At 39.1% G+C, this 521842-nt stretch overlaps 7 protein-coding genes across 19 annotated transcripts in view; 3 read left to right on the forward strand and 4 right to left on the reverse strand.

The window, feature by feature from the left end:
- LOC135986062 (ATP-dependent translocase ABCB1-like) overlaps positions 1-35580 on the reverse strand; it is a 39679-nt gene extending 4099 nt beyond the window's left edge. Inside the window, exons 1-27 of one of the 3 annotated variants that reach the window (XM_065629818.1) lie at positions 35547-35580; positions 35197-35237; positions 34648-34769; positions 33834-33894; positions 31478-31625; positions 30327-30390; positions 26777-26968; positions 25865-26036; positions 24737-24861; positions 23791-23962; positions 22038-22151; positions 20949-21059; positions 18157-18282; positions 17802-18005; positions 17231-17401; positions 14642-14803; positions 13047-13229; positions 12223-12369; positions 11744-11848; positions 9737-9814; positions 8279-8362; positions 7732-7935; positions 6957-7057; positions 5051-5191; positions 2975-3131; positions 2327-2524; positions 1-154 (exon numbers count right to left, since the gene is read on the reverse strand). The exon at positions 1-154 is cut by the window's left edge and continues 53 nt beyond it. In XM_065629818.1, coding sequence (XP_065485890.1) covers positions 1-154; positions 2327-2524; positions 2975-3131; positions 5051-5191; positions 6957-7057; positions 7732-7935; positions 8279-8362; positions 9737-9814; positions 11744-11848; positions 12223-12369; positions 13047-13229; positions 14642-14803; positions 17231-17401; positions 17802-18005; positions 18157-18282; positions 20949-21059; positions 22038-22151; positions 23791-23962; positions 24737-24861; positions 25865-26036; positions 26777-26968; positions 30327-30390; positions 31478-31625; positions 33834-33894; positions 34648-34745 — 3472 coding nt within the window. In that variant the 5' untranslated portion in view covers positions 34746-34769; positions 35197-35237; positions 35547-35580. Of the gene's footprint in view, positions 155-2326; positions 2525-2974; positions 3132-5050; positions 5192-6956; positions 7058-7731; positions 7936-8278; positions 8363-9736; positions 9815-11743; positions 11849-12222; positions 12370-13046; positions 13230-14641; positions 14804-17230; positions 17402-17801; positions 18006-18156; positions 18283-20948; positions 21060-22037; positions 22152-23790; positions 23963-24736; positions 24862-25864; positions 26037-26776; positions 26969-30326; positions 30391-31477; positions 31626-33833; positions 33895-34647; positions 34787-35196; positions 35238-35546 lie in introns of those variants that run through there. The other 2 variants (XM_065629817.1, XM_065629819.1) reach the window with 2 other exon arrangements.
- Positions 35581-63756: 28176 nt separating this feature from the next.
- RUNDC3B (RUN domain containing 3B) lies at positions 63757-119066 on the forward strand. The gene is made up of 11 exons (XM_065628717.1): positions 63757-64081; positions 70882-70997; positions 79263-79396; positions 83106-83191; positions 86776-86865; positions 89838-89918; positions 91312-91480; positions 97153-97310; positions 113644-113790; positions 114146-114261; positions 116706-119066. The coding sequence occupies exons 1-11, from the start codon at positions 63978-63980 to the stop codon at positions 116849-116851; spliced, it is 1347 nt and encodes a 448-aa protein (XP_065484789.1). The 5' UTR covers positions 63757-63977; the 3' UTR covers positions 116852-119066.
- A 1695-nt stretch (positions 119067-120761) lies between these two features.
- On the reverse strand, positions 120762-142094 carry SLC25A40 (solute carrier family 25 member 40). Its single transcript, XM_065628117.1, has 11 exons — positions 142028-142094; positions 140435-140538; positions 138388-138447; positions 137165-137271; positions 135160-135227; positions 133416-133540; positions 131981-132154; positions 128410-128519; positions 128014-128095; positions 126444-126524; positions 120762-120877 (listed from the first exon to the last, which is right to left on the reverse strand). The coding sequence occupies exons 2-11, from the start codon at positions 140526-140528 to the stop codon at positions 120762-120764; spliced, it is 1017 nt and encodes a 338-aa protein (XP_065484189.1). The 5' UTR covers positions 140529-140538; positions 142028-142094.
- On the forward strand, positions 142081-158745 carry DBF4 (DBF4-CDC7 kinase regulatory subunit). 6 transcript variants are annotated; one of them, XM_065628113.1, is made up of 14 exons: positions 142081-142163; positions 142295-142388; positions 144833-145008; positions 147034-147228; positions 148459-148509; positions 149055-149124; positions 149269-149345; positions 150851-150881; positions 151147-151189; positions 153155-153286; positions 153518-153628; positions 155881-155995; positions 156330-156454; positions 157685-158745. In XM_065628113.1, exons 2-14 carry the CDS (start codon positions 142343-142345, stop codon positions 158742-158744), a joined length of 2232 nt encoding a protein of 743 aa, XP_065484185.1. In that variant the 5' UTR covers positions 142081-142163; positions 142295-142342; the 3' UTR covers position 158745. The 6 variants fall into 6 exon arrangements, with proteins under 6 accessions (XP_065484185.1, XP_065484186.1, XP_065484183.1 ...); XM_065628114.1 differs by having other exon boundaries at positions 142086-142167; XM_065628111.1 differs by adding an exon at positions 143133-143254 and having other exon boundaries at positions 142158-142388.
- A 16637-nt stretch (positions 158746-175382) lies between these two features.
- On the forward strand, positions 175383-309504 carry ADAM22 (ADAM metallopeptidase domain 22). 6 transcript variants are annotated; one of them, XM_065629810.1, is made up of 32 exons: positions 175383-175493; positions 175671-175831; positions 192537-192613; positions 235601-235667; positions 248407-248489; positions 253014-253077; positions 253730-253799; positions 257792-257862; positions 259108-259182; positions 261849-261920; positions 262934-263100; positions 265047-265131; positions 265576-265666; positions 266970-267021; positions 268796-268895; positions 272640-272711; positions 273228-273320; positions 275457-275537; positions 275781-275831; positions 276117-276180; positions 276699-276804; positions 277901-278017; positions 278708-278876; positions 279860-279968; positions 280925-281015; positions 282369-282386; positions 285235-285429; positions 288330-288430; positions 289005-289071; positions 294404-294490; positions 302291-302414; positions 303749-309504. In XM_065629810.1, the coding sequence occupies exons 1-32, from the start codon at positions 175436-175438 to the stop codon at positions 303767-303769; spliced, it is 2859 nt and encodes a 952-aa protein (XP_065485882.1). In that variant the 5' UTR covers positions 175383-175435; the 3' UTR covers positions 303770-309504. The 6 variants fall into 6 exon arrangements, with proteins under 6 accessions (XP_065485882.1, XP_065485883.1, XP_065485877.1 ...); XM_065629811.1 differs by lacking the exon at positions 294404-294490 and adding an exon at positions 292186-292296 and having other exon boundaries at positions 285235-285342; XM_065629805.1 differs by lacking the exon at positions 285235-285429 and adding an exon at positions 292186-292296.
- A 3207-nt stretch (positions 309505-312711) lies between these two features.
- Positions 312712-322615, reverse strand: SRI (sorcin). Its single transcript, XM_065629812.1, has 8 exons — positions 322407-322615; positions 321103-321186; positions 317756-317825; positions 316996-317039; positions 315840-315987; positions 315568-315681; positions 314453-314511; positions 312712-313740 (listed from the first exon to the last, which is right to left on the reverse strand). Exons 1-8 carry the CDS (start codon positions 322455-322457, stop codon positions 313714-313716), a joined length of 597 nt encoding a protein of 198 aa, XP_065485884.1. The 5' UTR covers positions 322458-322615; the 3' UTR covers positions 312712-313713.
- A 19548-nt stretch (positions 322616-342163) lies between these two features.
- On the reverse strand, positions 342164-363569 carry STEAP4 (STEAP4 metalloreductase). Its single transcript, XM_065629335.1, is given in 6 exon segments — positions 342164-342470; positions 343509-343673; positions 344268-344795; positions 346180-346635; positions 363415-363500; positions 363503-363569. Coding segments are annotated over 6 exon segments (1572 nt in total). The 3' UTR covers positions 342164-342200.
- Positions 363570-521842: the final 158273 nt, after the last annotated feature.

Genomic DNA, 521842 nt, shown 5'->3' on the forward strand with positions numbered 1-521842 from the left:
CAATTTCCTCATGCGGCACCTCCCGACTGTTATCCCCATATGCGATGTTTTCAGCAATAGTGCAGTCAAACAGCATTGGTTCTTGTGAGACGATGCCAATCTGAGCTCTCAGCCACTGGATATTTAGTGTCTTTGAATTTTTGCCATCAAGCAGCTGCGAAACCAAACATTTTACATTTCAGTCACATGGCTATATGTGTGTTTGAGACCTAACTGTAAATTCATACACAAAAGTTGTGCAATTGCAGCTCTTTCCTTAGAGATACCATATTGAAAGCTCACATAATCCCTTCCCCTCCTTCTCCTCTATGTTCCAAAATTTTCTAAGGGCTATTATGTAAAAGTGAGGATAGTCCCTTCTGCTACCTCAGTCTTTTTCTTTGCTTCAAGATTTAATCAGGTTTTTGAAGACAGTGGAAGACAGGATATGCTGAGGCAACTTCAAAGAACTCTGGGCAAAGCTCTTTAACTTCCTTCTTCCTTGGGAAAACTTTCCTGGTTTGCATGTATATTCCCACTGAAGGAACAGATTGGCAGTAGTATTCCATTAAAATAAAGAGTTGGGTTCATTCATTCACACACTTCTAAGCCCAGCCTCCAATCTTAAACTTAATTGTGATGTGATACCTGACAATGGACAAATTTACTTCTGGATTCCTTAACACATTATTTGCAGCCAATTTTCTTTGTTGGCAACTCTGTCACACTTCTGCTACGTTTGGCTACTGAGTTGCTATCATTGTTGAATAGATAAATGATAAAAGAATTTTTTTTCCAGCTAGATCAGTTTCATAATTACGCAAGTCATATCAACTTGGACACAAATATAACAAGACATTAAGAGAGCTGTTGCATCTGCACTAGAATCACCCAGTGCAGTGCTCAGGCTCTGGCTGAGTGGCTTGATCGGCTGGGTAACTGAAGAACTGCCCACTTCACAGCGTGGCTACTGGACGTGATTAATCTACTAATTCCACAGCTTGTGCTAGGACAGCCAATTCACAGCCAACATAATTGTTTTGCAAACGAAAGAGATCAAAACGAACCCAATTCAAAATGCACTGAAATCAGTGGCAGCATTTCTACATCTGCAGATGTAAAAGGGGAAAAAGAAGCAGCTAGAAAGGAGAAATTGCTTTCAACTACATAGATATTTGCCACCTCTTTTCCTTAGAATTCCAATGGATTTGCAGGCTGCTAAGGTTTCCTATTTGATGAGGAAAATCACTGATGAAGCTAGAGGACTCAGTTATTATGCATTTCGGATCCATTATACCAAATGGCACAACTCTCTTTACCAGACCCGCATAGTGCTCACTGTTGTGAACAGCTGTTCTTCTGGCAGTGCTTTTAAGTACACACTCCTTTCACTCAGCTGAGCTTGTGAATTTGTCCACTGTGTTTGTGGTTTCTATGTCAGAGATCTGTGCTTTTCAGTAAACTATTGTTGGTTATTTATGGATACAAACGTTGGTGATGACATTGCACTTGGTTAAAAATGCTTCTGGGGCACCTGTGCTGCTTCTTTCTACACATCAGTTTGCTACACTGGACTGTATGGGCATTTCCAACCTTAAAAAAATCTTGTCCATTGCACCTAGGCCTTATTTAAGCATTGCTTTATCTTTTGTGAATATCTCTGCAGAGACAAGTTCTGAAATCCTTCTTATTCTCACCTCATCCAACACAAAATATGTGGGTTCTTTTTCAAACAAAGTCACTGAGCACATTCACATCAAAGAGAAAAAGGCAATAAGCAACACCATTATGTGAAAAAAAGTATGTAAAGTTGCTGAATAAGTAGGCTTGGAAACCTTAGTAGTTTTAGTTTAAAATAAACCTAAAACTATTCACAATCTCTCACTTGGTAAGTGGGCATACTCTGAACAATGTTTCTGATAAGTCAAAATTATGATAAAAATTATTTTTGTCAATGTTTACTGTTTTAGGAAAAAACATAGCTGCCAGATTCTGTTACTACATTATACAGAAGTGGATATGTATATTTAATAACTTTTAAAGTATTCTTAACATAAAAACCTCAGGGAATTTGCTCTGAATTCAAAGCCATCATTGGGCTGTGGATCAGGCATATTTTTTACCACACAGATCTTGTTTTATTAATTCATTATAATGTGGGAAACTGGGACTTTTTCCATTCTATTATTTAATCGCATTTAAATAAAGAACCCTGATGAGACACTGATTGTCTTTAACATTAAAAATATTTTTAAAATAAAACTAAAAAAAATCCACTATATTTAACCACATAAAACCAAATAAGCACACTCTTAACATTTTCACATGTTCTTACAAAAATACTTACCATTTCTCCACTGAGTGGATCATAAAATCTCTCAAGCAGCTGAACAACCGTGCTCTTTCCACAGCCACTGCTACCAACAAGAGCCAGAGTTTGTCCCTTTTCTACATTTAGATTCAAACCTTGGAGGATTTTGACTTGTGGTCGGTTTGGGTAGTTAAATGCCACGTCTTTGATTGTTACGTTTCCCCCACATGTTTCCTATAATTGAAATAGTATCACTGTTACATCTTTAAGACAATTTGACAAATGATTCAAATAGAATTGCAGAAGTCTCTTTTTTTCCCTGCTGAAAATAGAATTTTGCATTTGCTGGAATGCTGACTTTAACTCTGTGGTCTAAATCTTTGTGAAGCTATAAAATCAAAGAACAGCACTGAACTATTTTAAAAATTGTCATAATTCTGCTGGTTGAATTCCACACAAGTTGTACCTTAGCCAGGTTTTCAAAACAAATAACCTTTAGACAATGTGGGCAAAAGCTGGACTCACAATAGAGAACTTGGTCCATGTTGCGTTTGGATAGTGTCAAGATTACGTTGAGATAAGGAAGTAATCAGAAGGAGAGGAAATAACATTTTGGAGGAATTGAGAAAAGTACTGTCCATATTGTCAATAAATAATATCAGCCATTACACATGGCTTACTTACAGGTTTCTCTCCATCCTCGCTGTAACTATCTATTGAGGGTACTCTTTCAAACAGTAGAAACAAGTGGGCTGCTGATGTCTTGGCTTTGGCATAGTCTGGAGCAAAAGAGCTGGTTTGTCCTAATGCCATTGCACCAAATACAACAGCTGAAAACACTCTATAAAAGAAATCAGGAAAAAAAAAGAGACAGTGACAAAAAGGACAATGGAAATGGCGCTGCAGTCAACTTTTTATTTTACTCGGAGAAAAAAAGTGGACCGAACTTAATAAAGTATTAACCAACTCTTATTGCTTTAATTACTTATTTAGCTCCAGGAATTTGTTTTTATCTCTTTTAATTAAGTGCGATAAACAACCCTCCAATGGTTTTGTTACTTATTAGCACTAATTTCTTTAATTATTAATACTGGTTAACTATATTAAGTCTCAGCTGGGGCTAGGAGGAAAGTGGTCAATGAATGGTAAAATAGTTACTCTAATCCTGTTCTACTGTTGTTGTAGTTCCTCTCTATGGTTCAATGACCTCTGGGAGCTAGCGATTAATTTTTAAGGCATCAATGAAAATAACAAATCAAACCTGTAACAAGGTGACAATAAAGAGCTAATTTGCCATCACAGCTCTGCCGGAAAAATTTGAAGGGTTCAGAACACCAAAAAGGTTGAAAAATACACTATTAGATTGTATGGTGAATGTACACGTGCCTTTACATAAGACTGGTGTCAGAACCTGCTGTCCTCAGCTATTAATTTCTGCCACACAGCACAGGATTACCCATCACTGCAAACTGGTAATTGACATATGAGACCTCTTAGCCTGTTTTTAAGGCAAAGTAAAATAAATTCATTTACATGAATTTTTATCTTTTCTCTTCAGACCTATATAAACTAATCTGGTTTATTCTGCATTTGAACAGCCTGGAAGATCTCACACAGTTTTAGGTCAGACAATCCCTTGCAAGTCTAACAGAGCCACTGGAAGCTCACTGCCCAGCATGCAGGCACTTCCCAACAGCTTCTGGTTAAAATGAGCTGTGTTAACTATCTTTAATCGGGTTGTCAACAAAAAATTGGTATGGTTGGCCTTTCTTAGGTGTTTAAGTCACTATTACCTATACTAGTAGAATCTCATTCTTTTCATACTGTTTTCCACAGGCCTGTATTGAGCTATTGCCTCTTAAATCAGGAATTATATTTCTTCTGAGTTTATATATGAGCTAGAAGAATGGGACTTGAATTATGATAGGGGCTCTTAGGTATTACTGTAAATGATTGGATAAACAATGATTACAAACCCAAGCCAAGGATGAGTTATAATTTCCAAACAATTCCTTTAATTTTTGTACAGTTTCTGCCCTTAAAAACTTAAAAAGTGCCCTTAGAGACAAGCATCTGTCTAAACTGAAAATAAAATGTTCCACCTGGCTATGGGTATGTACACCACTTAGTGTTCTTTCACTCATAGTTCATACTTCATTTCCCACACAAAATTCATTCATTTGAGTGAACAAGCTTCTTATCAGAATGTCATCTAAAACACTTCAGTTATCCTTCCCTTATAGTGAACAGCATCTACCTTATGGAACCCTGTTCTCCATTTATTTAACATGTATTTTAGAGAAGATTTCAAATTTCAATGAATAAACCTGACATAGAAATAATGAAGAAGATGATGATGATGATGATGACCTATTCTTAAAAAGATTTTTACTATAGTATTATGCTTCATTAAACAGGTACACGTATGGTTTTTTTAGAATATACAGAGGACCTCACAGCGACATGAACAATAAGATTGGTGAGAATAAACAAAGTGACGTAAGTAGGATACTTTTTCAACCTCTGGAAAACATAATAGTCAGAAACAGTAACAGAAATCCAAAATCAGGCCTACTTGAGCAGCTCAGACTCTGTAGTCACCTAGAGAATGCACTTTGCAGTATGCTTTCATTATCTTTAAGTACAAAAAAAGAATTTGCCATGTTTTCTTATAGCTTACCCAATGGATTTATGATATCCCTTGCAACAAACAAAGACGTTTGGACTGATTAAAAAAAAGCTTGCAAAAGAGATACTTACAAAAACACGCTTTTATAGTCCATGTATCCATTTGCCACCAGATAGGCACCAAACCGGAAACAGCCAGCATAGCTAAAGAACATCATTGCTTGTGAAAGGGCAAAACAAATTCCAAATATATGTGCCTTCTTTACAGAATTTCTGTAAGAAAGAATGCATATTTTCATAACAATGTGCAATCATACTGAAATCCTGCTATGGAAAAAACAATAAATTGACTTCAGATGATACTGTTATGAATAGGAAGTGTACTCATGCTTAAACAATATAACCCCTTGTCTCCTGTTAGACTGTGTCCTAGAGAAAGTTTGTTTTGTTTCTAGAATTTTATTTACGTTCAAGAATACGGGTGCAGAAAAAGGTGACACCTTAGCTGCTATGTATAGTTATTGTCTTACCATCTCATAGTTTGAGTGTTAAAACACTTCGCAGTTCAGTCCGTGATTACCACTTTGAAGATGTAAATAACACATTTAAAATTTTACTATTGTATCACGTAAGAGGAAAAAAACCAAGCAGAACTGTTAGCTCACCTTCAGCCAGAGACAAATTTTTGTGTCATTTTTCTTTACTTGCAATTTTATGTTAACCAAATAAAAAAGATATTAAACAGCTCGATATTAACACTTGAGAATCTGATTCTTTTAATCAGCCAAAACTCCTCTTTCAAATAAGATTAGGCCTGCATGTATGGTGCAGAAATTTGATTTTGGATAATAAAACTACACCTATAACTAAAAGCAAGGCAGAGAGAAAATTTTCTATAACTACAAATTCTACCAGAAAAAAAAAGAAAATAATTTTATTGCTGCTACTGCAAAGTCAGAACTGTGTGGTTCCTTCTAGAAAAAACACAATACAAACCAAACAAAAGCCAGATTCACAAGTGCGCTTTGTTGGATTAAGAGGCTGTTGTGACTTCTCTTTTACATGGCTGATTTGTGTATTAATCCAGTATAACAGAAGGCCTAAGCTCAATTTTTATAAAATAAAAACTTTGCCTAATCAGTGGTTTGACATCTGCTGAAACATTAACTGAAAAACACGTCCTGTCTTTTCCGAATTGCCCCACAGGGCAGTAAGTTCTTATACCAGAACAACATTAAGATGGAAGCCTTGGAGCAATCCCATCAACGTCAACCCAGAGAATGGTTGGGCATTTTCCTGCAAGATGTGAGATATGGACTCAAAACCTAGCAGCTTGAGAAAAAAGCTAAAGGAATATCTTTCACATCCTGCACTATGCTCTAAACACTCAATTATTATGGGAGAGGTATTAGTTGCACTCCTAATTGTCTGCCGTCATATCTGTGCACATATGCAATCATTTCCTTTACTTTTTTCATGGATGTCTGAGAATGAAGCATTTCATTGTAGAACAAATAAAACTTTAATTAACACTATCTTTTTATTTTTTTACTTAAAGCGTTTTAAGTTTTGCTTTAGTCCAGACAGATTCATATTCCTTTTTTTCCCCACAAACCAATGAATTAAAAAAAATTCAAATGTTTTCAATCCTATTCATACTTTCAAAAATGGTGTAATGCAATATTCAGTTCACATTAAAAAGTTTTTAATTAAGTATCTGGAACACTGAAAGTGGAATGTTAGATTAGAAGACTTCCAAAGCTGACTTAAAACTAATACTTTTCCAAACCAAGTAACATTGCAATAGAAGATACCAGTATTATCACAGGAAATTAAAGAACAAAAATGTTGGCTGGTGGCTGCATCTGTTAATTAAAAATATGCAAAATATTTATATTAATTCTGAGGTAATTAAATTGCACATTAAATCATACACAGAAACAAAATAAAATCAATGTTAGTCCAAGTAGATGTTTGTAATTTATTTTATAATTTAAATACAGATTTTTTTTTTTTAGCTTAGTTATTTTTATTATACCTGTATGGTACATGCAGATGTTCTCCATACATCAACTCAAATTTTTTTTCTCGGGTCAAACTAGCAACAGTTCTAATATTTTCTATGGCTTCTGTGGCAATCTGCAATATAAACACAAATGTTTTAATCAAAAGTTAAGATTATGTTGCAATTCCTTATTCTAAACTAATAAAAAGAGTCTGCTGTGATATATTTTGTATTTTTTATAATTCTTATAAAAATCATGGACCTTTTAATCTCAACTGATTACTTAAACAAGAGTCTAACCATCTTGCTTTTCAGCTCTCATCTTTCTCTTCCAGTCAAGAAATAAAGGAAGGGCAAACAGACTCAGAAAACAGTGGATATATACATATTATCCCTGCAAACATCAACAAGACAAAAGAGAAAAAAAGGAAAAAAGGAGCAGTGTAAGATATCTAAAAGAGATGACAAGCCAAGAAGGAATGACAGAAAAGAAAAAAGAGAATGCCAAAATGAATAGGGTTGCAAAGTAAGGAAAACAGAGATGATCAGAACAGGAGGGAGAAAAGAATATGCCTGAATAGTGATTAACACATTCTGGGGTTTATCAATTATAAAAATAAATATCGGTTAATAACATAAGCCTTCAATTATTACTGAAGAGGTGTTATGCTCTGTAGGTCTACTAGTGTTAACTACACAGAGTCTGGCCGTCTCTGGAAGTTAAATATTATGACATGCTTTGTATTTTGAAGTAGTACATCCATCAACAGTGTTTTGGTCAGAAATAGATAAACTTCTTTAGACCCACCTTTCCTGCAACTTCCAGCTCTTGTTTATCTTTTTTAGCATGCCCAGCCAACATCTTCATTTCAATCATTCCAGCCACTGCAACGATTGGCACAACAGCTAGAAGGAGTAGAGTCAGCTGCCAGCCATAAATTAATGATATAATAATTCCAGTCCCCAGGTTAGCTAGGTTTTGGGCAATAAGTGCCAGTCTGACACCGGTTGCCTGGAGGAAAAAAAAGGACATTTATTGCTAAAGCAACTGCATCTTAAATAAGGAAAGCATTTCCTATAATATTCCTGATTCTCAAAACACTATTTAGAAACTTTTAAATCAATTTTGCTGGTTTTAAAAATTGGAGTTTCTTAGATGATTTTGTAAAAAATTGTCTAGATTACATTTAATTCTTCTCTCCCCATATTCCGATTACATAAGTTTGCACTGCAATTTGTAAATTCTGCTCTTGAAGCTGAACAGACTTTAACTATACCACATATTTACACATAAGGTGCAACCTCACTACACATTAAACCAAATATGAAAAATTCCCAAACAAAATTTTACTTACTCCTTTGACTTGTGAGGCATCATTAGCAAGTCTTGTAGTTAATGCTCCAGTGCTATTTTTAGAATTATCAAACCAGCCCATGTCCTACAATGAGAAACATTTTTCTTAGGACCAGTTTTTGGACATTTCATATAAACTGCAAAGTAAAACTGAGGTCTACCTAATATAACTGAGTTCAGTGTCAGAAGACTGTGTATGTGGCAGTGCATCAGTTCTGAATATTTAGTTGAGTCTAATTCCTTCATTGCACAATGAATATTTTTAGAAAAAGTGTATGTTTGTGGATGATCTGATGTGTCACTGCTGAGAAGGAAGGAGAGCAGCCTGGGGGATTCTCAAAACCAAAATCTACCCTCCCCACTGCAGCTGAATCTGCATCTCCTTGAAGGAGATGACTCTTCATTCACATTCCTTCACAATTGCACAGCTATTTGAGGATGAATTAAGTGTAAAGCATTTTTAAGTTAAGAACTCCCAATTCATTGCTTTGTTTCTCCCCAGACTGAAGAGCCTTAAAGGCTTATTTGGAACCTATGAGAATAAACCAAACCAAACAAGCAAACAAAAAAGAAAACCAAAACAAACTGGTCTATCTGACCAAAGTCAGTTGTTGGGGTCAGGTATACATTTTACAATTTATTCACCACGTGACCCAATATTTAATTTAAACTTTCATGTGTAATATGCATTGAATGAAGACCTAGTGATTGCTCTTCCATTAAGTTTTCAGCGAGGCTGATCTAAAAATCATAGTTCTTCAGATTACAACGGTTTTCTGTCCACATTTCAAACAGTCATGTTCACATTAATCAATTCTGTGTCTACATGTAGCTTTATGTGCAAGACATAAAACCCCAGAAACATCATATTGTATGTTTTAAAATCTAAAATACTTATCCTGAAATCATGCAAGATTAAGGCCAATTTAGATAACTAGATGAATTACTTAAAAACACTACAAAATATTTACATTTTAATTCTCTCTCTCACTATTGTATTAACAAGCAACAACTATAGATTTGGGAACTCTTTGTTAAATAAATAAAACGTAATGGTAGATATTACAATTTAAATCAGACATTTGAAGTAAGAGTGGGGAAAAGAGTGGGGTTTCTTTAATGGAGGAAGGGTACCAAGAAAGCAAAGCAGGCAAATGAACACATAATGGGATACTGCTGGTGCACATCAATTTGTCAGGCTATAGTAACTTGGCTGTAAATACAAGTCCTTTCAAGGAGTACATAAAAAGCTCTTCTACTTGTACTGATTTAAGACTTTCCCTCTAAAGATATTTTGCTTAACCACATGTAATCAAATTGGTTTCTAGACTGATTTAAAGAATCTTCTCTGAAGACAAGTCATAATATGATAGAATAATGCAGAATGCAAATATTTTATAATACCCATACAACTAATTAGTTTTAAAAGCCTGGAAATCAAAATCTATATTATCTTTACCTGTCTAAGCATTGCTCTAAATGCCATGAATCGAAGCCTCATTGTAAGAATTTCTCCAGCTTTGCCGAATGCGAAACCCTATTTTAGAAAAGGTACAACATTTAGCATACTATTCCAATTTTTGTGTTTATTCAATAAATATTTTAGATACCTTGTCTACAGTGTCAAACTACAAAATATTGCAGTCTTGATTGCACAAAGCGAATGTAAAAACAGGTATAATAGTCATAAATTCTAGTAGGTTCACGGTACATTCAAATATTTATCGAAAAAATACATAGAGCATAGAAATATTTCCCAGCACGGATTCACCAGCGTGCTTCAAGGAAAAGATCACTAATCAACCACTTGACTTCATTTGTATGAGTTTACTTAAGTCAGATTTAAACAAATGGTTTTTCAGTCACTTGTTTTAAGTTAAAGACTTCATAAGGCAATCTGGGTTCATTGAAGTCAAATGTAAATTTCCCATTAACTCAAACAGAATTAAGATTTCTTCCCTGGAATCCTAACACAAACTGACATAAGTATCAGCAGTAATATGTAAGTGATGTTTCACAATGAATTGGACGTATTTTTAGTCAGATATATGAATCAATCTAACAAGATACACAAAGGAATACGCTGGTTAAATCTTTGGGAAGGTACATTCTCCCTATGTGTTAGTATGACATCAGTGTTTATGGTTTGTTTAACTCACTACCACCTTTATGTGGTTACAAATATTAATTATTTGGAATGTACCTTTGTGAAATTGAACACTCTAAAAATACAAACCACAGATACATTGTACTATGTGATAGCAAGAAAAATCATTCTGGCATGTTCCACTCAGCAAATATTTCTCAGTTGACTTTGATCATTATCTTTGCTGTTCTCCCATACTGTAGTACATTTGCACAAGTATGTGAGTTGGCAAAAATCACAAAATAACATCAGAGAATGGGCAGGATATAAAGAGATTACAAGAATAGTTAGAATTGTTTTCGTTCTCATTAATTTGGGAGTGTTACATCTCAATGAACTCTTCTCACTCACATTTGAAGCATTATCTGAACATTTATAAACTGAGCAAACCTGCTGTAGCCACCTACAGCTCAGTGTTCCATATTCAAGACCTTCTTGCGTGCATATGCAACAAGACAATTCCATAAATAAACCAGAAGGCTTTTGCAAGAGACTGTTTATGCTGCTGTCTCAAGTGTGCTTTATTATTTCACTGTGTAGTCTCACTTAATGGGTAACACTATACAAGCATATTCAGAAATTATAGACCAGACTATATATGAAAATACTTAAATGGCAAAGTTTGCACCTGTACGATTACTACCTTTTTTTTTTTTTTTTTAAGTGTGGCACTGTCGTAGAAGTTAGATAGATATAAGAATTAGGGTAAAGTTAAAATACTTTTTTTTTTAAAGTTGAGATGGCTATAGAGATCAGTGAGAGCAGGAGATGGGGTATTACTGTTCAACCACTAGTACTTAAGCAGGAGGAGACGAATATCAGCATAACGGGTGTTACTTGAGGAACTGGGCCTGGGAATCTTTGTGGGGGCTCACATAAGGAAGGGGTTAAGGGAGTAAAAAAATAGGAGAGCTAAGACAGGAGATTGGCTGATTTGCAATTACTAACAGGTTCGAATACGTGGGCTTGAGAGTGAGAACAGAGTGGTGCAGTGTAAAGGCTGGAGGGGCTGGCTATGAGATGGCAGTGGAAAAGAAGAGCGAGAGAATCCAGAGCTCCATGCTGGGATATGTTTGACTCCTGAAGAAGAAAGTAAGTTTGAAGTGAAGAGGTCAGCATAGGTTGGAAGGTTTCTAACACATGAGAAACTTTAGGTCAAAAAAGATTCAGTTCAGCACAAGGCACATCTGGAACCATAAATGTGGGTTCTGGTTTGAGTTGGAGACATGTATTAAGAAGACATAAATTTTGAGTATATTTCAGATCTGGTTTCTAAAACATGATGAACAATTATAGTAAAGCTAAAATAATAAGACATACCTGGAAAAAGAAAGTAAAAAAGGAAACAATCCCAAGTACTAAAAACATCACTGAATAAAAGTTGCTCTTTTCTCTTATAATGGTCTTGTCGATTTCTGAAAAAATCTATAAAATAATATTTAAATCAACATATTTTAAATCAACTAATAATCTAAAATACTCCCATCTTTCTCAATAACTATGTTTAGCAATCATTTGCATTCATATAAAATTCAAGCATATGTCACATATGATTATAGGTACAACAAGTGAATTTCAGGTTGTAGCGAGATTTTTAGGATTTTGTAAATTTCACATAATTCTTCAGATTTTTGTAATAGTGCTTCATCCAATCCTCCACTATACAGTGACTGTTTAAGACCTGGTTTTATTACAAATAAAATTTGTAATAAAATTTAATATTAATTATTATAAATAAATTAATATTAATATAAACAACTTTTGCTTCATAGTTTTTTGCATATTTCATATGAACTTACCCCTATAATTTCTGAAAATATTATTGCAAATGCAGGTTGTAAAGCTCCATTGATAATTGCACTTAAAGTTCCAACTACAAAGTATGGCCATTCCGTTTTGTTCAGCTTCATAATTTTGAAAAATGAAGCTGGTGGTAATTCTTCATCCTAAAAAAATGGTAATTCTGTTAGGACAAACATGTATGTATTTGGAGAAATATGCAGAAAAAGAGAGATTAAATGTCAGTTTCCTACTCCCAGAATATACTCAGGGGAAGTCAAAATGTATACTTTTTAATGTCATGAAAATTAACTGATTGTACATTTCTTTTATTATTTTAATACAAGGAAGGAAGAGCTGTTATACTATATTTACAGCTCTTGTCATCATATTTTAGTTTCTCATTTTCATTGATTGATACTTTTGGTATTGCTCAATGCTAACTAAACTATTCATTCTGGGTGTATTGCTGTGTGCAATCCATGACTAGATTAATGCAAGCAAATATGAATGCAAGTGTTGTAAGAGTTATATGTTGGGGCAAATCTTCTGTTTCTGATCCAAAAATTAATGTTTTACCTTTATAGACTATGTTGGTATGGTATGTAAATATATGTAAGTATATTTATTTTACAGCAAATTGATTTTCAAAAATAAACTCATCCTTGTTATATATTATTAAAGTCCCATTTTATTTATATAATCATTCATGGTGAGAATAACAAAATTCACCCCATCAAATGCCTCCTTCTTGTACTTTTCTAGAGCAGGAGGATTAATTTAATTTTAACATACCGTGTTGAAAGGAGTCAAAGTTCACTAACAGCTCTGCAAAAATACTTACAGGTGAACACTTTTTCTCATCAGGATCATCATTCTCTGCTCCTGGATTTTTCATGCTTCTCCGAGTTGATTGTCTTCTCAATCCTTTTGGTAAGGATTCTTGAAATTCTGGTTTAAATTCACTAGTTGTGACACTAAGTGCATTCTCATTATTTTCTGATGATGGAACTTCAGCTTCTATTGCCTAAAATAGGGAAGAACATGATGCTAAGATTAATTATGCATATATTACTTTGAACTTTCAAAATTATGAGGTGATCAAGGGAAACGTAACTTGTTTCAGTGAAAAGAGATATGAGGAAAACAATATATAATACTATAAAGCAGATATGAACATCTGTATTATACTTGAGCAGATTTCTGTCTTCAAAGCTTGATTCATATATAAAAGTATCCCACCTCTCAAGAAAATACTTACACTCAGTGGAGGGCAGGGGAAGGGAAGTACCTGCTCTTTTTTTATGAATTAACTCGTAACAGAATTTTAAATTGAGACTGAACCATTTGCACTTATCTTGGGATCTTTTTGAATGAGTTCTCAGTGGATATGCTGTTTGTTCATGAAGTGAGAAAAAGTTACTCTTTACTGCAGAACACTCTTAACAGTTCTTGACTTCAAATGGATGGAACAAGTCAGGAAGAGATTTTGACTGAAAAATCTGAACAGTCTGGAAAAGAGCCCTACTTTTGGTGGTAGTTTTGCCAGTCTCTTTGACAGAATAAGTAAATGTCTACCCACCACTGAGGTATTTAATACTGACTGGATTCAAAGTTGCCTTCAATTTGTATTTTTTTTCCCCTGATAGTTTGTATGTCTTACTGCTTTTTGTACTGCTAATAAAAATTACTGGCTTTTGCTTTCTTTCAATTTTTTGTCATTTCCCCTTATTTTTTATTTTCTTTCTGTTTTATATTTTTCCATTATCAATTTTGCTTGAATACAGAGTTACTTTGAATCTAAGGTGACCAAATGCATTCTCATAGTTATTTTATGAAGAAAATTTTTAATTGGCCTAATTCTTCACTTAATAACAAATAAGCTTCCGATATTTATATTAATTTCCAATCTTTTTGTTTCTGGCTACATAACACTAAAAGTATACTTATCTTTGCACTCAGCATAGCTGGATTATTTTTCTATTTCTTCTGTTCATCCACATGTTTTTTTTCTTTAGAAAGACATTCAGTATGAAGGATTATAACTAAACAGCTTAAAATATGCATGCTCTATTCCTCCACTATCAGCTACTGTATTTTACATTTTATTATAGGCTAAGAGCAAGCAATGGAATAGCAACTACTGTACTGAGCTGCTCTACATTAACTGCCTGAAAGAAAAACATTAAAAAAATCTTTTAAGTTCACATCCCTAGAGGATTAAAAATGTACTATCCTAGGTTTAAATAGGCTTGGTATCAAAACTAGTGGTCTTGCCTCTCAGATTACTGCTTTCCTGTCAAAGTACACTTTTTTTTGCTGTTAACAAAATATGCTGCAGAACTCCCTGTACTTCTGATAGCATACAATAACTCTGGGCATGGAATACAAAAAAAAAAAAAAAAGAAAATGAGGCAACAGCTAGTGAGAAAAAAGTACCTGCATGTTAACGAGTTTGTAGTAGATTCCCTTTCTCTCAAGCAATTCAAAATGGTTCCCTTGTTCTGTGATAACTCCATCTTCAAAAACAGCTATAAGATCTGCATTTCGGACTGTTGACAGACGATGAGCTACTACAACTGTGGTGCGTCCTTCCCTTGCCTAGAAAAAAACAATATTTCTAAGTATATTCAAAAGTTACAAAGTTACAAACCTTAAAGTTTTAAAAATGCTGAAAGTTTTTATATTTAAGCCAATAATTGTTCATTTAAACCTTAAAATCTGTGAAGGACAGTTTTTACTTAGAAGCATTAGAAAATATTTCACACAGACTTGTAAATAATGTCAGTGTTTTATACTCTTAAGTCATTTCCAACTCAAGTAGCTTCACGGGAAATAAAATTCTCTACAATTTCATGTGAAATACATTTCAACTAACTACCTGTCTTTGGATATTTATAAGCCTATCACAAATTATGTGTCAAAAGTCACAGCTTGCCATTGTAATTACCAAACTGTATTAAAATGGTCAAGAAACTTTAAATTTAAATAACCAAACTAATAATCCCAAGCAGTGGAATTTTGTTGGAACCTGGGTGGAGTTAATCTTCAGTGATGTCCCTCAAGGGTCCATACTGGGATCCACACTATTTAGTATCTTCGTCATTGACATAGATAATGGGATTGAGTGCACACCCAGCAAGTTTGCAGATGACACCAAGCTGAGTGGTGCAGTTGATTCACTTAAGGGAAGGGAGGCCATCCAGAGAGAACATGACGGACTTGAGGAGTGGGCCCATGTGAACTTCATGAAGTCCAACAAGGCCAAGTGCAAGGCCTTGCATCTGGGTCAGGGTTATCCTCAATATCAATACAAACTGGGGGATGAATCCATTGAGAGCAACCCTGCAGAGAAGGGCTTGGGAATACTGGTGGACGAAAAATTAGACATGAGCCTACAATGTGCACTTGCAACCCAGAAACTCAACCGTATCCTAGGCTGTATCAAAAGAAGTGTGGCCAAAAGGCCAAGAGAGGTCATTCTCCCCCTCTACTCTGCTCTGGTGAGACCCTGCCTAGAGTACTGTGTCTGCCTCTGGGGTCCCCAGTACAAGAAAGATGGAGCTTTTAGAGCAGGTCCTCAGGAGTGCCACAAAAATGATCAGAGGGCTAAAAGACCTCTCCAGAGAAGAAAAAGTGAGAGAGTTGGGGTTGTTCAGCCTAGAAAAGTGAGGGCTCTGGGGAGACCATATTGTGGCCTTTCAGTATATAAAGGAGACTTAGAAGTGGAGAGGGACTTTTTACCTGGGCCTGTAGTGACAGGACAAGGGACAGTGGTTTTAAACTGGAAGAAGGTAGATTTAGATTGGATCAAAGGAAGAAATTTTTTACAATGAGGGTGGTGAGACACTGGAACAGGTTGCCCAGAGAAGCTGTGGATTCTCCATCATTGGAAGTGTTCAAGTCAGGTTGGACAGGGCTTTGAGCAACCTGATCTAGTGAAAGATGTCCCTGCCCATGGCAGAGGGGTTTGACTAGAGGGCTGAGGTATTCACTGCCTTTTTTGCCTCAGTCTTTACTAGTCAGACTGGCCTTCAGAAATTCAAGGACCTGGAGCCAAGTGAAAAGGTCTGGAACAATGAACAGGCTGGAACAGACTGCCCAGGGAAGTGGTTAAGTCACCGTCCCTGGAGGTGTTTAAAAGACATATAGATGAGGTTCTTAGGGACATGGTTTAGTGCCTGAGTTAGGTTAATGGCTGGACTTGGTGATTTTGAGGGTCTCTTCTAACCAAAATGATTCTATGATCTTTAAAGGTCCCTTCCAACCCAACCATTCTATGATTCTGTGAGTCCCTAGGTTTTCTGCAAAGGTTTATGAGGATCCAACTTTATAAGATAAAGTGACCAAGAAAAGCTAGACAAATAACTTCTCTATTAAATGTATTTCCATTAATAACTCTCCTCAGACTGTCTTTCTCTATCCAACAGCAATAGGAAGCATTACAGTATTCCAGCAGAATCTGATTGAGTAAATTCAGAATACCATTTGGGGGTACAGATCCAGTAGGAAAATACAGACTACTGACTTGCACCAGGGATCAGCTGTCCCTTAGTGAGACAGCTCTACATTAAGAACAAAACAAGCACCTAGAAGTATTCATGCAAACTGATGCAAATTTTCCCTTGGAGTGTTTCCTGCCAAGTCACTGCTACAATCATTTATGACATGCTGGTAGCGCTTACCATGTGTGTCAGGCTTCCACATAAGTTAATTAGATAGGTGACTGACAACAATATGCGTGTCAGTAAGACAAATAATTGCAGGGGATGGTGTTTATACCAAGAAAATGTAGATTTAAGCTTAATAATGAAGAAAATATATTTAAATCTTCTCACTTGAAACAAGATTCCTCTCTGTAATGCCTGCAGGATCTAAAAATTCTCTGTGCAGAGAATATTTACCAAATCCAAGTTTACCTTTTGTGTTTTAAGGGTCTCTATTTCTTGCAGGTCTTTCAACAAATGTCTGGGAAAAAAGTAAATATTAGGCTCCTGCTTACCTGCTTCATTGTAGAACACTACTGACCTTGTCCAGTGCTGCCTGCACAACTGATTCACTCTCAGTATCCAAGGCTGATGTTGCCTCATCAAGCAAAAGAATTTTAGGATTGCGAACCAGAGCTCGGGCAATTGCTATTCTCTGCTTCTGGCCTCCACTCAGCTGTGCCCCTCTTTCTCCAACCATGGTTTCAAACTTCTACAAGGCAACCACACAAAACACTCAGTGGCACGGACCTTTAACCAAAGAAAGGAAGTGCAAAGAAAAGGCACATGGGCATTTGTAGCCCTGGCAGTGTCCTCTCCTTCCTCTACAACAGTACAGGATAAACATCCACTTTGTTTTACCCGCCTAACTGTTTGTGTCCGCAGAATTCTCATAGTTCTTCAAATGCTCACCAAGTCATGACCTAAAGTTGGAAAATTAACATTATGCTCCAAAGTTATGAGGCAACTCTGCACAGCTCTGCTTATTCACAGCTCCGCTTATTCACAGCTCCAGGGATAGCTTGCTCTGTTTCTGAGAATCCCTTCTTAGAACTGTTTGAGACAAGGAGGTTGAGGAGAAATTATTTCAGCAGGATGGCTGCCTTGCTTACATTGGGTAGCTTCATGATGAAGTCATAAGCATTTGCTTCCTTGGTGGCTTTTTCAATCTCTTCCATGGTGACGTCCTCACGGCCATAACGAATATTTTCTGCAATGGTAGTAGCAAAGAGCACAGGCTCCTGATTTACCACACCAATAATCTCCCGCAGATATCTTACATTTAGGGTCTTAATATCGTGCCCATCAATGGTGACCTAAACCAAAGAAAAAAGACAAAAACTGTTAGACCTAAGTGTTTTGGTGAGGGAACCTCTCCCCCCAGGTCGGAACAAGGGCAAGGAGGCCAGAACTAGACTTCCAACGACTGTGACACACAGAGCAGCCATCTCACTTGTGGTATCTTACCGTGCCTTCCTTGGGATCGTAAAATCTCTGGATGAGCTGGACAGTTGTACTTTTCCCACAGCCACTGCCACCAACCAGGGCCAATGTCTGGCCACAACTGACCTTGAGATTCAAGCCCTTCAGTATCTGTGCAAGTAAGAAAGGTAACCAAAAACATAACAGTATGTAAAAACGTCAGTGTAAACGTGAAGAAACTCTAAAGACTACAATAAAATAGCCTTTATATTTACAGCAGAATCTGGTACAAATTAAAATCTATAAACACATGAGTTTAAATTTTTGATAACTGATGACTTCAGCTTAATTTTCTTCATATTTGCATCACAACTGGTCCAATATCAATGTATTATACAACATACTTCACAATTATCCATATAATGAACCAGTTCATATGACATGATAATAATAATATGATTACTACTTGTAATTATTATATTTAAAATATAATACAGAAACAATATGGTGCAATAATTCTGTATTATGTTGCCTCACCATGCAAAATACAGGAAAACTATTGTACAGTAAAAGTCATGGTTAAAAATGAGAGAATACGCTCTATATTGTTTTGGAGGGAAAGGCATTTTAGTAACCTTGAAGTATCCTTAATTTTTCCCCTTTTGATTGGAATTGCTGATGGGGCTTTTTTACAACAGTGACATTTCACTGCACAATAAACAACCTTTTTGTACTAGTCAGCATAAAATACAGCATTTCACAACCATGGAAGATACAAAGTTTTGCCCTCCTTCGGACTCTTACAAAGGGTAAATGTAGCTCTTCAGTGCCATGTAGTTGCTCTTTCATTTTACTTTCAAGAATATAACCTCTATTGGGCTGTGTAATGGGGCTGGAGAACAGACACAGAGTTAGCATGTCCACAGCATGTGTATTTAATTTTGCCCACCTTTCTGCTTATTCTGCTCACCCGAGTAGTGAGAAGGTACAACAACAGGAAAAAAAGGAATAAAGTGGTTTTGTTTCTACTTTACTTGACCAAAGGTGTACAGGAGTCTGCACATCTTTCACTGCTTTGTACAACTTCTGTGGTTGGAAATGTATATTGAAATTGAGAAAAACATATTTTTTGCTAATTAGTTTTCTGGAAGGGCTAGGCTACAATGAACCATGCATAGCTAAATGTCAGCATCTGTATCATGGATAAGTGCATTTTTCCATTCTAAATGTACAGACATGCACCGATATGTTCTAATACTCTCCCAACATACTTCCCAATACCTTGCAGCTCTGTGTCCTTGTCACCGTCTGCTTCTTCCTAAATTTCTACCCTCAGCACTACTGTTGCCTCTTCGCCCTTAGTAACAATATTTATCTGCTTTACAAGTGAAATATATCTCACTGTTTAGGAACAAGAGGCATAGACAAATTATAACTTTTAGTATGCCTTATTTTGCTATAATATTTTTAGATCAAAACAAGAAGTCCAACATAAGTAAGAACAACTGAAAATTTATGAAGCAGCCTTATTTAATCTTCTGGCCATAATGCTATAGATAATTTAGTTTATACCTTCTATAGAACAACTAAACAAATCTAATGTAAATAAAACAGCAAATAGAAGTTGATCTAAAACTTGTACATTACCACTGATTTCAGTGGACTATTGACTTTTTCCTATAAAATCTATAATTAAATCCATTTAAGCTGTTTTTAACAACTTAAAGCAATCAGAGAACACAGAGTAAGGACAGCAAGTAAATCAGGCTAGTGAGATAGGAAGTAACTTGCAGTCTTAATCATGCCTATCTTTGCTGCACTTAATCCCATTGAAGATAAGAGTTAACTTGAAATTCAGGTAGATTAAACTTACACAGAGATGAACTACCCTGAGTTATTGGACATCCTCATTTTTCTGTTTACTATAGCTTACTATAGTTGAAAAACTCAATAAATGCTTGGTGTGGCCTTAACTTCCTATAATTATTATCTCTGAAACCATAGGAAAGAAATCCCTATTTGTATTGTACCTATATAAACTTAGAAAATAATCCACTGAGATCAATAGTTGTTTTTTAATTTATATTTCTATATGAAGTAAAATCAAGCACATTCACTTCATTCACTTTCTTGATAGAAGGAAAAGCTGTAATATTTAACATATTTATGACTAAAAATCGCTTTAAAAGAAAGCTCTGTGTCTTTCTTTTCTGCCTATCGAAAGTAAGAAAGATCCCTTTATCAAGGTCAGTGATTTTCCTTCAAGGAGGGAAGGAAATAGTTACATAGTGCAAAGACACTCTTCATGAAAACATTTTCAGAAATCATTCAAATGTCTTCCACCTCCACTGCATTAAGACTGCATTTTAAAAAGCAAACTTTTTCTCTGTCTAGACAGACATATATAGATTCTGATCTCTATTCCAAATATAACAAGTCCTTCCTGGATCTGCTTTCTTTAACTGGTTGAGGTATAGTCTTAACAGAGCTTCATTACAGGTACTTTTGAAACCCATTATCTCATTATTATTACTATACACAAACACTTGGGGTAGATGCCTAAATTCAGATTCTGGTAGCAATGAATCTTTACATTTTATTGCATAGCCACACTGACTATAGTTTTAGACAGAAAATTATTCAGAAAACTTAAGATTTAGTTAAGGTGTAAATAATTCTAGCTAAAATCACTGTGATGACAAGGTAGTCTTATACAAATTAGAGAATCAACTTGGATTTGTTATGTTTTCAACATAATTTTATAAATGTGACTTTTATTTTTTTTTCCTAACAAATGATCCACATGTTTAATATGTATACAGTTTCATTTACAGTACCTCAACATCTGGTCTGGATGGATAATTGAAGTAAACATTTTGGAATTCCACGTTCCCTTTAATGCAGTCTGGTTTGTAACCTGTTTCTGAATAACTGTCAATTTGAGGTTCCTGTGCAAAATAAAATAAATTAAAACAAACAAACTCATTTCTGAATGATTTTTTTTCATAAGGAAGTCCTAGAGTGCACCATTATTCTGCAGAGATATTAAATGTAATTTTAAAGTAATTTAGGTGAGATTTCTGAAACATGTAAACTGCGTGATGTTTTGCTGCCTCATTACTACGTTGATGATCTGCTCATGCAAGCATACTTTTCTATTTTCTCCATTTAAGCTTTTGTGTGGATTTAGTACCTTGTCTTTAAGGCTGTACCCACAGCTGGCCATAATTTGAGATTGATTTCACTGCATGATGATTAACCTCAACGAATCATCTCTAATGAGCTGTTCATACACTGTTCATTTATAGTTTTGCTCTTTCTACTGAAAGAGTTTGTGTGAGAAAGAACCAATCCACTGAACCACTAAGAAGAAACAGTGGTTTTGTTTCCATCCAGGGTGGGTCTAGAATTTGAAACATGTCTTAACATGTCTTAACAATAACCCAAAACAAGCCATTTGCATGTCATAGAGCTTTATTAGCTAGTAAAATCACAGCTTTCCTGATTTCCAGCTCTCTTGGCAACTGGAACACATATCCAGGTTCCAGGTTGTGTTTTATTGATTTGCTGACACGCTAGTGGTGGTGACACTGATACCTCAAAACCTATGCTCATATACCTACACTGGCTGTAATCTATATAGCACCATAGACATGCCCTTCATGAGAAAAACATGAGAGGATACCTCCAACACCAAGTGATTCGGAGATCCAGTACTTTTACCTTTGAAGAAAGAACTGATAACCCTAGAGGACAAACAGGAACTGACTAATAATAACACATTCTATCTGCTTTTTTGTTTCTATTTCTGGTTATTTTACACACTGTTATTTACTCTTAATAACTTCATATCCATAAATAGTGCCTGCACTTTAAAAAGAAGGGTCTCTCCGTTTTGAAATGAGGGTGGTGGCAAAGATACTTACATTGTCTATTATATTAAAGACTGCATAGGCAGCTCCTCTTGCAGTAGCAAATGCCTCTACACTTGGAGCAGTCTGTCCAATACTGAAAGCTCCAATCAATACAGAGAAAAAGACCTGAAAGAAATGTTTGTAGTGACATATATCAATTCTTATTTAAGCATAGAATTGCATTTATTTATTTACATTAGGTATCTTTGGGTCAGGAGGTTCCATGCTAATTAAGAGATGTCTAAGGAATCTAGAATTAAAGAAAAAAATGAAAGGGTCTCTCTTAAACAGAGAATAACATCAAGAAAATGGCTTTTAAGATTCAGCTGAGAGCTGAGCTCCTGCACAATGTGAGTGTTGCGAACATATTGATAAGAAGTGAAAAAGTGACTGAGACCTGCAAAACCCGTGCCAAAAAATGTGTAAGTACACTTGATGTCTCAGGGTTTATTGCACTAATTAATGCTTTGGCAAAAGATGTTCCAAAGATCAGAAAGTATATTGCATATCTTCCAATGCAACAAAGACAGATATGCAAAGCGATATCATGCTGTTTTCAAAGTGACAGTGAAATAGAAGTATACAAATTCAACTTCTCCCTCATAAAGTAATAAAATGTCCCTCTGCTGGAATGAGAGTGACTGCAAGCAAACAAGAGCAGAAAAAGAAAAAAAAATTATTTTCTCAGAGAAGCATATTTTATTATTCTCAGCTTAGTATCAAACTAAAAGTAATAAAAACGCACTGTTCAGAGACCATAATAACAGCCATAGTATATCAGAGCAAAGGTCCATCACACCCATTACTTTCCTCCAACAGTATTCATTCATAAATGTGATACCTAATAAGGCAACACTCTCCTGTTCATATCATAAAACCACCATTCTGATGAACTACAACATCCACAACAGAAATTGCAAATTCTTTGAACTGAAAAAATTACATGCAAAGGCATACATCTTACTGAGATGTTCTGTATGCCAGCCTGCATTTTAAAAATACAGTCAGGCTCAAAAGAGCCATTAACACATATCAGAGCCATTTTTCACAAACTTCAGCGATTCATAAATAAAACAAATCAGGTAGTTTTAAAAATATATAAATTTACACACATGGTCTCCTGGCTGGGCTTCATCATGGTTAACGAAGTTACTCTTCTTCCCATATTTGTTTGATATCTCATACAAAATTAGAATGGTTAAAGAGAAGAATTTAAGCTGTCACTTATACGGCTTTCTCCCTTTGGTTAGATGGCGACATATCGCCTACTCATGAGTATATTTTCCTCTCCCTTGCATTCTAAAAATATTGAGAAGTCATTCCAGGGTCTTATGGTGCAAAATATAAGAAAAATATCCATAAAATCATCTACTCGGACCACGCAACAGCTAAAAAAAAAAAAAAGTATTTGCTTCTTCATCCTGAAAATATATTTAGCCCCACAAACCTGAAAACGAATAGCAAGTAGGAAGGATACTGTACTTCAGTTTTTGACTGAACAGTTTCTATATCAGTCTGATCTTATGGAAGTCATAAAAAAATGCAGTTAAAAATAGCTTGTTTTATTTAGCTTGATGTAGATCTTGAGATACCATAGAAACAACATGTGGACTTTTGTGTTGATAATCTTTTTGTTAAGGAGATGCTATTTTGCCAATTTTGGCTCATAATTCTTATTAACCTCAAATAAGTTCCCAATATAGACTTTAATGTATTTTCTTTAGTATTTGTCACTATTGTTGGGAATTTCCTCATTAATACTTACTGTAAGAACTTTGCCAATACTGTAGTCATCATTTAAGACCAAGGTAGTACCATACCAGAATGCCAATGCATATGATGCATATATCAGTAAGAAAGCAGCACCTATAGAAATATTAGATGTAATGGCCTTTTTTATTCCCATCCGTTTAGCATCTTCTAAATTTTTATGGTATCTGGAAGGAACACAGAAGTTCAAAATAGACTCAGACTTTTAACATAGCACACAGCACGAAAAACTCTGTGGGTGAATTAGAAAAAGAACACTCATAAAGTACAAGAATATATATAAAATACATAACTCTAAGACTGTACAAAGGTAAGCCCAGTAGTCAGGCGCAGAGACTTGAAGGTAACTCCTAAAAAGGCCAACATGAGTCAAGCTGGTATACAGAAAAAAAACAAGGGCACTACAGCGCAGGGACTGGCATTCAAGTTTCTTAACCTGCAGGACAGTGAACTTTGATCATAAACCCTTCAGGACAGGTTTGGAGATTATAATTGTTAGCTTAAGATAAAAGTTAAAATATACCACAAGAATGATGTTTTACGGTATAGTGAAAATCGAGATATTGTTTACTAGTACCTTCAGAATAACTACTGAGTAATCAGATTACCAAGGATACCATTGTCTCTTCTCATGGTAGGGCCTTTTTTTTTGTCTAAAGCTCTCACTGTGTGGTACTTAGTTTGTACGCTTTCTAGAGTAGAGACAATATATCAACTTATTTTGGTATTTTCTAGAAAAATAATTAATTGTCTTTCAAAATGTAGTGAAACTTGTAACCCATAGTGAAACCTGTAACAGACCATTTTGCATTACCTAAAAATCCAGGAAGCACAAGATTTACTTGTTTGACAGACTTTCAACAGCAAAGATAAAAGAAAATTTCAAACCATTTGAAGTGAGTACTTGAAAATCAGCTGATGAGAGCAAACATTGCTCTTACCTTTTAATTTCTTTTTCCTGTCCTCCAAAAGCTATTACAGTACGGATTGCTGCCAGAACTTCCTCTGCAACGGCACCTGCTTTTGCGTATGCAGCTTGTTCTTTGTCAGTGAAACTAGAGAGAATCTAATACAGGATCACATTTTTTGACTTAAGAAAAATAGAACGAGCTCAAGCACTTCATAACAGGTTTTATCACAGTTACTTTCTTCCAGTATGAAGACTTTCGATTATATTAGGTACGAGTGCAGAATGTTCAATATCAAAATCCTTAAATACCTCATGAATCCAATCACATAATTCAACATTACCCATTCTCAACAACTAAGGGCTGGATTTTTCAGTCTGCTTTCACCCAGTGCAGAAGATTAGATAACGACTCATACCGAGCTGGTGTGGTTCTCCCCAGGCAGATCTCCTCAGCTCATTCTCATCTCTGGCTACCTTAACCGGAGGGCTCTACGGTTTATATTAATTGGCCACAGTCCATGAAGACTCTTAGCCTGTAGGCATACTTAGCACATGCTTCTCTACTCCCACCTTTTCCGCAATATACTCACTCAAGACAGAGAAGGATTATATGATCTTTGAAATGTAAGAGAAATAAAATACTACAAAAATCTGAAGGCTTTCAAACTACAAATGTAAGTCACCAATCCCATGGTAATTTAGTACTTGTCTCATCTAAGTCTGTCTAAAGTTTCTTATCAAAGCTGTTAACAACTGTGAAAAGAAATTCTATGTCTAAGACCAAGGCTTGATCTAATTTAATTTTTCAGGAGGTGCAATTATTCCTTCCAACAGAACAGGCACTCATGTGGATGAAGTTTAACAGTCACACATGTGGATTCTACTCATATATCTTGCTTCCTTTTCTATATAAAAATATGCTATATTGGCAGAAACAGCTTTAAATCAAACAAATCTGCACAATCTACAGGAATTATAATATTCAAACTACATGAAGGTACTTATATATGGTTCATCTAAGAGGTTATGTACATAGACGTTGTCTAAAGCTATAATTGTTCTAAGCAACACATTCTAAGAGTAAGAATTACAGATATGTAGATTTATTTCATTATCTCTCTTTAATATAAAACCTGGCACTGAATGTACGTTAACCTACCTTTGCCCACATGGCTGCTGAAGCTCCCAGGACAGGACTGACTGCTAGTATTACAAGGGTTAATTTCCATCCTCTTATGAGACCAACAATAAATCCAGCTATAAATGTTGTTAATGATTGAATAAGCAATCCAATTTTGTCACCTATTCCATCATTAATCTTGGAGACATCACTGAAAAACAAATTACATCCAGACAGGAAGAAAATGTAGAAAGTACAAGAAAGCTTTTCAGTTTTGTTACATGGGCATCTGTGTAGAGGACAATCTTTATTATTCAATTACTTCCAAACAACAGCCCACTTCAAGATAAGGCACTATATAGTGTGGTCAAGGAAAAATTCATATCTCTTGTGAAAATGTAATGCTATAAACCTGGTTTTGTCTGAAAAGGTTGAGATTCTGCCTGCTTTGCAAAGTTATTCTCACTTTCTTAATGTCAAATTTTTGATCTCTTTGGAAACTGTTGGATATTTGGAAAGAAAAGATAAAGCCTTTCATGTAGACAAAGGGAAAGGAATAGCTTGTCATGCAATTAAAGCTGTTCACCCTGCTGGAGTCAGTCAGGAGTTTATTCAGTCCCCAATGTGCACTGAAATTAACTATGTTTTCTCTTCATGAGGTAATCTCGTAGGCTGGGCTTCATCCATCCTCAGAGTTTAAGGGAACTTATGAAAATGCTTTTCTGATATCGTTGTGACAGTCTAGTATCAGAAGCATTAGAAGTTCAGTCTCTGAGACGCTCCATGAGAAAACTTGAAAACTTCATTTGACAATGAAATAATTCAATTTAATTTCACAGTGAAATTTCATTTCACAATGAAATAATTCAATTTACAAATAAAAACAAAAAGATGTAACTCATATGTGCTTAATAAGATAAAATAACATTGGGTAAGGTACAGCGTACTTACTCTAGAAGACGAGTGTTAAGTTCTCCTGCATCATTTACATCAAACCATCCAATTTCCTGTCTCATAATTGCATGAAAAAATTTTTGTCTGATTTTTTTTATTTGCCGGCCTGCTGCTAGAGTCCAAAATGAAGTTTGGATATAAGCAGCAAGAAGAACACAAGCTCCTATTGCAGAATAGTAGTATGCATATCTGAAAGAAAAAATTTTTTAAAAGGGCAAAATTGTCTGAAATTAGTTTTAGTTACCTCACTGGTTTGTATTTAGCTTGATGCTTGCTTATTCTGTTTTGGTCCTGAATTAGAGTTTACACTTTCCTGTAAAACTTGCCAAGTTTTCTATGAGTAGTATTATTAGACAGGAATTAGTTTTTCTTTTTGTCAATACAGTATATATTTCCTCATAAGACTACTTCAGAACTATATTTTAGACACAATACCCTTTTTACTTAAATGTGTCATTTCCAAAAATGCCATAACATTTTTGTTTTACCACATATAGACAGACCTAATCATATATGCCTATAATCACACACATTTACAGCATATGACATGGCTATCTATATAAATATATACATGCATGGATGCTGTAAATATTTCCTGAATTGAGAATACAGCACTACTATATATGCATCTATTGCAGGCAAATGTCACTAGATCAAAAATTATTTTGCTCTCCATTTTATTATTAACTCATACTTTACCTTTAAATTAATTGAGCTCTGTGCTATGAGCAGAGTGTCTAATCAAAACCAAGGGGTGCATGAGCCACTATATTTCTTAAACTGGAATTGAATTTAAGCCACAGTTTTAAACTGTTCAAACATAATCAAATCAGATATGATTTGATTCAGAATTGACATCGGAATCAGTTACAGGTGAACTTAAACCAGAACTAAACCATAAAAATATAACTGAACTGATTCTCTGTTTGTAAAACATGACCAAAACCAATGGCTAAATATTAATGGTCTATAATACATGTAATTGCAAGACTACTGAATCTATATAAAAACAAATAACTAGCAAAAAGCTTTAAAGCTCTCAGGACTTTCACTCACTCGTAGTAAGTTATTCATACTGATTCTTTAAAACTGTAGTGTGAAACTTGGCAGGAGCAAATTGCAGGAATCTGTGTGCAAATGCTCTGCTCAAAAAAGGAGAGAATGGCTTTATAGATGAAACGTCCAGTTTTAATCCAGTCTTTTTTGTGGCTAATACCATACAGTTTACCCAGGGACTTTGGAACAATACTCATTATGAAATGAACTTTATCTAAACTGTTTAATAAAAATATGTTAATACCTAACTGAATGCTGGTTAGTTGAATATTGACCTCAGTCATCTTCAGCTCCCATAAAACTCTGCATGGAAACTACTATAATAAAACCATGAACACTCTTTCTAAATTCACCAGTAATTACTTCAGACAATTACGTTATGATGTTACATCACTTCAAATAATTGTTTTATTCTTGGACTTTGTTTCATAAGAAATTGTATCAAAAGGATTGATATATTTGCCACACTGAAGAAATATATTCTGTAAATTCATGCTGAAACTTAATAGAGAGTAAATGCTCCCTGCATTGTAAAATAATGGTTCTTTTTCGCTTGAGAAATAGTTGGGTTTTAGGAAAACTGTTGTCTGAGTAACAAACATGACCAAGTCCACGTGTATAGTTCAGTATTGGAACACACCTGTGTGAGAACTTTGTCCTTGTAAACAATGTTTATTATTATATGACCTGCTGGCAGGTGTTCTTAAAGAAACACGCACTGGGTACAAACAGCTGTTTCTTCAAACCAGTGAACATCCTAACTTGAGGCACTATCTAAAAGCTTTAGAAAAAAGAATCTCTTCCTGTGCTGCCAATAAGTAACACATTCCTCATTCAACAATTTGTTTCTAAAGAGAAACTTGAGCTGCTTTTTATTTATACTTACACTTTCAGAGTTAATGTCTAAAAGACAAGGTGGCATGCATGGTGTTAATAAAAGATCTCCCTCAGACCATCTTTTAGGGTCATGAGAACAGGCAGTTCTCAATGTTTAGATGTTGATGTAGATCTATATTAACATTTACACTTTGTGTCAGTTTGTCTGTTTCCTGTAATCTTTGTTCTTTAAGCAGCAGCAAATCCTAGATAATCGCCCACTGAGAACAGCAGGAGGATTCCTATTGTTTTTAGTTGAGATGATGTGATATGAGCTCAGAGATTAGAAGAACACCAAACCATTAATCAAAAATAGTTATGATTGGTTGTTGGTCTAAAAGACTTATAAATGACACATTAAAATACACACTACTCTTATGCTACAAGGGTCGGTAATACCTTGTGTAATTCTATTACACCCTGCTTTAAAATACAGGTTAGATATGTCTAAGTAGAAAGAAAAAAAAAAAAAGAAAATATGTTGATTTGAAAGCTGTGTATTCACCCATGCACAAACTATTTTGTTGTGAAACTTTGCCATCAGATTTGCTTTCAAGTCACTGGGCACTTTTATATCCTGCTGAAGGTGCGTAAGCATTACTTGCATTCATGTCAGAGACTGACAGAAATGTTGCAGGAGCAAGAAACTTTGTATGCCTGTACTCTCTTACAAAACATAATTGCCAATTCCCTGCTAGTCCATTCTCATTACCTATGAGTTCTTCATTTCTAAGCAACAGCCTTTTCCTAACTAGCTCTTGCTCATTTATTTCAGAGTAAAGCAGAAATGACAATGCACTTCAATATAAAACATCAAGAGATAAGCAAATGCCTTATCTCTTCCTTCTCTTCAGAAAAGACAATTGCCTTGAAGACTTCAGCACTCGTGAGATGTCAGATTTTTTCCAATACCTAATGAGGAACAGACTTAAACCTGAAGAAAAGAAGCTGAAGTGGTACAAGAAAATGCACGTGAACTTTAGACATCCTGCACAAACCAAGCCCATGGACAGTGGTTAATAAAGCCCCTTAACAAAACACATCTATTGGCAACTGATGTTTCTGCTGATTTGCCCTTTTCTTCATGAAGTTTTGTAGCAAAAACACCAACTATTGTCTTCTGCTATTGCCAACTCTAGAATGCAAGATTTAAGTTTGCATATCATCTAACTCTGTCTTTTCTGTAGCCCAGATAATTTAGTTGGGCTTGATGCTTTGGCACCAAAGCAGGTACTATCTGGCAATTTTAATTCTGCCTTTTATCAGTGAATCATCATAGCTCAAGAAACCAATGGATGATAATCAACATAATTTTTTAGCATAACAACTACTCTTTATAAATTCAGAGGAAGAGAAGGAAGAAGGAAGGAAATACAGATGGCACTGGGACACATGGGGATGGGTGAGAGCAAGAGGTTACAGGGAAATTGTTGGGAATGGCTGAGGATGTTCAAGAACCCTCCCACTGCCCACAATAATTTCATGTGTGAATCTTTAGTTACATACATTATTCAAACAACCATTGCTTTTATGTTGTTTAAAGCATGCGAAACATCTGTGACTAGAAGTATGTGCCTACATTAAAAAAGAAGAGGAAATATCAATTTCTAATTACCTTGTCATGTCTTCTTCCAGTGTGGCAAAAATATCTGAGGAGGAATTCGCTGCAGAATCATTTCCTTACAAAGGAAGAAAAGAGTAAATGCTTTTAATAGAGCAAGTTTTAACACATTTTTTTTCCTGCATGCAGTTCAGCAAATTCTGAGTTGCTACATCTCCTTTTGAATCAAGTTGATTTTAATGAAAGGAGGAGTGTGATGATTCCAGGCTTCTACCTATTCAAAACCAATTATTATACTAATATAAGGTCAGTCATAACTCCATTGACTGCAAAACTACATCAATGTTTTGAGAAGACTACAGCTGCAGCATTTTGCATTTGCACCATAAAAATCTGATTGTACTTGGGAAGGAGTAAATCCTAAACTACTTGTTTTGATGAAGGCAATATGCCTGTATTTCTGTCTTACAGCAGCATAATAAGAGAAAAAAAATGGATGCAGGACAGAAGACAGTCACATCCGTTATTTTTTCTGTATCACCACAGACATTTATTAAAACGTTTAATAAGATTTTATTAGATAGTATTTCAGGCAGCAAACCTGTTCACAAGTTTAACATCTAATATGTGAGTTCAGAGGACAATGTAATCTGGTCTGTGAGTTGATACAAAAGTGACAGTGTCACTCCTACCTCCTGTATCCATCACTGCACACCTGCCCTACTTTGTCTTTGTTTTCATATTTCATAGAAAGTAAGGCTATTCAACAAAATGATCGAAGAGAAAATAAGTACTTTTATTTTTGGTAGCAAATTTTTGGTTGGTCTGCTTACTGATCTGATTCACCTTATGAACTATAATTTTCAGGCTTGATGTAAGGGAATCAACAGGAACTCATTTTGAAGAGATGGAAAACCAGCCTCTTTCTATTTATCACAGCCACAGTTAAACATGATTTGTTAAATGTGCATTCTAGTAGTTAATTTGAAAAAAAATAATTTACTAATGCAGAAACTAAAAATCCTGAGAAAAAAAAAATTCATAGTGTGTCTCTGTTACAGCAAACACAAGAGTTACTAATTTGCAAGATAGCATAGTATCAAGTTTGGTTTCTGACATCAATATCCCATGTCAAGATGTTTGAATCTACTTGGCTGTTTTTCACATATGAGTCATTGTTCTCTTCATAGAAGATAAATTCTTACCTGGCAAATTTGTGACTCCAGAAGAAACAAAGCTATCGGTCATATCACCAAAAATTATCATCATAATAGGCATACTGCTTCCATGCGCTATTGCCAGGAGACTGCCTAGTATCATTAGTAATTTATCTGAGCAACTGGAGTATCGAAACTGTGAGTGAGAAGATAAATTCATTTTGACTGTGGTATCAGAAGGCTAACACAATGTTTCGTATACAAAGGCAGGGATGTCAAGAAAAATCTATCAACTGTACACCTAGTGTCACAAAACTACAACTTTATCTGATTAGAAATTTGGTTTACAAAACAATTTAAATGCACAGGAATAAAACATTCTAATATAAGCACCTTTATACTACAAACTCTCAAAACCAGAGAAGTGTACTATTTTAATGTATCAATATCTGCAACTGGATAAAAAAGGCCACATGAAAACAAGGTGTAAGAAATTTGCCCTTTTGAAGTTTGATATTTGAAGTTCAAATTATAAGAAATTTTAATGATATTATGCTAATTGAGACAATAATTACTTTATTGTAAATTCATTATTATGCAGTCATAAAAACTGTTCCTAATGTACCATAGACACTATCAAAACTTACTGAAATCCTAAATAACTCTTGCCATTGAACTTAATAAAGTTTGAGCTCATCTATTACAAAATCATTTGCTTTATTCTGTACTGTAAAATACTAAGTTTATTGTTGTAAATTATAGCACTATGATGTAATTGTAGAAGTGCAAGCCTGTGTAACAAAGCAGAAAAATGGGGCATTGGTCAGCATCATAGGTTATAGGCTTATTTCTGTTATTTGCCATATCATTGCTGTGCATTATGCACACTAAACCTACAAAATGTAAAATATTTCAGTGTTACTAAGAGTACCTAGGATTTACTTTAATTAAATATTAACATATTGCATTATTTTAAAATAACAGAGTCACCAAGGGCAAATCGTGCTTGACAAACCTGATCGCAATGACACCAAACTGAGTAGGGAAGTGGACATTTCAGAAGGGAGAGCTGCCCTGCAGGATGACCTGGATAGGCTGGAAGTGTTGGCTAACAAGAGCCTTATGAACCTCGACTAGTGTAAGGTCTTGCACCTGGGAAAACATCATCCAGGCGTGCGCTATAGGGTGGGATCTACCCATATGGGGAGCAGCTCTGTGGAAAGGGACCTGGGGATCCTGCTAGACAACAAGCTCAACATGAGTGAACAGCGAGCTGCCAGCAGGATGCTGGGCTGCGTTAGCGAGGGCATCACCAGCAGAGACAAAGTCATTATCCTGCTCTACTCAGCACTTGTCAGGCCATACATGCAACACTGTGTTCAGTTTTGGTCCCTGCTGTGCAAAAAATATGTGGACAGGCTAGAGAGGGTCCGGAGAAGGGCCAGGAAGATGATCAAACGATTGAGAAGCTGCCATGTGAGGAAAGGCTGAGAGAACTGGGCTTGTTCAGCCTTGAGAAAAGAAGGCTTAGGGGAGACCTCATCACCATGTTCCAGTATTTAAAGGGTGGCTACAAAGAAGATGGAGACTCCCTTTTTACAAGGAGTCACATGGAAAAGACAAGGGGTAATGGGTACAAGTTATTCCTGGGGAAATTCTGATTGGACTCAAGAGGGAAATTTTTCATGATGAGAACAATTCAGCCATTGGCGTAATGTCCCCAGGGAAGTGGTGTATTCCCCAACATTGGACACTTTAAAGATTCAGCTGGACAGGGTGCTGGGCCATCTTGTCTAGACTGTGCTTTTGCCAAGAAAGGTTGGACCAGAGGATCCTTGAGGTCCCTTCCAACCTGGCATGCTACGATTCTATGATATATACAGTAAATTAAAACTTTCTGGAATTTAAAGTACTTCTTAATACGTACTTTTACACTGTAAGTATCATCAGTGCCATGGAGTTGCACTTTACTGCTGACTCAGGTGATGAAAAATGGTTAATGGGGCTGATTAGTGTGATTAGTACCCGACTCAGATAATTTAGAGGTCAAGACTACACATAATCTTAAGTATACAGGCACACTTCTCATTATATCTGAACTGACTGAACATGGAAATCCCCACATTTCTCAAATAAAAATCTAGTACAGCTGTGTTTAGCTAAGGGAAGATGGCTAAGAATCCATGTCAGTAACAAGACGGATTCTTTAATAAAACTACATCCAAAGAAGAACTGCTTGATTGCTATAATTTATCCCATGTTCTGTAGTATCGAACTATTTGGCAAAGGAAAAACAATATATGCAGTACTCTTAACATAATTTAAAACATTTTTGTGTTAACGCTTTGAAATCTGCATGCGTGTATATATATATGTACACATATATAGAGAGAAAAAATCTTACCAGTGTAAATGGGCTGACCATCTTAGGCTTTTCTGCTTTCTTCTTCTTCTTCTTCTCCTTGCTTAAAAGGTATGGTAGTTTTAGTGCATTTAAAAAGCAAAAAGATTTCACAGAAATACTAATGCAGTGTATTAATGAAGTTCAATTAAAGTATAACTATGAAATAATTTTGCAGGAAACAATTGTGTGTAAATGAATATGATTTATTGAGCATTCTTGGGATGTTTTTATTTAAGCCTGCAGGTATATAAACAGCATCAGCTCCTGCTGCTATAAATTTAATTCATCATCTTCCCAGTTCACCCCTCTCAAACGGGTGAACACCAAAAATGACTGGTGGTTCCACTATCTGATCAGGGAAGCTGTGAACTGAAGCAGTATATAGCTTTCAAAATGGGAAAATGGAAGATAACTTATAAAGTCAAATTTTTGCACATGAGGGATGGGAAATAGAGAAAATGTTCAAGGTATGCAAAATATTGATTCCTTGCCATACTAAAAATTTTTACATGCTTTTTAGCTGATGACATAATTGTATCCCAGATGTCTATTCTGACATCCTTTCTGCAATATTTTAGAATTGTTTTCAATAAACTGTAGTCAATACTGTGGACGCCTAGTCCTTAAAAGAAAATAGATAAATGGTCCTTCTGCACCAAATGAATGTGTCAATCAATGCTACTTTCAAATTGATACAAAGCTTTCTGTTATTAGACTTTCCTGATAAAATAAGCAAAATTAAAAAAATTAAATAAAATCTAAAATCTTATAAGCTTCAATATAGAACATATTTACAATGTTTAAGAATACTTACTGTTTGTCCTCAGATTCATGATCCTGATCGAAGGCAGCGATCTCATAACTATTTCTATTTGCAGTACGCATCTGCTTCTTTTCATCTTCAGAACGCATTTTAAATTTATTTAAGTTAGCTTTCTGTAAAATAATACTGCCTGAGAAATATACAACCATTAAGCCAAAGACAGTAATATCAATAAGGATTTGTTTGAAATAAAAATATAGATACTTATTAAAATCAATAAAGTTATTAATGTCATACGTTGTAAATGAATCCTCGTCATAGGCAAGTATAAAGCTGTTGAAACAAGTCCAGATATTTGGATTTTGCTTACAAACATCTACATTTTGTATTTCTATCTGTTTGATAACTGTGTGTCCTTCCTTTAATTTCATTTGAATGATATAAGCATTATATTTTCTGTAATTCAGCACAGACATACAAAATAAATGAGAAAGAAGGTGTTTATTTAAAAGGATACACAGTTATTTGGAATTTTCCCAACTTAGTTATCAATGAATTTTACAAATATCTCTGATTTAAAATAAAAATGTATTGACTTACTGTGAAGGTTGTTCTTGGTTTGTGTCTAGTTCTCTGAAAGACTGTTCAAAAATCAGATGAATTAATGTGGTTAAGGACATGCACCACGATCGGACTTTGCTCTTATGTTAAACAGAGATGATGAACAGCTTTATCTCTTTTTTTTTTTTCCTTATCCTTCCCCCCTCCCACTTCCGTTGCATGACGTACTTAGGAGGGTAAAGTGTAAGCACTTTGGAATCTGCCTCCCTTTAGCATATTTAACAAAAAAAGTTATTAAATAAACAGTCTATTCTTCCACCAGGAGAAGTTCACCGTATCTACTGTTGGCTTAATTATGTCCCTTAAAAATCCCAGGAATTCATTTTTACCTTATTAGAGATGGTGCTGAATGCTCCAAGTTACTCTTACACTTAAGGATTAATCCATTCTTGAATACACAGTGAGAAGGAAACCAAATAACAGGAAAGGAGTGCTTTATTCTTTTGCTTCTTTTCCCTTCTTCTAAGTCTCATCCAGAAGAACATGACCCATCTAACCTGAAATAAAACAGGATTTTATTACAGTGCATATAATTTTTAATTTGAGTAACTGCAGAACAGCAAGATGAGTTTCAGACTCAGTTTAGAAATGGTTTGGGAATATCTATGGTGCTCAATTAGCGTCATTCTGATTTGTGAGTGTATGCTCAGATTCGAAACTCTTCAAAATTGACCACTTATTTTATTGTGAAATATATTGTTTTTATCAGTATCTATAGGAATTACTTCAATTAAATAAAAACAAATATTTAAAACATTTAAAATAAATTAATTGCACTTCTTAACTGTTATTTCAATGCATATAGTAAACTAGATATGTTCAACACCTTTACGGTAGTAAAATTTATGAAAAGTTAAATAAAAATCCCTATCCTAGAAGACAAGTAGATTTGTATGAATTTCTCTGTATGTTTCCTGTCACTTTACTCAAACAAAACTTACTTAATCTGATAATTAACCAGAAGAGATAATTTTTGTTCCTTTTGGTCATGCTTACCTGTAATCTCAAAATGTTGATAAAACTGAGTACATTTACAGTGTTTTGGAATACAAAGAGTCTTATCAGAGTGAGGATTACTTTAGAAAGGGTAGTTTACCATTGTCTGTCAAACAAAATATAAAGGATTAATAAATATAAGTATTATCTGTTTATGAAAAGTCATCCTGAGATATTTGTTTAGACTTCTATCCACAGCAGTTAATGGGAAGACTTCTGGGTTTTAACTTCAAAAAATCACAGAATCAAAGAATGTTAGGGATTGGAAGGGACCTCAAAAGATCACCTAGTCCAATCCCTCTGCTGGAGCAGGAACACCCAGATGAGGTTACACAGGAAGGTGCCCAGGGGGGTTTTGAATGTCTCCAGAGGAGACTCCACAACCTCCCTGGGCAGCCTGTTCCAGGGCTCTGTCACCCTCACTGTGAATAAGTTTCTTCTCATATTTAAGTGGAACCTCCTGTGTTCCAGTTTGTACCCATTGCCTCTTGTCTTACTGTTGGTTATCACCGAGAAGAGCCTGGCTCCATCCTCGTGACACTCACCCTTTACATATTTATAAACATTAGTGAGGTCACCTCCCAGTCTCCTCTTCTCCAAACTAAAGAGACCCAGCTCCCTCAGCCTCTCCTCATAAGGGAGATGCTCCACTCCCTTAATCATCTTTGTTGCCCTGCGCTGGACTCTCTCCAGCAGTTCCCTGTCCTTCTTGAACTGAGGGGCCCAGAACTGGACACAATATTCCAGATGAGGTCTCACCAGGGCAGAGTAGAGGGGAAGGAGAACCTCTCTTGACCTACTAACCACCCCCCTTCTAATACATCCCAGGATGCCATTGGCCTTCTTGGCCACAAGGGCACAGTGCTGGCTCATGGTCATCCTGCTGCCCACCAGGACCCCCAGGTCCCTTTCCCCTACACTGCTCTCCAACGGGTCATTCCCCAACTTATACTGGAACCTGGGGTTGTTCCTGCCCAGACGCAAGACTCTACACTTGCCCTTGTTATATTTCATTAAATTTTTCCCTGCCCAACTCTCCAGCCTGTCCAGGTCTCCCTGGATGGCAGCACAGCCTTCTGGCGTGTCAGCCACTCCTCCCAGTTTGGTGTCATCAGCAAACTTGCTGGCAGTGCACTCTATTCCCTCATCCAAGTCATTGTTGAATATCTTGAATAGTACTGGTCCCGGTACCGACCCTTGAGGCACTCCACTAGATACAGGCCTCCAACTCGACTCTGCCCCATTGACCACGACTCTCTGGCTTCTTTCCTTCAGCCAGTTCACAGTCCACCTCACTACCCAATCATCTAGTCCACACTTCCTCAGTTTAGTAGCAAGGATGCTGTGTGAGACTGTGTCAAATGCTTTACTGACACCAAGACAGACCACATCCACTGCTTTGCCATCATCTATCCACCTGGTTATGTCCTCATAAAAGGCTATGAGGTTGGTTAGGCATGACTTCCCCTTGGTGAAGCCATGTTGATTGCCCATTATCCTTGATATGCCTTGAGATGGTGCCAAGGATAAGTTGTTCCATCACCTTTCCAGGGATGGAGGTGAGGCTGACCGGTCTATAGTTACCTGGGTCCTCCTTCTTGCCCTTTTTGAAGACTGGAGTGACATTTGCTTTCCTCCAGTCCTCAGGCACCTCTCCTGTTTCTCACGACTTTGCAAAGATGATGGAGAGTGGCCTAGCAATGACTTCAGCCAGCTCCCTCAGCACCTTCAGGTGTATCCCATCTGGACTCATGGACTTATGCATGTCCAGATTGCTTAATTGCTCCGTAACCCAGTCCTCACCAACCAAAGCAAACTCCTCCATTGCCCTGCCTTCCTCTGGGGCCTCAGGGGTACAGGGCTCCTCAGGACAGCCTCCAGCAGAGTAGACAGAGACAAAGAAGGCATTCAGTAACTCTGCCTTCTCTGTATCTTCTGTCACCATGGCACCCACCTCATTCATCAGTGGGTCTACATCGCCTTTAGCGTTAGTTTTATCTGCCATGTTTTGAAGAAGCTCTTTCTGTTGTCCTTGACCCCTCTCGCGAGGTTTAATTCTAAGGAGGCCTTAGCTTTCCTAGTTGCCTCCCTACATCCTCTGACAACAGCCTTATATTCTTCCCAAGTGGCCAGCCCCTCTTTCCATGATCTGTAAATTCTCCTCTCCCACTTGAGTTTGCCCAGCAGTTCCCTATTTAACCAAGCAGGTCCTCTGGCTCCCTTCCTTGACTTCCTATGTGTCGGGATGCTCTGATCTTGAGCTTGGCAGGAGCAGTCCCTGAATGTTAACCAACTATCTTGGGCCCCTTTACCTTCAAGTACTCTTGCCCACGGGATTTCCCCTAGCAATTGTTTGAACAGGCCAAAGTTGGCCCTACTGAAGTCCAGGGTTGTGATTCTGCTTGCTATTCTGCTCCTGCCACATGAGATCCTGAACTCCACCATCTCATGGTCGCTGCAGCCAAGACAGCCCTCAACCTTTACCGCTTCAACCAGACCCTCTTTGTTAGTGAGGATGAGATCCAGCAGCACTCCTCTCCTAGTTAGCTCATCCACCATTTGCATCAGGAATTTGTCATCAATGCACTGGAGGAACCTCCTAGACTGTGGATGGCTGGCTGAGTAGTCCTTCCAGCAAACATCAGGGTAGTTAAAACCCCCCACAACAACCAGGGCCTCTTGCCTGTAGAACTTGTATGCCTAAGTGCTTTGCTGGACTTTATCTTAATGGACTTTTTCCGCCATTCCAGATGCTGACTTACAATCAGTTTGTTCATAAAACATTAAGACATTTTCACATACAGGAGAGGATTGGATAAGTAAATTTAGATAAATAAATGCATGGAAACCATCTGGAATAATTAATAGTGAGTTAAAATACAGAATGATCTGTGTTACCTAACTTAACTGCAGTCCAAAAATTATGTTATAGTGATACAAAGTACAACTTAAAGATTTTTGTGAAGAACAGAGCTATACTGACAATATAGGTGAATGGTCTGTAAGAGCAATGATTTAGAGAAGGATTTAAGGTTTGTCATAGTTTATTGTTACAGTACAATATCTCATTGCAGTAGAGTGTCCAAGAAAGAGGATTCAAACCATGCATTTATATCAAGTAGGAGAGAGGAATCAATTAATTTCAAGGGACCTAATGGTCATCTTTTAAAAATGCAAGAAGTTCTTATGCTCAAAATTCTAAAAAGATGCGTTAATAAAATCCAGGAGCCATAAAACTATGTCAAGTAAAAGGAAATTGGCTATTACTGTAAAAGAGAGTGTTGAATAAACTTTATGAAAATTTATAAGTATTTTCATATAGAAAAGATATCTGGCAATTAAGGTCCTCATAGAAGTAATAGTATCCAAGAGATATTGTTCTGTCTTGAACTAAACAATTTCCATGAAGGGAAATGGACCATGGAAGCAGCTACCCAATAGGTGCAATGAACTTGTGAACAATTGCAATTTTTTAAGTGAAACTAGATATTTTCCTCTTGTATAGGCTTTAATTTAGACAAGGTCAACTCTCCTGATCCTGAGTCACTTTCCAGAACTTTCAGCTGGCTAAAATTTCTTAAAACATTTACCACACAACTCAATGGAGATAGCTCTTCAAGCTGCAGCTGTCATTATCTTCACCGAATACCCCTGTGGGGCAGGGCTGAGATGGACGTTTAGCAGAGGTTTGGACAATCCACGTGCATGAATCTTATCAGCCATTTTTCACTTGCTTGTACAATAAGGGATTTAAATTGTCCAACAGTTCCCATATCAGCAGATTCTTGCTTCCTCTGATCATAGGACAACAAACTGGTTTGGGAATGAATTTTGAATAGTTTATGAGCCTTAAATAGCTCAAAGGTCATAGATTGGTTGTCTGTTTAACTCCATCTTCTGTGGGAAATGTTGTGACTAGTAAGTAGGAGAAAAAGATAAGTTTTCTCTCTTCTTGGACTTTTGAGTAAACAGGACACTCTGCTTTCAAGATGTTTAGAACATCTTTACTTTGTGCTAAGTCAATGTCCATTTGATACAAGCAATGTCTACCCAAGAGTTCGTGCTTCAGGGATTCAGCCTACAGAATTAAAAAGAAATCTCTCTTGATGATGTCAAAGATTTGTTAAAGCTGGAGGTAAACTATTGATTTAACCAACTCATGTTGAAAGAATTTCATTCCACAAATCATACATTAGATGCATGTATTTTTTTTATCTGATACAGGCCAGCGAAGAGAATGACCAATTGACACGATATAGGAATAAACCACTGTCACAGAAATTTTAATTTAACTTTGACATTAAGAGTGGTAACGATGTGAAATGACAGCATGATAACTTCAATTTTTTTTAAAACAATATCAATAAAAACTAACAATTTTTTAAGCTTATCAATAAAAATAACAACAAGAAACCAAAGCAAATATTTATTTACTTGTTTATTTATCACCGAAGTTATTAAATATGACTTAATGATGCATTAATGTGTGAGGATTTTAGTTTTCATAATCATTGCTTGCAGTATAGTTGCATTTAAAATGGGATTTTTACTACAGTTTTAAAAGCAAAATGTATTTAATGGGAGTGGTATTTACATTTGTCTTAGATTTAGCAAGATCTCTTGAACTATTTAAAGCAGGATTAAAAAGTTCCATTGCTCTAGAGCATGAACGGATGTTTTCACCCTCAGCATATCTAGAAAAACAGATGCCTTTTGAATCTGGAAAAACAAGATATATTAATGCAAATAAATATAGTATAGAACATCAGGGATTTATAAGTGGTCAGGACTTTATTTCATGGTTTTCTGTATTTAATATGCTATACGAAATATCACGGCAAAACAATAATAAAAGTGACTTTTTGTGCAGGTGGAAAACAATTTTTCCCTATTGAAGTTGAATAGACCATACATTATTACAGTCACATGCAATTTTATTTTCTTGATTATCTTTCTAGCTAATGATATACCAAGGAACTTGAATGAACTTTTACCTTTCCTAACTTAGTCACTTTGATTGGACACCTTTTACCATGCACAAAGAGCCTTTGTAAGCTCAACATACACAAAAGGGTTCAGCAGTTACTGATTACTTACTACACACAAAAGATAACTTGAATTAATGAAATACTAAATGAGTGTAAGTATGCTCAGTGCCCTAAATAAGGAAAAGTCTTTGCTGGCCAGAAAGTTCTCAGTGAGGTGGAGTAAGGCTGGTTTCTACCACCCTTGGAATAGATCGTAAGGGTGACTGAACTGCCATCTTCCAAATCCCTGCTTTTCCCTTAGGGTTTTGTTCTTTTTCATTATGATGTTTTCCCTCTTGAATCCTTGAACTGCTACGTGGCTCCATCTCAAGAGTTTTACCTCTGTCTGCAGTTTTACCACTCTTGACTTGCAGAAGTCCACTCTATCAACTTTTTTGGAGTTCTTGCTCAGAATTTAGCAATTTCCTCACAAGTCTGAGAGAGGGTTATGCAGCTGTGTCTTGGATTACAGACAGCTGAACTCCTGGGGAGGAGGGGAAGGAGTTTACAAATGCAAGTATTTACATTTAAATAAATAACAGTATTAATATTATAAACTATATAGAAATCAAAGCTACTCATATTGAATTATTCCTTTCTACAACACTATTTAAAATTGTACTTTATAAATATTTCCATTCTATTCCATATAATTTGTGAAATGTCTAGATTACCCAGGAAATTATGAGAATAAAAAAATATTGCTCAGCTTCTGCCTATTAATATTGAATTCCAAAGTTTTATTTATTTCTCTGTTCTACAGTTAGAGTTCATCATATCCCTTACAAATCACAAAAATGAGAAGTGAAAGAGACCTCAGAATGTCATCCCATCCATTCTCATTCTTCCAGATCAAATCAGGTCATTCTTGACAGATGTTTCAGTTCTGTCACTCATAAAATCATAGAATGTCCTGAGTTGGAAAGGACCCACAATGATCATCGAGTCCAACTCCTGTCCCCGCATATGACAACCCCACAGTTTACACCATGTGTCTGAGGGTGCTGTCCCATCTCTTCTTGAACACTGTCAGGCTTGGAGCTGTGACACCTCCCTGGGGAGCCTGTTCCAGTGCTCCACCACCCTCTGGACGGAGAACCTTTTCCTCATGTCCAACCTAAACCTCCCCGGCCCATCTTCCTGCCAGTCCCTTGGGTTCTGTCATTGGTCACCCGAGAGGAGAGATCAGTGCTTGCCCCTTCTCTTCCCCTTGTGAGGAAGCTGTAGACCGTGATGAGGTCTCTTCTTAGTCTCCTCCAGGCTGAACAAACCAAGTGACTTTAGCCGCTCCTTATATGGCTTCCTCTCCACCAACCTTGCAGCCCTCTTCTGGACACTCTCTAGTAGCTTAATACCTTTTTTATCCTGTGGCACCCAGAACTGCACACAGTGCTCCAGGTGAGGCCGCACCAGTGCAGAGCAGAGTGGGACAATCACCTCCCTCGCCTGGCTGGCGATGCTGTGCTTGATGCACCCAGGACACGGTTGCACCTCTTGGCTGCCAGGGCACTGTTGGCTCATGTTCAACTTGCCATCAACCACAACCCCCAGATCCCTCTCCGTGGAGCTGCTCTTGAGCATCTCATCCCCCAGTCTGTATGTACAGCCAGGGTTGCTGTGTCCCAGGTGCAAAATCTGGCACTTTTCCTTGTTGAACTTCATGTGGTTGGTGATTGCCTAGTTTTCCAATTTGTCCAGATCCCTCTGCAGGGCCTCTCTGCCCTCGAGAGTGTCGACAGCTTCTCCCAATTTTGCATCATCAGCAAACTTACTAAGCAATCTCTCAAGTCCTGAGTCTAAGTCATTTACAAAGACATTGAAGAGTGCTGGCCCCAAGGTGGGTCCCTGCAGAACCCCGCTAGTGACTGGTCGCTTTTGATAGCTGATCTGCTTTATCCGATATGTTTCATGCTTTTTAAAGGAGAGAAAAGTTGTCTTCTCAAGGCAGTAAAACATTCTATCTCATTGACAACTCTGCTATGTAAAAATCTAAATGAGTGCCAGTCCTAGAAAAACTCCTAAAGAACATTTCTTAACTGTCTTATCTTCACAGCAACTACTGCATATATTTATTAAGCAGCCACTGTAGGGTACAGTATTATAGTGCTTGATATAATTTTGTTAATATCTATACCACAATAATATTATTATTTTACTGAAATTTATACTAGCATTCTAAACTAAAACTAATTTCTCTCCTATTCAAAATACCATTTTGCTCTTTTCTTTCTTTTCTGTTGAAACTCACTCCAGTCCTGACAAGCCAGTACCTCATAAGATCATTAAAATATATTCTGATTCCAAAAAGGTTTTTTGCCCTACTCCCACATACTATCCATATCAAGGGCAAAACAACCTTTTCCCATACATTTCCCACTGAAACTTGAATTTATTAGACTTCTGCCTCAAACATCTAAATTTCATGTTTTTTCTTGTTTATTTCTTACTCATTTCTAAGCATAAACCTTGTATAAAAGTGACATAACATATTAAACAGCAACACGATCAAAAAAGTGTAAGAAGTGTTAAGCACGGCCAAACTCGGAGTAATATTAGTAGAGACCTTCTTGCCCAACAAACAGTAAAAATAATCAATACAAAGTATTTCACTAATCAGCAAACCATGGGGGTCTTCCCCAATGCTCCCTTCCCTGCATGGACTGTGAAATCACATTTCTTGTCTACATTCCAGACACAATGGGAGATGCAGGCTGTAGGTCAGAGCCACATGGACTCAGAAGTGGCTCCACAAAATGTTGATATTCACAGAACCCTTGATCCATGAGGCTTGGGACAGTGTTTCAGCACCACCAGAGATAACTGTTTACATTCCAATTTCCTCACCGTTTGAACTCTGGACTTCCTGCTTTCTGACTCAATGCTGAGTCACTACCTTTGCCCAGTTTACATTCTGCTTGCCTAAATTGACATATGGCATGTGCAAGGGTCATGACACTAAAAAGAATTACTTCATTTCTTTTTGTATTGAGCAACAAATAGTGAATGACTAACAACTTATCCTGACTGAATAAAGCGTTCAGAGCAGCCCTGTTTTCCACATCACCATTCACTGTGAACAAGTGAGTTTGTCAGTATGGAACAATGTTCAAGGAAGCAAGTCTCAGAACCTCATTTGAGCACTTAGTCAAACTGAGATACCTGCTACTGTAAGAAAAGGCCTATATCGTCTATTCAGTGTCTGCACCTAGCACACTAGGAGTGCTGTTCCTGCAGAAATAAGATATCCTAAGGCCCACATCCTGAGGATCTACAGGTCTCCCTGTGGGCAAGGTATGCTTAGTAAATACTACAGGGATTCCTCAATGAGAGCATCCTCTGAGGTTCCCTGTATGGTCAATACTATGAAGCAGAGCTGAATTTAGAGAATGGATCTATTTTAAACTACCTCTGGTAAGTATCTTGGGACTTTGTGACATACAAAAAAAGCCTTATATCTATCCATGATATGGTAGCAATTCCATGTAATGAGCCATTTGCAGAAGATACTCTAGCATTTTCCATAGTGTCTTGGGAGAGATATATTGCTAGGTTATCCCACATCCTAAAGACGACAGATGATTTCTCCAGTGATTACTCATGGTTGGCAATCAGCTCATGAAGAGGTCCATTGAATTGGAAGTTATAAGAATGTATAACCAGAACAAGGCCAAATTTTATAACCAAAACTGGTTCTAAATTGTATGGTGCCCATGAAGAAGATGAATCTATTGGCCTAGGTTATTTATGGAACATTTTGGCAACACATTAGCAAAGTAAGATGCCTATTACTGTATGTGACATGACCAGAAATAATTCTCATACACCATTGGATAGTGCAAATCTAACGTGTATATGAAATTACATGTTTACAAGAAAAAAAAATTCTTTGAAATGTGGTACTTCATCTTGTCTCAAACATATCTGTGACAAATACTCCTTCTGAATACTAGTGTGGTGGGTCACATCACAGGACACAATTACCACCTGCTTTCCAAACTGATTTCCACCTATATTCATATTTCTAGTAGACTGAACTATTTAAGAGTGGTAGGTCACTCAAGAAAAGTATATGTGCTTGCTTTTGTAAGGCCTAAAAATGAAGATAAGTCTATAGCATCATGAGGGCATGTATGGTTTTTTCATGGATGATTGGATGATCACAATTTGTTACTGAGTTTACCTTCTTCCAGTGAACCCCGACAATTTCCTCTGGTTCACAAGAGGGTGAAGAGAGGCAGAATAATGCTTACTCCAAGATTTCATAGTAAGATGTTCCCCATAAACATTTTAACCCCAAGAAGAGATAAACGTTATTATCCTGTTTATGTGCCACTGCTAGGATAGGGAAAAAACATCCTTCGTGCTAGCACAATATTAATACTGATGGCTTATTCTGATAATGGTGAACTGATCTCCTCCCAACAGATCATGTGGATCCAGATAAGGACTTGATTGACATGCCATATCACATGAGTCATATATTACTGTTAAACTGTGACAGGAAATAGAGGAGAGCAATAATGACATTGTTCACCTACGAAAATCCCCTTATCTTCTTCACGTGTATTTGTATGACTATATATGGGAAAAGAAAGGGGTAAGCAACAGAAAAAAATAGATATGTATATATATCTTCTATACCAGCAAAATATGAGTGGGAACAATGGCAAGTGTTACCAAAACCCTCTGTTGTGCATCAACTTTGATCTAGATGATGATAAAAAGTCAGATTTTTGTCTCTCTCTTGATCTGGGTATATAATACTAGTCTAATGGTTTTTAAGAGTAGGTCCTCTGTTTCCAGTTGCTAGGTTTACCTTATAGTTTTTGCAGTGAACCATTTACTAACTTGAAGACAGATCCTGAAAGCTACTATTCTGTAGAGACAGATGTCTGCACACTCAAAGAGCCCTTTTACTTCAATAGCAGTCACCCAGGACAAAACTGTCAACTATACATAATGAATTTGTTAATATTTTTCTATCCAGAATAAAACAGGGATATATAGGAAACTCAGTCCTCAACTAACCTGAAAATTCATGATAATTTGAGAGCAAAATAGGCTTCTATGATCCAGTTGCAGGGATACAACCAAAACAGTGGTAAAAACAGAACACAGCACTGGCTACTCCTGATTGGTTGTGTTGCTCCTAAAACTTGGGAGATGATAACAAAAATAACTGACCTGACTGCAGAGCAAGCAAGAGAAACTGCTTAAACCTTGAGGCCACTGAATTCAGAAACTTGTAAAATCAGGCTTGCAAGCCTTGAGGATTAGCTTTCCTTAACTAGTAAAGATTGCACAGCCCTTAAAAACCCAGCCTCAGAGTGGAGTACGGTTATTAGCTACAATGCAAGAAGAACCTCCTGTAAAAAATTTAGTAGGTAGATGTCTCAGAACAGTTATCTGAGCACTGAAAGAAGATTTGGCTGGCAGGTTATTCCACTAAAAGAATGTGATAAGAATATAAAATCATATTAATCCTGGGAAAATTGTTGGAATTGGCATCCAGATATGGATTTGTTTGAGTTAATAGAACCACAGTGCCTTTAAAGTAGTCTCGGTACGAGGGTTAAGCCAGCAAGGGTAATTCTGGGACCTGTGAATCAAGCAGAAATACAATGGGAGGAGCTGCAAATTCAGCTTCAACAGATGAGCAAGGTAATGAAGGTAAGAAGGCATGCAAGGAAATCTCAGTCCTGTGGATCTGACAGGCCTGCACATACTGTAATTTTCAGAAATATAGTCATAAAGGACGCACAGTCTCCATTTAAAAATCAAGATCAAAAGGAACAGAAAAGGGAAAACAGTCCCCAGTGTGGATTTAGCTCATTGTATAAAAAGAGGTGGTAACAGTAACTGCAAAAGATCCTTGGAGAACATGATAAAAACTTCCTCTATGGAACACCAATAGGGCTGCAAGAAAGCAAATTTGAGAAAAAGAGGCAAATATATGAGAAAATGGGATAGCATCTGTAATTCCCCTACTGGCTTCTTTTGTCAAGCTAATGAAAAAAGATGAGGAGGAGGAGGAACAAAAACTACAGAACATGGCAGGTCCTCCTCAGTGAAGCCCTCAGGTACCATCTTTCCCTCTCAAAAATAAAGACTAGGGACACTCTGCTGCCTACCTGCCTCTGCTCTAGTGGTAAAATTACAACATAACCAGTGCAAATGGCCAATAACAATATTAGCGCTGAGCGGTCAGGTAAAGAACATTAACTATCACTAGTGCTAAGATGTTAATTGGTACCACAGTGTCCATAAACACTCTTCAATGACTATTCGTTCAGCTCGAACTCAAGAAACTGGAAAAATGCTAAAACTTGTATTATATGCATGAAAGGATGTTCTAGAACATGTATTAATATCTCTGCCTGCAGTTAAATAGCTGCCAAGTTCAGGAGTTCCTTCTGAGTGTAGGAATGGGAGGATCCCTCTTATAAACAGCAGGGAATTATTGGCATAGCCTTGCTGAAACAAAATGGATTAGCTGCAGATTTTGCTACGGATGTTTGTGGAATTGGGACTGACCAGTAGGAGGGTGAGGGTGGAGTGATTCCTGCAAGTCATTGATGCTTTGTTACTAAGAATCCGGAGGAAGTAAAAACAGTGTATATTTGGGTAACACAATTTCCTCAAGTTTTGTGTGTCTGTAAGTTAAAATGTGGAAAAATAGAAGTTGTGTAAGGTCAAGATCCTCCTTCCCAAAAAAAACAATACCAACAACCGCAAGAAGCAGAGGAAGGTCTCCAACCTGCCGTCAACAAGTTTACTGGAAAGCAAGGTCCTAGTACAGAGACCTATAATTTTAATATCCCATTTTTCCAGGGTTAAAAGCAAAGGAAAAAGTGGATTTTTAACATTTCAAGACGGCAATCACCTCTCAGGTTGTTCGTTCTGGAAAGATGCCTGCAATTCTTGTAGCACTAAGTAGAACATCTCATTGATTTTTTTTGGTATTGACTTAGCCAATGCTTTCTTTGCAATTCCACTAGCAGAGAAAAGCTAGTAAAAACAAGTATTTGCCTATGAAGGAAAGCAATATTGTTTTATCCCTGTACCTCAAGACTTTCAGATCAATTGTATCACATGTGGATGAAATTATCATCAAAATGTGTTATATCATATATGGAAGATGTGTCGATACATGGCAAAACTGAACTGAAAGTTCAGGAATATACCCAAGAAATCACAGAATCACAGAATGTTAGGGATTGGAAGGGACCTCAAAAGATCATCTAGTCCAATTCCCCTGCCGGAGCAGGAACACCCAGATGAGGTTACACAGGAAGGTGTCCAGGGGGGTTTTGAATGTCTCCAGAGAAGGAGACTCCACAACCTCCCTGGGCAGCCTGTTCCAGGGCTCTGTCACCCTCACTGAGAAGAAGTTTCTTCTCAAATTTAAGTGGAACCTCCTGTGTTCCAGTTTGTACCCATTACCCCTTGTCTGTTGGTTGTTACTGAGAAGAGCCTGGCTCTATCCTTGTGACACTCACCCTTTACATATTTATAAACATTAATGAGGTCACCCCTCAGTCTCCTCTTCTCCAAACTAAAGAGACCCAGCTCCCTCAGCCTCTCCTCATAAGGGAGATGCTCCACTCCCTTAATCATCTTTGCTGCTCTGCGCTGGACTCTCTCAAGCAGTTCCCTTTCCTTCTTGAACTGAGGGGCCGAGAACTGGACACAATATTCCAGATGCGGTCTCACCAGGGCAGAGTAGAGAGGAAGGAGAACCTCTCTTGACCTACCAACCACACCCCTTCTAATACACCCCAGGATGCCATTGGCCTTCTTGGCCACAAGGACCCAGTGCTGGCTCATGGTCATCCTGCTGTCCATCAGGACCCCCAGGTCCCTTTCCCCTACACTGCTCTCCAACGAGTCATTCCCCAACTTATACTGGAACCTGGGGTTGTTCCTGCCCAGACGCAAGACTCTACACTTGCCCTTGTTATATTTCATTAAATTTTTCCCCGCCCAACTCTCCAGTCTGTCCAGATCTATAATAATAATCAGAATTACTCGAAACACGGGCTTTAAAGCTAGTAATGACAAAATTCAGTCAGTACAATCTGAAGTGAAATATTCAGGAATAGTTTTAGGTCAGAAAGGAAAAGTGATACTGGGATCATCAAAAGGTAGAACTGACTATGAGAGTCCATGCCCCTACAGTAATAATTGTATTAGAATCACTTTTGAAATTGCTTACATTTCTGTGAGAATATCCTTACATTTGCAGAAATCAGTAAAGCACTAATCCAATAAGTGAAGAAATCTCAAACAGGAAGAGAAAGAACAGAGAGAACAGAAAGAAAGGAGGCAAAACTGCACTAGCTCAAACTCCAGCCATCAGATGCCCAGATTCCTAAAAGCTGTATCATGATCAGCTGGCTGCTACTCATCTAGGCCTTTGGACTCTGCTGTTTCAAGAGCACAGAAATAAGATGAAAGTCACAGCCTTTGCTTTGAGACTTTCAAGATCAGTGGGAAAGAACTCTACTCCATATTGAAACCCAGGTTTAGCATTAGCATAGGCAATGAGCTTTGGTAGTATCACTACAGGCTGTTTTGCAGTAGTACATGTCACACATACTCCAAAGTACATGATCAATGGAAAAGTACTAACTGCATATTTATCAAACCCTGTGTTAGCTGCATGACATCAGCGTTCACAAACTAACAGCTTTATGCAGAAGACAAGCAGATTTTAACACCAGCCCTATATGGTTTGTAACCCCAAGAAGAGAACAAAAGTGCCCTTTACCTGTTTCTGTGCCTCTCGACAGATAAAAGCTCTGTTGCTGACTTTGTGCCACAGGATATTCAGTGTGGTTCACAGATGGGTCCAGTTTTACTCAAAAGGCTGGAAAATCCTCTATTAGATACGCTGCAACGCCTGGGAAAAATAAAAAGAGCTGCCTGCCTTCGCTCTGCACAAGCCACACAGCTACAAGCTCTGCTAACAAAGTTAAAAGAGGAACCTGAAGGAAATGATTGGGTTTTGTACATAGTTTCAGACCGGATATATCAAGCTGTAACTATTTGGTTACCGACACAGATTAAAGATGACCTGCCAACACAGAATGGAAATCTGGGAGCCAGTTGATCATGGAAAGGAAATCCTGAACATAGTTGAAAAAAGCAGAGAGGTAAAAAAATGCATGTCATGTAAAAGCACAGCAAAAGGAAAAAGTAGGAAAAGCAGCAGTACTGGAATAATCAAGCAAATGACCTTGCCACGGTTGTGGTGGTCCCAGTAGACTTAACATTTGAAGACACACCCAGTTGGAAAACAAAGAAAATCATCCAAAGCAAGGTATCAAAGACCACGCCACATTATAACATGGAAATGAGGAAATGGAGGGGCCATTACTGTACAACCTGAATATCACCACTAAGAGAAAAAGAACTTAAAACATTAGAGAATTCATGAACCACAGGCCAAGTTAAAAATAGACTCCACTAAACCACATGTAGTCCCACCTTAATCCCACCTACCACACAAAGTGGGATTAAGCATTGTTTGCCAATAGTAGATCAACTGACAAAATGGGTTGAGGTAGTTCCAGTAAAGAAAGTCTACTGCAGTGCAGGCATCTAATGTTGGGTTTCCAGATGATTCATATGGAGCAAGGAATATATTTTGCAGGGCAAATCACCAAAGAAATATGTCGAGGCCTGAGAAGAAAAGAAAGGTTCCACATTGCTGGGAACTCCCAGTTCAAGGTAAATTGAATGACCCAATGGGACTATAAAAATAGAACTAGGCAAAATGGTGAAAAGTTACAGAAAAGTTTGGGATATCTCATCATCTTGTCATTTGAATGACCTGTGAGACACAGCAGCTTCTCACAAGACCACGTGATTTAGACCTACACCTGAGAGAAAAAAGGCTGCCTCATGCTTTAACTGAAGAACGGACCCTACCTAAACACTAGAAAGAGATTAATGCTGTTACACATCTCAAATCGGAAAAAATGCTCAGTGCATGGGTAAGCATACAGACCAAACCACTGCTCTGCAGAATGGCAAGGAGGATGGAAAGTAATGTTCCGTATTTCCCACGCAAGTATACAATCTAAACCGTAAATGGGATGGACTAGCTCCAATATTTATATAAAGCCAGACCTTACACATATCAAGTAAACCTCCAGAATGGAAAAATGCCTAAGTGGTTCTAGTTTCAATGTTAGTTAGGGGAAGGTAAATAAGTTAACAAAAAGCAAGAATGTTATGCTATAGAAGTTGCTATTAAAATTTAACAGTAAGGTATACGGGAAGTCTCATCAGAATCATCACCAGCAGAAAGGTTATGAAAAGAAGCAGCATTAACTAATTGTGAGGCTTTGTCTGAATGAGGTTTGCATGGGTTTATTTTTATCAATAATTGTATATTAATAATCACATTAGGTTCAAAATTGTGAATATTTTTTGTGTTACAAGGGAGTAGCAAGCTCCCTGCTTTTTGTTGGTAACAGGCCCTACCTCTAGTGGCAATGGAAAGCTCTTTTCTACCAAAGACCACAAAAACAATGGATACATGTCTCCACCACCTTAAAACCACGGGAGACAAACGTGAAGGTGGAAGAACAGCACCGGTGTTCCATGATGCCAAAAATAATCTTGTGATTTTAACCACTGTCTCTGGTTTTAAGGGAATGTGTTAGAGGGGCTTGTAGCAACATACAAATTTAATTGGATATTTTATTTCTACTTACTTGGCTAAAATTCAAAACAACCTACAACCATTGTGATGGAACCTGAACAACCTCAACAACGGAAATAGGAGCGGAAAACATCAGAGACGGTTAAACCAAGTATGAAAGACAGAAGGGAACTAGAAACTGAAACACAAACAAAAGGTCAAAAGTTTAGTTCACAGAGCTTTGCTGTTGCTGTTATTTAACTTTTTAAACCAAAGATTCCAGTTGAGAGACAATTCACAGTTTTGGGAATACAAGACACTGCTCATTGGCAGCAAATTGATGGAGCGCCTATTACTGTGAACGAGGCATTGACTTATTTTTCCAAGGCAGAACAGACATACACCTTCTATTAAAGAGACCTTTGTAGCATTGGCCCAGAAATAGATTCCATGTGATTGAGTACAACATAGCAAGAAGGTTTAAGGAAACCATTTTAGAGGGAACAGAAGTTGCAACTGGAATTTTGGACGATTGATGTAGAAATGTTGACTAGTAAGTTATCAAAATTGGGGCATATTATATGAAGAGTAGTCAACATTGATTCACCAGGGGAAATCATGTTTGACCAACCTCGTAGCCTTCTATGATGGTATGACTGGCTGGGTAGATGTGGGGAGAGCAGTGAATGTTGTCTACCTTGACTTCAGCAAGGCTTTTGATACCATCTCTCACAACATCCTCACAGATAAGCTCAAGAAGTGTGGGCTGGATGAGTGGACAGTGAGATGGATCAAGAACTGGATGGATGGCAGAGCTCAGAGTGTTGTGATCAATGGTGCAGTGTCTGGTTGGAGGCCTGTAGTTAGTAGGGTTCCCCAGGGGTTGGTATTAGGTCCAGTACTGTTCAACCTGTGAATCAATGGATGAAGAGACCGAGTGCACCCTCAGCAAGTTTGCTGACGATACCAAACTGGAAGGGTTGACACACTAGAAGGCTGTGCTGCCATTCAGTGAGACATGGACAGGCTGGAGGACTGGGCAGAGAAAAACCTGACAAAATTAAACAAAGGCGAGTGTAGGGTCCTGCACCTGGGGAGCAATAACTCTAGGCACCAGTACAGGCTAGGGGTTGACCTGCTGGAAGGCAGCTTTGCTGAGACAGACCTGGGAGTCCTGGTGGACAACAGGCTGACCATGAACTAGCAATGTTCTTGTGGCCAAGGCGGCCAATGGTGTCCTAGGGTGCATGAGAAAAAGTGCATCCAGCATGTCAAGGGAGGTTCTCCTCTCCCTCTATTCTGTCCTGGTGAGGCTGTACCTGGAGTGAACTGGCTCCCCAGTTTAAGAATGATAAGGAATTACTGGAAGCAGTCCAGTGGAGGGCTACAAAGATGATTAGGGGTCTGAAGCATCTTTCTTAAGAGGAGAGACTGAGAGAGTTGTGTCTGTTCAGCCTGGAGAAGGCTGAGAGGGGATCTTATCAATGCTTATAAATATCTCAAGGGTGGATGTCAAAAGAATGGAACCAAAGTCTTTTCAGTGGTGCCCAACAACAGGATGAGGGGAACAGGCACAGACTGAAGCACAGGAGGTTCCATCTGAATATGAGGAGAAACTTCTTTACTTCAAGGGTGCCAGAGCACTGGAACAGGCTGCCCAGAGAGGCGGCTGAGTCTCCTTCTCTGAAGACATTCAAAACCCGCCTGGACGCATTCCTGTGCAATCTGCTCTGAGTGAACCTGCTTTAGCAGGTGGGTTGGGCTAGATGATCTCCAGAGGTCCCTTCCAACCCCAACCATTCTGTGATTCCATGATATGCAACATTCAAAAGCCACGAAGTAAATATATGTATATAAATACACCTTTGAATGTCATTTACATAAGATTTCACAATGTCATATGGGAATTAAAATGTGGATAGAAGTAGCAAAATTATTCGTTTCATAGAAAGAAAAGTACTGGAACTGGAAAACGGTGTTAAAATTGTTAAACTACTAATAGCACAGGAGATTTTGTGAGCAATAAACACCAACACACATGTTATGGGCCAGTCCATGTGTAGGACGGCCTAAGTTTCAACTGCTGAAATGGGATAGAACTGTGATTTTAGGAGAAATGAAGGCAAAGATATTATGCAGGAGGCATAGATATGACTGTAAAACAGCACTTGCACATCCTGCATTTCTATTGCCTGAAGAGATCTATCAGTCACTGCACAGAAGCTAAGCAGCATTACTGATGGTACATTAACAGATTTGGAAAGGCACTGTAAGAAATGGGGTTACAGCCACTGGGGCCTGTCCCACTGGAATAGTGTCTGAAGAAGCCCTCACAATGGCAACAGGATATTGCTCCAACAATAGCAGTAAGTACTTGTACGTGGAGCCAATTAATAGTTAATGATTCTAGGATCTATGACACCAGACATTGATACGTTATTGTTTCTCTGCATCTGTTTCAGCAGAAATTGTCAGAAAACTGTGTTCTGTGTAGAGAAATAAGCGTGCAACATTTCTCATCTATGTAATATAGGGTAAGCATGTGCAATGTTCACCCGTATCACCAGAATTATAATACCCAGAACACCACGAACCTGCAGCTAATTTGGAATCTTCATTAAAAACAAAAACAAACAAACAAACAGTTAAGAAATCACAGCAAAAGTACCTAAAAAATAATGAATAGGCACCAAACAGTGAAAGAAAATACCACTTTAGAGAATCAACAGCCACTAAGGTCAGGAACGGATGCAGAAACCCTGATTCTACCATAATAATTTTAGAGGACAGTCAATTACTGGTATGAGAACTTTGTGTTATTTTAGCCATTAATCATTACCTATGTATTAACTAGTTGTCTTTCTGTTACAGCTTGCAGTATACCTTGCAGTTTGTGACAGAAGATCCTGGAGCTATCTGGAGCCGTACAACTACGAAAGAACTACATGGACTTTGCAAGAAAACCATGAGACGACTGGAGCAGGGTGACACTCCACCTTCTTGCTCTGAGGCAGTACCTAGCCTTGAACCAGCAGTGCTTGACACTGTGGGTTCAGAATCAAGGAACAGGGAACTGAGCTTCCATCCTGTCACTAACTGGACACATGCCAAGGCAGAAGACCTCTATGAGTAAAAGTATACTAAACACAATATAAGCAATGTTTGCTTGCCTTGAACCTGGACATAAATACACTAAAATAGCACAGCCAGCCATAACATACAAGGATTTTGTAACTCAGCTAATTATACAAATAATATGGAAACACAAAGGGACAGAGACTTGAGATATAATTTCACAAAAAGGATACAGAAAATCATCTGCAAGTAATAAAATCTGGAAAATACAAACTAAGGATAAGCAAGAAAGAAGCCTGGTAAAATCAGTACTAGTCCTAAAAAAAGTTAAACTATGTTGGTAGCAGATGAGATCCTCTGCTTGTTTTCATTGGGAAGGGGTGAGGAACATTAAAACATCAAGGATGAGCAAGGAAGAATGGGGAGAAAAGTCATCCACTTCAGTTCTATCGTTACTGAAGAGCTCTCAAGTCTGACCACCTCAACATGAGCAATTCAGGGCCTCAAGAACAACAGCAAACAACACAGCATACACACATTCAGTTACAAAAAGGGATACACTGTTCCCGTATGTACAGGAAGACTATATATCAAGGTTTGAATTGCACACCTACGAAGAAAAAGGATCTTAACTTATGTTTTTATTATCTATTACCAGGTCAAATGAGGCCACCAAGTGGCAATGTAAATATTTAAAGTCAAAAAACAGTGTAATACCTTTTAATAACATAACTTTAGAATATGCAGAAAGAATATTCAAGAGAAATGAACATGGACTAAATTTTATTTTATGTGCCCTGACATAAAGTAGTAGTTTCATTTATGGTTACAGCTTTTAAAGGTTGTATTCCACCATTTAAGTCACAATGCCTTCAAATATGGCTTTCCTACTAATTTCAGGCAAGTAACCTTAAACTGACTTAAAAGCTTTAAAACTCATAGACTGAAATTTACATCCTTCTTGTCCTAAATCAAAAACACACTTCATATCTCAGTGTCTACTTTTTCTTGGCCAATTCTACTATGATGATGTCATTTAGTAGAACTCAGGTCTTGTTCTTATTCTCCTTCTATTCATGACTGTCACCCAAGTATGCTCTAAAAAGGTATATGGTACTCTGCTTTCCTCAATTCCTTTCACTCCTTCCACGGAATTAAGTATCATCAGGATGCCAGAAAAAGAAGGTGGGTGGAATTCCATCTTCTAAACATCCTCAAATCTTTCTTTTAAAGAATCCTGTATGAATTTGTCAGACATAAGGACAAACAGTAATGCTGAAGTGCAAGGTCTGCAAATAATCTGACAAATTTACTTATTCTGAGAATTCACATAAGAAAGACTGGTTTACAGGAATGCAACTAGAACTCCAAATGGTACCTAGTGGGTTTCAGTACAAAGATATTGGTAATGCTGACAAAAGAAAAAAAAAGAAAAAAAAAGGCACAACAAAACAAAACAAGCCAAACCCCCTTAAAATCACTGACTTCTACAATAGCAAGCATGAATGCCTCCTACATATACACAAAGCTAAGCAACTGACTGAAATCCAGATGTGCTCCAAACTATCAGTACACTTAAAACTATCTGAAAAATCAACAGTAAAATATGTCACATCTCATACCAAATGCACCATAACCAGTTTGCATTTTGCTCCTAACCAAGGAAGCCTTAGGTGATACCAAGTGAATTTTCTCCTACTGCAAATCACAATATGGTGTCAACTTCTTGCAGGTTAACCCCTGCCAGCAGCTAAGCCCCATACAGCCACTCGTTCCTGCCAGCTGCATGGGAGAGAGAAGTGAAAGGGCAAAAGTGAGAAAAATTGTGAGCTGAGATAAAGACAGTTAACTAAGTGAAGCCAAGCAGTGCACGCAAACAAAGCAAATGAAGGAACATGTTCACTACTTTGCATCAACAGGCAGATGTTTAGCCATGTCCAGGAAAGCAGAGCTTCATTATTTGTAACAGTTGCCTGAGAAGACAAATGCCGTAATCTCAAATGGTTTCGCTTCCTCCTTCTCTCCCTGAGCGTCTGCTGCTGAGCAAGGCGTCATATGAGAAAAACCCCTTTGGTCAGTTGGGGTCAGCTGTCCCGGCTGCATCTCCTTCCAGCTTCTGGTGCACCCCCGGCGTACTTGCTAGCAGGGCAGCGTGAGAAACAGAAAGCCTTGACGCTGTATAAACACTGTTCGGCAACAGTTAAACTATTGGTATGTTACCAGGACTGTTTTGGTATGAAATCCAAACCACAGCACTGTAGTGGCTGCTGTGAATAAAACTCCATCCCTGCTAGATTCAGTACACAACTTGTATGGTAAGTTTGTTCAAGTGGAACTAAACCCTGTAAATATTTAAATTGTTCACTAGTGAAGTTTTGAAGTTGCAAACTGTGCTGAGACAGACTCACTGAGAACAGAATAAAAAGTATGACTTTTAGATGTCATCATCCGATGTGCTTATTCCTTCAGAAAGTAATTCAAGTGAATGAATTCTGTCAAATTTGAAAGGGGGGCACATGTCACAGCTTTTTTAATTAAGAATATGCTTAATGGAGATTTTGCCACTTAAGTTATGCAAACAATCTGTTTAAAAGGCCTCTTCTTATTGACCAAAAGCCAGTAAATCTGGAGAAACACTTCTGAGTCTTTTTTTCTTTGAGATGTAGCGATTTTCATAAAGGCATTGCTATCCATAAATTTTAATTCATTTTAACCAATTAATATCCTTCATTGCTGCTATACGAGTCATAGCTGCTGTGCTACTTCGTATACCAACACTTCAAATTCCTACTTCAGTAATATTGTTTCTGAATATTCTAAGTAATGTATTTCGGCTTCCTATGGTTGAAACCAAACAGGAGTGAGCTCCCAGCAAATTTGGTTTTGGTTGAGTATTTTTGTGTACTGTTTTAGAATTGCTCATTATTCATGCCAATGCTTTACAGAGAGTGACTTCTAAGCGAAGTCATACAATCTGACACACGCATGTATTGGTATCTTATTAGGGTTTTAAAGTTAACAACACTGTTAGAGGGAACCCAGTTGAAGTCTGTGCATCAACTCACACAGATGCAGTGTTGTCATTAATACAGTGCATTCATAGGATGCATTGTGTATCCAGAAACTTTAGAGCTGAAAGTACTTTTTCTCATAAAATTTATTATAGGAATAACTCCATGATAGAACTATCAGGTGTGAATCAGAACAGTTTAGGCAGAAAGCGAACAATAGAAGTCATTTTTTGACCTGTTCAAAGCAGGGCCAAATTAGAAGTAAGGTCAGGGCATTCTGATTCTTCATCTGGTTATGTTTGTAGTATCTCTGAGACAAACATTCTACAGGTTCTCTGAGCAATCCTTTCCAATGTTTCAACATCTTAGCTGTCAATAAATTTTCCTAACATCTGCCCCTTCTTGCAGCTTATGACAATTGCCCCTTGTCCATTTGCTATGCATTCCTCAGAAGAGTCTGACTGTTCCCTCTATCCTCCCATTAGGAAGTTGGTAGTATCACTAGAGGCTGTTTTGCAGTAGTACGTGTCACACATATTCCAAAGTACATGATCACTGGAAAAGTACTAACTGCATATTTATCAAACCCTGTGTTAGCTGCATGACATTAGCGTTCACAAACTAACAGCTTTATGCAGAAGACAAGCAGATTTTAACACCAGCCCTATATGGTTTGTAACCCCAAGAAGAAAACAAAAGTGCCCTTTACCTGTTTCTGTGCCTCTCAACAGATAAAAGCTCTGTTGCTGACTTTGTGCCACAGGATATTCAGTGTGGTTCACAGATGGGTCCAGTTTTACTCAAAAGGCTGGAAAATCCTCTATTAGATAGGCTGCAACCCCTGGGAAAAATAAAAAGAGCTGCCTGCCTTCGCTCTGCACAAGCCACACAGCTACAAGCTCTGCTAACAAAGTTAAAAGAGGAACCTGAAGGAAATGATTGGGTTTTGTACATAGTTTCAGACCGGATATATCAAGCTGTAACTATTTGGCTACCGACACAGAATAAGATGACCTGCCAACACAGAATGGAAATCTGGGAGCCTGTTGATCACGGAAAGGAAATCCTGAACATAGTTGAAAAAAGCAGAGAGGTAAAAAAATGCATGTCATGTAAAAGCACAGCAAAAGGAAAAAGTAGGAAAAGCAGCAGTACTGGAATAATCAAGCAAATGACCTTGCCACGGTTGTGGTGGTCCCAGTAGACTTAACATTTGAAGACACACCCAGTTGGAAAACAAAGAAAATCATCCAAAGCAAGGTATCAAAGACCACGCCACATTATAACATGGAAATGAGGAAATGGAGGGGCCATTACTGTACAACCTGAATATCACCACTAAGAGAAAAAGAACTTAAAACATTAGAGAATTCATGAACCACAGGCCAAGTTAAAAATAGACTCCACTAAACCACATGTAGTCCCACCTTAATCCCACCTACCACACAAAGTGGGATTAAGCATTGTTTGCCAATAGTAGATCAACTGACAAAATGGGTTGAGGTAGTTCCAGTAAAGAAAGTCTACTGCAGTGCAGGCATCTAATGTTGGGTTTCCAGATGATTCATATGGAGCAAGGAATATATTTTGCAGGGCAAATCACCAAAGAAATATGTCGAGGCCTGAGAAGAAAAGAAAGGTTCCACATTGCTGGGAACTCCCAGTTCAAGGTAAATTGAATGACCCAATGGGACTATAAAAATAGAACTAGGCAAAATGGTGAAAAGTTACAGAAAAGTTTGGGATATCTCATCATCTTGTCATTTGAATGACCTGTGAGACACAGCAGCTTCTCACAAGACCACGTGATTTAGACCTACACCTGAGAGAAAAAAGGCTGCCTCATGCTTTAACTGAAGAACGGACCCTACCTAAACACTAGAAAGAGATTAATGCTGTTACACATCTCAAATCGGAAAAAATGCTCAGTGCATGGGTAAGCATACAGACCAAACCACTGCTCTGCAGAATGGCAAGGAGGATGGAAAGTAATGTTCCGTATTTCCCACGCAAGTATACAATCTAAACCGTAAATGGGATGGACTAGCTCCAATATTTATATAAAGCCAGACCTTACACATATCAAGTAAACCTCCAGAATGGAAAAATGCCTAAGTGGTTCTAGTTTCAATGTTAGTTAGGGGAAGGTAAATAAGTTAACAAAAAGCAAGAATGTTATGCTATAGAAGTTGCTATTAAAATTTAACAGTAAGGTATACGGGAAGTCTCATCAGAATCATCACCAGCAGAAAGGTTATGAAAAGAAGCAGCATTAACTAATTGTGAGGCTTTGTCTGAATGAGGTTTGCATGGGTTTATTTTTATCAATAATTGTATATTAATAATCACATTAGGTTCAAAATTGTGAATATTTTTTGTGTTACAAGGGAGTAGCAAGCTCCCTGCTTTTTGTTGGTAACAGGCCCTACCTCTAGTGGCAATGGAAAGCTCTTTTCTACCAAAGACCACAAAAACAATGGATACATGTCTCCACCACCTTAAAACCACGGGAGACAAACGTGAAGGTGGAAGAACAGCACCGGTGTTCCATGATGCCAAAAATAATCTTGTGATTTTAACCACTGTCTCTGGTTTTAAGGGAATGTGTTAGAGGGGCTTGTAGCAACATACAAATTTAATTGGATATTTTATTTCTACTTACTTGGCTAAAATTCAAAACAACCTACAACCATTGTGATGGAACCTGAACAACCTCAACAACGGAAATAGGAGCGGAAAACATCAGAGACGGTTAAACCAAGTATGAAAGACAGAAGGGAACTAGAAACTGAAACACAAACAAAAGGTCAAAAGTTTAGTTCACAGAGCTTTGCTGTTGCTGTTATTTAACTTTTTAAACCAAAGATTCCAGTTGAGAGACAATTCACAGTTTTGGGAATACAAGACACTGCTCATTGGCAGCAAATTGATGGAGCGCCTATTACTGTGAACGAGGCATTGACTTACTTTTCCAAGGCAGAACAGACATACACCTTCTATTAAAGAGACCTTTGTAGCATTGGCCCAGAAATAGATTCCATGTGATTGAGTACAACATAGCAAGAAGGTTTAAGGAAACCATTTTAGAGGGAGCAGAAGTTGCAACTGGAATTTTGGACGATTGATGTAGAAATGTTGACTAGTAAGTTATCAAAATTGGGGCATATTATGCAGCATTCAAAACGCATTAAGTAAATACACCTTCGAATGTTATTTGCCTAAGATTTCACAATGTCATATGGGAATTTGAATGTGCATAGAAGTAGCAAACCTATTAGTGTTATAGAAAGAAAAGTACTGGAACTGGGAAGTGGTATTAAAATTGTTAAACTACTAATAGCACAGGAGATTTTATGAGCAATAAACACCAATACACCTCAGAAGAACCGGACTCTTCCCTTTATCCTCCCACTAGGAATTTGAAGACAGATTTTTCCCTTGGGCTGTTTTCTTACAGAGGCATTAAAAATGCAAGAGTTACCACAGTAAATTTCCTGATAGAGTTTTTTTAAGTCTCAGACAGCTAATGATAATCACGCTTGGGTTTTTTTGTTTGTTTAATTATTTTGAAGCCTTCTGGAGCTTTTTTACAGTTCCTACTTTTATAAGGCAGTAGTAGAAGATAAATTATATTTGATAGAAAGCAATGATGTTTGAGAAAATTCATTTACTTAAGGACTAAACCTACCAATATTGAACATAAAGCTTGATCCAACAGAGAAGCCTGTTTTCATCTTGTATCTCTTTGAAGTATAAAAATAAAGAGTTGTACTTTCTGGAAACAAAGCAGAGGAAAAGAACAGAGAAGGTGCTTTTGAGATATGAAGAAAAGCTGTCCTGTTTATTTGTTGTTGTTTGTTTTTGTAAAATATTGGTAATTATCCAATATATTTATCAGAAGTTCAAGACCTTGCAATTGAAATTGTCCATTTGCAGAGTAATCAAAAGATTACTCAAGCTGCACGAATCTCTTAATAGAAGACACAGAGACAATGGGCCTTAACAAAGACTCTGAGATGCAGAAAGAAACTTGAAGGCAGGTTCTTGAGAGTCAACCAGTAATGCATTCAACATTTTCCTTTGATTGTCTGAAAGAATGAGTAATAACAATAGCTTGTTTCAATCTTTTTCTAGTAGAGTCATTTCATCCAAAAAAATTTATTACTTCTGCTTTCAGATTAGATAGTATATCCCCCCTCATGTTTACCCATAGCCCCACTTTTTATGCTGTTTCTGGAGAGGGGAGGAAGAGAGGTAGGAAACAGAACGATGAACTACCTCATAATTTGAACTATAATTTGTTTGGGAAAAAATCCACCCAAGCAAAGATGAAGCTTTACCTCAGGGAAAGCAGAATAATTTACTTACCATTTGATATAAAAATTAATGAAGATAAATATTACTTGAAACTTACACAGCTACATGCTGAGTGGGGTGAGAATACAGCATAACAAATAATATATGATGACTGTGGAAGCTTTTTTAAATGGTAACAACACTTGAAACAATCTATGAAATATCTTCTGATTAAAAAATAAGAGACATTTGTATGTCACTACATATAAAAACATGGCCATCTATTCGGAAACCTACTTTTAAAAGTTCCTACTTCAACACAATTCGTCTTCAGATAATGTAATTGGCAGTTAGTAACCGGACACACTTGTCTGCTTGATAGCATCTCTAAGAAACAGCTTCATATCAACAAGTTATAGTCTCTGAGGAAACTATAGTGCAGTAGGGATTGGCATGTCAGTAAGTAGAAATGTTTGTATTTCATGAATAGGAATGGATGGCTTAGAATTTAACAGCCAGATTTAGGAATTACATATGCATAACTCAGTAGAATAAAGAGTTGTGCCACTGTTTATGTCACCATTCATGCTTGTTGCACACAAAGTTATTTTCTTAAGCAGAAAAGGAACTTCTTACCAGAAAGGAAGGAAAACAAATTAATCCATACAGCTTCACATCTCAACTATCCAGACAAATACACTTATTCACACCCCACAAAACACAAGTTTTCTTCAGAAGTGTTGAATCAACACACTTTCCAGTAGCTTGAACTTCACTTCATCCTGTGCCTCTTGTACAGCTTCACACCAAGGCAAAGCCCTTCACCCCGAGCTCTTCTAAGCATGCTCAAAAATCAGGCCTTTTTTTAGCGCAAGGACAGACGACCGTACTTTGGTTGCAGAGATTTCATCCGCCTGTTCCCACAACTATGACCTCTAAACCTTACATATGCTGTAAAGCTGCGCCTAATGCTTCAGAGCAGCTTTAACTCTAAGCCTAGCACCACCGCAGCAGCCTACAGCGAGGTCACATCCTAGACGGCAACTGCTAAGAGAGAGAACCGGTACCAAAAGAAGCCCACAATTTCACAGATGCTTTGAGTTACACGACTTGCTCGAGGGTCCTGAACCGCACAAACACGTACTAACTGATAGGACACGAGGGCGAATAAGGAGAACGGAGCACTTGGCAAAAAGGAGAGCGCAGAAAACGTCCAGCAAACGCCCTGCCCTCCTCCGCACCTAGTGGAGCGCTCCCCAGGCGGGAAGGGCGCGACGCCCCCGTCCCGCTGCCTGAGGTACCGGCGCCCCGCCCGTCTCGCGGCCGCTTACCGTTAGCTGCGCGCGTGCCTCTGAAGCGCCGGCCCTTGGCGGCGCCGGCGCCGCGCCCCTCCCGCGCGCTGATTGGCTGGCGGCGCCGGCGCTCTGCGGCGCTGATTCCGCGGCGCTGTGGCTGCCCGGCTGCCGGTACCAGCGCGGGGGGGCCGAGCCGCCCCCGCCGCGGGGATCTCGGCGCTTCCTCGCCCGACCTGCCGCCCGCCTCGGGGCGCTCCTCCCGCGCGGGCCGGGCGGCGGGAGGAGGAGCGGGGAGGGCACGGGGGCCTCCTCCTTCGCGTGCGGCGGCGGGCGCAGCATCCTCGAGCCTGGGAGGCCGGGAACAAAGGCTCCGCGCCGGCCCCGGCGGCTCCACCTGCGCCCAGCGGAGATGGCGTCCCTCGGCTTAGGGGGGCTCAACGTCTCCGCCCGCAGGAAGAGCGTCCCCTCTCGCAACGCCGCGGTGGAAAGGCGGAACTTGATCACGGTCTGCAGGTGAGCCCCCGGGCCCTGCCCTGCCCGAGGGGACCGTGCCTCTCGCTCTCCCGCCGCTCCGGCCGCGGGCAGCCCTGCCCGAGGGGACCGACCGCGCCGCCAACCCCGCCCCGCGCAGGTGACTCGCGGCGGCCGCTCGGGGGCGGGAGCGCGGGCGGCATCCCCGCCGAGGCCGGGGGTCGCCCTGCCGGGGGTCGCCCTGCCGGGGGTGGGGGCCGGCGGTGCCGGCCCCGGGGACACGGAGTGGCGGGAGCGGGCAGCGTCCTCCGTCCTGACTCAGCTTCTTCGGCAGCGTTTTCCCCAGGGGTGTTCGTCCGGGGGCCGAGGGGCAGGGGCACAACCTGAGTGGTGTTTTTGAGAGGGGAGAGGTTTGTTTTCGGCCCCTTGATTGTGCTCCCGGGCGCAAGGCGTGTGCCGGAGCCGGGCAGGGCAGCCTAAACTCTCTGCAATATTGAACTGAGGTTTTCATCATATATACAAACAGAAGGGTGTAGCGTCGATTTCTCTTAAATTGAAGCGGTATGGCCGCTTCTAAAATTTAGACTTAATATATACTGGATGTGAAACGAAAGCGGAGACTGTTCTTCCAGGCTGCTGTGGAATCGCTACCCGTGTGCTCTTGCTAACGCGCTGGTGCCGCAAGAGCAGCCCCGAGGAGGCTGCGTTCCGGGGATATTTTTATCTCCAAAATCTAGATCAGGAGATCCGCAGTATAGGCTACATCCAGTGTATACAATTTTTTTTTTTTTAGTATCTTACTGCTGAGCCTGTATAAGCTTAATACTACTTCCTGTGGCTTTCTGTGTAAGCGGTTCCACTGCTGTCGTTGTTGAATTCATGCAGCATTTCCAAGTGTGCAGTACTGACCCATTACATCATGGCAAACTTTTAAATACGTGAACATGCTGGCAGCAATGACTCCGTTAGTTTGGTTCTTTCAGTTGCTCAATTTTTAAGTTAGCAAACTAATTTGAATATTATCTAGAGAAGGTCTTCAACAGATTCATGTAAGTTATGTCATTTTAATTCTCACAAAGTTTAATAATCTACCAGGACAACTATTAGATAATTTTGTACCCTCACTATTTAATACTGCAGCAGTATTTTTAAAAACAGTTTAGGACCCCATATTCTTCCTTTGCTTTTATTGTACGTTGTTAATGTGTTCTACAAAGTGTAACTGTATCATCTGCCTACTGAAAGGAATTTGCCTCAATATTCCTTCAAGTCCTAGTGTCTGGGTTTCAGAGCAGCAGGGATACTATTCTGTCTTTTCCCAGGCTTTTATGCTTACTTCCGCTCTTAACCTGTGAAAAAGATGCGCAACCATAACATTGAAAAAGGTTTTCATCAAACTTGCTGAAGCAAATCAAATAGAAGAAGCAGAAGTTTTCAGTTTCACTGTTGTTATGGATACAAATATTGCCAGTCTGCAGGCTTGGGAAAACACCAGTTTTATCAATTAATGGCATAATTGTGCAGGACATAAACAGTTCTTGTTAAAAGAGTATCCTGTATTCTATAGAGCTTGCTATTTTTTTCTGTCTCCACATTTGAGAGGAACTCTTCTGTATTCTGTGCTGGTATGTTTTCTTTTTTGTTTTGTTTATTTCATGTCCTTGTCCTGCAGTTGAAGTGATGTTGTAACATATTAAAACATGCTTAGAAATTTCAGAGAAGTCAATCAAATACATATGAAACAAAGAGCTACTGCAGAAACTACATGAAGTGGGCGTATTTTAATTATTTTGAGTAGAACAATTTGATTTTACTGTATCTGCACAAAACCTAAAGTTCCTAGTTTGTGAGTGCATCTTAAAATTTGGAAAGGATGATGAAGAGAAAGGATTTGCGTTATTATAATGTGCAAATATTTATTTATATTTTCATTCTACTGCCAGTGTAAATGTTTAAAATATTTCTGTGCTTTACAGTAGTTATTCTGCATTTTCAATTACTGTCAAGTGTTATTTGTTTGGAATAGCCAAATTAGTATCAAAACTAGTAAGATACTAGTCCTTTCCAATCAAAATCTTAAAAGAATGCAAAATATTTCTGGTAAAATTAGCTCAAATAAATTCATTTGATTAAATGTGGATGATATGGCTTGCTACCCAGTGAAGGTGGGAGATCACAAGGAAGATATTCTTCTGAATTACTATCTGTTAACAGTCTCTGATAATTTAATGAACTATTTTTGTCAAACCTTCAATTTAGAAGATTTTTACTTAATAGTCAAACTAGGGTTTGGGTTTTTAGTCTTTTCTTACAGTGATGATATCCAACTCCTTATGCAGATGCGGATAGTTTTTTCTGTTTACAGCTTTGGAAGGAGCAGTTTGTTTCCAGTAAAATGTTGAGTGGCACTGTAGCCATGGGAAGTAACATAGTTACTAAAGTTTCATAAACCAATTGTATGTGAAAATACATGGTTATGTTTGTCTAACTGCACAGCTGTGATTTAAATTGCAATAATTTTTAGGATTTTTTTTTTTTGCTTGAATAAGTAATATGTGTTCTAAGCTCTGTCTCTCTCCCCACCTTTTTCCCCTAAAGCCTGATGTCTTCCATTTTCCAACAAGTGGTGCTGGGATATTGAGGTTGTTCTAGGTTGTTCACCTTGTTTTAATCTAGTCTTTCCTAAGATTCACAGACCAAAGATACAGAACCACCAAAAAAACTAGAGACAGGCCTTGGAAGTGAGAGTCATAGCTTAAATACAGAATGTTTACACAAAATTAAACAACTGTCAGGAAATGTATCAGAGCTTTTGCAATAACATTGACCCTTAGCTGAAGTGTCTGGTTTTGTGCCCAAGCTGTGTTCTCTAGCATAAGGGATATTGGTTTATAATCTTGGGGATTGTTCTATATTAATAGACTACATTCTTTAAAATGGCATTTTAATGACATTTCCCAAATTGCAAGCTAAATAAATTTGACAGAATCCTTCCATTCATTTGAAATCTGAGAGAAGGAGAATCTGATAATGAAAAGTGACATTCCCATAGCAGTCAAATTTTCTGCTTATTTACTACTTGATTAGAGACTTGTTGCCATTTTGGAAATAAGCCTGTAGACCTGAGGTATATTCACAAAAGGTTTGGCTTTGGTGTGGAGTTATTCAAGAAGTTTTGGAGACCTTCTTGTGCATCTTGCAAAATAGTAGAAGGACGTACTTCAAAAGATTGCTATGAATCTTTCTTATTACAGAATATTTCTTTCTTACATAATTCAGAAAGTCTTTTTAAGGCTGGAGAATGCTACTGTTTCTACATCTTTTCTTGGCTCAAGCAAGACTAGATTCATGACAGAGAAGAATATGTCAGAGTCTGAAAACATCAGAGTTCAGAAGGGTTGTTTAGAAACACTAATATTGGAATCTCTGCAATGACAGTTACTGTATGAAGAAAACCAACCAAAACCAAACAAAAAAAAGTGAGAGAGAGACACACACACACACACACACACACACACACACAGAGAAAGCCAGCCCTATTGTTGCAGTGACACAATGGGAAATGATTGGATAAAAGACTGTATTGGGGTTTTTTTGTTTTTGTTTGGGTTTTTTTGTTTGGTTGGTTTGGTGGTGGTGGTGTTGTTTTGGCTTTGTTTTGTTTTTGTTTTCTGGTTTTTTAAGAGTCTTGAAGCAAAAGGTATTGGAACTACATTACTCCTCTGCTTCTATAGTCCACCAAAAAGCTCATCTTGGAAAATTTTAAGTTTGTTTTGAAGCCACTCTTTTCTCATGGCCTTTTGTTACAATTTCTCTGTTAACCTCAGATGCGTAGCTGGACTGCGGCTCTGGAGTGCAGTGCTGCCATAGCAGCCCAGTGGAGAGATGAAGTTGGGAACAACAAATGGAAACAAGAAAGCTGCTTTAACTCTACCCACCTGGACACTTTTTCTTCATAACTCTTGTGTACTTTAGACTTAACCTTTTCTTTCTGACTTTCAGTCCCCAAGTGGTTCCATATATCTGCACAAGAACATGGGCTTTCTTTTCTGGGGGGCTGTACACTGGAAACAACATTTTGCTTACTCAATGCTTGCTTACACTGTAACTTTTTTCAAAGGCATCACTTCTACATACCTTAAATCCCTTTTCCAATCTGTGCAGTAAGCATGGTGAAGTGTGAATATCTAACATGCAAAATGTGTTTGTGACTTCTAAGTTACATTTAGAGATATGTTTGCCTCTCTGTAGTACTGGAGGAAAAAAAGAAAGAAAAAAATCAACACAGAAGTATTTGCCTAAGAATTTTTTTAACTTTCAAAAAAAAAAAAAGTTCTGGTCAAATTTTGCCTGGTAGAACTGTTATGTTTTTGGTGGAAATAAAGTGTACCTACACTCCCTGTCAATTCTCCTAAAAGCCATGGCTTTTAAATAGCTTTTAAATTTGACATAGCTATGAAGGTTGTTTAGGTTTTTGGTGACAGTCTAGAGAGAGGGAAATTAATATTTCTATGGAGAGTAGGGTGGCAGTAATATGAGTACTTAAAAAGATCACCATTAATGATGATGAGCTGTTAGACCTTAAGGATTTTTAAATTGTTTTCTCCTTAAAAAACAGATATTTTTTCTTCAATTGAATTGCAGAATGCTTTAAAATAAAAAAACCCAACCAAACAAAAACAACAAAAAAACCCTCAAAACCAACTTATCTGTGATTTTTAGAAGTGTATGTGAATTGCTCTTAAGTGTTTTTTTTTCTTGAATATATCTCTATTTCTGAATAAGTATCCCATACGATGTTAACCAGTGAACTTTGAAGTAGGACACTGAATAGAGGAAAAGTAGGCATAGCTACATATTATACTCTGCTTTGTTTTGCAGTTTATGGATGATCCTGTCACAATTGTGTCTCTGAGTTTTAAGATTATATTCCTATATATAGTCCAGTACATTACACTGCCTAACTCACTGTCTCTCTTGTCTCTGTACCCATGATATGCTGCACCTTCTCTTTTTCAGACCTGCACCATGTGGGAGGAGTCTTCTTGTTACAGTTAATACTGACTTAGTCATGGCACTGCTATATGCATTTGTTTTTCAAAATTAAGAATTTTTTTTAATAGATAATTTCACAGCTCTGGTATATGTTTGAGGGAACAATCATTACTGCCATTAGTCAATAGCAATCATACTGACTAGGTAGGAATTGACTGGTGGGCATGCATGTCTCTCACTCAAAATTGGTTAAAAATGTGGAGGAGTTCAAAACTGAGTCATAACTTGGCACTGCAGAAGCAGCTTCCTCCCCCACCCTTCTCACTCCTAATTCCTGTCCTGCCAAAAACACAATAGAAGCCTGCAGGAAAAGTAGGATGGAAAGTCTTTATTCAGAAGTTTACTTAGTATAACATAATTGAGTTGAAACTCTTAAAATACATATATTTCAGTTCAGTTTGAGCATAGTTAGTTCCATTTAGTAAATGAGTATCAGGAGGCTGTGTTTACTGACTCCTGTAAGGATGTAGTTAAATTACTTTTACAGTGCAGAGCATTTGAAAATAGTACTGCTGGTTTGAGTCGTCTCACCCTGCCCATGCCTATATAGTATGCTGCTTCTGCAGCTGTGCTGTAGAGCTGTTTGTGTTGAGATGCTGTGAAGCGTATTTATTAAAAATGTATTCATATTAAAAAGTCACTTCACCCCTCCTCTCAAATGCTGAAAATCTAGATCCAGTTCATAGTGAGCCCACTGAGGGAGCAGAGTGCTCATTTGTGAGGTCTGGGATGAGCAGACAGAGCAAGAACTTCCTAAGCTGGTACTGTTGAAGTTTGGATGTTGTGAAAACTATTGCCTCAGGCTCTAGTATGGCTCCATTAATACAAATAAGGATTTGGGGGGAAAAAAAAAAAGCCTAAAAATAAATGTTTCTTTCAATGTTGTGGACATATGAAACTTGCCTTGAGACTGAAAACTGAAGAACAAAGAACAAAAAGGAAAAGAAGAATGGATTATGATTAAAATGGCACAGGCAAGAGAAAAATCTATTTTTCTCTTGTTTCTTGAGGTCTAAAGTATCTTCTGAGTAAGAATGAAATTGTGTCAGTGCAGGCATAACTAAACACAGCTAACTGGCTAATTGACTAGTTACATCTTGTCCGCTTTTTACAGTGGCATAATTCTGCCTTTCCAGTTTCAAATGTTAGATCATTTAAATTGATAGATTTTCTAGCCTAATAATGAAGTAATATGGTGCTGAATAGGGATTATTGCTATTCGCAGGGAAATCAGCCTGTCCAAATTAATGCACGAGGTTCACAGTGCATAACATTCATTGTTTTATAATATGTATGGATTATTCTTGCATTAGGATGAAATTACAGTGTTCTTGTAATAGGATAAAGTTTATGCTTCTGATTCTTGGGCATGGATTTTGAGAATAAAAGGAGCATTGATGAAATATCAAGCAAAAATCATGACCTTTAGGTTTACAAAGAGAAATTGATGTGGGATGCTTTTGAGTGCTTGTTTTTCTACAGCTTTATTAGAATAGTTTAGAGAAGATGAAAATAATTATAAAATAATTAGCTCACTTCTGCATAGAAAGTGTGGGGATTTTTGTTTTCTTTTTGTTTTAAGGCTTTATGTGTAAGAGCAACAATGATGATTGTAATTCCAGGCTATTTCTTGATGTGGTATGTGTTTGTGTTGCTCTGACTGAACTTGAAATCATCAAGGTGGTTTTCTGATTCTTAACTCTTTTGGTTTATACAAACTACTGTCCTGCTAGAGAGGACCAATAGCTGTCCATATAATTTATGACTGTCCTGTACTTTTGCTCTAGGTTTTCAGTCAAGACTCTGATTGACCGTTCATGTTTTGAGACTATAGATGATACTTCCCCTGAATTCAATAATTTTGCAGCCATTCTGGAACAGATTCTAAGTCATCGACTGAAAGGTACGTTAATTAACTTCCTTACCGGTGATGTTTTTCTGTGAGAATTTGTTTAAATGAAACCAGCGTACATATGTAGATACTCCTCGATGCTGAATGAAAGTGTTGGCTTTCCTCATGTGTCTGTCCCTTCACTGTTGCCTTCCCGATTTTTTGCATTACTATGGAAAAGTGAAGGAAAGGGTTTTTGTGAAACACGTTTCCAATGTTCTTGTTGGAAGCCTTCTTGGCTGATAATTAAGCAAGTGGATGTTGCCATGGTGCTGAGCTCTGTCTGCTTTTCTGCTTTATGATAAGGCTGTGTCCTAAGAGTCTGAGTCTGAAAGACAATTGTAGCATTTTCTGCTTTAACAGAAGCTATAGAAAGCATTATCTGTGGTGCTGCTCCCTTTTCTTTCTCCCTTCCCTGCTTTCGTTGCCTTCTTTTCCAGACACTGTGTTTAGATGCTTTAATTCCTGTCCTGTTTCTCCCCCAGTGAAGCTCATTTTTGCTACTGGAATGCAGTGGATCTGGATTACATTGCTTTTGAGAAAAGTCAGTTGTGTATCTTCCTCTTGTATCAGAGTCAAATGTTCTAATTCAAGAAAATGTCTGTTTGTGATTTCTGATTGTTCTAGAGGAAGCTGCTTTGCTAAAAGAACAGAACATGCCTTAACAGTAACAGTCACTAGAAAAAGACTTTGGAAGCTTCTTCTCATTTCTCAGTTCTGTGTACAGTTTCTGAAATTATTTTAGGATTATGAAGAACATCATAATCATCTAAATATAGATGTGTAATATGACAATCTACTCCTTTTCATACTTTTACTTTTTAGTATTCATAACTAAGCTTTGTGAACAATATTGTGTGTAGGATGACATTTCAGTAGCACAATTACTACCTGCTGTCATTCTGTCAGAGAAGGAAAAAAAAATCACACAATGGGGTAGGAACATAGTGTTTGTCACATTGTGATAAAGAATATTGGAATGATTACGGGTACTTAGCAACTTGGCACTGCAGGGAAATTGCCCTGTTTTCTACTTCTCCCCCAGCTTCACTGATGTTTAAGCAAAAATCATTATGAATATTATTATTTTTTTTTCCCAATGTTCTTTTACTTCAGTCTACTATTCAGGACAGGCAGTACAGAGAAGAAGCCTTGACAGGTTGGCATATGGGTTACAGGCAAATGGAATTTGCAAGTAGAAAAAATATTTCAAATAAGAGATAGAGAAAATAAAAAAGGTGAATTGTTGTTTCAGTCTTCCCCTTGTAATTACCATTATGATTTTCTAATTTTGCAGAGTTAAGTGAAAATACAAAAAAAGGCAGCAACTTGTGCATTGTATTGCAAATGGAGAATATTTTGATAAGCTAGGTGACTGCGATTAATTGTTTTATTCTTTAAAAACTTGAAAGGGAAATCGAGATAAGAAGTGTGCCATTATAATTCAAATTTCAAGAGGGTATATATTATACAACACAAGGCTTGAAAGAAATTGCATTTTGTTGATGGAAATGATTAATATATTCTGAATGCATGCTTCCTGTCAGTAGGAGCACACTAAAAGCAGACTGGTGATTGCAGTGGGTTGTGTAAAACATTTTAAAGCAGGCAGAACATACATGATCTGTTTGTCTCTGTTAAGATAAATGGCTTCATTGCATTAAAGTTGTCAGGGTAACCCCATGGCAGTGTAGTTAAACAGATGTTCCAGATTTGAGAGTTTGAGTATATAGACCTTTACTTTCTTAAGGCTATGGCAAATAACAATTCTTAATCTTTAACTTCCTTCAGAAGTACTGGGTGAGGAAGGAAAAAAAATTAAAAGTGTTTAATTTTAATTGTAAAGGACTAAGTTTACTTTCATTAGAATACTTTTACTGGCAACTGTCTTTTCTGACACTAAGTATAACATACTTTTAAGGAGCAAAGCATAGTCTTGGTGGAATATAGTGACTGTTGCTATTTATTGGTTTCATGTTCGGATAGGATCCAGACAAAACAAAATGGGAGGAAGGATAGCCATTTTAAGGGGAAAAGATGTTCTACTGCAGGGATTAGAATTCTATGCTTTTCCTGAAAACATTGCAATTAAGTATTCTGGAATAATAGTTCTCCAGTCCTCATCCTCCTGGCTATTCTGCTAAAAATGCCAATTATAGCAATATGAGCACCATTTTTAAACTGATTTTTGATAGGTGACTGATCGGATGTTGCCAGCTCTGAATAGCAAGAGGGTCATGAAACAACATTCATAGTGGTTTGAGTGGTTTTGTTTGTTTGCTTTTTCTTTTCAGAATTATTGAAGAATTATTTTGGAAAGCATCTGTCTCAGGTGGCTCACAACATTTTCCTGTTAGGCACTGAAAACTCCCATGACATTTCTTAAATTCAGTGCCATTTGCAACAGAAGTTTATTTCCATACACTCCCCCACCCTCCCGTCCTCCTGCTTTGCTTGCCTTTCCCTGATAATTGGCCATGGTTCTCACTGGATGCTGTGGTGAGCCATACCAGGAAATCAGACAGGCAGAAAACTAATGACTTTCCCTGTGAATGCGCTTCTTTTAACCCAGCTGCTCATTTTCTTAAGAGTGGTTTAGATGTGGGTGTTTGTTTAGTGATAAAATGAGGTCAGCATAAACATATCAGCTCATAGAGCAGAGAGCTGTGAATGCTGCTTGAATGCAGGTACCTGTTCATGTGCTGCAGAAGACTTACCACATATGGCACCAAAATGGTTCCAAAAAAGGCAACATAATATGCCATGGCCAAAAGGCCACATCTGTGCTACTTTACAGTTACACGTACAGCAATGACTTCTGTAATTTTTGCGTGTCATGGTTTATTGTGAATGTACTTGTCATAGAATCATTTTGGTTGGAAGAGATCCTTAAAGTCATTGAGTCCAACCATAACCTAACTCTAGCAGTAAACCATGTCCCTAGGAACCTCATCTATGTGTCTTTTAAATACCTCCAGGGATGGTGACTCCACCACTTCTCTGGGCAGCCTGTTCCACTGCTTTACAACTCTTTCTTCATAGAATTTTTTCCTAATATCCAATCTAAACCTCCCCTGGTGCAACTTGAGGCCATTTCCTCTTGTCCTATCACTTCCTACTTGGGAGAAGAGACCAACACCCTCCATGCTACAACCTCCTTTCACGTAGTTGTAGACAGCGATAAGGTCTCCCCTCAGCCTCCTTTTCTTTGGGATAAACAGCCCCAGTTCTGTCAACCACTTCTCATCAGACTTGTGCTCCAGACCCCTCACCAGCTTCATCACCCTTCTCTGCACTCTCTCCAGCACCTCAATGTCTGTCTTGAAGTGAGGGGCCCAAAACTGAACACAGGGTTCAAGTTGGGGCCTCACCAGTGCCAACTACAGGGGGACAATCACTTCTCTAGTCCTGCTGGCCATACTCTTCCTGGTACAAGCCAGGAAGCTGTTGGCCTTTTTGGCCACCTGGGCACACTGCTGGCTCATATTCAGACGGCTGTCAATCAACACCCCCAGATCCCTCTCTGCCAGGCAGCTTTCCAGCCACTCTTCTCCGAGCCTGTAGCGCTGCCTGAGGTTGTTGTGACCCAAGTGCAGGACCCGGCACTTGGCCTTGTTAAACCTCATATAATTGGCCTCAGCCCATCGATCCAGCCGGTCCAGATCCCTCTGTATGGCCGTCCTACCCTCCAGCAGATCAACACTCCCATCCAATTTGGTGTTGTCTGCAAACTTACTGAGGGCACACTCGATCACCTCATTCAGATCATGTATATGCTTATTTACATTTACCATCATAATGACACAATATAGTATGCTGCATGCTATGCTATTCTGACACTTTCACAACTGTGTGCATTTTTTCTTGTACATGGAAGCTGCTTGTCTCTATTGGATCTGTTATTCCTAATTTTTAGTGACTGGAGTTAGTTTGCTTGCTTTTTTTCGTTTGGTAAGCTTACTATTGAGTAGTAAGCTTATAGGGCGATCAGTGCTGCTTGAGTGGAAAGATAAATATAATAATTACCTTCTTTTTCTCATTCTATGAAATGTTCTAGTTTCATGCATCATCAATAGTCTGGTGGTAGTAATGGTAAATGGCTGTACTAGTGATGTCACTGGTAAACATTCAGTTTTTGCATTTCTTCATAGTAATGTGAAATATTAAATAATTCATTTCTGAAGCAGTGAAAGACTTTTCTTACATCTGCAGTGTACTCTTTATCCTTTCCCATATGTTTTTTATTTTATTTCTTTTTAGGAGGGAAAAAAGCAATTACTACTACCTGCTATTTCATTGGAGTCTCTTTTTAAGCAATGAATATTAATATAATTTTTATTAATCAAAATCCCCTGAATTCTAATTAGTCAGGCATAAACAGTGGTTACAAAAGGAAAGGGTATGAATTATGTCTGCAGAAGACAATTTGCGCTTGTAGGTCTAAGTCACAGTTGAGGAGCCAGGGTTCTTTGGGTGAGTAAGATGCAGCTTGTAATGCGACTCTTCTTGAGAGAAACAAGGCTGCTGGATAAAATAGTCAAGGTAATGGAGATAAAATGGGGGTGGAAAAGGTAGGTTAAGGAAATAAGAGCTGAAGGCACTGCTGCCATGAAAAAGTCTAAGCATATAGCTTAGTACAATAATGCTATTAGCAGAACAGCTTTTATTACTAGATTTAATATTTATACACACATAGTGACCCTGTTACTGGTTTTGGCTAAAGAGAAATAGTAGGGCTCTTGCGTAATTCATGGTTTAGCTCATTCTCCTTTCTCCTGTATGGAGAAAAATATTAAATGAATTTATAATTATCTTGAAGGACTGGATTTATGAACTACTATAAATTTTTAATTTTTAATGATATATTCTGTAGGTCCAAAATAAAAGTGTAGGTATCACAGAAATTCCTTAAAGGACTAGCATGCCAGTTTATTACCAACAAGTTGTATTAAAACTTTTTTTTTTGCAGGATAGAGAAATTTGCTGAAAACTACATAATACAGGGAAGTCTGGTGAAAACCTCCTTGTACCTTAGAGCATCTTTGTTAATACTACTTTGCAACTATGGAACTTTGTAGATATGAAATTGGACTGTGAGTAAGAATCAAACTGTTTAATGTCTTATTTGTGACAAATTCCTTAGGCATGAAAAAAGATCTGCAACAGTTAGTGTTGCGAATCTTTGTATGTAGTTGTCAGACTGGAGCAGAAATGGGTTGATACAAATAGATTTGTAGCAGTATTCAAAAATGTGATGAAATAAAAAAAATTCACAATATTGCTCTGCTATTTGCTTTGCAGTTCTGTCAAGAGGAATTAAATAACTTGAACAATGTTTAATATTAAACATGCAGCTTCCATGCTTAGCTAACAATTTTGTTTGGCTGACAAAAGCAGTATAGCTGTCAGCTTCTGTGTCTTCTGATGACAAATAAACTTCATGGCAAGGACCACATACTCTTTGTCCTTTGGACCTCTCAGGAAACTTACTCTTTCCATAAGAAGTACTTTGACAGAATATAAGTTGTATACTAAAATTAGCTTCCAAGCTTATTAGGACCCTTTAACATTTAGATATGATTTTAGAATCATAGAACAGCCCAGGTTGGAAGGAACCTCAAAAGATCATCTGGTTCAACCATTTGTGGGAAAGGGAGCCTAGATGAGATTATCCAGCACACTGTCCAATCACATCTTGAAAACCTCCAGCGATGGGGACTCTACCATATCGCTGGGGAGATTGTTCCAGTGAATTATTGTTCTTACTGTAAAAAAAATTATTTCTTATGTTCAAATGAAACCCCTCCCAGTGCATCTCGTACCTGTTGCCCATTGTCTTCTCCATATGGCTTCTTGTGAAGAGTTGTAGCCACCCTTTAAGTACTGGAATACTGTGATGAGTTCCCCTCTGAGCTTTTTCTCCCATAGGGAGAAGAGATCTAACACCTTCAGTCTTTCCTTGTGGGACAGGTTCTTCAGCCCTTTGAACATCTTTGTGGCCTTCCTTTGGACCCTCTCCAATCTGTCAGTGTTCTTCTTGAATTGTGAGGACCAGAACTGGACACAGTACTCCAGGCGCAGTCTGATGAGCGCTGAGTAGTGGGAGCTATTTCATTCCTCATTCTTGAGTCTTCTCATGGCTGTGTACATTGAATGCATTGAGGGGCCAAATAGACTTTCATATGCTGAAAGCTTTTAAAATTTTAGAGATTATACAGCTTAATATCTCATTTACTAGTTCTTAAAATACATTCTCACTATTCTTAGACAGTCTTTTCCAATATTTTTCTGTCAATAGAATGATTAAAGAAGTTTTTCTTCAAATGCCATTATATTATAGAATGTGGGCAAGGTTTAAAGTTGTAGGGAGAGAATAATGATATCTAGAAGTCCTTGGTTCACAAAAGGTCCTGACCCAGCTGTGAGTTTCAAGTGAAGGCCAATTCCTACTAAAGTCTGAAACCCATCATACCCTCTCACAGAGCTGACTGCGAGATGAGAGCCCACTGTTATGTCAGAGTATATTGTCATTACGGCCAGCTTGCTTTGTAAGGAAACTGTCCATTTTTTTGCAGGATATATTCTGTCCTTAAGACAGTTTGAAAAAGCCACAAAAGTTATTGTATGATATGCTTGCCTTTGTTAGTTGTCACTGGCATTGCTGACACAAAGTCATCTTCACACTTAAGTTGTACTCAGTTTTGCAAGCAAAATCCCCAGGGCAGAAATATTTCTGATATGGTAAAGAATATAAAAAACATCTGTAGTTTTTCATGTTGTTAAGTGCCATTGAATTTTTGTTGCTGTCTGCTACGCTTGACATTTCAACAAAAACAGTTTGTAAGAGTGCTTACCTCGTGGAAATTCTTTTCTTTTAGTCGTAGAGCTGAAAAGACCTCAATCTACAGTAACTGAAGCACCTTGGGATTTTGTTTTTCCTTTGGCATATTGAGTGGTATATATTAATTCTTCCTTTTTTTTCTTTTTTCTTTTTTTTTTTAATAAGTCTTATCAAGCTTTGAATTTAATAAATAAACCCATGTGGCAAAGTAAGCAGACGTACCATAAAGTCAAGTTACATGCACCCTCTAGGGGAAAAAAAACAACCACCATTTGAATTTCTTAAGATCATAGGGGGACAGATCTTTGACACTGCTCTGGCTATGCTTGGAGCTAAGGTAAGTCATGTTAGATAAAAATATCCTTGTCATCCTATTCTGGCGTTTTTGTTTTCAGTATGTATTATTTGCAGTATAAGTCTAATATATTCTTCCTTGAAATCTGAGCTTTCTAACAGCAAAAGACTTAGAAGTCTTTCTGATAAATTAGTAAAGCTTCAGAAGTACAACTCAAGGCTTGAAATAAGATAAAGTTAGCTTAAAAATAAGATCTCATCTTATACGGAGAAAAGGGTTTGCAGGTACGTAATAATGGTGGTCTCCAGAGGGCAATGTTCATCTTACTTTTTGCATACCTTTTCGCAGTTGTATGCTATTCCGTCTGAACTGTTGCATCTGTGATGAAATTTACTTTGTGTGAAGTGGTTGCAAGTAGTGTGCAATTCTGCCTTTCATTTTCTAACTGTGATACATTGCAAGTGGGGGGAAAAATATGAAGGATTTTGGTTAAAGCTCCAGAAGAGATATTGATTTGCTCAATTCATTTGGTCAGCTCCCACAGGCGTGTTCTGGGTGTGCTGAAAATAAATTGTGACTGCAAAACTTTATCATGCATCAATTTCTCCTTCACTTAAAGCACATTTTGAAGAATTCCAATCTGCTCCTAAAATAAAGATAACACTACCACAACAAACAGTGGTCTTTATATATATAACAATTTTTTTTTTAAAGAACAAAACTCTCTTTACTTGACTGTATTAGTGAAACATGCAGTACTACCTAAAAATAAATAACAGAAATATTTCTTGGATCGTATTTTATGTCACAACAGTGTATGCTCTATTATGATTTAAGAGTCCTGTGAAGAACTCTTGAGTATATAGAATACTAACAAGGGAAAAAAACCCAACAACAACAAAATACACAAATGTACACAAAAGCCCCAAACTTCTCTTTGTGCATCAGTTTCAAATCAGAGTGACCTGGATAATGCCAGTTTTTCTACACCTGTAAGCCAGTTTTCAGAAGGATTTTTATGGACTTGGTAGTAAAAAATCTTGCCAGTGCAAGCAACCTATAGGCAATGTGTTTATGTTTATCCCAAATAAGCAGAGAGGGAGGTTCATAAATCTTTACATATCTTGTATTTTGATTTAAGGTCAGATCACCTGGTTCGGCTATGAAAGTCCTCGTAGTTTCTGGGACTACATTCGAGTAGCTTGTCGAAAAGTATCTCACAATTGCATCTGCAGTATTGAGAACATGGAGAATGTCGGTTCTTCTAGAGCTAAGGTAGGGAAGAGAAAGGTCAAATTTACTTTTTTTTTTAAATTACATTATTCTGTGTAAAATATAGCTGACATTTCTGTATCTAGAAGAAAAACATATTACTAAGCTTGCCCTGTAAAATGTTTCATTGTTTGAAATAATTATTTTTATATGTACCTAGTAAATATTTACTTTTATAAATCCCACTGTTAAATCTGAGTGTGTTTCCTTTTAAGTTTATGTTCATTCGGTAGAATAAATCTCTAATTCTCTGTTCAGTGAGTATGTTTTATTAATATAATGAAGTGATTGCCTTCACATTTTCAAACTTGCATAATTTTTTGAAAATGCAGTATGTCGAGGGAAATTAAGTTCATGAGGGCATGCCTAACAAATATTATTCTAAAATTGTAATAGTGTGAGGTTTTTTCCTAAGTATCATTTTATTTTGCAAATAATTTATGCAGTAATATAAAAAGTGTGATCGACTCTTGAGTTTGGTGTGATTGCACAAGAAGCCTTTAAAAGATTTATTTGCTAATAAACATGCATAATTTAAAAGGATCAATATAGAAATGACATCACAATTTCTGATTGTAGGTACAATAGAAATATTAAGGAAGTGACAATTTACTGTGTTTATATGCATATCAACTGAATAAGCTTTAAACTGACCTGTCATTAAATCTCAATAGTGTGAGATAGTGTAGATCAACATCTTTTAAAAAAAGAAAAAAACAAACAAAAAACCCCAAGTGTTGGACAGAGATTATGAGTTCTTTTTACCAGATTGGAGTGTTTTTCAATAGCTTACATTTCTGTATAAAGCAGCCATGATTGATGACTAAGAACCTTCTGACTTGAAAGTATAAGTAGTATAAAAAGATGCACAAATTAATGTGCAGTTGTTTGAACAAGTATCCAAACTGTGTTCTATGGCTATTTTAAACATCTTGTAGTCCCAGTTTTTTATTATACTCAAGATTATTCACAGTTGGTATCTTTGGTGAGGTGGAAATATTTAGTTTGTAATATACAAAAACTTCAGAGCTTTATTTTTCACGGGCATGATGTGGTTAGTACAATTTAAATGACAGGTATTTACAGAACCAGTTTTCTTCAACAAAGGATGATGCTTAGATCAAGCAGCAGTAGATCTTTGAGCAGCCTTTCAGATGATCCATGGTATTGCATAGTATTGCAGAACAGCCACTGTTGTTCCTTTCCTCATGTGTACAGACTCAGTTTTAAATTTTTCATAGTAAACATATCTGTAATTTGCTTGAAAGCTTTGAAACACTTGAAATTCTATGACAAACAGCTATTGATTGGTTTTCCTATCCAGAATATCACATGCGCTTCCTAGCACTCAATGTACTGGAGTAGTAGACTGATAATTTAAGTGATGCAGCTTTTCTTCTTGCTTATGTTGAGATCTAGACATTCAGATAATTTGGTATTTCCAAATACTTTCTGGAGAAACTCATGTTCTGGAATCTGATGGTTGTAGTGCTTCTATTCAAGATTTATTTTAAAGGTATTTCAGAATTCCAGTATTTTAATAGACATGAATATTTAAATTCAGTTGTTGATAAGATGCAAAGCTATTTTATGAAATACTCTTAGAAAAAAGTTAAAATTTTCTTTTACTCTGTTTACTATTTCGCATGGAGTTCTTCACAAAAAAGCTAATTTATGCAGCAAGTGTGGAGAACGCTATTGAATTTTTTAAAGTGCATGTGGGAATATTTTGGATGTCCGTATCTGAAAAGGTTGGAGGCATGGCGACACAAATACCTTTGGTGTGCATCATCAAATCATAGAATGTCTTGAGTTGGAAGGGACCCACAAAGATTATCGAGTCTAACTCCTGTCCCTGCATATGGCAACCCCACAGTTCACACCGTGTGTCTGAGGTTGTCCAGTCTCTTCTTGAACACTGTCAGGCTTGGAGCTGTGACACCTCCCTGGGGAGCCTGTTCCAGTGCTCCACCACCCTCTGGATGAAGAACCTTTTCCTAATGTCCAACCTAAATCTCCCCTGGCCCATCTTCCTGCCATTCCCTTGGGTTCTGCTGTTGGTCGCCAAAGAGAAGAGTTCAGCACCTGCCCTTCCTCCTCCCCTTCTGAGGAAGCTGAAGACCACAATGAGGTCTCCCCTCAGTCTCCTCTTCTCCAGGCTGAACAAACCCAGTGACCTTAGCCCCTCCTCATATGGCTAACCCTTCAAACCCTTTACCAACCTTGTAGCCCTCTTCTGGACACTCTCTAGTAGCTTAATACCTTTTTTATCCTGTGGCACCCAGAACTGCACACAGTGCTCCAGGTGAGGCCACACCAGTGCAGAGCAGAGTGGGACAATCACCTCCCTCGCCCGGCTGGCGATGCTGTGCTTGATGCACCCAGGACACGGTTGCACCTCTTGGCTGCCAGGGCACTGTTGGCTCATGTTCAACTTGCCGTCAACCACAACCCCCAGATCCTTCTCTGCGGAGCTGCTCTCCAGCATCTCGTCCCCCAGTCTGTATGTACAGCCAGGGTTGCTGTGTCACAGGTGCAAAACCTGGCACTTTTCCTTGTTGAACTTCATGTGGTTGGTGATTGCCCAGTTCTCCAATTTGTCCAGATCCCTCTGCAGGGCCTCTCTCCCCTTGAGAGTGTTGACAGCTCCCCCCACTTCTGCATCAGCAAACTTACTAAGTATTCCCTCAAGTCCTGAGTCTAAGTCATTTATAAAGACATTGAAGAGTGCTGGCCCTAAGATGGATCCCTGCGGAACCCCGCTAGTGACTGGTCGCCAGCCCAACATAGCCCCCTTTACTAGAACCCTTTGAACCTGGCCCGTCAGCCAGTTGCTCACCCACTGCACTGTGTGTTTATCCAGCTGTATGCATCAGTTTTACTGGTGGCCCAAAAGGGTGTCTGCTTCAGCCTGAAGCTCTTAGTAAGGGATTGCCAGTGGTAGTTAGCCCTGCTTTCACTGGAGCTGCATGGGCTTTAGTCGTTAGCTAAGCAGCATCATAACTGCAATGTAAAGGCATCTATCCAGCCTTTTAGTTTTAGTGCACTCTTGGTTAAAGTATTTTCTATGTGGTTGGTGTTTATGAAGTGAATTTTCTTGTTATTTACCATCTGCCTATCTTATTGTAAATTTAGTTTGATCTAGGTCTATATAAATTAAAAGTAGGACTATAATATACTACAGGTGGTTTTGGTAGAATGTCTGTAGTGATATTCAGCTAGATGTCAATAAGCACCAAATATATTAAGCAAAACAACATCTTACTAGTTATATAACTAATTGTAAGTTTATATGGGTTACAAGAAATGTTCCTGGTGTTCTCAAACTGACAGTCATAACTATGGCAGCCATTTAAAATGTCTCTTTCTTGTAGATTACAGTCCTGTGCACTAGACCTGTAAACACAGTGCAACATACATTCCTAAAAGTTATTTTTGAAACTATTGCTGTTGTTTATAGAACTGTTTGAATGAAGTTTTGGTTTTTTCCTTTCAAATTTTGGAGAACTTTGATTCACAATAAGGTTTATTTGTAAGAATGTATTTTCTGTTTTCCTTGTTACTATAAGTACATTTTAGCAAAATTTTCTGTTTAGTGATAATTTTGTTAACCAGTTCATTTCACTCAGGTAAATCAACTGTATTTGTTGCGAGACGAAAAATTGTTTTGCTCTGTAATACTTAAATATTTAGTATCTATTTCTTCTTGCAGGGTCGAGCCTGGATCAGAGTAGCACTTATGGAAAAGCATTTGTCTGAATATATTTCCACAGCTCTGAGAGACTTCAAAACAACCAGGTCTCTAAGACTTTTATTTTTGCAGTATTTTAGCAAACGTTGCTTAAATGAGGGACTTGCATTTGGAAGTGAATGTTCCACTTGATTTGTAAAGGAAAATCACTAGTAAAAGAGCTGTAACCTAGTAAAAGACATCTGGAGGCCGTATCAATTGATTGGATTTTAGCACAGGTAAAACCACAAAATTGAAAATCCCTTTGTGATGTTCAAATTGTGGAAGTAGGTCTGGAATTCTTGAAAGGTCAAAAGAGAAGAAAACATCTCTAAAGAAGGAACTAATTCTGAAATTGTAGCTTGATAAGGATAAAAGATGTAATGTTCCTTTCAAAACTAGGAATGGTTGACAGAAAGCCCTAGAGACTCAGTAAAAAATAATTTTTATAGGAACTTTTCTTGATGAAAGGAAGAGAATTGTAGGAACCTTTTGAGAAATATAGAACAGAGTTAGTGATCAGGCATAGCTTGGATTCTTGATGTAATATGAAAAATGCGTAACAGATTTTTCTTGTACCTTCTAATGGTAAAAGCTGTTACGGACGAAAATACGCTTTGTAGTAGAAAATACTCTGGCACTTTTGGACTGGTTCTAGATAATGTGATTACTATTTAATGCTCTGGCCTGTAACAAGTGTGTCTTGTAGATTTATGATGAAGTCATCTAAATATGAGTGAGTCTGTAATGTTGTGGTACCTTATGTTGAACTCAAAGTTTTAGACATACTGAATGGACTGTTTAAACAATAAGAATTTTTTCTGTAAGGACTTGTGTTCATTTAGAATATTATTTGTTTGTAATACTATTTTTCCACAGATCTCCGTATATTTTGCCCATATTAAGGTGACTTTGAAACACAATTATGTAAACATCCCATTTTATTGAACTTTCCAGACCTGTTGTTTTTACATTTTACCCAGATTTGCTTGCATTTACAGTAGAGAAGTTCAAAACCAAAGATTTCTGGAAAAGATTTACTCATGTTACCTCAAACTTAAAAGTCACTTGGAGTTTTGAGGGGGAGATGAGGAGGAAAAAGGAGGGTCACAAACTATGTAGTGAAGTAGTACGTTCTTTGTCCCTGTTTGGTAGTGTTTGTTTGCTAGTGGATAACAGTAGTATTTTATTAGAATTTTCAAATTCATGTATTTGAATATGTTTGTGTTTAATGTATTTGAATGTTCTTTCAGCGGTATAGATTTTGGAAGCAACCTCTCTTGCATTCCAAACATACTAAGTGCAAAGTTTATTTTGAAGTAATATTTTAAATACATCTAATGGAAATAAAAGTTACAGTTTCAGATCTTGGTAGTGCAGATTTCAAATCAACTAGTAATTATGTACACATTATCTTTTCCCATTTTTGGATGCCTAATAAGTGGCCTGACTTTTTTGGTGATGTTTTGCACCATTTATTTAGCATTTTAAATTATGTATTGAGCTATATGTATATTTAATAATTATTTATATACATTCTAAATATCATATGTTACACATGTGTGTATGTAGAATATGAGATTCATTTATTGTACTGCTAGCCCTTTTAACCTTTGCTGTTGTATTTAGGTGCCTGATCTTAGGGCAAGTCCTTTAATAAAGCAGCACATTATTAGTGCTGGATCTGCATGTTAAGCTTGGAAAGGGCTTTGATTAAGCACGGGCACGCAATCATTTTTCTAACAAATTGGTCAGCACAGACTCTTACGTGAAAGTAGTCTGTTCTGTTGTGAGATGTCAACAGCACAGCACTGAAAGTAGATCTATGAGTTTTCCAAGGGAGTGTTGTTTTGGCTGGATTACTGTAGCTGATTTGAGAAATACGGTACTGTCTGGCTAACATCTGCATCTCACTGTTACAAGTATGCCCTGTCTTTTTTTTGTCTGATTACTTCCTAGGCCTGATTTTCACAAGATAAACTGAACACAGTACAGATGGGTACCTGGCAGTGCTTTACAAATTCCAGTGAAATGCTTTGTCATCAGCTTGTGCTGGGAGCATTGCTGTCAGTTCACAAGTAAGAGTAACTGTACTCAATCAGACTGTAAAGTCCATCCAGCTCAGTATTGTGTCTCCAGCAGTGGCCAGTTTGGCCTCCTGGTGCCCTTCTTGAATCAGAGTATAGAGAGGGGAGTCTGTACATCGTAGTCTCAGTGTCAGGACTATGATCTCTGTCTTCCCAGAGGAAGTCTTCCAGATTTCTTGCCTCTATTGAGAACATGCAAGCCTTTGGACAACATGTTTCCTTACAGCTAATTGATGTCTGTTATGAAACTGCAAAAGTGGGACTTCTGACAGTGTGCATGATAACACAATTCAGTCTTTGCAGCTGTGCCCCAAAATGTGTGTTTTCTGGATGTTTGCCATGCAGCCAATTTGAGCTCTCACTGAGCTGTCCCAATGCTTTCATGTAATTCTTAAAACAGATGGAACTTCTGGTAGGGCAGTGTTGCTGGTGTTCGCCTGAAAGGTGGGTTGCATTAAATAAGCTGGCACCTTTTTGCATCATACATTGCTAGAAGGTGTAGGTGGACTGTGCATCTTGGTTTCTGGTAAGTGACCTTGCAACCTTGCCTCTGATACTGAACAGCTTTTGGTTTCCTCCTTTCCACATGTAACACTCAGGTGAATTCTGGTGACCTTTCTGCCTCTGCTGCTGCCAAGACTAACACAGAAATTAATGTTGTGTGCTACTTTGCTGAACAGATCAAATGCCTTTTTTACAAGGCCATGCGTGTAAATGGTGGGTCCTGTTTGCCTGCCCTGTGTATGGAATGTTTCTGTCTAGAAGTAGCTTCTGTGGTAGCTGAGAGGAGAAAATTAGAACAAATGGGAGAGAATGGGGAGGTGGTGAGGGAATACAGATTTAAAAATTGTTGCTTTATTGGTCACTGTTCTCAAGCAGCCTTCACATGTCTGCACATACCAGAGTATGTGAAGTGTATTTTGAGACCAAGCCATGGAGTTTTAAAATTTGGTCAGTAGGTCTTTTACAATAAAAAATGGTACTAAGAAAACACACCTCCTTCAAATAATGAAAATTTAAAATCTCAGAATAAGTGGATGCAGCATGTATCTTCCCAGCATGCAGTATTTTAAGAAAAAGTATGCTACCTGAAAAATAGCTGTTTTGTGGAAATATTTTTAAAAAATTGTCAACTACGAAGAATGAAGAGTAAGTGTTGAACTTCAAAAGAGCCTGCAAATACAATTGTGAGAGAGAACTTTTTTTCATACAGTGGAATAGTGGTTTGATTTTTTTTATGTGCGTGACGCCAGTTCTTCCTTTCAGTAGTAAAATATTTCTTGGTTATTTTCTTTGCATTTTGTCCATCCCATTTTACTATTTCTTAGGGCTAGTATTGTATCTTCCTTTTGCTTCTAAATTTTTATATGCTCTAGGATTGTGGTGTTTTGTGCTGTGCAGTCTATTGGTTTGCTTGATTTGAAATGAAATATGAATGCCCCTGGGGTTCACATGAATTGCTTTTATTTAAACTGGATTTCTTCAGTTTGCTGTTAACTATGGAAAACATTGTTATTATTTGAGAGAAAATGGTATTAACTGAACTAATTTCTTTTTTATTGAAGGAGATTTTATGAGGATGGAGCAATTGTTCTTGGTGAAGAAGCAAATATGCTTGCTGGTATGCTGTTGGGACTCAATGCAATTGATTTCAGGTATTTTATATGCATACATCCTAACAAAGTGCTCAGAGAAGGTATAAATTGATGCATTATGGGAAAACATTGTTAGATTCCCTTGATAGTTTGAGAGAGAAATCTCAAATGACTCTTCTAGATCAGAACAATGTTATGCCTTAGTTTATATAGCTGCATGATTACATGGTCCTTCTTTCAGATATCAAAAATCCTAAAAGCAACCACAAGTATAATTACAGAAGATGTATCAAACCCATTAAAGCTTACAGACAACTGGATCTTTTGAAGTTATTTTTAAACTGTAAGGAAAACTGTCTGATTAAGTACATGATGATGCCCTGGTACTCAATGACAGCATTGTAACTGCATATGTAGAAAGCGTAGGTATCTTTAGCACTTCTAAATTTTGAAAGCTTAACCCACAAATGACCATTTAATATTAATTTGTATTATAATTAACTGCAGCTGACCTGCGAAGTGTCATCAGATTACATGAATTTACCTTTACAATCTCTAGCTAGACTTTTGTCTGCTTTGTTATATGATTAATTCCGTGTTTTGGGGTAATGAAAGTGTAAGCACGCCATAGATAATATAAAAAACATCTTGGCATGTGTATGTATATATACATATGTAAACATCAGCAAGGTATAAAGACTACAGTGTCAATGAAAAGATGAAGCCTGGCTGGTCTAAGGTCCTGTTAATATGTGGCTGTTCGGACCCACTTAGCCTCATACAGGGCCCCTGGGGAAGGGTTTTGTATACAGCATAGGAAAAAGGACAATGATAGTGCTTTTCTCCAGTCTCCTGGCAGTACACTGTTAATATTTACTCTCTGGCAGCATTAGTGCTTGTCACAAACCAGTTAGGAGATAAACTGCCAGAAAAAAGCACATAGTCTCACCAGATGACCTAAGTGATTGACTGTTGCCAAAAGGCCTTTGGAGATTTACTCCTGTTTATGTACCCTTATACCAGTTTGGGGGCTTGTTGGACCCTCTGTGAGCCAACTTAACTTGTTAAAGAGTGAAAAAACCATACCCAGTAAGAAGACAGGATAGTTCTTTTGTTGGTAGCATCCTATTAGTGGCATAGATGATGTGACCATAAGGCTTAGAGAAGGAATAAAAAGGATTGAGTAATGTCTTTTCTTTCTGGTGGCGGTGAGCATTTAGTTCAGCTGCCTATGGGACTGCAACTGGATGCTAAAGGGGAAAAAAAACTAGATTCAGGACTTTATGGCTGAACTAGCTCATTATGGAGTCAGATAAGTGCCAATACTACCATAAGGAGGGGAAACGAATGTGGGGAGGAAGAGGTTGAAAACGCAGGATAGTAAAAGAATTGCCAGCATTTAGCCATTAAATTGGCTTAAACTGCATCCTCAACGTATGTTCTAGGGGAACAGGAGTGTGCTGCAGGATGATAAAAGAGCTAGTCTTGTGTACAGAAAATGAAAATCTTAACAGATTTTATTAGTTTAAGCTTTACCTATGTGAAATAAAACTGCTTCTGTATTAGCACTGTACTTGGAAGGACTGTAGCTACACATGAATAAGAAGCATAGCAAGAGTAGGTCTGCTCTATGTAAATGCTACCATAAATAATCATCAAGTGACTGTGTTTGTCTTGCAAAAGCCTTAGTGGTACATACTACCGGTATGAGAGGTTAGTTGTATGAGTGTGCTTGTTCTTCCTTTGTCCTCTGATTTCTTATAAGCATATACAGGTTAACAATACTCAGATTAATGATTGTTCCTCATTGGAGACATTTTAGTTTTTGTCAGTGCAGTTTTTAAGAGCCTAGAAATTTTCTGGGCAAAACAGGAACATAGTACAAGAGCAGCATTTTTATTGTGCCGCATATAAGTCATAGTATTATGGTTTGAATAGCTGAGAAGCTGTAGCCATTCTTTTTATGTTATATTTGAGATAATTTTTTTCAGTTCAAACAGTTTCTTACAAATGTTGACTGGCTTATTTGTGTGGAGCTGTGAGTAAGACTTTGGGATGGAGATGGGGGAACCTAGGTGAGAACAGATTCTAAATATTTTCTTTTTCCCTTCGCAGTAGTATGGAATTATGTATCTGCCTAAAATAATTGAGGTTTTGCAGGGCTGTTTTTTGTTATTTTCTTATCCTAGGGAAAGAAAAAAAACATACCTTCAGATGTACTTCTCAAGTACCACTTAAGTGGATTGCATTGTCAAAAATGGAACTTTGTAATCAAGCTAGCAAAAGCTGTGTCTTCCTAGAATCTGGTTTATGATGACAGAGATAATAGGAGTTAGGAATATGAGCCTCGTGCAAGTATAATTAATTTTGTCACTTCGGTAATAATTAAACATGATTCAAATACAATCTTTTCTATCCAGTACCAAAACAGAATGTAGATGAGAGCTTTGTAAAGCTATTGCAATTTAAGAAAATTTTCTGAAAGTTAGTTTCATTAATGTTCCTCATCTTCCTGCAGCCCAACACCAGAAAGTATCTGAAAGGAGAAAGACTCTGAAATATTTTTGAGAACTCATTTTTTACTTAAAATTAGTAGGATGGTTACATAAGCACTCTGCAAACACTTTAAATGAGCTTAAGCTTAAATACTGAAGATTCTAAGATCATACTTAGCTTTTTCTGTTTCTCTTGATTCAGCTAACTTTCATTTTCCTGTTATTCCATTGTAATCTGTATTTTCAGAATAAAAGTGAATATTTACAAAATAGGGTTTATATCATTTGCTCATATCTATTCCCTGATTACGTGGGATTTCTGGGTTTTGGGGTTCTCATTATCCTATAATATGCTTAGTGACTCCCATTTAATATTAAGCAGTCTAGCTTGGCCAGGTTGGATTTCGGTTTTAAATGCTCTAGGCCTTTCTTATTACCAAAAAATTAAGAAAAATCAAATTTTACATTGGTAAGATTCAACTATCTGTCTTTTAATTTTCTTGTTATAATCTTATAATTGTTTCTCTGTTTTATCAGTTTTTGTCTGAAGGGTGAGGGATTGGATGGTAGCTTTCCAGCCGTCATAGATTACACACCGTACTTGAAGTTCACCCAAAGGTACTTTTTATATTTATGCTGCTTTTAAAATTTTATTTAATTGACAAAATTTTACTTAATATTGGGCCTTTTACCTTTCATTTCACATTTGAAATAACATCCATATCTGAATACAAACCTGTACACTCAGATACCTTGCTCTTTCAGACTGGTGGAATTATTACATGACTCATCAGAGTGACTCATGCTATCTTTGTTTACTTGGATTAGAATCACAGTTCGGCAAGAAACAATTTTTTTTACTTCCTTTGAAGATCACCAGACCAAGTTGTCCTTTCTCTTGGGCCTTTTCTGTGTAGCCATAAACTTAAAAGTATTTTGTAAATAAAAATTATATATGCCCTGGTAAATGGTAAAATGTGCCAAGTAAGCAGTGTGAGCTGTTAGCACATAATAAAAAATCATGACTAGCTGTGTACATAATCTGACCTTCCACCTACATCTTGCTCCTCTGATCAGCCATACGATTAATAATAAAAAGAAGGATCACTGTCTAATAGAACAGATAGCAATTTGGCATCTCCAAAAAGCATGGAAATTAATGGATATGTTCTATTGTTGCGCTTGCCAAAATGAAGGAAGCAGTTGGGAGATAGGAGTAGTCTTGAAGATGTACAACTGAACATTAAACATCCTAGATATTCTCTTAAAGTTCTTCCTAGCTTACATGTTAAAGACAAATTGTGTGGTTCAGTTAAAGCAGAATTTGCATCACGGCAGAATTGAGTCGGAGGAATTGCTTACTTAACAAACTAGTAAATGCTGTTAATGTAGTGGAAAGCATAGTTGTAAGGCAAGATTTCAAATGGGTATCGGGATAAATTAAAATTCTTGTCTTTGAGACAATGCCTGAATTCTTTGGCATGTATTGATTCCGGATGTTAAGGAGATACGTTAACAATGAATCTGTGTGTTACTTAGGGAGATACTTATGGTCCATGAAATAACAGGCACATGGTCTTCACTATAATGATAACCATACATTCTCATTTAAATTTATTATGACTTCATGTAACAACAGTCAGTTTTTTATTTTTCTACTTTTTTAGAAACAAAATCTCTTTTCAGATACTGCTCTTTGCCCTGAATTTATGAAGTAAAGGTGGTCACCAGTTCCTTAGATAGCGTATTGTAATGCATTGGCCCCTTGTATTCCAGGAGAGAATCCCACATGCACTTGTCTAACCTGACTAAGGTCACAAGCAAACTTTGCCCTTTCTTTAGGTGGCTATACAAATAAAAGCTTGAAACAGTTTGGTGATCTACACCGTCCCAACATTTTGATTCTTTTTGGTTTACAGAGATTTAGATATCTGTGGTGCTTTAATTTCAAGGGGAATTTGCATTTTAGCAAACATAGGTTTTCACTTGGCTAATAAATATGATCCTTCAGTTCTGACAGCATCAGCAGTGATGAAGAAGAGCTAAGAACACTGGGCAGTAGTGGCAGTGAAGGCAGTACTCCAGAGAACATTGGTCCTCCTTTCATCACGGATGAAAACAGTTGGTACAACAAATGCAAAAGGGTAGAACAGAAGTACCGGCTTGCATTGGAACAGAAGGTAAAAGATTAGTTTTTTGTGGGGGTGGTGGAGCCAAAGCTCATCACCAGCCAACTGGTGACATATCCATTTCAATAAAGACAGAAAAATAGATTAAATATTATTTAGCATCATGTAAGTGGTCTTAAATTTTATGATCCTCAACCTATCTAATTATCTTTGCTCATTGATTTGAAGGAAAAGAGGTTTGGGGAGGGGGAGAAGAGAATACTAATTATGATAATAGAGGGATAAGATTTCACAGTCTAATGTAGAAGCTTTGGCTCTTTTTTCCAATCTCAGGGTTACAGGCAGTGTATCTCTGGAGCTGTTAGGTTGTGACCTTGAAGCGAACACAACTGTCCACTGATTTTCCTCTTTGTTAGAGGCCATAGAATTTTATTGATGTAGATAGACTGCCTGCTGAAGTCTTCTATAATGATAGCAATGTTAAACTTTAACACTTAGTCTTACAGTAAACACAAATGATTGGCAAAGTAATCTGTCTAGGAATGAAAAGCAAGCTATCTTCTCAGCGATCCTGAGATGAGTTTTAGAAAATACACAGTTTTAAGATCTGCTTCAAGCTAAATGGCAAAAAAAAGTGTGTACTTGGATTTGATTGTAATAATTTAGGTGGCATATTGAATGTTATAATAGAAACCAAAGGTAGGTTCTCCCTCTACCACTGAAAATACTGTGAGTTAAAGGTGAAGTAAATTATATATCCAAACTTTCTGGTATTTTTAAAAGCAAAGTGATCGTTTTTTCATAAGAGCATGTTACAAGTACAGAGACAGCAATGCGTATTCGCTAGTGGCAGAAAGAAGGGGGAAGATTGTTTATAGAGACTGAAGAAATAGTCACAGAAAAAGAAAGGCAAGGTCAGAAAAAATGAAAGGGAAGAAAAAAGAAAGACAAATGGTTAATGTTTTTAAAGAACTTTATTAGTATTTTTAGTAACCTTTTTTTCCTAATGTCAGAATTTGATTTTGGTGGAACTGAACACAGTAAGCCATGTGAAAGGCTGGAACTACATAAGAGTGCTTGGGGGTGTAAATATTTCCCTTAGTTTAGAGCATTAGAATCACAAGATAATCTCTCTGACTTTCTAGCTTCTACCATACTGAGGGGGGGGGGGAAAAAGAGAAGGGCAGATGGGATCTAGAATGGATATTCTGCCAGGTGGGACTCAGTACATACACTGTGGCCTGGGCCCTGGTACCGACTCAGTTACATACATATTTAAACTGTAAGAATGATTGTTGGTGTGATTTTTGGCCTGGGACAAGTAGAACTGTCCTAGATTATTTCAGGTCACATTTTGTGAATTAGTGTTTGTCAGTAATCATTCCAAATAACCAGTATGACTTCAGGCATGGTCCTTCGGAACTTGAGTTTTAGTATAGATATCGCCAGACTGAAAGAATATACCTGAGAAGGAGTCCTGGCTATGTTCAGTTCATTAGGGTAAATGTAACTATGGATTGCTAAATGTCAGTCTTATTAATACAGAATGGGTAGAATCAAAGTTGGTTTACTTTAATGCCTGTGAGAGAACTTAGTTTTTCTAAGTAACAGTGAAAAAGTCAGGCTTACAGTGGGATGATAGATGTGAGAGGTATTTTTTTTAAAATATGCATGCAATTATTTATTTTCTATTTTGTGTCCCTTGTTTTTGAAATATGACCTTAAATGTTGGCATCCAGGTTACTGGTACAATCTTCTCAGCCAGCATGGTGTCACTTTCCATATGGAAAGAACTTGTGTTCCTTGGAATTCTCTCTGATACAGAGGACATTTTTCCCTGCTTTTGTAAACCAAAATGTGTCATTCTAAAGGAATCTCTTCAAATACAATAAACAAAATTAAAACCTTTCCCTCCCCACCCCAACAGCCCTTGAAGCACAGGAACGTATTCAAGACAGCATTTCATCCTGTGTCCAGACAAAAACAGATGATCAGTTTGAATTCCGCTTTTCTCCAACCTTATGAAGATCGTAAAGTATTTTTGAGTTTAATGAGGAAAATGTCATCAGCTCTGGAGAAGCACTGAAAAGAATAAAATAGGTGGATGGTTGATTTTTTTTCTTGGTACATCCAGGTGGTTCATTTCCAAGGATACCCTGTGAAGGATACCCCATCAAAGTTGCGACAGACATCTGTAGAAACAATATTGGAACATGGTGTCCAAACCCACTAACCAGAATCACTAGGAAGCTTTACAGCTGCAAAAGCACGAAGATCTTCAGTGGCTGTAGCAGCAAATGGAGGTTTTGGTTTATTCATGAGTCTAAGATCCAGAAATGTTTCTGTGGGAAGTTATTCACTAATCTGAAACTGAGTATTTTGCGTTTTTGAGCATTACTATTTTAGTGAGTCACATTATTCCTTGTAGCGTTCTCTTAATGAACTGACAACTTCTGTAGTCAACTAACGTAGGGGTGAATTTAAGTTGGTTTTATGATAACTCTTTGAAAACTTCGGTGCATTTAATACAATTTTCAAAATCATAGCTACTCTGACAGCTGTTGACACTTTCCTAATTATCCTCTTTTAGGATGCTTACTTGATAGTTGCAGCAGCAAAATAACTTTTTATTCCCACAGACAGAAAATTTTCTATTGTCTAATTTTCATTTGGGATGTACCTGCCAAATTTTTATATAATTCACGTCAACCATGCTATGTCTATTCTATTCCAACTTGAACAAATGACCATTAAGAGGTTAGATGGACTATGGAATAGAGCTCCTTTCCTGAGTGTTTCTCTCCTTCCCTTTTCAGGACCTTTGTTGTGACACATGGTGCAGTAGGTACCAGTTAATCAGAGACAGTGTTTTCTTTCAACCAAAGGGGTTTCTGACATTCTGTGTGTTGGAAAACTGATGACTGGGACAAGAAGACCAAATTGAAAAGAATGCTTTTTTAGTAACTGATATAGTGAGTCTGATAGATCCACCTTTTGCTCTATTGTCATTCAATGATAAATTCCTTTTGTGCCTCCTAAGTATGTGTACTGCAGTCATTAATAGCACAGGTGAATGATGTTTACCAGGGTCACGATATGACAAGCAGTTAGATTGCAGCTAAGATACAGATACCTTTATCTTCTGAGTTTGAATGGTGGGATAGGATCAGGTATTATTTCAGCAAGGTAAATCCTAGCATTGCTTTATTGGATCAGCAATGTTATGCTGGTTTAGACCAAGAATCCTTGGTTATCCTACTATCCCATCTTGGATACTTGCCCAAAGTAGCTGCGGAGGGAAGAATAAAAACAAAGCAAATGTATATGCACTGTTTTTCCTGTAATACTTTCTTGGCCAATGCATATCAGCTGAAGGACTTCCTGAAGCTGATAAGGTTTTTCTGTTTAGCAACCCGTGATGAATCTCTCCTCCAAATAACTTGTCAAATATTCCCTTGACCCCCTGTAAATTTTTAACATCCAAACAGTTTTCTTGGCAAAGCATTCTGTGTATCTACCATCTGTTATGTGAAAAGCCACCTGCTTTTCTGTCTTTTGAATCTGGCTCATAACAACTTGATTTCATGGTGCCTAGCTCTTGTATTTTAAAAAATAACGAACAGTCCCTTCCTGCCCTCTCCAGGCCACTCTGGAAATATAAGTTTGCCTTTTCCAGGTTGTCTTTCGTCCAAATTAATGAGTCATGGTTTACGCATTTGTTACTTATGTTGAAGTTATCTCTTCCCCTTTTGGAATTGTATAAGCTGTTCACTTTTGTGTAGTAAACTCCTAAATTCTTCATGTGCTGTTTATACTGGATTTTTATATGCTTTCACTGGTGGGATGACGCATCTGTGTGTCATTGTAGATAGAGGTATTTACTGTTCATAGTGTTCTGTTTCAAATACTGATGCTTCGTATCTAAAATCTTTTCGTAAAATGTTTGTTTGATGTTCCTGGGAGGCAGGAAACTTGTCTATCTCCTAATGCATCAGTTAGTACTTTCAAAGTGCTACTTAGAGTTCCAAGGCGTAACTCAGCAGTTAAGATAACAGTTACATTTGATGGGGCAGAACTAGACATACTGAAAAGCTCTCAAGATTCCTTGGAACTTGTACTGAGACTGAAATAAATTCCTGTCAAATATAAATCTATCCAGTGGATAGAACCATATGTAATCATAGAATCACGGAGTAGTTGTGGTCAGCTGGCACCTCTGGAGATTGTCTAGTCCAGCTGTCCTGCTCAGCAAAAGGTAGACTAGAGCAGGTTGGTCAGGGCCTTTTTCAGTCAGGCTGTGAATATCTCAAGGATGCAGACTCCTCAGCCTGTCTGTACAATGCATTCCAGTGTTCATTTACAAATTAAAAAAAATATATTAAAAAGAAAAGGTTTTTCCTACATTTAAATAGTTTCCTGTATTTCAGTCTGTGCCTGTTGCCTCTTTTCACTGGATACCACTGGGAAGTCTGACTCCATCCTCTTTACACCTTCCCATCAAATATCGATACACATTGATATGATTCCCTTCCTCTTCCCTCCTCCCCAAACCCGGACTGAGCAATCCTCTTTCTGCCTCCACTAATATAAGAGGTCCTCCAACCTCTTAATAGTCTTTGTGGTGAATTATATTAATAGCATTTTACTACTAGTTAATGTAAAAACATTTTTCTGCTCAACAGGACTACACCATTGTGTGTCTATGAAAACTACGGGGTTTTTTGTTTGGTTGTTTTTTTGTTGTTTGTTTGTTTGTTTTTTTCTGAATGTGGGTGCCTATGAAAGAATTGCAAATTTTTCCACAGGCTTCAAAGATTGTGCAAAATTTTCTGCTTTATAGACTTATTCTATCCAGCTTTAACTAAGAACTGATAAGAAGTTACTAGAATCTGACAAGCTGTGACTTTGCTTGAGGAAGAAAAAGCAATAGCTGCTTAGTATTGTAACCAGATGGGTAACTTGTGAACATACTTTGTGATCAGCCTGCCATCGCAGCTGCTATTAAAGACTCACATTGTGGATTTTTTTAATTTACTAGGTAGTTGGAGTGTGATTAAGACTGCCCCATATCTTGTATAGTACCAGCAGAAAAAATGATGACATAAATGCACACGTACGACGTGACCTTCACCATTTGTCCTACCTTATGCTTTGCTGTAGATGAATATTTATTTCAACAACTTCCTTTGTCATTTTAATGTGTGATGTGGTATTGCAGTTTTCAAAGAAACTTTTAAATATTGTTGGCTTTTTAAATAATAATTCTGGATCCCTTTCATTAACTGTGTAGATCCATATAGATACATTCTACTTTTGTCCTTCTTGCGCAATATCTAACATCCTGCATCTGTTAAGTTGTAGAGTTCTGATGTTTTTCTTGTACTAGTGACTGTTCTGTGTTCTTTTTGAAAAACGAATTAGTGTTTCATGCTGGTGGCATTTCTGTCTCATTGCTTTATCCATTATTCTATTCCTTCACAGGAATATAAACAAGTATATGATTTTCTTGGTACCTATTAGGAAACATCATACTAATCAGAAGTCAGTTTACTAGTCTGTTTAAAAAATTTTAAAAACCCAGCAACAGCAAAATCCAAAAAAAAACCCCTACAACAAAACCGAAGTAGAACTGTATACATCTTAAACCAGAAAAATGTCAACATACATAAATAAGTTTTTTTGATAGTGTGTTCAATAAAGCTTTCTAACACTTCTATTTCCAGGGTTACCTCGAAGAATTGGTACGACTCAGAGAAAACCAGCTATCTGAATCTGTCTCACAGAATAAACTGCTGTTACAAAGAATTGAAGATATGGATCTAGCCCATAAAATGGAGAAGGAACAGCTGGAATTTATCATTGTGGAACTGCAAGACCAGTTGTAAGTTAGTAAAATGGAGAAACATTCTTACAGTGGTATTACTGAAATGACTTAACTATATAATATGAAGAACTTCTGGTCCTGTGGAAATGAATCAAACTTCATAAAGAAATCAATGTATTTTAGTTTGGTGTGGGGTTTTTTTGGTTGTTGTTGGTGGTGGTTTTGTTTTTTGTGTTTGTTTGTTTTTTCCCCGACAAGTCTTATATGCAGAAATAGCTGCCCTGAAAACTGCAGTAGTATAAGAAACAATAATTCTGAGATTTTTTTTTTTTTTTTAGTTCTGAAATAGCTTACAGTAAACTTGTTTAAATTTTAAACACATTTTTATAAAATGTTCTTTATATTTTATAGCGTCTAGATTTTTTACCCTTAAAAATACTGGAAGCAGCTTTCTTTTGAACACTACTTTTAAAATGTTAGGCAGGAGAGGATAAAGAAATACTTATTTTCTTTGTATAGGTTCTATTTTATTTGCGTGTGGCTCAGATACAGTAGAAGTTCATTTGGTAGTCCTAAAAATATTCGAACTGATGAAACAGTTTTCTATTCACCCTTTCTTCAATGCAAGGCAAAATGCTAAAACAGCAGGAGAAGGTTTAATTTCTTAATAGCATATGTGACTCCTAATGTGATAAATATTCAAATGTCATATGATCCTTACACAGTTTATCCTCCCAGCCCTGTCTGTCAGGCAGGGAGGTATTGTCCTTGTTGCAGAGACACTCCCTGGTAACGTTTAAAGACCCAGAGAGACGGAATACTTGCTGTGTGGTGATAAACTGCCACGAGGCTGCTAGAGTACGCATCTGTTCATAACAAATACAAGATAAATGATTTTACCTTATATCTGGAGTAATTTGTATGTGTCTGAGCCCTGAAGTAAAATGGAAGTCATCTGTGGCCTTTATATTCATTCTCTCCATCCTGGATTTGTTTCAAAGATGGCTTTGGGGTACCTTAGTTCCCGCTGCGCAGTGTCTTACAGAGACACCACCCAGAAGGGTCTTTTCCGTGCAGTAAAAAGTATTTCTAGCTTGTAAACAAAGCTTTGAGTTGTTTTCTTCCCCGCTCTGCCTTGTGGTAGATCATTCTTTTTGCCAGCGCTTGAAATGGATTTTATGAAAATCCTCAGAAATGCAGCATTTGCCTTTTATTTATTCCAATTTCAGAGTTGAGGAAGAAGAAAAGATGTTTTTCCAAGTATTTTTTTTCTTCTTTTGATTGCCTGTAAGCCTTTGAGAGATACCTGTTCCTGAGTTCTTTTCTGAACTTACCGATACAGCTAATGATTCATGTTATACCTGTTTGGCCTCCCTGATTATTTGGGGTAGGTGAGGGGAGGGTGTGAGCTCACTTGAACTGATTCTGATACTTGGAAATTTTGAACATTCAGTCCTGCTGTTATTTTTAGCTGAGCTATATGCAATCAGACTGTTCTAAAGATCTCAGGCCTTGGGGTTTGATTTTGTTTGCTGGCTTTCTTATGTAAAGGCTCAAATTGTGGAGCAGTTTCTGTTGTATCTTGACAGTGTCTTGTATATCTGCTTGTGAGACACTGCAGTCAGGAGCCTGGACTACACTATTTGGTATAAATATCTAGTAGTGGAGGTATAAATTTGCATTGTTATTGCTGTAAGTGTAGCATGCCTGTCAGATGAACTCTTCTTAAAGTGTGTTAGGAACTCATAGTTCCTTGTTGAGGAGCGAGAAGGGGAGAAATATTCCTAACAGGTTTATGATGGCCAGCAGTCATAATTAACATCATTTAATCATTCTTTCATACTTGGTTTTTTCCTATTTTTTTTTTTCTTTTATTCTAACCAAGGGTTATCTGGTAGCAGAATATGTTGTATCACTAATGTGTCTGTAATGTGGCATGAGTTCTGGCCAATTGCTTTTTATGGTCCAGCTGTTTTGAATGGTGTTCACATAATTCCAAATCTTAGTGTTTCGGTCCTCTATCATTTTGAAGTAGTGAATGTATGCTGTAGTCTTTTTTTAATTCTTTATCAGCAGGTAATAGCAAGTTTGGGATTGTAATACTGCCCAGGGCATACTACGTAACTGTTTGTAAAACACTTTGAGATCTGATTTAGGATCATTTGCTGTGTAATGGAAACTATTATAAATAAATATTCTATATTTTATTTTTAATGATGGTTTTCTGTTCCACTGGCTGTTGTTAAGTTAGAAAGTTCTACCACTTCAAACTTCTGTTGTGTATTTGTTGATGTTTCCAAAATGGCATTTCACAGGCATGCAAGTCAAAATGTTTTATGTGTATTCTCAATGGATTTGGGTAGAATCTGAGTCTATGTCTAGGTCTCCCTCCTCTCCTCACCACTCCCTCAAAAAAAAAAAAAAAAAAAAAAAAAGTAAGTAGGGGATGGGGAATAGAGATCTGACTTTCTTGGCAGTATAGGTTGTTCTTGTTGCTGACTTGGAAACCAGATAGCACTAATGATCAACAAGGCTTTCAGGTTATAAATTAGATTACCTATGGAGAAACTTCCCCATATTCACATTTAATAAGGCAGTTTCCTATAAAGCATGAAATAAATATGGAGATAGGAGACTGAAGAAGCCTGGAAGTAATTTTTGTTTTACAGCTGCTATGCAAAACTTAATTCTACAATGTTGAGTATTCTTAACTTTGCCTCACACGCTTCAGTATCCAAACTACAATGAACAACACAGTTTCAATTTAGTTAAAAGCCATTTCATGGGTCTCATGAATACAAATATCTGGAAAATAGTGAAGCTGAAAATGTATCAAATTAGTTATTCACAAAAGAGTAACTTTTTTTGTGCCTCTCAACTTAATAGGATTTCTTTATAATATCCCCACCCATCTGGGGACTAGATGTCTCACCTTGCTGACAGGTGTCTGATAGCAAATCAAGTTAGAAAAATGAATCACAGAATCACAGAATGTTAGGGATTGGAAGGGACCTCAAAAGATCATCCAGTCCAATCCCCCTGCCAGAGCAGGAACACCCAGATGAGGTTACACAGGAAGGCGTCCAGGCGGGTTTTGAATGTCTCCAGAGAAGGAGAATCCACAACCCCGCTGGGCAGCCTGTTCCAGTGTTCCATCACCCTCACTGAGAAGAAGTTTCTTCTCATATTTAAGTGGAACCTCTTGTGTTCCAGCTTGAACCCATTACCCCTTGTCTTACTGTTGGTTGTCACCGAGAAGAGCCTGGCTCCATCTTCGTGACACCCACCCTTCATATATTTATAAACATTAATGAGGTCAGTGTTTATAAATGAAACTGCAATAAACCACCTGGTCACCTGTGGACATGTTTAAACTAATGCACAGCTGATCAAGAAAAGAAGAATGTTCAGACTAGATATTAGAGAACATTTCTGTACAGAGAGGGTTGTCAAACACTGGAACAGGCTTCCTAGAGAAGTGATCAATGCCCCAAGCTTGTCAGTGTTTAAGACGCACTTGAATAATGCCCTTAATTATACACTTCAACTTTTGATCGGCCCTGAAGTGGTCAGGCAGTTGGACTAGATCATAGATTTAAATCTCTTTCAACTGGAACTATTCTGTTCTATTCTCAGAGCAGCTTGCTCTTCTACCACGCTTTGAGCATCTCTAGATGAAGTAATTGCCCAGTGATATATGTCAATTGTAATAATAATGAGGCATATTCTGTCTTTCATTTGCTTTCTTCAGAAGTGTTTCCCATCACTGGGACATTTTTTCCTAGGACTAGTTGTAGTTGATCATTAGAGAACAGTGCTTTTGGCTTCACTCTTCTATATAAATAGTATATTTTTACAGTAAGTGTGAGGCAGTTCTTAAGGCCTTAAAGTGCTTAAAATTAACAGCTTTTAAGTGCTTACAAATAACAGCTAACAGGAGGACAGCCAAGAGAAACCTGTGATCCATGGCGTGTCTGACTGAAGATAACAGTTGAATTCTAGAACATTCAAAATGTGATGGGAGAGGAGTCCCAAATCATCAAGAAACTGTGTCCTGGAATATTCGAAACTCACAGTGGCAGCCATTTATTCCTCCTCTAAGATTCCCCAAAGAAGTGTTGAATGTCTCTTGGAAAAGAGAGGCATTTAATTGCACACCCCATCAGTAAAAAAATTCTGAGCATACCCCCTAATATAGGTATGCTTATTTATTTATTAATTATATACATGTACTACTGTACTAATATATTATGTACATTATAAAATATACACAAAAATAGCAATGAAAGAGGATGATATAAGGATGGAATAAACACTATTTTGTTGTTGTTGTTGTTTATTAACAGTACCATAAGTATTTTCTTCCCATACACCAACGGACTGTCTTATGTGCCCCACTTTGGAGACCACGTCCTTGAAGGACTAGTTAGTTCAGTCAAAGAAATGACTGGACAAAATCTGGAACTGCAGTAAAACTCTTTATCTCAGCTTAAACAGGCTTTATTTCCCCTTAGGGTGATTCTTAGTCTTTCTTTTGGCTTACACACTACCAGCATCTAAGGCAAACTCTACAGATCTTTGTTCCTTTGAAGTTCAGATTCTGCATCTGAAATTGATATTTATATACGTTAAATATTGATGTATGATCACAAGAGAGATTCCATCAATTTCCTGGATAGTGACTCATCTCCTGCATAGTGACTCGTATTATAAAAGCTAATCACTTTAACAAAAAAGTCTTTTTAAATAAAATGATAAGGGAAAAGGAAAGCATTGTATACAGAGGTAAAAAACGCTCAAGTTAACATGCTTTAATTTTCTTTTTTCTTCTGCCATGGTTCTTGTTGAAATGACAATAGTGATTTGCATAATGTTTACCAACATGGTTTCCTCCTAAGGTATTTGTCAGGTTGGTGTGCCAGGGATAGGATGATACAGCCTCTTTGTCCCAGCTGCTGCATTTTTTTTTTTCTTTTATTTATCACTTGTATTGAAAATGTATTTCTTAGATTCAGTGGTTCGGCTATATTTTTATTTCCCTCTGCTGTTTCTTCCTATATCCTTGTCTTGTTCTGGTGTTTTGTGGAGGGAAGGAAAGTCAAGAAAACTCTCCTGTGTTTGGAATTTTGTCTTTGGTTGTGCCACAAATAAGACTGAAATTAAATTGTAATTGTAGGGACACTCACATCTTACGTTGTATTAAGCTTTTCTGTATAATTAAGATTCTTTTGTATGTTTTATCACATCTTAAAGCTAGCTTTTTTAATTCATCTGGCTGCTACTTCAGAATCAGTCAGCCTTTTCAAGGCCCAAACACTGCTTGTACTCCATTCTTAATATTTTAATATAGCTGTCTGAGAGATCCAGCAGTACTGCAGTTCCGATCTGGATAACACCAATGTCTTTGTAAAGACAGGAAACAACGGTTTAGTTGCAACCCCGAGAGAGCGTTTGTTTCAGTGACACTCTTTAAGCACAGTAAATGCTCTGTGTGTGTCTCCATCAGAGCTGCACACAGCATGTCAACGCTTCACTCTCTTCCCGGCATCGACTGTTGGAGTAGAGTGTCCATACGCCTGTTTTTCCCTGTGTTAGCTCTGCTCTGAGCTCATGCTAAAGCATCCGGTCTTTCAGCGAAGTCCACCAGCTGGTTCTCAGCACCACCTGAACGCAGATACCGTAGTTCTGCAAGAGCAGCGTGCCAGAGTAAATCCAGACATGTTTAGGTTCAGGCAAAAGGAGCTTCTCTGTTTCAAATACACCATGTCCTGCCAGGTGTATTATGGAGTACTTAAAGGAAGATTTACTGTATTCTTTGCAGCAAAGATGATTCCTTTCCAAAGACTGATCATGCCCCGTGTGTTTAAGAAACCTGCTTATGAAAATAGTATCTGTGCTTTTCCTTGCTTTGTCAAGATTCTGGTTGTAAATGCTCCAGAGCTGTCAGTGCTGTCACAGAGACTCTGCCTGAGAGGGCGAGGAGGGTCAGAGAGGAAGGCACAGAGTTGCAGAGGATGTAGGAAATTGAATGTAGAAATGGAATTCCTCTACTGCATAAGTACAGTAAATCCAATTTATTGTAGCTGCTTTATTTTCTCACTAGAAAGAACTAGGACATTAAAATTTAATGTTTGATCTTCTTGGTGATTTTCTTTCCTAGAATGTCAAAACTGAGAATGGTAATCCTTCTTTCCTTTTAAAGCTTTCATGGATCCTTGATATCAAACCATAATTCACATTAGCCATGCTTTTATTTTTAATGCTTCCTGTATGTCCTCTGACTCCCTCAAGTTTGCAGAAGCAGTTTTAAATCCTTGGGATTACAGTCTGGTTGTCTGGTTTGTTTTCAGCACCTTCTTTTCTCAACTTGTCTGTCTTTTTTTTTTTTTTTAAACAGTGTTGTTTATGCAGTGTTTTGGATTTTATTTTTGTGGAATTCTTTCTTTTTTTTCAGTTTGCCACGATGTTGTACGCCTGTTCTGTTTTACAAAGGTGTGAATAGGCACCAAGAAGGAAAGTTCTGTTTTCAGTGAGGTGGAAACCTGTGAAAGCAATGGGAGGGTTTTTTTTGTTTAAAAGTGTAACTAGGAAAAGTTCAGCTGGGCATCATACATGGACAGACAGACTCCCGCAATTCAGAGTGGAGCATACAGAGTGAGGCGCGGCAAAGAAATACACATAATTGAAAAAAATTGCAGCCAAGCCTCCAACATGATGGAGGACCTGCTATTCTTAGAATCCAGAGGGATTGCATGGATTTATTGCACAGCAGGAAACCAAAAGTTTCTGGATTCTTCAATCAGCTTGAAGAAAAGAACTTAGTCCTTATGATGCAGTAGATAGGGAATTATTGTTAAACCCTCATATTTTAGTTTCTCATTCTGAACTTTTAAAAAGAGGGTTTTAAAGGTTTATATTAAAATAAATCTTAAATTTCAAAATGTTGAAAGCTCTTGAAGTTTTGGTGTCTTCAAGGACAAGATGTGTTGGTATATTTACAACAAAATGCTGGCTGACTACAAAGAGAAAGGTACTTATTTTTGTAATGAATCCACCCTCTCCCCCCTATCCTCCCTCTCCTTCTATTTTTACTTTTTTTTTTCTTGCTTTCTCTCCTTAGTGGGTTAGACAATCACGAGGACTTTCCTCTGACCATTTTCCATACTTAATGACACTAGTGTGGCAATGAGTCCCCTTCTCTGAGTCTCTAGTGTGTAATAGTAAAATCTGTTTTTATAGTGGCATTCTCTCTCTTTTCTCCCATAGCTACACTTCTATGGGTAAAGGCATCGCATAAAAGTAGCAAGTAAGAAAGCCTGAAGTTACTTGCTCATTAGCACCATGTGCATCCAAATTCCAGAATTTTTATCCAGTGATGACTTAGAAGGTTGGGAGCAGGGGGAAGTAAGGCCTTTCAAGACAATAATGCAAGTATTCGACCCTTGAGGGCCTCAGTACCATGCAGTTGTGAATAATGTGCATTCCCAGTAGGAAATCATATTGTATGCATAATGGAGTTTCTTCCTTGGTTAATATTACCTGAACTTACCTGAACTGCGGCAGAAAAAGAATAGTTGCTTAGACATAATAATGTTAAACAACCTATACAACAAATACTAAGGTTTTCCTCTTTTAATTCCATGAAGACAATTATCATGTCTAGAATAGGTCAACCTGAGGCTTTGATTTCATAAAAAGGTTTGATTAACTTAATACTCACTGCAAATGGAGGGGATGGAGAATATCAGCTAAAAATAGGATAAGTCGATCATGATGCATAATCATTAGCTCCTGGAGTACAATAATAGGTACTGAATTTGATCTATTTGTGCTTTACCCAGTTAGATAAATAATCTTGCATTACCATTTGCTTCTGAGAGCCCCAATTTTTCTTGCTTCATTTCTTAACCCTCATGTACATTTACTGTAGATTTGCTTCTATGTTCTTAAAAAATAGTGAAGGGAAAAGCTAGTACTCGATAGTGTGTATACATAAATGAGAAGAGTTCAGCAAAAGTTACTTTTACATTCTTCTAATATATTTAATGCAAGTTACATGAAGTTCAATGCCAAACTAAATGAACTTTAAATGGCAAATAGTAAAGCTATAACCAATTTTTGTGAGAGTGGAAGAATGCGGTCAGGTTAGAATGGTGAGGAGAGGCTAATTCTGTATTTGCAGAGATATTACATTATCATTGATATACTGCATCAATATAAGAGTCTTAGACAGAAGACACTGATATTTAAATTATCCTAAATTTCGGTTTTATTTGGCTATATGTATTGTTTTAAATCAGATTGAGAATTACATTTCATTCAGTAAAAAGGAATAGAAAAATCCATTTTATACTTTCAAAACAAAACTAAAATTTTGTCTAAAATAGTTTGACCAAAAGAAACAGGTTGTTATAGGTTGGTGTGCATACACAGTCACAGAAATATTTATGAGTATTTTTGGTGTGTTTGATCATGGTGGTGTTATTTGTTTGTTTTTCATTATGGATGATATTGGTAAATTTAGGATACCATTTGTTTCTCTTTCTTCAAAATCCAGTTTTAATGCTTTAACTTTCTGTCTTGGATTTTCTCAATGTTTTGTTACAACACAATTTAAATTATTTCTGCAAAGGCTTAAAAATAGAGAAAAGTTGAATGTCTGAAGTTATAACCAAGAAAATACAGTAAAGTATGTTACCTGATTTCTTGAGCAAGAATTTTATTAGCTGCCTTTCTATTTGGAGAGCAAGTGGTTGAGATTTAGATCGGTGCTTTTTCTGTTTGTCATTGAGATATTATTACGCAAAGTAAGTCAACATTCCCTTATTAACTTTTTCATCATTAGAAATGTGTCATGCTAAGGGAGTTTATATGCTAGTTTTGGCAAATACTTGTCTATATGGAAGTTTCATCTTGCAGTTATAACGTTGGATATTTCTGCTGAAATTCTTGCTGCCTTAATCTGACAGTGGAAGTTTAAAAAAGTGTAAAATGACAAAAAAATATTGAGAAGACCACTACCTTTAGTGAAGTTTTTCCTGATCTGTTCTGAAGGAAGATTTGTATTTACCTGACTGACATGGACAAAAAAAAATCATTGAATGATGAGCTCTCTTTGAGAGGATATTTACTGAAGGCAACTTTGTCAAAAAGAGCTGTTTTCTAAGACTCCTCCGTTTTCCAGCAGGAAGGATCTGATGGTTGAAGAACACAATTAAAAGCTGCTTTTTACTTTTTAAAATTTGGTTGCTAGTCAAGTTCAGTGTTTTTCTTGTTTTAAGTCGGGACCTACTATCTGGGGAAACGGGCTGTGTTGTGCCTGTCGTCCTTCTCCAAAGGAATCGGGCCTAGTTGTGAGCGTCAGTCACGCGCTGCACTGGTATTTTAATGAGCACATGCAAAGTTACCATATTGCTGTGTGTTTTGATCCATTTTGAATGTCCGTATTCTGAAATAAAATCTCCAGTGTAATTAGACTAGAACTCAAGAGTCAAGCTACTGGTATTTCTGCCAATATAAGCTTATCAAAGTTACTCTAAAGGTCAAGGAGATCAAAGGCTGTGTAAAATTGAGACAGTAATTTTATGACTGGAGGATATATTTCAAGATCTCTAGGAAGTAATATAGGAGGACCAAACAGGTTGCTGAAGAAACTTCAAGGAGATCTGTTCTGTGGCACAACTAGAACCGTTGCTGTTACACACGAAGATCTGTTGGCCAGTCAGAAAGAGTGAGAAAATGTGGTGCGGTGGGACACACCTGCTTTTTTTCACTGCGGCGGCCGCCATTAGAAAGTCTGCTGGGAACTAACTGCTCTGGCATCTAATTTGGGGACGGGGCACAAACCTGAGTGGGGTGATATATCGCAGCATCAAAATCTACTGGTAAGTAACTCATTTTCATACCTGCTGATCTAATTTCTCAAAGTCCAATGACATACCAGTCCAGACAGCTCACTGTCTTGCTACAGTACTGACAATTTGAGAGTTCCCTTTTATTTTAGAGTTGCTTTTACAGATTTTAGTTATATTCATGTGTGCTATCAATTTGAGTTTGCATTCCATATTTGCTGTCCTAAAAAAAGGTTTTTAAAACTTGTTCTTATTCAAATGTTTTATTTTTTTTAAGCTTTTATTTTCACTTTTACTTTTCACTACTCAGGTAGTTCTTGAACTGGAGCACTCATCTGATATAATTCCCTTTCTTAGGGAATTAGTCTGTTTGGTTTATTTCCTGTCTTCATCTGCTGGTAGGAGGGCAAATTGCCAACTGGACTGGCATTTTCTGGATTTGGAGAAATTAAACTTGCAGGTAAGAAATTACTGGTTTTTCATAGGTATAATTGGAAACAGAACTGACTTTTTGTTTATTAAACAAAAAAACCACACCTGTGTAAATGGGTCTTTCAGAACAGGCTTCCAGTGAACCTGGATTTGATCCAGGGGAAATTGGAAATCCAATCTAGCTGAAACAACACCAGAAATTTTATGTGGCTACCAAGATAAGGCTTTTCTACATTAGCTTGGACTAAACTTGAGACTATTTTTTATTTAGTTATTTATTTTTAAATTCCCAGAGGTAATATAGTTACAGTATATTAAGTGACCCAAGATAATAACTTTTTAATATCATTTCTGTTTTATGTGCAGGAACCCCACATACAGGCTGTCTTTTGTCCCTATCCCCCCACTGTAAATGAGCAAATCAAGTTAGGTCACAGTTGCAAGATGCAGAAGTTTTAGAAGTGATAATTCAAAGAAGTAATTTCTTATCATTTTGTGAGGTAGCTGAGCTGCCAAAAGTGATGCTCGTGCAAACAGAACTGGTAGGAATTAAATATGTATTTTTTAAAGGCTTCTTTAAAAAAAAAAAACCAAAACCAAAAACATTTTGATGATCCATTTTCAGAATGGCTCCTATATGATTGTACTAGACAGCTGAAAGGGCAGCACACTGTGGAGCAGGGATGGAAATGAGTACTAGTTTATTATTCATGTGTACCATAAATAGTGATATTCTGCTTGTGCTTAATAAACAATCTCAAAAGAATAAACCATGAAATAAACATCTGAAATAAAATGAATTAATAAAAGTTGAGGAAATCGGGAAATCAGCAAGTAAATATTCTGGAGGGTACCTGACAAAGACTGGGCCAGTGAACGCTAATGGAGAAGGACGTTTATCAGAAGATGTCACTAATCTTGCTTTTCCCTACCACTTCGATACACAATTAGAGGAGTAAAAGTCAAAAGCATGCAGAGGCATTTCTGGGAATAGCTGTACAAACCTTATGTTACTACTCTGGCTGTTGCTGTTATTCTTGAATAAATGTAAATAAATTTACAGGCCTGGAGGGAGCGTATGTATCTGCACTTCAAGCAGACACTTATTCCTAACTTGGGAGTATGTTTGTATTGATAAGTTGATGAATCATTAGTATTCTTTTGTAATAGGCAGAAATTCATTAGCAGGATGTTTTTACTGAATATTTTTCTTTGTTTTTATTTAAATAGCAGTTTGTGCTGTAAAGAACAAAAACTATAAATGTAAGCCAAATATTTATTAGTATTTAATGATGTATTCTAGTATTAAGATGATGTTCTCATCTCTTTTGCTGCTTGTTTTTCCTAACAAGGTACTAGTTGTAGTAGTACTTTGAATTTGTATGGAGTTTTTGGTTTTTTAGACATTAAGAAAACCCCATCACATTTAAATGTCATAAATTAAAGAGGGTATCCTGGGCTCACATGGTGAGACCGTGTATATTATACTTCTGTTATATATGTGCATTATGGAAAAATCTATGCCATGAAGTAATACAAAGGCTATTTGATCATTTTACAAACAACTTTTTGAGAATGCATTCTGTCTCCAGCATCACTAGTGCCTCTCTCCTGTAATAAATCTCAAGAAGTATTTTGCTGAGTTTGTCCCGTTTACCATTTTTCAGTATGAAAATAGCAATTCAGCAATTGCTTCCAAAGGAATTAGAAATATTCTCTCTGCCTTGCATTTCTTCAGTATTTCTTGATTTTTTGTAATGTTTTTCAGAACTATAAACACAATATGAAGTTACCTAATAAAAATATTTTCTAGGGTCAGGACTGCTCAGGGCACAAATGTTGAGAGCAGGATAAAAATAATTCCTTTCTTTCTGCAGATCACAAAAGAGAGCTGCTGCTACTTTTTGCCAACATGATTTTAAAGGGATGGAAATTAGTGTAGGTAGAGAAGATACCAGTGATTGGGCAGGAGGAAGAAGTTCACAGGCTTTCAGACAACCAAGAATTTTTTCATGCCTAGATTAGGTGATGTACCATAAATCTGTTTAACCCCCCTGCTCTCATAGTAAATTGTTACATATTCTCCCTACTCTACACAGAACTTTCGACAGTCCACAGTCTCACTGTGTTAGTCCAGGATTCCCCGTTCAGCCATATCTCACACGCTGCCTTTCTTTCATTCCAAAAATAATCATACAATCTCGTATTAAGCTCCACTGTATTCTCCATGTACCAACTACATTCCTGGGATTGTTACCTTTAGAAGCCATTGTTCTTATCTTCTTTTTGGCTTTCAACTTTTCTATTTCCAGCCTGAAGAAAATGAGTTAACAGCTTGTTGTATATGCTCATTTGCACTTTTTCACTCAAATTTGATTGTATTTCGTGCTTTTTTATCTTCATAGTAAACCCTTTTGTCTCTCTTTTCCTCTTCTGTTTTTTGGAATGTCCTTACTTTTACTCATGTATTAAATGACTTAACATATTGTCTACAAACCTTATCTTGCATCATCCTTAAATCATCACAGGTACAAAAAAGTCAATAAAATATCGTTCTATTGAATTTTATTTAAAAACACAACTGCATACTTGTGATCTTCAGTGTTATGATGTATTATGGATTTTGTTCCATATAACTTATACTTTTAAGTTATGAGGCAATATCCTCCATAAAATCTAGGCTCATTCAGGTCACTCTGTTTTTCAGTTGGTGTTTCTCACCAGCGGTTCATTCTTGGGAACAGAAGCAATAGAATAAAATCTGTTTGTACGTAGGCTGTTCCAGTTCAGTGTGTTCTACTACAGACCAGCATTTTATATGGAAGATTATATATTACAATGCATTGTTAGCATTACAATGCTAAGTTTGAAATGCTTCCCTGTCAAGGCCCAAAGAGTTCACTAGTTCCTTTTAATGTGTGTATAAATAACAGAAATACTAATTTTACATTTTATTCTTGAATATTTTGTGAAACTTATAAATTTCACAAATATCCCTATTTGCCATCCAATTCTTCATTTCTTAATTTTGCTCTGTGAACACTTTATTCAATTTTTCCTCTGAAAGCTTTTATATGCCAAACTGGTTTTGCTACACACTAGCAGATAAATAAGTTTTAATAGTAATATTCTTCTTTCAGTTAAACAGCTTGACAGTAAACACACAGAGGAAAGCTCCTAATCTTCATTGCACTCATGGTGATCATTAGGAAAAGTCCTACTTCAGACCATGCAGTGTCACAGCCTGGAGTTGGCCAGCACTACTTACAGTGTTTGCATTCTGAGGAACAAGAGAGCTACTGTAGAAATACCATCTGCATTGGATAAAATCAATTGTTGTCTTCTGAGAGCTCTTAACTCCTGGAAAGAGCTCTTCTTGTCTGACCCAGAGTAGGACAGCACTCAGTAGTTTTGTGCAGTATTTTTTCACATTGAGTGTATGTTTTTTTCATTAAAACCTGGTCATATTTCATGCCGCCTTAACTCCTTTCCATGGTAAATGCTTTTGTTGCCATTTCTTTTCATCTTCCTGTTTTTGAATATTTGTAGCAGGATCATTTTTGCCTCATGGTGATGAAGAGTTTAAGGATGATGTGTGCTCTGTAGATATGGCACTTAGGGACATGGTTTAGTGGTGGGCTTGGCAGTGTTAGGTTTACGGTTGGACTTGATGATCTTCAGAGTCTTTTCCAACCTAAATAATTCTGTGATTCTGTGCAGTTTAATACTTTGACTCTTAAAATAAGTCTGTTTGATATGCATCAATTGATACTGCCTTTGATTATCTTGAGAGAATTGCTGTTTGCAAGCAGTGCCTTTACTAAGTCTTTGCTGCAATGGGATCTCATGATACTTTACAAATGACTGCAAGAGAGCAAACAGCTCAGTTATCTACAAGGCTGAAAAAATAGGTGGTAACTACCAGCACCCTCTGTGAATATTTTGTCTAACTTCTTATTTTCTATACTTCTATTTATATATACTGAACACCATGTTTGGACTGAATTTATATATTCTAAGTTATTTTTACAGATCTTTAAAAATTCAAACTAAAAGCATAGAAGTTTTAAGAGGAGAATCGTTACTTCTGTATCCTACTTGATGTCAAGTTTCTTCCTGAGCATGGTGAAGTTAAGTAGTGATCTACTGGAACTGTCTTTAAATGCCGTTATGCTAAAATCCCTGGAGCAGCTTGGTTAGGCTTTGTTTCAGAATTTTTGTCTAGATAGGTTGAATTTTCAGGTTACTATAGCATAAAGATTTATGGAAAAAGCCCCAGTATAGAAACCTACGTAAAATGCCAAAGTTCCACTACTAGCAACACGTCTGTAGATGTGTGGTTTTGTCATCTTTGCTCAGCATTTTTATTTCATAATAACACTGTTGCTGAGTTGTGCGGTGGTAACGTACAGGAGTTGTCCAAACAGGAATTTACATGTACGTATTAACATGAGGATGAATTTGCATTTGGTTACTGCATGCATAGTTGCTAATATAAACTGCATCCTGTAATGAAGCTTCTATGGAGGCATGCAAGGAGTGCTTCTGAATAAGGAGGTGATGTAGCGTAACTGGCTAAACTTGTGAGGACTTGCTAGGCCACTGTCTCAGCTTCCTCAAATCAACAAGCATTTAACACACCTGTTTAATATCCAATGTACCCCGTGGGATTAGAGGAATTACATAGGGAAGTGAATACCATACAAGATATTTGAAAATATTGAGAGCTTTGAGTTTTCAAAATGGTTATTCCTATAGACCCCTTAGAGGGAAGGCCAAGAGGAGAGATCCCAGGGTAGAAAATTTGTTTGCTTGTATGAATGCTGGAGGAATTCATCATCGTGAGAAGAGTTTCTTGAAAGTAGTTTTGTTCACTGTGGTGCTTCACCACCTCTTCTTGCAAAATTGCTGTGTGCCTGTCTCCTCTCTCAAACTCAGCTACTAAAGGTTCCTTACTGAACTCACTATTGTCTTACCTTGTTTGGGGGGAAATTTTGGCTCTTTGAGTGCTGTTATGTGCTGTTACTGAGGTTCTGGTCTAAACAGTTCAGATGCCACCAAAATAAAAACTGCATTGTAAAAACAGACCTGTTGACAGTGTTATTTGTGAATTTACATAAATGTATGTGTGCCATGAATAGTTATTTAATTTGCTGTGCAGTTTGGCATTTCAGATAACAACATGGCATTTGGCTTTGAACTCCTGAGTACCTTTGATATGGAGATACGTAACATTAGCTATTCTGTTTAGGCCACAGATAGTCAAACTTGTTGTAAAGCAGCATTTTACTATTGCCTAGTGTTTCACGGATTTATGGGTTAACAAGCAATATTGCTTCTGTTTCTAGAGCTATTTACAGCAGTACCAGGGTAGGTTGGAGGTTGCCTTGTACTATTGAAAAAGGCTGGTCTTGTCTTGAAACCTGAAGAACCATGTACTTTCCTCATTTCTGTGTGACTTTTGTGATATAATGATGTCCTTGTTTCCAGAACTTCAGAAAACTGGTCTGCTTCATGGGACAATGAGGCAAAACTAATTTTAACAGATAAGGTTCTCAGGTGACACATTTTCTGTAATTTAAAAACACAAATTACTAGAAACTGCAAGGTGGTAGAAAATAGAATAACTCTGTGTTATATTTTACCTAGAATCATATAATGGAGTTAACATGTCTGGTTTTTAATCCATTCTGGAACAGTATTGGGGGTGTGTGTTCAAACTAAAAAAAAAAAAAAAAAAAAAAAAATTGGCTGCGGTGGGGGTGGAAAGGACATCACATTCCTATAATTAGTTTGCAAAATAGTTGGACTGTTAATGACAATCATGCTGGCAGAATGAATCTTTGGAATGCAGTTGCTTTTTTATTGGTTTTGGAGAAAGATTGTAATTTTAACTTTTTTTCTGTTCCTGAACACTTCTCAATAGTTTTCTAAGTTGCTTCCTCTAGGAAAAAACAACAGTTTAACATGCTCTTTGAAAACTATTAATTGTTGGTCGCTTGAAGTAGAACCTCAACTTGGTCAGGACAATTTGTCCTCTTGTTTCTGTCTGTATCTTAAGGAATTACATTTAATAGACTGAGATTTACTGCTTTTTGTATTCACAGGACTGTGCTAAAGAACAATGACTTGAGATCAAGACAAGAATTAACTACTCACCTCACCAATCAGTGGCCTTCCCCAGGAGCTCTGGATGTCAATGCTGTTGCCTTGGACACTCTGCTCTATAGAAAGCATAATCAACAATGGGATGAGTAAGTTGAATATTTATTTTGATTCACCTTCAGAGGAACAAGGAAACTCAAAATTATACGTTTCCCTGAGCATACTCTTAAATGTACCCTATTGGAATTACCTGTTACGATGTACAAAGATCAGCTGGCAGAAACAAAAAAAAATCAGTCTGTCTTGCTTACCGTAAAAAACTTCATTCCTTTGGGTCTATTAAAAAAAATTGCTTTAGGAAAAAACAGTGTTTTGGGAAACAAACAGTGTTTAAGAGAAGGAAGATTAACTGCCTAGGTTTCATTAGAAACCTTGTTATGGAGAATAGAAGATACCTAGTTAGGTTTTTTAATGTGTTACTGTTAAATATTACTTGCTTTACAGGAAAAGTTTTCAAAGTCTGGACCAGCTTTCAGCAGAAGTTAGTCTTTCTCAGTCCTCTCTGGATCCAGGTCACTCACAGGATGGGAAGCAAGATAGAATGAACTTGTTAAACGAAGGTACAGAGCCAGCCGAGTGGCTTCAGTTTATTTTGTTCTTCATAGGGATCTTTGGTCCCTGTGAATTTTCAGTGTGAAAAGAATATGCATGGAACAGCATATTTTTTCATCAATATGCAAATTGTTTCAGTTTCCCTAAGGACTATGCTTCAAATAAGTTTGGATTTATGAAGATGCCCACCTCCCCAGTAATTATAAGACTACGTGCTATATTTAAAGCTAAGCTTCAAGATATATTCCTTCTCCATCACAGAAACAGGGACAGCTCAGCTACAAGGATGATCTTCTGTCATCTTTCTGCGATAACTACCTCAAATCATTTGAGTTCTTTAAGTTTTCTTTTTCGTTTCTTAGACATTAAAGGCACTGGATTTGCAACTACCACTGTCATGTTTACCTCTTGCCTTCAGCATTTATCTGTGGAGATGCAGCCTGATGGTGGTTTGTTAAAACAGAGGAACATGATGTGAACCATGCTAGTATAGAAATGTAATATATACAGACACCCCCTTTCAAAATCTGTACTTACCAGCACTGAGCTGCTCCATCTTGTGGGCAAATGTGAAAAACAGAAAAATGCTGGAAGACTTCTGAAATAGCATTTTGGGTACAGAATATAAGTTGCTATTAAAAAAATCCTTTTTATATCTCATCAAATGTTAACTTTAAATAGATTTGACAATACAGTAGTTTGTAACTATAAAATTTCTTGGTTTTAAAATATCAAGGATGTTAAATTTAGAACTGTTTAAAAAACTAAACAGTCTTAAAATCTAAATTATTTCAAGTTAGCTTAGAGAAAGTGAAATAGAATTCATATGGCTATTAATAAGAGAGTTTCTGTAGAGATCTGCTTTCAACTGGCTTTTTCAATATTAATCATTTAAAGTTATACTTTGTTTTATATTCTGTAAATTAAGATGTGGCAAAACCACTGATAATAATAGTTTAGGTTTTGATTTCAAGACTCTGTCTTTAAGGTTAGTATAACATCTCACTTCTAAATTATTGAGGTTCATCAGTACCTAAGTTTTAATAAAATTTTGTAAGACACAGCTGTTCAAATACCTCTGGTCTAACTTTCAGTATGGTGGTTTTAATTAAAAGATTAGAGGTACTAAACTTTCACTTTACTATTAAGCCCACTCATGTAGTCAGATTTTTAGCTTCACACTTGTTGAAATCAAGGGCTATGCCCAGTGTTCACTGCTCTTTGTCTGGTTTATGTCCTCAAATTGAATGTAGTCTTTCAAGGATAGCTTTTATGGGAATAAAGATTTTTTTTTTTTAAAGTCAAGACTCTCTATAACAGCTAATCTAGTTCATTTGTTAGGGAAAGCTATTCAGTCACTTGAAAAAAAAAAAAACAAACCACAAAACTCAGAGGTGAGGCCTAAAATCTGGTGGAAACTTCTAGTAAGATCTGTAAGCGATGCAAGAGAACTACATCTCACTTTTTTTTTTTTTTTAATAATGAATTGTTGGGCAGGGTGAGGTTTGGATTGTTTTGATTTTTTTCTTTCATCCTTCTCATGAGATTAAAACTATTCTGTCAGGAAGAAGAGACACAATTTTAAGAAATTCTACTTTATAGATGTGTTTTTTAAAATTCTATTAGACTGGCTTATCAAGAAAATCTTGTGCCTGTGACTGTTTTAATTTTATTTTAATATCTAGTTTAAAGTTATTTTTTTCTATTCTGCAGGTAAGCCAGGAGGAAGAAATAGGGAGATGCTGGTAGATCAAATTCTTTATAATGTAATTTATTAGTGGAGTTGGCACAAAATAACTTGAACAGATGTTCTGAGAAGGGAACACATAAAATAAATTGAAAAATTGTCAAATGCAGTCTTATACCTATAGGTATGTTCCACGTTAACTGTCAAGTGTATTCGGATGACAGGGCAGATACTTGCGCTGCCACTGTTGCGCTGTAGGGCTTTTTCTGGTGGTCGGAGCCTAATGTACTTCAAATTACCGAAGTTTAACACACCGTGTTTATTTTTAAAGAAATGTATCCTGATTCCAGTTAATTCTGCTTCTTTCTGAGGGATTCGAAATCACATCTCTGGTGGATTCAAAATTACACCTCTGGTACTGGCCTTGTATTAGTAACCTCAATTTCATTTATACATAATTACTCAACTAAAACTGGTGCTTGAATTAAGGACTTCTGTTCTCCATGGAGTCAGTGGAGCCTCGGAGTCTCCGTCTGGAGGGGGCTGATGACGGCCCCGCCTGCACTGCCCAGGCAGGGACCGGGAAGGTGTGGCATTAATTACCTGTCTTCCTAATTGCATTTATGAAGTATGCGTGTGCTGAAGCGGTGATATGTAATTCATAATAGTGTAGATGAAACAGTTTTTCTGTTCCATCATTTTTTTGGGGATCAAGTCATCTTGTGCTGTAAAAATGATTAGCTTAATTCTTGTTTTTCTCAACAGGGAAGGAAGACACTCCATCGTTGCTTGGTCTTTGTGGCTCTCTCACTTCAGTAGCAAGCTACAAATCGCTCACAAGTCTGAAATCAAGTGAATATCTTGCAAGTCCCACAACAGAGATGACAAGTCCAGGCTTAACACCATCTTGAGATATGCACAAGAAGAAAGAACTTTGTGTTGTATGCATTTGGTTTATGTTCCATAAAATGACTTGCAATGAAGATTGCTAGTACTAAGTTAAAAAATAAGCTGCTTTATTTTTTCTTTTCATGGTTACCTGTTTAATTCATGAAGTCTGTCAGTTTTCATTCACTTTTTTCCCCCCAGAGGACTTTTCCAATTTTCTGGTTTAGTCTTGAATTATTTAAAGCTCTTGGTCAGGTAAAGGACATATAATCCAATATTTAGTGACTGATTTTTAAAATGAAACAGTTGAAAATCAGTCCCCTTCTTAACTGCCATGACCTTTGTTTCTCCTTGCGATGGCCTGGCCCTACTGTAGCCACGGTTCTTCTCTGCAGTGCTTTAAACATCTACCAACTCTTGCAGAATAGACAGGGAGTCCTTAACGCCAGCCTTTGTAGGCAAGTAAATATTTTACCTAAACCCCAGCTTTTCATCTGTGTATGTTGCATACGGCCTCAAATAGCGTATTTAACCTATCAACAGCTCAAGTTGACTCAGCGTTAGACTTTACATTCCTGTCAGCATCACGGCACTTAGGAGATGTCCAAATCGCACTGAAGAATCACACTGAATCACACTTACTAATTCTTGAAGTTGCATGTGACTAACAAATGTAAGTTGATCATTTAAATCAAGCATACTTAGCAATTTGTAAATGTTGAGGAAACTCACTAAATGCCTTTGAGTGACCTGAGTTATAGATAACAAAACATTATATGAGAAATTTCTTGGTTTATTGGCCTTGCTAGAAAGATGGGACTAAGGATGGTGGGGTTGGCACCTTGGGAAGTGTGGATTGTGTCTTGATTGGCAAGATCCCAAGGAGAGTGAAAAAGGGGAAACAAAGACAATGCAATGACAGGGTTCTCATGTTAAAGATTTTTCTCATTACTGTAGTAGTGCAATAGGTATTTTTCTTGATTAGGTAACACGGCAGAACTTATTTAAGTCAGTCTTCTCAAATTACTTGCCATTGATTTAAATACTGATAGAAAAAAAAAGATACTTTTAAAAGTGAAATTAACTTTCCAGATTACCCTACGAAGTTTGCAAATTGATTTTTGAATTGCAAACTGTATTCTTAATTCTTTGTAAGATACAATGGATCCTTTATCTATGAATTTTGCTAATCAAGGTAATGCTTATCAGTATGATTAGTAACTTTTTAAACAAGACTTAAATGCATGTAAGTACATTGTATTTATAAATGCTAGGGAAAATGCTTTTTTGTGCCAAAGAAGTTTCATAAATTGTTTACATGAGTAGCTGCAATACAACAGATTTCTAATTATTGCTTACTCTTAGATGTTTACAGTATGTCACTACACTCTGTATGGTTTTAGTTGATTTGCCTCTTGTAATGGTACCTTGGCACTACTACTATGATCTGCTCATTTTAGGGTGGGCTTGAAAGAAAGGATCTGCTCTTACCGTTAATAAAACTATGGGAAATGTTGAGCCTTTTAAAGTATGAGGCTGTGCATCTCTGGAACTCAAGGCACTGTTGGATTTAGCTGGAGGAGGTTCAAGATACATCTCCTCAGCTCTCTAGTTCACAGTGCATCCATGGCAGGTAAACAACTACTGGTGCCATTTTAATGCAGATTTTAAAGCAGCTTAGCAAAATCTGCCACACCTTCTCTTTCAAGCCCTCATCTACCCACCCAGTTAATTTCTCTGTAATAAACTCTGACCATTAAATCCTTTCATACACTGTCAGAATGTCCATTACTTCATGTAACTCTTAGATTTTGTTATCTCATGAAGCAGCTCTTCTCTCATGACAGTTGAGTAACATTATTAAGTACTGATTTGTAAACTAGAGAAGCATTTTTACTACGAATACAATGAGAGAATCTGGATTCTGCAAGTTGACATTCTACATCAAGGTACAGTGATTTAATCAGTCTTGTTTGCTGTAACCACTTCTCCCACTACATCAGTGTTTTGGAGGGGGCTGTAATCATGATCCTCAGTCATGTTTGCTGATGGCTCATTTTTTGGAGCTACCGGTGTGAAATCCACGTGTCATTTAACTGAAGTCTTTTACGTAGTCTGACACCACTGAGTTTCTGGGTGTCATTTTGTGCATGGGAATCAGTTGTGTGTGTCTTTGTCAGTTCTAAACATTAATTTTTCAAAAAAATTGAAAAAATGCCAAACCTGTATGTTTTGTTGCCTCGATGTTCCATAGATGCTGCATGTAAATTAAACATTTTGTATCATCATTAATTACTCATTTTTGCCTCTTTTTTAATTGTACAGGATAAAATAAGACCATTCAGCAAATCACAGTATTGCTGACCTGATAGCAAATTATTTTCTTGCCAAACAGTGAGACTTCGGTTTCATTGCTGCATTTCATTCAATGTAGTCCAAAATCTGCTGTTACTACTTTCTTTCTCTTAGGCCTTATTTTGAACTTCTAGTGTAAAATTACGCTGAAAAATCACATTGGTGTAACAGTGTCAAATATCTCCTACAGCAGTAGATCTTGCCTGGGCCGTATACTGTAACTTTGTACCTAACGTCTTTACAACTAGACCATTTTTTTAGTGTGTGATGAATTTTCACCAAGGCCAAACCCATGCTGGGATAGATACCTTCTTCATCATAAACTAGGACTGAAGTCCAGTTCTTATGTAAAGCACAACTGAAAAATGGTGCCCTAATGGACCTGACTACTGAGCTCCTTTTGTACCAGCCCACCCCCTCATTAAAATATGCAAAAAATAAAATTCAACCACTTTATTGAAAATGCATTAAAGACAGGATGTAGTGAGGGTAGTTGAAAATAATTTATAAAATAATGATCATGCAGAAGCAACTCTGATACAGTAAGTCAAGTGCCTGTGGGAAGGGAGCTGCTGCAAGCGTTCGTACCAGGGTGTGCAGCGCGCCCCGCAGCAGAGCATGGCTGCGTCTGTACTCAGAACTGAACATGCTCTTCCCTTCAGGTGACACGGCTGAGTCAGACTGGCACGGAACCACCTGTGACAAACCTGGCCTTCACACCCGGGTGATCGCACACCAACTGTGTGTGGGGGATGCTCCCAGTGGGGAGCTTTGTGACAGTGACAGCTTGCACCTCCCAAAACCAGGCAAGGGGGTGTTCTTCCAGAACACCTGTACAGACAGTTGTCTTCAGTGCCTGCATGTGCTTTACTTTCTTGGAGTATTACCGTAGGCTAAAAAGCCCCTGCAGCACCTACTGATGTATTCACCGTGCTCTCTGGGTTTCTAATGACCATGAGGTACTTTTTTTCCTGTTTGAACTAAAGCATATTTCATTCGAAATAAACCTGAGAAGAAGCTGAAGAATTTCACAATATGCGTTTACACAAAATATAGAGTTGCAAATAACAAATATGCACAAAATTGTAGTAAGCAAGAATAAATGTTTGAGTTTATTCTGTATCGATCTCCTTATGGAGGAATAATCATAAAATTGGAAGCCCCAAACCTCTTCTAACATCATTTTAAATACCCAACAAAAATATTTAGTCAGACTGAAAATGAACACAGTGGCAGTGGTTATTCTTCATTGCTCTGTCCAGCCTCATTTTTTCACGTTTTACTCATCACTGAAGAACAGTCAGCACCTTTGTTTTTCTTCCTTCTCCTTTCTTTTTTCTCTCTAGCTGCAAGAGAAGTCACAAAATCTTCAATGATAGTTTAAGGGTCATGTGTATTTTCTTAGTCTTAAGAAAAAAAGAATTTATCCTTTGTGAAACAGTTCAAAATGAAGTTGTACTTAGTTACCAAATGTAATGGCAGAATTTCACTGGGAATTCTAGAAAACATCATGACAGATTCAAATTTGGCACAACTTTCACGATGTATTTTGACTTCATACAATCAGATGAAGGAGAATTAAGGACGTTGGTTCATTTTTTCATTTAAATGACAAAAGAAAGACTTTCCGTATTCATATGAGCTGATCATTATGGCACACGCAGGAGCAACTTTAGACAGCCGTGGAATAATACCTGCCCAGGAGAGAAAGGAAAGTGTTCATTATCATTTCTTTTCAGACCAAAGTGCTGTAGTACCATTTGGCGGTCATAATATCTTGATGTCATAGTCTATCAGTGTAGAACTGAGGTTCTACCTGTCCAAAATACTAGAATTACTGGCTGTATTACCACTGTAATAATCCTACGTGCTCATCCTGTGTGGCCCTGCCTGCCCCAAGTCCTCTGTATCTCTGCTGAGATGAGGCGGCCTTGGGGGCAGAATGTGCCCTCACCAAAGTGTCAGTGCAAACCTGCTGCTCATGTGGGACAAGCAGAGGCTTGTGACCTCTCAGGTGGAACAAGAAGAGGTGCAAGAAGCCCTGAATGCTGAAATGGATCAAGGCAGGGAGGAAAGGGCTCAAGCACCGTGCTGAGCTGTGCCCTCTGCCGTAAGTATGTGTCTCAGCCCTTCAAGCCAGTTGCCAAATAAAACGTGTGAGTCCCCTGCCACTCTCTGCTAAGGCCTACAGCATGTTTATTAAAATGGAAGGATCCTGGTCACATGTAGAAACAATAGAATTTAGGTGTTAAATGTCTCCCGTTACAATCCACTGTGATCTTCTCAGCATTTGGAAAGTGATTGAGCTTACCTAGAGGTAGGAAAATAAGGCTGAATCCTCTTGTCTACACATAGCCATCTACTTCCACTTGAAATGCAGAGATCTGCATGGAGCTAGCACATATGATGCATGACCTATGGAAAACTTGTGTCCTTGTGCAACAGCAGCAAGAACCAGGCAGAATAGCCCCAAGTCATCTCACCTACCTGCGCACGACTGAACCAAGATAAAGGCTGATCAAGAGAATGTCTCTACACTCTGTTACTTGCATGTCACGACCTAAATGTAGGTAACCTAATCTATGAAGCAAATTCCACCCAAAATGTCTAATAATATTGATACTTAGTGGTGTCTTGAATTCTGCTGGCATCAGTGCTCTGAATTACGCAAATCCTGTTACCCAGCTACATTATCACTGTACAGCAAGTAAAGCAATTTAATCTCTGCAGCGAACACAAGTCTTGCAAGTCTTCAGCCAGCTGTGTAGCCATTCACACAAGGAACCTCAATGAACCAACGTGGCGTTGTCAAGACTGGTAAGTATCCTGGGTTTGCAATGTCTCTTGCATTGTTCAGGTAAGTATGAGCTACTGTAGGTTTTTATCCCAATGCCATTTTAATCTCAATATGTTGTGTTTTCCTCCTTAGGCTTCCAGAGACACATGTGACAACACGTGTCATGACCAAGGGCTTCTGTGCATGGCCACAACAGAGTATTGCCCCAGCCATTCAACAAACCAGGGCAAGAGCAGCCTCACCCACCAGGCAGGCTTGCTGACGACAGAAAGACACAGGAATCTCCCTACAGCCGGGGAGAAGGGCGCGGCAGCTGAACAGGTACCAGGGAAATAAGAAAGCTGAGGGAGATGGATATCCTGAGGGGGGCACACAGGAAGTCAAGAGCACTTTGTGACTATGAGCATTTTATAAACATTCAAGGTTGAATTTTCAATGTCCAGTTGCCATGCACAGAAAGGACGATATTCAAAAGCAGAACGCTTTAAAAACAGTTTAGTTAAGATGTGATACTGTTTTAGTCTGGTGATACTTGGGCTAGTAAATTATCGATAGAACTACCTGAATGTACGTATTCAACAAAAGCAAAGTTCCACCCCCAGGTAAATACTTGCTTTTGTTTAATGAATGATAGCACTTCTTCACAAAAAGATATGAACCAGTAATTAGAATTCCTGAGGATGTGCAAGCAGCTTGAAGATTCACACTGTGAATATCCATTTGCACTGTCATGTGAGACTGGAGACTCTGATTACCTCAGCTCCTGTCACATGTGGTGGCAACACCAGACCGCCTTGGTGTGTACTCAGGTACAGAGTAGGAAATGCCTGGCACTGCCTGAGTTTCCTCTTAATTCCCACTCAGCCACAATAAATGAAAGGGAGAGAAGGTAGACAGTGAGTGCACTTGTGGATGGCAGGTCTCAAACAATTCCATTAACTGATAATCACAGCACAATATACATGTGCACTCCCAAACTGTAACACAGTAGTAACCTCGGTATTCATATTTACTTGGATGTGAATCATGGATGGAGCAGTGTGAAGCAAAACTTAAAAGCCTTCACCATGAAATGCATTTCTTTGAAGCGCAGAATAATGTTTAGTTACAGGTAGGCTGGAGGAACTAGGAACCTCATAGCAAACCATCATCCAGGAAAAAATACTCTATTTCATCTTATACGGGCTGAAATGACTGCAGGCATCTTGCTAAGCACTCTGATGTTTTTCAAGACAAATGTGATAATGGCGATGAACCACAGTGAAGCACAAGTATTTTGGAAGGTGAGAAATAAAATACGAATTTCTGTAAGGTACAATAATAAACATCAAGAAGAGCCAAACAAACATAGCAGCATCTTTCTCAAATGGCTCTGTAGTCACCATTCTACTGCTCTTGAACCCACGGATGAAAACTTTTGGCCTCCCCCATTCAAACTGTGCCCTGACACCTCCATTCCTCAATGAAATAATGAGGCATAGACAAATCTACTGTAAAAATGCCCTCCATTCAGAGCACCAGCATTTCCACTTGAAGTAGCCTCTCAGAGAAAGAATAACGTATTGAGAGATTGAAAAGGGACAAACCATATGATGTAGAGTTCTTTGTGTCTCAAGCACTTAACTGCTGTGATGCTTAGTTAAGTTGTAAGGATCTACTCTAATGTAAAAGAGAAAGAAATTAGGAGAAAGAGGGAATCGCGACCATCAGAAGAATAAGAGGCACCTTCGGGATTGCTGACAGAAAGCTCACAGCTCCATGGAAGAGATAATAACAGCTGTAGTCTGATACTCTCACTGCTTTAGGCAGAAGTTTGAGAATGGTCTGGTATAAGGCTCTGCTTTGCTACTGAGCTGCAATATTGTATTTCTTGAGGGACAGTCAATATAATACCAAATGTTCTAAAAATTCTACAAAAACTTTCAGAATTGAAGACAATACATTTTTCATTTCAAGAATGTTCTTACAGAAAAGCAGTTTTTCTACTAAAACCTGAATTCCTGAGGCATACTGAGCTTTCCTGCCAAGAAGACCTTCCCATTATGACAGAAATGCATGTTCCAGCTCCATCTTGCAGGTTGTCCTAAAAACTAGTCGGGCCCACAGTAGTTCACCACAAAGTTCTCCTGGGTACAGAGACATTCAGTCTAGTTATTGAAGAAGTTCCTCTCCATGTGGGGTAAAGAGTATCTGGTAGTTGCAGAGAGGAAATGAGGGTGGGGAGAGCAGCATACAGCTAAACCATCAAAGCACTTTTGTGTTTCCTTAGGAGATTGGCAAGTAGAAACACAAATTGCATTCTATGGCTACTTAGGACACAATGGATGAGAATGCAAGAATGCCAATTCCAGGGAAATCCAGGGTTTGGGGTTTTTTTCTTCCTGTTTTGCTTGACAGAGCATGCCAATTAGAAATCTCTGGCATAAGGCTAGCAGGATCCATGATAGCTGCTACCAAATATCTACAAATTTGTGAAAAAATTTCCATGTCATTCTCCAAGAGAATATTCTGGGATCTGGCTAAATCCACCACAAGTTACTGAAAAGACTGGTGATTATCTCAGAAGGGAGTCAATCCTTTCTGGTAACTACAGAAATGGAACATTTCCTGAGAGATCTAATGTATTAAAAGAAATCCTCAGTTTCAGGATGATGTCATTTTTCTTGTCTCATGTCACACTTGCCAGCTCACAAAGCCAGTTATGCAGTGGCAAAGATGCTCATAAGTCTCGTGAGGTCTCTATGAGCACTCCTTGATGCCAGAAAGTCCTCTTACAATTGAGCCATAATGATGAAAATAAGGAGGAATACTACTTCCTCCTAGACCTCTTGGAAAAATGACCAGCTTTGTTGCTGGAGGTTTTGAGTTAGTACCGCGAATTACATCATATGATTAGGCAGGGCTCACTGGTTTCAAAGAGTTGCCAGGATTTGAAAAAGACACCAAAAGGTACTCCTGGGGATTTCTCTTCCGTTCTATAAATCTGCAGCGTTTAAATGGCCAAGCTGTCTTATGATGGTCAGGAATACATCTGTGCTGCTCAGCAGTAGAAATAGCTACTGCATATGGTTCACGGACAAAAAGTGATCTTTGCCAAAACTATCCAAAAGACTGTCTTTAAGACAGTCCATGCAATAAGAGAAATAAAACACATCAAGGAAGTGCACAGCTAAATGAAGTCTTATCAGTGACATTCTGTCTTACTGAATGGTTCACAGGAACTGAAACACCACCAGCTACACACTAAACTATGTACTGATGTGCTGAACACTGGACACAGCTGGGCAGCAATGGTCCCTCCGTAGGTGCAGTGAGGGTAAGGAAGTCACGTAAGATGTGTGCACTCAGGTGAGTACACTTGAGATAACATATAAGTAAAAAACTCTCTGACTCATTCAGAACCATTAAATTGTCAAGACTGCATTTCTCCATTTGTTTAAACATAAAAATTTAACAAATATTCTAAATAACATTTCTAGTATAATAGAAAATGTAAGGAAAAAATTCTTGGGGAATAGCTGTTGCATGACCTTGAATGTCTCAAATATTATATACAGTATTTGACAAAATTACTCCCACCTAGCAAACAAACAAATACTAGTAGAATTGCCATATCTTCCAGTCCTCTGTAAAAAAACTGCATTGAAGTCCAACTTAAAATGACTGTATCATAGGGTAGATGGGATCTATCCTGGGCCCAGTATCCCACAGGCCACTAACAGTATTTTATTATGTGAATTCTACTTCAAAAAATCTACTCCATATTCAGAATTCTTGGGTTCTCAATAACACATCTTCTTCAAAGACTAAGAAGGGAGACAGAAAAATACCACTGAAGCTTAAGCTCTGTTTCTGAGACAGAAAGAACAAAAAAAGTTGACATAGAAACGAGTATGAGATGAAGAACAAAAATTAGGATGGCTATTCCTAAATATAGGTGCTACAACAGTACTGATGGTTTGGAAAGTTTAGCATGGGACTAAAGCTGCATCTAAGAAACCTTCTCAGTCTAGAAAAACCTCCATACTGCAGCTTCCAAACCTACAATCCATTTAATTTCCTTTGTATCAATTCTTCCTGAAAAACCCAAGCATTACGGTTTAAGAAATCAACAAATTATTTAAATTTGAAAACAACTATTTCCTGAAATGAACCTTTTCCCACCATTTTTAATTGCCAATACAACTGTATCTGTCAAGCCCAATCCCTCTATTTTTTGAATAAATCATGTGTATCTGGGACAGGTGTAGCTTAGTAATTTGTGAAGAGATCACCAACATTCTCTCTGGATGGATGCATGTCTGTTGCTTTATATAATATATGCAAACTATTCTATAACTGAGTGTTCACAGAGATGGAAATATTATATAATTTATGCATACTAACATCTATAATAATTTGTTACTGATTAAAAAACTTTCTCTCTGGTCTGAGTTTTTTTAGAAAGCTATCAAAAGATTTACCAGCATATAATCCAGTAATCCCATTTTGAGCGACAATTTTCCTTGTAACTGCCCAGGCTGATGGACGGCCCCCCTGTGGAACTCAAGATAGTACAAGAAAACAGTGAATTAAGGAACATATACAATGCCACGAAAAATATTTTTAGAAATTAGAGACAGTTACTTTAGATATAATTATTAGGTTTAATTAATTTTATGTTAATTTTATCCATACTATTTATACCGGATGTTAAATTCATACAGTATGCAAATTCATACAATACTCAAGTTAAAATAGCATGATACAGAAAAACTTGTAGTAGCACCTGGAGTAAGAGGTATAAATAGAGACAATATTCCTTACTAGAGTAACTGAAATAATTTTAAAAAGGCACCTAGCTGTCAAATGTGCCAGTCCCTCTCCATGTCACTTTATACATGTAGCTAAAAGATTGTCACAATTCAGATTTTTAAACAAGAACTGCCCTTTATGGTAAACTAAATCTAAAAGTAAGTTGTGAGAATGGATATCATAAGAATGAATATAACAATTAAGCTAGGACACTACACCTTACATCTAAGTTTACAAAAATCAAATCCTCCCAAAATTTAGAAGTTTGTTTAGGAAAGTATAGGTCTATGAGGTATGGATCACAGTCCCTTGTAGAGCTAAATCAGATACCACAAGCAATCCAGCTGCAGCAGCATCAAGAAGCGATCTGCGTTGCAGCCATGTGCGACTGTTTTAAATGGAGGAATTTTTTTGTGCTATTTCACTCCACACATGTGGTTTTCATTGATCTGTAATATGAAAGTGATTAAGAATTTTTTTTCTAAACTGAAGCTGAAACAGTTTCATAGAATACATTCAGCAGGAACATCCTACAGCATCTGGAAGCTGCAAAATACTTTTGCAGCCACAGAGATACAATATGTAGATGCAGACTCAGTGTCCAACTCTAACAGCAACTGGATTTGGAAAAGAATTAAACTAGTACAAATTACAGATAACCATAATGAAATTTTAAATACAAATTAATCTAGTTAATGTCAACCTAATAAATATATGGCGCTACTTGTGATTCTAACTGGTGTTGGCAATGAATTCTTACATTCATCAGCACAAGGGAAGAATTAAAACACAAACTATTTAAAGATTTTTTGATCTCTGTCTGTTCCGCAATGAAACACAAATTTTTGGGGGGAATTATACCAGAAAAAAATAGTTTACCTGAGAGAACGAAACCTCACGCCATGCACTAAGTTTTCATAACATCTTTCTGAACTAGGGCCTTCAAATTAGTTTCTAAGTAGGAACTGTTCAGGTGCTCAGCTTTTTTACCAGTCTGTAATCTTAAAGACATGATCTAACATTTATTTAACAAAAGTCCCTCAGTGGTCCAGGTCCCAAGCAATGGAAAAAAAAGTTTTTAGACACAACAGAAAAGAAGCCTTAGTGATATAATTGTTAGATAAAACTTTAGAAGAAGAGACAAATATTTAAAATTCCTACCAAAAGTCTATATACTCAAACACTAGGTTTTAATTTTACAAACATTATGGGGTTTTTTTCTCCTTACTAGCAACTTACTTTCTGAGGTCTTACGCGTCCAAAGTTCAGTCTGCCTATGTGTTTTCACTACATCGAATGGCTGAGTTATGACAGCTGCAATCTATCAGGAAAAGAAATCATTTTTAACGTTAGAGCACAAACAATTAAAATTTAATTTAAAAAAAATTAAAGTGCACGCAATTTGAAACTAGATTTGATATTCCAAGCGCCTGATATTATTAAAAGTCTTGTATTTCAGAACATTATAATTTACTTAGATACATCTAATCAGCTTGAATGCTAGGCCATATGTATTTAAATTAGATGCACCTCAAAACATACAACATTTCTGAGAGAATAATATTATACTTCTTTTAAATAGTTTATTAGTGATAATAATGAAGAGTAGTACTAGAAACAAAAATAGATACTTACAGAGCCAGATGCAACTCCTGAAGTAAAAGCAATAAAAAATGTTGGTTCATGTACACCAACTTCTTTGCACAACATCTTCTTGAAACGTTCATAATTATGCCAGTACAATGCTATGGTTATAAAAAAATAAACTTGCATTACACTTGTATATCGAATGCAGAAATTCTTTTATCAAGTACAGATGTAAGAATTCTACTGTGGCAACAGGAGCAAAACCAAACAAGAGCTGAAAGCAAAATAGAAGTGTTCTCTGTGATGATCCATGGACAGACTGCCTTGTTCCCTGTATCTCCATATTCCAAATTTCTTCACACGATACAAATTGGCCTAATAATTTTGTCATTCCCGTAAAGTAACTCCTTCCATAATACAATCTAACCCAAGCACTACAAAACTCACATAACCGATTTTTTAAAATTCAGTTTAAAAGAAATCAAAATGTAGGCTTCTAATTATTGGCTATATTTTCAGGCATATTTCACAGATTTCACAGATTTTGCTAATTCTAAAAATGTTTCATACAAAATGAAAGGTTGCTCAGGACTGACTCATACTCTTCTGGGGGACAGAGTATAAAATTTAATTCTGAGAGAGCCAAGAAATCCAATTGTGCTCTCTGAAATTACTAAGGGGGGAATCCCTCTGTGAGGACTGTCAAAGGCAAGCCTGGCGAACAACTTTTAGGAATAACACTGGTTTCTGTTTTCATCTGCGAAACTAAACTGTGCTCTTTCTGCACTCTCAAACACTTCAAACTGTATGCTATAGGCTGAACTATAGAGTGATTCCTTGTGGCAGCTAGCCAAATAAATACTGCAAATAACAGCTGCATATCCTGGAAGATAACTGTGCCTCATTCAGCACCAAGTTCTGGAGGCTGTGCCAGCAGAGAAATATCAAAGGATTTTCTTGCCATGAAGATTGCCAGCACATATATCTGGCCTCCAACATTTTGCAAATGTAAATGTAGGCAGTATCTCAGAAGGCGTTCTCAGGGTTTGAGGAAAATCTACTATTGAAATGTACAAAACCCTAATTTAATATAAATTACCTAAATCCAAAACTTAGCTTAAGCACCTGCATGACTCCCTTCCCTGTATACCTTTTACATTTATATTCTCTGCAAAACTACTTAATGAATTATTCAAGTAGTATTGTTAACCCAATCCTTGTGCTTATAAACATTAACAGTTTCAGTTTTATTCAGTCTAGCTAAACTGCCATGGAATATGCTTGAAGCACATCATTCATACTTGGGCTAGTAATGGGATTCTAATCACCCTGTGCTGCTTGAGTTATGCTGTGCTGCTTGACTCTTTTCACAGAGGAGCCGCTTTCTCAATACAAATTGTTACACTGATTTTAATTCCTCTTGAAAGAGCTAACTTGAGCAAACTGCAGCAAAGGTGCAGACTGTGCTGTGAGAATACCAGAAACCATGATGCCATTGGGGCATCATTCAAACAGAACAGCTAAGATTGAAGGTATTAAGGGAGCACATCTTAACTTCATGGAGTATTTATAAGGAGAAAATAATCAGAAAGCACATTTGGAAAATGTATTAAGCAGCATTAAACGCCCTCAGATTTATATAATCTGAGTTTCGTGTCATTTCATTTTGATTCTTTTTTTTAAAATTCATTTTCCTTTACTCATGCATCTAATTGCCTGCTCACTTCTGGCTCTTCAACAATAGTCCTTAACCTATAAGGCAGTAGCTGCGTGGCAACCTGTGCCTCTACCTTTCCAGCACCCCATGATGCCTACGGACTGCTGGGCACAGACAAGTGCCTGACAGCTGTGAAGTGAATGCCAGAGCAGTGTAGAGACTGAATTAAAACCAACAAAGATGTTTAGGACCAGTGGAGTAACAGCAAGCAATCTGAAAAGGGCTATGAAGAACATACAGATACCACCTTAGCGCCCTCTTCCTTGTGCCCCCACTCCACAGCCTTCCACAGATCCTCCCACGCTGTGACAAGCAGCAGAGGGAAGGAAGATCACTAGCTCCTGCCACACTGCTGCAGACAAAAAATCAGTAAGAGAACAAGAGTTGCTACTTGAAGTCAGACAATGGGAATTAGATGAAGACTTTTAGAGCTCCCTTATAAAGCTTAGAACAGCCTAAGAGAAAGATGCATTTGGCAGAGAAGAAAAATAAGGAAATTTAAAAAAGAATATTGAACAGGAAGCACTTTGGGCAAAACGTTCAGATGAATTCTGACAGTCATCTTTAGGCTTAGAGAAGGCAGGTTTCCATCGGTTCAGAAGGCTTGCCTATCACAGAAGGCTAAATTAATTCTCATCAAGTAACAGGATCCTTAAGCAGGAAATACAATCCAACCACAATCTTCAAACATCTACCAGGAACAAAGTGAAAGAAAACAGAGTATTATTCATTCTGAAAAGAAAACAGCTGAAATAACTTAGTTCTGTTAACTCACTTAACTGCCAAGTGCAACTTTTAACTAAATATTGTAATCATCCCCACTTATCAGGCATTGGTTTGGTTCACAGCCAATTTAAAATTTATTCCAGGTACACATCTAAATGTGCTCAAATCCCATAAGAGTTCAAACCAACGATTGGTTCACTAGACTGCTGGGAACCACAAATTAAATTGCATGACAGATTATCTTAAGAATTGAGTAGGAGAACAAAGATAGCAGGTCAAATACTTCAAGGGTTCTCTGCCCCCCAAAATAGGTTGAAGCATTTTTCTGGCCAGCACAAGGTGTTCAAAGGTGCTACTCCTGGTACTATCTAAAGGACAGAAACTGCTTCAAGGACAATTGATGCCTGATGATCCACAAGTGCTCTGACAAGAGAACGGAGCTCTCACCACTGGCATTAACACAAAAACAGTCCTTTAGCTGTCTCATCCAATTATCTCTGCAGCTTACAACACAGCAGAGGTGTAACAAGAAAGGAGAAAGTGTGATCTCCTCTCTTTGTTATCTTAAAGAATAGTCCCCAGGACAAGCTATGCTTTGTATAAGACTTTTCTTCTAGTTTCAGCTTCGGAGTTTTGCTAACAAGTGGTGCTCCAGCTTCATTCATCTGGCTAAAAAAAATTCCCAAAGACACTACTGTGTCACTCTCTCTTTGTACATGTTTTCAAAATTAAGCATCAGACACTTAGATATAGCATGCTTCTCTATAAGGAAATAGCCACTACACCTATCAAAGAGACAATTTTCTACTCAAAGTCTTCAAAAAACAGTCGCTGCATAAGCTAATTTTTTGCCAAGAAAGGCTGGACCGGATGATCTTTGAAGTCACTTCCAACCTGGTGTTCTACAACTCTATAGATGAGAAGCAACAGTCTAAGTATAGAGTAAGGGAATGCAACAATGAACCCTAGCTGGTATCCAGAAACAAAAAAGGGGGAAAAAAACAGATCCTCAAAGATTTTATAAATAAAAACACTCAAAAAACTCCAAGTAAATCTCAGTCATTCTTAGAGCTAACCATTAAAATTACCTAAAACCACAGAAAAAAAAGTCTGAAAGAGTTATGCATAAACAGATCTTCTGACATAATACAAACTTGCACAGAAAATAAAACCTACCTGAGAAAGGTACATCTCTCAGAACAGTAGAACTCCAGCCCCTCCACAGGGAAAACCATCCATCTACAGCCACTTCACTACTGATGCATGTGTACAGCTGCTTGTAGGACAACCTGCGATACTGCATTCTGGTTCTGATAAGCTCCAAGGGGCTCACTACAGTAACTGAACCAACTGCAAACGAGAAAAATGTGGGCTTTTTAAAAAATCAGCATTTAATAGTAATATTTCCTGAACATTAAAGCCAGATCTCACCTTGCTTTATATATTGGATTCCTTTCAACTCTCCCATTTTCCTTGAAATAATTCCCAAAATTAGTTTCCTTTCCAGATAAGAATACCATATCTGTTCACAGTACCTAAATTTTCTGGGCACACAAGCTATCTACCTTTTTTCAATACTGGCATGTTGTAATCCATGTAACATGTTAAGAATCCTCATTTTTAGATTTATTACATAAATAGGCTGATAATTTCAAGTACTTATAAAGATTACTTTTCAATAATTACCATTTTAAGTGTAACTTGAAGAAACCGGGCCTGAGGTTTGTGTGGGTTTTTTGTTAAGGACGAAAAATATGGTTAGAGGTTAAGCTTTTATTGATTTCTAAGCATCTTTGCTATTCTTATTTCAAAACATCAAGAATATTTAGCAGGCAATCTGTATCTGATAAATCTCTTGCATCTCGTTGAAATATCAGTGAGTCACCAGTCACTAACAAGCTCCCATCACACGTTCAACGGATTCTAACCATTTCACTTTTCTCCTGTTGCTGGTAGAAGGTTTCTTTGTCATGTGAATTTTAAATCTGGAGCAGCCTAATAAGAACAATTTGCCACATCACCACAGAATAACAGTTATTTTTCTACTAGTCTTCCTCGTCACAGTTGTCACAAGTAGAGTATGGAACTACAGTCTCAGCCTTCCAAGGAAGCCCCAAAATATATGACCTCACCCACTCCTACAAAACTAGATGAGGAGAAGGATAAACAAAAGTAAGAAAGTATAAAAAGAAATTCAGTCCCTTTATACCATACAGCCATAAAACCAGTACAAGTTCAATTTTCATCTTCCTTGTAATTACCTGTGTAGCTTCCATTATAGAAAATAATTATGTTTATTATTAGAATCATCACAGAACAGACTTAAATGGAAGTAAAAGTATAGAACTATAAAATTTTGAACAAATTACAAACGTATTGAAAGTGTAACAGCAAAAATAAATCACATTATTTGAGCTTAGAGTGTTATGTTGCCCGTGAAATACTGGGTAATTACAGTGTTCCTTCCTATGACTGGCTCCATGTAATACTATCCCACATTTAAAGCCACGGCAAATTTACTTTAAAACCAAAACAAATCAACAAAACAAGGCCAAGAAAGCAGCATGCAGGTATTTTATTTCAGTTTGTATTTAAACAGATGACAACTTACCTCTGCTTAAGGAACCTGCAAGAACTGGAATATGTTCATTATCCTTTCCTAGTCTAGATTTTAGAGCTTCACTCAGTTGGTCATAGCAGGTAAAATAGATCACTGTGGCAGGAAGTGCCATTATTCTAAAATATAAGAGAGGGAATCTGAATTAATAAAAGGAAAACAGGAGTCAACCATGTTGAATGCATGTTTTGGTTAAATAAGGAAAAGTTAAATCTCCATCTGTGTGTAGTTATGGATGAAGAAAAAGTATTAATCCCATAGCTTTGATTCATTGCCTCTAGTTCAGAGTTTCAAATTCACTGATTTCCCAGTTTTCTAGTTTTTAATTTCATTAGGAAAAACTGTAAGCAAAATGATGGTGGATTATCTTACTCAAAACGTATTTCATATCAGCTTCAGAACTGTTTTGATAAAGGAATGGAATTGAAAGACCTGAATATGAAGCAAGCAAGCAAGCAAAACATTATGGAAGCAGCTACAATTGGAGAGTATTTCCTCTATCTTAATCAACACTTATGATTCTTATTACTTAAAAGACAATATGGAAGGAGTAAATACAAGCCTTTTCCATTCCAGCATAATACAGACTATAAGAAAACCAGCAAGATCTGTAATCAGTCTAGGAGTCATGTCTGTGCCAATATAGCACATACCACTGTTACCAAAAAACAGTGAAGATTGTCACGGCTGGAAAACCAACAAGTTGTAGTTTAGATCTTCTTTTTAAACCTGTGTACCTCTCTCCAGTCAAGAAGCTGGTTCTTCTCTGCAGCAGTACAGAACATAAGTTGAAGAAAATCTCTCTGTCATGGCTGAAACACAGATCTCTTGGTGCACTTAGATCCTCAAGGTTTATATTTTGCTGCAGCTTAAATAACAAGGCCTGAGCTCCACCATGCTTTGCTTTTTTATACCTATTACACTGAGCACTGTGTGCAAATCAAAAGTGTGCCAAGGCTTTCCCACTGGGCTCTTTGACTTGGAACAAGAGAACTGTAACAGAACACTTCATGTCTTACAAGATACAGCTTTAATATACATGCTAGATTTGACCACTTTCTCAGATTGCTTATGGAGGAGGACATAGGTTAGTATGAATAACAAGATAAAACAGATTGGTGTTGTTTAGCCTTAAGAGGAATCCAGGAAGGGATTTGATAACAGTGTTTAAATATGTAAATTGCTGTTGTGGAGAGAGAAGGAATGATCTGTTTTCCATGACAAAATTGTATACGATAAAAAACAATACTTTTTTTGGAATAAAGAAGATTCTAGTTAGATATTAAAACAAAAAAATTAAGTCATGATAATGAGGTGCAAAACTACAGTGTCTGTAGAAACAGCTGTGTTGCTTATTGAAAGTCACTAGTAACAACTTAGGATAGCAAATATCAATCAGAGAGTAGCATTCACGTTCAACCCTGTGATTCGATGATACTGTCAAAGAGAGGGTTACAGTAAGGTTACCACATCTAAAAGGCATAATGAAGTCTGATATTCCTGCTTAACTACCGAGAATGTGTCAAACAAGTTGCAAGGAGAAATCTCAAGATCTGGCAGAAATTATATTGCCTCTAGATGTTTCTGATCTAACCGATTACATCATTATCTGTAACTTCAGAATTTACCATTTTTTAAATAACTTAGAAAAAAAAATACTAATTTGTGTAAATAATGGAGTAAATTTTTAAACAGTAATTAATAACACGTTATCAAGAAAAAAGAACAATCAGCTTACAGTGTTGGGGGAAGTCCACTCCACAGAGATCTAATTCCTTCTATTTGAATAATTTTCACAAATGCATCCTAAAAATGCATTCAGGCAAAGAGCAATAATTAGCTACAAAGCTTTTGTACTCAGTGATATATTTTAGCTGGCAGAATACAAAATTAATGTATTAAAACAGTATGTTTCTAAAATGGCTTATCATTCTAAGATCCCAATTTTGTAATTGCTAACACCACCTATCATGCAAATAGTTCCACTGAGCTGGACAGAAAAATTTGTGTGTTTGAAATTAAGAATTTCCTTCCATTTTTAAAAGGACCCAAGCAGTAAGTTTTTATCAGTAACTGACAGCTCTATGATAAGTTATTTTCAGCAGAGGAGCAACTTGTGGAAATGTATTAAAATATTTTTAATACATAACAAAAATTCTAGGCATGAAACAGCAATTAACTCTCAATGATTCTTCAATACTTGCATTCTCTGACAACAATATGACAACATATGTGCAATGTATATACACTATACTATATATTTGGAAGCTTACAATTAATATCACAGCTGTCCCATATATTCCCAGACCACCGACAGCAGGGGAACATTAAACCTTGAAGATCATTCAACTGAAATCACAACCAAAAAGACAAACTCTCTAATATTAGGATACCTACTTTTCTTAAACATTTTGGGGAAAGGTTGAGATTTGATGGATGAGAATATGCTTAAGACCAGACGTTATCTCAGCGCCTCAAAAGATATAGAATCTGACAGATCAGAAAAAGGATTCACAGTAAGAAAAAGGCAAATAGCTCCAGAGGAGACAGCCTCGATGGACAGATCCACTGAGGTAAAAAGTTGCATGGTGAAAACAAAGACACAATTTATTAAAATAAGCCTAACTTGAAAAATGGAGCTCTGAGGGGGAGTCAAGAAACCCTAAAAGGTCCTGCCATGATTTGACAAAAAAGACACTGAAGAAGAAAAAAAAAAAAAAAAAAAAAGACAGAAAATGCCACACTAGTATTTTACGTTTTCTCCATATACACAGTGCATTTCCAACGAATTTCCAATACAGAAAGGTATATGTAAAAGGTTGGAGAAAGGATGTAACTAAATCCAGTGACTGAGCAGCATATTTATATACCTTACTAACTATAAGGGCAAATACTGCGAACATTTGTACAGTCCTATCACTGGAAACCTACAATGTCCACTACAATGTTCTTTACTGCACAGTTGTCCGGCACTGTTTTGTTTTGTTTTAAGGAAAGGAGATCCAATTACATGCTAATCATTCTTCTTTACCAATCACGTTTTCACAGCAAAAATGGGCATAAAATCATCACAATTAGAAAACTGACTTTCTAAAAATTGTATGTTGAAGTTAATGGAAAAATTCAAACTTATGACATTATTTTTTCTAAACAACAGTATAAAACTGCTCAAGAAACCTTTTGTATGAACATGTCATTCTTCTCAGATATTCAATTCTGAAAAATCCTTGATCATAAGTGTAATTTAATGGCAGAATCAAACAAAATCTTGATAAATGAAGCAGCACCACAGTGTCCAATAGCAAGACTGCTTCAAGTGTTGGGGTAAAATGCCAGTCCTACAAGTTTCAATGGATCCAGAACTTGACACATGAACTTAACTTTAAAATATTGTCTGCATTGTTAGTTCAGCTCAGGAGCATACTGGGAGATCTGTGGACAGAAGAGCTGTAAGCAGGTACAGAAAATCAGTACCAGCAATATAGCTCAGGTGGGGAAAATAACATCATAGAACCATTATCCTGTGAGGAGAGATGCACAGCTGTCCCCTTGTTCATCCTAAGGAAATAATACCTATTTTATTGTAGAAAGGAGAAAGTATAATTAATAAACTACAGTGTAACCACACAAACGCCCTTTCAAATTATAACAGATTCTACTAGAACTTGGAAAAAAACCAATAAAGTATGCTACTTAAAAATGTTTTCAATATACAGTTTTCTGTAAATGGAAAATGTTCTTACCAACATCCCTTTGAAATGCCCAGGTTTTTTATACCAAGCTTTGCTGTCCCCATTCTCACAAACACATATATGATCCATAAGGCCACTGGAGTATACAAAACACTTCCCTAATAAAATGGTGTATAAGAATAGCGTTAATGCTTGTAAGATTGTTCTTACTCAGCAGCAATTTCAAATTGGGTATAACAGCAACACAGATTTATCTCTGTTTAGACACAGAGCGGTAAAATAATGTTGGAAACTCAATGACAAATTACGTAACAGGAAAGAGGGAACAAATGTTTTCCTCAAAATGCCTAAGTGAGATTGCCTTCACAGGCTCCAGGAGACATATTTACATTACACTACCATCTGCTAAAGGCTAAAAGCTATATAAAACCTGAATGTCACTATTGTATGTAACTACATGAACATATTCCAGACTTTTACATCTTTTATTAAGTAGCCTCAGCATCCACATTGCAAGTGGAAGTATTATATCTTACGTTAGACTGTATTTATACTAGATCATCCTATCTACTTGTTTTTTATTTCCTCTATATCACATACTTTGAACCTGTTCGATAAAACATTATCGCCATTAGAAAAACATACTCCATGCTTCACATTTTCAGATTTCTGAAGGGTTTAGAATTTACTGAAAAAACAGGCTAGAAAGTACGAGTATTTTTCCTGATTTACAGCAAGTGTGACTGCAAAATTTAATCTCCATATACAAAACGGAACACCAGTCATCTCCTTTCCTTTTTCATTTATTAATTAAAACTAAATAGTAGGAAACATTGGTGTATCTTTGAATGTGCAATGTCTCAATCTATTTAGAACCCAAGTGAGAAGTGACTTACTGCTCTTTTACAAAAGATTCTGGAGAAGATTAACTTTGATATAGCATCCTGATCACATAAACCCTCTGATGAAATATTTGGTTTTTTATTAATAGTGGGGGTTTTTTTTAACTCAACTCAGTAATAGCTGTATTTTCTGCCACAATGAAAATACTAAGACAGACAGAAAAAAAGCCTGTTTAAAATGGTACGCATTTATGTTTGTTTTGATTTTTTTCCACTGTACATGTTCACTGGCACATTCTTTCGCTAGTAATTTCAGTATATATTGCTGGGTTCCTTTTTTTCCCCACACTTACACTGAAGAAACAAACACAACTGTTGTGAAACAAGCAAAAAGCAAACTGTGTCCTCCATTACACTTACACATTTATTTACCTTTGGAGAATGGATTGCTTTGGGCTTGCAGTCGAGTTTTGATAACATCAAGAGGAGTTACTAAAATGAAACAGAAGTAATTTAGAAACACCCTGCATGCCCTGAAAATGTAGAACTGTACAGACACCTTACCCTGAACTTGTACAACTCTTTTTTTTTTCCCCAGAGAGGAAAAAACAGACCCATTTTATAATGTTATCAAACAAAGGAAAAAGGGAGAACTACAAATCCTGTATGGTTTGCAAGTGACCATGTTATCTTTTCTAATTCCTAACAGTTGCACAGACAACAAATATTAGAGATACACAAACCTCATGCAAAAACCATTGTGTGATCTTGTCTGAAAGTGCTGGAACTTGTGCTATTTTGCCCTGCTGCCAACCTTTTATAAGTGGCATACCACAAGACATATGAGATCAGATTTTGTGCTCAAGCATGTAAAACATTACAGTATTTTTCATGTGTTTATTCTTTTTCAATAAACTGACTGTTATAGCTCTGTCCATAGGCAAGATCTAAAACTTTAGAGTTCTTGAAAAGTACATGAAGGTTTAAGTGAACATTTTATTGCTTCCACTCCAGCCCATACAGTTATTACAGGCCTAGACATCCTGAACACTACAGTGGCTGGTCAGCTGCACCAGCCTCTCTGGATTATATTGACTGAAGGTTTGATTCAGCTGCCTGCTTATAAGCTGCTAGTGCCACCTGAGTCTCTAAGGTATCCAAAACACCTATGCACTTTACAAAAATTACACAGGACCTACAACCTCGCTTACTAAGCAGCAGCTAGAGGCCAAGCCAAACACTCCAGCACGTGTCTCATTGAGCCCATTCCTACGCACTGGCAACTGGCTCACGCCTGAGCTCTCTGTTGATGCCAAGGTTGAAATACTTGGCTCATATCTCCCTAGCCAAACGCAGGGATCTCATTGCAACTCCTTCAGCTCAATTCAGTTGCTTAAAATCTGGCAACTAGTAGCATTTTAGCTGCTCACACATATTCTGCCTCGTCTCCCAGCTGCCACTTCAGAAAGGAGCCAGTCTCCTATACCTCTTGAGGTCTTGAATACCAACACCTGACAATGTACTAGAATCCTATGTACACGCAGTTGGAATCCATCTTAGGAATTCCACGGGTCTGATGTAGCTTTGCTTGCTACTTTACTTAACATCACAGGACACACATTATGAAGACATACTAAAATCACTATGGATTTGACAGGTTCCTGGTAAGATCCTATTTTGTAAAAATTTGGAAATTTTGTGGGGGAAAAAACAGTGCACAGAAAATCACACACTTCCCTGCAGCATAATCAGTGTTAAAAGTCAGAACCAAAAGGTAGTTTAAGCCAAAAAGTAACTGAAATATCAAGTATAAACTAATGAGCTTGGAGAGCTCCAAACGATACGAAGTGCTGAATCTAACCAACCAATTTGGGTATGCATGCGGAAGGAGGTCCTGAGCAAGATGACTGGATATGAAGCAGAAGATGAATTCCATAGACTATTCAGAAGTTTAAAAGCCTAACAAAAAGCTATCCTTAAAAGCAGCGTTTAGGGATGCACCCCTGCCCCCCAATAAAAGGCTTTGACGGTGTAAGACATCACAGCAGAATAAATTAATGTTACTACTGAAGTGGCCAGTCTTTCAGGATTTGTGCCTTGTACTCTAAAGCAAACTTTTATTTAAAATCTATTTATAAGCAGCAGGAAGTATGAAAATAATTTTTATTATTAATTTTGTTTCTTGCAGAAAGCAAGCAATTAATTACTACACCAAGAGGAAAAATACATAGAAATGAAAAGTTAATAAAAATTATTCTTATTTTTAGAAATGTTTAAAGATTATCAGGGACAGAAAAGATTGCAATCAACTACATTTGTTTAAATACAAAAAAAATGAGAAAACAATTAAAAAACATTCTTGTTGAAATACTAGTGGAAATTTATAAACCATATATACGCAGACATCATGCTGAGTCAAACTGAAGAGTAATCATTTTGGAAAGATTCTCTCTGTGGCAAGCTTGACAATTTGCCTTACCACATAATGATGTAATTATAGCTCCACAACAAGAGGCTATTGCTTGCTGAGTAACGGTGATTCCTTTTAAGTTGCTATCACCCATTTCAGCCATGGCTTTATTCCTGGAGAAGAAAAACGTGTCAAGGAACAGAAAAACATATTGCAACATTATGTTCAAAACTTGCAGAAAAATCAAAGGGAAAAATATTTTAAAATTTCATTAATACATTATGTATAAGCAGCAATAATGTAAATATTAGTTTTCTGCTTGTATACAAGCATCTCTGTATTTTTTTTGAAATTAGAATATTTCCACCATGTTTTATAAATAGTATAAGCTTTCTAAATGGCAATAAATCTTCCAAAACCTTCTTACATGAATTACAATGCTTATAGTTTTTGTAAGCCACATTAAATATTTAGTATGTATTACCTCTTGCTGCAACAGAGGGTTTAGGAACACCTAAATAATCTGTACAAATTCCCAGCCTGCGGCCCATAAACTGTAGTACAGCAGAATACTTCATCTAGCCCTCTTCTCGCTTCCATCACTCCTGTCAGAAAATCCAGAGGTCTCCAGGTTGATCCAACAGTCACGGCCCAGTAGTCATGACTATACACTGGCAAGCTCCTCATGTAATGAAAAGTGACTAACTGCTATTAATGCTACCATTAAATATTAATTCCTTGAACAAATCCTGCTGTATGGCTGCACAGGCAAGGTTACGATACCTTAGGAATGTACTCACAGTATCTAAAAATAAGGAGCTTAGATATTCCCAGTATCTGCAACTACCCAGGACAGGAGAAAATAATAAAAAAACTCCAGAACATAAAATCCCTAAATAAAGGCATATATTTCAAAATGCACATTGTGCATAAGTGCAGTTGTAATTTTATTAGGTTACACTGATGTAAGCCTTTTATTTGCTCTACGGGAACATTATGTTTCGCTGTTTCCACTGCTTTAAAAAAAAGAAAGATCAGCTGCATTAAGACAACACTCACCTCTCAGGTACTAACTACTAATTCGGGTGGTGGGGGTTTTTTTAATATATTTTTAAACAAAATTGCTTTCCAGAATAGCATATATAACCCGTTTATAAGCCGCGACCGAGTTGCGATGGCAGGAGGCCAAGCCCTCCGCAATAAAGACGTGGAGCATCCTCGGCCAGGCCCCTCAGCCGCCTGTCCCAGCACCGCCGCGGGCGGTCAGGCCGCGCCCCAGCCCGCCATCCCACCTGCCCTCGAACGGGGAACGCCCGGGGCAGGGCGGCTGGAGCGGGCGGTTGCTCCTCGAAGGCCTCCCCGACACCTTGCCGGGGCCGGGCGGAGAGACCCTCCCCCGGGCTTTCTGCTGAAGGGGGCGCCCAGCGGCCTGACCAGCCCCTGAGGCGCGGTGAGGGAGGGGGCTGTCGCCCCTCTCCCCGCCTCCCGCAGTAACGGCCGCTGATCGCCCGCCTGCCCCGGGACTCCTTTCGCTTCCGCCCTCCCCTGCACGGACCAGTCCCGTCTGCACGGACCAGCCCCGTCTGCCCGCGTCTCTCCCCGCCCCACAGCACCTCCCGCCGCGCTCGGCCCCCGCCCTTCGCGCGCCTGCCCGTGCCTTACCGCGTGCGCGCGGCGGGGCCGGCTGTTGGTGCAGCGCGGCCGTTGGTGGAGCGCGGCCCGCGGCGGCTCCGGGCGCCGCTCTGCGGCAGGAGGAGCGGGGCCCCGCGGCGGGCTGGGGCTGGCGGAGGCGGGAAAGGCGGGTGAGGAGACCCGCGCCGGCCCCAGCGGCTGCAGCGGAGAGCGCTGGGCGCCCGCGGGGGGGCGGGTGGCCGGGCTGCGGCTCGAAGCCGCTGGGGAAGTGGGGCTGGAGCTGCCGAACCCCTGCAGGTCTGCCGGCGGGAGGAGAGTGGGAGGAGGATGTGACTCCGCGGGAAGATGAAACCGAGCGCTGCGGAGGCCGCCGAGGAAGGAGCGCGTCCCCGTAAGCGGCGGGTGGCTGGGGGCGGCCCGGGGGCAGCTGGGGCTCGGGGGTTCGAGCGTTTCGTCCCGCCGGCGGAGCCGCTCTTTGCCGCGGCCCTGTCGCCGTGAGACCCCGCAGTCAGCCTGGCGCCCCGTGTGGGCTTCTTGCTTCGATCGGACCGCGGCTGAGCACGCCTGGGGCTGGCTTTGGTGGCGGTGGGCGGCTGAAATAGCCTTTGCGTGGTTTGGGGAGGTAAACGTACAGGTATGTAACCGAAAAGGTAGCTGGATAACTCGTTCTGCGTTACAAGATGCCCGCGATGCGCAGGAGCTGGTGGCTGTGTTGAGATTCACTAGGCCGCTCCGTGCAGACTGCTGCCCCCGGGCAGCCCTTTGCTGGCACCAGGAGCAGGCGCGGAGGGGCCACCGCAGCTCCCAGGCCCAGGGGATTGAAATGCTGTTGCTTTACAAGAGGGGCTCCTCGGTGTTACTGCAGTACTGCTGACTCACTCCGAGCTTTTTATTATCCTTAAGAAGTTTAATATGTGTTTTCCAATATTAATTCAAGTATTTTATGTGTTAATTTTTGAACTGCCTTGGCCATCACGTGTGTGCTGGGTCTAACACTGTATTTGATCCGTGGCCATCTGCAGAATTTCACTTACACGCCTGCTTATCATCCATCTTTTCTGTTAAGATTCCAAATCAGCTACACTGTCCTAAACCTCTGCATTTTCCTATTTCTCTAATTCTTTTGGTCTCCTAGATTCTACAAAGCTGACTGCTGTTCCTGCTTCTCTTACGTGTGTTCATAGCCATTACTTACAGAATCTTGCAGTATGAGTGGTGGTTCTGTGCCTTCTCCCATCCAAGACCACTTCAGGGAGGGTGAGAATACATAACATAGGGACTGTTTTGCATGTTGAATTTTTGTCTACAGAAGAAGCCTGCTCTCTTCCTGCAGTAGCTCTCATTGTTTTGAGAAGAGAAACAACTTCTCTTCTCCAGAAGAGAAACAACTAGGAGTAGGTTGTTAGTGAGGGAGAAAACAGAATGGGAAACTAACAATATTGCAAATTTTTGATGGTTCTGTCTCTGTCATTGGTTGTAAATGGATTCCTGTGGAAGTATGTGAGAACATAGAAGGTATAATTCCCTTCAGCTATGAATATTATTCTAGTTTCTAGCTACACCTAACTACAGGGACTTCATTAGTTGCATGTCACTTCCGTGCATTTAGGATCCCTCACAGTATTTGTCTTCCTTGTACTTGTCCAGGTTCTCCTAGAAACTGCGTCTTAGTATGGGTAACATTCTTTGGCAGAAAGCTGTGCAGGCTTGCCCTGTTGCACAGAGAATAAATGATTGTTTTTCTTTTTATACCTGACTCCTAGTTTTGTTTGGTGCCCCATAGCTCTTCTACTGGCTAGGCTGTTCAGCCATTCTCTTTATGTCCATCTTGATTTTGCATCTCTCTATTCTTTTTCCCCTAAATTATTTACTTTACAGACTGACGAAGTTTTAATCTACAAGGTTGTTCTTCATGCCGTTGGTCATTCTCGTTACTCTTTCAGAGGCTATATTTAAGAGGTAGCTGAGTCCTGCATTTATAAAATGACATAATAAAAATATCCATTTTCTTTTCTGTTTCTTAGCAATTTCTGATTTTTTTCCTTTTTTTATTACTAGTCAGTGTTGAGCTGATGCTCTCGTAGAACTCTACCACACTCCAAGATTTCTCTTGAGAAATGAGGCTTATTTTTCACCCAGACTGATTTTTTTTTTTTAATTTGGTTATTTAATCTAACACTTAGACCTAGGTGTATAGCTCCGTGCCGAGCATTGGGAAGGTTCGTCAGCAAAGTTTAATTGCTGTATGTCGTTCCTTAGTTTTAGAGTAAAGTTCACTGAGACATAAAGAGTGGTCGTAACTAGAATGGTTCTGAGCTTCAAACTTAGTTCTCCGGCATCTCAGGTGGGTGCTCAAAATGTAGATAAATAGTAGGGTCTAGGTAATTTATTTTTTGGTGTTTCCGCTACTTTTGACCACTTTTTGTTCTAATGAGTCTTTATGAATCCTTTTGGTTTCAGATGAATAAGAGAGAGACGGATTCTGTTCTCAAATGGTGTTCTTGTGATTATCAGTGACTGTGCAAGTGGTGTGTATATACTGTGATACAGTGATAGCAAACACTTGCCAAACTGGGGGAGAAAATTTATGGCCTTGTATAGCAACTGAAGTAAAAAGTTTCTTTTAGGATATTATTTTTAGAAACTTTAAAGAGCTGTATGTGGTATTACTATTAATGTCTCGGTTTTGACATTTTAAACATACAGGTATTTTTAAAAAAACTCATAAATTGTGCGGAAGTGACTTATCGATTTTCATAATTTAGGAATTTTTCTTTTTGAAAAGAAAAAAATCAATTCATAAAACACAGTCTTGTTTAAATTCCCTTTTTGCAGCGGATGGAATGCAAGCAAAACCAGAAAAGATAAGATCTCTGAAGAATGTGAAAACAGATACAGGAAAACCAGAGAGACTTAAATATAAGCCACTCACTGGGAAGGTGTTTTACCTCGATATTCCATCAAATGTGATCTCTGAAAAAATAGGAAAGGACCTCAAAGATCTAGGAGGGGTAAGTTAAGGAGCAGAAGCCTTTATGAAAGTAGAAGAAAATCTGTGCATGTGCAATTCCTTTTCTCTGTTATTTGTGTCAGTAACTTCAGTAAGTACTTTCTGCACAGAGTATGTTAATGAATATTTTTAATACTCTTATTTAAATAACAAATTTTGTGAGCATCTTAATACTTTTTTTTCCCCTTAATTCTTTCTTCTGTATGGAAGAAACACTTTGATACAAGCAAGTACAGGGTATTATAGTAACACACAAGCAATGCAATTACTTAGTCTGCTTCAAAGTTGAATGTTTAGAATTGGGTAGAGGAATCTTGGCAGTTAAAGTATTAAACACTCTTTAACCACAGAAGCAAAAAGGATCTGCTTAAATTGGTAGCTATTCTGAACGTTGCTTTGGCAATACTTTTCTGACCTCAGAGGAGTACTGAGCAGTTTTATGAAACTGATGCTTATAAATCAAGATGCTATCTGAAAATATAGTAGAGGCAAGAAGCAGCAGTAATATGGTTTCAAGTTAAATGTATCTCTTATATTTACCATTAAATGAGTGCAGGCTATCTTTTGTCTTTCTCTCTAAACCAGAATTTTAGAAATTCATATATGAAAGCTAAGCTTGCAAATCCAAGACTGAATGAAGTTTTTCTGTTTTATTCTGAGGAGTAGATGCCTAAATCTGTGGTGCCCACTGCCCTCCAGGTCAACTACTGTTCTCCTATGAGGACAGGCTGAGAGAGTTGGGGTTGTTCAGGCTGGAGGAGAGAAGGCTCCGGGGAGACCTTATTGTGGCCTTTCAGGACTTCAAAGAAAGTTTACTTACTAAGAAAGATGGAGACAGAATTTTTGAGCAGGGCCTGTTAAAACAGGACAAGGGGTGATGGTTTTAAGCTAAGGGAGGGGAGATTCAGGCTAGACATGAGGAAGACATTTTTTGCAATGAGGGTGGTGAAACACTGGCACAGGTTGCCCAGAGAGGTGGTAGATGCCCCATCCCTGGAGACATTCAAGGCCAGGCTGGATGGGGCTCTGAGCAACCTGATCGAGTTGAAGATGTCCCAGCTTATGGCGGGGGGTTGGAGTAGATGACCTTTGGAGGTCCCTTCCAACCCAAACTATTCTATCATTCTATTCTACCACATGTGTTTCTTCGTTACTTGTGTGGAGTGGACTCAAAAGTTCCTCTCTCTGAATGTCCCAATTCTGTAAAAGGTACATAGAGCAGAATTGGAAGGCACAGCTTCAAGCTCGTTGCCTGTGTGATTTTGTGCTTTCCATATTGATTAGTGGAGAAGAGGAAAATATTTTAAGCTATATAAACTGGCAAGAAGTAATCAGGCAAATAGAGTTAGTAGTCACATAGCAGTTGTTTACGAAAGGCTGAAGGAGCAAAACGGTAGAAAATAAGTATAGGGAAAACATAGTTTTTGTCTTGCTGAGTATGAAAATATTATGAATCTACTAAAGTCTTCTACGTTTTTGAGAAGTGTTATTCATAAACAGAGGTGTGAAACATTGTAAATATCCTGAAACTTTATTTTTTCTGCTGATTCTCAAATAACTCGGTGAATTTGTAGCTCCTTGAAAACTGTAAATTCCATTTGCGTACACTACCTTTAAGTTTAGCTGAACACTTCTATGAAGTTTGTGTTACACAAAATTATAAAAACTGTGGGGTTTTTAAATTATTCTGTTATTTCTCAGTGCAGTGTTTGTATTCTTCTATTTAGAAAGTATTACAGCTGGGTAGTTCAAAGAATGATAATAACAAAAACAAAGCAGAACTCTTCATTTCGCAGAGATTACAAAATTGAGAAATTGAAATTAGACTTTGTGACTGGTGAGATGCTACTACAGCTCAATTGTAATTGTCATCCAGATCTTTAGAAAATATCTGTTCATTAATTAAATGGTTTTGAATTTAATTATTATAGAAGTTTTTTCACTTTTCTTTAAAATATGCAATGTAAAATTGGGCTACTGATTTATTGTCCTGAAATAATTACTTACTTTATATTTTTATGTTTAGAGAGTGGAGAGTTTTCTTAGTAAAGATATCAGCTATCTGGTGTCTAATAAAAAGGAGGCAAAATTTGCACCATCTCTTGGTCAGATTTCTCCTGTTCCTAGCCCAGAATCTGCACGTAATGGAGGAAATAGTTCAGCTCATCCTAGCAACCAAAAAGATCGACATGATGGAAGTTCATTTAAGATTGTAGATACAGTAAGTTTCTTAGTAATAATACTGCGAATTTGGTATAATTGATGTGTTATGCTCTTAAAATTTTTCGCCTACTTCATTTCCTAAATATAGCAACAGTTCCTTGGGTGATTAAGGGTTTATTTTTAATGTGTATGTGGGGTTTTTATTGATGTTTTGTTGGTTTTGGGTTTTTTTTATACAGATCAAAAATACTTTTGAACTAGTTCAGGCTAACTTGTTAACAAACTTAGACTAATTAAGCAAAGTTTAAAAGACTAATTTAAAAAAGGAGCCTTTTCTGCAAATAAGCTAACTACACTAAAATCTAGTCTAATATAGTATGCCTCACTTATAATTTAATGTTGACATCGTTATGTTTTACAGCTTGATCAATATGGATAGGCTTGTGATGGAGTCTACTCGTTCTTGTGCCTTTAGCAACACAGTCTATTAATATCTGGCTGCTTTGATGTTAATGCAGACATCTATGGGTATCGGCATTAACATCACTCTTTGGTAGTATGTCAAGGAAATAATTAAATTCAAACATTATGAATAGTAAGTTTTTTTGAGCTCTTTCTTAGGCGATCACATTAATTACAACAGTATCTGAATTTGTGCAGATTGGTGTGACATTTCTTACATGGGCAAGACTTGCGTCCTTTCAAAATACAGTCGGCAGCAATTAGCCGTACTATATACATGGTACTTATTTAGAAACCTGACTGCGAGCAGTCTGTGGGCTGCTTTTTGCATTGCATAGGTGACATGACCTCATTTTGTGCATAACCTAGATAGGTAAAGGCATGTTCATTACTAACAAACAGCATGCAGTACAAGAGGAGATGCACTGGTGGTAGAAAAGATGGGGCTAAGGCAGAGGCTGTGATTATATTCATGACTATTAGCTTAATTTGGCACAAGTGGAGCTGATGAAACCTCATCTTTGGGCATGTGCCACTGGCTGCTTATTGCCACCATCTATGTTGTTCGAGCTCTAACGTTGCTTCAGCCATGCAGTGACCTGCTTTGACTGAAAACAACTACTTTTTTGGTTTTGTGGTTTGGTTTTTTCCCCTCAGACTGTATCAACTCTAACCTTGTGGGGAAGATGTGAATTATGAAAAATAGACGTGTGGTAAACAAAAGGAGATTATCATAAAACATGTATTTGTTAGCAACAGTGTAAATTGCCTTACTTTTTTAAAAATGAGTTCTAAACTTACTACAAACGTTTGTGTTTTAATATAGGTACGTATGAGCAGAGGAAAATCCTTAGTTGAAAAAGCAATCAAAGAGCAGGTAAGCAAAGTAGTCAACGAACTTGTGCTTGAAAAGCTTGAGTCTTACACTTTTCTAGAAAACAAACAGTAGTAAGAATGTTCTTAGTGGTTTAAGAGAGGAGTCCCTTGTGGAATGCTCAGGAAGAAGTTGAGGGATTGTTCTAAGTAAAACTGTCGGGTCACACTTTCTGGGTATTTCCTGAAGAATTAAAAGTCTGTACATTCTAGTGACCAGTATTATAATTTATCAGGATTGCTAATATAGCTAGCATTTGAGAGGTGCTTATGAAGTTAAAGCAAATGTATAAATTCACTGTTTTCAAATCTTAGTTACTATAAAATGTGACAATAGAGAACAGTTTTGGATTTATGAAAGGTAAAATACCATCTTTTGATGGTGACGTGCTGTGACACAGAGATGGAAAAGTTGAGGAAAGTGATAGTCTTTTGGCAAAGCATCTGCACTTTGATCTCAGCTTTCATATTCCATGTTTTAATATATTTGTAATTATATAATCTACCGTATATTGCTTTAAAATTATTAATAAAATTTATTGTTTGCAGGACTTAATCCCCTCTGGTAGTATACTATCCAATGCTTTGAGTTGGGGAGTGAAAATACTTCATATTGATGGTAAATATTTTTGTTTGATGAAGCCTAACTTGAACTTATAATATTCATTTGATTATTCTTTTGTTCAAAATACTGAAAGCAAACAATTACTTCAAACATACAAAAATAAACTCAGCTGAGTATAATTCTCCCTTTTTTTGACAGATGTTAAGAATTACATTGAACAAAAGAAAAGGGAGCTCTACCTAATCAAAAGAGCAGGCAGTTCTATTAAAGATGGGGTAAGTGGCTCTTTGCTGTTTGTGAAAATTATTTCATTAACCGAGAAAACACAAGTGTACTAAATGCTGCCTAATGTGAAGCTTACAGATTTTTTTTAATAGTCTTGCTCATATTCAGTTTTTCAGACCTGTATGTTTTATGAATTGATTTTAAAACCATCTTTGAAAAAGAGAAAGTATTAGCTGTATATTACAGCATTATTAAAAAATCAATTCTGTAGTAGCATTGATTAAATAATGTTTAGACCTCTGCTCTTGCGAAGAATATCTAGGAATTGTAAGTAATGAACTGTCTCAAATTTCCATTCTGCCTGCCTCAAAAATAGTAAATATAGTTTGGTTTTAGTATGACGTAGATTGTGGTTAAATTGCCTCGTATAATTTTCCCCATGACACAGTGATTAGGAACTGTTTCTTTTTGATGGACCATTTTGAAGAATCACAGTTACGTTTCCTGAAGAAGCTGTCTCTAGGGAATCAGTGTCAGTTGCTCAAGTCTGCATCTTTTCCATCTGAGTCTTTTAAAGAACTATCATAAAGCATCTTTGAGCTATTGGGCCAATAATGTGCAGTTGGCATGTGAAAATCCCTAATTCTCTGGATTTTTGTGTGTGATCCAGTTAGACATTGAAACTGTTTCAGCTGCTTGTGTGCTCTGTCTGCAGCTGCTCTGTAATTTAAATTAAATGTGAAGTTGTACAATTATCTAGTCTAGGCAGGGGTCTGTGATAAGTACATGAAAACATGCTATTTAGTACATGTTATGTTGTTTTGGAATGCAACATTGGCTAATTATTGAGACTACATGAAATCCTCTGCTAAATCATCGGTTTTAAAATACATAGTGTGAGTATCAGTGTTCATGGCTAGCAGGGTGGTGGGTTTTTGCAGGAAACATGAAGTGTGAGTTTGTACCCTTATCAGAATCAATTACAGCTAATAGCTGATGCTTGAATGTAGGGTTTACTCTTTTCTGAAGAGAAAATACTTGTATTAATTATAATCTTCATTGCTAAAACAAAACCAAAAATGCCTGTATAAATAAATTCAAATGAGAATAATTCTTTTGATTGGAGAACACTGCTGTCCGCAAATTTGGGTGGCATTTTACAGCTTGTGGTTAGTTAACGTTTATAAAGTGTTGTAAAAATAATATCTGTATTTTAGAATCAACTTTCAACCATGGCAAGGTATTTTAGGGGAGGAGAGAAAGTGAATAAATTTACCTGTGTGGGTTTTTGTTTTGGTTTTTGGAAAAATAAATTGAAAAATCTCAAGGAAAACATTTCCTTTGCAGTGTAGAATTAAATGTTTCTTTGGGAAACGTATTGCCATATTTCTGAAGTACTAATGAACTTAGTGTCTTACAAAATTTATTATGACTGTATATGAAGGCATGATTAACACAGGGAGACCCTCATAACTTAAAATTAGCTACAGCTGAATCTTAAAAGTAAAATGCAGAATGATACAGGGATTTTATATGTCCTCTTTTCTTTCAATAGGGAAAAGAAGTTACTGCTCAAAAGTCAAGAAGTAAGTGTTTCAACATTTGTAGAGGTTTTTGTTTTGCCTATGAATGCTTAAAAATGTGCTACAGTTCTCATCTGGTCAAGTGTGCTGCTATATGCTAATTTGGGTGTCTAAGAAAAGCATAGAAAAACTTCATGGAAGTCAAGGGTTTGTCAGTACATGTGCATAATGAGTTATAATGTCAACTTATTTACTCAGCTACTGGAGTAACTTGCTGAATGAAGAAAATTATTTCTCTCTTAATTTCCTTTTTATTCCCCTTGAGCAGGTAAACTGAAAAATCCATTTCTCAAGGTGGAAGATAGAAGTCGGTAAGTGTTCTCTTCATGCATTCAATAATGTGGTTTTCAAACTGAGTAGTTCAGAAACATTTAGTATGTCTTGAGGAAATGACCTTCAGATTTCAAGGTCCTTCAGCTTCCTGACTTTAGGTGCCAGGCATACTGTCCTCTTAAAATAAGATACAAAATTTTAATTTTTGTATGCTCTGAGTGGGTATCTGTGTTTAGTGGCTGAATGAGATTGAGCAGGTAATAGCAGAGTAGGGAATAGGTAGACAATAGATAATGGCAGTGGCAAGTTACTAGGTAGCTCCAGTTTGTAGATCCTGAGAGTGAGTTCTTTGGGTTACTTTCTGCCAAGGGCCATATGAATGAAAAGGAAACCTGGAGGCTCTGAACCTTGACATCCTGCAGCTCTGTGGCAAGGGACCTGGGGGTTTTGGTGGACAACAAGCTCAACATGAGTGAACAGTGAGCTGCCAACAGGATGCTGGGCTGCGTTAGCGAGGACATCACCAGCAGAGACAAAGTCATTATCCTGCTCTACTCAGCACTTGTCAGGTCATACCTGCAATACTGTGTTCAGTTTTGGTCCCTACTACGCAAAAAATATGTGGACAGGCTGGAGAGGGTCCAGAGAAGGGCCAGGAAGATGATCAAAGCATTGAGAAGCTGCCATGTGAGGAAAGGCTGAGAGAACTGGGCTTGTTCAGCCTTGAGAAAAGAAGGCTTAGGGGAGACCTCATCACCATGTTTCAGTATTTAAAGGGTGGCTACAAAGAAGATGGAGACTCTCTGGGGAGATTCCAATTAGACTCAAGAGGGAAATTTTTCTCTATGAGAACAATTCAGCCATTGGCATAATGTCCCCAGGGAAGTGAGGGATTCCCCAATATTAGACACTTTTAAGATTCAGCTGGGCAGGGTACTGGTCTGTCTTGTCTAGACTGTGCTTTTGCCACAGAAGGTTGGACCAGATCACCCTTCAAGTCCTTTCCAACCTGGTGTTCTATGACTCTATGATTGATTTTATGATCTTAAGTCCATATCCAATAGCCTAAAAGGCCAATAAAACTTTGTATACCAAATTCCAGTCCTGTAGTTCCAATTCAATAATATTCATCTTCTGGAGAGACCGTTTAGATGTAAGGAAATAAGTTGTTATAGAATTGTCATAGAATCATTTAGGTTGGAAAAGACTTTTAAGATCATAGAATCCAACTCTAAACGTAACACTGCCAGTCATCCCTTGAAATGAGGTTTAATTTCCTGTCCAATCATTTCTTTTTTTTAAAAAAAAAGCTATTAATCTGATTTCAGTATCCAGAGTAGCATGAAATCTGATACTTTCAGCCTCGAAAACTTTCACATATTTCTGGTCCTGTAATTGGTCAGACCTGGTTGTTTAAGGAAATACCAGTTTCCCAGAAGTTGAGAGAGCAATGAATTACAAAAAAGCACAGACCTGCGCAGTATGTTTTGTACGCTCCAAATTCTTTCACCTGATTTCTTTGACACTCCTGAATTTAAAAAAAAAAAAAAAAAAAAAAAAATCAAAATCTGGTCTTGCACTGTTATGTGACATGAGAATAGTGGGGAGAATTGGACAAACACAGTTCTAAGTATAAGAAATTTTCTAAGTATAAGAAATTCATATATAAATAATTTGACTTCTGAATGTAGCTTTTTACTAAACACCTAAAACACTTTTTAATGTATAACTTAATGTTCTTGAATGTGTAACTGTTTATGCAACATAAGTAGCAGTTCAGAAGCAGAATAAGATACTTATCTGTCCCTATTATGTTTTCCAGACTTGCTCTTTTTCTTCTGCCTGGGTAGCTTATAATTCTGGGATATTTATCTGCTTAGCATTCCGTATATGTTACATGTAAAAGAGAAATACTTCAATATTTTTACTTGACTGTAATTTGTGCTATAAGCTCCTTTTTTCCGTTTCTGATGGTTCTAATGCACTTCTTTTGTCTAAAACAGTCACTACCGACCATTTTATCTGCAGTTACCCAGTTTTCCAGTTCTGAACTACTGTGTTCCAAAACCGTATAGTCCCTTTGAGGTGGATAAGAAGTATCCTTCTGGTCAAAAGCAAGCTCAGCCTAAGCAAAGGTTTGTTAAAAACTTGTTATTGAGGTGTGGCTAGAGGACAGGGCAGTTCTCTAAAATAATTCTAACATAATTGTTTTCTAAAATAGTTGCTCTACTTCTAATTTTGTGTGATTTATAATACTAATAGCCATGTCTGATACGATGTGTTTGCTGCTCTGTAACTGTTGGTGTCTGTCTATCTTTCTGTACTGTCTTTATTCTGTCTTTAGTCCTTTTTTTTTGGACATACAGATGCATACATCCAAAAATGCAGCCTTCTCCTATCACTGTGGGTCAGCATAAGATATTTTTTTTCCTTTCTGCCACTGGTTTCTTCTTTGTCCTCCTCTTGGATGCCATCCAGTAAGTATTTTACAGGAAGTGGATTTCTTAAGGCTTCTTTGATATTTGTCAATATAATGCTAAAGTAGTCAGTTTAAAACGGTGCTACTCAGTCACAGTGCAAAATCATTGTTGGTAAAGAGTGCCCATTGTTGATAAAGTCTAATTTATAGAAATTAGACTCTGCAAATACTGCTTCAGCTCTTCAGTGATGGAAAGTGGATGATAACTGCCCAGCAGAATTGCAGCAAGTGTTTATATGATACGTTGTGTCATTCAGGCTCTATTTGAGTATTCCAGATGCAGTTAGGACTTTTGGCAAATCATTTTTATGATTTGAAATTACTTAGGAGTCTTAATTATCTGGGTTTTTTTGGTGAATCAAACTATTGTGTTGAATTTGTTCAGCCTAGCATATCTGGAGTATTAATGATTCTTTCATTGACTTCTAAAATTGATTCGCATAAATATCTTTAATCTCTCATATGAAAGGTAGCTTTGCTATGTGTGGGACTTTCTGTATCTAGTAACTTTGGCTGCTTCTCTGTCTGTGGGGTCTAAGACTTATTTAGATGTGATCCTTATTTTCTTTATAAACTAACTTCTCCACTGTTCAGGTTCTGTCCAGTCTTCACCATTATTATAGTGCTGGAGGTTTTCAGCTGATACTGCCATGATGAATTTTATATACATATATATATTTTTTTAATTGCAATGAAGGAAGCACTATGAAAAAGCAAAGCAAATATAATACAGCAGTAACCCTTGCAATAATAAGGCAATTTCTGATGGTTTGTCTTCAGAGGGGGCTAGAAAGGCCCATTTTTTTTAAAGCATTTAAAAAAAAAAAGGTAATATTATCTTCATTTATATGGATTAAGGAATATGATATATTAAAAATTTCAGGAGTTATGTTTGAATTAGTATTCCTATATAATCTTTCAGGTTGGCACATGCCAAAGAGCTGTTTAGGTGGGAGATTATTTCATACTTGCAGGTAAATGTGAGGAATGGTAGTTTCAGGAGAGAGAAAGGGGAGTGCTCCCTTATCTTTATCTGGGAGAAACGCTTGTTGAAGCTGAGCTGTTAATTCTGCTTGCTCCTGCATCAGGCAAGACCTGCAGACATGATTCCATCTTCAGATGATAAATGCTGTTGCTTATATCTGGCTTGAATGGTTCTCTGTGATATTTACAGTTTTAAAGAGGGAAGGTAAAAAAAAGCTTGTGTAATAGTAAAGTACAGTTAGGTGGGGCTTGTCCTGTGGAACCCAACAAATGCTGGGGCAGGCAATTTAGACTTGTTGATTAAAAGCAGTTGTTGAAAGCAGTGTACATGTATGGTGCTGGGCAACACATTGCTATGCTTTGTAAGTTAGAGATTTTTCAAGACAAGTTTTTTGATATAAAATCCTGAGCTTAGATCCATGCAGATACTTGGTAAAGTCTGTCAGAATGATTTGTGGCTGGACAGGGAGGTGGCACTGTTCCCCTGAAGTAAAAGGGAAGTGGATATGGATGGTTTTACTTTACCACTAGCATATCATCCTTAGGTAGTTTGATAGTGAATTGCAGCAAACAGTAGCTCTTCCCAGATGAGGACTCTGAAGGTCATGGGGCAGCTATTAAAAACCTCTTTGTGTTTTAATATCCATGAAGAACCTGAGGTTCATTTCCTTGGCTTTCCATTTAGCCTGTACCTAGAGAAACGATTGCATTTGATCAGCATATTCAAAAGCTATGTACAACCAACAAATAGGACTATTCTTTTACCAAAGAATGAGAGGTCATCTCTTAGACCAAGTGGTTTTGCTGCATGTTTTGTTGGCATCAAAAATACTGATAGTCGTTGAGATGTTAAAAGACTTCTTTTTTCTAGTTTTGATTTTATCAAACCTCCTTTTCTTTTATCAGCTCTGCACAGAGCTGGTATGTCCTTTGATTTGTCGAGTGAGATTTTTTTGTTTAGCAATTTTGCACTGTTTATTCTGAGTCAGTGATGGTAGTACCCCTGTACTAACCTGGACATTTTATGCTTACATATAGTTCTACTGGGTCTGCCTGTCTTGTTGCAGTAAATATTTTTTTTTAATTAATGAATAATTTTTCTCTTAGTTTTTCGCAAGTATTGAATAACAATGTAAATAGTTTGAGGGGAAAAAAACATATTTTTTCTTTTTCAATTAAGTGAATAAGAATGAACATGCTCTGAAAAACAAGTATAGAGCTCAGGTCCGTATTTGGCACTCATTAATATATCTTTTCTGTTAACAGAAACAAAATAAATATGGACAAGGATGGTGGAACTCCTGTTCAACTCCCTCAGAAGGACAAAAAAAAGAGAGGATATTGCGAATGTTGTGGGAAGAAATATGAAGATCTACAAACAGTATGTGAAATGTCAAGTATATAGTTTGATACAGTCATATTTCTTAAGTATGGTATCAACAATCATTTTTCCATGTTAATTTAATGTATTTTTTATCTTAAAAATTTTTTTAATATATCCCTAAAAAGCAGCAAGTGAGTATTTTTTTCCCTTACAGGTTTTAATTCTTGATTCCTGCCTCTATATATGATAAGCTGAAGGCACTAATAGTTCATGTGTCAGAGACACTGGTAATAAATCAACAATATTTACTTACTGCTTCATATCATACTGTTGACTTGTGTATTCGTATCTGTAGTATTAGATTTGTTTCATGTTTTTTCTTTAATTCCAGCATCTTGAAAGTGAACAGCACCGAAATTTTGCACAAAGCACACAGTATCAAGTTGTCGATGATATAATCTCCAAGTTTGTTTATGAGTTTGTTGAATATAAGGATGATGCAAAAAAAAAAAAAAGGTAAGTTACGTGTTCTAAATTTTAAAGACTCTGTGAGTTAAGACATAAAACATAAAGATACTTAGTTCTGAAATTCTGGATCTGGTACAGAATAAATTCATATTTTTCAGTCTGAAATAAATCACGCAAATCTGCAATGTAGTTGTAACCAGCAAACCAGTTCTATAAAGCAGAAATTAAAAACAAAAACAAAAACCCCAAACATTAAAAGTGTAGATGGCATCCCAGGAAAATGAGACTGAAAGGAATTACCAGAAGTTGTCCTCCTCATCCTTCAGCTTCAGAAAGCAAGATCTGCTGTACTAAAATATTGCTGACAGAAGGACGGCAACGTCTGGTCATCTTGCTCTAAAAACTTGCTGGCATTCTTAGTAAGAACAGCAAATGATATCTTCCGCAGTCAATCTGATCCCCTTACCAGTGGAAAAACTTCTTGTAGTCTAATCTAGATCGTCCTGTCTCTACTCTAAGCCTCCTGGCTTCTGTCCCACCTGTGCTGGACAGGGAAAGTAGATTTTCCTTTCTTGTTCATAGCTCAAAAGCTTAACTGAGAGAGAAGGACTTGTTTCATGTCTTGGACTGTAGGCACCAGCATCTTCATTACTTGGAACAGTAACTCAATTCAGGATTGCTGTGATTTATTTGTAAATAAGTCAGGAGATAAGGAATGAATTTCTCATTTATTTTTAAAAGAAGAAAGTATTGAAGAAATAAAGGTACTCCTAGTGAAACTGAAAGAAATTCAAATAGAGTCGAACAACTGGTAGCCTAGTGAAGGCAAGCCTTTATTCCTTTTGTGATTTCAAAATACTCAGTGGTTAGGTTCGAAATACTATGTCAAGAAAAGCATATATAATTATGCTAATTTTGTGTGTATGTAGCATAGAACATTGGTAAGTATTTATAGTCACTGCTTTGTATTCATTAACTACTTTTGTTCTTAATACCACTGTGAATTGCGATTTACTGAAATACTAGACTGCTTACTTCATGTATTTTTAAAATTTTATGAGCTGTAGAAATCAATAAGGAAACATCAACTTCAAATGTAAGGCACTCTGTTCCTATAGAAATAGTGTGTTTCTACCCTAAATATACCTTTGCTTTAAATGTAAAAACAAAACCCGCTTTGTCACTTTGATTGCTTTTCTAGAATCAATTGTATATAGAGTTATGTTACCCATGTCTCTTTCAAGCATTTGTTAATCATTTTAAACAATTCCATTGTAGGACAAAATGTAGTACAGGATGTTTTTCTCCTATTATTGGAAAGATAACTAGACCAGATGAGCTGAAAGAACGACTGAAAAAGCAACGCATTTCATTGAAAAGTTACTCGTGGAAGGACACCGCAATGCAGGCACTCAAACTGGATCTCCATCCTGCAGAAGTACAACCAAATTCTGTGCCAATACCTACCCCTGTTTATGGATCTGTCTGTTCAGGTCTTTGTCACCTCTCACAACCTTCAGAACTAAAAAGTAAGTTCAGAAATAATGATGAAAATTTAAAAACTGATTGCTCTTGTGTTGCAAACTTAAGAGAAACTGTTGTATCATCAAATTTCATACAACCACTCCCTCAGAAAGATGACAAAGCATACACAGAGAACTTGTCTCGACCTTATCAGCCATTCACTAAAGAAATACTGGAACCAGAAGTAAATAAAAAGAATCTACAGTGTTTTCAAGAAGGCATGTGTGCTTTATATTCACATACTCAGGTTACAGATTTTAGTGAAAAATACAAAAAGCCATCACAGACAAAACGAAAATTAAATAATGCAGTAGTTCTACCAGCAAAGTGTTTGAAAAAAACAGATACCAATCCTACATTAGTCAAGAAACATCGCGATTTATGTGATAATCATCAACAGATGCAGCACAATGTAGTTCTGGAGGCTGAGGGATCTGATACTGCTGTAAACAAAGAACTTAATGAATTGGCTGCCAGCAGCGCACACAGTTCACCATCTGGAAAGCTGCACAGAAAAGTGAAGGTTTACTTGGGAAGAAATAAAAGAGAAACCTGGAAACAGAGTATGGAGTTATGTGCAAAGTATACAGATGGACTGTCTGTTCCTGAAGAGAGAAGTTCTTGTAGCTCACCAGTGCAGGCCCTACTGGAATTACTTCAGACAAGTGACATAAACTCAGAATTTGGAGGTTTTTTGGGTTCCACTGAGATCAAAGGTTCAACTGGTGTAAAAGATATATGGGAAGGGCAGAATAGAAATGTTATGTGGTCATTGTTTTCCTCTTCATCCTCCTCCCCATTTTTTGGATTTTAATGCTGCTTTATTTAATTTAATGATTTTCAAATAAACTTGCAAATTTAAAATTTCATTCATGAAAACTTTTAATTGCTGTATTATATGTACAGGTGGTTTGATTTTCAAGTTTTTTAATGCAGTGCACTTGACAAAATAAGCTAATACTGTCTGTGCTTTCATTCTTGTTGCTTTGCTGTATGAACTGCTCAACATATTTCTGTGTTTCCTTTAAAACAGATCTCTTCATATCTACTCTATTCCAGCTTCTCCTCCTTATATTAATCTACACAAATGACAGCACACAAGCAAAAAACATAAGTATCCTTCCTTTTGCTATATTTTGGTTGCACATACTCACTTGCTTGTCTTCTGCAACTGAGACAAAATCAAATGAGAAAAGCCAAGTAAAGCTGAGGGACTGCTTCCAAGTCACAAACATCTTATGAACAAAGATACTTAGATCAACTGCAGAAAAAAAAAAAGCCAAAAAAAACCAAACAAAAAAACCCCACCAACAAAAACACACAAAAATCAGAGACAGAAAATAAGCCAAGATCTTGAGTTTATTTCTACAAGAAGATATGATCCTTTGATTAAAAAAAAAAATATTTGATATAAAAAGAAAACTTAGATTACCAGAACAAATCCAGATAGCTAACCTGGAACCAAGGAGCTGTGTGAACTACTGAACTCTCCAAGGGCCTGCACACAAACTGAAGTCTCTCTCCTCCGCTACGGCCTATTAGTAGTATTTGCCTTTGCAATACATAGATATGCTTCATGCTTCAGAACTTTCACAAATGATTTTCCAAATTAAAATAAACTTACCCCTCACACCGGGGACCTTTCTAGCACCGCCCCCCCGCAAGGATTTTGTATTCATAGTAGAAAGATTTCCTTGCTTGACACTTCAGACAGATTCAACATGTCTAAGGCATAACATTCTTCTGGTTCACTTTCACCCGAATAGAAAGAAAAGCATTAGAAAGTAAACAGAGGCTGCTCCATATGTTACGATGAATGACATTAAACTATCCCATGAAAGAAGGCTGCTGCCACTGGCAGCAGGGTCCAGGAGATGAAGCATTTCCTGAGGCAACTCAGGAAATGGAGAGTGACAAAATCTTGCACAAATCTCCTTCAATAGAACAACAAATGAGGTCTAGGATTCAAGAGCAATATACAAATGTAAAGCAGGCAAAGAAAACATCTGTAACATGAAACAAGAAAGTTCTCTATACCTTGTTCAGTAGGTATTTACTCTTCCGCAAAGCTACACAGGCACACAGGAACCAACAATCTCCCCAAATTTCGTGTTTCACTTCTACATCCTGCAGGCAATGTGGGGTTCCCCAGCACAGGTGGGATTCCATCCTCAGCAATACCTGGAAGAAACTGAGAATTCTACTCTGAGCTGGAGAAGGAGAGAGGCTTAATGGTCACCTGAACAGCTCTGAGAGACTGAGGGAAACAAAACCTGGGTCTGTTTTGATGAGGAGTATGACAGAGGAACTGTCAGAGAAATTGTTGATCTTCACATGGTGGCTCCTGGAATAATGGCAAAGGTCACGTTTTCGGTCCACTACAGCTAAACTTGTCACAACACTTAGTTTGACAGTCAATAAGGCATCCATGTAAATGGAAGATGCTTACCAGGGTCACATACATTCTCCTACAAAGTAAAATGTGCTAAAACAGAGGCCTGGGATTCCAAAAGCTGGTCGCGGTTCCTGGTCTTGTCTACGCTGCTGCGGCTGGCAGCGGGGTCCAGGAGATGCAGCACCAACTGTAGCGACTCAGGAAGTGGAAAGTCACAAAATCTTGCACAAACCTCCTTCAATAGAACAAAGAAAAAGGAAAGACATTTGTGCAGAAAACATCATTCTCCATCTTTCCCAGGAAAACGAAACACAACAAAAAACGTAATCTCATTGAAGGCGCAAAGAGCAGATCTTGGAGTCCTGAAGACCAACACCACCGATGGTCCATTTAAAAATTTTTCTTTTCAATATGTTCAATATTTTCAACATTCAGTACTTCAATATTTTCAATACTGTAATTTATTCCATGCATCTACACAACTAGAAAGGACTAATTCTATATTTCTGTTAATTTCTACTTTTATGAAAAAGCACTACAGAGGCCTGAGTTTATTATCAGTTTATCCTAGTTCAGCCCAGGCTAAGGTGATGGTGAAGTCCAAATTCATTTAAAGCCAGAAAATGCAAATCCAGTAACAGCATATAAGTCCCCATCCACACATGGGTGTAAACAGATTTTTTTGGTGAAAAATATTCTGAATTTCCCCTCTTCCTGTTCTACATAGATCCCTATGGCAGGGCTAAAATTTGCCCCAAAGTATGCAACAGATTCTCTCTCACAGTTCCTTAAGCTGAGCCTCTTCTGAATGTTTCACTTATTTTTCACACTAGTCCTGTATCCCGGTGATCCATCAGCTCAGAGATGCTTCCCAGGAGCTCAGTGAGAGGCACAGAGCTACCCACACATTGAAAACAATGTGGCACAGAGTCTATGAACCTGTGCTCTGCAATACCCAACGATGATTTGCCCTCAGGTTCCTGAGGCCAAACAACACAGACGGAAAAAGGCATGTTCGCAAAGGAGACAGAGGAGTAAAGGAGGAAAACTTTATTCAAATAAAGGGAGAGTCCACTGGGGGTGTGACTCCACAAGACAGGTTCCCATGGGATCTCTCAAAAGGTGGGGGGAGACAGTCCCCATTTTTATCCTAGTTCCGTGGCCGCAAGCAGTCCCTTGTCCTTTCCCCATTGCCTAAGGTACTCAGAGGGCACAGACTTTCCAACACCCCTACTATATATCTCCCTACCGATACATCTCGTTAGCTGATCGGTCAATCGCAGTTCACTGGTACACTGCAGCCAATAGCACATGCTCACAGTTTTCCCACCACAAGATGTCAATTTTCCTGTCACCACCACTTGGTACCTGCGGCTCTTTGTGTGCACACTTTAGGCAGCCAGGAGGAGTCCCATCGCATCCCTCCCCTGCTCCTGGGCAGATGAGCTATTATCCCTGTCACAATGGATCAGGGTAGGTACTACTGCCCTTTAGCCAACAGATGAAAAGCAATATCTTTAACAAGGCTAATGCCCTAAAACCAGTTAACAGCAAACCAATTAACAATATGAACATGGCATCACATTTTTGCATTTTCATAAAGACATGATAGTTGTTCCTAACAGAAGCAAACATGGGACAGCAAAAGGACAGAACAGAACCAGTCGTAGCTGCCATCTACAGCTTGGCTTTCATTAGTCAATCTTAAAGTTCTTTTGAAAAGTGAACACCAGGGTTGATCTGGCCTAGGGAGATAAAGCAAACTCCTGGGAGTCAGAGACAAGCTATGAACAGATCTAGGAACAGAAGTTGAAGTTCCCAAGTCCCATTCCAGTACTTTGTCTCTGCAACCTCAACAGCTCATCAGTCTTCAGTTCCCAACAACAGAGATGATATAGGAGGCAAAACCCTATCTTGTTTATTGAAAATGCATGTGAGCAAAGTTCTCTTTTCCTGAAATGAACAGAAACACAGAATGGGAACTTTCTTTGCTTACATTTTCTAGTTCTGTGTTCATTCTAGTTCTGTGCTCTAAGCAACACTCTTCCTCTCTCAGGGCTTGCCTGGACATACTATGTCTGTGTCATCCTCTTCCCACAGAGAAATTCTGATGCCACCAACCAATTAACAGCTCCTGTTATGAAGCTCTTAAAGACTCAGGGTGCAGGGCAGGAAGGAACAGCCAAGTTGAGAAATCCAAATTAGTGTCTCCAGTAAAAAAAACCAACCAAACAAACAAAAAACAACAAACAGCCGAACAAAAACCCACCAACAACCAACCAAACAAAAAGACTGCTTAGCAATAGCCTGCTCTGTTTAGCTTGACATCAGGCCAGGCAGCAAGCACACGCTACCACACCAAGTAATACAAGAACAGCATGGAACCAGTCAGTGTTTTCTAACACACACTGAGCCTGTCTCTGCAATAGGAAAAAAAAAAAAAAGTGCCTTGGTATTAAGGTGTAAGAGATGACACACACCCTGGGCAGAGGTGTACCAGGAACCCTTTCCAGCCCTGGCACACCACATTCATCTTCTGTTTGCTTCAGACCTTTCTGAAGATGCTGTTCTTTCCCTGTCCTCTGCAGCTGTTACATTTGCTTCCCACTCCTATGGCCTGAAACCTTCATCACAAAAGGAGATTTCTTCATCTCTTTAAAACATCCAAACCTAACATCTCTTCTCTGTACTGGTAAGCTCTTGCAATAGTACTTGTGGCAGAGAGTGAGCGAGAGTTCTGTGAAAGAGCTACTGCTTACGTATACTGAAAATATTAAAACAAGGAGTATTGAATTCCTCTAAAACAGCTTCCTTGTAAACTTCAGCCTAAGCTTTTCTGAAATAATTTTGCCTCATTGTACTTCAGCATGCCCACAGCTTTCACCTAGCAGTAGGAAAACACACTGCCCACAGTGTCCAAAAGGCCAGGCTCAGACTAAGCCTCTTGTTGGACCCAGCCTTACTCAGCAGGACTCAGATTTACCCTCTAGAAAGGTTTAGGAGAGCAGACAACAGGCAAGAGGACATGGTCACTGCAAAAGCAGCAAGACCACTCACACAGGATACACTGCAACACTGTGAGGCAAAGCATGCAGGAAAGACAGGGGACCTTGCTAGTAATGGAGTAGCCCCATATGGCTGAGAAGGCTTTATGTCAAAATAACTAATCGTGGTAACAAGAACACAGATTTAGGACTGAATAATTTAATCCAAGTGGAGTACAATGCCAGATCTATACAGTAAAGATGTAGTATTAGATCCATCATCGGGCTTCCCCATGGCTGAAGCGAGATGACAACACTCTACGACACTGAGCAGAGAAGCTGCCAGGGCGAGAAACTGCACAGAAAATGGAGATTTCGCCACCCCCACCACGCAGGGTGGGCAGACACCACGCTGTGCCGCAACGCAGAGGCCGAGTCTTTACAAACTGCAGTGGCTGCTTCAAGCAGCAACCACTTGGGGACCTCAGAGCAAAGCTGCTGCTCTTGCAGTACGGGGGGCACCAAGCAACCTCCATAGGGAACTGTCTTCATGGATCTATTTTTATTATATAATAACGCTTTCGGTTTCTCATTGCTCTAGAGCACAGCAACATGTGGGTTCCGTAAAACATTAAGCTAGAAGACAACAGGGTTACAGAGTGTAAATTAATAATCAATGACACACTCACCAAGCCTGACCACTCAGATTTTTAAGATGGGTTTAATAAAATAAATCTAAAAAAAAAAAAAAAAAGTGTTCTATTTTTGTGGGGTATTTTTGTTGTTTCGGGGTTTTTAAATTATTAATTTTTGTTTTGGTTTTGTTTTCTTCTGAATAGGTGCTGCTTTGTCATAACTAGTGAAAGGCTCTAACCCCAGATTTGGGGTTAATTGCTATGCAAAACCAATAAGCATGATGTGGTGACATTTGGATAGAATAATTTTCTAAAATCATTATGGTACATTCTAAATAACCACACTATAAATAACTGGATGTTCCATTGTAAATAAGGCAGTCCATTACTTACAGACTACTGCTGTTTTGTGGAGATTTGGTTGTTTCCCTTCCTATACCTTCTGCTACAGCTTATTAGAGAATGCAAAAAAAAAAAAAAAAAAAAGTCACTTGTTTACCCAATATTTCTTCTGCTGAAATTGACTCAGGGAACCTATGTAGTCACAAAGAGATAGGATTAGGAAAGCATCTATTATATTTTTTGGCTACTCTGACATAATTCGTTTTTAGACTAAAACTGCCTGTATTGTGTATTTCGGCCAATAGGAAAGCAGTAGATGTATACTTTATTTTTCTTTAAAAACAAACAAACAGACAAACAAAACCAACCAGCCAAAAAACCAAAACCAAAACGCCAAAACCAATCAAGCAAACAAAAGGTTTCTGATTGACTTGGGTCATTTGTTTGATTTTTCTCTCAGAGCAGCCAGCCTGTCCGACCGGCTTCCTCAGAGGCAGAGTGAAGATGCAAGTGAGAATCGGGAAGACTTTTTAAATACTTCAGATCTTTACCAGAGCTGATCTCTATCAGAATTTCCAGATCTGTAAATCAGTGCAGGGTATGAGTATGAAATTGCAGTGGGGGGGTAATTGCAAACCTTTATTAATAAATGTAAGTGGCCTAAGGTCATATCAGAGATCTAAACCAGCAGAAATTACTCTCACTAATTTTTGCATAAATTACTAGATTGCATTTTTTGTCTCTTGCCCGCTTAATATTCTCAAACTTATTCTTGTCAGTTTTCTTATGGTTAAAGTACTTTCAGTCATTGCATACTGTTGTCTGTCTTTTATAGGATATTTTCTGTGAGGAGTAGTTAAAGCTGCTTGGTGTACAGCAATGGGTGTGGAAAATGACATAAAATTACTTTCCTTTAAAGAGTGTATGAATTGTAAACTTAATGATGAAAGTAGCTGCTTAGGGCATTACTGTCACCTTAAAGGTGACATTCCTTATTCCACTATTCATATAATTGCCTGTACAGTCTGGTAAGAACTGCTTGTGCTCTCTCCATCATCCTGGTTACTTCCTTCTGATCTGGATTCACATCAAGAAAATTATATATAATTACAGAAAATTAATATATAATAAACATTATAAATCTAATTACAGAAATGAGCAAAATTAACATTTTAAAAAAGAGTTGATCTTGAATATGTATGTCTGTATATATTTTGCCTGTAATTTACCAATATATGGTGGTTTAGGACTGGAATTCTAAAGAAGAGTCACTGCTACTGGTTGCAAAAAGCACTTTTAGTCGTGATGCAGATTTTGTGTGCAGATGACCAGTCATTTTAGTGCATGCTAAGAATCCCCTTTGTATGTAGTATGTTGAGATAGTGTCACAGTAAGCCTAGTGACTATTTCTAAACCTGATTTATTCAGCATGTTATGTGTAATTTTCATGCATTTACTATCTTTCAAGCTTGTTTTTTCTTCTTAAATGGTTTTAACAAACATTTTAAAAGAATTATATTACTCTTTGAAAAAGTAATTGAATGTGGTAGGCTAGTTATTAGACCATTTATCCCCCTCTCTGACTTCCTCCTGGATAAGAAAACACTTCAGACAAACGCTACCACAAGTACCTCTGCAGTCACTGGAATAAAGGTTTAGCATTAGAAGTGCATTTTATCAGTAAGTACATCGTTATGATAATTACACATTCTATAAATACGGTTTGACCACTTTCATCATAATTACACAAATTTCTTCTAATGCATTTCATTTTTTAATTGTCTTGCTTTCTGTGAATTTGATAAGCTGCTGTAGGTAATTTTTATATTCTATTCAAAAACAGTTGTTAGTATACTAATTGTTGCTTCATTTTTGTCGTGGCACTATATTTCCGTACTGTCTGCAGCGTACACCTCTACACAGTGTGGGGTTCAAAATTTTGATGAAGCGCCCGAATCCTTATTGTTAAAAAACGTGAAAGCTTTAACATTTGTGTAGAATGGACACTACTTCAGTTTAAACTCCGACTGAAAAAAAAAAAAAATCCCTAGACTTCTACATTATAAAAGCACTCTTATTTCGCTGAGCAAGCACACACATTCTGGGGATGTGAAATATTTTAGCATAATCTTTAAAATGTTCAACTAGAAGGCAGGTGCATGCACACACAAATACCATTACTGAAAGCCTGTGCAGACACTACTGGTTTGGCACTTTAGTTTGAGTTGTGACTGATCTATTCAGACCTACTTTGTTTCACTACCATGGGAGAGAGCAAAATGATTTTCAGTAAAGATTTTTAAAATGGAAGCTGTAGCTACACAGTACAAAATTAGGATGGAGGTAACAACATCAAAAGAAATACAGGTGTTGAAATTTGGGTTTAGAAATAAAGTATCAGAAGAAGTTGTGTTTTACTTTGGTTACACCTACACCAAGTTTGGTTTGGTATCTTTGCAGTGGATGCCCAACCACTGTGTATGAGTTTGCTCTATGGTATATGTTTATCTGGAACAGAAATGCTGTTTCTCTTCAGGTAAATCTGTATTGTGGCTGAGAGGATAGAGTTCCCAAGGGTGGGGAATGCTTCTGTGTGTGCATGCATGTGCATATGTATATACATATAGATACTCATATGGGTATATGATGATAGTGGGGACTAGTGACTCCAAAACCACACACACGCATGGAAGTTCTGCAATAGTTTCTGAGCTTCATGCACGCAGCAGCAGGGTCCTCAAGCAGTAATCTCTCTTGCTCAACATCTGACTACAGGCCAAGTGAAACAAAGTGCTGGGTAGGTGACTGAAAATCCAGCCCTCCCCTTTGGAGCTGAGGGAAAGGTAGTTACAGCCTGAGAAGCACTGAGCATGTTAATGTCTGTTCTGTCCTACAGGGGTTGCGACTGTGCATCAAGGTGAACAAATCCATGTTCCACCTCATTTATCCCTTCATGATACCATTGTTCTGTGTTATCTCCTGGCCTATATGACTGCAAGGCATATAACTCCTTAGATACACCTATGGGGTGCATGTGTGCACCTTCATCCTGCGTTCTGAAGAGCCTCTGCTAATGTATCTGGTGATGGTATCTATGAAGCTCTTGTGCAGTCTCTGAGGGCGGGAATGATGAAAAAATGGTAGCTGCCCTAACTGATGTAGTTACGGGGGTGTATGTGGACACTGGGTGAAAATATGAATCCACCTCTGTCCCCTAGTTGGAGAATCATTGTGAGCTATATGGCCCATGCGACCTCTGGGCCATTGGCTGATAAACACCAAGGACTGATCAAAGCAGCCTGTGCTGGGCTTTTCGATATATTGATAGCTGATACCAGAGCAGCATCAATTCATGGTCTGTCTTGACCTTATACTGAGTTTACCCGAAGGTGGAAGTCACTACCTTGCCCTAGTTTCATTCTGTAGATGCTCCATGTCTGAGATTTTTAAGAGATGCAATTAGATTATATTAAGAATTACGGGAAAATCTTGAAATAGTAAAGTGTAAAATAAAACTACAAAAAATGTGAACAAGGGTTCATATCATTCTTGGGTAACTAAGTAGCTTGTATGTTGCTTGCATCATGGCAGGAGATGGAGTCCTCTTTATCCCTCTCATTATTTTTCTATTATGTTTCATCTCATGAAAATATTTTTCTGGAAAATAAGCTGTTTTCTTTCAAGTGCTTACTGTGACTCAGGTTTAGTTGTAACCTCTATACGCCTCTAATGCCCACTCTTGAAGACAAACAAGAGGAAATTTTAGCAGCCAATCGATACAAAGCAATTGTAAAGCTTATTTACACAAACTGTATATGTAGACATAGAAATTGAATGCCAAAATTTGTTTCTTACCATAACTGGTTCTCTGGACTATGTAAGGAGATTGTTCATGCTATCAAGCAAGCATAAGTAAAGGTAAATACCATTGGTAATACTAGCCAGTATAAATTTCACCACTGATACCTTTAGCAGAGCGAAGGTAAGCATGAACTGAGTTTATTAGCCAGAATAACATCGCTGAAGGTGAGATAAGATTAATATTTTGGGTTTATACCCTGTATTCTGAAAATGTTACAGTCTGGCTTCTGATATTCAACAGTATTTTCACTTTAGAGAATGCAGCTATCCAAAATAAACATTAAGCATCCCAAGTATAGCACCATAAAAAGATTTTGGATGCAAAGTAGGTATTTGGGTGGAGTCCAGTTTCATTTGGGATAAAGCAGCTGTAGATTCAGGTGACTATTGGAATTAATCAATGTATCTAATATTCTTTAAGTACGTAGATAGCTGGGCTTTAAAACACAGGCTTTCTCTGTGACTTTCAGAACATTTTTGCAACGTGGTACTCCAGTGGAATAGATATTGAGAGCCACAAAGTCAAAGTCAATTGCCAAGCGATAGTAGTAACTTCTGTGGTTAGAACCATGGGTAGAGTGGGAATTGGGATGTGGGTCTCACATGTGTCAGGTGCAGACACACCAGCAGGTGTCACATGGGGTTCATCCTTCAGGTACAAAGTCTGCAGCAGGAAAATTGAGCCTCAAAACCTTCACGGCCCTTGGAAAATGGAAGCCTTCCAGCCACAGAAAGATTCATGAAACTCGTTCTGTATCTTGCACTCAAGCTGGTTTAGCTGAGTAGCTATTTAACTTGTTTCTGACATATTTTAGGGTTTTCTACAGAAGATCTGACCTGGAAGCTCCCACGTGAATGCCAGTTCTGTATATTGTAAAACACACATGAGATCTCTGAACGTGTCTGGTTTTTTTTTTTTTTACCTTACCGGTGTCCTGCCTTCTAAACCACTTGCCACTGAGCCAAATGATTATTTTTTATTTGATAAATAAAAACCTTGGCTTGCTTTATGTCACCAGATTTTCCAGGAAACTGCCAATACTAAATCAGACTTGTAGTTATCCAGCCCAATCTCCTAATTCCACGAGTGGCGAGCAACGGTCACAAGAAGTGCAAAAAGTACTCTGTGCAATGACTAGATGTGGAGTAAAACAACAAAAAAAAATCCTATTTGTAAACTTGGAATTAAAAAATGGATAATGCTGATGCACTTTTTTCCCAAAACCAGCTGTTTTTTGCTGCAGATCTGGGTATTCTCTCAGTCCACAAGAACAGCCTGTCCCTCTTGACACCAAAAATTTTTGAAATATTTCATCAGCAGCCTAAGTAAAGAGTTCAGCGGTCTAATTACTTGTTGAATGAAAACATATTTCTTGTCAGCTTTGAATTTACTAGGTTTTAATTCAATTGAATGTCCTCTTATTTACACACCGTGCTGCTGGGAGAACAGAAAGTACCAGCTTACTTGCCCTATACTATGTGTTATTTTATAATATTCTGTTCCTGTCCACTCATTGCTGTCCTGAACAATCCTGATCTTTCTGGTTTCTGTCACTGTCTTTCTTGGAACCTTGCAACGTCCTCTCTGGGAATGGCTGGTGCGGTGCTCCAGCTGAGGCTGTACCACCAGTTTAACATCAAAACGGATTCTGTGTGATGTGCTCTACATTTAGATTACAATTGCACATCCTTCCTGTTTTGAGGTAATATTCATGCTCTGAACTAAGTAACAGGAAAGTCAAATGGTTTTTATGTGCATTAATCAAAAAGTCACTGCTATAAATATACGATAATGCAGTCAAAATGCACTGTTGTCTGTAATTGGACATGTAACTGGTAGCGATTCAAGAAAATTTAATTACCATGTATTCAGAATGCAAATGTGTTTTTCACATGGAAACATATAGGGCAGTACACTTTTGGTAAAAAGTGGTCAGATGAATAGAGACAATTACAAAATATTCACAGATCTGCCTTTTATCACGAAAAAAAGTCTTAACATGTTTTTTATAAACTTAATGTGATTGAATATCAACCACTGAGAATGTGTTTGTCAAAAAGTGCCCTAGATTTCAGTTACAATCTATTATATTTAAGAAAAAAAAAAAAGTTGCTGTGTGTGGGGAGAAGCATTATAATTTCCATAGTATCAAATTGCTGTAATGGTCTGTAACTGGAGTCTGTGTTATGCATACACAAGGCTCCATTGTATATTCCTCAAAGTAGAAAATTCAGATTTTATCAAAATTGTAAAAACACAAAGGAATTTCTGTAGGTTTTTTAGCATTCAAAAATGTGTTACTCTTTCAGCCTTTTAAAGTAGGCTTATTTCTTCAGAACTTCAAGCAGTTTAAAGCTGTAAATCATGATTGCAAAGTCATTGGTACTTACCATAGTCATTACAGCAAAGCTTGAGATGTAAAACTGGGAGGTAATTTTCAAGAATAACCAAAAAAATTAAAAGTACAATGTCAACAGGGCTGTTTAGTCCATGTATCTTTCTTATTTTCTGGGGAAAGAAGTGACACTTAGATGTTCAATCTAAGCGTAAAATTATGTCTTCTAATTAACTATGGTTCAAAAATAAACTTTGGAATACCTGTGCTAAATCAAAAGTTGAATATCTACTTATAAATTACTTTTTTTTTTTCACATTCTTTCTCCTAATCCTTTGAAATATTGGCATATATTTTCCAGGCTTCATCGTTCTGCAATTGTGGTTCAGATAGTTGTATAGAATATGCTTGTTAAGTTTGGCCAGTCATGATGTTACAACATAGGGTAGAGCTCTTATTGCTCATTTAAAAAATAATTGGCCTGAATTTTCAGTGTAATAGAATTCCATAAAACGTTAACTGGCAAGACAACGAACCATGGAAAGTTGGCCTTTGTTTGCAAACACCAATTTCTTTGGGTGCTTCAATATAAGAAGCACGTCAGACTATTAGAGTGTCTCCAGCAGAAGATAACCAAGATGGTGAAGGGCCTCGAGGGCAAGACTTACGAGGAGCGGCTGAGGTCACTTGGTTTGTTCAGCTTGGAGAAGGCTGAGGGGTGACCTCCTGGCAGTGTACAGCGTCCTCACGGGAGGCAGTGGAGCGGGAGCTGCTGATCTCCTCTCTCTGGTGACCAGTCATAGGACATGAGGGAACGGAACAAAGCTGCATCAGGGGAAGTTCAGATTGGATATGAGGAGAAGGTTCTTCACCGAGAGGGTGGCCAGTCACTGGAACAGGCTCCCCAGGGGAGTGGTCATGGCACCAAACCTGTCAGAGTACAAAGAGCGTCTGGATGATGCTCTTAGTCATATGGTTTAGTTGTAGGCAGTCCTGCGAGGACTTATGGATCCTTTCCAACCTGAGATATTCTATGATTCTATGATTTTCTAGAAGAAGAAAAAAATCTGTCCCCTGATGTGAAAGAGCTTGTTGCTCAGAGGTGGACCTTCTGCCACAATCGTGAGCAATGTAAAGGAGCTTCCAGTGAAGTAAGACTAGGAAATGAATATCGATGTTCTCTGCCTGATTTCCCAAAACAAACCTGGAAAAGCCATCAATAAATTAAAATCCTATTTCTCTGAGGGGCTAAGCCTGTCGAATTATCCATTTCTAATCACTCATTTCTAACTAATGTGTACAATAACAGGGGACTTCAGATGTGCAGATCAGGATTTCCTTGATTTAGATCCTTCCATCTGATATAGAAAACTTCTGCAATTTATTTAAGCCCCCTCTTCTGAATTAATCTTCAGTATTTATCATAGAAGTGTTTTCCTAGGCAAATGGTAGAAGAATGTAAACAAGAGAGGTTTGCAAGGAGAGTGACATAAAAATTTTCTCAGCTCTGTTTTGGCTAGTCACTTCTAGCACACATACTTCTAAAATTCCTTTATTTTTGTATTAGTTGGCTGTATTTCTAAAAAGAGTTTTAAAGATTATTCTTAAAATTAGTTAAAGGTTTGACCAAAATAGAGTTGACATACTAAAAAAGGGCTATAGTTATGAAGCTAATATCATCATATCTCACTACATCCCACAGACTGGATAAAACTCTGCATTCATGGGCATTAGCTTAAAGCAGTGGTGCCTTGGCTGGTGCTGGGTTGGTGAACCTTCCACATGTCATATCTACACCAAATCTGGACAATGGTAATGGCAAGAGAAAAAAGAAATGCATGATGTACTGATCCAGGAAATTAGTCTATAACTTTACTGTGTATGTACTGCATAACAGGTGTAATTTATACCTGATGTCAGGAATTCTCACAGAAATACTGACACGGGAAGCTGTGAAATAGCGTGCTAATGGGGACAGTTTGGTCTAACTGAAATAACTGTAGGGGTTAGCTGCTGCCTGAAATGATTTATGACTTCTGAAAAAAAAAGATTGAAACATCGTATTACAGTACTGATTTTTATCTCTATAAATAGCACTTTCTGATTTTCTTTACTCACCCCGCCTCTGCTCCTTTTGATACCATGCTGCAGAGTTTCATAAGCTAATTGTACACTGTTTCAGCAACAGCTTGAGGATTTAATGGATACTTTGAGGTAATATTCTGTCTTGCCTGTAGTGCATGACTGCCGTGCAAACAGGACAGTGAAAACCTTCCTTGTTACTTTCTCCTCAAAGTTGCTATATTTCTAAATGCAATATTGTTCCCTTAAAATGTGTGTCTTGCTTCCATCCTCAACTTATTGAAGCACATATTGGGTTTGTATGGCAAGGTTTTGATAGCGGAGGGCGGGAGGTGGGTACAGGGGTGACTTCTGTGAGAAGCTGCTAGAAGCTTCCCCCATGTCCAACAGAGCCCATGCCAGTTGGCTCCAAGATGGACCCACCGCTGGTCAAGGCCAAGCCCATCAGCGACGGTGGTAGCACCTCTGGGATAACATAGTTAAGAAGGGAAAAAAAACCCCCTGAGCAGTAGCAATTGCAGATGGTGAGGGGAGTGAGACTATGTGAGAGAAACAGTTCTGCAGACACCAGAACCAGGGAAGAAGGAGGGGGAGGAGGTGCTCCAGGTGCCGCAGCGGAGATTCCCCTGCAGCCCGTGGTGCAGACCATGGTGAGGCTGGCTGTCCCCGTGTCCACAGTGGAGCAGAGATCCACCTGCAGCCCATGGAGGACCCCACACCAGAGCAGGTGGATGCCTGAAGGAGGCTGTGACACTGTGGGATGCCCACACAGGAGCACATTCCTGGCAGCACCTGTGACCCCGTGGAGAGAGGAGCCCACGCTGGCAGGACTTGTGACCCTGTGGGAACCCACACTGGAGCAGTTCATGAAGAACTGCAACGCATGGGAAGGACTCATATAGGAGAAATTTGTGAAGGACTGTCTCCCGTGGGAGGGACTCTGCACTGGAACAAGGGAAGAGTGTGAGGAGTCCTCCCCCTGAGGAGGAAGGAGTGGCAGAGACAACGTGTGATGAACTGAGCACAACTCCCATTCCACATCTCCCTGCACCTCTGGAGGGGAGGAGGCAGAGAAAATCAGAAGTAAAGTTAAGCCCAGGAAGAAGGGGAGGATGACAGGGAAGGTGTTTTTAAGATTTGGTTTTATTTCTCATTGTCCTCCTCTGATTTGACTGGTAATAAATTAAATTATTTTTCCCTAAGTCAAGTCCTTATTTCAACTCATGAGCTTTTCATTGTATTTTGTCTCCCATGTCCAGCTGAGGAAGGGAGTGATAGAGTGGCTTGGTGGGCACCTGGCATCCAGGCAAGGTCAAACCATCATTTTGTCCATGTTTTCATATCATGAAAACAAACTGTGAGAAACTGAATTTCCTCCATCTACCCTCTAATTGCAAGTAAGAAATCAGGCCAGGAGCTCTGACCTTCCCCAGCAGGTGGCTCCCCGGGGCGGCAGGCAGCAGTTGCGGAGCCCTGGTGCCCAAAACACGGTCCCTCCCATGGGGGAGCCCACGGAAGGCAGCCTGGCAGGGTGAAACACTCCTAAGAGCAGAAATGGAGGTATCAGGTGTCCTGACTGTTGCTAGTGCGAGCAATGCTGTTAATAATATTGATCTGCATAATGGTTTTAAGATAATGAAAACAAAGATTTTTTTGTAATTGTTCTTTTCATCTTTCAGACTAAAGTGAGCAGCAGCTTTCAGTGCCATTTACTGTGATGGCACCTCTTTATTATGTGCATGTAACTGGTGTAAGACCTTGCCGTGGGTAGTTTGACCTCATGTTCTAGTGCCTGTGTCAGTACAAAGCTGCATCTTCCACTGTTCTGCCCTGACGTTCCTCCTCCTCTCTCGACTCACCTTAACTGTGTGCCCTGGCAGCCCTTGCTATTCCCAATTCAGGAGACCATGGGGGAAGGGGTACTTCAGACAGCTGCCACTCTTGTCCCATTTTCAAAAAGAAACGTAGTTACAGAAGGTGAGATGGACGGTGCTGACAGGCAGTACCGCTGCCCGCGGCTTCCCGGTAGGTGGGAGTGTAGAATTGGGTTGCAGACGCAGCCATCTCTTTGCTGAGGGAGAGTATCCTCCGGTGTCGGGGAATGGACATCGTGGGGACTCCTTGACACTTCTGCCTCTTGGTTTGGCCTCTCGCTTAGTCCAGGAGAGCGCGTTGTAACTTGAAATGAACGATTCTCTGTCATAATCCTTTGCAACTCTCTTTTAAGTGTTAGTCCAGTGGAGAAAGCGGGGAGGGAGTGGAAATTTAAGAAAGGAAGAAAAAAGGTCATCGATAAGGAAATGGAGGTTTACTCTGAAAAGTGAGGAGGAGGGAGCAAGAGGGAGGAGAGAGGTGCTGGTGGCAGAAGCCCATCAGAGGAGGGGCGGGGGAGAGTTCGAGCAGGTGTGGAGGGAAAAGGCTCCGGCTGCCTCCGCTGAGAGCCCCCGTCTGCACCCAGCAGGGCAGGCCGACAGCGAGTCCAAATTTTGCAGCGGGGGTTCCTTAGCCCCGTGGCAGTGCGGTACCGGGGCTGCCCCACGGGGCGGGGGCGGCTGCGGACGCCCTGCGGCGCTCCGCCGGCTCCGGGGCTTCCCCTGAGTCTCACGCCGGTACCTCACGCTCTGGCAAACGACTACATTTCCCAGCACTTCTCTCTTCCGAGCGGGCTCTGCGGGGAGCCTCCCCGGCTCTCGCCATCTCCTTCCCTCGCAGGGGGCTCGGCGCGGCGGCGGCGGCGGGGCGGAGCTCGGCAGCCCCGGCCCCGCGGCAGCCGCGGCCCCGCAGCCCCCCCGTGCAGGCGCGGAGCCGGCGGCGCACGGCGGCGGAAGCCGGGGCGGCACACGGCGGCGAGCGGGGCGGCGGGCAGCGCCATGCGGGCTGCCGCCTGCCTCCTCTCCCTGGCGCTCTGCGCCCTGCCCGCTGCCCCAGGTGAGTCGCGGCCGCGGGGCAGCGCCGCCGCGCTCGGGGCGGGGGCGGCGGTGGGGACGCGGGAGGGATGCTCCGCCGAAGGCCGCTGCGGAGCCCCGTGGAAACGGAGCCCCCGCTCCAGCCTGCGCGTCGGGGGCGAGGGCGCAGTCGGGTGACGGGTGCCTCTCCCCTGCCCAGGACCGGCGACAGCGACAGCGGGGCGGCGGGGCGACAGCCGCTTCGCGGAGCGGGAGAGCATCAGGCCCCTGCGGCTGGTCTCCGGCGGCGCCGAGGGCGGCGGCGGGGCGCGGCGGCCGGCGCTGAGTACGCGGGTGCGGAGCGGCGCGGCGCGGACACAGGTAGGCGGCGGGCGGGGGGAGCCGCGGGCAGCCCCGGCACCTGCCGCCGCGGCCTGGCAGCCCCGGGAGGTCGCGGGGTCCCCTCCCCAAACGCAGCAGAGGCGGCGGTGCGGTGTCTCGCCCGCACCCCTCCCCCAAGTGTGTTTTTACTGCTAACGGATAACGTTTCTTCAAAGCGTTGCTCGGTGAGAGGCGCGGCTCGTTTTCCCGAAGGACCATTGGGAATGCCAGTCCTCCTGCAGCAGCGCCCAAATTAGTTAAAATGGTCCCCGCGCCTGTGAATTCCCTCCCCCGGCCGTCGGCGGGGGCTCGGGGAAGGCAGAGCCCGCTGCCTGCGGCTGCCGGGGGCTCGGGGAGCCCCCAAATGAAAGTTGCGGTGCCTTTGCGACAGCTGGAGTTGAAGCGCTGCAGCTTAGTTTCAGTTTCTGGCTAAAGTGTGGGCAGGGTGGGTTTGTGTTCTGGGCACTCGAAAATTAGAAATCGGAGGGGAATTGCTTGACATGTAACGTGAACTTAACGTTGCAGTTTAACTTACATGTTATTACCCAAACTGGGATATGTTGTCAGATTCCTGTTATATGAAGACCAATCCCTGTGGCTTTTAACAAATAGCTACCCCAATTTATATTAAAATACAGTGATTTTAATTTTGATGACTAAGCATCATATTTGAGGTGGTGCATGGCTCTTACATCTAACGGGGAAAAAACCCCATTGAGTCTATTCTATTATAGACGAAGGACATAAAAAATTTGTACATTTCAGTTAACTGCTGATGTCCAAGATGAGTTGCAGGCCTCTCTTTCCTCCTTTTCCAATTGACTACTGTCTATTTAAGAAACAAAATAGCCGAAAAAAAATTGTCTCAGATTTCTTCTTTATAATCTGTAAAGTATAAGCACTGACAGCTTGCATTTTTTGTGTGTAGTTAAATAATAAACAGTCTCTTCATAGCGTATTTATTTACCTCTGAATGTAACTTATTCTGTGTAAATATTTTTGAGACGTGAAGGCCATATTTACAATACAATGAAACAGGATTATAAAGCTTCCAAAATGGGTGCTTTGCTTAAAAATGAAAAACAAATAATCTCAGCATTTCAGGGTTGTTTGAAGACCCTTGGCCACTCACAAGTTCAAACATTTTGTGACATATCTGTTTAAAAAGTAGTAATGGTTGCATTTGAATCTCATATTAACAATTCAAGTAGTGGTCTTACAGAACAGACCATTAATTAATGAGTTTTATTTTTCTGAATGTCTGAACTTTTATCCACCAAATCTTATGCTCATAAAATTTTCAAGTCATCCTCACTTAGTGAAGTTGTTAGTATTTCCAGACAGAAAAGAAGTAACACTAGTGGGATAAAAGGGTTAAATGCGTTTCTTTCACAATAGTCTCCACGCTAAACTGAGCTTACATGTGTAAAGCTCTGTGTGCAACAACTTTTCCTCTTGATCAAGAAGTTTCCCTCTGCTGCTTAAAATACCCACAGCCTCTTCTATAGTGTCTGATGGTTGTTACCCCTTGAAGGATGCAGTAGCTGGCAGTGATTTGGAGGAAGAAAATAATGGCGCAAAAGCAGGCCAAATTGAGTGGAGCAGTACCAATTTTCTGTGCTTCTTGCACAGGGCATGGTTACATGCTAAATGCAAGATACTGCATCCCTCTTCTGGAAATCTGAGTCAGCTCCGCAGTAAGGGACCAGCAGCGCCAGTGCCTTTGCTTAACTGAAGTTTTGTGGAGGCTGCATTTAGGAAGTTATTTTTGCAGTAATAGTGTTAACTGTTGCAGTCGAGTAATTTAATATCCTGACTCTTAAAGTCTAGCATCCCGTAAAAAAACCAACACCCTTATCTCTGCCAGAATGTTTATCAAAGTTATGGACTGAGTTAACTTTTGTGGTTGCTTTTGGGTGGCTGGTAAAAGTCACATGATATAAAGCTGCTGAGTGCTGGATTCTGCTCACACATGAAGACACCCATGCCTGCCCTGAAGAGTTAACAATCCAAGATCAGTGGCATATAAAGCGTGGGAGAACACAGGTGCATTCTCCATCAATAACATTTTCATATGTATTAGTTTGTCTCCATGCCCTATTCTATCCATTGCTAGTAGTCTTTGGACAGCTATGATCCTGCTAGTAGTCTTTGGACAGCTATGATCCAGAGTTAGAAAAACTAGTCTTGAGATTTCAAACCAAAGCTAATGGCCGTGTGGATTAGTTTAGGGGGGATGCCTCTTGGAAGAGGTTGAAGCATTCAAGAAAAATTTCTGATGGCTGAAGGACAGGTAGCCATGTCCAGAAAAGCAAAGAAACCTGAATGGGATGGTGCAGTCAGAGGACTAGACAATGAGGCTGTAGCTGTTGAATTAATGTAAAACAATGTAATTGTGTTTTGAATTGGATAAAGATAAAAGGAGAGAGAGAGAGAGATAAGCTGGAGAGAAGGAAGTCACATTAAATTGGATCAGATTCCTTTAATTCCTGGATGAAAGCTTTAGCTGCAGAAAGGGCAGAAGTCATACAAGAGGCCTGCAAGCCTGAGTTTGGCATTGCACAAAGGGAAATGAAGATGATCTTTCAGGGGAAAGCAGAAGCAAAGCATGGCCTTTGCAGATCAGGAGTTTCAGAATAGGCTTATGATGGATTTGAGCCAGAGGAGTGTAATACAAGAAAAGGAAGTGAATGAAGGAAATTGAAGGCAGAAGTGATGGTTGGTAGATTTCTAAAAATCTATGGGTTTTTTTAAATGTGTGTTGAATTTTTTCTCTAGCAACATCCTTTGGGTTTTTTTGTTTGGTTTCATTTTTTTGGGTCCTTGCCATTGCCATAACTATCGAGTGACTTCTCTACATGCATGCTTTACTATTAAATAGTAAAGGAAGTAGTCTATGTACTCATCCTAGAAACCGAGAATGTAAATGCTTAAGAAATCCTTGTGTTCACAGTTGTAGTTGTCCAATATTGCTGGACTCCAGAGCACAGCACAAAGCAAATACTGTAGGCTATTATGTATGTTCATGTCATTAGTGTTTTAATGTACAGTATGTAGTGGACATCAGAGAATTCACATGACTTTGGGTTTCTGCTTTTAATTCCACCACAGAATAGTGTCACTACCAGTATCCAGGACATTCCTGTATTTCAATTTCTCTGTTCCCCGAAGGAGGCTTATTAGCAGCTGCACAGCAGTTAACCTAAAGAGTAATCATGATAAGATATATCTGAGAACATGCTAATATTAAAATTATCATTAATGCAATCCAGAATCTTAGCAATGGGCACTTAATTTACTGTTGCATAAATAAGCCTATTAGAAGTTGAACGTCCTCTATGGCAGGGGCGTTCGGTGAAGGCTAAGCTGAGGTTTTTGTGTTTAAAAAAAAGTTAGTTCCCACTGTGGACATTTATAAGGAACCTTTTAACTCCATGGCTTGAGCCGTATTTTGACGTTGTAAGAAACACATGGGAAATCACAAGTTTCTTAATATTTTCCTTTAGTCAATACTGTGCAGGCACGTTCTTCATTAAAATACGGGAATGTGTAAGCGTTTCTCCCCACTGCTTGTGTTTGTTTTTCTACCTGTGAAGGAGAGCAAAACAAAGCACAAACTGGAGTTTGTACTCTATGTCAGTACCTCATTTGGAGGACCTTTTTCTTAGTAATTTTCAATGGATCGGATGTTCTGGTTGTGAAGATGAGATTCATTTCCCAGCTGGAGATCACAGTACCAGACCTTTACATGCCTTCTCCCAACAGATGCCTTCCCTCAACCCTGAGAGTAACTTAGCAGTGATCTTGCTCTCAGCTAGAGACTGCCACTCAGTGCCAGCAGAGAAGGAGCCCAATTCTCCTTGAGGCCAGCACTTTGTGTCTGAGGGACAACTTTGTTGCTTTTGTGGCTTTTATTATATTATCCATTTTCAATATATCTAGGTGTTGATATGGAAATTTGGGTGATTTGCTATGATTTTCAGGGGGAGCAAGGTCCTGAGTCAATGACCTGCTATGGGCATAGATTCACTCATCTCTGCTGGCTGTGCGATACGTTCATAGTATAGCAACTTCTGTTTCTCAACCTATTTTTCACTTGCTCGTTGCCTGTTGTCATGAGGGTATGCTGAATTCCTTCCGAGTGAGTAAAAGGGCTCACCTGGGTGTAGGGAGCCTGGTCTGAAGGGCTTCAGGACCGAACTGTGTCTGGAGATAGAAGTACATGTTTGTAGTCCAGAGTGACTCAGTAGTTTTCAGCAAAGTATTTATTTGTCTTCCACAGTCTGCATTTCTGAATTGTTTGTGACCAAATGGTACAATTCCCCACATAGATTTGGAAGGATAGCTTACAGATTCCTTAGATAACTTCTTATTGCTAATAATCAATTGCAGAGAAGCTCTGCTCTGTCATGCTGAACTCACATATCTCTGCTTGTACCTGGAGTGAAATCTTCATTATTTATTCAGGTGTTGCCTAGTCTTTGCTATTGGATTCTCTGACTTCTTGGCCTCTTGCTCTGGTCTTCGAACAGAATATCCCTATCCCTTGGAGGTGCTTGTGAAACTGCTGACTTTGTCTAAAACAGTCTCACTTTCTGTCCTGATGCTGTCAATTTCTGTTGATATTGTAAGTTTCTGTGTTGGGTAGCTCAAACAATTAGTAATTTTCTAGGTTAAAAAATGAGTTCTGACTGTTGAGGGGATTATAAAACAGCTCTAGAGTTTGTGACTGATGGATGATTGTTGGAAAGAGAGGTGTCATGAGAAATTGCCCAATTTAAAAAATTCTTTTCTGCCCACTTAATCAAATGACTGCTATCTCTTGGAAAAACTTAGGCACAATTTTCGATCAACTATCACAAAACCAAAGGGGGAGGAGGCTGAACTGGAACTGAAGCTGTAGTGACTACTACATGCATTTGGTTTACTGCCAGATTTTATTTTCTTCCTGCCTTATTGCCTCTTCTCCCTCTTTCCTTAAGGTTTATAAGGTGTTAGGCAAAATGTGTGTGGTCCTTTACTGTATGTTCAATGTATACAGGATAAGATACTTCACCAACCTAGCAATATTTTATGAATATGTGAATGGCTTGGTGCAAGCTCTACCTTCTTGAAGAGGAAAAAAAGTGCTGGAAGCCAAACTTTGCTATAGATTGCCACATGATGCAAGGGCATTGAGAGTGCCCTTTGATCTCTGATGTAGGAAGGACTTTCAGATACACCTTTTTATAAAATATGTGTATTCATAGTGTGTTTTGGTATTTTACAGTCAAATATTTCAAATTTCTAATTTATCCTTCTTTGCAAGCTTGTTTCAGGGAAAGCCTTTCCCTACTTGATAATAAATGCATATGTCCAAAAAATCATTCAGCAAAAAACCTCTGGTAGCTGCTGTTTCAAAGTTCATGTTGCAGAAATATTGTATCAGGACTCAGATTTTGAGGGGTGGTTGAAGACATAGGTATCCTTGAAAATCCTAGTCCAGGTAGCAGGGCTGCACAGGAGATCTTTGTTTTGTGATATCGTCTCTTGCTTAGAGTATAGCAGAGCTGAAAAGAAAGATATTCCAGAAGCTACGGCTTAATCTCATAAAACAGGCTTTTATACAGTCATGAAGGATCTTAAAGGCTCAGATGTAACAATCCTTATAGAACGTATTTTTCCCAACGTTTGCCTGTTGTCATGAGCAGTGTACTCACTGCAAAGTCTGACAGAGAAGTCCTTTCCAGCTCTGGTAATCAATATATCTGTATTCACTCCTAATCTGTGTTGGTGCTGCTGAGTGCAGGATCAAACCGAACATTCTTTCTGCCTCTGTTTCACTGAAGATACCTGTTTTGAGACCCCTGTTGTGGCTAATGATCTGCTGTAACACATTCATGATACAGAAGCGTGTTACATTCCAAGTAGTGTCATGATAAATTTAGCTGAGATTTACCCAAATTATGCAGGAACTACATATGAAGTTAACACTCACTTTAAAATGTTTGCCACAAGACCGTTATGAATGTATGAGTTACACTGTCATTGCAGATCTAGTATTATATTATTCTTCTGGTACTCCAGGTCCCTTTTGTAATCTTCTCAATAATTATACCAGTCTTTAAGTGACTCAAGACTAAAAACTTTTCTTAGGGCTCTGCTTGTTAAAACATTATTGCAATTATCCTGTCAAACACTGCTTAAAGGTCAACTGAACTGCTTGAGACCTTCAAAAGCCTGATAAGGTTCAGCTCTCTACATTGTGGGTGCTTCTGGCTAGTGCTGTCTCAGCATTTTTCCCTCTCAGATCAGCTGTGCTGAAGTTTGTGGTTCTTCCACTTACTGTGGCCACCTCCTGCCAGGTTTCTCTCCCCTGCGAGGATGGGGATCCTTGGTTTTGGCTCACATGGGTTTGAGCAAAAGCTGCTTTTCCTCCTGAGTAGATGGCCCTTCTGCTTCAGGGGAAGTAGCTCACTGGGCTGTTGTCAGATGATTTGGTTGCCAACCCAGGCCCATGTCTATTCTCTGAGTCTGGATAACTGTGGATATGAAGGGTGAAGTCCAGTACTCTCAGAGGATCAAGCCCATCACTCTTGGACACAGGATTGTGGTGTCTTCTTACGCCGTATCTCTTTCTCATTCATCTACTGATATGGTTCAGTTTTTTGGTCCCTAAGTAGTCTTTTTTTTTCAGTATTGTGTTTTCTAGAAACAGTGTAATTGTTGGCTTCTTGCATGTTGACTGAAACCGCTCTATTTAACATCTCCAGAAATCACTGTGACTCCCATCTTGTCTCTCTTCTCTCTAGTTTTGACTTCTTTAATTTATTTAAAAATATGTCAAATTTGTTATGATTGTCTGTAGAAACCTTTCAGACAAGAAAGCCTTCTGAGGCCTTCTAGTCATCTTCTTCCCTTTGGCTTGCCAGTGGCTTCCTGGGTAATGTATGGATATGGTGTTCTGAGGAGATGACTTTTGGAGTGCGTAAAGGATCGCAGAGGCTTGTCAGATGAAGTCTGGCTCTTCACAGCCACAGATGCTCCCTGATAGTACTCCTCTGAAGCTATTGCAATATTTGCATTAATTTAAGGAGGAGAAGTCATTGCTGCAGGGATGAACCGTGCAGCCGCAGCTGTGCTGAGCCACAGCCAAGCACGGAACAAGGCATGTTCAGCGCATAGAAGAGCTTTGTGCACAGAAGGTTACATCTGTGCAAACTTTGTAATACTTTAGTGGGATGACTGTGTGAGTGAAGGCTCATGTTTTTTCCCAGAAACTTCATTGTTTGAATGTTGAGCAGCAAAGGTGGCTGAGGAGCTGCATGGGAGTGCTGAGCATGTGGACAGGCTGTGGCGTGCACTTGCACAGTGGGGGCTAGCTGCTTGGGTATGTTCAAGTGGAAAGCCAGTGTCACCTGAAATTAAAGACATGATTATGTAGAAATCAAAGAAAGCAACAAATGATGTGGAGCTGTTTAACTGTTGAGTCAGTAGGAGTCCAACTTGAAAATTTGATTCAGATAAAGAAAAAAGCTTGGCATTGGGCATTGCTGGTGGCATTTGCCATCAGACAGTGAAATGTGGTGATTCCTCTGGTAATTTGATGAGCTCTGATTTGTCTGCCTACACCAAATTCACTCTACAATCTCTCTCTCCTTTTTAAAATTTTTCTCTAAATGAAGTGAATGTTACCAGACCAGAAAACTGTAGCAAGTGACCATGGTTTAGAAAAAGCATACCCCAGAATGTAATATTAGTACAAGGTTTAGAAAAAGTTTGGTGGGTAAATGCCTTTCAACGGTGCCTTGATTCCGAAAGTGTGATGTATGTGAGTGTGGAGGCTACAGCCCAAACTTACAGCTCAAAAATTGCTCAGAAGAATAGCAGTATGTGGGAACACGATCTGTTCCAGAAATGTCTCCTTAGAGTATTTCAGCCCCTGAAATTTTGTGGGAAAGAAAAAAAATCCTTCAGCTGTTTCAGAAAATATGTACTGTGAAAATGTTGATTCATTTTGATGTCCTAGGCTGTATCAAGAGGAAAAGGAGTTTTGAACTTTGCTCTTCTCACACTTTTAAACTTTAAATAGGACTTTGATACTTGAATGCAGAGGGCAAGTCATATTTAAAAATTATTATCTGTGGAGTTGATTGAGCAATGTATTGGCATACCTAAGGCTGCAAGTTTCGTCAAGCTCTTCTTAGCCTGTGTGGCTGACAAAATGTTAGTAAACTTTCTGCTGTTGCCTGAGAACCGTTTATGGGAAAAGTTACCCATGTTGGTTGGCTCTAGGTGTCAAAGAATGCTTGTTACTTTTAGTGGGAAGAGTTAATCTTTTGGTAAGCTGTCTTCTGTATACAAACCAAATGTAAGAGCAGTTGAAAATGTTTGGAATATGTCATTGTGTTGCTAAAAAATATTTTGGTCATTGGTGCTTGTATAAAGGAGCAAAGTCAGCGTGCACTCTTTTTATTATGTTTGAACACTTTATTTGTAATGTAAAGGCAGTGTTAACGGAAGGTTTTTGCAGATTCCTCTGGTAGTGGAACTCTGTTCCTTCATTTCTGAAGCCTACAAGAGATGCTGAAAAAGGGGCCCTTCTCTAAACGTTATTGATTCCTTTCAGAGCTTGGAAAACACGCAGCTAAAAATGACCTCAAGGCGCCATCTGCTTCAGTGAGGCAAATGCCTTCACTCCTCTTAACTGTTAGATCTGTCGAGCTTTCCTTCCTGCCTAAATGGTGTCCTTGAGACAATAGTGCTTTCTGCAGCTGAGTGACACAGTGATCCAGATGGGTTCATCCTCAAGTGCTGCCCTTGTTGGGTGTTCTCTGTCCCTGCAGACACGTTGTGCCTTGGTTGTTTGCTTCATGCTGCAGCTTCACAAGAGTGGCATCTCCTTTGGGTTATGCCCACTTGAAATTGGCAGTGGTTCTTTCCTTGGAGAGGGATTATCCTTGTTGGATTCCTTGCCCTCTCACCTCATGCTTCTTCAGAAGGAAGAAGGTTCACTGTCTGGTTGCACGGTCAAGCCCTGTATTATCTAGCGGGGCAGATGGAACACATTGCCCTATGCCTGTTGTATAATATCTACATTGCTCTTCGTGTTATATCTGACCTTCTGAAATCTACAGTTGCTGTAGGGGACAATGGAAACTGCTGTGTCCCTGCGTCACAGGGGGAGTCTCGGCTCCCTGTCTTTGTTTTAGAAGTGTGGTCTTCAACGGTCATCAAAGGTTTTTGTATGAATTATGGCAGGAAAACATTTTGAAGTTTACAAATTTTCATTCTTGACTTTCCTTTGTTTCGTATTTGTATCCCAGTGCTTTATTAATCACCCTTATAACATATTTTATCATACTTTTCCTAGCCATTAGTCTCTGACAAAGAACCTTGTCAAATGCATTTTTAAAACACAGGACTGAGCTGTCACCAATTTTTCTGGTTTTGTCCCAGTAGTGGTATTTTTAAGACCTCTTGCATATTAGTTAAATGTGACCTTTTATACATGAATCTTTGCAGCTTCCCTTTCAGAAGAAGTTCTTCCTTTCGCTGGGATATGAAGACTTTCACAACAACAGCAGTTGCAGTAATTAGTCTCATAGGAAAGCAAGTTATAAATGAAATTTTCTTTAAGTCAAATGAGTGTTATCCTCTATACAGAAAAATACAATGAGTATAAGATCTGCTACCACGGGGTTTTTCTGGTGCTGAAAACAAGTGTTAGATTGCCTCTTGGGAAGCAACATCTTGCCCATTCATTTACTTAAATTTGTCCTCTTAGATCTGTGAGATCAAATGGTCGTTCATGCTAAATTTGCTAGCAGCGACAGCCCGATAGTTTTCCTGTCTTCGTTGCTCCATTTAACCTTGAGTGAATTTTTTGAGAAAGATGAAGTGGAGGCAAGGAAGGTGAGAATTATTTTTTCTTAGTCAGTTTGTCGCAACTGTTCGAAGATGCTCATGGTTTTGGAGTGCTGAGTGGAGGTCTAAGGTGAAATGTGTGAGCAGATACAGCCGAGTCCATCAGAGCTCAGCATCACACTTCTGCGGGACATCAGAAGGATCCCTGCTGCTACCCAGGGGCTGGATCTGCAGCAGTGACAACTGCGTAATATATTGCACTGTTTTGTGCTCAGAATTGCTTTTTCCTGGTGCTGTTCCCCGCATCCATATTTCTGGGGACCTCTTTTATTTTACTGTATTGAGTAAATTCAAACAGTCTCTGATTTCAAACCCACACATAATAAAAGTCTGGGTTTTTTAATTTTCTTCTTTTTTTTTTTTTTTTCCTCTTTACTATTGAGAGGAATAGTTACTGCCATTTTAGGGGTACAAGTAGTCCTTGCTTCTGGCTCTGATTTCATTGATACTGTGATGTTTATGTGGAGAAAAGCTATTTCAGGTCATGTTTACAACTTTCTCGAGATCTACATCTGCTGAGAGCTGGCAAAACCCCACCAAAGTGAGCTGGGCCATTGCACCGCACTCTGGCGGATGGTGTTTGACTCTCCCTCTGCCTCACCCTCATTTGGCATGGAGAACAGAAATGTGATCCAGGATTCAAAAATGAACATGGACCCCTTAAAATCTTTTCTTATTTCTATCTTTTCCTCAGAATAAATGACTTGTGTACTAAATGTACCCTAAAGAGGCAGCTGTAAAAGCCTTTTCATCAAACCATGATTCTATTCTGCAGTTTTTTCATTAAATAACTTTTTAAAAAAAATTTTCCCAAAAAAGCCCCATAGATACTTAGATTTATGCAATGGATAAAAAGAGAAAGCTTGCATAAAGAACGACAAATAATGATGATTAATATAGTAAATGAGTGCCCATGGATATTTTGAGAATGCTAGAGAAAGTAAAAAAGAGACTTTGCAGTTCTTTAATATGCTGTGATATGTGAATCCAGTTCAGTGTCACTGAACTTTTGATTAAAATTAGATATTTGCAAATGGCAATAGAGAGGGCCTGAGGAAATCATGTTGCATTTATATTTTATTGTGTATTTTAAAAAGAAGGTTCTTTGGCTTGGAAATATTTGTTTTTATTATTAGACCTAAGCTTATTTCTGAATTTTGTCTCTGAGCGAAATTTTTTTTCCCAGTACAAATAGAAAAGTAAGTTTTTGAACAAACTTCTTATTTTACATACAGTGACAATATACTGGATTTACTATTAATACAATTTACTCAGGATTTATTACAACATAACTGAGGCTGAAACCTCTCATTTTATAATGTGTACATGTGCTAATTAGCACTGTATTCCTATACTGTAGCATAAATTTATGTGTAATGATTATTTTCAAAATGACAGTTAAACTTATTTTTAGGTAAATCTACGTAAAATGTTTAGCATATTTTAACATTTAGCATGTTTAGCATTATTTAGCATTTAATTTCACTAATGTATGTATTTTGATTTCCCATGGACTTACCTTTGTCCTTAATAGACTTAAGGAACAATCATTTCATATACACTTAAAGGATTGCTAACAAGCTGAGGGTTCTATTCTACTATTAAATAGAGAGGGGAGGGAAATTACATTGATATTTAAAGGATGTATTATTTTATAAACATGACTGACTCCCAGAATGTCTGCTATAAAACGTCATTGTTCTTAAAAGCTCTGAAGCATAGCTTTTAAGTTATCTCTTGCTATAACATTCCGTATTATTTTCTCTCTTGATTCTCTTGATGCTTTTTTTCAAGTCTACAAATTTGATCAGAATCTTTTCATTAGAAGACCCAATGTTGTAAGTAGTAGTAAATATAAAATTATTTACATCACAGGTCAAGCTTATGAATAGGATTTTCCTGTCATTTTTTTAAGACATTCTTCTCTTTTGATAGAAATTGTTATCTCTTCCAGCAAAACTTACTAAAAAGCATCTAAGTGCTTTATGAAGGGTAGTTCAGAAGTAAGAAACATATTATGAGGAATTGCATGTTATATCATAATATATTTTTAATTATCTTTTTCCTTATTTTAATGAGGAAAAATATTAGTCATCATGTTACTATGCTGCTTTCAACACCCACCTAATCATACACAATGTGAGGAAAATTTCTAAAATATTTCCTTTCAAAATTCTTGTGAGTTTGATTATTCAAGAAAGTGCATAGCTTGTAAATATTTAGCTGGTAGTGAAAATATTTTACCTATTTGAAATGAAAATCTTCCAAACGTTACCTGCAGGCCAGTGGAATGAGGCTCAGCATTGATCTGCAGTGATACACGTTGGTTGTAGTTTCTGTATGTGCATTTCCTTTGCAGGTGCTCATTCTTCAGGACCAGTTTCTGAAGAAAGCCAATCCCCAGCAGGGGTACTGAAGGGACTGTAGCAGAAATCATCGTTATTCTGTTGTGTTTCTTTGCAATAATGAATAGTCATGGTTGGTACTGATTGCCCATCTTCTCTGTTACTGCAGTGATCCCTGAGGCATGGAGCAGGTGAATTAAAATAATTGGAATCACATCCCTCTTGGTTTGGCAGGAAGGTTTGCCTACCACTTTTGTTTTTATAGGATTCAAGCTTTCAATATTTGTTTTAGATACAATATCTTTGTGCTTAGTGATTTGAAGTAATCCTTTTCACTTCATTTATTTTTGATTCCTTCCAGACATTCACGGAGATGCTTAAACTTTACAGTCTTGGACAGAAGTTCTCTCTTGCATAGTTGTATTAGATGCATGGAATGCCTAGTATTTTCTATAGGGAGGCTTGCAGGCTAGTACACTTCATGTGCCACTAGAAATTGTGTCTGAAAGTACTGCAGCTAATTTCTGAGTTGTTATTGGTATTTTCCTTCTTCAGTTGCATGACATTAATATTTCAGAACATATTGTGTCGGAGGTACAGAACTGCACTCTTCCATTAAGTTGTTAGATTCTCCTTTCCTGGGTCTTGTTCATACTCTGCATTGAGTGCATCTCTCCTGGTCTCCAAGAACTGCCCTTCTGTGACTCAGTTGTCATCTGTCAATGTGTCATGCTTATGCCTGTTAAAAAAGCCTCAAATTTTCTGAGAAAGTTACTGAATGACATAATTGATTGTCTTGCTTCAGTGGTTTAGAGGAGCCTTTGCAGGTGTCTTTCTTTTTACTTCTGCTTGAATGAGGTGGTATAGATGGAATAAAAGTTCTTATTTCCTTTCTTTGGGTTCTTTTATTGACGTATCTCTATGAGTGTAAGCCTCCTTTGCAGCTGGCTGTTTTACCTATTCACTGAGCAGGCAGGTAGATGTGCTCAAAATAATGTAGAGCCAAGACTTCTTGAAATCCCTTTCTTTATTTTGTGGTTCTTAACTAGATATTCAGAAGAATTATTATCCTAAAAAATGTACTGGCTGGCAGTCTTAAGGTACAGTTTTTTGTTACGCTGAATGAGATCTGTTAGCTGTCATTGAAAGGGAAATCTGTCTTCCTCTTCATTCTCTTTTGCATGTCCCCTCCAGCTTCTTTCCATCGCATCTACTCATGGTGTGACTATATAGTTTATTTGGATCAGCTTATCTGTGTGACAGAAAACGGATCCACTCCAAGTAATGATTAATTTTCCGATGCTGGTCTGACTTTCTGGGTAGTCACACGAACTGACAAGGGAGAGCAGATGGAAACATGTGGCCAGGATGAAGCAGAACTGTCCATTTTTGGCAGCAGCCCATAGCACGCAGTGTTGCAGTGTTTTACAACTGCATATCAGGGTTAAAGGAAGGGCTGCAGTTTCTGGAAAGAACTGAGTTTGTCTGGCTATCCAAAACGTGCATCCTCATATCTCAGATATGCTTGATTGCACTTGAGCTTAAACTTAATGGTGAGCTTCCTGGGTTTGCACCACTTGTCTTGGGGGTGGTTACTTCTGTGTAATGTTTTTCATCTTCGTTTATTAATAGGCATTTTCTTCCTTAAATCCACATTAACAGCTTCTGTCACGGAATAACTGTGGTCCAGGGTCACCTCAGAAATACATTAGCCTTGTAATTGTTTATCTTAGAGACATGTTCAAGGGAGGAAATTTCCCAGACCAAATCGATATGATGCAATATACCTACCAGTTGAAAGAAAACCAAGCCAAAAAACCCTGGTCATTTTTGCTCATACAGTGAATGAGGTGAATACATTTTGATATACATTTCAGTATATGTACATTTAGAAATTTAACTTAGGCTTTTTATATTCTTCCTTACTGATGAATTCTCTTTTGGTACCAGCATATGGTCATATAGGAGGCTTAGTTATACTGCATACAGAGCTAAATGATGACATATGTAGCTATGTTGTTAACAAACAGAAATAATGAAGTGCTGTACAATGTTCTTTACATTTAATAATGTAATGATGAAAAGCAAACAGTGGGGCTGCCATTACTCCTTTGATCAGAAAGTGGTGGTAGCAGTGCAGGTAGGTAAATGAAGGTTAGTTAAGGTTAACGAATGTGTTGCAGTGGGAATGACAAAGCGAGCATGGCCCCTAGTACCTTCTGGGTTCTTGGCTGTCACATCCTCTTTATGAGAAGCAGCCTAAAAATTCGAATCTAGCAAGAGAAGAGAGATTTTTAAAATCATTCAAAGCAAACTGCTGCCTGAGGGTTGGAAGAGAAATGCAAATGCTAACATGATAATTTGTTGATGCTTGTTTTCGCTCTGTTTTGGATGTGATAGCTGCTGCAGGCCAGAAACAGCTAAATGGTGGTCCTAGGTGTGGGTGGCTATACATGCTATGGGTGTCAGTACATGCTGTGGGTGTCCATTGTTGCCTTGCAGGTACCAGCCGGCTGTGTCGTGGGTCATTTGGGGCAAGCTTGAATCCCTTAATTTCAAAAGGGATCAACATGGGTGATGTGAGGAAATTACTGCTTTTTTTTTTTTTTTTAAGGCTTTATTGGATAGAAAGTAGGATTTTAATATTGATGGTAATTTGTCATGGAAATCATTTACCCAGATAAGGTAAAATACGTGTTAATATTCAGTTAGTTGGTCAAAGATTATACATTTGTTCAAAAGAGATGCTCTTTAATCATCCAGAAATTACAAGAACCACTTAGTGAAGACTCATGGCCTGTTTTATAGAGCAGGTTATATAGTAATGGTGATAGCTGAAAGGATATCTGATTCTGAACTGAATCTATTGAGTGGCCTTCTAATAAGCTTTGCTGTTAATACTGCATCCTTCTAAAGAGTAATTTAAATATCTGGAATTTCTCATCATGCAATTTTGCATGCACAGTCACTGCAGTGACACAGCTGGGCATTTTTATAGAGAACACTCAACCTGACCATCCTGTAATAAGAGAAGCTGTCTTGACTGTTTTTTTTTTAAGGAATCAACTGTTTGTAAATATTTGTTAATGGTTAGGGTTTATTTATTTATTTATTAATAGTAATGCTTATATATATAGACAAAAAAGGAGAGAAACCATTCCATTTGTAGGGCAACTCAGAAAAGCAATAAACAAGAGTCATGATTCCCTCAACTTCTCATTTCTTTGTTCCTGTTCTTTTCCAGGGAAACTGGTGTTTCCAGCTCTTCTGGATTTAATGCCTATTGAAAGCCTGCCAGTAGTTTTAGAGAGAGTGAATTTGATGATTCACATTATCCCATCCTCTCCTGAGTTTCCCAGAGTTTTCAATAAATCATTTGTTACAGTTGTACTATCCTGTATTGTATTTATTTAGAATAGTGTAGTTTAGAGTTGTAAGTGGTTCTTCAGTGTTTCTTTTTAGATTCCTCTGTCTACATGCTTCAAATCTTAATGTGCAGATTTCAATGGAAAGAAAATAAGAACAAAGTTGAAACTCCTCCAAAATGTCTGAAAGTAGCTTTTCTTATTAATTAGCTAAATGACATGGCTGTTCCGTTTCTTGGGAGTTTTCAGGTCTAGAAACAACTGTTGCTTTTCCATGGGATAGCTGAATACTTTCTTCCCCTACAGCTAGAATAAATGTTCTTTTTCTGGCATGTAATGAGTTGTAAAGTATTCCCATATTTATTCTCTATAGGACTGAATGAAAGCAATTAATTCAGGGAAAACATATGGCAAAGAGAGAAAGAAAGAGATGTTATTCTGGCACCTTCTTTTTTTTGGTTTTAGTGACTACTCAGGGGGTTGGAGTTTTGGGAGCCTTTTGGAGGAGATGGGTTACAGAGTGGAAAGTCAGAGATTTACAGAAAATGCAACTAATTAGATTTTAGCTCATTGCTATTGCCTCATTGCATGGACTTAAACAAGAGTCTGTCTGTCTGAACAGTTTATTTCAGGTAACGTCAGTGAGATTTGTGAGTGTACCCTGGTCTGACCAAACCAGTAACATCTCAGCTGTTCTCCACCAGCCCATGTCCAGAGTCAGATTAAGGAATGAAGAATACAGTAGCAAGGGGAAGGCTTCCCCTTTCCTCTGCTCAGGGTTTTGCCCAGGATGGAAGTTCAAAGAGAAGAGCCATTTCCTACAGTGTGGATGGGTTAAGATGGGGGTTACTAAGGCAGAGCCTCCCAGTCACAGGTTGTGTTGTTGAGAATTCTCGAATAAGCCCCGTAGATTCAGAGAACAGGTATCTTTTATTCATTATCATAGACTGCTTTGTCTGTTTCAATGCAATTTTATTTGGTTAATGACATATTGTTACTTAGTAAGTATGTTTACTTTCTGCATTCACAAACTTGTATGATAGGCTTTGTTGTGGCTGAATACTAATTCCAGTCTTTTCAATGTTGCAGTCTACCCACATTGCTCGAGCCAGCTTCCAGGTTGATGCTTTTGGATCATCTTTCATCCTAGATGTCACGCTAAACCAGTAAGTAATGACTGGATCTTATTTTATGTTTGTTCAAGACCCAGTGCCAGTGAAACGTCATTTTTCAGTGGAGGTTTTAGAGGCTGTATTATAGCACAAATGCTATTTCTAGGTATTGAGTTCATCTGTAGCAGTATATTTTAAGTTCTTTTGTTATTTTCTCAAGTACCATTGTAGGCTTTCATATTCTTATTGTTACTACATAGTAGCTATTGCAGTGTAACTAACATTTTAGTGTTATAATTTCATTTGCCATCTTTCAGTTTACCATAAAGGCAAATTACTATACTCATGCAGAGCCTCCCTGGATATTAAAAGATGGAGTTGCTGAAAACTAGTAGCCGTTAGCATTTTAATAACTGAGTGTGAAGTACTGGAGATACAGCAATTGCACTACAGCTAATCCTCAAAAAAGAATGAGATGGATAGTTGGGAATGAAGTTTCTCTGGATGTGTTGACAGTCTTTTGGGAACAGAAAAACATTATAAGGTAGTAGCACACTGTGAACTTCAGCCGACAAGGGAAGATTGAACAATAGTTATCTTAAAGTGAAATATGGTATATGCTTTAAGTAATGAGTTTTTGAAGTAGCCTTTTTGCACAGCTGTTTTTAAATAGTTTTTTGCTTTTCTTCTCTGAAGTGAAAAGAGAGTAAATAATATAGCAAATAAAAATGCTTTGTTAAGTAATTCAGCTCCTAATAATTGAGCATGATGTTGCTCGGTCCAGAGTGAGAGCTTGTGCTCCATTGCTACATGTTTTCCTGCTATAAAGATGAATCATTCAGATTGCAGTGGGAGCCACTCAAATTTCAGTTTTTTTCTCTTGTAAACACATTTTAAACAGTGGCAGTTTCTTCATATGCACTGACATGAGTTAAAAACCACATGTGAATCCTGCTGGTTACAGATGGCAGAGACGCTGTTGGAAGGAGAGCAAGAGAGGCTGGTTTAGAGCTATGATTTTATAACAAATGCATTTTAAAAGAATTCTACAGGAAGAATTTCCTGCTGAAGAGCACTAAGTCCACAACATTGAGATGTTTGTTGGAAATAATAGTTTTGTATACATATTTATACCTTACTGAGAGTAGGCTGCTGAAACCTGTTTTTGTTTTGGTGGGCGGATTAATGGTGTAGTCACAGTTTCTGAAAGGTCAAGATTTACCTTGCAGTGTGAATTTCAGGTCATCTTAATAAAAGTAAATGCATTTACTAATGGTATATGAAAATACAAGTTAAGGATGTGATAATTACGAACGGCAACAGTTCTCTGTAGGTGGACTTTTTGTGCACATGTATATATGCACATAAACACACACAAACACATAGATTTAAAATTTGGTTTGAGCTGGATCCTATTTTTATGTCATTCTTTTGTTGTCTTTAATGATATTACACCAGTATTTGTATGGGTTACACTGTCAAAATGTGTCCTTATTGTTCTTAATAGAGTCAGAATCCAACTTAAATATGAACTTTTCCTAAGGAGCTATGCTTTCTATAATGTGATAAAAGTCCTATCACAAATTGTGCAAAAACAACAAGGCTGCAAGGAAATTAAGATGTTTGGCTTCTATCATGATATTTAAATCAACATTTCATCTGCTTCTGAAATAGCATTTACAGATCACCAAATAAAAAAGAGGTCACGTACATTTAAAATGTATTCTTAATTGTTATTCCTGTGAACAAATATCTTCTGTTCATAAGGCGCTCTATATTTTTCTTCTCTTGCAATTCTTACTCTCCATAGTATATTCTGTAAGTATTTTCTGAGGGTCCTGAGAGAAAAGCACTAATTTTTTTAGGAGTGGATTGCAAATTTGGCCTATAGTAGCTGAAAGTAACTGAAAAGTAGTTGAATACTTGAAAGGAGCAAGATTCAAGATTTTAGTTTTTCTCTGGAAAAAGTATCAGCTCACTATTTATAACTGAACTTCTGTTAATATCAAAAGCATGCTGAAGCAGGCCTCTGTGGTAAAATTATCTTTTATGAATAATATACATTTTAGGAATGTTAAAGGAAGTACGGGGGGCAGAGAGGGGAAAAAAATGATTTAAAATACATAGGTTGTCAGAAAGGACTCTCCCTGACTTAGTCAGTCTTTTTTCTTGCAGTCTGCCTATTTAAAGGTTGGTGTGTATGACTCGTACATCTGAGTATATCTGAGCGTCATCTCTAGTTACAATGCCAGTGATGAACATTCACAGAGAAAGTTTTCATTCTTCTTTATGGTTCCCCAATTTATGGAGAAAAAAAAATAAATTAAAATTATAGTAGCAAACAGAGTGCTTTAAAAAATTAGAAACTAAAATATACCCCTGCTCCCTAATGTCTGTCTGCAAAGAGATTTTCATCATTTGCTGCTTTCTTTGTAGGCATTATTTTCTCTATCTTCTTCAAACCCATCTTTTTATCTGACGATCAGTTTCTCTGTTTCCTCTGCTGCGTTTACCTGTGCTTTGTTATACATCCCTCTGTTAGGTACCCTTTCTTATTTTGTATTCGGTTATGTTTGTATATTTTCCATCTCTGTTCTTAGTCACTTCTCTGAAGAAGACACGTTTCTTTCTCTTCATTTTCCACCAGGAATGGTTGTCCCCTCTGCCATTGTCTTAGATACCACCCAACTTTATTGTTTTTCTTGCAGCCTTTTTCTTGACTACTTTTTGAACACTGACAGTTGAGGCTGGCAGACATGTTTATAGTCTCCTGTTTGTGTCTCTTCTATTGCCTGATACGCTCTGTTTTATCTCTTCACCAAGGGAGATGCTACTATTGAACCTGGGTGTTAGTTGAAGCAACTTTCCTTTCCTGGTCCCCTCCCCTGCCACCTCTCACAACAGTGGCCTGTCCCCAAAGGCTCATCTGCAGTGAAACAAGCTGGGAAGATACAGGAGGTGGGCAGGGAAATTAAAAACCAGAGCTTACGCTTACATTTCAGACATGAGGAAAACTGAGGCCCAGGGTGGGATGTTCTGCCAGTTCTGGATGCAAGTGAGAGCAAGGAAAAATAATTTTCCAGCTGGCATGTCCATGTGGCAGTTTAATTTAACATTGAAATCTGCTTGCTTGCTTCTTGCTCATTTTGGATCTCAACCAGTTTTGAATGTGATGTTCACATTAAATGCAGATGTGAGGTACGCTGAAACATTGCCTTGAATGGTAATTTAAAAAAAAGCGAATATAGTTACAATGTATTTTTTCCAGTGGTAGTATTTTAGTATTTCTCCACCATGTTTTTTCTCTTGTGTTTTTGGTTTTTTTTTCCCCCCTGAGTTGCCACAGTGTCTCTACAAGAAGCTTTTTTTAAAAGATACAATGTTTCTTATTTATTTATTTATTTTTAACACGTTCAGCTGGCTGAAGTATTTACAACGGAGCTTTCGGATCGAATCAGCTGTGTTTTTAAAAGGTTCAGCCCCTTGGGCAAAGGTTAGGGATACAGTGGCTGCATCGGTGTGTTTATGAATCCCTTGCTTCAGCGTCCTTATGTGTTCAGAACTGCATCCGGTGGGAGCTGTTTTCTGTGGCCATTTTCATTAATGCCGCCTTCAGCATTAGCAAAGCTGGGGCCCAGCTGCTGCCCCGTGCAGGCAGGTGCTGCTCACGGCCTCCCCCCCTTCAGTGAGTGTCCACCTCTGGCCACCAGCCCACAGCTGTGCAATAGTTGCATAGCAATCAAGTGTGCTTATTTGGTTTTTTTAAATTCCTTCCACTTGAAGTTTTTAATACTGTGGTAGCATCTGTGGCTCAGCAAATGGCTGTTTCTTTTTCCATGCAGAATATTTCTTCTTACATGTGGCCACACAACCGTTTACACTCTCATCTTGTGTTGTGATTACACGATTAGACAGCAGAGCTCATCAGGAAATGGGGCATGTTTCTGAGGGCCTCTTTGAGCCTCTTTTGGTCTTGTGGACCATGTGTATCTGTCCGAGGAGACCTGGGCCAGGGCATACCCCACCTGCTTGTGAATTAGCAGAGACGTAATGGCAGAATGGGCCATAGCAAGCTGTGATCATAGGGTCGGACTGGGAAAGGGCACACTGCAAGTTTGTTAATCAGAAAAACTACAGTATTTGTATGTCCAGTATTGTCTGGAGTGTGGACAGGCCCTGGCACAGGGTGACCACCCCACTTTCCATTTTTAGTAACCATGATGGGCAAGAAAGATGATCATGGTCCTTCCTTGCTGCATCATCATCCTTCATACAAGGGCTCTGGTGTCTCCTGTCACGCAGAAGAGCAGAGGGTGTTCCTAGAGCCTGAGTCTGAGTTGTGGTCACTTATGAGATGCACTGTACACACCAGTTGCTCTGCCAAGGGAACTCATGGCCTTCAGAAGGGTCCCTGGAGCATCTGACCACCTGTGTGTGCTCCAGCTCCTTGTGCTATGTGATAGATAAACTCCCTTGACACAGACAGAGTCTATGCTCAAGAGGAGTTTATTGTAGTAGAGTTAAGCAAAGCAGCGCTGGGTGCGTGGGGAATCTGCGTTCCACCTACACGCACACCTGACAAAGCTTATAGTGGTCATTATATACCCCTACTTTGTGATTACAATTCTCTATTTTTGCGAATCATCCCACCTACTAATACATATTCATACTAATAGATACGCATGCTCTGTCTTGGTATTAGGGTCTTCTCTCCCCGTCTGGTGGTCGTCAGGATGAAGGCTCTCCTCTTCCTCAGTTTGTCCTTTATCTGAACTCGGGGGTCCTTGTAGAAAAAAATCACTGTCGTTCTGGCTTTTGCTGACGTTTCTATTATCTCCCCCATTTGGTCATCTTCTTGTTCTTCGGTCCACGACTTATCTGTTCCTCTTCCTGTGTTTCGGTACATCTGGTTTCCTCAAAGAGACTCAGAACATCCTTATCAATGCCATGGCTCATCAACATGAGCCATATGCTAGCAACAGGAATCACTAGGTCACTCTGACATTTACTACATGCTACAACAAGGAGAAGAGCCCTCCCCAGTCATGGCATTTTTTATAAGAGGGAACACATCTGTAGCGTGAGATCCTTTGGTTTGTGGTCATGAGGAAATGCACTAAAGACTCATGAACATAACTAAGGATTTCAAGCTTACATTCAGCACTTCAGGACTGTTCTATCCTTCCAAGTGACACTCAGTCACTAGGATGGAGCATAATCACCACCCACTTCCTCTTATTACAACACAAATTTTATTCCTGTGGCTAGTGGAAAATAATCTGTAGAGAAGTAGTAGGCTGGGCAAGACATGTCCAGAAGCCCTATCCTCTTTAGGAAGCCCATGCATCTGTTCCCATCGAGCGCCTGACTGTGTCCTGGAGGAGTACTAGCAGTGTATAAATCAATGGTTGTGATGATCAACGATGTTCAGAAGACTGGAAGATCTCAAATAAGACAATTTTTATAAACTCTGTAATCACTCTGTTTTCTATGTGGAAAATAAACGCCCTTTTCTCTTAGTTTATCGAAAGGTAGGCAAAACCAGAAGCTTCTTTGGAAAATATTGATAGGTATTTTGTATATTTCAGTCTTAATTTAAATCGTTTCTGGTTAGTGATACTGGAAGGTTCCTGGCATTCCAGGAATTAATTATTTTGTTTTGCCACTGAGTGGTGTTTGCAGTTGCTGCTGGGAAGGATACAGACATTCCTCATGCCTTGTGGGGAATGTTTGTTAGGAATGTCTTTTAACTAGAGTTTTGTAAACTGTACAGAATCAGATCATAAACTTCATCAAGAAATCCTGAAAACAGAAGCAAAATAAAAGGCAGCTTGACAGACAAGTGCCAACTTTTTCATGAGACAAACTGCTGAAACCTTGCCTGTAATTTCTCTTGGCAAATGGTCTCCAACACTAATATCAATGTGTCATGTAAGCTGTAAATGAAAAACATATTCCTAAATTTGCTCTAAATCACAAACATTTGGCTGCGTGGAATTCAAAAGGATTAGCTTCCTGACTTTGTTTAAAAAATGCAGTTACACCGTTTCTGACTATTATAATGTCAGGTCGGTCTTTCTCCCGCGTTGCGCTGTGAGTCTCGCGCTGCTCCTGGTCACCCGCAGGGCAGGTGTGTGGCTGAGGACCTCCATGTGACGTGACGTGATGCGACCTGCTGGATTGTGCTGACGGGTGCAAGAGGACCTGTCTGCCGTTCCTGCTGCAAAAGTACTCCGTGCTTTATTATCTCCATTACTTGTGTAATGACTCCCGGTATCTGTTTGGATAACTGGATGGGGTAAGTGATGGTCAGATTAAGCCTGAGGAGGAGCAGCTCTTCCTTTAAGCTGTTTTGGATCTCCCAAAAGTCCAACTCAATCCCTTATTAGTTATTTTAATGAATGCCTTGGCTGCACACAGTCCCAATTGTTCTCATTAGCAGCTGGAATTTATTGGGATCGAGGGAATTCAAGCCCTGTTCACTTTTCTTACTCATGCCCTGTGCATGCAGGCTGAAGAGCCCCACTTGGGTACAATCACATTTTTGTAATTGATTCTTACTTAAAATAATGCCTTTCTTCTTGTACCATATGAGAGTGCTCTGAAAATTTAATTGTAATATTTAGTACCGATTTACAGGTAGCATGATATAGACTGTGTTCAGGTCTCCTGAATGAGGTACTGAATTATGTTCTGCACTATTTTAAAATTATTTTTTAAGTGATATTTATCATGTGTTCTGTCATCAGAACCCCAGCTGACCCAATAGAAGCCCATTTTGCAAAGTCATTCTTTCCCCCTCCCAGTCTGTGATGGAAAAATGAGTATGGTCATAATTGTAAACCAGACTTAATAAACACATTTTCCCTGATATTGCTGCTTAATTTCAGAGGTTGGTTTTGTTCTCTGGGAGGCACCTCTGTTTGTGTTAGCATGCTTTGCTAACACCTATTTTGTCCAAATGGCTTATAGGTTTTTTTATCTTTAATGAAAAATGTCAGTTCTACAGACATCTCTGCCAACTAATTCTGTTTGGGCTAAAAGACAAAAAGGTAAGAAATACAAGCATTCAAAGTTTTACTGGTGTATCACTGTGCATATCCTGAGCCTAGGGAGAATGCCTGGGATTATGCAGTTTGACCTGTGTAGCATCATCACTAGGGATTTCTGCCTTTTGAAGTATGGGAATGAAGAATTTGTCAACACAGAAATTGTTTAAATAGTTAATTACCCTCACTGACAAAAGTTTGAACATTAGTTTTAGACTGAAAAAGCCCTGTGTAGCATTGAGTTTTCCTCCCAACTTGGTATGTGTAGCATATCAGCCTTCTTTTTGTTATAAAATAAGTTGAGCTCCTAGATCTTTGATAAAATGGCATCTTTTAAGTCCTTTAATAATTTCTGTGCCTTTTCACCAACCTCCTCAGTTTAGCAGTATACTTACTAAATTGTAGGCTTAGTACTGCCTTTTGTCAGTGTGATGTATAAATGTAGCACAACTTAACCATTTCTAATTGAGATACCTCTTTACGTAGTTTCCAAGATGCTCCCAAGTTGTTTTTTCTTTTTCTTCCTTTAATTTTTCATTTATTTTTAAAAAACCTTCCTTCTTCCAAGCTCAGAACTGACTATTTAGTAAAGATGAACTCTGTTTTTTGATCTTATTACATCATCGCTGTTACTATTATTGAATTTTTAATCCTGTACAAGAAAAATATCAGGTGACTTTGACAAGAAAAATTTTCCGTAAACCTATGCTGGTTATCAGTAAGTTTATTGTGTTCCTTTAATTTGTTTTGTATAATATTCTGTTATACTTGAGACTTCTTTTGGAAAGGGTAAATTGCTTTTGATAACTCCATTACATTTTATTTTTAATATTATAATTTAGTTTTAGGTTAACAAATTTCTGTTATTGTTAGTCCTTTATTATCGTCAATTGATTTTTTGTTGATTTAGTACCAGCTACAGGCAAAGGCTGTTGAAATGAACGGAAGTTTGCTACTGACTTTGGTTGGATGGGGATGTGGAAAGTTTAAGTGATGTCTGTGAAGCACTTGCAGGTGCTTAATTGGCATTCTGGATAAAATTAGTACAAAAATGTGTAATTTGTTTCATTCATGTAACATTTCCAAGTGTGTCACTGTAAGGTAGTTCCAGTCACCTGTGGGAGAATTCCCCTGATGTTTCTGAAACACCACTTAAAGCTTGATGTTTTGTGATTTCTAGGAAAAAAAGCATTTGAAAACATTTATATGTGTATACAAAATCTGTGCGTGCCCTCATAAGATAATTTCCTAGCCCATTAAAAAAAGTTTTCTGAAAAGTTCAATCCTTTGTTTTCCTCTCAAGGGGTATGATAAAGAATATTTTACTGCTTTTAGGTAATTGCTTTCATTGGAAGCAATATTTGTTGGTTTATAGTACAGTAATTAAAACATATGGGATTATCAGTACTGAGTAAATTGCCTTTTCATGGTCTGAATTTTTTTGACACAAAAATAATTATAGAAAATGTATTACTGTGTATTTGTGTGTGTAGGAAGAAAATAATTAATTATTCTGGAGAGCTATTATCATTCTATTACTATAATGTTTTTCTTTCTTGATGATATTCCTTAGATTACCGAATCACTTAAGAGCTATATATCTTATGCAGACATATACAGAGTTGTCTCATATGTACAGATCAATCATGTGCTATATTTAGCATCCTCTTTAAAGTAAAATGGCTTAAACTATGGAAAGAATCAAATTGCTTAACATGTTTCAGTGCCTATGAATTTATCTTCAAAGTTCCGAGTGTCTCTAAGTGGCAGTAACTTTAACAATCCATCAAAAATGACTTTAAAAGAAAAAATAATTGTATTTTTGATTTAGCCTTTACAAAGTGACTGTGCTAGTCAAAGTGCAATTTCTGGATTTACCGTTAAAATGGGATTATATCCTCATATGCTCACATTCGTTTGGGCACCAGAGGTTTTACTTCACTGTCTGGATCGTATATACATTGCTGTCACTTCTGTAAATAGCACAAAACAAACCGTTGACCTTTCCTACTATTTCTATATTTGGTTATGGTTTAGCAGCTAGAACAGGATTTGTATTTACAAAAGCAAGCAACAGCCATACAAGTTGGTCTAATAAAAGCGATTATCTTTTACTTTTTGTCACTTAGATTCTCAGACAGCTGTGGTTACAACACTACTATTGTCCTATGAATTGTTACATATAAATACTAGTCAGAGTAAGACATATGAAGAGGATAGTAAACAAGAAGATGCATGTTTTCTGTGCTGTCATTTGCAGTGCATCTCCTCCAGGAGCCAGCAGCCTTCCTGCTGATACAGTTCCCCTCATATGCCGCTCCCTGTGTTGTCCAGCTGCTCTGCCCTGTTTTTTACTTTCTCCTTGAGAACTCCTTTGGCATTATGACCTTCTGTATGTGTGCATTAAAAATAGCACTTGGAGAAACAAAGGAAGTGCTGCGGGCCTTTTAGCTTGGGGCTCAAATCCTTTCCTCAGCTAAGCAGTGAAATTGATTGGAATCCCCTTTTCCAGACAAGGAGCTGAGTAATGCATGGAGCTAGAATGAAGATATGGAGAACGAAAATAGTAGAAATTATTAGGCTTTCCATGGGGAACTGGAGGGCCTAATGGATGGCTGAATAACCATCAGCATACAAACTCACAGCCTTTTAAAATTACTTAAGATCTTTACATGAGGAATAGGGTGTTCAACCCTCTTCTGCTCAGGATAGTGGTTCTACATCAGAAATCTGGTTTTAGTCCAGAGACTGAATCAACAGGCAGTATTAAAACAATATGTTGTTAACATATGGAACATCTTACCCGGCAAATAACAGCGTTAGACCTGGGCACACAAACTCTGTTGCATCCAAGCAATGGACTTGTTTGCTTTCTTTGCAGTATCTATTACAGAGACAAGGTGCTACCTATGAAGCCTACAGCCATTTGTTCCTGTGGTTGTTTGAGATGTATGTAGCATTTTTTAATGAGTGTTGCCGCTAAGATTCAAGACGGGTGTGCTCACATTCCCTCATTCAGTGTCTGGAAAGTGGCTTCTTTCAACAGACGTTCTGTACAGTGTGTAGCCTTTAATGTAATAGTTTTCATTTGTTTGGGGCCTGCTAATGGGTAAAACCCCATTTAGAGACAGTGTGTCAGTTACTGGAGAGAGTTAGTTTCCTTGAGGAAAACCACACACAAAACAAATTCTGCACTTCTGTTTGAAATGCTTCACACACGTTGCTGTGATTCTCCTCCTGGCCTTATCAGCATAAGAATTGCACCCAGCGTAATGACCCCCCTCTGTGGGGAGACTTCTTTCCTCTTCCAAAACATATGCAGAAATAAGGTTGCCAAATCCTGGAGCACCAATTAGCAAATGCACATCTGGTAGGAAACTACTGATCCTGCCCGTGACCCACTTTCCCTTTTGTCAGGGATGCTGTGACCAAAGAAGTCAGAGGTGCCGCCCACCCGCTGGGGTTTGTGTCCCATCCTGCTGGTACCACAGCACCCTGCGGCACCCTGGGCTGAGTTGGGCTCATTGCCTTTTGTCAGAGGTGTCCCCCACGGAGGATCCTTCTGAATTGTAGACAGGCATGTTGAAAGATTTTTGATAGACAAGTATCCTACTGGTGAACCTTCCACTTCTTGCATATAACCCAAAGACACCCTTATTCTGTTAACGTACCGTAGGTCAGGGTTGGCTTGGCTGTAACCTGATCCTCTCTCAGTTCAGACAGCTGGGATCTTTTTGATACTTTCCAGGCCTTTGGACTTCACAATCTGTGATTCAGTGTTACTGTGATGCTTCTGTAGTGCCCCACCTAATTTTCTGGTTTTGTTTGTTTGTTTTTTTCCAATTAGATGACAATCACATTTTCCTTTTAAATGATCTTCTGATTTGAACAGAACTCAATATATCTCTAAAATTCTTCAAATACCTAATTGCTTCATATTTAGTTTTAGTTCTTCATTGTCCAAGTTCCATTATGAAATAGTAGTAGATGAATCAAGCAATGAAAGGTACCTTATTTACACTGTTCATCAAATAGGGCATTAAAATCTGTGTTTTATGGAAATACGGAGCTATTTACATTGCATGAATATATTAAGAAGTTGTTTAATGAAATGTACCATCAGATAAACCTAACAGAATCATTGAGCCATGTTTTGTTGTACATTATTGAGAATAACTCTTTTTTTAAAAAAAAATTCCCTTTATGTTTCAAGTGTTTTAACCAAGAAGTAGGAATCTGTTTGCATTACCATAAAATACAAATTAATTCATGCAGGCCAGAAAATACCTCTTTACTAATTGACTGAAGGACTGGTTGTATGATAATAGTTCTATTTCTTTAAAAAAATAAATGACAAAACTATGTTAGAGAGTATTTATCATGTGTCCTCATTCTGTTCCATTTACTTTATTTCTACCATCCCAAAGGAAATAAAATACTGTCATTTGGTGTGATACACAGTGAGATGAAGGAGAAGAATCATCTTGTACTTTTGTTAAAGATGACCTACAAAGAGATGTTTCGTCTAAATCGGGCTTCTACCCTTTTTGAGATGTAAAAGATCAATTGAAAAAAAAATTGTTGTTCTTGGTCTTTCATTCCTCCTTTCCCCAAAGAAATAAACCCACCTAAAATCCAGGTTTTTAATAACCAAATTTCTTTTTATTCACCTTTTTTTACCTCATATCTGATCTCCTTGTTCTTCCTGAAGAATCTATTGGGACGGGTATAAATGTACAGGAAGAGTTACAGATGCACAGGATGTACTCATCCCCTAAAGTAAAACCCCTCCTGACAGCATATTGAAGATTGGCCTAAATATGAACCATGTGAGATTTGCTTCAGAAGGACAATATGAAAGCATTCATGTCCAAAGGGTATTACAGATTTTAAGCCCCTGGTTACGTTATCAAATATACCATAGTGACAGTTCTGAGACTCTAAATCATTGTAGTACTTATTGTACTTAATATGTCATTTTAAAAGAAAAAAAAAACAACAGCCTGTCTTTTTGGAGATTGTCAGTTTTTGGTATCTTTTGGCTCTGCCTACACTGGCCAGCCAAAAAAGCACATCTTAAAGATTTTCCCTCTGCAGAGCAGCTCAGTTAGAGCCAAATTGTGCCTTTTCTCACTGTAAATGTGGTACTCTTTGTGGCACCCATTTAACCTTCCTTTCACAGAGACAGCCTTGGCGGCAACAGTGAAATTATAATTGTCTCTCTGCTTATTATTGCTCTTATAATGAATCACACTTTCCATCTGGTTTGTCAAATTTTGTTAATAGTCAATAAAGTTATGGTGAGAGAAAAGGAGAAAACATGAGCTTGACATAATGTTTCTGTAATGGAGTTACGCATGTTTTCAGAGCAAAAAAAGTAAGGAAGTTCAGATATATCTCCACTTCCTAAAGGGACAGCTATTTCTAAGTATCAGTGAAGGGGCAAAAAGCCTTTTGTTATGTTGCCATGTGTTTTAGCATCACCTCTGTTTTTACTTAGTTATAAGAAGCAAAGGAGTTCTCCCAATGACTTTAGAGACAACGATCCATCCAAAGGTGTTGGATTTTCAATGCATTTCTGCCTATGTCAAATAGCGAATTTGATTACAGAGGGAACTTCCTAGGAATTAGCCAAGGAATTAATTTGGTTTATTGTACTTTAGTAAGTTGCTCCTCAGTAAGTGGAAATCACAAAATGTGAAGCTGCAAAGAAACAGCAACATCAAGCTGAATATGATACTGTAAAGAAGCTGCCAAGTCTAGCTAAAGAGATTAATACAAATGCATTTTTAGTGTTAAACGATGGCTGGAGCTTTTTATGTATGTCCAGCCTTTGCTTTGGTACAAAGTTATAGGGTTTCTTTTGTCTTTCTCTTTTTGCAAGAATTGTTAAATCTTATGTTACAATGTATCTTCTGGGTGAGCTTGCTGATCTTTAGCCTGTACTTATCCCTAATCATTCTTTCGTCTTCATTTCTTTTTTGGTGTAAGAGGATGTACTTCTCTTTAGTGTTTTGCCAGAACATCACTGCTAATGGATTTCTGGTGTGCTAGAAATTTTACAGTAGGCACAGATATAATAATGTTCTGATGGCCTGCAAGTATGCGATGTGTTGCCACTTGAATTAGGCAGCTATGCTGTACTCATGCTTTGCCTGTCTCCTTAGATAGACTGTGGGAATTAAAAAAATGCAATTCGTCACTTCTTATTTAATATGTTTATTTTCCATATTTGGTGGTATGACTGGAATAATTTTGCAGCTGGGAATCTGAAAGAGTAGGAGCTGATACCAATGAATTTCTGCCATTCCCTCGATGACCAGGTTCTCGCATATGTTATTATGGATATTGAGCTGTGCAAGTCATTTGAGTTCACCTTCATTTTAGTCCTGTTCCATCTGGACAGCAGAAACGAGGCACTTGAGACCCAAACATACAGATTTGCTGGCTGATGCCATTTCTTCCCTTCCCATCAAAGTCTGATTTAGGTTAGCCTGGTAGGGTCTTAACCACATTTGAACGTAGACCTTCAGATAGTGAGTGTCGGATTTCTCATGGTTAGTTGCTTCTTGTCACTAATAATTCCTGCTTCATTTATCTCACACATTCACAGTAGGTAGGTCTGCATTTAAGACTTCAAGTAATTCTTGGATGGCTCCTCTTCCTAATAGCAGCACAGAAAAAACTGCTATTTACAATAGAATTGTCTAGACATTGTCTGGGTGGGCAGACAACAGAGCAATGTAGGTAATGCAAATTCTGGGCTTGGCTTCTCATGTGAGAGATGTACTTGAACACCTACTTAGCCCCTAGCAGGATTCTTTTAAATTTCCTGCTTTCCATTTCTGTCCCATCCTCCACCGCAAATGAACAGATTGAACAAGAGGCACTTCGACACGTTAGAGGAGTGAGACCTTTACTACTTCTATTTCTTTTGCAAATAAATTCTAAAGGGTGGTTGCTTTTTTTGGAACCAAATATTGTGCTTTAATTTTTGTTTCAGTTCTTACACCTTGATAATCATGCAGATAATTCCCGGGAGCAACCAACATTTCTCGTGAAATGAACATAAGAAAAACAAGGCAATTGCTGCTTGGTCCTTGCAAAGCATGTTATAATAAATGATGTGGCTTTAACTAAATTGGTTTAGGACACTATGACTGAGATTATTTTTTTTGTGTTCTCTCTCCATCTCTTTCTGTCATGGAGAAATTAAAGCAGCAACATGCTGACACTTTACTGTGCCAGCAGGAGTAAGAAAAGTGTTCAAGCTGCCCTTCAATGAGAAAAAAATGCAGACATTTTCAATGTTTTCAGTATATTGAAAGCAGCCTTATAGTGTTTTCAGAATCATCTGCAGGTCACTGTAAATCACTGTGGACATAATTCCTTCACCCCATGTTGCTGATAACCAAGTTCCTTCCTGCTCACACTGGGAGAAGGGAGACCACCATGGTGTTAACTAATTAACAGTGAAGGACTCAGGGGAATGACTGGGGAATGAGCAAGTAATAAGTTGTTCTCTGTACTGTTGGCCCACTAGTCCTTCAGTATTTCTAGGCAGAGCCTTGCTTGTGAATTCAGACAGCTTAAAGATGTATTAATACTCTTGTGTTGTGTCAGCCGTGTCACCTCAGCAGAAAATGGAGAAGATGCTAATGGAACTGCACACAGGCTATGGCAAACTAAATTATGCTCCTGCACTTGGACAACTGCTGCCTTTCAGTTCAGCTTTATCCAAACCTAATATCTAGTTTTCAGTTATGCATTTCATACTTACCCTATTTAGATTTGTGTATAGCATAAAATAAATGTTATATGTCAAATTTTGCCCTTGGATGAACATGAGTGGTTCTGGTTGACTTCAACAGGAGCTGCAGGCAAATATCCTAAAAAAAGAACTTGGCCTTGGATCTAAAATCCCTTTTGCTGCATCCTATATTCCAGGAATGTGTATCTCCTTGTTTTCAAAGTACAGCAGTTACCAGCATTGTTAGCAAGTCTCTTTCAGTTGTCCTTGGAAGGCCAAGCAGAAGGAGCTAAATGCTATATGGGAGTAAGAGGCCAATGTTTGAGCACCTTTCAGATCCCAGACCCTGAGATCAGCTGCCGCCTGCCCAAAGGATTTAGGATTTTCTAAGTGTGTGTGGACAATTAACACCCTAACCAGAGCAGAATGATCTTAAACACCAGACATCTGTAGAAACTGCTATAGATATGCTTACTGGGATAGTATAAGTGTTTTGGATGATTTTTAAACTGCATTTTTATGCCTTGTTAATGTATTGTAACTATGTAGTCACATTTTCCCTGGGGTTTGTGACTGTAGCTAAAAACCTCGGCTATGGGTTACTGTTGTTACTTAAGGGAAGAGGCAGAATACTGAGATGGGGGAGGCACCTTTCAGCTGTCAGCAGTGGAGTTGTTAGAGGAGCTTATCAGAAATCAAGAATCCTTTCCCCTCCTCTTAGACCATATGGCAACCAAAGTCTTCCATTTCACTACAAAGGAGCCATGAGACAAAGGAATTTAAATTGCTAGTCAAAGGGTAGCCCAGAGGAGAGAATAATCAATACACAGAGAAGCCACCTGGAGAAGCTAAAAGGCTGAAGCTGCATTAGACATTTCCTGACAGGTACTGATAATAATTTTATGCTGTTGTGAACGGGTAAAGCAGGATTGCCTGCTTTCTGGTAAACTGGGAACACTGCGGTCAGTAAACTGAAGCTGGAGTAAGAAATGTTTCTGTGTCTCTACAAGTTTCCCAATGTAATGGGAAGGAGAATTCCCAGTACCTGATGTAGGGCTTAGACCAAATTTGCCACCTGAGCTGGGGACCCAGAGGAGTTTGCTGCAAAATTTGCCTTTCAGGCATGATGGCTGTTTAGTATGTATAGCAGATCAAAAGCTTTCCAAAAGTGCAGTCTTTAAAGCATGGTTATGGGATGTGAGAAACCTGATTTGAGGTTTCTTCTGAAATCAGCCTAAGAAGGGATTGTTAAAACAGGTCTGCTAGCTGCCTTGTTTCCATAGGCATCTGTTCTTGTGTAAGAGTTGATACTGGGTGGATGCTGAACTGAGACAGAGAAATGCTTCTGTAATCCGTGGCAGCTGTTTGGCGATAAGGCTGGCGTCAATGTCAGTCTAAAGACCAACAAGGATTTGCTGGTATAGTAACTAAGAAAGGAGGGTGTGAACAGGTAAACTCCTGTTTATGAATTGCTGTCTTGTTCTTTCTTTCATTTTCCTTAGAGATGCTTTGGATGTGTTGAAATAATTGTTATTATTCAAACTGTGATCCTGTTCAGTAAGTTGTAGATAAATGGTCATATTGCCGGTTTGTATAATCAATGAGATTAATTTAATATAATACCAGGGTTAATTTTAGTGGTGTGCATGAATGCAACAGTTTGTACTTTTATTGACCCCTGGTATAATTATCAATGAGATGTTAATGATTGTCTCAGGACAACTTGTCTGTTAACAAGTGTTTCCAAATACGGTTTGTTTTTCTGTTAAGGGTCCATAGAAGCCCCTTCTCTTTAAGGCAAGACTGAGTGGTCCTGTTCAGTCCCCTTTGCATGAAGGTAGTTTACTCCCTTAGTACAAATTTAATGTCTTCAGAGTTTTCTTTTTTAACTACAAAAATTTTTTTTATATGCTTTAAAAAATTTAAGACAAAAAATATTTTAAACACAAAATTTAGATATGAAAAAACAGCATTAAAATTATGCTGACACCCCAAAGCATCTAGCTAACCATACAGTAAGAAACCAGGAGAGTTATAACCACTTTTGAAAAATGTAATCTTTTTTTTTCAGCCAGTGCCCAGTTCTGAATGAACAGGATAATTTTCAGCCAATTCTTCCCTTGTCCTTTAGAGGAAGTTTGGTTGCCAAAATATCACACAACTTTTGATCTCTTTCAGCATCAGTGCACTTGTGCTACAGAGGAGGCAGCTGATGCTGCTGTGTTGATATTGTCCTCTTCCTTCTCACACTGGTGTTGCTAGATCTCAGAAAGCTTAGAAAAATAGTTGTTTGCTATTTTCTGTCCTTGCTGTAGCTTGGTGCAAGCACTTAACCTGTCGCCACTGTTGCTTCTTCCGTTGCATCTGTTGTATCCCTATATTGCTCCCATTGATTGAATTTTTCATTATTCAATCTAATATTTTTGTTTGTTTGAGAGAGAGAATACATTCTTGTTGCTTTTCTGGTATCTCTCTGAGCCTGGTTGTTTGCTGTTAACCCAGACACTGTTTTCTGCTTGTCAAACAGTCATGTGCAGCCCTTTGAACAGTATAGCTGGAGAAGCTTTATGTCTCTGTATTTTTCAGATACACTGTCTTTGTGATAGACTTTTTTTTGGCTCCATGATACTGAGTGTGGTGGGTCTCTGGGATTAGAGACTTTTCAACTTTAGGGAGAATACTCAATGCAGGAAAGTATGCCTTTTACTCAAAGGTTCCCCTTTGAACTCTTCCAGTGTTAGTACTGCAATTACTTGGCATGACATCAAGAGCAACCTGACATTGCTCTGCAGTCTCACAAGTGATTTTTTTCAGCAGTACTCCTCCTCTTCCTTCCCTAGGGACTTTGCCTGTCTTCTTAGCTTCTGTGCTGCATTGTCTCTTCTCATATACGGTTGGTTTTGCCTGTGACATCAGACCTGGGACGTTTGTGTCCTTCAACTTCTTCATGGCACATTAATTTCAAATTACATTTGCACTGGGGAAGAATGAACTGTCTCCATGCTGGAGACACAGGGATCTAAGTAACCAACAGGATTTTTTGTCTTGCCTTAAAACTTTACCGAAAGTTTTATTGTGGTTCTCCTAATTTGTAAATTTGCCTCTTTTCCTTTTATTTTTGATGTATTATTCCTTTTCCTCGCATTAACTCGCAGAGCTACTCCTCCAGCCACATCTCTTCTCTCTCAGTGACTTTTTCCTTTGCTTTTTTCTTCCCATTTAAAGTATTTTTTCTTCCACCATTTACCAGTGTGATTAATGAATTTGCTTTTAATCATTGTTTTGGAGTGTTTTTGTACATGTATTTACAATGTTGTCTTAGTGTGTTTTATAGGATTGTTTTCTCTATCTTCTCTAAACAAGAATAATATTGTTTCTTAGCTCTTAGAACTATGCAGCTTTTAATGCTGTTGTTTTGAGTGTCTCCACTGCAGAGATTGATATTGGTGGTACCTTCCTTCACCAACTCCAAATCAGTTTGCAGGTACCAAGTGGTATCTGCTGCACTACAGGGTTATTGCACTCCGTATGGATATTAGTCCTAGAATCATAGAACCATTTCAGCTGGAAGAGACCCTCAGGATCATTGAGTCCAACCATATCCTAACCAAACTCTGGCACTAAACCATGTCCCTAAGAACCTTGTCTTGTACCATTCCACTAAAATACTGCAGATTATATTTCTATATTCAAAAAGTGGAGGTTTCAAGGTGACCATATAGCTATATTTATACACAAACATTGCTTTTCTATTCTCCTGTGTCCTTAGTCACTGTTAAGTTTAGAAGCCCTGTGGCGTTTTCACTGCATGCTCTTGCACTGACTTCTGCTGCCTCCCGCGACTTGGAGGGTGCTTCTATACCAAAGGGTGCCTCCCTAGCAAGGGGTCACTTGTATAACAAATTGCCTGTCACTTCAGGGGGACAGTCTCCATACTTGCAAGCTGGTGTAAGGAAAGGACTCCAGAACTCTCCTCAGGGCATAAGCATCATTATCTTAGCAGCAGCCCCAGTGCTCTAATCCTTACCACCCTCTCTTGAATTGTCCCAGGGTCTTCGTCAGGAGCTTGGTGTTGAAGATGGGTGTTTCTTCCCCAGCAGCCCTGGGTCCATTTTGAGTTATTTTTATATGTTTTCAGACTGTTTGAACACTTCTGTTAGTAATCCGCGGATTTAATTATACAGTGATTGCTTTGTTTTGTTATGCCTTTACCATGTAGGGTATTGCCTATGCAGGTTCTACCTATTACTGTAAACCCGAGAGAAGGACTACCTATCCCATCTTGATTTTTGAGGTATGTGGGCAACCTGCTACAATTGTAAACAGGGTAGCCTCTGCTGCCCTTGCCCCTGATTTTTTTGTCCTTTCTTCCTTGGGAGTAAGCATTCACAGACACCATTTAATATAGTGTCTAAAACTAGTACGTAGCTAAAGCCCAGAAAAAATGTTTTGGACTAAAATTAACATATGTATGCATGAGTTAGTTTCTTTTGCAGTGTGAAACAGTCTTCTCGTTCTGATGTGTACATAGTTTTTACATGATGATGACTGCTCTTTCTTTGTTGTGGAGCTCAGCGCTGCTACTTTCATAAACAGAAAACTAAGTACTTCCAGGCCTGTCTTCTTCTGGACTTCAATTTACAGATGAAATAAAGAGTCAGGATCATTGCTCATTTTAGATTGGCCTCAGTTACATCTAATTCCTTCCTGATGCCCCAGGATGTTCATGTTCTGGTCCCATATATCTTTCTTCGTGCCTGAGAAAGGCTTGGTGCTCACTACAGGTAATTGTGGACTGTACATTTAGCGTATGTGAGAGCTTCCTCAGTGTTTGAGCTGCCTTGGTGCCCACCTACCCTGCATGTCTGGTGGGCAATTGCAGTTGAAGGAAGAGGAAAGGTGATCCAGCAGCTCAAACACCCCTGGGTCTGGGAAGTCCCCTGCTCTGCCACATGCTTCACTGACAGTCTCGGGCAAATCACTTTGTCCCACTGTAACTCAACTCTTGTCTCTCAAGCAAGACGATAGACAATCTGTAACGTGAAAGGGTATTGCGGGCTTTAACATATTAGAGAGTGTAAGGTGTGCACGTAAGAGGTGAACTAGATCATGGGCGTTGAATACAGAACTTCCAGACCCAAAGGCTGTAACTATATATATCCCAGGACCTATAGTGGTAGTAATTTGCTGTCTGAGTGATGCACAGAGTCTTGTAATGTGCACCCTGAGGAATGAGCTGGCCTCGGATACTTTGATGGTGAAGTTGGGTGGGCATATGTCAAAGACAGCTACTAAATTGAAATGAAAACAGGAGAAGGCTGTGATGTCTTGCATGCTGAAACAATCTGTGAGAAGCGCTGTGGCTTTCAGCTCACTGCTTTTCCCATTTTCCCTTGGCGGGTTAGAGCTATTTTTAAACTCAGTATCTTTTAAATAATGCATAAGTTAACAATAGAGACTTATAGTACTGGAAGACACAAATGAGCTTAAAAAAACCCGGAAAATCCTACCCAGACTGCTTCCAAGAGGAACAGAGCACATTTGTCTGTTCAGTTTCCAGACATCTTTTGCAAAATTCCTTTTTTAGAACAAATATCCTGTCTTTGAACTGAGATTTTTCATTTACAAAGTGCCCTCCCAATCAAAACAACTGAATAAACGCTGTGCTGAGAGAGGTACATCACCTTGCGGGCTGTATGTTTTGACATAGTCCAGCCCAGTCCAGCTGTGCGAGTACCTTAACACCTTTGCATGTCAGGAGGAGTGTCAGCAAAACCCTTCCCCATGCATGAATAGTTCAGCTGAGCTGTGCAACTGCAACTGATCTTGTTTTTCCAAGCAGTGCCAGACCTATGCTCCGTGTGCTCTGTGGCTGTCCTGTGCACATGCAGCCAAGCCGCCGCAGCTCGCGTATGTGTGTGAACGTGTAAGACCTGAAGCACTAACTGGCTGCCCCAGGAAAGATGGTACTGGGGGTGGTTGTGTCCAAATGGCTTTTGCAGCCTGTTTCCAGTGGCCCCACTTTGCCTCTGTAGCTGGCGCATGTCTGTGGAGAAGGAACAAGGGAAAGTGGTGGCTGGGAACGTTGTCACCGCCAGACCAATTTATCTGGCTCCGACTGCTCTGAGAAACAAACAGGGTGCAGGGACTGAGCCGCTGGGCAGATTGATTATCCTGGCAGCTTGCAAATTTGTAACCGCTGCGGTCATGAGGACAGCGTGAGCCTCGGAAGCCTGCACTTGCATGTGAACCGTGCCAGCAGGCAGGAACTGCAGAGCTGATTTTGGTTCTTCTTACCTGTTAACCTCAAAGTGTTGCAGGGCCTGAGCTGGGGGACGGCAGCCGCTCTGCTCCCCTCAGCAGTGACACAGACAGCAGATTTAGAGATGGAGCAGGACTGTGAAATTAAGAACGTACTCGGAGATTTGGGTCTGCTGCATTTTTCATGTCATCTAGATCTGCTTTTGCTAATGGGTCCTCTAACTGAGGGAAAGGGAAGATGTCTGTTTTCAGTAATCTCTGTTTGCCTTTACTTCCTAAAAAGTGAACTCTAATGATCTTGAGGCAAAAGACAGAGAAGCACAGAGTATTTATGGATCCAGTATCAATCATGTAATTTTATTCCCTTTCACTTGTGTCAAATGCTTTTATACCATCATGTAGACAGTAATAAATATTCATACGGGTGGAAACATAGCACTTTGTGGTGTGTGCGCACGTTTTGTTGGGGTTTTATTTGCCTCAAGTATATTTGGAAATAATTTGCACTCTAGTTGTTTGAAAAATTACAGTTCTGTCCTGTTTTTAGACACGTTATCTTAATACTTTGTGAGATGTTTTGGGTGAAAAGGTTAGCTAATTAGAACTGTTTTATTGTAAGAGATCTGTTTTCTCTTTCTTTACATTTCTAAGAATTTGTAATATAGAAGATGTTTGCTATTGATTTGCTTTGGAAGAGAAAGCTTATTAATGAATGGCTGTTACTAAGACATTAATGTGTTACAGTGTTTAAAGAAATAAAAACTGTACCAGCATGGTAGCTATAGTCCAATAATTGACACAAGAGATAAAAATAATCATCAACCTGATATCAACACAGTAAATGCTTTTAAGAATAATATTTGTAATGCATTTTTTTTGACACTGCATTGAATTTTTAACTGGATTTTTGTGTTGTTGATTGGCAGCAGTGAAAATCTGTGGTATCTGCTTAATTTGCAAAAGTTGAAGTGATGTGTGTAGTATGTGTAGTTTTTCAGGATTATTGCTCATGGTTTAGTGTCAAAGGGAGAACTGTGAGAGTTTCAGGATGGATCCAGGTGGAGAGTTGGAGAATGTGTTCTTTGGTTTACATATTAACAATGGGGAGCAAGGGATCTAGTTAAAAATCAGTATGTCAATAACTGTACACTTCACAGAGTTTGTGAAGAAGGGACTGATTTGATTTCATCCTGAGAAATATGTAGTACTCTGCTTTTGTAGTATTGCACATATATGTCTCCTATGAGTATTTACCCATAAATACTACTCTGTGTGTTATGTGCACTTCAGACACTCAGTGTAGATGGGTTTTGCCTTTTACAGTCTCGGAGGGTGCACATGTGTCTTGCCTTTCCTCATGTTGCAGGCCTAAGGACATAAAAGGTGATGCATGCTTCCCACTGCGCCTCTCATCCAGCTTTGGCAGAGGACCACACTTTAGGATGCCCATATGGTCTGCAGCTGTTCCCAGAACCTCCATGTTTCTTCCCCCTCCCCTGCCTCTTTTCTTGGATGTTGGAATCTCTCAGAGAGTTGCCCTGTCCTTTTCTCCATCTTCAAGCTTGTTGCTACAGGTGAAGTGATGCACAATGGTCTTCTGGCCTCTGCCATATGGCCTGTACACAGAAGCGACTCTCCAATTTGGCTTTTCCAGGTTGCCTGGGTTCAAGTGGAACACTAAAGGTTGTTTAGGTGAACCACATCTCAAGATCTTGTGTTATGTGTAAGATTTTATTCATTTTGTGTCCTTGAAAGGTGCTTTAGACCAAACTCACATATTTGGTCTGAGGAGAAATCCTTGCCCTCAGTCTAGTTCCAGAGTGCAGAACTGTGCATGAAAACTAGAAGAGTGCGGATCCCTTCATGTTCAGAGAGGTCTTTGTGGAGATGTTCCCCAAGAATGTGAACTGTCCCCAGGGTCTTTGGGAAGGTAGCAGTGTCCATTTTCAGGAAGCTTCACCCTCAGGGCATGGTATATGGAACAAAACTGTGTATCTGAGCACACAACGCTGTGCATAATATGTCCATGCTTGTGCCTGTGCCCCAGCCTCTCTTATTCTGCTGGGAGAGACTTAATGTGGGACCTCACACCTACTGCTTCTGGCTTCTTCTGTGGTGCTGCCCTATAATGACTCCATGAGCTGGGGGGATTTCTTTTACACTCCCTTTCTGTATATGTAAAGACTGTCTCGTGTAGCCATTCCTTTTGAGTTAATGACATGTGGTTTAAAAAGTTAGTTAATATAAAGTAAAACCTGCTGTTGGTTTATTTGTTTTCTAAATTAAAAGCATTCTGGTCCTTGAAGATCTCAGAATTGCAGATCCACCTCAGAGTCCTGGCCAGCTCTGGTCAGGTCATGGTAGAGATCTTCCGTCTGTAAGACGAATGTTTAAAAGTCTCAGCAATTTTCGTTGAAATTCCGTCTAATCAGTTTTTAGAGTTCTGTGAATTTCTAAAGGAGGCTTGCCAGTGATAACCTGTGTTCTCATTAAAACCAAAATAAATAATTGCTGTAAAGATAAGATGGTTTTCTATTAGAAAAATAATGTGTATGTTTGCCAAAATCTTATTTATCAGCTTTTCTGACAAAATCAACAACAAAAAAGAAATTTGAGATTTTTTTTTGGTGGTAGTTTCTTTTGTTTTTTCTTGATGGATGAGAAACAGTAACAGAGGGAGGAAAAGAAAACAAAAACACTCTTTCAAAATATTACAAAAGCTTTTGTGGTCTTGGCTTAAAAAAACCCATGTAGTTTAGAACATTTTAGACTTTTTTCTCAAACTTTGATTTAACAAACAGGTGTACATTTGTGCTTATTCTTTTGGTTGTATTATTTTTCTACAAGCTTTCCTCTTTCTACCTGGATGAAATACTGAACTCTGTGTTTGATACATTATCTGGTGTGTTGCTATTATATTATCCGGTCACTGACTTTTCTTTAGTCATAGTGTAGGGTTCTTTGCTTCACAGCTCTGAAAAACTTGAATTTGAGACAAGAGTGTTATTGTGCTTTTGCAAATTATATTTTGCAAGTCTGGGCTTATAACTCTTGTTTTTTTCCATGTCCTTTTATAAACCCATGTCAATAGTACTGCTAAAATACGTATTTGTATCCTGAGTAAATTGCCGGGGCCCAAGTGGCCAAGTAGGAACATATAATTGCCTATTTTGAATTGTTTTCCAATGCTTTACAAGTTGCTCATTCAGAAAAGATGAATAAGATTCTATTTTGATGTGTTTCTCTTATTTAAGTATCTTTGAAGATTAAAAAAGGAATTGCTTGGAGGAGAAAACCCATTTGGAAAAAAATATTAATACACTCTTTCTCATTAGACCGAGGGGTCTGGTATCTGTGTGTGGAATTACTACTAGTGAATGGAAACTGTCCTTATGAAAGTGTAAAGCATGTGTACTATTTATCGTCCATTCATGGTATGACAAACATGGTTTAAAAAGTAGAACTTTCTGAGCTTTCACTGTATGATATTTTCGGTGTTTTAAAATATGTTGGGAAATGAAAGGATTTCAGGGTTACAAAAAAATTATGATACTTAGAAATACAGCCTAAGCAGAATTGTATCAACATACTGTGGGCAAAAGCCTTTAAACACTTGAACTGTGTTTAGCTGGGTGGAGGGAGAATGCTGGTCAGATAACCCAGGGGGCTTCCTTCCGCTTCAGGCCATGCCTGGGTCAGGGTGGTGGTTGGAGGAGCTGGGAATGGAGTGACCTCTGGGACACTGAACAGGTTTGCCCTCTGCTCCTATCTTTTGCAATTTTAATCTATTTGTGATGTCACCTTTCTGAGGTAACGGTCTGGTAGTATAAATAACAGTTCTTTCAGTGTCATTTCTGTTGAGTGTGAGGCTGGGACTCTGCCTTGCTGCTGAAGGAGCAATTCCCGTGCTCTGCTGCACACCAGTGCTTTCGAGTAGCAAATCTAAGTCTACATCTTCTGAATAAGTGTCACCTTCCATTTCGTTTTCTGTGAATGAAGCTAAAGCACATACATGGATTCAGGCGTGCCTACCCATCTATACTTGTAGACCCATTCTTATTATGAAATTAAGCTGGCAGGAGTGGTGTCTCTTCTCAGAGGGCTTAGTTCCTTCAGGGGCTGAGTGTTCTTGACTCCCACTCATTTAAGTGGGAATTGGGCACCTTCACTTTGTGCATGCTCAGATTGCTATGACCGAAGCACGAACTTTATCTCAGAACAGTGTCATCATCCCATGTATAAAGACAATTTCTCTAGCAGCTCACAATATCTGAAATAGCACTTCTTCAGCTCCTGCTTTTTGGTTACCTCTTTCTAAGTTGAAAACATTTCCTCTCTTCACCTTGTCCTTAATGTGTGCCTCTTGCTGATATTATATATTAATTCTGCAAATGCATTATTTAACTCTGAAGAGCATTATAGGCTGCAAGCTGTTAAAAAGTGAAATAGCCTATGAAAGGATGGTTGAGCTAATGGAGAACAGATCTAGTCTATTTTTAATTTATCTAAATAAATGTTAATTTAGTACTATTTGTATATATGGATTAAGACTTTGTAGAGAATGTATCATTGCATTTCAGGAGTTTGCTAGTGTTTCTGATGTTAAATTGAGTTCTGTTTAAGGAGATCTTAAACTCAAATATTTCAATACAAAACACACACAAAAAATATTTGCATGGTTTCTGTGTTATTTTTCATGCCTTCCACAATGAAAAGCTGCAGGGTGTATTGTACCAAAATGAAACGAGCTTTGCAAATGCTGAAATTCTCAGAAATTTGCCTATATCCCAGAGATTGTGCACCTTAATGAAGAGAAAACCAGTTGTATTTAGAAAAGAGTTCTGCTTTGTTAAAGTTTGTTTCCCTTTACAGTATTTCATAAGAATAATACAAGATAGGTCAGTAGATTTTAACGACGACAGACACTTGTAATGCAGAAGTGGTAGCAGGTCTTTGCTCTGCTATTTTAACCCAAAACACTAAGCTGTTGTGCAAAAGCATGAACTCTGTGTAAGGTGAAGATACAGATGTTGGAAGAGTGGGATCCACTCGTTCTGCAGTGCATCACCCATCCACCATTTGGGTTTAGCCATGTTTTCCCACAAGGTAAGTTTCTGTGAAACTTGAGCATCTCTCTAGAATTCCCTTCAACATACTTATTCTCTTGTTCTGAATATTTTAACACTTACATATTTTTGGCCAAAAATATCAATCTCAAATACTTGATCCATATTCTATTGCTTAAATAAAAATGAACTGGTTTTCAAAAGTGTAGGCTGTTAACACCCGCTGCTTTGTTAATGGATATAATGGATGCTCGGCAGCTCAAAATATCTCATGTGTAGGTTCTTGAGAGAAAATGTCCATTTGGGAATAAAGAGGGAAGAGAACTCACAGTAGATCCAGGAGATTTAAAGCAAAGCCTGTTATATCTCAGATTTACAGGCATTTCCCAGTTAGTGTTGTCTTTGGTTTCTTTGGTCCAATGGATCCCTTGTGTGGCACAAAGTGGGAATGATGGAATTGATGCCAGCCCGAGAGCAGTCTGAAGAGCAATGATTAGGGTATGCATCATATTATAGATACTCCAGTTATACTCCTTGATCTGAATCAAGCAAATCAGGGCTCTGATTGTGAGGGTACAGGGTCGTGCAGGTCTTTGGCTACATGGAGATGTGTTCTGGAAAAAAAATACGTATTTAAACTGTTACAGTTCTGATTAAAATTTCACTTTGGAAAAGTTGGAGGATTTTTTTTTTGGTGAAAAGGCATTTGTTGGAAATTCCTGACCAGCACTAAGTACAAACATGTTTTCAGGGCATCTGAGGTGTCCCAGATTTAGGCTCTAATTTGCTAACTACTATGGAATATAATCTGTAAACAAAACAAATGTGAATGGAAAATGCATTTATTCCTGTTAAGGCATTCCTTAAACTTAGGTGCTTTACTCTTAAATTATCTTTTCTGTAAGTGTATATTTATTTCTGATGATGGCAATCAGTGTTGGAGATGACATCACCTCTCCCCAAACACTGATAGCTATATGCAGAATCAATTAGCTTGTAAGAAAATATGCAACAATGTCTATGTCTTTTTGATTTCAGAAACAGCTGTATTTATTTTTGTAACTTTCAGTTTAATACTCATCTCCAAATATTGAGTGCTGCAGATTTCAGTCATACGGGCAGATTTTAGCAGATGTGCTGAAACTATTGCTGTGGAGAACAAAAAAAAAAAAAAAAAAAAAAAATTCCAGGATTGATTAATTGGTAGTATCATTCTAAATACATCTGTCTCTGTTTTTGTGAGGGGGAAAAAATCTAGGTTGTTTATACATTTTTATATGTATATATCTATATATATATCCATATATAGAGAGAGAGATCTCTCTCTCTCTCTTTCTCTCTCCATATGTATATATATAACCGCATAAGTCTTCTAACGTAAAACCCATTAGCATCCTTGGAGGTTGGTTAGCTTTAATGTATGGTTTAGCTCAGCATTAAATTCTACGATATTGTGTGAAGCTTTTAGAAGGCTTTTCCTTGTTCTGCAAGCCACGTTAGCCTCCCTGATGATTGCTCGTCAAGTGCATTGCACTGTAGAACTGAGGTCTGAAATGCAATTTTTATTATAAGTAACATATGACATGTTAGAAGGATTATTTTTAGAAACATAAATAATTTAAAGATTCTAGAAATATGTAGTAAGGAGCATAATAGAGATATCGTTATACGTTTTTGTACTGAAGAGGAGAATACAGTCTTGAATGTGTGTTTGTCACTATGAGCTGTAGTTATAAACAGTGGTGCCATTTATCTATATTAATGTTTACAGAGCTACACATGATGTTCCTTAAGAACTGATGAGCACTGTTGTGAGAGGCTCTCAAACTCTCCACGGAGGCGGTGGTTTTTATTCCTGGGGGTGTTCCCCTGCCTGATTTTCAGGCACGAGGAACAGAGGCAACTAAATGAGGAGGGTGATCTCCCAGGATCTGTGTTGCCAGCAGGGAGAGGGTGGTCAGGCAGGAGGCTGGCGGGAGGGCGATGTCTTGCCTGCAGGAGCAACTGCTTGCCCTCCACTGACTGTGCAGAGGGGTCTCCCATGGGGTCCAGCCTCCCGGCAGGGTGTACCATTTCCCCATGGCTCAGCAGAGTGAAGGAGGAGGGTGGTTCTTGTGTCTTTAAAATGTCCTTCTGTATCTTTGCTCAGCTGCAGAGGTTCCTCCAGGACACCGACTTAGCTTAGGGTGAGGACAAGTGAGGACCTGGAGCAGTTCTCTTGTTAAAACAGTGCTAGCACATCACTGAGAGGCCAAGCAAAGATGACAGGAGATTTGAAAGTGGGTTTCTTGTATAAATGCTTGGTCAAATTCAAACACATCTTTTACTGAATGAAAGTTTTAATTAGAGGCAGCTCCGCGCTCAGATGCAGATCACAGGTAGAGCTGTGTGTGACCGTGTCCCTGGCTGATGGGATGGCTTTACAGGCAATGGGTGAGCTCCCGGCCTCAAACCCTGTCAGCTGGCTATGTTTCACATCTCAGATCTGGATGTGCAAGTGTGCTCTTGGGTGGGTAAAAGGACAGGAGTGCAAGAAGGACGGTGGCACTTAGAAGTGACACTGAGCTCTCTATTCCCCATCCCTTTGCCTAGCAACAGCGGCACTTTTGGCTATTGGAGGCCTTGTGATGAGTGCTGTGTGGAAGGAGTCATTCAAGATAACTGAGTCAAAGGCTCCGAGAGGGACTGTGTTATACTGTGTGCTCTTTAGGGCAGTTCTTTTTTTCTGTCAAGGCTTTCTATCACACTGCTGTATAGCATTTAAAAGGATCTGCACCTTTAGACATTATTTTTTTTTATGAACAAACATCTGCCTATGCAGCTGCTTTGTGAAAATGAACTCTGAACAGACTTACCTTTTTGTCTCAGTTATATTCAGCTGTTCGGAGAGACATTGACTTGGAGCCCTTTGGAGGAAAAACAAGGCATATGCCAGAATGGCAGAATGTGGTCCTGCTCACTTTTGTATCTGCCAGGGTTGCTTTCGTACTTGAATCTTTTAGCTCCTCCTGCAAGATGCACTTTGCACTGTCATTCTAGTGCTTTGCTCTGCCACATTCAAAATGTAACTGTTTGATGCCAGGTAGTTGCCAAGTTGCAAAGAATACCATTCTTTGAGTCCTACAGAGCTGAGATGGTAGGTGCTCAGGATGACCTACGGAAAATATGGCAGTCCTGGGAAAAAAAAAAAAACCAAACTGAAACAGGTAAGTAACATCTGAATGAAGAGGTTAGTCCTTTGAAAAAATGATAACTGGAGCTGGGGCACTCAAGTATGAAGATCTCTTGTCATCTCAAAGCGAATACTTCAGGATAAAAATAGATAAGATTAATAGATAATGATAAATAAGATACTTCTTAGAAATCTATTCTGATTTCATAAATGGGTATGTAATGTTTCTATCTGTAGGCATATCATGGATGAAAAATTAAAGGCTACAGAAAAAGACAAAATAGTCATAAGGATTTGCATTATGACAAAAAGAAAATTTTGAGTATTTGCTGGCACCACAAGCCCACTTCAGAGAAATCGGTGTGACAAGCATTCTGGAGATGTAAGGAGACGGTGATTAAGATTTAAGACCCTATGGAAAGAATGCAATATACTTGGGTCTGATTTGACTCCACCAGTTTTTCCATTCTGGGATTATGTATCTTCTCAAGTTTAAACCATTACTCAGGTGGCAGCATGAGAAGTTGCAGGTGGTTTATTTTGAGCACAGCTGAATAAACTATGTACAATTCTGAAAATGTCTCTTAGCACATTAGACACATCGGTAGGCATGCAGGATAAAGCATTTTGGTTTGTATTTTGAGTCGAGAGAGAGCATGTAGTCTGCTGTTGTCTAATCATAAGAATTTTGAGCTAGAATTCTTCAAACAGACAATTCTGCAAATAAGGCAGTGGATTGGCCCTGATTTAAGGGAGGATGGACATGAAAGATGAGAATAAATGACTAGAAAATGGTGTGGTGAAGGAGCAAGAGAAGATAAATGAGTAAAATTGTATGTATAGTTTATTGCTGACAGATGCCTCCCAGGGATGTAAAATATAGCCTATATAAATTTATATATAGCATCTAGGAGATTTGTGTGTATAGACGGTATATGTGTATTAAGAAATGGATAGTAGCAGCAGAGCATCAGTCAAATGAGAACTTCTACCAATGCTATGTGAGTGAACCAACTACAAAGCTCAAGATTTTGTTTATAACTTTTTTTACCAATCAGTGCAACAAGTTAGGTGGATATATGAATGCCAGGGATTTCATCCTGTGCCCTTTTTTGCTACTTAAAAACCAGCCATAGTTATGTCACTTAGCAGTGAAAGCAGTCTTAACACAGAGTTCGGTTGTCTTTGAGAAGGAGTGTGAAGATGAAAAGTTTTGTATAGGGAGGAGCGAAGTTAAGTGTTCGGGTAGGAGAGCTGTGATACCTATGATAAGAAAAGGGGGAAATTTTTGAACCCTGCAAGTGTTTTCCTGTAGTATTGTCAGTAGGAGTTGAATCATACTCTTATCCATGCAGCAGGAGATGGAAAGTGGTCAAAGCTGTGTTTTCAGAAATGGTTCTCCAGTTACAGCTGCACAGCAGCCTCTGCAATGGATGCAGCTAGCAGGGTGCTGCTCACCGCTGTTGCTCTGTACAGCTATTGTAGCTTACATGATGTGAATGTGAACCATGTATTTAAAATCAATCCGGTGCTGACATGTGGAAAATAGTTTGCGTCCTGGAAGCACAAATATATTTTCTCTCAGAGCTTCAAGAAATGAATTTGGATAGGAAGGTAATTTTAAAGTATGAAAGAACCATATTCATTTTACTCTAGGGAGCAGTGACAGCGATTAAATACAAAATAAATGAAACTGTGTCATACCGGTGGTCCATCTGTCCTGGCATTGGCAATGGGAGATGCTGTGTAAGAACACATGGGCTGTGCCAATGTCAGGGTCCATTTCACTCAGTCCCCGCAATATTCATGGCTGTTTGATTATAGGTACCTTGTGTATGCCTTTAAGTATCGGTTCATGAACCCGTTGTTCATGACTTTAATCCCTTTCTGGGTTACCTTCTGATACTGTCTGCCTGGACAGCTTCCTGTGGCAACATGTTGCAGAGAGTCACAACTTGTTGTGTGACATAGTGCTTGCTTTGATCTGTTTTACGTTGCTCTTCTAATTTTTTCGAGTACTTCCTTATTTTAGTAATGTGGAATTAGGTGAGAACAGCTTTGCGTTAATTCTGCCTATGGCCCCACCTGATATTGTAAACCTCTATCATGTTCCCCCACTCTCACCCTATCCTTTCTTCTCCAAATTGAAAAGCCTTTTGAGTTTAGAGAGGATGATTTACTGGTAGATAACACCAAGGTGAAGTAACCTGCTGGGTCATCAGCAATGCCAGAGCCGCCTGGCAAGCCAGACAAATAAGACTTGGAACAGCATTAGGAAATGGCTTTTTTTTTGTCTCTCTCCCAAGCTAGCTCTTCTCTTGCAGTTGTGTATGCTAAATGAAGATTGATGATTGTAAGTTTGGGGAGCTGTGATAATTCCTTGGACTGCGGTTAAGTGATTAGCGTTGTCTCAGAACCTGGCTCCTGAGGATTCAGTGGCTAAGGGACTCTTGTCTTCCCACTCTTAATTCATTTTTAAGATGATCCATGAATTTTAATTCCCAAAGCTTTGTGTCGTTTGTCATATGTGGATGTTCTGGGAGATTTTCCCAGGAATGCAGACTGCTTCTTCAAGAGACTTCTTTCCTTGTCTCACTTAACTGTACATTTGGATTTCTTTTAATGGGTTTCAGAGAAAAAGTCTGGCTCATGCACAGTGTGAGACCTTTGACTCCCAATCCACACAATGTTCTATACTACTAGAATGGGTGTTCTTTATAAGAAGAGAGAGATTACAGTGCTACAGCAGGTACCTGTAATTTCAGTTTCTTGCTCTTTAATTTGTCTGGCATTGTAGGTATTTTTCATGTAATGACTCATTTTTCCTTAGCCCCTCTGTCAATGTCTTTGTAGTTTCAAGCCCATTTCTATCTTCTTGAAATTCTAGCAGATTGTCCCTTCAGAATAGTTTCTAGGAACAAGTTAGTTCCTACATTTCAGTTTTGTTATCTTTTGAATTAAAGCTATTTTCAGGTACACCCTTTTCTAAAGTTCACATGTTTTGTGAACAAAAGTAAAAGTAGTGGTAACCATTTTTTCTGATCTCATTTCTGAAACATCTCAGGTACTTGGAGAGTTAGTGCATTCATTAAATCAACAATAAAAACAAACTTCTCCATAATTTTCAATCCATATATGCTAATACTCTTTAATTATAGAAAAATGCACTCTGTTTAGCAGAAATTATTCTTCTTTGTGATTACCACGTAAAAATTCTTGGCACATGAGCAACATTTCAAATTTCAACACAAAATGCAAGTTCTAACAGCAAGTAACCACCAATGTAAGGGGGTGATTGTCCTAAATGCATATAAAAGAAATGACAGCACAGCAGAGGAAAGCTTTGCCGTCATTAAGGATGCACATTTTAGGATGGATGTTAGTGTTAGTGCCAAACTGTAAATGTAACCCTGAAGAGATACTGACTCCTTTGCTGCTCTTTCTTGGCATCATGCAGAAGCAGGAAGCAGCAGCATGGAAATGCAGGTTGGTAAGGAGGAGTGATGGGCTGGGAAGTAGATGAGGAGTAGGAATGTGGCCAGGGAGAGGGGACCTGAGGGCAGGGGAGGTGGGTACAGCAATGGGGAGTTTGGAAGGAGGTGATAAACTAGGTAGGAGCTGGGGCAGAGCATAGTTTGCCTGCTTTGTATTCCTATTTTATGGAGCTGATTTTTTTTTTTTTTTTTTAAATTTTATTTGTGTAACCAGATGCTATTTGTTCCCAAAGTAAGGTTGTCTGGGAGTGAAGCAAGGCTGTGCTGGCAGTGAGGCAGTTTGCTGGGCAGTCCCAGTTTACCCGTTACCGGGTTGGGAAATGGGTATGTGCAAAGCAAGTGGTGATGCCTGGTCCCGCTGACAGGGATTTCCTGCATGGCTCTGGACAAGTATCTCCCAACGTGGTGCCTTAACCATTTGCTTCAGTGACTGTTGTTCTTTGGGCACCCATGACCAGGACACTTGGAATCAACTCTGAAGAGCTCCAAAAGCTCCTGAGTTGTCCTGACTGCAACACGGGGCAGGACACACCTGAAATGTCTTATGATGAAAAAGATATTGTATTTCTACAATATATGGCTTGGTGACATTTGAAATCGGGCATCCAAAACAAAAAGATACTTTACAGCTTTCTAGTATTGAGGAAAATGCCAACACCTGCTCTCCAGAGAGGACAGTATATAGAGGACTCAGTATTTGTGTTTTGCAAATACTTTTGAGAGAGCATCATGGACATGCACATGAGTAAAGGAATAATTTGTATGTTTGCTCCAGAGAAAAATTATTTATATGGTAAGTAAAATTTGAGGGCAAATCTTGAAAGAAACTACCAAATAAAAATATTTATTAACGTCCATTCATTAAATGGTACAGGTGTCCTGTACAAAATGTGTGTGCATGTATCTAATAGTATAAAGCCATGTCGGGGCCACATTGAGGTGGCTGATATAAAATTTCATGACACCTAAGAATTTAATTTTGCAGTTTTTCCCTTTCAATGTAGTGTTTGTGGGCAATAGACGAATGTGAATTAAGAGTTGGGTTGAAATGTGCTTGAAATCACAAGTGACTTTACTTGGGAAGTGATTTTCCATATAGTACAAGCCAGCTTGACTGCATGAAGAGGCATATTAAAACTAGGATTAGACCACATCTGCTAGATTTGTGCAGGAAAATGTGTAGCCTGTGCCTCTTGTGTGCATGCCTCTTCCCTTTATTATTAATTTACTATCTTCTCAAATACTAGAATTAGCTATGTTTACCCTGACTTTAAAGTAACAAGCATATGAACACAATGGCATTGAGGAAACTCCTCTGTAGTAGGATTTTAATAGGATTCCTTCTGAAATTTCTGTAGGGAAAAAAATGTAATTGCCTGAAGATATGCTGATGTAAATTATTCATTAGCCTAAGTGGAGAGAGGTTTTTTTGACACTTGTATTTCCGCCAGTACTGTAAGGAAAACTAGATAAGGAGCAGAGTAAGTGAACTTGGCTCAGCCTGCTTTTACCTCTGGCTGTGAAAACAGAAGTTTAGAGCTAGAAAAATCCCATTTTATCTTTCTGCCTGACAGGAGTCTTGCAAACAGCTGCCGTCTACTCTTCATGCTTGTGAAAATCTCTAGTTTAGCATTGTGGCATCTTGAGTAGCAGTATCTCCATTGGAGGCTGGGAAGAATCTCTGTGTGTCAGGGTGCAGCTTCCTTGTTAGGGCAGTAGATTAGATCTCTCTGTTGTCTGAAAGAGAAGACTGTAATCACTTTCCCTCCATCACCAGCAGGATGAATTAACTGCTGCATTGAATTTGTACCTTTTGCAGTGCTTGTGCCACAAAATGTTTTAAAATGCTTTATTAAAAAAAATCATTATATATCAGATGTTACTTACCAATTTCAATATTTCGATTAAGAAATATTAATGTTGGGGAAAGAAATATTAACAATAATTTCACTATATTTAAGTTGCAATAAAAAATAGAATCTGAAATTGTTATTTCAGAGCTGCTTTAGGTTTGTCTTATTCTTACTTTGTGGAGTAGGGAGCTATATTCAGATTTCATTAAAACATACTAAAAAGTGTAGTGTTATGAGTCAGTAAATGGTTAGTTTGTGTCTCTCTTCCTAGCTGCAGAACTTTATATAAACTTTTAGTTTTTTTCCCTGGAAAATACAAGCAGTATCTGTTCATCGCTATGTGCCACATTTACAGTAATTTCTCATAGAATTGCCTATATATGGCCATTTAGGTAGAGAAGATCAGACTAAATTGCAAAAGTCGATGGCTAGTAACTGTAGATGGACAGTGGCACCAGAGGATGCTGGTGCTGGATGTACTTCAGGTGCTGGATGTACTTCAGGTGCAGTTCACGTGCACGAGGCATGTCCAGCATCAGGATACGGCCACACCAGCCTCAGCGTTGAAACTGCTGCTGTTGCTTTACAGGTTTTCCTTGCAGCTTTTGTTGTGGGCTCTCTCCTTTTTTATGCGAGTAATAGGAACCATATGCGTAAATAGAAGTTTAGTGAAACTAAGTCAGAATGTCTTCAACTTGCTTAAACCTTTTCCCATCAAGAAATTAAGCCAATCCAGTAAATCAAACACATGCTCTTTGTAAGACAGAGCTGTAAGACTTCATCAGGTGGAGGCGCTGCCCAGGGCTGCAGAGTTGCTCTGCAGTTTGATGTCTGCAGCAGGGTGCAGGGCAGTAACCATTGTGTCCCACAGGCAAATCAACTATTAAGGGACAAAGGGACTAACTGCATTTTCAAGTCAGATAGCATTAGGGATCTAAGAGGGATGTCCTGGAAAAGAAAAAAATGTAATGTATGTTACTATTTGGAAGAAAATCCATTAGAGATTCAAGTTGTGTATCATTGTCTGTTACTGAAATGTGAAATAAAGCTCCAGGATAGGACTGGGATTGGGTACGGCTCAGCATTTGTGTATAATCTCTTGAGGACTCAACCCATTTGTAAATCCCTAATTTCTTTTTTGAAGAAAGTCTTAAATAGTAGGAGTAGAAACATTAAGAAATTACTTTCTCCTTTCTCCCGTTCATATTAGCAGCAACAAGAACAGAAGAGCAGAGTAAGAATATTTTTAAAAAGGGAGAAACTTAAATTTGTGCAGAGAAGAACCAGTACTGTTTTCCTCCATTGTTTTTTCCTTCCTCTAATAGGTGGTGTGAAAACTGCTGCCGTGTCTAAGAGAAGCTACCTGATTTTGATTGATTAGTCCATTTGGCTAACTTAACAGATACAGTCGTTAAATTAACTATCCACGTAAAAAGAAATTCAGCAATTCTTCTGAGGGGAAGGAGGGGATGAAAGTTTTAGAGCTGTGGCTATTAAAACACATAGATTCATGGAGTATGGAGATAGGTAATCCCCCCTGAAGTGCAAGGAAAGATCATGTATGAGCAGGGAGGTGTTTGAGGATAAAGGAGATATGGATAGACATAAGGATAAAGGAGAATTAAAGTGTCCTAGCTAGTCAGATACAGAAATCTACCAGTAAAGTGGCTTTTTTTTTTTTCAGTTTATCTTGATGTATTTTTCAGTTAGCTCATGGCTGATACTGAGAATATTTTAAGACCATAGTGGAATGCGAGGTACTGCTAGTTGTCCCTTGTACTCGTACTGACTGACAGATAGAAACATCCTTTCTGTTCCCGCTCATCTAGTTTTTCACTTTCTTAGTTGTTGTTTCATAATAATAATCAACCTGCCTTCTCTTCCCTGGTGTATAAGGTGGGCTGTTCTGAAAAATTACCTCCCCTAGTCACTCCTTCCATATCTATTAGTTATGTTAATAAAAGGATTCTTTCGACACTTTTCTCAAAGCAACATGCTGGTAGTTTCCCATCTTCTACAATAATCTCCTATATGAATCTGATTCCCTCCCTTTTCCCTTCTCTTGAGGGGGGTAGCTTCCCTTATTTAATTGAGTTATAATTCAGATCTTTCTGGGTTACTTGATAGGGGATGTATACCATCAGGGGAAAATCTTTCACTTGGTGGGAAGTTTTGTCATCCTCATGTGCTTGGTGCCCAAACAGTGCCCATTCCTTTTACCGCAGCCCGCTCAGGTGTGATGTTGCAGGAAGCTCTCTTCTTACATCTTGCTTCTGCAACGTGAATTAGCATGAATTGTGCAGTTGATATGGCATCTTTCTCTTACTGCTGTTTCCATAATTTCCCTGAACCTGTTGTTTTCTCTTGAATGTCTCCATATGTCTGTTGACAATTTCCTACTGGTATACGGCCCATCCAGGCCTTTCTGCTGATTTCAGCTAAAACTCCGTCTTCCTTTTCAGTAATGCATCTCAGCTCAGATCTCTCATTTGATGTCCTTGTCTGGCACCATATTTAATGTGAATTTTCAGGTGTACCTAATGGAGAGTTGTGGAGACAGAAATCAGAGTGAACAGACAGAGAAATGATAGAGAATTCCCACATTGTCCAAGGAGACAAAGCAATAATATCAGGTATCATGAAGCCAGTCATTTATCTCATTTATAACACTGATATGCCAACAAAGATGCATTTTAGTACTATGATTATGAACTCCCTTTATTTTTACATTTCTTAAGTTTTTAATTCTTCCTATGGCCTCTAAAAGAGATCCCTATTGTTTCTGCTCTTCTTCTTCCATAACTTTAAGGCATTCTGTCTTGACAGTGTCTTAAAGCTAGTGTGTTAGTTTTTGTTCAGAAGCTGGTGATGGGCATTTTCTTTCTTTTCTTAAAAATGGAAGTTTCCATCTCATTTCCAGGAATAATTCCTGGTTTGTTATCCATTTCATATTCAGATGTAAACGTGTTCCCTTTTCAAAAATCTTTAATGGCCTTTTTTTTTTCTTTCAAGCGAAAATCCTTTATAATCTTCTGGTTGTTTCTTTCTGTTTCTTTCAACACTTGGCCTGTTCTGTCCTCTTTTCTCTTGCCACCTCGTTTTTTTCCCTTTTTCTTCCTGGAGCAGCCTCTTTCTGTTGAGGAACCTGTCTATTTCCAAAGCTCATCTGTTTTTCTGGGTTCCCAATCCCAGCTTTGGTTTGGTAAACCTCATATGCAAATGCTACAGTTAATTAAGGTAGAATTTAAGTGTGTATACATGCATGATCTTGGATAAAGATAATTTTCTTAGTTGGGGCCCTCTTCTGTAAGAAAATTTGCCCAGCTACCTCCTACTCTGTACTGTTGTTGTGACTATTTGAGAGAGTTGGAAGAGTAGAAAGGAGCTTGCTCATTTTTTTTTGTTCTGGCACTTATGCTGTTGGGTCCGTATGGGATGAGCCCATATGGTTGTGACTTAAGATAATGCTCCAAAAAATGATGCTGCTGTAAACAAAACTAAACTACTTGATTTGCGTACATTTTTAAAATGACAGATCTCTGAAAACAGAATTACTATTATTAGCATAACTGGTTTTGCCTTGTAAAAGCCACAGATCACATGTGCTTTCCTGTGAAATGTTTTATTTTTAGGTCTTAACATATGCAGGTTTTTGCCATGCCTTTTCAAAGAATTTGTATCAATGCCTCAGTGAATGTTTCTAAAAATCTCGTTCTGCAGTATTGTCTTCTACAGTGCAGATGTATTTTGTTCACTGTAATTGTCTACATCCCTCATGTTTTAAAATTTTTTTTTTCCACAATCTGTGCTTTTTTTTTTTTTCCCCCAATACGCAGATTTTCTTTATAATTAATACTAAAACTGCTATTTAAACTGATAAAGATGGCTTTTAGGCTAGATTGGCAGGCAAGGTAAATGATTCCTATTTCATCTCTGCCATAGGAAACAGTTGTATGATTTATGTTGAAATGCATATTATTTAAATGCTCATTGCTCAGTGTCTTACATTGCTTAAATAATTTTCATTGTGTTTCACTATAGCTTTTTGTTTGTTTTAAAATAATGATTTTTAACAAAATTATACAGTTCTGTGTCTCACTGTTACTGAAGACAAAACATTACTCCATCTATGAGGCGATTTCATGAGAAAAGCATATCTCTTGGCGTAAGTTTCGAAGACTGTGTATGACTGTTAGGTTGTAGCTTAGTTTGTGTGTAGCACTGATTGCATTACTGGATCTGCAAGAGTGTTGTGTTTTTTGTGATATTTTCTGTGCAGTGAGTCATAATAACAACAAAGCATAACATGGCATCATTTGCGGGTTTTTCTACTTCATAAAATATTCCTGGACATATCCTGCTTGCCATGTTGCTTAGGCCAGGCTTTAAAAATGCTTTTAAATTTTGACCTGTCATCTGTTTGTAAGCTCTGGGCTTGGTCCCCAAGGAGGGACTGGTGACCCCATGGCATTTCCCTTCCAGCCAGGCTCATTTTGGGAACTGAGGCACTGCGACAGACCTTGAGAGGTGGGGGAATGCCAGCAGCTCCCCAGCTGTTTCCAGCCCTTTTGTCCTGAAAATAGGGACTGAGCAGGAGGGCAATATGGATGGACGTGCTTAGGAATTGTTCTCCTGGCCTACTTTGAAAGTAAACACAACTTAAACAACCTGGGTATGTCAGTCAGAAGGGTGGCAGGGGGGACAAGAGCAGCTTACTGACCACCAGCAACCCTGGAGCTGGATGCTGGGGGACCCTACGTAACCCCCAGGAGAAAGGGGGCCCTGCCGTGGTGCAGGCAGAGCAGCCCAGGTCAGGTCAGAGGGGCACTTGGCCAACTGTCCTGTCCCAGCGGCCCAAGGCAGATGCTGAGGGAGAAGCAGAAGAGCAGAGCAACCATGTATGCGGCTTCCACAGAGTCCTTTTACAGGACTACAAGACTTTCTGAGTCAGGTATGATTTCTGTATGTTTGGCAGCCCGTAGTTAGGCCCATTAACTTGTCCATTTTCAGCTTGAACCAGTACAAACCTCCAGCACTCATGTTTTCCTGTGGCAAGAGGTTCCACATTGTAGCCAGCGGCTGTGCTAGAAAAGGTCTCTTTTTATTAGTTTTGAGCTTATTGGCCTCTTCTGTTACCTCCTCTGGTTCTTGCATTGTACAAGGCAGAGAATGATCCATCTCTTTGTTTTCTCATGCCAGATACAATTTCCAGATCTTTGAGGACATAACATATGATCTTCCAGAACATGCAAACATTAACAGCAATAATTTTGTCAGACCCACATGAGAAGACCCTGTGCTTCTCCTTGTGATCCCTCATCCCTCCAAATACAACTGTAAACTCTTTCTGAGTTAAGTCATTCTGTTTGATCTCTGTCTTTTGTACTATATGCTTACTTTAATTTCTAGCTTTTTATAATCTCTTGCATCTTCCTTGGCAGAAAACCCTTTGTGGCCATCAGGTAAGGAGGACAACCTCACTTTAGCTGAGTCCTCCAGAAACAGCTAAGAGTAAAAGTAGAGCCCTGAGCTGTAGAGGCAGCTTTAGTAAATCCATGGAAGTATAGACTTCGCTGGAAAGAAAGTGCAGTGAATGTTGAGAAACTATGTATCTAACTCCATCAAGCTAAACTAAATACATTTGAAGAGAGCATATGTCTAAATTTTTAAGTCTGGAAAAGGCATACAAACCTTATAGAAGTCTTTGAGCTTCCCCAAGGTGGATGAATATCATAAATATTTAATATTTAGTTCTAAAAGGATTTAGAGGATTGTAATCAGTGACTCAAACAACAGCATCTCTTTCAGGCGCTCCTCAATTATAGGTCACTCGCAGGCTGCTATGCAAAGCATTAATATAGGTATATGGGCCTGATCAGAATTAAGGGGGTTCTAGAGGGGGAAACTGGGGGTGGCTGATCACATTGGTTCTGCAGTGGCTGAAGGAGTTGTTCCCTCTTTCTTCCTCCCCTATTGACAGCTGCTCAGTTACTTTCCCTCCCTTGCATCAGCTCTGGACCTTATCGTACCTCTTCGCAAGAGACTTCAGTTACCTAATGCAGCAACAACATGGGGTTGTTGAACCCTCCCAAGTATATGTTGACAAGTGCCAGTACTGACACCAAGACTAGTTTGATGAGTGTTAGTTCTGACACTGAGAGTATTTTGATGAGTGCTTGTGCTGACACAAGTTAGGTTCAATGCTTCTGCTGAGGGGGCACTGAGACCTCCTGCTTTCAGCAGCAGCCATCTGTGAACTCACTGTGATTGAGGGGACCTCACCTCCATGGACAGTTGTCCCTTGTTTGCTCCCATTCAGAAATTTATTAGCATCCCTCTTTTTGTTGCCTCTGTTGCTTGCACTTAGATACCAAGTCGTGGGTTTTTTTGTTTGTTTTTTTTTTTTTTTTAACATCAGTTTCCATTGACTCATTGACAGTCTGTGTACATGTGAGGTTCTGCTAGAATCGTCTGTAGCTTAATTAGCTACTTTTACATCTTGGTGTATAAACACTAGTGCATTCAGATCCCCTCACAACTCTTTTTTTTGCTAGACTTCAAGAGCTTTCCATTCCCTGGTTATCTCAGGAGCCTCTTTGTGCTTCCAGGTAATTGAACTTTCTAAGCAAAGCTGTCCAGTACCTGTCCACAGTATTTGAAAAGAGGTCTCTTTTGGACAGTGGTATTAACCTTACCTCAGTTTGACTGGAAATACATCTTCTTTGATGACAGTTGTGTTTTTCAGGAAGACACCTTATTGATCTGGCAAATAATTTTGCCAGAAACAAGTGCAGTCATGTCTCCCTTATAAACCAGGCTCTCCAAAACAACATAACAGAAAATCCCTCCAGCCCTTAAGTGCATAAATTTGCTGTTTGTACAGTTGAATTGGATCCTATTTCTAATATCCAGTCCTGAAGACCATCCAGCTCTTTCCTCTGGGAGGTTTTTCAGTCTTCTTCTTTATTCCCCATGCTTTCCAGCTTAGCATTATCAGCATATTTCATTAGAATGCTCCTGCTTTTTGTGCCTGGGTCATTAAAGCAAATACCAAGCTAGCGGTTTGTAGGGCTAATATGGAAGGACCCATACTGCCAGCCGTGTCCTGCTTGACACTTGCTCTGGGCTGTCAGCTGTCATCAATGCCTATGAGAGCAAAGAAGTCCATGTCCCTGCTGCCTGATTAGCCCGGGCGAAGCTCTGGAAAGCCGAGTGGCTGCTGCCCTGGTTGCCACTTTGCTGTCCTTGCCCTCCCACAGCAGGTCAGGTTGCTTCTACCCTGGGTGTTTTGCTGTTTGAAGGAGAAACATTCAATTTTGCTTCTTCTGCCAAGAAGGTCTGTGCTCATTGCCTCCTGTCCCATCAATCAGTGTGCCCATTGTCATTTTTTTTTTTTTTAATGATTCTTCTTCTTTTTCAGTTTAATTGCCTCTTCAGTGGGACAATGTCAAATCTGTATACAGATTTAATCTCAGTAAAATTTCACAATATTTGAAAATGTCTAGTGAAATTTCTGATGTAGATAATTTGCTTGCCTAGAAGATAATTTATGACAGAGAAGATTTAGCTTGTTTAGCATTGAAGTGTCTTAGTATAATAAATACAGTGTGCATTTAACTTCTGTATGTTCGCCTCAGGTCTGATTTTTTTTTTTTTTTTTTCTTCAGTGTTTGTTCCAAAGCCTTGTGTACTTTCGAGGCTGAGTTTGCTGTTGCTCAGAGCATTTTCCTCTGACGTTGCTGAAGCTGCAGGGCTCCCAGGGAGAGCGAGCGTGAGGGACGGGCCCGTTGGCGGCTGCCTGGGGCAGCATGGCGCCCGCCGCCACCTCAGCGCCTGGGCCTGCTGGAGCTGGCCGTCAGCCAGCCGTGTGGAGCGGCTCCTGCGGCCGGTGGCTTTGCCTACCCAGGCAGCGTGATCCTGGGCTCACCATATTGGCATTCCAAGGTCCTTTAGTCGTTAGTGTCCTTAGGAGTCTGCGGGAGGCGGCTGCCTTTTTCCCTAAGATACAGCTTGCTTCAGGAGTGACTCCAACTGGTTTCTCATCCTTCTGCTTTGTCTCTTTTTTTAAGTTCATCTAACTTGTTCACTGTTTGCTTTTAGCAGGAAATAGAAAAGTCTCTTGAATTAAAATCATGATCAGTGGCTGGTTTGAACCTTCTGTGAGAACCCCCCCTCAGTTTTCCTTGTCCTGCCTTCTGATATTAAAAATCAATGTATCCCATGTACTGTGTAACTCCATTGCAGGTGGTTGTTTCAGTGATTTTTACGAACATTTTAGGAAAAGTATCCTGCAGATTTTGCCCTTTTCAAATGTAAATGTTTAATCAGTGCTTGCTGAGAAGGAGTGCAAGAACCCATGCACAAGTCTTATGGTTCTTTTTTTCTTCTTCTTGCAGTGACCTGCTGTCTTCTGAATATCTTGAGAGGCATATCGAGCAAGGTGGGAAGGCAGTGGAAGTTAAAGTAAGAATTTCATTTTTATGCTTTGCTTTTTTAATTTATTTTGCTTTTGATGTAAACGCAAACTCACCTCTTTTCTTGGTGAGAGAGATCTGATTTTTTAGGTGTTTTGTTTTACTCTTCTGGGGCAAGCGTGTTTCGTGTCCTCTAACATTTCAGCTTTTTAAATAAGACAAATAAACTTTAATGGCAAATGTAGTACATTAATGTTCCTATGGAAATGGTATCAATGAAAGATGTATGCATGGTAGTTCTTTTTACTAGTAAATATAATTTATTTTTGATGCCTGTTGAAGAAAATCTTTCTGGCTTGGTAGCTAGCATTTCCTCATTGTACTAAACCCCAAGATTGTTGCTTTTAATGAGCTGCTTTGTAAGTTTGAGAATAACTAGATTTATTGTATAATATTTCCAAATATCTAATCACTGTCTCATTATGGGTTGCTTTCTCTGGACGTTTGTCGGCATGATGGCTACAAGGTCCTGTTTGTTGCAGTTGTCTTCTGTGAAATGTCCCACTGCATTTGCAGGAGTGTTTTGTTATTTGCATGCAACATGGGTGAATTTTCTTGAGGACCTTCTGTTTTTTAGGACAATATTTTGTAGTCATCGGGTATAAAATTGCTGTAAATACATAAAATGTGCATGCATGTAATATGTGCTGTGCGTAATGGAAACTCTTTAAATTTGTCTATCAGGTCAAATTTTGTTCAAAGTTTACATTTTATTCAAAAAAGCCCCAAAGGTCTTTTACTAAATCTGAGATCACCTAAATACCCTGAAACAAATGCATTAACCTCTCCAATGTGAAAGTAGAAGTGGAAATAGACAAAGCAATCCTTTAGCCACCGAGTAGCTGAATCCTTTGGCCACTGAGTAGCTGAAAATATGTGTTTCCTTTGCTTTATCCTTTTCTAGCATTTGCAAAATTGAAATCTGCTTTATTTTTACTCTCTGATAGTAGTCTGCATACTTTATCAGACCGAGGCAAACACATACATGTTCCATTAAATTGTAAAGACTAATTTCTCAGTCAGCTGTGCTCTGCAGTCAAGAAGTCTTGACTCAGATTCAGAATATGAGTCAAAGCAGAAATAACGATACTAGCTAATATTAATAAGAACAAAACAATCCATTTGTCTGTGTCAAGGTATATGTGCAAGTTAGCTAAATTAATCTATCCGAGTCCCATCACTGAATTAGGACAAATCTGGTTCTGATGAGTAAGCCTTAATCAAGCAAGGAAATGTTTGAAATCAGTGGCTCTTCTGCTGTAAGTACTGTTTAATCACACGGGGAAGAGATGGGAGGATCAGGTCTTCCACAGGAAGGGCTGTAAAGTGTTTTCTGGGCAAAACATCTCTCAGTCTCCAGCTCTCCACTGATTATTTCCCCTTCAGTTAGCTGCCATGCGAGTTGTGGTATACCTTCAGGGATGGCTATCACTGCCTCGCTTAGTGCTCTCAAATCCGCTTTAAGTAGAGAAACAGTATTGCTGCATTGACCTTGATGCTCGAGATGAACTGAATTGGGAGTGAAAGGGTCAGGAGGTTGCACTGCGAGGAAGGGAGTTGCTGCTGGGGTGCTGTGTTTCCCTCCCCACGCTGCCTTGCACCTCGCGCACCTGCTCGGGGAGTTCGGCCGGCAGCAGTCTTGTGGGAGTGTGCTGCAAGGAGGATGTATATTTTTTGCTTGTTCTGCTGTATCTGAGTGCCTGGGATCAGAGGAGAGGGAAGCAGCTGCTGTGACAAAATGTCTGGGAGAACCCCATTGGTTTTCAGAAAAGTTCAGATATCAAAGGATTTTTGGAAGAGTGCAGGCTGCTGAGTACATTTTGATGCCAGACACTGAATAAGGTTAATTTCAGCACCCAGTAGCTTTTTAAAAATAAAACTGGTTCCCTCTGACCAGCCAGTATTTTTTTGGAGCATCTGTAAGTACCCTGGAGAGCCTTGTTCATTTGTTGAACAATTTCTGAGAAGCCTGCATGTTGGTTTTGCATTTGAGAAACTGAACTCTGGTTTTACATCAAATGTTTTGAAAATTTTGCTACACTACAAGAATTTTTCATTATGGTAATTTAGTACCTTCAATTTCTCTGGAAACTGTTTACCATAACGGGTAAAACCACCTTTAAATTAGAACTTACAATATGCACCAGGCAAAACATAAATATTATGCTAGATTTTAGAGATTGTGCAGATTACTTAGATAATGATTTTAAAATAGCTAGTAAAAGGGTGCAACTTATAAATAAATTGCAAAATATGAGCTTTGCTACATAGCATATTCTTAAGCAGAAGCAGAAGAGGTATTTCAGAAAGGAGCCAGGTTTCTATCAGTTGCTTCAATGCGCTGCTCTTCGCCCACCTCTGTGCCGTTTGTCTTTGGCCGTAGGCAGAAAACGGAGGTGGCCTGGCAACATCTCTCTTGCTGCTTTGGTGGTAGAAACGGTGACAGAAAGAAAATGTCCATCTGCCATCCACTGCCAGCTGCAGGCTTTGAGCAGGCCTGTTTATACAGCAAAAGAGCCTCTTGTGCTTGGCCCTCTTAGTGACATAACGAGAGGTGTGTTTTAAAATACATATATATTTCCCCCTTGCATTTCTCAGCGTGGGGATACTGTACAAACACATCATCAGTGGTGTTGTGGTGCCATCAGCAATATGGGAGAAGACGGGAGCTTTGAATCTCTGTGGGAAGGGAGCTGTATGAACACTCAGCAGTTTGGGAATGTTACAGGCATGAATGTGTCTGGGTAGTATGTGCCTGCCTTGGCTCATACACAATGTAGAGTTGATAAGTACTTTTGCCACTCCTCCTCCTCTCCGTCTCCCCCAGTAAGACTTCCTGTGCAGTAAAATGCATATGGATCTTCTGCCGTTACTTAGGATGCTTCAGAGAGGAGAGGGAGAAACATTCAGATAATTAAAAATGGCACTTTGAAGGAGCACATTTTTTATAGGGAGGAGTGTCCTACGTTTAACACACCTTTTTCTTATAGGAGAAAGTTGAATTACATTTGTTTACTGCATAATTCATTAATACCTTGGACCATTGTGAAGGTGGAACATGTTGCACATGTTTTTTTGCAGGGTGCCAGCATATAGCAGCTGCAGACTAGAGGCTTCTCAGTGAAATGTTCTTGTTGATTTGGCACATTTAGGCAGCACCTAAGATGTTCTTGTTAAACCAGCAGCAATATGCAGTGCCTAAGAAAAACAAAAGGAAGTAGATCTTTGAATTATTTCAGTTTTTCCCCCTACACCCTCCTTTACTGTAGATCATGTCTCTAACTGCTGGGAAAGCAGCAGTATTGGCCTAAATTTCCTCTGGTAGCAAAGAGAATAATCAATTAATGAGAGAAAAACCCTTCATGCATTGCCTTTTCCTGATTGCGTCAGACCAGATCATCCTATGCTCATAGCACATAAATACTCAATTTGTGTATACTTAATGTTGCTGCAGTATATCTCTGTGTCCTTTTATCTCTCTTTCTCTCTCTTTTTTGGGTTGTCATTTTGTCACTCATGCAGTCAGTGAGATGAAAGGCAAAAACCAGCTATAGTGCTGTGTAATTCACATTGCTGGATTTTCTCCCTGAGTAGGAACAACTGGTATCTATTCAGTGACATTTTCCCATATATTTTCCCTCTGTGGAGGGTGTAGAAATAAATGTTTCTGCCTGTATTCCCCCCAAACACAGGACAATTCTATGAGATCTTAGGAAGTAGTTTTCTGAAAAAAATTAAGCAATGGAAATAATCCACATCCCAGTTAGAGAACTTGCACAGGTAGAGTTGTGGTGGATAAGTGCCATGACTTTTTAATGGCATGTTTAAATATAACTAGGAGGAACTATATTTCATAGGCAATCCTACTATTTTTAAGCGTGGTGGTGTAAACACTGTATGTGTATTATGGGCACAGAATTACAGGAAGAGTGCTTACAGCATACATATACTTCACAGCATGTTCATAATCATGATAGTGTTGAACAGCATGAATGGAGTAATCTGAAATGCTATGGGTTTTTAAAAATGTTTCTCTCCATTGTAGTGTTGACCCAGCCTCAGCCTGCACAGCGCCCGCTGCCTTCCTGCCAGCCGCCTGCTCCAGCCGAGCTGCCCCAGCGCAGCCTTATGCCCCACGGTGGCTCTAGCAGAAGTGCTGTCATTGCAGTTTGGGGAATGAGAGTTGTGGGGCAAATGCTGCACAGCAAAGCAGAGCCCTTAGTCTGAAAAAATAGCCATTGTTTCCTTCTGTTACGTGTGTTGATTGGCTAGTAGTGTCCACGAAATGCCTGTTACTGTAGCTTTCAGCTATTTTAATGCCTGTTTACAAGAGAGGAAGATTATTGTTCTTCGTTGCCTTGCTATGATTAAAGTCTTGCCTTGTGTGTGCCATGATGTGTATTTGAAGGGCTCTTCAAATGCCCTTTTTAGGAAAGTAATATAGAAGGGAGAAAAATACCAAAATCTTGAAAGGCCAGAGGGGGCTGGAGACCTTTGACATGATGGGTATTGCTTTTTCTGTTAAACTCCGTTCTTCAAATGCGACAAGAGGAAATGGCCTCAAGTTGCTCCAGGACAGGTTTAGATTGGGTATCAGGAAAAATTTCTTCACTGAGAGGATTGTCAAGCACTGGAACAGGCTGCCCAGGGAAGTGGTGGAGTCACCATCCCTGGAGGTGTTTAAGAGACGTGTAGATGTGGTGCTTAGGAACATGGTTTGGTGGTGGACTTGACAGTGTGAATGGTTGGACTTGATGATCTTGAAGACCTTTTCCAACATAAATGATTCTATGACTCACATCTGGTCTGCTCAAGGAGTTGTTAAGGACCCTTGACTAGGGCAGTGTCTTTGTCTGTCATGTCTTATTGCCTGTGTTTGATGAGACCTTATCCTAGGTAGCATTCCAACATTTTGCTATAGGTACAAATGACCATAAGGCTACAGTAATTTGTGGTGCAGCCAGAACAAACACACAGTCAGTGAGCAGGTCGTTTTTGTAATAGACTGGTATGTCTCCAACCTTATAGCAAGGTGCTTCCACCAGCATCTTCCAATTCTAAGGGCATTCACTGTCTGAGCTCCATAGAATAATCTCATAATTTTTCTTCAGCTTTTGATAACTCACTGTTTTGTAACCAAAGAGGAAGGTGTTTCAACTTGCCAGAGAAGCCTGTATGATGAACAGGCTTTCCTGTGAGGGGTTAGATTTTCTTCCTGAAAACCAGAGTGCCAGTTCGGCTGTCGGGAGGGCATGGGAGGGGAGTGCAGGGAGGCTCTGTCCTGGGAGACTGGAGCCTGGGGCTGGTGGGGAGCTGCGTGTGCATGTACCCAAAGCTTGCACAACCTGGTGATGAGCTCCTGGGGGAGAAAAGAAACCGAAAAGGAACAAATCATAAATAATGCAGGAATTATATATGCCTGTTTCTGGCAGGGCTTTTTCAGCTGTGTCCAGAGACTAGAGAAGCTGTTAGTACCAGAAAAATCACTCTCTGGCTTGTTTGAGAGAAGATTTTGAATAAGGGTTCCTGTAATGTCATCAGAGCTGCTCTGTCCTACTCCCTCGATAGAGCTCTGCTTGCCTCGTGGCAAATTATTAATAAATCTAGGCCATAGTCTACTTTGTAGTGATAGCAATAAACTAGCCAAAGAAGAGCTGACAGTCTGTAAGTCTGGCACAGTTCAGAAGGGGATTCCTGCAAGGTTGATCTTCAGACTGCTCTCATGAAATATTTTCATTAATGACTTAGGTAAAAAAAAAAAGTGTGTATATTAATGAAATTTCCTAGCAGTAGAACACTGGGAAGCATTAGAGTGCACAGAAGGATAAGGTGGAGAACTGGCTATCTTTGACCAATGGAGTAAAATGGGAGTTCATAAACTGAAAGTGCCACAAGAAGGAGAAGATCAGAGTGTAGTGGAGCAGGGAATGACTGTATGGTTCATACCTTACAGGATGTTGCCATCACAAAGGGAACTGTGGTGCCAGAGTATACTGGTCAAATTACTTCCTGTAGGTTTTGGCTAGAATTAATGTTAATGTATGTATCCTGATGAGGAGTTGACAAAATTTTAAAATTTCTGTGTGTTTTCAGCTACTCTGGACATTTTTTTTTTCCAGCAGTGTCATGCTGCCATGCTGAGTCAATAAGCATTGAGAAATATCTTTCCTGTTTTAGCATTGTTTGAATTATGAAGGCAATTCCTTTGGGTTTTAGTAAAATGTGTGGTACCAGGGCAAGAAAATCAGCCATCATATATAATGCATTTGCCTGACCTAATGGTCCTGCAGGTTGGCACTTTTAGTATGTTTGCATTAACATTTTTTTTAATATCTGTTTATCTCCCTGCTATTACTAGCTTCCTTTCTATATACATCCTGCTACTGAGAAGGAGGAAATTAAAAGTGGCAGCTTTCAGTATTAGGAGTCCTTCCCAGGCCATGTTTTTCAATATACTACACTAGAATGAATCTCGGATCGTGACTCATGTAGGATCTTGCAGGTTTAATTATCTTGTCTTCCTTTTCTTTATGACATTAAAAAAAATCCAGTGTTTTTAGCTATTCCTTGCAAGGGAAAAAAAATGTCAGAAAGTGGAAGCCATCAAGGGCTTAAAGTGTACATCCCCTTGCAGATGTGGGCCTCAGTGATGAAGTCCTAATTCTGCTGAAGTGAGAAGTTGGGTGACTTTGTGACCATTAAGAGTCACATCTTGAGTGCTCTTGGCTGTGATTTTCACATGCCCCAAAGGGAAGGCAGCAGTCCAATGCTTGAATTTGCAGGAAAGTCCTCCCAGAAAAAAACTCGTGAGTTATTTTCCATGTGCTACAACATGCAGCATACATAGGCAGAAAGTGGCATCAACCAAGCGCTCTGTAAACTCGAACTCTGCAAAGACTGAGTACAGCTAGGAGAAATTATCTACTGTTGTAACATTAAAGAACATTAAATCCCTTTGTAGATGCTCTTATTAAAAAATAAAAATATATTTTTGGGTTTAACTTAATCCCTTTGAGGAGGTATTAGATAAGCAAACTGAAGCTGCTGTACTTCTGAAAGACTTTCCGTGCAAGACTTTAGTGTGCTTTAGCTTGACATCTTTACTTGCTCGATCTTGACTTCTGTAAATAGCTTTGCCTAGACACTTCTCTGTTCCTTTTGGATACCGAACTGACACTGTATTATATACAGTAGGTTAATGTTTCTAAGACACAGTCTCAAGCTCTGTGAATTCTCTACTTAAAGAGAAGTTTCTGTCATTCAGAAATAATGAGCCAATAAGGAAATCTAATTAGTATTTTTCTCCATTTTACTCAGAATTTTATCATCTTCTGACTGATTGGTATCCGTGTAGGTGTGTGCCAACATCTCATTTTCTGTGTTGTGTTTATAGTAATCTTGTACGTCACATGCTTGTAACTTGGCGTCAGACTCGAGTAGGCTGATGAACTGATGTGACAGATTAGTATGGGTAGATTGTAAAGAATTTTCATATAGTCCTTTTAAATGTTTGCTCCCTTGTCCCTAATGTACGGGCATGCAGGAACATGGCAAAATGACTGTCATTAAAATGATTTGAATGCCATGATTCAGAGACACTAGGCACTGCTACAAGATTTAACTTAAAGGCAGTGGAGTAGGCAGGAAAAGGTAACCAACCCTGTTCTCCTCCGCTTCATCTTTATCCGGCAGCTGATAATTAAAATAATTTTCTGTAACACCAAGGTAAGGTAAGGCAAGTCAAGAGGCTGTTTCCCAAGCAGATGCCAAGGCAGCTCCCAGGCCAGATGGCGTTGTGCTGGCATGAGCTCTCTATCCACACCCTGCAGCTACATTCGTGGAGCATCTTCTCTCGTAGCTACTGGGCAGTAAACACAAACCTCATTTGGCCTCCGATCCGGGATGCTGGGCTGATAGCACACACCATCTGCTGAAAGCGCCTACCATGAGTCACCAATGGCAGTCAAAGCGAGTCGCCTGTGTTCAGGATCCTGTCATGTACACGTGTGTCTGTGTTTTTTAAGAGTGCTGCCAAAAGTCTTTAAACATGGGTATTTTGTGGAGAAGCCTTAGAAGCGGTGATGCTGTGTCCTAACTTTGGAATCCGTATTTCTGATTTCAGAATCTGAAATAGCGTTATAACCTAATGTCACTACAGCATGTCAACTCTGAGTTGCATGAGTACATGTGATAGCTGTCCTCCTAAGAAGGGAGGGAGCCATTCACATTTTCAAAACAGTTGGCTTTCAGGGATCTACAGTACAGCGTATTTCAAGTCCAGAGACCTCTCTGCAAAGAAGCGATGCTGGGGTCTCTGGAGCTGTGTAAGGGCTGAGGCCAGGGCTCTGCTGCCAGACAGCACAGCCCCATTGGCCAGGCCCCCACCTTTGCTGAAGCCAGTGTCAATTAAAAGAGATTTTTTTTCTTGATGCAGTTACACAGGTCAAAGTGCCATTTTGACTTTTCTATTTACAAATAGAAACCCATCTGTAACAAGTCATTTTCTGCTGTAGAAGTCAGCAAGAGAGTGTGCAATTTCTTCTCCTGCTGCTCTTCATCCTGCAGTCTTAGTTATCACTGGGTCAAAACTTATGCAAGCATCAATAATTTGTAAATAGATCTAAGTGATTACTAAGAAAGCAATTTTAAAACTAGTGACCCCACGATGGGTAGCTCTTTAAAAAGCTAATAGTTGTCTGGCATTTTACAGAATGGTGTCTTGGTTGTTAGCTGGCCTTTTGGGAGCTTTCTGCCGCAAGGAAGGAGGGAACTGTGTTACTAGGATCTGAACTAGACCAGCAATCTACTTACCTTTGGATTAATGAGTGATAAAATAGGAATATGTTGCTGTTGGAAGAAGGAAGTTATTAATTTTAGGGTCAGTGCCTGAGTGTAGCATGAGCTTTAATGGCCAGAACCTGTCCTAATTGCAGAAAATTGCTTACTTGAAGATCTGATGTAGAGTGTTATTTGAAAGCAGATGAATGTGCATCCTTAATTTTCCTCCCTGGGGAAGGTCATAGTGTCTTTGAGGTGAATAACAAACCCTGTCACTGTGTGGTCAGTAGATGTGTTCTTCACGGAGACTGCAGAGAGGAGTGAACCGCCACCATCACTGACTGTCCTGGCTGTGCTTTTGCTTTACTTATTTCCCCCCTTCATTGTGAACGTTGGTTAATGTGTTTTTTGTCTCTTTTGTGTTTACTCAGCAGCTAGTGCCTCTCTGGGCAGGGACAAACTATCTTAAAGGATAGAAATAGGGACAGATTTTACTTGCATTGCTAACATCTCTGCCTTCCCATTTTTTAGTATCTTTGCCACACTACCTACCCAGACAGGCTGCATGGAAACTCCATCTGACATGGGCAAAAAGGCTTGCACGGTGGTCAGCCAGGAGCTTTAGCGGTTCACAGGGAAAGATACCCCTAATTCACGATTTTGCTGTAATTATCTAACTTAAGCATCAAGATTAAGTCATGAACTGACCACTATCATAATGATTTATTTCTTTTCATTGACCCTGGGGTCATTCTGACTTTTTTTGTTGTTGTTGTTGTTGTGGGATGTTATACATTTTTAGCTCCCCAAATCAATAGATTCTTATTAAATATCTGTATATTCTTTCTTGCTCTTGGAAGTCTCTGGTAAGGCAGAGATTTTTCATGAAGGAGGGGGAATTTACTGAACTGAGGGAATGGAGAGCTGTGTGCCACAGGCATAGGCAGAAAATTTGCCTTGTGCCATGCTAACCACAGCATGAATGGTGGCTGTATGCCTTGTGGAGGCAAAAACGTTGACCTTTCTGCTGTAGCATTAGATTGCCTTTGGACACGGTGTGTGTGCATGTGTGTTGCAGGCCTGTCACAGGCATTGTCACTGGGCTGACCTTGTCTCATGAGAGATGATATTAAGCCTAATTTTCTCCCAGACTTTACACTGGCCAGGTTCATTTTTAAAGCAAAAAGGGGTAAATGTGCTGCTCACACTGAAGGGGGGCAAGTCTTAGAAGAGCAGTCTTATTTCCTCTTCATCTTAACACTAAACCATTCCCCAGCAGCTGGCAAAGGCAAGTGTGGAGGTTTGATTTGCTGAGATGGGTGATTATTGCCTGCTTTTGAGAGAGCAGAGAGGGCCTCTGATAGCTACAGGAGGCCGCCAATAGCTCTTCACAAAATATGCTTGATGCTCTGGAATTAACTGGTTTTGGTAATGGTGCTAATTTCAGCTCTTGGCGGAAGACTTAATTTTCATATGGGACCAGAATATTTTTTAGGAAAAAACGATTTTTTTTTGGCTCCTGTCTTACCGCTACAGATACTAATAGAGAAGAGAGACAATGCCAGTCCTTCAGTGAGTGTTTCCAAGAGCAGAGTAAAAGAAGATAGATGTGATGGTTACGTTTAGTCTTTTGGTGGTCTTAGATCTCCCATATATTGTGATTCTTCCTGTAGTACAGTGTGTTTCATTACAGCACCTGCTATAAAGAAGCTTTAAGTGCTTCTCTCTTCCCAGGTTTTATGAACTGTTGAAATCAAGTCGCCCAAAAGTACAATGTACAATATACAATTTTCACCCTCCCCACCATGTGCCACATGTTACTGGTATGTTTTATCTGCTTAAGACACTGTTAAGGAGTGCTAAGCAATCACTCTTCCCAGAGCTATCCGGTGCTAGTGCTATCTGGTTTCACTGCATCACCTCTTATTTCCTTGCTGAGATTATAACAATCCTCCAAACTTCCTTTAGGAGTATCCTGACAGGAGGATTTCTTACACTGAAGAGTTCTCTTCTAAAAAACCCCACATGCCACTAGTGCATCAAGTACTTGAAAAAAGCTATTTTCATTTAAACCCCTTAAATTTTATTAACTGGTTTGAGGTGGCTTACATTATGTTTATAGGAACATAAGTCCATGTGTAAAAAATATCCCCCAGTTGTTAGCATATGGAAAGAAATGTTTCATAGTGGTAAGAATTGATCCCCAAGACTTAGAAGAACAGAGTTATATTTCTGTCTCCACCAGAATTACTGTGACCTTCCGTAGATTAATGAGTTGGACTCGTTTGGTTAGATAGAATGCAATTTGTCTGAGTTGTGTTTTTCCGAGGCAAGAACTTAGAGCATAGCACACTTAACAGAAGATATGCCACAGGGATTCTCCTCGCTGAGTGAAGCAACAAGTCTGCCAAATAGTGTCAGACTCGTAGTCTGTAGGATCAGGTGTTGCATTTCTCTGTATCGCTGTTCTTGCTGGTGATGGCAACTGTGAGCTGCCCAAGGTGTGCTGCACTGAGTGCTTTGGGGTCCCACAGCAGCACGGAGTGCATGGATGCTCCAGAGAAGATTTTGAGGAGTAAATAATGATTTCCAGTGACCAGGTCGAGATCAGGTCTCTTTCCCTGCAAGCAGCTATGCTCTGACAAGCCGGCTCTTACACTCTCTTAAGGAGAGCACCTCAAACCAGAGGTACCCTTACTTTGTAGTTGCTTTCAAAAATAGTTTGCATGCCTTGTAGAAAACAGAACATAATTTCCTGATCAAAACACAAACTTACCAATATATTGTATGTGTTTTCTTGCCTTTTGCCTGATTGTGATGATTTTTTTTTTCATTTTTGAAAAATAAAATCCAAGAGCATTTAATGTCAGATGTCTAAAATCACTGTGCTATACATCATGCAAGAGACTTCTGGCTTCTGAAAAAGCAATCATTGTAATGCCTTTCCTTCCCTGTAGTAAATAGATGTAAATATTCACATGGCTGGGTACATTAGACTAGGTAGATTATTCATACATTTGCTGATAGGCAATAGAAATAGTAAAGTGTTGCTATTTAAAAACAACCAACCAACCAAAACGCAACATGAAAATCTTCTTCATAGTCCTCTAACCAACACTAGTGCAATAATATGATGTAGCTGAATTCGGCAAGGCACTAATAGGTAAGTTTCTCTGCAGGGTAGAGTGGCGGTGAGGATTTAAGGGACATTTGAATTGTTTTTCTAATTTTGCGTACAAATATTGATGTTGTGCAATACTGAATACATTTGGTGCATGTGTAGTAGGGCTTACTTCTCTATCAGTGTGACTTCTGTGATACTGAGAGTGTGATTTTTTTTTGAGTAATACCTGCTGGATTTGATTTGAAAGGTGTATATTTTATTTGCAGAAGAGGCAAATACTTATTTCCATTGTATTCCTTTACTGGTTGGTTATACTTAAAATTTTGATTATTTTTGAAGCACTAGTGAGCACTTTTGATTTGTTCTCTTTTTTTGGCCAAGTATTATTATTTTATAAGCATACCTTTCTTCTCAGAAGTAGGAAATTGCCTTACCCTCAGAGCAGAGTTCATCTTGTACCATGCAGCCGTGTGCAGACCAGGTGTTGAATCTAAGCCCTCTATCTCCAACTCTTTTTGTAGTCAGTGAAGAAAGATGAGAAAGATGGGCACTTCTGGAGTCGTTTGTCTCTGAAATGTCTTGGGATGCCAGGGATTTCACACTGAAAATATCTCCATTTGGTGTGGAGTTTCAAAATGATTATGTTTGTGTAGGTACCAAACTGTGACTAAAAGGAGATGAGATGAACACCCTTGTGAGTGACAGTCAATTCTTGGTGCCATGTCAATGGGTTGGCAACGCGCTTATGAAAAAGCAGTGCTTGACAGGATGGAGTGTGATACTGTGCGACGTTCTGTCGATTTATGGTCTCAATTTCGAATTTCAGGGAGGAGAACATTGCTATTATCAGGGAGGAATTCGAGGAAATCCTGTATCATTTGTTGCCTTGTCAACATGCCATGGATTACAGTAAGTCTGCTGTTCTGTTTTTACTGGCCTTGCTTATTAGTCTTTTAAGCAAAACAAAGCTGTTTATAGTAAAATAAGTGCTACTTATTTTTCTACTAGTTTGTCACCAATATTAAGTACTTGACAGTCTTTAGAAAAAATGGGTTTAATTTTAAAGAATTCACTGACAAAGCATGCAAGTTTCTTTTTTTTCTTTTCTTTTTTTTTTTTTTTTTAACTGAAGACATGTGACAGTGGCCAGGTATTGTTTTAAGAGAATTTATTATAGAAACAGAAGAACAAAAGTAGCTGAAAACATCCTATTCTACAAGAATAAAAAACACTGCCGGTGTTGATGTGAACCATTTGGAAATTGTGTTCTTTTCTTGTTGCTACAATGATGTATTTATTCTTTATTTTCTACTCTCTTTATAAAGGAAAGTGTTAGTTTAGAGTTTCTTTTTTTCTATCCATTTTCTTCACAGAATTGCTGGCCTTAAGCTGTGTGTATGGGATGATACCTTTGATATAGTAAAATCTTGGAAAATCTGGAAGAAAGGATATAAAATCATGCAATAATAATTTATATTAAATTACATCATTTTAGTGATAATATAATGAAAGCGTCTGTCATCTGAAGGTTACATGGAGCTGCGTGTGGATTGTAAAGTTTGGACCTGACTGCTTTTGTCACTATTGAAAGATGCCAGTTAGGTTTTCAGAGCAACCAAGTAACTTCAGTGTCTGTGGAATATGGGAGTTACAGGATCTCAGCACTTCTGATACTGAGTTAGCTTGAAAAGTCATGGCAGCAAGTCAGCCTGTGTGGAGATTACCTGAGCTTTGCCTTTTTCTGAGGAAGCAGGGCTTAGCTGATGGAAATCTTCAGCTTATTTTCTATCTCCAACTATTCCGTAGTTTTAATTTCAGCCATATAAGTACACATATTTAAGTAGTGTCTTTTATATTTGTATATTCTTTGTTAGGAAGGGGGAGAATGTATGCAGAAGGCTTGTCATCCTTGCACTTGTCTGATTTACAGCTGTGTTTCTCTCTTTTATCATCAAGGTTGAGCAGCTCAGGAAACCTGAGCCTAGTTTCAATATGGACAGTGAACCTAAAAATAGTAGCATCCTAATGCGTCCTGAGCCACTGCATGGCTTCCATTAGCAGCGATCCATTAGGTCTTGGCCCCTGCTAACTCCTAGGATAAAAAGCAGAAAGGAAGGAAAGTCTGCAAATACCCTTTCCTGCCCTCCTTTTGTGGTTTAGTTCTTAAGACTGACCCTCCTCCTATTCTGCATTCTTAAATTGCCTGATATTCAAAACTGGTTCCTTCTGACACTGTTCCATGATGAAAGATGCATTTTTCCCCTGTATAATTCAGTTCTCCCTTGAGAGGTGTGGTGTGATGTGGTTTTTTTCTTTTCTTTTGTTTTTTTTTTTTGGTGTGTGTGTGTGTGTTTGTTTGTTTTCTTTCTCCTTTTTCTGATACAATAAAGTTTCAATAGAGTTATCCTTCACACAAGATGCAATATGAAGCTTCCTGTAGCAGGCTGGTAATTCTAGCATCTAGTATGGGAAAGTAATGTTTTCCTGAGCTGTATTAAACTCATATTTCCATCATTACAACTAGCTCCTCCACAGTCAATTTTAAATGCTAAGTAATTACTAGAAACTCACACGAGCAATCAGAGCTCCTAAGCTCCAGCCACAGTTTCAAGCATCTCACTGAAATAAGTGAGGCTGGGGAGAGTTATCTTCTAAGAAGGTCTGCATGGCAGGAGCTTTGCTTTCATGAATTTTAGGAAGTCCATAAGGCAGAACAGATGCCTTTGATAGGATAACAAGCTTCATATTCCCAAAGTTCATGGTAACCTCCTCTCTCAGCGATTAGTACCTCTAGATCTTGGCCAATAACAGCATAATTTTTCATACATGTGAGAAAATGTTTTTTTAATCATAAATTACGAGTTCTTCTGTTGGCAGTGTTTATATTGTGGTCTTCCTTTTATTAGTTAAATAATTTTAACTATTCTGTAGCCAGTCATCTGATTAATTTATTTCTTCTCTTCTTAATGACTCTGCTAGTGAATTATATCTTTTCAGCTTAAACTCCGAGCGAGCCATTTTGTTTGGATTTTTTATTTGTTTTCTGTGGAATATGCACTAACCACAGTTTCCTATGAGCTAACACAAACAACTCTGAATGCAAAACACGCTGGTTGCTGGGATATAAAGAAGCTATAGTCAGGCACGACTTGCAGTCCTGTGTTTCAAGTCAGGTTGCACATACACCAGGTTGGTCTATGATTTTGCTGCCCACTGGTGGTGAATAGAAAAGCCGCTGTTATTATTGCCAATTAGACTTCCACGACTACAAATTTATTTGTTTGAAAAATATACCTAATCAAAATTCAGGTGTTTGAAATGGCCTGTGTTTTGCTATTGCTTTTTCTCTAACACACCCGTGAGCATGTGGTTTGTTCACATGGCGCTGGGCTATTGAAGTCAGTTGGAAAAGAGCCCTGAACACTTTGGGTGGGCAAGTCAGATCTGTAGGTCAGCCCTCAGTATTATTGTTGTCACTGTTGAGTCACTTCATTCGAGGTCAGTGCTGCTGGGTGCAACAGTTGCATGAGAAGCTGTTTCCTGATAGCGCTTCATCTTGTAGACTGCGCTTAAGTAAAATTGCAATTAAAGGGAAAAAAGGCTTGCCTGATGAAAAGCTTCATCATGTTCCCAGATTTCATGTTACTCCCAGGCAAAGAAGCTTCAGCAGGTGCTGGAATATTTATCTGAAGTGATGTAGAGAGTATTTTTTTCTAAATAATAGGCACAGGTATTTTGAAAGGTGAAACAGCTTTAAATTGTAGATATACTCATGATCACACGATGTATGTTGTACAGTCAATCTATGAATGCTACACCTTGTGAGTGATATTAAAAGAAGTATGTTCATCAATAGCTGTAATGGTTTACAAGCTTAATATATGCTTATATTTCTTAATAGTCAGGAGAAGAATGACAGTATTTTCCTGACTACATCTGGTCCTGTGCAGAATAAAAATCAATTTTGCTGATTAAAGAAACAAAGCAGCATAAGAAAAAGGAAAAGTATCTGGTTTTGTTGTTTATAATTCTGGTGGGGTTTTTTTGATGCCTAAACTTTTGCTAAAGAGCAATCTAAATAAATAAATAATCTTGCTTTTATGCTGCTGTTGTGTACTATGTGCCAAGTTTGAACTTACAGCTCATATTTATGGCCAAGCTTAAAGCCTTTAGCAGTGGCACTTTGAAAGGGACATGCTGATACAGCCTAATCCCAACCATGTGTGTATGGCACTGCAGTAAAGGCAAAATTATTTAAAAAAAATGCTAATTTGGTTGAAGATCAGAATGGCAGCAATATAAGAAATGCCCTTTTGTTTTATGCTCTTACAGAGTAATGTTTGTATCAACACTTTCTTTTAAGGTGCAATTCAACCACACTTGTGCATCCTGCATTATGTTAAATACTAAACCTTAGTACCATCTTTACCTAAGTAAACATCTCTTAATAGAAAGCATCCTTGCAGGAATGGAGCTTACCTTTACTGTACATTCGAGTGGTAATGCAAAAGCATCTGGTGTTACTGTCACCAATTATCTTTACCCATTTAGAGAGCCTTAACAGATCAGTTTGTTCTTTGTTTAGAATGGAACTGTGTGTTGGAATTTAATATGGAAAATTGGTGAATATGTGTGGGGAAGCAAAGTGACGGATTATCTGAGATACATAGCAGTGTGCTTGTCATGAATGACCATCAGATTTCTGTGGTTGGAAGATTTTATGCCATTAAGAAAGAAACCATGACTACTTTGCCAGAACCATGGGTATGGCAGAAGGCTTGGTCCTTTATCTCTTTTCACCAGTTCCCATTGGAAGCCTGTCTGATGGCGTTTCCTATCTCCTGATCATGAATATCATATAATGTCCATAATGATATGATAATCCATATAGCCATTAATGTTTCCTAGAAATATAAACTTTAACTCAATTTAAAAAGGAAAAAGGTCTGTTATAATTATTATTGCTGAAATGTCCAAAAGAGCTCTCTATGCCCAAAAGAGCCCATTATGCCCTTTGTACTTGGTATTGTATGAAATTACTGAGGAAAAAGTTAATCAAAACCATTAAAACCTAAAGATAAATTCAATTTCTCTGTTGCAGGTAGATCTCTCTTGCATGACAGTGGGGGCTCTGACCTGGATTTTCAGTTGGCTAAATGAGCCAATTTTTATGGTGTTTATATTAATATGTGTTGTAGAGAAGCTTTGGGGAAGAAAGAAGAACCTATATCACCAGGGAGAGAATATCTTTCTTTCTGAAACAAAAAACCGAAAAGGTGGACTCAGAATTATGTTCAGTTTCTGAAACCATTTTTAACTGCTTCCTTTTCTAAATATTTAAATTTTAAAAATATATGAACTTCTTAAAGTTACTTCCATGTTGCACTAATATTTGTTTATTAAATCAGTATTTACATTTCTTGCTCTTGACAGTGGGATGTTCTATGATGGAAATCATACTTACCTTATTGAGCCAGATGAAAACTACACTTCAGATGTGAGTAGAACTTACAGTAGTCCTGCTGTATTGTTTTTTGAATACAGACATTCATTTGTATAGGGTAGGCATAAGGCCCTGGGACCTAAGGGTCATCCCCTCATTCCCAACTCATTTACCTTGTATGTGAGTCGCCATATTCACAGACAAAAGTAGACCTCCAAAAATGAGGTGGTGTTATGTGTATATCTGTGTACTCTCTAACACTTGGATGTAGAGCAATGCAGCACCAGTGGGTGAGGAGGGTCCCTTGGAGGCAGCAGGAGAAGCCTGAGTGCCCTGTCCCCTTCTCTGGCACCTCCTGCTCTGGATTTGTTACCTCCCTGGTTCAGTCTTGACTCCAGTTCAGCAGCTCCTGTGACTCTCCTTGATGTTCCCTGGGCAGCTCTAGCTGCCCAGGGACTAGCTCTAACCATGCTCAGCCACTCCATTTTATGTACTCAGATGTTTCAAATAAAAGGTGATTAACTGTGGCATTAGGATCACATCACAGTTTGGAAAAGGAGAAGAGTATAGAGTAACGGTGCCTTGCAACTTGCATGTTCACCAGTGTAGGTGTTGGGTAACAAGGACCTTTGGAACTATGTATTTAATGCTTATGAGACTGATTAGTTTATCCAGGTTTAATACATGCAATTATTTACTATTTCAGGATGACTTCCATTTCCACTCTGTTTACAAGTCCAAGTTGTTTGCGTTCCCTTCGGATGACCTGCCATCTGGTATGATTTTTTTAATATTCATGACTTATTGACTTGTTTTAGTCTAAGGCCAAATTTGTTAATCGTGTTCGGCAGATAATCTTCTGTTAATATAATGCTTATTTGTATATCTCTTCTTTTTCCCGATTAAATTAAAAAACACTGAAAAAAGTCTGAAACAATGAAAAGCACTGGAAAAGAACCTGAAGCACTGAAAGAACCCTGAATCCAATGAATCAAACCTCTCCTAGACCTTCATGTTGTGACGTATGTTTCTTTTAACAAGTCGTGCAGTCTATGGACTGCATTATATGCTAGGAGTTATAGAAAGGAAAGGACTAAGGTAGCCTATAGATTATGAAAATAAACTCCACATTGCCAGTGGTTGATGACTCTTCATGGATTTTTCCTGCTCTGAGATACAGAATGAGTACCATGGTGTGAGCCTGGGAGACGGGAACTTGCCAAATGTTGTTGCTGTTCAGGACTCTTCATCTTCGTCCATTCAGCATGTTTCACAGTACTGGCTGTAGTGTGAATTGTGTATTTCAGTACAAATGAATTTGGAGACAGAAAAGGTTTCAAGTGCTTGTAATGATGAATCCCCACAGTTTATATTGTGTGGAGGGAGAAGAAGTTTTTTAAAAAAAATGAGTTTTCATCCGAGAAGTTGGCTTGTTAACTGAAGTAAAAATTACAGTATTTATGGCATATCTCCATTCTGTCAAGGATTTGCCAGTTTTACAGATGTGTTTTCCTATTCTACAAAATATATCCTAGATAAATAAAATTGCCCTTCATAGACACTGTCATTTAGGTAGAAACCACTTCTAGACTAATCCAGATATGCTTGTACAGTTTTGATTTTACTGTAGGTAACAAGTAAACAGTTGCTGGCTTTGCTGTACAAAGCCTGGCATGTGACATAATGGAAGATGTTGCCGTTAGATTGAATTAGAATCACAAGATTGTAGAAGAGGTTTAAAAGGAGATTTAACTGTAGAGTGCTAGTGGTCTTAATTATAGTTGTAATGTGGATAAGAGGTATAAGGTGCTGATATTCTGTTGCTCTATGTTTAGGATCCCATATATGGAGAAATAAACTCACAGTCTGCTCTCCTACATGCCCATAATCGTTTTTGTAAAACTGTTTGGAAAGATGTTTCTGAGGTTTGTAGTGAAAGTTTCGGCAGGTGTCCTCATTAGGAATCCCACGATTTTTCTTTTGTCGGTGATTATTCGATTTATCTCTGTCTTTGAGTCATCCTCCATGCACAGCTGCAGCTCCAGAGGATGAGAGCAGCCGCACCACCTTCTGCTTCCCCCCACTTTTCCCTGCGCCCACGGGAGCTCTATTGCCCTGCCCCACCTTTTCCTGCGCTCCTCTGACCTGCTGCCCCACCAGTGTCTCTGCTTGGCACTGACTTTTCCCTGCCAGCCTGGAGAGGGCTCGCTGTTGGCTTCACTGTTATTTATTCTGTTTTCTTTAAACTGTATTTGCAATTAATTGCTAATAGTATTCTTGTGATTTATTTTTTTTAAGTGCTACAGCAGAATCATTATTATTAGTAGCAAGCCCTGTGCTAAGTTATGTCATGAGTATTTCTTATATTCTTTATTACTGTCGTAATTTATTCATTTGCCTAGCCTAAGGAGATCCTCCTTGGTATCAAGATTTTCTTCTTAGCTTACACACAGGCTCTTTGAAAGATAAGATTTCCACTCAGAGTTGCGTTGGGAATGGATTAGATGTATCATCAGCTTATATATTGATGTTAGAAGGGAAAAAAAAATCAAGTAATAGGTATTATTAAATATCAGTGGTAGTAAAAGCACACACTACGATACCACAATAAAGTAGCAACATACTCTGACATACTTTTTCTCCTTGGGGGGGGGGGGGGGGGAAAGAAAAAAAAGGGGAAAAAAAAGAAAGTTACTGCATAAAAGAGTCAATTGTACTGTACTTTTTGATGGTTTGAGGAGATAATGAGGTCTTCAAATAAGGAAAGCTTGGGTGGATGACTTGGCATACTCAGAGCATTTGACTATATTTTTTCTCACAGTCTGTATTAAGACATATAGTGCCCTGGCATGATTTTAGGCAACACTGTTATTGAAGCTGTTGCTTTTCAATAATGCGTGACAGTTGTCCTTTTCTTTGGAAGTCACTTGAAAGACGTGTAGATGTGGCACTTAGGGACATGGTTTAGTGGGACCTGGCAGTGTTAGGTTTTGGTTGGACTGATGATCTTAAAAGGTCTTTTCCAACCTAAATGATTCTCTGATTCTATGCTTCTATGAATCCTCATGACACTTTTTCAAGGTAATATGTTCCCATCAAAATTTCTGCTGGGTTTTCTCAGGAGTCTGCATTTCCTGTAATTTTGCTGGTTTTGTGCTTTTGCCTGAGGGTCCCTAGCTGGAAATGCACCCTGCATTAATTCCTCTGGCTTGTGAATTATAGCGCAGTGTTAATGTGCGTTAATGTGTTAACGTTAATGGCTGCATCGTTCCCCTCTAGAGATGACTGACTTCCGACAGTGGGTAAAATGATTGCATTTGCTGGTAAAGTTATCTGAGACCCTGTATACATATTGTAAATTATTATTTTATTGATTGAAAAGTTGTATTTTTACCAGTTTCTTTAATCATTATATAAAACCTAAAATGAGAGGTCGGGAGCCAGTTGTGTGGCACTAGAACACAGACTAAATTAATCAACATATGTAAAGCACAGTAAAAAACAAATTTGTGAAAAAAAATTCAAGACGATTCAACCTCATGGCTTGAGGTTTTGCTGACATGGCAGCCCTGTCAAATTCCAGTCAGCGTTGGTTTTAATCCTATTATTTGAACCTCATGCAGAAACTGCACAGTTAATGTACAGGGTGGGGAGGTGGAGCTGTGAGGAACTTTCCTGTGTCACCAGCGAAACTGAACTGTTCAGGATTTTGTAACACAACCAAATGTTGTGTACGAAGGTATGTGAAGTGGAAGTCCCTTAATTTACACAGCTCCTATAGTACTGTCTGCTTCTGTGCCAGACTGGTAAAATCATTGTGGAATACTGAAAGCAGTTTTCAGTCCCTGGAGACTGGAAGAATGTCCAAAGCTAGAGAAAGTACAAAGGAGGGGATAAAGGAAAAAGACATATTGCAAAATAAGCAACTGCAAACATTTAATTTACATGTCTCAAATTAAGGTCTTCCTGGGGTTATGCAAATACTAAATGTTTATACAATATAAGGAAAGGAATTTCTATTGTATAGAGAAAAGTGAGGCAAGGGCTATGAATCTTAAAGATGGAAAAATACTTCTTGGACATTTAAAAGGGTGAGAGCAAGTATTGTCTTCTGCTTAGTATATAATGCGTCCCTTTCCATGAGCAGCTAGTAATAGATTTGGTGAAAGGGATTTGGCAAAAGAATAAACTATTTGGTGCTTATGATTAGAGGTTTAAGAAATTAAAGATACAGTGGGATTAGCAGGCAGGAATATTGTATTGATAGTGAGCATTGCCAAAATCTCATAAGGTTTCTCCCAACTCTAACATATTTTACTTTGTGAATATAATCTTCTTAAAGCATTAATTCTGCCTTCCATGCTCTTCTTATTGATTTAGGTAGCTATTGCGAGAGCTCTGTGAATGTCTGCTGAATTCCCGAAAATGCGATTCACTCCATGGAAGCACTGTGCTAATAATATTACGTGCCCAGTGTTGGTGAAGTTTTGGCATAGAACATCTGCTGTGATTTCTGAAGCTTGACACCCACAGATCATCTGTTTCAGCAGACCCAGATTATCGCTAGTAGAGTTTTTAATAAGAACCCTATTACTGAGAAGCATCTGTAACGTTGCCTCCTTTCTAGCTGGAAAGTTGAAAAAAGGAGTTGTTACCACTTCTGACGTGCGGGAGAATGCCATACTACTGTCATGCAAGATCAGGGTTGCTAATTGTTGTGATATATTCTTGTAAACATTCAATGTATTTGCGTGTGTTTTCTGCTTAGAGTTCTGGCAAATGAACACTACATCACAGAAGTTTGTTGTAAAGCCAAGACACAAAAGAAGTAAAAGGCAGGTATGTGCCGGTGTGCCTGTCTATAAGTAATATGCCCTCAAGTTTGTTTTGTGTCTGCTGAATTAATTTAATTTGTCCAGATGGGTTCTTGCTGCTGTCACTGCTGGTTTGGGATGAGGTCTCTGTATCAATACAGCTATTATAAAAACATTGACAAAACGTCGTTCAGTTCTCTTGGACATTGACTACTTGAAGAGTTAGAAAATTGTTAAACACTGCTGAATTACAAATAAAAAAGTAGCCAAAATATTTTCTCTAATGTTGATTATAGAGTTTGATCAGAAACTCCCAATTGATGAAACATTTACAAATATTTTTTATGTTGCAGTGGCGCTACTTTATCTCACTTGACCTAGATTTAATAGATTAAACTGAGGTTCATTACCTGTTTATTAAAGTGGGGGAGCTGATAAGTGCAGACATTTGTCTGTACCCTGGAAAGATAGCAGCAATTATTTGCATTTTAGGAATGGAGCTCGAATAATGGTACAGGTCAAAACAGAGCCAGATCAGGGGAGCTGAACAGTGCAGGCGAAAATGAGACACTGAGAGCAGTGGGAGAGGAAGATGACTTTAACATCTCTAACTAATGCAAGCCTCTCAGAGGCAAAAGAGAAGTGAGAAATACATTGGAGAAATTCCAGAAGTCATTTTTGAGGGTCTTACTTTATGTCAGCTGGTTTACTACCTTTCTATAAACTAGCTATTACTCTGCATTTTTAAATCATAATGATGAAATGGCTCAGCTGGAGAACCCAGGAAACAAGGACAGCATGAAGAAGCACAGTCATAAATGTTTCTAAATGCAAAGTAAGCAGAGGTGAGTACTGCATTCACTGTGTGAATTGACCAGTGTGCAAATAAATAGTAGAACTGTTAGAGATTTTTCATAAATAATGCAGGAGGGATCCCTTTCTCTGTGGAAAAAAAACATTTATAGCTGATGCAAACCATTTTTAGAGATGTATACCCCACTGAGGATTTTCTTTCTTTAAAGAAACGTAAACTTTGAATTAGGTTAAAAGACTTGATTTCATTGTTCAAGGTCATATAAATGTCCTGGTGGAGGTGAATTTTTTAAAATGATACAACTAGGCACCAGAAGTTTCACTGATATCTAAGAGCAGAATTAAGACAATAGAAAAAAATGTATGCATGAGAAGTTTGGTTTCTGAAGCCATTTCTAGTTACCAGCTACCTTCTCTGTACCCTCTTAGATCTCTTACAGTTGTACTCTCTCCGTAGGTTCGTCAGATTCCACGTAAAGTTGAAGAAGAAACAAAATACATTGAGTTAATGATTGTAAATGATCATCTAATGGTAAGACTGACACATTTCAACATCTTGCAGTTATTAACATCAAATTGTCTTAATTGATCCATAAAGGATAACAACAAAGTACAATATATAGCCAGAATAAATTCAGTATGCCCTGAAGAGATGGTCTCATTAACCATTGGTGAAGTGGCTTCTGAATTCTGGCAAGGTAATTTCACCAAGAATGCAACCAGGCCTAAGTATCAGAAAGAAGGGTCATAAATTAAAGCTTTATGTCATAAAGTAACTAATGTCAGTATGACTTAAGCTGATGATTTTCTTTCTAGCTTTCTTGAGCACTTATCTTAGTTATAGCCACTCAGCAATCAATAACGTAGTTATTGCAATTGTGCAGCAGCTGTTGACAATGGGGACGTTAATAGTGTCTAGGTTTTTTGATATGTCGACATCAATATAGAGAAAATTATTTTGTTAAGCTTGTATACTTTCTCTGGGAGAACATAAATAAGCTTTTTAATGTGGTGGAAAGAGACATAATAAAGATTAGTGTATTAAAGAAAAAACAGGCTCATTCAAATGGGTAAAGGCACAGATTTATGTCAATGAAGATGATTAATAATTAATGAAAGGAATATCAAAGGAAATGGTGAATTCTTCACCACTTGCCATCTTCAAATCCAGACAGTGTATTTCTGGAAGGTGTGGTGGTGTCAAACGCAAACAATAAAATTCAGTCTTGAAGTAACTGGATGAAGTTCAGAGACTGGTGGTGCCCCTCTGATTGGTGACATTAGTTGATTTTATGGTCCTTTATGGCTTTAAAATCAAAATATATCTATACATTTTATCTACCCTTTCTGTAATGTATAGCTTCTCTCAAGCATCACGCAAACTGGCAAAAATACACATCAGAGTGTAAAAGGAATGTTCCACTGTCTTTGTACAACATACTCCATCAGTTCAGTTTGGTGAGCATAGCAATAAATTCTTGGATTAAAATGGACAATACTGGATGCAGAATTCCCTACACTGGTGTCATTGTGTTTGATCGTGAAGACCTGAAGCCACAATTTCCCTTTGGGACCTTATCTGTCTGGACTGACTTCCTCCAGGGACAATGTTTCCTAAATTTATTTATTCACAGCTACTGTGAGAGTCAGTCCATTTCAGAGTTTATTCTCAGAAGCAAATGCCAGTGAACATTTGTGATCAAAGAAGCCAAATAATTTACCCCCAGGAGAAGGAAGTATTGTGTGCTCTGGACTCCTCCCTTTCCCCTCGCCCTGGGCTAGCACGCCTCTGTATTTAGATGGCTCTGGATGGGCACAGTAGATTCGACACTCCAGGTACACTCAGCGTGGAGTGACGCCCTGCAGAGTCAGAGCTGTTTTCACTGTTCACAGGCACTCCCCAAGGGAGCGATGAACCTCCCGCTTCTTCCTGGGGTCCGCAGACCCGCATCCCGCCAGCCCCTGGGCCGCCCGCCGCTGCCAGGGTGCGGTGCCCTCCTGTCTCTCCCTTGGCTGCTCGTCCAAGCGTTGCTTCCATTCAGGGAATGAAGCTTTTAAAACCCAAATGTGGAAATAGGCTTATAAATTAGCATACTGAAAACATTTCCGTAGGATGCTTAGAGAAGCTGGAGGCCTAAATTTTGAGGTTTTGTTTGCAAATAGAGACTTGAGTAGTATGCTTATTTCCCTTAATTCCTGTGCTTCATTTTCCATTTATTTTGTAGCTTTTTCATTTCATTCTTTCTATCATTTTTACCTTCACAGTCCTGTCCTTCTGTGTTTGTGGTGTTTTGTTTTGGGTTTTTTTCTGTAAATATAACTTCTTCAAATTTGGTGGGTTTCCTCCCATTCCTGTTTGAAAGCATGCCTTTCCTACCTCCTAGCTGCTGGGCGCTTCTTGCCTTCTAAAAGATCCTAATTTCCGGAAAATATGGAAACTTTCATTCCCAAATCAAGCATCATGGGGCACAAGATGGATAAACATTTCTGAAAATCTTGTCCCTTTTGTCTTAAGTTCCTCTAAGATACTTGTGACTTTCATACCCACAGTGCTCATTTATATGTGTTTTTCCAGACAGGAGTACCTAGAGTAGCTATCTTCAGTGTTATCTTTATAGCACTGTATTATAGATTTCAGTAAAGGTGCCATTGCGGTCTGATTGCTAAAGTGATTTGAACCAGTTACTGTGGCATTATGGAGTGTGAAATTGTACATGAAGAAATCCAGAAGACAGCTTAAGAGAGAGAACTAAAAAAAAAAAAAGAAGTCTGATAGATTAAAAAACACGGATGCAGGCACTCTTGGGGTAACACCTCTAAAAAAGTCTCGACTATGGAAATTGTGTTGCTAACTTCTATATCGGCATTTGGAATTAACTTTAAAATTGCCAATAATAAAGATAATGAAGAGAGTAACAATATGTTCCTGTTCCTATAGCATTTTTCAGTTAAGATCTTAAAGTACTTTCTGAAGATAAATGAATAAATCCTCACCACAGCTGTTGTAAAGTATATAAGTAATGTGCTTTTCTGAGCAATTTCCTACTGTCACTTATTAGCATTACATTTCAGAATAGGAGACCAAACCTTGCACAGGCATTTTGCTGTTATGTAATTACTTTTTACTTCATGATTTTTGGAAATAGAGCTTATTTTTCTGAAGTCTGTCTATGTAACTTGTCTGTGTTTGTTTTGCAGTGTAAAAAGCACCGCTTGTCAGTCGGCCATACAAACAGCTATGCTAAATCCGTTGTGAACATGGCAGATTTAGTAAGTATCACTCAACTAAATGTTCTTTTGTGTGTGAGATGAGTCACATGATTCTCCTACCGATAGATGCAGTTGTCAGTTCATGGTATACCTTATAATAACATGTCTGAAAATCACAAATTTTCATCTAGAACCACAGTCAGCCACCTATAAAGCCTTTGTCTCACATAAAGCATTAGAGATCTTTTGTGGCTTTGAATATTTAAGTATCCTGCTTTATCAATCCCTTGAGCCTGAGTTTTAAAGAGCTTATTAGATATGACAATTTTTAACACAGGATCCCTGTGTTGACAGTCTGGAACACAAAAGACAATCTGAAATTAGAATGCACTAAAATTACTCTAGAAAAAGCGCATTTGAGTAAATGAGTTAGAATAAGGACATACAGGTGAATCATGTGGATTATATTTGTGGTGCTAAAATCAGATGAGCTGCTGACTCTTGCACCTGACCTCAGAAGAGCATTACTAGAAAAAGAAAAATGTGGTTCCCATTCTTGAAAGTATTTGATGCAGAGTATTAACCCCCAGTGTTGAAAGGATGGCCCTTTTTCATGATTCAGCCAACGTGAGGTTAAATACTCCCGTAGATGTGTATTTAAGTGAAAACTGGTTTTATAGGTCACTGTTTGGTGTAAGAGACCCCTCGTATGTCACTGGGGTGAGCTGGACTTTATAAAAGACCCATTAATTCCAAATCTTTGAACTATTTGGAATAGTTCTGTAGTAACTTTTCAAAAATCTCATCTCCCTTCTATGTACCTCTGCCTATCTAGGACCTGCAAAGAATCTTTTTGCAGGCTCAAAGTGCCAATTGAAGAATTAGGCCTAAAATTTACTTGGTTTCATGTTTGTTTGTTGGTTTTAAGGGAGATAAAATCACCTGGGAGAACCTAAAGTGTGCTGCAACAAGCTATTTAGTTATGTAAAAATGCAAGCTATTACAAAAAAGGGGTAAAGCTCACCTTTATTCTATTTGACATAATATATTTGTTCATTCTGTTAATGTACTAGATATATAAAGAACAACTTAACACCAGGATAGTATTGGTTGCCATGGAAACCTGGGCTACTGATAACAAGTTCACCATATCTGAAAACCCCTTGGTGACCCTACGTGAGTTTATGAAATATAGGAGGGATTTTATCAGAGAGAAAAGTGACGCAGTTCACCTTTTTTCGTACGTAACCTCGTGTGATGTTTTATTACTGGGTTTTTTCTTTCCTTGGGGGTTGCTTATCACAAGTGGCTGATGCATCTCCTTTCTGTTGTGTGTGTAATCCACAATAATTCAGAAAATAATGTTTCTGATGGGGAGGTGGGAAAAAGTTAATGCACAAACTGACTGCCAGTGCAACTAGAGGTTTGACTCTCAGTTTTAACATACTAAGCCTGAGCTGCATGTGCTATAATCCTTAGTCATTCTATACAATTACCTACTCTGCAAGCATAGCTGCTTGGAAGGTGATGCATGGTTCCACCTCAGAGGTTGGCTTCTTCGGCAGTAGAGCATGGACAGCCCTGCTGTATTATTTAAAAGCAGAACATTGGTTTTGAAACCAATGCAGTTTCCTGCTTAAAAAGCACTATGGCCTGCTTTACTTCATTCAATGACCTGCATGCTGCAGCGTTACTGAAGTGTTTCAGTTCCTTGAAACAGTTTGTTCTCCAGAGAGATATGTGCTATAAGAAGAATAAGCTGGGAGGAATGTTATTTTCTCTAAACCTCTTAATTGTTTTGAAAATACGATTGATATAACAAAATATATCTACAAAAATAGAGGAGAGATTAATGGCTGAGATTTTTGATCCATATGGCCAGATGAATTGCTCTGTTGGAGTCCTTATCCCTCTCTGCTAACTGTTGTAGGAGCCTGTATGAATAAACCTAACCGAAACACCTCACTTTCACATGACTTTGGTAGGGTGCCAGGATACCCAACACCAACAGCCACCCTCTCAGAATTTTTGCACATGCTTAATTCTTGTCATTGATTTCTGCCTTGCAGAGAGCTAGTAAGATCTGCAAGTGGTCTTTGCAGATTTTCGTTTCTCTGTGTCTCAGTTCTTCATCTGTAAAATGGGAATCAGGTTTTCTCACATCCTTCATGTATCCTCTCTGGTGATATTATAAGGTCTTTGAGGGAAGTCTTGTTCTTCTGAAAGTTTGTGGATTGGCTAGGACAAAGAGGACCCTGTGTACCCTGACTGGGACTCTGTGTACCACGGTGATGCAAATTCCAGCGCTGTCTGTAGCACTACCACTGATATTGGAGGTCTTGCATTCATAGACTGCTTAGAAATATCAGTTTCTGAAATTGCGTCTGTGAGCGAGACACGGCCAAGTTGGGAGGTGAGGTTGACTGTTGTGATGGTACACTGGTTACAAATGAATTTCCACCTTCAGCACAGTTAGCCCATTGTATTGTTCCTTGTTGGTTTTCAGTTTGCCTATGAAAAAAACAATTTGGTGGAGCTCAGATGGGTCAGTACTCTGAAGTGGAACAGATTATATTTTGTCTCCAGTAACTGGCAGTCATTTGTGCTGACGTGGTCAGCACCGAAGAGTTGATTAGATTTAGCCTCAGAGTGCATGTGTCCCCTGGACGAGATCGGCTGCAGTTCCAGGAAGTTTTCACCTACCTCTGCAACAGGGAGCCACTAACGCGTCTCCATTTGAGTTTTGCCACATCAGCATTGCCCGAGCAGACACGTGTCTTTTTACTAGTCCCCCATGCACTGCCAACGTGCTGGCGTCTCCTGCGCTGTCTGGAGCATGTGCCAGCAGAGGTCACTTACTGCAGCAATATGTCAATGAACAAAAGGCTGGTAAAAATGGCAAAATAGTCCCCATCTTCTTATGCTTTCTCATGTTAGGTAGTCTGAGAAGGAGGAGGGAAGATGGTATAACTTTTCTCGAGACGGTTTGTCTTGTGAGGTTTGTGAGTGGTTATCTGTTTTCCCCATTTTGTTTTTGCATAGTTTGCAGTGTAGAGGCATTTGCAAATGCCAGTTTCTCATTTGGAAATCAGAAGGGTGAATATTGGGGTGGACTGGCGCAAAACTCATGGGCTGAGCAGGGTAAACTTTCTTTTCCTTTTTTTTTTTTTTTTTTTTCTATCAAAGGGGGAGTCGATTTCAGAGCAGTCGGAGCGGTGTAGCTCACACTGGTGGAATCTGCTCCTTGCTTAAAGGCGGAGGTGTGAATGAGGTAGGTGGGGTATGAGCAAAAAGCGGTGGAAATTTATCTGCACAGAATTTATCAGCACAGACATGGTCCTCAAATATCTTGCTGCTGCTTTGCTGATCCAGAGTTTTAGTGCAGCTCTACAGAAGGGATGTCTCAATGGAGAGTGGTGAGTGAATAAAGTCAGATATGGATTCAAATACGCTTTTCGGCAGATTCTGCAATACCCTGTCATTCATACTTGCAGCAACAATGGCAAGAAAGAAACAGGCTTTCTCTTACTTAACTTATCCATAAGCCAGTGTTTAGTTTTCCTCACTTGTCCATTATCTAGCTGCTCTGAACTAAGAATCTAATGTTGTGCATCTGATTTTGCCTTTCATTGCCTTGAAATGAGAAAAGCTTCTCTTGTATCTGAGGTACCTGTGCACAACTGATTACTCTTCCTACCTTGCTTGTTTCTTTCAGTTTGGAAAGCCAGACCTAATGGCAGTTACCCTGGCACAGACCTTGGCCCAAAACATTGGCATTTTCTCAGACAGAAGAAAGCTTCTAAGTGGTAAGGTTGTTTGCTTTTTCATTCTGTCTCAAGAGAAAATCTGAAAAAGTGGAGGATCTTATCATTGTCTCTCTGATAGGTATTTTTTGCCCATGTTTCTAACAATGTTGGAATATTTTAATTTTCCACTTCCATATTATATGAAATCCCAGCACATGGAGAACAATAGGTGATTAAAATAATAATATAGTTTTGAAACAATTAAGTATTGAAGTGCTTAGTTATTGGGTCATGCATATTTGTGTGGCTTATGTTTTAAAAAAAAAAATGTTACTATATTGAGTAATCGAACGCTGCTTAGGTAAACATTGTTTTCAGGCATTGTAAAAACAGTATAAACTGCAGAGATACATCTGCCCTTAAAGGTTTTTGCAGTTTATGTGATTTTATTTTGAAAAATGTAGGGTGGGTGCTACCAACATGTTCAGTATTCATTTTCCAGCTGCATATTATTAACTTGATATAGGGGCAGGGTAAAAATGAAAATGGTAATGGTGGTGGTTCCCTTTCTTACAGCTGAGCAGAGAGGCAGGACATGGTTTTGGTGGGGAGGGGGCAGAATGCAACTGTTGGACAGAGCCTCGTTTCCTTTTTAATTGTACTTTAAAATGGAAGCAATCAGCTGATATTCATATATTACAGTAAGACAAACCGCAGAAAGAGAAAGATAAAAGTATATGTACAGAAGTGGACACTAGTCACAGTTTAGAAAGTGGAGGGCTGAGAGCAGAGCAAAGCGATGCCCAGCAGCCTGGCAGGGCAGCGGGAGAGCCGAGCGATTGGTACAGCTGGATCCTGCTGTACTGCCTTGTGCTTACAGACCATATCATGCATTTTTGTATGCTTTTTTTTTTTCCAAGGGAAGATTTCTCTAGTCACATTAGCATAGCAGTAGAAGAGAATAAAAAACTAGAAGAAGGGTTAAAATTATTCTTTTTTTTTTTTTTCCTCTGAAAATCTGGGAATCAAATATCATGACATGGGAGAAGGCAGGAGAGCTGACTCATGACTGGCAAGTGCTGGAGGCTGATGCTGCAGTTACCCGTAACTTCACTTTAAGAGAAGGAAAGAAAAAAAAGACATATCTTCAAAGTTCAGGATTGCATAAAATCATAGTTTTTGAAATAAAGGTTTCAGCAGGCACTGATACACTTAAACTAAGGTGTGCAATAAACCAGCAAATTATTATTTTCAACTTGTATTTAAATATGAAATGGAATTGACTACGGTGTACTTTTTGTAATAAGAAATGTATTATTTGAATTTGCACAAATTGGGATATAATTTTTTTTCTTGTTGTCAGGTGAGTGTAAGTGTGAGGACATGTGGTCTGGATGCATAATGGGAGACACAGGGTAAGGCATTTCACTAGAGGAAAATCCTGTCCTTCATACAATGACATAAAGGAAAAATGTGAAAACGTTTGCCTTTTGTGGTTAGCAGAATATTTTCTGTGAATGATTTTTCAGAAAGTAAGGTGTTAGCTGTACAACACATGCAGAAAAGACACTTTCAGAGAAATGTGAGAATAAGTGAGTTAATGAGAGGATGTGTGGGGATTTTTGGTGACCGCTGGTTTCACTCACAAAGCACAGGGCTCAGCAGCTAAGCCAGGTTGCTGCAAGGAACCAGAAGCATGTTTAGTCTCATTTCTCTTGCAAGTGTGCTGTTGAGTTGTGGGAACAGACAATGACACATCTTAATTCTTGAAATCCTATTATCAAATTTCTTAAGTATGTCTCATTTTCAGTGTTTCTGTTGGAATCTTTCACCTATATCTATCGTTTTTTATGCCCTAGTTTGTATGATAAAGTTAGAAAAACTGCTCCCATTGGAGGTTGAGTATGCCTATATCCACATGTAATGTCACTAGAGGGATTTTTGTCTAAGGACTATTGAATCAACACATTTTTGCTGCTAGATGAAATTTGAAGCTTTTTAACAAGTGCATTTAGACCTTAATTCTTCATATTACAGGCTTGTCTTCTGTCATGTGTATGAATTAAACTGTAGTCTAGTTTTAGATATAGAGAGTGCTCTACATGTTTAAATTAATTTCAAACTGACCTGCAAATTTTCACAATAACTTTGTGTTCAAAACAATTTTGAACAAAAAAAGATATTTCATTCAAAGCTCTTTGGAAGTGTGAATGTGTGCCTTTTTCTCTTTGTCTACCTAAAAACATAATAGGTATGATTTTTCTGATTTTTAGTATGTTAAAAAGCCCATCTGAGAAGCGTTCTTGATTCTTGAAAAAGTGATTCCTTCTCTAACGTTCTTTAAATTCTTTATCTGAAGTCTAAACCTTTCAAATAATTAGATATACAAAAAAAGCTTGTATTTACCTAGCTTATTGATGAAGATTGGTGAATCCCACATTCTCTGCTAGTATTTTTTTAATCCAGTGATGAGCTAATACAGGAAAACCCTTGAGACTTGAAGCATAAGTACTTTAATGGCTAAGGACCTAAATATAAAGATCACTTAAGTTACTTTGGGAAAAATTATTTCCCTGTGGAAAGGATCCATGGAAGGTTTCTCTGCATCACATTGTTTTTGGGTGGTGTGCTGTGCCTCAGGTGGGCACTCTGTACTCGAATGAAATTCATTCAGGGGGACACATGAGAGAGGGAAGCCGAAATGTTAACTGATGTTTGTTAGAAGCATGTTTTAAAATGGCATAATTCTATTATATTAAAAATTCTGTGGGCCAGGAGAGCGATTTCATGTAAGAGGGAAATGAACTATGAGAAATCTTCGTCTCCTGTTGTATGTTCAGGAAGAAATAAAAGTATTTCTGAGATCAGGCCTGTTAGCGGAACAGGTAATGTTTGTGAGAACTACACACTGTGTAATAAGATTCATGGTATTTTGCATGAAATAACTTAGTGAAATGTTTTAGACCTCTCGCGTTGCATGAGCTCTGCGTAATTGTTGAAATTCTTTGTCATTTACTAAAATTATTTACAAGTTGGAGTTACAAGCAGATAGTCACTCTGATTCCAAACAGTGTGTTTTTGTACTTTTTCTAAAGTATAACATTATATTTCACCTCTTATTTAAAAAACAAGTAAATACAGTATAAAAAGCACTACAGAAAGTAATCCTGCTACCTCTTTTCTGTGCAGATATTATCTTCCAAGCAAGTTCTCCAAGTGTGATATTGAAGAGTATCATGAATTTTTAAACAATGGAGGTGGAGCCTGCCTTTTCAATAAACCAACCAAAGTAAGCATTACCTTATTATTGAGTATTATTTCTATTCTTTTTCTAATTTAGATAAAACCTAGAAGAATGAAAATTATAATGTTGTGGGAAAAAACCCCACACCTGTAACTTTGGTATTTCTGGTTCTCCTTAAGTTTTCTGGTCACATATAAGTCCAAGTAGCTGATTTTAGTTCGTAGGAAATTATATTTAAATAAATTTTTAATAAGTGGTTTCATGTCCAACAGAGTTCCTATAGACTTTGATCTAGAACCATCCCTCATGCAATTTGTTCTGAATATTCTAAATATAGTATGTTGCTGCATTTATTTGCTGAGGTTTCAAGTGTCTTGGTAAACTTTTGCACAGCTTGAATTCTAATTTGTTTTGAGCTGATGTCTGTTGGTACAAATCTCTGGAAGCTGTTCCTTTTATTTCACATCTGTCCCAAGATGAAGACACAGATCCCAGAGCCTCTGCAGGGGATGCACGGCCATGCAGCCCTGTGGCTTTGTAGGCACAAGTGATTACCTGGAGTTGTGGAATTCTCCCTGGTGGAGGAAACAGAGTTTTTACAGTGGCTTTCAGAACAGAGTTTGAAAACTGGGACTAGTTTTTCTAATGCTGGAAGAGACAGATCAAGGGAGAAAGGCCCAAGGAGTAGGGGACAGATGCTGGGAGATCCCGTTGCTGCTGGGCGCCCATCACGCTCCTCATTGCCCAGGTGCTGCCCACAAGGTCTCCATCACCAGGGTTTGTCATCCCCTGAACATCCTGGGGGAGAAATGTCTGGTGAGAAGTGCTCAGATCATGTTAGACCCATGTTAGCTTCTTCCAGGCCAGCGCGTGTGGCTGTGCACAGCCCTGCCTTGTGTCGGGTAGTCCCCCATTTGGGGAAGGTTGGTGAATTTCTGCTGGCCCTTGGTCCTCTGTGCCACCGTACCTCATCTCATTAGCAGAGCGCGTCACTCCCCAGAAGGCTTGGAGGCGGGAGAGCTACAAAGGTATTGGGACTCACTTGAATGACTGACCCATATGCTCCGAATTTTCCTCTAAAGAACAAAATCAGGAGAAGTGGGAATATCTCTTAAGATAGTATTCATTTTTGATTTGCTTGTCTTGTATCAGTTTTGGCCTGCTAAACAGGTATATTCACATGCAGGAAGATTAAGAGATGCAAATAAAGATTTGAAGATATGAAATGATCTACTGAGAAATTTGAGGGAAATAAATACAGAACTGGACTAAAGAAACTGCAGCCTAGATGCAGGTGCTTCTGTAATGGAGGATTTGCAGCATGGTTTCAGAATATTCCTGCTTCACTTATTGAAGCATGTTTTAAAGTGTAAAGTAATCAGGATAATGATCTTGACTCATTTCTGTATGTAATTAATGTTCTACTCTGTTTAATGTCTGTCTTTCGACAAGCAGAAGAAAGAGGTTAAGGCAGAAAGACAGTCCAATGTGGAAAAAAGACTTGATCGCTGAGATGGTCACAGATGTAAAAGGAAAAAATCAATCCTGTAGTGATGCACGTTCCTCCTGGAGTGGCTGAGAAGAAGTGCATCTTCTGACAGCCACAGAATTTCAATGAATGTTAGAGAAAGGTAGACAAGGCAGCAAATCTGGATAAGCTGTCTGCTTATCTCTCAAAGGTCTCCTTTCATGAAAGAATGTATCACTAAAAGTGAAAAGAACTGTAATTCAATAAGAAGATGTAAAATTTCCCATCCTTTAAAATGCACTTGCGTTTTAGAAGTCTGCTTTTTCCCCATCTCATTAAAGGTGGAGAGAAACATTGGTGGTTTTATTTCTTTGAGTGGATTCTTTCCATAGTGTAATGTGTCTTACTTGGGCTTGTTTTAGCAATTAAGTTCATTTACACATCTGTCACTTGGAAAACAAACAAAAAAAAAAACCAAAACAAAACCCAAGCAGTTACTTTCATCCCAGTTTAGATTTGTAGCATTTACAATTTTTTCTAGTGCCATATAGAAATGTGAAAGTCAGATGCGGAAGCCAAGGTTATTTAGACTGTTGTATGTATTGTAGTTTGGGTTGGTTTAAAGTTATTTTCAGTGGATATCTGCCTAATTCACAAGGCTGTCAAAGATGTGTTTTCTAGCAAGGGTGATGATACACAAACTTACTTTTGCTTTTCAAGAAATATGAGATAAAGGAAAACTGATGTGACCAGGTGCAGTGTTCAACAGCACTCCACTGTAAGATCAGCTGTGATCTGGAAAATTACATCGGTGATTGCTGGTGTAGATTGGGCACATGCCCTTTTCAAATTAATGAATGAATTATATGGCTTTTTGGGAAAAGTTATCCAATTTGCTTTTCATGTTTTTTCTTCCATTTCATAGTTAGCTGTCCCTATGTACTGCAGCAGATTGGCCCATTGTTTCAGAGCAGGACACTCTGTTATTTCGATCTACTCGTCTGTATTGTGCAGCACACCTAGAGATACTGAAGAGGTTAAGATGCCTGTAAAAATACGTAGGAAAGAAGCAGTTTTAACAACTCTTTAATAATTCTGAAAGATAATTGCTTGCTTACATTTAGTGTAACATTCTACATATGCATTTCATGCTGCAGTCAAATTTCCATGTCAATAGGAGGATCTAATAATAGCACATCAGCCTTGTGCCACAAGCCTGGGGCTGGTTTGTGACACAGTGAGGTACTTTGGGTTATGCTCCATCTTGTGGGCTACTGGCAGAAAGGCAGCAGCCAGATAGAGATGCATTCTACACCACGAGCAATGTACTCGTGCAGATGGCTCATAAGCAGAGTGGTTTCTGGGTTTCTGGAATGATCCCAGTTTAATTGGAGAACTCAGAGGACAATCTGCAAAATTTTATTCTTGGTGACAGGCTTATATGCCTTCTCAGTTATGTAATAAAAGCTACTATTATGTTTTCTTATGCCTAAAGGAAAAAAAAATTAAGAATTACCTTTAGAAATTTTATGAAACAGGAAACAATGAAACCGCAAAGAACAGAGTATGTCACTAAAAGAGAGCATAGCATGGATCGTATGTAAAAAATGGTGAATGAATCTTGCCCCTGGGAAAGAAAAGTACTACTACAAATATACAGATGTAGACATATTAAGTTACAGTTTAGTGTGGGGAGCTGAAGGGAAAGGCAGGAAGCCTCACCAGCTATACTTTCTCATCTGCCTGTGACACATGCTTATGGAAAACTGCTGACAGTTCCCAACTGTAGTAGAGAAAAAAGAAAGGGAAAAGCATCTGATTACAACAAAAACTGACAAAGAAACCCAGCCTCTCCCCTCTCCCTGCATTTCTGAGCCACATGCTCACAAAGAACAACATTTTTAATGGCTATTCCTTCTGAAGGTATAATGCAGGCCTCAACCTGTGACACAGTTCTCATTACATGAATCTAGAAAAGCAGCAGTTGCAACTCCTGTGACAATAATGAAACTTTTTTCATTTATTGTCATGCATTTTGCTTTTGATTGTGGCTTCTGCTCAAACTGAATCTGCTGCAAAAGTGGCACTCATGCAGAGAAGATGCTATGTGACTCAGCAATATTTCTGAATTAGTTCACAGCATTATTAGTTCTCTGCGCATTTATTTGGGTCGTTTCTAGTCAGCTTCTTCCTGAGCTGTAGGTACTGGCTTTTGGTTAATTTCTTTGCAGTGCTAGCTAAAAAAAATGTTGTGCAGAGTAAATATGAAAATGATTACATGAGGAGAGACATGCCCTTTGATTTTTGATTTTGTCCTGCAGCTTCTGGATCCCCCAGAATGTGGCAATGGGTTTGTGGAAGATGGAGAAGAGTGTGACTGTGGGACGATAGCAGTAAGTACAATGTACTTTATGATAGCAGCTAGATTCTGTAGGACATGGTGCTGCCCATCACTGCTGTTAACATGAAGTGGAGGAAGACAGGCAATGTTAATGTCCTGTGGCAAAGGATTAATCATTTCTTACTTTTTTCCATCATGTTTTTTCAATGTCAGCGAGCTTTTTTATCACCACATAGATTTGGAAGAGTAATAGTAATAGCTACCCATTCAGAATCAGACCTTAAAAGATGTTAACGAAAGTATTTTCCCAGATGGGAACATGTCTTTGTTCAGTGCTAAAATGTCAATATTTAATGATTGGCATTGTGAAGTTAGAAAAATTATTTTCTGCGTTGCATAGCAAACAGCAGCTTCATGCCTCACAGTGCATGCCTTTTTCTGTCTTCAGGTGCCTAAAAGCCTGGTTAAAAGTCCGTTCAGGTAGCCTGTTAAGATGAGAAGTAATAAGAGAGCTTGGAGCTCATCTGCTTTTCCCATGTATTCTGTTATAAGTGTGTGTGTTCCTCAGGAGTGTGCCAGCGAAGGAGGAGAGTGCTGCAACACCTGCACGCTGACGGCGGGATCCCAGTGCAGCAACGGGCTTTGCTGTCGCAAGTGCCGGGTAAGGGTGGTGACCTTTACTGCAGCATCTTGGTGCTAACGCATCCAGGTGCTATAGGCACCACAGCACGTCTTTTTCCTTGCAGACCTTGTGGTTCCTTTTCTAACAGCTTACCTTTAAAAACTGGCTGAAAACTGGTTCATCTGGGCCAATCCTCTGTCTTTTAGGCTTGGCTTCTTGGGGCAGGGACTGTGATCAAATGCAGAGGCAAATTAAAGCCTTGCAGTTTCAGAGAGGTTTTAATAAGGTTGAAGTTCCACGAGGTTTCATTAGACACCCTTCTTTAAACACGCACATCCTTACCTGCGCACCATTCCCAATGCCTTACATGTTGCTCTGGATTTGCCCCATGAGGCTGAATGGGAACATCATACCATAGAGGGCCTGAGAGGAGGATATAGTAAAAAAACCCCAAAAGACGCAGCTAGCAGAATTGTTCAGAAGTGTTTGTTTAAGACACCTGACTTCAGTTTCATTTAGATCTGCCTGTGCCTCCTTATGTTTGGACTGACTGAAATCCCACTGAGTAGAGGGAATCAATCAAGCCCTATGTAAACTATAAGGTATTCTTCATAATACATCAGTAAATAGTAAAAGGAGGTTTAGCCAGATCTTGGCTGTAAGGGAGACCAGCTAAATATGACTTCAAATAGTTGTTTATGGTCATTTAGTAATGATAGTGATAATTATTATTAATGTTATTAAAACTGTGGTGTACTATCTGTGATATTTTTATCTTTGTGGGCGTTTGAAGGTTTCATTTCCTTAGGACGAACATTAGTAATAACTCTGAACACATTCTTGACTTTGTGCTCATCTTAATGTTAAAAAAAAGAAAAAGCATAGACTATGCTGGAACATCACATTTCCATAAGCACATTCATTTTTTTAGTGTAATATATATATAAAAAAGCACATCGCCAGTGCGAGTGAATTTTGTTCAAGTATCCAAGTCACACAGGCACCATATTAAAGACTCTGGGGAAAAAAAAAATTAAGCTTCTTTGTACGTACGTTATTTTTGCAAATGAGACAAGAATTTACATACAGAGCGGTGAGGGTGAGCCAGTGAAGAGAGAGGCAAAATTTTGCAAAACGTGCATCCCTAGGAGGTGTTAATCAGAACAACTGAAACTTGGGGTTGCCTTCCCATGTAATATCCTTCCTGAAAGCAGGAGGGATTGCAAGGAAGACATGGTGACTGGACATGCCAGCACCCTGTAGTGCCTCTGACAACACCACTGTCCACATTTTTCCAGAGACTGGTAGGAAAAAGATAAGCTGAAGGCTGAGAAGTACCAGAGTCTTGCTCTTCCACCAGCATGTGCCTGTTAACACCAGAGTTAGCAGGTGTCCCCAAAAAAATATGTGGGCATGCAGATCCAGAAAGAAAGCCACAGAGCTGCAAAGTGAACTGGTAATTGCAGACTCAAGAAAGCTTTCAGGGAAAATCAGGAGTCTGTATTATGTCCATGGCCAGATACACTTAATAATTGCCACTAATGGAATGTCTTCCTGCTTTTACAGGTCTTGAGACTTTGCATAGAAGCCTTTAACTAAAATACCTATGTTAGGTCACTGGTACATTTTTCATTATTGACTATCTGGTTACTTAGAAAATGGTGTCAAAGTGTACAGAATTCAGTACATTTTTAATAGTTTCTGTTCTACAACAGTAATGGGGCATTATAATAACCATAGTGTTTATACCTAGAGTTTTGCAGCATTCTTCATCCCTACAGAGAACAACAGGATCCCTCTCCCTGTTTTATAAAGAGTAAAATAGTCATAAGAAGGCACAATGACCTGGTCAAGATAATGCTGCAAGCCACTGCAGTGTTGGTTTGATAAACCCCAGGGGTCCTGTGTGCTGGGGGTGCACTTATCTTGCTGGGCCCCATGCTCGGTGCACCTGGGAGAGGGTGCCGGAGAGAGCGGCACCACTTGCGCCAGTAAATGGCCGGTGGCTGCAGTGGTGCAACATCTGCGCCAGGGAAAGTCTTCCCGCTTCAGTTAGCATATGAGTATTTCGTATTTTTTATTTTAGTTAAAACTCTAAGGAAGCATTGCATTTAAGGCAAGATAGTGAGAAACCAAGACACTAATTTTCTGCCTTTTTTTTTTTTTTTTTTCCAGTTTGAACCTAAAGGAGTTTTGTGCCGAGAAGCAGTGAATGATTGTGATATTGCAGAGAACTGCACAGGAAATTCCAGTCAGGTGATTCTTATATCTTCAAGAGATGAAAAAGCTCCACCTGTAGTCTAAGCCCCACCTGTAGTCTCTCCATCACTATGAATGTTACTGTTTTGTACAGTAAGGTGTATAAAAATTCTACTGAACCTGCTGATACTGAAAAAAACAAGCATGATACTGAGATAATTTTCCATATGACATTTGTTGTATGCTTTGCTTTCATGCTTGTCTGATCTATGATCTATTAGTTATTTTCTCTTCCTACAGTGTTCTCCCAATATTCATAAAATGGATGGATATTCATGTGATAACAAGCAGGTAATTAGCACTTCAATTTGTTTTACATTCTTTCTGCTTTTATAGATTGCTTTTTATAGATTTTGATTTAAGGTCTTTGGAAGCCACCTCGGACTGTTCTGCTGACATTCCTGAGTTTTGGGTCCCAGTTATGTTTTGGAGATGAGCATTTAAATGAACAGAAAGTAGAATGACATATTAGTTGCCTCAATAAAATGCATGTGATAAATCTGTATATTAACTTGATTTTCCAAAATATGTATTTGTTTATTTGAAACTTTTTCTGTATCTTTTCTTTCTTTCCAGGGTATTTGTTTTGGAGGAAGATGTAAAACCAGGGACCGACAGTGTAAATATATCTGGGGTGAAAGTGAGTGATTGTTTTTGTTTCTAAGTTGATTGTTGTTCATGTGGCTCGAAAGATTATCCTAGCTGGGAAAAATTATGGAAGAGACATACTCCAAACCATTAAAAACAGCTAGGTCTGTATGTCCCTCCCCTTCTTCCCTCCTCATTTTGTCTTTCCATCCTTTTCCAACTCTTTTTCTAGTGTTGGTTAACTTACTGGTGATTATTCTGAAGTCTTAGGTTTAACTTCTCATTAATAAGACCGTAGGAAGCCTATACTCGTACTTATTAATTTATTTCAGTGGCTTCTGGACATTTTGGACTAATAAACCTTGGTCAATCTAGATGAAATCATAAAACAGTCCTGTGATGCCAACATAAATCTTTCAATTGAGAAAACTGTGCAGAGTTTCACAGACCATTGGTACTGCAGTTCACAGATGGGGGATCTCTGCTTGCTTTGATTGTGCATCTTCATTTCCAAGGACCTGGCTTTTTGTAGTCTTCATCATCTTAGAAGAGATTTGTTTCTGTTTTTAGAAGTGACAGCTGCTGACAGGTACTGCTATGAGAAGCTGAATATTGAAGGGACTGAGAAAGGAAACTGTGGAAGAGACAAGGACTCTTGGATACAGTGCAATAAACAGTAAGTTGATCCATTTAGAAAAAAAAACCTGGTGTGACATTTTTATCCTTGATCTAGTTCTTTAGCTGGCATGAAGAGGCTCAAAAAGTCTCTGTACAGAACACACTTCTGGCCTTCTTCTGTGGACCTTAGTGCAGGAAATTCTGGAGGGAGAGGAGTGTTGAGAGGAGATGATCTCTGACAAGAGAGCACCATCTGAGCTTTGGGAGCACTTGGACCAAGAGTAGTCCTGGGACTCTTGGCGAGGCTTAGCAGTGCAGGGGAGAGCAGCCTGTGGTTTCTCATCTCAGTGTGGCATTCACCCTTTATGCTGTGCCATTGCACTGCTAAGTTGGGTTCAGTTTTCATCATATTATAACCCTTCACATATTTTCCTGCAAGTTGCTGCCTAAACCATTGTTTCACACTCTGTATTTATGCAGTTGATTATTTCTGGCTATTTCTGAACCTTTCTCCAGTCCTCGTCAAACCGCACCCTGGTTTTTCAGATGAGTTTTCCATTCTGTAAATACCATTTGAATTCTTGTCCTGCCTACAAGTGAACTAATGTCGTTTCCTACTTTTTTTGTGCAGATTTGATAACCTTACTTTTGTTCCATTACAAACTCAGGAATAAAAAATATTCAGTAATATGGGAGTGGCCAGAGAGTGCACAAGTTTCCACACACGAGTTGTAAAGTCCCTCCAACAGTTGAATTAAACTTGGAGTCTCTAGTTCTCTTACATATGTGTCACATGAGAGTTTGCTTAAAGCCAGTAAATACTGCTTCTGCTGTAGGGCCAGTTACTGTATCTTAATAGGATATTAAATCAATTTGATGTGGTTTGTTCTTGACAGCTCCCTGCTTGCTATTATTCAGAGCATTTTTGATAATACACCTTAAAAAAACACTTTTCCCAGTCTAAGTTCCAAGGAGAATAATTTTCTTGGGAAACAAGACATTATTTATGGGAGTTACTGTCAGTGGGAGAAAAGCAAGGAATAACAAACGTGTTACAAAGCAAGTGAGGAAAACCACTTCGTTTTCCATTGGCCATTTTCCTTGATTTTTTTTTTTTTTTTTTCAGTGAGTATCTGTTTATTCTCTCAATGCAGGGATGTGCTTTGTGGATACCTCCTGTGCTCCAATATATCCAGTGTGCCCAGACTTGGAGAACTCGATGGTGAAATCACATCGTCAGTCTTGCAGTTTGGAAAAGTCTACAATTGCAGGTAACTGGAAATCCTGAAAACAGAACAGAGACGATAAGTATCTGTCTTGCATGGAAAAGCAGCTTTCTCATTCCTAAGTGGAGAATGACTGTTACCATTACAATTTTTTTCTTGTTAACACGTAACCGTTATTCTAGTTCAACTTTTGTTAAGCTTCAGAAACTTGACTGCGTGTGGGCAGTACAGTTGTTTTACAGTCCCCTGTGTGTAGTAGTTACCTTTGCCTGTAGAGACATAATGCTTTTCTCTGGCCTAGTGATTTTACATTTTTTGATGTTTGTGAAGTACTTAATGTATTCAAAATACTTGGACATATGCCTGCACTGCCAAGGCTAACTAGGAGCTTAATACATTACCATACATTATCTGAATCCCAGTTATAGACCTGTTATGTTCTCATAGCTTCACACAACTGTTAGATATAACAAAGTCCTACAGAAGTAAACTCAATGTTTTATCCAAGCTAGCTCTTACCCAGGACAAATGGTATTTGTTTTCACCGTTACATTTGTTCGACGTAGATGTACTGTGCTTTAGTTTGTTTCACGTTAGTGCCAGTGAGAGAAATAAGCCAGTACTTGATCTGGGCGTCATATAACACAGACAGAAATGAAGGCAGCAGCCCAGAGCCCAGTTTCTCAAGCAGTCTAATCAGAACACGTCTCCAGGGTCCTCTTGTTTGTCTTGCAGTGGTGGCCACGTAAAGCTTGATGAGGAGACTGACCTGGGCTATGTGGAGAACGGGACACCGTGCGGGCCGAACATGGTGTGCCTTGAGCATCGCTGCCTCCCCATCGAGGCCTTCAACTTCAGCACCTGCCCAGGCACCACAGACAGCCAAATTTGTTCAGGACATGGTGTATGTTCTTGTACTGTTTAATCCTGTTTTCTGTTTTTGCTGAGTATCTGGCATTGTGTAGTGTACTAGCTAGACCATTCAGGAAGCCAGCAGCATGACTCTAGAAGTCTTTATACTGGAGAAGTATTTGAAAAGGGAAGGGGAAGGAGGCATGTAAATAAACATAATGCATCTTAAACAATGAGTCACAGTAAGTATGCATTAGTTTGCAAAAATTTTATCAATCAATTCTTCTGCTGTCACTTTTGCTCACTTGATTGATGTTTCCTCAGGCGATGTACTGGAGAATATAAAGGTTTAAGAACTGAGGAACTTGGGTCTCTGTGCTTCCAAATGCTCTTTTTAATTCCCTCTGTATTATGTCATGAGCCAAGAATGTTCATAAAGGTTTTGGATTTTGTTGGCTGTGATTTACTTTGCTTAGGAGAACAGGACAATCAGCTGCCTCTTGGGTAGTTGCAGCATCTCTTCTTGGTTCGCAGCCTATGGTTTTTATGTGGCCCTGCCGAGTCCCTTTGTCCCTCACACAGTTTGAAACAGTATCCAGGTCCCTACAGCTGAGCTGAGATCAGAGTTGTTCTCTCATAATGTCTTTTGTCTTCTACACTGCATTAAGACTCCCTTTTTTATCTGTAATTAACCACTTAATTGTATTTTTAAAAAAAGAAAATCATTGAGGTTCAGTCTCCCAAATCAATTATAAATGGCTCTATGAAATATACATTACATTAAATATATTAATGTACTTAATATATATTTATATATACATATATACTTACATATATTTATATATAAGGTATAGTAATACATTAAATACATTTATATCTAATACATAAATTAACATTGGGGTATATTAAAAATGTTTTGCAAAATTTTGCAGGCAGACAAAATCAGTGCTATATGACTGTACCTATACTGTCAGTATTAACTATGGGGACAGATTAATTTTATTATTTTATTCTGAGCTACACTTTTGGCTGCAGGTTTGTAGCAATGAAATAAAGTGTGTCTGTGACCGATTCTGGGGAGGAGACGACTGCAGTTCTCGCATCAAAGATGCCATGTTTTTTGATAAAGATGCCATCAATAAAGGTATGTTATAATTTTTACCAATAACTGGAAAAGCTCAGGTTTGAGGAAGGTTCATTAAGCAAAAGTAGATCTCCTACTCTTTCAGTGAGCATTCAACATGATGCAGCATTAGGAGCCTTATTCCCTTCCCTTCCTCCCCCAGCAGAAGCACTTGGTGTGTGTGAATAAGGTCGCAGACCTGGGGCTGGATGCAAGCGGTGCCACTCATAAGCATTTAGTGCACCTCTCAAGACTGGTACCAGTGTGTCCAGTTGTACCTTGCTTGTCCCAATCATCTGGGTGGCCTTTTTAAATATATTGATAGATTAGGACAAGCAAAAAGTTACTGGGACTTTTCATGTCTAGATGGAAAGGTAGTGTTACTTACATGGCTGGTTTTTATTTGTAGAGTCAATTTTTTATTACATGGCGCAGAAATTTTAGGCTTTTACATTTTTTGAGTGAAAGTTTTCATTCATCTTTAGGCTTGCATACAAGAGAAAGATATATTGTGGAAAAATGAGGGTGTGAATGTTTTTCGTTATAAATCCTTGTGGAGGGACAGTTTTACCATGTTCAGAATGTCTCTTTTGGTTAGTTTCTTCAGCTGTGGCAAAGATTTGAGCAAAAACAAACAAAAAAAGTCACTTTTATTCCAACGTAAGCATATATTTGCCAGGCGTGTTAAAACGGTGTAAGCTACAGTACTTTAATAGGGATAGCATTATATTGGCAAACCTGGCACAACTTCCCCACGTAGCAAGTGTTCAGTTAATGGAAACAGACACAGAGGTCAAAGCTGATTTACAAATGATCTTGTTATGTCCATGCTATACTTCAAGATTATATCACTAGTTATGATTAATCAGCCTAGTGAAAGTTGTCCAGGCAGGTTTTTGAAAGACAGTGTATTTACTGGATTTTTGATATTTTTCTCCTAAAACCCTGTATATTTTTCCCCTTTCTTTTGTTTCCAGGTGTTGTTAGCACAAATATAATAATAGGGGCTATTGCTGGCACCATTCTAGTGTTGGCTCTCGTTTTAGGAATAACTGGTTGGGGTTACAAGTAAGTAAACTGTGTTCTTCTTAATACTGTTAAGATATGTTTATTTCATCTGATAGCTGATTATGTTATGACAAGAACAATTCAAACATAATGTAAAAAAAATCTCAGTTGGATTACATGTATACATTTTTATAGTATTAGCATTTTTCAAGTAGTTCTTACATGTGTATGTGGTTTAGGAGAGCTCGATCCAGGTTTGAAGTCTATTTCTTAGTTATTTCTTTTCTCTTTTTGTAGACGATCAGATTATTGTTTTACTATATCTGACAAAGACAATACAATAATAGAGTATGATTCAATTATAAATATATCCTAATGACGAAGTAAATTTAGCAAGATTAATAAAGCATTTAACCATAGGCTTCCTTAAGCAGATGTTTATATTCAGTCACCTTAACCTGAAATTAATTCAGGCATGTTTTTTGGTAAGAGAGGTTGATCTGTAGTTTGCAAATAAGGTGCAAGTTCTCTCCTGGTGTAGAGCTGTCAGTGTTCCGCTCACTAAGAGGCAAAATAGATTATTTTAACCTGACTTTTTTTCTCTTTTTGTGAATTTCTTCTGAAAAACAGAGGGGCTGAATGTTTTTGGTTGTATTAAAAAAAGATTCAAGGTACTTACTTTGTCACTTGTGTTTGGCTGAGGCTGGCTCTTGAAGTCCTTCCTCCACAGGTCCTGGGTGTGCTTGGAGAGCAGGGCAGGTTCAGACGTGGGCAGTGCTATAGCTGGGACACAGGTTTGGCATAACAAACAGGCACATCCCCTGCTCGTTTTTTAGACTGAGGGCAGCTCAAAAATACATAAGGAAATAAGCACTTGGAAAAAAACATTAAGATTAGGACAGTAAAAATGTGGCTTATGCTGTCATGGTATATCACTCTCAGCTTCTGGCAGTTATTTGGAAAGCTAGACTTCTATTTGAGTATAACTCCAAAAGTTAAGGGCTCATTTTGAGATTACATCCAGCCAGTGGGATCAGTTTTTGGAGGTGAAGGGCAAAAGTACAGCTTTCACTGGCAGCTTCACAGTGAATAGACTTAAACTGGTCATGAACTGCACCTGAGCTCAGCACTGACTTTAGCCATTCAACATTAATGTATTTTCCTTGTTAATTCTGATTTAGTATATTTATAAGTATGTTTATTTCAGAAGAGTTTTCTATGGAAATATTTTGAGTAAAAATGTCATTCTGTATACATTACGTTTCTCTTATTGACCATATATGCCTGCATAGTGATAACTCATTCTTCTCTTCTCTTCTCTTCTCTTCTCTTCTCTTCTCTTCTCTTCTCTTCTCTTCTCTTCTCTTCTCTTCTCTTCTCTTCTCTTCTCTTCTCTTCTCTTCGTATGGAAAGAAACTACAGAAGACAGAGGTATGTGATAAAAGTAATAGAATGTATATTATTAAGTTCTGAAAATAGTTTTTCTTCTCTCTTGCTCATTTACATGCTATGAAGAAAATAAAGTGATGAATGACGATATTTTAAAGAATATTTCATTGAATATATGAATTTGATTTTTTTTTCTATAAAGGCATTGCTTGAAATCTTGATTTCACTGGACTCAGTAGCAAATATAATGTTTACTTCAGAGACAGACTATTTTATTCAGGAAAACAGGAGAATATTTCCAATAAGACAGACTGAAAATCTACTATTGGAGATGAAAGTGTTCTCGGGAGGCTAAAAATAGAATAATTAATATTAACATGATGTTCAGGAACCTTTTGAGACAAATTCATTCCTGGAGCTTCTTTGCAGTTAAAAATACAATGCATTTAAATTACTGTGCAAATGAAAAGCTCATTTCTTCCCTCTACCCTGCTTGATTGATTTGTAGCTAGAGCACAGTCCTGTCTTCAGCACAGGGCTGAGCTTTCACCCCTTCATTCCTGTGGCCAAAATCCGAACAGTTCCTTGTGACTCAGGTTTGGCTCCTGGAAGACCACCTCCCTTTGTCAGTCCCTGGCAGACCAGTCTTCTGGAAAGGAGTTGACTCCTTCATCTCCCAGTCCCCCACAGAGAAGAGAGTTTCTCAGATTCTTCTGTTTTCTGCCTGTATCACCACCACCTGGTCCTAGCTGCTGCTTTGTTTGTTGCTGGTACCTATCATGCCTGTTCTCCATTTCCCCTGACTGTGTAGCGCTTTCTCTGCCAGGCTCAAAATACTGGTAAAAAGCAGGAAAGCTCCGCCAAGTGCTGGTCAGATAGGTGGCAGGAACAGTAACGTGGAAAATGCAAAGCTATTGAAGTTGAGCCTTATGGCGAGGGTAGCGAATGTCACCCAGCACAAGCAAGGCAGAGTTTGAGGGTTTGGAGCTGCTCAGTGGCACGTGATGTATCTACAAGCACTGACTAATAGGCCATCAAGTCGCTTTACTATGGGTGTTTCAGTGTTGGCTGAGGACAGAGCAGCCAGAACCTTGAAATACAGAAGGAGACTGCCCCATACATGTTTGTGTTAGAATATTAATCAATCTAACGTAATCAAATCTCCAGAAATTGGTATGTGGACAGAGAGCTGTGACTATGCGGTCAGTCTGCAGCTTTGTCTGTGGGCATGGACAGAGTGGAAACCAGCATAAGCTGAGGCTTTTGAATGTGACAGAGATATTTAGTAACTATTAATACATCTCCTTCATGCAGAAAATGAAGTTATGTACATTGACTTCTAAATAGAATAATTTTGGTTATGTACAAGGAGTGTTCCATAAGCGGAAAAAGCAGACTTTTTAAAAGACCAGAGTTTCCAGGGTGTCCTTTTTTTTTTTTAAATTCTTTACAATTAGTCCTTAACTAAAGATGAAAACAAGCCATTGAGGTATTTTGAGCGTTACATAAGGAATGATATTTGGTAGCACTAAGCAACTGAAATGAGTAGACTGAAAATAATCAAAAGAGCAAATTAGCAAAGATTCTGCCAGCTGGGATAGTGTGGCTTAAAGGGCACAGTTACGTGGGAGAAGTAATTTCTGACGGGGTGGTGAGAGCACAGTTTGCTGGAGGAGCTCTGAGGAGTAGAGCTGCCCGCACTGAGTCAACTCTGAACACACTGATGTACCTGCTAAGGAATGGGACAAGAACCAAGACTCAAAAGGTGTTAGAAGAAATAGTGTGGAAGTACTGTGTTACACTAATGATTTATGTGCCATATAATTACGTATTTTAAATACTTCAGGAGCATTAGAAATTCAGATATGGAATGAAGAGAGCCCAGCTCAGGTCTGTAGTTGGACACAATTTGAATGTGAATCAGCCTTCTGATAAATGCGCATCTTAATGGGGCAGACTAAAGCAAAAAGGCCTTGGAAAGTGCAGGGCTGAATAGATAACTAAGCTGCTGGTATTACGATATAGCCCACTTTCAGAGTAGGTACTTGTACTGGGGAGGATTTTGCTACTTGGAACTGTGACTGGAATATTTGCACAGCAGTTTTTCTGCTGGCAATGAATTCACCATCTGTAAAAAAGATGCATAACTTGATTAGGACTTTCTACTGCATAGATAGTGTCATGCACCAAACCCGAGCTTCTAGTGCTGGAAAAGGATGAACTATTGCCAGATGTGTGCGTTGTTGTTTTTATGTGTCTTGGCAGACTGAGTCTGTTGTGGTAATTGTGAGAAGCTGAGAACCTCTGACACTGGTGTGAGGTCCTCTGCACAAGAGAACAGTAAATATACTGGAGGGTATTTTCATCCTGAGGTCTAAACAACTCAACAGGTTGCTATTCTTGGATTCAGTAATGATCACAGAAATTAAGTGGAAAGCATCTATCTCAGAAGGAAAAAAGCATTCACTTTCTTGAACCCCTTTTTGATGCCGGCAGCATTCAGCTCAGGCTGCAGTATTTATACTGCACCTGGGGATGCTTTTCACAACCAGAGTGATGAACCATTTGAAACATCTGAACTTGGTTTCCAATGTCTCAAGAACCACAGACTATTCACTTTGAAAACGATGATCAGAGTTTATCAGCAAAATGTTTCTTGTTTTCCCATACCAAACCCACATAATCCGCTTTTCTGCACATACCAGAAGTATGTGGGAGTTTTCTCTCAGACGGTTGAATTATTTATTAATAGCTTTATTGTGTGTGGTTAACAGTTTCCTCATGGATCGGTAGCCTCGCCTGTTTCTTTTAAACTAATTTTTTATGCATGTTTGTGTGCATGCTGGTGCCTGTCATGTTTTCTGACTCTACTATGTTTATTATACTTTAGACAAATACCCCAGGGAGATTATGTAAAAAAGCCTGGAGAGGCCGACTCTTTTTATAGCGACATGCCTCCTGGAGTCAGCACAAACTCTGCATCTAGTTCTAAGAAGAGGTCTGCTTTTCTGTCGCATTTTCAGATTTCTACCTGTTCCATCACCCATTATTCCATTAGTCAGAACATTTCATTGTTTTGCAGCAGGTTTGATTCTTTCTTCTTTCTTTGTGGAATGTTTGAAATAGCATCCTTTAGCCTTTGATTACTGATTGAAATATCACATGCCACGAGCTGCTAATTATTACAAATTGGCTGGAATAAACAAGTTTTCCATTGTAATCTGATATTCAGTTAATAAAATTTTCATCATCTCCCTGCTTGAGAATCGTTTTCAAGTAGACGGTAATAATTAAATTGTTGGCTCAAAACCAAACCCAAACAAACACCAAAAAAACCCACCCCACCAAAAAAACCCCACAACACAAACCAAACCAAAACCAAAAAAACCCCACATTTTTTTAGATCCTGGTCATGTAATCAAAGAAAAGGAAAACTGTCTTGCTTCAATAATGTTTATAAACATAAAGTGTTCAATATAAATGCTATTTTTATATCTTTATTTGTCAGTGTCATTAATTCACTGAGTTGACCTAGCCTTCTGGATAATATTCTTGCTGTCTCACATTAAAGATGATGGTGCTTGCATTTTATTCCACTTACTAGGCTAATATACTAAATGGCCATCAAGTGTTATCTTAGAAAATTATTCTACAAAAACTTTCTGTAGTTTTGTGCTTACTATTATGAGTAACCAAGGAGAGCATTAGATTTTGCCCTTGATCAGATTTCATGAATTCCATTATTATTCCAGTTACTTAAGAAAAAAAAAGAACATTTTAAAATGGAAAAATCATTGAAAAACATCAAGAGTCATTTGTTAATTGCTTAGGTCATTAGGTCGTGATGCTCACCATCCCTCTGCAGTTAGAGATCCTGTAATTATGAAAATCTCCAGCTAGCACATTAAAACAATTGACAAGCACCATGTCGTAGGAAGGATAGACAATCCTGAACTGCTTCATAAGAAAGCTGCAATTCTCAATTCTTGTCTTGTTGAGAAGTCTATAACTGTGCAGTTGATGAAGCCATTTTCTTTGTTGTTATTTCAAAGAAAGTAAAGAGAAATGTATGGAAGGGGATACATCTGCAGTGACATTTGCTCTTTGGATGGAGCAGCTTGATCTTAAAGGCAACTTCCTTCAGTTTGTTCTAATGAATATGTTATTAGGAAAACTGTAGTAGTGATTAATTAAGGATTTATGATTTTTAAATCAGCTTTTTAATGTGTGAGTGGATACATTATTTTTTTCAGGGAGTTAACATTACTCTTAAATGATGCACTGTTTGTGTTGGAGAATCTTTTCTCATTCAGATAAAATTTTGAAAAAAGTACTGGGAAAGCAAGTTTTTGTAGCTTTGTGTAAGCAGTTTCAAATACCAGTTAAGAAAAAAGTTCATTTTTAAATGAATGTAATTTAACATGTTTCTTCTTTCATGCGGTATCTGTGTCTATTTTCATATTTCATTTCTTTCACGTCTTCATTTATTGTTTGTTCCAAAAAGCTAATGGTTTCTAAGGTCTGTCTGTACTAGAGAGTTTTGTTGTTCCCCACCACTGGTTCAGGTATGTTGTGCCACTTTCAAGTCTGGAGAAGTCTGGCAAAAATTCCGTTAACATTATGCTGACGTAGTCCTTCCGCTTGACTGCCCAGAGTGTTATTTCCTGCCTTCCAAGCTGGTTTTCATTTGCTCTGTGTGCAGATAGGGATGGCATCTCTTGGGAAGATGTCAGGGTGACTAGGCCATTAGCTGCCTGGGCTTCTCTGTGCTGAAAAGCACCATGAAGTGTTAGTTTGTATTCAGAGGATGTTCAAGGAGTAAGATGTGACTTTATGATAACTCTCGCTATTAAAAAATAGCAAACGCCAAAACCAGTATATAGCAAGACATTTCTGAACCTGAAAATAGACCTTTAGGGGGGAAAAAATGATTAAAAAATCTGTCAGTGGATCTGTTGGTTCTCAGACCTTTCATGCTGTAATTAAGTTTGAATTAATGAAACCATGGACCTACTTCAGCATGGTTGTGATTAGCCTGGTCTTCTGGAAACTGAGGAGCATCTCTCAGATGCCTGCCCTCCAAGGAAAGCAGAGACTGAAAAACGCAATATCCAGACATAGAAACTACACAAATAGTTCCTCCAAGTAAAACTTCTTTCTAATAAATAAGCCATCTATTCTGACCAGTTTTCAACTTCCTCTTGTTTTCTTCTCTTTTGGAAATAATTGGAGATCTCATGGCAAACAGCTGAGCAGCAGCTCTAGTTCAACAGGAGGGAGCCTGTTGCAAAACCCCACGTGTTGGACATCACCGTGCACATGTCTGGTTCTTAGGGGAATACAAGAGGAAATAAAAACTTTAGTTTGCACCAAGCATCTAGATATAAAGACTGGTTCAGCTTTGAGTTTAGCATTAGAAATATAGACTGCAGTGACTGGCTGACAAAATATAATAAAAATTCAGCATTGGCAAAAGTGAGGCAGTTACCCCTCCACTGGAGCTACCAGCTGTGGGTGGGAGGATGCTTGTCACAGGCTCCCGGGCCCCTGAGGCTGGTGGCAGTGGGGTGAGGGAAGCAGCCCTGGCTTCCCTGCAGCAGCACGCGGAGTGTGCTTGACTGTGAGATTAAAAAACCTCAAGATGAGCACAGTTGGAAGAGCATCTTGCAGTAAAGAACTGGGGCAGAGTTGCAAATCCAGAGAAAATCTGGTGTGCGCTGGTGTTTGTGCTTTCCACAGCAGACATGTGAGAAAGCAGTGCTGGAGCCTGGCTCTTGAACATGGGCACACCAAACCGCTGCAGGGACAGCTGTGAGGCGTAACGGCAGGATTTAACCCCAAATCCTGCATGCTCTGCTAGTGCAGACAGACCTTAGGCGGTGTTACATCACTGGCCTCGGGAACGTGACTCTCTGAACCACTGAGCTAACGCTGACGTGAGACAATACTCTTAACAATAACCACATCTGAGTCCTCCTATTCCAGGTCAAATGGATTATCTCATTCCTGGAGTGAAAGGATCCCAGACACAAAACATATTTCAGACATTTGTGAAAATGGGAGGCCTAGGAGTAATTCTTGGCAAGGTAAGTGGGAACCTCTCTGCTGGCCACAGTGGAAACCAACCTCTGGGCCATTCCTGCACTGCTGAAAGTTTAGCCGATTTTAGGACAGCAGAGTGACTACTTAAAATAGTGCTAATTGTCATCAACCTGGAATTGGTATTTAGTAGCACCTACACAAGTACCTTTTTTTGCACAATGCTTTGTCACATAGAAATGACATTTAATTTCTCCCATTCCTCCAGTGTGAGCTAGCATGAAAAAGAAGTCTGTTCACTCCTGCCAGCTTCTGTGATTTTATATGAGGCAGTGTTTAGTGTTTTTCTTGAATTGTAGTGATTTTCTCAAAGGAAAGCTGAAATGAAGGAGTTTTTGCTCTGCACAGTTGCGGGAAAAAGTAGAGCAAGATCACCAAAATGTCAAGTTTAGCTGATCTGGCGTAAATCAAGAGGGACTGACCTGTGACTTTTAAATGGTTAAAGCTAATGAGGTAACGACCCTTTTGCTGGGGATGCAAAATGAATATACAGTTTGGCATGGGACACAGGTGAGTTTCAAGTTGTTTTACCATCTGTCTTTATCCTTTGATTTCTTTCAGGTAATATAGGAGGAAACAGAAAGAAAGTCAGAGGCAAAAGATTTAGGCCACGGTCTAATTCAACTGAGTAAGTCTGAGCTTATAAAAGCAAAGCCAAAAAGAACAGTTTTCATAATTGTGTTTTGTAGATGGAGATTAAGAGTACTGAAAAGTAGACAGCTGCATTTTTGCTCTGTGGCTCATTCTGATTGCTGACTGATAATCTGGTAAATGGTTTGGCTAATGTATTTCAACCTCTTTTAATGTGTTCTTTAAAAATTAACTATCAATTTTCTTTTTTATGTAGGCTTCCTCACAGTCGTTTCCATAGCAATTCCCAATGATGGTGGCAGCCTGCACCATCACTGCAGGCTTTTGTCTACAGTAAACTGCCATTGCTGAGTGTATCCTGGTTCAATACTGAATTTCTGATAACCTGTTTCCTACCCTTGTCTTCGCCTTGGGTTGGGCCATTGCAGAGTTAGAGATTTGTTATCTCTGCATACCTGCCTGGAGGTTTTAGGAGAGGTTGGAGAGTATCCTGAAGTTTATCGTTGTAAGCCTGAAACAACCATTTTTGAGTAAGCCCTACAATAAATGGGTAATGAGAGTCCTTACCAAGCGACTGATCCCCAGACCTTTCCAGTATGGCTTAGAGTTGTTTTTTTATTGATTTATTGGCTACAGTTACTGAAGAGCTCATGTGCAGTGCTCCCCATAGAGGAAGAGCGTTCTTACGTACTTAAGCCTGCTGGTTCAGGCTCCTTTTGTGAATGGCAAATGGCTGGAAACAATCTCTGGCCTTTCAAGCACTGGCCTGCTCTTACAGCACTTATGCCACATGAGAATGGCCCCTTCTTTGACCATGGTGACAATGACAGTGCCTTTTCCCCATATCATTAGTACTAACTTTGCACCTCTATGGGCAAATGGGCTTGATACCAACCCTGCTGGAAACTAATAATGCTAACTCCTCTCTGGGCCCTGCTTTCTTCGGTTTGGGGATTTTGAGTTTGTTGTGAAAGTTTTCTTCCACCCGCAGTGCACTGTCTTGAGGTGAGTAGGCTCAGAAAGGTTCATAAAGAAGACCTTTTGTTACAAGTTGCAGAAATAATAGCTTGATGCATATTGCAATTATTGCATGGTCAAAATGGCAACATGGAATCAGAAATCTTAGCCCTAGATCCCTTGGAGGAGTTAATCTGTCAAGTGCCTCTGTGCTCTTGGTATTTATGCTGATAAACACTGAAATGTTATTTTACTCATTTTCTTTTGTCCTTGCATGAGACAGTTTGATAAAAGCAAAATTAGTCTGACCAGACTTCCAAGAATACAAATGATATTGCACGTTCTTCTTTAGAAACTTGTCCTGTGCTTTCCTTCATTTTCCAATTATATTTCTTGAACAGAATTTGTTAAAAAAAAAAGATTAAATTAATGATACCATTATTCTATCATTCAGCAGAAGTGTACACTGGGCCTGAATTGGTCCATAAAGAACGAAACCAGATCACCTGTTTTTAGCCTAGAGTGAATGTAACTGGATGGGAAGAGTGTTATTTTCAGTAAAAGAAAAAAAAATAGAAAAACAAAAACGAACAAACAAACAACAACAACAACCAAACAAACCCCAAAAAACAGTGGGCATATATTTTCCTCTGTGCCACTCAGCTGATTTATTACACATTTGCTCTGAGAACTTTGGAGCACTAAATAAGTGGGTAGACAGTGTGAGCTGGAAATCTTTTTTCTCTTTTAATGGTGCCCCTGAATTTCCACCTAATTCTCTGCTTTTCTTCTTGCTGCTTGTGACGGTCTCTCTCGCCAGCAGCAGCCGTGGTGCTGGAGGGAACGCTTGCACTTCCCCAGGGCTGTGCAGCACCTGGAGGGGATGAAGCACAGCGTGTGTGTTCCTGGAAGAGACCTGCCCAGCAGGAAAATGCTCTTTCTCCTGATGGGATCTATCCTGGACTGCACAGGACCGCATGGCTTGTCCGAGTCTCCTTGGCAAGCCTGTCACCCCTTGGAGAGACAGTTCCCACTGAATGACCCATGTGCTGTGCCAATTTGGTGGGGAATGGAGAGAATTGCCGAGGGCATACAGTGGCTCTGGTTAGAGATAAGTGCCTTTGTGAGCAGACAAAATGGACTGAGAATGGTCTAACCATGGCCAGCATTTACTCATTTAGGAAAGCAAAAAGCAATGCCAGCTGATTTGAGGATGCCTCAGAATGCATGGAGGCTTTTCCCAGACAAACTTACCTTCTTACCTTCTCTGGGAAATACAGAATATTAAAATCTGTTCTGAAACCTGTGTGGCCCCTGGGAGTCCAATGAAGGGTCCTTATTGAGATGGAAAAAAAGGGTTAACACTGTTGGTCTCTGGTTAGTAGTAGAGACAGTGTAGTTAGCCACTAGAAAATTGGGTTCATTTGTGCCATACCTTGTGCAAAGTTGTTTTTTTTTTTTAAGCAGGCGTGCACTAATGCAGTTGCCTACAAAAGTATTTGACATATGCATGAGTCTGCAGTATCTGCACATACTATGCACAAGTTCTTTTTGTAAACAGCAAAGCACCAGATAGAGACTTGTGCTGTTAATCATTTAAGCGAAATTTCTTAAGCGCTGAGCATGGTTTGAGCTCTGCAGCCCTCACGAGCAGCACTGACAGGAGGGTTGCCAGCACATTGGGCAGTTCCTGAAAAACGTACTGTTCATGCCTTTGTGCTACCCCTTGTACCTAACAGATACGCGAACAAGGCTTCTGCTGAGGGTATAGCTCTGTGGAGACTGCTAAAGCTCTTTTGAGATGTCTTTAATTGTTTCTAGATGTTTTAAGACAAAATTTATGTTCTTTACTAAAGGCAGATGGTTCAGTTCACACAGAAGGAATGCCAACAGGCCAAATGTTTCTGCAGCTTTTTCAGAAACAGGCTTGATGAAATGGCCTGATAAAACAAGTTTTCTATTAAAATCAATTGCAGTTATCCAGGAATGTTAATGAGAGTTTTCTGAATAAGCTGATAGTTTAATTGGGAGCTTGTGTTAAAACAAGTCCCAGGGAACATGCGTTTTGCCAAATAACCATTCTGACCTTTGTTAATCTGCACTGCTTTTCCTATAAGTGTTTGTCTTCCTCGTTGTTATAACTGATACGAACATCTTTGGCTTAGACTTTCTATTATATATTGTCTTTTTGCAGCAGGGTAACCCATGCATCTGAGCCTGGGCTTTCTCTCGCCCAGGAAATCCCGGCCCAAGGCATAAGCCCAGGGGGTTCTGACCACCCCCAAACAGGGAGTCGGGATAACAGGTCAGTCTCACCTGCCCCTGCATTCTGGGCTGCCATTTGATCCCGTGACAAGTCCCTTCCCTCAGTATACAATAGTTTCACTGTGGCAAAACACTGTGACTGCTTGGAGGCGCTCCTGCTGATGCAGCGCTAGCTAACCTTCCTCCTCGCCACACCGAGGAGTCGGAGTACTCTTGAGCCGAGGTCTTTTGCCTTGTTGCATGCTGCGCTACAGGCCAAATCGAGCTGTTGGTCTCGCTGTAGGCTTACGTGTAAGGACACCTGTGTTTTAAAGAGGAATTTCTCACTCAAAGAAAATGCGGATTCTGGCCGTTGCTATCGAACATGTGGCCAGGAAGATCAGCCTGAGAGCTTTCTAATGGTAACACATAGTGGTCTGCAGTAACTCAAGTTTAGCCTTTCTGTAGCAGATGAATTGAGGTGATGAACAACAGTCTGTAATACAACCAGACCGAGGAAACCCTGCAACACGGTTGTACAACAACTGCATGCCCTGATACCACATAACACTTCGTTTTCTAATACAGGAAGCCAGGTTGGGAGTGTTTCATGGTTACCAAAAGACCCTTTCAAATGAAAAAAAGCAAGTCAAAAATACTACAAAGAAAATATGTAGTCGCTCTGCAATTAAATGTGAAGCAGAAGTTTGTTGGTTTCTGGTGATGCCGGTGTCAGCCTGTTGCTTCACTTGCAGTTCATCTGTTGCTGCACTACCACTTTTGACATTTTCTTTCTTTAAGAACCCAAGCTGGAAAGCATAAAGCACTCCTAATTCCTGATAAATAAGCGAGCTGAAGAAGCTACTTAGAAGCACTTGTGGCTGAGGGCGAGTATTTTCTGAGAGCTCTGGCTGTGCTTGCGCGGGGTGGGGAGTAGAAGTTCCAGAGCAAAAAAGGAGCAAAAGAAGTTGAAAACGTGTTGCTGCTTTTGTCATCAACAGGGTTTGAAATGTGGTGGGGGTTCAACAACATGATCTGGCCCAATCTCTACTCATGAGCAATCCTTTGCAAGGCCTGTTCCCATGTGTGAGGTTGTTGGAGTCACTTATAAATAAGGGTGATGAGAACTGGCCCAGAAATATTGAAAATAACTGGAAGAGGAATTTCCTTTTCCTTTTTCCTTGGTTATGATTTGTTTCCTATTTCAAAGTGTGATAGCTTCTGTTATATAATGATGGTGATCACAAGTAATTGTTAAACTGTTGCCATTCTTATACAACAAGAACAGACTTTAAATTGGACCAGACAGACTCCTGTTTCTACATTGCCCTTTAAAAAAAAAAAAAAAGACAGAGGGGGGAAATTTGCTAATCTTGTTATTTGGGGCTAAGAGAAAGCAGTTACAAAAAAGTTTTTTTCTTCCCTGATAATATTACTGTCAGATAATTAAATGCCATGTTTATTGCATAGTTTTCATGTAACTAATGTAAGTATGCAGCTCAGACTTTTTCCTAAAAGATGTGGTTTTGGTATCAAGATTGCTCTGTAAAATGCAAGATAACCCTGCAGCCTACCTCCATTAAAGCTTCTTGTGATCCTACCAAATTAGATGATCATTGAAAAATCAGAGGGTTATTGCACATAAGTGTAAAAATTGCCACTGTAGTGGCAAAGAGTTCAAGCCTTTTAACACACCGAGGCTGAAATTCATTCCCGTAGAAAGGGCCAAGCCCAAGTTTCTGTGCTCATTTAGCTATTATCTTACAATTTATTCTAGGTGGGTGTAAGCGTGTGTCTTCAACAGGTAAACTGCAGAACTGAAGTCAAAATGTCCCTTCATCTTTATTCCGAGATTACGAGAGGAGTTGAAACCATGAGCTTAATGCTGGCCCTCTGCACAGGAGTGAATTTTACCCTTAAAACAGTAAATGAATGATGCATCCCAAAGAGTTTCCAGATTAATCAAACATATGAGTCTTGTTGCAAGTCAGATTTTCTCATGCAGTTGTACACATTGCCTAGTCCTCACCCAACATCCATACTGATTTATTTGCCATATTCACTTGCATTTTGGGGATGAAGACATCCTTGCTAAGCTTGTGCTGTGTGTTCTCAGATTTCTATTCTTGTTCTTCTGCTTTCTCTGTTCCTTCCATTGCTTTCTGCAGGTATTTAAACCCATGGTTCAAAAGAGAATATAATGTAGCTAAGTGGGTAGAAGATGTGAATAAAAACACTGAAGGACCATACTTTAGGTATTTTGTAAATTAATTCTGTATCATTTTTAAGAGCTGTTCCAGCATATACAAATATCTTGGGACTCCTACCTTGTATAAATCAATACAAGTTACTGTAGGTGCAAAGGGCCCCTCTTCTTTTGCTGCATTTTGATGTCTGTTTTTGGCTTCATGTGCAATTTACAATTCTTTTTCTGAATGTTTTAATGAAGCCATTGGAAAGGGTGTGTGTAGTGCATGCGTTCCCACCATCATCTATAGCTTGTAGTAGCTTTCTCATCATTTTATGCCAAGTAGTGTTTTATGGGCATGAGACATATTTATCACTAATAAAATAATATTAACTTAAATAGAATGTAATTTACTGAAGCAAGTGGTTTCATAACACATTGACTCTACCCACTGTCTTATATAGTGCATACTAAAATTTAAATGAAAAAAAGAATAAAAAGTAGAGGTATTTTACTCTCAGCCTACAATGAAAGAATTTATACATTTTAATTGAAAAACTGGATGTATGAGAATATACTCTATGCTCTATTTATCAAACTACTAATGTATCTGTTACAAGTGAGTGTAGCATTCAACCAAAAATATCACTTGTTTTTGAAAGGGGAAAGTATGTATTATTTGATACATTCCAAGTTGAAGAGAAGCAGCATGCATGAGGGTGGCCTCCCTGTTGTACGTGAATCAAGAGACTGAGAACATTTGAGTAGGTTCCCAAAAGACGCAGTCCCGCAGCTGAGACAGACGTTTGCATCAGCTGAAAAAATCAGCCAGCATAGGAGAGAACGAAAGACGATTTATGACAAATAATATAAAACATGAAAGAAATCTGTGAAGCTGTAAGTTGACATCAAAAATGAAGCTGAAACAAGAATTATAGAAACACAAAGAAAAAGAATGCAAAGCAAAATCTTTAGCCAAAACAGTGAAGGATGATAAGAACGAGTAAATAGAATCCTAAAAATAATTTTGCTACACAAGTAGACTTAATAGTAGTGCAAAATGGCAGAAACATTCATTAAATGTGTCCAGTGTGCATTTGGAAAAAAAAAAAACATGATGGAGCTGTATCACAAGATGCTAATGGAAGATTTCTATTCCAATAGTAACACTGGCAGATATTAAATAGCAGAGTGGGAATTCAGTCATTTTTAGAACTAAAGATGTCCCAAAGTCTGAAAAGAGCATAAAATGCTCACTTTTTTAAACTATTTGTGTTTGTTTTCAGAAACTCTTAAATCACACAGTAAGTTGCAGAAAGGCTTTCTAATGAGCAAATAGGACAAATGAGGTAAATTTAAACCTGTCAATCCTGATCTTGGTCCTGAACAAGGAGTGAAAATCCCTGACATGAGAATCCAAGGCTTGTGGGAGGACGCTGTGATTTTTGGCAGCCGGTATCAGCCAGGTCTTGGTGTTGGTACTTGGACATTCAGGCTGCTTGACTTGTGAATCCAGTAGTTTTGCCATTGCTGGTTATAGCATTGGGATACAGGTTCCAGTTCTGATGTCCACAGTTCCGCAAGCGTGTTCAAGAACTAAGGAGATTTAAGCTCTGAGAAACCGTAGAAGGGACTGCAGAGCCTCGAGCTGTTCAATTTAATGGAACAGCAAAGTGCTTACCATAAAATCCATAGCTGCCTATGGAGCAGAACCTTTGTGGGAAGCCCTTTAGCTGAGCAAACTGAGACTGATAATGACCAAAAGTCACTGGAAGGTGAAATTAGGTGAACTTGGACTAGAAATGAGGTGTGTTTTTATTAGCAAGCCTTTTCCTAAAAATACCCTCTGGACCTTTGTTGTTCAGGCGAGACCATCAGTCACTCACCATAACCCAACCCTGTAGGTGTCTTTCAGGGTGTTTGTGTCAGAAGCCCTGTGGCTGTGGTAAACAAAGACATTGATGGAATACGAAGATAGCACTCGTTTAAAGTATGTTACTTTAAATGGTTTAGTTAAACAGGTTTAAATTCCTGCGTGGATACTTTTAATTTGGTTTTCATCTTTTAAAATTGATCTATCTTGATTTAGTAACTAGATTAAATTGATGGGACTGTACCCTGCCCCTGGGGACTTTCAACTGTTGCACTGAATGAGTCACATTTCTAATTGTATTTGAGATAAACCAAGCATTTTTTGCATGTAGATGAGGATTAAGCTGACCCATGTGAGTTTTAAGGGCTGTATATCAGCAGAGATGAAACATAAATTAAAAATTTTACACCATGGAAGCATACTAATGACTGCCTGCAGCAGTAACTTTACAAATGAGAAACTAGAATAAATTTAGAAACCTGTATGTCCTAATTAACTGAGATAACCATGGGGAAGTATTCTGCAGGCACATTATAGAAGACATAGGATCAAATCTGCTGATGGGATGAATTCCCATGGGCTTATAAGAGATTGAACTGAAGAGTTTCTCCCCAAAACTCAGATGCAATTTTGGTTAATTTGGCACAGACTGGAAAACATTGTTCCTAAGAACATTGTGTCTGAACGTCACATGGTTGAGTGTTGAGCCTGTGAAGTGATTGACGAACTAAACAAAACAAATCTTGTTTGGTAGACCAGAAAGTCAGGCTGAAGTTAGACTGTCCAGCTGATGCTACATTTTAGGAATCATAGCCCAGGATAAGACATTTACACCAGATAATTAGCTGAATAGTATTTTTGTTCTTTTAAAGATGTCCTGAAAGTAACACTGCTGTTTTGCTTGTCTCCCCGTAGTTTTGGGAATAATGTCTTGGTGGCTGGTGCTGTTACAGGTAGAGTTGAAGTAGAATCAGGAAAAAAGATGAAAATGCTTCCTACAGTTCTTAGGAACACTGCAGGTTTTCAGAAAATAGAGATGTTAGTCACCACAAAGACTTGATCCATCAGCTTAAAAAACCCTTGTATAAATCAAAATTTGTCTCCCTGGCACTTGGTGTCCTAGTTATTACTTTTTTTTCCTAGTTTACAAGCCCAGTGGGTATTTCTATATAATTACTTTTTATTAATGATGATGATGATGATGATAATAATAATAATAATAATAATAGTAGTAGTAGCTGGTGTCTCTGGTGCCAGGAAGCTCCCAGCTGTGGGATTCCCTTCTATAAGAAAATAAGATCTGTAAAGAAAAATCTCATTTTACTGCTCAAAGTCTAGGCTAGATTTTAATTTTACGTGCCAAGCCATAGCTGCATAACCCCAGCAATAAATCGAGGCAGGAAACCTTTCTCTGATTTTGTCTTTGCTGCAAGGCACACTGTTTGTTTTACCAGTGTAATACTACTACTTAGTTTTGTTACTGCCAATTACATTGGCTACTGCACAGACTGACCTCATGAAATATGGTTAAGGATTACTCGAAACTCTCACTGAATCTTGAAAGACTCAGGAACCGTGATGGTATCAGAAAATAAACCGTTAGTATCCCAAAATGTGGCATTTCCAATTATAGGCAAAAAAGACTAGAAGGCACCTTCTGAAGCACTGAGCTGCCTACGTATGATTTAATGCAAATATTTACAGTAACTTAGATTCTGTAGGAGTTGTGTTAAGTATAAAAATAGTTTAAAAAGAAAACAGTTTTTTTAGATGGACACCCAGGATGCATTCCCAGAGGGAAAATGGGCATCCCATATCAGAAAGGCATTGGCAAGGAGCATGGAGGGCATGTTTTTTTCTGTGCTTGGGTGTTCCGCTTTCTTCCTTGACTCCTACTCAACTCTTCCTCAGCTGATCATTAGCCAGAGTCGACTCTCCTGCTCTGTAGGGTCCTCCGCTCTCATCCGTGAGCACCCAGCTGAGGCCGGAGCCCTGACCAGCTGTTAGCTCCCAGCTCTCGCTGAGGCAGCTTTAGACTGTGCCTAAAGAAGTTTTCTCCATTACAACCAAAGCAAAATATTGTCCTTGTTGGCAGCCAATGAAAAAAATACCCGTTGATGTCAGTAGGATCAGCATTTCATTTCAAGAGTTAGTGAAAAGAGTCCCTTAACGCTTGTGAGTGTCTGCTTCTGGGGCATTGCTGTGCAGCGATTAACCAGATGGCTCAAGCCACAGCCTTTGCCTTTTCTACAGCCCCCCATGAGCCTCCCCTCCCCTCTGCTGCTGCACTTTCTGAGGAAACTTGCACACATCTGTGGTTCTTAAAATAAACCACACTGAAAATGTTAAAATGTTTAGCCACATCAGTGTTTTTAGAAGATCCCAGCTTCCTAATGTAGGATAATTTAGGCCGATGACGTCCTTCAAAGAGCTCAACCTACAGCAGCAAAGGTCAGGTTAGGCTGATGGTATCTCTATTTGGGCTTAAAATGCTTTTGCCACGTGTTCGTTTAATGAAATTATTTCAGTCTACGAAACAGAACCAAGCCCAGTTTATGACTAATTCAGCCTTGAGTTCAGCTGAAATGACACTTGAAGTCGCAAGACGTTTAGTTGTGTGACCAGGTGACACATTTCACAGTGTCTCTTGTGGGCCAACACTGTCCCCGTTTAGGTGTCAAGAAGACAGAGCAGGCAGGGGCCTGGCTGCAGGAGAGCGCATGCAGATGTCCTCCCACTGCCACAGCGCGGTGTCCTGAATCCCAGCATGGTTTCCCTACACTCTTAGTTTCAGCTTCCAGGACAGACAGACAGATATGAAGCAGCCACTATATTTTGCTTTGTGGTCAGAAATGGGAATTCTTGCAGTGCGTTGAGGTGCATGGCTTTATTTGGGATTGGTGGTAAAACAGTCACTGCCTGTACAGGGCAGAACGCAGTCTGCAACCCAGTCTGCTTTCCTAGTTTTTTGTGTAAGTTCCAGCTGCAAACAAGATTTGGCATGAAAGCTAATGGATGTGACAGCAGGAGAACTGAAACCCCAGTGAAAGCTAAATGAATGTCACCCGAGACCAAACTGTGAAGTTTTGCCTACCTTTGACCCCAGTATTACCCGCAAGTGTCCCTGAATGCTGTTTTTCTTCCATCCGTAAATGAGAAAGGTCGTTGTCTGGCTCTTTCTCATTTAAAGTATGTGTAAATCTGGGATACACAGCACATAGACAATTGCAGGGTAGAACCCGAAAAGTTATCAAAAACACCTCAAACAACTATACTTCTCACACAAGACTCATCCTAAGATTTATGAGCATATGCCTACTAGATGTGTTTTTACAGTCTCAGTAGATGGCACTAAAGATCACAAAAAGCAGCACATAACTTGTGTAGCAGAAATATGGGGCTAGGGCCTGTGAGGGGAGGGCGAGGTCATTTCTTTTAAGTGTGCAACTGCGTTCTCAATGTGTTTGGCTGTAGCTTTGCACGTGCAGGTGAGCAGCAATGTGCATATCAAGCCAGGTGAGCTGGCAACGCTGGAGGTCTGGGCTTCAAAATCTTTTGAAAAGGCAGCCTTGTGTTGGAGTTATGGTGCAAAGCTACCCGGCTACAGGCTCAGCTAGGAATCCTGGTCAGAGGACCTGTTGTGCAGGGAAAATGGTCAGGATGCCCCATCCTGGGGGGTTATTGCTTCCAGGATCACCCGCTCAGGCTGATAGACAGATACATTGTCCGTGGCTTTCCCTCTCATCATGGTCTTCTCTTGTGGTGCCTAAAATAATCTGTGGGAAGAGTCTGTGGTGTGCAGAAGGCGATGTTGTGCCTGGTTGTGGTGCAAGGGATGGGAGATGGCTTAATTCTGTGTGCCACCTCGTAGTCGTGGTACCTGTATAAACAGCTTTCTGGTAGGGATTGCCAAGTCAGATCTAACACGCCCCAGTTCATTGCTTCTAATTTCCAGGTGCATCATTATAAATTTAAACATGAAGATTTTAAATCCTCCTGCAGCTGTGGGGCAGGAATCGTGAATAATTGGCTTGCTAATAAGATGTAAAATCTGCTTTCTTTATCTTCCCCCCTTCCTCCTGTCCTTGTTTTCTTTTGTTGTTTTTGGGTTTTTTTTTTGATTCTGGATCCACTAATAGTTTATTAGTGTTCTTTATCAGCCCAGGTGTGGGCGCAGATGAGAGGACTCATGCAGGTAGTGAACAGCAGGACACCAATCAGAACCTTTCCCTGGATTTAAAAAAAAAATAAAATAAATAACCTGTTCTGTTGCATGTGCAGTTCGGTGCCCAGATCTGTGATGCTGGACATGTGAACACTTGGTTTTATACTGCAGTAGGTGTTGAACATTTTCAGGAAGAAAATTTTAATGTATGTCCGGTTCACCTTAAAGGGTGATCCAAGTGCAGGTCCTGAAGGTGTATCCTTCAGTGTCTGGGCAGCTATACCAACCTAAATCTTCTAAGGGCTGTTGAACTTAGAGGCTACAACATGAGGCATTAGAGCATCGTGAACCAGATTGGAGAGCTGTCACCATGTAATTTCTATTGACACCTTGTTGCTCGTGGCTACCATCAGTCATTGTATGGGAGACAAGAGACTGTGCTGTTGTAGGGAGCTGAAGACACGACAAAATGATGCAGTAGTCCAAAATAAAAGAATAATTATTTAAAGGTAAATGAATTTCACTTAGAGATACAAAACAATGCCAGACACAAAAGAGTCCCCACCTTGTCTGTAATCCTCTCGAGATGAAAGAATGTGATTGTGCAAATCCCAGAGCCAGGGATGTGGGACTGTCTGCCAGGGGTGGTTCCTGTGGCTCTTTGGTATCAGGGGTGGGGTTCATCAGCGGGGTCTGCACAACACGCAGCCCCTGCTGTGCTTGAGGGGCTTGGAGGACCTGTCTGTAGAAACAGAGGGCAACCTTCTGTCTTCAGGGACACCTTAAGTTCAGAAGACAGTCGGCAGCAATGCTCAGGGAGGGTCTGGCTGATGTGCCTGCAGAAATGGGAGGCCTCCTTTGAAAAATGCCCTCAGTCTGCAAAACAGAACAAGAAAGCCAGGGTAGCTCAATTTTTCTACTTTGAGGCTTTTTTCCCCTTTTTATTCTGCCCAGATTTAGAGCCTGATAGGAACCTCTCAATTGGGAAAAGTACAGCATCTAAACCCAGAAGCATAAGAGAGTTTTTCTTGGGTATAAAATTTCAGTCAATAATGTGCTGCTGCCTTATTGACGTGAAAATAATTCCTTTCATGTGATACAAACATTTACTTGCTCCTGCTTACTCTACTCACCTTGTACAGAAATGCTGATTGCCATTGACTAATCAGTCCATTTTTGTATATTCTCATCAGACTCTTTCTTTGGCTGGAACAATATGCACTGTATGATGCTTGCATGTCTAACAATTTGTTATTAGCACTTTGTATATGCCTTTGTTACTTCACAACTAACAGTTTGGCCTCCAAGTGCATGCATTTGTGTAAATTAATGTGCTATAAAATACTAGATTTATTTGTTACGTTTGTATCAATATAGGAGGTGTGCAAGATACACATAAAGACACTGATAATTGCCATTTAGTCACTGGCAGCTTGTATTTATACAATCACTGTTTCTATGTAGGCTTCATAATGCTACATCTATCTTTTAGTTCTGTATTTATTCAACTGCACATTTGGTTTGTTAATTTGATAATGATTAATTACAGTACCATATAAAACAGTTTAAGAAATAATTTCTATTATGCAATACAATTCTAATAAGAAGTAGGAAATTTTTTTTCTTCCAGTGTTCCTGAAAGCTATAAATACTTTTATTTATATAATGAAATTATTAGACTACTGATCAAACAACTTTATCCCTGAAACGTTGAGCTAATAATAAGCTGTATACTTGGTTCTGAACCAAGCTTCAGAGTAATGGCAGTTGCTGTTGCAGTGTTGGGACCTGAAGACATCACATTTATTTTGTGTGTTTCAACATCTCAGGACACTCTCTCCTGCAAAGTCTCCATCTTCATCCACTGGATCTATTGCTTCCAGCAGAAAATACCCTTACCCGATGCCACCACTTCCGGACGAAGAGAAAAAAGCCAACAGGCAAAGTGCCAGGGTACGTGTTCCTCTTCTGCATTTTGTCAGTGACTTGATTTACCGGTAGTTTTTCAAAAGGAAAACGTGACAGATCAGCATCTTTGACCAACAGTGTGAGCAGCAGCGGCTTTTCCTTCGTACCCTGAACTCCAGAAGCTACTGAATGCTGCACCTCTGGCAGCACTTAAGGGAATCTCGGTTGCTGTGTTTACAGATACCTGTTCAGGTTGCTCTTAAACCTGCCCTGAAGCCCGGATTTCACTACTTATCTTATTCCAAGCTGGGAGCGTGCCTGGGGCAGCCTTTGGGCTGCGGAGGGTGGGCAGCCCTGCAGCAGGCGATGCTTCTGGCTCTCCTCCCTCACCCCTTCCCTGGCTGAGACAGCCAGCAGCTCTCCTGTGGGCTGGGGCTTAGCTGCTCTCCAGCCTCACGGAGAGGTAACTACATTGCAGTTAAGGAGGATGTGGAGGGCTTGTATCAAGGCCTTGCAGACCTGGAGGGACTTTGCTGCCTAGAGCCCTGAGGCCCCCCTGGCCCCGCAGCGTGAACAGGAACCGCTGGAACATGCTGTGGATGATGATGTTGCTCTGCAGGAGAGATTTCCAGGTGCTGCCGAAAGGCGGCATTAGCCCATTGCTTCCTTTGTGTCAATTCAGACATAGCAGGTGTCTGAAAAAGCAAAAAACCTCTGAATTTTACATTAGGAGTTTTACTAGTGATAGCTTTAGTTCATGTCTCTGATGCAGATGTGATTCTCATCTCTACCTTCTGTCCTTTTTTTCCAAGAAAAAGAGGAGTGAAGTGCTGCTGAAGGGACCTGCACACCGCTACCCCCGTGTCCTGCTCGGGGCAGAACATTGTGTGAGGGACAGCACAGGGTCTCCCAGGGGCACATGGAGCAGAGCAGCTCGGAGGACGGGCTGCACTGATGTTTCTCAGCCCTGGGGCTGCCTTGGCACCAGCTCAAGCCCACGGTAGAAATTCGTGCGGCCCTCGGGAGAGTTAGGCAGAAAAGAGTCGGAAATTACACTAATATTAGTTAGCATAACTGTGAGGTAAAAGCTGTCTAATACCAAGTTGGTGCTACACTGTCATTTTTCTTTCAAGCTCTCTGCACTCCCAGCCGTGGATGTTTACTATGCCGACTGTAAGTCATGCTGAAATGCTTCAGGTTGCTGACTTTGTGGTCTGAACAGATACCCACCAGAGGCTGGGAGGAGACTGAGAGAGTGGCCTTGGTGACCCAAGTGATGTAGATGCAGTTCCCTGAACAAGCTCCTCACACTGTTTGGGTAACAGCCTGTTTTATCTTGGTGTTCAGTGTGTGTTTGTTTTTCTTTTCCCCTTCTCCAGCTATGGGAGACATCCATTTAGCTGCACTGTTTTCCTGGGGTGACATCAGAACTGTTTACTTCGGATATTATAGAAACTCAGCGTCACTGAGTCATTGCACATTCATCTGCTCTTCAGAGAAGACAAAAGATCAACAGAGATGCCCGTGATCACAGGGAGAACCGCCTCCTATCTGGAAGGGAAAAAGCAGCCTTTTTTTAATTTCTTTTTTGTTGACTAGTGTTTTATGGATTTGATGAACAACCAAAATGGTCACAATTAACACAGAGGATAATTAGCCCGGACGTGCTATCCCGCATGATGCCAGATACACTTATCCCCACTGTGGTCTGTTTGCCAGTCCCGCGTAAGAGAGGTTTTCCTCTGGTTTAATGCAGTCCTGAGTCACACCAGAGTGGAACTGGGAACGTGCCTCCTGGAGAGCCCAGCCGATGTAAACTCGTACGCCGTATGCATGAACCTCGTGTTCTTTACTTTCCACATGTAAGGGATAAACAACATACTGTAGTAGAAATTAGCATGCAGGAGTAAGAAATATAGGATTTTTGTGACAGGATTTCAAGCTTTGAAAGGCAGCAATTTGACACAAATGTCAAACAAACAAGGATTATATCTGGTTTGGAGGGGTTTTTTGTGTGTTTTTTTTTTTTTTTTTTTTTTTACCTTATGTGTTTATAATCTCAGTATACAGATTGTATATATGTAAACATTTGATAATGTCAAAAATAGCTGTTATACATAAGTGTATTTTGCCAAATGCCTAAAGAAACAGTCATGACTAACATCATCACACTTCAAATTTTCTAATATTGAGCAGACAACTTTGGAAGTACAGAAAGTACAGTACTGTAAAGCCGTGTCTCTCAGAAACTGGTGTTTGACCAAAATCTAGACTATCTTTTCAGTATCTTATACTGTCTTGACAATCTCCGTTGTATGGTAGACTGCAGAAACCAGTACAGCAGCACTTTGTCTCAAATCATTGTAAGAGGAACCAGCCAAAATACGTTCAGTGAGATGACCAGCGTATCCTCTCCCAGGAGTAATCAGGAATAATTCAGCCAGACAACAGAGTGCTTAAGTAATGTGCAGTCCAGGCTCACTGGACATTTGGGAATACTTCCAAGTAGTCAATTCAGGATGTGGTGATGTGAAGTTCATCTGGTGAGAGTTGCGTATTTTTGATAGAGCATTTCAGACACTGTTTTATGGCAAGGCGTAGCTTTTAAGAAGCATAACAATTTCACTGCACTAGATAACAGTGCTGGGCAAGTGGCCAGTTTCATTGCCGTCTTTTAATTTGTATTTGTTACTGGAATCACCTTTACATGCGCTTGAATGCTATGCTTGCTGCCCTTGAAGCCCCCTTGACAATTTTTTGGGGCATTGAACTGAGTACAAGTGAGTTTAGCCTCAAAAACCGGGGTGGGGGAAAACAAACCCTTTACCATGGAGATGTTAATCTTGTGTATAAGTGGATGGTTAGATTTCTAACACCTGAGACTTCTAAAGGTTGTTCTAAAACAAATGTCTTTTCATTGGGAATGTTCAGTCAGTAAGAAACTGGACCATATTAAATCAGTTCATAAGCCTCCAGCTTTCCAAAATTGACTGATCATTAGCTACAGGTAGTACCATTGCAGAATAAAACACCCGATCCTCTGTGGTGTAGTTGAATACCTTACCCAACAGCCGTGTAATCAATTAGATATTATTGTGATGGGAACATCTACGGTGTTTCTGAATCTTCTACCTCTTTCATGTATTTCCTTTAATAAGTGAACCCAACACTTGCAGCCTTTTAATATATTTTTTTAAGTCTCTCGATAAAGTCAAATATGTGTAAGATTAAATTAAGACATGTTTTAAGGTGTCAGCAACTGTAAAGTATGTAAGATTTTTAGAAACACTATATTTTATGATTAGGCTGTGTGTTGGATTATGAAAAAATATTGGCCTTGGAGTTCAAATGATTTTCCTTCACAGTTGACAGGTTCTGGTAAGTATTTTGGAGAAAGACAAATATGAGTGAGTCCAAATGGATGCAGACCGACCATCTGGAAGGAGCCAGTCACTTGTAATTCCTTTAGGAAAAGATTCAGCACTTTTGTGAAGAGTAAATATCTGTCAGCACTGAAAAATATTTTTTGCAAAGATTTACTTTGAGTGTAAGTAACTGGATTAAAGATAGTTGGTAACGTATAGCTCATGAAATTAGGGCCTGAGCCATAATCACTTGAAATCAATAAATCTTCTGTTGATTTCACTGGACTTTGAGCAGGACCCTCAAGGATTTCACCCACATTAGGACAGTTTGCTAACCCGATAGCCGCTGTTTTACTCTGTCGCCTGGAAGCTGTTTTTCACTCACATATTAGTATCTTGTCTTTAGTAACTGGACTGTTCATCATGTGCCTTTTATGGTATTTTGTTTGGATACAAACTGGCATGTAATTTTGAATAATCCTGTTAGATTTCTGTGCGTAATTTCTGTTTACCACTGTTGGCTCTTCCCTTTCCATTTTGCCTTATCAAGAAGCAGCAAGAATTGGCAGACTGCGCTGGAAGTGACATACTAGCTCTGTGTGTAATGTTCATAGCTTCTTGTTTTGCAAACAAATGGCTCTCCTGACTGTATTTTCAATGTAGTATGTATTTAGCTTCTCTCTTATTTTGGAATAATTATTTTGTAGCATATGATGATACAGTTTTGTGTGTAGTGTCACTTTAACAGTCACTTCCATGTTTGGAGATCTGTAGTGACTGGAAGTCTAGTTATGAGCACTAAGTTAAATAAATATTGACTTTCATTTTGGTGGTCTTAGAATGAGAACATCACAGGACCTGGCTTTTTGCAAAATTCTTCTGCAGAGAATTTTGCATCAGGTTGGTAACTTGGAGACCTCGTCATTGCACAAAACCTGACCTGTAGGGCTGTGTGAGCCTCCAAAGCCAGGGGAGGTCAAAGAGAGTTGTTTGTTTACATTCTGTGGTTTCCCTTCTAAAATCTAGTCTGTTGGAAAGCTGCCAGAGTAAGAACCTTGAAGATAGCAAATGTTTTCATCCACTGTAGTTAGTTATACTGGCAACAGCAATATAAATTGCCACATAATACCTCATCCTGTGTAAACCAGAGTACTTGTATTGTCAATAAGAATGCTCGGTCATTTTGGCTTACTGAGACTCATGCTTTTATTTTGCTTTTATTTTAATAAATGAACTAGTTATTGCCAGCCATGCTGTAGATGCCTGTTGAAGTGGGGATGTTATCAGTTCTTCTCAAATAGAAGTAATTGTCCCTATGAGCAGAGGACCCACAGGATGAGCTATACCTAAGTTGGTGTTATGTATTTCAATGTGGGAGAAGAATCTTGTATAATTTAAAATAAAATTAATATGACTGGAGACTGGAAAATAGACATCATATCCAAATAGTAATGCTGCACCAGGCACAGTTTAAGAAGTAAAAATTTACCTGCTAATTCTGGATTTGTTGACGTAAGAACTTCAGTAATCCATCCTATAGACTTTTGGTGAATATACTCAGGCGATATACCAGAAATGGTTGTGATTGATAATTTATGTATAGATTTGTTATGTTTAAATAAGTAGCTCTGAGGATGTTAATTTTATACAGCATATCTTTGCTGAGGTTGTGAACTTAAGTTACTACCTGCCAGTTACCTGATTGGAAGTGTGACTTGACTTTGAAGACAGCTACTTCCAAATGATTTAAGAGTTTCTGATTTATGGATGTTGAACCTGCTAAGCTGATGTACTTGCTGGATAATTTTGTTTGTGCTAATGAGCAAACAGACCTTTGAGCTATAGCCTAAATTAAAATCAGAAAGAAATTGTGTCAATAGCCAGTGTACTGAAGTGCTCTTACCTGAATCCCTGTTGCTGGTTTTAAATGAACTGAGTGGTCTTGTCAACACCAATGTGACAACTGTTTTCAAAACCAGAGCTAAGAATAGGTACATAGACTATTACAGGCATGCATATACTGCAAATTCTGAGCAAATTTGCAATCATTTTGTTAATTAATTCAATAATTAATACGATAGGCTATAATGTGAAAGAATGATGAGACTCCATAATCCTATAGGATAACAAGTTAGCTCTTAGGACTTGCTCCGTCATCGAATCCCACACCCAGCTGTTCCAAGCAAAACTGCCACTCTCCAGTGTAAAACTCAGCAAGTTCTTGTTCTCTTCCATCCCCTTTCTGTTCCTACTGAAAAGCATTTCCATGAATGATAATTACATCCACTAACAGCCTCTTGTGTTAGCTGGCTAAGATCAAAAAGCTGCTAGGTTAGTCACCTTTCCACACAACTGAGTCACCTTTCCACATAATGGCCTGGACAAGGTCTTCCCAGTGCTGTTAAAGATCATCCATTTCCTTCTCTAAGTGATTTGAGTATTTGTATCATTAGCAGACTGTTTGGGCCACTGTTTTCAACCACAGTGAGAAGTTAATTACCTCATTTTTAAAGAGCTTGAGTACTCTGGTCTCCTCTGAAGCCAGTGTTTTGTCCAGAATGGATTATCCATCAGACTGCTGAGCTGATGACCCGCTATTTCCATGGCTTCCAAACCATACAAGACATCAGCAATACAGGATTTGACTTCGATCAGATTTCCTGAAGACAAGTACGAGTAAACTGCACACGTATGTACAGCTTGTCAGCCCACGGCTGCATGGTGGGGCAACGCTCCTGTGTGCACATGTTATCCTAATAGAGCAGGAAAAAGGGAAACTGTGTGTAGACATAGTTGCAATGCAGGTAGGACTCTTCAGTGTGATTTCAACAGGAAATTCAGTAAAAACTCCTTTGACCCATGTATTTTCCGTGTTAGCTACAAAAACCACACCTGGTGCCTCAAGTATGGATGCTGATGTGAACTAAAACTTTGGAAAGAGTCACTCATAACACCCGGCAGGGTGCAACTATTTAGAAAAGCACTAAACCAGTCAGCATTAGTGTGTTGTCTCGGCTGAGTAACCAAAACAAGCAGCAAAAATAAGTTCAGAACACAAAATGTTGTTGTTTGCTCACACTTGAGAAACTTTGTACCTGACTTCAAAACTGGCTCACCTAACCAGGTCTGGTGGGCTTAGTTCTCTAAAATCCAATCGACAGCTGTTTCCAAAATCACTTTAGCTAAGCCAGCTTTAAATTGTTTGAAAAATTCAGCTATGTAGACAGGCCATAATTGCAATATAACACAGAACGAGATGAGGAACTAAGCGCAGAGAAGTGAAAAAGAAACACATTCTTTAAGGGAGAAGTATAGGTGTCAGCCTATTTTTAATTACTAAAGCATAAAATGTCAAAGCAACAAGCTGGGTTTTTTTCTGTTTCTGTATTCCTCTGAATGAAAAATAGAAGTTTTGGTTAAAAAAGAAAACAACTTAACATGAGGCCTTAAGACCTTATATGTTCTAACTTTAGCATGGAGAGTCTATTTTTACAACCATGTTAGAAATTCTGTATATAAGCCTGACTGACCTTGTAAGTATAGTGGTGCTAGCAGCTAATCATGCAATATTGTAACGCTCTGTATAACAGTAAATGCTGATTTATTTTGATTATTGGTACAAGGACTCCTGCTCACTGCCTGTGTAGAGACTCTGCATATTTTATGCTTGAAAAGACAGTCCAGAACATATTAAAACTGTGAATATATAACCTGATTTTTCTTTTATTAAAGGTAAATATATATTACGATAGGTAGTGTTTTATATAGAATACAATACTTATTTTTATTCTTGCATAAATGCAAAGTATTTTTTTCAAAATAGCAAAGCATTACATAATTTTTAATCCGCTGGAGAAAACACTATTTACAGTATGACCAGTTCTTTCAGCAAAGCTTTTGGGATGGTATATACCAATTGGCTCTGCCAGCTTCATTGTGTGCTAATGTTTATCTTGGCTATTACTGTAAAAAAAAAAAAAAGCGCTATTTTTTTCACTCATACTAGCCCTTATTGGTAAACATTCAAAGAGGCAGGGAGACTTGTGTTGCACCACTGGGGCTGGGCTAGTATTAGCAAAAACAACGAAATCTACTCCATAGTGTTGTCTTTGCTAGTTAAAACCCTTTAAAGATCACACCTGATGTAACAGAAACATAAGATTTTGACAAACACCAAAACAAAGCCTTGCGATTTACAACTTCTAGCTTTGAGTGTGATATTTTTTATCATAAACATTACAGGCATTGTGCTGTTGAAGTGAATGAACCTGGCTTTCATGTAGCTAAACAAAATGTTGCTTTTTATAAAATCAAATCATTGTAATTTGGGGTTCTAAATTCCTGCTCACTTTTAATAACAGCATCACAGTATCCACTTCTATGAGACTATTTAATACAAATGCCTGTGGTTTTCAGTGTTACTAACATATTGTAACATCAGTAAAGTGACTTTCAGTGACAAAGACTGTTGTATTTTGTTCTCACGAGCCCTTATATTTGGCACTTCCTGTTTTATAGGTCTGTGTTAAAAAAAAAAAAAGATGCTGCATGCGTGGGAAAAAAAAGGCTAATGGCTAATAAATAATAGATTACAGATGCTATTTTTAATAGAATACAGATGTTGTTTTGCAAATTCCAGGGTTGACAATGATCCTGTGAGCTTCCCAATCTTTGCCTTAGGGTTCTGCTGTTCTCAAGGCAACTCTAAAATTACACTTCCTTAGGTTTGCATGTCTGTGAGAAACCTAGAAAAAATTACCTGCATTCTAAACTAGACCCAACCGTTCTGCACAAAGGTCAAAAGCAACCACCCCACTTAGGATCATATGAGCATCCTTCCCAGAATATGTTTTGGGTAAAAGAAACCCTTAATTCTGAATTCTAGATAACTGATTCTCTAAAGCAGGTAACTTACATAGTCAGATTGCTGCTAATGGGGAAGTAATTTTCACATAGGTTTCAGGTGGCTTTTTTAAAGCTAGACAACAGCAGATTCTGTAGTCTCTTTAACAACGATATTTCCTATCTTAGTCTAAGTCTGAACATGAAAGATGATTTATCCTATCAGTCTCATTAAATACCATGGATTTTTGAAATGGTCATGGAGAACAAAAAGCAATTCTCTCTTGGGTAAGCTAGAATGTGTTCCTAGTTTTGGAGCAATTTGTTCTAGTGTTTTCTCTGTGTTCTGTATGCAAGAAGATCCCTGAAGAAAACACTATTGCTTCACACTTGTTCTCACACCATTTTAGTCCCTAGTAGCTGGTTGGTGCTAAAAATTCAGTCTGGGGAAATAAATTGAGAAAGACTTAAAGAGTGTGTTGTTTGGCTGCTTCTTTCATTGTTCCAGACAACTGTTCTGCCTTTCCCTGAAAAAAAACCAAAAAGGTAAAAAAAACCCCCGAAAGACAAGTATGCAAGGTAAGCTAAATGCATTTTTCAAGACAAGCTTTTATTTGTAGGTGCAATTTTACTCCCACATATTATTTCATCAATAATTCTCATTATTTACTGCATAACTTCATACCTGAATAGGAATGTGGAACTTCCAGGGGGTCTCAGATCATTTAGTAAGATACACTTATCTACAGGAATGTTACATGCTTTGTTGCCTGGTATTTTGTTTCATTACTAGTTTCAGGCCTGTGGTGGGTAGACAACTGGAAGAGCAAAAGCGAAAAAAAATATGCACATCGAGGTAAAACAGCTTAATAAGTGAAAGAAAAAAAGGGGGGGGTGTGAAAGTCATGCGAAGGCTATCACTCACTCCCTCCCACCAGCAAACCAACCCAGTCCTCAGGCAACAGCTGCTTTTGAGAGACTGACCCACCCCTGCCCCAGGTCCTGTGTGAAATGTCCCTTTGGTCCATTCGTGTTCCCCACCATGTTCCCCTCCAGCCCACTCTCAGCCTTCTTGCTGGGAAGAGGCTGCTGCTGTGCAAGCACCGCTCGGCGACAGCTACAGTGCCGGTGTCTCACCAGTGCTGTTTTACTCGCACATCTAATGCACAGCACCCTATGAGCTGCTATAAAAGTCATTCTATCCCAGCCAATCCCAGAAACACAAGCAAAACTGTCAGAGTTGTCTGTGTAATAAGCATTTTGGTAAAGATGCCTCATCCTTTTTAGGGTGAAATTAACAGTGTAAGGATGAATATTGTATTTATGCAAAATGGTCTAATCAAAACCCTGCAGGAAGAATCGCCTTAGCTTCGTACTCTTACTAACTTCATCAGCTGTCAAAGTTTTGAACTACGGCATAACTGATGCTGGCTGCTTCAGTCAGACAAACCCTTATGGACGTGGGTCATTTTGTTGGAACTGCTTTCTGTAGCAGTCAATGTCTGTTTCCCAACTTGACATGCAACAGGACAGTGTACAATTATTAGAATATGGAAGTATAATCATGTCATGTCACCTTTAAAATTCATTTTTGAAGGCAGAAATGCAACTCTCTTCTGAAATGACACCAGAAGCAATATCTAAAGGATTCTGAATTCAAGTAAAGTACTAGTTGCTTGTTTAAGTGAGACCAGCCAGCTTTGAGTTTATAGCCCAGAAACGAGAGACCTGGATTTTACAGTATTCTTAGAAAGCTAGGGTATCTTCAACCAAGATTTCTGCTCCAAGAATTATTTCTGTTGTTTGTCTAGTGACATATACACACACGTATAGTTTTGCTTTCATTCCTTAGTGCAAAGCCTCCTCCCCCAAAGCGCTCTAAACCACTATTATAAGAAAAATACTCCTTTTAACATTCTTCTGGCATTCTTTGCACTTAAAAGGCTAGCAAAAGAACATCTATCACTTCTTCATGGTAGGTAGAAGTGACTAACAACAGTTTCATTAACTGATTTTGTTGGAAAAAAGTTTGAACTACTTCCATATAATTGTGCTGCTCCCTCTTCCCACGCAATGTCACTCTTCCTCTCCAAAAAAAAAAACCCAACTCAATCAAAACCCCTCACCAAATCAAAAAGCCTTTGCTGTTTTTATTTCCATTACAAATTAGACCTTCTTGGGGTTTTTTTTCCCCTTAAAAAGTCTTGCCTTTCTGTATATACTTTTAAGTGAATTCTAGAGCATTGGTAATTACTGCTGTGATCTGAAATAGTAATCTGGCAAGAATATTTTGAAGTGAGGCTTGGCCCTTGTAGGTTGGTTGGCAGATAGAGTTTGAAGTGGTGGAGACAAAAACATTAATTTACACGCAACTGATGCCTGGCAGCTTAGAAGTTCATTGTTACAGAGAAAGTTAATGTAAGAACTGACACAGCAGAGTTTTCATATGTTTAAAATTTAGTGGTTTATACAGTGACACAAACAGAGTAAGAATCTTACTGGAACAAAAGCCCCCTACACAAGAGCACCCTGCTAGAAGAGTTCTCTGCTATGTTTTGTTGTATCCCTGCTTACGAGAAATTCTAACAGGTTGTCTGACAGTCACTGCGTGGCATCACAGATTCCTCTTGGAAACACCTGGCTGTTAAAATCAGCAACTTAAACTGACCAATGTTCTAACAGACCAGCGTCAAATGACCATTCCAAAAGCTCTTTCAGTTTGTACATGTGTCTTATACTATCAAAGACAATATGTATCATCTTACATCATGCACATGATGCTGTTTAAGACAGAAAAAGGTAAGCTGATCTGCAGGAACTGGTTTTAGTGAATCATGGGAAAAAAGTGAACATATTACTGAAAACTTATGATCTGCATAATTTAAGTTACACATAGTGAATTGCAAGATTTTGAAAATAAAAACATCTTTAATAGTTACAAGTTGGAAGTTAAAAACAACAGTATATGATTAGTTTATATTCATTGTCAAAACTAAAAAAATGCAAGTGTGTAGAGTGATACCTTCATAAAATATGCAAGTTCCAATATTGAGATACACAATCATTGGAAGTTTTGGCAAAGCAAAACGCAAACTGGAACGTTAATCACGATCATCCACAGCTTCCTTCCTTTTGATTTAGATGCTCATAACACACTGTATGAACTGAAAAAAAGAAGAATAAACACTTATTAGATGTATGGTAGAGAACAAGTTTTCACTTTTTCTCCTAAAATACAAATTGTCACTACCATTTTCTATAAACAAATTCAGTCCACAAACAACAAAGCTTTGAAGCTAAATATGAAAATTAACTAATAGATAATTAAAACAAAGCATCTGCTTAATAAATAATAAGAAAAAAACCTCAGAAATACTTGAATCTAGTGTTCTCCTTTTCCTGCACAGATGTGGTCAGGAAGCCAGAACCTATAAGGCTGATGGAGTGCTATTTTTGTCTGTCCACACCACACCTCCCCCAGCCTTTCCTAAGAAAAAATGCCTACCAAGCCTTTAAACAAAAAACCCAAACAAACAAAAACCAAAACAAAAAAAATCCCAAACCAACCAACCAAACAAAACCCCCCCACAAACCAAACAAACACGAACCAAAGAAAAGGTCACCGAAAGTGATGTTAGCAAGCGATGTAGCTTGATACTCTTAAACCATGCTGGTAAGAATTACAGACAAAAATGCACAGTGACATTTTAGAGAACTCTACAAAATACATGAAAACTTTTTGAGGCAACACTCAAAAAACCACCATAAGCATAAGGAACACAGGCACAAACTCAAATCATTACTGTTTGTCTTCAGTTTTAAGTTTTTCTTTAGTTTTACCCTGTAACTTTAACTGATTCCTTAAAGTTCACTTACATCATCATACTGGAAGTTCACAAAACCTTGCTGAGATGCATCCCTTCTTCTAAAACATTCTGCAAAAATGCATTAAGAAAACAAAACAGAAACCAGGTAAGAAGAATTAATCAATTATTTAAAAACGCATTGCACTTTCATTAAATTCCCACGAATGAGAACTCATAAAGAACACTGCAATTCATTCCAAGACTTACTCCTGTTCTTCATTTTCATAGAATCATAGAATGGTTTGCATTGGAAGGGACCTTAAATAGCATTTAGTTCCAACCCCCCTGCCATGGGCAGGGACACCTTCCACTAGACCAGGTTGCTCAAAGCACCGTCCAACCTGGTCTTGAACACTTCCAGGGATGGGGCTTCCACAGCTTCTCTGGGCAGCCTGTTCCAGGGCCTCACCATCCTCATGGTGAAGAATTTCTTCCTTATCTCTTAACATCAATCTACCCTCTTCCAGTTTAAAGCCATTACCCTTCGTCCTACCACTACACGCCCTTGTAAAAAGTCCCTCTCCAGCTTTCTTGTAGGTCCCCATAAGGTACTGGAAGGCTGCTACGAGGTGTTACTGGAGGTGTTACTCTTCTCCAGGCTGAACAACCCCAACTCTCTCAGCCTGTCCTCACAGGAGAGGTGCTCCAGCCCTCGATCATCTTTGTGGCCTCCTTCTGGACCCTCTCCAACAGGTCCATGTCCTTCGTATGTTGGGGACCCCAGAGCTGGACACAGGACTCTATGTGGGGCCTCATCAGAGTGGACAGGGAGAATCACCTCCCTCGACCTGCTGGTCACACTTATTTTGATGTATCTTTTGATGTTGTATACTTATCAAATACAACCCTGTATGTTCTGTTGATAAATACAATTTCCCCATTTTGATAACATAACTCTTCTAGTCGCTGCAATAAACCCTGCATTAGTTTTATGACCATTTTTCAATGGGGATTTAAAAAGATCATAATCTATTTTTTCCAGTTCTGCCTTTAAACTTTATTGAAAGAAACCCATTTTGTGTTATGTAAAAGTTAAAGTTGAACTTGAGATAGCTGAGTAATCAGATTTCATTAAATAAAAATGTATTATGGGGATGATAGTAACAAGGCTATAATCCAGCATACCAGTGAGAGCTCTGAGTTTCACACAGCAGGCGATGTAATCATCAAATGTAATCTTCCCACGAGTGCTGTATCGCCTTGTGATTGCAGTCACTGCCTGTGGGCTCAGCCTAAATCCTATTTGAAAATAAAAAGTCTATACTGAAAAGACAGGTAAGCTAACAGAATCCAACACATTTTTAATCGGAAATATCGTGTCAGTTACTGCAGGATGGTAACTGGTAATGGGAAATGCTGTAAGTCAGCATCAGAAGCAAGGACATTTCACAACTTACCCATGTTCATCAAGGCTTTCTCCAGTTCTTGACGATCCACTGTACCACTTCTATCATTGTCAAAACTTACGAAGTGTTGCTTCCAGCCATTGACCACAGCCCAGAGCTCTTTAAATTCATTAAATCCCAGGGTGCCAGACATATCCCTCTAATTCCAAAGCTAAGAAAAATGTTCCTTAACTTGAAAAAAATGTAAAAAGCCCTCTCTTCAATGGAAATTTATATTTTTATCATCTGTAGTTACAAAAACTTCTTGAATTTTACTACTATTAATTTTTCTGGTAGAAAACTAACTAGAGCATCCCACAGCACATTGGAGATAACACTACTGACCAAAGGTCAGAGAGCTTGCTCTCCCCACTTCTTCTCAGTGAAACCTGATAAAAACTATTTGCCATTTGTGCATTTAACTTAGTTCGTACAGTACGGCACGTAAAAGAGAAGTGTAACTGTTACCATTAAAAATACATTTCCTAAATAAAAATAGATGCCAAATGAAAAACTGCTTTAAGTTAGAATATCAGTTCTCTCACATTCTAAGCATTTTGTTCAAGGTGTGCTAACAGCCCTTCCAGTTTCATTTCTGCTTCTTTCTTTTTAAACAGCAAAACATTTGAACATGTCAATTTAAGTTTTGACTAAAAAGCTCCACAGATTCCAACCTTGCTCACTATACCTAAGTCTTGCATAGGTCCTACTGCTGAAGGCCATATACCAACCCATTAGATATTCAAACCTGATTTTTTCAAGCAAAAGGATTTAAGGGGACTTAGATTGTGTTCAGGCTCTGTCATACAAATCCTTAATTCATTAGGAAGGACTAGAATGTTGTCAACTTGAAAAGCAAAATGAGTGATTTGCAAAAAAGTCTATTCTGGGCTGCCAGACCTGACTCTTCAGACATTCAATGGGGAAGCAATCCCCCAGGCTCAGAGGGATACCACTTGGTCTAAGAAGATCAGTCACCGAGAGCCTCATTTATTAGTTATCATTTTATCCTGTAGAAGGAATAAGAATGGAATTTTGTAGTTCCCCAATCAAAACACTTGTCATGTAAGTGCTGAATGGGAAACACTAGGCATTTCCCAAATTTTTGGCACCCTCTCATCTTTGCTTACATAATGCAAAGATGTTTACATTTCACAGTAAAGGATACATCCAGCATTGAGATCATGAGTCTGCAAGTCTCTAAGTTGAAAGCTGTTTAAATTACAAAGAAGGAAAAATAAGTTATACTAAAATAATGATTTTCAGTTTTGTCTAAACGTAAAATTTTAAATAGCTTTTTATTATATACTGATAATATATTATAATGTATGAAATATGACATAGTTGCTTCCACTGTATACAGCCATACCATATTTTGATCCAAATAAGAGCTTAAATCATTATTTGTTAGGAAAACTGATAGCAGATAATCTGGAGGCAATTCAAGTTAAATTTAAAATTAATTTACTCTTATCTCAATCCATAAAGGTTTGGAGTTTCAGTCAAAGTGGTCATTTATATTTCACCATAGACAGCACTTGAGCAAATCAGTTTTACTCACAGAAGCTCGGTTTTGTAAACTGAACACTAAGTATACTGACAGAGGGGTCCTGCCACAGAATGTTTGGGTCAATATCAAAGCTCAATTTAAAAACAAAGCACGACACCTTTTTAAGAACTGGCTGTTCATTATAAAACAAAGCACTTCTTGAACTCCACAGCTCAGGAGTGGGGAACTAAGGAGGTTGAGAAGGAAAAGTCCTACATGCACAGAATTGCATACATTTACGTTTCCAAGTAGTCCCTATGGAAAGTCTGTTTGCCATGCAAATAAAAAAACTCTGCAAAAGGCACAACTACAAGCATGGCTGAAGAATTAGTATGCTTTAGCGTTGGTTTTTGTCGGTTTATTTAAATCATTAACTTACGTTTATATGCTCCTGCAATCCCTGACTGGGTGAGACATCTCTGTAGCTCATCGGCATCTATTTGTCCGTCCTTTCGATAACAGAAGATGTATCAGCTATTGTTTTAATTCCCTCTCCCAGGCTGGTTATTCCCAGTACCCACTCCCTTTTCAGTGGCATTATATTAGTTACCCTTTCAAAAAACAACTGATTACCTGTCTGCTACATGACAGAAACTGCCTTTTATAACCCATCCCTTTAATGATGTTTCTTTAGTTGATAATTTTACAATATGCATTGGCTTTCCCATCTAGTGATGTACTAAAAAATGAAAAGGATTGGCAGATTTGCTCTAAATTTAACTTAAAAAAACCCCCCACAACCTCATCAAATATTGGCAGCATATACTTCAGAGCCAGCTGCATAGAAACCAAGGTACAAAATTTTGAACAGAAAGACAGCTTTCCTTAAAGTACTCATTTTAACTTAGTGGGTATTACAGTCACTTTAGATTATAAGTTTATGACATCACTGCTACAGTAGGAAACCTGGAATCCAGATCATACACACCCTCTTCTCAAGACAGCCTTAAGACTTAGAAATCTAAAAAAACCCTGGGTTTTTTTGGGAATAGTAAGTTGTTAGCAGAACAACAAGCAGAAAGCAAAGAGCTTTGAAAGAAAACCATAACAAACCCAGAAAAGATAGCTATCGGCATCGTTTGGAAAATGACTTGCTTTCAACACATCCTGCTCAGGGCCAAATAGAGAAAACAATGGCCAGTTCATGGAAAACAATAAGCTGTCGAAAGTGTAGCTAGAACTCTAGGTCATGTTCCTCACACACCCAACATGAAGTTCAGTTCACAGAGTCTGAGTGTAATTTAACCTCATTCAAGGATGGAACATTATATCTGTAGATAAAAAAAATGTGACTTTTGTAAAGCAATTAATAGGGAATGAGAGTTGCTTTATACTTGAACAAATTTACTTGCTGCAGCATTTTCCTACTGTTTTTAAATCCAGTAAGCACATGCTACTAAATGGCATGATGGGAATGGTAGAGCCGGGTAACTTTCAGAAATTAAGCACCATTATTTGTAGGACAAATAGCAGCTAATATGTTAAATGATATTTGACAAGGTCTGAAAAAAAAAAAGAGCAACAATGTTTTGCTTCTATGTAAAATTAATGGCCGCTAAACCTAAAATTGCTTCAAATCTACTCCATCTGTCTAACTATATCGATATGTTAAAAACCTTCCATTCACAGGAAAAAAAATATATTTGAAATAGTCATGCATATTAAGCAGCAAATCTCTTTGAAGCCCTTGTGCCTTCTGAAAGGCACAAAGGCAGGATCTGTATAACTTTAAAATAGGCAGGAAGACAGAAAAGCATGATTTGTAATCATGATTAACATTATCAAAAAGATGATGGGCTTTTTTTTTTTCCAGTAGAACTTAAGCAGTTAAACTAGACAAGGCATAGGGGTTTTGCAAACAGACTAAAAAAAGAAAGTTATTACTTCCTAAAAAGACAGACTCAATTAATTGAATAAAGACTTGAAACAATACTTTTGACTTTCTATTGTAAATAAAGGAAACTAATTCCTCAAATCTAAGACAAGACCTCTGTTGTAAACTACTTCAAAGAAAGCACGGAGACAACGTTATATATTATACAGGCATAAAACCAACATAGAGAGCAGCAAACCATAACTGAAAACTTTACTAGTTCTACAATAAGTACTTATGGAAAACTGTGAGATGTGGCTTTTTACAGACTTGCAACTGATAATTTATCTGTTTCATTTCATTGTCTCCTTGCAGGGTTTTTACTTCTACACAGCTACTGGTCTCTGAAACTGACTCTTCCAATTCCAAAGATAACATTTCAAAAGCTCCCCAGTTTATTTCAACAAGGAATGATTCCTACAAATAGAAAGCATTTAAGAGTACTGACTTAAGTACTCTTAAGCACTAACTTGATCATACCCACTAGCTCACTGGTCCTCCAGCTTTCCGTAACCACGCCTCGCTGGAGTGGCCCGGGGATGGTCTACGGTTTTGCTGAGGTCCAGCTCCTGCCACCTCTTCTCCACAGCGCTGCATCATCTTTGCTGTTACTTCCCTTTGTCTTTACACTGGGAGCTTACTCATTTCTCCAGTATCAGCTACTAGCTGGTTCCTGGCACACATCCAGGTGGCTCCTGGATGCAGAGGCACCTCAGCTGGCAAGCGTGTCAGCACCTTCAGCAGAATTTAGCTCGGGCTCCACCTTACAAGAGGCCTGCCTCACTCAACATAGGTCATTCCACTCTTCTCTTTTCCTACAATAATACATGGCCTACATATTTTCATAAGCAATGTTCAAGAAGTAATATATAGACTGTAAGATGCATTATTAATTCAAAAGAATAACATAGAGAACAAAAATAACTTACAGTCTTAAAATGGGAATTTTAACATCAGTTAATGCTGCTAAATTCAGACTTTAATGTTGTGGTTATGTCTACCCATGGATAACAGATCCAGGAGAGGAGTTTTAAATTTGCACACACCTTAGAAGCGTGCAATAAATAGCTACGCATACAGCCAACAAAGACAGAACTTCAGCTCAATAAATCTACTTATCTGCTCTTAAACTTTGTAATATAGTTCAAGAACTACTTATTTCCAGTAACATCCATAAAACCAATATATGTCACAGAATTACAGCAAAGAAATTAAAAAAGCACTGCAGAATAACAGGCCTAAATCAAAGTTGTGGATGCCTTTTCCTCTGAAAGAATAATCACTCTATCCTATCAGGAAACCCAGATATTGGCACAACTCAAGTGTGTTTTTCCATTTGTGAGTCTATTCATATCACGTAATGATCTCTTATTAGCATTTCCTGCTTTTAGCCAGGCCACCTCCACAGCCCATGCTTTCCATTGTTTCTGACTTCTTTCTCCCAAAGCTGACAGCATCCCACAACACAGAGCAGGGCCACAATTCATTTACAACATGTCACGTAACTATATAGTCCCTGTATATACTTACATAGGAAATATAGCGTGTACATGCATACACCTGTGTGTACAGATGTATGCATTTACACGCAGACATACTATAGGGAAACTAACAGCATTACTTAAACTATCGTTACTGTGTGTATATAGCTATATGGTATAGTTATACAGCTTCACATAGCAGACAGACTAAGTAAAATAATTCTGGTTCTTGTTTGTTTTTAAAAAAGAAACTTGAAATAACAGTTTTCCTCACTGCAAGTACTTGGCATTCCTCTTTCCAAAAACTAATGCAGAAATTATTCCCCAGAAAAAAAATAAATCCATGAAATAAACAACACTTTATAAGTTTACCTGCCCTGCTACTGCAGCAAAATAACCATATAAAGGATCCTGAGCTTGTCCAGGGAATGCTGGTCCTCCCGGAGCTCCTCCATACTTTAGAAATCAAGAAGAAAATTAATTTTAAATAAATGATTCAGTTAACTTTTAAGAACATGCAGTGTTTGTACTTAAGAACCAACTTGTTTTTATACGCACAACATGCAAAAAGGTCAAACCAACCAAAAAAGAAATTCCTTTAAAAAAACCCCAAAAGACACAATCTTGGTATGGATATACTCATTTATTAGAATTTAAGCAGATCAGTGTGAAATCTGGCACAGAAGCAATCCACTGATCTAGATGCAGTATGGTGTATCTCATCAAGGTTGAATTTTAGTCTACTACTAGCCGATAATGCGGTACTGAAGATAAGACTACTAAAGCACTGCAGATTTTTCTTTCCACTTGAAAGATGTTGAGCAAGACAGTTCTCTAGGGAAAATACTTGGAAGAACATGCATTAAGCATGGGATTTTTTCAAGAAAGCAGATTCTTAACAGAAAACCATGGAATGATAGAAGTGAAATCTGTTTGACTGAGGTGAACCAATAATCTATGTAACAGAGTCTATACCTATCTTTCACCACGGGAAGAATATCACTTTTTTAGACACGCACAGAGTTTGACCAGGTGTACTTTGCCCTTCGAAGCCGCTTAGCTAGTTATCCGCCCCATGAATGGAACACAGCTTCCCACAAGGTGAAGGACCTCGCTCCGGGAACCGCCTCGGGCAGCGACAGCCGCAGATGTGACCTCCGCCCCCCGCAGCACCTGCCGCCGCCCCGCTCCCCTCTCCCGCGGGCGGAGCCCCCAGCCGCCCCGGCCCGGCCCAGCAGCACGTCCCGCGGCCGAGCGGCGGGCAGGGCCGCGCAGCGCCCCGCCTGACGCGCTTCCCGCCCCCTCCCCAGCGGGCCGCAATGCCGACGCCCACCCGCCCAGCCCTGCGAAGCGCTCCCCTGCCTCAGGGACCCCGCGAAGCCAGCCCTGCCTGCGCCGCCGGGCGAGGGCCGCGCCCCCAGCGCCACAGCCGGCGGGCAGAGGGCCGAGGCGGGCGCCCCTCACCGCGGGCGGGGCGGCCCGGAGAGCGCCTCAGGTCTCCGGCGGTGAGCGGGGAGGTGGGGAAGGCAAGGACGGGGCTGCCACGCCCCAGGCGCCATCGCCCCCCCCCTCAGCCAGGCTGCCCCGCCGTGGTGGCGGCTGCGAGCCCAGGCTCAGCGCGGCCGCGCCCCGCCAGCCCCCGCCGCCCGGGCTCAGCGCCGCCAGCCCCCGCTCACCCCTCCCTGGTAGAAACCGCCGCCGGGTACCGGCTGCCCGGGAAACGCCATCTTCCGCTGGCACCTGCCCCTGCCAGGCCGGCCGCTCCCCGGCGCAACCACTCGGCCAGGAAGGGGGGACCGCGACGGGCCGCGGGCTCCGGAAACGGCCGGGGCTGGAAGCGCTGCCACGCGTCCGAGGCAAGCGGCTGCCTCCAGCTACTGGGACGGCCGGGCAGGGCAAAACGGTGCCGTCGGGAGCGGAGGGACCATGCCCTTCGAACCTTCCCCAACCCCCCCATCAGGATGGTACAGGCCGCCAGCGCGGAGGCGGCTTTTGCTCCCCGCAGTAACTGGGCGGTGCGGCGCTGCTAAAGGGCCCGCCCGTACCGGTTTGTGTCCGTGGATCGCGTGTGTCACAGAACGCGTCGTTATCTTAGACGTGTCCACTTCCTTCTTTGGTACTGCAGCTTTTTCTTGTGGAAGTGCTGAATGCCTGTTGTCTGGCTCGAAGACGGAGAAAATAGATACGCTGTGCAATTTTCTCTTGGGTTCGTAGTCCACATTCCTGTGGAGCAGGAACGAGGGGGAAGTGCCAGTGTCCTGGAGCTGCGACAGCTCTTTCATGCTGGGTGCCACCAGCAGTGCTCGACCTGGGGCTGCTCCGTTGTGGAGATAAGCTAGAGGAGTCTCGGCTTTGATTCAACAGCCTCCCCCAGGCTGGAGGAACTCAGGGGTACAACCCGCCTTTTAGTCCTGTAGCAAATGTTAGAGCGACCTAGTGATTCCTGTTGCTAGTTAAATGAGATGGCAGATGGGTCATGTTATTGATAAGGATGTTCTGAGTCTGTTTTGAGGAAACCATATGTACCGAAACACAGGAGCAGATAAATCGTGGACTGAAGGACAAGAAGATGACCAAATGGGGGAGATAATAGAAACGTCAGCCAAAGCCAGAAGGGCAGTGATTTTTTTCTACAAGGACCCCCGAGTTCAGATAAAGGACAAACTGAGGAAGAGGAGAGCCTTCATCCTGACGACCACCAGATGGGGAGAGAAGACCCTAACACCAAGACAGAGCATGCGTATCTATTAGTATGAATATGTATTAGTAGGTGAGATAATTCCCCAAAATAGAGAATTGTAATAACAAAGGGGGGGTATATAATGACCACTAAAAACTTTGTCAGGTGTGCGTGTAGGTGGAACGCAGATTCCCCACGCACCTAGCGCTGCTTTGCTTAACTCTACTACAATAAACTTCTCTTGAGCATAGACTCTGTCTGTGTCGAGTAAGTTTATCTATCACAGTCCCACTGGCTTTTAGACCAGAATCATAGAATGGTTTAGGCTGGAAAATACCTTTGAGGTCATCAAGTCCAACCGTTAACCTGTCACTGCCAACTAACACTTCATTCGCTTCAGTACCCCGGGAAGCAATGACGGCTGTAGTGGCCACAGCTTGGTCTGAGCTAGACTGTTATTTGCAAAGTATTAAACTTCCTCATGTCGAGAGGTATTTAATTAAGTTGCAAGAGGATGAGAAATTATTTGTGAGAGTCTGTATGGCTGAAACAAATCTACTGATGGACACCTTGCAGGGTAAATGGTCTACTGTCAGAAATTCGAAAGCATAATGTTTTATTTTCTGCTTGTTAGCATAACTTCTGCAGAACTTTACGCATAGGACCTTACTAATTTATCATACTAATTTGTAGTAAACTTTCCACTAAGAGTACATCACCCTTCTCAACTTCTAAGACATCTGGTAGACAGGGCTTTTCCACAATATCTTTATAGCATATATTTTTATTATTTCAGCACCAGTTAACAGTTGCCAGTAACATGAACACAAGTACTGTGGTGTTCTGTGAAATTTAATATTCAGTAGAGCTGCCAAATGAAAGAAACAAATAATTATTTAATACCTTCATCACACAGAACAGTGTATATGAAGTCCATCTTTTCAGGGCAGCTGAGAAACAAAGTAGTGCAAGTGGCTAGATTTTCAGCTTCAGAAGTACCCATCTCAGACGAGTATTTGAACAAGTATCTGTTGATATCAAACTGTGCAGTGGTCAAATAGTTTTATTTACCAGATTTAATCATGTGCAGTGTAGGTGGTTGGAGGCACTGTGGTGAACCTTGTTAGAGTACATATATTAACGTCTGGGCAAGAAGCCTTCCTAACTAAAATAAGATATAGGTACAGTGATAAAAATATTAAAGGATGGAAAGATTGAAAATAAGTTGCAAAGAATATAACTGATACGATATGAAAATTTTGCTGATAATCAAAATGTCAAATAGCATATATGGCCAATAGCTTCAAGATAATAGGAAGGAATTTTTAACGGCATTAGTGAGAAAAAAACCTGATAAGATTCAGACCAGTTGGTAGATGAAGATACTAGAACTGTATAACTGTAGCTGTGTAGAAAAGGTATATGTATTTCATAAGGTTGGGTTTTTTTTGTACTTGAGTTCAGCATAAATACCTACCCTGTTTCCCCGAAAATAAGACAGGGTCTTATATTAATTTTCGCTCCAAAACTTACTGCTTTTTTACATGTATAGCTGCCTGGGCACTATTGAAATTGACTTTTTAAATGAACTGTAACTAGGGCTTATTTTTGGAGTAGGGCTTATATTTCAAGCATTCTGAAAAATCATGCTAGGGCTTATTTTCAGGGTAGGTCTTATTTTGGGGAAAACAGGGTAGTCATCCTCTCCCCCTTTTTCTTTTTGGGCCAATAATACATCTTTGCGAAAAACAGATTCGATAACTTTGACACACATGTTGCGGATACAAGATAAACAACAGATTCCAATACTTAATATAATAACGATAAAGATAAAACCGACCAACATTGGCCTTAAAAAGCTCAGCAACCAGCTTGGAAATCTTAGCGAAGCCCACCATGCTCTAAAAGGATCGTCCTCTACTTGTAACTTCTCCACGTGATCCCGCAGCTGCTTTAGTTGTGACTGAATGGACTTGCTGTGATCAGAGATATTAAAGCAACACATACCATCAAACTCTTCACACCCATGTCCTTGAGCTACGCAGCTGTCTAAATAATTCCCCCAAGCGCGGTTGCTTAACATCTTTGATCTGCGCATCTTCAATTCTCTGCAAAACGCCTGCCACATACAGAGAATCAGTCACCACATTAACAGCCTCATCCTTCCAAGTCCCCATAGCCCATACCACGGCAGCAAGTTCAAGGGTCTGCAGCGAATCCTCTGGAACTGCCTCCAGCAAGTGGTGGTGCCACTCACCGTTGACGTTCCAAGTAATGGCACCGTCTGGGCCTTCTCAAGGGGCGACTCACTCCGGAGAGGCTTTTGCATCCACGATGGTTAAATCTGCCCCAGTGTCCAACAACATAGACAGTAATAAAAATTGGCCCCGACATTCCAGTCGCACGGTTGTATTCGGTCGTCGATGCATGGGCATTGTCAGCAATGCTGCAGGTCCTGTAGATCCAAAACCCTGATCACCTCGCTCCTCCCGAGACGCTGTTTTCATGTCTCTTGTCAACTGCATTAGCGGTATCAATTGCGCAATTCTGCTGCCTCGAGGAATATGGATAGGTGGAAACAATGTCTGAATCATGATCTGTATGACACCCGTATAGTCTGCATCGATAAGTCCGGGGATAATTGTCAGTCCTCTCATACTGCTTGAAGATCGCCCTATCAGTAATGCACCCTGCGGTTGACCGTTGATCACTAAGGGCGCTCTTACTGTTGTAGCTACACGGCGCGGTTTGGAGTCCGTTAAAGTTATTTCTACTGCGGTTGCCAAGTCCAACCCGAGGCTCCCTCTTGTGGCTGGCTGGAGGACGGCTGCGGGTTGCGTGACGCTGGTACTGGTTCCTCCCGACTCGCTGTTTGTCGCTCCGATGTCGCGACTGCAGGAGCTGCCATTTTTATCGGGGCGCGGCGGCTCGACGCGCTCATTCTCCCGTTTCCCGAGTAACATGCTTCTGAGCTGTGGTTGGTCGATTTGCAGTTCTCGCACCACACTCGAGTCGCTCTGCAGTCTCGACGGATATGACCCTCCCGTCTGCATCTGAAGCACTTCTTACTTCTTCTCCCCTCAGTACTGCGAGGCCGGCTTCCAGCTTCCACAGCACCAGCACGGAGCGGAGCTAACGCAGCAAAGGCTTGTTCTTGAAACTGCGACTGGGCTGCTAGAGCTTGTTGCTGGGCCTGCAGGAGGTCTTTCCCTAACCTATCCATAGCTTCCACCAACATAGCCTGAGGCCCTACCGGAACCCTGCTCATTCGATCTAACATCAACTCAATCGTAGCATCTGCTGGCAACGTTATTAGAATAGACCGAGTCGCCTGATTCGCATTCTGAACTGCACACTGCCTCAACAACGCTGCCCTCATCCACTCAGGCACATCCGCCTGCTCTATGGCCGCGGTAACTCTATCTATAAATTGTGCGAAAGGCTCCTCTCTACCTTGCTTTATAGACATATAGGAAGGCACTGGCTGTGCCGTCTTAACCTGTTCCACCGCTAGCCTCGCCGTTCGCATTGCCTCAATACACCTTTCCGGCCCCATCTGTAATTGGGCCCGTACTTCCAGGAACGGTCCTGTACCCATCAACTGCTCTACTGTAACGCCGTTCAACGGGTCATTGGGCCCCCTTCTTTGCTGCACCGATGCCTCACAAAACTGCTGCCAGTGCGCCTGCCACAACAACAGCTGCGACTGCGTCATAATCATCCTCATGATCAGCTTAAGGTCCTCCGGGACTAATACCGTACTTCCAAACACATAATTCAACATCTTCTTAGTTGGCTCTCCATGCAAACCAGATTCCGATACCGTACTCCTGAGCTGAGATAACAACTTCCAGCTAATTGGACTGTACCCTGCTTGCATGTCCCCATGCTGATCCCTTTGAAACATCGCTGGAAACGCTAGAGGAGTAAAATCTCCACCTTCTGCTGCATCTTCCATGATCCTTCTCCAATTAAGCAACGTAGGACAACTACCCCGGTTTGATTTACCCGTCTCTTCCTCCTTCTCTGGTTCGCTTGCTTCGTCCACACTACGGCTATCTCCCTGCTCTCTTGTTTCCGCTTGTCGCTCTAACTCCCCTCTTTCCGTAACTTTAACTGTTTGCCAACAAGGTGGATTAGGAACCCGACAATTACTAAACAACAAATCATTCGTCTGTGGCGGCGGTGCAGACCCACCCGAAAAGGGTGATATTCCGGCATCTAGTGGTGGAGCAGATGGCTCCATCCGACCTATCTTCTGAGAAGCAACTGCTGCCAAATTTTTCTCGACCTTATGCCTCTTAATATTATTTATAACCTCACGCCATGGTTTCATTAACTTTTTCGCTGTTTTGTCCTCATCTATCACCATATCCCATAACACATCTCCTAATTTTCTCCACTCCACTTCTTCAAATAACGAATCCGGATCCTGAAAACACCCCTTAGCTTTCCCTGTTGCTACTAGACCAGCTAGCTGTTTAACGCAACTATAATCCACCCCCCGCTTTTCTAAAAAGCTTTGCAATAAATCTAGGGCTACTTCTAAATCCATGCTACCGTTATTTATAGCCGAGCACGGTACCTCCTCCTGCGCTTTAAAGACCTCCTTGCAGCCCTCCTGTAGCCCAGCAACGGCGAACTTCACTCGGTTCAGGCGTCGGAGACGATACACCGCAGCACAGTGTTCGATCGCTCTTGCCCGCCGGTCGCTGCTCCCGGCGCTGTTCCTTTCCCTATCCGCCACTCAGGTCCCTGTTCGGGCGCCAATTGCGGGGAAGATCCCCACCAGGGATTCAGACCTGAGAAGGCGGAGGAAGAAATGCAGCCGACTCAGTATGAGTGATAAAGCATACTTCAATTTATTAATAAGTTGCACACACTTATATAGTCCCTTAGATAATTATGCCTACTAGTCATTCAATAATTGGAGAGAATACCTAAGTAGCCCAACCTCCCTTGCGGTTTCTCTGGTATGCAAGCTCCTCTTCTTCCCGGAGCTAGTCCCTCAAGGTCATTTACTGAAACTCCTCTTTGCCCGTAAATAACCCAGATTACCCTCGGTCAGTACTTTTCCATCAGCAGTTTCTGACTCTTGCTCACCGAGGCCTACCGAGGCCTACTCATGCTGACTAGAACAAGCTTTCCTGATACAGCAGATCACTGGACCCATGCCCTTTTTCCCGTAGCCATTCCCCAACAATCCTCCATTTGCAGTGCTTCCACTGAGACTACTGGTAATGAACACTACACTTAGTAGTTAATATTTGCAAGATTATTTAAATTCAACCACAAATAAGCAAAAGAGCTAGGAGACATGTAAGGAAATGATGTATTTTATATGGTTTGCTGGGTAGGTGTTTTGATTGCACTGGTGCATTTGTTTTTTATCCAGTGTTTGAGGAGAATGAAGGCTGCAAAGGAAGGCTGTTTAAGGAGATTAACAAGTACGCATCTGCCTTCTGAAGGGCTACTGAGCTGTGATAAACTTTTAAGTTACAATAAGATGATAGCATTAGGAATACACCAGTAAGAAATCTGTGGAGAATAAATGACTACTGATTTTGCAGATCTCAAAGAATATGTAATCCCTCTGGTGGGAAGACTGTAGTCAAGCAGCACAGAATACCAGTCCTATTGCTTTTGTTTGAGATAATTCAGTATATTAAGATGTAAGTAAAATAATTGCATCTAGAAAATGAAAGTTATGTGTGCAGTTTACATTCCATAACTTTTGCAGGATTTTTCGTAATGAGATGCTAAGAAAGAATTCAAAACAAACCTTCAGTAATAGCATTGCTGCCTTAAAATCTGATCACAAGTCACGTTCAGTGTATTTGCCACGCTTCCTCACAGTGAACAAAAGCTCACGGAAACCCACTACAAGTCATGCACTTTCTGCATGCCCATTTTCCTTCCCCCTGCCCCACTAAATCTGGGTACATTTAACTCTGGCATGACTTGCACATGATGTGGGAATGCAGCCACCCTGAGCCGTTCCCAGCTGGTGCAGCGGCTGGGAGCTTTGGTGACGACGTGCTGAGCTGTCATGCTGTCCTGGCAAGCTGGGTGTGGAATCTGTCCTTTCCAGAACTGTAATAAAGAAGCTAGGGAGGTGACAGGGAATTAAAATGTAAAGTTCAAATTTCCTGAAGTGTTTGCTTAGCACATCTGAGGGAACAAAAACTTGAGAACAAGTATATTACTTAAGGAGGGATGAAAAATAATCTCCTTACACTTTTAATTGCCATAACTTGAGAAGAGGCATAAATTCAAACAGTCAAAGGTAAATATAATACAGACCAGAAGTCCTTAATGCAATGCCTCACTCAGTGCCCAGGATGAACAGCACTCCACTCTTCTGCTGCTTTTTCTTCTCTTTGACACCACCCTCTCTTTTCCTATTTACTGCACATTATTTATACTCAGCTCTGCAGCCAATTATTTTGTACAAGGATTTTATGTAATAGCAAAGTTTTATGTTGGAATCATCAAATAATGTTCTTGCAAAGACAGGAGAGAGGAGAAAGGCATTTCTGTCACTTTATAGGTAAAGAGAGTATGGAGGTTAAAAGTTTCTATAAATTTTGATTTTCCAGTTTGAGCTACTTGAATTTTCTCCAACCCCATAAGACTTCCAGACTTGTTTTTTCCTCCCAGCTCCAGCTTCCTTACTCCATACTCTTTCCCTTATTTGTTTCCTCTGTGTTCAGCATTGTGGGATTTTTTCAGCAGTCACTGGGCATCAGGAAGAGTATCACTGAACACCTAAGACAGCATAATCTCAATTGTGGATGGTGAAACAGTGAGGTTATTATTGAGATTTTTGAGGCTAACAATCAGCTTTTTTATTCAATACAGTACAGTAACACAACTTGCCACATTTGATTCATTATAAATATAGCAATTATATATATTTATATATACACACATATATCAGTTTGTGCTATATATATTCCCCAGGCATAGGATCTTTACAGAATTTAAGATAAAATGTAGATTTTCAGTAACTACATTAATTTCTAAGATCTCGCAGCTTGCAGTCAAATGGTTCCCAAGATCATCTTTAACTAAAGTTGTAATTACATTATAAAGATATCTGAAGATAACAGTGATACATGCCTGTGACTTGGAAAAGACATTTACAGTTCTGCTTGCTTTGCATATCACTTTACAACTGATGTTTATTCCTTTACCATGCACCTTATTTCAAAACCTTCAGTACTGAAAACTTGGATAATATAAAACTGATTGTTGAGAACAGGAGCAAGTCATGCAAACTCCTTTAATCCTTTGGTTGAATATGGGGTCAGGATCCAGATCTGCACTGTTTTCGCCAGACAGAAGCCGGAGTATGAAAATGAACTGCATAGAAATGATTGCAACACAGAATAAGTTCAGCAATAAGGCATCTGATTCCTTCCATACATCACTTTTGAAAATCATATGTGTCAACATATATGTTCTGGTATGGTCATATGTGATCAGAATATAGATGATGCTACTTTATGTTCTGGTAGGGTGGGAATCAGCTGCACTGGCTGGAAGGTAAGCATTAGCTTGTGAAACTCACAGTTGCAGATGGGTAGAAAGTGCTGCGAAGCCTGATTCTTCTGAAACAGGGTTGTGGGTATCCATCTACAAGAGGGTATTCCTGGTTCCACTTGCTATTTTCTGAGTGATTTCTTTAAATCCTGTCTCTGTCTAATAAAAATGGACAAATAGTCTAGGAGGCCAAGCCTGAAATGCAGAATCTGTGGGCTAAAGAAAAAGTTGCCACGTGTTTGTTCTCTCAGTTAAGGTTTTTGTTGCACAGTGGCTTTGTTTTAAAACATGAACTGAAGGATGTTCTTTATGAAGTTCCCCTGAGCTAGGAATTTACAGCACTAACTTGTTCTCGGGTAGCCTAAAACTAGTTTTTGCCACTTTATGGGTGAAACCCCTAAGCATTAGGGGTTAGATATGCATTAATTACACAAGGGATTGGCACTGTGCTGTCTCCCCACCATGTTTCGCATTGAGCTCAGTTCTGGCAAGTGATCCTGTTGGAGGATTTAGGAATTATGCTCTGCTGGAGTACCAAAACAGTGGTAGGTGGGAAATAAACTCATAGCTGGTTAGTCAGCCATGGGGCAGTACTTGTGGGCAGAAAACCAGCATGTAGAACACAGAAAGAGCATTTCAGGTGTCTAAATTCTGTGATTGTCACCCATTAGGTGCCCGATGTCCATTTGGGCTCTCAATCTTACCTCCTAGGTTTCTAGAGAATCTAGGCAGATGGCGTTTGTTCTTTCCATGTCTCGTGCTTGAACTGCATTGACACCACTGCAGCACTACCAGAATTCATCTTCGTTTGCTGATCTGTAATTTCCATAATTGATGAGACTGGCAGAATTACTGGGGAAATGTCTTGGGCTAGTTTGCATGTACTCACCCAGTAGCATGCAAATAATTGACTCGAGGAAAAGAAAGGTTTTTTTCTTTTATATTTCCTTGTTTAAGTACCCCACTACCACAAATGATGCAATGGATTTTCTAGCATCTGGGGAAATCACAAGTTTCACGTGCTTGGAGTGAAAGAGATGTGCCACACCCTGCAGAGAAAAATCACTTTCCTGATGATGTCGTCTCCTCTTGGTGCCTGTTTTGGTTGCTGTTTATCTTACAGTGTGGGGTGTGTGTTGAAAATTCCTCAAATATTGCAACACACATCCCCAAGTGGCTAACATGAGACCTATTTGCAGTTCCTGTTACAAAATTTTGTCATACTTGAGTACACTCTTAAAGCAATACCAGTGAATTCAAAATTTCTTCCTCTGGCTGTGGCTTTTGAAAATATTTTTTGTCACATGTATAGGCCATGCTGGTTCTCTTGTTCCTCATATTAGCTTTTTTGCTCCTTTGTTTTGTTTCTTATAACCTTTCTGAGTTGCTAGATCGAAGGAATCAGCCTCTTGCTGTCTCAAAAAGTGCCCACCAGATGTCACACTGGCACTTCTGAGAAGGGCGCATCAGCCCTTGCTTGATGGCTTTCTAACCTATACCAGGTTTTTACCATATACAAATATAAGCTCTGCCAAAGGTAGAAGTGCAACCCACCTAGACAAGCATCAGGTACCTGCTGCAGGAGCAGCTCCTTGGGTCTCGGTGCTGATCTCTGGTAGGAGCTGTAATATTCGTGAGCCATTCTTTGTGCCAAACTCCCTTTGTAAATATCTAACAGTGCTTTAGGAGTTTACACATAGGTTTTTCTACTGGAAAAAAAAAAAACAAACTTAGCGTAGGTTCAGGCATATATTGTTTGAAATCCACTCTGAAGTTTTTGGCTGATATCCAAATGTTTGGGTATGATAGTTCTGAATAACTAGATCGGTTAAGCAGTGTTATTTCTAAAATTAGCTATAAGTCTGCCACTTAAAGTATTCTGTTTTGTCGTATTTTATATGAATTAGCGGACAGGGAACATTTCTCCTCCTTATTTTGGGGTAACATTATGTGATATGGGAAGAATCTTTTTGTCCGCTTGGAAAGAGTGAGCACTATTTGCACATGAGGTCACGATTAGTCAAATGAAGTTGATAATCATTAGCCAGCTATGTATAATGATGTATCAAAACATATTCATATTTGATGCATTGAGCTTCAGGACATGATACCATGGCTATCAGGATAGCTGATGCTATACAGATTGTTCTTATTTCGGGTTTGTCAAATGTCTTGTACACTTTTTTCTGGTCATACCGATGTTTCTTTCTTGTCCAGTTCTTTTGTAGCTGAATACTTTCATACTTTTTAATATGTATATTATAGGTCATTCTTCTTTATTCTTTCAGTAAAATGTTTAGAATTTTCAGGAAAATAAAATAAGGGTTCTACATCACCTCTTAGTAAAAACATCCACATATGTTGTTTGAAACTGCGCATAGGGCTCATGAGAAAGCAAAGGGATAAAGAGACCAGATGGGCCGTCAGTTGCTGTACTCTGTGCTTCAAAAAGTTTAGGGCTTTCTACTTTAAAAAAGCTACAAAACTTTATCTTTTTGCTGTTCTGCTAACTGTATATTGTCATTAACAACAATACATATTTTTACATGATCTACCTGCTCTGGGAATCTTAACAGATGCTAATAATCACTTGCTGTTCTGCATTTCTGTTGTGCATGTTTGACATGTTACATCCAGGAATGAACTGGCCTCGAGCTAAGAGCACTCTTCAAGTTTACACTAAAGCTTTGAATTTTACCTAAGCAAAAGTTAGAGCAATCAGTTGGTGGCAGCAAACACTTGAAGAAAAAGGCTCTTTGAAGTTTTCAGCTTCTGTCAGGTGTGAGAGCCCAGTCTGGGCACTGTATGTCCATGGAGGGGCTCCCATGGCTGGCTAAAGCCCCTGTGAAGCCAACAAAGCTGTGGATAAGCACAGTCGTCTACACACTCTTCTGGATAAGGATGTTTGTGTAACTCTCTAAGAATGTTCCCATCCTTTTCCCTTTCTGCTTTCATCCACACATTTGGTGTCTTCGTTAATTTCTGGTGTTTTTCATCACCTTTCTTATTAGCTAATATCATGGATGGTTTTCTGGGGGTTTAGCTTAAACATAATATGTCCAAATCTAATACAGCAAAGCATTGTCAGCCTTTCACATGCATATTTCACACACATACTTCACAAAATTGATCAAACTGTTGTCCTCATCATGTTCTAGAGTGGAGGCTGATGAAAATATTACCGACTGGGGAAAAACCCCTAAAAATAAAGCCCCAAATATATTCAGGGCAGAGCCAACTCCATAGTAGTTCTGACATGTAAGATGGTTATATGATAGCTCATGACCATCATTATCTTGGATTTAAGGATCCCCAGTTCTTCACTGGTAACGGAAACAGTGAGGGATATCTCCATAGTCCTATTTTGCACAGGAACTTACAATGATACAAAGACCGAATCAGTGATCAGTCTTGTGAAGCCCTGCTGAAAACCTGCTTGGGAGAGGAGGTCATAGATATCTATCTTCATGCTTGTAGAAGTGCCCAGGATTTTCTATCTTAGAAGTAAATAAGTCTGCTCCCTCTGGAGCTTTGTTTTCCCTAAGAAGTGAGTGGGGGAAGAGCGAGTTAGAGAATGAGTATAGATTAAGTGGTTTATTTTGTTTCCCTCATGAACTCTGTTAATAAAAGTAGCGAGAAAGCAATTCTCTGGAAATACTGCCCTCTTCCTCTGTGGAATAAAACATGGAGGCCTGTTAAGGAATATCATTGTCCTGGCTGAAAGATCTGATTTTAAATGTTGTCTTCAATGTAGATATACATTAGGTGTGAGTACTTTGTACCCAAAGAGAAGGACTGGATTTTCTTCTGATGCAGGAGTTAGAGCTCAAGGTGTCAACAGTGGTCAGATGGCTCTGATTCTGTCCACCTTTGAACACTTCTCTACCTTGTCACCTCCTTGTAAACAGGATTTTTCTTTTATCTTATTTTTTTTATTATATTTTTTATATTTTTTTCCCTTTGGGTCTTTCCACTTATTTAATTTGTAAAATCTTTAGGTAAAACTTCCGTAACTCAAATAATTACAGCATGAATATTCAGAATAAGTAATTTCATTTAAACATTTATTACATCCAAGGCTGGGATTTAAGGCGTGTTGACAGAGTTCATTAGTACTGCACCCAGTTCTTGCACTGTGTTCCCTTTTTAGATTGCTTCTTCTGCCATAGATAACAGAATGAATTTAATTAGTTTATTTTATTATTAGGTATTTTCCAAAAACTAAACAACCCTACTTAGGAAGCTGTTGTTACTGTATTTTCCAGTAAATTTATTTTTACTGTTTTTCCTGGCACATCTCTGACAGAAACAGTGTTTGGACTGATCACTGAAACTTCTCTCCAGATAGCTAAGGGGAAAATCCATGGCTCTTTATTTACACATACTCTGTGCTTGTGCTAGAGTGACCTACTTAAGAAACTCTTCACTTTTTTTTTTTTTCTTGTAACCATGTGGGGAAAGAAGCAGATGATGAAACAGCATGATCGTTTTTTCATTTGTCTGTTTTTAGGAACTCTCAGAAGAATACACAGAAGGTATGCACGTTCACACACTTATTCCCACATTTTAAAGAATAAACATGCATTTTGTGATGCAGTGTAACGTTCTGCATTACACAAGCAATTAACATTTCATGTGATGCTGGTGTCCCTATGCTAAACTCAGTGACTTAGGCTTGACTAAAACATACACACCAGCATCCACATTTGATCTAATGTTTTGCAAGAGACAGTGAGTCCACCCATGCTAAAGAATACTCACCTGATGACACAAGGATAATTATTCTCACTGGTTTTGTCTTCAAGGCACGACCAGAAGGTTTGTAATCTAAACTTGAGTGGCTTTAACTCCCAAGCATTTTCGTTGTATCTTATGCTGGGATAATGCTTGCTTTGTCTGTCTAATGATTCTAATATTTCTCCTAGCCCAAGCATTTAAAGCTGATTAGTCTTCATGTTCTTTTCTTTGGAAAGAAAAGTTGTAATGGAGTCATATATTTCCTTATGTGCGTTCTTTGAAAGTAAGTGCAACAGCATCAAATGTCAAATACCAAAACCTGGGAAGAAACAAACAAGTTTCTTTGCTCTCAGCCTCTGGGTAGAGTGCTTTACATAGAGTTGCAGCTTTAAACCAAGTCAAAGCGGCGTAAGTACACTTGTGGTTTTACCTGAAGCTTATGTGATACTCCTCGTGCACTTCTCTCACACCTACTGCTGTTAAACAATCCCACAGTTGCATGTTTGTATACCTTGTATTTTGTTCTGCTGTTGTATAAAAGAGATGAGCTGCTTTTTACCACTTCGCCACTTACTGGATTATGAAATTTCATCGTTCGGATAATGACTTGGGTATGTTTTATTGCATTCACCTTTTTTTTTTTTTTCCAGAATGAATGAATTAAATTCCCGTAGTCTGTAAATGTAAGGAATATTTCCATTTTCTTACACCAATTTTGGTGTAGTGGACTTTTCTCCAGAGTCTTCGTTGTCCTTTACACGATGTGAAACAGTACGGAGCCGCTGCTCTCTGCAGCTCTTGTGCAATTTCCCTTCCCTGTACCTCTGAAAATCACAAGACCATGTTAGATCTTTCTTCCATCCTCCCTTTCCTATTCCCCTAGCATATCTGAACATGTTTCACATCCCTTTCTAGTAGGGCCCCTGTGAATGGTTTTTAGCTGGTGCTTTCCAGGCTACAGCTCCTTGGGCTGGAACTGTGGCATGAAGCCTTCGTTCATCTACCATGAACTTCGGCAGAGCTGGATTCAATGGTCCTGTGGCTGAAAATGCACCATTCATCAAATCCCTTCCATGTGTATCTGTCCTCATTGCTCTTCCTGGGTAATGTAGCTTGCACATTGCCCCAGCAATGATTTTATGTTTCTTTAGATTTCCTATGTGTAATGGTGGACCTGCGACTAATTCCTGATGAACTCCCTGGAAACCTGCTTATGTGGTAGTTGTTCTCCATATGAACTTACCAGAGTAGGCTATAAGACTGTAATCCTGCAGGTAACGTACAAGCTGTTTTCACAGTGTTCTTAACAATTTTTTACTAGCATTTGGGGTTTTTTTTTGGTGAAATTATGCCTAAGTTTGAGATTATTCACAGTGACTTTTGTTTGTTTGTTTGTTTTTGTTTGTTTGTTTTTTATTTTTTACTTTATTTAGGTTTTTTTATTTTAAAATTTAAAAAGTTGTAGTTAGAAATACCATGAATCTTTCAGTGTCATAATCAAGAGACTTCAGTGTGTGGTTGTATTTCCACATATGCAGTAGGACCAATATGACTTATATATCTCCATAAAAATATATATATGTATATATATCTCACAGTTTTTCTTCTTTCACCTGAGCTTCTTCCCTGGGGTAAAATATAAGTTCCATATATAGCCCCTATTCTCAACACTTCAGATAAGTCATGGAAAACTTAAATTATGTTGGCTAAATACTACAGTTAAAAAAACTCAGGCTATTTATGTGCATTATTATATATATTGAAGTGAGGGTAATCAGCTGTCAAAACCATTTGCCAAAAGTTGTGGTGAGTTTTCTAATGTTTAGATCAAGTTCAGCAGTTCTTTCAGAATATCTTTAATTCAGGAGTTTTCAGGCCATTTTAATGGATTACCTGCCAGCAATAACAAATGGTAACTAGGATAAAACTGCATGTTGTCAGGAAGCTTAAACTTTATAGAAATCTGCATTACTGTTGGAAAATTTGTAGGGGTCTGTGAAGCGAAAAATATGACAGCTCTTGATAATTCAGAAAGGAATTAATTCAGGCAGTGTCTACAGCCCGTGTTCTGCAGGAAGAGAGAATAGCTAATCACAAGGTTGTCTTCTGGCTCTCTAATCTGTAAAGCACCTTGTAATTAGAGAACTATCCTCAGCTTCAGGAAATCTGTGTCCAATTCCTCTCCTTGCCTCTCACTTCCTACGTGATATTGCAGGAGTCACTGACACAGAGATCATTAAAGAAACTTGGGATATGTCTGTGATGACAGTTAAGTGTGAATCTAAGTGTCAGCTTCTTTTTAAAAGACAGAGAAGACTTGGCTTTGCCAGGAAACCTGGGTGTTTGTTTGTTTGAAGAATTGATGCTAGAAGGTATTCAGTGATTCAAGGTATTCAGTGATGCTTTACTATTTGGTATTGTCCCTAAAGTCATCATGTGCCTGCACAAGCCCCTTCACCCTTCTCAAACCTCTGTAACTGGACAGGAGATATCCCTCAGGCCCCGACAAGACTGACAGGCTTGTTGGATTTATTTATCGCAACGATGCTAGCCAGGCTTGATAGTAAAACAAGAATGGAGTTTCTGCAGTGTGACTGGAGGTTTGGCCTTTAGACCAATCCAATTAAAAATGGGATTTGGTTTCCAGTCTTGGAAAACAGAAGGCACAAGCAAAACAAACAAACTGTAATTCTGTATGTATTGAACATAACTCTCTGTGAATACTTCTGCACCCATCCCCTCTGATTGCCTGGGATGGTTCTGAGGGAGGAGGACACCACGGCTGTCCTGTCCCAGGGCTCCCACAGCTCTAGTTCATCACTCGCCAAATGGGGAGGAGGAAGCTGCCCCGTCCCTCCTTCCTCCCAGGGACTACCCCTCCGGCCACCTCCTCGGGTTCTGCTCACCCTGGTGACCTCTCACTTGTCTTCTTCGTTGAGTATTGTAGGGTTTGCTTTGGTTGAAATTTTCGAGCCAAATTAATGGTTTACCCTCTTTTTCAGTGAGATCCTGTGTTTGATTTTGCTTCAGTTCTTTAACTTTAAAATGAAGATGATGGTGTCTGCCATTGAAACAATCCATTGCACTGTCTCTGTCTTGTATCTGGCCAGTTGGACACTGTCATCTCCTGATTTTTTTCCCCCAGGGAAGCGTTTTTTTTTTCCCAGCTATATCTACTACTGAGCCACATAAGTCCTGTGCCTGATGCACAGCTGGATTTGCTGCTGCTCGACAGTGAGTGGTCTGGTGTGGAGTGGTAGCTACCTTTGGAAAGGTTGTAAAGGAAGAGAAAATTGGCTGATTTGTACTGGGCAAAGAAGGCTATGGTGGGATCCTAAAAGCTAGGTTGGATTCCAGAGCTGCCAAAATCAAACTCTTCATTTAATTGTTTGTAAGGTACTGAAATACTTGGTATAATGCAACCAAAAAGGTGTGACATATTCTGTCATGGATCCAGGAGGAAAGAAGAAAAACAAGTTTGTCTTTTTCCTTCTTTCCTTTTCTCTCTCTCATTCTAATAATTTTTATACTTCCATTCCATATACTTTTCTCTAGAATGGTTCTTTGAAAATACCTCCCTCCTGCTATGTCAGCACTCAGTCATAGGCAGTCTGTCCCATACATGCCTGTTTGACTCATTCTGTTTTGGTCTACAAGTGTACAACCACTTGTGTCCTGCAATGATAAGCATATTACAATAACTTACATGTTTTCATTTTTCATTTGTCTATTTTCTGAAGTGTCTAAGGAGAGATTTATAGAGACTACACTTTCTCATCTTCCATAAAACTGGGAAAAAAGTTAATGTGTAATAAACTAGGAAAGGCCTCTGCACTGATACTTAATAGCTTGAGTCTACTGATTGCAGTTAAGTTTTTCCTAGAGGAAATCTGAAGAGAAGCAAGCACAGTGAAGGGGCTGTATGTGAATTATTCTCAAATTACAAGCAAATATGGATGTGGAAGCAAAAAACAGAGACAAGAATAAAGGATGTGTATCAAGCCATATAATAAAAAAACTACCACTTCTGGTTTGCGGCATTTAGAGACATTGGCTAAGTTTCATGCAGTTCTCTGAGGTCTGTGCATGTTTTCTCAAGGTTCTGCAGTGTATTGTTTGTAGCACTGAAGTTCCTTATAAGAAAAAAATATATCCAGGGTCTAGTCTTGTCAGATCTAATGTCGGTTCTGGATTCCCAGATTCAAGAACATTAAATTAAGGCAATATGTAACAGTAAGAAATATTATGTTTTTTCTTATCATAGGGATATATATATATAAAAATATCTTGAGGAATGTCACCTTCCTCCAGGGAGCAAATAATTTATGTTAACATCAGGAATTAGACATACAAATGGAGATCCACAACAGAAGCATATATAATGCAGAGGAAAAAAAAAGTCTCTGTAGGAGAGAAAAGCTTCCATAGTGTATGGAAGAGAAGACGTATTTAGGCTGTAATGGAAACACCAAAGATTTATTAAATATGTTAATCATGGTATGGAAGAGCAGTAGAACATAAGTTACATAGTCCCTATGAGTGTTCATACTACTCACCAGTTTATTATTTGGACTAGTGAGTCAGAAAGGCTCAGCAGTGCTTGAGACAAGAGAGGTTTGAGACAAGAGGCAGCCTCACAACAGTGTTGTCACTTAGACCGTTTGAGCCCATACCCGATCCCTTCTGTGGTAAACGAATCTGTAAGATTAACATGGAAAATGTTTGAAGGAAGTTTGGAATGGCATACTACTCCATCATGGGACAGGTCTGTATAGACCTACATCGACATATGCTTATGACATGCCAAGTATGACATATGCCCCTGTGCTGGTTAGTAAGAGTACTTGGTGACAGAATTATTTCCAAGAAATGTGGCTCCATCAGTTGCTGGTGTCCCAGACTCCTTTACCATTCTTTTGGGTATTAAGAACAGGTTCCTTCTGGGCCAGAGGATGACATGAAGAGGGGATGTATGTCCAGAACTAAAAGACTCCATTGCTGAGAAATGTTTTGAGAAGTATCGCTCAGGTAGGTTTGGATTTTTTTTTCAAATGTTCTTGATTGTACTTGTTTGCAAGTAGAATTAGCTATATTATCTAGCATGCTCATACTTTCATATTTGTAAGTGTTTATCCTCTGCATGGACAGGGAAGAGAACAACAGTGAGACAAGAGATAGTAGGCAATTCTCTTACTATAAAAACAAACACATTTTGCCTCTTATTTATTCTCCAATGCAAAGGAGGCTGTCAGATCCTCTGTTTCCAGTCTAACAGGAGGTCACCATCCCAGCTGGATCCTGTTTTTCCACAACATCCTCAGCTCGCTTTGATTAAGCGAAGATCTGCTTATGTGAGCATCCAAGAAGCAAACAAAGATGGGGGAAGGTGAGCCCAGGCAGCTGTCTGAAGACAGGATCCCATTTTATTCCTTGCCCCAAGGCCTTCCAACAACTTTGTGCAAACTGAGCATACCAGTGTTTGCATTGTAGCAAAAGATGTTCCAGAAATAACAGAGCTCAACACTAAAAAAAAAATCTTTATTGTGATTAAAATATGTATATTTTCATAAAATATCTGTAATATTGCATCCAAAGATTTATTTTTTGAAAAATCAACAATATTATCTTCATGAGATATAACCATGACATATAATACAACACCCTGATATAATAGGATTTTCCTTTGGTTTCTTTCCTTACAACACAATCCTCACACAAAAAATCACTGACCACTTTTTGCTTATACATGAGAAGATGAGGCTTGTGAGCACATCTTACATCTTCCTGCTGTTTTGGTCTCTCCTCCATCCCCTTGCCACCAGACTTTCTGGGAGAGCAGTACAAGCAAGGATTCAGTAATCCTTTGCCAATACACTTTGAACATTAGAGTTCCTGTACACAAACCAAACACATCTTACTCAACTATCTCTAAGGTATGAACACAAGCCACTTTTGGATCAGATATTGATGAAGGATAAGCTAATGCTGGGAGGAGGAGAGCTGTTCTTCAGCCAGATCCACCCTGTACCCGTTCTGTGGGTGCTGGTGGCTTCTGGGGGTGGAAGCAGGGAGTGCGTTCATGCATGTGTGCGTGTGGACCTGTGTGGATGTGTGCAGGTGCGTTTAGACCAGAGTCTCAATGGGCAGGATAGGGAGGAGGAGCAGCTGCCATCTTTGCTGTGATTCTGCCCAGCCCTGGAGGGTGCTTGGAATGACGGAGGAGGGACATGGAGCACCACTTCTCTCATACACTTCTTAGGAATGGAGGGTGAATAGGCAAGGGGCAATATACTGAACAAAAGAGAGGGCCTGCACCTATGTGAAGGCACGCCTGGGGTGCAGGCACTCAATGGACTCATTTGATTTGTATTTTTAGCTTGTGGTTGGGGCGGCCAGGGTCTGGCCAAGTTTTTCACTTTATCTCTCCTCAGATGAGGGAGGGTCAGGACTTCATTTTGATATGCCTTCGTTTTTTTTTTCTTCTTTTCAATAATACAGTTTAGTCTAATTATACAGCAGACTTGTTGATAATGTAATTTGACTTTTCTGGGTATTGGGGATTCCTTTCCCAGCCCTGCCGAATTCGTGTCAGAGGTTTGTCTAGACAAGGAAATATCAGCACAAATTTGACAACCAGTACAATGCACGGAACAATGAGGGAGAGCATATAGGCGTTTGGAAGATACCATCTGTATGATGACGGGCTCAGGAACCGGTTTCCACCATAAACCAGCGTGTGTGCAGTGCAGAAAATCAGTGTCAGATATCCCAGTTTGGACTAGGGGAGAACAAAGGAAAGAAAGAAACAAGTGGAAGTTAAAACACTAAATTAAACCAGAACAAATGCAATTTACAGTACACAGTAAGCTTTGTGTAATGTGCCAACTCTGGAGCTAGTTGGGGACTGCTGAAATTAAGCTGTTTTATATAATTTAAAGGCTCTTACTGTTTTTTTCAGAAAGATTTATTCAAAAGGGTCTGGGTGAAACACATTTCTTTATGGTTTTGTTTGTTTGTTTGTGGTTTGTTTTGTTTTGTTTTGTTTTTTTCTCTGTGAACAATCCTGATAATTTTTGCTAGCTCACACATACTGCCTAGTGGTTGTCATGTTTTTGAAAATGCAAAGAAAATGCTGAAATTCAGGGGAGAGATCCAATCTTTTATATGCTCCAGTGCTAATCCATCCAGAACTGCCATACTGTGCAAGTTTTTTGCCTTGATAAAACATTCATTGATAGTAATTTCTCCTTCCCTTGCCTGCCCTCCACTGCCAGCCCAGCTCCCGCAGTGGCACAGCAGCTTGCACTGACCTTCCTCCGAACGGGGGGGGCTGGGATTATCGTGTTACCAAGGGCAGCGTGTTTATAGGCACAGCAGTTTTTAGAGTCTGCAGAAACGGCAGATTCTTTTTAGATGCTTGGCACTCAGACGATCTGAGTTATAAAGTAGTTTTTCAGACCTTTATAACTGAATTATCTTGTGAACCAGAAAAATTAGCCCAATAAATGGCTAAAATATTTTGTGACTTAGTATAACTGTGGAATTTGATAATCCCAAAATGTTTTCTGTTTGTTGTTTAGGAGCTCAGGTCTTCCCAATTTTCTCTTGTTAGTGCAGTAATCCCTATTGTACCATAGGCAGCCATCAGAGCAGTTGTGTTTTTTACAGGTGAGCTGTATAGCCCTGTAGATTTTTATTTTCACCATGTGACGGTGGATGGTGCACACATCACATTTGGAGATACTAAAGGAAGAGGGGATAGGGAATTTTCCAGAAGAGAGGGAAGAAGGCCTTTTAGAATAAGTCTTTTTCTTACCTGTACAAATCGAAATTCTCGCCAGTTGACATTGTTGCTGACTGAAGGCAAGGAAGTGATTCCAAGAAGAAAAAATAAAGAAAATCCTAAAATCCCCAAAGCCAAATAAGAGTCACTAAGCCAGGCATGAGCCGTGTTGAGTGGTTCTGTTTCGTTTTTCAGTGCCTGAAGAAAAGAAGGCCAGTTATATCTTAGTGATAACAGTTTTAGGATCAATGTGCAGAAATAAATGCTTTAAGGTAACTTTGGGATAAATGCTATACATTAAATCTCTGAAAAGGATTGGAGATTTACTTTGAATGCCTACTCAAAGAGCAGGCATTATATTATGTATAGGTTCCATATACCTATAATTGTGGTGCATGTTTTATACTGCTGTAGACCTAAGGCTGAGGACAGGTATGCGATCCTTTGTTGTTAAATAAGGTCAGAAAATCAAAATATGTGCCATTCTTAAAGGCATATGGAGAAATAGGAAATACGTTTATTTAGATTACTCTCAATGTTTACATTTCTTCTGCTCATTGTATTAGTATATCAGCTATCTAGGAGAAAGACTGAGGGCAGAAATCCACTCACTCAATATAATATCAACAAACTTAGGATATACCAATGGTTAAAAGGATCAGAAACAAGGAAAATAACTCTATTGTAAAGAATGTTAGACTGTCCACATGAATTCCTGGAGCTTTGGATAAAAGGTATTATTTGTAACAGGGCCAGAAGTAAGGAAGACATAGAGCAGGGAACAAAACTTACCAGGGAGAGGATTTGATTACTCGTTCTCCATCTTGAAAAGGAACGAATTGGGATAACTAGAGTGTACAAAACGTGCAAAAAAGCAAATGCCAAGGCTACTAGTCCAAGTTGTTTCCTACACAGCATCCATTTGTCTAGCCAGTTTGGGAAACGGCTATATTTGGTACCTCTGTATAACTGAATAATTGCAGCAAGTACACCAGGAAGATAAACCAGGGCAAGAAGAATGAGTGCCACTATAGGGCAGATCCGATTTGGAATGGATATTGCAATAAAAAATGAAAAGTCTTTGCTTTCGTAGACATAAGGGTAAATTACATCACGAATCAAACTGTAGAAGAAGAAGAATGCGGCTAGGCCAAGCGACAAAAGGATGGGAAACTTCCACATTGGAAAGAGCTGCAGAGGGTAATTTTCTATTTCCTGAGCAGCCAAGAGGGATCCCTGATCTAATGGAGTGAGACCCAGTGCACGAACAATATCCATCACCATTTGTTTAGCTTCCATGTCATCTCCACAGACAAACACCTGCAGCCAAAAACAGACAGAAATTTTATTTAGACAGACTTTTGTGACATTCTCTACTGCTGTCCTGCCTGGATATAGATGATGAGCACAAGCTTCCTATGCTACTTGTTGAATTCCCTGCTGGCCTTAATTTATATAGGCAAAAAGTAGCCTATAGGTACTTTCTTGACCAACAGGTACAAGAAATAAGAATACTAATCTTTTATTTGGGGAAGAAGATTGTTTCAAGTGGCAAAATTTTCATTCTGAAAACAACTATGTATAACACACTTAGTACAAGCCTTTGCCTAGAAGACTTAAAATTCTCTTGTGAAGACCTGTGAGCAGTTTGTAAGCACAGGATTTTCTAGGAGTAAAGAGGAGTGAAATTTTCAATAGGAGTAAATAGCAGCAAAATTTTCAATTGCTGCTACAATGGTCTGTAAGTACTTCAGGAGACTAGGGACAGAGATCTTTAAAATGTGTTTGCTCTACCACAAAAGTAAGTATTATTTCTTTTGAAGTCTAGTAAAATAGTGAAGAAACCATCTTTTCTGTGAGTGTGTAAGACAATACTTCTTTTAAAACTGGGAGAAAGGGAGCAATTTCAGCTCTCATTGATATGATGAAGGCTTGTAGAGCCTAGGTTTGTAAGTCTTTCGGTCTTTAGTTTAGCCAAAACCACTTATCTGGCAGTAGAAAGCAAAGCTAGCAATGGTTTGAGTAGCTGGCTGAAACTGTGTATTGTACAAAAGCATTATTGCTTAGAGTGGCAGAAAACGGGGTAATAATAAATATTTTCAAGTAAGCTGCTGTGTTGCTTCCTATGACCAGCTCTGTGCTCACTGGCCTGTGGTTAAGGAGCTGGTTAAAATGGTTTTCACACACCATCGTTGTGTTAAACTACTGTGGTGGTGGGTTCTGATTTAAAAAACTTTATTAATTTATTCACCTTCCAGCTCACTTCATTTGCCCATACTCATTCTATTGCCCCATCATATCCCTTACCTCCCTTTTTTTGCTGTTTTCATTTTATTCTTACTTTGATATCTTCCTCCTATCTCCTTTCTGTTTACCATTCTCGTGAACAACTGAACCAGCCCTCATTTCCTCCTGATTTGCTGTCTCTCTGTTCCTTTCTAGCTCTGCTGTCTATCTTTCCTCGCGTCTCTAGTGTCTCCAAAAACCTTACCGAGTTCGGATGCAAGCTATGGATATTCTTTGTTGTACCATATTACAAGCCAAAAGTAAATTTTAGCTCACATTTAAATCGAAATGGGTGATTAAAGTGAAAATACCATCTCGACCCTGTCTGATTTGTATGTCCCATGTGTGTTTTGTCTGACTGTTAAGAAGCCATATGATATATAACTATGATGTAGGAAACCCCACTGCTTAGCCTTACCTGCCGGCTGGCATCCAGCGTGCCCGACTGCAGGGCCCAGGCTGACACGGTGTTAAAGGCTTTCACAACCTTCGTGCCGGGCACCAGCTGAGCGAGGTACTCTGCGTTGGATTCAGGATACTGGTTTATTTTTAAGTTGTTGCTTACGTCCACCAAGACTTTTCCACGGAGAATTTCTGCTAGTGATGTAAGGAAGCTGTAATGTTGCCTCTGGATTGCTATAATGATGATGGCGGCTTTCTGCGCTGCCTCTGCGTGGCTCAGCACCTCTGCATCCTTGGGAATCAGGCTGGATGTCTGTGTGCTTCGGCTTCCAAACACAACGGGGTAGCCGGACTGAATCAGTTTGTGCCCCAGAGCTCTTCCAAAATCTCCAGTTCCAAATATGCACACTGTCTCTCTTTTGTTAGACGTGTTAGGGGCCAAAGCCATTATGTTGTAAGAATTCTTATTCATCTATTAGAAAAAAAAAAAAAGAAAGAAACAAACTAAGCTAAACATTAATCTCTTGAAATTGAAAAGTTATCATCCACTCTGGCTATACAAAATAAGTATCTGAGAGTTCTCTTGCCTCTTAATATTCTTCCTGCACACTTTTCTGAATACACACTCCCAGAAGTTTTCTGTACACTTTTAAAAACCAGTTCTGGATATTAATCTCTTCATCGGCACCCTCTTTTCCATCCATTTTATGGATTTTAACATTCAGCTGAACTGTTGCAGTTTTCTTCTCTCAAAGGTAAAGCAGGAGAACAGGAGCACAGAGTAAGAGTTGCACACATTTCAGAATAATTTCTGCTTACTTATGTGACAGAAAGACATTGAAGAGGAGTGCATTTCTAATCAGATTAGAACCTGGAAGGTCTTTTGTAAAATACTTGAAGAAAAGATATAAAAGGTAGCTACAAACCTATCTGTTGTCCTCAGTATTTCCTTAATACGGCTAGTCAGTGCCAGTTTGTTTTATTATTGTTCTTCAATTTCCTGAGGAATGTCCTGCGAAGCATTTGGACAGTGGAACTGGAATATTTCATGTTGAACATTTATTTCTGGTATTTATATATTAGTCATAATGAAATTCTCTTTGAGGTTTTTATCTATCCTCCTTTATCACTGTACCTGGAAGCTTCAAAGTCTTTAATGTATTATCCATGCCAGAGCAGTATGTACGCTCTGTACTTGCAGAGTGAGATCCATGATACAAATACAGAATCAAAAGGGTCTGCTCCAAAGGTCTTGCAGTAGGTCCACATCCAGTTGCCCTCACTTTACAAAAGGTGACCTCAGACCAGAAAACCTAAGGCCCAAAGGAAGACCTTCAACAAGAGATCTTGAGAGACCCTTCGCTTGGGCTGGCCAGCAATTTAGTGCTTAGAGCAGCCATTTAATTTGCAGGAGCCCTGATTCAAGTTTCTCACTACATCACAGGTAACTGTCTTAATTGAAGCTGTGTGAATAACTGATTTTCCAATTTGCAGGAAAGAAGTGCCTGAAATGGTTAGCTAGACCCAAACCAATTACTTTGCTACTGCTCTTCATTAACCCTTTGCTTACTTTCTTCTGTGAAGCACTGTTCAGAATGAAACTCTGCCATTTAAAAATACTGAGATGATACTCTTCACTTTCTTTTACGTTTTTCTCTAGTGAGTACAGTTTTTGCTTGTTGAAAATCTGGCATGATTTTAAACTGTTTGACGCAAAACTTTATTTGGTGAATAAAAAAATCAGTGTGAACTTCCCCCTGTCCTGCTGTGACCTGGCGGTAAGGGCCTGAGTCAGGGATGCACACTTGTTTTGGGCCTGTGCTGTAGGGTGTGAGCTTCATTGGCAAGATAGGCAGAGAAATGCTTATTCTGAGAATCATATGTGAAGATTTTGTCTTGAACTAGCTGTGTGTGTAGGTAGGTAGCCCTCCGCTGGCATCAGTGCCTGTTTAGCACCATCAGTGCAATGAGCTGTGGAAGCCCTGAGGTTTAGAGAGCTGCCAAGGGAGTTTGGCTCTGGTCGTTAGGGGCAGGTGTTGATTCAGGCAGAGGAGGACCTGAAGATCCTTGTGCTCATGGTCTGTTTGGCTCGTGCAGGTCCCACGGCAGGCTTTGCAGCACAGAGGGGTCAGCCCCAGCTCTCCTGGAGCTGCAGTCCCAGCTGGACTCTCTGTACTTTGTCAAGTAACACACTGAGCATGAAAACAGATCCTCAAAGGGACCCATCTGAATGTCTCCTGCATATTTGTGCGCTCTGACACATGCATACAAATGCAAAGTCCTTTGACACAGTGAAACATCATTCTCTGAGGGCTTTATTAATGTCCCATGAGGCTCCAATGTGACTAAAGCTATAAAATTCTTTTTGGGGTATAGTCTGTATTTCAAAAAGAACAGAAGGGTTTTGTACATATTAATAAATGCTCTGACTCAGTACATAATAAGACCCAAATTTCCTTTCTTAATTTTTCCTTTTAAAGAAGTAGGCTCCTATCTAAAATAAAAAGTAAAACTTATTTGTAACGCATGATCATCCAGTTGAAAACTTCTGTATTTGTCCTCAAGAAATCATCAAGTTATTGCTGAGTGAACTATGCAAATCATTATCTTCTCCAAAGTAAGACTGGAAAAAAACAAAACTCAAATGGAGATTATCAGGTAATATATTTGATAGATCAGTTGAAGTTATGGGTTTTTTGAGCTTGTAAAACCTATTTAACATAAAAATGGATCCACCAGCGAGAATTAAATCTATGAAGTACTTCTGTTGTTCACTAAAACTGAACATCTCCTTTGCTAGTGAACACTGAACCCATCTTGCTGGAAATGAGAAAAAGAGGGAGATGAAAAGAAAAATTAATGTAGAAGAACATTATTTTTTTTCAAAGTACAGTTTCTTGGAGTGCTACCTAAGATGTAAAGTGACTTGTAAAAGGCAGAGAATATTATTCCATAGAAAGCTGAAGAGAGGTAAAGCTGCCTTTAACACTAGTGGTCTAATTTAGCTTAATACCATTTTTAAGAATAGAGACAATTTTCTTGAATAAAATAAGCTGTTAGGATGGTACACATTATATATTAGAAATAAACTGGTCACCAATTAATTTTTTAACAACTTAAGTATATTGTAAAACTGTTATTAATTTAATGCTGCATCTGCTACTTCTGAAAATCATATGTAAGACAAGGCAAGTTTTATTTTAAATCCCAGGCTTTCTGGACCATTCCTCCTTCGAGCAAAGACAGAAATTAATTTTCTCCATTGAATCCTTTTTTTCCTTCCTTCCTTCCTTCCTTCCTTCCTTCCTTCCTTCCTTCCTTCCTTCCTTCCTTCCTTCCTTCCTTCCTTCCTTCCTTCCTTCCTTCCTCCCTTCCTCCCTTCCTCCCTTCCTCCCTTCCTCCCTTCCTCCCTCCCTTCCTCCCTTCCTCCCTTCCTCCCTTCCTCCCTTCCTCCCTTCCTCCCTTCCTCCCTTCCAATACGCCTTTGTGCCAGCTGGCTGTTGTTGGACTAAAAGGAGTTTGTGGGCTTTTCAGTGAACTGCCAGAGGTTGATTCGGGCAGTAGTTTAGGAGCACATAGAGAGCACATAGATAAATTTTGGCTTTTCTGTGTGTATTTGAAGAAAATGATGGCAACTGGGTGGGTGTATAGTCAAAACAAGGCGGCTGACTTCCCAGAGTCCATGACAGCGACAGCTGCAATGTGAGAAAAATTCATTTGGTATAGGACAAGGTGTTTTATTGTCATGCATCAGTGTGAAGGATGTGAAGCAGAAGTACATCACAAGGAACACAGGGCCAGTCCAGTGTCTGGGAGCTGAGCCCAAGGGCTGACCCTGGGGTCTCAGTGAGCAACCTCCAGCAGTGGGGTCTGCTCAGTGCCCATGGGTTACACTGAGCACTCTCAAAGTGCCAGGGGAAAACAGAAATACCAGCAAACATATAACAATCATTATCTGCTCTGTTATGTATGTACGCGTATGTTATCTGAGAAAAGGCATAGAGATTTGTATCGATACATAATATTTTTGCTTATATCCATCCCTCTAACATTAGAGCACTAGTGATGCCTTTTGTTATTTGGAAGATAATCCCTGTAATCGTCTGTGATGATTAACTGTCTCCTTTCTTTTCTGCATTATTGCTGTATGCTTATACAAGGAATTAACCTATTTAAGGAAAATGGTGGTAATCTCTGATCTGATTACCACTTGGTCAGTAATGATAAAAGGAGGCACTGAAAAAAAAAAAGCAGCTAACTGTGCAAAACTGTCTTTTCTACCCACTACCTAAACACTAGGGGAACGGAATGAAGGCACAACGTTTACTTCAGCACTTACATGTAAATACTTTGGTTATGTAGGAATTTGAATGAAGAGAGGCACATTGCCCTGAGCATGGGAAAAAGGAGGGATTTCCTAGCAGAAGCGATGCCAAGGATGAAGTATGGTGCCAAAAGTGGAAAGGCGGAGATGGGACTGAGACATAGACTGGGATGGATAATGGAAAGATCAGAAAGATGTAACATGAAATGGCAGATGGGAGATCAGTGGAATGATTCAAAAGGTAGCAAGACAAGATGAAAGGAGCACAAAAGAGTAATTTTACTATTTACATTCTAAAATGAAGCCAAACAAATAACTCTGGTAGTGATCTCTAGACATTATCTAGTCCATCTCCCTCCCAAAGTCAGGATGAACTATGAATGTGTTGAAACCACGTCTGACAGACGCTTTTCTAACCTGTGTGTACAACCTTCCAGTGTTGTGTATCCTGAAGTCTTCCTCTCTGACTGCTTTCTCAGCCATACTATTAGGCAGATTTTCCTATGTCTAATCTATATTGCCTCTTCCACCGCAGACACAGCTGTCAATTTATACTCCTTTTCTTTGCAGCAGCCTTTGTTGGACATGAAAGCTGTTACTGTTTCACCCTTTTCTTCTCTAGGCAAAACAACCCCAGATCTTTCCCTGCAACTCGTGCTTCTGAAAGTGGTGATCTTTCTCATGGTTTTCTTTGGATCTTTCTAGGCTAAACTGCTCCAACTGTTAATTAAAAGCATGGTGCTAAAAGTGAATGCAGTACTTTTGATGCGATTTTGCCAGATAGAAAAGGATTGCTTCACTTGCCTCATAGACAACACATTGTCTCACTGTCACATTTGTCTTATTCACAGCACAGTTGTTTCACAGTCAGCTTGTGATGCAACAAGGTTATTTGTACTTTAGCAAGGAGTGTGTGGCAACAGAAACCAAGATGTGGAGTGAAACAGCTGGTGCTGAGCACATGATGTTCACACTATCCATGTTCCAGAGATTTCCACCTTGGTCGGGTACAGCAGCCTGAGCACCCATTAGCAGCTGCAGTGCATTTGGGTGCACCTAAAGCATGTCTTCTGGTTCAGCTTCATGGAAAGGAATCCAGTTTCATATGCTCCTAGACCTCTCCGTTGTGTAAGCAAAGCTTGATAACTGGTTGTCTGCTTCTACATCTGAGCAGAACTAAAATACTAATGTAAATGCATTGTATTATACCCAGTCCTTTGACTGGACTGCTCCCATGCCACTTGCTCTGTTCTTGGTTTCTGTAGTTTTTTCTGACTCAGAGCTGTATCATGCACTTGTCTCTGTTGAACAGCACCACATTTTTTCAAACTGTAGCTTCAATTTGTCAAGATTGTTTCGATTTCTAAGCCTGTCCTCTAATGTGTTTGCAAGCCCTTTTCAACTTTGTCAGATTGTCAGCTTTAATAAGCATAGTGTCTGTTCTGGCACCTACGCCATTTAATGAAATTCCGAAACAAGAACTTTTGACAGGACAGAACCCCTGTATATCTGCAGTAAATGTAGTCTTCCATTTTGGCAATGATTAACTGAGAGACTGAAAATGCTTCTTTTGCTAGTTCTGCAGAACCTTACCTTCTATTAGTTTAATCTAGGCTGCATTTTCCTAGTATGCTTTTGAAAATCTTCTCTAAGATTTACCACAGTAAAAACTTCACTCAGGTCAACTTGTATAGCCTCTGTGATTCACAAGGCCAGTTATCCTGTTATAAGAGGAAATGAGGTTGGTTTGGAATGATTTGTTCTTGATTAATCCATATGCCTATAACCTATTTCTTATCCTCTATTTGCTTACTCTGTTTGTTTGAGAATTGTACTTAAATGGATTGGGCCATAATTCTGCACCTCCTCTTTCTTGTTACTTTTAAAGATACCTGTTATTCTCGCCTTTCCAGTCTTTCAAATCTTTACCTCTTCCACACAATTCTTAAAGATAGTTATTAATGGCTGTGGAAATGCTGCAGTTATCCTCTGGACAATGTGAGGTGAATTCCATCAGCCCTGCTGATCTCAGGTCATTTAACTCACCTGAGCACAGCCTAAGCTTTTTCTTCTCTCATCTAGCTGGAATTTTTGGCTCTTTGCTACTGATGTAAACCCTTTTATCACAGTTGACCCTTCTAGTGAAGAAAGAGCAAAATAGGGATTGGAGAGTTGACTTTCTTGGAGTCATTCGTCAATAGCTTTCTCTCAGTTGAGTGGTGGATCAATTGTCTCCTTGATTTTCCTTTAACAGTTTATGTTTTTACAGGAAACTTCTTGTTATTTCAGATGTACCTTACTAACTACATTTCTTTTCATGCTGTTGCTTTTCAAATCTTATCAACGTATTTGTACTATTGTTCTGTGCTTTTCCATAGATTTTGATGTAAGTATGCTATTTGAGTTTAAAGTTTCTGAAAAAACTCACAGCTCCAGCCACATGGCTGTCTTACTGCAGTCCTTGCTCTGTATTGCAATATTTATGTCTCTGCTTTCAATGTGGTTTCTTTAAGAAGCTGCCAAATCTTCTGATCTCATTTTCCTCTCAAATTATACTTCTCATGGAACATCATCTTCCCATCTTCAGAATCTAGTGTACTCTGCTCATTGTTCTACTAGATGGATAAGTCCATTTTTGAGTACCTGATCTTGTCTGGTGGCCTGTAGTGGCTCCCAGCCATGACAGAACCTCTGTATTTTCCCCTCTGTCATTTTCCAAAATCTTCTACTGGGTCTATGTTCTTTTATCTTTTGATTCAGGTCAGAAGTTTAGAAGGCGAAGCAGGATATAAAGACTATGAGAAGATAAATGGTCAAAGCTTTGCCTGGAATTTGATCCATAGTCGTGTAGAAGAAAGGGGTATAGGTAGAATAAGAAGAGACTTAATGGCCAGCACAGCTGTGATCCAGGTAGGTTATGGTGTTGTCCCCTGTAGGAACTAGTCTCAAGATTTATAACACTGATGCATTTATAATTTTTTTTTCTGTTTAGACTCATTGTAAAAATCATAAGCCCGAAGATGTTCATAAAGATTATAGGCAGAACAAATATTACGGGAGTGTAAGTTTAAAAAGTGAAGTATCAAAGGCCTTCTTTCTCTGTAAACTAAATATTTTGTCTGCTATTTCCTTGCAAATAACAGCAGGGACTCTGTTATGCCATGCAAATAATAAACGGTACCAGGCATGTGAATAGCCTGTCTGGAGCAGCTTACCCTTGTTCTAGTACAACATTCAGGAGGCAAATAAAGGTCCTGACATAAAACATCTGGCCAATTATATAGCATGCTGGAGGTAGATTCATCTGTGTGAATTCATACACAGTTATATATGAGTCATTACAATGTTATTTACTGCATATTCCTGTGATTCATGTGCTGGAATATCACGATGAACAGTCTGGTTTCTAGGTTCACCTTTCCAGAAAAAGCTTGTTTCTCCAGACTTCAAAAAGTTTATTTTTCTGTAATGATGGAGAGACACTTGGGTTTACACTTTGGAGCTTATTATTTGGTGTTTAACTCTGCTTGTACAGTAGCGAAACCAGGACATCTGGGATAAGTGGTTTGGGTTCACACTATGCCCTCCTGTACACCTCATTTTAAGCTGCTGACATGACTTCTTACATCTCGCCTTAACTCTACTGCTCTTTTAACACAGAGGTTTTGTCTGTTTCTGTTTTCTTTTTTTCCAAATCTCTCATTGTCATTACAGCAAGGATCAGCTGAACTTTCTCATGCAGCATCCACATACATAAATCCTCAAGCCTCTGCTAAATATCTTTTTCAGCTAAAGCTCTGTGCCTCCCTGGCCAAGAAGCACCTGAAAACATTCAGTTCCTTACATGGATTCAAGAACTTGTTTACGTAATTTGAATCACACAGGCAGGGCTGAGCACATTGCAGCTCATTTCACCAACAGAAATTCAGACCATGTCTCTTCCAAAACACTCGGGAGCCAGATTCTCACCATCCCTATGGAGAAAAAGCCCAGAATGCCATTGGACTTGATGTGATAACACATCTTAATCTTGCTGGGCACCTGTGAGCTGATCTTGGGTTGGCATTTATGACTAACCTGGTAAAAGGCCTGCAGTGGTGGTGTTCCCCAAGGATCAGTCCTGTGTCCAGTCTTGTTCACCCTATTAGTCAATGATGTAGATGAAGGGACTGAGTGTACTCTCAGCAAGTTTGCTGATGATACAAAACTGAGAGGAGTGGCTGATACAGTAGAAGGCTGTGCTGCCATCCAGCGAGACCTGGACAGGCTGGAGAGTTGTGTGGGGAGGAATGTCATAAAGTTCAACAAAAAAAAGTGTAGGGTCCTGCACCTGAGGAGCAATAACCCCATGCACCAGTACAGGTTAGGAGTTGACCTGCTAGAAAGCAGTTTTGTGGAGAAGGACCTTGGAGTCCTGGTGGACAATAGGTTAACCATGAGCCAGCAATGTGCCCTTGTGGCCAAGAAGGCAAATGGTGTCCTGAGGTGCATTAGAAAAAGTGTGACCAGCAGGTCAGGCGAGGTTATCCTTCCCCTCTACTCTGCCCTGGTGAGGCCCTATCTGGAGTACTGTGTCCAGTTCTGGGCTCCCCCATTCAAGAAAGACAAGGAACTACTGGAAGGAGTCCAGCAGAGGATTACAAAGATGATTAGGGGTCTGGAGCATCTTTCTTGGAAGGAAAGACTGAGAGAGCTGGGTCTATTTAACATGGAGAAGAGAAGATCGAGAGGAGATGCTATCAATGCTTATAAATATCTTAAGGACGGGTGTCAAAAGGATGGAGCCAGACTCTTTTCAGTGGTGCCCAACAACAGGATAAGGAGAAACAGGCACAAAATGAAACATAGGAATTTCCATCTGGATATGAGCAGAAACTTCTTTGTTTTGAGAGTGACAGAGCACTGGAACAGGCTGCCCAGAGAGGTTGTGGAGTCTCCTTCTCTGCAAACATTCAAAACCTGCCTGGATGCGTTCCTGTGCGATCTGGTCTGGGTGAGCCTGCTTTAGCAGGTGGGATGGATGAGATGATCTCCAGAGGTCCCTTCCAACCCCAGCCGTTGTATGATTCTGTGGGAAGATAAGCCCTTTGGAGGTATCTCATGTCCTGCAGATCTTCCTCATACCTCTTTGAACAGACTAAACAGGTTCAATCAGGTTTGCTTCCCCGGTGCCTCTGTTTACACTTGATCCTTCCCTACCTGATGAACATACACCCTTCTCAAACATTGATGGGCTGCACTCATGGTAACCATGGTGCTTTGACGCCATCCTAATGGCATATACTCATGCTGGTGGCAGTGAAGAGCAGTGCCTACAACCAGTGTCAAAGCAGTGGAAGTGGCCGATTTTTTTTTTATATCTATCTGTCAAGTCTTTTTAAATTTTTCACTACAAATCCTTTTATAAGTGTGGGTTGGCATGGTGAACTTCAACCCAATCAGTTAATGAGTACATATTTTTGTTTGATGTTATATTTTTTGGTTGGTAATTTTTAGTTTCCCGTGCTTTCAAGTTCTCTAAAGTTAAACAATTTCTTTCGGGAATGCAGTTAATTCTCATTTTTGTCTTAGGTGTTTATCGCATGTACCGACATGTAGAAGTGATCTCCAACTGTTCTTTTCTTTTTTTTTGTAAATGAAAATCCCGCTTTGTCTTGTCATCTGTGATCAAAAGGTGTATATTAGAAGAAAAAGCACCTTAATACATTAAAATTACATATAGTGATTCATTAAATATAGTAGAAAAAAGAAGAGTGATTAATACTTCATTCCTAGCATATGTAGTACTGCAGCTTTGGAAGTATCTTTATGAAGTATTTCACACATATCATATTCAGTAATCCTAGTGTAGCTTGGAAAACAGGTGAAATGTGATTTTAAAAGTCTCCTCAGAAAGACATGTACACTACTCTGAGGCAATCTCATTTACTTTAAATTTCATTTTACCATTCCCACAGAAAGAATGTACTCTGTAACAAATACTGTTTCTTATAAGCTGACAGTTTTAGAACCAAATCTGCCCTAAATTATAAAGTGCATTTTCTGTTGCTTGATACACCTAAAACTGAAAGGCATGTGGCTAAACTACTCTCCCATGATTAATCTAGTACTTAAACACATAATGAAAATATCAGAATAGCTCCTAACAAACATAACAAATTATTCATGAATTTTCTTTCAAGCAAATGGATATCTGTTGTTCTTCTCAGCACAAAATCCTGGGCTCCAAGTTTTGACAGAGCTGATAAAAAATAATTGTTTGAGACAATAAATCCTCCTACAGAGGACATCGCATTTCCCACATCTTCACTTTTTTATCAGGAGAACACTAAAGCTGCCTGGAGGCTCTTCAAGCAGATGAAGTATAGGCCTAAACAGATGTGCTTAACGTTGTCTAAATCATAGCAAAGTACTGAGAGAACTGGAAATCTCACCACCTCCAACTGGTCCCATCAACACGTACAACCCAGCTATAACCTGAGTAATTTCCTCAGTCTTTTCAGGGCTGTTGTACTGTTCTGAGGTGTGCAGGTGTTAAGCTTTAATCCAGCCCAGTCAACTGCAAGGAGAATGAAAATATTTCATAAAGCACCTGAAGGTGAGCAAGCAAGGGTCAGGAGGAGAGATAGATCTGCCTACAGTACTGTGGGCACTGGATTTGTCCCCTTTGGGGCAGGAGATGCCCTGAGATGTTGAAAGACATGTTTTCAGATCTACCACACGTGAAGGAGCACCTCCTGGACTCCTGCTGAGTCCTCGCCTCACTGTGAAGCTGTTCTTCTGAACATCTTTTATCTGCCATTTACAGACATTAACAATTAGCTCTGTCTCACAGAGAAATAACACTAGAAATAATGAAGCCTGGCTTCCTAGGGGTTTTTGTTTCATGACTGATTAAAAGCACTGATTGAAGTTGTTTTCAATCACAGAAGATGACTCCTATAACGTTCGTTCTCATGTGGAATTTTGTATCTTTTAAATGTATATAGTCACAGTATAGTCTTTCATTTTTCAGGACTCTTCTGTGGAGTCTTCAGCTGCCTTTTTCATGCAACACCAGAAAAACAGGGCCCTGTCTCCTCCTGGTATATTTATTTGAAATCATTACTAAAAAAATGATTGAGGAACATGCATAAACATACATATACTCACATACCTCTGCATGATCAGAGAAATCTCACTTTCTACAGAAATCAGGCTAAAATAACGGACACCCTAAAAAAATCGTTATGCACAAACCCCTACATGCCTGTCTATACCACCAAAAGAGAAGGAAACAAGTGAGAAATGGCTCTTAAGTTGTAACCCTATGTTGTTGTCTGTCAAAAGGCATGGAGGACAAGGCAGGGGATGTTATTTGGCATGCTTTTACTGACCGCCCATCAGCAGGATACACCAAGGCTGGAATTAGTTGGCATTACACCAGCAATCAAACAAAACTTCAGAGCGCTAAAAATCTAAGAGTTCAAGCCACATGTTTATTGTGAACTCTAGGGGTGTGGGATAAGCCTGGTTCTTCCCATTTACACCAATAGAATTGCTGATTTGCAGTTAAGTTGCTTTTGGACCAGGTTGGCACAAGCAGGAAAAAACAAAGCCCAGTTGTTTCATAACACCTGTGATAAAATCAAAGGCGAGGTGGCTGCTGTGGCTCAGTGACAATGTTCTTTGCTGTCTTATGCTCTTAGAAATCTGAGGAGTGGGAGGGAGAGTATGGTGAAAGACTTAAGAAAAATGAGCATGAATATGAAGTTTCCTTGCCAAAACAAATACATGTTGGATGTGCAATATGTCTGGAATTGAGCCAAGCAGATTTTACGGAAAGTTCATTAATCTGTGTTCTTGCTTACACAAGCCTGTACTCTAAAATGCCGTTATAAAAACTTGTTTCAAGACATGCTATTTAACAGCAGATCACTTTATCAGCACATTTGTTCACTTAATATGAAGTACATTAAATGTACTTCTCCTTTTTGTTTTCTTTCTTTCTTTTACATGGACTCGAACATTTTCCTCTCCTACTTGACTTCAGTCCAGTGGAATCTGCAGAGACATGTACCTTCCAGACAAAATGAACACTGATCTTTTCAGAAATAAATAAATAATATTCCTCACTTTTTTTTTTTAAAAAAAAGAAGACAGATTTAAATGCTGTTGCATTTTTCAGCAAGGAAAAAAATTTATCAACTTTTAAAAGAATAGTTCTTTATCAAGATGGAAGAAATTCCTCTTCTTACTTAGCCAATGATTTCAGGTGTCTTTAAGTAAAACCTTAAGCTACAGGCTTTGAAAATTAATTGCTGAGAAACCTGAATTTAAAAACATGCTTTTACACTTAAAAAAACCAGAGGTGAGATTTGTCAAAAAGTTGCAGAACTTTTGATAGCAGTATCCTATACTGAGAAATGGAAAGACTTAGTTTGTTATTTTTTTTCAACCAAAGCTCCCTTTGAGTTCAGCTCAGGTTTTGCAGATGCCCGAGCTGATGCTGGTAATTCCCTGACCTGCCAAGTGGTGGGTCATTACCTCGCCTCCCAGCCCAGGCGTTGGTACGAATGAAACTTCCCTGCCAGGGCACTCCCCATGAGCTGCTGCTGGTGGAGCACAGCATTGCCACCGCAACAGGGCAACCAGTGTCACCCTGTGCCATGGTCCACTGCACAGGGACATGGGAAACCTTACACCGTGTCTCTTAGAAATCTCTGATGCCTGAGTCTTGTTATGCAGAGGTTGCCACCTTCAGAGAGAATGGACACTGGTTTCTGTCCTCTGTTTGCTCCTGGGTCTCAGTCAAGGTCACTGGGTATCTCTTGTTCAAGCGTTCAAGTTACGCTCTTGGTTCTGCACATCAAGACCATGGAATATGCAAGAAAGGAGCACACCAGGCCCTATCTCTGCAATTGTAGTGAAGGAAAAGGTGGATATTTGGGACATGATACAGAGCAGAGACAAATTAAAAGCTTATGTATTCTTACTAAACTTATCTGAAGAGGAAAGAAGCGGGAACAAAAAGGTCACTTATGGGTACAAAGAGTCCTTCAATTTGCAAACAGATGATGAGGAAAACCAAAGACCAGGCTGGAGGAAGTAATAAATCTTTTGTGCTGATAGGGAATTTGGCTCAATATCCTTCAATCTTAATTTTTAAAATGACGTATTTAAAGAAATAATTCCTTAAATAAATACTTTCCTTAGTGTGCATCACCATTCAAAATAACAACTGTTAATTTTTCCTAAAAAGCCCCCACTACCACTTTTGGCAGTGGTCTAGGTGGGTAATCCAGAAGATTTAATTCAGTTTCCAATCCAGATTTTTAAGAAAAAAAATCTTCTTTTAGATCGACATAAGAAAGTAGTGACCTTCTCTGCTTGTGCAGATCTTCCACTAGTTTAACAAGCAAAAGTTTTTAGATCTGTTGGGTGCTTTTCAGAATGGTTTTTTTTCCCTACATGTAAGCGCAGCCACTTCTGAGATTAGCTAAAAAAACCCTGACCCTAACACTGGCAATGCTGCTTAGTCCTGGAAGTCACTGAGGTCTACTCTGTATAATTGGGGTGAAAGTGAACTGAATGTGTGCCAGGAGGTACGACACAAAGTATCACGCTGCTTTTGTATTTGCCTAATTGGATAAAATAATTCCCTCCTGCAGGATGACCCTCTCTTGCGGCTCCAGCAAGGAAATGCAAAACAAAATGAGGAACTGGGTTTTCCAAATAAACTCATCATCTTTATTGCATTACCATTTTATGCTATTACGATTATTGCATAATTGCACACTTGCTGTGAGTACTCATGTCTTTTTACATATTTCCTGCTCGCACAGTCCTTGTAGCATGGGACCACCCCAGAAAAACCCTTTGTCAAACATTCCTCTGCTCTAATGATGCCAGAAGGTGTTTTGCTCTTTGGCAATCAGCCTCTCCACTAAATTTCTTAGCACTTAAGGCTTGTTTATGTAGAGGCCTACAGAAACTTGCTCACATAGTTGGTATCACTAATGGATTGGTGACAGGCAGCAGTATAAGACTTTGATCCCAGTCTTCAGGTGCTGTAACTTGTCTGAGGTGGATGGCTGAGCCGCTTCCACCATTGATCAAGCAGTTTGTAGCAGATTATTATAATTAAGCACCTTTGAAGTGACAAGTTATATGAAGCTCTGGTGTGGTTCAGGTTGTAGAATTCAAACAAGATTTATTAATATTCTCATTTTATAGGAAATCATGCTGTTTATGGAAATGGTTTTTCTGCACTTTCAGATTTGTCCTGGTGAGGCTGCTCCGCTTGGGAAAAGTACTTGGAGGGAAATCATCCAGAGCTGAGAACCTGTCCTCAATCCTGATTTAATCTTAACCTCGTGTTTTCTGAAGCAAGTCGTGGGCTCTGTATCTCCCAATGGAGATTTAGACCTAGTCTTGTCGCTGAGCCAGCGTGATCTGCAGCACTTTGCCAGTGTGACACACAAAGCAGCTCAGCCAAGCATGAGAAGAGCCATCGTGAGCCAGGCAGCCCAACCCTGTGCCTCCAGCACATCATCACCACCAAAGTCAGAGCATTCCTCTGGTAATCCAACCAGGAGAGGGTCATCTCAACAGTTTAGTAAGGCTTGAAGCCACCTTTGCAATTGTGTCCCCAGGGCTGTACTCAGCAGTCACTATGATCTTGGGAGGCAGCTTTGTCAGTCCTCTAATTAATGCTTTTGCTGGGAGCTATTCCCACTCCTCCTCCATTTCCAAGAAGCACCAGACATACCCAGTGCTTATCCCAGCTGCCACCCACCACAGCCCTGCCGGAACACCCTGCCCAAACCGTGGCAGCAGTCAGGAGAGAGCAGCAGCAGCAGCTCAGAAAATGTTCCATGAGGATATTGGAGAGGACACCCACTTCTCACAGCCCCATCTATGATATCAAGTGAGTGAGTTGAATTTACTGACCATTTTGTTCACTGTGCTCTCACTAAGGGAAATGCATATTGGAGAAATTTTTGAAAAAGAAGAGAGCATGTGGGTCTAAACAGTGATGTCAAAAGAGGAAAAAAAACACTCCAATTTTTTGTTTCAGAACATGCAGGGACAAAACCCCCCACATTTGAACTGCAATAAACATCTGTAAAGGTGAGATTCAAATACCTGTCCCTACCCTTTCTTCCCCAAAACCATCTTTCAAAACCCAAAGTCAATATACATTAAAATTTAAATAGAATTAAAATGAAGTGATAATGCCAACATCTATAAAATGTCCCACAGAAAAGAAAACGTTGCAATTCCACTCTGCTAGCAGTGTAATAAGAACAGAATGGGAGAAATAGTTGGCTCAAATCTTGAAGTTACCAAATAAAGAGGTTTTGATAAAAATAGACTGGGAAGTAGTGAGGGAGTCCTTTGAAAATGCAGATTTTAACTGCCCTCCCTGACAGCCACAGTTGCTGTTTGTATTTTTGGGGGACTGGGTTTGTAGGGAGGAAAAGGTGGTTCTGAGTACCCAATGCCCATGCTAGGCACATTGCCAGGGTTTTTGCTTTGGGCTAGCTCTGGTCTGGTCCTGTGTGCTTAATTGCCATTAGCAGTGGGATGGTTTTGCTTCACCCAAGAACATCTGAGACTGCATGTCCCCAGTCTGCTCTGCACTGTGAAACACAAGGTGGTACGCAACCGAGGGCAGCAGAGTCAGTGCCCAAGTGAGCTACTGTTCTGAAATAAAACACTAACATAGACAACACACTTTGTTAATAATTTCTCAGCATGCAGTAAACCTCTTACCAGGTTATCATTTTTTGCCTGCAACTATGAGAAGTAATTTAAAAACATGCCATCTGCTTAAAATTGTACAAATATGAAAAGTGCTGAATGTGTTTGTATAAGAAAATTCCGATACGGAGGAAAAAGTACAGGGATGCTTGATTTCTCAATGACCGTTGGAACATTTTGGTATCTAGTTACAGTACTACTTCGTGCTAGTCTAAATCATTGCTATTAACAAATACAGGAGCTTCAGGAAGGCCACATCTAAAAATTCCACTAATTGCATCATTTTATAAAGTCTCAACAGTCTTGAAAAAATTTGCCTAAAGTCTGAGTGACAGTTTGTGTTTGCAGATTTAGAGAGGATATGAAATGTTCCTATATCAAAGCTGCAGAACAGTTCTGACAGCTGCAAATGTTCTCTGAATTAGTAATGTGGTGCTAGTATAAGACAATATTTAAGAAAAATCCATTTCTTTCTGTAGCATTAAAGCCCCTTGCTTATAAAATATTAAACAGGATTAAAATTGGTATGCTGCTTGAATGGGAAGAGAAAACATGAAAGCCACATATGAATCCAGAAGTGCAAAGAGTCGTTAGTTCCAACTGTTATTAGTGATAACTTATGATTTGGGGTAAATCAAACACCCTTGGAGTACTTGCACTTGCTACTAAAATTTAAACCAGAATTTTGGCTCTGACTTAGGAAAGAAAATCTGCTTTCCAGCTTCATCATTTAAAACTCAACGAACAACTCTTATTTGCAGAAGCTTTCTCCACTTCTTTACAGTAAACACCTCTTGAAGATTAAATAAACTTGTTAATCTGCTATATAAGCTCTCTGGAAACCAATTGACTAATCTGAAGTTCTGGTTTGTCCTAACTTAACAGATACAAATCCTTCCCTTTGTCTCAGGGCCTCCTTACATCAACTCCATCAATTCTTAGTGACAAATAGGTTGTATAATGTCAATACAAAACCAGGAGACATGATATGCCCTGGCTTTTTTTTTTTTTTTTTTTTTTTTTGTCTAGCAAGGAGAAAGGCTGTAGTAAAATTTTATCAGGAGACTTAAAAACTAAGTTCGAGCCCACCTGAACTTCTAATGTTGATAGGTTAGCCATTCTGTTCCCCGTTCCCACCTGCAGAAGTGAAAGAAACCTGTGGTTTATCTATATAAAACTCACCTGTGCACTCAACCTTCTGCAGTCCCCTCAGGCAAACCAGTGCTTTCCCAGCCAGTGAGATGCTGTTTGTGATGGAGCAAGAGAGACCTCAGGAGCTGCAGCGAGGTCCTGTTGCCCGGAGCAGAGTGCACAAACCCCGGCAGCCCTGCTGGCATTTATGTAGTGGGAGCCAGGGCGAGCGCACAGGGGAGGGCGAGTCGAGGGGATGTTGCAAGTCTTGTCTGTCTGTGTGAGGTGAGAGAACTTCCTGTCGAAGTCTCAGGGAAAGTCCCAGCCCTTGTATTTACAGCTGAGGTGAAGCTGTGGTTGCTTCTGTCATGCTGGCACTGACTTGCCCCTTGGCTATCGGCCAGAGCTAAGGTTTGGCTGCGTTCCTCCACTCTTGGAAGACTAACCTGAGAATTGCAGAAGCCAAGAATGTTGTTGAAGCACAACAGCAACTATTTGCCTGGAAGGAGAGCTTCTTTCTTTTTGTGTCAAAGCTCTCCTGTGCCATTCTAGCTGTGGGTAGGGACAGTAAGAGTGTCACATCAGGATGAAAAGAATTTGACATGGGGATGGTTGAAAGTAGCTGATGTCTCAGATTCTCTAGATATTCTTGGCAGCTACAACAATCCTGTGGAGCCAGAGCCTGTGATAGATATATGTTGAGAAATGGATCTTTAAGGGATAAACCTCTTGGAGGATGCAAAAGTCTTGATGTTACACATCTGTTTGGAATGAGACATAATTCAAAACAGATGCCTTGAGCATGAAGAAATCACTGGACTGGATCATTGTCCAGATAGGACAAAGTGGCTAAGAGAGTCCCACTAGCACTGAGATTTTATAAGAAGTTTGAAAAATGATTTGAAGGGGATTTAAATAGTATTGCACTCTGGATTTGCAAGCAACGTCTGCCCATTAAGAAAAAGAAAGTAAGAGAAAAATATTTTTTTACATCAGCTTGCTTTTGGAAGACTTACTGGAAACTAACTAGAAAAACACACTGAAAAGGAAAAGGCATAGAGAACATAGAACATAGAGGTAATCTTGGAATTTCTTACAGGAGCAAAGGCCACCAAGGCACTGGATTTATCTGGGATTAAACAGTATAGTCTTCTTTTTCAGCTGATCAACTAATGTGCTGCCAAAAATACTGTTATTACATTTAAAAGAAAAATATACAGAGAATGGAAAGAAAGGCTCACAGAGCTTAAAATCACAAGGCTAACCCCACAGAAGATACATGAGAAGTACATGTACAAATTCATAATAGATTCTTTGTAAGAATATGAGCAAAAAAGCTGAGAAATAATTCAAAACCCTTTCCCAATGGATCAATACCTCATGAATATTAAATAATGTAGGAAAGGGTTGAATTGTCCAACGATTCTCACATATATGTGAGCCCTTCATATTGTAAGGCCATGTTTAAAGAAGGGGCTGGATACTCTTATTGCTCTGGGATGGCTGGAGGAGCTGACAGAGTAGTTCTTGTAGTTATAGAAAAGATGGATGAAATCACTTGATTGTCCATAGATAGACCTGAAGAAACAAAACAGGTCTGTTATACTGCCAAGGGAGATACGGTCAGTGACAAACACCTTTTGGTCCTTAGTACATCACAAAGTTCCTGGCAGGTGTTTGCATTAGGAAAAGGAAAAGAGCAGGTTTTTTGAACTCCCATGGAACCTTTGTGAGCTGCACTGTTTTCTCAGATGTCTATTTAGGCTGTATTTGGCACCTGAGGAAAAATGTGATAAATTTTTCATGCCTTTCAGGTTAGTAAGATTTATACAGATGACATTTAGATCTGATGAAAAACACTGGCTTGGAGCAGCCGTGGAAAGAAATTGTGCTTCTGGGCTGAAGCTGGACAAACAACACTGTAAATGCCATGTAACACAAATAATAACATACTTGAAGAAAAGTTAGCACAAAACCCCAAGTAAATTACCAGAAAATATTCAGCAATTTGTGTTCTCCAACAATATGTAGGTGCTGAACTGTACGGAGTAATATGTACCTAGTGTGGCTTCCTGAGCATGCTGTCACGATGATCTCACATCAAATTATTTAAAAAATTGAGAAATAAAAGGAATTAATTAGACATTTCAGACCCGAGAGTAAAATATTTGTGAAGGATTTCAGGGCATATATTGATGCAGTCCTTTTAAACAGTGTGGATAAAACAAATGATCACAGTAGTTTATGGATTAACAAAACTTAGGTATACTCAGAGGAAAAAAAAATATTTAATCTTAGTCATGGAAATAAACAAAACCATACATTTTTATTTACTGAAGGCCAGTGCTGTTTGAAACTGATTATAAATCATAAGGAATTACCAAACAGAGCCTGGCCAATGGTTATTTTTCATTATTTTTCAGTTATGGAATGTGACTTGCAGCTTCAATATAACCTTGAAATTGCAAGTAGGATTTCCAGAGCATTTGACAATGGAAGCAAATCCAGAGAGATATTTGTACAGCACTCTTATTGCAATAATAGTTACTGAGGCTGAGATGCTTCAGAAAACAATTTGTATTATTTGTATCATGAATGCAAGATTAAATTTAGCCTGGAAACATGAGATTGGTGAACTTGACAATACTACTGAGAAAGATCCTCCAAAGCATACGTGCAGATAATTTCAGGATTCAAATGTATAAGGAAAAGGCCAGGGATATCTTGTATGTGAGTTTCAGCTGAGCAATTATGTTTAGAAAGCAAAGCAAGCATATTCTATGTAGTGTGGCCATGGTGAAGGCTGTATGTAGTGAAAGAATTTACGGAAAAACAGGAAAAAACCTGAATCATGAGAGGATGTTCTTGTTTGCACTTCCTGTGTGTTTGTGTTCCAAACCATTATTCTCCTTTTCCTGAGATAGCCTTACTATCTATTACTATTTGCCCCGACAAGAAGCCTCCAGAAGACCGTAATGTGTGTCAAATTTATTTTTGTTGACCTAGTACACCTGACAATAGATCACTGTTCCACCAACACAGGCATAAGCAGGGAATTATGCTTCTACAGAGTTTTTTGTCCAGTCCGTCTTGCTCAGTCCAATAGAGCAATGTAAAAATGAATAAAAATATTGTGCAGAAATACGGACAGGTGAATTGCACCTGTGCAGATGTCCTCTGCGGCCCTGGGAGCTGATGGTTCTTCATGGGCTGTGAGACGCTGAGGCAGAAAAACCGGCCCCAGCGTGGAATGAGCCCCAGGCCAAGGGGTCAGAGCAGTCGCAGGGGCAGGCAGGGCTGCTCCATCCTTGCCCTTCATGGAAGGGTGCTGGTAATCGGCCTGTCAGTCCTGTCCCTGCCATGGTCCTGCTGCAGCAGCCTGCGCCCTGTCATGACCCTGGCCAGGCTCGGGAGAGGAGCATGGGGCTGCTTCTGGTCGGGTTGCACAGATCCAGGGTTGGCATTCAGGTCCTGGCCCTGGAGGAGGACGGGCAGGGCTGCACACACAGCTGGGTCCAGACCTCCCTCCCCCAGGCCCTGCAGGCACTCTCCGTGGTGCAGGCAGTCTGCTGTGGGGAGTGCCGACCTCTCTCCTCCATCACCACCAAGGGTTTTGCTGTGACTGGAACCCTTTGCCATCCCCTGCAGTAATCTGCCTTTGGGAGACTTCTGTGGGCTGCTGGTCTTCTCCCAGCACTTCGGTCAGATCTGGGATGGGAAGGAACCAGGACTGCTGCCACCCCCAAGAGGTAGGAGCTCCATGCCACCCCTCCTGACCGCCTCCACTTCCATGTGCAGGTGGCTGGTCTTTGTGATCCCTCCTCTGGCTCCCCCAGTACTTCAGCAGCTTTTGTCTCTGCTCCTCCCCTCACCACTACAGTTTCGCTTCGCCCATCCAGAGCCCCAGTAAATGACAGTACCTGCTGGCTGACATCCTTCTTTCTGGCTCTGGCCACTCCATCCATCTCTGCCACCAGAAGAATGGAGCACAACAGAGGGGATGCTGTGACTGAGGGGCCACTCAGATGGCCAAGCAGGGCACTCTGCTTGGCGAAACAACCCCCAGCAGCCTGCTGGGAGTGGTGTGCTCTGCTCCGTGTCCCTTTCTGGGGTCCTCGTAATACTTGTGATACGTTTTTAAGCTCTCAGCCCTCACACTTCATCCTTCCTTTTTTTTTTTTTTTTTTTTTTTCCATTTGGTGTCTTCTATCATCACTTGCCTGTGCTGCTTTTTTTTAGGAAAAAAAAAAAAAAGAGCAATGGTGTTACAAAGCTGCATGTCATTTGTAGGAGGTTGTTTCCCCAGGCTCAGATATATTGTGGAAGAAAAGATGACAGCCTTCTAAAAAAAACCCAGAAGGGAAAGAAAAAAGGCACAGAGCCTGTCACTTTATGCTGCAAAATCACCATCAGACAACAAACACACACTGAGACCAGGGACTCCCAGGACATGCAACTAGGATCACTGCCCCTGGGAGAAGTAGCCCTGGTAGCCCAGGGGACCCAGCATGCCCACAGGGAGACCCTGGGCACCTCAAAGGCTGATGGAAATCTACTGATAAACGCAATCTCAAGGTTGGTGATAAACATTTGAAACTCTCTGTTATATCACTGTTTGAAATATACTTGTTTTTATGTTTTGCTTGGCAGGGAAGGTATAGTCTTGGGATTGTGCCTTAAAGTCTTAGCATCTGTCAAACAACAGTTCTGGCCATAGCATTGAAAAACCTTTCTCTGTTATGTGCAGCTTTCAGAGACTGGAGAACATAACAAACCTGATCTTGTGCTAGCTGCTTATTCTGAAGTCCAAAATTGCAAAGGTATTCTGAATGGAAGTCAACACATCTTCACGGATTTATACATTAGAGATCACAAAACACCATCAAGCACACTAGTAATTAACCCAAGTCTCAGTGATGCCAGATAGATCACTACCTGAAAACAGGGCACACGGCAACATGATTTATAAACAAGCTTTGTCCTGTGTACTCAGCCCTCCATAATGGCATTTCTGCACAAAGCATAATTTGTTGTGAGTGAAGAACTTGGGTCTTAGTGTTTAGGGGTAGCTGGATTGACATCTGCCCTCCCAGAAGCAGTAAACATATGATTCTTGTGCGCTTCACTGTGGGGTTTCTTTACAGTGGCATCCTCACTGACTGGAAACAATTTAGGGTAACTGGATGCTCCTTCGCCCTGAACCTATTCTATGAAACTTCATTTTAAAAAAATAAAAAAGAATAAAAGTTGTTTAAGAGGCAAAATAGGTCATATTTCCCTTTGTTAAAGTCAAACTTTCTTGTACTTTGCTTGACACTATTTCAAGTGGTTTGACTTTCTTCCTGCGCTCAGGCTGAAGCTGCTGACTGTAAATGTTTGCTACACATTTCTACAGAGTAGGAATATCTAAACCATTGCTGAGCATAAGCTCTAGAAGTTTTGACAGCTTTAGTTTTCTTTCTTGCACAGTGATGTATCTGTAAGACTGTAAGGGAAATGTTGGGCATGTGAGCAGGTGAGCAGCATAGGTCGCTTGAAGTTGCAGACCAAGATAAACAGCATTTCATAAGGTGCTCAGCAAGTGAAAACGCAAGCCAAAAATATACATACAGAGATGAGCTGCGGTGTAATCAGATGTTCAAAGCTAGGGAACAGGTGAGTTTTTGGGGGAGATTCTAGCCATTTCTAGCTTCTTTCTACCTATATAAATCACTAACCTAATCCAGCCTGTCCACGCAATCAAAACATGCTTCTTTTTGATCATCTTCTGAGAAAGTGTTTGAGAAGTGAGGAGAGTGGCAAGAAGGGAAATAATTTTTCTTGTCAGAAGGACAACTGACACACGGGAGGCTTAAAGTCGGTAATGAATGAAGCATTTTTCCATTTGCTGTTCCCAGCTTTGCCAAAGCTCTCTTGGATTCCTGCCTATAATGTTAATATTTGCAAAGGAACTACATTCACATGTGTATGTGTGAGATGTCTTAGGCTTTCATTGTGTCTCATTAGTCTTCAATGCACATGAGAAGATCAGTAAAGATGATCCTAGAGGGACTTCTTACTTATAATAGTGTCAGTAGGAGATGGGAAAATGCAACTGTATGAGCTGTTCTGTTTTTAGTGTTATTTTCTATTTTTTGGCTATCTGCCATTTTGGCTTTTAAGTGGGATTTAAAGGCATTGAAGACACATGCAGCTAAAATATCATGTTTTATATGCTAAATAAAGGTAATTTTGTTCAGGTGGTGTTTGTTGTCTATTCACAGAGTGACACTTCCATTTCTGAGATGATAATAGCATTCAACATCAGCATTCCTTGCTGTTTCAGCAGATAAAGTTAACCTGTGACCAGAGATAGCTCTTCTGCATGCATTTGTGAAGGCTACTCTGGGTTCCTGCTGCATTCAAGCTTGTTGCTTTGTTTCTAATTAGTCTTTCCCTAAATTATAACAAACATGTGACACTATCACTCACTTAATTTCTGGGAACATACTCTGCTGGTGACAGTGCCTACCAGGCGTGCAAAACATCCTCTGACATCTTAGATATAGTAATTGTCTGATGTTGAGCAATATGCAGGATTTTAACTTCCTAGCATTTCACAGATAAGCTGTCCTGTGATTTTTCATGAGATGGAAAGCAAAATACTTGCAACTGAAGTATTCTGTGAAGAATATGGTGGTACAGTGAAAAAAAAGAGACTTAAAATCACATTGAAATGTTTCAGTTGATGGCCCAAAGCAAAGCCTAGATTCTGAGCTTCTGACTGATCCTTTCTGGAGTTGTAAAGGTGTATTTTTTCATGGGATGTGGCAAGCTATGAATGTTGCATAAATATGATTGTATCATACTGGTAATGCTTTATTTCTGCAGGCTGTCCTCAACAACTAGGGACACCATACTTTAAACTTCACAGGAGCGGGTGCTGTATTTTAGGTTTTGTGTTCATGTCCAATACCATTTCAAAATGGGTCTAGCAAAAGAAAGGCTAATTTAAGAAACATTTCTTTATAGACCGTCATGCCTTTGAGATGAAATCTGCCTAAGTTACTTTGAACAGAGCTTCATGGTCTACAAGCCATATGTATTCAATAAGTCATTCCAGTACATATAGTGCTTTCTCTTTAAAGTTTATTTACAAACATCCATGAGTCAGGGATGATGATTTTCCCCCTGCTTCGTACTGGACTTTCATTCCATGAAGCTGAACTGTCATCTTTAGGGGAGGTTAACAAGAGTGGTTTGATGTACTCTGGAAAGCTGAATGTTTCAGCTTCCAGATGTTTATACAACTGCAAAATGTTATAGATCTTTCCACTAAAACTATTTTTTAAATTTCACTTTTGAAAAGAAAAAAAAAATATTTTCCCCACATTTGGGATGCAACCATATTTCGAAATTTAGAATTGCTTGTGAGAGAGAAAATAAACTTTTGAACTTAGTTTGCCCATAACCATAGCAGACTATTGTATCTTATTTATGTAGTGTATTTACAGTTATCACCTAGCTAATTAAAAAATGAGCTGCAAGGAGAAATATTTACTGTATTAATAACAGCATAGAAAATGTAGAGAGATTAACCAGTCAATATACTGGACTCAGAAAGAATACAAAAGCCCCAAATGCATTTTGAACACCTCACTCCAGCAGCTATGTAATCACACCACTGGATAGCCAGACATATGACCAAGTCACAGCAGCTGAAGGAATTACCGTGTATCACTTGAGCCATACTATCTCTTCTTGTCCATGCTTTTCACTTATTCCAGTGAATACTACCATATTAGTTTAAATCTCTTACTCTGAGCTCTGCACAGCCTGAGTCTCCCATCAAGCTAGCTCTGACTGCATGTGCATGGTATTTGTGTCCTGCTTTAATCCTTCCTGACAACTTGTAAAAATAAATTTCCCAGACACAGACTTCTTAATAGATATTTCTCAGTATCATCCAGCACAGGAAGAGCTTGAAAAGCATCATTTTTTCTTCTAGGTTGGTTAGACCTAGAGAATATATTTTTGTTTCCCTCATTATGTTTCCCTTTTGAAAACAGGAACTTCATTATCAAGTGAGCAGTAACCAGCAGACACAGACAGAAATAAAAGTTAACATTTAGCCTAGAAGAAATTATTTTGAAATCTTTGTAGCTATACTACCTTAAGAAGGGTAGAATTTCTTGTCCAATGGTACATTTATGATATTACGATTAATCAGAGAAAAGGGATTTTTACTGCATTATGACAGAGAGCAATAAGAAGTGGACATGAAGATGAATAGGTTACTTAAGTGAGTAAATGACTTCTGGTGCCAGCCTGGCAATGACAGATAAGACTTGAATGTCTGTAGTGTTATCAGGTCTCTGAGACTCCTCAGTAGTTTTATTGAGTGCTTATGATATCACTTGCCATTATTGCTATGCCTGGCCACCAAGCAGAAGACAAGAGGAAGTCATTGGAACAATGCAAGGTGCTGGTTTCACTGGGTAAGATAGTTGTCTGGATGACTATTTTCATTTACTTAGCAGGACTTGAGCAGTGTGGCTCAGATTAATGAAAGGAAGGTCTTAAATCAGTTCTTTAAGGAAACCAGGTTACACTTGCCAGTGCTATATGAGGAGTGGGTTGTGTAGACAGCAGCTTTAGCCAGTGCTATGCTGTCACCTGGAGGGCAAGTGAAAAGCTGGGATTGATCCAAAGATGAGCAAACCCGTGTAAGTATCCCACCATCTCTCTCCTCTCCCAAAGCCCAGAGCTGGCTGAAAGACTGGTGCTCAGCTGTCTTCATCTGGACTGAGAACATGAAGCCCTCTTGAACTGTCTTTAGTTTTCTGTAGAGAGAGTAATAACACCGAACACACTGGAAAGGATGAGTTTGAGTTCTTCAGAAATGATTGTGAGCTGTTATTAAATGACATAGTTCTTCCAAAAGGTCTTGCTTTTGATCTTGGCAGAACAACAGATGTTCTAGCCTCAAAGTCTTTTCCCTTCATGTTTTCCTCCTACTGACCTCACAGCACTGACCATGTTCTCTCTGCAGCTCTGCTCTTTCTTCAAGCTTCTCTGTTTGTTCTTTCAACTTTTTTAAAAGTATGCTTATTACTAGCAGTGAGCTTTTATCTGGTTTCTTTCTCAGACTGTATCCCAGCCACATTAAGATTATTTTTTGTGAAGTTAGTGTTTACACCTAACTCAATGAAGAGGGAATGAGAGGTCTCCCAGAGAGAGTAAAGATGCAGACTTTCAGGTTTCACGAGTAGAACTTCCTGGGCAGAGGTGCTCTGAAAAAATGCTGACAGCAGCCCTAAGAGACTGCATATGAAAAAGAGGACAATTACTACCCAGTTTCATTGACCCTCCTGTCCTCCATCCGCCCCCGTCCACTTTGTTATTTGGAAGAATCAAAAAGCAAATGGGCAGAAGGTTCAGGTAGCCTGTATGTGCTGCTAGTAATTGAACTGGAAACACCGGCATGTATTACAGTAAAGCTATTGTCATCTTGACCATTCTCATCTACATCCTGTTATGTTTGTGAGAAGCTGTTTAAATGTATGCATATACCTCAGAGAAGTACACTGTTTTGCATTTTTGTTAAGAATGTCAGGAAGTTAAAATAAATATCTCCATGAAATTTGCTTAATAAGAATTTTCAGAAGCATTTGTCATATTTCTGCTAGCAAAGTCAACTCAAAGACTAATTTTAGTGATATGAAAAGCTGCTTCTATTGTGACAAAAATTATGGCCTAAGGGACAGAGCCACCCCCTCTATAAATTAATACTTACAAAACCACATTTCTGTCAAGAATCTGATAGCAATGCCATGGGAAGCTACTAATGGGAAATCAGAGCTGTCAGAATAAAAAGTGTTCATCTTCTCTAAACCAAGGAGGCTTTATTTATTCTTCCAAGCAATAGGCACAACTGAACTGTCTCTCTGAAATCTCTGTCTCCTGTAGATAATATGCTTGGTTTAGTACTAACTCATACTTCAACTTCTGTCTCATGCACTTGGTATTTTTTGTCATCATGTAGACCATATGCTCTTGGGAGTAACAACTTATTTAATGTGGTCTTGTGCTGCATCCACAATTATGACTAAGTTTCATGGGTACAAAATACACCAAACAAAACATACCACACAATTTATGTGGGCTAAAAAACCAAACCTTACATATCAATCCAATAATTAATTAAGGCATTAGAAATCTAATCAAAGAGTTATTATTAGTCCCATTTTGATAAAACCAACGCTCCAAATTCTCCAATTGTGATAGCTTGCTCCCAGTCATGATGAAATTGAAACTTGTACACACCAATTTTCTTGTGTCTACCCCTTTCTCCAGTGATATACTTACCCTTCTGTCAGTCCTGAAGAGCAGGAGAGAGGGTTATGGTGAGTTACTAGTGCCCTGAGTTCTTCGCTGGATGAAGTGTGATGTCGCTGAGGACTTCTTCCACCTTACTCCAGGATCTGCTTGGGGCTATTTTTATATGTTTCTTAGCACGTACTGCACGTTGCTCTTTCTTCATTGGTCCACAATTCCACTTTATATCTAAATATACTATATATAGTATGTTTAATTACACATGTTGAATATTTGTTCTTTGTTCCATTTTTTTTATCTCTAAAGCCAGTTTTACTGGCCTCCCAAGAGCTTAATGACCAGTAATTGATCATTAGTGATTTGTTTATAGCCCAGGAGCCTCTGGTTACGTCCTGTCTCCACACTTAAAAAATCTGTACTCTAATCTGTTACTTGTGTAATCCTCTACAGTAGTTTTATGATAGATCATAGCTGCCTCTACACAAAATAACTACTGATTCTCTACTATCTGTTATATACAGAAATCTCATAATTATTATAACAATAGGCATTATAATAAACAACCCTAGGAAGCTAAGCTAAAACTTAAACAAATGAGGTAATACTCACCTGGCGGGTAAATAATTGCTGTTACAGCTGAGCTAGCTAAAACAAAGTCCCAGACAGGCCAAGACAACCCAAACAAAGCCATCCTGATGTGTCCTGTCTCCAAAGCTTTGCAGACCTAATAGAGAAGGTTGTGGGATCTTACCAGCAATGGCAATGCCATGCTTGCTGGGCTGTGGGACTCTGCCCCATGGAACCTCATTCCTTAGCTACTGCTTCTAGGCAGCAAAAAAACTTGGCCAAGGGTCTCATCAGCTTTATGAGGTGAGACCCAAAGGAGAGGACTCCTGGTGTTCCCAGTCAGATGAGGAGAGGGGTTCCTATGTTCTGGATTATCTTGTATTGTCTAAGAACTGATAGGTCTGGTTCCTCAGTTGTACAGCGCTGCAGTCAACTAAGCCATGTCCTGACAAGATGGCAATATAGAATCTCCTAGGTGGAAAGGAAATGTTGAAAAGAACTTGCATAATAGTATCTTTATTTTCATGCCTAAGTCCTAGTGAGATCCATGAATTATCTCTTCTGAGGAGCCTGATCTAACCAATGCATAATAAGAGTGAATACAGATGTCATAGAAATGAGGGCACAAGGAGTTTTTCTAACCACCTGCTTTAAGGCAGAGCATTCTTTCCAGGCTGGAGCTTTGTGTTCCAGTTTGGCCTCAGGCTGGTTCAGTGTCTGTCCTGTGAGGGAGAAGGTCAAATTTCAAATGGGGAAGAGGAACACGCTGTGGTAGACCACAAACTATTCTCCTCTCTCAACACTGAGAGAGGCTCATTGGCTCCTGTCCAGAGTTAAACACAAAAGAAAGCAAAGTTAAGTACAGGGCTGCTTTTAATTGTTTCCAAAAATTCATGTTCCTTCCCAGAGTTCATTCTGTCTTAAATGCAGCTTCCTTCTCAGGGTGAGAGCAGGGGCAGAGGGGCAGGAGTGCTGCCGGGACACAGGGTAGGTTTGTGCATCCCCTGCTTGTCTAGACGTGTGCTGGTTGTGGGAGGCAGAAACAGACTGCCAGGCTTTCCACTTGGCAGTGAAAACCTTGCTCTTTGCTGTGGTGCTGTAAGCTAAGAGCACTGTCAGGGAATCCTCAGGTGCACTTCTTCCTTCCAAATGCCTATTGTGGGCTTTTCTGCAACATGCAAGAGCACTACACAGTAAATCTCTGCTGTAATAAATGACATGAATCATAAAACATCTGCCAGTAAGGAAAGTAACTGTCCCAGACAAATGTTGCAGGCATAGTGGAAACTCCTGCTGGTTTATTATAGCCAGTTTATAGGATTTATTTCTCTTTCCTCTGATGCTACAAAAAAAGAAAGTCTCCAAACCTCTCTAAAACAGAAGAAAAATCATTAAATATTAAATTGCTTCTATCGTGATCATTAATGTAAGCTTCTCACATCAAGAAAAGGTTGGATTTAATCAGTTTCTTAAATTCAATCTCAGATCATCAGAACTCCATATGATGAATACTTTTTTGGTACTAAATAGAAGAATATGTGGTTCCTATGTAGATTTTTATGTTCTCTTTCTCATATATAATGAGCCTTGTTTGTAAGATCCAAGACCACAAAATTATCAGGGAAAAAGGAATAAAATGATTAGGACAATACACACACTTCTTTAGAAAAGACAAAGAGCTTGGTAGTCCAATCCTTTACATGCCATGTGGTCACTTACCTCGTAACTTCCAAATAGCCACAAAAAATACTAGTTTGCTCTTGTGGAATGTAATTTCTATCTTGCATTGACAAATCTGTGGTTGTTTGAAATTAAATCCATTACATTTTTAAAAAATATCTACTATATTTCAGTCCTATATTAAGGCATACACTTGACTTATGCCCACTATGTCGTGTTGATGTGAAATCATATTATGTAGGCTTGTTCATAAATGCCACTAGGAAATAATGCTGAAAGATCTTTTTCCCTAAAGGATTTTTTCCTGCCTATTTTAGCAAAAATTGGGAAAAACAAAAGTGGAAAGTTAAATAATCTAATCATAAATTATCTAGTTACAATGGCAAAAGTTCAATAGGGAGGTGGTCGTTGAATGTGTGACCTTCACAAAAAGTTGTTAGCGTTCATCATCACAAAAAATATTAATTCGAAGTGTGCTCAGATATAAGACACAGAAGAGACATACCTCTAAGTGACAGTGATTGAATTGGAGATTAAAAACCCCCATTGTATTAGATATTATTAAATAATTTTCCAATGATCCATTATAAACTCAGAAGTATATATGTGAATAAGTGCAAATAGATGCACAAAAGGGAGACAAATGGCATGTTGGTCATTTTATTATAACTGTAGCATATGAAGCCTATTTTATGATATATATTTAGATATATCTAGCCAGCCATGACAAACAAAAATCTTAATCATCTACATAAAAAATCTTGCAAATTGATCATTAAAACATACTTAACTGGACTGGGAGTTTACGTCATACAAAATATATTGCAAACTGGGAGAACGCATGCCAGATTGAGTGAGTTTCCCACTCTCTCCAGAATTATTGTTCTATTCTAAATATGCAAAAAGCAAATGTAGAAATATAGACCAGCAGTGGAACTGCAGGTGTGTGAGATAGCAGTGCCACTGAAGTAAAAGCAATAGCATCTTCAAAAGAAAGCACATTGTAAACATAAATGCAAATATAAATACAAAGGAGGCAATGTGGACACTCCATGAAACTAATGTATGCTCCTGCAAACCCACTGAAAACCAGCATGAAATACACCTATACAAACTTTTTCAAGATGTAAGTATCACTATGTCAGACTTACAGCAGGAAAATCAAGAACTGTAAGAAGACATATTTTCTGTAAAGACAGAAAAAAATGCACCATACAGCAGAATTTTCTACAGTCATGGAGGGTTTGTGCTGCTAATATATCATTTCATGTTGTAGACAACTCTGCTGTCAAACACTTCCTAGAAAAATCTTTGAAAGGGAGTCACCAGTGAAACAGGATGAAGTACTTTGAAAATCATGTGAATAAACTGAAGAAACAGTTGGAAGATCACCTTGGTCTTAGCCTTCTTTAGCTGAAAAACAACATGGAAGTCTGCTATGGTCTGAGAAATGTAGGACACTGTTATAGGAGCTTATTCTTTACCCCAGAACCAAGACAGACCACCTCAGAGCAATGGAGATATCTAAACCAACAACCATGGTGCTTCTAAAGCCTTGTGCCAGTGTTCTCAAGGTGTGATAAATACTTAACCCCAATCAAGCCAAATAGTTAAACCTGTTATCAATAAATGTTTTTGAGATCTCTTTCATAGTTGAAGCAATGTGTTGGTAATAGCCACATTTTCTTCGCATCATCTATGCAATTTCGTATTGAAATTGTTTAAGCACCGGTATTTTGGCATGACTTAGCAAAATACTTTCAGTCTGGTGTTGTATTGCTTTGGGAGCCTAATGGCACTCACTAGCATGGCAGGTGGGAAGACCTCATATTCTTGTCTGAAAGAGGTCTTGTGAGAGGTCAGATGTGCAATCCAACACAATATAGGTTTTGGGATCAAGAAGCACTCTAAATGAAAAAATAATTTGCATTTTCTGTGACAAATAGAAAGCTAAACTTTTTGGCCCCTAGTATTTTAATTGTACCTGTTAACTCTGATGACATAGTGATAGTGTCACTAGTACTTAATGCTTTGGCATACGTTGGTATAATTGAAATTACATGAGTCAGTAACCTGCCAGTGGAAATTGCTTCTCCCCTTCATCTGTGCCTTGTCATATTCTAAAAATTACTGTGTGAGAGTTGTCTTTAATTTTAATTACGTGGATATTATATATTAATATTGTACTAGTGGACCACTCATCTTTTAATTTTGGCCAAGGATGCAAATTGCTTAGAGGCCTAGTTATGCTCTCATGAAAGTTCCCATCAACTTTGGCTGTCTAAATTTGTATACACTAATTCATGTATCCCCTCACCACACCGGCTGGATTATTTTTCTGTGAGTTAGTCAGTGCTTCCTGAGATTTTTTAATGCACTCATGGGTGTAAGTAGGGCTGCAAGATCTAGCTCTAGGTAATTGTATTATCCCAGCTTTAAACTGGCAGGTTAATATTACTCAGGAAGCAGTTTCACACAAACAGGTGAAATCCTACAGGCTTTTACTGGGTCTCTGTTAGCAATCCAAATAAGGATAAAGGATATATTCTTAAGTCATACAGCTGTGTGAACAATTGAAATCGATTGGAGCTATTATTGAGCTCACTTGGATCCCTAGTCACACAGATATTTTTGGAAACGATTACACAGCTAAAGTAACAAAGAAAGCATTAAGAAGGATTATGCTGATATTCTACTTTCACTGTCTTGGGGTGAAACCACATCTCTTATCTACTCAAGAGCAAGAAAAACTGCTCTTGTAGAGAAAAAGATGTGATCAATATAGAAAAGATTTCCTTGTATAATATGTTTAGGTATGAAAAAATTCAATAGAAAGCCTCATGACTAATTCATTAGAAAAATAAGACTAGATATCTATTTTAGGAGGTTGGTCAATTGTTCACTGGGTTTTAAAGCGTAGATGATTTCCTATTTTCTTATGTTATTATGAAACTGTTTGCTTGAAGGCTGCTGTTTGTTCTCCTGCTTGCCCAGTCCCGCAGCCGGCTGTGCTCAATGCTGCGTTGAAGCCTCTGTTTACTGCTGAGGGCGGTAGTGCTGCTCCTGTTGATCGGAAGGAGGTTTGGCAGCGCTATTGCAAGGAGTGCAAAGATTTGAAAATACCCCGTGTCGGAAGATAAAGCTCACATCAAATAAACACTATTTCAAATTTCAGTAATCTGTTTGAAATGCCACTCTGATGGCTTAAGAGACTCTTATTATCTACAGCTTAACTGACCCAATACGAAAGCATTTGATTATCGTTTATAGCACTGTTGTAGCTGTTATTACTCAGGCTGTCATTATTGATTATCAGCGCTGATGTTACTAATTAAGGCTATTTGCAGAGAACACGCAGCTGCTCCGAGGAGCAGTTTGTGGCCAGCAGGGCTGCCCGGGGAGCGGGGGTCAGGTGGTGGCCCCGCTGCCAGCTCTGCTGCTGCTGTTGTGACCGCGCGTGGGGACACGGGGTGGTGGCTGGGTGTGCACATGGGCACAGCGGCACCGGGGCTGCTCTGGAGGCACCAGGTGCCTTTGATTCTGCCCGAGGTCTGCGTGCAGAGTGGCACGTCCACAACTGTCAGCCTTTCTCCGCCCAGGAGCACCCTACTGGTAAGGCACAAAGGCATAAAGGCAGCACCAATGTGCTATTTTGACAGAGTATTTAGCAATGCATATAAAAATTATATAATTAGAGGAGGTCTCCTGCATCTCTGAATTCTGCTGTGTGCTGTTGCAGTCAGCAGTACTTCACTGTGAACTTTTCAGTCTCCATCTCCACTTGGCTTTGGATTTCTGTCTGCAATTGTCCATTTAAGGAACCTGCTACAGTACCTTATTTCCTGATTTCTGGGAAATTTGGCTCTGATTTCTGGCCTAGACAGGCCAGAGTGGTTTCTAATACTTAATACTAGTAGTTCTTAAGACATAAAAGCAGCAGTTCCTGTATGTGAGGAAGAGCATCAGAACAGAAGAATAAAGGACATAGGCGTACTTGTTTTCTTTTGAGAAGAAAAATGCGGATACCTCTGCTGTGATTGATAGCAATACATAATACACAAATATCTGTTGTTCCAAAAGCTGTTACTAGCCATGACAACCTTGCCTGGACTGAAGAATGTTCAATTTCTGTAGAGATGATATAATAACATATTAGAAACATCCTTTAAAATAATAATGTCTGACTCCATTTGAATGATCTGAAAGCCTTAAAGAGGGAACAAATGTGCACTGAAAACACTACAGTGCTTCTATGCTTGTCAGTTATAAATATTTTTTAAAAATCTCAACTAGTTGCATGGGTGACAATTTAATTATTCAACCTTGTACTGGAGAACATCGTAACAAAATTTGTTTCTGTAGTGACACTGCAGTAAATCTGAAATGAAAGATGTCTTTGGAATGAACAAATAATCTACTTCTTAATTTTATTTATGTGATATCAAAGGAAAAAAACAGCCAATTCACCTACTTGTGTGATATCTATTGTTCAGCAGTCTAGCACACAAAAAAGTAGGAATTTCATCCTTCCATGTTAAGAACTGCCACTTTTCTGGCTGCACAGTAGTTCTTTTCATAAGGTTTGTACCAGATAAATGTTGGGAAATTAGCCCTTAAAAATCAGGAGCCCCAAGGAAGACCTGCATGAAGCTGCTGAAGACAGAGATGTTCCTGTGGTGCTGTGGGGCCCCGAGCTGGTGCCTGCCCAGACCAGCCAGGAGCCATGTAGCTGCAGCACCATGGATGTGGTCAGTCAAATGTCAGTCCTGCCTGGTCTTCCCTCTACAGACATATCGCCATGCCTTCTCTACATGCAGGGCAGTAAGCCACCGACAGAACATCAGTGGGAGCTGACCCAGGTGCCCTGATCAGATTTTGTTTTTCAGCAGGCTCTGAGCAGTTGACTCTGAGGACGTGACTGCCATAGGAGCCCAGCCTGGAGGAGAGCTGGGGTATGGACAGCCTTGGGTTGGTGTTCACAGGTGTCTGCAAGGCAGGCAGTACAGGCTTGATGGAAGGTGGAAATCCTCCTGACCACACTTAGCCAGTAAATCCAAGCCCGCACAAGGCCCATGTATCAGACTGTGCGTTTATGGAGTCCTGTACATCATGATACAGCTCCCAGGACCTTTTCAGACCAGCCCTGCTACCAGCTTACTCTCCACTAATTGTGAAAGTACCAGAAACAACACAGAGTCAGAGACCTTGGAAGACCTTCTGTGTGGCTGAGACCCATTTCTATCAGTAAAACATGCAGCCAACAGTCTGGGACCTCCAATAGTTTAAAAGTGGCTACAGTTTTCCTAGCAGGAAATAGTACAAAATCATTACTGATGGCTACCCCTTGATCTGACTCTTGATAGTCCACCTCTAGTCTTCCACCTTCCTGGGGGGCAAACAAATTGATAAATTCATTTTGAAATGCTTACCCTATTGTGCTTTTGACTATAAGGGTGGGAGGAACATCTGCATAGACCAGGGTGCAAAATTACAATTGAAATACGCTGAATTCTTAAAGGATTCAAACTCTGGCCTTAAGCTCACATATAGGAAGGGCTTCCCCTTCTTGTACTTCCATCTATGTGAAAAAAAAGAAAAAATAAAAAAAGAAAAAAGGTAAAAATCACTACTGTATAGACAAAAGACTTTCAAGGGAAAGTCTATAAACACCTTAGATGTTACTGTACTGTTGTTCAGACTGATGCTCAAAGACCAAAAGGGAAAGAAGTCACATCAGCAGATGAAAGGGAAAGCCAGAAGAGAGTAACAAATTGCAGTTAGGTGGGTAGCTGGTGACTACAAGGAATGCAGGACACATCTGAAGGCAGGTGCCCTTTGCGTGCTGCTGGTGGAAGAGCTTGTTTGACAAGAAGCAGCACTCTGCATTTCCCAGGGCCACAGGTATGGTCAGGTTTGCAAGGCAGGATACTCGACATGAAAGGGTCTTTGGAAAACTCAGCCAAATATATGGATGAGGGGGACCTCTCCAGAAAGTTTTGTCTTTTGACTTTGTATGCAACTACTCAGACGTCACATTTAATGCATAAAGTTGTTCTTTCTTTCTGGCTCTCACTCATGGGTCAGGGTTGCAGAAAGTGATACACTTGACACATTACAAGGGTTACAATTCATGAGTTTAGCAGCTATTGACATGAAAATATGGCAACATTTCTTGAGCTCTTGCATTACTTTGCATTGTCTGGTATTACCGTTTCACTTATGCTACTCTACACAAAGGTTTTGTTATTTTTATGGATATAACTCTTACAGAAAACATTGTGCTGACGAAGATTAAAGGATTATAATGTAGATAAGACAGGAGAAAGAAGTAAAAGGTGTGTTTCCAGAAAAATGCAATGGTTAAGTGCAACACATTTTCAGGAGCTACTCATACTGATAATTTATATTTCTTGTATGCATAGCAACAGACAATACAAATGTAAGTTTTGAATAGCGCTCTCAAGGAGTAAAAGTTGGACTTTAATATTCTACCATATCAGCAATAAATGGGGAAGCCAAACACTCTATTTATATTGATTCCTTTCTGAGAGCTGGAGAGAGAGATCCCAGCTATTAACTTTACATGTGCTATTGACTCTCCCTTTGCCAGCAGAGCTGGAGGATGGAGTTCATGATAAAGAGGAGGACGGCAGCATGTAGGAAATCAGGAATGAGTCAAAGAAAATGCTCACGTCTTGACAGATGATGTTTAGATGAGCACGTAAGTCTCAGTTCACCTTTGTAAGTGTGGGTGAACTTTATGAGCGTGGTAAGCTGAGGTGAGGTGAGGGCAGCCAGACTGGGACTGAGCACCACTGGATGCTTCTGCTGTCCTGCCCATTGCAGGGGGGTTGGACTAGATGACCTTTGAAGGTCCCTTCCAACCCAAACTATTCTATGATTCTATCACCTGGGGCCATTTTCAGGCCCAGCAGCAGTATCATGGGTTGCCAGTGGTACAGGGTAAAGACTCACTGTCGTCACTTCAGCAAAAGTATGTGGGTACTGAGGGCCTTGTTATTGCCTTTTTTTGGGCCTTATTAGAAATAGAAGAGCCTGCCTTTAATCAGTACTGTACAATAATGCCCTCCTGTGCAGGATGGCAGGTCAGGTCTGGACAAGCAGCAGAGAGTAGGGGTCACAGACCTGAGAGTGTCTGGGTGGTGTTTGTGTCAGACCTCTGTGCTTACAGGTCTCCTTGAGTGATGGTTAATGTGAATGACATGCATGGGGAGATGAATTACAAAGAATAAAATATTAGTATGCTAGCTGGAAAGATAGTTTGGTAGTGCATGTGGAAACACTCCAGGTTTCTCACTAGCTTCCTTGGCCCGTGAATGCAAATTATTCTTTATAAATCCTTTGCTGCAACATGTAAGGGCTAGTGTAATTGGTTTTTTTCCTTCAACTGATTGCTCATCATTATAGCAAAATAACAGGGGATTGCTTAGAAGGAAATCCAGTCCTGTTAATTCTTTCCTTGATAGTATTAGTATGTTCTTTATTTAGACTTTTGTCAGAAACACAGTTTTATTACTGCAAATATTACTACACCCTTTCACTAATCCTGTTTTATTGAGCTATATGACATTATCTTTGTTTTGATGGTAGTTGTCATTATGTTTCAATTCAAATAGGTCTTCAAGGAATATCATGCTCAGGTTGTTTTCTCTCATCACAGTGGGCAGCTGCTTTTCTTTTCTATTTTCTCTTAAGGTGCCATTTCTTTCAGTCACAAGGGTGTATTTTTGCTGGTGTAGATAATGAGTGCAAGATTGACTCACAAGGCAGACACTTGCTGGGAAGCTTAGCATTAACTCATGAAATAGGAAACCGAACACTGCAACTGCCTATCCTGTAAGAACTGAAATCAAATGACTTTCCATTGTTGTGAACCGAAAGGACCATGAATTGTCTTGAGAAGTATGCATTCATATTCTAATAAATATATAATTTATCTAATAAATATATCAGAATCATATGCATATGAATCATATTTCTCTATAATTTTCTTAGATATATATATCTCTCAAAATAAATACGTCAGAACCCTCTCAAATGCTACTGAAAATTTTGAGGTCTCAGCACTTGTGACTTCCCAGTGTTCCTCAAGGAAGCAGCTGATTTTCAGGAAACAAAACAAACTCAGCAGTCTTGTGCCTAGTTTTACTGAAAATTTCACCTCCAGATTGGGAGCCAAGCATCTGATACTCTTGTCAGATTAAAGCCTGAACAGATAGCCTCAACCTACAATATTTTACAGCAGATTTCCAAGGTTTTTAGAAATATTTATGAATGAGAATAGTATATTTAGTTGTATGAATAGAGATAAAATTATTATTGGTATTATTCCTCTAAAGCATTTGGTTTTGCATTTTTAAGAAGCTGGAAATTTCAGAGGCTGGAAGAAGACAGATCTGTTCTGGCATCAGATGTGGTGCTGGTTTTGTCTGATTCTTCTCCTAAAGAGAAAGAAAAAGGCCAAAGGAGTTTTTAAATTCTCCTCACTAGCCAAAACTAACATGGTGCTAGTTCAGAGACACAAGTGCATATGTCCATAGAAGAAAACCAAAATAAGTAATGGATGCTAAGGCAAATTCTACAATGCCTCATGAGACTGTGGTGAACGCGGCATGAAGAAGGGCCTTTGAGGCCAAGGCTGCTCTGCCCTGCTGACAGATATCCTCCCACCGCCACAGGAACGACTGATCTCCATGTTCCAGGTAAATCCAAATGAGAGTCCATCTACCTCTACTATGCCGGGCTGCAAACTATGATGCTATAGTCATTGATTCCCATTAATACTCTTGTCTGTTGGGAGAAACCAGTGTTATCTCAAAGAGGTTGAGCCAAAGCTGCAGATAGTATCTTCGGGTGCCACAGCATGTCTGTCATAGTGTCTACAATAGCATGGGCAGAGAGCCTCCTCAGTGGGGCCCATGGCAGCTGTGCAACCACTCTGGTTCCCACCATAATGGAGGTGAGTGCTTAGTGCTCCAAGAACACCAAATGCAGCACAAAGCACAGTGGAAATGACTGTTTCTGTCAAGAGGCATGACTGGCAGTGGAGTAACTCTTGCTTCCAAAACAGCTTATAAATTTTGCATTGGAGGAATTGTTGGATAACGTACACAGATGGTGCTGGGAGCTTGGTGAAAACATCGGCATCCCATGTAGTGCTATCCAAGTGAAAGCAGACGTAGTTAGTATGGTATTTTTCTGAGTTTTGGTTGGCTCTTCCAATCTCATGTATTCGTAAGTATCAACTGAAGTCATGCTGACCTGTTTTCTTGGGGCTTAAATGTTTATATAAGCCAGATGCTAAGCCTGTAGGGTAATTACAGTACTAATTACTACTTTTGACATATATTTATAGTGATGAGGGTTGTTTCCATAATGTCTTTGATGCTATTTGCAAGGGCACTGAACTGAGACTTACTTTTCCATACTATTTTTTCAATGCTAACGTTTGCTTGTTCTGTCCTTTTAGATGAAAGAACATAACAGTAGATAGTAAAGCTAATTCAGTCATAGGTTTTATATGTAATAGGAGCCATAAAGAAAACCAAGCAATAGCTTTTTTGCTATGAGGAAAAGATACTTCTGTTTTTCTCAGCAGTTTTGCTTCGCAATACTCTTATTTCATTTACTGTTTTTGTATCCTTAAAAACAGGACAAGAATCACTAGAAGGTAAAAGAAGTTGCGAATCATAACTAAACAGAACCATGGCTCTCTTGCCAACTGGCAAGAGTCCTTTCTTTTCAGTAGTCAGAGTCCTTTCTTTTCTTCCTTATTTTTGCTCTCCTTATTAAGGAGTAGAGGGTTTTCACATGTGTTTGTAACACATATATCTCCTGTTATTCAGTTAAACAGAAGTCATGTGATAATAAAAGCAAATACTGTAAAAAATGCTAACAAATGTAGTTAATTTATAACAAATGCTGGAGTTTGCTAATGAGCTAAACTCATTACACAACATCTTGATTACTGCAGCTAGTTTTTGGGCCCCAGTATAAGACATCAATGAACAGGAACACGTTCAGCAGAGGCCTGCAGAGTTGTCAGGGCTGGAGCACTTGTCCTGTGGGGGGAGGCTGAGGAACTGGTGTTCGTTCAGCCTGGAGACAAGATGACTTCAGGAGGGACTGAAGCCCCCCGCTACCAACAAGGAGGTTATAAAAACACAGAGCCAGCCTTGTCACAGATGTGTGTGGTGGGAGGGCAAGAGACAAAGAATGTAAGTTGAACAATGGGGATCCAGACGGGGTACAAAGAGAAAGTTGTTCCCCATGGGGACAGTTGAGCTGTGGAACAGTTTGACCATGGAGGTTGTGCTGTCTTTGTCCTTGCAGGTTGTCAAGAGCTGACTAGTTGATGTCCTGAGAAAGCTGTTGTTCTCTCACCCTTATCTTTCCTTGAGTAGGAGGTCAGACCAGAGACCTCCTGGGGCACCTTCCAGCCTGGATGATCTGGTGGTCCTTTAATTCTGTGAGAAATATTTGATTCCTGTTCAGGAATCTGTTACTTCAAGGAAGTAGGAAAAGTATTGAGAAATCAAGGAGCCAAGACAGATGGGGAGCATGTGGTGAATGCAAGGCTGGCTGTGTCTTTTAATTTTTCCTTTTTGAAATGGATCTGACTCATCTTCCTGCTCCGAGCGGCATTGATCGTTACAGTGTTTGTCCTTCTATAGGACTTCATAGGTAGGTGAATAAGGAGTGCCAGATGCAGCACAGTTTCTAGTGGAGCTGGGCAGAAAAGGAACAGATTGACCAGGCCTTACTTTTATTTTGTGAATGAGAGAGGGGTTTTTTATTGCCTAACTTATTTCCTAATGAGTCTCATGCAATAGCATTTCCTGTCCTTTACTAACAGTGCTGGAACTCATAGCCTAATTGCAACCAAATCTGATAGAGCAGCCTCAAATTTTAGGTTTCCATGAGTTTAATGAGATAAAGAAGGTAGGTAATGGAGAAAGACCCTGTTAATGTCTCTGCCATCAACTTAGGCAATGACTGGGATGAAGGTCTGTTCAGGGGAGATCAAAAGTAAGTACAGGGAGATATGAGCCTACCAAGTGAGCTCAGGCAGAGTTCATGCATCTCTTGGTAACAGTTACAAAACTACAGTGAATGGGCCTGCAGGACTTCTGCAGCTCGTGAGGTGGACTACTTGGATGTAGAAGGTCCATGCTCCATGCCCCAGATGGACAGTACTTTGAAAACTGCATATTTCATGTTGCTGAGCTTTCCATCCTTTCTGATCTCTCTCTGTAATGGGGGCTGTAGCTGAAGAGGTGTGAGTTAGTTCGCTGAAATTATGGATTTTCTTAATAATTGCAAACATATTTGACATTTTTTGGTCATGTATCTTGGCACTGAGGCTCCCAGAACAGGCTTCTCTTTCCTCCCCTTGACCCTATATTAGGGATATGCGCAGCTCAGGGCTGCACAGGGCTGGCTCAGGTCTCACTGCTGGGTCTCCCTGCTGGGTCTCCCTACTTCCCAACCAGATACACCTGGGCAGCCTGATTTCTGATCAGCAGAGTGGCTTCATATGGGATACAAAGAGTGAGAAAGAAGTCAGTATTACTGGGTTGGGACCAGAAGTTATGCAGAAGCAGAACCCCCAAAGGTTCACCTTCTAGGAGGGTTACTTCCCATTGCTACACCCATATGGGACCTGAATCACCAGATACACTCCCCAGCACAGGCCTCGTGCTATATGGCACTATCTCCATCCTAGTGAAAGGCTATTCTTAAAGACCTCCATCACTCTATACCTCTATGTTGCTTTTGTCTGACATGAAGATAAGTGGGAGCCTCAATGATATCCCACCTCTAGATGGCATGATGGTACTATAAAATGTTCAAGATATTTTTTTATATATTAAGCAATCATTAAACCCTTGTCATGGTAAGAAAATGCTCCAAAGACCAACAACCAGGACCCTTATTGGATGATACTGATTCCTAGCATGCCTGCAGTGATCGTGATGCTAATACTGGAATATGGATTTAAGAAGACAAAGTAAAATTACTGGACATGTACAGTAGCCACGTTTTCAGATATCACTAACTTATTTATTCATTTTTCAAATACTGAAAGGGCATAGCTCACAATTTACGAAAGCATCAGTCCATGATTTAGTTTTTGTTGCAGTCATGTTTGGGTTGCAAGAATGCAAAATAAGGCTGCTGTTGCTGAACTTCTGTCACCATTTTCATTCTCTAAATCTACTTGCATTTGAAGGGAAATAAAATATGATAATGTCTGCACATACTGGTCATATAGATTCTAGCACATCTGCAAATAAAACATTCAGAGGCTCACAGAAAATTATTTGCCCTTAACTAAGCATATGAAACTCTTAGTGACCTCAGTGGGAGCTGTGCACATGTGTTTGACTGCATTCCTAAATTTTGCTTGTGGGTATGGAAGAAATCCAAATGATAATTTTTGAGTGAAAAAAAAATCCCTGTCTTCCCCCCCACCTTTTTTTGTATTGAATTCTTTTCTGGTTGGTGCCTTCTCTGAGCTCTTCAGTTTGTGGATGTCAAAGGATACCCCAAATGCCAAATCCCAAGTAGTCTTCACTTTTCAACCATCGATGAAATGAGTTCCATAAAGAAATAAGAACTTACACTAGCTCAAGAGATCCCCTGCCGTTCTTTGCTCTGAAAAACAACAAAAAATGGTACCTAGATAGGTCGACGTAGTGTATTATTTGACAGATCAAACCCCATGCTAGTGAAAAATTGCTTATGAAAGCAGTTGAAGAAATGATAAATACTTATTTGATGCACAAAAAGGAATACTTCCAAAAATAGCTTTCTGCTCTGCAGTCTCCTGTGACACTAGACAGCCTCTCTGGGTCCTGTCATGTTTTGCAGCAGCCACTCTATGTTTGCTCCAGCATTAGATTGGCACTTTTTAAACCAGACCTGCCAGGCTGGAGATCAGATGCCTGGTTTTGCAGACCACTCACTTCCTGTGTCTCAGGAGCGACTGCTCCTCGCACCTTGTGATGACTTTGTGCAAGAAGGGAAGTATTTCCCAACGACGCCTAAAACTGTGGTGTGCTGACTCTGAAAATGAGACTGTAACTTCACCCTGCGGTAATTAAATATCCAAGGCTACTTTGGTAAAAGAGGTGATAAGATGACCCCAGTGGCCTGTGCACCGTGGTTTGCATAATTCCCTTATTCCATGACCCAGTAAGGAAATACTAAAGTGGAAGTCAAACTTGGGAAAGCTGGGAAATGCTAGATTGAAGGTTTTCTTTGCAAAATATATTCAGCGGCTTTAGATTTATGCAGCATGTTACTGCCTTGAACTACATGCTCGTTTCTCCCACGGTAGACCTTGTTCATTCCATGTACAGATAACTACTGCATATTTCTTTTTTGCTTTCTTTCCAATAATGTTAGGTTTTTAATGCCTAACCAACTAAAGTAATTAAAGCAAAAAACCCCACCAACCTGAAAACACAGAAACTCAATCACACGACATTATCTGGACTTATTCCTAAGGTCTGCCAATGTAAATGCATCCTCATTTGCCCTCTAGCCATTGTAAAATCCATTAATATTCTGAGTGCCTCGGTGACAACAGATCCTCACGCGGCAGGACTGTGCAAGGCAGATCCCAGTCACTCGCTCAGCTCACACTTACGTGACAGATTTCAGATGACTGGCCCTCAGGATAGGCCCATATGGTGTGGTATGACAGACTTTCTGTTTTTCCAGTCTGTCTGGGAAAACAGTACAGAAGAGGAATGCAGGAATTCAGAACAACTGTCTCTGGTTCAGGCTTTTGGAGCAGTGTCCTGTGCCCATGTTCCCAGCCTTTCCTTGATCTCTGCTCCTCCCAGCATGTCCTACTCTGCCCCTTCCTCCCATCACTCTGCATGCTCCTGGCCTGGCCCCATCACCACTTTGCCTCAACCCATCCCCTCCTGTCCCACCTAGCTTCCAGTCCCCTAGCTCCAGACCTACTCTATTTTGTTTGCTCTGTGTCAAAAACCAGCCAGCACTTCAACTCTGCTAATGAATTGCTTTTTTTATTCCCCCCAGCTACTATTCTTGTTCTTTCCTATTCTCGTACAGATTTTACCATCCCCTGCAGTCTTGGTTTCCTCTTTGAAATGCACAGAAGGTGTCTCAGGGACCACAAAAAGCAGCCTGCAACTCAGCACCTTGAGTCCTTGATGCTTCCTTCCCCAGATGGATCCCTTCTCAGATTGTCTCTACCCTTTACCCAGGGCCTTTTATGGCAAATAGGGTTTACCCTGAAGTTTTGTGGGTTTGGTTAGCTTTGATTTCTCATGGGAACATTGCTATTTCTAACACCTCAGTGGCCCTCCTCACGCTAATTTTCGAACACTTCATTTGGCACTTAGGGGCATTAACGTGTTACGACAAAACAGATGAGAATAATGTATGGACCAAGCATTAAATTTTTTCCTTATGCTTATGGCACTGGTGGAAATACTCTTGTGCTCAGATCTGTGAAGCTGAAGGTTTTATTGCTTTATCATGCCTGTGTGAGCCTTCTCAGTGGCAGCTGATAGTGTGAGAGCTCTTTGGCTTCTGTGGTGGTAGCCAAAACCTGTTGGAGTGGTGACTTCCCAAACCACCTGAAGCCAATTGCTCTCACTCCACCAGCAATGCCCTTGTTCAGGGAACAGCGGAAAAGAATTGAGCTGAAACTTTGAGACAGGCGTCTGGGACAGAAAACCTCCAATTCAATAGCTAAATTAAAATTATAAGCAAGTTAAACTGGAACTCGACAAAAGAAACTAGATGCAGGCATCGCTAGCAGTTTAGCTTATAATATCTTACTTTATATTTCACATCCCTAAATCCTCCTGCACCTTCACTGGATATATTCTTCAGTTTTTGGTGTTTATAACTACCCTGTAGTGCTGCTGCGAGCTGTGAAAAGCTGCTCCGCTGAGCTGCAATGGCTGTAGAGATTTCTACAGTGGTCTGGATGAAGGTGTGTGTGGGTGCAAATAAAGCGTTTGTTGTAATTTGAAAGCACTTTAGGTCCCTGAGTCTGGACAGGTACGATTGAAAGACATTATTAGAATCTGTTGCATGTCTCTGTTATGTTATTAACAGTTATTTTAAAAAATTGCATATACAGTAATGTAAATTTCAAAAGTACTAATGTGTTTCCTTATTTTTTTTTACAAGAAAATCTCCGAAGCTCTAAAAACATGACGAATAATAACAGAACTCTCCAGTAAATGATGTCAAAATTCAGGTTTTGTAATAACACCTCAGAAATGGTGAATCATTCGTACTGCCTAACTAATACATCCTGTTGTGCTGCTGCCAGGAATGTAAAAAATTACAAAAGCAGTCAAAGCAATAACAATACAATATTTCTCACTATGAATAACGTAGTTTGAAGTAGTGATTTTCTTGTTCAGGAAGTCAAACCTTAATATGTAGTCAATAGTAATACATTGCTCTGTGTGGTATTCTGAGCAGATTCAGTTCTAATATTAGGGAGAGCAGAAGAGTGAGTGGAGGAAGAATGTAACGATTGTTTCCTCCCCCCTCATTGAAGAGGGTATATAATGGGATTTGCTTTATATACCTGAGAATGTGAATGTTGGTTTGTCTTTCTAGAATAACTGCAAACTGATACTTGAACAACATCGCTGTACGTATTTTTCTCTGATTTATATGAAAAAAATTTGGTTTTTTTTCAAGAAGTCTCAAATTTTGACATATTTCATACTTAAAAAGAAGGGTTTGCAGCTACTACTGTCTTCTGAATGCATGGAGTCATACACCTTCTAGTGGAGAGCCTTCAGGTGTCAGAAATAGTGCTGAGCTGGTGATGGCTGAACAGCTGCTCATCACGGTCCAGACTAGAAGTTGGGAACTTCTTTTCTTACAGACATTTCTTCATTATCCAGTCTCTCAAAGAATTACAAGGTCCCAGTCTTGTGATATCTAATTCCATTATACTACATTTTCTTCAGGCATGAGGAAAAATTATAGGGTCTGGAATGGATTCTAACTCCCATTCAGAATAATTAGTTAAAATAAATTATTTGCTTCGATATGGATTTCCACTAGTGTAAATTAGGTCTTATTCTGGCTATATTTCTTTTGAGCAGAGGTTACTAGAGTCTGAAAATAATTTTATCTCTCTGTGCTGAGGCTATATTTCTGTGATGATCTCCCTTTAATTTTCTTTAGTTTAGGGACATCTGTTGTCTTCCCAGTGCATTAGTGATTCTTACAGCAATGTTTAAATCAAGGAGAGTTTGAGTTGAGAATGTTACTTTGAGTGCATCCACAACCTTCTTAACTCCTTAAAAAATCCTGTATCCTCATCTGTATTTACTACTAAGGTCTTAAATATGGCAAACGTAAACCTCTTTTCTTCTTCAAATGTTCATTTCACATCATTACTTATTTTCATTAAAAAGAGGAACAAAAGGGGCACGTGACATTTTCTTCACTATTTTCCTCACTAAATCCCTAAGGCAGCTGTTTCATCCCATTTAGACAACACCGCCCTGTCCTGATCTTTCAAACCAGCCTGCTCCAAAATCATAATATTAGTGCTGTCTCTTCCTTTCCTTCAACTAGAAATGCCTGAACAGACCACCACTCTTGCTATTTTTTATTTGTGCTTAATTAAAAAATTATCTGATATACTCAGTAATAACTTGAGAGCTCTGTGTTCTGTGTTGTTTTTTTTTTCACGAATGTTAAGAAAAGTGTTAAAAGCTGAAATTAAGAAAAAGTTGAAAAATATACAGCTTCAGATCCAGCTTTTGATTTTGTTTCTGTGGTAATAAAACTGCACGGCTTTTGCCCCTGTAGTGTTGATTGTTGTCTAGGACTTTAAATTTCTGCCATTAAGAAAATGCGGGAGGCAACATACTTGTGCATTTATGAGAAATATAAAAAGAAGGGATCCAACTGTGAGTGCATCTCCCACTGAGTCAAAATTTACTGTGTTCTTCCTTCTTTTCAAATTGGTCTTTTTGCAACATCAAGGAAAAGTGGCAAAGGAAATGAAAGCAGCTATATTTAATACAGTCTTCATTGAAATCCACAGAACAAAAACTGTTCTTGCTCAAATTAATGCAGGACAGATAAATAATGCCAACAGAGCAATTAACACAAACAAAACAGCTTGCAATTTAGCTACTGTGTAGCACACTCAGTGTCAGTGTTAATTAGTTGGGACAAAACTGCACCTTTGTCATAGGATAGTGGATCTTAAACTTTTCATATTTTTAAAATTCTGTCCTTGCCTGTTAATTGCAAGCCCAGGGATGGCAAGATAGTAAAGGACTTCAAATAATGTACTGAAGACTGGAAAGCTGCAAAATATAGAAAATCACTTATATGGAAAGCTAGTAAGAGTAAGTGCAAGTGAAAAGAAACGTGAGGCTCTCATGAATTTTGGATTGGAGAAAAAATTTTGTGCTAGGACATGAGACATTTTGCAGGATCTAGCTGGACTTTTGGTTCTCAGAGATGCTGGAATTTTCTGCAGTAAGTACACGCACACTGTGAAGTCATTTGTTTTACTTTTATTGAAAAACCTCATCAACAGGAATTAACATATTTTGCACTGTTTGGCAAGGAGAAGTAAGAGGTTACAAGGTTCTCTCTCAAAAGAGAACTGATCTGGGGACTAACAGTTCAGGAGGGGCCATTATTAAAAAATATGGAGAGTTATCACAATGTGAGTTCTTATTGCTTGATTAAAATGATTGAAGAAATTACTTGTGATTGAAGTAATCCCTTGGGCTTTTACATAATATATTTCCGCAATTCTTCCTGTGCTACTGCCTTCCTCCTTCCACCATTAAAATTATAAGCCTTTCCTTGTACTTAAGAAGAAAAGTCAAACATGAGGTTCGTGGTGAGAGTCAGATGCAAAGGAATCTGAAACAGAGGGAGAAATTGTAGGATTAGCAATGGGTTCAACTAACCATTACATTTTCAGTGGGTGGTTTGAGTAAGACAATTTAACTCAACTATCCTGTGGCCCAAAATACTGCTTATCCTTAACTGGCCACAAAATAAGTAACCACACATTTAAGCAATTTGGCAATTGCATACAGTTGCATGTTAAAAAATAGATAGTGCAAAACAATTAGAGGTAGAAAGCTGATACAGCATGAAAAGAGTTTTAGCTGGTGGATATCATGCAAGTAATGTACTCACCAACTCACCATAACAAATATACTGATTGCCAAGTCCTTTCTAAACTGTACCAAAGTTAAAACTTGTTATGCGAAGCACTGGGAATAGCAAAGAAAAGGAGAAAGCTGATGTGCCATTGTAAAAGTTTAAAACAGCTTAACTTCAGATCTTGCTTAACATACTGAACATGTACTCCAGTTTTGCAAAAGATTTACAGCATAGTCCTGTAATATCTGATGTAACATCTGATTCCTTGCGAAGATGGAATCACAAGCTTGTGATAAATCCTGAAGTAACTAATTATTGTGTGTCACTTCACCATTGTAGATCACAAGAAAGAAAATGGTTTGGTCATATCTGGTACCTATTGCTAAGAAATATTGTACAGTCATCTTTGCTAGCACTGCAGGATGCATCAAGGTTGTGAAGTTGATCGGGTCACTGCAGATTGAGCCCTGTATTTGTTTATAGGTTCGTCTCGAACCAGCCTTGATTTCTCCAGCTACATCTGTTATTTCTAGCCATTTATTTACCAGGTAGTCTGAAGAGAGTTTTTCAGTTCATAACCATCTTGTGAACTTCTTGTTTTGGCTGTTTTCTTTTCGCTAATCATAGGGTCTATATGCTCACCTGTCATCTGTAAAAATAGATCTGCCTTTCTCCAATTAGGCAGTTTATTTACCAATATGCGAGCTCCAGTAGATGAATATGTATTGAATAAAGGTCTTCAAATACAATAAAATTTATGAATGTTGTCATTTATTGTGATCCCAAAACTTTTAAACTGTAAAGACACAGAGTGAAGATGCCTTATTGATTAAATTTCGATCCTTTTAAAAATAGCTCTACATCCCTTTGCCTGTGCTAACCGGCTGTAGGAAATGATCCATCCTGAGCAGTACCAGCACCTTGGGTTCTGTTTTATGACTTCCAAAGTGTCCTATTTTAAATATGTTTCAGTAGGAGATTTTCACTTACTGAGCCTTAGCACTGCCACATTATACAGAGTTTTCGCTGCTTTTATGGCTTTACTTTTTCAGGCTTTGTCTTATAATTCAAGTAGGGGATTTCCTAGCTTCATAACACTCCCCTAAAATCATCGGTCACACTTTTATTGTCTTTTCCATGACACATATGTGAAGATGCTTAACATCATCCTTTCCAAAGCTGTACAGTTAAACAAATTATGTTTTCAATGGCTGAAATCTACTGATCAGATCAAACTCATCACCCCGGGAAATCATATTTACTAACCTTATCCATTGAGGCTACAGGGCATAGTAGGAATGTTGGCTGCAGTCTATGTTTTATACTGCTCCAGACAGTTCAGACATAGTGTCTGCTTTATCCCCCGAGCAGTGACCAACTCCTGGTGTTCCTGTATCCATCTACAGCAGAAAGGCTCAGAACCCTGAATTCCACATGGAGTAGGATTAAATCATGCTGAAGAATGATGGGCTAGAAGATGCTGGTGAAGAGTGTCAGGTGCTGTGATGTATTGGCATTTGACAAAAGATGCTGTGGTTGCATTCGGTGATTGTTTTCTAACCAGACTTTGCCATAGTCTTTCACATCAGCAGATGAGCAATGTGTGGGTCTGTTGTCACCAGCTGCACTTTGGTCTGTGTCAATCAGAGAAGAAATCCTCATAATTCCCTCCTTTTTGGAAAATTCTTCTGCTAGGAAAGTCATGAACATCCTGAAATGCTGTCAAGCAGCGTCAGAAAACCTCAGTGGAAAAGGGGTAGGAAGAAAATGCTGCTGAAGGAAAGCTGCTGGCTGGTATGGCTGAGCAAGGCTTTATGAACAGTAAAAGAATGTAGGCTGAGAACTCCCACACCCAGAGGTGGCTACAGAGAAACACACAGACTTCAAGAAAAAATGTTCCTCCAAAATACATGTACCTCTTTTTACACATTTCAATTTTATTGAGTGATTCACCATCTAAAGAGCAAGGATTGCAAGTAACCTGTAGGGCTTAGACTATCATATGTTCAGAGCACTGATCTACCACACAGTTAGCACAGCAGGCCTTCCCTAGACAGGAAGAAAGAAGAATAAGATATTTACAAACTGAAGTTGTAAAAGCTGCTGTGAAGTTTACACAACCTCTGCTCTTGCTATGAACGTTAGGTAACCCTTGTTTGTCTGGTGATTTCATAAGCACCAAATTCACAGCTCATTTTGCAGCAAAACTTCCTGACAGAGAGCAAATTACAATAAAAAAATCAATATTATAAGGATAACATGCTAATGCTACGTATTCATAGAATAATTAAGTTGAAACAGATTTCTGGAGGCCATCTACTCAAAGCTCCTGCTTAATACAGGGCCACCCTTAAAGTTACATCAGGCTACTAGTGGACCTATGCAACTGACTTTTGAATAACTCCAAGGATGGAGATTCACTGCACTTCCATTAATAAGAGCTGCAAGAGTATTTCTTTGTGTTGGATGATAAGCAGGGTCCTTTTTCAGCAGACATTTTAACTGCATTTTCAGACAAACTCATAGATGTCAAGATGAGTATATTTTGATCGAAACTCCAGGTCTGAATAGATATAAATGTGAAAAAACTGAAACCAATTACCCAAAAAACTGAGTAACTCACTACAATTTGAACCTTATAGAGGTGGAAGACTGTTTTGCTTCTGTGGGTATCACAGACAATCAAAATCATGAAAAAGATCCAGGACAGGAAGGTAGACTCAATTCAAAGATTGAGACCAAAAAAGCTCAGCACATCTATTAAACTACTCAACCCCAGGCAGTGATTAGTGTTTGTAATAAACATCCAAGAACTAAATTGTGTTGATGTGCTTTGCTGGGGTTTTCATACACAGGCTGCTCAGAAGACAGCAGCAACAGTATTACCTCAGAAAATATATCCTAAGAATCATTGTCAATATTGCAGCAAAAGCTTAAAGAACTGCCAGCATGAAAGGAAATGGGATATTTATTAATTTCAACCTGGATATGGATATAGTGCCAGCAACGGAGATATTACCTCTGAAAGAAAATCCACACACAGTAGAAGATGCAAAGGTAAAATTCATGTTTGTTGATGTGACCTGACCTCCATAAAGGAATATATGAAATAAATTTACTGGTAAATGAACTGGAACAGATGCAATTTTTATACTACCAGGAAATAAAATGCCCATTATTAGTTTAAGAACACATAAAATCCTTGCTTTTATTTGAGGGTGTATTCACTGGAAAGGGAACTAAATAGGTGATTAGAAAAATTTTAAAACATCTTTCTTGAATACAAAAACTGTCAACACAATACGGAAGAATACACAAGCTATGTGACACCTTTCTGATGTTTTTAGGAAGTTAAGTCAAATAGATCTCAGTAAGTTGCTTTATCTGCAAATCGTAGAGCCAGAGGAAAAAAAAAGATATGGTCGTGCTCTCATTGATCTCTGTAGTAGCAAAAGTGGATCCCTTCACTTGGAAGTATACCTCAACCTAAAAATAAAATGAAAATAAATAAATAAAAAAGATGCATATGCTCAGAAATTTGTCAGTAGAAGACAAAAGCTTTTTTTTTTTTCTGCACTGAGGCATCAGAAGGCCTCTGACAGATTCCATTAGGGCAGTCAAATATATTTTAATGCACTATCAATATATGTTTGGAGTGACACATTTTCTGCAGACACCGTTTTGTAACTGTATGGTACCTGAGATGTACCACAAGAATATGTCAGAAGTGCAGACGGCAAATGTTAAAATTCTGCTGCAAAAGGCATTGGTTAATTTTAACAGGAAAAGTGAAAATGCAGTCTAACAATCAGCATATTCTTACCGGAAGTCTAGGTTTATACTGAGATTTCCTCTGAGGTGCAGGAGGAAGGATTTGGATCTGGTACTTATAAATCAATGGTGAGCAAGACAGTAAGCACCAGCCTGGCTGGTGGGCATGAGGGAGAAGTTACCCCCTCAACTTTCTGCTCCTTTTATTTTTTTTTTTTTTAATCCAGTCTGAGTTGGCTGTTGCATTCTGAGAGTCTGATGGGTTCATTTCCATAGGACCAGCACATGGGAAAGTTGGGAAGAGCACAGATATGTGTGTCATGGTAACTGTTGGGTGCATGCTGACAGGATGCACGTGAGCACCATGGGACCGTGTTGTTCAAACTCTAGCAGGGGAGCATAAATGCCTTCATAATTAGCTGAGCATTCAAACTGGAGCCAAAACTCTGAATGGAATACCTAATCCTCTTTTCCATGTCTGATTCAGGGTGTCATAAAATTTCCTCCAAATAGAAAGAAATTAGATGGGCAGGGGGAGGTTAATTTGACATAAGTTAGACAAGGAGTAAATGTACTTCCTATCAGTATAGCAGGTTCACTGGAGGTTTTTCAGAATGTTGGAACCTCATTTAAGCTCAGGATCAAAAATGCCACTCCTCTTATTTATAGAGCAGGCTTGTCAGCTGCAGGATTTGAGCTATTGGGAAATTCCTTTCTCAGCCTACAGACTGTAGCCATGAGCCGTGTCCACAGTTGCTCACTAGCTTGAGAAACTGAGAGGAACTAAGGCTGAGAAGAACAAAGCTGGTGAAGACATGCAACAGTGCCTCTGTCTCTGCTTTTGCCAGGTTGCTTGCTTTGGTTAGGCTTCCTCAGATAGAACAGTTAAGAGCAACCAGCTTCAGGGTAGCTCAGCTGCATGATGAGGTGGATGTGTCTGAAACTCAATGCCCACACTGTGTGAAGCCAGTCTGCAGCTGCACAGAAAGTCTGATGGGCTCTGAGGTGTCGGACATCTCCTGTGCATACATGGAGCACCTCTGTACAGCTGCACAGTGTGTGCAGAGGAAGCCAGAGAAGTTCCAGGTCGATGGCAGTCTTTTAATGATGGCAAATATGAACTTTGTAGATCAAAATATGAAATGACACATATATAATTCTCATTAAACCATGAGTGAACTCTGCTATTAGCTTATCTGGAATTAGTCTTGTGCAGGAGGCACAGCAGGAGGTAGGGCTCATTTATTGTGTATCCTTGAGCTCCACAGTGCAAAGAATTCAGAGCTGGTCCAGAAAGGTGGGATTTAGGCACTAAACACTCTTAGAGTATCTAAAATGTCCCTATATTCTCTGACAGTGTCACTGCCTGTCTGCCACAGTGATTTCTACTTCAGTTCTTTGTCAAGGCCTGTCTTAAGTGAGCTACAGTTTTAGTGGATATGCACGACAAAGTACTTTGGAGACTAATATTAGACAGTGTACTCCTTACGCAGAAGGCTTGGAAAGCTGGTGTCTTCAGCTTAAGGGGTTGTTTTCCTCACCATGTTGGTGATTTATCATCATTCCTTGCTTTTTCTACTACATCCAGTAATGAACATTTAGTTCGGCCACTTTGCAGGGTAGATTACAATTTCTATGGACTCAGACTTTAATGACAGCTCATTTAAGTACTTAAATTATGTAAACGCATGGTCTAGGGGGAATTGCTATCCAGTTCTGTGAACTTCACTGTTTCATCAGGAAACCTGCAGATTTAAATCTGTCAGTCAGGTCTTAAAAACAGGATAAACATTTATTTTTTTACAAAGCCATAAAGAGGAAAAGCCATTAAAGCATAGTACATCTCTTCATTTGTCATAAGTTATCAGTAGTAGAATAGCTTTTTTCGATATCTGCAACTTCAACCTGTCAATAAGTAAGTAAATAAAATAGAACAAAAATATCCTTAATACTTTCGGTGACTCATAATGAAAAACTTACTCACTTATAAAAAAAGGAGTATTTATGCTCAAGTTTTCAGATGCAGCCAAGAGTTGATATTTGGGGCTTTTCACAGGGGAAATGCTGAAGCTGGACGCACATACCAAGTCAGTCTAGCATTGATCGACTTATTGTGTGACAGTAATGGCTGAAGGTCCTCAATGTCTTCTATATTTCTTTTTGAATGATTTCATGACAATGTAGCTGCATATTTGGTGTGCCTGCAACCTGGGGGTCAAATAGTAAAGGAAAGCATGGTAGTACGGTTGTTTTACCCTTTGATTCCTTTGCAATGTTAAGTCCTTAAAAGCCCATCTTCCTGGAAAAGACAGGAAACTTGCCTCCTTCCTCACCTTGCAGTGAAGGATGCCTACTGTCAGAAACAAGAATTGCTTTGAGTCCCTGCATGTGTAGTCAGTACTTAGAGAAAGGTAGAAATGACTGTCATTAACTCCTGTCTCCAGCTTCGCATGAATGTATTTTTAAAGCTGTAAAATTTCTGCCTCTGGCAGATGGTTTGTGAGGGAATAGGTGAGTTTAAAATAAGTTTAAATTGATTAAGGCAGCCTGTGAGATTGTTGAATTGTTGATTGTTAATGGGACTTAGTGAGAAACACTGGGAAACAAATGAAAAAATAGGGAAAAAAAAGAGACAAAAATTGTTGGTATTACACCTGTCTGTCTTGCTTATGATTGCCATAAGAGTTGGCATGCATTTACCAAAAGGCTGAGTGGTCTGCTGCCAAGTACGTCTCCATCTTAGTCACCAGTGAAGATCTTTCGTGATATTAATAAAGAAACAATAAGCCTATTATTCAAATACTGATCTATCCAGCTCCATATTTTGCCTCCAGTAACAGGAAGTATCAGATGTGTTACAGAAATGCAAAGTTGGCAGTTATTTAATATTTTGAGTATACAGCAAGTTTCTTTTTTTATCTCCTTGAGTGAGAAGCTGTTTTGTAACTTGAAGGTAGAGTGAGGAGATATATTCTCACCAAAGCTCTTGGCACTGTGGTACCTCTGGGTATTTTCCTTATCAGTACAAATGCATAATTGTTCTGGAGATCTAGGAAAGATGTTGACATAGAGGAACACTGAGGAAGAGGCTGGCCACAGGCTGATTGTGCTTTGCCTGGGGAAAGTGTTCCTCATCTGCCTCTCAGTATTAGGGAATGCTCTTTTCTCCTGTATTAGGAGAGAGGACAACAGAAACATGAGGATTCGTTTCAGATGTTGTGTAGGAGAGAAACCCAAATGGTAATCAGTGGGAACCATCAGAATGGCTCATAATCAACCCTGAAGCCCTGCTGCTGTGAACCCCAGGCTCAAGCCTATGCTCATGTGCTTTTTTGTTAAGTACTGTGAAATTCAAGGGGAAAACAAAAATGTTTCATGGTTGGGGGTGGAGAGCAGAAGGGACAGTTATGCCACTGGTGACAACACATTAGGCATTTCACCAGTGTGATTTGTATGCTGGGCCTAGTACTGTTCTGGCCTTTCTAATCTTCTCTTGGTTTTCTTTTGCATAAATGCTGACTTTTACAGAATAATACTAAGAAAGACCAAGAACTGCGTGAAACAGACAGCATGCAGCAAGTATGTCATCACTAAAACCCTGGAGGAATATAATAATTCAGGCCATAAATCAGGCCAGTGACTTAGGACTACACTAATGCTTTTTGCTTGGTCCTGAATACAAATATGCCTGATTTTTTTTTCCCTCTGTTCTAATCACAATCACTGCCACAAAAAGGCCTTTAAGAAATTATTTCTGGGCATTGTTCGTATCCAGAACCTGGCTATGAATTAAAACCAGGCACTGGATGGGTGGACAACTCCAGTATATTCCAGTATTCATATGAGAAGTGAGATTTGAATCCCATGAGAAGTGAGTCAAAACACAGTCTGACTAGTCCAGTTAGCCTGCATGGTCTCAAGTGTAATTGCTATTTTCCGTAATGATCTTATGAGACAGACTTCTATTTCTTATTGGGACACATCCAACAGCAAGGATGATGGAGACTGTTTCTGCAGCTGCTTCCCGATACCTCTTTGTACCGAGCAGATTGTCACTCCCAGATCCTACGTGTCAGCAGCACATCGGTGGTGCACTCCTGGGGCTCAGCTGTGCAGCTTTCACAGCCTCTCGGGTCCCAGCACTGACCTCCAAAACACTGTGTACACACAGAAACAACTGACTCAACTTCTGGTGTTACTGTGAGAGGGCACTGAAAAGATGCATAGCAATGAAAAAGGATGAGAAAGAGATTGCTCTCACAAAATGGCCTCCAATGCAGCAAAACCAACAAAGACGGTAGCAATTATTATTGCTCTAGGGATACTTCCCTTAAGAAAATAATTATGAGATGCTTAGATTGAATGCAAGAGGCTGCTCAGAGCTTGTAGTGGCCCTGAACCTTGCAGTCAAGGATGGGTGGGATTTGAAAAGCACTGAACTAATCTAAAATGTAATGGTTGTGATGCTCATTAACTGAATACAGAAAAAAAAGACCTTGAACAAAATTACATGATTCCAAAAGCATGTAACATATTTTAATTATGAGAGGTGGGGGGGAAGGAGATAAAGCAGTGGTCAGCCAGAACTTGGGCAGTCTCTACCATCTGAAAGTGAGACTGGAACAGAAATGGTGCCAAAACTATAAGTCAGAGCCTCAAAGCAAATATTTTTGTCTCAAACTGCACATTGCCAACATCCCAAAATTGCTAATTATCTTCCCCCTCTCAATCTGCTATTAGTCGGTCTGTGCAGATAAACTTGTACTGAACCCACTGTTTACTCGTATCTCCACCAAGCTTTTCTGTGAGCTATCTTGGGAGTGTGTTTTTTTTTCAAAGACACCATGGAGAGGTAAGTAGCTAAGCTGGTATGACGAGTGCTACTTGAGACTTTTTCACACCTTATTGCTGCTTTTTGAGACTGAGATAGTGCTTAAAAAGTTAATTCAGCCAGGTCATCATGTTGCCCGGTAGTGCAGTCCAGGCAGCATTGCCTTCAGAGGAGACCCCATGTGCATCATCAAGTCTGTAATCTTGTGTGTGTTATCACAAACCCCTCCCATGCTTTGTATTGTGAGAAGTAGAGGAGAAAACAGTTGAAGAACAGCATTTCTTGCTCCAGTCATGCTGATGATATCCCACTGGTGTCATACCAGAAGGAGCAATTCATCAAATCAGCCTGGTGGAAATTCGGGAGTTTTTCCATGCGCCCGTTGCTGCCTCATGCTGGAAAAGCATTGGGTCCACATGGCGGGGGCAGAATAGATGTTGTCTCTTTCAGCGTTGCCTTGACATTGTGGTTCTGCTCATCCGCAGCACTCCCGGGGAGGTGTGTGTGAACATGTGAAGGCACCAGGACCACAGAGAGAGCATTGCTGGAGGGAAGCCGAGCCCAGAAGGCTTCAGGGTTCAGCATTGTTTTTCCAGTCTGCAGTGGCCATCTGACATGAACATGAGAAATACAAATGGTCCTTACTTGCTGTTTAGTTGGGTGGAAACCTTAGTAGCAGATCTCACACCCGCACATGCACATATAAACACAAATGTGTCTCTCCAGTAGGAGGTCCAGCTCTATGATGCCACCTCTCTGGCCCCTGGGTTGCCCAGTAGCTGGCTCAGACCTCTGGTGTCTGCCTCCCAGACCTCTTCTACTCACAAACTACTCCATCTTGAAGATCTGTAGAGTAGATTTGCACAGACTGGAGAGAACTCTCGGTCAGGGTAATATTTAGAAATGGAGTGTAACAATGGCAAACTGCAGTGGTCAGGCACAAGAGTTGACCACATTTATCTGCCCTCTTCTCCTTTTTCCCACTATTGGTGCTCACCAGTCTTCCCTGATGCCTGCCTTTCCCCTTCCCTTAAATATCCCATAATAACTTTATCACATCCCACAATTTCCCTCAGATATCCCATAATAAGTTTCCTCTTGCTCTTGCTCTTAATACTCATGGTAATCTTGTTCCCATCTTCTCATCAGTTACAAAGTTCTGCTTGAAGCTTGTCAAAGCTTTGAGTGGTTACTGCAATGTCCCATCAATAAACAATGTGAGAGCTCTGGTCTTTGGTGTAGTCTCTATTTTCTCCTGCTCCCTTGGGGTTGGTTCTGTGTCAGGGTTTTTAATTTACTGCTTCTTGTCATGTCTCTTGTCCGAGTCTTTTAGGCTGAAGAGCCTTTAACCTACAATTTTCCTACAAACCAAATAGTCTCTTGGTCCACACAAGGGTATTTTGCAGTCTGCTCTAACAGCCATTCAGAGTATCTTGCTGGAGTTAGGGTGGGACAGGAAACGACTGTTAAATTTTTCTCTCGTGTGAATTTTGGACTAAAAATATACAGTCTCACTATGGCAGCCCAACAACTTAAATATCATGAAATCAAGTTAATGGAGAGAAAGAAAACTAAATCCAAGCTTTGTATCAAGGCTCATTAAATTACAAATAATTGAATGACTTGAAATAAGATTAAAATGTGAGTTCTCTAGTCTATTTTTAAGCTGTTCTGCTATTATGGTTTTTTATTATATAAAAGTTAAGCTAGTCACTTATAAAATCATCTAAATGCACCTTTTTCACCTTCTGTTCTCAGATTTGGCAGTGAAAAATTGTTCTGATTGCGATTTCTTGAAGTGTAATTACTTTGTCAAAGGAAAATATAATTAGAACTGATATTTAAAATGCACTGTAATTGTATTTAAGCCATTTGATAATTTGGTCACGTACTGGATGTTTTGTTAATTTAGCAACAGCTAACAATACTGAAGTTGGAAAATCGTCTGACAGTTTCTCTTCCCCATTTAAAAGAAAACATAATTTGCTCTAGCCTTCCATCTCTTCACAGAGAGAATCTGTAGACACCCACTTTCTGTGAGCAGCTTCATTGACTGCACAACTAATTGTCCGCATAAGTAATACTCTCGTTGATATACTGACTGTATCAGGTTCTGTTTGAACGACTTGAACTTAATATTTGACCACTCCAAGATTTTCTCTCTTAACAGAGCAGTGTGAAATGAACAACTGAGAGTTGAGAGGGGGCTGAGAGTTGAGTTTTAGTTGCAACTTTGACAATCAAGCAAATTGGTGCTTTTCAGCTTTACCTTCTCGTAAAACAAGGTCGTTAGATGGTTACCAGCTTCTCTGGGTGGTAGCTTTGGAGCTGAAGATACCTACACTTACATTAGTTATTTTCTCTACTCGGAATCATCTCTTGATAATACAAAACAAGGAATTCCCATGACTTATCTCTAACATGTCAAAATACTCCAAGCAGGACTTGCCTTTCCTTGCTAATGATGGGCAACATTTGTCATTCATCACAGGTTCATGCAAATCTGTTTATTCTTCCTAACTTGGTGAGGAGCTACCTTCTCACATGAAGTCAGTGATGTGTCCATTGCAGTGACAGCAGCCTTTGGGCACGGAGCTGGTAGGCACAACCCTGCAACTGCAACCATGGCAGTGGACACGTAGGGGTCCTGTATGTTTAGTGTGGGAAATCCAGACCTTTGCATCTCTTAATGCCTACACTGTGACCACAGACATGCCAGATGTATCAAATACAAAGAATGACAGTGCCACGCACCAGATGGATTGCACTAAGCTCTTGGTGATGGGGACTATGCATGGTCAGCACCAGGTCATTTGGCTGCTGCTCCAACCAGCTTGCAAATAACACAGTGCTGCACTGGACAATACTGATGGTGGGGGAGTACCAGACATAGTAACCATTACTGAATCTGAGCTGACTGTTTGGAAGCAGAAATCACATATTCACCTCAGCAACAGAAGCAACAGAAGGCAGGCAATCCAGAGACAGCTGCTGCATTAGCAATCATGAGCAGAACCAGAAGAGGCTTTGTGAGGGAACTGAGCCGAAGCTCCCAAAACGGTCATGATGGGTGGCAAGGGCAGAGGGTGGACACATCTGTTCCTGGTCTTCATGTGAAGGGGGCTATTGCACAATGCAAGGCAGATGTACACATCTGCAGTGCTTTTTAAGGGTGGTGTTTAATGCAGCACAGAGCATCCCTCAGATGTTATTTTTTGTAAAAGTATTGAGAGAAGAGTCTCTCATGAGGGAGCTTGCAGCAAAGAGCGGCATTTGTGGGTGTAGGTGTGTCACCAAAAGAAAGGCATTGGCAGACAACACTGCCTCATGCACAGAACCATTACCAGTTAGCCTTCTTACCTTGAAGTGTTTTCTCTAAGGAAGAGAAAATATCTGTTCGCTCAACTTTTCTAAAAGCTCTCTTGAAAACTCTTGTGGAGTGTATGTAATTCGGTGGCAGAAGCTGTCTGATGTGGATCTCATTACCCAAGAAGGAAATTTGCTTTCTGACTGTGTCCTTCCATTCAGCCTGCAGGTAGGGAGCTACCACAGCCACATTCAAGAGCCAAAGCCATTGTTTATGTAGTCTTCACCAGTGCTCTTCCAGATGGTCTCTCACTAGTTGATACGGCTTGGAAAAATGTTGTAAGAACTTGTGACACTGAGTATAGTTGTGGGCAGATATATTTATTCACCCACCCTTTTTTTGGTATTAGAAGATTTTTGCTCTTGGAATTTTTTCAAAAGAGTTTTCATGGTCCCCGTTAAAGTAGTCTTTGATTTGTTTGAGTCTCGGTGTATTTTAGCCTGTTATCACTCAGTCTGGTTTTCATTTCAGGCAGCCAACTAAAATTTAGTAACACTACAAATATGTTTATTTTTTTTGCTGATAAAGAACTCTGGTTGCACAGCCTCTTTGCCTTGAAATATGTTAAGTGTCAGCAGTGGAAGACCACTCAGCTGAACACAGGATCCAGGAAAAAGCATCCCCATGAACAGAGAGAGTAAGGAGGATCTGGCCTTAATGTGCTGTAGTACAAGGGCCAGCAAATTGTTGATTCTGATGTATCCACAGGAAAAACTGTCCTTCACCTGGGGACCCTTCCTGTAAATGTCCTTCCTGTAAATGTCAGGGGGTGCTCTGCATCTTGCTGTCAGCTCAAACTGCCTGGTGATCCTTGGGGAAGTTTAAAAGGGGACTGAAGCCCAGGAAGTTTATGATGCTCTCCTGCACAGATTAGAGTTGTGGTTATTTCATCCCTCCATCTGTATTTTATTGCTTTTTCCTCTCCTTTTTTTGGTCTTTTATTGTTTCTTCACCACTTTTGCTCTCATTCAAATCCTTCCTTCCCACTTATGTGCCTCATTTCCATCTTTTCAGATCTCTTCTCACTGTGTTATGTTTGCTTTTAACTAGTGGTAAGTCCCTCGGCAAGACCTCTTGGGTCCCCAAAGCCCACTGGGATCAGACAGTTGCCTCTGATCTCTGGTAAAATCTGTCTCTCTCCTCTTATCAAACAAGAGGAAAGGAGGCAGAGAGGAGTCTCACAGGGGGATGGGCTGGTGTGCTCCTCCAGTCTCTAAACAGCCATTCCTATTTGGAAAAACAGTTCTTCAAAAATGATGTTGCCGCCCCTCTGTTCCCATAGCTCCCATAGTTATTGCTTTAACCAGGATTGCTGTGCTTTTTTACTGAACAGGAGAAATTACAAGATTAAGTTCCATTAAATTTCAAGAAATGAGGTTTCAGTTGGAACAGAGAGACCCTATTAATAACTAGAGAAAAGTAAAAAACATAAGATCCGTGACTTCAGTAGTTGCTTTGGCATTTTATAGCACTCAGATCACAGGGACAGAGGCACTGAGGACGGATGAGAACAAAAAGCATGAGACAGAAGCCAAGGCAGGCTGGTGTCATTGCAGCCATGTGCACCAGTGTCAGCAGGACCTCTTTGTGGTTCAGTTTCTAAAAATAAGTTCACTATTAAAAAGTAATTAAAATTCAATATTTAAATTCTATTTTCTTTTCTTTTTGCAGCATAAATATACTTAGTGTTTTAGGCAAAGCTTGCAACTAAGAATTTGAGGAGACTTTCTGAATTATTTGAATCCCCTACTTGAATCTGTTCCCTGGTGGGCCAGAAGGGTACCTCACACACAGAATGAATGACAACCACCATGGAACCGACCTTTGCTTCCCCTCCCCTCCCCTCCCCTCCTCTTCGTTACATAGCTATAGATGGATATAGGTTGTACAAAGCAGAATCAGTTCCTGAGAAGTACACTGCATTACATAACTGCCTTCTGCAGCCGGGGGTTTGTCTGCCATGCACAAGGTAATTGTAGTACAGAATATTGCATAAACCTTTACCAGCCTCTCAGCTGGTACTGTGAATTTCCTGTGACTGTGAGAATAACTCTCATCCCTCTTTGAGTAAGATGTTCCATGGATTGGCTCAGATTAGAATTATAGGACTCTTAATGAGGAATTACAGTATGTTTTTAGCAAAACATGGAACAAGGGAGTAGTGTTATTTTACTACTAATAATAATTGATGTCTTGAATCATGCAGAAGAAACACTGCAGTGATGCAAGATGTTTTTCATACATGATCTGAAAATGTCAACTTTTCTTCTGGTACTGGAAATTTAAAGGATTGATATTTGCATAAAATGGCTTTATTTTATTGCCTTTTTGGTAAAAGGCTATTTTGGATTTCTCAGTCTTTAGGTAACTTATGGTGTGTTAATGATCTCTTGTGATTATAATGCACACTTTCAAAATTACTACCATGTATGATGATTGCAATGTGGAAAAATAAGCTTATCTTTTTCACAGTGATGTGATGAATTCTCACTCCATTGTAATGAGATGCAGAAGAAAGTTACTTTATCTTTTTTTTTTTTTCTGTGATATTTAGAATGATTTAACAATATGCAAAGACCCAGAGAATTCACAACAGATTTTCTATGTATCCAGATTTCATTATGGACTTTGGCAAACACTTTGTACAGAATAAAGATGAGCCAAGTGCAACCTTTTTACCAAGGGTGACTTAGGCCAAGTGAATTAAGTGAATTAATGTTATGTCCTCTGTTTTTCTATTCAACCATTTCCCCCTCTTTTTCTTTATCTTCTGTATCTTTCTCTACTCTTGCACATGCCGCTTTTCTCCTTTTCTAGCATTAAGTTCCTTTATCTTACTTTTTTTGTAGTTTCATTCTGCTATCTTATTTCTTTTCAAGATGTTTTTCCCTTAATTTTTTAGATTTTTTTTTAGCACCATTAAGACAGAATTTTAAAAAGTCTTTTTACTGCAAACTTCCTGCCATTTTCCCAGATTTGAGCCAGGTAACTGGCCCATAGTTCCTCGGTCTTCTTCCTTTCCTTTTCTGAAGATGTGTGGTGTTTGCCTTTTTTTCCAGCCATGGTGAATGGTCTCTCTGCTTAGGGCTCCAAAACTGTATGAATAAATTGATAGACCTCTTGTTGAAATGTTGCTGAATCACCCATCTAGTCAGATGCAGAGCAGTCTGGCTGGGTGGGTACAGCCAGACTTATGTTAGAGCTGTAAGAGATAAAAAAAAAAAAAAGGGAGACAAAGGCATAGTTAAGAACAGCTTTCTCCTCATTAACCAAATCTCCCCGAAACTTGCACTGATTAACTGGTTTTATGTGCAAGTCTAAATGATGAATCTTCTACCTCTAAGTAAATTTTAAAAAGTTAAAACTTGTAGAAATAATTTGGAATTGTTTGATGGGGAAATATATAAATGAAGATTTAGAGCTAACACAGCAAAGAGGAAGGAGAGAAACTACTGAGTATTTCTGTAAAGGACAGTGTGGTGGAATGGCTGTCAGAGAAGAAGTGATTATTCCTCTGTGAGAGAGAGGGAGGCCTCCTCCAGCTTTGGTTGTCAGCAGCTGTGGTTCTGATTCTCACCATGGCAAAGAGGGCAAACAGCGTTTGTTGTGATATTGGCCCATGAACCAGAAATTCCAACTTTTGTTTCCAGTTTTGCTGTAGACTTTCACCCTGGTCTTTGATGGCATTTATCTAACTATGAATTTCCTGCCTATTTCCTGTCATTTGGGAATCAAACAAGGTAAGTATAATACTCAGATTTACGCTAAGTCCCCCCATATTCATTATCTTGGTTTTAAAATACGTAATTAAAAATATGCATTTTAACCATTTTAAATTTTTATTCAGTTGGGCAATATTATCTATGTGAGAGTGGAAAGGAATATGAAAATGAACCAGGAGATCTTTCTAGAAGATTACAAGAATGTAAGCCTGTTCTTGTTGAGAAAATAGCTGGAAAATAATTTGCTTCTGGATTTCAGTGTTGGATACAAAGCAGATACAAGATCTGATATAAACGCCCCTTCTCTGTGAGTGTGTGTGAACACGTAATGTAGGTAACAGCTGTGGATGGAGAAATGATTACCAGAAAACAATAGCTGAAGAGAAGAAAGTATGTGCTGAGAGCCAGCATATGAAAGTCTCCCAAGAAGTGGTAAATGCTCCCGTCAAATCCACCAGAACTGATACAAGGCTATGGCCAAGCAAAATAAACCAGGCATTGGATAACTTGGGCTGTGTCCCATAGACTGGTGGCTGCTACCTGCTGACAGAGGCTGCAGAGTTGTACATACATCACATGAAACCAGGTACCCCTTTCCCAACACTACCTAGAAGCCACTGATGTGCCCATGCAGTGGTCCAATTCTGAGTGAACACCTGGTGGTGTCCTTCCAGCTCTTTCTCCCACTGCATGGCTGTTAGTGAACACCTGTGGGAACTGTATGAAGGAACCAGTGACTTTACTGTCCAAATAGTTACTGCTATTAACAGCTTCAGAACAACTCAATTAAGAAAAGCTGTTCTAAGAAATACTGGTTTTGATTGGTGTTTTTCTCAGCTCTATCCCCAATCAGGGAAAAGGGATTTTACAGCATATTCACAGTGAAGCAATAGACTAAACCATTTGATCATTTCTGATAGTCACACATTTGAAAAGTTATTTGATTCTTTTATCATCATAAAAATTGCATGGAGCTGTTTCAGGAAGTTCCTCCAGGGGTTTATTGCTAACATGTCAGGAAAACTCCTAGAACTTGGTTACATTCTTAACAAGATGTTTAACAGCAACTGAGAATTTTAAAAAAGGATTAAGAAGATTTTTACATTGCAGATTTGCTACATTGTTAGTCAGTCTGCAAATACAGCAAGATGGTTAACAAGAATGAAACAGAACATGATTAATCGTTTTTCTACAATACATCCGTGTTAGCAGGCAGTTCAGTACAATACAAACAGTTTCATAGGGGGAGATGTTGCTGAGGACCTGGCAATGCTGGCCTGTGCATTTGGACTGACTCTCTTCTGGTCCTATGGACTGGTTACCCATCAGTGGGTGGATAACATCAGGTAAGCTTGTGAAGTTCAGCTTTCTATTTAGGCTTAAACAAAGAAATTGAGTTTGTATGCTCTCAGGTCACTCTGAGTTGTGAAGCAAAATGAGGTAATGAGAATGGCAGGAGATTTGATTCAGAAGTGCGTTCCTGCTTCAGGCGATCACATTAATGAAGACACGCACAATACTAATTAGGAAGTAATGGATCAAATGGACGAAAGGGATGGGGAACATATAATCAATATACTAATTCCTCATATATTATGTCAGGTCTTTTATATTGTTATTTTTTAATTAGTTTACAAAACTATTTATTTTTAGTACAGCATCAATTACATGAAACTGAATGCAACAAGGAAATAACATCCACCTGTATTTTGTAAGAATCCCTTAATCTTCAGGAAGATTTAATTTCAAGAACTGCACATCAGTACTTTCATAACCTCTGCTCAAAATATCTTCTGCAGCTCTTAAAATATCATAGTACTAACAAACACAAGGTCCAGAAAATAAACAAAATGGTTTTAAATGTCTGCTGATCACCAGCCAACTTAATTGAAGTCGAACAGAGTGACTTCAAAATGAACTGGATGCTTTGAGACTGTCATTTCTGTAATTTTTCCAGGTCCCCATGACTTCTCCCCCTCCCTCTTTTTCTTTCTCTTCTGTCCCCTGTAGTTTGTTTGAGCCATACGGTGATTTGGATCTACTGGAAAATTCCCCATAGGCTGTATTTACTTTCCAGAGGGAGCATAATACGAGGCGGTTACCAGATGAGCTGTTTATACTTTTATGCTTTTCCTTTTCAGAACTCCAAGGCTGCAGTTTTTGATGGTATTTTCTGTATTATCTTTGCCATGCAGTTGACTGAACCATACTGAGTACCAAAGGCACATGACTCTCCATGTGAGATTTGGGACTGTACATCTGAGCTGGGAGTATTCACTTGGGTAAACTTCAATGAAGCCACAGAAAAGCACAAACCTGAAACTTCTATTTGATAGGAATATGTTAGTCCTTTCAAAGATTTTAATTTTGTATTTGTATAATGAATTTAAAAGAAACAACACGTGTAAGGGATGTAATGAATTTAAGGGAAGCAAAGTGAGCTGGTAAATGCTAGGTATGTATTTACCAGGAAGACAGCAGCTTTTATGGTTCTTCTCCCTAAGAAAGGCACGAGCAATGCTCTTGTTTCTGGAGCAGTCCCCACGCACCAGCAGCAGCAGAGCAGCCCACAGCCCTGTCTGCATTCGGGGCAGCAGCAGAAAAGATGCAGTGCTGAGCTCAAGTCAGGGACTGCTTCATGGTTGGGCCCTTTCATTTTTCTTTCAATATGCCCAGAAAATAGTTTTTAAATTTGTCAGACACCACTGAGCTGTAGAAGGATGTCAGCATGAGAGAAGGCCTGTCAAACATGTCCAGATAGGCTCTTGTGCCCATACAGTTTGCCACACTCTCTTAAATTTCTGCTCTTTTATTTAAAAAATAAAATAAGGTCTGGTACTTTGATCTGAGTTCTTCCTGATATATGTAGGTTCAGCTCTGTGCTCAACTGCATGGCCATGCAGCCTGTTACCAAATAACTACAAGTAATGTCTGTAAATTAGATTCACTACACTGTCTCCAGGGAAGACTACAGTTGTCAGCTCTCTATCAGTTAAACAAAAATAATGAAATGTAAGTTACAAACAGGAGCAAAATTGTGTGAGTCATTCTATTTATACATGTAATTACATCGAAAGTTCCAAGTGTCTTGAAATTAAAAGAAGATTGGTTCTGTCAGGCACTTAACAAGGTTTTCTTGAAAAGGGTCTTCCTGGAGAAAGCACTGTAGAAAGCATCTGTGTCAGCAAAGCATAAACAGCTTGACACCGTATGCCAAGATTCCAGTGAGGTAATGCTGCAATGCACATATGCACATTGCTTCAACAAGCAGAGCTATGACCAAGATGGAGAATGACCATCATGTAAAGTTGTGTTTCCCTTCATTTCTGATAATGAACATTAACTAAAAATTGACAAAAGGAGATGGGAAATGCTGAGGACAAGCGGGATCTCCTCTCTTCTTTCTTTGAATTTCTCAGAAGGCCTTGGGGCTCTGGAAGCTTGGTATCAGGATGCATTGCATATTAATAATACATAAAGCACAATTAGCACACATGGTGCTTTGCAGGCACATAGCTCATTCTTGGCTCCAAACTTCAGCACAGCGCTATGGGGGGATAGGGAAGAGCTACATCATAAATCCAAAATAACATATCGATGCATTATTGAACAATTTAGTTCAGCAAGTCTTGTCAGCACAGATTTGAAAACAAACAAAAAGGTTCTGTGAGATATTCATCCAAATAAAGTAATGGGATTTTGAGGATAGAAATATAGCTGCAAAGGGGCTGGGTTTTGTTTTCATTGAGTAATTACAATTTTTTAAATTAAATGCTTGTAGGACAGAGATTGTGTATTGCTGGAGATACAAAATCCATGCCTGTAACATCAAATATGAAAACAATAGAAATTGACCCTTCAACATGAAGAGTATAGTATTTCTTAACCTGTGTTATGAGACTGGAACCCATCACCTCCCAGAAGCCCTGAGTTTTACAGATCTGTTATAACAGTGAGGATCAGTAGGCTGATATATGACTTATTTTGTATGTCCATTAAAGTATGGTGATTTTACTAACATCCAAAGTACTTTAAAGCCCTGCTAGTTGGCACTGTAATTCATGGTGCATCTTAAATATTCATTTACAGAAGTCGAGTATTGGATGTTTCTGTTCATATAACATGAATTTTTAATGCCTTTCAAATAGCTGAAAGTGAGCCCATGTGGTACTTTATTATGGCAGTTTGTATAATAGACATAATAGATATGTTGTGGAGCATGCTTTTAATGTCCATTATTGTACTTAGGAGTATATGTGTTACATTACAGATGTAATTTGTCAGCTGTAGCACACTGTTGCTATAGGAAGTTGCTGAAGGACTATCAAGACCATGGTTCACCAATCATAGGTCTTATATTGTGTCTGTTGAAAAGATAACTAAGCAAATTTATTAGTAAAAGTAACATAGTGACAGGCTGTTGTATGAATATTTGTGTTTTTCTGTTAACTAGATTTGATATTTACTAAGAAAACATCTATCTGCTTAAATGTCTGTTTGAAATGTGGATTACTTCAGTGAGAGAGAAATACGATTCTTTTTATTTTCAGCAACAAAATAAAACATGGAATGGCTGTCATTATTTGCTCATACTAGCAGGATATCTGTGCAAGGTCAGTATATATTTGTCATTGTTTTACCTCACAGATATTTGGAACCAAACTCTCATTGCTTTAACTGCAATAATCTGCCAAGCGAACCCGAGATTTTTATGACTTTGAATCTTTCTTTCGATGATAAAAAGCGTCACCTTGAAAGGTCTCAGTGTCCTTGCAAGGCTGAGAGACGTTCAGCAGGTCCATTCACATGGCAAGGTGCTGTGACCTCGGCTGGATGGAGATGGTCAGAATCAAGAATGTAGCTCCCAAATATACTGGCAAATACTGTCACTTCTGCAATTTTAGGACTCAGTGATGTTTCAGAAGTTTGTGTTATTTTTCTGAGGGATCCCTCAACTTAAGTTTCAGTGGAAACAACTTTATATATTATGTGAACTGAATATGGCTGATCTATGCACAAAAAATCCCAGAGCCTCAGGAAAGAGTCAGCATGGATTTGGTATGAATTCTAAGCAAGAGTTCAGCAAATGTGCTGTCAGATTTTTCAAATCTATCTTTTAGAACCAAATTCTTGCCATCTCAGTCAGTGGCTGCACTTTCAGGTTTAGATACAACAAAAGCAGTAAGCACTTTGAACTGTGCCTGTGGAAGAAAGTCTACCTTTGGAGAACTCCAGTGTTTTTGACAGTGAAGCATTCCATTTTCCTGCTTTTATGGCCCTGGAGCCATCCACAGAGACAACTTACCTATGTTTTAATAAATTGTTGATCCCTTCTGATTTTCAATCTGTTTTTTTCAGGAGTATGAAATAACATGTATGCTAAACTGTTGGGAGTCTCCATTACACACTGGGTGCTCTCATTTTCATGTGTTTTTATTCAATTTACTCTTGCCTTGTGGGTTAATGCAAGTTTTATTTATAATTTTATATTAAAAACCTAAGCACTGGGATAGAGCAAGGTTTATGCTGAAGAATTAGTAAATTCCCTGGCTCTTACCATTATTTTAACAAGAATAAACAGTGCATTAGGGTAAACGTTTATGTAGATGTTTTTGCTTAATATACAGAAAATGTTTATCTCCTCATCTAGAAGCCTTCCCACTGCCTGACCTACTCATTCTTCTGAGGAATCATACGAAAATTAATCAGCCAGCATTTATATTGGGGGACTGCAGCAGGAGGTTTACATTAGAAACAATCTCAGGAGTGCCAGAAAGACACATCAATCAATCCAAGAATGGTACCTGAAGGGATCTTAGGTTCTTAATTGAATCAAGACCTGCCTTTAGCATACTTTAAAGCTCACCATCACATTGTATCAGGCAGGCTGAGTGGCAACACAGGGAGGATAAAGATCTTGAAGGTGTACTTCTTTTATTTCTGCACTTCTACTTTTTAGACAGGTAGATATTTGCAGCACTTGGCAGCCTCAGCAAAGCCAAGTTGTTACAGATTTGGACAGCAATATTTCACAATTACTGATGTTGAAAGCTTTCTGTCAAAGAAAAAATTGCTCCACATTTTTCTCTTCAATCAACAGCTACAGGCGTCCACTAATACCTACAGGAAAAGTGTAGGTGTTTAACAGGCTGTCTGTAGGTGAAAGGTTTTTGCTTCAGCAACTCATCATACTTTTACATAAGTTACATACTTTTCTATCATACTGGAATATTACGAACTCATAGGAAACCTTCAAGATTCAAATAATTTCTCCCACTGCACCTCTGCATCAGGTGACTCTGGCTAATGCTTACCACTAGAAGACATCACCCTCAAATCAGTACCTTGTATTTCAAGATCCTAGGCTGGCTGGTAAATTTTAATGAAGGAGCAGCCTGCTAATTGGTAGGGATATTTAATTTTTTATTAAATTGCTGGTCATGTGGGAGTATACCAGATCTCTATTTACAGATCTCTATTCCCCAGTGAATGGTATGCCAGTGTGTTGATGTTAGTATCTTAACACCAAAAATTTCTAAGGTAGAAGACCAAATGCTTTTACAGCAGTCCAAATACTAACAACACAGCTCACTTCTGTACATACAATTGCACATAAATAAAAGAGGATCATATCTGGCAGAAAATCCTACATCGCAGGTCAGCCATAAAAGGTTTTCTACTATTTTGCCCAGGTAAGGAGCTGAAAAGATCTTGAGAAGGTATTTAATCTGAGATCAAACTGTTATACCAGATTCTCATTGCTGGCATTGCTTTCACTGAGGAGCACTGGGATTTTGGACAAATGCAGCAATGTAGCTCACTTTCTGCTTGAGGATCTATTCAAATTCAGATCACTTACCCTTTGAGATTGGGTAAGTTTGATATTTAGTTCTTAAAATCTGGCACTTCATCAATACATCAAGTTTTAATACTGCTCCCAAAGCATTACTGTCTGGCTTTAGACTGCTTAGACCTTTGGATTCTGCAAAGAAGAAAAGTCTGGTGCTGTACATATAGTAAAGGTACTGAAGTGGTGACTGGCCAAGTACTTAACCCAACTATAAACAAGTTTCCTCACTGTGGAGGTAATGTTACCTCCTTTCAATCAGGACCTGATCAGCCCTGTCTACATGTTAGAAAACTTGTCGTGTACAAACACATACACTGACAATCACAGTTCACATTAAACATCATGGTAAATGCTACATATATCTGGTCCCTCTGTAGGAATCAGGAAATTTTGAGGTAACATGAGGTTTGGTATAAATTGCTTTTCACTCTGTGTTGAGGGACACCATGGCATAGAGATAACATTAAAGATAGTTTCATACTTACTTGGAATATATCATTTTGAGTGTCTGTATGTGTTCATATAAGTAAAATGTTTAAACGTATATATAAATCATTGGGCTTTGGACATAGAGGTCTAAGAGAGGAAGAAATTGCGAGATTAGTAGCAAGTACATGTGCTTATGCAGGAGAATGTGTAAAGCTAAAAAAGGTTCAGACACTACCTCTTCCTAGAAGACAAGCACATATGAGAAAAGTCACACAAATTTACTTCTGACAAAGCTTTATTGCATTAGCTATGGCATTATTTTATTTCATATTCACACACAGTATCAGGCTTGTGGCAATTTTTATACTGTCTCAATCATACATATTTTCCATTTCTTTTATGTATATACTTTCACCTCAAGAATGCCTCTGATAAGAAAGAAAGAAGAGTAATTGTAGTAGGCGATTCCCTTCTGAGAGGGACAGAGGGCCCAATATGCAGAGTTGACGCTCATCATAGGGAAGTTTGTAGTCTACCTGGAGCCCGGATCAGGGACATCACCAGGGCACTCCCCAGCCTCGTGCACCCAACAGACTACTACCTACCGCTGATCTTCCAGACAGGTGGGGAGGAAGCTGCATCCCATAGTCTGAGGGGAATGAAGAAAGATTTCAGGGCCTTGGGACGGTTGGTGAAAGAGTCTGGGGCTCTTCCCTCCTTCCATTTTCCGGTGATGACGTGGGATGGAATAGAAGAATTCAGTCCATAAATGATTGGCTACAAGACTGGTGCTACAGGCAGGGCTTTGGATTCTTCGATAATGGCTGGTTTGATAAGACACCAGTCCAGACAGTGATACATGGGAAACGTTTTTCTCACAAGGGCAAAAGGATGCTGGGACAGGAATTAACAGGGCTCATTTGGAGGGCTTTAAACTAGATTCAAAGGGGGATGGGGTTGTAGCTGGGCTTGCACCAGTGAGGCAGCACTCTAGAATTAATGAAGACCAGGAGGCCTCCCATCCCCCTAGGGTGAAATCGGTGTGCTCAGCTCACTCCCTGAAATGCCTGTACACCAATGCGCACAGCATGAGGAATAAGCAGAAGGAGTTAGAAACCTGCGTTCGGTCAGGAGATTATGATCTGGTGGCATTAACAGAGACATGGTGGGACAGCTCACATGACTGGAATGTGGTCATGGATGGCTATGTCCTTCTCAGGAAAGACAGGCCAGCCAAGTGTGGTGGTGGAGTTGCTCTTTACATGAGCGAGAAACTATAATGTACTGAGTACTGTCCAGGGGCAGATGAGGAGTGAGTTGAGAGTCTGTGGGTGACAATTAAGGGGCAGGCTGGCAGGGGTGACACTGTTGTGGGTGTCTACTACAGGCCACCAGATCAGGGTGAGGAAGTTGATGAGGCCTTCTACGGGCACCTGAGAGCAGCCTCACAGTCACAGGCCCTGGTTGTTGTGGGGGATTTTAACTATCCTGATGTTTGCTGGAAGGACTACTCAGCCAGCCATCTACAGTGCATTGATGACAACTTCCTGATGCAAATGCTGGATGAGTCAACTAGGAAAGGAGCGCTGCTGGATCTCATCCACACTAACAAAGAGGGTCTGGTTGAAGCGTTAAAGGTTGAGGGCTGTCTTGGCTGCAGCGACCATGAGATGGCAGAGTTCAGGATCTCATGTGGCAGGAACAGAATACCAAGCAGAATCACAACCCTGGACTTCAGCAGGGCCAGCTTTGGCCTTTTCAAGCAATTGCTAGGGGAAATCTCATGGGCAAGGGTACTTGAAGGTAAAGGAGCCCAAGATAGTTGGTTAGCACTCAGGGACTGCTTCTACCAAGCTCAAGATCAGAGCATCCCAACACGTAGGAAGTCAAGGAAGGGAGCCAGGAGACCTGCTTTGTTAAACAGGGAACTGCTGGGCAAGCTCAAGTGGGAGAGGAGAGTTTACAGATCATGGAAGGAGGGGCTGGCCCCTTGGGAAGAATATAAGGCTGTTGTGAGAGGATGTAGGGAGGCAATTAGGAAAGCTAAGGCCTCCTTAGAATTAAACCTGGTGAGAGGGGTCAAGGACAACAGAAAGAGCTTCTTCAAATACATGGCAGATAAAACTAACACCAGAGGCAATGTAGACCCACTGACGAATGAGGTGGGTGCCCTGGTGACAGAAGATACAGAGAAGGCAGCATTACTGAATGCCTTCTTTGTCTCTGTCTACTCTGCCGGAGGCTGTCCTGAGGAGCCCTGTACCCCTGAGACTGCAGAGGAAGGCAGGGCAATGGAGGAGTCTGTCTTGGTTGGTGAGGATTGGGTTAGGGAGCAACTAAGCAATCTGGATATCTATAAATCCATGTGTTCAGATGGGATGCACCCGTGAGTGCTGAGGGAGCTGACTGAAGTCATTGCTAGGCCACTCTCCATCATTGCTAAGTTGTGGGAAATGGAAGAGGTGCCTGAAGACTGAAGGAAAGCAAATGTCACTCCAGCCTTCAAAAAGGGCAGGAAGGAGGACCCAGGTAATTATAGACTGGCCAGCCTCACCTCCATCCCTGGAAAGGTGATGGAATAACTTATCCTTGGCGCCATCTCAAGGCATATCAAGATTAAGAGGGTCATTAAGGGCAGTCAACATGGTTTCACCAAAGGGAAGTCATGCTTAACCAACCTCACAGCCTTTTATGAGGACATAACGAGGTGGATAGATGATGGCAAAGCAGTGGATGTGGTCTATCTTGATTTCAGAAAAGCATTTGACACAGTCTCCCACATCATCCTCACTGCTAAACGGAGGAAGTGTGGTCTGGACGATCAGGCAGTGAGGTGGACTGTGAAATGGCTGAAGGAAAGAAGCCAGAGAGTTGTGGTCAATGGGGCAGAGTCTTGTTGGAGGCCTGTATCTAGTGGAGTCCCTTAAGGGTTGGTACTGGGACCAGTACTATCCAATATACTCATCAATGACTTGGATGAGGGAATAGAGTGCACTGTCAGCAAGTTTGCTGATGACATAAAACTGGGAGGAGTGGCTGACACACCAGAAGGCTGTGCTGCCATCCAGCGAGACCTAGACGGGCTGGAGAGTTGGGCGTGGAAAAATTTAATGAAATATAACGAGGGCAAGTGTAGAGTCTTGCATCTGGGTAGGAACAACCCCAGGTTCCAGTATAGGTTGGGGAACGACCTGTTAGAGAGCAGTGTAGGGGAAAGGGACCTGGGGGTCCTGGTGGACAGCAGGATGACCATGAGCCAGCACTGTGCCCTTGTGGCCAAGAAGGCCAATGGCATCCTGGGGTGTATTAGAAGGGGGGTGGTTAGTAGGTTGAGAGAGGTTCTCCTCCCCCTCTATTCTGCCCTGGTGAATATTGTGTCCAGTTTTGGCCCCCTCAGTTCAAGAAGGACTGGGAACTGCTGGAGAGAGTCCAGGGCAGGGCCACGAAGATGATTAAGGGAGTGGAGCATCTCCCTTATGAGGAAAGGCTGAGGGAGCTGGGTCTCTTTAGCTTGGAGAAGGGGAGACTGAGGGGTGACCTCATTCAAGTTTATAAATATGTAAAGGGTGGGTGTCACAAGGATGGAGTCAGGCTCTTCTCAGTGACAAGCAATGATAGTTCAGGGGGCAATGGATACAAACTGGAACACAAGAGGTTCCACTTAAATATGAGAAGAAATTTCTTCTCAGTGAGGGTGACAGAGCCCTGGAACAGGCTGCCCAGGGAGGTTGTGGAGAATCCTTCTCTGGAGACATTCAAAACCCACCTGGACACATTCCTGTGTAACCTCATCTAGGTGTTCTTGGTCCAACAGGGGGATTGGACTAGATGATCTTTTGAGGTCCCTTCCAATCCCTAACGTTCTGTGATTCTGTGATTCTGTGGTTCATCACCACCTGGGTAACAGAACTGTTGCTAAGTTACTATATAGTAAAGTTACAAAGTTACCATATAGTAAAGTTACAAAGATACCATTGTGTAGCTTTATTTCTAGTGAAGAAATTAGTTGATTCATTGTTTATGTTGCCTTTTTAATAGTAATTTCTATAAATAGAAGATTGCAGTGTGTGATGGTAAGCAAAGGCTAGTTTAAAGTCTAACAAAACTAATATAAAATAGCAGAGAATAAGTAACTATCAATGCAAAGATCACTTCCACAGGTGCAGTATTTTATTAATGTATTAGTTACATCTCATTGTATTGTATGTTTCACATTGGGTGAAGACAAAGGAAGAATTTTAATAATTTCTGTGCATATAGACGTTTTCACAGAATCACACAGAACCACAGAATGGCTGGGATTGGAAGAGACCTCTTGAGATCCCTTGTCCAACCCACCTGTTAAACAAATTCACCCAGAGCAGACTGCACGGGAACGTGTCTAGGTGTGTTTTAAATGTCTCCAGAGGAGGAGACTCCACAACCTCCCTGGGCAGCCTGTTCCAGTGTTCTGTCACCCTCAAAGTTGCAGCTTCTCAATAAATCCTTTAAATGCATTTCAGTAAGCAGCCTAGACTCTGCAATTGTAAAAGAGAGATGATACAGGCCTCCTGAAAGTCAAAATATTGTTTCATGGGTTTTGTCCTTTCCAAGGAATATGAAGAAAAGAGTTTTCAGATGCTTATCGCATGCTTTAGCTGAGTGCTATTTAGTTGTATTCCTAGCCCCACTGAAGGCAATTGCAGAATTGCCATTGGCTTCAAAGCAGACAGAATATTCCTCAAAGTGTTTCTCAAGAGGATGAATCTCTTGAAATCCAGGTGTATTAGACCAAGAATATAACCCAAAAGCACTGAAGGGAGGACTCTTCACTCTAGCCAGGACAAGAGGAGCTATGCTACTCTTTCTCAGCTAGTAGTTAATCAAACTATATTTTAAGAACATGATTTTGAATCAGAGGTGCTTCTATTTCAAAATTCTGTGCTATTAACTTATTAACAGCATTACTTTGCTTCGGTTACTGGGGATTTGTTTTCATATGTACATTCATTTCTCTTTGTGTGGTTTTGATTTCCACAAAACAAAGTGAAGGTAGCTCTTCATGCTTTGTTGATTCGAGAGTCCTTAGAAGCCCAAAGATTAGCAGCATATGTAAGTCACTCCTATGCACACATGTGCTCACTCACACACATATCTCAGGTAAGAGCTGAAGTTCAGCAGTTGACTTTACAGTTAACAGCTTCCTCTCTACTTTCTAAAGTCTTTGGTCTCCTGAGGCTGAGACATTAGATAGTTCTTGTGAAGTAATGGTCTTGTTTTGACAAACACATTACATTAATCCCCACTTCTGGTTAGTCTTCTCACTAAACTTGTTGACAAATGTATACCTCTTAAAGTGGACACAGGAACAAATTCTGATAGAATGATAAAAAGAAAACCCACAAGAATTCTTCTAAAATTGGTTGTACCCTACCTGATTTTCTTACTGTTTTATCTGTTCCTGAGGCTTTATGTCATTTTCTCCTAGGACTTTTATCCTTTAAAACAGTTTAACCATTCCTCTGCTCTTGAAACTCTCAATGTACACAGTTTTGAGGCTATCAGCTTTTTCAAATGACAAGTGCATGGCATTCATCAATGATGAATTTAGGCAAATAACTAACAAGGCTGGGACTTAGGGGATGACAGACAGCTAGAGGATAACTGCATATGCTTTTGGATATCTATCAGTCCCTGACTGATTTAATTTCCTGGACTTATATATTGTAGCACACAGCTATTAGATTAATTTTTGGTTTAGTGCTGTTGAAGATTCTATGTATTTTCTGATTCTCAGTATTTTCACATAGGCTAAAAATGTTGAAGAATAATGAAAAGTGTTTTTAGTTTATGTATCCAGCCAACGGTCAGTTCAATATATGTGCATTTTTTAGTAGATATATGTAAATCTGAGCATTAAAAACATGTATGGCATGTCTATTACAGTCTTGATGGGCATACTTTTTAGGGATAGCCAAATTTGGTGAGCCTTGGGATCTAAGGGATTCCTTCTGTCCCAGCTGTTAGGTGTTATAGTCATGGCTGAGAGTGTATATACACACATGCACACACATATTATGTACATGACCCACCACACAAATCTGCATAGTGAGGGGAAGACATGTCCTTAGGAGTACCCACCAAACCCATGCAGCATGGATGGCTCCACCCTGCTCTTCCTCTCCAGCAGATGAGGACTGCAGTTTGCTAACTGCATACACACACACAGATGCACAGACACACAACATGTGGGTCCTTCTGGCAGCTGTTTGTAGACAGTTGTTTTGTGCAGGTGCTGACACCTCAAGACCCTGGTCCCTCCTGTGTGTTGACCCTGAGCTCCTGAGACCCCAAGGCTTGTGGTCCCTCTCTACTTGCTGGCACTCAGACCTCTTGTCCTACCCATTGGCTCCTCTGACTTGAAAATCAATGACATTCACATACACTTGCACAGGAAGAAAAGAGTGTTCATCCACATAGAAGACAGAAATAGGACTAAATGAGAAAATATGATAGACTACTGTGGCCAAGCAGAGGGTTCAGTCAGGTATGCGAAGTTACCAGCAGCCTGGTTACATGATTGACCCTTTTTGTGCTGTTTTCTCTTTCCACTTTTGTTCACAGAATCACAGAATAATTAGGGTTGGAAGGGACCTCTGGAGATCATCCAGTCCAACCCATCTAGTTCCTTCCTTATTAACTCAAATCCTTCCCTTTCCCCACTTTTTGTCCTTCCTCCAAACATCCCATAGGAAATATTGCAAATTTCCGCAATCCCCTTGGAAGATCCCATAGTAAGTTTTGTATAATCCCCATATTCTTCTCCCCCACATCCCACAATAAGTTCTGCATTCCTGCAGGCAACCACCCCTTAGCTTGCATGGCTTGGCTGGGGAGAGAGGTCTTCTCCTTGACCCATCTCAGAGGGTTTCACCCTATAGACAATGGTGTCCTCAGCCTCCTCAGATGGCTTTGGAGTAGCTAATTCGGGGTGCTCTGTTTTCACTGATTAGGCTACTAAGGTTGCGTCACCTGTTGCTGTTCCTCTGATTCTCAGTGGCATTTGACTTTATTTTGATTAGTTTATAATTGGGTGACTCAACAAGATTCAACAATCATACACGTATATGTACTTTGCTGTGGGCAACATGTCTTTTCTTGTGCACTAAGCCACAGTCTGAAGAATTCCACAATGGTCTAATGAGGTTGCAGTGCATAAGCAGTCCCTATTTTATAAAGAGGTTTGCTCTTCTAATCCTAATCATCACTAGCCTAAACCTTCTCTGTGATTGAGAAGGTTTCTATTGCAAGGCGTGACATGCAGGTTAAGGATTTTTTAGAAAAATTTCCAAGAATAAGAAAGGTGGACCAGCAGAAAATCCTTTCCAAGGACACCAAGGACACTGTGGTGTCTCTCTCAGGGAAAAGCTTCAAGCACAGGCTCCACATGTGTACGTTGAGAACAACCTAAAGGTAGCAGATCCTGATGGATGGTGCAGGAAAAAGAACAGATGACTTCCTGAGGTCCTTCACAGCCCTATGGTCCTGTGACTAATGGCTCAGTCCACATGGATAAGAATTCCTCATGCAACTCATGGTTTGAAAGTTTGGACACAGGTCCAGCTAAGAATCCTGTGACTTTTTTAAAAAATAACCATAAAGATATACTATGGAGTGGGTTATGGGCATTGAAAACATGCTCTATATATGAAGTTATCTTCATTATTTGTATTGCTCTTAGCCAAGTGATTGTCATTATCCAGGACTCAGGTACTTTGTATGTCTGTGGTCTGTTATCCAAAAAGTATGACTATACTTCTTTCCTTTATTTAAATAATGTTACACTAGAAGTATGTAGGGAACTCTGATAAAGTTTTGAATGATTATTAGTTGCCTTTTTTTAAAAGTAAAAAATTAACTTTTTGTTGATTATTGGACATTTCATCCTCCGTGTATCAGAGCTGCAGACTGTCAGACAGCGTAAGGCTACATAAGCTAACTTGTTTAAAGTAGATCAGGAGACTAAGACATCTGGAGGGCTGAAGTTGCCATTTAGCAACAAAGAAAACCCTCAACTCCACAGCTTTTTCAAAACTCATCCAACAAGCTCAGCTAGAGTCTGACTTTAACAATCCCATTGAAATATTTAGGCTGTTATTTCCAAAGGAACCAAAGTTGAATTGTTTAAAATAGAATAATGTCAGTGAAAACCTTCTATACCTTATATAGTTTGTTTTCTGTTGATACATATATGTTTTCTTTATTAGGCAAAAATAGCAGTTGACAACTCTTAGGGAGTAATTAAAACAATTAGTGACCTCGCTTTAAGTTTATTTAAATGGGAAAACAGTAACTATACACAGCAGATAAAAACTGTTTCCACAATTGTAATACAGTTTAACTGCTGGGAGTAACAACTCATTGACTGAACTTGTTCTAATTATCTGCGCACATTTAAGCGCATATGAACAGATGAAAAGTCTTCTTGGACTTTACCTTGCACTAGTGCATGATCCTACCTGGCAAGTAGGTGAGAAGATCCTCAGTCATACATCTTGATTTAAGAATAAGAAGGGTAAGGGTAAGAGTAAGAATAAGAATAAAGCTTTGAATAAAACCACTTTATATAAACTATCAGAAGAATCACAGTTTCAAGGTGACCCCTAATTTTGACATCCGCTGCGTGGGGCTTGTGTGCTGCAACTCTGAGTAGCCACAGACCTCCCTGGGCCAGAAGAAGCCACTGCAGCACTACTGCCTTTGAAAGAGGCAAGCTGATGCAGAACAGGCTATTATAAACACAAGTTTATTTGTGTGTCTGTTTAGCATTTTAGAGGCTGCTGCTGACTAACTTGTCACATTTCTTATCTTCTCCACATCTGTATTACCTGTGGGTAGTTGTGCCAGTGAAATCAGGGAATTGAATTTAGCTGCAAATTCACCTCACTGATCAGAATATGACCCGCAGTGTACGTAGGTACACTAGAAAAATTACACTGTCATATATTTCATTTTCTCAGCGTCTGGGGATTCTTTCAGTAACCCTTCCATAAATGATACAATGGCCCTAGAAAAGCTTGTAGTAAATCAGTTCTGACACACTGAAAACTAGCTTAGGCTTAATAGAGACTTTGCAGTTCCTTCTCTTTTCAAATTGGGCTGTGGTTTAGACTTTTTTGGAGCCACAAACTGGCTAAACAAACTTCAGCTGCTATAAACCAGGATCCAGAAGTACCTGTAAATAAAGTGAAATGTTAGATGCAGGGCTGCAGCAGGTGAGGCTGTGTGGATGGCGACAAACATCCTTCCCCTCTCCATGGGAGGTAGGGGGCTGCTGGAGCCCACCCTGGGAACACAACTCCCAGTTCTTGCTTCCTGACTGTCCTGTGTGGTTGCTGATAGATGGAGGATTTCTTAATGAGGGAATAGGAGACATTAACAAAAATGTAAAGGAACTTATATTTAAAGCAGTCCATAATTTTTTTAAGCACTTATGGATACATTTTTTCTCTGTTTGAAAAGGAAACTATACCCAAGGAGAATGTATTATTACTGTTATTATTTACAGTTGGTATAATCAGTTTAAGTGGAACTGATGTATCCAGAGGAAGATTTCTCTAATGGCAACTCAGCTTCTTCTGCAATCATCCTCATCTCTGTTGGGTTATGAGGCCATTTAACACAATGAGATAGATTCCAGCAGAGGTACACTGGTGCCACTAAGTGTTGCCAGTGAACAATCCACATCATTTGTGCGCTATAACTAGACACCATTAACAATCCTTACTCCCAAAGCTTTCAGTGTATAGTGCCCATCTTCATTGTATGCGTTGTAAATGCTCTGACTGCACAGAGTCAAAGTAAAACCACTTTATGGAACAAAATTACCCTGCAGATAATCTTACTTTTAGTCATTTAAAGTCTAGGAAACAATTAGATTCCTTTCCTAACAAGCTGAAAGGGAAAAAAAGTTAGAAAAGTTAAAGGACAAATGCCTAATTTGAGGGCATAAAAGATAAGCAGGAAAATATTACTGGGAATTCTTGTTAAGAATTCTGTGTAAGAAAAAAATGAAACATTTCATAATTAGGCTGAAAGTGTCATCATGTTCTTGGTTTTCTACTAAGACATGAGGGAAAAAAATCTTTAAACTTATTTCTGAATCATATAATAGATTATTTTTCCCTTAAGTCAGGAAAACATTATGTGTCTTAACAGAAAAAAAACCTTCTGAGACTCTTGTTGAAGTGACTCCTTTGAGGAAGAGAGAACACTTGCCCATTTTATCAGTGGTCTCAGCAGGTCTTGCTGTTCCTCTGTCAACTCCTCTCTGTAATTCTGATACAGACCTCACTAAACCTAACTAAAGGGTTACATCTTTTGTCAATAAGGTCCAACTGCAGTCCTGAAGGCATGCAGGTGTACAATTATGTACCAAAATAACCAACTCAACTGTTTACACTAGCCCAGTGTAGGCAGCCCATGTAGAGGGCTCTCTGGATGCAAAGTAGAAAAGTTCTGCATATGAGAGAGGGAAAAATAGCATAGAATATATAGATGTGCTAGATGTAAATTATTTCATCTTAAAGAAATAATGAAAGCTTATAGCTTTCATTTTTGTTTTCTGCTGAAGAGAAGGAGGGGAGGGGTGTTGCAAGAGTGCTACATCTGCCTATTACAGAAGAACTCCCAGCTAAAACCTGACATCTTCTATGTACTGCCCTGCTCTTATTCCTTCTATTTGCTGAAAACTCTGGGAATGCCTTCATGGCGGGTGTCTCTGCTGCTGCTCCCACTGCAAAATCCCCTGATCAGTAAATCTATATTTTTCCAGTACGGAGGAAAAGAAGTAATATTGTCCCTCAAGGCCAAGAGAAGGAAAGTGTGCATGTCCTGTCCAATACTAACCATGTGCCGCTATTCTTAAGATGCTAGCATCACGTTTCAAGAAAATTATCCAACATCAGGAAAGTAAAAGATAAAACTCAGTTTTCATCGTAATATTTTTGAGGTTGCCCAATTTACTAGGGCAGCTAGGAAAATTTATTTAGCATTTTGGTCTTTTTTTCTATCTCATTAACCTTGTCAGAGAAAAATGGCCTTTAATAGGATTTCCTGATGCTGATAGATTCTTATTCAGTTCATTGTTGAAGACAGCATTATCTCAGTCAGCACCTTACCAAGCTGACTGTTGCTTCAGTATTTTTCCTTTGCTTTAAACTTCTATTGTATAAAATCCTGTATTTACTCTGTGACCTTTTTGGTAGGATCTCTTTCTGGAAATTGTTTTACAACACGTATGTTACTACAGATTTCATTTTGACCTCTACCACAATATATGTAGTAATGACTTGGAGAAGGACTGATTTTGTGGTAGAACTTCAGTTACTCGGTTTATTCACTTATTGTCAGTATAGGATCATGTTCGTTTATCAAAAGATGCAACCTAAAATATGGGATGTAACCTTATTCTTCCCGTCAGCTCACCTCCTATTCCTCCTTCACTTACTGCCTTTCTCACTCTCTTCCTTACAGAATCAGTTTTTCATTCATGCTTCTAACTCTTCCACTTTCTCCACTGACCTCTTTCATTTCTTGTGTTTTGATTTTATCTTTACATTCTCTTTCTCTTATGACTTTCCCCCCTTGCAACAGACTCTCCTGTTAAAATAAAGCTCATAAACAGCAAAAAATAGGAGCCAGAGACTCCTGATACTGCCTTGTTTTCATCCAAAATGCTGTTGAAAATATAATTTTCCTTGCCTCTTGCTCGATCTCTGTGCCTCCTGTTTATATCTTTCCACGAGCTCCTCTCTCTCTACAACAAATACACATTTGGGTTTTTTTCTGTTGTTTTTTCCAAGACCTTTGATAACAACCCCTGTTACCTCACTCATTAGATACATGCTTCCTCCCATTCTGCCTCTCACATTTTGACAGAATAATTCATTTTACACAGCTGCAAAGCTACCTCATCACTGTCTTCTGTTCTTTATTGAAAGAATAAAGAATTTTTTATTCTCCTGCCCCCAATTTATTAATAGATAGGCTAGTCATCTGTTGATTCTTGCTGACCAGTACTGATTGCCTCGTCATTTCTGGTGTTATTCCATCAGCTTTTGTTCCTTTCCTGTCTATTGTCTTATACTGATGCTTTATCTGTACAAATTGATGGAGCAGAAAGATATCCAAGTAAGCTGTAACTAAGCTACCTTGGGTACAAGAAGATGGACAGTGCTGGTAATGCAGTGCTCTCCTCACCTCATTTTCCCTCTTGTGAAGTTGACACCCCTGAGCAGAAGGTTATATTAGGTAGGGCAGCACTCTTGGCACATGCAGCCAAGCCAGTGTTTGGGTTAACCAGCTTGGAGTTAGCCTGGATACACACTCTGGGGAAAGCACTGGGCTGTGCTGTTACTCTCTTAGGTCATGTGCTTTGGGGGCGTAGCATTATATGCTATTATTTACTGATCACAACATACTGCTAGTCCAAGCATAAAAATAATTTGCTGTCATAAAGCGAACAATAATGACAAATGCCTCTCGGGAGCGTAGAATGTTCTTATTTCTAGCTTGGAGTTAAACTGTTTTAATTGAAGGCTTAATTATTTTAACTTTTCTTAGTGTAATTTTTTCTGTCAAATCAAAATCAAGTTGAGAGGTTCTGGAGACATTCTGTTTGTAATAATTTGTCATTATTTCTAGAGATTTTAAACTGTCTTTTGTACGTGGAAGGGTGAATCACTGTCCTTTTGAAAGAAAATAAAAAATTAAATCGTCATTGCAAGTCCCTGCCCCAAAGAGCATGTTATTTTTTACACTAATTCTAGGGAACCGCAGCCTGCCAGTTCTCTTCCTTGAGATGTCGTCTTTGATTAAAAAAAGAAAAATCTCACTCTGTTAGTAGCTGAGCTCACAAGCAAAGTGAAGTGGCTGTTTTATCTCTGTTACCATGGTAGTTTTACCTCAGACCTCTTCCAGTCCAGTGTAACTGATGTGGATACTGCCATTGTAATATATTTTGGTCTTACCTGAGCAAATGCCAGCTTAACAGTTGTTTCTCCATAACTCAGTGAGGTTTTTGTTGTTCTTTACTTGATAAGGTTTAAAACACCCATGGTCCGGGCTGAAATAAAAGGGGATTTCACACACTTAATTCCTTGAAAACTGAGCAAATATGTGGGTCTCAAACTAAGTCCTCAAAATAAGTAAAAAAGTAAAAACATTCCTTTAGGTCTCATCATTCAATTCAGTGGCTTGTAATTGGTGAGCAGGTTTTTTTCCAACACTGGTGACACTGCAATATGCAAAAGGCTGTACCACCATAAGTACTTACGAGGTTGCAGGTTGATTTGCCTTATTTCTACACTTAATTTCCAGGATGATAGATTTTAAGAGATGAAAAACTAGGACATAGATTTAAACAACGTCACCAAGATTTCTGGTTGGTAATGAAGGACCTTTAGAAAAGATGAGATGAAATGTGACATCCCTCCTCATTTAAAGCTGAAAGCACTTCAGCCTTGAGGTAGATTATGCAACAGTAACAACATCTTTGTGACCTCTTTACTTTTTTCTAGGGTTCCTCATTGTTCTGTTGTACCATCATGTCATGCGAACTCTCTGAGAGACACGTATACAATCTCACGTGGCCATCTTAATTCCTCATGGACAACTTGATCAATCTTGTTGACCTCCCAGGGCCACTTCTGGATCCTGCAGCTTCGCCTAACCTGTGGGGTGCTGAGACATCCAGGTTGGAGAATCTGATCTCTCCACATCTCACACTATCTCCTCAGGTCCAAAATTATCCCCTCTGGCATCTAACACTGCAGAAGGACCTCCCAATCTCAGTCACAGAAATACATGTTCAAAATTGAAAATCCATGTCCTAAACTACAGGGCTCTTTTCCTCTGCCATTCCCCATTACATGCTTTAGATCTCTGTGCATCCAAATGCACTCATGTACCTGCACACACACCTCTGCATGGCAGGGTTAAGCAGGAAAAGATGCAGTGTTATTCCCTCCCCTGACGTTTGGCCTAACTAGTCTAGTCCTAGCCTATTGCTGCTTTGGAAAAACAGAGCAGTTAGCAGAGAGTTAGGATGCAAGTGTTCATAGTGGACAAGTTTTATCAGCAAACCTCACCGCTTGTATTGGCAAGAAAGAGACAGAAGATCAAATTTCCCCTGGAGAAGTGTGACAGTACTTCTCGGATGGAAAAAAGGGACAAGCAAATAACAAATATGGTTTATATTGAGACACACTGGAGGAGAACAACCTTTTCTTAAGTACACAATGCATTTTTCCTTAGGTGGATGTTGCAGCTGCCCTCTAATATGCGTTCAAGTACTGTTAGCTTAAATGCACTATTTCAAATGGTACTTATCAGTAGCTTTGCTAAATACCAATACTTCTTTAAAAATCATTTTTAAAACTTTTTGCATGCATAATTCAAGATAACTATGTTGAAGTTGCTAATTTTTTTTCACTCTGCCAGTCTGTTTACACAGAAAAAAATTTTTCTGCTGCTGCATTTGGAATAAGAATAGGCATAATGTATTCTACAAGTTTTAAGAAATCAAGAGATCCAGGATTTGAAAGCAGAACAGTAGAGCCTCATCTTCATTTTCTAATATGGAATTTCTAAAGCACTAATATAAAAGGTAGTGACTGTTCAGGTCACAGTATCCTTCGATAAAGAGAAACATGTCCCATCTTTTCTTAAACTTTAACTCTTTAATATTGTTTACAATTTCCTGATGACGTTTTCTACACAAAGTGGCAAAATCAAGCCAAGGCCATTTTATTTGCTGAAATCAAAATGTTAAATCAAATATGTGAGAACTAACATGTAGCACTGTATGAAATGATTTTTTCCTTTCTTCTGCTATGGCATGATGTTTTTTAGATAATATTCTGGATAACTCTGAAGGATACTTTCACAAGTGCTTTAGCGGCCACCTTTTCACTTTCTGTATTTTTGTGTTTAAAAAGAACCCCAAAAGGTTAAGACATTTGTACTGAAATTTTGTGCTATTATTGTATCTACATCTGCTTCATTCATCTATGGTATAATATCTGTCACTGCATCATAAACAGTTTCCCAGGTACATTATAATAAACCTGTTGAGAGTAGGTGACTCTTCAGACAGAAGGACCCCCACAGAAGGTTCATGTTTGAGAACAACATGTACCTCCACGGAGGGTGTTTGATAACATCGCCCTGTGGCACTTGTTGCCATCTTCACTGATCTGTGTGAAGTCACTTCTCCATTTCTTCTGGACAGTGGGAAGATGCCTCTGTTTTTCCTGACTAGGTAGTGGGGAAAGCAACGCAAAGTATAACAGCTACCTAAAGGAGCTGCGATCTGTGTAGGGCTATAACTCTACAGATAAAAATACACATAAAAATATTTTTTAATATTGGATCTTGGATTATGATAATCTTGGTTGAGCTCTAGTGTGCATGATTTAAATAAAGGTCATGCAGGAGAACAATGAAGGAAGTGTTGACTTTTATTCCTGCCTTTATTCTGAACTATGGAGAGCAGGGGAGTTAAACTTGCTTTCTGTGTGTGATTCTGTGTGTTGCAAAGAGAGATCATACCATTTTTAGTTGGAAAGTTTACTGCACCTTCTGAGCTGCTCCATCTGTGCTAGAAATATCTCATGAATAACACAGAGACCTATATCATGCAGCACATTTTAATAACACAAAATAACCGATAACACCCTGATCCTTTAGACCAGCTGCCTCGGCAGACCACAATGTGCAACTTCAGCTGCATATGCTTTTAACATCCTACTCCCCTCCCAGATTTTCCCTTTCAGCAGAAAGGTTCTTTTTAACCAGTGTCTTTACTTCTAGAAGTGGATACTCCTTCTTCAGATTTCCCAACACAGGGCTGGGACTAAAATATCTGATCTGCTTTTTAGGACACCATGACACCATCTTGAGAAGGTTTCTCTGTACAACTTCGATGCCAGTTCTATAGAACTTTTTATCCATAGAAAATAACAAAGCATATGATCTTTTATATATATATATATATTAGCAGTACAACTGTAATTTTGTTTAAATGGTCAGGAAAAAACCAACCTAATTCTTCCAGTGATTTGTTAGGTGTTCCCCATTAAGTACCTCCCCTAATAATTACATGAATTCCATGTGCGTGGTTCACATACACATACTGCTGACATATTGGTGAACCATGACTGTTACAAAGGAGTAACATAGAAGAGCACAAGTGAGAATGATCTTATCTGGATTTGGTGTCACTAGAAAAGAAATACTGCTTATGTATTTGGAAGTAGTGTGCGCTGTGCCAATTCAAATAAATAGAAAACAAGTGCAAGGACCATACTTAACATGCAAACAACTAATGGAATATATAAATGCAGTCTTACATGAAACCAGTGGGATTTTTTACTGTTCCTTAAAAACATGTATAATATATATGATAAATATGTGTAATAGGTTGTTCTAATGCTATATATCAGAGAAGTTTGGATTTGCTTTTGAAAATAATGGTTTCCTGGAGGAAATGCAGCATGAATAGATTTAGCTGAAAATGAATAGAAATGTTCAAGAATATAGATAACTGAAACACCATTCATTTTCTACTAATTGGGAAAAACAGCTATCTTTCCACTTATTATTTGTTATAATATGATTTCTTCTTAGAAATGAGCTGAAACATTTAATTGAAGTGCAGTTCCTACTAAGTATTGTCATGTTTGCAGAATAATAGAATCATTTGCAGTAGAGGAGATGCCTCTTGGGTCATCTCAGTCCATCAGCCTGAATCATTGGTAGATGGATTTCATTATTCTTAAAATAGCTTTGAATATCTTCAGTGATGGAAATGTTGTAACCTTCACTGGCAGGTTGTTCCATTATGTAACTGTTCCTCTAGTTATAAATTTTCCCTGCTGCATTTTAATCTAGTATTAGTATTTCTTGATCAACCTCATTGACTAATGAGAATAATTGATCCTTATTCTCTTTATAGTGCTCTGTTAAGTACTTGTGCATTCTTTGTCTCTCTTCAGCCTTACTCTTAGTTTTACAGACCCATTTCTTTTAATCTGTCTCACATGTCTGATTATCCATTTTTTCTCATATACGTTTGTATACTCTTTTAATCCATCCCTTTTTGGAGGACTACGTTTACTAAAATAAAACTGAAGAAGAACTCCTATGGAGTTCTGGAGTATGGAATTCAGTAACACATCTCAAATCATTTAGTCTTGGTATAAGGTATGTTCAATAAAAGCAGCTCAACACACATGACTAGAGAGACTCCTGGGAGTCAGCGAACCAGAGAATTCTGTAGACTTGTATGGGATGGGTAATCCCATTCATAAATTTATCAAGAACCATCTTAAAACCATGGATGTTTCTTGCACCTTTTACTCCTACTGAAAAGCTGTTTCATCATTTCTGAAACAGAAAACTTTAAAATTAAATTTCTGTTCCTGGGCAGTTTTTATCCATTTGTTCTCCTGCCAGCATTATCTCATATTTTAAATATCTTTTTCCTTCCTGCTATCCTCCTTCCTCCATCCCTTCCAAATCCTCCCCTGTTTATCTCCCACATGCACATACAACAAACAAATAAACAAACAACAAACATGTTCTGGTTTTAAACTCCACTTTTGCTGAGGTATTTCAGCCTTGTATTGTAAGCTGGTCTGCACATTAACCTGGTCATCCTAGCCACCCTCCTTTGTGTGTATTGCATCCGAATTCAAGTTCCCGTGAGCACAGCAATGCAAGTTGTTTTCCACATTCCTGATGAAGCCAAGCTGGTTCTTGTGCAACAGCAGTAATAAGTCTCTCCCTTGGTAGAAAGACCTCACTTAATGCTTGGGATCACTGCTTTTATTTCATGGCTCCTCTGCAGTGAAGGCTTACTGTGACCTTGGTCCTGCTTGGTGCTGGTTTTTCACTTCCTCCATTATTGCTAGAGGATGAGCTTCTCCTTTATTTCAGAAATTCTTGCTATTAGGTCTTAGTGCATGACCTTGTTCTACATGCTACTGAATTCCACCTCACTCCACATAGGAGAGTCCTGAAGGTCTCTGTGTTTCAGCCACAACGTTGGGGATGAGATGGCAGGTGATTGAAGCCTGGTATCTGCTTGCAAATTTTTTTAGTAATTTTCAGTCCCCTCGCCTTCCTGCAGGGATGTACTCTGCACCTACAGCCATGTTGGTATGCTGGGTTGACCTTGGCTGGTTGTCAGGTGCCCACCAAGCTGCTCTCTCACTCTTCTGCCTCAGCAAGATGGGAGAAAAAATAGGATGAGAAAGCTTGTTGGAGATAAGGACAGGGAACTTGCCCACCAGCTATCATAATAGGCAAAACAGTCTCAGCTCAGGGAAGATTAATTTAATTTATTGCCAATTATAAATAGAGATAGTGAGAAACAGAAACAAAACTGAAACCACCTGCTCCCTTCCCACTTTCTTCCCAGGCTCACCTTCACTCCCAACTCCTCTACCTCCTCCCCATTGAGCGGTGCAGGAGGATGGGGAGTGGGGGTGGTGGACAGTTCATAACACTTTGTCTCTGCCACTGCTTCCTCCTCACACTCTTTCCCTGTTCCAACATGAGGTCCCACCCATAGTATACAGTCCTTCATGAACTTCTTTAATGTGGGTCCTTCACGTACTGGTCTATAGGTCCCCCATGGGCTACATGTCTTACCAGAAATCCTGATCCTGTGTGGTCTTCTCTCCACAGGCCACAGGTCTTGCCAAGGGCCTCCACCAGTATGGGCTTTCCACAGGCTGCAGCTTACTTTGGGGCACATCCACCTGCTTCACCATGGGGTCCTCCATGGGCTGCAGGGTGACCACTTACATCACCATGGTCTTCACCACGGGCCGCAGATGAATCTCTGCTCCACTGCCTGGAGCACCTCCTCTCCCTTTTTTTCAATGGCCTTGCCATCTGCAAAGTTGTTTCTCTAACTTTTTTCTTGCTCCTCTCTCTCACAGCTCCTGCACACCATTTTTTACCCATTCTTAAATATGTTATCAACAATGTGCCACCAGTGTCACTGTTGGGGTCAGCTTTGGGCAGCAGTGGGTCTGTTTTGGAGCCAGCTGGAACTGGCTCTGTCCAATCCAGGGGCAGTTTCTGGTGTCTTCTCACAAAGGATACTACTGCAGCCCTCACTGCTACCAGAATTTGGTCATGTAAACCAACTGCAGTAGGGAATTCTCCTGCCTTTTGCAGTGGATCTGTCTGCAGCCTTGGGTTGAGGGCCCTTAAGAAAACTGACCTACGAGCCTTTACTCTTCCTCTAATTCCCGTGATTCAGGTACATGCTGGATTCAGCAATTTGCACAGTATGAGCTTAGTCCCAGACTGGTATGCACAGGCCACAGCAGCTCCGCTGAGCAGCCTGAACAGCCTCTGTTGTGGTTGCTGGGCTATAAGCATTCAGTGCAATCAAGAACAAATATCTCTGTAAGAGGAATTGGTGCTTCTGCACTGATTGTGGTTTACGCTGAGAGGCGTGAAGATGTGAAAACTTGTATGTTGTGTAGCCCTTGCTGCTTTCTGGTGGATAGAGAGAGTGAGCGAGTGGTTTTAATACTACATTTGTAACCCTCCTGTAAGAGACAGCTGATACACAAGATGCTTTCTCACACCCTTTGCTGGAATTCTGAGTGCCCCTTCCCTTGTCCTCATTTCCGTTTTGACCCCACATGCAGATGTTTGAGGCATACCTTGTGGGTTGCCCTTTGTGGGAGAAGGCCATGAACTGTTCTGGGCTGGTCACAGATGGTTCCAAATGACTCCAAAATGGTGGAAAAACTCACTTCCCACCAGAATTGGAGCCAGGCAGGGGAACTTGCAGCAGCTGTGCACCGACATGCTTAGGAAAGGGTGTTGGTCGCTTGGTCAGGAGACACCAGAGGACACCTGTGAAGAGGTACAAAAGGAGATGCAAAAGGACACATGTGAAGGCACATAAGAGGAAGCACAAGAAGGAAACAGAAAAAAGGGGACACAAGAAGAGAACTGGGAGGAGACACTTTTGGAGAGACAAAATGGAGAAGATGCAGAAAGGGTGATATTGTTTGGGACATGGCTGCAGATGCACTCGTGAAAGGAGGAGGCACAACTCTGAGAGTACTAGAGCTGTGGGCAACCCAAGTTGGGACAGGGACGCCCCTGAGGGACTACAGCTGTGGATGACCTGTGTTGGAACAGGGACACCCCTGAGGGACTGTGGCCCATGGGTGAGTCACACTGGAGCTGAGAGCAGTAACAAGTGAGGAGGAGAAGTGCGAGAAACAGGGAGTGACAGAAGAAACCATTATGCACTGCCACTGCCCTCCCGCACTGCCTATCGCCTTGTCAATGAGATTGGGAAGGACTGAAATAAAAGTGATGAAAATGAGGCCAGAGGAGACTAGGAATGGGGAGGAGGGGTGTTGGGCTGAAGTTGAACCTGGGGAAGGGGCATGAAAGGTGATTTCCTTTGGTGTTCGTTTAATTGTTTAATTGTCTTCTTTATTTCTCAAAACCTGAATCAGTAAGGAAAAGATTATGTTAACTGGCAATAAATTAGCTGCAATCCCCTGGGCTGAGACTGTTTTGTCTGCAATAGCAAGCCAGAGTGTCAATGTTTGCCAAAGGGTGTAATGTGCTTCATGTATCCCATCACATAAAAGGACAACCCCACTCTGTGCATTCTCTGGGGGACTACCACTTTGCAGTTTTTCTTCTTTCCAGTTCATAAGACCACAAGGCTCATGAGTATTAGTATGTAATATGGGAGATACTTGTTTGCCTTTGTTTGTTACTTTCCATTTTCACTGATAGTGCTGTGTTTAATGTAAGTAAATATTTCCTAGTAGGTACTCATCGCTGAAAGAGCCTTCAGTTAAAAAAGGCCACATATTGCTTCTGCCATAGCTATGCAAGGTCCTCTGTTGTGTCTCCAGAGAAGAGAAGGGCTTGGGGGCATCTGACACATCACAAAAAGCAAAGGATACCCTGGAGCAGTGTGCAGCTGCAGTGCTGTCAGCAGTGTTAAGGTAAGTCCAAAGCTCCTTTTGAACACAGAAACACATTAAGGAGGATTCCTTCCGCTCATCTCCAGCTACATATTAACTCCTACTGAAGCAGCTGCTCATATCCCTACATCTCCAAGTGTGCTTTTCAGCTCGTGCAATTCAGATGTGACTTTGATCTCATTCGTGCTATTCCCTCATTGTCAGGAAAATGTTTTGAATGATGAAATGTTGTTTGGATATCTGGAAGAAGAAGATCACTGCTCTATATTGCTGAATAAAGCCTTCCCAAATAACTGCTGAAATCACACTGAGGTGTTCAAAACACTTTTTGGCTCCAAATTTTTTTAGAAAATACTCACATTAGTAGGTGAACTACATAGAGTGTATTTTAAATTACTTGTTAACTTCCCAATAGTGGTTGTGAGTGTGAGCTATTGTGTCAGGAGATGAAACTTAGATCAAATGGCAAGACTTCTCTATTCTTTCCTTTGAAAAGGGAATATCTCAGTGCTCATTCTTCTGTAAAGAAATAACCTTCTCCTGTGGCTGGGAGATGATTTGGTAGAGCAGCACATTAGCAGAATTCATCCTGACCAGCTGTGCTGGGGCTTAACAAAAGGCAAGTCATTTACAGAATAGCTGTGCAGCATTTTTGGTACTCAGGTCACAGTTTGGAAGGGTCTCTTTAAAATAATACACAGGCTGGCTTTTGCCTCCTGCATCACAAAGTCATGCTTTTTGTTTCTTCCCTGTGGGAGGAACAAATACCCTTGGGATCAAATGTCCTGCTCTCACTCTAGACACGTCCCTACAGCACTGAACCTATTATGAGGTGGACAATCAACTGAAAAAGGCCGAGATTGTGACTAAAAAGACTCACATAAAAATGTAGTCTGTATTACAAATATTATGTCTTAGTTTCTTAGAAAGGCTTTTATGTTAATATGCTATGTCAAGTAAAACATCCTGACTGTCTCATTTTATTTGAACTCTCTAAATAAGTGGGGGAATCCATCCTTCCAAGTGTTGCAACCTTCCGTATATGTGAAGGCTCACATAGGTTGTGTAACTAGAGATGTCACTGGGCCCCAGCCTCACTGCAGCACTCAGCCAGCAGCACTCGCCATGAAATTCTTTTACAAGTCAGATACTCAGATTACTTGTTGAGTTCATGAGAAGTTCACAATTTATATGTGCTGTGGGGAGGGTGATGTTGATTGTTGGTTTATGTTCGTTATAAACAATTTCTGGGGTTTTGTAAATGAAATGTGTTTGAGGAATCAGTTTTATTATTACTGAGAAAAACTCTATCCTCATTATGAGTCTGCAAATCATTGCAGAAAAGTAGCCTGGCAAAACTGGCTGAATGAACTTATCCAATTAACCCCAGAATATTTTATTCCTTCGTTGTACTCTGCTATTGCATCCGACAGTTTTGCTGCTCCTCTGATCTAATTAAGGGTTTTTGGCAAGCATCACAGTGTTATAAATTTGAAAATGTGAACCAAACCTGGCTCACAGCACTTGCTTCAAATCAAGAGAACTGAACTTTCATTTACTTCTTGAACTGACAGATGAATTTTCATGAGAAATGTTGACTTCTGTTTAGCTTGTATATAAATATATATTTATTTATGTATTTATGTATACACTCGCATATATATTTACTCTTCCATGATCATGTTGTAAATGCCTTTTTCTTTCTCAAAGTTTATTTTTTGTGTTTTTATTAATGGCAAAAACACTTTACAATGAAAATAAAAACAACTGGCAGATCTGGCTTTCAAATCCATATGTGTCAGAACATGACACTTCAGTCTTCCACTTCGCAAACTGGGGATTCATGACTGGGCTGTGTGAAGTCAACCAGTTTTTCTGGGTCAGGGAATGGCAGGCATGAGAAATGCAGTGTTCATCCCTTCTCTGAGAAAATCAGGTAGAAATGAAAGTTTTAACCTGTTCTAGGCTGCTTTTCCACTCTTATCTGGTGTTTGCAAGTTTAGTGGCATCACAGATCTAGAGGTTTTCCTATGATATGGGCTTCTAATCTCCTCTGTTATTTCTAGAATGAAATTTTAAACTTGCATCCTAGATTGTGCCCCAAATGCTGACACACCCTCTAGCTGCTCCTTCTACAGCCCCATTCCTTCTTTGGCTCCCACAGCTCATCCAGGAACAGCTGGAAGAGACTGAGGTATAGCTTAGAATGCCTTTGGAGGTGAGGTGGATCCCTGCCCACCCCCAGCTGCGAACCCTGTGCAGGGTCCAGGCCAGCGGCAGCAGGAGCATCACGCCTCTGCTCAGGAGTGCAGGACCAACGCAGCGCTGGGGGCAGCTCGCCCCGGTGCCTCTCTGTCCCACACAGCCCCTCTGCCTGCCAGAGCCCACCCTGGCACTGCTGGCATTGGGCAGATGAGTCCTGGGAACCTCTGTCTTCATGTGTATCACAGCTATATGGGGACTTTGAGCAGGTGAGCCAGAAGCATCCTCCCAGCTGTGATAGAGATATATAGCCAGGTCTTTAACACATGTGCTGGCCCCAGCTGCAGTCTGAGACTAGTTGGCATCCAGCAGGGCTTTGATGGCTGGCTTTGGCTTTGGCAGGAAACCAGGCTCCTTGTCTTCCTTTTATCCTGAAATTCATTTGAGGCAGAAGCCATTATTTTGTGTGATACAGCCCTAACACCACCTTGTTAAGGTTTATCAAACACTGATGTTATTCCACTGTAAGTATTTACCTGTCACTGCATTCTAGAAATATATTAGGAAGCTACTCAGTGAAGCTGTTAGTAACAGCTACTGTGTAATAATGGTGATGAGTATGCCCAGATTACCTCTCCACTTCCCTGGTTTTAATTAATAGGTAGAAACTTGAATTACTCTGCTTCTCATGTCTGGTTGTACAAATCAATGGCCATAAAAGATTTAACTACAGATCACAGCTATGTGAAAAACATCCCCCCTGTTTTTTTTCCTGAATCCCAGTCCCTAAGGCACCACAGAGGCAAGGCTGATCTGCTGTACATTTACGAAAGCAGCTGGCAGCTGAGCCATGGAGTCAGGCAGCCCCTAGTATTAGCCCAGAGCCTCCACAAGTGGATTTACAGACATCTTTCACTAAGTGAAAGCCTTTGATCTCTGAAGTAATTATATTTTATAAGCTACCACTTCTCCATGAGAACACATCCATTATTTTGACACAAAGAGGAGACTTCCCAAAAAGACTCAGTGCCTGTTTCAGAGGAAAACGTGCACTTGTCAATCCCACTAAAACAATGAAGAAGCTGGAGAAAAGTCGCATCTACTGCCACAAAGGGAAAGTCATGAAGAAGAGCACATATATTTTTGTTGAGTAGTTGCCACAGAGCTCTGTTACTGATGGTGTCAATGAGAACAAATTGTGTTAATGTCCAACAATGTACAATAATTTTTACATTGCCAGCAGTATGGAGGAGACCTTCAATGAATTTTCAAAATGGTCCCTTCCAACCCAAACTATTCTATGAATCTAGTTAGAAGTGACCTCAGAGAAAAGCTCCAGAAGTTTGCAACTGAGAAAGATAAACACTGTTAATTGACATACTCAAAAGCACTTAGTATTGCTTTAATACTGGTCACTTATGAGGCTTATTGGAGTTTTACCAATTATTTCAGTGGAAGAAGGTTAGAGCCAATAGCAAATATTAAAATAATACAATTATAAGCTAATTTTATGAAAGACATTATTTCTAAACAAGAAATGAGGATGACTTCAAGCATCTCTGCACAAGCTGTTTTTTGTAATCTGTGTATTCTTTTAGAAAGCTATTTCCTTTTTAAAAATAATCCATTCAATCATAAGGAGCCACTTACTTATTAATACCTGTATTTACTTAAATGTCTCCAATTATCTGTATTCTGAACAAGCAAAACAGATTAATTTCAACAATGTTCTCATTGTTAGTTTAGAAAATACACATCCCAAGTTTAGTGCTTCTTGGAATATCACATCCATAATTAGTATTTAAGGTGCTTCATCTTTGTGTCAGAAAGCAACTTATTTTCGTATCTGAGAAGTTAATCAGATATTCGATTTGAAGTGAAAAAATAGAGAACAAACAGATTAGGTTATGGCAACCTTTCTCCATCTGCTTTCATCTAAAGTGTGCTAGACCTACTAGTGAACTTTCCTGCATTTTATAAATAGCTGCTAACTTAAAAACGGCAGATTCTCTGCCATGACACGTTCAGTTCTGGTTCGAAGTAAGAGTTACGATTTATCTTTATAAAGTGATCATTTGAAGTGTGGAGGAGGAGGAGGTTTCCTCACAAGTTGGAGACTGAAAGATTGCACTCTGCAGCAGCTGTTTCATTACAAATGCAAAGGCTAGGGGTAGATTAGCAGAATTCATTCCACTTTGATGGTCTACGTGGAGCAAGACAGAGCTTGAAGACAACAACAAAGTTTGAGTAGCAACATACTTTGTCGTTCTCATCAGTCACACTGGCTAAGTGTCAGTGTCAGACAGATCTGTGTATCGGTGAAAAGCATGATACAGTATTGAGACTGTTTGGGAAGAGTGGCCGATTCACCAGAGGGTTGAACTGCCATGCAGAGGAAACTCAACAGACTAGACAAGTGGGCTGACATGAATCCTGCACCTGGAGAGGAGAAACCCCAGGCGCCAATATACATTGTGGACAGCACAGCTGGAAAGCAGCTGGCCATAAAAGGACGTAGGGGTCTTGCTGGACACCAGGTTGAGCATGAGCTAGCAATTTGCCCTTGCAGCAAAAGTGAATGGTATCCTCAACTGCATGAGACAAAGTATTGTCAGCTGGTCAAGAGAGGTGATCCTTCCCCCTCACTTAGCACTGATGAGGCCACACCTGGAATGCTGTGTTCAATTCTGGACTCCGCAGTACAAGAGTGACATGGCCATACTGGAGAGAGTCCAGAAAAGGACCACAAGGATGATTAAAGGACTTGAGCATCTCTCCTATGACAAAAGGCTGAGAGAGCTAAGACTGTTTAGCCTGGAGAAGAGAAGGCTCGGGGAGGATCTTATGAATGTATATAAACTCCTGAAGGGAAGGTGCAAAGAAGACATAGCCAGGCTCTTTTCAGTGGTGCCCAGATACAGGACCAGAGGCAATAGGCACAAACAGAACACAGGAGGTTCCCTCTGAACATCAGGAAACACTTTTTTTTTTACTGTGAGAGTCACCGAGCACTGGCACCGGTTGCCCAACGAGGTTGTGGAGTCTCCATCCATGGAGATATTCAAAAGCTGTCTGGACATGGTCCTGGGCCACTGGCTCTAGGTGGCCTTGCTTGAGAAGGGGAGGTTGGACCAGATATTTCTAGAGGTCCGTTCCAAGCTCAATCATTCTGTGATTCTGTGAAGATGATGGTCAAGGATTTCGTATGAGACGTGTCAGCCATGCACTGGGCCCAAGAATTTGGGAAGTGGCTGTGGAAAGCCTCAGTCATCCTACACAAGTAGCAATCATACTGCATTAGTCCCAGCACTCAGGGGAAACTGTCTGTGTAAGGTATTCCAAAGCAGCTGTGTAATGGCTTGAGACCTGCACCCAAAACACAATGGGAGATTAAGTGACGAGAACAAGCTACTCACTTGGAAACTTGACTGAAATATGTCATATCTACCCAGTGCTCCTGCAAGCATGAGGTCTAGTCCTGCATCACATGAATAGGTAGGATTCATCTCTCGTAACCTTAATCACCTCTACACTAAGCACCACCTTCAAACCAGATATCAAGGCTCCTTCTGTATCAACAGCAAGAGCCGATGCCCCCAGAAAGCCCTTGATCTGTCCTCAAAGGGGTGTTCGAGACAGGTAGGATAGATAGGTCTCTGGCAGTGACTATCCTGTTAGACATTTAAGGCAAGTAAGCTAGATTGTACTCTCAAAGTCTCCAGTCAGAAGTGCCTGTCCCTTACTTCTCAAGGGGGCCAGTACAGCTGTGTCTTTGGTGGTCCTGCATTACCTTCCACTGATTACTTTTGGTTCAGTAGTGCTTACCATTTTAAGACACACGTTTAAAGAGTCTTTTCCAGATATGTCACTGTTTTTTTCGAAACTTTCTTTCCAAACAGAACTTGTGATCATGGAGCAAAACATTTATAACTGGATAAATACACAAACTGTTCGGTTTAAAGCTGTGTAAATCATTTTGGCTTGAGTTCAGTTTATTCCATCTGCTTTTATCATCTGTTGTTACAATAATTTATAATTCCCTCATAATATTAAAATGTCAGTGAATCAAAAAAAGAAACCCATCTATGGACCTCTAGTAGCTAATGGCATTGCATTCAGCAAGTGAACCAAGTCATATAATTAATCATATTTCATCAGCATAGATGCCTGTAATTGTGTAATTAATGTGTATTTGCATAAACACGTAATGAGATCCTTATGATTCATACTTTGTGATAATCTGGATGCACAAATTTCTATCTCAGAATTGTAACTACTTGCGAAGCTGTTGTTGTCATTCCTGTTTTTCCTCATTGAAGAGCTATGAAGACCTAATGAAATATCTGGTCTTGTTATCTCAGGCCCCTTCTGTGGCTTATCTGTAGAAACAGCTTTCCATGCTCACTGGTTACTTACAAAGAATTTTCTAACAATAAACATTTATCAAATATTTGAGTGGACAAATCTATTATTTATATTAGGAAAACATGTAATTTCATGGAGTTTCCCATTTTTTATTAGCCAGCTTATCTGTTTTCAGTCTTTTTCAATAATTAAAGAAAGGATTTAGTTTGTAGATCAAGTTTATGGGAAAGGAATGTATGTATTTCAAATGTACAGACTTCTGTCCTGCTTGGTAAAAATGATTTTTCATTAACTTACTTAGAGCTTCTTATTGAATTTAACATTCAAATTCACAATGCTTAATTGCATCTCATTCCAGATGAGATGAACCAATCTGGGCAGCTGGGTGGCAGTCAGATAAATGTAAACAACTTAAAATACCTTTTTTTAAAGACACTGTCAGGATTCAACCTGAAAAAAAATATTTTTAAAGCAGTGTTTAGAAGAGAAACAACATGCTCAGCTTTTAGAGACATTTTATACAGCTGTAAATATTTGTATTTATAAATAACCCAGGCTGCTAAGTAGAATAAAAAAAACCTGGTATAAATCACTATTATGATCGTTACTTTATTTGTCAACAACTTAGACCAAGCAAAGGTCTATGGAGACTTGTGTCGTGACTGTGAATGACAACCATGTGTCTGCCATCAGAAGTAGAAAAGATGACAATATCTACGCATTTACAAAGGTTCACATTATGTATTAATGACAAATCTCTTCTAAATTGCAAAGGAATGTAAACAAAGTTGGAGCTGGACTTGGATGTTAACACTGGCCTCTCTGTGCCTGGCTTCGGTGTCCATATGTTTCAGAGGGAGATCCATCATGGCAGCCAGGAACTGCCCACATTGGCCCTGTTACCTTATGGCTTTGAACATCAATTTCTTTCTCACTTTCTCTATTGTTGAAGGTCTTTTGAGTTTTGTTTCAAAAACTGTTCATAGTTTTTGGTTTCTTTGCACTCAGAGGCTTCATTTTCAACCTGATATATGGTCCAGGCCAGCGTTTTTTATACCCCTTGTTTGCTGAGACCATGGCACAAAAGCAAAGGGTGGGAGTTTTTGAGAGGGTTCTGCAGATAGCCAGTGTGACAGCGATGAGGTTTCCTTGCCCTTAGCTATGCATAACACCAAAAAGAACCATACCCAAGGATTCTCAAAAGCTGCAACAGTGATTTGAATGGTTTAGAATTTAACAGCAAGGTATTAAAAATTTTTACTCATTCATAATGGATATGTTGCTTCTCCTCGCAAGGGAATTGTCCAAATAGAATTCACATTTTAAACAATTTCCCTGAGTATATTTAGCATAATGAAATAAAATTAAAAGAACTGCAAAAACTTATTTTCCCAAATCTCCTATACACTACTCAGTGATTACTCACATTTGATTACAGTCCTGCCAGCTACTGCAGTCAGATTATCTTTTGTTTACTCTGTCACTCTGTTCTGACTCTTTGTCATTTGTGCAATATTTAGGAGATAAATTATAAAATATATTTCTGCTCATCAGGGTCCTGAAAAGACTTCTCTTAAGATCAGTGGGATGACACCAGCTGACATCAGGAGCAGCTGGTACTTATCCTAATTTCATCAAGCCAAAATCTTTATTATGGGGTTAGACAAAAATTCTAATAGTGACATTTTGACCCACTTCTCATTTTTATTACAGTGTTATGCTAGATAGCTAAAAAATTTACTTTGGGAAAAGGTGTGTGACCATTATTAAAGACAACAATATGGGAAAACTTCGAGAAGGCAGTGCTCAAAATTTTTTGGGAATAAACCAGAGATAAATTTACATGTCAAAACATTTTTTTCCCCTGCATCACAGATGTACTGTTTCACTATTTTTTTGGCTGTTCTTCCTCTGGGCTGCTGGTGGGTCACTTCCTAACAAAATGAAAAAGCAGCAGACATCAAATCTCCCAGTGAAAAGTCAGATGACTGAAACACTGAAGATTCTGGGCACTTCACACACAAATCTGTCAAGACCTGTACTCACAGCCTAGCATAGATTCGTCTTTCTTTGGCACCTTTTTTGATAAGCTACCAGACCTACATTTATTTAACCCTGACACAGTCACTGTTGGAAGCCCATTTTACACACATAGAAATTAGTTGAGCAATAACTCTGTGAAAACTCAAAAAGCCTCGGGCTCAGATGGGTATGACACTGATTTTTGTATAACAGCCAGCTTTCTTCTGGTGATACCATGCAATCCTCAAACTCCTGCTTCTCTAGTTTCATAGAATCATGATATCTTTTATCTAAGGCAAAGCAATACAGATTTTCTAGCAAATATTAATATCTAGCATTTCTCATCTGTAGATGTGAAAGCAATTTATAAAGTAGATAAGTATCATCCTCCTTTACTCTGTGATAAATCCTGGGGCAGCCAGCATCATGAGCTGTTAAAGAAATTAAGCTGCCTGTGGGAGAGAGGTAAGTCACACTCTACATTAGCAAGAGGTTAACAGGTAAGACAAAGAGGAGTAATAAATGGTTGGGCTTTACAGTGGAGGGAAGCAATAGATCACAGGGATCTTCACTGTGTCTGTTATACTCAGAGTATACAGAAATGAAAAAGGGTAGAGAATGAGGAGGCTAATGATTATGCCAAATTTTTCAAGATAATAAACATGGAAGCTGATTGCAAAGAGCTGGGGAGAAATGTCACATACCAAGCAGCCAATGGGATGACAGATGAAATTCTACACAATAAATGTGAAGTGATGCACAAGGGGAAAACCAATCCATGATAATGGGTTCTAAACTACCTGTTTCCATTCAGGAAAGAGAACTTTTGGTAATAATAATAGATCTTTTTAAACATCAGGATAATTTGCAATAATGGACAAAAAACCCCAATGGGTATTCTAGCAATTACTGGGAAAGAAATAGAAAACAAAGCAGAATAAAAATTCTTATGCCATTAACCATGCTGTAAATACATCTTGAAATATGGTGTAGAACTGGTCCTCTTCATCTCAAACAGGACTTAGAGGTACTAGAACATTTCAGAGGAGAAAGAAGGTCAAAGGTTTGGAGTATTTCTTTATGGGCAATGAACCTAATCAGAGAGCTGTGATAGAAATCCACAGCATTACAGATGACATGGGTAGGGTGAGAAGGCGCAGTTGCTCATTGTTTCTTGTTCTCTCAAAAAAATGGCAGAATCAAGTGAAATTGAGAGATTAGATGTTCAAAATAATCAACAGGAGGCATTTTTTACCCCACACGGCTTCTATTTGAACCCTGTATTCAGACCCTGCCCCAAGACGTGGTAACATGGAGCGGACTTGACAAATTCATGGAAGAAACATCCATCAACAGCTATTCAGAACAAAGATACCACATCCAACTCAGAAGCCCCTTACTTACAGGTCACCAGAACCTCGGTGTGTCATGGCACTTTTTTGGCTCTTACACTGCCTGTTACTACTGGCCACTGTCATAGACAGGACAGATGGACTTTTAATCTATTATAATGAACTGTCATTCAAAGCCGTATGTTTCCCAGAAGGGGGATGGTTCAGACCAACAAGCAAAATCTTCCCTAAGGTATTCAATACTGGCAATACAAACCTTCATACTGCCCCTCACAACTATGTGGGGGATACATTTTTTCCTGAAGATGTTGATATTCATCCCAGATGGCAGCTTCTGAAAGAGTGGCATGTAAACCCTGCTGTCTCTTGATATTTCATTTTTAGAAAAACAACATTAGATATTATACAGCTTTGCTCAACAGAAATGCTTATGCATAACAGGTAAAACCAGTTCCTTTGACCAAAGACAAAAGTTAAGGCTTTAGTTATGTAGTCCTAGAAGTCTGTCCCCTCTAAAACCAAAACCAAACCAAACAAAAAACCCCAACACAAATAAAGTAGGAAGAAACCTCACAAATGCAAAACAATGATCAAAAGCAGTTCTAGACTATATTTTGTGATGCATTTCTTCTTTAGTTGCTTTAGAGCACTAGTTATCAGACAGTTGCAATGTATTCCTCTTTCCTCTCCCCAATATGGTGGCTTACCCTTCTCCTTAGTTTTCTGAAACTAAAACTCCTCAAAAAAGTGTCTCCTAAACGTTTCTATCTTTATCTTCCAACTTCATTTTTCATTATTACTTTATTCACTAAGCATTTACTTTTGATAATGCTTTGTTTTCTTACAACTCTATTACATATGGCTAGAACAGCTTACAAGTCCTTCTATTCTCTTATTTTTGGAGTTGGATTTATTTCTCCAGCCCTCTTCTTATGTAAACAAAGCCTCTACTGGCAGACTAGAAGTGATGAAGTACAAATCTTTATTTGTACTTCAAGCATTCAGGGTTGTTCAGAAGGGGAACATAACAATGTCTTCAAGACTGTATGTGGCACATAAGAATTCACTATACAAATAACTTCAGAATTCATTATATGGACATCTTACCAAAACCACAGCTGATAGTTGGCAATTAATTCTTCAAGAACCACATACAAAATACTAATAATACAACTGACAATCCCCCTCCTACCTCTATATTGTGTCCCTTTTAACCATTTAACCATTCTTACAGAACTCCACTTAAAAATGGAGAAAGGAAGGCATAGAAAATGAAGTGAGCTGGCCTGGCTGTGTTAGGGACATAGGGTCTAATTCTCCTGTCTTCTGGTACTTTTTCTGGATCCCATTCTAGATGAAGCTGGCATCTCATTCTACATTTTATACGGGTTGATTTTCCATTAACAAACAAAACACAAAAAGACTTTTTTTTTTTTTCTGTAATAAAAGAAGCCAAATCTGCCTGGGTGTAACTTCAGCTGTTTGTGTCCACCAGGAAAGTGCTGATGATGGTAAAGTACTTGATTTTTGTCAGTATTTGAGTACTTCACTGTCCAAACGACTTAAACTTCAAGATTATTATGGGACAAAATCACCCCAGCAATTAATGGTACCTGAAATGACTGCATGCACAATGTAGGAAGGGATATTGAAATTTAGGCTGTGAAAACACAGCTTATTCTATACTTCTCTTTAGAAGAATCTATTTTTACCCTTTTATATTTTTAACCCTTCTATGTTTTTTTCTAGGCACTTTTCTCTTTACTGCAGGCACTTTAGTGATAACTTCTTTCAGCTGTTCCCACATCCAAACCCTCAACGTCAAGATCATGATCAAGATCTGTTTTTACATTCTGGCTCTTTTGAGTATATTCAAGGTCCTCATAATCTCTACATCACTATTTTGTCTAGTCTATCCCTTAGGACTTCTTCCAGAAATGCCTTGCTCTAATAAGTAGTTTAGTGTCTCACACTGGGAAAAATGCTGTGTAAAAAGGATTTTTCAGGATTAGCTCCTTCAGCCAGAAAGTTCTTTATAAGATGTGTCCAGCTGCTTTAGGAAGCAGCAAATACCTTTCTGATGCAATATACTGCAGTCATAGTTAAAAACAAAAAGAGAAATTACAGCATAACTGAAATAATATGAAAATACTAGAACTTCCTCTACCACTGTAAATTTATATTCACTCTTTTCATGGCACTGTGCTGCAAAGAAACACATTCCTTTTGCTGATGGATAACAGCCTTTTATATTTTCCTTAGGTGCAATGCAGACTGCACATTGAATGAGTGAGATAGGAAAGGATCATTAATAACTGCAAATAAAGAGATTTATGGAATGATTTTTATTAAATTCAAGTGTCAGACTATTTCTAATTAAAAGAACAGATCCCTTATGTACTGCTTGATGTTGTTAATAATTTTCATATTTGGCAGCAACAACACCTAAAATGGTTCTGACGTAGTTTGTTGTACAATTATTTAATATACAAGGTACCACAGCCAGTAACATCTTCTTCTTTCTCTCCTTAGTTTCATCACTGTGGTCTAGGCTTCAGTGTTAAATCACTGGACTTAAACGAGTATCAGTGAGTGAGAGGGAAATAAGATTTGTAAGACTTTGAACAGAGTCACGTCCAAACAGGGAGATGAAAGCAAAATTCAGACTGAACTTTCAAACTGCTCACAGGATTTTAGCCAAACAACATCCGTTAAAGCCGACACAAATCACAGAACTTAAATCATGCAAAGCTCTCTGAGGGCCAGATTCAAGCCTGTGCCGAGGTCCACCCACCTGAGGAACATAAAGGGACCTTGAAGCAGCCTTTAATGTGCAGCAGAGGATTGCTCTAGAATGGAGAAACCCGCAGCTGGCATAAAACTTGCATTGCTATCTCTTCATCAGTCCCTCTGGCCCACAACATATAAGAGGCATGTCAAGGACAAAAGCGAGAGCAGCCAGAATATATTGCGCACTGCAGAGCCTTGCCAGCGTAATGAGACTTCTGGATACCAGGCACTAAGGAAGTACAGATGGGTGTTATGATGGAAGTTCTCTCCTTCCTCATATTTCTCCCCTTTAAGAAATACCTCAGCTTCCAAAATGATCCCTGGTGCTTGCTGGGGAGAGCTAGTCTAAGGCTTTGCAGCAGAAGGAGCATCACCAAAAAGCCAGAAGGTTAAATAAGGCTTATGGCTGTTAAAAAACAACAACTTGTAACCTCGTGGGGATCTTCACTATGTAAAAGTCAGGCTCATTTTAGTTTCTGCTGTGGCTGTTATCCAGCTGATCAGTCAGACAAATTAATGGGTCTACAGCCAGCAAGGACAGAGGTTTCCAGCGAAGTGAGCTTAGCTGCAGCTGGCCTGGCGGGGGTCAGGAAGGGGTGGCTAACTTGGCTCTGTGTAGAGTCAATTGGGAGTTCATCCTTCATTCTTCTGAGAACACACTGAGGTCAAACAGCAGTGCTGAAGGCCTTGATTTGTTAACACTCTCAGGTCTCCTGGCAAGACAGACTGGATTCAGATCAAGTGTGGGTCTCGGATTGTATTTCTGTCAAATCAACCATAACACTTCATGGTGTTTATGTCAGCTAGTTGCATAAAGATGGGTGATGCCTGATACGGCATGAAATGAGATCTATTTGGATAAAAGGTACTTTCCCACTGCAAATCTCTGGGTTAAAGCTATCTTTCAAAACCATTTAACTCATTTTAAGTGGAAGGTGGTGACTTCATCACTTTCACTCAGGTGACTGTGCTTAGTCTTGTGTGTGTAGGTACCCTAAAACTAGATATACCATCTCTAGGAACCATACAGTAATTATAGCTGGAGCTGACTGATGGCACCTTAAATAAAAGGTCCCTTCCCACCTAGAAAGGTCTGTTGCGCACGGTAATGGATCATAAGGTTCATACCTGCATCTCAATACATATGGTATTATTAATGTTATGCCAGCAACAAAGCCAATGAAAACATTCTCCTTTTGCTCCCTGATTTCTGAACACTGCTCCCAATCCACTCTGTTCCCTCAATTATGCCAGTGCAGCCACCTGAATGTAGCACCGTATCTGTGATCACTGAAAAATAGAAAAAACTCTATTTCTCATTGACGCAGCACAAACAATGGCATCATCATCTAAAGGAGGCAGCAAAACCTGCACAAGAATAGGAATGGTTAGCCAGACCAAGTGAGGGTGAAAATGCCTTAGATTAGTTTTGCCAGTAAATAAAACATATTTTTTAACTATTCTTGGAGACAATCAAGTGCAGCCAAGCTTGTTATGTGTTAGAGCCCTTTAAAAATTCCCATGCTGTTTTCAAGGCAATGTAAAAATTGGTACGTGAGTAGCCAGAATCACAGATTCTGATGACTCAATTATGTTGTTTTAGTGTGCAGACACTGAGGTACATGAAGGTAGTATATCCAGGCACTGCTGCTTGAAGGCTTTTTCGTTACACAGAATAGAGAAGACTGACAAATAGTCAGATATGTGGATCCACAAATCCGTAAGTAAATTATAAGCCTAGAAAAAGGTTTGATTTGTTTAGTCTGAGACTTGTGTTTTCCTCGAGGATCTAGCTCTACTTCTGTTAATAATTTAGATGTAAGCTAGAGGATAGTATTTTAGTAACAGTTATTGTGATAAACCTAACAAGGGGTTCACTTAACATCAGCTGTGAGGCATTACATTCCCAGTTGGAGCTGGTTATCAAGACTCCTCCTTCATGTAGTCGTGAGAGAAAGGCATGTCCAGCATGAGTCATCCCATCCCGAGACGCTTGATAGGAAGAGAGATAGGATGAATATCCTCTGGAGATGTCTCTGTCTCTTCATTAACTGTAAAGGGATGCTAGACAAATAACTTAGACTAAGATGTAAATATTGGACAAATAGCTTAGGTAACTTTAAATGGTGGAAGTCAGGAAAGATGAATCCTACTCTTCACGCTTTCCCTTTGTCTCCTTTTTGTCATACAATAATTTCATTGTGTCCCTTTTTAGCACAAATTCTTTAAATCGAAGCACTGAAACTCATTACTGATGGATGCCTGTAATTACAGCTATATCTGCACTGCACAAACATGCATGCAGCAGCCACCCAACTCCCCAGAGCCCTTTCCAGTTCTGAATCGGGAGGAAGAGTCTTTTAGCTCTGAAGGCTTCTTGTGAGAAGGGAAGAGAACTTCAGGGAACAGGCCGTGGCCGACATTTGCAATATGTATTTTAATTCAGATAGTTTGCTGTTGCCCAAAATGAGAGTCCTGAAAGGTGTTATTCAGAAGCTGAAGTCAGCACTTGATATATTTGCCTGCTCAGTGTGCAGGTCATTAATGTACATAATTCTCTTTCTGCTGCGTATAGTCACAGGTCTGCAGCTCACTTGGTGGTTCTGCACTGACCAGCGCTAATACAACATTGTTACTGAAACCATTTTCACTGAAAATACCTCATTAGACCAGTTAATTTCTCATAAAAATTACTTTCTGATGAACGTTTGTGTGGTAGTCCTCAATTCATTGCTTTTGGGTAGATTCTTTAAAGACTGGAGGAGAAAATATTTTCTTTTTACTTTAAAGATTATTTTTGACACATAGTTTCTTGTATTTCTTGATTTTTTTTCTGAAACTGGTTTTGTAAGCACAATATCTTTTGAATTAAGAAAATGTTTCCAAGAAATGGAAACAGAAAGAATAAAGAAACCTCCTTTTTTTGTGAATTGTTATGAAAAATGAGAGAAGATTTCTATTTAAGCCAGTTTTAAGATCTACAATTAATAAAAAGAACAGAAAAATTGATTGTGAGATGATAATTGCACATTAAGGCTACTAAAATTTAATAAAATTTCTCCCCCTTTCCACAAATCCTTTCCAGGATATATAAAAAATAGTAAATTTTACTTATTATGATAATTATCACATGAAGTAATTTATATATTGGACACAAATAAAAGTAAATAATTATGTTTCCAGATAAGGAAATTGAGGGAAATTCATTCTGCTGCTGTCAGCAGAGCACTTTCTAAATAGCTGGGGGTCTGCTGCTCTCCTCAAGATAGGAAGCACTAAGTGAGAAAGGGTGTTCCACAAATATAGGAAAAAAAAAATGGTGATTTCCTCAGAAATCTGAATAAATAATACTTTTAAAATGTGTACCCCAGAGCTTTCATCTCTGGTATAATATATCAATACCTCTTTCAGAATCAGGTTACGATTTTCTTTGTTTCCTTCTGCAGCACTGAAAACTTTTGTTCCCCCTTGATGTCAATCAACTGAAACTCACTTCAGATTCCATTAGAAAATCAATACTGTTAGTGAATTGAATCAAAAGAGGTCATAATTCTAGTATTTTTCCTCTCCAATGAATGCATCAATGACAAATTCTTTCTGTCCAGCATATGTGGGAGCTAAAAATTAAAAAGCAGAGCTGCACACTGATACATGGGCAGACTGAACACATGTATTGAGCTGCTACTACTAGCTCTTAGCTGTGCCACTGCTATCAAATTTCACTTGGTGCAGATGAGATGCAGGGCCAGGTTCATCGTGTTACGCAAGTGCAGATGTGGGGTGACTCCAAATCTGTGTTTTTCTGTCACATTTATAGAGTGCCAATCACTGCAATAGTGAAACACTCACTGCCAGCAGAATTTTAATGCATTTAATGAAACATGGAAATCAATAACAAGAACTTCAATGAGAATATTTTTCTGTCAATAGATTTCTTACTGATTCCTGGGATGTGTCATGTGGGTTGCACTTCTCATGCCTTATTTTGGAAAGTTAAGAGTTACTGAACACATTAAGTTCCCAGTCTTATCTGCACTGAAATTATTTCCAAGATGTCATTGATTTTCATCTGTTATGCTTAACTGGAAGTTCTGAAGTAATTTTCTCCTTCTCTCCCCCAGTACATATTAAGAAAACAGAGTTATTTGCATGATAAAGTACAATATGCAATTAAATTTGACTAGTTTAAAGAATTAGTGTAGTTTTCATGTAAATTCAAAGAGCTTTTGCTGTATTGCCTACAATTGTAGAAGTTCAGCAAATTTATTTGCAGAGACATTTGATTAATTCTGTTTCTGGAGGCTAATTCTGCTCTCAGCGCTTAGTTATCATTGCCCATCTAGCAACAGCTTTGGACAAAAGCATATACTTTATAATTTGCACAAAGCTGATCCTTTCCTAGGTTGGGAATTGGCTCTGATTTGACAATAACCCAGAGCAACCCAGGTTATAAACTGCAGAGACCACTGTTTGCACAGGAGAATTATATTGGTTACAAGCTGCAGCCATAGCCCAACTCCAGCCTAGACAAGACCTTAGCAGAGTATCTGCTGACCAGGCTAAACCTTCTGCGTATGCATAGAAACTCTTCCTTGTGATTTAACTCCAAATTCCCTCAAAAGCCTCTTGTTCCTCTATAACGTGCACTTTACCCTGTACTCCCTGAAATCTCCTTCACTGTTTAAAACCTCCTGCCATGTTTTGGCATGAATTAGGACATCGCGATCTGAAACCATCACAAAGATTTTGCTGATGCTATTCCCATCTTACCTGAGCTTTTTAACCTCTCTTTAAACATAGATTTCAGATTTGTTTCGCTTTCTCTGTGTGTTACCAACTGGCTTCCTGAGTCCAAGCAAGCAAAATATTCTCTTCTCATTTTGTCCCTTACTGGCAAAAAGAAAGCATAAAATCTGCAACTCCAAGTACAGGGCAGAAGACCTCATTGCCTGAGGAAAAGGACAAGCTGCAGGGAAAGCTTGGTCCATTCCAGGTAGTGAGAAAAGAGATACTTTTCTATGAAAAAAATTCTGCCTGATTATCCTTCACAGGAAGAAGAAAAAGACAGGCAGGCAGTACAGATTGGACCACTTTGCTTGTGGGGAGAACTGAAAGCCTCCAGCCAAAGTGAGAGCCCTACAGTGCTGGCAGCCCTGTACCTCCTACCGACCTCTCAGCAAAATGTACTCATGTAACTGGGAGGTGAACTGGCATACTTTGAAAGACATACATATCTCAGGACAGCAGGTGCTTTACCTTAGCAGTGGTGCACCACAGAGGTGATATAAATCCAAATTCAAAATCCATATCCATAAAACCTACCTAGGCAAAAGCTCCAGCCTTGCTTAAAGAAACTTTGAATGAGTGAAGATGTTATTATTTGGACTAATACAGTCACGCAGGGAGCACATCAAAGCTACCAATCTATTGTTTTAGTAACTCTAGGACTTGTAAGGCAAACCATGAACTTTTACTGGAAGAAACTCATTTGTTTCAAGAACTTCCTACACTTGAAATTAATTTCTGTGGTTTCTTAAATGTTAAGAATGGTCATTTCTGTCTCTGCTGGTACTGTGGGCTTGATTACCCTGGCAAGCTTCACTGCCTACAAGAAGGAAGGTATGAGATAGTGTGGTTGTATGTCTGAGACTTACGTAATAATTTAGTGAAATTGCTAATCGATCTCATTATTCAATTAATGCTGGATGGCTTGTGAATTCTGGTTTAATTTCCCTGCTCCTTGGAGTCAAACTGATACGAATGTTTCTTTTTATTGCTAAGAATCATCAATATTTACAGACTTGTATATTCACAAACATCTGAAAGATTTTAGTCTCAGTATCCTTCTGCTCTATTGTTTGCTCTTTCATCTCCTCTCAAACATGGACAGAATGATTGATGTTTTGTCTGCAGAGAGTAAAAATAAAATAAGTATCACATTCAAGTCTCATTCTGGAAGTTAAATATCATATTGGCTGTTAAAGTGCCCTTCAAGGAAACAATAAAATTCAGTTCCTATCTTTGCATGAAACCAAAAATCCACAACAAATGCACATTATTTTGGTTGGTTTTCCCCTACGTTCCAAGCTCTTTCTATTGTAAGTAGTACTTATGTGCAGTTTCAATAGTTTCCTTTCTCTTGTTCTTGTTATTTGTACTGTTATTTTAGAACTTCTTGAGTGCTCAGCTGTCAAACCTCAATGCAGGCTCGATGAGCAGATAATAAAATAGTACAAATCTGCACTAAAAGTCAAAATTATATGAAGTGTGCTGTAAGTAAGTTAGAGTAATAAAGATATATCACAGGAATTAATGTGTAATGTGTAAATTCTAGATGAGGAGGAAGTTGTTCAGGTGTGGCATGGGTCACTATATTATTTTTTCATTTCACTGTTTCCACCCGGTCTCTGGGAGACTGTCAGAATACAAGAAACCCTTGTTTTAATAGCCATTGCCCCACAGAAGGAGAATCACTCTCAGCAACAAGGTGAGCAAATAATTACAGTTTAATTGTTCTTCTTTTTGTCTATGAACTCAAGAGAGTGACAACTGCATTTCTGGTGCACTTCAGTGAAGGGACTTCAGTGATGAACAAGGAAGGAAATTCCCTGCAAAAGCATGAGAAATACAGTTTTAAGCCAAAACTATGCTGTTTCTATTTTTTTTTTAAGAATGAAGAGATGATAATATTTGCATGTTTTGTAAAGAGCTGAAGAATAGAGAAGAGCCTTTGTAGATACACTGGAAAGAATTGTTTCTGTGAGAATCCATTCTGTGAATGTGTCAGTGAAAAGAAATTCTTATGCATGAAAAAATGCATTGCATTTTTTGGACTCCAACACAGTCTGAATCTAAATTGTGGCAGTTAGAAAAATATTCTAAAATTTGTGTGTTTTATACAGTAGATATGAGTATATGGGTCAGTTCAAATGACCTTGCAGTTACCCCAGGTAAGATCATATATAGGAGCAATTACTATGAAGTAGCTGATGAAAACTACTGACTACCAGAAAACTCTCGCTGCATGGTACATGCAGGGGAATTTGGAGAAGATCATACTAGACACCTGACCTTGCATACTGAACCAGTAAATGCATGAATGATTTTCTACCATGCTCCTTTGTCTCAAATGTTTGTAAGCTCCTCTGTAGGAACAGCAGGAGAAGAGGAGCTTCCTATGACAGAGAAAAATGTGCCCAAGCTTTACTAGCTTCTGCAGCTGGAACTCCTTGATGCAGAGGTTGCAAGAGAGATGAAAGGAAGGAGCTTCAGCAAGTGAATGAGGGGATGGAGTTCAAAAAGAGGTTGCCTTGACAAAGCTTATTTGTGAGCATAATAGCTGCTTAGGCTGTGAGTTCTTTATATTGATATCTGTCTTGTATGCATTTAAAAATCATTCACAATGAGCTCTCACTTAGAGCATCCTCTTGGAAGGGGAGAGATTATGTATTATCCTTATATATACCGATGTGTCAAAGTTAATTTCTCGGTATATGTAATATTTTATGCTTATTTATGTTAAATTTAATTTCATACTATTTCAATTCTCTCTTCACAATTTTTAGACTGTCTTCTATTGTTTTGACTGCCACAAATGATTTAGTTAAGATTATATTTCACCTACTAGTATGAGCCTAATTATGACATGGCTTCATGGTAAAGTTATTTTACACAGTTGAGAAACAGAATTTGACAGCATTTTTTTGTTTATTTGTTTGTTTGTTTGTTTAATTCCTGCTATATAGAAAACACCTAATAATTCTATCCAGAAAGCCCACATTTAGATAGATAAACAACTATTCAATCAGTTGAGACATGTTTCAGTGTGAGATCTTCATTATCAATCATTTTATAATTTTGAGACACTGCAAAATTATCTTGTACCTCTTATAAATTTTGGTGTAACTCTTGTGTTCCAGAGTAACTGTTTCAGTGTATCTCACTAACAGTAACCATGTACAAAATATTCTTATGTTATATTTTAAATATCCTGAATAAAAATAGTTTCCTGTTGAACAGTATATAATGTTACCACTCTTTTTTAATGAATGTGGTAAAGGTACATTGTCCTAGAGCAAAACAGAGAGCAGCATGTGATGACAGCATAGGATCTTGGGCATTGTTTGCATCCCACTGTGGCCTGTATGCTGCCCATGCTATGGTGCTCAAGTTAGTTTAGATTTAATGAGCATAGTGGTTCTCTTGGATCCCAGCGTGAACGCACACTTTGTGCAGCCACATTCTCTGGTCGGTCAGTAGAAAATGCGGAGATGACAGTACACATTCTTCCCCTCTATTTCCCCTCCTGTCTGTTTACAGCATGAGACAATAGAAAGAGACTTGACAGAAGTCAGGATTTAAGCACTATAGAAGTAGAAAGGCACTGCTGCACCCCATCGCACCAGGGACTGGGCATCCTTAACTTCCACCAATATGAAGTTGAATCTCACACAAAACTGAAAGCTGGTGCTTCACGCCTTCCTGGTCCTGGATGCTTTTCCTGTCTCCTTTCATCAGGTCATCTCTTTGGAGACAATAGACCTCCTAATTAATGTTGACAGCTAAATTTAGAATAGTTAATTAGCGGAGGCACCACACTCACAGCCTGGGCATGGGTTCAAGGTTTGGAGGACATTCGTGTAGTTTGATTACAGTGGTTCCCATCAGGCAATAACGCCTGCTGCTGTGGGCAGAAATATGAGACATAAATTGATTGTGAGGTGAGCTGTGTACTCTGAGCTGAAAGAGAAGGTGAATAATGTCAATTAGGTCAATAATCTCCGCACAAAGTAACAATGAGGGAACTGATTCTTGGAGTTACCCAAAATTTCTTTGGTAGATAGTGGGATTTGGGGTGTTACGTGCTTCTGAAAATCAGACCATTTCAGCTGTTCTTTTAAAATATTTTTATTTACCTTCTCAAGAGAAATGAAATCTACTCACACAGTAATTTTATGCGATTGACTGTATAATTTATCTGTCTCATATATACAGCAATATATTTTTTGTTCTATTAACAAGTTCAACATTAAAGAAATGAACTCCCCAGGGAGAATAAATTAAAATGAAAACATCCAGAGAAGACAAAACCTATAAAAAGCAGATGGTACTACATATAAAATGCCATCAATTTTTATGCATTTGTGTAAAAAGGCTGAGATGTTCCCAGCCTTAACATAAATTCTACCTATCAACCCCATCAAGATATCACAACTGTATTAATGATTGCAACAAATGATTTTCTACTCACCAATCCAAAACCATTGTACTCACCTCAGCAAAGAGGCTAGGAGGAACTGTGCATACTCATATCTAACAGTAAGCCTCCATAGGACCCTATCACTCTTTACATCAAATGTGAACTTTTAAATTCATGACTTTGCTTATGTTTTCTACTTCTGCTGCCACCGAACTTTCTCATATATACCCAATTTGTATTTGGGAGTCGGTGGTTCAGGCAAGTTGAGCAATGAGGAAAAACCTCTAACGATCATCCCTGGGTTGAGTTTCACAATAAATCTTTAAGAAGTATTTGCCTTTCACCTTTCAATTCATTTTCTTCAAAAGCCATCTGTCACAGTCTGGACCTTAATATGGATTCTCTGTTTCTCAGTTAGGTATTTTAATCACAGTAAAAAACAAACCTTATTAGCTTAGGTGGAAGGCTATATTAACTCACTAAATATGTGGCCAAACCCAGGTTCATGTACCCCCAGACCAGAATTAGCATGTGAGACTCAATTCCAGTGTTCTCAGAACAGTTTTAGTGCTCAGAATCACATTCTGGTACATCAAAACCAGGAGCTGATATACCTTGCCAACTATCCATCCTCAAATTAGCACTGTCATAAAGTCATAAAGTCATAGCATGACTTTAAAAGCATTTAAAACTGAAATCTCCAGAAAACACTCAAGAGAAGGGTGCTCATGGGTTTAGAATTAACAGTTAATGAAAACTTGTTCCCAGAGATAGAGCTGGTTAAAGAAAATAGGCTACAGTATTTAAACATAAACTTAACAGTATGGAAAATGAAATCTGCACATATGTTCTGCAAAAGTAGAGAATTTCTAAGTGTGAACTTCAAAATCTAGCTGGGAAAGATAATTTTGAAGTAACTGGACACTGTGGGGGTTACACTAACCCTTCTCAGTTACGATTTGGGTCAGTAATAACTTTGTAACTATTAGAAGACAGTATGGCTCAGTTCATCTAGTGTGATTTGTGGACATCATTCACTTAAAACCAATGACAAGAATTTTTTCTTCTCTTGTTTCCATATTCTTAGCTGCAGCAACTTTACTGTACTTTGCATATAGTCAGCTTCACTTGTCCTGTGTATGATAAGATATTTCTGCTGTTACTGTGATTCAAAGTCCTGTAGTAGAGTTAAATGCCTTTTTAAGAGTATGACCTGGCACAACTGAAGCTACAGACACAGCGCATATAGTACTTTCTACTTAGGCTTTTAAAAGACAGAACAAGCCCTCTTGTATCATCAAACTTTTTTTTGTTTCTGTAGTGATGATGTCATCAACTTTATTTATTTTGTTACCAAGTTCTACTGAACACAGGTATTACTCCAGGTATCTAGACATTTCTTTCTCTCTCTGAACAGAAAACAAACTTGGATCACATGAAAAACTAGTAAGAGAATAATCAGATACTCAGCTACTTTTAACAGAAGGAGGAACTGCAGGGTAGCTGGGGAGGGATGCTATGCAAAAAAAATGTAAACATTTCAAATGAAAGTGTACAATGGATATTTAATATCACGGTCTGTCCACATGATTGGATTCTTCTGCAATCTATGTAGGGAGCCACATCCTGAGTTTTTACTCAGTTTTGATTCAAGTGAACTCACACTGAATTCAGGTGAATAACCAGCCATTTTCCTATGTCAATTTGCCCTCTATTATGTATTATGCATGCAAACAGGAGTACACATTCACATGCCTAGTTGCACATCTGACCTTTTGAAAACTAGTCCTTAAACAATCTGCCCAAGGACACAGAATGAATCAGTGGTTCATGTAAGTCATAATTTACTGCCATTTCCATTTTGATCACTTCAGCTTTTTTTGTATGTAATACTCCAGTCAGAGTACAATAACAGCAACCTAACATTATGTTAGATTAGAGTACACCTAATTTTATTTTCTGTCATCTGTCATCCATCTGTGAGGTTTTAATGTCTTATTCTCATCACATTTAAAACAGAAAACTTACATCTCTTTCTATAATGTAATTATAGTTCTCTTATCATTCCCTCCAGTGTAATGTCACAAGGAATTTTCTTCTACTTCACGTACAATTTAATTTCCTTTTTGATTGGCATTGTGTAGTATTGTGTTTGTCAGGAATCTCCACATTTACATTTTTATACCTGCATGTATTTTCAGACCAAGAAAAATTAAAAGCCAGCAAAGCGATTAATGCAAATATTATTTGACTGGGAGATCTTTAGGCCTCAGGCACTGTTGTTCCATACATGACTATCGTGTCTCACTGACCTCAAAAACTTAAAAAACCCCATGACCCTGGCTTTTTCCTCCACAAACACATAGAGAATTAGACTTGCCTCACTTTCTTTTCTGCACTGGCTGAGTGAACCACAATCTAATACCATATCTCAGATAGGCTTGATGACCTGTCTTTATATTAAGTTTTATCCAAATTAATCTATATAGAGAGGGTAATATTCAAAACATTCTGAGTTAAAATCTGCTAAACTCCAGATGTAGTACTCAACACAAAATGATGCATCTTGTAGTAATGCAAAACTCAAACTAAACTATGGAGATTGGTCTTGGAGACTGTGTTTCTGCCAGAAAGTCCATTTGATTGTCTTTCCCTGTCAGTAAAAACTTTGCAGAGTAAAAGATATTTGTTCTAAAGGATATTAAGGACCCTTTCTTTCCAGATCAGTTCTAGGGTTTCACATGATTTTAACTGCCATCATGACAGGGTGGAGTTTGAATTGCTAAGAGTGAGGGGTTACCAGTGTTGGCTTAAGCCCTGTCTCTCTCAGATGTTCAGTGGAGACCTGTGTCTGGCTCCATGGGCTCAACAGGTGATGGGGGGACACCTGGTATCATGACAGAGTGTTTAAAGCCCAGTTCATGAGTCACAAATTTGATACCTCTTTCCTTAATTCTGCTGTTTCCACCGAAGACATTGTGTTCCATAAGGATCATAGCCTGAGATAGGTAACTGTAGTGAAAACATAGCTAACTTCGCACAGTTACAAGCAACAGGGACAGGAATCAGCAGAGTCCATATTTTAAGAATCTGCATTTTGACTAAAGGTACCTTATTTGGCAATGAGACAACCAAGCCTTTGGCTGAGTCTCAGCATCCAAGGCAGAAAGCTGTATTTTGTGTCTGGTTCTGTCTGGGAGTGAATAGCAGTCATAAGAGCTTTTGGGTAAAAAAAAAAAGACAAAAAAAAAGACAAAAAAAAGACGTTTTCTGGGATGGCTTAAAAATACTGTCTCAGTCATCATATACACTCTCATAATCCTGTGGTTATTATTCTTATTTATGTTTTATTTCACCAGTCTGTTTTCAGAGTAGTTATCTTTGGCATGTTATTTAAAAATAATGCAAACACAGAAGAAAAGCAGTAAAATGTAAAAGACAGAAGCAAACATGTTTCAACAGGTTCATTAGCTGAAGTGTGACCAAAGCCCTTTGGGTCATATCTGGATGGTAATGTGCAATGCTAGCTTTTGAGCGAACAAAGAAATCTGACATCTGTTTTTAACCCTGATAAAATGGAAAACAGGAATAGTAGTGGTGTCTATAGCTCCATAAAAGTAGAAGGTAATTAAGGTAAGTTCTCTTTCATTAACATACCTATTGAGTTTTCCATTTTATTTTCTTTGTTAGTCATGTGAGGCACTAGATTTGAGCAGAAAACCTACAGCTGATAAGAGAGAAGGAAGTGAACCTATTTTTAATAGTGAAATGCAAATCATTGAACTAAATAATTAATGCAGTGAAGTCTGATTTCTTAGTCCAGAACATCAGCTTTTATATCTTGTGTAAAATCCAAAACTCATCCAACTTCCATTTTGGAAATTAATACCTGTATTAATTGTAGGTTGCAGATTTTATAACTGGGTGAAATTCCAGTATATTCATATGGAAAAAACAAAATATTGATATTATATAATTAAAAATGTAATTCGTTTTCTAGAACCTAAAGAAAAGCTTACTTACATAAATAATGAAAGAATTTAAGTTCCTGGGGTCAAATTTATAATGTGGTAGGTGTGTGCATTTGCATGCAAATATCATTAAAAATTTGTCTTGCTGAGGATAAGTAAGAGGTTTTTTATTATTTTTCAAACTAAAAAACAATTAGTACAAGGGAAAAAATAGAAGAGATCTTATTTATTATTAAGTTTATTCTATGGAAGACATTAATAACAAGAAGTTATCTTTTAAAATAATTAGAAATGGTAATTTAAGAGAGAGCACATCATTTTCTTATACATTAAAGTACAAAATAATTCAATAACCCCTAGTCAAACATGTTAAAGTGGCAGTGTGGCAGCAGTATAATCCATGGTCCAAAAACTAATTACATTGACTCTCAAATTTCCCCAAAGGCAGAGAGCTCCTGGGTGACCTGGTACTGCTGTTGGGACTCTCTACCACATCTACACACACACAATTCTGTAGATAAGAATGGGTTATTATATCAGTATGCGTTTGTCTGTTGATCACTGTGTAAAGACTCCTGGCAATGAGGATAAATTAGCCTAAGCTTTTAGCACTTCTTTTTTTGTGAATCCAACAGCACCAAGAATGTATGTCTCAAAAGTGAGAGGAAGCACAGGGCACATTGCATCTTTTTCTTGCTTTGCCTTACCTGCTCTCTAGATCAGGACTGAAGAGTAAAAATGTCACTCAGAACATGTGATGTAATGGCCTTGCTGTAAGGAAGAAGCAGCAGATCACAGACTTGCACCTGAGGGCACCTGGCAAATACTACTCTTCAAAAGATCAGGACCAAATCCTTTGCTCAGTATATCTCTTGCAAACACTAGAGATAGATTAGTGGTAATTCTGGGGTTGGTAGAGAAATGGGCTCTGGAAGGTGACCTTTCTTTCGGCCTCACAACTCCACAGAAGGCTATGTGGGACATGTGTTGGTCTAGTTTAAACATGCCATGAGAACTTTGTGATTACTGGACCAATGTTATCTCCATGTAGAAGAGCTCAGTTTCAGGGCTAGACAGGTCTTCTTCTCCCTATGAATTCTTTGCATTCCCACTTCATTGCTCATTGTGTTTAGCATGGGGACAGAAATCAAACATAGGAGAGCAGGGGGAAGATACATGAAAGTCCACCCCTTGTGCTGAGATCCACTGGGAATTTCTCTTCCTCTTCCCTTAACTTTTCCCAGTGTCCTGTTTGCCTCAAACTGAAAATTTCGTATTCCTAATTAAGTGGGGACAAAACCCTGTAGTTATCTGGCCCTTGTCACTCTGTTTCTGGGGTTGAGATGCCCGTGATCTAAGGCCAACTCTGATTCAGCAGAGATGCATAACCTTGGCTTATACTCCTAAGTAGACTGCTGGGCTGTGAGAAAGCTGAGGAAAAGCACGTAGCCTGGAGCCATGTGAGATAAGAACGGTAAAACTGCAGACAGAGGTGAGATTGTTGAGATGGGGGTAGGCAACAGTTCGAAGATTCAAGAGGAAAAATGTTGACAGGAAAAGGTATAAAATCCTAAGAGAGAAAACAAAGAATAAGAAGTTGCCAGCTCAGCAACATCAAGGGTCAGCCCACTCCAAGGAGCAATGGAGACCAACCCTTCCCCATCTGGTTGATGACTACTTGTCCAGAAAAGACTCCCTGGGTGTGGTGAGCCTATTAATGCCTAGCCTAGTAGTCCTTATCAGTCCTAGCTATTTATGATGTCTATTAGGAAACAAATAACTGTGGAGTCTCTTCACATGTAGGCAAAAGTTGCCTGCTCAAACCTGGGAGGGCAAAGGAGGAGGTTTGCTCTCAGGTTCATCTTCATTTTCCTTCAAAGCTCTTTTGCCAGAGCTACTTACTTATCAAAAGTCTGCTTTCCTCCTCCAAACACAGACTGCTCATTTGTGTTTGGGAAACAGCTTTGATTCATTAGTTACATGTAAGGAGAAATATTGCATTGTTTTGCCTTCCTAACCCCTTGACCAGCCCCTTTTCTTGTTTTCATGAACTGCAGACATCATTATGATGTAAGTATTTCTATTTGATCCCTTAGTGAAAATGTTACTGGAAAATACTCAAGCTATAACCTGGGTAATAGTGTCAAAACTGAGATGAAATAATGTTTTCTATTTCAATACATATCCAAAGACTTCCCATCTTCATTTCTCACCTACTTTTTTAAATGACACATTTACAGAGAAGTTGTAAAACAGGATCAATCTATTCGCTAGATTTTCACAATGGAGGAAACTTAGCACTGACACACTCAACACTTTCTACTCAATTTTTTTTTTTTAGACAACAAAATCTAATTTTGTTAATGTGAATTTAGCAGTGAATGTCATACAAGCTGGTATTCCTGTGATCAGGAATGATCATGGATGTCAGGTTTTGATGTGGATAAACATGATTAGATGTGCTTCAGGTACCTAAAGGAATTGAACCTGATTTTTAATTAATATAACAAGTCCACTCAATCTTTATTGGTGTAGGAATAGCATGAAGAAGGAAACATGTCTGATGTCAGTTCTGTCACTTGTCAGTGAGTAAAATAAGTACACTCTTGTCACTTCACTTGCTGGGGGAAAGCATAATCCTTGCTTGTTAATGGATTACTAAAGAGCGCCCCTTCCGCTTCACAGCCTTTATGCCTCATTCATCTGTCAACATGAGAACACTAAGAGTAGATAGGAGCGCAGCTTATGGAGTTGCTCTCATCCATCTTACTCTTTAATGAATGAGCGACAAAATACACACACAAGATGTACACAGTATTGTGTTCAAAATACTGTATCATTTACAAAAGTGCACCTGATACGGCATGGAACATGTTATAAATGACTACTGAATAGATGGGCCTGCAAGGATTTGTGATGGCTTTCCTCCTCTACATCTTTTCACGATAAGTAGTGTATATAATCTGAATCCTTAAGAATACTTTATTTGCAGGCAGTTCAAGAAGAATCTGTGGATTTGATTAGTGACCTTGAAAGGTGCCTTTGGAAAGCACACAATTAAAAGACAGTTGAGAGGAAACAGGATTCTCACTAGTTGAATCAGGATTTCTTAGCCTACATGGGAAGGCATTATCTCTTTATGTGGATATGGAATGAGGAATTTAAATGTTATTGTACATATTCAGCTACAGGAAAGCTGCCAGTAGTATTTAAGGAAAAATACGTAGGGTAATTACTGGTACTATTTATTCTGGAGACTTCATTCATGACTAGTAACTATCATTCACATTTCTAATAAAAGAAATAAAGTACAGCCTGGCTTCTTTCCCTTCTTTTTGAAATCATTAGTTTAAAAAATTACTTTCTAGCTAAGTACCAAGGAGAATACTCCTTTAGTTAAAGAGGAAAATTTCTGGTGTACTGGATATTCAATCAAAAAGTTAGAAATCTAAGTTTTATGTTAGGTCTTCTTAGGCAATGACATCCTTCACTGAACAAAAGCTACAAACACAACAACGAAACAAAAAACAAAAATGCAAGCGTCACCAAATACACAGTGAGCCATCTTATGAACTTGATTCGAAGCCTTTACTGAAGACAACAAAGACCTCCTGACTCACAGTATTTCTACATGACTTTTGCAGACAGACCTGCATTCTGATCTCCTCTTCCAAAACTGGTTGGGTTTAGAGTTAATAAACCCACTGACATTGACCTGGCTTCTGGCTTAGAGGTGGCCTACACAAAACCAACTTGGAGCCTGGTCAGCTTTGTATTCATGGATATATATACAAAAGCATCTGACCTAACTTTGAAACACTTTAAATCGGGATTCCTGATATAAACTAACAGGTGTAATCTTGATAAAATCACAGGTATAATCTTGTTCCTGCTTTAAGCAGGGCAGCAACACACCCACTCTACAGAAAGTATTGGTTATAAACAATATAACAGAACATGGTTGTTGGTAGCCTTCTATATCTTCCCACAGCTCCCACTAGTACTGTTTTTTCACCTTTGCAGCTCTTGATTCTTCTTTTCCATGATTATTTTCCAGTTTATCTTTCAGTGTGTAAACACTGATATTCTCAACACTGGTACATACACTGGTATTCTCAACAGCTGTATTTCTTTCTAGCATTTGAAGCAGAAGGATGCCTGGGGATGCCACCTAGAGAAGCCAGAACTTCCATGTATAGCTGTTACACAGGGAAACTGGCTCTTTAGGAAGCCCATCAGTATATCTAGAGCAGGTGTGTCTAAAGATAGCAGGTGGGGAAGTATTTCTATGTAGTAATGCTGGGTAAGGAATAATCTCAGTCCTGTTAATTGAAAGAAGCTAGAAATTATTTGAACTACTTTCACTTTCCAGCCTGGCTAGGGTATGCTGAGAAAATGGTGAGCCTGTGGTCAGTGTTTACAAGTTACTGTGATAATGTTACTCAAAGTCTGTAGCTGCTGTGCAGGAAACTACTCAGTAACACATTTTTTTCTAGGTTTTTTTTTTTTTTCTTTCTTTCCCCTCAATACTGAAAAAGTTGGTCCTTACTGAGAGTAGAGAGTTTCAACATCATGCTAGTATTAGGTTGGGTTTATGTATGACTTTGTACCAACACAGTTAATGAATGACATCCACAATTCATTGGTTTAGGTACCTTTTATCTTCACATCTAAAACCAGGTCTACCAATATGCTAATATATACCATATACTAATATAGCTAACTGGTGTGAAGAACTAGGTTGTACTTCTACAACTGTACTAAAAGAGGAAAACTACTAAAAACTTTTCAGTGGCTCTAAATTAAAATTTAAAATACATTTTTTTTCCAAGCAGTTCTGATGTTTAGAAAAAGTTGTCTAAGCTTCTTATACAAAGGAAGAGAAGAAGAAAAAAGCTTGGTTATTTGGGTACTAAATTTTTTAGTGTGAATGCTTAAAGATGGGTTGGAAGAATGTTTTTCTTTGAAACTTTCTCTAGCCTTTTGCTGGGGAAAGAAGAAGAAACTCCCACAGGTATTTCACAGCATGTAAAAATGTCTAGGAAACTCCAATACAACTACATCAGTCCAAGTTGCTGAGACAAGAGCTTAGGCGTGCTTACAGCTTTAAAAGAGACAAGGACCTCTGGGTCAAACCTGCTATGTTCATCTATATGAATTTATAGCTCTAATCTGAGTTGGAAAAAAAAGACTTGGCCACTGACTGAAAACAGAGTCATTTAGCTTTGACATTGTGTTATTAATAGTGTTCAATGAATAATTCAAATCAAGATTTTGATCAAGTTAGAGTATTCAGAAAGTCAACAATAATTACAGAACTGAATTGCTTTTACTAAATCTTCAAAAGTCACTGTGGCAATATCATATTAGGTGGTGATATAGAAAGCTACTTAATTGCTATGTCTAGTTAAATTTTGAGGAAACATTTGGGGTTTTTTAGCAGTCAAATCCTTCTTTCTACAGCTAGATATGGGACTGTCGTTGCTGGACTTTGGAATATATATCACAGTTTTTGAATATTAAGAAATAACTTTTGTTTTGTTTTGGTTTGGTTTTTTTAAACTAACATTGCCACTATCTTTACCACAGTGAATCTCAATACTACGTTTTAAAACAAACTTACTGTAAAGTTTGTTTTGAAGGTCTTTTACATGAAATTGAGAATTAAAAAACAGCCCAGCTATAATCAAGAGGGACTGTTTTGTTCCAGAGAGTACATTGCAAACTTCCAAAATTTTAAAATGCTTCTTTAGGGATGGTTGATGGAAATTCAGAGGCGAATGTAAGCTGGAAGAAATCGAGCATGGCACATACAGGGAAGAGAAATGATGATTCTTGGTCAATTCCGTGCATGCTGAATCTGTAAAAATCATACACTTGGGAACACTGAGGGTCTAAAGGGACTGGTGATCATGTTGGCTATAAAGTATTCAGTTCTAGAGCAGTTGATTTTGTTAAACTCATAGTCTATGTGTAGAATTTAGAATTAGGAACAAGTAGAATTGTTTAACAACAAACCAGTAGATGGCAATGATGGACACCCTGAAGACCACAGGAGAAGACCTCAGTGTGGTCAGGATGCCTTTCTTTAGGTTATATCATTTGGTTGTCACCCATCCTACAACAAAGTGTGCTGAAAAGACCATGTTGCTGTTTCTAAGAGGTTCTTCTAGCCTGTGTCTGCATGCGGCTGTGTCACACTGTCCCTTTGTCTCCCTCTCCTGGCTACAATTCATATTTATGTTAAATACATGAATTATCTGGAACCAATTTCAAGTTATTAAATTTGGTCAGCCTGAGCGGGAGTTCAATATATATGGCACTGTTTTCACTCCTTTTGGAGATGTTACACCAGCTGATGGTTTGGAGGTGAATGTCTATGACTACCTGTAGCTCAGTATTGTCTTCTTTGTCCAGGACTGTCTAGAAAGCACATAAAGCCTTCAGATTCATAAATGTAGTCTTACTTCTAAATTAGTAAGATCCATCCTTCAACTCAAAACACCTCTTTTCTTTTTCTTTTTTTAATTGTAAATGAAACCACCATGCATAATCTGACTGATTATTGTTATGTTTCTTTGTACCTATGTTCTGTTCTGTGCCTGCCATTCTTGCTTGCTTGGCCAGTTTTGTGCCATTAAATCGGGAAAGTTAACATGGGAAAATTTTAACTTCCATTCTTTCAGATAAATTTTGCAAAGTGCTGAGTACCCTAAACCATATTTAGCATGGCTTTTTAAACCCTAAGTGATGACACTTTGAAAGCACAAGATGTACAACAAACATATTTCTGTGCCTTTCTTGTGATTGTGTTCAGTGTCAGCATTTTAACTTTACAAAGTTTCTGTTTCAAAAAGAGTTAAATAATTTTTGCAATGGCTTCTCAGCTCTGTTTACCCTTAAGGGTTTCAATTTCTCTGTCTGTCAATATATTACCTCCCTGTTGACATATTATCACCCTATGAAGGGTCTCACCATGATACACTTAACACTTTGAATGATGACTGAAGACAGTGGAAGATGGTGACAAATTACATCTTTCAGGATATATATCAGAGGGAAAGGAGCAACAGAAGAATGACTTGAAACAGCTATTCTCAGGATGACACTATATATACCAGGGCATGTGTAGGTGTAGACAGATAGATGCACACAGATATTATATAATTTTTAATATATTTATATTGTTATGCAAGGAATCATTGGTTAAACATATGTAAATCAAAGTGTGTTAAACACATAAAAAAATACAATTTCATGTTTTGGAATCAGCAGTGCATGTACCTTGTATTTGTTCAACTCCAAGAATTCAGTATAATATTGAAGTCTGTGATAATTTGAATGTTTGATGGGCTGCTGATGTAGTATGAATTTAATCAAGCAACAGTGTAAAGAGGGTTGGGTAACTTGGCTCTCAACTCATGTAGGCTGTTACTAATAGCATCTTCTAACTCCTTTCCTCTCTTTGGCAATTGCACCAAGAATTTGGCGTACACAGTAAGAAGTTATTATGGATTCTGCAGCAGCCTTCCTGTTGCATGGTGCAGATAACACAAATCTTGTTAACAGTCTGACAAAACATAAATGGCTTCATAATAAACTGCCACACTTTTAATATCTCAGCAACTTCAGAAATGTTATCTGGCAAATGCAGGGGGCTAAAAGTACAGTTTCAGAAGGCTGAATTTTAGCACCGTACATGCATACATTGTCCCCCTCCCCCCACCATGTTTTTCATAGCATAAAGAAGTAATTAAACTTAATCTTTTGTATCAAACACAGACATGTCCATCCATTTAATTACGGTTATGTGGGGAATATGGTAAAACATAGCTTTAAAAACTGATAATATTTTACAATTTTTAGAGGAAAAAACCTCAGATTGCTTCTAATTCTCCATACCTTCATGACTAACAGTGTTGAAATTATCTCACAATCTTATGCACATCTTGCCAATAAGTGTCCTACTATAAGGTACCCTCAAAGGACAGGCAGGGTGGGAGAGCTGCAGGCTGGGGAGCACAGGCATGCTCGGTTGGAGGAGGAGCAGGGAGTGTCTCAGGAAATTACTTTCTCCACTGAGTATTGAAATAGCCTCTAGAGAGGAAAAAGATGAAATCTGTACTGGGAGAGAAGACAAAACAGATTCTTTAACTGTAGTGATGCATAGATGTAGTCTCTTCATGTGTGGTCACTCTCTGCCCACTATAGAGGTAAGCAGGACCAGCTGGAGGTGAAGAGGACTGGAAAGTGAGGCTGCAGGAGGACCTAAAGGCTATGGGACAGAATGGCAGACACTGAAAAAAGGGGTTTATAATCTGCTTCTCCAATTCCAGAAAGAGGAAAACAAGATTGGAGATACCAGCAAACACACAAAATTTTATTTACTTGCCTCCAAATTATAAAGTGAAAAATATTCTTGAAGTGCAAAACTTTTCCTTAATAGTATCTTTTTATATGCAAAATGTTTTGTCCCTAGCAAGAAGCGAGGAAGTTGGGTAGGGAATGAAAGCTGGAGTAATAGATTGCAGATGCCCTACTCCTTCTGAGCATCAGAACCTGGATTTCTTTTACTGTAAAATGAGATTTTTCTACAGGTTAAATCTCAAATTCTTTCACTTTCTCACTCTCATCCTTTGTTCAATGTTTATTGTTTCATATAAACTTTAAGTGTTGTAGAAGGTGACATTGGTTCTTTAAGGATTGTTGTCCCTTGGCAAAGAAAAGGAAGGATAACAGAGTTTGTGATGTTATTTATGGTAGATGAATGTTCTGTGAATGTACAAAGCTTTGGTGCTGCGTAGAAACTGCTTACAAAATGAGACTGACATTCTGCAAAAAAAAAGTCCTTAGGTATTTACCAGAGAGCTTGAGTGGCTGCTTTTTGCACGCAGTCTACAGGTTTTTCTGGTTTGGGGTAGATTCTGTGGCTTTAACTGGTAGAGTAATGCTTTATTTTGAATTGTCCCATTGAAGTCAACAGTGCTTTTCATGAAATATTACTCATCCTAAGGAAGAGTGCCAGAATCTACTGACATTATGTTTTTTGGCATGTGACTGGCCATCTAATTTCCAGGCATTGTTTTTTAAAATGCATGGTGGCAACTTTTAGAACATGAGAACGAGAATCAACAAATAGCAAGAGGTAGCATTTATTCTTGCTCAGAGTGAATACCCTTGTTTCCTTCTGAGTGCAGGTATTCATATGAAAAATAGCCCTTCAGCAAGCATTTGTGTGAACAAAAAACCTGTTTGTATGAATGCTCATAAATAAAAAATCATAAGAGTTGTAAGCATGGTTAAACTGAATAGTCACTTGGCATTCAGATGAGTGTTAGCAAACAGTGAGCAAAGGGGAAGCTGCCCTAAGAGTTTTCTTGTTCAGGGAATTTCTCAGCAAGTATAGAAGATATTTGAAGCTAGGTTGTGAGGACAGAGTAATTTCTCTTTGAGAAGTGTATGAAGCACTGTACACTTCTGACTTCGAATGACTTGTACACTCATATTCCCTTCTTCTACCACATGTTGGTAGAAAACTCATATTCATATCTGAAGCCATCAGTGGTGGCTAACCAGCTCCATTAACTGGACACTAGTCGAAAAAGGTTCTGCTGTGAGAATTTTATTTATTTATTTATTTATTTATTTAAAATCTTGTGTTTGCTTCTGCGCACCTGCACTACAATTTTGGAGTTGGTGCTGAGGAAATGGAATGATAATTGTGCCTCTTCAGGATTCCTTAATGAAAAGGTAATGTTGTGTGTTTTGGTACTTCTGTAAGAAAGTAACAACTCTGTTAATTGTGTTTCCTTGAGATCAGAAGTGAGGTAGAATAACTGTTACTTTGTTTCTAAGGAGAAAAAATAATTTCAGACTAGGAGGATGACAAATACTATGCTAGAACTAAATCATGGTTTTGACTCTTAGCAAAGAATCTTCATCTGCTTTGCATGGTTAGATGTAAAACCCTGTGTACTGAGCATGTTAGCACAAGCTTGCCAGACTTCTCTTAATTCCCTTGGTTTGAACAGGCTGTGGTTCTTGTCAGTTCTCCTGGGCTACATTGATACTGGTGAACCAGCAAGTCAAAGGACAAACTATTATATATATAATATATATTGCATATATTATATATAATAGTGACACAATCACCTATACAATTAATTATTGGCACATTCTTCACCACAGTTCTGCTCTAAGCCAATCAGCAGTCATCCAGCCATTGAACCTTGAACGTCAGTTCAAATGCACTAATACAGTCTGGGGATCATTTCCAATAGGAAAATATGAATGAATTTGACTAAGAGAAATATGTCAGGAAAGGCTATTGCATATCACTCATTTTCAAGGCCAGAGGATGAATAGGCCTTAGTGTGATTTCTTTATTAGCATTAAAATAGCCTTTAGAAGTAGTCTCTAAGGGTCTCTTTTCCTGCTAGTTCAATTCCCAAGCTCCTCTTGCCAGAGTTCACATAAACAATTCTAACTGGTATCTGGCCAAAGGCAGGCCCAGCAAAACAAGAGGTGACTTCCAAGACAAGCATGAAGCAATAGCCTCTTTCCCCAGAAATGTCCCCAGAGATAACTTCTAGCCTATAACAACTGACTTAACCATGGTGAAGACCATGTAGTTCTATGCTTTTCCTATGCAATTCCATTAAACACTATTTCTGTATAGAAATCGAATCAGTTTATAATGGACATATACTTGCAATTTTTAAGGAGTTGGATGGGGTTTACTCATCTTTAGGTTAACACCATCAGGCACAGAAACACCATAAGCAGAAAAAAAAAAGCAAATAGCAGTAGTGTTTTTTTAAACTAGAATTTATACTAGATGAAGTTGGAGAAGTTTTATTTGCTGGGAAAAATCTCTGATGAAAAATGTTTCTCAATGCTTTGCAAAAGGAAATGACCCTCTTTTAATTTTTTTTTCATCTCTTAGCAGGTGAACGAACAGTTTCCATTTCCAGCAAAAACCCCTATATATGCAAAATATCTATCTGTTGATGTTTTTGACCCAGCACATAGACTATGTGCATCCTACAAGTATTGCAGAATACTAGATTAAAATGTCAGTTGTGTTGTGAGTAAGCAAGTAATGATGCTACTTTGCCTTACCAATAAATTCAAACAGTCTTAGAGATTGACCTGTTTACTCAAGGTGTTGAGAGAAAATATTGCCCAAGAGTTTTCCTCTATCTCTTCCAGCAACGGTTACATACTAACTACTCCTCAGTCAGCAATGAGAAATGAAAGCATGCTGCCTGTAAATTAATCTCTTCATGTGGCTTTTTACTGAGCTGGCTGATTCTGGGAGCAGTTTTGGGAGTCTCAGGAACAGCCTGTAAATGCATCAGCCAGGACAATGTTGCTGCATTTACAGGCACAGGGAGGGTTTTCCTTGGAAAGGTACTAAGGCGATCTTCATCTGCAGAGGTTCTCCACAAGTGCAGATGAGCAAGTGGAGATGGGTGGGCAGGAGTATCTTGGAACAGGGGAGGGCCTTTGGGCTCAGTTTGGTGAGCAGGTCGCACTGGCAAAAGCTGCCTCACAGCTGTTGGTTTTCAACGGCTTCTACTGGTTGAACAACAGGCAGTCAGGAAATTGGGCTTCCTGGCTGTGTCTTCCTCACTGTGTAAATGTAGTGACTGTTTCCTCTTGTGTTCAACATCTGTTCCACAGCCCTCTCCCCCTGTCCTAACCCCCAGGTTTTGCCTATATACTCAAAAAAGGCCTCTGTACAACAACAAAACTTGAAGCAGAAATGGTTCTGCCTCACACTTCACATGTTTCAGAATACAAACCTGTCTGCAGCCAAAGTGTAATGTTTATAGACTTACTTGTCCTGGTCAGGGAAGAAAAACAGTTTCTGTATTATTCTAGTTACTGTTACATGTACTACATCTAACTACTCCTACATTTATACAGTCCTAAAATGACATCTAGCCCTTTGAAGGCAATTGTGAGGCTGACATCGCCCCCGGTGAAAATAAGTTTGACATGCCTGTTCTAGATGTTAATGAAAAAAGCATATAATCAATTTATCATGGATATTCTCTTACAAAATTAAGAATTATGCAAAGAGGTATTTTCGTAGGTAGAGAGACAGTGAATTTTTAGGTAAATTGAAGCTGTGACTAAATAATTCCAGTCCTGTCTATCTACTTGTTAATGAGATGACTCCAATTCAGTTTTAGCTCCCTAAAGTCTAGGTTCCCACTAAAAATGCAAATAGAAAGAATCACCTTCTGAGGGTACTTATCTCTCTCCATTGTAAGAAAACTATGTGATTTCATTTAGACAGCTAATCTACACAAGACACATCTCACTGTCATATCTAGCCCCTTGGACTGGAAAGATTGGCAAGCTTTTTTTCCAAAAATTGAGTAGCATTTTACTATAGCATTTTTACAAATTACTGTCTTGCATAATTAACCTCTTGAGCTATAGGTTATCAAAAGGTATTTGTGCATCCACAACAAGATGAGGTCCTTGAAATAATGAAAGCTAGGCTAAAACTACTTGCTACAATATATAGCTACTGCTGTATTTATCCTGAGAATATGAATGCTACAACTGGAAAACTGTTGTCTGATGCCTGTTGTGCTAAGTCACTTGCGCTATTGAAGCAACTGCTGCAATTAAATGGGAAAACAGGCCCACGGAAAACATTTTCTTCCAAGCCAGTATGTAGCATGTGGTTGACAACACTCCAATGCAAAGGATCTGTGATATGAGAGCTACCAAATGAGAAAACACTTTGTTTTCCTATAAAGATACTTCTGCATTATTAGACCCTGGGCAGAACTGTGAAGCCAGCGATACTCTATAGATTTATTTTAATATGTAAAAATAAAGAAAACAGCCTGTTTTCTGGTCAAACTTGCAAAGACAGCCTTAAATGTCTATGATCTTAAAGAAAGAAAACACTGCATTGGCACCTTGTAATGCACAACGATAACTGTTTTAAAACTATTCATTAATTCTCAGTATTTAAAATTAAATACTTCCTAAATTCAAATTAATTGTATCAGATATTCATTTAGGACACCAGGGGAAACAAACAAACAAACAACAAACCCACTCAAATTATCTTTTGGCTAAGTTACTTAGTCACAGTAATAAAAAAAGATCCAGCTTTCCTAACATGAAATTATGCTGCATCATGAATCATTCAGCATTAAACCAAATCAGGCATTGGATAAAAGTTAAACTTCATGCTGGGATCTAATGGAAGAGGAGTACTCAAAACCATTTCTCCTTAATTTGCCTTTCTGTTAGACACATTAAAGTAATTTCTGCACTTGTGCATACACGGTAGATCATGTTGCCTGCAAGTGTTTAGGTTTTTTAGACTAAAGTCTGAGGTTTAAATATTTTCATCCTTAGCTTTCTACATGATACAACCTTATTTTACAAACTTTTTTTTTGCATCAATGAGATGCAGAACCTTTTATAAAGCTGTCAGTATTTTCCAATATTTTTATGTGTTTTAGCCTTCAAGCTAAAGCATAATTTAAGCAAATATCTTATTGTTAGTGATTTATCATTGTTGTGATAACACACTCTGGATGTCTTGTCTGAAGGCACTTCCTAAAGTCTCTGCCCCAGTGAGCTCACAGCCTCTAAATGATACAGGAAACTAGGAACATACTGTAGGGTTGGAGAAAGGTTAGAGGACAGTAAAAGTGTCTACAGTAGGTAAACCTACCAAAACACTGCTCTCAATAGTCACAAGTTTATTCTTCAATGGGAACCAATTAGGATTTTGTCAGGAAAAATATGCTAGTAGTGCTCATGCTAAATTATTGAAAAACTGGAGGGGAAGAAGAAAATCCAAGGCAAGATAAAGTATTTTTAAGCCACTTTTGGCTGCAGAGAAACAAAAGGTAAAGATTATAACCATGGGACCTGGCAAATTTCTTCCTGCTTCCATTGAATTCCACTGGTCTAGTGGGAATATGATTTAATCCCTGGATATTGAATCTTTGTGCTTGAATTTGGTTGGCTTCACAAAACGCTGGTGATCAGAGTTTGTCTATTGATCTAAAGCCAAGTTAATTGCTGGAGGTCATCCTGACAACTTGATTTTCTTCAGCAGACTTTAAGGACTAAGCCTTCTGATTGCATACTTTCCTTTTTGTGATGATTTAAGTACAATTGTAGCCAAGTGAGGTCTTTATATACAGTGATCTGTGTACAGCACTTCTAGGGAATTGGCAGTGCCTCTTACTCCTACTTCATGAGCTATATCATTGGCACATCCTTCTATGTAATAGTTGCAAAAAAAGATCAAAGCTTTATTAGTTAAACATAATTGCAATTCAGTGTATCTTGAACTCTGGCTCAGATTCTTGGCTGTATCTCAGAAACATAGAAGAAGCCTAAGAATGGGCTCTGGACCACTTTTATTTGTTTCTGCGCAGGCAAGAGCTAGTCTTGCCCGTTTTATCTGGTCATGATAGCATTATTCTTCCCATACGCATCTTCCTGGTTATGTTCTCTTCTTGACTACAAGCATTCAGAAAAGCAAATTCGAATCTAGACTTCCAAGTCTTATTTCTTTATAGAAAAATGTAACAGAAGGGACAACAATCGCCAGTATGTACAGATGCAGGGCCAGAGTAAACAAAGAGTGTTCTAGCCAGGCCTCAGCACACCAGAGAAATATGCACGGTAGTAGAGAGAGGTTGGAGCTTCTCCTTTGAAGTAGTGCTTGTTAGCTGCCCGGGACAATTAAGGTTTACAGCCAGTAATCTGGGCTACAGTCACTCACTCTGCCTTCTGAAGGTGAGAAAAACCTAACTCGCTGGCCAGCAAGTCTGCTGGGAGAAATCTCTCTTGTCTTGGCTGCTCACTGTGTGTTTACCTGACCTGGTGCTCTGGGGTTTGCTCCTGCCTTGCCCTGTCCCAGGCATGACTTCTTCCTTCTCGTGAGTCTGTCTTGCATCATTCCCCACGCCATGATACAGTCTGGGGTGAGCATTGGGCACCAGAAATGATCAGGCATCTGTTGCTAGGCTCATCTGCAACATGATGAGCATTGAAATAACACTAGTGACTTAGTACCTGAAAGGAACACTGAAAAGTAGCTTTTGCAGAAACTTGGGATTACCCTGTTAGAAAGAAATACTCTTTTCATGAATGCACCAGAGGGAAATAGTAGCTTTTCACAAGCCAGATAACTTCCCAAATCTCCAAGTGGTATTGTCAGTGGTACTGAGGGTAAAAGAGAAAAAATATCTACTTTTATTTATGAAGTCTCTTAGGTATGCATTACTGTACTGAAATATTTTATCTTCCCTGTTAAACTGCATCGCTAAAATTCTTCTGTTGTGATAAATGCTAACATTCACTCAAACGGGAATTAGAAACTCTAAAAAGAGTGTTTTCAATAGATTTGAAATCTGCAGACCTGACTCTACTACAGACAGGAAGTCTTCTTAGAATGGAAAAGCAACTGCTTATAGAAATGTGTCATTTTTTTGCACTTATCTGTGTGATTAGCATGGTCTACTTAATTAAAATTCTCACACAGTCCCATAGCAAAAGAATTGAAAAAATGGAGAGATATTAGCATGGTTATATTAAATTGCAGCCATTTCCCTTTTTGCTGTTATTGAATGTTTTATTAATTACAATGATATCATTAATTTTTGTGTTGAGGCTGGTCTGTACAGCGTGCATTTCTCCATCATGCGGAACTTGGGAATGCTGTTCTGTATTGTTTGACATGAGCAAAGCTGTAAATGCATAAATGTTTGATACAGCTCTGCTGGGAAATATATTTCTACTTAGCTGTATTTTCAAAGTTATAATGGAAGAGTAATTCTCTGTTATTCTTTTTTTTTTTTTTTTTTTTTTTTGTCACAAACAGCAAGCATAAGCTTGCACTACCATTCCATCAACAGCATGGTTAAAACGATTACCCAGGTTGCTCTTTTTTGTTTGTTTGTTTTGTCCGTTTGTTTGTTTGTTTGGTTGGTTTGTTTGTTTTGTTTTGTTTTCCTTCTTTTTTTTTTTCTATTCTAACCTATTTTTCCCTGCTTAGACCTGGTTGTTAGCACTTGCATTTTGTTTAGTTGTTTTGTAAATAGACAACTTATTTGCCTACCTGCAGTCCTTGTCTAGAAGGAGAGTGGAGGAGGTGGAGTGTTCATGCAAAGCACTTGAGTGAGAGCACTGGAAACAAGAGCTCTCTTCCCACCTTCTGTCCTGATATGAAGGGGTTAGGAAAAAAAAATGAAGTGTTATATGGCCTTTCTTTGGGCAACTCTAATGGAAAGTGGTAAAACTAGCTTTCTGGCAAGCATTTTTTAAAAATTAATTTCATTGTTTGAAAAGTCAGCTCCATTTTCTTCAATAGAGCTAGCTGCCTTTATAGCTACAGGATCCTATCCTTTAGCCTCGCTGGCTTATGAGGCAATTGATTCAACCTTGTCACCATCTAGGAATGTTTCATAGTCAATAAAGTCAGTTAGTGAAGCTTGGAGCTAAGGGCTGCTAAGATAAGTTGTGTTATTTTTTCAGGCTGTAAGACAACCAGCTAATCAGTGTTAATCACAGTAATGAACTCTTGTTACCAACAGCAGCTGTACTATTACTACTCTTTTTGGCATCTTAAAGAGAGCAACCTCAGAAGATCAGTCTTGGACCTTCTGTTGTTCTCCATGTGTTGCTGAACATCACAATCCTAGACCAGCTCTTCACTACTAGTTTTTTTACCCTTCTATACTCCTACTGAGGAGTGAAATAATGGTTTCCCAAACCATTGCTGCCACATGGTCTTTCCACTGCAAAGCAGGAGAGGAGAAAAATTTACCCTTTTCATACATAGTGAATTTGAGTCAAATAAGCCATGAATATTTCCTTAGTATTCATGGTCAGATTTGCAATAATCATTGCTAAATTACAACTGATGCAATAAGAAAGTGAAGACACTTACATTTGGAGACAACTTTTTAAAGTTCTTCATTATATTCCTGAATGCTGGTCTCTTAGAATTGAGAGAAGCATGCAAGCTTCAGATGAGAAACTGAGGAACCGACTCTGCAGTCCTTTTCCAAGGCAAAGCAATCAAGAACTTAACAGTGTGTTCTACTGTGGATTGCAGTTCCCAGTCACCAGGAATCAGCCAGTGGCTGCAGTTGGCTCTGTTGTTAGCCATATGAAGATGGCAGTTTCACTTCTGTGGAAAAACAAATGAAAATAATTCTTTAACTGTCTTCTGCTGATTGAAATGCTGCCCTTGACTAACCCAATGAAGTTCATACTGCACTGAATAGGAGTTATAAATCAATTGAAGAGAAGAATTTATAACTCTGAACTGAAGGAATTAACTTTCATGGTGTAAGCTCTTTTCCATACTAATTCTGCACCAAGTTATGTTGTCTCTGTTCCTACTAACCCCCCTGAAATAACTGCTTCAGGGAGAAAGCTGTGAGTTTGACTACCAGTTTGAGATGCTGCTTAGACATTTTTGGGTTTGGTTAAACAGAGTGTGCATTATTGTAATCATATGAGGCACTAGTCCTGCTCTTTATAAGTCAGTGAAGAAAGAAAGAATTAAAAAGTTGAAAAGTGCATGTTACAGCCTCAATACACAACGTTTGACCATTTTGCCAGTGTGCTTCTTTTACGTCAGGCAAGACTTGAGCCAGGAGTGGTTTCCTCCAAGCTCTCAAGAAAACTGGCTGCATAAAATAACATGCAACATCATGTGCAAAGTAGAAAAGGCATTATTAAGAACCACTGCAGCATATAAAGAGTCAAAACTACTAAGTAGGTGGCTTTATTCCTTTGTCATAGCCTTCTAGCCAGTGAATTCTCTAGTGCAAGAGTTTTCTAATGGAAAATGTGACTGAAGCACAATCAAAATCTTCTTTAGGAAAAAGGTTGACACCAAAAGGCAGCATTCCCATTTTTAATGGAGAACATTGAAGTAAAATATTTGATTTGTGTTGTGCTAGGGTCAAATTGGAATGTACTGATGAACTGGCCTGAAATGTTAATTTAAACATACCGGTGCACTGCTTTCCAAAAACTGCTTCATAGGATCCTGTTTTCTGTTACTGGCCAAATTCCTCAGATAATTAGATTTCCCCAAATCTCTGCAAGCTTCCCTATGCTTAGTTTCAGGATAGACCATGGCGATGACACCCTGCTCACGGAGCCTCAGGCTCCTGGACAGAACAGCGCTGATTTGGAAGCGACTTGAAATGGGGCATTAAGCTGAATTCAGGGTATCTGACTTCATGAATGCAGAAGCAACTCATTTGGGGTTTTCAGAGTAAGCCTTGCTTTTCTGTGCAGAATTGCCCAAAATCCAGGCCCTTAGCCCGACATGGGGTGACAGCAAAACGTACCTGATGTGCTGTGAACAGGGTAAGTGCTGAAGGCCTAGAGCAGCTGGCAGCACAGGCTGAACCTTTGTCATGGTAGGGAAGAAAACTAATTGATCTCGCTGCCCTATTGAGAAGAGCAGTGGAGGTAAACAAAGCACTCTCCTTCTGTGTGAGCAATTGGGGAGCCAAGAGCCAGCAGCTTGTGTGACAGCTGGTGCTGCTAGTTGTCCTGGAGGGCAATGGCGGTCTCCTCCTCTCCTTCCCCCTGCTCTGGGATAAGCTCTAATTAACCAGGCGAAAAAGAGCTCGGAGCAACTGTCTGGAAAACATCCCAAGACTCAAATGTTGAGATAATTTTATTATAAGTGGCTAAATTAAAATTAAAGTAGAGGCACAATATTCTTACTGTTTGGGATCTCTGATGCCGTGTGGTCTCTGCTGGAAGCAATGATGACATGTTATCTGTGAACAGTTAAAATAAGAAACCAAAATGTCACTCTCCTTGTCAGTGTCCATGGTTAAATTACTTACTTGCTTTCACTTTTTTTCCCACTTGTGTGTTCAGTTGGTCTTGGTATAATTTGTTTTTAATAGTTAATCTGACCACCCATGTTAAAATTACAACCACAAGTGAAAACAAGAAAATTAAATGTCTGCTGCAAGAAAGGAAAAAGAAAAAAAACTCCAGTACTGTTTGGTACTCTCATTTGTTAATGCATATACAATTTTCTCAAAAAGTAAATATTTGAGCAAAGTGAAAAGAAGAACTTGCTATTTATAACCTTCTCTTTTGTTATTCTAAGAGCTTTAGGATATTCCTAAAAGTAACCTTTTCAAAATTTAAAATGTCTGGTTTAAGGCACGTGTTCCATATGATTAGATATATGAATACGTTCATAGTATAAACATGGCACAAATGGAGGGGGAAAAAAGGAGTAGAGTGAATGCATCTTCCCACATAATTAAGAAACAGAGTATTCTTGATACTGTTAAAATGTGAAAAAAAAATCTCGTTTACTGAGGCATAATAAGGTCAAAATTGGTTTGTGTTAGAATGGCTAAATCTTCCCAAAGGGAAATGTAGTATTGATGATGTTGAAGCTCAAATAAGGACACTGTTGTCTTTATTAAACTCAAGTCAGTTGGGTTTTCATTATTATGACTGAGGCTTCCCACATACACAAAGGGAGAGAAAGCATCGTGTCTGCTGCTAAAACTGTTTATTGGGCCCATGACAATAACTCATTTTGTGCTGGCTTTTAAAGTTAGGATTCAGGTTTTACTCTAAAAAACAACCCACCCCCATACACACACACACACAAAAAAATTATAGAAGCTTAATTTGTTATACAAGTCTTTATATGGATCCAGGCCTTTTACCTTCATAAAAACTTCAGGGTGGCATTGTGTAACTTCCATGAACATTAACAGAGCAAATTACAAACTGAAGATGTCCTTCCTTGTTTAGTCCTCCTAGTTAGCTTTGAGTTTCACAGCTTTTTGCTATATGATTGCAGATACAGTTAACATTTCACTTGAGAGAGAAATGTCTGCAGATCACTCCTGGACTTTTAAAATATTTTGAAGAGGCATTCTCCATAACTGAAAGAATCTGCTTTGATAGGACAGGAGAGCATACCTTATGGGCTTGCTGACTCACATGGGAGGGATGTTGAAGAAGTCCTGCTGGTAGTTAGATGACCCTCCCTAAAAGAACAGACCTTGCCAGAAAAGACAGTAACAGAGGCAATTTTTACTGTCAGCCTTTTCTGTCTCCTTCATCACTTTTCCCTCCACCCCGCTCAGCAGCGGTTGCATTATTCCTTGGTATTGCTTTTGCTGCTGACATAGCTATCAAAGTCCTCCTTGCTGCCCTTCACGTTCCTTGTCATTTTCAATTCCAGCTGAGCTTTGGCTTTAACTTCGTCCCTGCATGTTGAGGCAATGTCACTATATTCGTCGTGGGTACCTGTCTCCACTTCTGTGGTCCATTTGCTTCTTTTGTATGTAATCTCAGTCAGGAGTTTCCAGCTGCAGCAACCTAATCTTCTTCCTCATCTGTTTGACTTCCTGCATATTGGGATGGGATTTTTTTCATGCTTGAGGAGTTTTTCCTTGAGCATGAACCAGCTCTTCTGGGAATTTTGGCACTTTGAGATTGCCACTGACAGGATCCTGCCTACGTGTCCTGTGAACAAGCAAAAGTCTGCTTCTCTGAACTCCAAGGTGTTTATTCTAATACTTGTCTTCCTTGCTAACCCAGGATCCTCCACTAAGGACTACTGCACCATCTCATGGATAGTCATTTCAGCCAACACTGCCACTGATTTTTACATCCTTGACCAGCTATTTATTTGCAAACTACCTCCTTTTACTAGCTTGTTCTGCACCTGTGTCAAAAAACTGTCTCCAGTATACACTAGAAATTTCTAGGATTGCTCTAGGATTGCTTGTACACAACAAAATATCAGCGTGGTTAGATGCTGCCATAAACACTAAAGCTTGCAGTTGGAATAATTTTGTTTGGTTTTGGTTTTTTTCTTAGTTTTCTTTGTTTTCTTTGTTTTGTTTTTTTTTAATGTTTTGGTTTGCTTTTGTGTTTGTTTGTTTGTTTGTTTGCTTGTTTTGCTTTTCTTTGTTTTTAATCTAGCCTTGTCCATTGTTCTTGATTTGGTGACTTGTAACAGATACCCACTTTACTTATTGATCATTGACAGTCATGTCACCCATCCCATAGTAGAATTCAGCATTTGAGCCACTCTTTTGCACAAAGTATACTTGCCCTACTCATCTTCCCAGACTGGTCTTCCCAAAGAGCCTCTATCCATCCACCACAACACTCCAGTTTTGTACTGTCTCACGCTGTCTCTCTGCATTTCCATTTATGTCACTACTCTACATTTGTATATAGACATTTGTTTCCTGCACTGTGTGCGTTTGTATACAGGCATATGAGATGGGCTCCTGATCATCCTACTTTCTCCTTGTTATTGTACCTCCCACTATCTCACCCAATGTGCCTTTCCACCTCACCAGCTCTTGCTCTGTTATCCGTAGACTTTAATCTTCATCTCTCAAAGAAACTATTAGAAGCTGTTGATTAGGGCAGAAATTGTCCGATTAGTTTCTTGTTGGTCATATTTGAACTATCGGTTAATTTTACATGGGGGTCCAGGACATTATTTTGAAGTATCAAACTGAAACCTGGGGGAAAAAAGCTGCAATATAATCTGAAGACGGTCAAGCTACCAGGAAGACCTGATCATAAAGATGGCAAAATAATTGTATCATAGCACAAGTTTTTCTGCAGAGATTGGAATGGAAGCAGAAATTTTAGTCTACTATTCCTTTATCTTCAGCAAAAAAATGTTTCTGTCTTTGCTATTAATAAAATATCAGTCATCCCCTGTAGTTTAGGTTCACATACCAACTGTAAGATGGGTATTGTAGTGAATTACTATTTTTCCCTTGGCTTAAATGAGGGAAGTTTGTGCAGTGGGTCTGAGTTTAATCTGCTGATGATACGTACGTGTCAGTGTGAGGCCACATGGTGGAGTTAAAGCCGTGTTCTGTTTGCAGGCTTGAGCATGCAATAGCCTCAACAAGTTGCAACTGTCTTTGCAGAGCTGTGCTTGCAAATGCAGTCTGGTAACATTTTAGTATAGATGGTAACTACAGAGATATTATGGGATATTTATTATTATTACTATTAGTTAATTAATTAAAAGAAAAGCTCACAAATACTGCCCTCCTGCTTTTGGTTGGCTTGGATGGATCTGTATTCAAAATCTGTGAAAAGAACAAATTTAACACTTCTCTGTTCCAAACGAATGGAAAGTCAGAACTATTTTGGGTTGAATCAAGCAGTTGAATTCCAAATTTACTTTGGAATTATTTTTCCTCTAAAAAGCCAAAGACGTGGAAGTAAAGAACTAGTCAACAAAGGTTGCGATTCAACTCTTCTCTGACAGGCTTTATGGTCTCCCCTGCAGGAGAGCCCTGAGCACTTTTGGTGATGGAAGAGCCCTGAGTAGTTCTGTTCTGTCTGCCTGAGGGGATCAAAACTATCCCCTACTATAATGTAGTTAAGTTCTTTAAGCCCTAGCCTGTAGTCTCAGGTTGAAAAAATGGTTAAATGTTTCTTAAGTGGAATAAAAATAATTGATTCTTGCTGACACGTGTATCTCCCACTTTGTGATTTAAGCCTTTTCTGTTTTTCATTTCCAATCTTCTTCATTTCAGGAACACTAGGATCAAAGAAAGATATCTGCTTGTATTCATTGTGTATTATCAATGAATATTTAATTGTAAATAAAAATAGTGTGGCTAAATTTTACATTCAAATATTAATTTAAGTCTTCAAGACTTCCAGCAGGACTTAGAGAGAAACTTCATGAAAACCTACAGCTTCAGTCTGAGGAGAAAAAAGACCTCCATTCCTAAAAAGTGCTGGAAGAAAGCAGATGAGCATTTGAACAAGCATGGGGGCTAAAAAAGATAAGATTTAAAAGGAGCTCTGAACACGTACACAGAAGACGTTTATTTCATACACATATGTGAAATTCAGGTTTAAAACTTTTTTCCATGAAATTTCACAACGGCTTCCTGTTGCTTAAAGTGTGTTCGCAGGAGTGAGGCTTTATTCATCATCAGAAAACTCTCATAAATCCTTATTAAAATAATGGAAAGCACTGAAATCTCTATAAATCTGTAGTGCCAGATAATCATCCCTGTTCTTAATTCCATGCTGATTGATCATTTTGATCACATTCTTGGAACTATTCCTCTAACACTGAACACACCCCTCTACAACATTTTATGAAACTTGGGTGTGCCCTGGAATTCTATTTTTCTCCAGTCCTTACTGTCTTAGATTAAAAAAACAATGATATGCATCTAGAAATCCTATTACTTTTCCGAAGAAAACATGGAGTCCCAGCTCTTCTAAAGACATTCTGAAGAAACTTTCATATACAAAAATTATATTACTTATATTATCTACTGCCATTCATAACAAAGATTACTGTAGTTCCTGACGGATTTTTCCATCTTTAATACAATACTAGGGCTTTGACAAAGAAGTAGTGCTTTGTTTCAAAAGCACTCAGTGTAAAAATAAACAAACAAACAAATAAATAAATATTTTTTTTTTTTCTGTTGTGAATTAATTTGTTTCACCCTGGACCATAACTACCTACCATTGATGTCTCCTGGTGTCTGGATCACGGGCTGGAACTGGAGTGCCTATTGAGTGTTTAATTTATTTGTGAAACTATAAATACACCCAACTTCTGAGAAGTTTAATTTGGCTCTCGATCCAGATTTCAACATTATGCTGTGAGGCATTGGTAATAGTGAAAGCTTCCAAGTTAGAACAGTTCTGCCTCTCTTTCACAGGTGACCTTTATCAAATATTTTCAGAATACCACCCCCCCTACCCCTTGTGTAGTATCCTGAAACTTGCCAACTGGGCTATTAAAGCAGGAGGTTTTAGGTTCTCAGAACTGCATTGATCCTCCCCCCAGCTATTTTTTCATTTTTATCACACTCCAGAAACATTACAAGGAATTTGAAAGAGATTCTATAGTGCAATCGCTTTTTGGAGGGGTTGGACTGAGCAAGTAAACAGATGTCTTCCATTTCAATTTCTGCAGTTCTACCCATATGTACACATACATGTGTGTTTGTATTTAAACATACGTATATAATATATACAACCACAAAAGCATAAAGTCAAACTTTCTCACACTTAGGTCAATCAGGATAAATTTTATCATTTTATTTTCTTTTGAATAAAACATGAAATATTGTGTTATCTTTGTTATCATTTACATGATTAGAAAAAGCTATTTATTAAAAATGTCAAATAAATATTTGTCTTTGAAAAAATCTTACGATGAAAGTAACAGTTTGTAATGTGTTATAGCAATAAACAGTAAATGGTGCCTTAAAATACAACCTGGTTGTGTCACTGATTTTTCCCCCTTAGATCTCTATCAAAAATTAAATGTCCTTTTCAATGCCTCAGCTGACTTCCCTCAAAGAGCTGAAAGTGTGATTAGAGCAAACATGCTTAGTGCAAAGTTTTTAAAAACTAAACTCAGAAAGTTCTCCCTGAAACTTGAAGAAATTACATCTATTGTTATATGCAAAACACATGAAAGATTAATTGTTTAAGCAGTCTTCTTTATTAAAGGTTTTAGCTGCAATATCTGCTTTCAGAAGAAAGACTATTAAGTAGGTTTAATGTTAAACGTGAAGAAGCATAATCCTGCTGGTTGCTTTTATCTTATAGTGAAGTCAGTTGGCTGAGTGATGGTCCATTGAAAACTGTTGCCATTCACAGCCTTGGCCCTGGCTTCTCTGACTTCGTTTGGTCACATACTTCCCAGGTCAGCAAAATACTTTCACCAGACTTCCAAGTTGTAAATTTACATATCCTTTGTTTATAAAAGGAAAAAAAAATACCAATCTTCTAACAACACTATGAATTAAATGATTGTTCAACTGAAGTGTGGTAGTATGTAGATGTTAATGGTTAATTGAGGTGTAGATGCAATGAAGACACTGCTTTAACACCATTTTTGTCTCAATCCCATTTCAATCTCTCAACATGGCTTGACTCAGATCCCAGACTATTACTGCAAAGAGTTCAGTCTCTAAAAATAAACTAATGTGAATTAAAGGGAAAAAGATACAATAATAGACAATCTAAAGCAGCATGTAATTATTTTCCTATGTATGTATGTGTGTGTATGTTCAGATGTGTATATACACACAAATAATAGATCACGTTTCTGTATGTGCTCTATGTGAAAAGGAATCTTTCCTGTTTCAACACCCTTAAACAAAATCATATTATAATTGTTAATATATTTTGAGGAACTGCTTTTGGGGGAAATAGTAGCAATACATGCTCTTGTTCTTGACATTGTACTTGCAATTTGCCTTGTATTTTGTGGAGTATGTTCTGTTAAACAGCAAATCCAATGCAGAAAAGCATTTTACAGGGCATGCAGATTTTTGTCATAACAGACAAGAGATGTTAATCATACACCTGCTAATGCTTGATCATGCTAAAGATCAGCAGAAAGACAGCAAATAATTTTGGATCAAGAACCAAATTAAGCAGAAAATGATCTTTTTGGAAGGACTGTCCTTACCATTTAAAACCTTCACTTCTGTAACATGATGATCGTGTCGGCCGAGATGCCGTTGTACCACAGGAGCATAAAAACCACCCAGGAAGCATAAGTGCATGGGAGCTTGCAGGCCCACTGCTGCAGATGCTGTTGGATTGCTACTAGTATTTTAGCTAGCCAGTATGTCCAAATATTTCCCTACTGCTTTGTGCTCCCTGTACTGGATGTATCTGAACTCTTTTGTATGGTGAATAGGAGGCACGGTTTCAGGGATTCCCAATGAGACAGAATTTAAAAAATAATTTGGAAGTCCCCCTTGCAGCTTCTAAATATAGTTATGCCAAAAGCTGGAAAAAGAAAGCATCAAGATCCACAAGGAAGAAAAACCCGTCAGCACAGAAATTAGTCCCTGCTGACAATGAAGATAGGAAGAGACAAATTATAGCTTGACAGGGAATGGCACAAATGAGATCAGGATATGCTGATGTCTGGTTTTTGCTTGCATAATGAGTTTCCTTCCCAACTGACTTTTCCTGCATCAGTTCGAGAAAGGAAAAGGTTTTGATGTGTTGTCTGGTTTTCCACAGTCTTAACGACTATGGAAAACTAAAAGGCAAAGCAGAAAAAAAACAGAAGAAAACTGGAAACAATTAGCATTTAAGTTAAGAATATATTTTGGGGTTTCTTCATTTTGGGTGTTTTCTTTCTGAAGCCTGTAGCTGACCAGCATTTGCCTAGCACATGACATGTTCCTTAAGCTTAATAATTTATTCTACTGTGTATGATAAATGGCTCATCTGATCACTCATGTTCTTTCTTACTGAAGTACTGAAGTAGGATACTGCTCTAGGTTAATAGACAACAACCAGTCCCATTGATTTAGGCAGTGAATGCTGCTTAACAAATGCTTTAGGCTGGTGGCAATAGCATGTGGCCTGTGTTTCTCCAAGTGTTCACATATGTAATTAAAATTCATAATAATAATGAAAAGGCTGTTATGGATCTTAAAGCCAACATTCTGGATACATGAATACCTTAAAAGATTTAAGCATTTTGTGGGGTTGTATTTCATTGTATGTTCAAAAAGCCACATTTTTTTACTTTAATATGATGAATAAACCAACATTAATTTCACCTCTCTTCTCTTGTTTTCACAATGGGTGTGGTGAATTGAGCTCCACTGGCTGCCAGGTGCCCATCAAGCCACTCTCTCACACCCCTTCCATCAGCAGGATGGGGAAGAAGGTATAAAAAAACTTGAAGACATAAGGACAGGGAGATCACTCAGCACTTACTGTCAGGGCAAAATAGGCTTGCCTTTGGGAAGATTAATTTAATTTATTGCCAATTAAACAGAGTAAGAAAATGAGAAATAAGAACAAATAAAATAATATTTTCCCCATACCACTCCCTTCTTCCCAGGCTCAACTTCACTCCCAGCTCTTCTTCCTTCTCCCCTGAGCAGTGCAGGGGGATGGGAAATGAGAGCTGCAGTCTCTGCCGCTCCTTCCTCCTCACATTCTTCCTCTGCTCCAGTGTGGTTTCCTCTGGTGTGATACAGTCCTTCGTGAACTTCTCCAGTGTGGGTTCTTCCCATGGACTGCAGTTCTTCACTAACTGCTCCATAATGAGTCCTCTCCATAGAGTGCAGTCCTTCAGGAACAGACTGCTTCATCCTGGGTCCCCCATGGGGCCACAGGTCCTCCAAGTAAACATGCTCCAGCATGGGCTTCTCTGTCCACGGTCCACTGGTCCTGCCAAAAATCTTGCTCTATCATGGGCTCTCCACAGGTTCACAACTTCCTTGAGGCACAGTCACCCGCTATGGTGTAGAGTCCTCCATGGGCTGCAGATGGACATCTGCTCCACTGTGGACCTCCAAGAGCTACAGGGGGCCAACCTGCTTCACCATGGTCTTCACCACGGGCTGCAGGTGAATCTCTGCTCTGGTGACTGGAGCACCTCCTCCCTGACCTTCTTCGCTGCCCTTGGTGTCTGCATGGTTGTTTCTCTCACATATTCTCACTCCTGTCTTCCAGTTGCTGTTGTATAACATTTTTTACCCTTTCTTAAATGTGTAATCACAGAGACACTACCAACATTGCTGATGGGCTCAGCTTTGGCCAGCAGGAAGTCTGTCTTAGAGCCAACTGGAACTGAGTCTGTCTGGCATGGGAGCAGGTTCTGGTGTCCTCTCACAGAGCCACTCCTGCAGCCCCTCTGCTATGAAAACCATGCCAAGTAAACCCAAGACAATTATAAATGTAATATGTTAGACAAAGAACAAACAAACAAACAAACAAACAAACCAACACAACAAAAAACCACAACAAAGAACTGTGAGAGAATACAGGAAGAACAACTGATGCAGAGGTCTCACTTTCCTACGGATAACCAGCTTTTTCTCTTCTGGGCTCCTGCAGTTGTAGAGATAGCTTTGCTGATGGCTAAAATCATATGTGGGTGGATATTTGGTTACCAGAATTTGCACTGGGAAACTGCAGCACTCCTCCGGAAATTTTTTACCTGGCCATGGGCACTGCAGGCACAAAACAACCTTTGCGGTTGGTAGTGATGGAAACATTTACAACTAGCTGCTTCACATCTCTTTTCACTTGTCCTTTCTCCTCAGAAAACATTTAGCTATTATCTATGATTTTGTGAAAATGTAGCAAGATGTTACCAGTTATATTGCTTGTTACTGAAGAAGTCCAGTATGGTTAATTTTATCTTCAGTTTGGGCAATGTAGTAATTTATGATGTAATGGATCACAACTGGTCTTGCTTCCACTATTTCTATATACTATTTAGTACTACAGGGGAATTTTTCATTATTTTACACTGGCAGCAGTTCATACTTCTGCCTTGACTTTCTGTTCTACATCATATCACCTTTTTCTCTGCCGAGTTCTTTCCTTTTGTCTTTTTACCCCTGTACTGACTCTGAATGAGACGGAGTTAGTTTTCTCTGTTTCAGCCTGTACGGTGCTATGTTTTGGATTTGTGACGAAAACCTGTTGATAGCACACCAGTGTTTTGGTGAAGAGTGCTTGCACAGCATCAAGGCTTTCCCTTTTTCCCACTCTTTGCCCCCAGCAAGTAGGCTGAGGGTGCATAAGGAGTTGGGAGGGAGCCCAGCCAGGACAGCTGGCCACAACTGACCAAAGGGACCTTAACTGACCACATAACATGATGTCGTGCTCATCAATAAAAGCTCAAGGAAAGGAGTAGGAACAGGGTTGACATTTGTGGTTTGGTGCTTCCCATGTAACCCTTACAAGTGCTGAGGCTCTTGCTTTCAGGATGTGGCTGGACACCTGTCTGTTGATGGGAAGTAGTGAGTAAATTCCTTCATTGCACTGTTTGCACATGCTGCATTGGCTTTACCATTAATTTGTCATCAGCTGGATCCGTGAGTTTTCTCACTTTCATTTTATTTTCTCCCTGTCCTGCAGGAGAGGGAAGTGAGCAAGCAGCTGTGTAGTGCCTAGATGCTGTCCCCTTCATCCTCCACAGCTCTCAACTCCTCTTTCTTTCTGTATATCAATCTCCCTGATACTGGCTCAATTATAGTTCCCCTTTTCCATCACCATGTGCAAAGGCAAAAGCTTAAAACAAACAGATGAGGACTGCTCAAGCTGTGTGAAAGATGCTTCTAGATACTAAAAGGTGAAAGTTTGCTCTTCTTGAATAGATTGTTTATCTCAGTGTCAATGAGACTTGGGCAAGTGCTTAAGTGCTTTTCCGAGCCAAGGCTTGCGTTCCTAATTAAGGTGGAAAACATTTGTAGTTGCAAGTTGTTATTTTAGCTTGGAGAACACCTTGATACTTAAAACACAAACCTTCAGAAAAATAACAAAACATGCATTTCATGTAATTAAAATGTCAGAGCCTTTATATTTATAAGTAGACATAAGACATTTTAGATTGCCTAATCACACTTCTGTGTGAGCAGAATGAAGTTCCTGCTGTAGTGTATGCAGGTAGATTGAATGATGTTAATGAAAACCATCATCAAAAAGGGTAGTCAGTTTTAAACTATTAAAAAGATTTTACTGATTGTCTACAGCAGTTCAGTTGATGTTTGTCAGTACTTTTATGTTTAGATACATGAGTTTAACTGAATAGAACTACGTGACTCTGTGGTTTTCAGAAATCAGTGGGAATGAATGAGGAACCACCTCTTTCTCCAGGCCAGACAGCAGCAGCTGCAGTCAGCAGGGCCACTGTAGCTGGATCCCTCTAGTTATTTTTGTAAAGGTGACTGGCAGGTCACCATCTAAGATGGCTTCAGACTCTGGAACAAGCTCTTCCACAGCATGCTGAATTTGGTGACTTTCTGGGCATGCTGCGAAGGACATCTGTTTGACAGGGATTTCAGAGGTTGTTAAGGGTAAAGGCATTGGACAGACCTTTCTGGATGTGGCTGGCTGGATTCTGCTAAATTGATCACTTAATTCTGCTAAGATTCAATTTCACTGTTAATTGTGTTAGAACACCTCAAATCTGAGATAGACATCTTCCGGGTTTTTGGTGGTTTTCTTTTGTTTTTAAAGTAAAGTGAATGGGATTAGCTTGAGTGTTTTGCTGAATCCGAGTGAAGATAAATACAGTGTCATCTATTACTTTAATGTTATTTTGGTCCTAAATAGAAGAAATTACAGGATTAATTGTTTTATTTTTGACATGCCCCAGAAAACCTGGTTGTTTTGCAAACTTCAGGCTTTGAACGAAAGAACACAAAGATGTTCGTTGTTTACTAAATAGGAAATAAGAAAACTTTAAATTTGAAACTTAGACATTCAAGACAGTATTTGCAATTCAGATGAAAGAAAACGCTTGGTACAACATTAAAATGAGAAAAATTAGAGGATGAGAAATCAATATTTTAGGCTTATTAAAAATGCAAAATCTGGTTTTAATTAAAGTCCTGCAGTTTTTTCCTGTATTATATTATCTGTTCTCATAGGTTGTCCTTGGCCCAGATCTCACATGACTTCAAATTTAAATGGAACACTGCACATTCTTGGTCTACCAATGTTAATTATGATTAACACTTCCCCCCCCTCCCTTCCAACACTATATTAACTTGCTAGACTAAACCAGAAACCCCAAAAACACTCTAAGAGCCTAGTTCCCCTCCACTTGAGTGGCCATGTCCTGAGGGACACTTAGAGCAGCACATCTCCAAGGTCTGCAGGGTGAGTACCAGCCCTGACCAGCATCCTGCCCTACGTGGAGCCTTCGGTGCAGGAATCCACACTAACACTAAGCTTGCGAATCCCAGTTCATAATACATTTTACAAGATTGTGTTCCTATAGCAAACTCAGGGGAGAAACTGCTCCTTGTTTGGTTGTTATTCATTGTTCTGTTGTAGTGTTTAGACAAGCCAACAGAGGTGAAGAAAAAATACTATGAGACTGTGAAAGCTCAGGAGCTGTGAAGTGCAAAGGTACTACTACTGCCTTAAGAAATCCCTAAACCACAGATATGTGGGGCTGGAAGATTGCGGGGGGAGAATATCATTATATCCTTCTTCTCTTCTTATTCTCTAATCATTCATTATCAGCCTTTGTCAGAGATAGGGTGTGATGAGATGAACCTTTTGTCTGACCAAATATTGCCATTTTTGTTCAATTGTGTTGCATAAGCAGATGTTGGAGATTGCTCTAATGCCAGTGTACAGTGATACAACTGAGTAGATTTTGGTTTGGTAACCTTGTTTTGTCATTCCCTATATTGTCATAACTTAACCTTTTACCACAATTTGTATGCATTGCTTGAATACAGTCGGGCTCATCGTATCCCTGGGTATATATTTTTCTGCTTCTGTATGAGGCTGTGACTGTTCCAGGTAAGAACGGTATTTTTAGTGCAAGTTTTCTTTCAACCTGTACTGTAATGTGCCAAGGTCATCTTTATTACAAGCACTGCATAATTCTCCTAAAATAGTCTGTGTACGTTTGTGCACTCACAGTTTTTTTGTTGTTGGTGGTGGGTTTTTTTGTAAAAGATTGCTTTGCATAAATCTATAAAGCATAAGCATGCAACAATCTTTTACTTCTGAAATTGCTTTTCCCTTTGTTAGCCATCCTTTTGACACATAAATGATCATTTTAGGTTTCTTAATAATTGCGCTGCACCATTTACTTCAACCTGAAACATCTCACCAAATAATAGTCAACTTACAGCAGTCTTCAAAGCTGATTTATGAAGCAATAGTTTGAATGTTCTTCACATTTTGCAATTTATCCATTAATTCAGGGTACTTTGTTTTTATTCATCCACAGTATTTTTATTTTTTTCTAGTTTTTGTGCTTTAACCCATTCATCTGCCCACTTTGTACATAACAGACGCTTGTTCATTGTAGGAAGTAGCTATGAACTCCAGGTTTTCTAAATACATATCAGAAACACATCCATGATCACAGCTGACTCCTGGGACGCAGTGCCTAGAAGCCACTAACTCTTAGCATCATGTTGACACAGTATATAGGATCTTACGACTTTGCAAGGGATTAATGAAGACCTCTAGAGATATCAGATGCCAAAAAGGCATAAAACATGAACTTGAAAAGATGTGGACCAAATTTGCCCTCACACTGTGCTACGTAATAAACTATAAGGCAATCACCTTTCTTTTATCTGTCATGGCTTTCAGATTCAAACTCCATGAAGAAAGTGAACACCATGGCTTAGGGCTTTACTCTGGTTTTAATAAAACTGACATCTGCCTTCTTTTCTAATACTTCAGAATAAAAAGCAAACAAATAAACAAACCAAACTAACCAACCAACCAAACAAACAAATAAACAAAGAAACCCTCAACACCCCAACAACAATAACAAGACATGTTATTTTAGAAAAAAATAATGGAAAAGGGACTAGAATTAGGTTAATTAGTGATTTACTGAAATCTCCCATTGGTGAAAGGGCAATCTCCTGGCCTCCTCTTGTGTTTAGATTTCTTTCCTTGGTTTTGTCATTTGTAACAGTACAACCTGGTTTGAGAGGGAAAGAGAATATGTGACCAGGACCTACAGCTTGCTTCACAGTGTGCTGAGTCACAATGCTGTCTTTTATTACAGCATTGCCTTTGAGACATTCGGTTTTTCATCTGCAGCAGTTTTCATGAATAAATTACTTTAAAAAAAAAAAAGTGAATTTCTTGAAAAGGTCTTTTTGTGCCCTGTAATTATCTCATAGAATTTAATCTGGGAAGGTACTGACTAAAATACTTAATGCAATGAAGTAGAAAATGTTTAACTTATGCTCATTTTTAAAACAATCAGTTTTCTTGTACTTACAATAATGATGAGGTGTATTTTTAATATGCCATGTATTGTCCATGCTTGAATATCCTTTCTCTGACAGCACCATTATTCTACCTAAAACTAGCAGAATGAGGTTTTTTCACTTGTAAAATATTAAATTGCTGCTTTTTAGCTCCTGTTCCAAAGGAAAAGGCCCTAGAATTTATCACTTTTTAAACAATAGACTTCTGTATGAATTGAAATTAAAAATAAACAAACTACCCCTGTGAATTTCTGTCATGTAAATTTTAATTTGGCACTTTAAAAGCTGGCTACAGAACTTTCATGTTACAAAAACTACCTACTTAAAAGGTACCTATTTGTATTACAATAAAGGGTTAGCAAAGTGAAGGTTGTAGTAGCAGTTCTATTATAGGAAGGTATTTTCAGGAAGTTGTACAGTAAATTTCCTATAACTTTGAGTGTGAGAATGCAAAATAGAACTCTCATAATTAATGTATTTTTTAAATGTGGATATAATTACTGAAATTGTCTTCAAATGCTGTTAGGTTCTACATTCAGACTGAGTTTTGCCATGTAACTGTTATGTGACATCATCCTTCAGTGTTTTTTGGCAGACAGTTACTTCATTGGTTGTTCTCATTATAGTTGATTTCTTTCCTCCTCTGTGCAAAGTTTTTTACAATTACCTCCTCTGAGCTCCTTTATTCCGGGAGGCTTTTGCATTGAAAATCAGGATTGACAGAAATCTGTAACTAAGTTTAGTTGCCATCATTTACATGTTGTTTCACATACTGCTTAAATGTCAGTATCAGAAGGCTGTCCTTCATAGACTCTGGTGCACCCAATTAAATTTTTTTTCTTAGCTACTGTCTAGTCATGAAGACTGCAAACTGAAGGCAAGATAACCCAGACAGAATCAGTTTTCCAATTTTATAGACACTACTTGTGTGACTTGAAGACAGAAGATGAGAATTCTTGAACATCATCAAAGTTTGGTAATGTTGAAAGGATGTCACCAAGCTGGGTGGGAGTGTTGACCTGCTGGAGGGTAGGATGGCCATACAGAGGGATCTGGACTGGCTGGATCGTTGGGCTGAGGCCAATTGTATGAGGTTTAACAAGGCCAAGTGCCGGGTCCTGCACTTGGGTCACAACAACCCCAGGCAGCGCTACAGGCTCGGGGAAGAGTGGCTGGAAAGCTGCTTGGTGGAAAAGGATCTGGGGGTGTTGATTGACAGCCGGCTGAACATGAGCCGGCAGTGTGCCCAGGGAGCCAAAAAGTCCAACAGCATCCTGACTTGTATCAGGAATAGTGTGGCCAGCAGGACTAGAGAAGTGATTGTGCCACTGTACTCAGCACTGGTGAGGCTGCACCTTGAATCCTGTGTTCAGTTTTGGGCCCCTCACTACAGGAAGGATGTTGAGGGAATGAAGCTGATGAAGGCTCTGGAGAAGAAGTCTTATGAGGAGCAGCTGAGGGATCTGGGGTTATTCAGTCTGGAGAAAAGGAGGCTGAGAGGAGAACTCAATGCTCTCTACAACTATCTAAAAGGAGGTCATAGCATGAAGGGTGTTGGTCTCTTCTAAGTAGGAAGTGATAGAACAGGAGGGAATGGCCTCAAGTTGTGCCAGGGGAGATTTAGATTGGATATTAGGGAAAATTTATTCATGGAAAGGCTTGTCAAGCATTGGAACAGGCTGCCCAGAGAAGCTGAGTGACCATCCTTAGAGGTATTTAAAAGACATGTAGATATGGCACCTAGGGACATGGTTTAATGGTGAATTTGGCAGTGCTACATTAACGGCTGGACTCAATGATCTTAAAGGTCTTTTCCAACCTAAATGATTCTGTCATTCTATGATTTGACGAATGCACAACTAGCAGCGTGCAAAGCTTTTATGCACCAGTAACTGCATCTATAAGCTGTTCATGCAACAACTAAATAGTGAAATCTGTGGGAATCAAATGTATGAACTAACTGCTTCAGCCTCACTTTATGTGAACACTATGCAAAAATTGGATTCGTTTTATGAAAAAATATTAGAAATTATGCTTGAACTTTAATAAAACTAATACATAGTCCACAGAACTGTTGCATGTATTCAGTGAGTTTCAGTAATTAAGTGCAGTGCACAATGGCTTAATGTCATCTATCAAACTCAGTATAGTTGTTTATTCCGTTATTGCCTATTCCCAAGCATGTCACATCGTGTGAGGTGATATGCAAGCACAGAACACATAAAGTTCCATGCATTTCTGTAAAACACAACCACACAGGAGAAACTGCAAGAAAACAATGAAATCATGCTGAATGGCAATGATCTTGGCACACCAGCAGCTTAATCTAAATAAAGTTATTATCCTGTGCACTGTGATCAAGTTTAGACAAAAGATTGGGATGTATTCAGTGAGGTAGTTCCCTGGAAATTACAGGGAATTGCTATGGTGACATGAGTGGTAACATAAAAAGACAGAAGTCTTTGGAAATGCAAGTGGACGCATTGTTTTTCATTTGGATGCAGAATTTTTTATCTGTAAAAGTAAGCACGAAACTTCAGTAGATATTGTGGGAAGAGAAGGTGAAGAGAAAGATCAAAAAAATATCAAATAGGTTTGTTTGGACTTAGGTTAGATTCAGAGGAAGGTTTAAGAGACACTCAGGAAACAAAAGTCTGTTTGCCCAATAATTACAGCACACACAATCCTCGTGCAGACTGAGTCTTTCCTGAGTTCACCCAGTATGTAAATGCTCAGGACACTTTTTTTTTTTGTCTTTCCCTCTGTCTAAAACCATATTTAACTCTTCTATCAAAATGCAACTGTGAAACTGAAAGACATCACACCCAGAATATCATGTAGACTAATGGCTGAGGCTTGTTCCAGCAATGGGATATAGAAGGGTGAAACTGATTTTCTGTATATGGTAGATACTTACATGCTGGAGAAGATTCACAGCTGCTGAACTGCAGAGCCTGTTTTCACTGCGAGGCTTGTAAACACTGTTTAAATTGCCCTGTCAACTTAGCATTTTGCTTTATTAAAATGTCTAGTTTGGAGCATGCTTTCTTCAATTCAAAATTATTTCCTTCCATTTAAATGTGTTGGTTGTGGTTTGTTTTCTTTAAATTGCTTCACATCATCACTAAAATGGAATTAGTTGCCTTCTGTTTGTTTCCCTCACTGAACAGAACAACCAGTTCTTCTTAGAAGTCAACATCTGTATGATGTTTCTCATCCATATGAAACATAAACAAGGTAGTGATAATCCATGAGGGCATGAGAAAGGAGGTTTTAACTTATGTATGAGCATGAACAGGGAGCAGTGGACGGAAACCGAGAGCTAAAGCCTGGCAAGAAGAAATGACCTTTAATACTAGTGTTCCCAGAGGGCATGAGCAAGGCAAAAGGAAAGCCAGAGGAAAGGCCATTGAGATAATGAGCATCTGTATGAGATAAGAGTTTAATGGGTGAACAAGAAAGGGTGGGCACATAGCAGGAGTGGTCCAGGTTTACCTTCAGTCAATGTATAAGGAATATGGGAAAGTTTCAAGCTCCCGGTCATGTGTGGGAAAGAGAAGGGGTCTGTTTTCCCTTTCCCTGTGTTCTTAGGTTGCCCTTGCATGCTACTTAGTTCAGCTGTACAGAAAAATACCAGTGAGTGGAGATTCACAGAAGTTGCACTGACAGCTTCTGACCCTGGTCGTTCTTTTTCTGTGAGGTTGTGAGTGGCTTTGGTTAGAGGCATGAGAGAGGCTTGAATTTTCAAAGCAAAGTAAACAGACCCGGTAACAGCATTTGTAAATTAAAGATTACTTTAATCTTCAGTGACAGATTTATGAAATATTCCTTTAAATTCTGCTTCATGCTGCACAGCCAACTGAGTTTATTTTGGAGACAAAAGCAATTTAAAAGAACCCATAGATTACTTTGGCTACTGAAAAGTATAAATTATCCCTAAGTAAATTTTGTCAGTAGAGTATGTTGAGCTATTTAGATAAAACATGCTTTTTGACATTTATTACAGAAAGTTCCCTTCCCATATACTGCTAGTCACAAAAGTCATTAAGGGGCTGGTAATCTTTTTGCTGACATAAATTGTATTGGTTAAGGATGAAAAAATTAGTGGTTTTTGTTTGTTTGTTTGGTTTTTTTTTGTTTTGTTTGTTTTTTGTTTTTTCTTTTTGTTTTTTCTTTTTGTTCTGGAACAGTACTACGCAATCAGACAGCAATACATTCAAATTCCAATGGTAAAAATACAGTAAACAAGTAAAAATGTATCTTGATGTGGCAGATGCTGTTGCTAAATATATATTTACTAGAATGTAGAATAAATCCTTCTGAGGTAAAAGCAAGAAATCTCTTCCCTAAGTTAAATGCCTAGCAATTAATTGCCCCAAATTCTTCAAAAGTCAACAGTTTTTGAAGCCATAGTCTCAGCAAAATGTGATTTCCAGTCCCAGCCTTTTGTGGAGACATATTTTTTAGGCTAGAATTGCGATTTATACAATTGATTTTGCATTCGCACATAGACATCCTTATTATGCCCAAGACTAACCATATGATAAAACAAGAGATGAAATATTTTTTACCATCTGGAATACACCTGTAGCAGGTATCAATAATATGCACCGCTATGCATGTGCCAATAAATCCATGAGTCACCCTGTCCTGGAGCCAGGCACTGTTTTGCTTACAAGCTGGCGGGACTGGGCTCTCCATGAGCCACCCTCACGTTTCACGTCCAGGTTGCTGGGAGTGTGGTCCAGGCACGTCCCCCAGCCCTTGCTGCAGGCACAGCTCCACTTCCCAGTCTGTCCTGCTCACCCCAGAGCATCTGGAACAGCTTTCTGGAACAGGTGGATACTATCAGGGTTCTACAGCACCCATCTGTATCTCTCCATACGTTTTGGCTGGACACAATAGCTAACCTAGTTTTCCTCTGTCTGGGCTGAAGAAAGGAGCCTAACACAGTTAACATACTGTTAGAAAGCTGTTAGCAAACAGTTCCCTTTATTTTATTAAATGTAATTACATACCATAGTCTTTCTTCTAATCCTCATTTTTTTAGGCTCAAAACATAAAAAGAAAAAAAACCATAACTCCTTAAAAATTTTATAAATATATTCCCTCAAGATCATGCCTAAGGCATCTCTGCAAATTGCCAGATGTGACAGGAGAGAGTAGTTACTGTCCATGAGCTCTACCTTATTTCTGTTTATGCAGACAAATAAGCAAATAAATATGGTTTTGGAGTGAGAAAGGAGAAAAATAATTTCCAAAGCACAGCTAGCTCTCTCAGATACATAAAAATCTCTACTGTCTCTTACCATGGCTAGAGAAGATTGAACTGCCCAGACCACGAAGCTCAAATTTTCAGGGTTCTTCTGTTTTCAAAGTACCGGTTGGGTACACTACTTGCTATTCCGTTAAAACAGCATTTCCTCATTTTCAGTCAAGATTGTCCTCTTAAACAGTAAAGCAACTAAAGAAGACTACAGTTCGCTCCTCTGTCCCTTTACTTTCCAGTTTGCCAGCTCTCATGCTTTTATCATGAGATTTTGAGAGCTGGTGTTCGTTTTGGTCTCTGACATGAAGCTGCTTTGATTTGAGGAGGTCTGTTCTTTATAGTGACATAGAGAGCAAATAAGTACATACTCAACTGGCTCTGCCTTCATACATGTGCAGGTTCCGTTATGTGTTCACTGCTCTTAGCAGTGGATGGTAGCTCTCCGATAGCCTCGGAGGCCTGTAACACCTGCATGTACAAGGCAGATGGGGAAGCCTGGATCTTTGACTTATTATTTCTACTCAATCACTTTTTCGTTTCATTTTGTTGATTTGCTTCCTTTCCTTGCTTTTTCACTGAGCTATGCTTGCTGGTTGGAGCTGGAAACAGCTACGTGTAAGCAAGAGATGCCTCAGAAGTTGTCCCTCTAAGAAGACCTCCATTGCTTGTGTGCGGCACGGCACAGTCAGGCTCTGAGCTGTAACAGGGATGTGTCTGTGACACCGTACCATGAATGGAAAATTAAAATGGACTATATTTACTATAAAGCAGCATCTAGTAGTCTACTTGTTGCCAACAAAAGGTGCCAACAATTACACAACACTGCACTTCAGGACAATTGGTCAAGGGCTTTGGTTAAATTGAATGCTGTTTTCAGTAGGAAATTCAGTCCTTTTTCAGTGCAGGTTAATCTCCTGTTAAATTTATTTCTGTATTATGGAACTTCCCACTTTAATGTCATGCCTTTTCTGTGCAGGAGGAATCACATGTAATGCTTCTGCCCTTGGTTTTCCAGTTTTGCATAACACATACAAAAGCTATCTTAATCTCATTAATATTCATATTCAGATTTTGTGCCTGACAGAATTGAAGAAAACAGACTAGAGTTATTTGTACTTCTTCAGTTTATAAAAATGTATCCTTTCCAGTGACTGATTGAGCATGTGTAGAAACTCAAATGTTGTACTGTGGAAAAAAAAATCTGAATTCCTACTACAATTACAGAGTAAAAATTACTCCTGTGGTAATACTAATATTGCACATGACTTCTTCAGGCAGAAGGCTTCCTGATGTTGTTTCCCAATTTAAACCTGGATAGTGTTTCGTAACTCAATATGGCAGAACTATCTCTGCAACAGAAATGCTTCTATTTCAGACAAAAACTGACCACCCTCTACAGCTCTCATCTTTATTAGTACACTGCCTTTAAAATCCTCAAAATATATTTGCATACTATGAACAACCACTTAATTTTACAAGCTCATTATAAAGTGTAAATAAATCCATAAACACTCCATAATGATACTTTACTGCCAATTTGAGTAAAGCAGAAATCTAATCTTCACAATCAAACAGTCGTTGAGCTGTCTAACACAGTGGCATCCTGTTCTTGGCAAGGGCTTTGGTCATCTTGGTAGTAAATTTAATAGCATTAAGGCTTAGCATATGTGCCAAAGCAAAACTGTAGTAATACACAGTTGCTTTTGTGCTACAATACTGCTTTAACTAACATTAAAATTATATAAGTTTTATAAACAATCAAGTCCTGTGTTCTTTGAATGGTATTTAACATATTTTTGTCAAAGGAGTTGCACAAATACTAATTATATCAAGATTTGCAACAGTCAGTCTTTAAAGAATGTCTTGGGATTGGTTCATTTGCAGTAGTTTAACTGGGGAGGCCTTTGGCTCCATCCCTTGGAGCATACATGCAGCTCACCCCAGCAGTCATTCATGCTAATGTGTTCTGCACAGGCAGCACTGAGAGGTCTGCACCCTGCTTTTCCAGCTCCCATCAGCTGTAGTTCTGGGACACAAAGGTCTCTGGATGTGTTATGAATTTTTCCTTTCCCATGCTCTTTGGGTTTCATCTGGCTTGTTCAATAAATAATTTTAATATCAGGCTTTAGATTTCAGAATTATATGTAACAAACTTTCAAAGAGTTTACTGAATCAAAATCCTTCCTGAATTATCTGCCAAGCTGACATATCACCAGTACTTGTATTTATTTCATAGGAATGAACAGAATTTTCAAGTAACCTATGCTAAACACGGGTTTTATTTTTAATCTATTTCCATGTTAATTATAAGCAATATTTTTGTCCTGTAACTGAAGCAGACTTTAGAGAAAAGTACCAGCTCTAACTTATCCAACTTAAGTGAAAACTAAGAGTGATGTCATATCTCTTCTAGTGATGCAGCAGAGCAAAGGGACGATACTTGAATCCCATTCTCTCAGAGCTGTGGTTGAGAAAACACTTTAAACCTACCTACAGATGAAAACATAAATCTCTTGACCTTTAAAAACTGATAAAAACCTCAGGGACATAATATTTTAAGCTGTGTCTTAAATTAGTAGAAATGTGTACCAATAATAAAAAAGAAATCAATAAAAGAAATCTACAGGTTCTGTAATTCCATTTTGGATTACAGATGGTGAAATAGCTTGAATTGGCCAACACAGTGCAAACATCTGTATTGAACATCACAAATGTTTTCAGCCAAAAGGGAGATATATATTTTTAAAAAGTAATAAATGTATAATGTAATACATAGTAAATTTTTACCATTCCCAAACAAAAGTATTTGTTTTGCTTTGGATAAAATTAGTTCTTAAATGTTATAATGTCCTCAGAGAAATGAAACATTTTGTTCAGTTCACAATTAATGTTTAAGTTTCACATGAAAAACCAATTCATAGATAGGCTGCTGCTCCAATTTGCTACCTAATATTTTTCACTTGCCTGAAAGTGGACCAGTGCCGATTCTTCCTTCTTCATTCTTCCTCAAGGCCTTTTAGCATGAAGTTTGTGGGAACTTCTACTGAAAACTGCATAAAAATGGGAAGGAACATTAGGATTTAGCTCTCTTCTTCGATCATCAAAAAGATAATTATGTAACTTCACAGAATCACGGAATCACAGAATGTTAGGGATTGGAAGGGACCTCAAAAGACCATCTAGTCCAATCCTGCTGGAGCAGGAACATCTAGATGAGATTACACAGGAATGTGTCCAGGTGGGTTTTGAATGTCCCCAGAGAAGGAGACTGCACAACCTCCCTGGGCAGCCTGTTCCAGTGTTCCATCACCCTCACTGAAAAGAAGTTTCTCTTGTATTCCACTTTGCACCCATTACCCCTAGTCTTACCATCGGCTGTCGCCAAGAAGAGCCTGGCTCCATCCTCGTGACACCCACCCTTTATATATTTATAAACATTAATGAGGTCACCCCTCAGTCTCCTCTTCTCCAAGCTAAAGAGACCCAGCTCCCTCAGCCTTTCCTCATAAGGGAGATGCTCCACTCCCTTCATCATCTTTGTTGCCCTGCGCTGGACTCTCTCCAGCAGTTCCCTGTCCTTCTTGAACTGAGGGGCCCAGAACTGGACACAATATTCCAGGTGTGGTCTCACCAGGGCAGAGTAGAGGGGAAGGAGACAACTTGTGTTGTTTGGTGCTCACTTGTGGTTGCCAGGAGCTGCAATTTGCGTTGCATTACTGTGGGGCTTTTTGGTGGTGGAGAGGTTGTGCAGATACTTTTGGAGATGAGCGACTTGTGCAACTCATGAGAAACTGCTGATGCAGACAGCTTAGCAAGTTTCAAGGAAGTGATTGCATATTTATATAGAAGAGAAGAGCATTCACATTTGCATTAGGTAGGATATAAATAAAATCTGAAGGGCTTGTCTTCCCCTAATGGTATAGCATTTAAACTTCATCAGTAGAATTTAAGTAATATAACCCTCCATTTAGAATGTGTGTAAATCTTGCAGTAAAAAATACACAGTATCTATTTTGTGGGAATAATCAAGCTCCTGGCAGTCTCCTTCTCAAGTATATGCCTGTGCCCATGCATATAATTATATAATTTATAATCCTCAAGTGACCGTGGAATAACAAGCTAAATTCCATCTCTGTCACTGACCACATGTATTTTTGCAGGCCACTCAATTACAAAACACAAAAGTGTTAAATTCAGGTCATGATACTGACAGAGTCACAGTCACACACACACACAAAAAAACCCCACGACAAGATTTGTCTCCAAACCAGTTGAGTTTTCATGAAGACCCTAATATTAGTTGAAGGAACCGTTATTTTATCACAAACCGTGTTCCTCCTGAGCTACACAGCTGTGGCAGGAGTGGACTTCTTGAGCCTGTTAGACAGTTCAGTGGTGAGGGGCATCTGTATAAACCAAGAAGAGTTTTGCGGAGACATAGTGATTGTATTCAGAACCTAAACAACTGGCATCCTTGTCTTTGCCACGGATTTCCTCTGATACAAAACATGTTCCACTTCACTACCACAACTTAATTTATATGCTGTCAGTTTCAGATGAGGAACCACAGCAAGCATCTGTCCATCAAAAATCAGTGTTATGTTTTGTGATTTCTTCTAAACATCATAAAAAGACCTCTGACAACTACGTTCTGAAAAAGAAGCAGCAATGTCAAGAATATAGTGCATAAAAATCAGCTACAATGAATTACCTTTTGTGATTAGACAAATATATTGCTTACAATGTTAACGTACCTTTAACATATATTATCTTGCTGTTAACTATGGTTTGTAATTTTAAAGAGAGTACTTGGATGTAAACTTTTCTGGCCAAGTTTTTCTGGTTATTCTTTGAAAACTTTTTAAATCCATAAATGTAGATTCAGCCTTACTGAGTTATTTCACAAATATTTGTAAATTGTAAAGCTATGCAATGTGTCAGAACATATTTCAAAGTGAAATGTTTTGTTGCGATAGCAATGAAGTCTACAGAATTTCATTTAGAAACTCATTTAAAATAAATCTTTTCTGGTTTAGTGTCTTTTCAGGGATTTTTTTTGAATTAGGAGAAATTAAACCAAATTATTTATGGTATGTGGTAAATCACAAGCTTGCTCAGCAACAATCTCATTGTGAATAGTACACGTATTACAATTGACATCTCTGATATATTTTTACTTCTTTATTCCCTAACCATGTGAATTTTGTCTGCTATACATCTCTGGCAATTTACTCCATGTTTTCAAGAACGAAATGAAAATGAAAGATAATGTGGATCTTATAGCAGCTCTATAATGATATATCAAATACAATTTCAATCTATTATGTATACTTGTTTTCTAAAGACCTTCAGCATTCACTATTCTCTCATGTACAATGAAAACTATTTTAAGAACTCCAAATTTAATTCATCCTCACTTGTGAAGACATACAGTAATTGTTCTACCTTCAGATACTATCTGCATCTGTTATACAGTTCCTCCTCACAATCTTTTTGTTCCTTTGGCTTTTCTTGCTATGGAAATATGATTTGTTTTGCATTAGGGAGATATCTACATGTTTTCAGATCTTGAATTTTAATATGTTTAAATTAATCTGACTAAAACCAAGTGAACTGTGGTCACATGAACTGTGCAATCAGATCATGGGATGTGGCTGCTCTGAGCAGGAGAGGAGTGATGTGCAGATGAAGTCAGTATTTGCAGAGTGGGACCTAAGGAGACTATTTCTCCATGGCTTAGGAGCACATCTAAAGAGATTCACTCCTCTGTATTATTGTACTTGTTCAATGAAAACATAGCTTCACTGAACATCAGAAGAATACAACTGGTACAAAACTATCAAAATATAGGTCTTCCTAGTGCTCTCCTTCCTGATTATTTCCATTTCTGTGTTATTGTAATGTAACCTTTGCCAACAAATTTCACTTATATTTCAAATTCTCATTAAAACAGCAAAATAGCCAGTAGCAGAGAACATGTGAGGGAAAAAATGGAGCAGCAGAAAAAAACCCAACTGTTTAACCTTTTCCCTTTGAAGTTCTAAATAAAAGAAGAGGAAAGCCCAGGACAAGAACCTATCCATGCAGACTCATACGACAAATCTTTTGGAACAGAGGAATAACTCATCTCCATGACCTGCTGGACTAGTGCAGAAAGCCCTAATGAGGGCTCCCTTATTTGTCTCTGCATCAGTAACATTTATCATAAGCAAGTGAAGTGTACTATAACTGTGACTTAATAAGCAGTTTCAAAGCCTTTTGATGGCAAACACCATCCTGAATCTTCTGATGAAAGTCAGAGTGAATGCCTGTGAGAACAATCAGACCTGCATTTGTTACAGACAAAAACATTCTTTATCATCTCTTTTGGTTGGTACCAAGCTCCAGAAGGCTCAGTTTAGGGAAATATCATCTCAGGATAATGTGTCCAAAAAGGTGGCATACATCTGACTCTAGCAACCATCACTGTTGTATGCTTTTGGAGAACTTACATTATCAGTGATTTCCACCTCCGATGGATATGTGATTCAGAACAGTATCTGCAGCATTCAGTAATTCAAATGCAAATTTGAAGCTGCTGCATTTTGAAATAATGCTGGTTCAGAGATGGCTGGCTATGTCATATACAGTTTCCTTAAAATAAATTAGTAAAATAATATGGCACAGTTGCATACAATTATTTTTGATGACTTTCTTAAATATGTCCATAAAATTTTGCAGTGCCTGTTCTACAACACCCACCATTTTCCTGATCACTTAAGAAATGATTCCGAGTTACAGCACCTCCATCTTGTGGTAAACTTGAGAAATAGATCTTCCTTAACGCTATATGCCAAAAAGAACCTCTGAAAAAATTGCAATAATATAGATCTATTCAACTTTGAACTTGGCTCCAGGTCCTAGGGAGTTTGTTTTAGTATGATTTCTCTCTACCTCCATTTTGCACTTGTCAGCTGGGACAGTCCTCCTTGCCCATGCAGAAACCTTTTTTCTTAAGGCTGAAAGCAGGAGGAACGTGTCTTCCCCTAAGGAGTCAGGAAGGTAGTGTGCTTCTATGAAGTGAGACCTAGTGCTATCAATGAATAGCAGTATTCAGGCACTGAGAATTTTAAAGTTTTATAAATAACTGTCACTGAGGAGGCTTTCAATTATCATCATTCCATTGCAATTGTAAAGGTTTTTTCTTCAAGCTAAAACATCAAAGCAGAGTTTTCCACTGCCACAGTTGACTAGGGGCATGAACACGCATGTGTGTGTGTCTGTATTTTGGGTATAAATTTAACTGTTGTAATTTGGACAAATTTAATCTGAAAGATAAAAGTTTTTAAGCACAAGAAAAGATCCTTCAAGACTGGAACTGTCCAAAACCTAGCCAATGGCTGGTCCCTGTTTGCACTTTGGGTAGCCACTGAGCAGAGCTCAGACACCTACTCTGGGCTATCAGAAGAAAGTCTAATTTCAAAATGAATTACTTTTTCTTCTTTATTTCCATTGGTCTTTCTGGTTTATTATCACTGAAATGCTGCGTAGTGAGAATATAGAAAGTGGGACATTTAGAAAGCAAGTTCCTCTCACTTTCTAGCCTGATATTTCAGCAGTGCTTTGTTTTACAGGACAGATTTAAACAATTAATGTCAACATACCCAGATCCCTCACCCTCTTTGTGTCCAGTGTGCTGCAGTCTCATAATTGTCTTGGATTTACTCCAGTATATTGAATTCTTGCTTTTTCTGGGGAGCTCAAAACTGGGCAGAGTACTCAAGTGTAGTCTCACAAGTGCAGAGTAGAAGGAATTAATCACATTCATTGACCTGTTGCCTCCAGTCTTACTAGGAGAAAAGTATGCTGTTAGCCTTCATTGCCACAGGGACACACTGTGGACTTAATTCACCTTTCCTCCCTAAGATGCACACGTTATTTTCTGAAGAGCTCCTTTTCAGCCTGTTGGTCTCCAGTCTTTGCTGTTGCATGGGGCTACTGCGTCTTGGCTGTGGGAGGTTGTTTTTGTCTCTGTTGAACTTCACAGGGTTTCTGTTAGCTCGTTTTTCCAGTCTGTCAAAGCCTGTTTGAATGGCAATTCTATCTATGATTTAAATAAGCAGTAGCACATCATCTGGACCAGAAGTTATAACTGCATTACAATTTAAGAACATAAAAACTTCTGTGCTGAGATGTCCAATATCTTCTCTCTGGCTATGGTCAGCAGAGAAAAGTACCATAAACCAAGAAAATTTAAACTTGTCATTGTTCTCCTATGAGCTACTGACTCTAGCAAATCAACAGTTCAGCGACTTCTTAATTTGGTATGTGCATTTTGATCTTTTTCTTCAATAGCAGGAAAGGAACAGAGCCCATTTATATTTTTTGCTGACAAACCTCCTGTAGCAATTAATTCATAATCTCATAGAAACCTTTTGTTTGTTTTAAGCTTGCTTCCTCATAATGTTTTTGTTATACTTGTTGTATATTGAGAAATTGGAAAGAGTAATTGACAGCCCAGCTTGTGCACCATTCCTGCTTCTCTAGTCTCAGTCTATTTCACCCTTGCCTTCAGAGCACGGTGTGTTGAAATGCTTTCTGTTTTGTTCTGCCATGCTTTCCTAGCAGTTTCTAACATTTGACTGGCATTTTTGGCTGATGCTGAGCAAAGATCTGGCATTTTTGGATAACCATGCCCAAGAACTTTTACATTTCTTCTGTAGTGGCAAAAGGTGGCAAAACCAACATCATGAATGTGTAGTTTGACTCATTTTTCCATACATGTGGGTTTTGTTCCTGTTGACACTGAGTTTCATCTGACATTTTACTGCCCTGTCACCTGCAAGATCCTTCTGCAGCTCCCTGCAGCCAGATTTTCTTTAGGGTACCCTGAGTGATCCTGTATGAGGAAGGGTGCGTGTGCCACAGTGAAGCCTTTACAGGCAAAAATTGATTTTACTGAAACCCACTTCATTCAAAATCAGAGGCTGAAAAGATTTTTATCCTTAATTGTAGCTTCCTATCCGTAGCCGCGTACCATGGTCTCCATTTCTATGGCTCCTGTTTGAGTCTTGCGGTCTAGGCATGATGGAACATAAGACGCAGCATTATAATTGGCACACACCCTGTCTGTATTTCCAAAACCTGAAAGCTCCTTGCTCACCTGTATTCAGCATGTTTCCAGCAACTGCTGCTGGCTTTGGGCTGCTCCTGTGCCATCCACACACATACATACTCTCCCAACATGGCAGCAACTTTCAAAGATGCACAGACTTGTGAGTCATCTTACCTACATCCACATATCCACAGTTTCTCCCGCAGTCATCAGTGGCTGCAGCACTGAAGCTCCTGCCCACACTCCTTTCTGCAGTTCTTCTACAGCACTGGTGCTGCGGTGTTTTCATGCTATGTCCTGGCCAACTGAATTGACTTGAAATTTGGTCTGCGCTCCCGGAGTAGCCCGACAACCACCAGAGTGTCTCAAGAAGAAAGCTGATAATATTGGCTAAGCATGAGATGACGTGAAATCCAGAAAGGAAGAATGTTCTACAAGTTATTTCAGTCAAATTCTTAGCCAGACAGGATGCAAGCATTTTCATGGACTAGTAATAACAACAGAAATTAGACTTGAAGTACCTCTAGGAGTCAGTGGATGTCTTGCGTTTGTCAGCTATGGCCATGGCTTTTGATAGGTTATTTTAAAACTCAGAGTCTGAAGGAAATGGATTAAATACCATAGCTGGATTAGGAATTTCTGTCATTCAAAAATCACTGCAGCATAAGGACCCTTTGGGCAAGGACACTCTGTGAGCTCTTAGAGACATATGAAAAGCAGATAAGTTGAGGAGAAATTTGGCGTGGTTATTTTGAGATGAATGCTTACAGGTTTGCATTTCAATGGGACATAAAGAACAATAGAAAGTAGAAACTATTGATCATAAAATTTAATGTTGACACTGTGGTACCTTGTATATTCTATATGGAATCCTTTTGCATTTATTACTTCAGATTTGCACTTGAAAGATGAAATGTAAACTGCTAATATTTCTAGCTGGATTTACACCTGTGTTACCATTTGGAAATCTTAATTTTAAAATTTCACGTCTTTGCCTGCAAACACTGGATGGACTCTAAAGACTGGATCTCAATGTCTGTCCATCTGTTTTTGTTATCTACACCCAAAAACGTTCAGTCAATGCTGTGGGGAAAGAAAAAAAAAATACTTTGATGATAAAATAAAAGTTAATTTCCATGTTACCTCTACTCCCCTTTTTTAAACACAATTTCCCTAAAATCAGTTTGTTATATATATAAATCCTTAGTGAATTTTGCATATCCTTCATATAATGCTAGTATGTTTTCTGGAAAATTGTATGTCTCATTAAAAAAAAAAAAATATTGCCCAACTGCATAGGTTTGACAAAATATTTTATTCCCTTCCATTTTCACCTCCAGGTTCAATGTCTCTTGCACTTTTAATTAAAAATAAATAAATAAATACCAACATTACCATTTCAAATATTACTTAATCTAACACTCTGCATATGAAATATGTTTTCTCTTGCAGAAGTTTCATTTTACCATGGGGCATTAACACATACCACACAGTTTCTTGTCTTGAATTAATTCATGCTTAAGCTCTGAATTTGCATAAATTATATACAGAAACCACACACCACCAAATATTGGGAGTGTTAAGTATCTGGAATTTATATGGAGGTCAATTAATGTCCTGACTTTTCTGTCTGCCTGAGAGAAGGATCAGGCCATCAGTCTGGAAAACCATTATCTCCTACTGCACTTTATGTCATATTTCCTATTTTAACTCTAGGTTTACATATGTGTTTATATTGTACTTTGGTCTCAAAATCAGAAAGTGCAAAGGGAAGTGCATTGGTGAGGATCTCAGGAGGGAAAGCAAAAATATTGATTGTTTTCAATCCTTTACCCAAAAAGCTAATGCTTTTGATATTATTCAGCAGTCTCTGGATTGCTTCCCCCTTATAATTGTATCTGTTTCTCATTGTTAAGCAATTCTTCATCCAAGCTAGTCTATTATTTCTGGAATTTGCAGAAAGGTTAGTGAGTCTCTAGAGTTGTGATTACTTTTTCTAGCTGACATTTATTGATCTCATTACCTTCATGCTCATATTTCAAAAACTTTTTTTTTTACATTTTGTTACCATTTCAAAGATGACAGAAATGCTGCAGTGCTCACTGTATTAGAACTGTATGTAATTAAAATTTGTACTCTGTGTTTCATCAGAAATTCACTGTTAAAACCACAGCATGTGTTGTTTACAAATTAGATTGTTATAATTAGAACATAAAATGACTGCAAAAATAGAGACTGAATTTATATTTGAAACAAACATCTATTTTATTTCTTCACAGAAAACTGTGACATTTTTGGCCATAAGCAAGTTGCTACAATACCGTATGGTGAATGAAATCCGATGAAATCCACACCTGTGCAGAAGCCAGCAAGCTCATAAACCTTTTAAGCACATTTTAGGAGATACCAAGGTGGGGGTGGGAGCTGTGCAATTCTTTTGCTTGCTTTTTATTTGGGAGTGAATTTCACGTTTTCCTTTTACTGCACATTTCCTTTTTGTATTATTAATTATCACTGAAATTTAAGTCATTACAGCAGTATTCTTAATTTTCTTGAAGGTACAAGGAAATTTTGCAGCGACTTGAAAGGAATTTACAAAATGCTTGAAATGTTTAACCTATTAAGGAAGAAAAATAGGTGATAATACACTGCAAAACCTCTTAGTATACTGTCTGTTTTAGGGAAAGTGTGTAGGTGTCACTCTTAGAAAGAACTATTGTTTCATAGACACCTAATGACATGAAGGACTCCATGTTCAGTAAACACCTGAATTCCAGAGGATACCAGCTGACAAATGCTGCTGCCAGTTTGAAATTTCTCCTGTCCCTTTCACATCCTTCTCTGTAAAGTCTTTTAAAGGTTGTCTGCCAAAGTGTTAACATGGACGATGATGAAATGCCGGCAATAGGACACATACATAACTAACAGCGTGGTCTTGTGGTAGCGCATAATAAATACTTCCATGGAAACATGCAGATCTGAGAAAGCTTAAGTAGTACAATGGTTCAATGGGTGTGAACATCTCAGACTCGAGTTCTGTGCTGCTTTGCTGAAGATGGTTAAATCACCTCTCTGTCACTGAGTTTCCTGAAAAAAATAATAAACGTTCACTTCACCGTAGTGGGAAAAAAGAAAAACAGCACAGGAAATAAATTGGTATGGGTGTTGACATTTTAAGCATTTAAATATCTATTTCTATATTATTCCATTAATATATGGACAGTAAACACATTTATACATATATAAATATATATGTAATATGTGTATATATATACAAAATGTATCTACATATATATATATAAAATGTATTTTATTGCTGGCACTTCAACAGACTTTACATTCTTTTATTTCTTCTCAAGTTATACAGAAGAGTTGCTTTCTCCTTGTCATTTTCTATCTGGAGGGGCTTAGTGAACTACTATACTAAGTGTCCCTCTCCATATAGAAACTGTCTGTAGTGCCTTGTTCCTTTCTTCTTATGAGCAGAATGTATAGATTTCCCAGGTCAGTGATCTTTATCAAATTTGTGCAACATCTCAAGCATTCTTCTTCAACCCTCTCTTTTCCCAAGCTGAATTCTCATTCACTTTGCAAAAAGTAATGGGACTGCTTCTCTGACAAATGCGACTTTAGAGTCCTTTGTAAACTGTGTGTGATCCTATCCCAATTAAAAGGCCTCAAAGGCTGAAGATGTAGCCAGAGCAAAAAATAACAGATATGTGCTTATTGTCTATGGGTGTCCTATGGCAATGCTAGTGCAAGATAAAAAGGGTGGTACTAGCTTGTCAACCTGAAATTGTCAATGGAAGTTACTGTAGGTGTTGTGTGTATTAGTGTACAGCGAGTACAAGCCTGTAAGTATGTTCCTTGAGGCAATGTAAGACAAGCTGCTGTTTCAGATAATCACAAGAGAAAAGAGATGCCTTACTCTGCCAATGGAAAAATCTACGTGCTGGCATTTGCCTTCATCATCCCTTTGCAATGGGAATCCTCTCCTGTTTCTAGGCTGCTTCATCATGATTGTCCTTGGAGCACTCATTAAAACAAATGAGTATTAGTAGGAAAAGGGATTCAAAGGTATGGTTATGTTGGCTATTGAAGTTAATCTCTCTGTGGCTGAAACATGCTGACAGCCTCCATGGCTCACCGTGGATATCATGGCTATCTATGGAGGACTTAAGCAATATTTTCTTCTTTTTACATTATTTTATTATAAAAATTATTTGAACATAGGTGTTCTCCAGTTAATATGTAATTCCAGTTGCCAATAATAAACCACAATAACTTTACTCAGCTTTTAGATGTTAAGGCCATTAGCACATATAGTGCTAACCCCAGGAGATCAGCCTGATGACCATCGACAAGCAACGAAAAATGTGAATCATCTCTCTTGCGGATGTCCAGGAAGTAATGAAAGTTTTGGTGGGATTTAGCAGTAAGAAAATGTAAGGAAACAAGAAGACTTGAAATGCAAACCATATTCTCCCTTTAGAAAGGGACTTGTGTATTAAATATTCATGCAAACATAATAAATTGGAAAGCATATGAAAACACGCTACACCTTCATCTCTTTCATATATCATCTTCCTGAAAAAAAAAAAAAGGATTTGCTACTAAAATAGAATTGGAGCTGTGCTATGTAATTTTAATATCGGTGGCTACTTGCCATTATTCTCTCTATATCCCTCCTAATTTAGGTAAAGAATACAGCTAACAATAAGAAGAAACCAATGAATATTATTTCTGCATAGAAAATGGAAGATATATTTACGCCATTGTACACATACTCTCGAAATATTGGCTCTTGTTAACACAGGATTGAAGTCCTGTTTGTATTACTGACCTATTAATTTAAGTGAATGGCATGTCCAGCAACCTTCTGAAAATAATTGATTTCTTTCTTATTTTTAACTGATTATGATATCAGCAGTCTTTCCCAATATCACCTAGTAATGCTTAGCATTCTCCTTTATGACTGTGGTTACACTACTGAGTAATTCTCACAGTAGCTCTGAGAGGAAACAATATATTGTTCTTTTTTAGTGACAGAGAAAGTAATGCAGAGAGGTTGCTGAATGTCACATAAGAGATATATCAAAGAAAAATTAGATTAAGGATGAATTATTTGAATTAGTTTCTTGTTCAACTATATGACTTTCTTAAAACCAGTGGAGCATGAGCCTATAAGAAAAGTAGGGCATGATTTACCACTCTTCACTGATATATACACATGCACATCATGAACACTGCTGTATTTGCTGGCTACACAATTAATAACAAGCTGTAGACTATAAAGTGATTGTTCAGCACTTAGACATCCCAAAAAGCTCCATCCAAAGTAAAATGGTGTCATTGATTCTGCATGGACTAGAGAGTAAAATAACTTAGTCATCAATGTTTCAAGTGTATAAACCTTGACAGATTCACGTTTTGGATAATAGAAAGCTGCTTACATAAGTGATTCACAAGAGGAATGTAACTACTATTTAGATAAAAAGAGGTAGCCTGGGATTAAAAATGTTTGGATAAGCAGTATTATGTTTACTTCAAATGGAATAAAGTAGGGAAGGACTAAAATAATCTAAATTAATTAATGAAATAAAGACAGATATAATGAAGATTTTACTAATACTTCATGGAAAAATGTAATTGATGTCTTTTAAGATTTGGGATAAAAAGAGCAGTGATTTGAATTCGCCATTTCACTGAAAGCAAAACAAAGAATCTTTATGCAGATCAACTGACCCTGTATTTTTACATTCACCTGGAGCTCTAAATAAGAATCAAACTTTACAAAATGTTCCCCAAAATATATGCTGCGCTGAGAAAAACAAATCAAATATTCAGGCTAAAGTTTATTCACATGTTCTACAGAAATGCTGGCTATTTCTGATATATGGCTCTAATTTACAAAGTATTAGGACTATTTTGGAATATTAGTTAATGTCTTCAGGTAGAATAATAGGACAAATAATGTTGTAATAGTATATTTGAGGCTTTTGTAAGAGTTTGTTACCATCCATGAACATATTCAAGAGGTGAAAGTTTCTAAAGAAGTGCTGATTCTGTTGATCTCAAAAACTCATTGGTTTCAGTGGGGCAGAACTTCATTGTTCCTGTGAACCCTGAGAAATAAACTTAGTTGTGGACCACTAGAATGGAGAAGATTTACAGGCTGGGTAGATGGGGAACTGAGGGTGGGTGAATATGTAGCTTAAGCAGTTATAATCCAAAGATCTTCATGTATTGCCAGGACTTGATTTATAACTTTAAAATCTCCATTATGTCTGAAGATAACATACACTGTTGTGACACATACACTTTCCCCTCTGCCAAATGCTGGACCCCACACAGTCACCCCCACAACTGGGAGATGGGAAAGGCAAGGTCCCCAGGTCGGCCAACAGGGTCCTTGGCCAATGAAACACCTGAGAGAAATTTCAAAACCACTATGTATGACCACAGATTGGATTTCCACCTAAGTTTATAAATGGAGGCCACCAGAGATGCTATTTTGAGTTGGTCTCCTCAGAGCAGCTGGTCTGCAGTCAGGGTCTCTCTCCCCTTGTGTTGGGATGCCGTCCAAGGAAATTCCTCAAAGTTTAGTGTCCTCACCTTTCAGTGAGCGACTGTGTCTTCTGGACTGTCCCTGAGCACCCTCACCCTATTGGTGAGTGATTATGTCATCTGGGTTGCCCTTGAGAATCCTCTTTGTGGGTGAGTCAGTGCATGCTTTGAATCATCATTCTGGAGCTTTGGGAATTCCCTGTGTCCTGTGTGTTGTTTGTGTAGTAATTAGCTCCTAACCAGTGTTCTGAACCTGTGATTTATAATGATGGATAGCTGAGTGATCTTGATAGTTTTCTGCTGAGCTTTTTTTTTGTTAGAATAAAGTTTGCTTTAAGTTTGTTATCTGTCTGGTCTGGTTTGGCATGCCTCCATGACAACTGTAAAGCAGCGTCAAGGCAGGGATTGCTGTTATATATCAGGAACCTCATTGTGTGTGTTTTATACCTGAACTGTCTTGCCAAGATTCTGATCTCACTCCCTCAGTACCATGAGGAAGACCGCATGTAAAAACCACATCAGTATTAGGGTGTGTTCTTACTGTAGAGTTCACTTGGGTTCTTCTGTGTTGGAAAACATCTCATGTTAAACTAGCTCAAGTGAGAATAACCAGACTGTGAAACAGTATTCAAGCTGTGTGTCTATACACCCTCTATTCTTGTTTGATTGCTAAAGTAAAATTTCTAGAGGTGTAGTGTCGGAAGACTCTTTACACTCTTTGAATTTTCTCATGTCTGGAGGCATGGGGAAAGATGTCTTTGTTCTTTCTGAGCACAGCAAGGGAATTGTGGAAAACATTTTAGGACTGGGGCCCTTGAACGGATCTAGCCTGTCTCCACACTGAAGAACGGTGATGTTAGCAGCTGGCAAATCATGCTAACTGTAGTTTTTACCTATACAGCAGAGAATATCGGTATAATGGACTTTGTGTGCAGATGGAACTCATATTAGGAGCAATATTTGAATTGCAATTTGAATAAAATTCACCATGTAGACAAGGTTTTAAGCGTATGTCTACACTGTACTGTAATGCCACAAAGAAGCATAAGAATTAGCTCAGCCATTAGAAGTAATATGACTGCATTAATATGGTTCTCTGCTGCCTGATTTTCAGAATATATTTATGTCAGAACTAGCAGCCTTAGAGCTAGGCTGGGTATTTCAATTTGACACTACATTGTGCAATGAGGACAATCCCTACAAAGAATAATTAGAAAATGCTTACAGACTTTTTTTGGGGGGCAATAAATGCTAAGTAATCTTTATTAATTATAAAAACTGTGCAAACTGAGAGGATAGATGAACTGGAGAACATTTCGTTATTTTAATCATCATCTCTTAGTGACAGCTGACCTGCTTCTCCACTTCCTTGTGTCTTGAAAAGTCACTAACCCTTCTGCAAAGAAAGCATAATGTTCTGAAAGGTAGTATTTTACATGCACTGTGCTCAGCTGAAAATTACTTTATGAGATCTAAGGTAGTGAAGGATTGGACCCAGGTGAAACTACTAATAGTTAAGGCTCATATTTCTACATGACCTGTGATGAAAGAGAAGGTGCAGCACCTCTGGAGACTTGGGTGAATGTTCAGGTAGTGCTATAATTAACATCTAATCATTCCATTTGACAACTCTTAATCTCATTTTCTCAGGCTTGAGTCCTACAGATTGTTTATAAATTAGGTTGGTGGTCATAGTAACTATTCCCCTGAGTTTGCAAAGTGAAGTGAGCCTAAAATGACTTCTACTTTTCACAGCAGGGTCAATTGAGCACATCATCCTTCCCAGCAGGATAGAGTGAGTACTGTGCTGTCTACTCTGGGGCAAATAATTTCTCTTTCATACAATCTTAGTAAATGAACTGTGGAAGATTCTACAAGTTTAAGGACGAAAATACTGTCCCATAGTCTGCAGTGAAGCTCTTGCACAGTTTCAGCTTGTGTTGAAGCTTCTCTGGAGGTGACACGTACTGGCCAGTCTTTCCACAGAGCTGCAACGCATGAACACACATCTTCATTGTACACATGTGGTGTGGGCCTTATGTACCCTCTCCCTCACCTTGTAATAGAACATCAGCAGCTCCGTGGAGTAAAGAACTTACCATGTCTCTTCAGAACAGAAAGGGAACCAAGATGTCTCTGCAAATCATTGAGATGAGACACAAATTCTCTTTCTTTTCTGAGAAACAACAGCTGCATCACAGAGAAGCAAAGCTTTGGAAAGTTCATTGCATTGCCAGAGAGAAAAGGTGTTTGTCTTTATTTTCAGAACTGCATATTCAGTTCAGAGACAGAAAGTCAAGAAGCATACCAAAATTCAAGCTGAAGGTAGTACTTTTAGCTTTAACAGGATTACAGAGGAGTAATTTCAGAAAGAACTTGTAGTTAACAAAATCTATAAATTATATGCCAACAAGAATAAATTTCAAAACACTCAGACAACTGTGACTTGTAGGAGGAAATAATCATAAAAGCTTGTTTTCCCCACCAAGTTACGAATGGATAACTTTATTCAGTATGGTAGTGTAACTTCTCAAAATTCACTTTCCAATGCAAATTCTTACTTCAGAAAAGTCCTCCACAGGTCTGTTGCAGGCACCGTATTGTTCCCAAGCCCCAAAGCCTGATCCATACTGATTTATGGGACTGCTTAATTTATGATTCACAGCACCCTTTGGCAAGGAGTCCAACATCTCAACCACACACTATGCACAGTCAAGTCCTTTTATTTATTTTGCACCTGGAATTTACCGGCTTAATTTGACACCCATCCCCTAGTTTTTTACATTGGGAAACACTATATCATGGTTAATGTACGGATGTTCTTAATACATTCCCTGCAGCTTTCATTATTCCAAGTTCAGATACATGTTGGGTTTTTTTATAACATTATGTATTTATTCATAAAATACAGAATAATAGATTTGACCATTTTTATATGTATACATATACAAACATATAATCTAATTTTATATTGTATGTGAAACATTGTGTACTAAGACTGTGCAACTCCATTTTGTATATACAGAAAAAAAAAGACATTGGATTTGTCATGACCTTTTTATCTGTACGATTCGGTGGCTTGTGTGAGATTTTCTTTTTATTTATGTTACGTTCATAGAAAGATAGCTCTTGAGAGGCTAAAATTAGAATGAGTGTGACTTATCAGTTTTATTCACTAAATATCTGAAAACATAGGCTTTTACAAGATTAAATGAAAAATCTGAAATAATTCTTATCTACAGTTTAAAAGAATCTACTTCGAAGAAATGAAAGATTTGCAGGTGACTACTAATGCCATGTGATTTATTGATTTCTTTTTATCGACTTAGTAAGTAGGAGAGCAGAGACAATACTTGTGACCAGCTGAAGAGAAGCTGAGGGGGCACAGGCGGGTCCGAGGCACATCGCACCAGTCTCTTGCAGAAGGGGAAAAGAGCAGCCCGTTTCTACTATTTAGTGGTGGAAGAATTTCATACGTGCGATTCTGTGTAAATCATTATGTAGTAAATGACACCACGCACCTAAATTCACGAGCTTTCATGGGGACAATCGAGACAAGCACAGTCACAATCTGGGGGGTGTCCAGGCAGTCTGGCCATCTTCGCGCAGCACTCGTCTCCCTCGCCCCGGTTCTGAGCGAATTTGCGCTCCCAGCCAGCAGCGGGAACAGGGGCAGTGATGTTTCCCGTTAACCCGGCACCGCGGCTGGCTGCGGGGGACGGTGCCCGCTCACATCCCCGGCGTGGCCGCGGGAGGGTGTTCCCCGCCCAGCTCCGCACCCTCCAGGGCGGGGAACGGCCGCAGCTCCTGCCAAGGGACAGCCTGCGGGACAGCGGGAGGGAGGGCGAGGAGAGGTGAGGGCATGCGGGGGACAGGTGGAAGCGCAGCCAGAGGCAGGCGGAGAAGGGACGTTACCTCCTCGCCACCGACGGCGGGAAAGTTGGGCGAAAAGGACGAGGAGGGCGGCCAGCGCGCCCCGCCGCCTGCTGCCCTTCCCCGGCCCGCTCCGCCCGGGGCCGCCGGACGCGGCCCGCTCCCCTCCCCAGAGCGCCGAAGGGCAACGTCCTCCCACCCGCCACCGCCCCCCCCGGCCGGCTGCCTCCCCCGCTCGGGCCCTACCCCTCC

This window comes from Caloenas nicobarica, chromosome 2 (assembly GCF_036013445.1).
Source record: "Caloenas nicobarica isolate bCalNic1 chromosome 2, bCalNic1.hap1, whole genome shotgun sequence".
Classification (NCBI taxonomy): domain Eukaryota; kingdom Metazoa; phylum Chordata; class Aves; order Columbiformes; family Columbidae; genus Caloenas; species Caloenas nicobarica.

What these genes read in the sequence shown, in the direction of transcription:
- ADAM22 (XM_065629810.1), top strand. Translation starts at nt 175,436, where the DNA reads ATGCGGGCTGCCGCCTGCCTCCTCTCCCTGGCGCTCTGCGCCCTGCCC. An exon ending in CGCCCTGCCCGCTGCCCCAG is followed by an intron (nt 175,494 to 175,670) that starts GTGAGTCGCGGC and finishes TCCCCTGCCCAG; the next exon opens with GACCGGCGACAGCGACAGCG. An exon ending in TAAAGATGCCATCAATAAAG is followed by an intron (nt 279,969 to 280,924) that starts GTATGTTATAAT and finishes TTTTGTTTCCAG; the next exon opens with GTGTTGTTAGCACAAATATA.
- SRI (XM_065629812.1), bottom strand. Translation starts at nt 322,457, where the DNA reads ATGGCGTTTCCCGGGCAGCCGGTACCCGGCGGCGGTTTCTACCAGGGA. An exon ending in GAAAGCCTTGATGAACATGG is followed by an intron (nt 315,682 to 315,839) that starts GTAAGTTGTGAA and finishes ATTTTCAAATAG; the next exon opens with GATTTAGGCTGAGCCCACAG. An exon ending in GAAACTCAGAGCTCTCACTG is followed by an intron (nt 314,512 to 315,567) that starts GTATGCTGGATT and finishes GCATTTTTGCAG; the next exon opens with AATGTTTTAGAAGAAGGGAT.
- SLC25A40 (XM_065628117.1), bottom strand. Translation starts at nt 140,528, where the DNA reads ATGGCTGAAATGGGTGATAGCAACTTAAAAGGAATCACCGTTACTCAG. An exon ending in AAGCAATCCATTCTCCAAAG is followed by an intron (nt 137,272 to 138,387) that starts GTAAATAAATGT and finishes CCATTTTATTAG; the next exon opens with GGAAGTGTTTTGTATACTCC. An exon ending in TGCAGGTTCCTTAAGCAGAG is followed by an intron (nt 132,155 to 133,415) that starts GTAAGTTGTCAT and finishes TCTCGTTTGCAG; the next exon opens with TTGGTTCAGTTACTGTAGTG.
- RUNDC3B (XM_065628717.1), top strand. Translation starts at nt 63,978, where the DNA reads ATGGCGTCCCTCGGCTTAGGGGGGCTCAACGTCTCCGCCCGCAGGAAG. An exon ending in TCTAAGTCATCGACTGAAAG is followed by an intron (nt 70,998 to 79,262) that starts GTACGTTAATTA and finishes TTTTGATTTAAG; the next exon opens with GTCAGATCACCTGGTTCGGC. An exon ending in TCGGTTCTTCTAGAGCTAAG is followed by an intron (nt 79,397 to 83,105) that starts GTAGGGAAGAGA and finishes TTCTTCTTGCAG; the next exon opens with GGTCGAGCCTGGATCAGAGT.
- DBF4 (XM_065628111.1), top strand. Translation starts at nt 143,206, where the DNA reads ATGAGTGGTGGTTCTGTGCCTTCTCCCATCCAAGACCACTTCAGGGAG. An exon ending in CCAAGACCACTTCAGGGAGG is followed by an intron (nt 143,255 to 144,832) that starts GTGAGAATACAT and finishes CCCTTTTTGCAG; the next exon opens with CGGATGGAATGCAAGCAAAA. An exon ending in GAAAATACTTCATATTGATG is followed by an intron (nt 149,125 to 149,268) that starts GTAAATATTTTT and finishes TTTTTTTGACAG; the next exon opens with ATGTTAAGAATTACATTGAA.